Genomic DNA, 492,502 nt, shown 5'->3' on the forward strand with positions numbered 1-492,502 from the left:
AATAAACCACAGTACTAGTAGTGCATGTATGATCCCCGCGTATGTTGTAGGAAAGGACATGGATTATCTCAATAGTATTGAGATAAGAAATATTGCATCCCGAACGTGTCGCAACCACAATTATAAACCAAAGGCGTGTCCATAAAAGGACCAAAATGTTTTAGAAAAATGATTAAAGAAAGCATTTTTTTCTATTTCATCTCCCTTCAAAAACGAGCATGTAAAAATCTTCAAATGTAATCCCACCCCATAGAAAGGCCATAACATTTTGAATGAGATAAATGAAACAAATTTATGTCCCACAGAAATGTGATTCTGGATCCACCCTTGACGTATGACAAAGACCAGATAGGACCCACTGATTAAGGTCAATGACGGGTTATGTTTATGTCCCATGTGATAACTGTTATGTTTAGGCCCTATGTCCAGGAGTCACTGAGCTCTGGTTTTTAGAGACCCCACCCACATTATTTTAATACAAATTTGTGATATTTTATCTCTCTCTTACATTGTTACGATATGATTGATAGATGATGGATTGATTGGCCTCAACGATATGGCGTGCAAAATGGACAAGTATCCCGGAATAGTGATATCCTTTTTTTTTGCCGTGGCGTTGCTTCCTTTCTCATTATTTTTATGCTGTTTTTATTACATTACGTCGTGCTGTCGTGCCGTTGCGTCGTTGCGTCCTGTCCTATGGTGTTCTGTAGCTGTCGCGTCGTGCCGTCGCCTCATTACTGGTAGAAATAGGGGGCACCCTTACAGACAGAGTTCAGTTCAATTTTCATTTCTCGTGATCCAAAACTTGTAGGCCAGTCCACTAAATCGTTGGATTCCTGGGCGAGAGCTCATTAATGTTTTATGATCCCACGGTGCTTTTACGATAACACATGCCATGACCAAGAGGGATCATAGAAACATTTCTATAAATCCCGAATTTGGGACTGATCGTTTCAACTTCGGGGTATTTCTTTCATAAAAGCCACGAATTGCGGACCTATTTTGAATAGAGGCGGGCGGCCACATTCAGAGCTGAGTGCATAGTTTTACTACTCTTTGGGGGTATCCTCGGGGAAACGTGAATTTAAAAAATCAAGTGGCCAACCCCCATAAAATTGAACGATCTTCTGGTCTGGCCATAATTGGAATTTCCAGTGAAAAAACGCGGCGCCATTTTGGCCTGATTTTGCACTGCTTTCTATGGGCGCGAATTTGGTGTAGTGCAACCATTAATCTCCATTTTAAAGACCGAATAGGTCATTACCCATTGTGTGTACAAATGGCGACACGCTGCGTTTCAGGAGGGTAATGTGATGCTGTATGGTGCGCATTTAGTCAACATTGATTATGGAGAAAACAATTTCTAATGCAAGAATATCACTTCTCGAATTAACAGACCATTTTCTTATTAAATAACCCAATTGAAACTGATAATATTTAACCTGTTTTTTCTGTTATTGTTTTGTTTTTTTCTTCATTTTTCACACCTCTTGTCTACGGTCTTGCTCGGGCAATGTTGTCACTTTGGGTTGGTTCAATCGTGATTTGTTGAGTGTGTAAACATTAAAGTTCCACCAAGGCCCACAATACGTTTAACATTATAATGTCCAAGTGTTTTTCCGTCTGTTGTCAATGAGTCAACACTGAAAACTTCATTAATTAAATGGAAAAAAGCCTTAATTTTAATTTTAAAGACTCATGGGAAACACTGCACTGAAATTCATTCATATACTGAAAAAATTTATTGAAAACTGATAAAGTGTGAGAATCTTTTTTGTGAGCACAAAATAAGCAGAAATCTGACTGCGAGCCAAACTCGCAGTTATGCCACTTTCACCACAGACATTTATAAATCAAATTTTAGTTCCCAACTTGACTAAATATTTACGTTTAACAACGACTTTCTGAAAAGAAAAATGTCAGTGTTAACTGAGAATGAATAATTTTATTTTAATCTAGACAAAGTTTCTTTCGTTGCGCCATTGCGTTGATTGAATTTCCTTGTTTGTTACTTCAGTCGACAAAAACGTCAGCTCTCTGTCGCTCGCTCTAGTTTCATCTCTACCCATCGTCTGTCAGACGGTTTGGGTTCAATGCGTCTGCAGATATCACATACACAAATCATGGTTTTCTTTGAGATTTTTCCAGTGAAATCTAGTAAAAATAAGCGCAAATTTTTTAAAACCACTTTTGCCGATAAATAATAGTTCAGACGGTCCCAAGCATTATAGCACAAGGCGTGCAAAAACCTTTTTAATGTGCGATTCACCTGTCAAAAGCTGCTCCTTCTTCCAAATTTGATTTTACCATCGATCTCTGGCAATTCTCTGCTACGCACACCTCAACCATTATTCTTTCCAAATTTATCCTTTCCGGGGGCAGAATTCAGTTTTTCTTCGAAATCTGTCGATTAAAGTGCAATAACCTCAACCAGCAGTTTTCAAATCTCCATTTGAAAGTGTACGCAACAAAATTCGCAACGCTTGTTATTTGCCTTCCTGAAAATATGCACATGCGGGACGCGTTTTGGACGCGATGTCCTATCCAGTCTTTATAATGGGTGCGTTCGATTAGCTTCCCTGAATACAGCAGTGTTGCACTCAAGGGAAGCCTCGAAATGAGGGTAATTGAACGCTGCAGTGTACTCGCCAAGGCATTCTGGGAAAAAGGTCAAGTCCCCACCACGTTCCATCATGTACGTCCATGCACGAACAGTCCTTTCGTGACGTCATTACACTCGGGCAGCCTCCAGAGACCCGCTCACCAGCCGGGGTAGTAGTGGCTGACACCAGGGCAGGCACGAGGATCACGTGATGGCTAAACGAACGCTCTCGTGTAAGTTTGACTTACACATGTAAGCTAATCGAACGCACCCAATGGAGATCAATGAGTGTAACCCTATGCGCGCACATTTTTCCGGGACTTACGCCCTCTATTGGCCTTAGTATTCACCAGCCATTTTAGAAACAGTCAGGCACGACGGCACGATACGACGGACGACGACACGACGCGACGGTACGACGCGACAGAGCTGTCGTAGCATCGCGCCGTGGTGTCAGGGCGATGGGACGACGCGACGCAATTTTGGCAGTTATAGAATACCATACGCTTCTAGGAGTAGCAAGGTCATACTGAGTGGGCTGGACCGAGAATTTATCTGGCTACAACTGACAGCCTGAATGCGTCAGTGTGGTTGGCGGCTTCTGTATCTAGACATACGTATTATCTTCTGTAGTTGGCAAGTAAACTTACCACGCCGATGGCATGTTGGTGGTGTGTACTTTGTACTTTTTGGAGGTCCTGTTTTGTACCTCAACAAAATACATGACATTCTCAGGTTGGCCAATCCCATGCGGAATGTAAAAGAAAGTCTGAAATAACTCTTACAGGTTCTTGACTTAGTAGTCGTTTGACCTCTTTCTTTTTTTGACGCAATTTGTAAGTCAATATTTATGTATGATATATGTTAAATTTTTTCAAACATTCATTTGCGAGAAACTCTATGCTATGATGCAGGGAGTTCAGAGTTCTGGGAATGCCATCCGACTTGTTCGGATACCGAGATAATTTTTCATATTTAGTCGACATATAAAGCATTTTAGTCGATTTAACTTGATAAAAGATGTAGTCAAGTCAACTTTGACTTGGCGAGATATTTCATGACATCAAGTCTGCTTTAGGAAGTCCCTATGTCGACTAGGTGAGATTATTTATGTAGTTAAGTCGACTCCCTAATTTGGCGAGACGACTTGGCGAGATAACATGTCATCAAGTCTGCTTTTGGAATTCACGATGTCAACTCGTCGAGATAATTCATGTTGTCAAGTCGACTTTACAATTGTGGGAAGACGACTTGGCAAGGAAATTTATGTAGTCAATCCAACTTCCTAATTCTGGTTGGTCCACTTGAAAAGATAATTTATGTCAATGAGTCGATTTCTTAAAGTCGACTTGGCGAGATGTTTTATGTCATCAAGTCTGCTTCTAAAATTCGCTGTGTGGACTTGGCGATATAAATTATGTTGTAAGTTGACTTCATAATTCTAGTAAGTCGACTTGGCAAGATAATCCATGACATCAAGTGCATAACGTGCAGGCATGAACTGACTACTCACAGTGAACGTGACCTGCAGCGTATTTTCTCGTCAAGTCGACTTGCTAGAATTAATAAATCGACTTGACATCAAAATTTATTTCGACAACTCCATATAGTGAATTCTGAAAGTACACCTGATGACATGAATTGTATCGCCAAGTCGACTTACTAGAATTAGGAATTCGACTTGAGTATTTAACTTATCTCACAGAGTTGACAAAAACACAATCCGGAAGTAGACTTTACAACAAAAAGTATCTCTCCGAGAAGACATACCGAGTTCTGGAAGTAGACTTCATGCCATTAGTGACATAAATTATCTCGGGAAGTCGACTTAATTACATAAATGTAGTGAACTAGCTCAACAGAGTTTGGGTTCAGGGTACATAATTTTGTGAAAAAAAGTTATTTCTTGCTCATCCGAATCCATTTCAGATATGACATGACGGCAAACATCCCACACATCTGTCCGACGACTGTGAAAACCCTTGCACAGAGTAAACACTTGATTACAATCTTTCCACCAACATTGTAACATTGTTCAATATGGTGGAAAATTCTATGCAAACCCCCTATACAATTACAAAAAAACTTCATTTCCATGGTTAGTTCCGACAAAAGACTCCAATAATAGTTAAGAATGGCCTATTTTCCATACCTCCCCAAAATAAACTCGCGTAACTCTAACAGTAAAAGTGAAACAGCGCCCTCTGCTGAAAGAAAAACAGTGATATTAACTGCCAGGAACAGCGGACGTATGCTCTATATGCTCGGCCGGGGTCTCCGAACTCGGACAAAAGGAACAGGGCCTTGTAACAAAAGACTGTACTCGGAACAAAAGACCAGGCTGCTGGGCATTACCGAAATTTTTTCTCTCTCAAAATTTAAGATAATCCTGCCTTGTTTTGAAACAGTATACCACGGTTTGGGGCATTTAGAGCGAGCGGATTACCACCGGGGACAAAAGCGCTCCACCACCGCAGCGATGAGCCACACAGCACCGCTGCATGCCAATCTGGCCCCTACTGAAAAGAGGTCAGCAGTGCACTGAGCCATGGAGAAAGGACACAGAAGGAGTTTGAACTGCCCGGGCTATAACATCTGGCCGATTACCACTTTCTGGCATGCCCGGTATGTCCATAGCCTGAGCGCAGCGCACGCCCTCTACCCACCAGCTGTTTTGCAAGCATAAGCTCCATTTGTACCCCATGATCGTGTCCTTCCTCCATGCTTCAAATGACCAGACATGCCTTCACGTGTTTGTAAGTGTCCAGTAAATGAAGACAGGAATTTTTAAAGAATTTTGAAAACAGAAAAAATGAGAAATATCCCACCCCAGCATCATCAAGAATGATAAATGCCCAGGCAGGAAGTGGTTAAATTATGGATACTTGTACCGCCACATAAATTATCTCGCCAAGTCGATAAAGGGAACTCTGGAAGCTGGCTTTATGTCATAAAATATCTCGCGATGTCCACTTACTATAGTTGGAAAGTCGATTTAACTACATCATTTATCTCGTTAAATCGACTAAATACGCTTTATGAGTCGACTTACCAAGATAAATTATCTCGGTATCTGACCAAGTCAGATGGCACTCACAGAGCACCGTATGGAAAAGATCAACGAAAGCGGAATGATTTTTTGTTTAATACGAGTTATGCGGTATTCACGAAACGAAAATATGGCGCTTAAAATAACAGTGACTATTTCCTGCTGTCGATATAGTTCTTCCTGCGTCTAGGACGTCTGCGCAAGCCAAATTTTACACTATGGTACAAAGTTAGATTTATGGGCGATTGGGATAAAATCGAGTATTCTATGACGACACATTGGAAATTGGAAAGGCAGACTGTGGTACTAGTCAATAATCAACACATCTTGGTAGAATTATGTCATGTGCATAAACGTACGAATATGAGTCTGCACACTTCGATTTCCCGTCAGTTTGGAGTTCTGCCGTAAACCCTCTTTTCGTTTTGTTTTCACTTGTCTCCGTAGTTGTGCCCAATTATTCGACAACAGAGTATCCAAATATTTCCATTGTTCGGTCTGCCGCAAAATTGTGAAAGATCTACAGGGCAAGGCTAGTTACATAATTTATTGGATTGTCATAAGAACAAGACCGGTGAGAGAAGAAAAGACTCGTCAGTAATGTTGTTAACGTAAGAATGCACATAATTATTGTGTGATTTAGTGCTAATAACGCAATACGGATAAGAGCTTGTTTTTGTGTGCTTTAATTTGGAGGGAATAAAAATTGGAAATTGGAAGTGAATCTCTTTGGGTCTTGTTTTTATTGTAGCATTGAAATCCATAATAACATCGCAAATATCACTAGCAATGGTACATTAATTTTTTTCTGTAACTTTGTTTCCTCGTTTAGTGGCAAATTAAACATGCAGTGCAGAAAAAGAAAGGAGGAAACGAGACTTTGACAAACCAACCAAAACTCTCTAATTTCAGAGAAATCATATTATGATTCTAAATCCGTAAAAACAGATGACTCGTGGCGGAGGGACAGGTAAGTGGGCGGTGTGGGGGACTCTTCCCACAATAGATAATAGTTCTTATTGAATGTCATGTAGATAAATATATCGTGACTAAATGTGCCCCTCGATTTTTTTGAAAGTTTTTATTCTTCATAATTGGAATTCCTAAGGAATCTTCAAAATGCTGTTGTATTTCACCCTGCTTTACAGGGACAGATGCGGAGGTGCTCGGTCGAATGCTTCACTTTTTGTTTAACGAGCATACGAGCTGTTGCGAGGGCATTTTAATTTATGTTCCAGCTGATTCACAATTCTTTGACGAATTTGCAATTTTCCTGTCAGTTGTCTGGCTGAGTGCTGTTGAACTTGCCCATGTTAGGAAGTAGATATGTCGTTTCTTAAAGCTTGACAGGAAATATTTCGTGGAATATCACCAAGCACCTGGTCGAAAAAATACACACACGACCATGAAGTTATCACGCGAACTGAATTACTCGAAAAACTGTCCACCTTTAGGAACATACCGAAATATAACGGGGAGCGATCTCGAAAACTGAAAACACTATTGTTAAGGGGATTCCGTGAATTGTTATTGGTGTGTAGTCAATCCAACTGTTCCTGACGAATCTTCGTGTTTCTTTTTCAAATAACTCAGGGCGAGAGGTTGACCAGGAACTTTTAATTTTGTACTAGCACCAGGACTCGTGTGTTGGTAGTCATGTCCATTGTGTGGATGGTTCTTTGTGTTGTTTGTATGACACAAGTTGTGGGTTCCACTCCGACAAGCAAGCGAAGGAGACGAGGCGCTCAAACTTGGGTTGCGGCTGTCCGCGATAATATCTGTCCGTGGTAAGTATGAGCAACTTTTAAAACTTTTCTTAACAACATATTGTCTTTTGGTGTGATTTATGTCCGATTACAGTTCTGTTCTTGCCTGTGAATTCCGTTCAGCCATCTTAAATCAATTGTCTATCATTTAATTTTAAATGCTCTACATCGAATCTGAGTGGGCGATAAAACACGATGTCTACGAGATGATAATATTTGATGATACAGAATGTGCACTTGTGTGTGACTGTCAAGGCAAGGAATTTCGAAAATGAACCCCCCCCCAAAAAAAGCGGTTTTAGGGAGCTAATCGTAATTTTAGTCACTCGCTTTTTTGTTTTCCAAATATTTATACAAACATGCACGTGTTCTTCGATTGAGGTCTTTACTGAACAAAAAAGGGTATTATCATATGTGAAAGCAGTTTTGAGTGTCTTCCATTGTGTTTAGAGGTGGGGCTAAGGGAACTTGCTCACTGGTTTGTGGTTTATGCGTTCTCTGTTCAGGGTAGCTGAATCGCACTGCCGATCCAGTGAGCTGAGCGGACCTGGGCCCTGATCGCTACGCGGGCAGCTTCCGTGCGAATCATGGTCCATATTATCCCGCATTTTGAACAGGACAAAAATATGCAGAAAACAATGGAATGGCTGCGTCAATAATTGTCAGTTGTAAAGAATAAATCACTTGCTGGTCTGGTGTTCTGTGCAGACCTAAGCTTGGTACTGGTTGAACAATGCAGAATCAACTATTCGACATTTACGTTTCAGCCCTGGTGACTGCCATTTTAGAAAGAAATACTTCAGGGCGGTTTTTTCCTCTAAAGGCTTGGAAACTTTGTTTTATATTTTACAGAAACCTTGAGATTATAGATGAGCTGCTCCTGAATAGAAATGATCAAAATTATTGGCAGATGGTTCACTTCCCTATTATTAGTTTTATGCGTGAAATAGGCTGATATGGCTCCCATGGATTGTCACCTAATCCCTTAATGCATGGAGAATATCTCGGGGGGGGGGGGTTCATTGCTGGTAGGTAGGGCTATGCGGGTGGACGTCGTTAGGGTTTCGACAACTCGAATTCAAAAGTCTGCTTTAGACGTTCTGGCCAATTATAAAACATGCATGCTTCAATACAATTTCACCGAACCTAATCTTCTCACAAAACCGCGGCTGTCGACGGTTCCCAGGATGAAAGGGTTAATAGTTTTAAATGATGAAAGAGGAATTGCTGGTGGGTAACATTACCCAGTATGCACAATAAGCTTTTACAGAATGTGTCATATGTGCTCCTCTACAGTCAACAATGGAGCCCTAAATTGCGAGAGAAAAGGCGCAATGTTTCCTCATATACTTTAATATCTACTCCTCTGTTTCTATGTTTTTGACCTTTCAGGGCCTTGTGCAAGTTCATTTGTAATGGAGGAACATCATGCGACAGACATCCACAAAAATTCGAAGGTAACTTTTTTCGTGACTAAATGATTTATGTACAAATTTCCTTGACACAACGGTTTTACCATGATTGATAATCATCTGTTTGAATGTTTAATTTACCAATCCATACTTACGGTGACCTGGAGATCTTATAAAGAACTGGATAATCCTAGATATCAAAATAAAGAAATCAATGTATAACATCTTCAAGACTTCTGAGTTTTAGAAGTAGGTGAACTTTTGAGAACCTCAACAAATATATCGTTTGTTTGTTGCTTTGTTTTTAAGGTTTAGACACGTTTTGTCCAACTTGATACTCTTCTGCGATGTATGAAAACAATTACACGTCTGTTAGGGCAATAGCACCCGTTTTATTTTTCATGTTGTTCCTGACAACTGAGGGTGCTGTTGTGATGTTGATCAGGAAAAATACATTGCACAGTTTTTGATTCAACTTTTTGGTCATTGAACGTATTAATTTAATCTAAAAACACTAAATTTTTGGCGATTCAAGAGCAGAATGCACTTGAGAAAGTTCCCTCTGATGGTTCTAGTTTAAAGCGGCTTTCTAATGCCCAACTCTTGTTTTTTGCCAAACAAACCTAATTTATGTTGAGCTTCAAGAACATCTATATCGGTTGGTCGGAAAATTTGCTCCTTGGAAGGTGGGAATGAATCAATTCGAATTGCACCTTATTCAAAAGTCGGTCATACTGAATTGAAAGCGAGGTTCAATTTATATTTTGGAAGCTGAAGAATAATAATGAAGCAATGAAATAAGCTCATTACAAATTCATGCCGTTTATGCTGATTAATGACAGGCGTGAAAAACAAAATGGTCAGGCGTTTAACCCATTCAGCAAATTGTAAATTACACTGAATAACATTCTGGGCAAACAATAAAAATGGCGTGCCCGTAAATAAAGTCTATTGTTAAGCTAACGCAGCTGCCAGTATATGGGCCAATTAAACCGATTCGTGCAGGATCGTTGGTTTCGTTGCACCTCCTTGTACTTAATTTCAAAATCTCATTTACAAATTCTGAACTGTGAGATTTTAGTGGAATTCAGATACCTCTTGGCTAATCGATAAAAAAGTCATGTTGGTTTTCTTTCGTTGCCTAAGGATATTACATTATGTGGGAATAAGTAGTGGGGGGGGGACTGTTGGGTACACTTTGACCTTGAAATATGAAAAGGTCACGTATGATAAATATGAATGAGGATAGGGTGAAACCTTGAGTACAATTTGACCTTGGGTAGGGGTATAACAATGGAGTAGGGGTAGAAATACGGTACGAATTGACCTTGACTGTAGAGGGAGAATATGAACATAGTGGGTTAAAAACTTTGGGTACAATGTGACCTTGCTGATAATAAAAAATAGTGGATGAGTCATACAAGGTGTGATGGTATACGGACTGGCCCACCAGGCAATCCTAAAGGAATCAAGGAGTAGGAAGCGATAATCCCTAGACAATGGACCGCCAAACTGGCAGCGAGATAATCCTTACACAATGAACCGCCAAACGAGGAAGGAGATAATCCCGGGAAAATGGAACGTAATGGGTCGGGGACGACGCTGGCTCGGACAATGGACGGCCCGGGCAGCCAAAGGATGAATCCTTGGATAATAGTGGGGGCAATTTCAATGGGTTGACAAACACCAATAATGAAATTCGGGAGACCGCAGCTCGGACAATGGACAGCTCCTGGCGCCGCGCTGAAAGCGAGCGTTTGATCCGTCTCTAGACAATGGGGGAATTCGGTGAAAAGAACCGCGGTGGACGGTATAGCGGTGGGCTATGTAGCGATGGTCATTTTTCCATCAGCAACGAGCAGCGACGGACGTTGAATCTCGTTCGCAATGGATTTCTACCAAGACATACACAACTGCCAAACGTATGAAGCGCTCAACTTGCTTCTCTAAACCATTGTACTCAGCGAAGATGAGAGGGCGTACGCTTTTCATAGACTGTGCGAACTGGCTCTGATTCAGGAGGCCGGTGACGGTCCGGGGGATGAAGAGGAACGAACGGACCCGGCTGAAGACGGCGCACCGCACCAGCGAGGGTACGGGCACGACAACGATGATCCGTGGGCAGAATTTGAGGAGGATGTTCCAGAGGACGAGGGGACGGAAGAGCTACCGGAGGAGGAAGACGAAGAGAACCAGCCACCGAGGAAAAGGATTCGCGTGGAGAGACCGCAAGATTATTACAATATTATAGACGTTAATGAAAAGTTTGTAAAAAAGTATCAAGCCACCACAAACGATTACAGAGTTCAGTTTAGGGACATGGATCATTTATCATTGCGAGAGTTTTTACCACGCCTGGGCTCCATTTTTGAGAGCATTTTGGAGAAGTTAACGGACGGTCTCCCCGCCGACGACAGAGTAAGGTTGGTGTTTCAATCCACTTACTTGAATTTTCCTATCGCTCTCCCGTTTTTACGCATGGATGAATTAACGGTCGAGAGATTTCTGGCTCGTATCGAACAAGTGTTGCAGTCCCTATCAATTTATTCAATTGGACGACAGGGTAGACATTCATTTTGTGCACATGCGAATGCAAAAAGGGGGTAAGACCTAACCTCACGGTGTGGTAAAAATTCGGGATATGTTACGCAATAAGAGCTCAATCATTCAGATTAAAGACGAGAGGACGGAACTGTGTTGCGCCAGGGCGATCGTGACGGGAATGGCCATTATAGAAAACCATCCCAAAGTAAAACAGATCAAAATAGGGCGTAAAGAACAAGAACACCTAGCCAGAGATTTACACCCTAAAGCGGGCGTGAAGGAAGGGCCGTGTGGCATTGAGGAAATTCGTAAATTTCAGGACGTCTTACCCGATTACCGCCTCGTGGTGTTATCGTTCGATCATTTTAACGCCGCCATTTTCAAAGGGCCCGTCCGGCGTCATACCATTTACCTGTACTTTCACGACAATCATTACGATCTGATCACGTCCATGAAAGCATTTTTAAACGGGTTATTTTTGCGACAAGTGTCAAGTCGGGTATAATGTCAGAGAAAAACACACCAGATGCGCTGATGATTGCAAAGTGTGTATGTCTCCCGGTTGCCCAGAGGGCGAAATAGACACGTGGGTACACTGTTCCGAATGCAACCGCAATTTCAAAAATCAAAGGTGTTTCGATAATCACAAGTGTTGCGAAAAGTTAACTTTATCGGAAGAGCGCCACCGCGCGATGACAAAGAAAAAGGCTGCGAGACGATTGTCAGGCCGCGTGAGCGGAACGCAGAAAATCAGTACCAAATGATGGCCGGATAAAGGACGGTAGGGAGTCTGTTTCACCACCTTTTAATTAATCTTTTAGTTAAATGAGTAATTCATATAATTAGATAACTGATCCTTATAAAGAGTGATTATTTAGACACCAAATTCTATTGCGAAATTTCATAATCCCTTACTGTCGGAAATACATGCCGCTCCTCGATCATACGTACTTGTTTTGTGTCATATTTTCTATTAGAACGGGCTAACCAGGGCTATCCAGGGCCAACCAGGGCTTCCCATGTTCGAATGTCTATGCAGAGATAAGAATAAACACAACCAAGACAGAGTACATGTACCGTGTCCATGCCCAGTTTCTCCAACGGACATTTTTGGTATCCTACCACCTCGTTCCGCAACAACAAGAGTAAAACGATTTTGGGTAAAACAGCCTGTCAAACGTATTATCGGTGCAAGCGCTGCGACGTGTTCGTGAATATCAATATGAATAGCAAGCGCGGAGAACACGACTGTACGCAAAGGTATTGTTCCATTTGCAAAGAGGTGGGATCGATCGATCATCAGTGTTTTATCAAACCCGTGGAAGATAGTAATAACGACGAAACGCCCCAACACGCGGACGTGGGTAGCGCGGGTAGGAGTACGGACCGTGACTGTAGGGCGGGTGGAAAGAAAAAGGCCAAATGTAAGAAAGAAGTGGCTTAATACGTGTTCTTTGATTTTGAATGTACTCAAGATGCCGGCGTTCACGTGCCAAATCTATGCGTAGCCCGCGTGGTTTGTGAGTTTTGTGCCGAAAGGTCGGAGAACGATCCGATGTATAAATCGTGTAAGCACTGTTCGCATTTGCGCGAAAAGATTTTCAGGGGTGATAAATGCAAGGAGTTCTGTGATTGGCTGTTCGGATCCAAAGACACCACGAATTCAACCGCCTTAGCGCACAATTTGAAGGCGTACGATGGGTATTTTTTGCTCAGTTACTTGTACGAAAATGCCATCATACCCGAGGTCATTTATACGGGGTGTAAAATTCAATCCATTTCGCTACCGTCATACAAACGGAAAGTGATCGATTCCATGAATTTTCTACCGATGGCACTGGCCAAGCTACCTCTGGCCTTTGGCCAGAAGGAATTGCACAAAGGATTTTTTCCTCACTTGTGGAACACAAAGTTGAACCAAGATTATGTTGGCCCCTATCCGGATGCCAAATTCTATGACCCGGAAGGAATGAGCTCGGATAAGAGACAGGAATTTTATAGTTGGTACGAGAAACAAAAGGGGAAACAGTTCGTACTGCAAGACGAATTATTGAAGTATTGTAGCAGCGACGTCGATATCTTTAGTCGTTGTTGTCTGCAGTTTCACGCGTTGTTCAAGAGGGTCACTTCCACGGGGGAGGGCGATCCGGGTGTGGATCCCTTCAAGAGTTGTAAAACCATCGCATCAGCCTGTAATTTAGTGTACAGGAGGAATTTCTGCGCGCGGATAGCATAGCCATCATTCCCCCTCACGGTTACGACAACAAAGAAAATCAATCCAAAGTCGCGCTGCAGTGGTTACACTACGTGCACTTGACCTCGGGTAGTTATATTCAGCACGCGAGAAACAAAGGCGAAAAACAGATTGGAAAATACAAGGTGGACAGTTACGACGCTAAAAATCAGATTATCTATTCCTTCAACGGCTGTTACTTTCACGGGTGCGTCAAGTGTTATCCCAATAGAAAGACGGTCAACAACACGCTCATGACGCCCATGTCTGAATTGTACACGCGCACTCGGGAGAGGAAATCATTTCTCCGAACCACCTGTAAACAGTTTGTCGAAATGTGGGAATGCGAATGGAAGGCCGTGTTCAAAACCTTACCCGAAGACATGAAACGCGCGCTGCAAGACCCCGCACCATGCTGAATCCTAGGGACGCATTCTACGGGGGACGAACCAACGCCACCCGGTTATTCTATCAAACCTCCGGGGACGAAAAGATTCAATACGTGGACTTTTGTTCCCTGTACCCCTACACGAACAAGTACTGCTCCTACCCGCTCTATCATCCCGAGATTATAACGGAGAACTTTAAAGACGTGTCCAACTATGACGGTCTCATCAAATGTAGCGTCTTACCGCCGCAGACCCTGTATCATCCCCTTCTGCCTTATCGATTGGGTGGGAAGTTGACATTTCCGCTCTGCCGCACATGCGTAGACACTCAACAACAGACCCCTTGCCAACACACGGACGATGAAAGAGCGCTGCACGGTACGTGGGATTCTATTGAACTGGAAAAGGCCGTCGAATTGGGTTACAAGGTGATAAGGATGGAGGTCGTGTGGCATTTCTCCCACAGCGAACAATACAATACGGATACCAAGACCGGCGGGTTGTTTACCGAGTACATCAATAGTACATCAAACTAAAAGTCGAAGCGTCGGGATGGCCCGGTTGGATAAAAACCGAAACTGATAAGGCGGAATACATCGATCGGTATTTTCAACGCGAAGGGATTCGGTTGGACGCTTCCAAAATAGAAAAAAAACCAGGGCTTAGGGCACTGGCCAAGTTCATGCTCAATTCGTTCTGGGGAAAGTTTGGTCAGAGGCTAAACATGCCTCAAGTCGCGATCGTGAGCGATCCTTGTAAGTTGTACGAATTCCTCCTCGCCGACCACCTCGTGGTCCATGATATTAATTTCATCAATCACGAAATGGCGGAAGTTCGATTTGAATCCCAAGAAGAGTTCATCGATCCTAACCCCAGAACGAACGTGGTCATCGCCGCCTTCACCACGGCGCATGCGCGGCTCAGGCTTTACAGCGTCCTCGAACGGTTGCAGAATTTGGTCCTGTATTACGATACCGACAGCGTCATCTACGTGGATAAGCCGGGACAGTACAAACCCCCTTTGGGCGACTTTCTCGGCGATTTGACCAACGAAATAAATCCCAAAGACGGCAATTACATAGAGACCTTCGTGTCGGGCGGGCCCAAGAATTACGCCTACCGATTGGACACGGGTAAGACGTGCTGCAAGGTCAGGGGATTCACTTTGAACTTTAGGAATTCGCAGCGGATCAATTTCGATTCCGTGGTCGATATGGTCAAAGGGGTGGGCTCCGAAAAGATCGTCATATCCGATCCGCACAAGATCGTCAGAAATGGCAAGACCAAAGAAATCTTGACCAAGTCGGCTACCAAAGATTATCGGGTAGTGTACAGCAAGAGGGTCATACGGGATGATTACAATACCGTGCCGTACGGACACAAGCCTTCATAAAAAGAACGGCTCGACTACCCCCGCTCACATTTGATCGAAAGGCACCATGGCGGACACACGTTCCCCGAGCTCTTATTGTTCTCCTCCGTTAATTCGATTTATATTGTTAATCATACTTCTGGTGTTACTGGTTAATTTATCGTCAATGTTTGGCATTGAATTATCGAGTATCTTAAATAGCGATTTGTTTCATGACGTCATTTCGAACGTCCCCGTATTAAGCGCCGTTAAGAATGTTAGTGACGTTGTATAGGGGGAATTCCGTGACGTCATTAGGTGTGACGTTATTAGGGTATGACGTCATCATGCTTAAGCTATAAATTGCGGCGCGCTTCACCGCTTAGTCACTTTCCCCTATGGGTACGAAACTTCAACACCCCGCCACGTTTTGCGTAGCGGGACCGACCGGTTGCAGCAAGACTCAGTGGGTCAGTAAACTCATTAGAAATCATCAGCATGTATTTGTGGAGCCTCTTGAGAGAATTTTGTGGTGTTATGGTCAGTATCAGCCGGCTTACGAGGAACTGTCTCGCGATCTACCTGCTGTTTAGTTTGTGGAGGGGCTGCCGGAGGATTGGTCAGAGCACATCGACCCGACGCACCGACATCTAGTGGTCTTGGACGATTTGATGCAGGAATGCGGTAAAGATCCTCACATTGCTAAACTGTTTACCCAGGGATCCCACCATCGCAACCTCTCTGTGATTTACATCGTGCAGAACTTGTTCCACCAGTCGAAAGAGAGCAGAACCATCAGTCTGAACTGTCACTACATCGTTCTGTTCAAAAATCCCAGAGACCGATCTCAGATTGTTCATTTGGCCAAGCAGATGTACCCGGGGCAGACAAAGTTTATGGTCGAAGCCTACGCCGATGCCACCAGCCAACTCTATTCCTACCTTTTCATCGACCTGAAACCCCACTGCCCGGAAGAACACCGCCTTCGATCCTGCATTTTTCCTGGCGAAACAAGCTACGCCTACTTGCCTAAATAGACCAGTTTTACGTCAACGGCCTCACTCATCATCATGACGCAATGGTTGAAGGACAACGCTTACGCACTGCGCATTTTGAGCGCAGCTTCGCCCAAGAAACAAAAGGACATTTTGAAGTATGCCGACAAGGAACTGGTCACCTGTTTGGGTGAATGTGCGCTGAATGTTTTAAAAGGCCGTGTTCACCTCACCCCCAGTCAGAAGAAAAAACTCTCGCGACACAAGACGCATCTGCGAGCTCTGGCTGACAAGAAGTCCTCTCACGCCAAACGCAAACAGCTGTTGATTCAGAAAGGAGGATTTCTGGGATCCCTGCTGGCTCCAATCCTGAGTACGCTCGGAGGGATACTGTTCTCGAAGTGATGAAATACGCCCGAAAATCCATGATCAGTGCCCCCACGGACAGCGTGACCAGAGCCATACAGAATGTGCTACTCTCACGCAACCCCACGCAGAGTAAACTGCAGAGCCTGGAGCAGGACATGAAAGACATTATGGCCCGAACGGACCTTCCCGACGACGCTAAACTGTCGCTGTACCAGCAAACGCTGCAACAGTATCTTCAATACGATCACGCCCGCATATCCGCACCCATGTCTGTCACGATGTCTACACCGGCGGAGGGATCCGGCAGAGGGTCGGAGGACCAAACATCATCGGCTGGCACGACAGACGGAGACCCCGCTACTTTGTCCGAGAGGGACCTAACACCACAAATTCTCGAGAGTGTGCCTAAAACTTGCAGCGCAAAGCCAACCTGCTTATGAATAGCCTAAAGCATAATGACGTCATGACTTGGAACAAAAAGGGTGAATTGGTTTATGAAGGAAATGTTGTCAACGGTTCGAATATTTCTGATTTGGTGAATGATACTTTGAGGAATAAAAAGGGTTTCGCTCCTCATGGATTTCAGTACTTTATGCACGGATTGGCCAAATCTAACGCGCCCGAGAGTATTATCAGTAATGAAGCACGGCGCAATGTCGTTAGAAAATACAAACAAATGGGACCGGAAGAAAAAAGATTACTTCCCGATATTCCTACATCCCCTCCACCCGTTCCCTCTCGAAAAAGGCGCCTGAGGGTTGTGTCAACTCCAGTAAGAGCCAGGAAAAGGCTTCAGTGGGACACGTTGTAATTTCACGTCACACGCATTTTTCCAAGAGGGGGAGGGTCTTTACTTTTAACTCGGTGAATGATTCTATGCTTAAAAAACAATTGACTTTGTTATTGAACTATGGTTTATTCTCGATGGATGAATAAATGATGCAGAAGACAACAGAAAAAAGTATGTTTTGTTTGACTTTTTTTTTACGTTTTGTAAGTATTACCATTGACTCGCTAAAATTAACAAACACTAAACTACGCGACATTATTAAGACATTATGAAGTATTAACTAACACTAAACTACGTGAGACATTGAACAGTTTTCAATTTTTCGATTTCAATTTTCTTTACTCAGAATTTGTAACTTAACTACTCGAGATTATTATTAAGACATTGAAAAGATTTCAAGTTTTGGATTCAATTTTTCTTCACACAAATTTGACGACAAATAAAATCTAAGTCTAACACGGGTACATCGACATTGTATCTCTCTTCGATAAAATCCTGCACCATCACGTCGTTGACGAGCCAGTCATCCGTAAACACGGACACAATAGCTCTCATGGAGATGTCCCTACAATGGTGCAACAGGTAAAATAAGCAGTGCTGACCGCAAACCGTCGTGGTGAAAGATTGTAAGCGAACTGTGTTGCGTATAAACTGCAAACTGTTCTTCCGTAAAAAAGATTGAACATGCTGCCCGTAGGTGTCTGGTGGAAGCCCGTAAGAGTCAAAAAGTTCCGCTCGGCCGTCCTGAGTAAAGTACATCGCCAGTCAGTGGGTGCCCGGTCGATCGCTCTCGTCGGCGTTCACGATGAGGGCGCTGGGGTATTTGGTCACGGGCGGTAACCTATCCGACGGGAATACACCAATGACGTCACGGCGGGTCACGCTGTCCCCCTTGAGCACTCTTAAAAGTTGTACGCTGTCCATCGTTTAGTTGGCGTAATCGATCAGAATATTGCGGCTCTCGTCCACTTCCAGGATGCTCTCGAATTCACTGTACACCACCACGTTGACGGTCGTTGTCAGGGCCTCGGCAAATTTCAACTCCAGACGCATGTTACTACGCTTGACCAGGTTGAAATGAGACCCGCTCGACAAGTCCGGAGACAGATCAAAAGCAAAGAGGGAGTATCCCGACTCGTAATCTTCCCTGTTGATCTGATTGCCCTTGTCTCCAAACAGGGTATTTATACCGGAATACAAAGTCTGATAGGACATCATGTACGCTTCGTCTTTGCCGGAAAACTTGGGTTGAAGAGGTCGCCACGGCGTCTGTTCGTTATCCACGTACAGCCCCAGGTAATTTAGACCGTAATGTTTAAAGTTGTAGGGGTTTTTATGATAGTCGCCGTTGAAGGCCGCGTTATCCACCATGCCAATCACCACGCGCCGGGGGATCTGATTTACATGATGGTGGCGATATGCAGTCATATTTACCTGCGCCACTGTCAGCGATTACCATGCCTCAAGCTAGTGCTGCTTTGCCCATGCACATGACCGTATCGCCTCCGCCGGCGATCACCGTGCCTCAAGCGAGCGCTGCTTTGCCCATGCACATGACCGTATCGCCCCCGCCGGCGATCACCGTGCCTCAAGCGAGCACTGCTTTGCCCATGCACATGACCGTATCGCCCCCGCTGGCGATCACCGTGCCTCAAGCTAGCGCAGTTTTGCCCATGCACATGACCGTATCGCCACCGCCAGCGATCACCGCGCCTCAAGCTAGCGCTGCTTTGCCACTGCCCATGATGGGATTGCCTCAAACACATGTTTCCATGCCCCAACCGGGCACCCTAACACAGGGCAGCTCGTATGTGACTTCCTTTTCACCCATGTACACGTACTCTGGGCTTGACTTTCTTTCCAGATCAGTTTCATTTCCTGCTCTAGGTACGTGTACAGCTTCTACCGTGGCCACAACCCAGACATTATCCTCACTACCCGCAGATGCAGTTCAGGGGCAGACGTCCACCTCCCCATGTGGCCGTTTTGGTCGTTATCCCATGGGTCTCCAAGCCCCCTCTCCGTTGGGCACCAGACTCACACCGACGACTTCCCTCACTACGCCCCTACCATGTGCATCCGTGCCTGTGAGAGCCCTGCCAACTTCTTTGGTCGGTCTTTCCAGTGGCCAGTGTGTAGATCCTATTTCCACTGGTAAGTCATTTCCTGAAACCTACCATCCAATTTCCCAGCAAATGATGCTGAGTTCCATGTTGGCAGCCTCCGCCGGGGGGATCAATGTCGAAGTCCCACACTTTAGTGGAGGTGATCCCTCTGAATACCGATGCTTTGAATCCATGATCAACGGCTGTATTAAGCCTCTGATACACTTGAGTGAGCTACAGAAATACTTCATAGTGAAGTCCAAACTCAGTGGGCAACCAAAGAAGGATATTTTGGGAATGGAACATGATCCCGCCCCCTTCACAAAGGCTATGTCAACACTCCAGCGGCTGTATGGTGACATAGGTGTATTCATCAGGGCAAAGATAGAGAAACTCACAGTGTGGCCGAGAGTTGCAGCAAGTGATGCGAAAGGCCTAGTTGAATTCGCTTCTGCTGTCTCTGCCCTTGTCACTCAGCTTGAAAATGCTCCCGAGGGGGCGGCTGAGCTTCGAGCAAATTCCACTGCATGTGTTTTGTATGGCCGACTTTCGAGTCAGCACCAAACTGCATTCTTGAAGCGGATGGAAACAAAAGGTATCCGTACTTTCTCTTTGGTTGACTTCAACAGCTGGTTGAAGGAAACTGCCACTGTTGCACGCAAAAGGGTGCAGCTTGAAGACAGCCTGCGGGTTGGCCCACAGGCCAAACAAGATCATCGTAGACGAGGCATTTCTGCATACCATACTGAGGGTGGAGGCAGAAGCCAAAGTCTGTCGGTAGGGAAAGGTATGAATGACCAGAATTCTTCAGTCAGCAAGTCAGCGGGCAGTGGAAAGAAGCCATTTAAGAAGGTTTGTCCTTTCTGCAAAAATGACCACTGGCTGTCTCGCTGTGGTGAGTTTGGCAAGCTTACCACCGAGGAGAAAATTAAATGGCTCAAAGATGGTCGTCGTTGCTGGCAGTGTGCACGTCTGCACCGGGAAGGGCAGAACTGTGATCTAAAGAAGGCCTGCAGAGAATGTGATCAACTCCATCTAACCGTCCTTCACAATCTCATCAAGCAACCGGGCTATGGAATATATTACTCCAGTTTCAATCCCAACCTCTCCGCCTTCTATGGAGATGGGAATCCATGGAGCCCAGGCCAAGTGAGCATGAAGATTGTGCCTGTTATCCTATACGGCAATGGGTCTCAACTTAAGACTCACTGTCTCCTTGATGATGCAGCAAACTTCTCAATGATGCTGCCAGAGGCTGTCAAGGCCCTCAATCTCAAGGGGAAGAGAACCGAGATGCCTATCGCAACGGCTCGAGAAGAATGTACTCCCTGTAGAGGGACCGTGCTGAATCTTGAGATGGCGCCCGAGAGTGACCCAAGTAATAGAATCGAGGTGTCCAATGTCTTTTCGTCCCCGATGCTGAGGCTGTCCGAGCACTCGGTCCCCGTGACAGAGCTTCATCGAAGGTGGCCCCATCTCCGAGATCTCCCACTAACTGATTGTAAAGATGTTCACCCTCTCATGTTAATTGGTAGTGACAGGGCAGACCTTATTGTCCCAATTGAGAGCCACTTTGGCCCAGAGGGAGCGCCAGTTGCTGTTAGGACAAAATTAGGTTGGGCAGTGCAGGGCCCGGTGCTCACCGACCGATGTAGAGGGGAGGTGAATCACCTGCAAGGGCTTACTAGCCGTGAAGCCGATGAGGTTTTGCATGAAAGTGTCTGCAGGATGTGGCAGAACGATGTACAGATGTACAGCGAGCGGAAACAGGTCACCAGGTCCAAACAGGATCAGAGAGCAGTAGATCTTTTGGAATCTAAGTCCACGTACGTGGAAGTTAGAGGCGCCCGACGGGTGGCAACACCTCTCTTATGGAGGTGTGAGGAAGACACATTCTTCAGTCCAGCTTCCTCAGTTTTGCCAGCCCTGCGAAGAAATGAACGGCGCCTCGAGAAGAACCCTGATCTTGCAGAAGTCAATCACAAGAAGATACAGGAATTGAGAGAAGCCGGACTAGTTAGTACTGTAGGTACTGAGAGAAAGGTAAACTCCATCCAGCGCCAGTGGTATATCCCATATCACATCGTTAAGCAAAACAGCAAACATCGCCTTGTGTTTAACTGCGCTTTCCAATACCAGGGCGAATCCCTCAACGATCGTCTGTTACCCGGTCCTAGCCTTGGATCCACTTTGGTTGGAGTACTGTTGAGGTTTCGCCGACACCTTGTTGCTGTTTCTGGAGACATAAAGGCAATGTTTCACTGTGTCCAAACCCGTGAGGAGGACCGTTCCGCACTTCGTTTCCTGTGGAGGGAGCTTGGGTCTGAGGCCGAGCCAACTCAGTTTGAGTGGAATGTGTTGCCCTTTGGAACAACCTGCAGCCCTTGCTGTGCCACATACGCTCTCCAGAAGCATGCGAAAGATAACACCGAAGATCCTGATGTAGTCAGAAGTGTACTTGAAGCCTTCTATGTCGACAATTGTCTGGACGGAAAACCGACTGCCGAAGAGGCAAAGGCGTTGGTGGAGAAGTTAGTCCATTCTCTGGGGACTGGAGGGTTCCCAATAGTCAAGTGGGCCAGCAATGTCCCGTCTGTAGTAAGTGGACTCCCACTTGAAGCCCGCTCCACCAATGCAGATTGTTGGATTAACCTGAATGGCAGTTCCCCAGAGGAGGCTGCCTTGGGTCCCAGGTGGAACTTTCAGGATGATACATTGAACTACCAGATAGCTTTGAAAGACCACCCGATTCCGACCAGAAGAACCGTACTTAGCGATGTCATGCAGTGTGCAGGCAAGGACCCCCTTGGCTACCTAATGCCTTATGTTGTCAGGGGTAAGATGTTGCTGCAGGAGCTATGGAAACAGCCTCTGAACTGGGATGATGAGATTGCCGATTTGGGGGAAAACGGGCTGCGAGCAAAACACCTCCAATGGCTAGGGGAGCTTGCAGACTTACCCAAGATTAGCATTCCCCGGTGCTACACCCCAAATCACTTCATGCCTGGTCATGCCAAACATGAACTGCATGTGTTCACCGATGCCTCAGAGAAGGCCTACGGTGCTGTGGCTTACTTAAGAGCCACGGTTTCCCCCTCGGATGTTAGTGTGAGGTTTGTGATGTCTCGTTCAAGGCTTGCTCCAAAGCGTGTTCAAACCATGCCCCGCCTAGAACTTCAAGCAGCCGTGAGTTGAGCTGAATTAGCAGACTTGTTGGACGACGAGATGAAAATGGAGATGCCAATTACTTGTTGGAGTGATAGTACAACAGTGTTGTCCTGGATCAAGTCTGAATCCTGTCGGTACAACCGATACGTTGGAGCCCGCATTGCTGAAATCCAGAGACTCACTGACCACACAGTTTGGAGATACGTCGATTCAGGAAACAATCCAGCTGACGATCTCACCAGAGGTCTCAGGCTTGATCAGTTGGGCGAGAGCAGCCGTTGGCATTCATCGCCATTCCTGCTCCTTCCGAGGGAGCAGTGGCCCGTCTTGCCCGTCCAGAGTAAAAAAGAAGAGGTGGAAGCTGAACTCAAACATCAAGGGTTTGCTGCACATACTGTTGCCTCTACAGAGCCACCTCCGAATGTTGACTTCACTAAATACGCCTCCTGGGAAGACCTAGTTGAAGGTTACGCTGCTGCCATTTCCGACTCAAAGGGAGACCCAAAGCCCAACTTTCTTACTGCAGAAGATCGCTTGAAAACGGAGGAGCTTCTATACCGACAAGTGCAGGCTGACAGCTTTCCAGAAGATGTTGCGGCTCTTCGTGCCGACAAAGATGTATCTCGGAAGAGTCGTCTCATCAGCCTAGCCCCAGAGTTAGATGCCTCGTGCCAAGTTATCCGGGTGGGAGGAAGGCTCCGTCGATCCCCATCGATTGATGAGACGATGAAACACCCGATCGTGTTGGATCCCAAGCACCCTATCACGCGCCTCCTTATTCAGGAGGCAGACAGTCGTCTCGGACATTGTGGAACTGGGACAGTTCTTGCTGATCTCCGCCGACGATTTTGGGTGTTGCGAGGCCGCCAGGCTATTCGCAGCTTGCAGAGTCGCTGCCCGGGCTGCCTGAGGAAAAGAGGGCGCCCATCGGTGCCTAAAATGGCTGATCTTCCAGTTGCTCGTCTTAGGGTCGGAAAGTCTGCATTCTACTCTACGGGTGTAGACTGTTTTGGACCATTTTCTGTCTCTATCGGAAGACGTCACGAACAGCGTTGGGGAATTATATGGAAATGTCTCACCACGCGGGCTGTTTATCTTGACCTTTTAGAGTCTCTTGACTCTGATGCATTCCTTCTTGCCTTCAGTCGCTTCCGCTCCAGGCGCGGAACCCCTCATGAGATACTTTGCGATAATGGCACGAACTTCAAGGGAGGTCAGACTGAGATGACAAATGCCTTCAAGGCTATGACTCCAAGCCTCCAGGAAAAGCTCGCTAAGCATCGGGTGCACTTCAAGTTTAACCCCCCCCCACTGCACCTCACTTTGGTGGCATATGGGAGAGGGAGATAAGATCCGTGAAGTCGGCACTCTATGCGATCCTTGGCAATCAGACAGTTTCCCCCTCAGTCTTGTACAACAGCCTCACCGAAGTTGAGGCCCTTCTGAACTCGAAGCCGTTGAGCTATATCTCCTCCGACGTGGCGGATCCAGATCCAATAACACCCTTTATGTTGCTCATGGGGCGGCTGGACCATGCGCCTCCTCAGTTGGTATATCCCGATGAGGATGTACTCAGTCGCCGCCGTTGGAGGCAGTGCCAGGCCTTAATGCAGAGGTTCTGGAAAGAATTCACTCAATCCTACTTACCCGCCATGCAGGCACGACAGAAGTGGAGGGGTGAGGCAGATAATCTGAAGGCTGGCGATGTTGTCCTCATGGTGGACCCTCAGCAGGCGCGTGCCTCATGGCCTGTGGCGCAGGTCGTTGAGGCCCTGCCGGGGAGAGATGGCCGGGTCCGAACTGTAAAGCTGCAGACTGGTGGTCGAGAATATATTCGGTCAGTTGCCCGCCTGATCCTATTGCCAGCAGAACCAGATGCTGACTCCTCAGATGATCCGAACCCTTGACTTAGGAGGTTTCAACTGACTTGATGAACCTCATGCTTTATATTATCCATCTTCATAACCTGTCTCTAAACTTTACCCTTTGCCAAAGCCATGGCACCCTTTTTGTTTGTTAAACTACCCTTTATAAACAGAAAACTTTTCTGGTGTTTTTGTAAACTACTCCTCGCAGTTAAGGGGCGGCTGTGTTGCGAAAAGTTAACTTTATCGGAAGAGCGCCACCGCGCGATGACAAAGAAAAAGGCTGCGAGACGATTGTCAGGCCGCGTGAGCGGAACGCAGAAAATCAGTACCAAATGATGGCCGGATAAAGGACGGTAGGGAGTCTGTTTCACCACCTTTTAATTAATCTTTTAGTTAAATGAGTAATTCATATAATCAGATAACTGATCCTTATAAAGAGTGATTATTTAGACACCAAATTCTATTGCGAAATTTCATAATCCCTTACTGTCGGAAATACATGCCGCTCCTCGATCATTATTGTACACAAACATTGTTGCGCCCTCTATATTATCTTACCCAAATGCACGTACTTGTTTTATGTCATATTTTCTATTAGAACGGGCTAACCAGGGCTAACCAGGGCTATCCAGGGCCAACCAGGGCTTCCCATGTTCGAATGTCTATGCAGAGATAAGAATAAACACAACCAAGACAGAGTACATGTACCGTGTCCATGCCCAGTTTCTCCAACGGACATTTTTGGTATCCTACCACCTCGTTCCGCAACAACAAGAGTAAAACGATTTTGGGTAAAACAGCCTGTCAAACGTATTATCGGTGCAAGCGCTGCGACGTGTTCGTGAATATCAATATGAATAGCAAGCGCGGAGAACACGACTGTACGCAAAGGTATTGTTCCATTTGCAAAGAGGTGGGATCGATCGATCATCAGTGTTTTATCAAACCCGTGGAAGATAGTAATAACGACGAAACGCCCCAACACGCGGACGTGGGTAGCGCGGGTAGGAGTACGGACCGTGACTGTAGGGCGGGTGGAAAGAAAAAGGCCAAATGTAAGAAAGAAGTGGCTTAATACGTGTTCTTTGATTTTGAATGTACTCAAGATGCCGGCGTTCACGTGCCAAATCTATGCGTAGCCCGCGTGGTTTGTGAGTTTTGTGCCGAAAGGTCGGAGAACGATCCGATGTATAAATCGTGTAAGCACTGTTCGCATTTGCGCGAAAAGATTTTCAGGGGTGATAAATGCAAGGAGTTCTGTGATTGGCTGTTCGGATCCAAAGACACCACGAATTCAACCGCCTTAGCGCACAATTTGAAGGCGTACGATGGGTATTTTTTGCTCAGTTACTTGTACGAAAATGCCATCATACCCGAGGTCATTTATACGGGGTGTAAAATTCAATCCATTTCGCTACCGTCATACAAACGGAAAGTGATCGATTCCATGAATTTTCTACCGATGGCACTGGCCAAGCTACCTCTGGCCTTTGGCCAGAAGGAATTGCACAAAGGATTTTTTCCTCACTTGTGGAACACAAAGTTGAACCAAGATTATGTTGGCCCCTATCCGGATGCCAAATTCTATGACCCGGAAGGAATGAGCTCGGATAAGAGACAGGAATTTTATAGTTGGTACGAGAAACAAAAGGGGAAACAGTTCGTACTGCAAGACGAATTATTGAAGTATTGTAGCAGCGACGTCGATATCTTTAGTCGTTGTTGTCTGCAGTTTCACGCGTTGTTCAAGAGGGTCACTTCCACGGGGGAGGGCGATCCGGGTGTGGATCCCTTCAAGAGTTGTAAAACCATCGCATCAGCCTGTAATTTAGTGTACAGGAGGAATTTCTGCGCGCGGATAGCGTAGCCATCATTCCCCCTCACGGTTACGACAACAAAGAAAATCAATCCAAAGTCGCGCTGCAGTGGTTACACTACGTGCACTTGACCTCGGGTAGTTATATTCAGCACGCGAGAAACAAAGGCGAAAAACAGATTGGAAAATACAAGGTGGACAGTTACGACGCTAAAAATCAGATTATCTATTCCTTCAACGGCTGTTACTTTCACGGGTGCGTCAAGTGTTATCCCAATAGAAAGACGGTCAACAACACGCTCATGACGCCCATGTCTGAATTGTACACGCGCACTCGGGAGAGGAAATCATTTCTCCGAACCACCTGTAAACAGTTTGTCGAAATGTGGGAATGCGAATGGAAGGCCGTGTTCAAAACCTTACCCGAAGACATGAAACGCGCGCTGCAAGACCCCGCACCATGCTGAATCCTAGGGACGCATTCTACGGGGGACGAACCAACGCCACCCGGTTATTCTATCAAACCTCCGGGGACGAAAAGATTCAATACGTGGACTTTTGTTCCCTGTACCCCTACACGAACAAGTACTGCTCCTACCCGCTCTATCATCCCGAGATTATAACGGAGAACTTTAAAGACGTGTCCAACTATGACGGTCTCATCAAATGTAGCGTCTTACCGCCGCAGACCCTGTATCATCCCCTTCTGCCTTATCGATTGGGTGGGAAGTTGACATTTCCGCTCTGCCGCACATGCGTAGACACTCAACAACAGACCCCTTGCCAACACACGGACGATGAAAGAGCGCTGCACGGTACGTGGGATTCTATTGAACTGGAAAAGGCCGTCGAATTGGGTTACAAGGTGATAAGGATGGAGGTCGTGTGGCATTTCTCCCACAGCGAACAATACAATACGGATACCAAGACCGGCGGGTTGTTTACCGAGTACATCAATAGTACATCAAACTAAAAGTCGAAGCGTCGGGATGGCCCGGTTGGATAAAAACCGAAACTGATAAGGCGGAATACATCGATCGGTATTTTCAACGCGAAGGGATTCGGTTGGACGCTTCCAAAATAGAAAAAAAACCAGGGCTTAGGGCACTGGCCAAGTTCATGCTCAATTCGTTCTGGGGAAAGTTTGGTCAGAGGCTAAACATGCCTCAAGTCGCGATCGTGAGCGATCCTTGTAAGTTGTACGAATTCCTCCTCGCCGACCACCTCGTGGTCCATGATATTAATTTCATCAATCACGAAATGGCGGAAGTTCGATTTGAATCCCAAGAAGAGTTCATCGATCCTAACCCCAGAACGAACGTGGTCATCGCCGCCTTCACCACGGCGCATGCGCGGCTCAGGCTTTACAGCGTCCTCGAACGGTTGCAGAATTTGGTCCTGTATTACGATACCGACAGCGTCATCTACGTGGATAAGCCGGGACAGTACAAACCCCCTTTGGGCGACTTTCTCGGCGATTTGACCAACGAAATAAATCCCAAAGACGGCAATTACATAGAGACCTTCGTGTCGGGCGGGCCCAAGAATTACGCCTACCGATTGGACACGGGTAAGACGTGCTGCAAGGTCAGGGGATTCACTTTGAACTTTAGGAATTCGCAGCGGATCAATTTCGATTCCGTGGTCGATATGGTCAAAGGGGTGGGCTCCGAAAAGATCGTCATATCCGATCCGCACAAGATCGTCAGAAATGGCAAGACCAAAGAAATCTTGACCAAGTCGGCTACCAAAGATTATCGGGTAGTGTACAGCAAGAGGGTCATACGGGATGATTACAATACCGTGCCGTACGGACACAAGCCTTCATAAAAAGAACGGCTCGACTACCCCCGCTCACATTTGATCGAAAGGCACCATGGCGGACACACGTTCCCCGAGCTCTTATTGTTCTCCTCCGTTAATTCGATTTATATTGTTAATCATACTTCTGGTGTTACTGGTTAATTTATCGTCAATGTTTGGCATTGAATTATCGAGTATCTTAAATAGCGATTTGTTTCATGACGTCATTTCGAACGTCCCCGTATTAAGCGCCGTTAAGAATGTTAGTGACGTTGTATAGGGGGAATTCCGTGACGTCATTAGGTGTGACGTTATTAGGGTATGACGTCATCATGCTTAAGCTATAAATTGCGGCGCGCTTCACCGCTTAGTCACTTTCCCCTATGGGTACGAAACTTCAACACCCCGCCACGTTTTGCGTAGCGGGACCGACCGGTTGCAGCAAGACTCAGTGGGTCAGTAAACTCATTAGAAATCATCAGCATGTATTTGTGGAGCCTCTTGAGAGAATTTTGTGGTGTTATGGTCAGTATCAGCCGGCTTACGAGGAACTGTCTCGCGATCTACCTGCTGTTTAGTTTGTGGAGGGGCTGCCGGAGGATTGGTCAGAGCACATCGACCCGACGCACCGACATCTAGTGGTCTTGGACGATTTGATGCAGGAATGCGGTAAAGATCCTCACATTGCTAAACTGTTTACCCAGGGATCCCACCATCGCAACCTCTCTGTGATTTACATCGTGCAGAACTTGTTCCACCAGTCGAAAGAGAGCAGAACCATCAGTCTGAACTGTCACTACATCGTTCTGTTCAAAAATCCCAGAGACCGATCTCAGATTGTTCATTTGGCCAAGCAGATGTACCCGGGGCAGACAAAGTTTATGGTCGAAGCCTACGCCGATGCCACCAGCCAACTCTATTCCTACCTTTTCATCGACCTGAAACCCCACTGCCCGGAAGAACACCGCCTTCGATCCTGCATTTTCCCCGGCGAAACGAGCTACGCCTACGTGCCTAAATAGACCAGTTTTACGTCAACGGCCTCACTCGTCATCATAACGCGACGGTTGAAGGACAACGCTTACGCGCTGCGCATTTTGAGCGCAGCTTCGCCCAAGAAACGAAAGGACATTTTGAAGTATGCCGACAAGGAACTGATCACCTGTTTGGGTGAATGTGCGCTGAATGTTTTAAAAGGCCACGTTCACCTCACCCCTAGTCAGAAGAAAAAATTCTCGCGACACAAGACGCATCTGCGAGCTCTGGCTGACAAGAAGTCCGCTCACGCCAAACGCAAACAGCTGTTGATTCAGAAAGGAGGATTTCTGGGATCCCTGCTGGCTCCAATCCTGAGTACGCTCGGAGGGATACTGTTCTCCAAGTGATGAAATACGCCCGAAAAACCATGATCAGCGCCCCCACGGACAGCGTGACCAGAGCCATACAGAATGTGCTACTTTCACGCAACCCCACGCAGAGTAATCTGCAGAGCCTGGAGCAGGACATGAAAGACATTTTGGCCCGAACGGACCTTCCCGACGACGCTAAACTGTCGCTGTACCAGCAAACGCTACAGCAGTATCTTCAATACGATCACGCCCGCAAATCCGCACCCATGTCTGTCACGATGTCTACACCGGCGGAGGGATCCGGCAGAGGGTCGGAGGACCAAACATCATCGACTGGCACGACGGACGGAAACCCCGCTACTTTGGCCGAGAGGGACCTAACGCCGCAAATTCTCGAGAGTGTGCCTAAATCCTTGCAGCGCAAAGCCAAACTGCTTATGAACAGCCTCAAGCATAATGACGTCATGACTTGGAACAAAAAGGGGGAATTGGTTTATGAAGGAAATGTTGTCAAGGGTTCGAATATTTTTGATTTGGTGAATGATACTTTGAGGAATAAAAAGGGTTTCGCTCCTCATGGATTTCAGTACTTTATGCACGGATTGGCCAAATCTAACGCGCCCGAGAGTATTATAGGTAATGAAGCACGGCGCAATGTCGTTAGAAAATACAAACAAATGGGACCGGAAGAAAAAAGATTACTTCCCAATATTCCTACATCCCCTCCACCCGTTCCCTCTCGAAAAAGGCGCCTGAGGGTTGTGTCAACTCCAGTAAGAGCCAGGAAAAGGCTTCAGTGGGACACGTTGTAATTTCACGTCACACGCATTTTTCCAAGAGGGGGAGGGTCTTTACTTTTAACTCGGTGAATGATTCTATGCTTAAAAAACAATTGACTTTGTTATTGAACTATGGTTTATTCTCGATGGATGAATAAATGATGCAGAAGACAACAGAAAAAAGTATGTTTTGTTTGACTTTTTTTTTACGTTTTGTAAGTATTACCATTGACTCGCTAAAATTAACAAACACTAAACTACGCGACATTATTAAGACATTATGAAGTATTAACTAACACTAAACTACGTGAGACATTGAACAGTTTTCAATTTTTCGATTTCAATTTTCTTTACTCAGAATTTGTAACTTAACTACTCGAGATTATTATTAAGACATTGAAAAGATTTCAAGTTTTGGATTCAATTTTTCTTCACACAAATTTGACGACACATAAAATCTAAGTCTAACACGGGTACATCGACATTGTATCTCTCTTCGATAAAATCCTGCACCATCACGTCATTGACGAGGCAGTCATCCGTAAACACGGCCACAATAGCTCTCATGGAGATGTCCCTACAACGGTGCAACAGGTAAAATAGGCAGTGCTGACCGCAAACCGTCGTGGTGAAAGATTGCAAGCGAACTGTGTTGCGTATAAACTGCAAACTGTTCTTCCGTAAAAAAGATTGAACATGCTGCCCGTAGGTGTCTGGTGGAAGCCCGTAAGAGTCAAAAAATTCCGCTCGGCCGTCCTGAGTAAAGTACATCGCCAGCCAGTGGGTGCCCGGTCGATCACTCTCGTCGGCGTTCACGATGAGGGCGCTGGGGTATTTGGTCACGGACGGTAACTTATCCGACGGGAATACACCAATGACGTCACGGCGGGTCACGCTGTCCCCCTTGAGCACTCTTAAAAGTTGTACGCTGTCCATCGTTTAGTTGGCGTAATCGATCAGAATATTGCGGCTCTCGTCCACTTCCAGGATGCTCTCGAATTCACTGTACACCACCACGTTGACGGTCGTTGTTAGGGCCTCGGCAAATTTCAACTCCAGACGCATGTTACTACGCTTGACCAGGTTGAAATGAGACCCGCTCGACAAGTCCGGAGACAGATCAAAAGCAAAGAGGGAGTATCCCGACTCGTAATCTTCCCTGTTGATCTGATTGCCCTTGTCTCCAAACAGGGTATTTATACCGGAATACAAAGTCTGATAGGACATCATGTACGCTTCGTCTTTGCCGGAAAACTTGGGTTGAAGAGGTCGCCACGGCGTCTGTTCGTTATCCACGTACAGCCCCAGGTAATTTAGACCGTAATGTTTAAAGTTGTAGGGGTTTTTATGATAGTCGCCGTTGAAGGCCGCGTTATCCACCATGCCAATCACCACGCGCCGGGGGATCTGTCCCAGAAACAGATTTTCGCGGGTCAAAGATTGATTTCCTAGCGGAATAGAAAACGTTTTGACCTCCACTCTGCGCAGCGGGTATTTGGCCGTAGCACTCTGTATGGTTTTGGCGTGCGCTAGAGCCAAGGTGGGACTGACGACCACCTTTCTCACGTACAGAGAAGCTTCCATTATCTTTACTTTGTAGTGAGTGTCCGGTAAAGCCGCCATTAAACAGAAACTGTTTTTGCTGCGATGAAACTTGAGCTTCAGGTTGACGCCGTTCAGTAAAAACCTATCTTGAAAAAATATGTCTCCGTGAATCGGTCCCAACATATCGATAATACGGATCTCCTTCGACAGTTTGTATCTCCGCTTTAATCCCTCGTTGAAATTTTCTTCCGCGGTTGGATCGTCCGAGTCCGTTTTTCCCGCCGTATCTTTGTAAAACAGGGCGGCTGTCAGCTGCGATGCCTTGGCCGGTGGTCCGTAAGTGAGCAGGGTTTCCAGCAGGGCTCGGTACGGGTACGTGTTGGAGGAAGACGAAACGAGTTTGTCGTTGAGCGTGACATCCACTTCGGAGAACAGGGAGTGAAGCAGCAGATTGACGGGAGCGACGGGAACACCCTCGCCCAGGTCGGCGCCATTTATATTGACCACTTTAACTTTGACGTTGATCAGGGTGTGCGCCAAATCCAGGTAGTGCTCGGTGGAACCGGTGATGTTAAATTCTATAGAGTCCGAGTCCACGATATTGGTCAGTGGGTTGTACTGTACCCATTGCCCTTTCAAAATGGAAGTCTGAGTGGGCGGGACGGAAAACAGATCCAGTTCGGACTTTGTGCATTCGCACGAATGTTTACTGATGAATGCCATAGTGGTGTACACCCTTGTTAATCAAAAATGTCGGGGGTCCTCTTCGGTCGCTTGCCGAGTCCGAGCCTTTCTGCCCGACGCGCCGGGTGCTTTCCTTTTTAAACCTTTCTCCTGGGAGGCGGATTGCTCGGAGAGTCGCTGCATGACCCGTGACGTCATCTTCTTTCCAGCCTGTTTCACCCGTTTCTTCGCGGCCGTCTTGACATTCTGTCCGTCGAGGGTATCGGCGACGATTCCTACCCCGGTCTTCAAGGCCTCCTTGCCTATCATTTTGGCGCCTTGTTTGATCATCGGTAAAGCGGATCTGAACAGTCCTCCTAAAATATTGCCCAGTCCGTATCCCTTCTGAACGGGGGCACCTCTGAAATAATAATCCCCGCCCCCGCCTGTTTTTTGTAATATTTCACGTAGTCCACCATGATGGCTCAAAACAAAGAGGGACGGCTTTTGCGAAAATGAAGCGTAATGGTGAGTTTCCCGCGTTGAAATGGCATTTTCTCTCCCGTGTCGGTCCTTATATCCACCTGAATCGTCTCAAAGTGTTTTCGTTTGACGGGCACGTAATGGGGCGCGCTGAAGGTGTGAGCGATGACACCACCCTGAGTCACACCAGACTTTTGCACGGGGACGATTTCTCAGGCGCGCTAACGTCTCCCACCAGTTGGTTTTCGGCAATGTCGCAGTACACGTACATACCGTAGAATCCTCCATTCGCATCCACGGGTAAAGGCCCTTCCAGGTTTTCGCTCACTTTCTTGTATTTTAACCCCAACATGCGATACAAATAATCGTCAAAATAAATGTACGCCCCCTCTCGGACTTCTATCTTTACTCTCCCCGTGTACCTGTCCAAGGTGATGATGATATTGCGTTTAGCCGCGTCTCTCATTTCGCCGTTGATGGCATCTATGATTTCCTGCACGGAAGTGTAAAAGCCGTGCGATATTCTCGCGTGCGTTTGCACTCGGCCACGTTCGCTGTACGTGAACGAATTGTTGTCTTCCGTTATATTGTACCACGTGAAAGGATAATGGATCTCGGTCAAGGCAACCTCCCAGTGTCCGGTCAGATGAATTGGCTTGACCAGGTGCGTGTTGTAACTGGACAGGGTATTGTTCGGGTACAATGTCATGGATGAATTACTGGGCAGCGTGACGTAAAATTGCGTGGAAGACGAGGCCATGGTTGCGTCCTTACGACTGCAGGTCCGTCACCCAACTGTTGAACGACGAAGGATACCCCAACCATTTAACGAAATACTCGGTCTTTCCCTTTCTCCTGCGCTTCCGAATCACTTTCTCCACTCGGTACAGATCATCGGTTTTTCGCACCTTTTGCAATTCTTCCTCGTAAAACGAACCGCGAATAGCTTCACCGTTATAATCTTTTAATGCGTACACGGGTCTTGTTTGCCGCCCACTGCGTTTGGCTATTGTAAATATCTCCTCGGACCAGGATGGGAGGTAGGACTTTTCAAAGGTCAGCCGCCGTTTACTGACTCGAACCTTATCTCCCACTTTAAACCGAAATTTAGAGGGTGGCTTGGGCGGCGCATACAGACGTTTCCAAACAACGCTTTCATTCGCGCCGGTGACTTCCGCGGGCTTCATTCCAATGGTTCGGTGATGCGAATGGTCGTAGGCCTTCACCAGTGGCCCCAAGACGTCGATGTACTTCAACGTGTTTTTCCACGTAAAGTACCGCCGCATGCGAGACTTGAGCGTGCGGTTGAATCTCTCCACGACGGAGGCTTTGACCTCGCTGTTGGTCGTATAGAAATGTATCCCTTCCGTTTTAAGCATGTCTTGGAACGGACGGTTAGTAAATTCACTGCCTTTATCCGTGTGAATCATCACGGGAGGTTTACCGCTAGATCTGACCTTGGTCTTGAAAGCATTCACCAGCGCCTTGCTCGATTTATTTTTGAACGGAATAACCCAGGCGTATTTGGAAAACACGTCGATCCAAGTCAGCAAGTATCTATAGCCTGTATTGTATTTGGATAAATTAGATACATCTACCAGATCTAACTGGTGGATTTCATCCCGACCCACGGCCATCATTCTATTTCTGGGATATCTTTTTCTGGCGGGTTTATGGAGCGTGTAAGCGTCCTGTTCTCGAAGAAAGTCTCGAATTTGCTTTCGCGTAACCTTGTACTTTCCATCTTGCTTGGTGGCGCGATACAACCTGTTTACGCTGCTCAAACCGCTTTCGCGACCTATGTCGTAATAGAGGGACTTTAGGTAGTTTCCATGATCCTGCCTCGTCGCAGTCAAAGTTTAAAATAACCGCTGAATATATTTTAACCCCCTTTAATACCCTCGGTGAAGTGATTACCCCCTGTTTTAATTTATCCCAACATATTTTCCTCATTTTTATTTTATTTTATTTTAAATATAAATAACTTATTTATCTATTTCCTTGATGTATCTTTATTATTAATCAGAATTTATTTGTCTATTTTTCTATTTATTTAAGTTTCAGCATTAAACCCTACATATACAAACACTTATAAAACAACGCAAACGGGTCAAGTATTTCAAAGTACATCCACAACCAATTTATTACCATACAAAATCACTTAAACGCAAACATTATACAATTACATTTGAATTTTACCTATACATTGGGTGATTTGAAAAAACAAAGAAAAAATGAAGTTAAAAAGGAGGAACTCTGTGGAAAACAGCCCTGAAGAACCCTAATCGTGTAAAATGAATTCTTTTAGTACTTCTAATTTTTGTGGCTGTTGTAACTCAAAACATAAAAATATGGAAAGGTCAAGAATGGCCATGTCCAAATGCGCGTCGTGTAAAGATAATTCCTGATTTTGTTGCACTTCGTATACCCATGTATCAATACACTCCTCAAGCCTGTTGTCACAGAGTTCCTTCAACAAATCCAATAAAAACATATCAAGTAATGACTCTTTGGTCTCCATTATACACATATGTTGCGTCTGTGAGGGGTGATCAATGTCACACCCCTCACATTTACGTTGGACGAAGTCCTTAAACATCACGTTAATGCATCTCGCCATGTGAGCGAACATGAGGATGATCACCTCCGTATAGATACTGTCAGCGTCGGGAGCGGGTGGATCCTGAGGTGCGGGTGCCGGGCTGGGTGGAGCGAGTGCCGGGCTGAGTGGAGCGGGTGCCGGGCTGAGTGGAGCGGGTGCCGGGCTGGGTGGAGCGAGTGCCGGGCTGAGTGGAGCGGGTGCCGGGCTGGGTGGAGCGGGTGCCGGGCTTGCCGGCAAAAACACGTCGTCGTCTGCGTATGAAATACAAATACAAATCTGATTGTATTAAAACATCGCTGGCATTACAGTAACAAAGACAACAAAATACACGCACGTGTACATAAAAAGAAACTTACCGTCGTCGGACATGGTCAAGTCGATGACTTCATCTTCGACCAGATCGACGTGTTCCGTATCTGCGTGTGATAAGAAATAAAGCCATAAGAAAGTGGAAGGAACGTAGGTAACCGCGAGGTTTATGACAAACGGTCGTACGAGAGTGTGGCATCGATAACGAACGTAACTTACCCATTTCCCAGCTAGCAGCCACGGGGGCCTCCAGTTTCGCCCACTCCTCCTCGGCGTTGGAGTCGGGTCCAAAAAATTTCTGTGCCATGGTGTCTAACAAAAATTTGTGCTGAGAAAGCAGAGAGGTGATGCTGTTGAAGCTGATGGCGCTGGTGGTGCTGATGGTGCTGACGGTACTGGTAGTGCTGACGGTGGCGTTGAAGCAAGATGAATCTGGAGGGCCAGCTCTGCCCCCTTTTTATCCATTTTTCTCTTCTTTGTTCGTAGCAAGGAAATTTCCCGCCAACTTACGATCGAATTTTCTCGATGGCCGCGTCAATTTCGGGAATCATTGTCTTAAGGCACTCCCACTCCGTCACGGTAAGATTAATCCCTCGACCGGGAACCAATGGAAAGCCCTTCTTTTTGACTTGGTGATAATCCCTTATTTTTACGTAAGGCAACTCACGAAACTTTTCAATTACAACATGGCGTCCCTCCGTCAATTTAAATCTGGCGCTAGACGGTAAATCCGTTGGCTCTAATACATTCGGGGTCTTTAGTGGCGCGGTCATTCTTTGTTCAAGCAACGCTCTTTTCCTCGATCCCTCTTCCAAAGGCACTTGAGCCAATGGGGCCTGTTCCATTTCTTGACGAAATTCAGAGACCGTATTAAGGCTGCCGGCCATATCCCAACTATGCGTGGGTCTACACGACGGCAATGCGTTGCATTGGGGGGACCAAGGGGCTTGTGTTTGAGGACCAGTCATCTTTCGCGGTTGAACGTCTTCCAGAAAATATCACTTTCGCGTTGTTCCACTCGCTTTTATTTCATTTTCCTGAATGAGATATTGCGCAACTGCCCGTAATATCTCGTGACGTCATTTCTTGAGAGGATGACTCATCCTTTTTTTAACAAAAGGATTATCGTTTTATTGATATGACGTTGCATGACGTCAGTTTCTAAACATAAATCACATAGATTCGGTTTTACTCCCTTAAAACTTTACTCCGGGTATAAAAAATCGTAGGCTCCAATCGAAATATTACATCGGTGACACTCCGCGAGAAGTCTTTCGATCGTGGCTTTTTTATAATAACGCCGTTTCCACTGCACCAAGGCGTAAAAACATTGCCCCCACAAATTAAATCTGTTTTCTTCTTTATGCCTAAATAAATCGGCGCTGGAAAGACCGAGAGACATCAAAAGTTCTTCCCACGGTTTCGTTCCCTCCTGTTCTCTGACGAGATTACCCGCCAGTTCAGCGAGCTGTCGCTCCGTTACTTCGGAGGCGAAAACCATTAATCGGGTAGGCCGACAGTTTGGGATTTCGCTCTCCATATTTATCTCTCGATCTGCTACCTTTCGAATCAAATATTCATTTGAACTACGGCGTCAACATCATTGCCTTAAACGTTTTCTCTCAACCCCGAATTTCATTTTTTCGTGTTTACCCCACGGACGGGTCATGTCTCCCCGCGACGCATTCACTTCTTTCACGTTCCATTAAACCGGTCCGAACAAAAAGCCGCGGTCCAAGCGCGTCGTTTTCCGAATTACCCCCCACTATTATCTAAGGCTCCATCCTTTGCCACCCCTAGCCGTCCATTGTCCGAGCCAACGTCGCCCCAGACCCATTACGTTCCATTGTCTAGGAATTATCTCCTTGCTCGTCCGGCGGTTCATTGTGTAGGGATTATGACTCATACCTTCCAGATTACTTCCGGACCTCCCGGTCGGCCAACCTCTATTGTATCGCGATCATTAACTTTTGGGGGCCAACGGTCCTTAGGATTAGTCCTCCCAATCCGATAATTGCTTTCGGAGCAGTCGACCCACGGACTGTTGTGTAAGGATTATCTCGCTGCCAGTTTGACGGTCCATTGTCTAGGGATTATCGCTTCCTACTCCTTGATTCCTTTAGGATTGCCTGGTGGGCCAGTCCGTATACCATCACACCTTGTATGACTCATCCACTATTTGTTATTATCAGCAAGGTCACATTGTACCCAAAGTTTTCAACCCACTATGTTCATATTCACCCTCTACAGTCAAGGTCAATTCGTACCGTATTTCTACCCCTACTGCATTGTTATACCCCTACCCAAGGTCAAATTGTACTCAAGGTTTCACCCTATCCTCATTCATATTTATCATACGTGACCTTTTCATATTTCAAGGTCAAAGTGTACCCAACAATCCCCCCCCCCACTACTGGAATATTACGGTGCTGATTTTCTTACCACGATTGAAGTCTTGGTTCGAGGCGGTGTGTGATAATGTCATAACGCTTTTTTGTCATACAGAGCAACAAAAACAAGATTGGATGTCCCGCACGTGCTATGCATACAAAGAGAAAGGTGAGAGAGCTAAGAAGGACGTCTGCGATGGAGGACCAAAGGAGGACTTGTGTGCCTGTATTACTGATGGACCCCGGCGCCGCTTACAAATAGGTTATGGAGAAGATGGCGAGGGCCCAGGAAAACCAGCCGATGATGATATCGATAGATTCTGTAGATTTGGTCCTGTAAGGTGAGTTTTTGCTCTTGTAGACGACCTGAAGAACAGTCATACAGATTACAAATGCGTTGGCCAAGGAAAATAGGGTTTTCCTTCTGCTATTTGGGCCGTACAGAAATCTCTTGCATGAGCGGAATGGCACGAACTAATAATTTGGAAGTTATTTGAAACTCACTGCATTGTCTGCGTATCTCCAGTTCGACGTATGAATGTCCTACATCAACCCAGCCAGACTCAATAACACCCACGACAATGTCGACAACAACGACTGAGCCTCAAACAAGAACACCCACCAATGTAGCATATAGCACAACCAACACAGCCACAGTAGGTAGGACGCTGACACGAACACCACCGACAAGGACAAGGTCAACGATGACAATTTCTCAAGCAATGAGGAGCAGTGTGACGTATCAAGGAGAGTATCTGTTCACACCCCGCTATCGGTCCGCCTCTTGACTCTAACTTCTATTCTAATCAAGGAAAGACGTTTTCACATCGGATCTTAAGGCCAAACAATTTGAAAGTAGATTGTTGATTTGATTCTCGACATCCAGCAGTCTAGGATGAGAAAGGTCCTTAAGTGTTGCCCACTTCAGAAAAACATCCAACCAAAACTCCTCCGTCCCCAAACGTTTGGCTGATAAAATTTCAGACTTGTATCAAGGACGAAGGGCCGAGAATTTTGTTGCAACATAAAAACGCCATCACAATACTCTACTTCACTTGAATTGCAGTTCACAATAGTAATAAAGATGGCAAACGATTTTAATTTAAGAACTTTGAGTCGGGCGGGGAGCACTGAGTATACAGTTATAATTAAGATGAGAGACATTGTCATATTTCGATGTAAAGATTTTACAAAACGTTTTGAAAATGAAAGTTGGCTTCATTTTGTCCAATTTTTGAATATGCGGTGAGCACGTCCTATTATTTCCAATGTTCGTTATGCATTTTTTAAAGTAAGCTTGTTTTATTTAAAATGTAGGTGGCACTGAAGTACTAAGGACCACATGCCTGGGACCAATGCCACTCACTGAGAGCGCTCTATTCTATACCAGTATTGCAGCACTTGGACTGATCCTATTAATCTTGCTGGTGGCGCTGTTCACACGACGTCAACGGTCCAGGAAAGCCTCTTCTCAAGTGAATCGTAGGGCCCACAAAAGGTATCCTCATAAGTTTGGATGCAATATACATTCTGCTCTTGACCAAAACTGTACAACTGCGCTCCTCTATTTCCTAATTAAACGTAGAAGTTCCTCTTGTTGACGATTGCCCAGAAGGTGTTTTCAACGAAGCACATAAACGACTCATCAGAAAAACAGTCTTCTAAAAATAACTGTAAAGCACATTCATTCCAGGTTTTGTGATAATTCGCAATTTAAAACAAGTTTGCAATAGTTTCAAACAGCAAGAGTTTCCTGACTGAAAATCGTGTTTTTGACATGATTCGTTCGAATTAATTGTTTCCAGACTAATTCAATACATTCTTAGAGAACGAGCATAAGCACCGATCAAGGCAGTAAATGATGTGATATAAGAAAGACAATTCAATCTCCCAAAATAGCAAATTGCAGCTAATTTGGTGGCAATGCAGACTCACAGTGTCAAAGAATATTCTACTAGCCCGCCCAGGCTACATACGGAAGAGAGAGTAGAAAATATGCGTCAATGATCCGATCAGCCGTGAATTCTTGTCGGCGTGAAAACAGATTTTGTAGAATAAAAGTCAACCAATTCCACTGGCTGATGGGGAGGGGATGGTCAACAGGGTCCGGGGGGGGGTTCGAATGTTGCGAATGCACGATTGGTTTTGAACGTCCTTTTGTCAGTTTTTCCTCTGTATGATATTAATTTCAAAGTTCTTTTCCAATATTTTTTAACTGTCGTTTTGATTTTTTTCCATTTCTTATTTTCTGCGCAGAGTGGATGCAGCGATCAATCGTCTCTCCCTTCATCGGAACTCTCCCGGTAAGAAAAGTAAATGTACGTCATTTCGTACACCTATCATGCTCCGGTCGCTATATTGATTTTGAAAAGTAATAGAAACATTGGTGTTAGGTTGGTGTATCGCAATGCACCAATAAAGATTTTGCAAAATAATAATTTTCAAACATCAAGACATGAGGTGCAGTTGGATTTAACACCCGGAACGTCTTGAAGTAGCCTCCCCTGAAAGCACTAATAACATTTTATTTTTCTTTGTTTTACTGACAGAGAGGATGAACATTACTAGTAGTGACGTTGTGTCAACGGGCGCTAGACTGAGAACTTCGCCCGTCGTGTCCGCTGATGGCGCTCGTCCAGACAATAGCAACAGCGGTTACGAGTGCCCTGATCCTGTTGCAGCGACGCGAAATTTCAATGTTGTGGAACCCACCACAAGTAACAGTCACCAACCGTCTTCTGAATACCTGGAACTTTATGACAATACTTCAGACCAGTCCCAAACTGACATGCATGACTACACCACTGTTTCCAATGTCCCCGTTGACCTGGGTTTGACTCTCAAGTCTCACAGCACAAAAACAAAAAGTATGGCACAAAAGATTAATCATGGCCCTCCATCCGTTCACCCAGCACCGTCCAATGACGATCCGAGTATTGCTGGTTATGATGATGTTGTGGTTCAAAATAATCCCAAGCAGGTAGCACCATCTGATGACGATCCGAGTTTTTCTGGTTATGATGATGTAGTTGAAAAGAATTTCGAGCAGCTGGCTGTTGATACAGAGCAAGATCGGTCCTATGTGAATAAAACAATCTTTGCGAAGCGCCACACAATTCAGCAAAACATTAAACCAGTTCCGCAGCAGAACGACGGTAACTTCGGGGAAAAACGCCCAGGAAGAGAAAAAGGTCAGAAATCTCTGGGTCGGGTCAAACCTGTCAGCGGTCCTCCAGTCTCTACCAAAGATGTCCACGACTATGCAGAAATTTCCTCTAATCTTCATCCCTGTCCAGAATCGGCACAGGCCAATGGGGGTCAGGAATCTCACAGTCCAGTCAAACCTGATCGAGATACTTCAATCCCTACCGAGTATGTTTACGACTATGCCGAGGTTCCCTCTGTTCCCAATCCCTGTCCCGCGTTAGCATCACAGCGGGGCGAGGTCAATCGTGACAGGGATCCTCTGGTGGCCACCGAGGATGTCTGTGACAATGAGGTTCCCTCGGCTCGTCATCGTGGTCCCGGTACTTTTTCTCTAGTGCGTGCTGAGAACATCACACACGGGCAAGGCCCGTCGAATGACGGGGGTTATCAGGCTTTGGATCCGGTCGGGCTTGGGAGAGCAAATACGTACACCGCACTGAGTCTGAAAAGTACCCCATGATAAAGCTGTTTATCGAGTGTGTGGGAAAAGATTGACACTTTGGAATTGAACATCTTTGTTTTACATGAAGTTAATACAAAATAAGAAAAAATGATACACATGATTTAAGGGTTTTTAAGTTTCTCCACAAAATTGTTGAACTTTGTCAGTAAATAAGACATTCACTTGTTAGAAATATTTACAGTGCATTCATTGCTTGGACAATAACACCAGGATGTCAATTAGATAAAAATATTATATTAGTCGCTCCAAACTCGTCCATGTAACAAGAATGATTGAGCTCGAGGCGGGATATGATTATCATTATCTTGATATGGGCCACATTTTGGGCAGAATTTTTGAAAAATATTTAAAGTCACAATTTGGCACTTTTAACTCTACAGTATATCACGTTATAACAATCATTCTCTGAAAACCTTCAGAGAGGATTCACTTTACGTAGACCTCTTCGTTGGGTAACAACGGCCTTGTCACCGATAAAAGTCATCGTAAGGTTTCATGCATTCAAAGATGCCGAGCTTTGTAAAACATGCAGAGTAAAAAAAGGTATCCAACTGAGAGAATTAATGTGAATTACGTATCTGTTGACTTTTGCGAGAAGAAACCATCACGTTATTGCATGTCGAATATGATCATGATACATTACTTTTCGACAGATCACAAGGCTAATGAGTTTTTGGTTCGTTTCCTTCAGTTCATTTGGAAGGCGAACTGTAGACTCAGTTGTCTGGTATTGTTTGAAGTGAGGATCGTTCACTACGCAACTTTTTTCACTGAATATATTTTCCCCCAATCCCAGAGACACCTTATCGCATTGTGTACATTGTAAATAAATGAATCAGAAAATTGCTTTTGTTTCTGTCATTGTATTTCTGGTTTAAATTGATAGAACTTAGGCAGCAATGGTAGCAAAGGTGCTTCTTTAAAAGATACGCATGATTGTCTTAAAGAGTAGTTGTGTTTTTGATGTTCCCCTCTTACAAACCAAATGGGGTAACGTTAGACGAATTGTTGATATTTATTCCAATGTGGGTACATGTATTGCTACCGGTATTGCATGTTTCCAAAACCACTGCGTGTATTATTGCTCATTTGCATGTAAAATTCTTAACTACTTCGCTAAGGCTTTCAGTGCATAGACGTGCTTTGATTTTTGAAAAAGGTCCACCATGCAAATTACACAATTGACTATTTTTTCCTGGCTGAATTTAGTATATGAATTTGTATACAGTATTTCCTGCCTCAAAGATGTTTGACGTTGGACCTTTTGTTCAATGTCAAACCTCCAAAATGTCTATTTCGTGTTTGCTTACATTAGGTGATTCCACATATTTTGCATTATGGAATTGTAAGATTTTCGGGCGGTTAAAAGAGCAGGAGTTTTTTCGTTTGTGTGTTAATTTCTGATGAAAATCGCAGCATTGTTTAACTTGTAGATGATGATACGGTAAGCATAAAAGTATTTCAAATGACAGTCCGAGACATTCCATATTTTTTGCTAACGCTCTGTTTTTGAATACTGAGAGTGATATGAGAACCAACCCTAAGGCACAGTCTTGGTGTTTAGAGGGTTTGCAGCACTGTTACCGACTTTTGCTGTAAATACCGACCAAGAGCACTTGAATCTGCCAAAGGATACACACGCAATGCTGTACATGTATAGTGTGTACTTCAGATCCAGATGTTTAATGCTTCTATTCTTGTTCATGTAAACAGCTTGATGCACAGACACAGGAAGAGGCACAGGAACAGATTGACTACAATGAAATTAAAATAAAACAGAAATCATGAGTACGGTACATCTGACGTCTAGGTGATAACAATACATGTATGTGTGCCCACTTTGAACATGTAAATATACATGCACCCGATGTTTACTCCGACCTCAATTATTACTTGCACTTAGGTGTATCTAAGTGACACTAATACATGTACATGTATCTAAGTTCCCCTAAAAGAGTATGATGCCCAATATTTAAGTTAGACAATACGAAACCAAATAATTTTGACTATAGCTCCAATATGAAGGCCCCCATGTGCGTATCTGTATTACTTACCATTTACAATAAAGTATTCCACCGATGTAACAGCATGGCCTAAATGAGTGAGTTTCGGCTTATACAAGACTATAAATAACCCAGTAATTACTTAATCAAATTCTTTAATTTAATGTGAGAATCCTGAGAATAATGAGCTCTAACCGTTTAATAAACTTCGGCAGGATGGGCGAATCAAAATCTATCAGATGCAAAACGTGATGGAGCCATCTTACTTTCAGTGCTGTTTTTATTGTCCCCACTTATAGCGCCCTCAATCGGTTAGAAATAAAAAAATGAGTTTGGCCGCTACAGCACATTTTTTTTTACAAACCAGTGGCTTAGGCAAGGGGGCCCGGGCCAACTATCCGAATACTGAGAGTGATATGAGAACCAATTAACCCTAAGGCACGATCTTAGTGTTTGGAGCTCTTCGGGGTTTGCAGCACTGTTACCAACTTTTGCTGTTAATACCAACCAACAGCACTTTTTTTTTTTTTACAAACCAGTGGCTTAGGCGAGGGGGCAACTACCTCTTACGGAAACTCTTTCCCCTTGCCCGTCTAGGGGTGGGGCTGTCACCATGCTATCTGTTGCGTGTTTTATGCGTTACTTTACTGTGGCTTGTGACACAGTGCTCTGTATGGAGAGGTTAACGAAAACGCGGAATGATATTCTGTTTAATACGAGTTATGCGGTATTCACGAAACAAAAATATGGCGCTTAAAACAAGAGTGACTATTTCCTGCTGTCGATATAGTTCTTCTTGCGTCTAGGACGTCTGCGCAAGCCAAATTTTACATTATGGTACAAAGTTAGATTTATGAGCGATTGGGATAAAATCGAGTATTCTATGACGACACATTGGAAAGGCAGACTGTGGAACCAGTCAATAATCAACCCTTCTTGGTAGACTGAAGTCATGTGCATAATCGTACGAATATGAGTCTGCACACTTCGATTTCCCGTCAGTTCGGAGTTCCGCTGTAAACCCTCTTTTCGTTTTGTTTTCCCTTGTCTCCGAAGTTGTGCCCAATTATTCGACAACAGAGTATCCAAATATTTCCATTGTTCGGTCTGCCGCAAAATTGTGAAAGATCTACAGGGCAAGGCTAGTTACATAATTTATTGGATTGTCATAAGAACAAGACCGGTGAGAGAAGAAAAGACTCGTCAGTGATGTTGTTAACGTAAGAATGCACATAATTATTGTGTGATTTAGTGCTAATAACGCAATACGGATAAGAGCTTGTTTTTGTGTGCTTTAATTTGGAGGGAATAAAAATTGGAAATTGGAAGTGAATCTCTTTGGGTCTTGTTTTTATTGTAGCATTGAAATCCATAATAACATCGCAAATATCACTAGCAATGGTAGATTCATTTTTTTCTGTAACTTTGTTTCCTCGTTTAGTGGCAACTTAAACATGCAGCGCAGGAAAGGAGGAAACGAGACTTTGACAAAGAAACCAAACCTCTCTAATTTCAGAGAAACCATATTATGATTTTAAATCCGTAAAAACAGATGACTCGTGGCGCAGGGACAGGTAAGTGGGCAGTGTGAGGGACTCTTCCCACAATAGATCATAGCTCTTATTGAATGTCATGTAAATAAATATATCGGGACTAAATGTGCCCCTCAAATTTTTTGAAAGTTTTTATTCTTTATAATTGGAATTCCTAAGGAATCTTCAAAATGCTGTTGTATTTCACCCTGCTTTACTGGGACAGATGCGGAGGTGCTCGGTCGAATGCTTCACTTTTTGTTTAACGCGCATACGAGCTGTTGCGAGGGCATGTTAATTTATGTTCCAGCTTATTCACAATTCTTTGACGAATTTGCAATTTGCCGGTCAGTTGTCTGGCTGAGTGCTGTTTAACTTGCCCATGTTAGGAAGTAGATGTGTCGTTTCTTAAAGCTTGACAGGAAATATTTCGTGGAATATCACCAAGCACCTGGTCGAAAAAATACACACACGATCATGAAGTTATCACGCGAACTGAATTACTCGAAAAACTGCCCACCTTTAGGAACATACCGAAATATAACGGGGAGCGATCTCGAAAACTGAAAACACTATTGTTAAGGGGATTCCGTGAATTGTTATCGGTGTGTAGTCAATCCAACTGTTCCTGACGGATCTTCGTGTTTTTTTTTTCAAATAACTCAGGGCGAGAGGTTGACCGGGAGCTTTTAATTTTCTACTAGCACCAGGACTCGTGTGTTGATAGTCATGTCCATTGTGTGGATGGTTCTTTTGGTTGTTTGTATGACACAAGTTGTGGGTTCCACTCCGACAAGCAAGCGAAGGAGACGAGGCGTTGATGAATGGGTTCCGGCTGTCCTCGATAATATCTGTCCGTGGTAAGTATGAGCAACTTTTAAAACTTTTCTTAACAACAAATTGTCTTTTGGTGTCATTTATGTCCGATTACAGTTCTGTTCTTGCCTGTGAAATCCGTTCAGCCATCTTAAATCAATTGTCTATCATTTGATTTTAAATGCTCTACATCGAATCTGAGTGGGCGATAAAACACGATGTCTACGAGATGATAATATTTGATGATACAGAATGTGCACTTGTGTGTGACTGTCAAGGCAAGGAATTTCGAAAATGAACCCCCCCCCAAAAAAAGCGGTTTTAGGGAGCTAATCGTAATTTTAGTCACTCGCTTTTTTGTTTTTCAAATATTTCTACAAACATGCACGTGTTCTTCGATTTGAGGTCTTTACTGAACAAAAAGGGTATTATCATATATGAAAGCAGTTTTGAGTGTCTTCCATTGTGTTTAGAGGTGGGGCTACGGGAAGTTGCTCACCGTTTTGTGGTTTATGCGTCCTCTGTTCAGGGTAGCTGAATCGCACTGCCGATGCAGTGAGCTCAGCGGACCTGGGCCCAGATCGCTACGCGGGCAGCTTCCGTGCGAAACATGGTCCATATTATCCTGCATTTTGAATACGACAAAAATATGCAGAAAACAATGGAATGGCTGCGTCAATAATTGTCAGTTGTAAAGAATAAATCGCTTGCTGGTCTGGTGTTCTGTGCAGACCTAAGCTTGGTACTGGTTGAACTCTCCTGGCTTGCAAGCAACAATGCAGAATCAACTATTCGACATTTACGTTTCAGCCCTGGTGACTGCCATTTTAGAAAGAAATACTTAAGGGCGGTTTTTTCCTCTAAAGGCTTGGAAACTTTGTTTTATATTTTACAGAAACCTTGAGATTATAGATGAGCTGCTCCTGAATAGAAATGATCAAAATTATTGGCAGATGGTTCATTTCCCTATTATTAGTTTTATGCGTGAAATAGGCTGACATGGCTCCCACGGATTGTCACCTAATCCCTTAATGCATGGAGAATATCGGGGGGGGGGGGTTCATTGCTGGTAGGTAGGGCTATGCGGGTGGACGTCGTTAGGGTTTCGACAAGTCGAATTCAAAAGTCCGCTTTAGACGTTCTGGCCAATTATAAAACATGCATGCTTCAATACAATTTCACCGAACCTAATCTTCTCACAAAACCGCGGCTGTCGACGGTTCCCGGGATGAAAGGGTTAATATTTTAAAATGATGAAACAGGAATTGCTGGTGGGTAACATTACCCAGTTTGCACAATAAGCTTTTACAGAATGTGTCATATGTGCTCCTCTACAGTCAACAGTGGAGTCCTAAATTGCGAGAGAAAAGGCGCAATGTTTCCTCATATACTTTAACATCTACTCCTCTGTTTCTATGTTTTTGACCTTTCAGGGCCTTGTGCAAGTTCATTTGTAATGGAGGAACATCATGCGACACACATCCACCAAACTTCGAAGGTAACTTTTTTCGCGACTAAATGATTTATGTACAAATTTCCTTGACACAACGGTTTTACCATGATTGATAATCATCTGTTTGAATGTTTAATTTACCAATCCATACTTACGGTGACCTGGAGATCTTATAAAGGACTGGATAATCCTAGATATCAAAATAAAGAAATCAATGTATAACATCTTCAAGACTTCTGAGTTTTAGAAGTAGGTGAACTTTCGAGAACCTCAACAATCTATATCGTTTGTTTGTTGCTTTGTTTTAAGGTTTAGACACGTTTTGTGCAACTTGATACTCTGCTGCGATGTATGAAAACAATTACACGTCTGTTAGGGCAATAGCACCCGTTTTATTTTTCATGTTGTTCCTGACAACTGAGGGTGCTGTTGTGATGTTGATCACGAAAAATATATTGCACAGTTTTTGATTCAACTTTTTGGTCATTGAACGTATCAATTTAATCTAAAAACACTAAATTTTTGGCGATTCAAAAACAGAATGCACTTGAGAAAGTTCCCTCTGATGGTTCCAGTTTAAAGCGGCTTTCTAATGCCCAACTCTTGTCTTTTGCCAAACAAACCTAATTTATGTTGAGCTTCAAGAACATTTGTATTGGTTGGTCGGAAAATTTGCTCCTTGAAAGGTGGGAATGAATCAATTAGAATGATACCTTATTCGAAAGTCGGTCATATTGAATTGAAAGCGAGGTTCAATTTGTAGTTTGGAAGCCGAAGAATAATAATGAAGCAATAAAATAAGCTCATTACAAATTCATGTCAGTTATATTGATTAATGACAGTTAGGTGTGAAACCCAAAATAGTCAGGCGTTTAACCCATTCAGCAAATTGTAAATTATACTGAATAACATTCTGGGCAAACAATAAAAATGGCGTGCCCGTAAATAAGGTCTATTGTTAAGCTAACGCAGGTGCCAGTATATGGGCCAATTAAACCGATTCGTGCAGGATCGTTGGTTTTGTTGCACCTCCTTGTACTTAATTTCAAAATCTCATTTACAAATTCTGAACTGTGAGATTTTAGTGGAATTCAGATACCTCTTGGCTAATCGATAAAAAAAATCATGTTGGTTTTCTTTCGTTGCCTAAGGATATAACATTATGTGGGAATATTACGGTGCTGATTTTCTTACCACGATTGAAGTCTTGGTTCGAGGCGGTGTGTGATAATGTCATAACGCTTTTTTGTCATACAGAGCAACAAGAACCAGGCTATGAACCGATGTCCCGATCCCGCACGTGCTATGCATACATAGAGAAAGGTGAGGGAGCTAAGGTGGACGCCTGCAAAGACGGACCAAAGGAGGACGTGTGTGCCTGTATTACTGATGGACCCCGGCGCCGCTTACAAATAGGTTATGGAAGAAGTGGCGACGGCCCAGGAAAACCAGGCGATGATGATATCGATAGATTCTGTAGATCTAGTCCTGTAAGGTGAGTTTTTGCTCTTGTAGACGAACTTAAGAACAGTCATGCAGATTGCAAATGCGTTGGCCAAGGAAAATAAGGTTTTCCTTCTGCTATTTGGGCCGTACAGAAATCTCTTGCATGAGCGGAATGGCACGAACTAATAATTTGGAAGTTATTTGAAACTCACTGCATTGTCTGCGTATCTCCAGGTCGACGTATGAATGTCCTACATCAACCCAGCCAGACTCAATAACACCCACGACAATGTCGACAACAACGACTGAGCCTCAAACAAGAACACCCACCAATGTAGCATACAGCACAACCAACACAGCCACAGCAGGTAGGACGCTGACACGAACACCATCGACAAGGACAAGGTCAACGATGACAATTTCTCAAGCAATGAGGAGCAGTGTGACGTATCAAGGAGAGTATCTGTTCACACCCCGCTATCGGTCCGCCTCTCGACTCTAACTTCTATTCTAATCAATGAAAGACGTTTTCACATCGGATCTTAAGGCCAAACAATTTGAAAGTAGATTGTTGATTTGATTCTCGACATCCATCAGTCTAGGATGAGAAAGGTCCTTAAGTGTTGCCCACTTAAGAAAGACATCCAACCAAAACTCCTCCGTCCCCAAACGTTTGGCTGATAAAATTGATATCAGACTTGTATCAAGGACGAAGGGCCAAGAATTTTGTTGCAACATAAAAACGCCATCACAATACTCTACTTCACTTGAATTGCAGTTCACAATAGTAATAAAGATGGCAAACGATTTTAATTTAAGTACTTTGCGTCGGGCGGGGAGCACTGAGTATACAGTTGTAATTAAGATGACAGACATTGTCATATTTCGATGTAAAGATTTTAGAAACCTTTTGAAAATGAAAGTTGGCTTCATTTTGTCCAATTTTTGAATATGCGGTGAGCACGTCCTATTATTTCCAATGTTTGTTTTCCTTTTTTTAAAGTAAGCTTGTTTTATTTATAATGTAGGTGGCACTGAAGTACAAAGGACCACATGCCTGGGACCAATGCCATTCACTGAGAGCGCTCCATTCTATACCAGTATTGCAGCACTTGGACTGATCCTATTAATCTTGCTGGTGGCGCTGTTCACACGAAGTCAACGGTCCAGGAAAGCCTCTTCTCAAGTGAATCGTAGGGCCCACAAAAGGTATCCTCATAAGTTTGGATGCAATATACATTCTGCTCTTGACCAAAACTGTACAACCGCGCTCCTCTATTTCCTAATTAAACGTAGAAGTTCCTCTTGTTGACGATTGTCCAGAAAGTGTATTCAACAAAGCACATAAACGACTCATCAGAAAAACAGTCTTATAAAAATAACTGTAAAGCACATTCATTCCAGGTTTTGTGATAATTCGCAATTTCAAACAAGTTTGCAACAGTTTCAAAGAGCAAGAGTTTCCTGACTGAAAATCGTGTTTTTGAAATAATTCGTTCGAATTAATTGTTTCAAGACTAATTCAATACATTCTTAGAGAACGAGCATAAGCACCGATCAAGGCAGTAAATGATGTGATATAAGAAAGACAATTCAATCTCCCAAAATAGCAAATTGCAGCTAATTTGGTGGCAATGTAGACTCACAGTGTCAAAGAATATTCTACTAGCCCGCCCAGGCTACATAAGGAAGAGAGAGTAGAAAATATGCGTCAATGGTCCGATCAGCCGTGAATTCTTGTCGGCGTGAAAACAGATTTTGTAGAATAAAAGTCAACCAATTCCACGGGCTGATGGGGAGGGGGCGTGGTCAACAGGGTCCAGGGGGGTTCTCATTCTCTTTTCTTAGAAGCAAAGTTTTGAAAACTAAGATAAAACGAGTTATGAACTGTGACTTTGCTTCGAAAAACCCACAGCACGCGTGTAAAAAGGATCAAAATTTATCCCACCCCTCTGAGAGGACATAAAATGTTAAATGAGGAAATTTAGGCAATGATGGCCTGGTAGATGTACAAGAGCAAGGAATGCCGTAACCTGAACTGATTAGATGAATGGATTGAAAAAAGATCCCTATGAATGTTAGGAAAGCAAATGCTGTGAACAGTTCAATTTAAGATTTGTTGCAAATGCATGATTAGTTTTGAACGTCCATTTGTCAGTTTTTCCTCTGTATGATATTAATTTCAAAGTTCTTTTCCAATATTTTTTTAACTGTCGTTTGATTTTTTCCATATCTCATTTTCTGAGCAGAGTGGATGCAGCGATCAATCGTCTCTCCCTTCATCGGAACTCTCCCGGTAAGAAAAGTAAATGTTCGTCATTTCGTACACCTATCATGCTCCGGTCGCTATACTGATTTTGAAAAGTCATAGAAACACACTTTTGGTAGACTGATATTAGGTTGGTGCATCGCAATGCACCAATAAAGATTTTGCAAAAAAATAATTTGCAAACATCAAGACATGAGGTGCAGTTGGATTTAACACCCGGAACGTCTTGAAGTAGCCTCCCCTGAAAGCACCAATAACATTTCATTTTTCTTTGTTTTACTGACAGCGAGGATGAACATTACTAGTAGTGACGTTGTGTCAACGGGCGCCAGACTGAGAACTCCGCCTGTCGTGTCCGCTGATGGCGCTCGTCCAGACAATAGCAACAGCGGTTACGAGTGCCCTGATCCTGTTGCAGCGACGCGAAATCTCAATGTTGTGGAACCCACCACCAGTAACAGTCACCAACCGTCTTCCGAATACCTGGATCTTTGTGACAATACTTCAGACCAGTCCCAAACTGACATGCATGACTACGCTATTGTTTCCAATGTCCCCGTTGACCTGGGTTTGACTCTCAAGTCTCACAGCACAAAAACAAAAAGTATGGCACAAAAGATTGACCATGGCCCTCCATCCGTTCACCCAGCACCGTCCAATGACGATCCGAGTATTGCTGGTTATGATGATGTTGTGGTTCAAAATAATCCCAAGCAGGTAGCACCGTCCAATGACGATCCGAGTATTGCTGGTTATGATGATGTTGTGGTTCAAAATAATCCCAAGCAGGTAGCACCGTCCAATGACGATCCGAGTATTGCTGGTTATGATGATGTTGTGGTTCAAAATAATCCCAAGCAGGTAGCACCGTCCAATGACGATCCGAGTATTGCTGGTTATGATGATGTTGTGGTTCAAAATAATCCCAAGCAGGTAGCACAATCTGATGACGATCCGAGTTTTTCTGGTTATGATGATGTAGTTGAAAAGAATTTCGAGCAGCTGGCTGTTGATACAGAGCAAGATCGGTCCTATGTGAATAAAACAATCTTTGCGAAGCGCCACATAATTCAGCAAAACATTAAACCAGTTCCGCAGCAGAACGACGGTAACTTCGGGGAAAAACGCCCAGGAAGAGAAAAAGGTCAGAAATCTCTGGGTCGGGTCAAACCTGTCAGCGATCCTCCAGTCTCTACCAAAGATGTCCACGACTATGCAGAAATTTCCTCTAATCTTCATCCCTGTCCAGAATCGGCACAGGCCAATGGGGGTCAGGAATCTCACAGTCCAGTCAAACCTGATCGAGATACTTCAATCCCTACCGAGTATGTTTACGACTATGCCGAGGTTCCCTCTGTTCCCAATCCCTGTCCCGCATTAGCATCACAGCGGGGCGAGGTCAATCGTGACAGGGATCCTCTGGTGGCCACCGAGGATGTCTGCGACTATGAGGTTCCCTCGGCTCGTCATCGTGGTCCCGGTACTTTTTCACTAGTGCGTGCTGAGAACATCACACACGGGCAAGGCCCGTCGAATGACGGGGGTTATCAGGCTTTGGATCCGGTCGGGCTTGGGAGAGCAAATACGTACACCGCACTGAGTCTGAAAAATACCCCATGATAAAGCTGTTTATCGAGTGTGTGGAAAAAGATTGACACTTTGGAATTGAACATCTTTGTTTTACATGAAGTTAATACAAAATAAGAAAAATGATACACATGATTTAAGGGTTTTTAAGTTTCTCCACAAAATTGTTGAAATTTGTCAGTAAATAAGACATTCACTTGTTAGAAATATTTACAGTGCATTCATTGCTTGGACAATAACACCAGGATGTCAATTAGATAAAAATATTATATTAGTCGCTCCAAACTCGTCCATGTAACAAGAATGATTGAGCTCGAGGCGGGATATGATTATCATTATCTTGATATGGGCCACATTTTGGGCAGAATTTTTGAAAAATATTTAAAGTCACAATTTGGCACTTTTAACTCTACAGTATATCACGTTATTACAATCATTCTCTGAAAACCTTCAGAGAGGATTCACTTTACGTTGTCCTCTTCGTTGGGTAACAACGGCCTTGTCACCGATAAAAGTCATCGTAAGGTTTCATGCATTCAAAGATGCCGAGCTTTGTAAAACATGCAGAGTAAAAAAAAGGTATCCAACTGAGAGAATTAATGTGAATTACGTATCTGTTGACTTTTGCGTGAAGAAACCATCACGTTATTGCATGTCGAATATGATCATGATACATTACTTTTCGACAGATCACAAGGCTAAGCCAGAATGAGTTTTTGGTTCGTTTCCTTCAGTTCATTTGGAAGGCGAACTGTAGACTCAGTTTTCTGGTATTGTTTGAAGTGAGGATCGTTCACTACGCAACTTTTTTCACTGAATATATTTTCCCCCAATCCCAGAGACACCTTATCGCATTGTGTACATTGTAAATAAATGAATCAGAAAATTGCTTTTGTTTCTGTCATTGTATTTCTGGTTTAAATTGATAGAACTTAGGCAGCAATGGTAGCAAAGGTGCTTCTTTAAAAGATACGCATGATTGTCTTAAAGAGTAGTTGTGTTTTTGATGTTCCCCTCTTACAAACCAAATGGGGTAACGTTAGACGAATTGTTGATATTTATTCCATTGTAGGTACATGTATTGCTACCGGTATCGCATGTTTCCAAAACCACTGCGTGTATTATTGCTCATTTGCATGTAAAATTCTTAACTACTTCGCTAAGGCTTTCAGTGCATAGACGTGCTTTGATTTGTGAAAAAGGTCCACCATGCAAATTACACAATTGACTATTTTTTCCTGGCTGAATTTAGTATATGAATTTGTATACAGTATTTCCTGCCTCAAAGATGTTTGACGTTGGACCTTTTGTTCAATGTCAAACCTCCAAAATGTCTATTTCGTGTTTGCTTACATTAGGTGATTCCACATATTTTGCATTATGGAACTGTAAGATTTTCGGGCGGTTAAAAGAGCAGGAGTTTTTTCGTTTGTGTGTTAATTTCTGATGAAAATCGCAGCATTGTTTAACTTGTAGATGATGATACGGTAAGCATAAAAGTATTTCAAATGACATTCCGAGACATTCCATATTTTTTGCTAACGCTCTGTTTTCGAATACTGAGAGTGATATGAGAACCAACCCTAAGGCACAGTCTTGGTGTTTAGAGGGTTTGCAGCACTGTTACCGACTTTTGCTGTAAATACCGACCAAGAGCACTTGAATCTGCCAAAGGATACACACGCAATGCTGTACATGTATAGTGTGTACTTCAGATCCAGATGTTTAATGCTTCTATTCTTGTTCATGTAAACAGCTTGATGCACAGACACAGGAAGAGGCACAGGAACAGATTGACTACAATGAAATTAAAATAAAACAGAAATCATGAGTACAGTACATCTGACGTCTAGGTGATAACAATACATGTATGTGTGCCCACTTTGAACATGTAAATATACATGCACCCAATGTTTACTTCGACCTCAATTATTACTTGCACTTAGGTGTATCTAAGTGAAACTAATACACGTACATGTATCTAAGTTCCCCTAAAAGAGTATGATGCCCAATTTTTAAGTTAGACAATACGAAACCAAATAATTTTGACTATAGCTCCAATATGAAAGCCCCCCATGTGCGTATCTGTATTACTTACCATTTACAATAAAGTATTCCACCGATGTAACTGCATGGCCTAAATGAGTGAGTTTCGGCTTATACAAGACTATAAATAACCCAGTAATTACTTAATCAAATTCTTTAATTTAATATGAGAATATTTCCATTGTTCGGTCTGCCGCAAAATTGTGAAAGATCTACAGGGCAAGGCTGGCTACATAATTTATTGGATTGTCATAAGAACAAGACCGGTGAGAGAAGAAAAGACTCGTCAGTAATGTTGTTAACGTAAGAATGCACATAATTATTGTGTGATTTAGTGCTAATAACGCAATATGGATGAGAGCTTGTATTCGTGTGCTTTAATTTGGAGGGAATAAAAAATGGAAATTGGAAGAGAATCTCTTTGGGTCTTGTTTTTATTGTAGCATTAAAAACCCATGATAAAATTGCAAATATCGCTAGCAATGGTGTTTCTGTAACTTTGTTTCCTCGTTTAGTGGCAAATTAAACATGCAGTGCAGAAAAGGAAAGGAGGAAACGAGACTTTGACAAACCAACCAAAACTCTCTAATTTCAGAGAAATCATATTATGATTCTAAATCCGTAAAAACAGATGACTCGTGGCGGAGGGACAGGTAAGTGGGCAGTGTGAGGGACTCTTCCCACAATAGATCATAGCTCTTATTGAATGTCATGTAGATAAATATATCGTGACTAAATGTGCCCCTCAAATTTTTTGAAAGTTTTTATTCTTTATAATTGAAATTCCTAAGGAATCTTCAAAATGTTGTTGTATTTCACCCTGCCTTACTGGGACAGATGCGGAGGTGCTCGGTTGAATGCTTCACTTTTTGTTTAACGAGCATACGAGCTGTTGCGAGGGCATGTTAATTTATGTTCCAGCTTATTCACAATTCTTTGACGAATTTGCAATTTGCCTGTCAGTTGTCTGGCTGAGTGCTGTTGAACTTGCCCATGTTAGGAAGTAGATGTCATTAAGATAGACAGTCGTTTCGTAAAGCTTGACAGGAAATATTTCGTGGAATATCACCAAGCAACTGATCAAAAAAAACACACACACACGACCATGAAGTTATCACGCGAACTTAATTACTCGAAAAACTGCCCACCAGGAACATACCGAAATATAAAGGGGAGCGATCTCGAAAACTGAAACACTACATTAAAGGGGACTCCGTGAATTGTTATCGGTGTGTAGTCAATCCAACTGTTCCTGACGAATCTTTTTTTCTCAAATAACTCAGGACGAGAGGTTGACCGGGAACTTTTAATTTTCTGCTAGCACCAGGACTCGTGTGTTGGTTGTCATGTCCATTGTGTGGATGGTTCTTTGTGTTGTTTGTATGACACAAGTTGTAGGTTCCACTCCGACAAGCAAGCGAAGGAGACGAGGCGCTGATGAATGGGTTGCGGCTGTCCTCGATAATATCTGTCCGTGGTAACTATGAGCAACTTTTAAAACTTTTCTTAACAACAAATTGTCTTTTGGTGTCATTTATGTCCGATTACAGTTCTGTTCTTGCCTGCCAGATCCGTTCAGCCATCTTAAATCAATTGTCTATCATTTGATTTTAAATGCTCTACATCGAATCTGAGTGGGCGATAAAACACGATGTCTACGAGATGATAATATTTGATGGTACAGAATGTGCACTTGTGTGTGACTGTCAAGGCAAGGAATTTCAAAAGTGAACCCCCCCAAGAAAAACGGTTTTAGGGAGCTAATCGTAATTTTAGTTACTCGTTTTTTTTTGTTTTTCAAATATTTCTACAAACATGCACATGTTCTTCGATTTGAGGTCTTTACTGAACAAAAAAGGGTATTATCATATATGAAAGCAGTTTTGAGTGTCTTCCATTGTGTTTAGAGGTGGGGCTACTAGAACTTGCTCACTGTTTTGTGATTTATGCGTTCTCTGTTCAGGGTAGCTGAATCGCACTGCCGATCCAGTGAGCTGAGCGGACCTGGGCCCTGATCGCTACGCGGGCAGCTTCCGTGCGAAACATGGTCCATATTATCCCGCATTTTGAACAGGACAAAAATATGCAGAAAGCAATGGAATGGCTGCGTCAATAATTGTCAGTTGTAAAGAATAAATCACTTGCTGGTCTGGTGTTCTGTGCAGACCTAAGCTTGGTACTGGTTGAACTCTCCTGGCTTGCAAGCAACAATGCAGGATCAACTATTCGACATTTACGTTTCAGCCCTGGTGACTGCCATTTTAGAAAGAAATACTTAAGGGCGGTTTTTTTCCTCTAAATGCTTGGAAACTTTGTTTTATATTTTACAGAAACCTTGAAATTATAGATGAGCTGCTCCTGAATAGAAATGATCAAAATTATTGGAAGATGGTTCACTTCCCTATTATTAGTTTTATGCGTGAAATAGGCTGATATGGCTCCCATGGATTGTCACCTAATCCCTTAATGCATGGAGAATATCGGGGGGGGGGTCATTGCTGGTAGGTAGGGCTATGCGGGTGGACGTCGTTAGGGTTTCGACAAGTCGAATTCAAAAGTCTGCTTTAGACGTTCTGGCCAATTATAAAACATGCATGCTTCAATACGATTTCAACGAACCTAATCTTCTCCCAAAACCGCGGCTGTCGACGGTTCCCAGGATGAAAGGGTTAATATTTTAAAATCATGAAAGAGGAATTGCTGGTGGGTAACATTACCCAGTTTGCACAATAAGCTTTTACAGAATGTGTCATATGTGCTCCTCTACAGTCAACAGTGGAGCCCTAAATTGCGAGAGAAAAGGCGCAATGTTTCCTCATATTCTTTAACATCTATTCCTCTGTTTCTATGTTTTTGACCTTTCAGGGCCTTGTGCAAGTTCGTTTGTAATGGAGGAACATCATGTGGCAGATATCCACCAAACTTCGAAGGTACCTTTTTTCGCGACTAAATGATTTATGTACAAATTTCCTCGGCGTCCCCATTGGTTATCATGTTAAATTGATATCATTAGTATTACCTGGTACTAATAATGAACTAAGGATTTTACGAAGGACTGGATGGCCTGGCACATTCCACACCTGAAGGATTTTAAGACCTCTCGGTTTTAGGAATTGGTGAACTGTTTTGTGAGAAGGGTTCGGGTAATAAAATGCTCAACACACTTTTTGTTCAACTTGAAACTCTTCTTATGTGTACGAAAACAATGCCTTTTCAACCTTTAATATTTAATGAAGGTACACCCCGTACTGGGTGCGTCTTTTGGGCTATAAAATACGATGTCTGCGAGATAATAATATTTTGAAAGATCATTTAAAGGTAGAATAGAATGTGCGGATTTGTGTGATTTTCGAGAGAAGGAATTTGGACAGTCAATTTCTTTTCCACCAAATTCAAGCAGTTAGACTTAGAGCGCTATCCGTCATTCCGGCCACTCATGTTTTTTGTTAAATATTCATGCAAACTTGGATGTGCTCTACGATTTAAAGTCTTCACTGAACAGACGGGAAAAGAGCTGCCTGTATACTATTGTTTTATTAAATGAATGCGTTTTAGAAAATGTCTTCCATTGTGTTTATAATACGAACGGGGAAATAGTGATTTGCCTACCGTGTTGTGGCTTGAAGCACGATTGTAGTCTGGATTCGAGGCGGTATGCGACAATGTCAACATGCTTTTTTTGTTGTATACAGAGCAACAAGAACCAGGCACTAGACCGATGTCCCAATCCCGCACGTGCTATGCATACATACAGCCAGGCTGGGGAGCTGAGAAGGACGCCTGCGATGGAGGACCAAAGGAGGACTTGTGTGCCTGTATTACTGATGGACCCCGGCGCCGCTTACAAATAGGTTATGGAGAAGATGGCGAGGGCAGAGGAAAACCAGGCGATGATGATATCGATAGATTCTGTAGATCTAATCCTGTAAGGTGAGTTTTTGCTCTTGTAGACGAACTGAAGAACAGTCATACAGATTGCAAATGCGTTTGCCAAGGAAAATAAGGTTTTCCTTCTGCTATTTGGGCCGTACAGAAATCTCTTGCATGAGCGGAATGGCACAAACTAATAATTTGAAAGTAATTTGAAACTCACTGCATTGTCTGCGTATCTCCAGTTCGACGTATGAATGTCCTACATCAACCCAGCCAGACTCAATAACACCCACGGCAATGTCGACAACAACGACTGAGCCTCAAACAAGAACACCCACCAATGTAGCATACAGCACAACCAACACAGCCACAGCAGGTAGGACGCTGACACGAACACCACCGGCAAGGACAAGGTCAACGATGACAATTTCTCAAGCAATGAGGAGCAGTGTGACGTATCAAGGAGAGTATCTGTTCACACCCCGCTATCGGTCCGCCTCTTGACTCTAACTTCTATTCTAATCAATGAAAGACGTTTTCACATCGGATCTTAAGGCCAAACAATTTGAAAGTAGATTGTTGATTTGATTCTCGACATCCATCAGTCTAGGATGAGAGAGGTCCTTAAGTGTTGCCCACTTAAGAAAAACATCCAACCAAAACTCCTCCGCCCCCAAACGTTTGGCTGATTAAATTGATTTCAGACTTGTATCAAGGACGAAGGGCCGAGAATTTTGTTGCAACATAAAAACGCCATCACAATACTCTACTTCACTTAAATTGCAGTTCACAATAGTAATAAAGATGGCAAACGATTTTAATTTAAGTACTTTGCGTCGGGCGGGGAGTACTGAGTATACAGTTATAATTAAGATGAGAGACATTGTCATATTTCGATGTAAAGATTTTAGAAACGTTTTGAAAATGAAAGTTGGCTTCATTTTGTCCAATTTTTGAATATGCGGTGAGCACGTCCTATTATTTCCAATGTTTGTTATGTATTGTTTAAAGTAAGCTTGTTTTATTTATAATGTAGGTGGCACTGAAGTACTAAGGACCACATCCCTGGGACCAATGCCATTCACTGAGAGCGCTCCATTCTATACCAGTATTGCAGCACTTGGACTGATCCTATTAATCTTGCTGGTGGCGCTGTTCACACGAAGTCAACGGTCCAGGAAAGCCTCTTCTCAAGTGAATCGTTGGGCCCACAAAAGGTATCCTCATAAGTTTGGATGCAATATACATTCTGCTCTTGACCAAAACTGTACAACTGCACTCCTCTATTTCCTAATTAAACGTAGAAGTTCCTCTTGTTGACGATTGTCCAGAAGGTGTATTCAACAAAGCACATAAACGACTCATCAGAAAAACAGTCTTATAAAAATAACTGTAAAGCACATTCATTCCAGGTTTTGTGATCATTCGCAATTTCAAACAAGTTTGCAACAGTTTCAAAGAGCAAGAGTTTCCTGACTGAAAATCGTGTTTTTGAAATAATTCGTTTCCAGACTAATTAATTGTTTCCAGACTAATTCAATACATTCTTAGAGAACGAGCATAAGCACCGATCAAGGCAGTAAATGATGTGATATAAGAAAGACAATTCAATCTCCAAAAATAACAAACTGCAGCTAATTTGGTGGCAATGTAGACTCACAGTGTCAAAGAATATTCTACTAGCCAGGCTACATACGGAAGAGAGAGTAGAAAATATGCGTCAATGATCCGATCAGCCGTGAATTCTTGTCGGCGTGAAAACAGATTTTGTAGAATAAAAGTCAACCAATTCCACGGGCTGATGGGGAGGGGGCGTGGTCAACAGGGTCCGGGGGGTTCTCATTCTCTTTAGAAGCAACGTTTTGAAAACTAAGAAAAAAAACGAGTTATGAACTGTGACTTTGCTTCGAAAAACCCACAACAAGCGTGTAAAAAGGATCAAAATTTATCCCACCCGTCTGAGAGGACATAAAATGTTAAATGAGGAAATTTAGGCAATGACGGCCTGGTAGATGTACAAGAGCAAGAAATGCCGTAACCTGAACTGATTAGATGAATGGATTGAAAAAGATCCCTATGAATGTTAGGAAAGCAAATGCTGTGAATAGTTCATTTTAAGATTTGTTGCAAATGCATGATTGGTTTTGAACGTCCATTTGTCAGTTTTTCCTCTGTATGATATTAATTTCAAAGTTCTTTTCCAATTTTTTTTAACTGTCGTTTTGATTTTTTCCATTTCTTATTTTCTGAGCAGAGTGGATGCAGCGATCAATCGTCTCTCCCTTCATCGGAACTCTCCCGGTAAGAAAAGTAAATGTACGTCATTTCGTACACCTATCATGCTCCGGTCGCTATATTGATTTTGAAAAGTAATAGAAACACACTTTTGGTAGACTGATATTAGGTTGGTGTATCACAATGCACCAATAAAGATTTTGCAAAAAAACAATTTGCAAACATCAAAACATGAGGTGCAGTTGAATTTAACACCCGGAACGTCTTGAAGTAGCCTCCCCTGAAAGCACTAATAGCGTTTCATTTTTCTTTGTTTTACTGACAGAGAGGATGAACATTACTAGTAGTGACGTTGTGTCAACGGGTGCCAGACTGAGAACTCCGCCCGTCGTGTCCGCTGATGGCGCTCGTCCAGACAATAGCAACAGCGGTTACGAGTGCCCTGATCCTGTTGCAGCGACGCGAAATCTCAATGTTGTGGAACCCACCACCAGTAACAGTCACCAACCGTCTTCTGAATACCTGGAACTTTATGACAATACTTCAGACCAGTCCCAAACTGACATGCATGACTACACCACTGTTTCCAATGTCCCCGTTGACCTGGGTTTGACTCTCAAGTCTCACAGCACAAAAACAAAAAGTATGGCACAAAAGATTAATCATGGCCCTCTATCCGTTCACTCAGCACCGTCCAATGACGATCCGAGTATTGCTGGTTATGATGATGTTGTGGTTCAAAATAATCCCAAGCAGGTAGCACCATCTGATGACGATCCGAGTTTTTCTGGTCATGATGATGATGTAGTTGAAAAGAATTTCGAGCAGCTGGCTGTTGATACAGAGCAAGATCGGTCCTATGTGAATAAAACAATCTTTGCGAAGCGCCACATAATTCAGCAAAACATTAAACCAGTTCCGCAGCAGAACGACGGTAACTTCGGGGAAAAACGCCCAGGAAGAGAAAAAGGTCAGAAATCTCTGGGTCGGGTCAAACCTGTCAGCGATCCTCCAGTCTCTACCAAAGATGTCTACGACTATGCAGAGATTTCCTCTAATCCTCATCCCGGTCCAGAATCGGCACAAGCCAACAAGGGCCAGGAATGTCACGGTCCTGTCAAACCTTACCGAGATCCCTTGGTCCCCACTGAGTATGTCTACGATTATGCAGAGGTTTCCGGTCCTCATCCCTGTCCAAAATCAACACCATACGGGGGCCAGGAATCTCAGGGTCCGGTCAAACCTTATCGATATTCTTTAATCCCTACCGAGTATGTCTACGACTATGTAGGGGTTCCATCCAATCGTAATCCCCGTACTTCCTCACCAGCATGTCTTGAGAGCATTAAACAGGGGCAAGGTCCGTCTGATGACGGGGGTTATCAGGCTTTGGATCCGGTCGGGCTTGAGAGGGCAAATAAGTACACAGCACTGAGTCTGGAAAGTAGGCCTACCCCATAACAAATCTGATGTTTATCCAGTGTTGAGAGAAAGGGTTGACACTCAGGAGTGAAAAGATCTCTCTTTTTTAATGATGTTGCAGAGTAAGAATAAATTTAAGGGTTTTTTGTTTTTCCAAAACATTTTTTAAAACGCATAAAAATATACTTAAAATATTTAATATGAAAAACATTTAAACCCACACTTTGGCCCTTCTAAGAAAAAAAGACAGAGTTACGTTACAGTGTCTCATGTTGTTACAAACTTTCTCTAAAAATGAAGGGGCTCCCTTAAAGTGGACCGGCTTTCATTTGGTATTGACAGTCTTGTATTAAAAAACCTTCATTCAAAGATGCAAAGCTTTGTGGAGCAGAACTGTTGACGTTTGTTATAAGAAACCGTCACATTACAGCATGTTGAATAGTGATAATGTAAAATAAGTTTTTGACCAAATACCAGTCTTGAAACTCTCTACATTCGCAGGCAGGAAGAGAGTTTTCTTCGTTTCCTTCAGTTGATTTGCAGGTAAAATGTATTGTTGAAGTGACGATCGTTCATTATAAAAATTCACGATTGTTTCCCTTTATAGATGTTGCCACCAATCCCGGAGAAACACGTACATCGCGTACATTATAAATGAAAATTGCATTTTTGTCCATTATCGTATTTCTGAATTAACATAGACAATTTTCTAAAAGATATGCGAGGTTATTTTAAAGACATAGTTGTCTTGTTGATGTGCCCGTCTAACAAACGGTGCCGTGTACTATATTGCATGCTTGCCAGATAACTGTGTGTATTGTTCGTACGACGCTCAGCTGGAACGTACACTATACGACTACTTCGCAAACTTGAAGGCTTAAGTACCCATTTACTTGCACAAAACTGCTTTACTTTGTGAAAAAACGACCATGGTAATCATACTATGTACAATTATGTATCGACTATTATTCCTAACTGAATTCAGCCTATAAACTTGTTTAACAGCATTTCCTGCTTTTTTCTGTCCACACGTTTGACTTGTGTTCAAAGTCGGACCTTCTATAATGCCTATGTGCGTTTGCATACAGTAGATGTTTGCTGTATGGAATCTCAATATTAATAAAGCTATAGCGCTTGAATATAATGTAGTTAATTGTCTTCTGCCCAAGTCAGTTATAAAACACGTATAAAGGCCTAGCTCTCCTTGTTTGTGTTCCGTCCTGTCCTTAATGGATGTTGAACTCATCAAGCACCAGTGATCTGTGCTGTTTGAAAAAAGTTAGGACCAGATACATTTTGGGAAATTTGGATAAGTTAGACTTATTATGACTCCGACAGAACATGGGAAAGGCAGATTGTCGGGCTGGGGAGGCCTGTCCTCCATTCAAAACCATTATTGGTCCAGACATATATATTAAACTATGCATATGTATATACACGCACTAATCTTTATGTCCATGCCTGTCACGTTGTAATTTGACACTTTAATCTAAACTCAAATGTAAGTGTAGCTTATTCTTCATGATGTCTTTATTCTGTTGATATGCTGAACTACGTCCATTGCTGGCTAACAGAATTTTGAGTGTAGCGTTAACGACCGGTATCTACTTGCGCTTGATTGATTTTTTTTTCTTAATTACAATCGCTTGTTTCACTTAATCTGCAGTGTATTTCCTCGTTTTGTTTCATATTTCGGGGAGTGCTGAAAAGGAAAGAAGGGAAACGAAACTACGTCATGCAAGCCGACAGTCGGTTGATTGATTCATAGAAAGTTTGTAGGTTACAAACAGATGAGTTGTGGCGGAGGGAGAGGCAAGAGGGCGGGGCGATGGGGGATCTTCCAAAAGAGAACAGTAAATTGTATTCACTGTCTTGTAGATAAATGCATCTTGATTAAATGTGGTTCCTAAATCATTTTAAAGTCTTAATTCCCCAAAGGAACTTGAATTTGGTTGTATCCTACAGAGTTGGGAGATTCCATGTGCCTCCCCCCATCGCCCGCCCTCTGTCTAAATTCGATAGCCATTTATTGAAATGACATCACTAGCTGTAAGCCGTCAGTAGCGTGCAGTTAGTGATTACCTACCAATCTAACCGATACACAGGTGAGTGTTTTGTGAGAACGGACGGGCATTCCAATTGCGTTACCATGGTATTTATTCCTGTCTGTCAAATATAGACAAAATTCAGACTAGAATACGTGGGTACTTTACCCACTTACACAGCCTTTTTTTCTTCCTTTTCTGCTAAAACTAGATGGAACCCTTGCCATGACCCATTCTTTCCCCTGATTTCCTCGTGCTTGTTTTGATTTTATGGTTTATGGGACACAAAGGCTTGGCTATACCATCCCCCCCTCGCCCACTTAGGCTTACATAGGTGCGACACAAAAGTTAAAAGTCACATCCATCCGTCCGCTACTTTAACAGGAGCGGCCGCTTTTGAACAAGAGTCAACAAAAATACCATTATCCTTTCCATCAAAAACAGAGTTTTAAAGGGGCAAAGGATACAGCGTGGTAGTAAAAGGTCACGGTGCCAGCTTCCGGAACCCGCGCGGGGTCTGACTATGGGAATTATAGGTTTGTCCTATCACTTTGGATGATTTTTGGCATAATAATTCCTAAACTGAAACCACCCTATGGTACACCGATGTCGGCGTTTTAACCTTGTGTCTCTCCATTTTAAAAAAAGTTACCTGGAAATTGGAGAAAAAAAAATTGAAATTAATTAACGACCTTTGCTTCCGGCACTGCTGTTCCTATGTCCTCTTGTTTATGCACGTTTGTTTTGCTTCATGAGCTTACGTGAAAACGATGTACACTTAAGAAAGGGTGAAAACTGCCACCAAATATGGGCTGTGTTAACCCAACTTTGGGTTGAGAATTACTCTCTGTTTTATTTTCACCTGCAAAATTAATGGATGTTAACCTTGCTTGGCTAATTGATTATTTAATTAATTTAATTAAAACAAAACAGAAATTAATTCAATCACCCAAATTTGGTTGAAACAACCTAAACTATGGTAGTTGCAGTTTTCATTCTCGCTTGGGTTAAATTTAACCCAGGCAATATTTTGGTGTATAACTTCGCAAAGATTTATCTAACAGCAGTCAATGGGTTCTAGATTCAAGTCTAGTTGACCTGACATCGTTCTTGTCGTCAGCAGTGGTTAGATTTAAATTCAGAATCTGTTGTACACACAGATGATATTCCTTTACATTTATTTCCTTATAATTGTAAATGATTAAAATATTTTGATTTGTATTTATTTTAGCTTAAATCGAAAGACTATCACACAAGCTAAATTTGTAACTATCTACGTAGGCCTAAGAGACCACCGAGTTGTACTGGTCTTTATGTAGTTTAGATTTTCGGCAGTGAGAGGTCACATTTTGGCATGCAGGATATTTCTCTTTCAGGCCAGTTCATTTTAAAGTTTTTTAATAAGTCAATATGCTGGCAAATATTTTACAAAGGCCTTTTCCCGAGGTGAACATTTTAATGAGTAAAAAACGGGAAAATGACTAGTTTAAAAAGGTTGCACGTTATCCAAGGGTCCGGAAGCACGTCACTGGGGTCAACTCTCAGGCTCTTGGGAGGTCCACTGCAGCAAAGTAAGGATGCAAAATGATCTGATCAGCTAACAGATTGTTGTCATTGAAGTCGTCAGTTTGGTTGTTCTCTTTGTGTGTTTGTCTGTAATTTGGTATCTTACAGCGACTGATACATGTTCTGGGCCGAATTCTTTACCTATTTATTTATAAATTTGCCTTTATTCGCAGAACATTTGACCCCTGCCAGCTGATTATCGATACAGTAATAAATTGTGAGCTCCCCATCATTTGTCTGGCTTGACCTGCCCATGTTTGAAAGGAATTTCCATCATATGGTAGATCGGAAAGACAACCGTTTCCTATAGCATGGCAGGAAATATCTCATGACATATCACAGAATAACTCATCGAAAAATACAGCTACACACACATGACAATGAATAATTACCACATGATCTGAGTGACTCGAAAAAACCCTAACCACCTGAGAATATACATAAAGTATGACAAACAATCTCGAAAATTGAAAATTCTCTTGTCAAGGAAATTCCATAACTGTTATTGCTGTGTTGTCAATCCAACTTTTCCTGACGGATCTTCAGTTTGTTCAAAACAAGGGGGCAATTTGGAACTTTTCATTTTCTACCAGCACCAGGACTCGTGTGTTGGTAGTCATGTCCATTGTGTGGAAGGTTCTTTTGGTTGTTTGTATGACACAAGTTGTAGGTTGCACTCCGACAAGCAAGCGAAGGAGACGAGGCGCTGATGAATGGGTTGCGGCTGTCCGGGATAATATCTGTCCGTGGTAAGTATGAGCGTCTGCTGAAGAGTGGTGTTACTTTGGTGTAATTTTATGTTCGATTAGAAGTTCTTCTCTTGCTTTTCCGAAGTTTTTAAACGTGTGGTTTGGCATTAATTGTTCATAACGTGATCACGGATTAAATACGTAGCCAAGTCATTCTTCCCCATTTTTTTAAATATGCTTTTAGTTTTTTGAGGGGGGGAATGCACATTTACCGACAGACAGTTGTAATTTTAAATGTTACAAAATTGTGTTTTTATGTTTCTGGGGCCAAATTCTGAAGAAAAAAAAGAAAAAGAAAACAGCAACGTGTTGCAAAGACCGAAAGGTCCTTTGCGTGTGAAATATTAAAAGTCCACATCAGGGTCATTTTCAGCTACCGGAAATCCAGCCTATCATATTATAAAAAGGAACTTCCAACGAAACTTACAGATTTTGTTAGAACTCCACCCTTTGCATGTTCAGTGTTTTCCGATTTGCTGCTTACGTAAAAACGAAATTGTACGGCGTTGCAAAGATTTTACTATACCTGCACTAGATGGGTTCTAGATCCAATCGAGTTAACCTGACGCAGTTCTTGTCTTCAAAGGTTAAATTAAACATCAGAATATTTCGTACAAGCAGATCATTGCTTTCAGTTTATTTCCTTATAAATTAAAACAACCCTTAATATTTTTGATCTGTTTTATTTTAAATATAAAAAAACGCTCATGAACATAACCTAGGAACTATATTGCCAGAAGTGAAAGGCAATTAATGAAATTCGTTTTTAACCCATTTCTAGACGATTTTTTCCGCAATACTACTTTATTGAAGACAGAGACAAAATTCCAGCATGAGGGCTTCATTGATTGTTTCAGTTGGAAATCATTCTTCCAAAGTTTATAGAACGTGATGGGACATCCTCGTGTAAAATCCCGATAGGCAGACCGCGTCAGGGTTTCGGAAGCTTCAAGCTTCCGTGACCTTCACTTTCAGGCTCTATTGTTAGGAAAAAAGCGTTACGTCATGCTTTAATTTTGGCCAAGCAGTATGAGATGATTAGGTCGTTTTAAATTAAAGCCAAAACTTTATAGGTGCACTGAACCAATTCAAGCTCCATTGAAAATAGTGTAAAATCAACCAAGTTTGGAGCCCCATGGCAGGCAACTGAAGTCCCTGAGGCCTCTCAAACAAAAATCAATGTGTTGTTTGGTCCTTCAGGTTTCATTTGATTTTCAATTTTTAGTAGGTTAACCAATTTTTTAATTATCCGCCCAAAACAAGCTCACCCCCAAAAAAGTGAATGTTGCCAAGCCCTCCCAGCGGCCATTTTTCAAATGACATCCCTCACCTTCCTCGGGCTCTTCTGACTAATTTTCAATCCCATTTTTGTCGGCTTTGCCCCCAGATGGGTGCCCCTGAATCTACAGAGATGATCCTGGGCCATATTGACACAATCCTACCATTTCTTGGCCCAAACAGACCCCTCTTTTTGAAACAATCTCTGGGGGTACTTTTTGTGCGCCTCGGCCTGGCGGAGAATTTTCCTTGAATTGGGACACTGCACCCTTATAGGCCTCTTTAACACCCAAATTTGCAAAACCTCTGTGCACAAAGGAGAACAGCAGTGTAGCCCAGGGAGAGGATCCCCCACATAGGCCTACCGTATAACAAGTGCCTTTTCCCCCAAGGGCCTGATTTTGTTTTTCTCGAACGAGTGGCCTGCGCGAAATTAATGTTATGCGCGATGTCAGGAAATGTTCTGTCGTGATGAGTCCTCGTTAAACCGACAATGACCGGTTTGAAGAGGGACGCCAAAATAATTGATGAACAGCGTTACTCCTGCATTTCGATTTTACGGAGGTCGGGCGACTGGTAATAAACCTAAGTGCAATATTCCACACCCCGCCCCCAAATCAAAATGACCGTGCTACGCCAAAGAGGACCGCGTCAAGTTGCATGGCCAACGCTAACGCTCTTATTTGCTACCCCAGAAAAATTTCCTAGCAATAATGGATTTTGATTTAGGCACTTATCAAAATTAAACGAATTGATGTTTCCACTTTATTCTTTAACATTTGTCCCTTTCAGGGCCTTGTGCAAATTCGTTTGCAATGGAGGGACAACCTGCGACTTAGTCCCACCAGACTTCGAAGGTACCTTTTTACAAACTAAACGATTTGTATACAATTGTCCTTGACACTGCCAATAATAATCATCTGATACAAAGTTAAACCTCACCTTCTGATGAAATTTGGATCTTAAAAGGTGCTGGATGCCCCGGCACGTTGAATACCTCAAGAAATCGATGTACATGTATAACATCTTCAAGAATCCTAAGTTTTAGAAATAGGCGGCGAAACTATTTTTGTGAGAACCTCAACATGTGGTTCGTTTGAAGGCTTCGGCTGAAAAAGGTTTTTGGACATACTTTTTGTGCAAATTGGTTCTCTTCTGCGACGTGTGAAAACAATTTAGGGTACTTGAACTGAAAATAGCACCCCTCTGAACATCTAACGTTTTCCATGCTTTTCCGGACATCTATATGAGAATCACAGCCATGAGTGGAAATGTCAGCTACAAGTGTTCCTCAATGTTTCTTCCCTTCTTAAGCTGAAATTGTCAGTCGTAACCTATTTAACAAATAATACTGAATAAGATTCTTGGAACATGATAAAAATAGTCCATTGTTGAATGATCATAATAGATGCAGATGCCGGGGCATATAAACCGACTAGTGTAGCATTGCATTAAACTCTGTGCACTTAAAGATAAAAAAATCATATGCAAATTCTGATTGATTTTATTCAGTGAACTATGACATTATGAAGGACTCTCAAACAACTTTGAGCAAATTGAATAATAATCATTTTCCATTCACTTAGAGGAAATTTCTGGTGCTGATTTCCTTACTACGATTAACTTCTAGATTCCAGGCGGTGTGTGACAATGCTATGTGCATTTCTTTTTACTGTGCAAGGTAGTGGACCGCTTTCCCGATCCCGCATGTGCTATGCATACATACAGCCAGGTGAGAGAGCTGCACGTGAGAATTCCTGCATAGAAGGACCAAAGGAGGACTTGTGTGCCTGTATTACTGATACCTCCCCGCGCAGATTACAAATAGGTTATGGACGAAATGAACGAGACCGAGGAAAGCCAGGCGACGATGATATCGACAATCTATGTAGATCTATTGGGTGAGTTTTTCTCATGTAATCTAACCGAAGAAAACCAGATAACAAATAAAGCAGGGAATAAGGGGCGACGATCAAGAGAACGAGCTTTTAATTCTGCCATTTGGGCCTTACTGAAACCTTTTGCATAAGCATAAAATGACAGGAACCAAAATTGAATGTAATTTGAAACTTGTTGCCTTGTCTGCGTATCTCCAGGTCAAGCTATGCATGTCCCGCGTCAACACAGACAGACTCGACAGCACCTACGACCACGACGTCCACAACGACGACCGAGTCTCCAGCAACAAGTAGATCACCCGCCAATGTCCCAGACAGCACAACAGACATAGCCACAGCAGGTAGGACTATGACACGGACACCGTCGACAAGGACAGGGTCAGCCCCACTGCTCAAGTGATTGACTACTCCTCTCCTAACGTCCCACTGATTGATGGAAGTAACTGAGAAACAGTGGCTTAGCAAGGAGAGAATCGATCCACCCCGCTATCGGTCTGGTTCAATTCTAATCAATGAAGAACGAATTCAAATTGGAATTTGGGACCAAACAATTTGAAACTAGATTGTAGATTTGTTACTCGGTATCCATCAGTCCAGCACGACAAAAAACTCCTTCATGATTTACCGACTAAAAACACAGACAACAAAAACTCTTCCATCTACAAACTTTTTGCTAATGAAATTGACTTAAGACCTGTATCAAAAACAAAAAAACGTTGAATTTTGTTCCAACATAAAAACACCATTGAAAAAAATACTTCAACCGAATTGCCGTTCAAATCGCCACGTGGCAAGCATCGTTTTTTGATGTGTGTGGAAAGATTTTAGACACCTTTGGAAGATGAAATTTGCATTGTTTTGTCCAAGCATTTTCCTCATTTTTTTATTTTATATTTACTGAATTATTTGACCTCATTTTAGAGTGTGGACGTTTTATTCTACCCGTTAATTCCAAGTTTCACGATGGTTTACTGAGTTTGCCTTTTTTATTCTAAGTCTTCTTGCATTGTTTCTTATGCAGCAGTGAACACACGCCCAGGGTCAATGTCATCCGATGAGGGCGCTCCGCTCTACATTCAATATTGGCTCCCTGCAATACTTGGAATGATCTTAGTTATCCTGCTGGTGGCGCTGTTCAGGCGAAGGCAGCGTTCCAAAAAAGCCCCTTCCCAAGTGAACCCGATGGCCCGCACAGGGTATGTTTATGTGATCACATCTCACACCTTTTGATGCTTCCACCTATAGCCGAAGCATCCCTTCATCGATTAAAAAGGACTGCGCTGGTTGGGAGCGTTCATTTTGTTGGTAGCGATGCGACTGCAACGGTTGCGTTTTATAGTCGTCTGTGAAGCAGCGATGCGCAGTTACTGCTATTGATCTGTATCACTTGGGCCGTTTTCCAATACTCAACTTCGGCTCCGTCTCAGGCTTCTCCTGTTTTTTAACTAGCTGACTTTGAAGCTGTAAGCGCAGTAATTAGTCTAATAATGCCACAAAACATCAAATAAGATGCAAGAGAGCCAGAAATTACAGTAATCCAATTTAATTTAAACGCTTAAGGCCCACAAGCGGGGTTAGTTTTGGGAACGAAGCCTGGGACACAGCCCAAGTCGAGTATTGGAAAAAGGCCTTGTTACTAATGTTTAGGAAAAAGCGCCCTTTTTTCAAGATGTATTTGTGCGTTGGGGAGATGTTAATTATGTATATAACGGTTTTTGCCCTTACCCAACGTATATTAATAAGCACTGTATGCTCAGTGCTTTGTCCGAGAGCTTGCGAAAAAACCTCACAAGCTTACTCGGGTGGGACTCGAACCCACGACCTCCTGCTTACTAGTGCAGATGTCTTAACCACTCGACCACCGAGCTTGCCGGGGTTGGCTGGCTGGTCCGAGTCAAAATAGTTCGCGGTAACCGCTGCTTCAAAATAGTTCGCGGTACCTGCTGCTTCAATTGACTCGGACCAGCAAGAATTCCCTCACAGAAAACTGTGCTTTGCAACGATTCGCTTCAATTAGGCCTACTTGTATCAAGACTAAATCAAAACATCTAGAGAGAATAGGACTGGACACCGATCAATGCAGTAAGTAATATTACATATGATCAAATATTTTCAAGAATATCCTACTATAGCCTGCCCAGACTGCAATAGGATCAAAAGAAGAGAGAGCAGTAAACTATGTAACAATCATAGCCTGCCCAGACTGCAATAGGATCAAAAGAAGAGAGAGCAGTAAACTGTCTAACAATCATAGCCTGCCCAGACTGCAATAGGATCAAAAGAAGAGAGAGCAGTAAACTATGTAACAATCATAGCCTGCCCAGACTGCAATAGGATCAAAAGAAGAGAGAGCAGTAAACTGTCTAACAATCATAGCCTGCCCAGACTGCAATAGGATCAAAAGAAGAGAGAGCAGTAAACTATGTAACAATCATAGCCTGCCCAGACTGCAATAGGATCAAAAGAAGAGAGAGCAGTAAACTATGTAACAATCATAGCCTGCCCAGACTGCAATAGGATCAAAAGAAGAGAGAGCAGTAAACTGTCTAACAATCATAGCCTGCCCAGACTGCAATAGGATCAAAAGAAGAGAGAGCAGTAAACTGTCTAACAATCATAGCCTGCCCAGACTGCAATAGGATCAAAAGAAGAGAGAGCAGTAAACTATGTAACAATCATAGCCTGCCCAGACTGCAATAGGATCAAAAGAAGAGAGAGCAGTAAACTGTCTAACAATCATAGCCTGCCCAGACTGCAATAGGATCAAAAGAAGAGAGAGCAGTAAACTATGTAACAATCATAGCCTGCCCAGACTGCAATAGGATCAAAAGAAGAGAGAGCAGTAAACTGTCTAACAATCATAGCCTGCCCAGACTGCAATAGGATCAAAAGAAGAGAGAGAAGTAAACTATGTAACAATCACAGCCTGCCCAGACTGCAATAGGATCAAAAGAAGAGAGAGCAGTAAACTGTGTAACAATCATAGCCTGCCCAGACTCCAATAGGATCAAAAGAAGAGAGAGCAGTAAACTATGTAACAATCATAGCCTGCCCAGACTGCAATAGGATCAAAAGAAGAGAGAGCAGTATACTGTCTAACAATCATGTGAAACAACGCAACAAACATGAGTAAGAAGTCCATATTAGGGTCAGTTTCAGCTACAAGAAACCTAACCAATCGAATATAAGGGAAACAACCAAATAAACTTATATATTTTGTGTGAACTCCACCAAATGCATGTTAAGCGTTTTCTAATAGGTTGTGGAAAATTTAAAAAAAGCCTACGCGAGTGAGTATCGAATCCAGGACCACCTGTTTCCAGTGAAGACTTAACCATTCAACCAAGCATGTACAGGTCAGATGACATGTAGATGATCCGATCAGCGGTGACTCTTTGTCTATACGCAAACAGTTGTCGTATACATGTAATAAAGTCAACCGAGCCCAAGGGGGAGTTGTCATTCAAAGAAGCAGTTCTTGGAAAACTATGTAATCAGAAGGAAAAAACGAAAGAGGGAACTACGTTATTCTGCCCACCCCCCATAAAAGCGCGTAAGAAGCCCTAAAATTTAGCCCCAACCCTCAGAGAGGACACAAAAAATTACATGAGGAAACATAAGCATCCCCCCCAAAAAATATCCCGCAAAATTTGGTTGTTAATCCACCTCGACCAAGACTTGTTCTGTCCAACAGATTGGTTTCATCTGAATAATCCATTCCGAGGGATACCGAACATACCTCAATATGCCGATTTTTAGAGCAGGAAGTTATTGGTATTTTTTAAAGAAAGAACTCCGCGTGAAGAACATGTTTTTCATGGATTCTGTCCATCGTCTACGTAAACCACGGAACAGGGCACAAGCTGCAAGCCACCACGATTGAATTGTTGGCAATCTCCACGTCATTGCAAATTACTATGAGAGAGGTTCAGCGTTTACCACTTGATTTGATGACCAGATAGATGTATAAAAAAGAACGTCAACCTGATCGGATGAACTGACAAGAAAAGGGTCCTCAGAAACAGTGTTGTCACCCGTTAAGTTTAAGATTTCTTTGCAATTGTATGATTATGGTTAAGAATTTACTTTTCAATATTTCTTCATTTCCTATTTTCACGGCAGAGGGCTTAAAGTAAACAGTCACATCTCCCTTCATCGGAAGTCCTCCGGTAAGAAAGTAAACCCTCCCTTTTAATTTGAGCTCTGGTCGCTTTTTTCGAAGAGTAATAGAAGCGAAATGTTCGCAGACTGATTTTTGGTTGGTGACAAAAATTGGCAATGAAACGAATTTGCAAAAGTCACAACATGAGGTGAAATTCGATGTAAAACCTACAAAATTTTGAAGTAGCCTCCGTCAAAAGCGCTAATGACATTTATCTATCCTTTTTTGCACTGACAGAGATGATGAGCATCACTGGTAGTGATGTTGTGACTTTTGGCGCCAGACCGAGAACTTCGCCCGTCATGTCCGCTGATGGTGCGAGTCCAGACAAAAGCGATAGCGGTTATGAGTGCCCTGATCCTGTTGCAGCGACGCCACATCTGTGCAATGTGGACTCGGAAACCACGACCAGTAACAGTCAGCAACCGTCTTCTGAATACCTGGATCTTAATAACGATACTTCAGACCAGTCCAAAACTGACATACGTGACTACACCACTGTTTCCAATGTCCCTGTTGACCTGGATTTGACTCCCAAGTCTCACAGCACAAAAAGTATGGTTAAAAAGATTAATCATGGCGCTCCACTGGATCACCCAGCACCATCCGATGACGATCCGAATATTGCTGGTTATGATGATGTTGTAGTTGAAAAGAATTTCAAAAAGCTGGCTGTTGATGCAGGGCAAGATCGGTCCTATGTGAACCAAAGAAACTTTGCGAAGCATCGAATTCTGGTAAACACTATACCAGTTCCGAAACGGAACGATGGTAAAGCCGGGGCAAAAGGCTCAATGCCAGAAAAAGGTCAGGAATCTCTGGATTGGGTCAAGCCTGCAGTCTCTACGAAAGATGCATACGACTATGCAGAGATTTCATCGTATCCCAGTCCAGAATCGGTACAAGCCAACAAGGGCCAGGAATCTCAAGGCCTGGTCAAAGTTGACCGAGATCCTCCAATCCCTACCGAGTACGTCTACGACTATGCAGAGATTCCATCTGATCCTCATCGCTGTATAACATCAGCATCACAGCGAGACGAGAAACCTTTGGGTCAGGTCAATCTTGACAGGGATCCCCTGGGCTCCACTGACAATGACTGCGACTATGAGGTTCCCTCGGCTTCTCATCGGACTCCCTGTACTTCTTCGCTAGCGTGTGCTGAGAGCATCGCACAGGGAAAAGTCCAGTTGAATGACGGGGGTTATCAGGCTTTGGACCCGCTTGGACTTGAAAAAGCAAATACGTACACACCACTGATTCTGGAAAGTAACCCATGATAAAGCTGTTATCGAGTGTGCGGAAAAAACTGACACTCGGGAAATGGAAGATCTTTCTTTGTTTTGAATGCATTTGCCAAGTAAGAATGATGATACAAATTAAGTTTTTCAGTTTTTCCACAAAATTGTTAAAGTTTGTCAGTAAATAAGACATTGACTTTTTCAGAAATATTTACAGTGTTTTGAAATTCATTATTTGTACAATAACAGGCTGTCATTTTACAATAAATTAAAAAAAAATCCGAGACCTGTGATCAACATTTCGTTCGTTTCAAACTTAGCAGTCACTCTAAACCAGTCCCCGTAACAAGACTGATTAAGCTCGAGGCGAGATATGATTATCATTTAATGCGAGATTATTTTTAAAAGTACGTGTAATTTGTTGATATGCCCGTTTACAAACTTTTTTTTGTGGACATAATTATTCTAATATGTTTCAAAGCAGGTCCCATTATCATGCGTTCTAGATCACCCTGTGTGTTATTTGTTTATGATGTTCAGCCGAAATGTAAAATATCTTACTACTTCGCAAACGCTTCAGTACTCATTTACTCCCACAGAAATGCTTTGCTTTGTGAAAATAAAGCTCCACAATACACATAATACTAGGCATTATTATGTATTGACCTCCCAAATGCCTATGCGTGTTTGCTTACGGGAGATGACTCCATAATAGTTGGAATTTTAATAATTCATCCGAAGATTTTTGGGCAATAAATAATCAAGAGTATGAATGTGTTTCGTTTGTGCAAATGTTCATTTCTGATGAAAATCACAGCATTGTTGACATTCTGGTAGACTTGTGGTACACTAAGAACAAAAGTAAGTCTTGAAGCTTTTTATGGTGAAGCTTAGTAAGTTGGTTCGAGAGGTTTGCCCCCTGCAAGGATGTCTCTTTTTGAGCATGTGTGGTTCTGAAAAGAACTGGAGGGGGCTCAACGTCTCCGACAGCATCCTCTGTCCGTTGTCAGGAGACTGCAAAGGTTCCAATGATGAAGCTGCGTATATTGTGTCTGGAGGCAGTTGAGGTGTGAAGAGGATGCTAACTCAGGATCCAACCAAAAGCACTTGGGCAGAACATGGGGTGCTAGCAGATCAATGAGATGTGTCTGTGAAGGAGGAGAGCGTGGGGAAGATTGCCCAAGGAGACCCATGGACTGGGATGTGAGGATGGGAAGCCAGATAATGCTGATGTTGAAACCGATGTCTTAAGGTATCGAGTCATGTTTGAGGATTTCGATGGCTTCTCTGATGGGGCGAGGATACCAGTGTTTTCAATGCTGGTGAAGAGTTTAGCTTCGCTCCAGTCAATCTGTGATGACGGCAGGCTTGTCGCCCTCTTTCCTGAAATGGGCTCTCGATGGGTTCATTGAGTCTAGCAATCTATCCCTGCCAGTCTCGCCCAAGTACACTTTGCCGCATTGGCAGTAGTCTTGGGCCAAGACGGCAGAACTCGATTACGGACTCGATCCTCTCGTGATTTCATTTCACCAATCGACAGCTCGTTCTTGGGAATCTCCTGCAAACTGTTTAATTTTTTCTTTAGTTTTCCTCTGGATTTCCGGAGGAACCAATCAGCGCCCGGGAAATTCCAGTTCACTTATGTTTCACCCCCATTCAACATGTGGAAATTAACGACTTCGACCGTCTGCGGCGGTTACTTGACCGGACCCTCGTGAATCATACGGAAATGTCCCTAGCAATTTGCCAATCCTCTGTTGAGCCTGCTCGTTTTGAAGACTTCGTTTGCACAAAGTTAACGAACGATCACATTGAAACCTTTTGTATGTGCTATAGAAGGCTTAAAACGAATAAAACACTATAGAATCATGAAACAAAATGCTACATAAATATGAAATTTAGCCTCAAAGTGGTTGCTAAGATGATAAATTATTTCCGTTTTCAATCGATCACTTGGTCTTTTTTCCACTAAATTTGTCAATTTTAGAAGTTTCCCCAGATCAGTGAGATAGTGCATACGACAGGCCAGAATCTCGACTACACAATACAATCAGTTCTATGTAGCTGATTTTTTTGTTCGACTTTCATGAGTTATATTTGATACTTCTGCGCAGTGCGATCTATACGTGTTCTACACGCACAAACTCAATCCAGCCACATACCGTGCACGGTACACTGCGGCCTGTATGAATTCCTTTGCTGTGACACAGGGACAGATGGGGGCGGGAATACGTTTCTGAGGTTTTTAACACGTTACGCAGCATTTACCACAAGGAAATGTTGCGCTTAAAATAACAGTGACTATTTACTGCTGTTGATTCAGTTTTAATGCATCAAAGGTGTATGCGTAAGGCAAATTTTGTACCATTGTACAATGACTCAATCTCAAAGATAATGAAACAGCCTTTCGTTGAAGTAACGGTTTAGATTTATGGGCAATTCAAAACAAAGAGTGCCCGGTAAGTTGTCGTGGGGCTTGTTTCTATTCGTTTTCATCGTTGGCAGACTCTCGTAAATGATGAATATTTATACGCGTAATTCGTGCCCATTCCCGTCATTTCACAATTACATTTAATCTAAACTCAAATGTACTTTTTGTAATAACTTTGCCTGTGCTGCTAAAAGGAACCATGCCCATTTGTTGGACAACAGAATTATGGCCCAAGTATCCAAAACTGTTCATATATTTACTCTTCCCCTAACTCGGTCAAGTTTAAGTAGGTAAGGCTAATTATGCATTTATCAGCTATCTCTAGTTGTAAAAACAAGACGGTTGAGAAAACCGACAACAGTTTAACTCAAAGCGTGCAGGTATTGTATAGTCTGGTGCTATAGCGCAATACTGGTAAGAGCTATGAGTGAGTTGGCACATTTCTTTATGTATGTTAACTAAAAAATTGAGGTAAATCTTCTTTGGTCTTATTTTTAGTGCAGCGTCAATGAACTTTAACTACTTTACACCTGATTGATAGATACTGCAATTACTGGAATTGTTTATTAAACTCAGTCTGCAATTTATTTCCTCGTTTATCAGGAAATGTTGAAAAGGAAATGAAACTACGTCAAGCAAACCAACAATCTGTTAATTGATTAAGAGAATGTTTAAAAGTGCGCAAAACATATGAGTTGTGGCGGAGGGAGAGGCGAGAGGGCGGGGCGATCCAGGGGGCGGGGTTTTTCCCACAGAGGATAATAAATTGTATTCACTGTCTTGTAGATAAATGCGTCTTGATTAAATGTGGCCCCTAAATCATTTTAAGTTGTAATTCCTTATGCTTTGAATTCCAAAGGAAACTTGAATGTGGTTGTATCCTGCAGGCGCGGCAGATTCTCTGCACCTCCCTCTACTGCCCTCCCCTGTCTGAATTTGATAGCCATTTATAGAAATGACATGAGCGCTCAAGAATTGTAAACCGTCAGTCACACTGATGTCAGGGGTGTGGTTACCTACCAGTCTGGTTGATGTAAGATTTACAGTCAAAGTACAGACCGATTAGCCATTTCAACTGTGTTACCACGGTATGAACCCCTGCCAATCAATTATTCAAGTAGCATAATTTCCGGTTAGAATACGTGAATATGTTATCCTTATCTCATACAGATATTCGTTCTTAACTTTTCAGAATCACGAAAATAGATTAGTCCCCTGCCATGACACCCTTTCCCCTGATTCTCTCAGGCATGTTTTGTTTCTATGGTAACTACATGGAATATATAGGCCCAGCGTAACCGTCCCCACCCAATCACACAGGTGAGACACAAAAGTAACAACTAGTACCTATCCCTCCCTCCACAGAAGCGGCCGCGCTCAATGAAAGTCAAGAAAAACCATCACCACAAACTTCCTTTCTGTTGAAACAGAGAGGGCAAGTTCGATCGGGAAGAAATTATCAACCAACGGTCGGTTTTGACTGGTAACCTATGCATTAAATATATACTGGCCACCAGGAAAATCGACAAGTGGTTAGCAAATTGTGACCGATAGAACTTGCAAAGAATTTCAAAAAGGCAGAGGATTGGAAGGTCGACCGCAACAAAGCATTAAAAAAAGACCAGACTGATTTGATTAACCCACAGATTTTCATTGAAGTCGTCGTTTGGCTGTTCTCTTTGTGTGTTTGTCTATAATTTGGTAACTTACAGTGAATGAATTTTTTAATTTTTTCTTATAATTTGTATATTTTTCTATTAATCTTTGTTAATGTATATAAAATTTCAACATAAAGTTAGGGCCTAATGGAAGACCACCATTAGGTGAAAAAGTTATACCCTGGATAAATATTAGAAATAAATGAATGAATAAATAAATACATGATCAAGTTCTGGGTCAAATGATTTACCTTCTTGTGAAGTACCCACATTGCATGTTTTTCGTGGGACATTTTACACCTTTAAACTGATTATCGACAATTTTGTGATAAATTGTAATCTCCCCATCATTTGTCTGGCTGGTTTGACCTGCCTATGTTTAGAAGGAAATACCATCATATGGTAGACCGGAAAGATAACCTTTTCCTATAGCTTGACAGGAAATATCTCACTGGATATCACAGAACAACAGATCGAACAGTACACACACGGCCATGAATAATTACCACGTGAACTGAGTTACTCGAAAAACTGTCCGCGCACTAACATATTGAAATATAACAGCGCAACAATCTGGACAATTGAAATTCCTTTTGTCAAGGGAATTCCATGAACTGTTAGGCCAATCGGTGTGTTGTCAATCCAACCTTTCCTGACGGATCGTCAGTTTGTTCAAATAACTCGGAACGAGAGGGTGATCAGGAACTTTTCATTTTCAACCAACGTCAGGACTCGTGCGTTGATAGTCATGTCCATTGTGTGGATGGTTCTTTGTGTTGTTTGTATGACACAAGTTGTAGGTTCCACTCCGACAAGCAAGCGAAGGAGACGAGGCGCTGATGAATGGGTTGCAGCTGTCCGCGATAATATCTGTCCGTGGTAAGTGTGAGTGTCAGCTTTTTAATGGTCTTAAAGGTAAATTTGCTTTGATATCATTTATGCTCCACTTGAAGTTCTTGAATTGCTTGTCCACTGTGTTTTAAACCGTCTTCTCTACCATTTATAATCATCCATAACTTGCTTTTAAATTCTTTCGCAGATCAAATATTCAGCCGAATAATTCATGGGGGGGGCGTAATCAACTGCTATTCAGACGTTTTTTGTTGGCCTAACTCAATGCACGGTTACGAATAGACATTTATGGTTTTACATATGAAGAAAATACGTTTTTTTAGTTTTGGGGGTCAAATTCTAAAAAGAAGAACAACAGACGAAAGGAAAACAGCAGTGTGTTATAATGGCAGATGACGCAGGGTATTAGTATGAAATGAAAGGAACCTTGACACATACAATCATCTGGTAAAAATTCCATATTAAGGTCAATTACAGCTACCACGAACCTAACCCATGAAATTATAAAAAGGAAACAATTGACAAAATTTGCATATTTTGTTCAGACTCCACCAACTGCATTTCCAGTGTTTTAGTTTGTGGGGAAAATACAACAAGCTTACTAGAGTGAGTATCGAACCCACGACCTCCTATTTGTCAAACCAGACATATAGAGGTCAACTGACAGGTGCGATTTAGAAATTACACACGACAACTAGTGATTGATAAATAGTTACCGTAACGAAAGCAGTACCGAAGTAAGATTTATTCAGTTCACCGCTGCAAATTCCATGAATAGTTAACCAAAATGAAAACGCAACAAACAAAAATCCCAACCATATTTTGCGTGTAAGAGAAGGGTCCAGTCAGTAAAAAGTGTCAGGCAAATGCTGTCATAACCACATCCTAACTGAGTCGACTAATTGTCTGGGGCTCTATGAATGAATGCAGACCCAAAGTTGGTGCCAGTTGAACTGTCTTAGTCTATAAGCAACAGTACGGAATAAATCTTGCCGACATTCGCATTGTATCATGTGAAAGACGAATAAGCACACACCTGCAGGAGAATTGTACTTGCAAAACAATAACCAGTTTCCGCATCATCGAATGCTCAAAATAAAACCATCATCTTTGGAAAGAAGCAATATTCAAAAAAGCTCTATCACTTTCCATCTTGGACTTTGGCCATAACTGTCACTTAAGTGGTATCAATCAGAATTGAGATTTCAAGCTAATTCATTGACTAATCATGTCATTTTCAGTCATGTGACTGCTGTCTTTATGCAGCGAATGTTTTCCTCTTCCTCTTTTTATAAGATTTGAAAATTTGTTTTTTATTTTCCTACAAATAGGTATTTATTTGAGATTACAGATGAACAGCTACTTAAGAAAATGTCGAAGAACAAACTAAAATGATTGACTGTCCACTTTCCCTTGGTTTAATAAAACATTGCTTTCATGGTTTGGCATGTGTCCACTTCCCTAATGCGTAAGAAAATGGAGGTTTCATTACCGTCAATTTTGAGTGAGCGTGTCGTTTAAGTGTCTGAATTTGACTTCTGAATTCCATTCCCGGTTTGACGTCAAGACGGGAGCCATAATTGCTAGAAAAAAATACGTTGCAGCATGCTTTAATTTTGGTCATTGCAAGCAACTTGAGATGAGTAAATTCTTTTTTTTAAACCAACATGGTTGAATATGATGTGGCCTGGTGAATTTGGAATTGTCACCCATACATGCAGATTTCTATGGTCCTCCGAACGCCCAAATTTGCAAAAACTCTGTACACAAGGGGTGTTTAGTCTCCACACAAATATTGCATAGCAAGTGCCCTTTGTTGTCACGGGCGCCTAATTTAAACTGTGGCCTTTACAAACGTCATGTGTGACGTCAGAAATTGGTCGAACATGAAGACTCCCGTATATAGTCCGATGCTGTCCGATTTGAACAATGTTGCGTAAAACATGTCGAAGAGCCTACCCCGTTGCTTTTCGATTTTGTGGGGGGTCGGACGACTCGTGGAGAAATCCTGCTTACCTCTCAGCACGGCTGCTGAGAGCCCTTTTCCAAACCTTCCTCTCCAAACGACAGTGATATGCCAATGAGGACTGCGATGAGTCGCATAGTACGGTCAATGATAAACTTTTGTATAGTTGCCACTCCAGAAAATTTCCTAGCGCAAAATGGATTTGGTTATTGTCAAAACTTCCAAATAGAGGCACTTATTGAAATCACACGCACTGATGTCTTCTCGGTATTCTTTAGCATCTATTCCTCTGTTTCTATGTTTTTTGTCTTTCAGGGCCTTGTGCAAGTTCGTTTGTAATGGAGGAACATCATACGACACACATCTACCAAACTTCGAAGGTAACTTTTTTCGCGACTAAATGATTTATGTACAAATTTCCTTGACACAACGGTTTTACCATGATTGATAATCATCTGTTTGAATGTTTAATTTACCAATCCATACTTACGGTGACCTGGAGATCTTATAAAGGACTGGATAATCCTGGATATCAAAGTAAAGAAATCAATGTATAACATCTTCAAAACTTCTCAGTTTCAGAAGTAGGTGAACTTTTGAGAACCTCAACAATCTATATCGTTTGTTTGTTGCTTTGTTTTAAGGTTTAGACACGTTTTGTCCAACTTGATACTCTTCTGCGATGTATGAAAACAATTACACGTCTGTTAGGGCAATAGCACCCGTTTTATTTTTCATGTCGTTCCTGACAACTGAGGGCGCTGTTGTGATGTCGATCAGGAAAAAGACATTGCACAGTTTTTGATTCAACTTTTTGGTCATTGAACGTATTAATTTAATCTAAAAACACTAAAGTTTTGGCGATTCAAGAGCAGAATGCACTTGAGAAAGTTCCCTCTGATGGTTCCAGTTTAAAGCGGCTTTCTAATGCCCAACTCTTGTCTTTTGCCAAACAAACCTAATTTATGTTGAGCTTCAAGAACATTTATATTGGTTGGTCGGAAAATTTGCTCCTTGAAAGGTGGGAATGAATCAATTCGAATTGCACCTTATTCAAAAGTCGGTCATACGGAACTGAAAGCGAGGTTCAATTTGTACTTTGGAAGCCGAAGAATAATAATGAAGCAATGAAATAAGCTCATTGCAAATTCATGCTGTTTATGCTGATTAATGACAGGCGTGGAAAACAAAATGGTCAGGCGTTTAACCCATTCAGCAAATTGTAAATTATACTGAATAACATTCTGGGCAAACAATAAAAATGGCGTGCCCGTAAATAAGGTCTATTGTTAAGCTAACGCAGGTGCCAGTATATGGGCCAATTAAACCGATTCGTGCAGGATCGTTGGTTTTGTTGCACCTCCTTGTACTTAATTTCAAAATCTCATTTACAAATTCTGAACTGTGAGATTTTAGTGGAATTCAGATACCTCTTGGCTAATCGATAAAAAAAATCATGTTGGTTTTCTTTCGTTGCCTAAGGATATTACATTATGTGGGAATATTACGGTGCTGATTTTCTTACCACGATTGAAGTCTTGGTTCGAGGCGGTGTGTGATAATGTCATAACGCTTTTTTGTCATACAGAGCAACAAGAACCAGGCAATGGACCGGTGTCCCGATCCCGCACGTGCTATGCATACATAGAGAAAGGTGAGGGAGCTAACGAGGACGCCTGCTATGAAGGACCAAAGGAGGACTTGTGTGCCTGTATTACTGATGGACCCTGGCGCCGCTTACAAATAGGTTATGGAATAAAGGGCGAGGGCAAAGGAAAACCAGCCGATGATGATATCGATAGATTCTGTAGATCTAAACCTGTAAGGTGAGTTTTTGCTCTTGTAGACGAACTGAAGAACAGTCATGCAGATTACAAATGCGTTATGGGAAAAAGGCGACGGCCCAGGTAAACGAATCGATGTTCGTATCGCCAATTTCTGTTCCCTTATAAAGGATGAGTTGGGGGAGCATAACCAAAGACCTCCCATATGGATCTCAAACATTTGATGCAAAAGAAAATAAATAAGAGTGGTCGTTCGGTTAAACGATTTGCATTGAAACTACTTTTCTTGATGAGTAGATGTAACCTCATTTCATAGTGTAAATGCAAGGTAGAAATCTCAACTTACTTAGGGGTCATTCAAATTTTCCATGTTTTTAAATCTCGATTTTTTTTCAAAATTGTTTTGACCCACCCACCCCGGATTTCGATTAAAATGATTTTTGCTCATTCAGTCATTATAGTATGCATGGTGGCAGCCGTGTTGAAAACCGCCTCGCGACCGCACATACTAGTTCCCGTTACAGCGCTCCCTGGTTGGCCTCTCATGTTCTTCTAGCTATGTATTCGCATCCGTGGCTGTTCCGTTGACTGTGTACATTTATTTTTGGTACAGCGCCCTCGTTTACAGCACTTTCCTGTTTAAATAGCGCGTCCCAAATAAAAACATGCACAATAATTCCGTGTGATTTTCTGTATTAATTACCGGTACGCTGCTGAAATGAGTTGCTCTGGGAGCTCGGCGACGGTCCAACAGAAAAGTGGGCTTCGGTAACTCCTAAAACATGTGCGCTGATACCTCGAAATAAATACATGAAATTGGAAAAATACCTATGCATGAAGAGCAATCGAATTTTGTTAACTAACTCACGAAACTATTTTGTGTTTGATCCTTTCTCGTTTCCGGGTTGTCGAAGTTCGGAATATATCATTTTGTCACAGGGGTCACTGGCTCCCGGCCGTCTCAGGTCGTTCTCGTTTTTTCTAGCGGTAGGAATCCAGTTGATCGTGCATGTTTCTCGTGTTTTTGTACGTGTGCTTCCACAGCGCAGCACAACTTGCGTAAGTTGCTTCGTGTTTGCGCGCATGGAAGCCAGCAGAGTTTGCAAAGTACCACTCCGTTTTATATTTGATGCTCTGCATCTTCATCTACAAATATTTATGAAAAAGCTATACATGTTGATGTGTGTTCGCCGTCAGACCAAGCCATGCATGCTGTAGGGTGCTGGTGTTAGCCGGTGCATTTTGGTTTTACGCTGTTACATTGATTTTCAGCATTGCTCGGTATAACGCTCAAAGTAAGGGCTTCCACAGCTACGGCAAGATCGATTGTCTGCGCTTGTCTACGTATTTCTAATGGAGTGGAGAATAAAGATCATAAAGCGCCGCGTTGCTATCTTTAGTCGGATGCAACCAACAAGTCCACAGAAAAAAACACCTTCACTCATGGATTTTCACACCGTGCATGGTACATGCACACAGGTTATTCTATCTGTACATGGGAACAAAGTTGGAAAAGACCGCACTTCCGGAATGCCAGCGCGGCGTGCATAGTTCACTCGAGTCAAAAACCCGAAGTCTTTCCTTTTTTAAAGAACACCCCTAAGGAAAACATTCATCTGTTCAAAAAGAATTCGTCCAAATCGAACGCAGTGTCATTCGTCTTCAGAACTTAACTATAACAAGCTAAAAAGGGTTTCTTTTTATTAATGCCAAGATGCGGATTCTGAATGTAGATTGCGTCATTCGGAGAAAAAAAGAGAAAACGTGAACGGTTCTTTTAATATATTTGATTCTGCTCACGGTAATGTTTGCATATGAGGGATTTTTATAATGCCACAATGACAAACTTCGCAATGTTAAATCTGTTCTGAACAAGGCTGTAAAATATCTGGTCATTTTTGTCCAGCACGGAGGATTCGCATAACAGACAAACTGATGACCCAACCAGCAGGATTTTGTACCTGATATTTGTGCACAATTTTACCAGTTACCATTCTTCCCCAACAGAGAAGCCATTCAACTTGTACCTTTCGTTTGGCAAAACAAAATGCTCAGTGTTTGACAGTGAAGTTGTCTGAAACTGACACCATGTGTTCATTTGGTAATGCGTCGTTGTAGTGTACCTCCACAGAGCCCGGTTATTGTGGACTCAAAGCGGGGGGGGGGTGGATTCTAACCCCCAAGAACTCAGCAACTCATTTGTCATATGCTTGATTGTTTTAAAACTCAGTACGCGTGTGTAAACAATCCACCCCTCCTGCGACAATTTTCAGACAACGGCGCGCTTCAGTTTTCGCAGGAGTGGAGCTCTAAGGCTGGTTATTTTTTACGGAAGCGTATAAAGGCCACTTGCAAAAAAAAATGTCGACTTACTATCTACCAGCTTACTATCTACACACGTGTCATGCGCACCGGGGAGTATCGACCCATGATTAAATGTTAAAATTAACTCCACCCAATAAGCTCTCAATAAAAAATACGTCATGCGCTGTAATGGCGGTTTTCGAGGAGCGAATGCATAAATGTGAGGTCACGGAGCCTGGGGATATCAATCCAGTTGATGAAAAGTGTGTGTTAATTTCCCTTTCATGCACCTTCACTTCATTTTTCTTTCTGCCTCTTGAAATCCCTTAAATTATAGCAAATGTTAATAATGTGCCGATGATATCAGCATCGAGGTTTGGTTTGAAATGGCAAGCAATTTTGCATGGCGTCGCCAGATTGTTTTCGGCGGGGGGAGGCAACCACCTAGGATATCAATTTTCTTTTCCCTTTTTTAAGCAAATTGGTAATTTTCATCCTTTTCATATCTATTTTTCATTTCTTCGGCTGTTTTCCCTTTTTTTATTTTTCAGGGCCCCCCTGGCGGTGTTTACGTAGGATAATGATTATTTTGTCTAAGTATAAATGAAAGGGCACCGTAATGCTTTCAATAGGCAGTCTACCAGGGAGTCAAAGTAGTCTACCCCACTTCCGAATATGGAAATTCACAACCCCAAATGAGATTTCTTTTTTGTGTTGGAAATCAAGCTTTGTTGAAATAAAAAATCTCACCCTGGTGGTACATGAGAACAACTACACGATAAATGGCATTTATGAAGCTATTGAAATATTCGCTGCGGCGGAATATCAATTGTTGCCGCTGCAAGATTGTATAACTCGCCGAGTATTTTGCCGCAGCGAGATAGTGACTCGGATTTTTTCTTCACAAGGAGCTCTCATACGCTTCTGTACTTCCGTAATTATGACACTAATTTTCTGAAAATCAGACATACCATTCTTGCGCAGCCCGCACTTTTCCGAGACGGGGCCAGCCGAATGCGTTCTTTTTGCACTGCAGGGCCAAATGCCCGCGTAAAGCCTTGAACCTCAAATGACCGTGACTTTAAAACTGGTTAACTTCAAACTTCATATTTGTATTGATAAGGAGTGGTTTTACGTTTCTGCTAAATTTCAAGACTTGTAGAACTTTCAAAGAGGGTTCGGGGGGAATCCGCCCCCGGCTGTGAGAAGAGCCAAAATAACCCGGCTCTTTCAGGTTAATCAAGTTCATTTGATTTAATCTGTTATTTTGAGTATACAAAACCAGTTGCATGTTAAAGTAAAAAAAAAAGAAAATAATTTGAAGGTCACTCCATTGTCTGCATTATCTCAGGTCGACGTATGAATGTCCAACAACAATCCAGCCAGACCCAACAACACCCACGACCATGTTGTCGACAACAACGACCGAGCCTCAAACAACAAGTAGAACACCCACCAGTGTACCATACAGCACTACAAACAGAGCCCCAACAGGTAGGACTACAACACCAACACCATCGACAAGAACGGGGTCAGCGATGACAACTGCTCAAGCAACTGGTAGCTATACTACTACCGTCCCACTGACCGATGGAGGTAACTGAGAAAGAGTGGTCAAGCAAGGAGAGAACCAGCCTATCTTTGACTGGCCTGCCTATCGACACTAACCTCATTTATACATATCTAATCAACGAGGGACGCGTTCAGATTGGGTTTATGGCCACAATATTCAAAACTGAGTTGTCGGTTTGTTATTCGACACCCATCAGTGCAGAATGAAAACAGAGTCCTTAAACACTACCAACTGAAGAACACAAACAAAAACATTTCACTTTCTGTTTTCGACCCTTTCTAAGACCGAAGGCATTATAGTTTGAAGCATCGCAAAAGTGCCATCGAATAAACTTACTCTACTCGAATTGGCCTTTAAAGAACTGTCATATTATGGCAAACATAGAAGGATATTAGAAACCTTTGAAAATTGAAAGCTGCCTTAGTTTCGTCCTGGAATTTCCATATGTTAAATATAACTTGGCCTCATTTTACAGTGTGAACGTAAAATCTAACTTTTAACTTCAAGGTTCATTATGCTTAATGAAATTTCCTTTCCAATTGAAAGTAATTTTTATGATTTACATTATTGTAGGTGGCACAATGGCGAACACAACCCCAGGGCCAGTGACATCTGATGAAGGTGCTTTATTCTATATTCAGTACTGGCTCCCTGCGGTACTTGGACTGATCTTAGTTATCCTGCTGGTGGCGCTGTTCAGGCGAAGGCAACGTTCCAAAAAAGCCCCTTCCCAAGTGAATCCGATGGCCCACACAGGGTATGTTAATGTACTCACATCGCAATTTTGACGCGGTAGCCCTAGTCACCCTGCTTTTGATCAAAATCCTAGGACCTCAATGCTCCATTTTCTAATTATTAAATGAAATATGTAGACACTCCAATGGACCCCGACAAATATGAAAAATAAAGAAGAAAAAGGCAGGAAAACAAAGAAATTGAAAAACGGAGGTGAAAGGGGATGAAAATCAGAAATTGGTTTGAAAACCTCATAACTGACCCCGCCCCCACAGTTTATTGTTTATTATTTTTTAGATAATAAATGGTTTGCCCTACCCCCTGAAACCCCCCCCCCCGAAAATCGTGGCTATGCCGATGTAGTCTCCTCTTGATGAAATTTGCTAACGTTTATCTAACAAAGCACTACACGTCGGAAAACGGGCAACTGTATGAAAATAATTGTTAAAACACACACAGACGCCAGGCATCGCAATCTGTCCAATTATCACCAGGGTGTGTAACAGTAAGGGAAAAAAGCAAAAATTCCCTGACGGAAGATGGAGCTTTGTAAGCGATTCGCTTCAAATGGCATCTCGACCAAGTCAAACATTGTGAGAGAATGCAAATCAATCCAACAAGTGAAGACGAAATTGCAACTGATTTGCTGACAGCTTAGTCTCATGTTTTCACAGAGTCTTCTACTCGTCCGAATCCTAGCTTGTTGAGATAATAAACGGAAGCGTGCCCAGCTTAAGCTTGGTCATTACCGTGCTACACTGAAAAAAATGTGGGTTTGAAGGTTGTGCACCACGTTACTTATTAAACATAGCAGTTGTTAAATTTTCATCCCCTCTTATCTTGTTGGCAGGTCCAATGGCGTTTATTACTCTCCGTGCAGTGACTCTGGTCCCTTAGAGGTCGATCCAAACAGTAAGTTTTCTAAGTCTTCGATTGCGCCAATCCTATGACTGGCCATTTCGCCCAGCAGTTCAAATTTAATTTTAAACTTCTTTCATTCCAATTCGAGCCTATGCCCACTTCCCTAAAATGTGTTCGAACAGACTCAAAAATTGCAGCCGTGCAGAGCCAACATATCCATGGGTAGCATTGGTGCAAACTCTGATTAGCCAAGAGTGCAGCTTGATTTGTCTTTTTTTTCTAATGCTAAGACAATTAATTTCAGTTTCAGTGTCTACTTGACTGAAAAGAATTAGCTGCCAACATCAGTCTCGGTTCAAGGTTCTCGAAGTGATATTTCTTGTCTTCCTTACACAGGGGACGGTGTCACGGGAGACACCGCAGTAGGCCTAGTCCTGAACCCGGCTTACGAGCAAAATATTTCGGGTACCGAATTGGAGAGAAGTGGTGACTTCTTCTGCCCTGCAATGAGTGACACTCCCAACCATTTCAAGGTCAAAGGTAGGGCTCAATCACCGGGCAAGGTGGACGCGATTCACGGTAACCCGCCGGCACTACTTGGGAACTTCAACGTAGGGTTCTCGGAGGGCAATTACAACCCTGTTGCAGCGGGAACCAGTTGTGATTTGCCGTCGGCTCGTGGGTCAAGATACGAACCGGTAGCCGTGAGGCGATCCGGCGAACACTTGCCACGTCCTGATGCTGGCTACGACAATCCAGACGAATTTGTCATGCCAGAAAACAAGCCAGCTCCCCCGATGCATCCTTGGAAGAGCAAAAAACAGCAGCAGGGAGATGGTTACGAGGAACCCCCCGTTGGGGACGAAAGGTCACCAGGGGACGGCGCTCATGCGCCAATCACGTACGAAATCCCGGAGATATCACCAGGTCTGCCGACATCACCTAATACCGACACTTCGTATGAAGTAGCTTCGATCGACAAGGCTGCGCCCCGAAACACTTTGCCGAAATACGCAGGAGTTGATATGAGCAACAAGGCTACCAACCAAGACAATGGGGAGAAAAGTCCGGGGGCTGACTCAGGCTACGAAGCGGCTATTGTCCCGCCCGGAAATACCCCTTCATCGGCCGGTGCCCCGGTTCGGTATAACTACGCTTACGCGTACGTGTCACCGACAGGATGCCCACCAGGGATGCCCATCAAGGCTAATCAGTACAACGTGCTTCAGACTCCGTGCAAGGAGGATGATGGGGAATACTCAATGCTGAATCGAAACAAGGGAGGAGGGTACCAGACCAGCACTACTGCACCTATAATAATGCCTGCAAATGTATACAACACTATCAACATTGCTTCGCAAAAATAGCGCAGAAATGTATCTGGGTGCAAAAAATAAAGATCACTGAGTAAAGCATAAGCTCTTCGCGCGTGTCATTTTGAATTTTTATTATTTATTTGAAAATGCAAGATGGTATAAACTTTTTTTTTAATGCCTAAGCACCCTTGAAATGACGTTGTCCGTCAATGTCGTCTGACTATTATGTCCAGAGTAAGGCCTAGTTATGGATTTTGAAACACGAGTTGTAACGGAGCAGCTGTAGGTTACAGTTATGACGCTTCATAGTACTCTGCATAATTTTATGTACTTTATAAATCCATCAGAACTTTAGTTTACAAAAAAAAATAATAAGTTCTTGGCTGTGTACGATATGGTACCAAAACATACGCAGAAATTCTATCGGCGCACGGGAAGTTGTGATGTTGAAATGTAATTTGAAATGTAAGTATATGTAAATCATATTTCCGTCAGGTTCAGGAAGGGAATTTTAAACAAAGAATCCTCGTCGGGAATCTGACAATTGTTTGACTTTGAAGTTCACTTTGAATTAAGGTTACTTAAATAAAGAACGCGTTAAATTTCCACATTTAAATATCTACGTATATGAGCTGAGTTCCAAAGAAAAATGCCCTTTTTAGCAATGGAGATCAACATTAGTGACCTTCTACTCAATGCCTCAAACATTTGAATTTACATTTCAAAGTTTGTCTATTTATTTGTTTATTTCTCTTCATCCAACAGCACATTTAGCTCCAATTACTGAATGAGGTGACAATTAAGCAGTCAGTGAAGAAATGTTCAATTTTAGAGGTGGGAGGAAAACCCTGGATGACTATTCCAGGGAAACCCGTGGAATCAGAATCAAGAACCAATGCACCAACCTGACTTTCGTAATCTGACTAAAGAGATTATTTAAAATAAGTATATTTAAATATTAGAGTAGCCTATCGCTTTGCTGTTAAACAGTACTGCAAATTCCATCATATTGTATTTACAATAAGTATTTTTGTAATAAGGGTTATAAAAGGCTTAACGGATTTCTTTGATGGTCTCAGTAATAAAGTGTGGACGTACATTAGTATTTGATTGTAGATTTGGAACTTATCCCCTGAAGCTGAAAAAAGTAAAAACAAAAATTGAATGCGAATAAAATCTGGCAAAGAAATTTTTTTCAGAGGATAACGCTTGTTCTTAATATTATTTCTTTCCATCTAAATGGCATCTGAGAAAATATGTCTAGTTAAATGAAAAGTATAGTTGAGGAACTGTGCATCACGAATATGCAGGGAACCGTGGATCATGCAAGGGCAAAGAACCGTGTATCAATAACAGGCAAAGAGCTGTGTATCACGTAGGGGCAAGGAACCGTGTATCACGTAGGGGCAAGGAACCGTGTATCACAAAAGGGCAAGGAACCTTGTCTCACAAAGAGGTTAGGAACCATGTATCACGAACAGGTAAGGAACCGCGTATCGTGAGGAGTGAGGAACTGTGTATCATGAAGAGGCAGAAGGCTAGAAGGGAATTTTCGCATTATTAAGTTAACATTAAAACAATTATATCGAGAACTTCTGGATTATGTTCGTAATAGAGAAACGTCATCAATGAAACTGTTACTGGAATTATAGTCCTCGTGCTCTTTCTTTCATCTTCCTGAAGTAAGCAAAAACCGTACTGGTAGTTTTCTGTGTTTAAAAATAGCAATTTGCGTGACGAATTGAAAGGTCGTTTCAAAAATGCTCCGACTAGAGCACTATTTGATAATTCCTTGTAAGGTTAAACAGCAGTTGAATGGATAAGTCGGCTATTTTTATCAGCCTGCAGGCCACCTGAGCAAGGCAGTGACACGTCCGTTGTGCTCCAGTGATTGGAAGCCAACCCGGACGCATGTGGTGTAAGTTCTCGGCGGTGGGTCTGACTCGTTCGCGTTTGCTTGGGGGTTGTAACTGGAACGTCATCCGCGGTTTAAATGGGTAGAACTAAGCTGTGCACTCACTCAGTTCTCACACGAGTGTGAAAAAGAGATACGTGTATTGACAGTGTCCTCACTCGAGACGTGTCTTTAACTAATCAGTCGTGATTGGAAATTTTGAAGAACTTGATTCATAAATCAAGGAGTGATTCAGTTTAATTGTTATTTCACGACTTTAAGTTCTTCCCTTTTTTGTAACATTCTCTCCAGAAAACTAGCCCTAAAGCAAAATGCAAAGAAACTTTGACTATACTCTACAGTTTTTAAAACTATTTTGTTCCCTGTAGTCAAAATTAATGTTGTATGAACAACTTTAGAGAATTCCATGAAATGAATTTAAGACTCCAGGGCCGAGTTCGGGCGGCCTGTTCTTTACAGGAGTTTCTTGTTCTCGCACTCGAACAAGACCCAAGAACACTGTTCTCGGAACCGGATCACACACCACCTTCTTGTCAGGGATGTGCACGATCACACGGAAAAACACGCGGGATTTTGATTATTGACAAGCTACAAAAACAAGAAGTGAATTTCTCTTATAAATTATGACGAATTTGACTCTTTTTCATGTTTTTGTGGAAAAGACAGACAGCTGTTTACCTTAATAAGCTATTCACTTGGCCTTGGTATTCCCTAGTTACAGTGCCGTAGTACGTTTCTCACGGGTAGCATAGGTGATCTGCATTTAAAGCGACTCGCGGCACATCCAGCTGATGCAGTGGCGGATCCGGAGGGCTCAGCAGGGAACATCCCCTCTCCCCCCTTCAAAAAAAGTAACAAATTCTTTTTTTTCCTTTAAAGAAATTTAAAGAGACAAAGTACATTAAGAGAGGCCCATAAAAGTTACATGAAGACATCTCGAAGTTTTTAGACCTCCCAAACCACTTTTGCCCCTCCCTTCCCCTTCCCCAAATGATTCTGGGTCCGCTCTTGAGCTAACAGCCACCTTTCAGCAACCCACAGGGAACAAACTTAGAACGGCGTTTTGCAGGGACCAGACAGGAAGGACAACATGAAAGTGGGACCCTTTATGCTAATATCAAGGTTGATTGTGCCCATCACAGTTGGAAAAATATCTCTGAACTCGAAACCAAAGAACAGACAATCAACGATGTCAATTTGGTTTACAATACAATGCATATAACATAGTTTACAATACAACACGTATATACATGTACAAGTATTTAGTTCTTCCTCATGGCGAAATATAATACTGTATCTAGAAGTGGCAAAACCCTGAAATCATAGCCTGAGCGAAGACATGCCGTATTAAAAAAAAATAAAAAACAATTAAAAAAAGAACTTACAGAAACTAAATAAAGAAAAAATATATATGCAATCTTATCAGTGTAAGTGCCCAAGAGCCAAAGTAAGATTTGCAGCAATGAACCTGTTTAATGACGTGTGCAAAATATTTTCAAGTTAAATGGTCACACCTTGCCTTCTTGACACTGATTATTTTTTTTCAATAATCTTTCGACCTTCGAAAGGCTCTCATATTCAACCCTTTGCATCTATAAAGTGATTGAATTTTGCAAGAGACGATTCAGTAAGTGTTGACTGTTGAACTCACAATTGACGTCACAGATTTCTTATTCATGAACTTCAATCTCCCATGGATATAATTGACCTCCTTAAACGTTAGGTTTTCCCTATGGCTGTCTGAAGGCAGTAGCGAATACAGAAGAGCACGCATACCTCGAGGTTTCTGTACGTAGGCATGGTGACTAACGCGTGTCATGCATCCCCCAAAGTCACATTTACCGTTATTTTAAACCGCCCCCTCCCCGCGCCAAGCGGATATCGAAGTGAATCAGTGAAGGGCCTCCAAATCGCTAAAACCTGATCGTGGCTGGTACAAGGGAAATGACTTGTTCGCAACCCATGAGACGAAGGGGACTCCTGAAACATTCTCGGCTGAAAAATAACCAGGTTTCATGGGCAGGAATATCGTTTCTTGGAGCTTACGCGTCTTGCAAGAACTTTGAACCGTGTTGGATATTTCTCGCTGTGAGGCGTACGAAGGATGTATTGAGCTGACCAGATGTTTCAAAACCTTATTCAGTGACAAAATGTATTTAAAGTTGCAACTCAGACGGCCAAGATTTGCTGATGAACGGGTGCTGAAATATAAAACACCTTTGTAAGTTTTGTGTTTTATCTTGATAGGGTGCTCGTCAGGCGGCTAACCTGCCTATCGAGAACTTATCCTTAGCATGGTTGGTTTTTAGCTGTTGTAGGCCTACGCCGTCAATGGTTTCCCCAATCCAGTCCTGACTTAGTAAGATCTGCCTTGCCTTTACCCCTCACTTAATAAGAGGCCTAAAGTTGTGTTTGCCAGTGAGAGAAATTCCTTTTTTTCTGTCCATGGAGGTTGCATCTAGAAGATGATGACGACGACGATGATGATGAGACCACTACAACACCCGTGATCATCAGTGACCTTACCACGACAACCCACAGGCTGGGCATGGAATTCGTGACAATACCCGGACAAGACGGTAAGTGCATGTAGAACAATAGGCAGGACCTAGCCCTCTCGTGAAACCTTACGGTTCATAAACAGGTAAAAATGTTCAGGGTTTTGAACTTTCGAGGTCTCGTGAAAACTCCTCCTACTGCAAGAAAGCAACGGAGGGCATTTAAAATCTACCGCAGTCTGGCTCTCAGACTCGAGACATTTTAGAGTTGCGACCCAAGCTCACATCACCCTACCCAGTTATCCCTCACTGGATCGGCGAGTGGAGTTTGCATCGGGCATAATTACAGCACCCTTCAGCCCAGACTGCAGGTTGAAGGTTTCTGAGCCAGGCAGTCTTTCACAGTTGCCTTTCTCTCTGCGTTCTGGTCAAGGTCTAGTCCTATTGCCCACTCAATGAAAAAAATACTCGGTTAATAGATTGCGGGAGCGGAAATCTTAGCAGATTACGGGCAGGTAGTTCAGAGTTTTACAGTAACACAGTGCCTGGGGATGTGTGTGAAGTGGTCGAACAACGAGAGAAGGGGGGGGGGTGTATCCCACCTTAGTATTAGAAATGTCCATGCCCAAACGGGTGCTCCCCTGAGTCCCCGTTCAGTTGCTCTCGGTAGTTACGCCACTGTGTGTGTGGGTGAATTTATCTGAGAACTCGGAAAGTTAATAATGATCGACTGTTTGTCAAAAAAACTAGAATACCTATCCCTTGTTCCATGGTCAGTCAATGGTGTTACTAGGAGGGGGTACCGAAAGGCACGAGGTCCAGCCTCTCGGAGCCAAATCCTCCTTTTTAAAATTTTGAAATGTAGGCCTACATATTACAAGCCACGGTTCATCGGCCTTCGATGTTCCCTTGAAAAGTTGTGCGCACGCCAAGTTGTCCCCCTCCCCCCCGAAATTTCTCCCTTGTTAATCCCTCAGCTGAGCCACTGAAACATCCTTCAATTGATCCCTTTATTCCTACAGATGCTGTTGAACGTTGTTACAACTGATAATGTTAAAACCAAGGTCCAATGTATTACCAACTGATAATGTATCACCGATTGACGGATAACGATCACCGATTGACGGATAATGTATCACCGATTGAAGGATAATGTATCACCCACTGAAGGATAATGTATTACCAATTGACCGAAGGAATAATTTTCGGGGGAAAAAATGTCCTTTCCTATGAAACATTCGTCGGAAAAAATAGGCCACAGTAGGGAATGCAATTAATTAATTTCACATTTCAATGAGAACCACCCTGCAATCTGGCCATGGAAGCTCAAACTGGGAACACCAAAACAAGCACCTGTTTGAGGAATGGAATGCTTTCCGTGCGCAAAAAAATGAAGAAAAAAAACGCACAAGCAAAATAAATATTGATGCTCAAGTCGGCGAGAGAAAATTTCGCAAATGAAAACAGTATAAAAGACTAAAAATGAGAAAAAAATTAAAGCTGCTCTGACAAATGTCGTTCATAAATTCGGTGAAGGAATTCCCACTCAGTGGTCAATACACCCAAGTTTCATCAAAATCTCCGAAAGCATGTACATGTATAAGTTAGAGAGTTTTTTTCTAAACTTTAACGTACACATTTTGGGACACTGGGTAAAGACTCCAAAATTGGTTTGGGCAACAATTTATTTCCCACTCTAATCCATAATTATCAGTCGATTTTTGATACCTTGCCTGTTGATACATTATCGTGGGCAGGTGATACATTATTGGTTATATGTTTTGGAGGAGTTACATTGTCCGTTAACAGGTGACACATTAGGCCTATTGGATATAGATTTTACAACACTATCGGTCAATTTGTGACACAGTTTTTCGATTGGTGATACATTATCCGTCAATCGGTGACACATTATCCGTCAATCGGTGATACGTTATCGATCAATCGGTCATATGTTATCGGTTGATGATACACAAGGCGTTGGCTGTAACATTATCAGATTAACAAACGTTTCTAATACTTTTTGTCTTATTTCCAACTCCGTCGTTTTTCAGCTCGTCCGTTCACCACCATCGGGCCAGTAGCAGGTGTCATCCTATTTGTACTGGTCATCACCCTGACTGCAATTGTGGTGTGGCTGCGCAGGGGACGACAGAGGTGCGTTTTCAAATTACCTTAAGATACCATATTCTTGAATTCGGTTAGAGACCGAGGAAAATTAAGTCCCTTCTCCACCTATATCACCCATCCCCCCCCAAAAAAAATTAACATTGTAGTTCCTCTCTATATTGTTATTTTTTTTTTCATTAAAAAGGGTTCCCTGAAATCTTTTATTGGAATAAAGCCAGATGTTCCCAGGTTGTGTCTAAAATTCCCGTTTTCCTGGAAACTTTTTGAAAAATCCATACTGCTCATTTTCCAATAATTCAAGATGTTCCTTTTTCCAAAAATTATAAGCTATTGTTAATTTTCTGAAAAATAAAACCTGGTCTGTCTGGTTTCTGATGTTTTTTACAACTGTGCCTGCAGTTTATTTTCATTTTGCTATGCGTCATAATGATCTGACCCGACGTGTTAAAAAATAAAGAATCTCTTTAAATAGCTTCAAATATCTTACCTTTGAAAGAGGTTTCTTGCACCAAAACAATCATGCTTTCGGGACTCAACTTAAAAAACTGTTTTAATCGATACAATACATCCCTTACTTTCAATATTATTACTCAATCCTACTTTTTCCCATCCAGGCAACATTTTACACGTGATACGGATAAACTTCCCCTCTCACCCACAACTGCAGAAGGCAAGTACATTTGCAGAAATAATTCATTCAAAGGTCATTTCCATTTCTGTGTTTTGTTCAGCAAAAAAGTTGACAATACTGTGATAACCAGACTTTTACTTGCAGATCTATTTCAACGGCTGTCTATAAAGCCTTATAATGACGTGGGTGTCATTCATACAACCTGTCACCATCACAGCGTTACAACGTGTGACATTCGCTCGAGGTCAAAGTTCGCTGGTTTAATGAAGGCATCCGGCACGCGGAAATGAGCAAGGGTTCCATAGCTGTCTTTCTCTCGGGTCTTTCCTCGTTGGAATATTATAATAACCACTGCAAATTCACGTTTACAATTTGAAAAGGGGACTTAAAACTTTTGTCTCTCACTATGTGTGGTGCAATGGTGGCTCAAGGAAAGACCTACGGTGTCCATGGTGTGACACAAGGCGCAGTAGCGCATCCAGCGGTGTGCAGGGGGGTGTATTGAAGACATGTTTCCATGTGTTCTTTGTTGGTTGGTTTTTGTTTGCTTGTCTTAAAGCACCCTTTTTTGAAAGTTACTACCACCTTTGGCGAATAACGAGGATTCTTTTAGGCGTGAAGAAATCTGAACAGTCATTTTTGGAAAAATGTCCACCCTCCCCCATTCTAAGCCCTGGATGCGCCACAAAACACCCTCTCCAAACAGGCATCAAGTACAACGTTGCCAGACATTGTGAAGGCATGTGTGAGTTTAGAAAGATCCTAAGGAGACCAAGATTGCCCACGGTCTTTAAACTTTGCAAGGCATCACTGATAATATCACAACTTAAACTTAAATGCGATGGAAAAGTATTCAAGCTGCTCACACCATGGGGGTAAATCCAAGGGGATGGGGGTATGCCCCCACTTTTTTCGAGCAGGGGGATACGGGATCAGCGACCTCCCCTTTCATAGTGAGAAAGATTAAACCAGATTATGAAGAACGTTTCGGACTTACCAACAACCAAAATGTATTCAATATCACTTACAGAAGGAGAGCGATTAAAAAATCTACATATATGTCGCTCTGATATAAGATTGTATAAATGCAATACATATCATACAGACGTACATCTCTATCATGAGAATCGCTCCCTGTATGGTGTCATATGGTGTCATCTCCCCACTTTCCAAATTTCCATGGCCGGGCAAGCCACCATCCCCAGTTTCCAGCTCAAATCTTTGCCACTGTCTCAAAACATACATGCATCATCTGAAAGAAAGAATGAATTAACAATGTTTACCCTGTTTGAGAATGAAAATCACCTGAAAATAGAATTTAAGAAAATAGTTATAACAATGAAATGCTGTCTCTCCACGAAACCATGACCAGAACTATTTTACCCCATTTACTTTTCTGCGAAGAATACTAACACACAAATGGCTTTCCAATCAATTTTCTCCCCTATGATTGTCTCCCTACTAATGCCATGAAAACATTCTAAAAAAACGTCCTAAGCAATACTTTTTATGAATTTCTGCTTCATATAAATGATGGCGGTAAAGCTAAAGCTAATTGTCATTAAAGATTTTCCAGTTACGAAAATTTACAGAGTTCTTTTCTTTTAAAAATGTTGAAGTGGATATGTCATGAAATTAACCACAATAAGGACGAGGAGAGCATGCCAAACGGGAAATGATAGGCGGGGAATCCAATCATTTTCAAAGAAACGTTACAAAGGATAATGGTCTATAATAATCAGCTCCCGAATTGCGGTGGATGGATCAACATTCCTTTCCTTTTTGAGCAGAAAAGCGGAGATGGCTGTACCAGTCGTAGAAAAGCACATGTGTAAATCTACTTTTTGATTTAGAATATCCGGTTGGTGGTTTTAAAACGTAACAGGGAATCGTATTAATTGAATGAAATCAAGGTTTAATGTTGTTAATACTTACCGCTACATAGTAACTGTCAAAAAACAAACAAACAAACAAACTGGAGTTTGAGAAAATACTGTTTAGAAATTACACAATTCTAATTTTCCCCAACGACTGCGCTGGGCAAGTTAACCAATTTACACATGAGAATGTCATCCAAACAACGACCTTTCACTTCTTTTTTTAGGAATCCATTGCCACCAGATTCTTGGCAGCATGCTTGCACCAAAAGTTTGCCTTTTTCATTAACAACTGAGTGCTGTATGACGTTTTACCGGCCAATTTTATTGAAACTTGTTTACTTAATGCCAGTCCCTCTAAAATTCCTGTTTACATTGACGGCTCCTTTATATCTGTGTTCGAACATCAAAAAGTGTCCTCCAGTTTCAATTTTTGAGGAACTGTTCCTTAATAACAAGTTCATTTAAACCTAAATAGTCCTGTCGTTTATTCACATTTGTTGGAAGCCTTCCGAAGAAGTTGATCAAGAATTCAAAATCACTAAACAGCAAACCATTTCGACATGCAGTCATTCAAATTCGTCTCTTGGGCACAGCCATATTTCTCGAATTTTCTTTGTACAGATCAAAGTGGAGTTTCTAAAAAGAAGATCAACATAAATGAACTATTAATGAATGCACAGGGAAACGAACAAAGTTTGTTTTCGCGTTTTGGTAGCTTTGCCATATGCTCCCTGATTCGTATTTGTATTTTCCAGAGAAAGACAAACAAAATATGCAGAAATAATAAACAAAGCCAAATTGTTTTGTATAACACAGTCGAGCTTTTACAATTTTTACCTTCTTTATTTTTCATTTGGGATTATAAACCAAATAATAATAAACACTGGATAGTATACCTGAACACATAATTTAAAAAAAAAACATGCTTAATTGATTAAAAATACACCAAGCAGTATCATGATAAAAACAGAACTTGTCTGATCGATTCATTCTTTTTGGAGAGGGTGTAACCCCCATCTCACTTGGGTTCAATAGTATTTATGGTGAAAGAAAGCGACCCCTTGAAACGACTACTTAAGTCAAGTTTCCGTGATGTTAGAGATAAAATGGGAATCGGTGACGTCAATATCTTTCGCATCATAAGTTAAACTTGTTTATTGCATGCGTTACTATTGCGTTTGGAATCGACGCTTGTTTTAGTTCCACTTTATATATAAATAGGTTTCCTTGGTTCTTAAAACAGTTCTTCCTTAAAGTGTAATGCGTATTTCCTCGTTTGATAAATCACTTAATAGCCTGTTCCCATTTCTGTTTAAAGGATCGTTTTGTTTTCAGCAAGTGTCACTCTTTTCCATGTATACGAACACGTCCAACAAACGTTTCAATTACGCCTCTGCTAAAACCCAAGTATCAGGCTCTATGACATACGATCGAAAGAACTAGTAATTTCAAACAGCTTGAAACATCGCGTGACATAATTTGTACTGAAATGGCAGCCGAGCAAATTTTCTTGGCGATTGAAATAGCCGTGTCATACTTTGTGTTGCTTTTTGACCTAAGTTTAGAAAAAGTTTACTTTCATTGACACCATTTTACGTTTCCTGTACACTGTAAAAACGCTGGACAATTTTTTGTCCAGCGTTAGGTACCAGGCAAATCGCTTAACTGTTGGGCAGAAAGATCGAAACGCTGGGTAAAAAACGAGGTTTAAAAATAACATTTTCTACAACCGTTGCGTGAGATGAGACAAATTTGCCCATCTTTTAGGAGGAAATCAACGCGGTTGGGTAATCTATTTGCCCAACGATTTGGCAAATCATCTGATACCTAACGCTGGGTAAAAAATTGCTCAGCGTTTTTATACTTCGTTAAAAAAAATCCCTCTTGGAACATGTCAGTCGAACAACGTCCTTTTTAATTGACAAGAAACTTGTTCACAGAATGTCTATATATAGGCAAGAGTAGTTGAAATAATATAAATATAGTGCACAGCATGATGTCGTCACCTCTTGGCGGATATCCTTGATATGAATTTCCTTGAAGGAGTTAACGCCTTGGACATATTTTTACCCTGAAATTTTTTATTTGTTTGCAAGACTGACGTTTTTTAAGTAAGTTCATGTTCAAGGTGGAAAAACTTTGTTTAATTGGATACAAGACTCAGAATCGGCATGCGTGACTTTTGCACATCAGCAATGCCTCTATACGTAGGCAGAAGAAGAGTGCAACTCTCATTTTAAGGGTCGTCAAAACACCATTGAATATTCCTTCGTGTATAATCGGAGTTGCCTGTAAACCGGTGATATCTCAGTCATTTTCTTTATCATTTCTGAAGTATATAAAAATACTTTTAAAAAATTAACGCCCATTTCCCTTCCGATCCAAAAAGCATATTACATGCATCTGGCCGACCAAACACTTTGTAACTTTGTCACGTTGTTTGATACAGAATGGCGAAACTGCAATTCTTCTTACATCGAGGACAATTTTTCTTGTATCTTTCGGCACAGGTTATTGCCCTTACAACATCGAAATGGACGCCGTGCCGTCTGGCGTGTACATTCAACTTGACCAGCCGAGTGTTCTAAGGTTTCCTAATGCTCGCTTCAGCCAGGCCGGCCCGTCGGCCAGGGCAGTTCGGGCAGATCGAGCCCGAAGCCTATGCGATTACGATGACCCTCGAGAGCCTCGTGCACCCTCTCCTACAAAAGCCAAAGCTCAGAGACCGCAGTCCTGTGTGATCGGTCTGGGGGACTACGACGAGCCTGACTTTCGCATCCCTCTGACAGAGAATGCTAGAGGAGCGAACCATGCCAGGCATTCCATGGTGATGGTGAACGAAGGTGCCCGAGAACTAACTCTAAACCCTAGTGTGACACAAGTGGCTGAGGAAACATCACCAAAGCCGGATGAGGTCTACTACTCGTCGCTGAAAGAGATGGAATCTACAAGCTCGGTAGTCAGGGAGGAGCAAGACGACAGGATACCAGAACCAGACGTCGTGTATTACAGCTCGATCAATTTGAAGGGGGAATTGAACGCATCGATCGATACGAGCCTGCTGCCTGGCACGATACCTAAAGATGCTGGGGTCAACACCAGAGTAGGCTCTGCATGGCAACGGCCACATTACTACACATTGGAGGGAGAGGACAGTAAGAGCGAAGGAAAACAGGCGCCAGTGAAGGGTTTAGAGGTGAGAGATTCGGCTAAAGATGACGAGCAGGACTCCTTGAAGTATGACTATCTGCAAGTGGGTTACATCGACAAGGGACCAATCACTGCACCTTCAACAAGTGGGGACTCCTACAATAACAGTATCCAATCAGTGGGCTATCTCAAGCTTGCCGAGTCACAGTGTGGCGGGCTACCGCTGGCGAGCGCCGCGGCGCCCTCTTGCGTCCCAACTGTGCAAGGACAGGAAAGCGCGGGAAATAAAACCCCTGGAACAGAATTTGACGGAGAAGAATCAATGTACGACACGTTGCAGCGCAGTATGCCGCATGTAACATCGCCAAGAAGTAACTCAAATGAGATTTATAATGTGCTATTTCTGGATTAGGACCATTTTCGTCCACTAATGTTGCCTCTTAATAAAAAATAACATCGACGTTACACTGCTCTATGAATATGTTATTGAAAACGGCGGCAAGCCCCCAGACGAAACAGCTATCGTTTTCAATACGTTTGTTTGTAAACCTTAATCGTTGGATAGCCTGTGTATATTCTCGAATGAAGTCGGGGGTTTCCATGAAAACAGACTTCAGAAAAAGTACGAAATCCCAGTAGGCCTCTTTGGATCTGATGTTTTATGAAATCCACAGAGGTTGCTATATAATCCAGAGTTTATCTTTTTAGTTTTACAAACGCAATTAAAGATTCCTTTATACAAGAATCTGTCATTTCATTTACTTGATTGATCAAGCTAGTTCATTGTTAGCGGTGGTGGGAATAGTCTGTATATATCTATAGAGAAGAGTTACAGTGTATTTAGATTACTGTTTAGAATATGCATGCACTCAAAAGGTTAAAGTTTAATGTGCATATTATGATTATTAAAATTGCCCATTGTTCTTATTTTGGAGGATGATGCGCTCAATTAAATACGTTCTGCATTGATAACTTACTGTCTCATAGGCTCTTGCAATGATCTTCACTAAATGTTTGAGAAGAGAAATTAAGTATTAGTATTCAAACTCACAGGGGTAGTTTACGATCTGAGATGGACGTATTACCACAGAGCTAGTCTCTGGCAACAGGGAATAGAGGAGAGTTACGACTACTCTTGAATGTCACTGCAGCAATGTTGCCATGGTGAGCATCTCGTGATGACGTATTGGCTCCCAATGGAAGTTGGTTTGCAACAATGAGAATGTGTGTTCTCTCTATGAGTGCATACCCCCCCTGCCTTGACGCGCAGCCCCAGTACGTGGGGGGTCACACAACACAGCTGTTTCTGGCGGGCAGTGGGCATCCAGCCGAGTAAAGCGCCCTCTCGTGGACTTATTTGTCCATGATTTTAATTAAAAGTGAGACTTGGTTTCAATAATACCTTTTAAGCACAAGAGTAAAGTGTTCATATTTTTATAGCGACGAATATGTAAAATAAGAAGGTCAAATCCTCTCCTCGCTTTCACAATTTAACCCACAACCACAATTGCAGAATTGATATCGAAAAAAGGAGGAATCGGTCCCAAAACCTCACCTCGGTAAAGGTCAAGCGTTGCTTCTTTTTAAGAGAGCCACTGGAAGTTTTTTCTGGAGAATATGTGGTCTTGGAAATAGCCTTCAGCTCATTAATGAGTTGTGTTTGACAGGAATGGAGCATAAAGCTCTATGACAACTTAACAAAGACACCTTGACAGTTGCTTGAAAACGACAACGAACCAGGCGCTATTTGCAAAACAGTGCAGATGTGGAGCATGCACAGGGAACAGTACACCTGATGTCGCTGTGCATATCTGGCTATCCGATGATGCCTCTAATCGGGTTTATGTTCCTTTCGATTTGCCCTAGTCTCAGAAATGACACTGAGGTTACAACACAAGATGCACGCATTTATGTGCATGATGTACGCAGCAAGATTTGGGGTGGTGGAGTTCCCCTCCCCCATGTCCAATCCCTTTGTATACCCGCTCTTATTAGACTATTGTTAACTAGCACATTCCCCTAGATGTCTGAAAAGAATTCCTGAGATTCCGATTAAACAAATGTCTAACACACAGGTGGGGGTGCTTTCCGTCCCAGTATGGTGCTTCAATATATGTGGGAAGTGAATTTCGCTGGTTAAACGACTATGAAATGCATTCGTTGCAGTCGCATCGCTACTAACAAAAATAATGAACACTCCCGACCTATATGGATCTTTTCAACCGATGAGGGAGTGCTTATCCTCGAAGCGGAAACTTCAATGTACACAGGATGAGTCAGAAAAATCACTCTTATACGTTCCTGTAATCACGAAGGAAGGACACAGAAGGAGTTTAAACTGCCCGGGCGATAACATCTGGCCAATTACGGCTTTCTGGCACGCCCGGTATGCCCACAGCTACAACGCAGTGAGCGCTTGCTACGCACCACCTGCTTAAAAATCATACGCCCCCTTTGTACCATGCTCATCGCCGCAATTTTCACTGGCAATCTGCATCCTTAAAAGTTGTGTATTGCAGTATAAGAAGTTGAATATTCATGTCATCGATGGCGCTTGGTATGATCTGACGACAACATCAAATTCAATGCTTGCACAGTTGCTTGTATTAGGCTGTGTGCCCTTAGTGTTCATGTGCAGTCATTGCCCTTATCAAACGCTTTCTTCTGGAGTTATTTTGGGAATAAATTGGGAATAAAGTTGTTTATAAGATACTGTGTTTATTTGAATCATTTTTACTGCAGCATTTATACAAAACGGTATTTTATAAAATCTCATGATCACCCCTTGCGATGAAATAGCGCATTTTGTTTGTTACGAACTCAACTGTCCAGTGGTGGTCAACATGTTGGTGGCCAGTCTTAGCCATATTCGTACAAAGACTTTGAAAATGGAAGTTTTGGAGAGCCAAAATAAAATTATAACATTGCATGGATAGCGGTACCGTGTATCAAAATAAAAAAAATTATTCACGATTGCAAAAGTAGATCTAATATTAGAGATTTTTAACAAAACACACCAAATATTGCTAGGATAGTACTGGCCCCACCGTACAGCTAAGCTACAGGCAGTAACGGAATCCAGCATTTTTAAAATGTTTGCTATTATTTGTCTGACTGGGCGGCGATGCTTATCGAGCACTTTGAAGTGCCAGAGTTGTAACTCCTTCTGTGTCCTTCCTCCAGGTTATAATTTTGTACTTTAAAACCTGGAAAAGTTATTTTGCATTTGACTATGCAGTCATACATATGCAGATATATGCAGATATGGTTATGGATTATGTCTGTTAAATGAATCCTCGATTGGTGTTTTTCACTGGGTTTGAAAAGAGCTACCAACACAATCTCATTGTTATTAAAGACTTTTTACATTTCATGTGTTGTTTTGAGATTTTGAGTGTTTATCTCGAGGCTGTGTTTCAGCTGGACCTTCGATCCGTCTAGCTACCTGCCACTCAAACGGATGCACAGCTCTGCTATCACCTCATCACTAACGCAACTCTTCACCCTATTCGTGTCCCTCTCAATGTCTTGATTTCAGCAGGAAGGCTTTTTTCTTTGCTCCTGAATGGTATTAGGAACGGTCATAGTATATGCGGTTTTTAAGATACCCCCAAAGGAACAAAACGAAGGGGTAATTCCGGAGATGTAAGTGACCATTTTCTCTTCTAACCTGGAGAGACAGCTCTGTTTGGAGTTTGTTAGAGTCTTAAAATGTACCAGATTATTCCGTGGACGTGAGTGCATATCCTATGGAGCTATATGTACACTGCGTATTTACATAATACACATTGGCATGCGCAACACAAGGACACTATTAAACAATATCGTCACGTACAATACACATCGTACGCATACATGACTAAGTAAGTGGAATGAATTTTAATTTCTCGCAGTTTAAGGTTTCACATTTCTAAAAGACATAAATTTGTCACCTGATGTCTCTTCTTCACGTTGATTCAATTTGCTTGTCTGTTAAACTTCTCCATAGAAAAAATTCAAGTTAAAATAATGCGTTATATCATGATTTACGATCTCAGAAATCGAGTGCTATGTTTTTCTCAAATTTCGCACTGCTGGGTGAGAAATAACCACTCAAAACGAGGTTTCAGGCTAGTCATGCGTATGGGCACGCATTCACGAGTCTTAAACTCGCAAAACTGGGAGAGGTCACTTAATCCAAGCATTCCAACACGGAAAACGATGCGGGATATATATGCATTATAAATATATATTTGTGGTAACCGCTTCTCGAAATTTGGGCGCATAATGTGTCAAACTACATTTCTTTTACGGTGTCGTGGAAACAGCATGACTACACTTCGTCTGAGTTTCACTTTCATTTGGAATAAAAAGCGCATCTAAAATAACATAGTTTACACTGTAAAATTCCCACGCACTCTCCAGTAAAAGGCTGTTTGGAAAGAAGTCCAGCTTCTTGAAGTCATTATTGTTCGCATTCTTGTTTCTTACCGCAACTATTCCCCTGTTGCAGAACAGAGGGCTTTTTGTTCATGTCAGATGAACAAGCGACTTCCAAGCACTCAGTCGGTGGAACATGTTCAGCTTGGGTTGGAATGTGCACTGTGTGGCAATGTGCAGGCGTAATATCGTGAAGCTTTGCAACTTGTTTGCCTCCTTGGGAATTTAACTAACAATTCATTGGTATATTTTGACACGCGTGCTGCAGCTCACCAAAAAAGGTTTCACGCTCTGTACGCACGCATTCTGCAGAGACTGTGAATGTTGCTTCTTGGAAAGTAAGCATATTGACAAAGTACAACTCAGGGGTCATGATCGTAGAAGGTTAAGATGTATGTTATCGTTACTTCCAACTACAGCACAAGATGCCCTTCCAACGGGTGTGCCAAGCAATGCCTCACCATCCATCTTCCGCACAATCATCCACCGCCACCTTGGTTTTGCATTAAGGGGGCACTGATTGTCTCTATACCTCAAGATCCGATCTTGGTATAACAATTAATAGATAAAGTGCTTCTCCGATGATCTTTGGTCGTCATGCGTGGGGGATGTAGCAGCGAGGTTCCTGATTGTGACAAAATTGCCAGCCTCATCAGTGAAGTTGATGAATATGAGAAAAACAACTTTTGTCACTGCAGTCGGTCACGGTCAAATTGATCCATTTACATGATCGTTCTAATTATGTCGGGAGCGTTTTGGTGCAATTCATTTGAACTAAATTAGCAACAACCTTGCAATTTACGAGCCGTAGCAATTATTACATCTTATTTGCGCAGCTTTGTGGATAATTGATATTCCTTATGGGTACGTGGAACTAAAATGTTATCACACATTAAAGTTTGCAGTGGCCTGAAAATAAAGTGCATTTAATGAGTCTATAGTTGGTTGGTATACAATAATTGCTGTCTTTTGTCTTGCAATCATTTATTTTTCTTTCCTTTAGTGTTTTTTTCGCTATCTCTCTCTCTCTCTCTCTCTCTCGCTCTCTCTCAACTCCATTTTTTGTTTCTCTTCTTCACCCTATTTTCCCTTCTTATATCTAGAAGACGTTTTAATAACTTACTTTATGAATCCAATCGGGCAGAAGGAAAGTGTTTTCAGTGAAATATGGCTTCATTGGCTTGTCAAGTTCGCTTGCTGCGTTTTTACAATGTCCATGTTAATCTGTTCTGTAGTCTATTCGATGGAGTTACTCGACTGAGTAAATTAAGATCTGGCTAGGAGTAGGATTGCCCTTATCACGGGGCCAGAAGGACCAGTGCTTCCCAAGCCCGCAGCTGCTCTGAATGAATCCTAAAGCAATCAAGATAAATCTCATTAACGTGTTATAAAAAGTGCGTTTTCTTTTTACCACGAAAATAAAAAACACTTCTCTGTATATGTCAACGCAAAGGTGCACCTGATGTAACGCGAGACCAGGGCTGCCAACACGAATTTCTTTGTAATGGACCGCTTTGACGAAGTAAGATCCCACGGGGCAAAAGGCCGCTGGCCCCCGGAAGAATGCTTCTATCACCCCGTCAAAGGATGTCGTGACAGTCGCTGCGGCGTCTGTACTCGGACGCGGTATTTTCTTACCTGTTGTTTTTAGCTCTTTCAGAATCCTCGCCTCACGTTGGTGTAAGAGATGCCGGTGGCTGCGATAATTCTACCTCTATTGGGAAATCCTTTATACCCTGCCAGCGGAAAGAAGTAATGATGCGGTAGAGACATTATGTACAACCCACATAATTGTCGGATGGAGTTCTTAAGTGCCTGCTAGAGACATATCGAACCATAAATACTCCAGTCATCGTCGTCTGATATCCACAATATTTCCTGTCAGTATTCCCAGAATCTTAAGATTGGTTATAGCTTTCATAATGATAGAAACAACTGTTACTGCAAGCTTCGCCCACTCAGCACGGCCAGCAGTCTTTTGATATCATATAAACTAATGATTTAAATGAATAACCATATACATGTACGTGTAGATATACGACAGAAATGGCTTTTCATATATACCACTAAAACCCCTTAATTGTCGACAAATTTTTCACTGGTAATTCATCATTTTCAAATGCAGAGTGTTGTTAAAAGTCTAAAATAAATTCGACTCCGTTGACAATGTTCAGCAACATTTGCGAGCAGTTCTTGACAAAATCAGCTTATAGCATGGAAGATTCAGATTATTCTCAAATTACTTCCCTACAAATCGTCAAAAAATATGCCCATTGGGGGAATGGAGATGTACACGGCTGTTTGAAGTGCATGAAAAGATCTTTCAGTCCCAAAAGTACATGTTTTCATTTCATAATTTCCAATTTGTAATTGTAACAATTAAAGATCTTTAAGCTGAATGAAAGTTAATCGGCTTAATAGGCTTTTCTTGGATTCTTTTTCTCCGATTCTTTTTCCCATCTCTACAATGGAACATCTCTTTTTGTCTGATTTACAGTGTCACAAGCGCTTTTCTGGAATCCTTGGTGTCGTGATACAAGTGAAAAATAATGGCAGTGATTGGTTGTAATCTCCTTTTAAAAGCCCGCATTTTGAAAGCGCGGCTTTCATTCAAAGACTGAGAATATGAATAATTTGGTAACGATGGTGTTGGACACGGCGTCTGTTGGCTGATATACGTCGGCAGAGTTGAGGGTTGGAACCCAAGCAATACAACAACGATAGGAGGATTTTATAGAAATAAGGTCAAGGATTTTGGAGTCAGTGTAGGAAGTAACATGGGTTCATTTTAGTGGAGTTTGTCCGTGACTCCCTGCAAAGTAATGAGAAAACCGCAAAATAGGCCTAAATAGTATGACGACTAAGGGCACAAAAAATAACTTCCCAAAAATCATTTTAGGATTACGTCTTCTATTTTGATCTATTTTTCCGAACTATTAACCGCGAACTATTTTCAAGATGTATTTTTTTAGGCCTAAATACATCTTGAAAATAGTTCTTGAAAAATAGGTCGCGGTGCCCGCTGCTTCACTTGACTCGGACCGGCCAGCCGACCCCGGCAAGCTCGATGGTCGAGTGGTTAAGACATCTGCACGAGTAAGCAGGAGGTCGTGGGTTCGAGTCTCACCCGAGTAAGCTTGTGAGGGTTTTTTGCAAGCTCTCGGACAAGCACTGAGCATACAGTACTTATCAATCTACGTTGGGTAAGGGCAAAAACCCGTTATATAAAGATTAGTCTTGTTCGCATAAAACACGATACAAACACTGGTTCCAGTAATTTTTTTTCCCTCAGAGAACATATCTCTTTCTAATTGAGTGCCATTGAGGCTGCCATATGGTGAGAGACAAATTACAGTGATCATATTTTGTGTTCTTTCAATTCCATCATTTAAAGACAACCTCAACGACAACAAAGTCTTGAAAAACCCCAAATGAAAGGGCGCCAACACGCCTGCAGGCAACAACGGCACTGCGCGTGAATGACCGCAGACAAAGGGCCATTATTATTTCGTGTCTACGCAGCGCACTATTCCACGTAATCTTTATTACATGTGAATCCATACATAGTAACGACGCGTTAAAATGTTGGTCGGGACCCATTAGTTATTACGTCCCTTGACTCTCAGGAGAGACAGGGACGATTTTGCATGTAGCTGATGCTTTCTGTTAAGTGACGTTGCTGTTGTTTGCTCCTGATATATCCCTGATGAATGGTTTCCACCATTTTCGACCTCTCTCTCGCTCGGTTCTTCAGACAGGTACTCAGGGGACAAACTCGAATTAGAGGATCAATTTTTACAATTTTTTTCCTGCATTGAATTGGGTAGGTATTCTCTTTTGTAGTCTCTCGAATCCGTATGTTAATTTGAGAGTCACTGACAAACCGCTATTAATGCCCCTCAATAGAAATCAAATGGGGCAGGATGAAATCTGCCCTTCCAAGCGACTGAAGAGAAAACACAAGTGATTCTACACTTCAATTATCGTGGTGTAAACTTAACACTGTTGGTTTAATGGACACCAGGGAGTAAATTTTAAAAATATCACGCGATGAAATTCTTCTCAGGCATATATTTTGTTCAATTTTATACGCTTCTTCAGTGTATGAATACTATTTGGCATCCCTTTAAGTTAAATTTTACCGTGGAATACATTATTGCACTCTTTACAAATGAGGGCGACGTTGCTGTGATCCCATTCAGTGGAAGTCAGCGTTAAGTTTACAGATTTTTCCGTTCGGATTGTGATCCCAAAATTTGCTCATTCAAAATAGTTTTGAGGAAGGGTCGCTCTTTGGCTTATTGCCATGTACTTACACAGCAACGAGTCACTAAAAAGATGTTTTTGACAGCCAAAATGTGCACCAGTTTTGGGGCGCAATCAATGCAACATTAAGGCTTTCTGCGTGGAATAATGTTCGCAGTTTTGTTCATGAATACAGAGACTGTCCCATACACCATTAAATAAGGTGGCACCAAATTACTTTTTAAATGTTGGAAATAAGCCTTTAAATGAAACTGTAGTGGATTGCATGTGACCCTTTACCACATATTGTCACTACAATTTTTGCAGCGAAATGATAATAGCACCTGCCTGAATTTAGATTAACTTTTAAAAAAAGAGAAAAACTAGGATACCTGTGAAATATTCATTGCTGACACTGAACATATCATACACTTAATTTTTCGAAATATGTTCTCAGAAAACACCAGCGACTCTCTTTGGAGGGTTCCCCACATGTTATTTCTTTCTGATAAGTTCCAGATTTTGTTCATCGCGTAAACATTTATGGAAGCAATTATTACGCAATAAATACAATGTAAGTAGGGCATGTCCCGATTTGTTCAGAACAATATCGTTCTTATTCGGCCTATAAAACTAAGTAGCAGAAGTACAAATACAGTGTCATGAATTTTATTTCTATTATGAAACGCATGGGCAACATGACTGCGTAGAAGCAACACCACAAGTTTGGGTTATTGTTCTTTTTAACAGGCCATTTATTGTCAATTCTCGTAAATTCTCCAGGTTACTGAGGACCCACCCACTCCAGTTACGTCTCAATAACGGCGCTGAGGGGGCACTGGTAACCTACGGTTGAGGGATTCGACCCACGCCGCCCCCGATTTTTCCTTCATGGGTGGGTCACAACAAGGATGCACTTGATGTTCTTGGACGCTTCGCTAACGCGGGTTATCATCCCCTTTCTTCATTTTAAGTACAAGCGTAGGATGAGCACAGTAATTGATGGCTTCCGTTATAACTGACAATAGACGGGTTCGAAATCGCCGAATGTGAAAAACACGCACACACACACAAAAAGAAAACACCCATACACACTCCAAAGAAAAACAAAAGCCAAGTAATGTAAAGCATTCCCTAGCTGTCTGAGGCATAGACCTCTCCCGATCAGCTGCGCTTGATTTACGGTTGCGTTGGCAACACCGGAGGAGCAGCCACTCATCGCCTCACGGCTGATTTCCTTCTCACTCATCTTTCCTCCCGGCTCCTGTGATAAGCTCTCAACATCTTCAACCTCGCAACGGCAAGGTTCGGAACCAAAGCGCAGCACATCTGACTCGTCGCAGCTGGACGCGCCACGGACAAACTCCAGTCCGGAACACGCTGTGCTTTTCTCCGCGAGACGTGAGTGACATAGTCCTCGCTCATCGACGCTAAATCCAACGCGCCTCGTCTGACTTTTGTAAAACGTGGTAGGGTTTTTTTCGTTGTTGCCCTCGGAAGGACCACGGACAGACGGTACAGCCCGGGCCAAGCTCGGTACATCTGCCGTCGGAATATGGCAAGGTGGTTCTACGTACTGTGCACAGGCTTCATTGCTCTCATGCTAGTCGTCGACGTAAATGGTAAGTTTCGCTCGACAAAACCCAATAAAGTTCGGGAAGATCCTATACCCGACAGCCGGGTCAGATATTAAAATTTCATTATTTTGCTGTCGGAACTAATAAGGTCATAAAGATGCAGATTCGTTAATCATGAACGTAGAAATAGAATGTTCAGGAATCCACCTGCTCTTAGCTGAGTGGTGGGCTTTTAATGCGATGCTAAAGGGAGCACACTAGGAGATTCATCAAAGAGGGTGCACTGGGTGTTTGCAGAGCGTTCACCGTACTGGGTGCCTTATCAGAGAGGGTACACTTAGTGCTTTGTATGTTACAGGGGGGACACTTAGTACTTGGTTTCAGAGGGTCCACTGGGTGCTTTGCCAGTGAGGGTTCACTGGGTGCTTTGCCTGTGAGGGTTCACTGGGTGCTTTGTCGGGGAGGGTTCACTGGGTGCTTTGCCAGTGAGGGTTCACTGGGTGATCTGCCAGTGAGGGTTCACTGGGTGCTTTGTCGGGGAAGGTTCACTGGGTACTTCGTTAGACAGTGTTATGGGTGCTTTGTTAGAGAGAATACATTAGATGCATTGTCTGCAGTACATCCAAACGAACACAGGAACCGGACTGAAACGTAGGCTGATGGTAAGAAAAGTACGCTGGATGAAAAAGAAAAACCAAAGGTGAAGATGGATAACAGTAGGTTGGGTTAGTAACGCGTTGTGTGAGAACGTTTATTTATTGAATAAGTCACACAGATAAACTGGAGATCGGTCCATTTATAATTTAGTCGTGTTTTCAAGAGTTGAATCATTTTTTTTTACCGTTGTGTCCCTCAGTTAAAGGGATGGTGGATAGACTGGCGAATGAGTGGGGTCATGTTTGTAGGTTCGGATCACGTGTCTGATAATCTTTGTCGTCAAGCCGAATCTTAAGAGCATTATTTTCCCTCAACACGGTGCCTCATGTCCAAGTTATGGACACGCCCATTTTTTTTTATAATGGCAATACGTTTGGAAGCTCCAACGCCATAGTTGGAACTTTGACAGGCGCAGATCAAGGGGAGAGTCTAAAGGATACAAGACCCCCGAAAAAGTACTGTATAAACCGTGTAGGGGTCTCTTTTGCGCGTAGGTTAAGGACAAAACAAAGAGAATAAATAATTCGCTAACGGCAAAGACTATCAGTACAACTCCTCCCCCTTGTACCAACAAAAGATTCCGAATTCCCCCAGGCAAAAAAATCCTGGATCCATCTGCTTGGTTTTGTGCATCATGCCTGACGTCTTTTTTGTCGAAAACTGTTGGGTTGCTTGAACATTTCGAAATTTCTAGTAATTTCATAACTGACGATATTATTGGATTCCTTCTCGTACTTTATTAAAAGATACAAACAACAGAATTTAGTCCTTTTTCATTTACGGAAAACTCTTACTTGAAGAATACTTATGTTTGTAAAACCAGGGTGGTTCTAGATGGTTTGCATTTGACGTCATCGACTGAAATTCCAACTGTCCGAACCAGACTAATGCCAACGTGAAAATCCCTCATTTGCTAGGCTGTGAGACCCTTTCCCGGGGCAGTATGTCCCTATTCATCCCCCCCCCTTCTGATAGTCTGGTTTTCCTCCAGGCAAAACCAGTGCCGGGTATTCCTTAACCATGCGTGCGATAGCCACGTCGAGCTCCATCAATGTTTCCATAAGTTGGCACGAACAGTACCAACCCTCGGTCTAGTTTGTTTCAGGCATTTTCTATGTAATCATGGTGTGGTACGATCATAACGTGGCTGTTATAATAACACTGAAATTGATCGCAGAAGCAAAGTGCATGAATGGCGGAATAATACATGCATTAGGCCGAGGTACTTCAAAGGACCTAACTTTTCAGCCAGCAAGGCTTAAAGGGTACATGCAATGATTTTTGTTCTTAGATGAACTTTCTGGGAAATTTTATTTCCTTCTTCAGTGAATGAAAGTATTTGGCGTCCTTGGGGGGATATGGCGCTTTAAAAAGTGCACGTTTTTAAACTATTAAATTGTTCATGTTTGAACAACTGAGGGGCACTATTGCTGTGATGCCACGCGGGGATGACACTGTTCACTTTATATTTCCCGATTTAGACAAAAAATCCAAAGTTTTCTCCATGAAAACGTTTTAAAAGAAGGGTTTCTCATTAGCTTACTGCCACATACAAAATCACCAAAGAAAGGGAACTTTAAGACGGTAAAAAACAAACTTTTGAACATTTTCTTAAGCACATATATAATTCAATATTGAGGTGTTCTCCCACAGTTTGGCTCATAAATATTGAGGTTGTCAAAATACTTTCTCAAATAGCACAACATAGATTTAAAATATGGATAATTGACAAGACGAGGGTGTATGTTTGAGGTTTGTATTTTGTAAAAATGCACTGTGTAGGACTTTTTAATGTTATTGACCACCATGAGCCGGAAAAATACTAGGAATGCAGCGATAGGCCGAGAAACAACCATTACCTTTGAACATTACATGAGGTACCATTGCATGTTAATCGAACTATTATTTGGCCCAGGGCGTTGTTGACATAAAGAATGAACCCTTTCAGTGTGAGGAACTTTTATTTTTTTCTTGTTATTCGGACGGAAAACAGTGGTTTTACTTTAAAGTTCGGAACTAATAACACTAATAACGATTTTTCACAAAAACACTGTGTGACCAAGTACATATTCATTCATTGCTTCACCTACTTGGTTTTGAACAGTCAAGCACTTTACAAAAGTACTCTGTACAGCTCAGCTTTAAGCACAGCCTACCTTTATTAAGTTACACTTTAAATAAAATTTCACTCCAACGCACGAACGGATATCAACCACTCAATAAATAGCTGCCTTTCTGCGCTAAATCCTGGGAGAGGAGAACGCGCGAACAAATAATCTAACCAAATCGGACAGCCTTAAAACACTGTTATTTACCCTTCTGCGTCCCCCGACGGACAAAATACGTCCGATTCGCGTCTCTCAAAGAATATGCTAGTGAGGGAATACCCTTGGTTGTTGTAGGTCTTGGGAGGTTGCGAGAAGACAGGATGTGATTTGTGCTGCAGGAAAGGCAAAAATCGAATTTTGAGGGTTGTTTTCAGCTCAGTCTAAACAACTTGATGTATGCCTCAAGATACCAAGCCATTAAACGTAATTTAGTGTCATTCATTTGACCTATATAATCATTTGTCAGAAAAATGCACTCTAGGTATTCAAATTCAACAGACAAGCAGCCAAGCCAGTACCGGGGTTTTGCCGCTCCTGTAGTCAAATTTGAGTCCTTTATAAGAGTGTCTCACATGGTGTTTTCTCGTTCACCGTCGGAAGTACCGCAATGTTTAGAAGAGGAACTACTGTGAACTAACGCATCGGACAATACACATAGACTATCCATGAAATTGCCACTTTCTTGACATCAGTTTGGTCTTTGGCTTGTTTGAGGGTGCATGTATTATTTAACAGTTTCAAGGCGCCGATACACCTGTGTAGTCAGTGAACATGCCCACACTGCTCAATTTGACTCTGGAGAAATTTCATCTCGTCCACTTCATTGCATGCACGGGAACTGGTAATACATGTATAATGCACCAAACGATGTTGATGGTGAATGCATGCATTTCTTTTGTAAGGAAGATGCATATTGCTTTGTGGTAAGTCAGTTCTTGCATCACGACCCTCTGGCTGAAAACTTAATTTCAGTTTTATTATTAAATTTACCATCCTCTTGGGTAAACAGGAAAAATGAGAGTGCGGAAGTGTAAAGCTTGAACTTTTATAAAGGTGATAGTTTTGTTCGTTTCTACTACTAGGCCTATTATTGTAAACTGGAGGACGATTTTATCAATTAATCGATAGAGTCACCGTCGCTTATCACGTGGCAAGCATGCAAGCCATTTTATTTCATTTGGTCACAGCAATTTGACAAAAAGAACTTCATGTGACTCGCGATTAATCTTCACAAAAGTCACGAGGGAATCTGGGAAGTTTGAACTTTCACATACTGGACCTAATAAAGTTTTGTACACTGTTAAAATGTCCCTGACACCGGATAACTACTTCGAAAAATGTAACCACACGCTGTAGCTGCAGCAAAACAATTTAGTTCACATGGACATCGTCAAACAAGCTACAAACTCTACGAGTTCTTACAGGAAAAGGGCTGATTGCCAATACAGTATAGCCAGCGGTAAAACACGTCGACTTTAATATGTGTGACGTAAGAGTTCGACTACCTTTCTTCTAGTCTCGCGTACATCTTCCACCAGCCCCTACACAACTGTTAACAAGCTAGATTATCATCGAAACCCTTCAATGAGCTCTGATCCAGTACAAATCTCGCTTTGCTTACTTCCAGGCACAGCAGCGATGCACGTAGGCCACGCGCAAATCCGTGTACTGATTAAATCTAGGACTTAGCGCCACGTGACTGCGTGCTGGCATGCAACGGTTCTTGAACTTCGGTGATGTCATTGACTGATTGTAAAAGCAGTCGGTGGAAAACGACCGACAGCCGGTCTTTGGGTTGATAGTATTGAGGCATTGTGGAAAAGAGAGAAGATCAAAATGTGAATTCGTCCTAGTTTAAATAAAATAGTGCCCGGATGCGCAGATCTGCTAATCACGAGAAACATTGCGTTTGAAATGATGTTGCCTGCGTTGTATAAAGTGATCACAGAGAACAGGTTGTGCCGGGATTCTGTGACCAAACAATAATCATAGTTGACATTTTGACCCTAATGCGGAAATAATTGTATCAGGCTTGGCGTTGGAGGGTACTAAAATTACATATTAGGTTCACTTGAGACGAACCTGTAGCTATGCCACGACCAGACCAATCTACACTGAATACAATAATTCAACCGTCTCTAAATCTTATTAAAGTTGTTTTCAAAATCGAACGGTCCTGGATCGGTTTACATTACGTCCCCTGGCAAAACTGCGTCAGCAAGGCAAAAATAATAAGACCTACATACGTGAACTCTTCGTAGGGTTCAACATATTGCAGGTTCCGATGTAATCACTGGTTACCGATGAAACCGTTGGAATTTTGTTAAACGTTATTTTACGGTGATGGATATGTCAACTTACGTCGTCTTTATTTTTCTTCTTAAAACATTTAGTTCTGTAAAAATGTACCTTTCCTAATGCAAGGGCGGATCGGGGGGGGGGTTGAAGAAGACTGTTCTCCCCCCAGTCAATTTTGCTTAGATAGGCTTATGCTACACAAGGAAAATGCTAAGCAGACATACTAAAATAAAGCATCTTGCTTAAAGTAGAAATGAACAGAATAATGAAAACGTCAAAATACCGAAGGAAGTATGCAATTAACAATTACAAGTCATGTAACGAATTTGGATTGAAAGTTATATAACACTGATTGAAAGTGACAAACTTGTTTTATTTGTCGTACATTCGGCAACTGTATAAACTACGGAATTAAATTGTTTTTTCACTGGAAAGTATGGTAAATGTATGAAATTGTTTGCAAAATGTTCGAATATGAGGGAACAAAGACGAAATAAAACATTGGATATGAAAGGTTATGAACTTTAGAGGCGAATTTGAAGTTGAATGTTGAACGGAAAAAAGTTTCAAACTGTACGGGGAAACTCTTATAGTTGCTTCCTTTTTTAAGATTCGAATAATATAGGTTCTCACGACTAATTGTTTTGGTTTTTTTTTTCGATTTAGTTAACAATGGGGTTTCTTTTTCACCTTGGTTGCATTCTTTTTTGATTTTGTGCCAACAAGTGTGGGTTTAAATCCTTTTTTTTTAGAACTTCAAGTATCTATTTTACCCGTCGGAAGTTAAATTGTCACCGACCTTTGGGAACTGAGGGAAATAAAGATTTGTCTTGCTTTTCGTTTCCTATTACAATCAATTTATTTCAAACTTCACGTGTTCAATTTAGACTCCTCAATTTTTCTTTGGCCAGAAATATTTCTCAACCTTGGAGGGATAGGAATGCTGAATGCTCCACACACATTGTCTGGATTAGATCATTCCTTTCTGAAATAGTATTAGATTACAGCTATCTGTAATGACCACTTCCAATTAAATTCAATACAGGGTGCATTTCTTGAAGTTCTGCCTACAATTCTGACCATTCCAAGTGAAAAGTTAACAAAGGTAGAAATAATATAAAAGCACCACTTCGTCTTAACATGAAAATAAAAATTTTTCTTGTTTTCCTGTGTATTTGTTTATAAGGATTTTCTGTTTTTCTTTCCTAGAAAATCAACGTTGATAATGATATACATACGACTCAGACAGATATGCCAAAATTAAACAACGACTTGAAACGTTTTTACATGAACACAAAATTTGCCCTTGCTTCCCTGTGCATTAGTCAGAAGTCTTTTAAGTGTTTGTTTCCTTAAAAATCCATTCTGGTAAATGCAAATAAGATTCGGGAATCAATCTGATTCCAAAGAGACGAATGCGAATGGTACCATGTTGATCAAACCGCATTCATAATCAACCTCTTTCCCAGATCTCTGACAAATTGGTGTGAACAAAAGTATAATTTAAATTTGAATCTACTAAGTTAACGAAGAATGTTCAAAAATCGAAGTGAATGGACACGCTTTAATGTTCAAACGCGGATATAAAAGCAACCAGTTTAAACGAATTTGAATGAGCCTCGCATTAAACTGAACTATTTAGTTGATTTGCCGGTAAAAACCTAATTTAGATAATTAAATTAATCAAACAGTTGTTTATTTTCAGTTTTCAATTTTTAAGGAGAACCAAAATCATAAACAATGCTTGTCAACACTACAGTCATTAAAAGGGGAAAACTGTTCAATAGATATACTTTTAAATATACTGGTTTTATTTTTCATTCACAAATTTTGAATGTCAAAGAACTTATTACTACACGGTTATAGATAAAATTTTGACAAAGCATTTTTGAATTTATTCAAATGCGATATGTTAAAAATAAACAAAACAAATCAATATGTACTATACTGGAGATCAGACATTTTTAACGTTGGTCTCTTATTTCTTCTTAATAAAGGTGAAAAATTGCTATTGATTCTGAGTCATATCTCCGTTATTGAACTTTTCATTAATCACACTTATTCTCATTGACTTATCCAGTTACTTCCTGCATATATATCACAGCCCCTTGTTTCCCATGCTGTTGTATAATTTCTCGCATTCTTCCTCAATCGCGTCACAAAAACAACGATCTTTTTTGTCAAGAATCACACGCTTGTCCGAATAAAGTATTTTCATAGCATAATTCATCACCCATGGGAATCGTCGTTCGTAGGATTACACTTTCAAGTGCACTCCATGGACTTATCGACGGAGTTTAGAAATCCAGTGCCCGATAATTCATGGGAAACTTGAATCTTAAGTTATACAAGTCGATACTTCGCCTTCATGATTCTAAATATAACCCTCTGACCTCTAGAAAAGCTGTCAACGCTCATCAAAAAGCCGATGTAAGCTGTTAAATCTGGTGGACTATGGTGTCTAGGTTTAGTATTCGAGAGTTTCATCGGTTGGTTTGCAAGGAAAATTCAAGACCCAACCCAAGGTTGAGCATCAGAGCTGAGAGGTGATGGTGTACATGGTACTCTCAATCTCATCTGAAATAAAAATAGCCGAGGAGTTGCACAATATTAACGGCTTGTTAACAGCTACTCTGGCTATGTGCGCCAATGAATATACGTTTATTCATAGCCTTTATTAATCAGCATCACATTACGGAGTTTGGAAGAAGGTCCAAGTTTTAGAGGCAGGAGGAAACCGGAGTACCAGGAGAAAACCTGTGAGAGCCAGTATGGACTGGAAAACCACATGCACTTAAAGCCTAGGCCAAGCCAGGACTCGAACCCAGGCCTCATTGGTGCAAGGCGAGGAAAGAACCCGCTAACCCGCTCCTCCAATGGCATGGGCGAGAAGGAAAGCTTTAAAATTTTATATGCACATGAATTAGCTTGCCAACGCTGGACAATAGATCGAATTCGTCTCACGGGTCGACGCATTTGGTTCTCTTTGGTACAATGGACAAAAGTGGGGGAGGGACGTGGTTCAAGTCGGAGAAAAAACTCAAAAGGTGGAGACTGTTCAGTAAAGGAGAAACGGCAAAAAAGGGAGATTTTTTGATTCGTATTCGAATCAAAGACTTAAACAACGCCCTCCCTGAAAGTTTAATACTTTCAGCCTGAGATTAAATGTTCGATTTATTGTAGAGCGTTTGCTGTTTGTATGTACACAAAAGCTTTAGTCTTGGCCCAAGCCGTTAAATGTGCAACTCTTCTGCTGGGTGTACAACTATTTTTTTTTTCAATCACAGAAACATGTAATGCTTGTATATTAAGTCACACACATATAGACATGCAGTCAGCACCACACTATTTCCATTACTCATAAGTCCAAAAAGTTAGCTGCGGGAATCTGCCAGATTCAAGTTATGTATGCTACCAGACTGCACGGAATTGGGGGCATTTAACACCACGAACAAGCAGGTTTGCTGAGCGGCCAATTAGGAGTTCACCGTCTCTTCAAATGAAGACCAAGTTTACAACTTAAGAATGACATGCTTCCTGATAAAAAGGAGGAAATTATTTCGTTAGGAAACTATCTGCATTTGTAATCTCATCTGAGAATTAGCGATGAGTAAGTTACGAAATGAATGAAGAACTAAACTCAAAATTGAGGTTAACCTTTAATTAACTCAGCTGATGGTGAGTTTTAAAATGAAAAACACAAAGAAAAATAAGGATCATACGTAACTATTAACAAAGAAATATCAAAATAAATAAGTAAGATAAATGGTGGAGTAAAAATAAATTGAAAGGAATATATATACAAATGCAGAAGACACGTTAGAACTGCAGGTGAAATGAAAGGAATGTTTCACTTAAAATGAAAACCATTGCCACCGAACATGAAAAAGAAAATATTCTCGCAGCAAATCGAAAAAAAAAGTCTAAAACGGTGAACTTAAATCTGAAGTGATTTTCGTCTTGTGCTTAACATTGTTATAATTCATGTCATCAACTGCGATTTCGTTGTCTATCAAGTCGATTTTGATTGTTAGGTTTTTTAGAATTAACAGTTACAGGTTAACAGTGTATTGTACATTCTTGAGAATAATCGACACTTTTCTGAATAGGATGACGCCACATGAGAGGTTTAACGGATTCAAATGTCGTTACACTTCGGTTTGTTTTAGTTCGGTTCGGCTTGGCTTTAGGACCAATGTAATTTGTGCAAATGAAGCAGGTAAAATGAGGCAATCCAAAGATTAATCGGACTAAAAAGTAAAATCGCAACGTGAGATTTCCAGGTCAGTCGATCTTGAAACATCCAGTAGTTTTAGAAAAAAAAACTTGTGCATAACGAAGTTTTTTCATTGCACTCTGGTGTGTATAGTTATGAATTTCGTCAGGTGTCCGGCAGAAGGGCACCTTTCGCTGGAAGCGTGATCACAGCAGAAAAAATGTTCCCGACAAAAGGGCGTAAGAAGCACACTCTCTTTATGTAGTAAAAACGGATATAATTTACTACAAAATCAACCTTGGCTGCACAAAAAGCAACCTTTGAACAACTTATTAAAGGACTTGGGCTTTTTTGTTTACTTTTTGCCAAGAAATCTTCATATTTCATTAAAATACAATAGTTGCATACTTTCGTCCTTTTGCCGGGCACACGACGATGCTACTGAACTACTCTGTCCTTTGTAATTATTAGGGAAAGGATAACAAGTCTGTTAATTTCCATGAGCCATTATGTAGCAATGTGCCAAGTTATTAAAGCATATAGTACTAATCCTAGTAATCGTTGGCAGAAAATAGTTCCCTGGTTATTATAGGCAATACTCAGAGAGCCGGAAGCAGTGAGCCTTAATTACCACGTAAAAAGTGATTAAAAAATACAACAGCACTCCAAAGTGTCAAACCAGACACTCTCCCAAGTACTATAAAAATTAAAAAGTCATGAAGGTCGTGGGCGACGAAAGCGCAGAACACGCTTGCAAGAAAAGGGTGACCGCTGAAGAACGCTTCTTATGAGTGATATGATCTTGAAAATCAAATCACTACACATCGGAGTTTCATCATTCTGCTTCTCTTTTCAGCTGGTATGCAAATCGATTGAACCTGTCGTCAATTTTTTGGGCTACAGAGGATCTCTCGGCGACCTTAGAGCGGCATGGGAATTGTCCTCAAGTAATGATTTTTCGCCGCATTAGAATCTTCCCTTTGTCAGATTTTTTCTGGGTAGCGAAATCTGTAAGGTTCAACCTATTTGCATACTAAATTGCTTTGAATTTATTGCGATTTGATTGTAAAACAGATGAAAGATTTTGTTAATATGTCATGAACTTCTCCCAAACCCATATAGACCAAAAACGAGCACATTTTGAGTGATGTTAAGCTCAAGAACATACGACCTTTGCTTTTTGGTAAGATCGACTAAATTTCACAGAAAAAAACATGGTAGTGTGAAAACATTACACTGCACTGTTTGTCAATTGACAGAGAATTAAATGCCTTGAAGACCAATTTTGAAAACAAAAGGACCAACCTGGCGGTAATTGGTTGCCAAGCAACTCTATCCAAAACGTTAGACCTGTTGACACGTGCCGTCGTAATAGGCAGTTTCCAGGACTATAGTGACAAGATTTGCAGACAGCACTTGGCTGGAAAATTATTCGTCTATGTATACTTTCTGACAAGAGGGATTTTTGATGATTGGCAATTTTTTTTTTCTTCCGACAATCATCAGAATAAAGGCTTCCTCGCTGGTTGACAATAGTGGTGCCAGTGTCGCTTTCATTTGTGCTTTCATTAAGGATCTTTTTACGTCACCCTTGGATGATTCTTTTCAAAATTGTCTGCGGATGATTGGAGTCGAGATTAGTTTGGATCAAATATAGTAAACTCTAGCATTTCTGTCAGAAATATGACATATGATGCTGTATTATTTATTGGACGACAGCAAAATGAATTTCGTTAATTAACTTTATTCGAAGTCCAATTGTAATTGCAAGGGGATTGTTGATAATGGATCCGCATTTTCACAAGGGTATCTTTTCCAATCTCCTTTATTGGTTTCCGACCAAGCGGAAATTTTGAATAAAACTCAACTTTTGTTTACCCATTTTCGCATCAGAATCATGTGCAAACTTTGCCCTAAGTGATGAGAATATCTTGGTCCGCACACAGTAAGTCTTTGCTTTTTGCTATTTTAGAGTGCCATTGCTGGAATCCATCCCTCTAAACGTTGGTTTTTATCATTCAACACAGACTCCCAAAGACTTGCAAATGGTGTTCGATGGGATGAGAGCCCGCTCGCCTTCAAAGCGGCCTTCAGTGTATATGTATTCGCAATGATGCCTTGTTTTAAGAATTTGAATGGCAACCCCACCCCTTATGCAATGTGTAACCAAGCAAAGAGTGTCCCGCAGGGTATTCAGCTCGTTGACGATCCTATGAGTGAGTCTCGACTAAAGAAATCGATATTTCCGCCCAGAATGTCATAAACTGTGAATAATACGAACAAACGTCAACTTTGTTCCCTCCAGCGTCTAAAGTGCTTAATTTTGGGTTTGGTTTTCTTTCCTTTAGTCCATTCTGTTTCCTGTAAGCTCTTTTCTAATGTGTTTGGATTCATTTTGTCTCCATTCGTTCGCCACGCGATCCGTTTCCCCAAACTAAAAATACATGTTGTAAACCAGACCCGTCCCATTGATGAATTGCCCGAACGAAGACCCATGGGCGTGTGTTGTGTGAGAGCCCGCGCGGAGCAATTCAACGCCTTTACCATTTCGCGGCTGTTATTTCTTGCCCGGATGTTTTCGGGCCATTGCAGACCCGATAGACTCGAAGATCGCTCATTTAATTCCTGCAAAGCACACAAACCCACAGCCTGGCAGGAACAAATCATCCCAGAATGATCGTAAATGCGTTTGCCAGCGATCCATCATGTACTGTTCGCATTATAATCGCTGTTCGGCGTTAATGGGACCCCTTCAATTCCTCCCTAATTGGCACTTAGTCGGCCATATTCACTACAAGGAGGATGGGATTTTTAGTCATTCAGAAAGCAAAGTATTCTGCGAATCCAAAGGACTAAAATTGAGCAAACACAAAATTGAAATGACTTGTTCATTTCAAATGATTGAAACTCCCACGCGAGCCAAAACACATTTGTTCTTTCCCCGCGATTTTTTAATCAACTTAATGCATTCGCATTATAATTAATTTCAAAAAGCGTCACGCTTGATGAACATACTCAAAAGAGCCCAAACTTACTGCCATCACAAATCTGTCACTATGTACAGCATGTGCCTGCAATAAGGTAATTGCTAGAAGTCGATGGCTGATAGAATGTATGAAAAAAATAACTTCGATAGCCCGAGGGTAGAAGTCACTTTATATTCTAGCAGAGACTGTTCTTTACCCTCTTTTCCACGGTTGTTTCTTATACACTCACTGCTTTACATGTCACCCTGGGGCTTTCATTAACAAAAAAACTGTGCACATGAATAGAGGGCTTATAGCACAGTCTGAGGATGCGGAATAGTGAAGAAGTTGGATTTTCAAATTCACCTGGTGATCGTTTTCATCGCTCTGTTCTTCGTAGATGTTTCCCGTCCACCTGCATGGTGTTTCAACTAAATAGTAATCTTATATTCTCTTTTTGTTAGTTCTCTTAAGTTAATGGCAATAAATAAAAAACACCGACAGATTGGAATTTCTCCGTGTCTCTTCCTATGATCCTCCCTTTTTCTGACCTTTAGTAGCCACCTGTTTTGCCCATGATCGCTGAACGAATTTTGACATATTATTCAGAAGCCTAGTTGGTGGTCAGTAGCAGAATGCCAATCCAAACCAGCAACTACTGCCTCCTCGTTCTGTAAACAAGGGGCAATTAATGATGTTTTTAGCATGACCGTTTTTTTACATTACGAAACCGCAATGAAAACAACATGAGGCATAGGCCGATAGTTTATTTATCCAAGTGACTTGTGTTTAAATGGCTCAGTGGTGCTTGGCTGTCTGCATCTTAATTAAAAGCAAACTTGTTTTTTTCTCTTCTCCCGAATTCTAGGCAACGTTTTCTTCATTTCAGTTTTTAAAATTAGGTGTCATTTCAATTAGTAATTTCAACTTTGAAGGGCAATTTACAGCCAGGAATTTCGGGAGCGAACTACAAAAACACTGCTGATACATTGTGGTCGGTATCTAAGGAAACTATCCACCAATTTCGAGAGTAATGTAATGATTATTCCCAAGGCGTGCCAAAAGCAAGACTAACCATATTTCTACGACAAACCGTCGGTCCTTGAAGTAACAAGGAGAAGATTGCAATGGAAGTTCGTTCGAATATAGAGACATATATCCTAACAAAAAGACGGGTCTGGCTTTCGGGACACTGGGGGAGGAGGATTGAGATGAGGAGAGTTTGTACAAAGAATGCAGAGGGTGCTGTAGGGGACACGCAGGGAAAATATTGAGATCCATCGTGCTTTCTCGTGCAATCTAAGGAAATTCAAGGACAACATTTCGAACCTTATTAGCATTCCATTTCTTGTAATTGCTACATGCAATGAGGAACTCACATATAGTTAGCAGCTGAATGGGCAGGTGCTGAATTCCCCCCCGGGTGAAATTTCGAGGGGGCGACCGGGGTGCACACATTTTTTTCAAGGGGGCGACGTGAAGCAAATGAACTGTAGTTTGTGTATTGGCTCTGTACATTTCAACACTGGGTGGCACCGGGGAAGGACACGGACATCGGCTAGATGAGCCCCCCCCCCCGGTCGCTGCCCTTGAATTCGCTACTGGTGTCACAGTAGCTGTACGCATGTAGCACAATTAACAGGGTGTCTACCATTGCTACCGGTACCATGCTTCGTCATAAATTTCCATTCATTCAAAAAAAAAGATGATTTGCACCATAATGTGATTGTTATGACTTATTCTAAATTATGGTTTGGGGAAACAAAAACGACTCAAAGAATGTGGAAAGCATTGTCAACAGAATGAATTTGGTCAGAATGGGATACTTTTTCCCAGAAGATGGATACGATATCATGCGTTAATTTTCTGCCCTTCAACGACCTAATGAGCGATTCTTTCGGGTCGATGAGCTCTCATCTACCCCGGAGGGTTTCAAGTTAATATCTGCATAGAAAGCAGCACAGATGAGCGAGTAAACGCGCTGAGTATGTTTTCCTTTTCCTCAGGAAATTCAAGTCTATATTTATACCTGTCAGGGGCTAGCACCGAAAGCTTCAAGTGAATGGAACATACTTAGCGATTTGCACCACAACAGCTGTTTAATCGTTCACTTGGGTGAGAACCCAGTTCGTTTTGTTTTCCCAAACTGTGGATCTGCCCTTCACAATGCTCCCACCCCGACGTTCTTTGAACATTCCAAAACGCTGTACTGCAGTCGATGTTTTAAAAACAAGACGCTAATCAATTTCGAGGACCCGACAGGAAACGTCAGGTGAGCGACAGCGTGTACTGGATTGCTTATGGAGAAGCGTACATGGCAACTAGTTCATCGCTCATCTGCGATGACATTCCTTTACCAGCTGCTTGGCTTTACGCGCTTGAAGTCATTTCGCGCCAGATATAAAAACAATGGCAATGACGTAGGCCCTCTGCTTTTACCATGACCCAGGGTGACCACTAGAGTGCAGGGTCGGGGTACTGCCCAGAGATATGTCGAGCAAAAAGTGCTGATTGCCTCTGCAAATCATCCCATGCACCAACATTGATGATGAGTTGTCGGAACAGGCATATCGTGTCAATGAATGGGTGAGACACGTTTTCCAATGAGGCCGCCCCGGGCGAAAAAAATGAAGAACGTGCAGCCAATATCACGCTTAAACTACCCCATTGGATGCTTAGACATGAAGTTCTGAACTTGAAGTCACGAGAATCGGTTTCACTCCGAGGCATTTTTAACTTCAAATTTTCGTGACGCATGTGGTTGCACTGTATTTCGAATATATTTAGATCAACACGCGGGCGTGTATAGAACATTTTGTACAAACTTGTGCACACCTTGGAGTTGAATTCGGAGCTATGCTTGCTAGAGATCCTTTTTTAAACAGACATGCACACAGATACGCACGCATTGACACAGAAGAAAAGTTTCCACGTCTCTCTCTACCTTTTCAATTGAGTAAAAGCTTCGAACAAGGTCATGAATGGTTTTGTACAAACTTAGTATCAACATTAAAATGCAGGCCTGGTGCTCTTACATGTTCTGTTGGGCTGAAAGAACACTAATTCCTGGGGCCAACAGATCGATCTCAATCCCTGCCTTCAACTCATTTGGTACACAAATACTCCGGCATGCAGCTCGAGTGAAAGGAACGAGGTTGGATGAAATTTCATGTCATTGGACTGTCTACTATACTAACAATCCGTGTAAAGATTTAAAAACATTAAAACAATTCAGGACGTGGTTTCGTTTATGAGGAATTGAATAAAATTGTACCACAATTCGCTGAGACACAAAACCATTGATAACATTGCGGACTTGGCCTTTATTTGGGAGTTTTAGTGGCACCCTGGCATACCATAACTATGAACTCCTGAACTACTGTTCTGGAGATAACCATATTTTCAGTCCCATTATCTACTGACTGAGGAAATTAACTCGCAAAGCGAATCCATTAGACAGCCAAAAACAGCCTCGAGGTGGTCACAAACCATGAACCGGTGAAGGCTTAACATATATTTACGCTAGCAGTGTCATGATCTATTAAAATGATGTCTGCTTTGCAATTTGTCAAGGTTTAAGACAGTCCACTTGGTGACCACAAGGTTAAACTCTGTCTAGCCAAGATTGTAAGTCCAATGTGATGCCAAACAAGTCGACAGCAGATTGTCGATATCCTCAGTATCGATGCAAATGGATCAGATAGAAATGTCTCCGTACGAGAGTCCACCTTGAGAAAAAAAATGAGAAAATGCAACGTGGCCTATTAGGGAGGCAGACTTCCGTTTTGATGTAGTCATCGGTTTTTTAAGAGCTTTTTTATGGTTTTTATGTGGCGCTGAGAGTATATTTAGGATTAAAACTGTGAAAGCTATACAGGCTGGTTCTCTTATTAGCTTGAGAAGCAAGTGCAGAATCGCAAGTGAAACAGACTTCCCATCTCTAGAAACAGTGTGTTGGTCAAACAGCGATTTTCTCACCTACAGGTGCACACCCGCTTTCCTTTTTAAAAAGGGCATATTGGGAATAATGCAGAATAAACCTAGGGTTTACCTCCCTGTACCGGGTTTCTGGCGTGCCCGGGGTTGCCCTGTAACTCACGGGAGCTTACTGTCTTGAGCCACCTCCCTTTTGCAAACAGAAATGAAATTGCCTCATATACCAGGTACTACGAACGCATAAACCACTTTCATTGTCGATGATGTTTAACTCGCTGTCCGCTATTGCCACTCAAGCCCAATGGGGAAAACATTTCCTAATGCTCCTGCGTTCGTCTTGTTTCCACTCAGCGATCGCAAATCTCATGTTTTGAACTCTAGCGATTAAAACAATTTGAATCTCAGTTATGAGTTTCTCATCGAGAAGTCATGTTGACAGAGGGTGTAAGGTGACAACAAAACAGTCCTTGAGAGTGTAAAGGAATATGTAGAGCAGTTCCTTATTTATCGTCCACCTGTAGCGCTCCACTCGTGCCATATGCCATTATGTTTCCTAAGATAGATTTCAAGCAACCTGTAGTACTGACGTTTCCAGTGCCGTTTGATAAGATTCTTTGTGTAAATTAAACACAAACTACTCGAAGTCGACCAACTTCCAGTGCTTTCCATTCGAGCTTTATCCATCCCCCATCGCACTTCGTCTACCACAAGGATAGGCCTATTCAGTAATTAGACGAAAGTTGCATCCTCTGGGAGAAAACTGTTTGCAAATTCTGGAGGGAGAGGCATGGTTGAAGACTATCAAAAATTGTTTTGCAATTAACTTAAAAACGTTTTTGCAAACTAGTTTGCTTCCGTTGTTAACATTCGTAGTCGGTTGTAAATGACTTACCCCTTAAATACGTGAAAAAATGCAGACACTTAAAAAATCCTAATTAGTCTAAAATTTACTCTTAGTTATAGTTCAGATTATGAGACTTGACCGATTTAGGCCCATTTTAGGAGTTCTAGGTAATATCTGCCAATATATTGACCAATGGGTTTCCGGGTTCGGTGACGATATCAGCTGTGCAACTGGACCGATAGGACCTCGCTGTACCGACTACACGCTTCAGGTAGAGATCCCTTGAGATGTCCTCCGTGCAATTTTAAAGAGATTTTACCTTTCCACTCTGCTGGAGTCTGGTATCAGGTTGCATCACAATGCATCAGCACAAAGTCTGCTCCCAAATACGTACCAAATCAACATTGTGATTGCAGGTCCTTATGACATCTGATACGCGCCGAGTGGCGTCTAATGCGTTTTGCCCGGGAAGCAGCGGGTTTGCTGTTCCCACGCCAGAAGGGAGAACATTTCCCATACTGCAGTTCAGTTCAGTTCAGATTCTCAAGGATTTTTTTCTCTGAAGACTACTCTTGGTTTGTATGACAGGACAATATTATCTTGCATGATTATCATGTAACATGAACGCATTTGTCGTAATGCTGCAAAGCAGATAAAAATGATCCATTTCGAATGAAGTCTCGCAACTTGTATGCTAACGTAGATCATAATTTCTAGTAATGTTTGAGGACCCAGCGGAGACTTGGAGATCAGTTTAGTTGTGTGGCAATCAGCCGGGGTGTGGCTGCCTCGCGGGAAAAATACCTTCTTTTTTGTGGCGATATTCGTAAAGCATTTCGAATATTGATGACAAACAAAGTCAACCTAACGAGTGTCAAAAGAGCATGAAACGTTGTTGTCGATGTGTTCAGTGGCATGATGGATAGTCTGGTGCCCTTTCTGCAATTAACGTAGAAAACACTTTTTGGTATACGGTATGTAGAAAAAAATGAAATGGGGACAGGATGGATCTAATTGATTCTGCTAGGGCAAGTTAAGACAAAACCACTCCTCAAAACTCAAGTTGGGGTTTTCAAATTGCCATCCTGAAGCGAACTACCGAAACTTTCTGTTTTAATGTTATTCATTCTAACTGTAGCCTGCACATTTTAAACGGTCTGTGAAACAGAAGTGAAACATGGAATGAATCTCTTTATTGGGTCAATAATTAGAACATGTATTGTAAGAATTTACAGAACTTACGACAGTTCAGTTCACAGTGCCGTTTAGGTGGTAAATTCCTGAATTAGAAGTCATGACATTTCTGTATAAGTACTCTACATTCTTTTTCTCTTCAACAAAACAGAAGTTTGACGATGAAATCCAGCTACAAAACTTCATATCTCGTCATTGGTAACCTTTTTATTGAACGTGTGTGACACTAAATTATAATTGTTAAAACAAAAATCTATTATTGTGTAAAAAGGCGAAGAAAACAAAAATCTAATGTCCGCTGTTGTGTCTTAATCCATGTCGTTAGGTGTCTACAGTATTTTTTGATTCCCTAGAAGTGTACGATATCAGAGCAAACCACACTTAAATTGTCTTCCTACTTCCATGGGGCGTCCTTTTCTTTCTTTGTTAATGTTTTTCTGTGCAGTTAAAAAGGGATTTTAATCATTTTAAACAATCTGTATAATCTCGTGCAGTATGTATTTTAATTTTCTAAATGTCTGGGAAGTTTGATAACCGTGGCGTTCAACAACCACAGTAGTCATTCGCATCAATCTTAAAATATGTACAGCCAATGACAGAAAAGAAAGCTGAAGGTTTGCGTCCGTGTATCCTGAGAACGACCGAGGGGGGCAGCCCAAACTTTCGATTCGAAACATCCAGTATTTACGAGAACCAACGTGTTAAAAAGAAAAATTACCACACCTACCGCAGGTCTTCCTGTACTTTTTACTTGCCTTTCGCTGAATCATTGTGTGGTTTTGTTCCATCGACAAACAAAATCTATCACATTTCTGCTGGACAAGCCTGCACAAATTGAACCAGGGATTTCTCTCATTTACTTTAAGACGATTTCACCTGAAATGGCATGTCTGATATGGACATTGCTTTTTCATAGCCGGCCCCTATTCAAACTGCAGCTGCAAGACAAACATGTAATCTCGTGTTACGTTTTTCCTCTCCATTGTAACTGCTCGTCCAGGTCTTTGAAAAATACCTTTCGCTTACAAAAGTGGTAAGAATAGACTTGGGATGAGCCTATGAATCCTCCCTGATGAATCGAGGAAGCTGGCTATCCGCTTACCAAGTAAAAACAGTGGAACCGACGTAAGTAGATCCCAGCAACCATCTCTTTGTGAGGCGAAAATTCAAAGAAGGCCATTTCAATTACTTTCTCCTTTTGTGTGTCACTTTGGCAGTACAAGATGAATTTTGCGTTGCGCGCAGTGTGTAGTGGACTACAGGACCACACGTTGAGTGCGTTGTCAATTATTCGACAGTTCATATGAAAAATGTATGTGCCGACAGGGAAATGGATTGGGATCCCACTGCAAAGTGGATTAAATTTAATCTTGTAAAAGAAATTATAAATTTTAATGATTCAAGGTTTGATGGTAGCTCCTGCGCCAACTTTGTCTTTCAAATAATTTTCAACTAATTCAAATTTATTTCATTTCACAATCCATCAAGCGCACAAACGCAGTATAACGAACACGATTACGAAACTTATATAACGGGTTTTGCCCTTACCCAACGTATATCTTAATAAACACTGTATGCTCAGTGCTTGTCCGAGAGCTTTGCGAAAAAAGTCACAAGCTTACTCGGGCGGGGCTCGAACCCACGACCTCGTGCTTACTAGTGCAGACGTCTTAACCACTCGACCATCAAGCTTGCCAGAGTCGGCTGGCCTGTCCGAGTCAAGTGAAGCTGCGGGTCCGCGATTACGAAACTTCTGAAAAAAAATGAAAAGTAAACCGTAGGAGTTGTAAGTAACTTGGACCACCACGTACGCACTCCCTATTCGGTGTATATTTCATCAAGGACGGGCTTGTACCTAATGATGATTCGCCTTCTATCCACGTGTTTCACCAAAACGAATCGCAAAAAAATGCAAACTTGTGAATAAATGCCAGATACCTGTCACATGTTAAAAACTGGTTGTGTAGTCATGAGCAAATCCTTTTTGTAACGAATGGAACTGCAAGCTTTTTCTATGATTTATTTTTCTCTAAGTCTAGATAATACTGTGAGGCTATAAATGAATCAGTTTACGGCCCGAAACACCCGATGGCATTTTCGCAACCATGCGGTCATTCTACAGACGTTTGCCGTTGAACTTGCCTGTTTTATGCATGACCGATCGAGATTCCCTTTTGTGTTTTTCTGCGACGGGGCGAACGTCCATGTATCCGGCTGCCCTCCGCGAGTAAATATTATCGTTCTTAATGTATTGAACAATTAGGCTCATCAAACAGGTTCCTGCGTGAGTTCGTTATTACACAGTAGGCGTTCAGCGAACTAGCTGCAGAATCCCATTAGATTCAGCATTGCGTGTTTCAGGTCAGTGTGGCGAAAAGCGAAGGTCAAATTTTATCCTTCAGTGCCCGTGTCTTGTAATCTAGGCTACCTATCGTCAGCTATGGTAATAAAAGTAATATTCATATTCAGGAAGCAATATATCACATCAAAAAATCGCTAGTTTGAAGAATATTGATTGGTTATCGGAAATCTGTATTTTTTTAAGATACAATGAGAAAATGTGCTCAATATGCAGACACGTTTTTTGGCAGAAACAATCCGAGGAGACGCCTTTACTGCGCTGGTAATACACTTGTGCGCATGATCCAAAATGGGCGCAGCACTCGTACGGTTAAGTCCCAACATCGTTTGATACTTGCATGTAGAAGAGGCATACAACGGATGCATAGTACCTGATACCAAGCGTGGTTTCATTGCAGTAACGTCTGCTAACTATGGTCGCTGAGTTAGCCTGTGCCTGGAAAACGTTTTACCCAGCAACAGCTTGTTTTGTCGACGTGCAAAACTTTCAGCAGTGAAACGATGTGTTTGATTAACCGAGATGTTGAAAAAGTCCTTGGCCACTTCGACTTGAAGACAGAGACTTGTGGGTAGCGTGCAAAAAAACACAAATATTCTTTGTTGTACGAAGTGGCCAACAACATATTTGGAGACCATGTCTTTGCTTATTCAAATGAAGTATGTTACTTCACTTTATGTGCATAACCGCGAACTGTCAGTACCTTTTCCTTAAAAGGTGAATTTGCTCGGTGCAGTATATACCGGTAGGTATACATGCTGCTCTCTCGTGCTGTCCCCAAACCGCTGACTAATAACGAGCGGTAAAATGTGGCGCGAATTGTTCTCAAGGTTGATTTACCTGTGAGTTATTACTCTCTCCAACTGCCTGATTGCAAAGACTCCTATGGCAATAGCCTTGCGCAAGTGCAAATTATAAAGGCGTTGCAACTAATGATCTTTTATCAGCACTTTATGGAGTAGCTCTAACCATTGGAAGTTTTGTAATCTTAATTTACAGAATGCACAGCAACAAATATTCACAGGGACAGAGTTATATGAGTTCCAATGCTGTCGTCAGTTTCCGTCAAAAAAAGTCAATAAGCCGATACTGTCCTTGCATTGAGTAGCACGTATGCCACGAAGACATCATGAGGTTTTAATGCTAGAGATAATAAGAAACTCAGAAACATACCTGGCAAACATGCTTCCGCCAATTCTTTAGAGACCAATGTTATCCGAAGATCAGTCGATGGTGATTATATTTATTTTCCGGGATTAGCATAAAGCCTACCGCTAGCCTTGAGCATTAATATGAGACGAGGGCCCAAAAATCTCATAAATTGATAAACGAAACGCACCCAATGTATATCAAGTTAATGCATATTAATTATCCAAAAGACGTTGGAAGGAATTGTACGCGATGTTTAGGGAGCGTCTCAAAAGAGATCTCGTCGAATGTTTTGTCGCATTCGAACGACCGAGATATTCCATATTTGGTCACTTGGCCAAGGCCATTTCCTCACCACGCGCTGGGCGATTTACATTATCGACCCCAAGGATTTGACAATTTGTACCGCCTGACTGACCATGATTCTCTCGCCTATAATAGCCGGCATACTGCGGGGACCTACAGGCCCTAGTGGCCAAAAGTAATAGATATCATTTCTAGATACCGTAACTTCGACGCAGGGCCGGATTTAAAAGTGCCGTTCGCCACAGTCTGTCAGGAAATGCTAGAGCCACTCATTTTATGTGGTTGCTATACTGCATTCATGAGCTAACGAACTAACTATACACTTTAGAGTTTTCCCAAAATCTAATTTCAAGGAGAGAAGCACACTCTGGTATCTTCGTAGGCCTCCAATTTTCTTTTCAATCTGGCCCTGTTTCCAGCCCTCTTTTTCAGCCAGAGCACCGACAGTTATCTTATGTTGATCGCTTTTTGCTACAAAGAAGCAGAGACTTTAGATGACTAATTCTTGACTTCACACACCCGTCGAAGATTGGCATTAACTGTATAGCTCTGTAGGTTTACGGTATGCGTGTGTTTTACTAGCTTGTTTTTCAAATATGTACACTACCTATAGGAATACTGACCGCATAGCTCCACAGGCCTGCAATGGGCCAGTTTTTGTTATTAACTAATTTTAGTGCATCATTTGTGCTGTATCATTCTAACATCAACACATTTATATGTATGACCAGAATAAAGCTGTAATGAATCAAGCAAGAGCCGTATTGTTGAGTTTCTGCGGTGAAACATTCAGGGACGTGGCCGGTTAAAACTTTCAATTCGAATTCAACTTTTTATTATGTGTTGGTGAAACTTGGATATGCCCGCCATATTATGGAAATAAATGTAAAATCTTTTAGATTTCCTGTTGTATTGGAATGACAGTGATGGTAATGGCATTGTCCAAGTCAACTTCAAGCCTACACAAATTCAAACTCTTTTAGAACAACCGTTTGAGGGTTCACGCCGTTTGAGGGGATATAAAATGCAGACTTGAACTGAGGAAGAAAGTGTTGGCGTGATTGGTTTTGCAAAGAACTTTAACGCCTCAGAGACATATTGCTACTTGAGCGTTCAATTAAACGTGTCGCATCCATCAAACCATGTTTGCTATGTGTCTGTTATGCTGACACGTAACCAAAAGCTGTAAGTAGAGTCTTGTCAACGGCAACTTCATCCTCAAAGTCCTGGCGTGCGAAGCCATTTATCTCGATAAGTTTCTCATAGAAAGTCTGCCAGCACTGCCCACGGATTCCGTTCGATATTTTGGTAAGGGGTAAAATGAAAGGTTAAAAATCATGTATTTCCTGCTCAAACATTCAAATTGTCTTTGCAATTTGTAACTTTCACCGGTCACTGTTATGGCTTTTCCCCATCTTTAATCATCTAATGATTAATCCATCGTCGCTGTCTGTAGAGTACAATCGAAACACCTGTGGTAAGTGTTTCTAGACTGTTGCTTTGACTTTTGGAAAATTTATTCCAAGAGTTAAGATGAGTGCGGGTTTCAGTTACTGGACGTGGGTGTCTCCCTTTCCTTGATCTGATAACCTCTTAAGTATGTCATTTGGGGAGACGAGTAAAGATGCAGGCAGGAGTGAGGAGGGTTGCATTCCAGGTTAATGTGATAAGATCTAAGTCGGATCGCTTGACTTTGAGCCAGAGGTGCTCCGGATCTGACAACAAATGAAACTGGTGGTCCGCCCGAGAACAGTTAAACTCCCTCAACGTAATCCCGGATGCTGCAGTTCCTCAGTGAAAACAGCTGTCGAATCGGCGATCAGATTATAGGGCCAGACTACTTTCGAACTCAACCCAATCCGAAGGCCCCTTGATGAAGTTCGTATATTGGCTGCTTGACTGAAAGATTCCGTATGGAGTCAATAATCATTATTGCTTCTGGCCTACTTTTCAAAATTCTACTTGCAATCGGCATAGTATAATATAAGTACCCGGTGCACTTGTCATTTTCCTGATTTTTTTAGATGTTTTGTTATACAGAGTTCAGTTGTTATATTTATTTGATAAGTGTTATTTTTATTTTATAAAGTACATTAATTTTGTATGCGTTATATCATTTCCTGAGCTTTTTCCGTTCATCACAGAAGGCAAATCTAACATATAGCTTAATATGGCGCGTGGATTCTCACTGGCTTCGAATAATATCGTTGTGTTGCTCGCCTTGGAAGCTATTTTTAATGTTCCTCACTCAAATTCAAACGAAGCGTTTTTTCCTTCCACGGAGCACCGCCAAATTATTCCGAGAATAAAAACCAAATCGAATAACCCAACCGAGAGCAATGCGTGAATGCAGTACAGAGGTATCGTTGCCATGGCAATAATAAAACTCAAACTACATCTGCTTCTTTATTAATGAGGCGGTAATAACTCGTGGAAATTGAAAATCAAAGTCGTGTATCAGCCAACAACAGGATAAGAAAGAGCAGTCGGCAGCTGTTCAGACTATGCTGAGCGCTTGGACCTAATGAACAACAGTACCTACAGTGCTCTCTGATGGTGAAACCGAACACGACGAGGCCTACCCATCGGCATTTCTTCTTGAATTCTCTAAATTCATGCCCGAATAAATTAAACTATTTGTCTTGATAGATCTCACTCGAATAACAATATAAAAGGAAAGAGTTACTGAAGGGTGTATAATTGTCATCAATCAATTAGTCATAATTCATATGCTAATAGGTCAAAATTTCCCTCTAGTTTTACATTTTCCTATTCGTTTCTAAGGCGATAATAGTGTTTCTGTCGTTTCGCACAGGCTAGACAATGAATTCTCTACTAGCGTCACTTTTTTTCTCTTAAGCAAAATAAAATCAATAAATCACCACAAAAATGAACGTTGATAACCTTTCCAGTTTGTATAAAAAGAAATCGGGAGACCTTTACTGTGACGCAAGGGCAGGGCCAAAGGGCTACTTTGCACTAAACGACATTTACTCATTTTTATTGGCAGCAAGTCGATCGGTTGGAATCCGCTAGACATGCCGCACTACCACTGACTGCAGAATCCCCAAGCATAACTGTCATTGCATGCAAACCACAAGCTTGTTTAGCGCTAGCCACTTTCTATTCCAGTTTTGTTTTTTGTGTTTTTTTTGCGTTTCTGCTGCCTCCAGACAAGTAGAAATTGTACATGTACACGCCCACGCGGAAATGTGGCGGGAGATTCCTTGAAATCAATTTCCCACCACTTTCTGTCAACAGCCTCAGCTGACTAATTTTGGACAAACTAAACTTTACAATTTCGACTTAATGCTCAAAGCATGCGGAGAAAGTGGACTGGGACATGCAAGCTGACGGATGAACTCACAATGGCTGCAAAAATGTCAGTTTTTCTTGTCGAATGAAATATGGCCGTTTTGTCTGCGGTGTCATTGTGACCAGAATGTTATGCTTCCGTGCATTTCTTTTGTACGTTACTCTGTGGTTACTGTAAAGTCAGCTACAAAGCACCACTTCCTTCAAAACAAACACCCACTTGGTTGAGCTTGCTAAAGACTCTTCAACAGGAAAAGTACTATACGAAACACACACCAAAACCTTAAAGAAACAAAACACAGGAGCAAAACGGAACAAACAAACACTCTTTGGTGAGCACATTTTCAGTTTACATAAAAATAAGTAGAAACCGTTATCTTTCATTTTAGTCCATATTTCGTCTTTTATGTCAGCAGCTTCTCCACATCGTGAATGTTGGTTTTCACATGTACTCTATTATATTTATTACCAATTTGTCAAAATGTATTGATATGGACTTGTTTAGCGGTCATGTGATTTTCAAAAGAAATTGTTCCATTAGTTATGAAAAAGTTGCCAATTTTTAGAAAAAATACACGACGATTTATGTTCATCAAAATTCAAAATAAAAACAGTTCTACGCCTGTTGCTGATAATAGTTTGTGAGTAATTTTGTCATTGGGGCTCTGCGATGAGCGTGTTGCAACCCCCCCTCCCTCGAGATGTATCCGAGGGAAAACATATTTCCTCCTCCGGGATTTTGACACCATCTGGGCCTAATTGGTAAGGGCCAAGCCGTGATATGGATTAGGGCGATGGGGCATGGCCGCGGATTTCATCAAAAAAGGATTTAATTAATCTCATTAATCGGCTTGTCATCCGTTCGTATTTGCGACTTACAAGAATCATAGTACTCCCGACGACTGATTCATGAAGCTGCTCAAGGAAAAAAAATCAAAAACGAATGTCGCTTCACTTGGACAACCGACTGTTATAGAGCTTCAAGTGCATGTTCTATAGAAGAGCCAACAGGCAGATAAAAACTGCACATATAGCAATCCTTCTATATAAGCGAGTCTTTAAATGGTCGTCGGGAGATGTTCTCGCCTTCATCGGGAAGTAGATTGGAATGATCAGTCGGTTAAACTGCTTGTTGCGCCTGGAGCGATTCTAGCCATTTTCTACAGCGTACTTCCATTGCTGTCCACCACTAAGGCGGCTAACTTGAAGCGCTGTTTTCACTTGTGCACGAATATGGACAGGTTGATAGGAAAAATAATGCAAGACCGCATGCCAGTCTTATATCTAATTTTACAGACGAAATATGGACATGGAATCATGTCTTTAAAGTTGAGCTACATTACTTTTAATCGTTTGATGAACAATGATTATCGTCCGTCCCCTAACTGTGGTACCATACACAATCGTAACATATAGGCCGAGTTCGGGCGGCTCGTTCCCGTATGTTCACGAACAGTTTGATTTGTTGTTGGTGGGTCGGCCGCTCGAACGCCGGGAAGAAACAAACAACATGCAACATGGCGGCGCCCATGTAGGTTATTCGAGAGTGGGTTGAATTTTTTTCTATATAAACAGGAACATCCATTTCTGTGTTTGGGAAAATAATTAATGCTAAAGTTGCAAAACTTCCCATTGTCTACATGGTCTATGGCTTTGGGAGCCACCTCTCCACTTTTTGCAGCTGTTCAAAAATCAAAATCTCACGAGTTTTTCCGTGTGTTCCTGTAAAACCCTGACGAGGAGGTGGTGTGTGATCCTGTTCCGAGAACAGTGTTCTTGAGTCCTGTTCCCGCCGTTCGAGAGAGAGAACAAGAAACCCGTGTCAAGAACAGGCCGCCCGAACTCGACCATAGTTAATTCATGACCAATCCACTTTAAACATAGACTGACTTTGGCTTTCGACCATTGCTCGGTCCTTAGTCACTTGGAGGGGGTGCGATAGGAGAAACCATATTTTGTGGGTACTCCGTTCAGTTGTGCTTTCACAGAAACCGTCAAGAATGATTAACATTTCGCAGACTTCGTATGCGCCTTCCACACTTTCGAACTTTCCAACAACTACAGAAGGGGGAAAGTCCTTTACACCAAAACACCAGACGCATAGTGTTTGAGGTAAGGTTGTTAGGTTAAGGTATGGTAGCTGCTGACGTACACATAAGATGAACATTTTTTGTATCATGAACAGAATCTCAATATAACGTAACCCCCCCCCTCTGCTTTTGGAATTGCCTTGGTATCCCAATCCTCAACTCGCTGGCACATAATTTGTGCCACTGACATTGTCGATGGAAGGACAGAACAGTGCACAATAATCAGGAAGCGATTGAACAGAGGCCTTCCAGAATACCGTTCCAACGCTGAAGCCAGTACCAACTAGACAACTATTTGTCGAACTTTCATTCCGTGTGTCGTGAGACAATATTGTGCAGTATCTTTGACAAAGCTGGGCGGAGCTGTGACACCGGGAAGATGGGGGGGCCTATTAAAGGAAACATGAACCCAAGGAGGCCACTAATCTCCTCAGAAGTGATTCCTTCACTTTCTTTTACTGTGAAGTTATCCACGACACATGAGTTTTCCCTGAATCACTGCTATAAATGCTCTTGAAAATATCAAATTCGTGTCCTTAATGGTCTTCAAATGCAGAAGTCATTAATTTCACCAAAATATGGAACATGGAGCTGTTTTCGTCAACTTGTGTTACATAATACGATTGAATAAAACACAAGGTTAAAATGTCTTGGTTGTTTTACCTTACCTTAACAAAAAACAGGTATTTGGAGCGCAGTTTGTAAAATAATATCTTATACTTGTCAGAAGTGTATATGATGCCAGGAGCCATTGCACAAATTTCAATAGGTAGCTCTGTGAACACCGAGCAGTGTCTTTGTAAGTTAAAACTGATGAGCACAGGGATGCTCCAGCGGGCATCGTAGTTTTGGGCACCGTGCACATCCTAAACAATTTCAAATCATATTCTGTACAATTTTCCTACATTTCGATTTTATCATTTACCCCACAGGATGCGACTGCTCGAGGCTAAACATGAGAAGATTAGTGTGTAGTTCCGGTAAGTCTAAGAAGTAGGGCTCAGTTTTAAACTTTAAAGCACATTTTGGCATTGAAACCATTCCAAATTTGTTTCTCAGAGGATATTCTAGGGGCCTTACACTTTGCGCCGGTCATCACCTTTGCAGCCCCCACTAAGCCTTTCCTTCCTTTTAAATTCCGGTTCAATGTTCTCCCTGTCTCCCTTTTTCCAGGTTCTTGTACGCGTAGTGATGTCGAGAACGCCCAAGAGAGGTGCCTTCTTAGATGTGCGTAAAACATCGTCACTTTTAATTGTTTATTACAATATCTCTATACAGGATTTAAATTATCAGCTCAAAAGCTGTTTTACATTATGGTCCTGTGACTTAAAAAGTATTAAGAAAATTTAAAATGGGACCACTTTAGAAAAGAAATTTTAAAAGCAAATAAAAACAAGTCATTTTATATGTTATAATGTACATTAAAAGTGTATTTTCTTATGCATGTACGTATTTGTAAAACTATCGATATAAGACGCATATTAGACCTTAGCTGATAAGTTTTTCCAAATAAAAGCACCAAAATAGCATCCATCGTTACAGGTTTCAAGATGTAACAATGAAAGTGATATCAATCACAGTTTGAATTAAGAAATGACCCTCCCTTAAACTGAGAATCTGAATTCTAACAGGCTGAGATCAATCGCCGCCTGCCCTCTTAGCTTTTCAGCGCACCACATATTCACATATTCTTTCAAAAAGAGCAGAAGACCAGCGCAGCTGTTCAGAAGAAGCTTTTGTCTATGCACCATGTTATGTTTAGTGACCTAGCTTCAGTAAAACCAGTTTCATTCCCTCAGTCACACGTGTTACTCAATGCATGACTTAAGCAGTGTTGGATGTTATTACGAGTTCCCAACGACAACTACCTACGGATAAGTGAATGGTGATAGGCATTTCGAACAATTCTTCATCGGATGTTGTCCTTTAGGGCAGTTATCTAGTTTTGCAGCTACTAATTGAGAATCAATGTCCCTCCCGCGGGACAAAGCCGTAAAAATAAGACTGATTTGAACTTGGCTTTCACTTGTAGGACAGGAATATTCGTGAAGAATTGTAAGGTGCTTAAATATGTTCAACAGCTTTGCAATCACCACAAGTCAGTTCGACACTTAATTAGGATACTAGTTATGTTTTATGTTGAAGCATTTACAAAAAAAGGAAAGAACGGCAGATGGAATATCCGATTTCTAGCAAACATTCCTATTTACAAAATCTTAATTAGTGTAACATATCTACAACAGTTAACCCAGTCTCTTCCTTATTGGTGATTATATAATGGTATTTGTCATGGACACATCCCTAGGTAAGAAAAAAAGGACGGATCCCACCGAACATCAAGGCTCTACTTGGCAACATCAATCTGGGCGAACAAGCGAACAGGTGACTAACACCCGCACTTTGTATAACATGATGCGTCTGTGAACTTTTATTATTAGCAAAATATGGCAAAGAACAAGATTCCACTTGAATGTTAAAAGAAATAAGAAATCACTTTCACTCGCTTGTAATCTTTCATTTTTTTGTCTGGGCAGATTACTAAAGATTACATTCATAAAGAGTACCATTATGACGTGAAATTTTAGAAGTCGTTGATATTTTCCTGGAGCAGAAGCACCCCTTTTCGGTTGAGAAGAGCCGCGTTGATCAACTGTATTTTGTTGTAATACGAGCGATGCAACTGCAACGCTTGCGTTTCCTAATCGTTCGTGAACCAGCGATGCGCAGTTAAATAGTACCAAAAGAGCACTCCGTTGCTAAGGAAATAGCGCCTTCTCTCGGTCCAGCTTGAGGCCAATAAGATTGTTCGCTCGTCACCGAGCGCATGAACAGGGCCACGTTTTTATCATTCGCTTCTGAGGGGGATTTTCCATTGTGTCTTAGACACATCGATGGAAATGATCTTCTTTCGTTGTTTTCTTCAACAAAGTGACTTGCCAGAAAGAATAATTTCACGGCAGTGTAGTCCCATAATAATCTTAAACTAACGCTTTTCAACAATAATCTTGCCAGTTACTCGTCGGATAACTGAAACTCATGAACTGCCATACTACTTCGAAAATAATTGGACATCTGAATCCGAAAATATTCTATTCTTTCAATTTGTTTCATTGCTCCGTTCCTTTCCATTCTGGCCATATATGTCTTCCCCACGGGATTTATTTTGCTGGATCTTTTTTGTCCAATCAACAGCTCTGGAATGAAGTTGCCGAGCAACAAAGTGGCGACTCACAGTGTTTATTGGATGATATCTACCATAAGCTGGACCCTGTCTGGCAAGAGAGACTCATCAAGGTAGGTCAGCGAAAGAGAACTCGGAATTTTATTTCCCTTCGTCAGCTCTCAGTAGAGATGTTTCTTCAGATGAGGAAAAGGGCCGTATTCGTTTAAACGTAATTGTTACCCTGGATAAATTTCATTTCTCCATCTCTTGAAATCCAGTGGGTCTGTCTTTTGCCTATCATTAATGGAAGGCCAATGTTTGCATAAATAAGTTTTCCCTGTTACAAACAGGTTGTACCACAAAATGTACGTTTTCCCTGTTAATGCTAAAGAGGGATGTGTCTCATTTACTCTTCATATTAGTATTAATTATTTTGTGTTTTGAAAACTTCGTGAGATGTTTTTGAGACTTTGTGGTTTATTCTTACTGATAACCAGCTATGAACTGTTAACCACTGGTAGGCAAAAACTATGATTGTGACGTGGCAATAAAAATGTTTTAAATCTTGAGAAAGCTGTTGATATGACATACTTTCAATACAACCACAGATTGGTCAGGTTTGAAATGAAAAACTCCCCCCCCTCTTTGATGCTAATAATATTGTTCTCCCCGTTACCAGAGTACCCAATCCCAGCCCTCGCCTTCCCCGTATTACAGGCAGTGATGTTTTTACTTCGCTAATCGTAACACACCCACGTTTGTGTCGATTTTTGGTTCGTATTTCTCTTTGTTTGAAGAAAAAAAGACGGAAACACAATCAGGTACATGATTATAACCACCTCGTTCTGTTACTTTGAATTTCCTGACATCTATGGATGACAAGTGTATTCTTTACGGTCCAAAGACACGTAAGGGTCGCTACAGGTTCCAAGTCCTCTTCCCGTCGGCAACGGTCCAGTTTGAGGCAGGACAGAGGCCTGCTCTAAGGTTGCTGCTGGTGCCGAAAGGTGAACTGACCCCTTTATGAAGCCGTCCTTGGTATACCGCAACTTTGGTCGGTTACACCCGCGGCGTACAGTCCGTATAGACTGGTCGACAAGATTGTAACATACAGATCCTATCCTATTTCTTCGCGAAATTGTGAGGGTTGCTGCAAAAAGTCCATCTTGCGCACTTACTTTCCAACCCATCTACAGAATTTGCAAGACTGTGGCGGAAGGAATTTCCCTCCATCGGTGCTGAATGTAGGTCCAAAACAGTTTACGAGTAGGCCTACAGACCAACACTTGTTAATGGAAAAAAAGAGATATGTGAAATGAGATTTAAAGATACCATGGACATTCAGCAGTACCACAGAGATTGGCCTACATTGCAACACAAATATGCCATGAAACTCCGCTCCTCTCTGCTGCAGTTAGTGCTTAATGTCCATATTACATCTTCTCTCAAAATAAGTTCATTTGAGGTTGTTGGAATTTTGCTTATGAGCGCCAAGCACAGACTGACATTGCTTTGTTCAACTGCGGCTCCATTGACTGTCTATTTTTACGACTCACATGACCCAGTTTGTTCATCAACTATGGCTCTCAATTGCTAATTGAAAGACAAATTATTTATGATCTCCATCGTGACGCCAGGCGAGACTCGTTTGTCACGTTGTTCGTCAGCGAAATGCTTGGTACAAAAGCAAATTACTACAAGATGCAAAGTCGGTAAACCTTTATATTTTTCATGATGTACTACAAAGTTGGGGCTGTTCCATGAGGTGGTTTTTCTACCTTGCCTCTTCCTGAGCTTTACATTTTTACCACCAAGTTGTTTATTGATGCTTAGGGCCTCTATTTATCCAAGGATTTCGCGACGAGCCCCCAGCTCTTTTGTAACTTCTGTTCTTTACCCTATAGACCTCGAGCTGGAGCAGGAGATGGCGCTATCTCCTTAGCAACGGGAGCTCCGTTGGTACTAACCATTGATCTCCATTATAATGGTACTAACTGCGCGTAGTTGGTTCGCGAACGAATAAGGAACGCAATTGTTGCGTTGCAATGCTACCAACAAAATAAATACTCCCGACCAAGGCGGCTCTTTTCAACCGATGAGCTCAGTTTTCATGAAGTCATGACCGTCAACGAAAAGTTCCGATGCGTAGTCGTTACCAAGTGACACAAACACGGACGCAGACAGTTGTAAAGTCAACTTATAGTTGACTACTGCGTGGAACGGGAAGAGTAGATCCGTGCACGAAGTTAGCAAGCAGTGCGTGTAGCAACGTCTCGTGCGCTCGGTATACGAGTGTATTTAAACCTTTTTGTCTTTTCTGTAAACGAATACCATTCATTTAAAAGTCTGAGTATATAAAAAGGATCTAGAAAAGTGTAGGCCAATTATCTTTTTACGTTTACAAAGGTTTACATACAAAGCGGTATTGAGCATCAAAACTGTCAAGTTTCTGACGCCATTTTAGTTTCATACTTCGGTCGACTAACTTCACAAACCGTTTTCCTGCCGAAGTCTGCGGCATGGCATCTTTCATTTTATAGGCGCTTTAAACCGTAGGTTTAAGCGTGGTGTCAACAGATGTCTCAATAATGCTACCCTACCTCTCCAAACAGAAAACTGGCATGTTCTGGAACGTGCTAACATTAAGAGTCATGAGTTTTTGAAAAACAATTTCAAAAGATGATACTCCCTTCATCTCTAGTCTGCCGATCAAGGTTTTCACTGGATTGACCCAAACTGATTCGACTGAGTTTATCAAACTTCAACAACCAGCGGTCACAGCACTCACTGTGAGATGAATTTTACGAAGAAGATAATAAAATGGGTTGTCCCCTCCACGGGGGGGGGGCACTGCAGAGCACAATGGACCCAGGGCGGGGGTAAGAAGGGAAAAGCATACGTCACAACCACTTTACCACAGAAATGACAAGACTGTGTACGGATAAACGTATTGTATGGCTCAACGTTCAACAGAACCGAACCGATGAATTGTGAAAAAATTAATAGCTCAATAAGAGCCTTTGTTCAACTGCCGTTTTGAATTTCTGTCGGAATCAATAAGACCAATTAGTTGGAAGCACCATGACTGTAATATCGTTATTTCCGTCGCCGCAATTAATCAAGTTTAGGCCGGAGAACGCGCAGGTATAAAGAGCGTGAAGGTTCGCCAACCCTCAAAACGCAGTGCTCTGCGATTCAGTTGCGTATGATACAGATAATGCCAACGATTGTCTATAAGAGATTGATCATGGAGGCTTTCGTTCGTCAAAATGGCGCCTTACAACTCTTGAACCATTTTCCTTCACGAATTGGTTGGCACGAAAATAAACCTTAAAATTTAGCTTGCAGGCGCACGACAATTTCTTCCTAGAACTATTGACCTTGGAGAAAGTGTAAAGCTGTGTAGCTGGTCAGGATGCTATTGAAAAAGTCACTTCATCTTTGTCATTCAATTTTAATCGCATGTCAGTTTAAATGCGCTGACCTCTGCATGGAAAGTACATGCCTACCTCCATAAATCATGCATTACAAAGGAACAGACGTAAGCAGGGACGACAATGATCCTGCTTGATTTCTATTAGGAAGTGAAGACGGAACACAAAATAAAAGATGGGTCCAGGTATCCCTCAAAGTGCGTTATCCATAGAATGGGTATTTAAAGAAATTACAAATACGTGACTGACAATTTAACGTTTTGCCTCTCACTAAAGAAACCGACACACCAGATCCTGTAACGATCTGTATATCTGTATGCTGTTGTTTGTATTTTAATTGCCTGAGATAACACTTGTTATGCATACATTAATGAAACTGAACTGAACGCAAGATTAGAAGGGTATTTGGGGTATTCAAACGACCGCCTGTAGGGAAAAAATGAGGAGAAATGGGGAAAAGGAAGAGATTGAAAGCGGAAAGAAGAGAAGGGGCGGTAGAGAAAACTATATATTGAACAAATTTCGGGAAAATCAGGTTCTTTCAACTAAACTAGCCTTCCGAAATGATTTTGACCAGTAGAGCTAAACAAATGAAGTGTTACTTTGAATTTCCATGTTTAGCACGGTGTCCTATACGCATTACATGATACTGTGCTGGTACCCATACGAACTGAATAAATGTCACTTTTTTAAATCCATACGTGGGCTTGTGTAACCGCTGTTGCATAATTTTGAGCTCACGGATGCTAAAAATAATTAGTCCATAATACAGAAAATGGTTCAAACCAAGGGAAAATTAAAGACGACACTGAAATATCTTTCCACCGAATTGCGCATGATATAACAGCAAATTAATCAAGAACGCCTGTATTTTTAAGTCACTCATGAAGGGTCGTTAGATGGAAAATCATGAAGTCATACAGGCATTACTACTTCACGTTCAATCATATTCGTTGAAGTTTTTCTAGTTGTTTGGTTTTTCGTTTCAGTTCCTCTGTATGACTGGTCTTTGTTTTGTTTTGTTTTTTATGTTTTATTTTTTAATCGAAAATCAGTGTTGTAGTCCAATCATTACACGACCAGTCACAGGATCGGGTACAAGACCGGTCACAAGTAACAAGCAGGAATACGAACCATGAAAAACAGATGTTTTGTTGACTTCAGTCTTCATAATACGAGTTTTAAACGGTGATTTTGTTATGGTCGTGTGAAGTCTGCAGGTGGTCTTGACTCGACTTCAAACATCTTGAAACTACTCGTTGATGTTATACAAATGCCTTCCTCTTGCTGATGTTTGGATTTTGTGTCTTTTTCCTGATCATTCGACAGCATTTTTAGAAGACGCCTGTCCAACCAATCTCCTCTTGCTCTCGTTAACCTCTCATCGATCTTTTTCTCCCTTTGTCTGCAGTTTCTGAAGAGTGCCGCCGAAGATGGTCAAAAGTAAACAGAGTCATTGCTTTGACTTGGGTCTACATCATCGTGCCAAATACAGCGAGATATCACGGACCTGGGGTGTCAGAATTATGAACAAAATGATGAAATCAAACATTTTAGTGATGCGAAACTTTAAAGCATAGGCCCAGCAGTTCAGGTTTTCATTCGTCTGGATTTACAGGCTTTGGTGTTTTCATTTTTATTCTTCAATTTCTGATATTTTGCTTATTTTTGGAAACCTGTAAAGTTGCTCAATCTTTTTTGTTGGTGTGGGTTTTCCTTTTATGACACTGTCTACGGACTGCTGGCTATGTGCAGGCTTAACCATACCCTGCTGTATGTAGACCGGTGCAGGTTGATTTTAACACTTCTTTTAGATTTATTTGTTATGTATTCATTTGTCGAAACGATTGTCATTTATTCATTCTTTATTATGAAGCTGAAACGTTGGTGGCTGTGTCCTCCCTAATTCTGGGCATGCGCATTACTGTTTCAGTAAAACTACCTATCTTGCTGTAGCCGCGTTACATGTCTCGGGATAGATTGATATTTTGTATATAGGATGCAGAATTTATGCCCCAAATAACTGCTACATCATGCCTTTTCCTTTAGGAAATAGGAAAATAGGTATTCGAAAAACAAAAATATGATATAATAATATACAACTACATTCAGGTAAATGAACCAATTCGTACCACGTGTTGGACGAGAAACCCATTACGGAAGGAGACCGATTTGATCGATACTGATCTTGTTGCTGGTACCTTAGTCTGGTTTCCCAAGGCATAGCTGATTGTTGATACTCTGGTGTAAGTGGTATCTTGTTTTTCTTTGTCAACCTCGTTGACGTGAAGATTAAGAAAATACGCTAGTTTGTTTCCCAGTCAGTATCGTATTAACTACAATTAAACATCCATGCAGCAACTTTGTATTTTATTTTAACCACGTTATTCTAGCAGCACTAGAACACTGTAAATATTTAAAATGTGAGGACTAAATATGGCTGTTCGATGTAAATTTAGGGTTTCTTCAAAATGTTATTCAGTAATGTCCATTCAAAAGATAATATTATGTTATAATTTAAGGTATCTTCAAAATGTTATTCAGTATTGTCCATTCAAAAGATAATAGGGAAACCCAGGGGAAAATTACCAAAATTATGTTAACGGAAAAATATAAAGAACTTCAATTTTATTTTACACTTTCTCTCTCATGAGAGACAGAGTCTCCCCTCCCCTACCTATCCTTGATGTGGCCCATAAAGTGAGTGTATCCTAATTACGAAGTTAGACTCATCTGCCCCGTTGTTTGTATTACTAATTTAAGAAAATGAAAGTTTCACCTGTGCCGACATGTGCTGAGGCTTAACTACCCACGCTCCCCACTCCCGCCGGCTTAGCTTGAAGCACCGATATACAGGAGTCACCAACTTGTTATAAAATTACACAACCTACACGATGAACCCACTAAAACCATTGAAGAATCAATAAAATATCACTCTTGAAGCACGCAGGCACAGTCTCGATACATCTGCCGTCAGTTATGAATAATCCATTGGGTCGCAGACGCAGCACAGCATAAATATCCTACAAGCCTGGCGGCACCTGTCCGGTTGGTAACAGTGTACCTGTTGATTGATGGGCGACATTAAGTTCCAGGGAAACTCCAACGCATGCCCTTTTCCGCCAACATCGATCACTTACACCATTTGTACAACACATGAAAGCTGATTGGTTGATGGAACAGGGTGATAATTAAACATGCAACATGTATATGCCTCTGACACACTTTCTTATCTGATGGAAAGTTCAAGATCTTTTGCGGTACCCTCCCAATCTTTGAGGGAAAGCCAACAATTCCCCTAAGTTATACTTATCCATCAAATCAGTGTCCTGATGCCCAACCATTTGCTTGTGTAGTTTTGTAAAACAAAATCCTCAAAGCATTTCAAAATAAGGTCCATTCTGAAACTGAATTGGCATGTTCCCCTTGTCAAGGGAATAATGAAAAAAAGTACTTGATTAGTCTACAAACAAAATAAAAATACTTGTTTTGAGCTTTATTACAGTAAAATAGACACACGATTACCTGCTAGCAAATTTTAATTAATTTTGAAATCAGTAATTCTTGCACTGCATATTTCATTTGGGTTACTGACTTTATATTCTTGCAAAATCGAGTGTTTAGTAGAAAGCACTAGGCTTCGTATGATATCCGTAGAAAATAGTTATTTGGGGCTGTGTGATGAGTGTGCCCATGAATACTCAATAAACTATCATTCAAATAGCAATTTGTATAAGTAGAAAGAAATGCTATTTTGTCTTAAATGCTGGTATTGAAATATTTTATGGTAATCTGTTTGGAAATTATAACGATTATGTATTAACTTAAACCTCACCGAGGCATGATTGCCTCCGTTAAAGCTTGTGCCTTATATCACACTAGTAACAAAACATTATATTAACTTAAATTCGAAAGTTAAAAAGCTATAATCATTGTTGTTCGCGTACGGGCGGTTTGTGTTTGTGCATCATGTGAATAAAACATTTCAACTGATTGATGTGCAGCAAGTGCGGTATGTCCACATATGGTTTGGACGACTTAAGCATTGTCATGTGATATTCGAAAGTCTAGGAAAATGTTAAGTGCTTCTGTGCTTCGACTCTGAATTTCGGAGAGGAGTTTGGTATTGACCCCTCCCCTCTTCTTTCTGGAAACTTCAAACCAATAATTCCGAGACTCAACGGGCGGAAGACTCGCATACAAGCCCAACTAAAGGCTTTTTGTTGTGTACACGTATCTGAACATGAATGGAAGATGTAAGAGATGCAAAAACAGATGATCCCTTCTTCACCTTTTGAGAAATTTAGCTTTGAAGACAAAAATTACTTTATGCACAAATGGAGACCTCCAAATCCATCATATCTTGAAACTTTCTTATTTCAATTCAAAGAGAATTTAAATTGTTTAGTAAAATTTGCCTATGAAATAGAGTGGAGTTTCCAATTTTTGGGGGTAAAATTGGTGTTTGTTGGCTGCGGCATATAAACTCATCATACAATATTTCCCACTCCACATGTAGACCCCACCCAGGCTCTCGACTGATAGATAGTAAACAAGTTTACTACGAGACTGCAGTGGGTGTTCTTCACAAACTCGCAATTTATCTCTATGAAAGAGCATGGTCACGTGATCAATACCAGAGCACGCGCACAGGAATGGGTGAAATTTTTAAAATCAAACATTGACGCTAATTTCCCGGCTTGCAGTGTCCTTTTCAAGCCACCATACACAGTCAAAGCAAAACGATCGCTTTGTTGGCAGCTTTTCTTAAGAACAAGTACATGCATGTATTAGTTCCGACAGCAGCCACGTAATTGGAGCTGTGCTGGTGGCATGAAGGCTGATTAATACTCTGTACGAACTCAAACGCAAATTGCAACTCGAGCAAAATTTCGCTGCCAGTTTTTCGTGACGTCGAATTCGCCTCGCTTTCGTTATTTGCCTGCAGCGTGAACCGGCCTTAGTGCTTGGTGATGCCTGCGATTTCTTCGAGAGTTGTTGTGAAAAGGGACAACACGTACACCCCCGGACACGAGGGGGGCCTTCCGCGAACCAGAGGGAGATATCAGCAAAGCTGTTTATAGAGAGATAGTTGAAGCGCCCTCCGACATTAGTGCAGCTCGCTTTACCTTATCGTGCTGACTTAAATCCGCCGCACACCCTGCCGAAAGTTTACCAGCTCACCATATCACCCGTGCGGTTGTCTTCGTCCTTAGGGTAGACCTCACACGCAAATTTGTCTCGTTCGTTAATATAATCGATGACTTGTGAAATGTTAACCAGTTACACGGTTGTACGGAAGCGTATATAGGACATAACTGTAAAAAAAAAATCTGCCTTTCGCCCGGGCGAAATAGTAATCCGCCCGGGCGAACAAGTAATTCGCAGAAGGCAGATTTTTTTTTCAGTCATGTTCTATATACGCTTCCGTACGGTGGCCTAGGGGCGGACCTGGCGATTTTTCCTGGATGGGGTTCGGAAAGTTTTGTTCGTACAAGGCCGCGGGGGGGGATATTACATGTAGTCGTCGCCGGTGGTGAAACTATTTAATCCCTTTTTTGGTCCTTACCGTACACGCAAAATAAGACTCCTATAGGCCTATGGTTTATGCTTTTGAGTGGGCCGTCCATCCAACGTTTAGACGTAGGTCCCTAGAAAAATGGCAAGGGGGGGTGACCCTTGACCCTATCATACCTCACCATCCTAGATTCGCGTCTAGCGGCCATACAGTCACAATGGTAATGATTCTGTGAGCATTTTGAACATGTGACTTAAATCAGTAGAAATCGGAAGTAAAACCAAAACATGTTTGATTTCATTCGCACAACCGGTGTACAGTCTGATGTCCGGAAACAGGTCGATTCGTACCTTGGACAACTCGTAACATCAACTCAATACAGGGTGTCCCAGAAAAAAACAAACCCCGAGGAAAGGGGTTAATTTGCCCAAACCAAAGTGAGATATGATTATAATGTATAAGGATCTCGGAAAAGTAGAAGCAGTATTCTTTATTAAACAACGATCAAACAACGACGTCGAAGGTTGGCATAGGGCACTCAATGCAGCCGCACAGAAGGGGACACTACCCCTTTACAAGTTACTGTCACTACTGAGCGATCAAGCGAAGCTGGTGTCAGTCCAAGTCCGGCTGGTGAATGAGAAGAGACTGTGCCGTTACCAGCGACGAATCTTCAAGCGCGTGCAGGGGCGTCTGTTCAAGCTCTGGGATGAATTCGACGACGGGAAGAAGACTCCAAAGCAGCTCCTGCACGCGTGTTCACATATTTACGCCATTCTGCCGGTATAACTAACTAGGGCATAGATAGACAGGTATTGGAAATTACCCCCTGGAGTTCCAATTAGCCTCTTTTTTGTCTGTTCTCCACTGACTTCTTCATAATTCATCTTTGAGTAACGTTAACTGTACAAGTACATGCACCTGTAGTTCCCATGTTCAGCTGAGTTTTGACACTGTACTCGTATTGCTCTGTTTGTCCAAGTTGGTTTGGGTCTGAGTTGACCTGATCCCTTTTTAAGCACCGTCGACTTTCAGTAAAATTAGTTGTGTACAATCATGCTGGTACCTGACATGCAGCTAATAATTTATGTAGTGTTTTTGCTGAATGTACATATAATTTTGTTAGTATTTACATGTAAGTGTCTGTGTGTTCAAGTTGTTCAACGTACAGATAAGTTTGTTATTATTTAAGTGTCTACGTGCGGATTATCACTTATATAAATAATGAAGTGGCTAAGGTCTGATCGCGAATTAATTTTTTTTCAGTAGAAAAGATGTGGACGATGTGACTCTGCAATTTATTGCGTGTATCTTTACATGTGCCTACGTGACATACATTTATTGATTAGGCTGTTCGATATTGAAATGATGATCACGTAACAAATCTCGGAGAATTCAGCCAATATTTTGCCAAATTATTAATAATTTGAACCTTCACCCAAATAGGATACAAATGAAATCTAAAACTTAATGAAAAACATTAAAAAAATTATGAAAGGTTGAATGAAATGAGTTGGCATTGTCTGTCATTGGCGCTGTAATTTCCTGCACCGTCAAGCGCTTAGAATCTTCGAATCGGGAGGTCAACCCCCAAAAAACCCTTGGCTTTGGCTTTTCCCTTTTGTAAAGTTGAATAAAATAGAGGCGAAAAGTGTCTTTCTCCAAATGCCAAAATGTAAAAGTGGACAAAATCAACATTTTATCAATTAATCCTGGGGTTGGGTCCGAGTTGACTCAGTGTGGGTCCGAGTTGGTTGTAGGTCCGAGTTGGTCGTGGGTCCGGGTTTGTATTGGGTCCGAGTTGGCATGGGTCCGAGTTGGTCGTGGGTCCGAGTTGGCATGGGTCCGACTTGGCATGGGTCCGAGTTGGTTTGGGTCCGAGTTGACTCGAAACCTTTCTAATGATACCTTGATGGTATCCCTCCGGCCATGCATGACTGAACACCATTGTCTTGAAAATGGGGCATCCGAACTCAGTTGTAACGCTTCAGATAAACCAGTGACTGTCGAGTCATTAAGATTTGAAGGTTTAATAGGATTTGGGGGAATTAGGAAGACATCACTTACACGTATTACCCACTGTTACTCTACATCGGGTTTGAATTACGTGCACTCATTGGCATTGTTGTACTAATGGCTTACTGCACATTTGAGGATTTGGGAAGATTCAGGCAAACTCCCCAACAAAATACCAGAGGGTTGTATGGGTCAATATTCACATACGGGTCATTCCAGAAATTAGAGATCCATTTTTTTTTCGTATCCCTGTCACATGTGACATATGATTTTGTAAGTTCAGAATATATTTTCTAATTTCCAAGAGTGGTGAATTAATCATAATTATTTGACAACTTCGTAAACAACTACAAATGAGTGGCCTCATTACCAATTACGGTCAGCCAGGAAACAACAGGCCAACTTTTTCTCTGCCTTTAGTGCAGGTTCTCTCCCCATACTATAGGAAATGCAACATACACTTTTGGCATTGTGGTATGCAAGCCTCAATGGATGAGAATCCCAATATTACATGTACATATTCTTGTCTTTACCCATTGTCTGCTGGGGCGACCTTCAATTACAAATACTGGTATGGGGTATCGTGAAATAATTACTATCCATGTCATGCCTGTCCTGGTTGAAAGTGACAACAAAAGGTCATGTTAATAAGGGAAGATTGCCTTTTGTTACTTTCAAGTTATGCAATAATCTGGTTTAAATGTTTAATGTTTAAATGTTTTGACTTGCCCCAAGGTAAGCTAGGGGGGGCGTAGCGGTTCTTTCCTCGCTTTGCACCAATGAGGCCCGGGTTCGAGTCCCGGCTTGGCCCAAGCTTAAGTGCATTTGGTCTCCAGTCCATACTCGCTCTCGCAGATGTTCAGCCATGCATGACAGGAGGAACACTATCAAGATATGTTTCGAAAGAATACTGCTTCTGCTTTTCGGAGATCCTCATACATTAGAATCATATCTCATGGTTTGGGCCTATTAATACACCCTGTATAATTGATGTGCAATTGTTCAGTGGCGCTCTTAAGTCTGCATTTTCGATACGTATAGTCTGTGGATAGTCTGGGTATTACCTGATCTACCGTGACTCCGTCACGGTGCAAGCTGTAGCCTGTCTATACGAGCGCACGTCTATCAGACCATGGAGGTAGAATGATCAGACCATGGAGGTGTACCCTTTGGGCCTGTCAACCGGTCAAATCAGAAACTTTGTGTGGTGGGCTTTGCACATGTCACTTTTGGTCAAATTTGCAGAGATAGTGAAGCATCGTTGAGTTCAGATTACTCCCAGTAATAATGTGAGTAAAGATATTACTTTAAACAAATAATGATGATTTCCAGATTTAAAAAAAAAAAAGCTGCCGTTTTGTATTACAGCGCCCTCTCGGGGCTGTTAATCAATCAAAAAACACTGGTACGCTTGACTTTGTTCGTTCATTTCGTCTTTATAATGGAGATCAATGCGCTAATACGACGGGTACCAGTGGTTGATGTTGACGGTAGAGTGCGCACTTTATTCGTAAAAGCAACAAGTTGACAATTGTAGGTAAGTGTCCTAGATTTGTGTTTTATTCAATCCGATAAACTTTCAAATTACAAAGAAAAAAGGGAGATATTGAACATTGTTGCATTAAAGTATTGAGTCAGTCGGTGATAGCATTGGTCATTTTCCTTTGAGGCGAGTTTCAGTATCCTCAAAACTGCCCACCGAAGTTTGGCAAGCCACGGGGTCAGTGTTACTTGGTTTTGCGCACCGTGCCGACGGCGACGCATTTAACCCAATTTACCCATTTTTAACCCGACCTCGACCTCTCAAAATGAATGCACCATGGTAAGGGTTCCATATGGGCGTCACTCACTTCCTTTGCAGTGGGTTGTTAGCCATTGGAAAAAGTCCAATCGTAAGTCAAATTTAGCAGGGATAATTTCGAATAATAATTTTTAACATTCAACAGAGAATTCCCAGATCAGTGTCTTCCAACCTCCATAGTCTCATGCTGGTTTCTGCACAGGGTGTCTAGTGATAGGCTAACCATCTGTGGAACTCTCTCCAAATTAACAAGTATTTTTCCCATCCACGTTATTGCATGTATTGTAACTCTAATGAGTGGAAACAGCATGAAATGTAGCTTGACCAATTGCTACTTCAGAACTGCAAGGTTTATACAAACCCAACAGATAGCCATGTACACACACAACCTCCCATAAACAATGGTTGGCTGTTTCGATAGTGCCAACTTACACCACCATCACAGCTATTTGTTCAACAAAGTTTCATACATGCCTTCCTGGTGAAGTTAGATTTCCGACAGGGAGGTTTATTCACCTTATATCCTCATTAAAATTGTGAAATTCTTGCACATTTTGCCCTTCCACGCTGCGGAAAATCAGCAGCATGGACTCTAAATCACTCAGCTGCAAGACAGCCTGACCAATTGCAACACTGCTCCTATCTTTTCCTTCTTGTTTTCCTGTCACCCACCCACTGTGATTGGCCCCATTTGCTTCCATTCCAATGGCCAATCATAGTTTGGCTTTCTTTTTGATGGGGTCAGGAAAACCAGGAAAAGATAGGAGCTGTGTTGCGATTGGTCAAGCTGTCATGCAGCTGACAGTGATTGCGAGTACTTGCATCTGAGTTCTCTGGTGTAGATGGGCAGAATACTCACGAATTTGACCATTTTAATGAGGTGAATAAACCTCCCCATCAGACATCTAACTTCACCAAGAAGGCATGTATGAAATTATGTTGCACAAATAGCTGTGATGGCAAGGTAAGTTTGCACAATCTAAACTGCCAAAATGTATTTATGTAAGCTTGTACATAGCTGTCTACAAGGTATGTATAAACCTTACAGTTCTGGAAGTAACCTATCGCAATTTGGCTCCTATGTTTTTCTAGTTGTTTTCCTGTCACCCGCAAATAAAAGCCATGCCATGATTGTTCTAATCGTATCTAACCAATAACTGTCTGAAGGCCATTACCTTCTTTACACCAAAGAGAGTATTCGCTCCTGGGTGACATGTCACTGTTTCTCATCGACCCAGAAATTTCAAATTCAAAAGAAATTTCCCCGCCATGTTTGTAAATGTTTTACTGGACGGAAGCTACACAATAATACGGCTGATTCTTGATGTAACCCACAGAAGCTCTGTCCCAATGCCAGTGGCCATTTTTCTACATTCCTGCACGTTATGGTCGCAGCCAAATGAACTTTCAGACATGGCTCACGGCATGACCTGCACGATTGTATGGGCCCATGGTCACAATCACAACATTAGTATGGAACCAAACAAAGTTTGCCACGGTAGAAATCTAAAGGCTGGTTCATACTTCTTGCAAAATGAACATGGACGCAAAGTTGTGACGTTAGCTCAAATACACACTGCGAATTTGCAAAAGTTGAACACATTTCAGCGGAATTTCACTGCAAATCATTTTTTATTTCAAATTGGGTTCGCTTTCACATTCATTGGCAGAAACAAATTGGTACCTATTCATGATCGGATACCCACTGCCCTAATTTTAAGGGAACTTTAGCGAGGGAAGGGGGTTCCAGACTTAAGGGGGAGGGAGTTGTGGTTGTTTTTGGTGTTCAACAAAACTCATTTTTTGTGATGGTCTGGTATGAAATTCTGCCCATGTAAGATGCTAGGCATAACCGTGAAGTGTTTCTTAAAGAGTCACTTTATGTAGGCCTACATGTGGTTCCAAAGATGGAGAGATGTTCTGTGGGAAAGTTGGTATGTTATGCGGAATGCTTTATTCATTTGTCCACATGTTTTGGGGGGTTTTTTCATAACAGTTTCAAAACTTGTTTTACGCATATTTCACTGAATTCTGTTGAGATTAGCATGATATTTACTCAAATTGGTTGAGGGCGATACTGCCATCTTTTTTTTTTCAAATTTCAGTATGTGCAAACATGGGCAAGATTGAAAGAAAATCCACAGCTGTTTAGAGTATACCAAGATGACCCAAACATCAAGCAGGTGTTTTTAGCAGCTTGAATGGAGTCTAACAATGGAGGAAGCAGAGGTCATTGACATTGACGACCTTCTGGGATCTTCAGCACCAATTGTAAGTTAAGTTCAGGGCAAAGGTCAACTGTCTTTTCTCTATTATAAGTACGATTCACAACTGTTGGAGCTCTCCTTCAACCCAGGATGTCTGCCATAAATGCCTCTCTAAACTGATACAAAGACGAAGAAGGGCTACATGTTAACCGACTCTGCGATTATTCCCAAGGAACTGATCTGATTTGTGACACGTTACATCATCACCATATGCAGTAATGTACCTGCATAGAACATACAAATGTTGACAAAAAGTCCTGCTGACTATTATGTAGCATCTGAAAACAGGCTAAGTTGTAGGATTTGATTTTGGGGGGGGGCACTTTTAATATATGTACATTATGTGTGTGTACCATTCAATGTGCAGCTTAGTGTCAACTGATTAAAAATAACAGCAAGTGAGGTCGAGTCACATTTGTTTCAAATGAAATGAACAGTACCTTAAAGGGTCCTAGTTGCAGGCAGAAATAAGTCTGTTGAACCTTTTTTCATAACATTCAAACTACTGTAAACACATTTTTTCTGTCTGTATTTCCAATTTTCACGTTTTCCAAAAGTTTCCTCTAAAACTTTAGGTTTATGCCGTCAAAATAGGGAATGTCAGGAAGCAGAAAGCGTAACTTCTATTTTTGGCCTCACTTTTGTAGAATGCTCTTCACGTGCAGCAAAAATGTATGAAATCTGTAAAAATCGGTGTATCATACAAATTGAAGACGTTCATATTTTTGGTTTTGGTTTCTTTGCCAGGAGCAGCAAGATGCAGAAGAATATAATTTTGAGAATTTCTTCACTGAGGGAGAGACTCCACAGGACCCTAACCCAACCACCTTGATATCCATGCCACCACCTCCCAAAAATATTTCAACACAAGGTTTGTGTGTAACTAGCAAGAATCACAACCATCTCCCCTCATGCATTGAACTGTGTCCATTTCAATTGTTTGCTGGCTCTGCATGGTCCTTTTAGTCCCTCCCCGTCAAAAGCTGCAGAGATTTTCAAGAGTCCAGGGCTACGTTTTCTGGATGACAAGCTGCAGAAAAGTAACTGAGTAAGAACATTTGACAACTACCGTACTGCAGAAATTGCCTTTGGAACAATACTCAGAAATGTCTAATTGGACTGAAGCTTTCTGAAAAAAGATCGAAATGATCCAAGTTTCATAATGTACAGATCTTGAAAGCCAATTTGCCCGTCAAATTTTCATTTTGAGTTATTCATTCTATAAAACAATGTTTGACAACACATTGACGTTGCAAAAGAGTCATCCAAGAGGTAAGGATTGCCTCTAATGTTTATTTATACAAATAAACGAGCGATCCAGTGTTGATTCACTAACTCCGGAACCAGCCTAACCCTAACCCCCAAGGGTTTCTGGCCCTAACATTCCCCATTCACACAAAGTTAAATACCCATATGGGACTGTGTGCACAGAGGCTGTTGGACTTTGTTTTTCTGAAGTTTGCCAAACCCAATGCAAAAGCCAGCTGTTATGGGCCTACCAGACCTATCCCCACAGAATTTAACACTTTACTACTGTTTAATTCTGTGTGGTTTGGGAAGGTTAGGGCTAATGAAAATCACGAACCATTTTTGGGAGCACTGATTGCAATCCAGATCTGTGTTTAACAGACAGACTCTGAGATTTAATCCATTTCATACCGACCATCAAGGGATAAGTGCTGAAAAAGCAGGCTTAACCCAGAGGGAACAGTTACTTAAATCAGTGATGTGACAATAGAAAAATCTCTGTGCACCCAAAACAGTTAGCACTTCAGTGCCATGAAGTGGTGCGTATACAGCCGTATGATATATTTGCTATATGTGGAGTAACATATGCAGCCGTATGATATATTTGCTGTATGTGGAATAACATATGCAGCTGTATGATATATTTGCTGTATGTGGAGTAACATATGCAGCCGTATGATATATTTGCTGTATGTGGAGTAACATATGCAGCCGTATGATATATTTGCTATATGTGGAGTAACATATGCAGCCGTATGATATATTTGCTGTATGTGGAATAACATATGCAGCTGTATGATGTATTTGCTGTATGTGGAGTAACATATGCAGCCGTATGGTATATTTGCCAAATGTGGAGTAAGCAGAACATATCTGCAGACTGGTGAGTAGTGTCATGCAATGGGATATTGACTAGTCTAAATCTCACTGTTACAGCTTAAGAATTAATTCACCGTGTGTGTACACATCACATCTCAGCTTGCAGATGTTTACAGATCAAAACTTGATTCATATTTTCCAAGGTGGTCACAAGCAACAAACTTTAGCATCTGGAAGCAATCAATCCAAGCAAGGACCTTGGAAAGCCTCCCTGGAAGAGGATTTTAAGAAGTTCTTTCTGTCTTCCAAATCGTCCAAGAGGAAGTTGAAGGAACCAGGCAACAACAATGTGACTTGGGAGAAAGACCCTGGTGGCAAGAACCATGACAATGAAGACTTCTCGGATGCTAAGGTGGCTCAAAACGAAGCTCTCCTGGATGCCTTAGTCCAGGGTGAATTGTCAGATGCTGTGTTATCTGATGAGGAGCTCTGCATCGATGTCAACTCGGAGGAACTCAGGCAGTTCATCTTGGAGTTTGAAACCAGTGGCAAGGGAAATGGAGATAAACCGCACGACGTTGCATCTCCTGGAAAGGCAAAAGCAAAACAGGGTATTGTTATAAATCACAGACATGTCCAGAGTGAGGACCAGGAAAGCCTGAACTCCTCCATCAGCACGACAGAGTCCCGAGATGGCAGCTTGACGTCCAGTCTGGCATCCAGCGACCTGTCGCCGATCAGGACCAAACAGAAGGTCCCGCGGGGGAAGAGTGTCCGCTTCCTCATGTCCAATCTCCTGAGGAACAACAAGGCCCAGCATCATCCCACCAACTGCGCCTCAGGATCAGACGAAGATTCCAAGGAGACAAGGAGGGCTCCGGCCAAAACAAAAGAGAAGACCAAAAGGAGAGACAAAGAAGAGAAAGAGCGAGACCGAGTCACTAAACAGCAGGCCAAGATCGCAAAGACTCAGATGTACTCAGCAGCCTCAACTAATAAAGCCGCAGCCCATCTGGCCCCACTGAGACAAGGAGACAGGGCACCAGATGGAGGTACACAACCCTTGAGCCAGGTACCATCGGTTACCGTAGCAACACCACTCAGTACTGAGACCAGAGACAATACCCTGCATAAGCAGCTGATACAAGCTGCAGCGCGTGGCGACCTACAGGTTCTGGTGAGTTCCTGAATGAGTTAAACCAGATGTCATTGACAGTCTTTATTTGCTTCCTCAAAGGACAGATGAGTGTTGCCTCAGGGACCACTTTACGAATCGAAGGTCGAATTCAAAAACAAAGAAATGTTGCCGAATTCTGAATCTAGAGCAACAAGCTTTTGTTATCTGTTCAAATCAGGAAAATCTTATAAAATATTTTTCTTTGCTTGATCTATCCAAAATCCTTTTTTGGTGACAAAGCTCTGAATACCAAGAAAAAGTTGAAAGAAAACCAACAAACACTTTTCAGAACTTGGCTACTGTAACAAGCTACCAATAGATCAAATCACTGCCTAATTGCATCTTCCTGCAGGAGTTCTTGCTGGCGGCCAATGAAGGTCTTTCGGAGGTGCGAGACAGTCGAGGCAACACGTTACTTCACGCAGTCGCCAGGCGAGGTCACGTTGATTGTCTGGCCTGGCTGGCAGGAGGACCCTGCTCTGAAATGTTGTCAGTTGAGAATGACGATTGCTTCACTGTGGCTGCCTTGGCTGTCAAGGTGAGATCAGATGAGAACCAGTCCCAACTATACATGTCAAAGAGGTCATTGTCGTTCCTTTATCATCATTGAGAGAGTTGAGTGCAGAACCGATTCTGGTTCTGCATCCAACACCTTTTCTTTCTTGTATTTCCCCTACAATTTTCCTGACTTAAAAAGATTCAGCAGTCTTTTTGCTTTTTGGTTCAGTACAGTACACAATGAATCTGTAGGCTTTGTTTTCAAATGGTAAACTTTGCTGTGAAGTGATATTGGAATGTCTCTTACCAGGTACAGTACGTACATTTTGTTCACAGCCACAAAACATTCAACCTAACTATCCTGTAGCTTTAAATTTGTCCTGTGGAGAGTTTGGAGGATGGGAGAAACGTAGAGCCCATCTGAATGTCAAAGCAGAGAGAATGTGCCCAGGGTGTCCTGCAAGGTGGAGGACTTTGATTATTCCCAGCACAAAATGCTGTAATGTTTTCTCAGTATGACATTTGGAAAGCGAGACACTGAACCTGTCACAACGTTAGTTTTACTGTCACTTTTTAAAATCATTTTGAATATGCAGGATTTGTCATAAAGGGAAAAATTTAGCCAACAGGAGGTATTTGATATGTTTCTTCCCAGTTCCCAGACAAACTAGCACTGAATAAAAATGTTTATAAATCAAATTTTAATGAATGTGGTGTGATCTGCGAAAACCCTTCGCATGGTGAGCTTTGTCATTTTGGTGCATATCAATTTCAAATTGATCTGGACACTGTCCTGTTTTCAGAACTGTTTAATTCGTGATTCCAGATTTACCTAGATTCACGTTGTAGACAACCTAGAATCATCAATGTAATATATCTGAAAACAAAGATGTGTCCATATTAATTCGAAGTTTATATGCCACCAAATGACAAAGCTCAGCATGTGAAGGGTTTTTGCAGATCACATTACAATAAATAAGGGCAACAACAGATTTCATATCCCTTCTCACAGAATTTTAAAGAACTATGAATGATACAAATTTCAACTTATTTGAGCTGAAGTGACTGCAAACTCAAAAATACAAATGTTCAATTTCATTTGTCAGCTATTTTGTCCAGGTTTGTGGGAACAGGTCATGTTTGATCTTACATTTGTCAGTAAATTTTTCCAATAACAAAACTCGTTGCTGTATTGTGGTTCGTCACAGCATGGTCAGGTGGACTGTGTCAAGTGCCTTGTCCAGCACTCGGGGGCAGCCTCGGAACTACACCCTCCAGACCACCGCTGGTCACTGCTTCACCTAGCTGCCCGCTTTGGCCAGGAAGCCTGCCTACGCTGGTTGCTAGAATACATGCAGATGGAGGATATCTCAGTGGACCAAAGAGATCATAGCAACAACAGCCCTGCTCACCTCGCTGCCAAATATGGCTATCTTCAATGCTTACAGGTGTTAGCAAGTTGCTTTTATTCAGGTTATCTCCCCTCTAAGGATTGTTAAAAAGACCCAGGACTTCAAACTATGGGTTGGTGAGCAAGCCGCCCTAGTTGGTGATGCCGTGTTCATGTACTGGCACACACAATACTCGTGAACGGGTGAAGTAGGCTATCGTCCACCATTGGGTGTGCATGATCAAAGCTTTCTTGGGTGGAGACAATTAAAGGCTGCCCAGACCTTGGGTTATCTTCAAGGCTTTCTCTCCCCCACTTGAATTTCACTATCCAACTTTTCACAGTTGCAAACCAAGGACCATCATTTCCTATAATGTACCAACCAAATGTGAGAGTTAACCCTGTCTGATTCAGATACTTGGTAAGAGCATGATGTCCAATGTCGTCCACCTTCTTGACTATTCCCCACCTCCAATTCTCAAAGCCTTACACTGAAAGCCAAATACGATGTAAACTGAAATCGACAGACCAGCTAGTCTTCTGAAGAGTTGAAACAAATGCACACCAACTATGATTGATCCAGCTCCACTCCTTTGTAGTGAGGCTCAAACTTTTCATCCAACCCTTGTAAAGTCGATGAACTGTTGTTATTTGTTGTGTTTTGCTGTGTTTTGCCGTGTCTGCAGACACTGGTGGAGTTCAATTCTGATGTGACTTTACTCAATAAGAAGAAACAGTCGCCCTGCACACTGGCAACAAGGTATCACCATGACACCTGTGCTCAGTTTTTGGTTGTCGTGGAAACCTGTATCAAGCTCTCCAATGAGCTTACCTTGACCCAGCGGAGACTGAGAGAGTGAGTTCCTTTTTTTCTTTTGTGTCTGGTTGTTTTAACCACTCCCTGCCGGGTGACCCGTTTTCGAGTACATAGGCTTTATATGCAGAGCAGGGGAGCTCGGAGTTTGGCCTTATAACAAAAGATGGTGCTCAGCACAAAAGACTGAGCTACTGGGCATTACCGACATTTCTTTGCTCTCAATATTGGAGAAAATCCAGCCTTGTTTTGAAACAGTATACCATGGTTTGAGGCATTTAGAACGAGCGAATTACCACCGGGGACAAAAGCTCTCCAACACTGCAGCGATGAGCCGCACAGCACCGCTGCACACTAATCTGGCCCCCATTGAAAAGAGGTCAGCAGTGCACTGTGCCGGTTTCGGGAGCAAAAGAATCTTATGTAACACCGCACAATCTGGGCTCTTTTGCCAAGGCTGCAGGCCTGGCTGAAATACTCAGGAGTCAATGAGTTTTACCTGTCAGCTTTAGAATAGTGCCCAAAGAGTCCTTCATTTTGTTATAAATGGCCATTAAATGAAATGATGAATTTTTGAAAAATTTTGTTCACGGAAAATCTTGAAAATGACCTGGGATCTTGTCTTGCTCAAGAAAAATCCACCCAGCAGCAAACGGTTAAATTTGTTAATGTAACTGCTTTGTTGTAGTTGTTCATGCTGTTAACATGATTAACTATGTATTGGTTTTCATGATATTTCTTTTTAGTTTTGTAAGTAAATAAGAGAAACTCTAGCTGGGCAAAATCCTTCGATTAAAAACAAAATATGGAAGGGCTGAGTATTTCAGAGCGCTGATTTGATATTATATTCTTGTCATATGTCTGATTTTAATATGTCTTACACATGCTCCCTAGAAAGTTAGGTTGATGAATTGATAAGATGGCAGCACAGTGCCTGTTAGGAGATATTTTATTTAAAGAGATCCTGCAATAAATAAGTTGAGTAATTAGCTGAGCGAGTACAATATCGAGCTCACAGTAATTTTAAGTTTACCCAACTTTGTTATTGTAAGATGGTTCTTGTTACTTTTTCATAGGGTGTCAACATTTTAACAATTGAAAAGCCTAAATTGGTAAATTGGGGTTATTATTTTGTTTTTGATGCTTTGCGTTTCAGAAGCCAACAGGAGAAGGAGATATTGGCCAAAAAGCTTAGGGAGGTGAGACTCTTGTCATTAATCTTTCAATTGATCAGACAAAACTTTGGTTGAAAAAGGTCTATAGAGGTTTTTCAAATGACGTCACTTGACCAACAAAGGCAGTTTTAGAAGCATTTTGAGTCTGCAGCGGCGCATGCATTTTCAAATCTGTGTCTTTCAGTTGGCAATTTCCTGTACCCCAGAATGCTGCATATCCCTGCACATCTTTGTATATTGAACGCTGACCATCAAAAATCACATGACTGAAAAACTTCTGTTGGTTGGCTTTGAACACCCATGCAGTGGATAACAGTTGCTGTGCTTTTGCAAGGGAGTTTTCAAAAGATCAACACTGTTTGCTTTCCAAATTACCCAGTAGAGTTTTTGTTGGCATTTCAAGACGGGTCGTTCATATTTACCTTGAAGTGAAAAAACAGCGCTTCCAAGTTGCTAAGGCTTTGTGCATGTACATGCACAATTGTGTAACAAAACAAGGTGCCCAAAAGGCCTACAGGGGTGTCGAAATGAGGCCCTGACACCCCTCTTAACATTTGTCTTTCGATTGTCTTTGGTTTAATTTATGTACCCATAAATTGCAACCTAAATTACCACTAAAATGAGACCAGTTCTTAAAAATAAAACTCAGTACCATTGTAAATAATCTATATTTAGATAACTGTCATCTCTTTTCTCTCCCACAAGGCGATGTCATGCACTGACGCCCTCGTTCATATGCAGAAGACTGACCTCTCCCAACAAATTGAGCAAATCCAAGGAGAGTACGTTGACCTGACCAACCTGTTAGTCCATCAGCTAGACCAGATGCACCGGCACCAGACTGATTCCGGCAGCCAATCAGCATCCTCATTCAGGTAAAAACGTTTCAGCCAATCGGCTGGCAGTTAGTTCATGTACTCTTAAGCTTCACGTTACACGTGCAAACCAGAAAGATTTTGAATATTTTTGATAACATGTCTGAATTATCAGTGTATATTTATTCGGACTGACCAACAAGGCTTAGTTAGACACTCGGCTATTATTGGCTTAGTTCCTACTTGAGTCTTCCTGACTGTTGACAAGTTCAAAGTAAAACGGAATCTTTCATTCTTGGATTATAAGTTTACCATCAGTGCGATTGTGATTTCATTTTGAATGGGTAAATCATACGTAAAACATTCACAAAATATTTAATTAAGCGTGTGTCATTTGTAAGGACACCACAAAGAGATCAGAGACCAAAAGTCTTTTTTTTTTCATTAGGAATCTCCTTGCGCCCGACCACAAATCAGTACATTAGTATTAAGTACCCCATGATGTAGGAAATCTTTATTGGTGTGATCATTCACAGGGAGGAATTGACAGTGTCCAAGCAGAAAGCCAGTCAACTAGAACAGGCCTGCTCAGAGCTCCTTGAAATGGACCAAGAGCAACAGCAAGATGCCGCCAACAGGAACCAGCTGCAAGAGATTGAGAGGAGACTGAGCCGATTACAGCCCCTACCAACCAGCCCCATATGGCCCACGCCACCTGCTGAGCTTCATCCTGGCCTGGCATTAGACTCCATGAGGTATGCAAGACCTTGCGATGTCCACACCATCTCATAATAACTTGATGCATTTTCTGGTGACTAGTGCTGTAACACCTAATGGGGAGTGCCACGTTTTGACATTACAATATTAAGCCGAACCCCTACGGTGTTTCTCCAGGCACCCTGCTGAACCCAACCGAATCCAACAACAGAAAATGGTTGAAGCTTGCCGAACCCAACAGAAGCCAACAGTTAGAACAAAAGGCCTTTTGTTCACTTCGCACATCAGTAAAATCCCACAAAAAGAGTCCACCATTGGATATTGTTGGATATTGTTGGATATTTGCTGGGTTGGTTTGCATGGTTAGGGGTAATACAAATGCCTTTTTAGGATTACTCATATCAAAGGTGTTTTCCCAGTAAATTTGCTGCTACATTGACATCAGCATTACATGCAAGCCCCTGTTCTTTTGTTGTCCATTGTACTCATCTTTGATGATTGTTATGTTGTTTGCAGGGCTCGTTTGAGTGAGGTCAACCAGCAGATATCCACTCTACACCACCCAAGCCCTAGTCTGGCGTCAGACAACCTTGACACTCTCAGCCTCAGCAGCAGCTACACCTCCTCCCTCAGTTCATCCTCATCTTCCCTGCCTACGGGTGTGGTACAGTCTTCCCCCGCTCACTCAGCTAAGAAGCACAGAACGTCATGGAACGAGGAACTATCCCCGAGGGGGACGTTGGCCAGCAAAGGCAAAACAGACAGGACACATCGTGATTTACCAAAGCCTCATAAGGCACATAGCCCAACAATCAGGAGTACTGGACCAGAGCTGAATGACCCAGTCAGAAAAGCTGAGGGTCAAAGGTTAAATCTTCCCTGCTCGTCAGACTTTGGGGAAAAGAATGACACCAGTGTGCAATATGTGAAAAGAGGTTTGACGGGGCAAAGTAATGAAACCATCCAAAAGTCACAACCACAGCAATCTCAAGCCAATATTCTTCACGTTAAAGCCTCTGTGGAACCCTCGCCTCAAAATAAAGGTCACAGCAGCACATCAACTGTTGGAAAAAACCTGCCTAAGGAATTCAGTTCTTCAGAAGACGATGCAGACAAGACTAGCCCCTCACCTCCATCTTACGAGGAGTCCTGCTCAAGACAGTCAAGAAACCCCCTCAGAGTGGAGTCTTCCATCAGGGCAAAAGATACAACTGAGATATTAGATCCTGTCCTGCAAAACGAAGACGAGGATGAACACTGCCCTGACCAAACAGGTCAAACATCATCTCAGAGGAGAACGGCTTCATCAGGGACAGAAGAGCCTGGAAGCCCTACTCAGTACTTGCTCCCTGCATTTGATAGACCTCAGCCAATCTCAGACAACCTCCACCAGATCTCGACCAGGCATTATTCGATGCAGCAGAAGTACTCACAGCAGGCCATGCCAGGCTTCATGAGGAAAGTCCAGCCCACCAACGAGTTTGGCGAGCCTGAATCAGGGAAGGTCATTGTCAAGATCAGCAATCGGGAAGAACTGGTGCTCCTTCCATCGCAAGCCAATAAGGCCCAGCTGCCGTCCGCTCACCAGCGACTTGGGTCCAATTCTAGTGTCAGTAGCTTATCCTCGGACCATCCCTGGTCAGAAAGTGACCCTGATGAGTCCCCCCGCCCCACAAGACAACCTCAGCGAGGGGGAATCCTCTCAAAGAAATCCCAGAACAAGAAGTCGCAAGATAAGCACATCACATTTGCCCTAGACGAGGAGTTAAAACCAGAACCAGGAACGTCTTCTCTGAACATTAAGCCTCCCCTCAACAAGCGACGGGACCTATCACCAATCTACGAGGCTCCAGATTTAGTCAAATCCACCAATGATGATCCCAAGAGTCAACAGAGGGAACCTCAGAAAAGTGACAAGCTAGATCAAAGTTCTGGCACGCTTAGTGTCAAGAAATCTAGTGAGTCCTCAAATCCTAAGGACAAGTCACCAATCGGTGGGAGAAACAGCCGACTCTTCAGCTACAGCAGTGACGAGGGTGATCATGAGGGACTGGAGAGTCACAGACCACAGAAGCCATCACCACGGCATGAAGCACAGAATCAGAAATATCTTAAGGGCCTGGTAAGACTCTTGTTTTAAAGAACAGCTTGAGAGGAGACTACCAAGAAGGTCTTATGTGAAATAATTGTGAAAGTCGATTTAAAGAAAAAATCAATTCCAAGATAATCAGTCCTATGTTGAAATCGAGCTGTGTACTTGTTCATGGAGTGATCTCTGGACTCTTTATCTGATAAGCTTGGTTTTTGTTCTGCTGTATTTTTGCATTTCAAAAATCTTGAGCTTTTTCTAAACTTCAGCTAAAGCAGCATTGCAGTCGAGTACTATTTGAGTACCAAATTCACTGCTGAAGCAGCATTGCAGTCGAGTACTATTTGAGTACCAAATTCACTGCTGAAGCAGCATTGCAGTCGAGTACTGTTTGAGTACCAAATTCACTGCTGAAGCAGCATTGCTGTCGAGTACCGTTTGAGTACCAAATTTACCAAATTCACTGCTAAAACAGCATTGCAGTCAAGTACTATTTGAGTTCCAAATTCACTGCTAAAACAGCATTGCGGTTGAGTACTATTTGAGTACCAATTTCACTGCTGAAGCAGTATTGCAGTCGAGTACTATTTGAGTACCAAATTCACTGCTAAAGTAGCATTGCAGTTGAGCACTATTTGAGTACCAAATTCACTGCTAAAGCAGCATTGCAGTCGAGTACTATTTGAGTACCAAATTCACTGCTAAATATTGGATAGGTTTGGTAAGAACGAAGCTGGTGAACATGAATAGTGTGTGCAAAATGCACATAAGTAAAAAGACAAAGTGAATTTATGACTTCCCCTGTTTTAAACACAGGGGAAGAATCAAGAGACATGAGAGGCCACAGATTGGCTAGAATCGTAAGCAATATTTCCTTACAACCCAGCTAACTACTAGAAGCAACAAGTGAGAAAATAACATACGCTTTTGAGTGCAAGATATGTAACATGACACACACATTGTTCTGTAGGATGATGCCATCAGCACAGAATTCAATGGAATGGACGGCAGGGACGGAAACGGCACATGCAGCAAAGACAACAATCAAGAGAAACTTTGGTGAGTCTAGAAAACGTAAAATGGTCTTATCCGGAGCTGTGTATAGAGGTAGAGTAGCCCATGTTTAGATTTTGGACACAACATGGCCGTTCATTATACGTACTGTAGAGCATGCAGCGACTGCATAAAACTGTTGGTGTGCACTGAGGCATAATACACCTGCCAGTTTGTTCCCAACAATGGTGACTCTTATGTCAAAACTATCTCTCTCTCTGTACACGACTCTGGTTTTAGTCGGAGCTGTGTATAGAGAAACAGAGTAGCGCCAGCTTCAGATTTTGGACACAACATGGCCGTTCATTATACGTACTGTAGAGCATGCAGCGACTGCATAAAACTGTTGGTGTGCACTGAGGCCTAATACACCTGCCAGTTTGTTCCCAACAATGGTGACTCTTATGTCAAAACTATCTCTCTCTCTGTACACGACTCTGGGTTTTAGTCGGAGCTGTGTATAGAGAAACAGAGTAGCGCCAGCTTCAGATTTTGGACACAACATGGCCGTTCATTATACTTATGGTAGAGAGTGTGGTTATTATATTTAACTGATACTGCATGGGCACGTACCCCTGCCAGTTTGTTTCCAGCAATGGTGATGTCGTAACTCTCTGTACGCAACTCTGGTCTTATCATTCCAGTCATGCTGCCAATGGATGTGTGGGTTCCATGTGTTGTTTTGTGGTTGTAGCTCTTGGATCACATTTAGTTTTGTCATACGTCGGTCTTAGATACTGTCTGTTCATTGGCCCAGAACGATCACGTGAGAGGGCGATATATCCGCATGTCACACTCACCGTGCAGGCACGCGCACAAGGGGAAAGAGCTTCAAGAAGTTCAAGAGCAACTGTTGTCGCTCATTTAGTCAGTTTTTCATGGTACCCATGATACATTTTGTGCACAGGTTACCAGGGCATTCAATCAGTGGTCATGCTCATTTAACAGACTCATTCTTATCCCCGCAGTGTATTAGGTAATGCAGGGACCAGTTAAACCTGACTACATGACATGTGAACTGGTACTCACTGGTTCCCGCACTACTTTTCCTTTGAAGTTTACGCAATCAACAAAAGTGAGGGAACAATGCATTCACAGACGATGTTGTTTATATCTTTTATGTGAGTTACACAGTTTGACAGTAGGTTTATCGTCTTCTGAAGTTCTGAAATTCGGAGTTGGTATCTTTGGATAAATTCCACAATCTCAACATAATTAAGACAGAGGTATGACAAAGCAATTGTTTACTGCTATAATGTGGGACATGATGTTTTGAACACCCAAGTGACGCATAGCCCCCCATGGCGAAATTTTAAGTGTACTCCCCAGAGAGTGAATATTGTCTTAGAATACTTTGTTGGCCCATGGAGCAGGGGTAGTATCATCACCATGTCTGGGGCACTTACATGTACATGTATCTAAATTTAGCGGTGATCTTTACCGAAAGATTCCAGTTTCACGTGGTTGATCATTCAGAGTGATACCTATCAGAGTTTTTTTAAGATGGACAACAGCCGTAGCAGTCCTGAATCCTCCAGTTTTAATACAGTTTTGCACACTCCGTAGAGAGTTATGGTGAAAAAACCCTCCTTGCATTGCTCCATGACAACACAGCAGACAGAATTTGAGATCCAGTTTTGTTTTACAACCATTACATGTTCAGGTATGAGAGTTCTGACAGTGAAGATGATGCAGAGGATCAGCATTCCAACGCCGGTTCCTCTAGCGGCTTTGAGCGACACATTTGCTACCTGTAAAAGCTGGTAGGTAACAATTCTCCCCCCCCCCGGAAAACTAGCTGAATGGCATTCAGCCAAGCACATGACAAAATGCCCCCCAATCTAGCCAAATGTGTAGCATTGTCTTTGTCTGATGGAGGTCTAGTCTTTGATACAATTCACTGTACTTTCCTATTCCAGCAGTTCTGGTCATATCTTCATCAGATTGAAGGCTTGGCTCACATCTGTACTACAGATCTGTCCTGTTCATGTCACATTATTTCCTCCTCTTGCCCATTTAGGGCAAACATAAATTAGACAATGTTGCTAAATCCTTGAGCAAATAGGTTCAAGTCGTAAGTGTTGACCTTGATATTTTACGTTTGCTTGTATGCCCTCCCAGTTTTGTTCAATTTAGAAGTAATCCTCAATTGTATAAAGAACAAAATCTAAATGTGAACTCAAATATGGACTTGTTATGACAGGTGGTTTAGGAAGAGATAGCATTGCAGGTGATAAACTCTTAGATCATATCCTTCCAGTTTTCAGGAAAATGGGCTTTGGGGATTTACAGTGAAATAATGGCAAAGCGACCACAAGCTTTTGCGTGTCATTGGATCTGGCCTTTGTAATGTCGGGTTTGGTTTCTACAAAACAGTTTGCACGTGAAGCATATCTTGAAGCCTGTTCTTTGTGAAAATGTACAACTTTCATTTTCACAAAGAACAGGCTTCAAGATATGCTTCACGTGCAAACTGTTTTGTAGAAACCAAAACAAATACAGGTACGTGTACCTGTATATTTACCCCAGACGTCATGCCTATTTGTATGTATGTGCGAAATGTGTTTGTATTCTTGTTAAAAGTTGAAAAGAATTGGCAGCCAACGGTTTCTGAACATGACATCAGTGGGGGCTTTCAAATTGCCAAAGTGTAAAGTTGTCAGTTGCATTGTCTTGTCCTGAACAATGCCTAAATTATCAACACTGAGAATTTTTAAAAGTTCTGCCTGAAGAAACCTGTATGTTGAAACTCAAGAGCTCAAAGATGTTTACCACATTGTAAGGTAGCATTGTCATCACTGACAAATTCCTGAGTGACAAAGTCTAATTAACTAGGTATTGCTCTTTGAAACCTGTGCAGATCTACCAAAGTCCATCAGAGAGACATGTTAATTCCCTTGTGAATTACAGTCGCTTGGCTGTACAGACCTGAACCCAGCAAAAGCAATCAAGACAAATTGGTGGATTTGGGCAGATTTTGCAATACATGAGGAGTATAGTAGGAAATTGGCCTAGTGCCAAGACCAGAAAGTCCGAGAGAGAAGTCTGTAAGGGCTATTTATAGTACCAAGAGATCTCTGTCATTAATCGAATCATGGTTACTGTTGTGCTTATATTATCATTGTGACACATTGTAATTGGAAGATGAAGTACTTGTTTCCTGTGAGTTGCAAATATGTATTCATCGGTGCCATCTGAAATCAGAGTTTTTTATAATGTGAATATGCTTTAGTGTTTGGTAAATTTTTGTTTAAATTTGGGTATATGTGTGAATGGAATGTGGATGGAAAGGCATGTTGGGGGAAATTTTTATTTTTCAAAACTCCAGAGAGATCTGGAATTTATATGAAGAATGTCGGCCTTTTGATTTATTTTGCCTCTGTGAGGCCTATACCACAGGTCTGTTAGACATCACTCTTCTAGTCTTAGGAAACAAGGACAACCCCCCCCTCCACTACTACCACAGCACCACCCACCAACATGAGCCTTTATCATTCTTGAATATGCATCAGTTTTGGTTGCTTCCCAAGATTTTGAGATGTTTGTGTTTTTCATAGGAATGCTGTATTGTTCCCCAGCTGAACTGTAAACAAAATGTAACTGAGTACTCGGAGACCAGGCTGAAGTAGGTAATTTAGATGTGTGACAGGTTGTCTCCCTACTTGTTAATTTTCATGATAGTAGGAATATGACGTAATGCACAACTTTCATTTGAAGGCAGCTGTTACAGTTACAGGCAAGGAAAGTTGTGTTATTTGCCTGTTTTCTATCTGTATTGGTATCATTCCCTGGATGTTATCTTATAATCCCTTAGCCTGGCTTGGGGTCATAAATGACGGACCTGCTGGAAGTCAGTGGAGCTGACGTTTTGGAATGGGCCGCGTTCTTGTTCCGTCAGAATCTATCTTAAGCTCTGAACAGAGTGATTGCAAACACGTCCAATCAACCCAAATTGGGAGATTTTTTACAGTCTTCCGGCTTGACCCCACAACTGATACAGCAAATCAGTTAAGCCTTCCCAGCCCCAATGCATCAAAATCCACTATCTGACTTGGTTGGATTCTGAAGGGTCAGTACTGGAGGCCAGACATAACTGTACATGGACCTCAGTGTCCTTGTTTTGTACAAAGAATGCGTCACTGTTGTACAGCATAGTGTTTGATAGATTTAGGAGTCCCCTACAAAAATGTCGCGGAACTTCAGTTAGGGCCAATGTACTAAATCAAAGATGTTACAATAGTCGTTCAAGGTCAGAGGTGGATCTTGAATACAAAAGCTTTAACGAATGAAAAATATAACAAGTGAAGATTAACTTTCCATTTGTCATGTTGCGAGTTTGCAATCATCAGTCTTCTTAAAATTTTGACAAATCACTTTTACAAATAAGCCCGGAATTCATTTTAGTTTGTTTGACTTTGTATTCCCTTTACGAAATTCCACCGGCATATTTATATTGTATTTATATAACCAGCATTAAAAAAGGCTGCAACTATTCTTGTATTTTGTATTCAAAACAAAATTTATTTTTAAAATCATTTTTAATTACAAGATATATACATAAGCAGCGTGTACATTATATACATCTTAATCTTTCCAATGCAGAGCATTTATTTTACGTGTGAGTGGCTGTTAATAAATTTATTACACATTCATTGTACAGGCTTTCTAAAATATTAATTCCTATATTTATGGTAGACTTTTATTGCTTTTCCAATGATGTACATGTAAAGGTAAAATTGTGACAAGGTGTACTTGTAATAAAGTGGAAACCGTCCGTTATTGCGGACTCCCTGCGGATGTATCGCACATTTCCTTTGGTTATCTTTTTTCTTTTCTTTTCTTTTTTCTTTTCTTGTTTTTGGGGTGTTTTTTTGTTTTTTGGTAGCGATTAGTTCAAAATTTGTGGTTATTATATAACATATCCGTGCAATAATTTGTTTAATACAGTCTTAAGAAGTAATTTCAGTAATACAAATAATGAACTTTTGTGTGTTCATTCGTACTTTGGCCAAAAATAAGCCATCTGACCCACCGCCATCTTCATTACCAGAGGAAACAGACATTCTGACCTCTTCTAAACCTGCCCCCCTCTCTTACATTATCGTGTTTTGGCTTTAAACTGCCATCATTCCTTGTCCTGAATAAAATAATGCCTGCACTGTATATGCATACTTAGAAGTACAAAGCTCGTCAAGTAGACTTCCTGCGTAAGCTTGATGTGGCCTTCCGCTCCACCACAAAATAACGGAAACCCACCATCTGTCCTGAAGCTAACGGACGTTACTATCTTCCGTCCGGTTGCTCTCAGTTATCCTGTTAACTGTACTTTTTTTCTAAGGCCTTTCGACCGCTGTAAAGAGAATTGATGGTGATGACACCCATTTATTCATGTATTGAGGCCTATACTTCAAATGGTATTTTGGCCTTTTCAATCATTCAATGAAGACATTTTATTCGATCTGTACACTTTCGTCGACGAGGTATTTTCTTTGGCTATAATCGATAATTATGGCTATAAAAGGGACATCAAGCTGTTTACAAAATCATTTCCAAATGTGACAAAAGTATTCATTCGAATGAATAATTCGCACGGCACAAAATCAGAATAGCAAAGGAATGCTCATAAAAATAGCAAAAGTTACATGGAGTAACATCACGGGTGTGCATCAGCAATTCTATTTAAAGTACAAAAAGCTCAGATTGTGTAAATCTGGTGGGAAATGTTTTGAAGAAGGTGCTTTGTTAAGACCTGCTGAACAACAAAGAGTTGAACAGTTACAACATCCTCGCTGTTCTATGCCAGCTGAGATATGCACACGCTCACAAATAGCCTAGTCGAAACACTCTCCAGTAACTCATGAAATAGAAGCAACTAGTTCGTGAGTACACGTACTAAATTCGGCTTTATATGAATTGTGTTACGAAGCATCGGGGTGGTTCTAGCCTAGAACGTCTTTTCACACTCTCAGAGAATCAAAATTAAGTCTTGATTATACGCGTATCCATTACTGGTATTTACGGTATCAAGTGTTAACTTTCTATAAATAGACAAAATGGCCGGTGGTCAGTTTTTAGTGTATGCTGTCATGTTCAATATTCATTGCTGCATCTCTGCGATCTGGCATTTCATTCACAGCCCTTTCCAGTCCCCGGGGTAGGGTAAAGTCGCTGTTGATGTTGGGCAGTCGTAGTCTACCTCTTCAGGTGAGGATTTTTTGCTCAACTTTCCCTTGAGACTCCAGCGAAACTTCTTCCGAGGTTCAGTCACGTTCGGCGGCTTGGTACCGCGAGGTGGTAGGCGGGGATGCGGTTCGGCAGGGACCCATTCTGACGCTACGCACTCTGCTGTTGACCCGCTGACTTGCTGACTCTTCACCATAGCTGACCGGCTGCGCTGGGGTAACTTCCCATACGGACCGTCGTAGGTATCGGGGTTACGGGTGAAGTTTTTAGCGGAGTAGCTGCGTTGCAGCCTGCCGTAGGGGTTCGTGTCTAGGTCCGCTACCCCACGTGGGCACTTTGGTAGTTCTATCTTTTGTGACGGGGCCCTGCTCAATCTTGAGTAGACTCCGTCGTCTGGTGGTGACACTGACTTCGTGGGAGGACCACACGGCTCGTAAGCGTTGCTCGACAGCGGTCGCTGCGCTAAATCGGGCCGGGTCGTCTCCGGTCTGCGGTCGAGCACCGCAAACATCTCAGCATCCCTAGGGCTGAAGCCGAAAGGAGACGCCAGCGTGGGCGAAGCGGCCGAGAGAGACCCACGGGACGAAGCCTGCGATGAAACCCTAGAACGCTCGCTGCTCGTGCGGGAAGTGGACCGATTATTGATTGGTAGCCCACCAGCCGGGGAGTTGATCAGTGACTGTGGTTCGAGCTCATCGTAGTCGTCATCTGGAATCTTGGGACTGTCCAGGTTTACTTGTTGCTCGAGGGTAAAGTAAAATGGGTCGATGTTTGGGGTAGCACTCTGTCTTTGAAGAGAGGTTGACGAACTACCGTTAGCTTCCTTACGTAGAGCTACTGGGGAGTTTCTCGAAGGGATGTTCATGTTAGAGTCAGTCTGGTATAGATTCAGGTTGGGTTCGCTGTGGTTGACAGTCAGGGGGGACCCAGTTCTTGGGATGTTCATGAGAGAGGAGCTTCGCTGGACAGACATCGGTGACTCGCATCGTTGAACAGACATCGGGGACTCGCATCGTTCGCGTTGGACAGACATTGGTGACTCGCAGCGTTGGACGGTCATTGGCGAGTCGCTCCGCTGTACTGTCATAGGTGAGCTACAGCGTTGCAGACCGGCTGGTGAGACTGGCCGGTTCTGCTGGACTGGAGATTGGCTTCGCCTTTCATCTTTTCCTAGAATCATTGGTAGGTAGCCAGGCGGTCGGTTTCCCGTGTTGCCTGTTGGTGCTATTGAATCAAAGGGGTCGGCATAATCATCTTCTATGGTCACGCCGCCGTGGTAGATGCAGCTCAGCGACTTGCCGCTACGGTCCACTGTCTGCGGCTCGTCCACCACATTCGAGTGCGGCCGGCTCTTGGCCTTTTCCGCAGCGGACTCTTGTTTTCCGTTGGGCCGCCACTCTGCCATGAGACTACGGCGTGACGTGCCACCCGGTAGAGGCGGTGCGCTCCCGTAATTGCAGACCATGGCCGCCACGCTGGCTGGCAACGGGGCGTCCATTGCTGGAAGGGGAGAATGGACAGATAACGGTCTGCGGTGGTAGTTGTGCACGCTAGATCGGATGCTGCCTCCTCGTTGAAACATGTCTGGTAGCGCAGGAGGTGTCTTGGTAACTTCTGGGAAAAAAACAGGATTTTTTTTAAAATCACCATTTCTCTAAATATTTGTGCTTGCAGAAGTCTAAACAAAAGCACTAAATAGAAGTTTTGCATGGTAGCCATCTTGCAGGGCAGTTCTTCTGTTTCAAAGGGAAATCTCGTTTGTGCATGCCATGTGGAACAAAAGAGTTGTCCTGCATGCAAAATGGCAGCCATGCAAACCTCGTGCCATCTCCCGCTTCTGCTCAGGCACTTTGAATGAATTAATTTTGCTGACAAATCAAACGTCCTGATTTACTCTTCCGAGATTGTAGAACCACGGACAAGCCACACTCCCTTTACGTGACGAGGACTGTGGTCCTAGCTCCATTTCGACTTATTCCTGTGGTTTATGCAATGAACTAATCCATTGACACGACCACACCGATACAGGAGCGGCTCTAGATTAGATTTTTGCAAAGGGTTAGTGTTAAGGTGAGGGAAATGTTGCCAATTTACGAGTATTTGTTGGAGTTTAGTTTGGTACATAATTTAAAGTCACATCCGGTAAAATAAAAATGGAGGGCATTTACAGAAAACGTTGCAGACTGTAGTGACCCACAACAACGAAGTCACATTTAGTGCAATTGCTTCCTCCTTTGCCATAAAACATCCAATACAGTGCAGAGTTTTCTTTTCGGGAAAGTACCCTCATATCTTAGTTTCCAAATTCCACTTAAATACAGCCTCTCTTCAGAGTTGGTGATTGTGTATAATTTGCATAATAGATCATTAGTTGAGCGAGACTAGAGCAGAGACCTTGATTAGTCACAGATTCGTTTACGGTCAAACCTTGGAATGGAAGGTTTAGAAAAAAATCGTGAAAAAGTCTTACGAAGAACAAGTCTACAATGGCCCTTTACCCCAGTTGAACCGACATTGCTGTATTATTATTTCAATCCCAGCTAGTTTCCCCTCTCCCAAGGAAAAATAGCCACATTTAATTTGAGCAGAAAACAAACAATGAAATTGGCTGGACATTTTTGGTCAGCTAAGAACCGCTTAAAGTCAATTTGATGTTAATCAAGAATGCTTTGAAGAGAGAACGATATAGCTGAAATGATTAGCCCTATTTTTTTCCTTCTCAATAACAAACCAAACACTTTTGTTGACTGTGCAGCTTCACGAAGGCAAAACAACAGAACAAAAGAGTACACAGGGAATGCGCAGCTGCACGTTAATGTACAGTGTGTTTTTACTGATTTGCCTTTTCAGACAAATTCTGATGCGTTATGATGGCTGCTTTTAATGTGACTGAAATCCTGCACTCGTGCAAAGTTCCTTTCAGGAGTTCGATTTTTCTTTTTAAAAATGAATAAATCCTGCTGTCCCTAGACTGACTTACTGTTATAAAAACCATTTATTCAACTTGCCGTATCAACGCTCCAGAAATTAACCCTAATTATAACCCTAATTAATTATGATTTTGAATGCATTAGTAAGGCATCATTTGAGCTTCACAAATTGTAATTACTGTTTAAGATAATGTTGTTTACCTACCTTGTTCAGTTGGAGCGCCTTTGCTGAGTTCATCCACTGTCTCATACACGTTGTCCTGTCGGTAGATCTTTGGCTGTCTGTTCAAAATGAAAGCAAAGCGGGCGTTTTTATAAGCAGCCTTATGTGTGTCAACCAGGAAATCGATTTTTTTTCTTTTTTTGGTTCTGTGGCTTCGATACCAACGCGGTATCGAAGTAGCGTTGAGTTGTGGTACATCGAGTTGTCGGTGATTCGGTGCTCGCCGTTATGGTCTCAACACTCTAATTCTGTTACCTTGTATATATTTACTTTTTCTAGATGAAAATTTGTAAGCACCCAGTCAGTTTCCCTAAACGGTTTGTTTCAGGATTTATGTTCAAAAAGCCGTATCCTCTTTGAGCGCATCCCTGTTCACCATTTAACGGGTTGTATCGTATTATTGGGGCGTGATCCTTGGTTACATGGTGTTTCAGGTTTAATGAACAAAGATATTGACAAATGGGAAGAGCTGCCAACATACGGCTGGATAGCTCAGTTGGTAGAGCACAGGTACGGCATTCTAGAGGCCGCAGGTTCAAATCTGGCTTCAGTCAATTTCTTTGTCCATCTTTATAATCATTTGTAAACACCTAGTCAGTTTCCCTAAATTTGTTAGATGAAAAATTGTTAAAACTGAAGTTTTTCGACTGGTGCTGCCGAAAAAATAATGTTATCATTCTGTCGATAACAGCCTGATCGAGATTTGCTGTCACACTGCCCTGGCCTTTTCTCACTGCATTTGGAATTTTCATTTCCTGAACAATTCATTTCCTTGTGTTTAAACCCGATAGGAATTGCATTTCGCAACTCTCTTCACACTTAAGCGATAGAAGATATTCCCTCGATTTTCCTTTTCCTCCGAGGAAGGACTTTTTTTTCACAAATTCTATGCAGTCAACCTTTATGCATCTCGTACAATATGCCTGATCATTTCTGGACAAGTTAATTCCTTCTAAATAGAAGACACAGAAAAAAGGTCTCTGAAAATGTAAGGTGTTTGGAACTTAGCCGAATTTTGTATTGTTAAATCGGTTTTGTGCTCGAACTTTGTGTTACATCAGTGGTTCATGGGCAACTACAAAGTTTTGGTTGTTGATCAATGCGGAAATATGCCAACAAAATCTCTGGCTCTACATCCCTTTGTTATTTCAATGTGTAAGCATGGGATAAATTATATACCATTATAAGCGCGTTCATGTAATTTTACCTTGAAGTCGCATTTTGCAGGGTGATGGGACGTAACACCTAGTAATTTGAATACGAAGTGCATTATATCAAAGATATATATCTTCAGGAAATTCGCAATTTTAGTAACTAGGGAGTTCTCGTATTACACTGGTGTAAACAGAATAAAAGACCAACCATAAATTAATACCGAAATTGTAACATGTTGTCACGTGATCCTTCTGTGTCAAGTAAAAAAAAAGGCTTATCAGACAAAGATTCTGTGTATCCAGTCTCATGGGCTTGGTGCTATTTCCTGAAATATTAAGCTACCAAACCCCTGTGTTGACATGAACTCGACTTTCCTGTTTCGAGTCAAGCGTCATGGTAGATGATTTTGATGGCAAATGGCTAGATCATTTCAAAATGCATCGCAGCAAGGTAAAATAATATTTACAAAATGTAGTTTTTACTACTCGCACTATACAATATTTGTTTCAAAAGGTATTACATAAAACAGAAGTTTCTCCAACAGGAAGCTGTCATGATAAACTCAACAAACTTGTAAACTCAACAAATCAGTGTTAGCATCGAAACTAGGTCTCATCGGTTAGTGTTGTCAGGATGCTGCTTGAAGAATAACTTTCATTTTCTTTGCTAAAAACCTGCATTGTATTCAAACCAACGAGTTCTACTTAAAAACAAGGAAAGAAAAATGACCTCAAATGACCGCTGCTGAACTACACGTGGACGGAACCAACTCGGCCATCAAACCGTATTTCAAAGAAAAGTTTCCCAATTTTATAATGTCCTAAATCCCATAATTTATTGTTTGGGAATCATGTTTTAACTTACAAACTTATGGGGTTCCCCCCCGGTAGTTGTCTCGTGCAATGAATCACAATGAACAGATGTGGTTCAGTGACACTGCAGGTTTTTACAAGGCTCACTTACCGTGTTAGGGCCGACCGAGGTGATGACACCTGTCGCCGAAGAATCAGTAGCAGAAGCACCACAACGACCAACAACAGCGCGGCAATGGCACCAACCACGCCCCAGAACGGGGCCGTAGGATAGAACTCATTTCCCCCGGCGACAGCCTCGTCATCGCTCCGCTGCGGCGACCCATCGGTTGCCGCGTCGGTACCGCTAGCTGGGGCGGGCTTGACGCTGTGTTTCTTGGCGGCTGCTCGTGTCATTGACCTGGCGGTGGTGGGGATGTTGACCGTTGTTTTCTGGATGGTATGGTGAAGTAACGTCCCTGATGATGGTGGGGTAGGGGAGGGTGGTCGTGGGAATGTCGTGCCGGCTGTTATGGTGATGGTTTTTAGCGGTTCAAGTTGTGTTGTTCGAGGTATTGTGACGGTTGCCGTACTTACGTCTGTTTCAGACAAAAATGCACGAGACCTATTAACTCATTTACAATTTTTCTCGTGCTCTTATTCGGAGTTTGAAGTGGCCTGACTTAAACTCGTTCCTATGATGTGAGCTCCAAATATGAAGGGAAAATTCCATAAATTGTTGTTTGCCAATAAATAAAGCGAATCACGTTTACATCAGTTCTTTCGCTTAGTGCTTGAAAATGAGCGCACGACCAAGAAATATTTCGGGGTCCTTCAATAAATCAAGAACTGTCTCCAAAACTTTCTTCCTCTGTTTAGAAATAATAACAATAATAATTTAACCCGCCCTCAATTCGCTTCAAAGCTCCTGGCAATAGAAAGCACCTTTTAATTCAATCTGTCTCCCAAAGGAGCATGATCACGTGATTCATCTCAAGGCCCGCTCCATACACCCAACGGATTTGCCCGTATATCCGTAGAATGTTTCCACAGCCGTCAAGGTATAGTCCATTTCCATCAACATCACTTCAATGTTCGGGGAAGACCCCATTCCCCTTTGGACTGGACTTTTTAAAAACAAAAACTGTGACTCACCACAGCATATCCGAAGCCCTGATGGTAATGAATGTGCGCTTCATGTCGGTAAAAGCCTAATAAAATCTCCTTTCGTGTTTTACATACATTGGTGATGATTACTATTATTTTGGGCATGTGAATCTTACATTTTGCCGGCTCCTTTCTCTAAAACTAAGTGGTTTTTCCTTGTAACATTTTGGAAACTGTCGGTGGTTTTACTTGCTAGACATTTTTAAAACACACCTCATGAAATGTAAGAAGTGTTTGGTCAGCTTTTACTTCAATCTTGCCCACTGCTTCCGCGTCGATTTACAGTAAAGCACGTGGCCTGATTCACACTTGTCGCTGTACATCCCATTACTTCCTACTGCGAAAGGACTTGTGACTGGCCTGTGAAGGGACTTGTGACTGCCCTGTGAAAGGACTTGTGACTGGCCTATGAAAGGACTTGTGACTGCCCTGTGAAAGGACTTGTGACTGGCCTGTGAAAGGACTTGTGACTCGCCTGTGAAAGGACTTGTGACTGCCCAGTGAAAGGACTTGTGACTGCCCTGTGAAAGGACTTGTGGCTGCCCTGTGAAAGGACTTATGAAAGGAGTTGTGACAGACTCGACTACGACTCTGTTCTCAGAGCAAGGAATAATATGAAGTGATACTTTTGTTCACGGATGAATGATGTTTGTACAAGTACATGTTTCCAACAATGCTGTATTAATTTGGATTTATAATAGGCCCTAAATATTTTTCATTTTCAAGACATGCCTTGAAGTAGGGCTGTGGTGGCGACAGATAAGAGACAGACTGTAAAAGCAAGCCACTACAGCCCTATTTGTGGGGCTAGTTAACTACCATGAAGTTGATTTTCTAAATAAAACACAGTCAAGTCTGCCTCAGACAAATTTCCGCTTTATTATATGACACCGTATGCTGTCGTCGCGTCGTTCCCACGAATTCTTTCACACGCATTAAGCGGATGTTTCTCTCCAGGCTTTGTTTTTACTGCATACACAATGTGTTTTGTTTCCAAAGTTTCTCATTTCCTTTCTATCAACTTCATAGAAGTTGAACGAACCTGGAATACGAACAAACGTTGCTGGGATATACTGTATACAAAGACTCGGGCGCGTTGCTAAGTTTTGTTTGGTCAATTTGGCTACTTTTATCCAATTTTCAATCCAATTTTAAAATCACAATGTAGGCCTATTTCCATCCTGTCGAATTTGCATTTATGATAATGTACCGTTGCGATTTTGCTTCTTTCAGGTCCTGATATTTTGTGATTAAATCTTCTAACCCCTTGCAAATGCTACCTGCTTGTTTTCTGGCTTTTAATTCAACTCCACTCATCTTGTAAAGCCTTTCACAAACCATTTGCTCAGTGTAGAGAACACGTTTTATGCGACCACACCACACAGCGATCTGTACAGCACCGTCAATGCCACTGCCCAGTATTAGAAATGACAGTTTATGCTCCAGTTTCAACTTTGCACGACAGCAATCTTTCCAATCTAACAGATCATATTAAATGTCACACCATGCCACAGATGGAAGCAGCAGAGATAAACAAATTTGAGGAAGTTGACGCGCTGTACATTTCATCATTTTCCTGTATACCAGGTGCCAAACCTCGGTGGCTGTTTCAGTCGAACAACCAAAACGATGATGGCTCCCAAGCCTTCCTACATGACATCAAACATCCGTACGATTCCATCATTTTCTCCAAACGGATTCTCAATATATCCGTGAGGGGGCGCTACTTCCAGAAGGCAGAAGGGCGCCATGTTTTCATTCCAGAGACTTTTCATATTTATATTTATCTTCTGGACTACTTTTATCGATGGTTTTCCTAGTCTGGAAAGATAACCCTAGCGCCATTAGTTTCCTTCCCCAGGAATGAAAGTTTTCAGTTTATTGTATCTTAAACACTGTGACGATTTACAAATTTTCTCCAAGCATTTTTTAACGTAGGTTTTTAAATTAGCGTTTTCAATGATATCTTGAACAATTATTGTGCTACCCTTAACCTTGAGATGAATTCTGATTAACTCTGCGCAGACGCGAAACCACGACCTCTTGTTTATAATGCAGATATCTAAACACTCATTGGTCAGTTCGGGCGGCCTGTTCTTGACACGGGTTTCGCGTTCTCGCGCTCGAACGGCGGGAACACGCCCCAAGAACACTGTTCTCGGAACAGGTTCACACACTACCTCCTCATCAGGGTTTTACGAGAACACATGGGAAAACTTGTGAGATTTGTTTTTTGAAAAGCTGCAAAAACTATCGAGATGGCTTACAGAACTGGAGACAATGGAAAGTTTTGCACAATTAACATCAATAATTATCCACGACAGATATGATTTTTTTAATGGAAAAGAAGTTAGCTCAAACATTAACTCTCGAAGAATGTACAAAGACACCGCCATGTTGCATGTTTGTTGTATGTTGCTTGCATGCTGCAGGTAACTAGTAGCGATAACCGAATGTACGTTCCCAGCGTTCGAGCGGCCGACCAACAAACTACAATTCGAGCTGTTGCTGAACATACGAGAACAAGCCGCCCGAACTCAGCCAATTAGTCAAATATATGAGCCAGTTCGGTATTGCAAAAGTGCATGCCCTAAATGAAGTGCGTCCGAGGTCATTCGGACGCGCGTGTGAGATCTGTCCACTCAGCGCGGCCCCACGCCAACTCGCACACCTGCTTTATTCCCGAATGACCTGGTAGTTTTTAAATACCGACAATGGCGTAAATTGGGTGGATGAGGGCGTGGTGGGGGTGACGCCATAACTCTACATGTATACAGAAGTCTTTGTTCATGATATTGATGTACATTTGTACATGTAGGTATGTATGACATTCGTGCAGAATCTTACATCAGAATGGCATATCTGTGGTTTTTTATTTGATTATTGTCCCTTATTGAGTGACATTGAATGCTTTTTTAGTTGTTGAAAGTCGGGAAAATTCTTCACAACCCGCTTTAACTGTTTGCTCATCACAAGAAAGTGGAGGGGGTGATTCAAAGGTCCATCGCCCACCCACCAAAAAGTGGGGGATATACACCCCCACCCCCGGGCTTCATGTTCATGAATACCGAAATGGCTCATTATGGGCATGAAACTCCTTACCTGTAGTATTTCCCAGCAGCAAGTCCTGACAGTCCCCTGCTGCACACTCGCAATCACCCGTCCAATGATTGCATACCAGACCAACTGGACAGCTGCACTGATTCGAACATCGCGGACCGAACAGTCCTTGAGGACAACGACCAAGGCACGAATACCTGGGGAGAAAAAGGCGGAAATATCCACCTTTACTTATTTTATAAAGTCCACGAGCATTTAAAGTAATTTTTAGTGATGACTTCCCAGGGGTCACGATGATTCAAATTCCTGTTTTAGATAACATCACCTATATATTTCGGGAGGTGACAGGTGATGTTCGATTCGGTTAGGAAACAGTTTCTTTCTGAACACAAAAAAATGATAGCCTTTTAGGCAGTCGATCATAATTATAATTATGATTAATGACCTCGGATTTAAGTTGTCGTGACGACCTCTCTTATCTTGCTGCTTCACATCTGTAGTACAGTTGGCAAGGTAGAAAAGTTGAGTTTGTGAAAGTGTAGGGATATCTGCGTCTACCACTTAGGGACAATTAATATTTTTGTGTGTGGTCAGTAATTTGTGTGTGCCTTGTGTGGCCTTAAGTGACTTCTGACAAATTCATTTATATGTGCATTTTATTTCAATTTTTTTTTAAGTTGTATTAAAATTCTGGGTGAGAAATCATGAGCCAGTTCGACATTCAAACAGCACATGACCAAAATGAAGCTCGTCTGAGGTCAATCGGGAGCAGCGATACATGTAGGTCAGTCTAATCAGCGCGACCGTATGACGAGTCAAGCGCTGAACATGTTCGCACTTTGCAGGATTAGCTCTAATTCTCGAATGACCTTGCCTTTTTGAAATATCGAATTGGCTCATTGCACGCAGTCCACGGGTCCTTACCTGTCTTCAGTCGCACACCCGCATAACCCCGTTGATCTACTGCAAGTTGCGTTCTCTCCGCACTCACACTGAATGGAGCAATCGTCGCCGTAGTATCCTGGTGGGCATGGTTCGTCACATAGTTGGCCCGTCCAAGCGGCTGGGCACCGGCACGGCTTACCGTGCAATCGGCAAGTTCCCCTGTTCAAACAGCCGCAACTCCGCTGTGAAGTATCTGCGTAATGGACGAAGAAATTAAAGAATGCCAAATCCGTGTGTGATCTTAAGCTAAAGGTATGAGCCGTAAAGGTCTGAACAGGATTGAGGTTCAATACATATGATATAATATATATGCATATAATATTGATTGCTCGGCTTGATTCCGTCATGACTTCATTTTTTCGTCTCTGCCTTTGCCTTTTTGGCGGGAAACACCTCGGGCTGTCTTATTAAAAGTTTCTCTTTTCACCCACAATATTTCTATATTACAGCTGTCTCTTAAGATATCAGGCAGCGAGACCTTGAAAAAAGTTGGAACGACGGCCATCTGTCAGCAACTGGTCGATTTAAATCTGGTACTAGTAGCAGTGTCCCAAGATATAATTTGCGGTGCACAGGTTACCAGGGGGAAAAATGACTCGTGGTCCACAATGGCCCATCCCTCGAACTTCCTCTAACCTGCAGCTATACCCACCTGCGACTGTACACACCCCAGTGATGTGGTCACATCCACCTGTCTTGCATCGACACTTCTGTCGACATTTTGGGCCGTATCGATTAATAGGACAACGGGCCGTACAGCTGCGACCAAAAGAATCGAAAAGACGATTATTATTTCCATCACGACACAAAACTGTTGGTCTGCTTATTCTGCCTATGTTTAGTTTGCATCATTGATAAATTTGCTTTTTGATGTCATGGAAACGAACAAGAGAAAACGGAGGAAATAGTTAAAAACTGTACACACGAGTCTGTCGACGCTGCACTGGCATGACATCATCCAGAGTAGTGCCAGATTCTTATTTTGGAAACAAAATGGCTGCCAAGAATGGTGACACTCAGGTTGGAACTCTCTCTAACACGGCTATTGAATGGCCCCCTTTGATAGCAAAAAGCACGGGTGTGTTGCTGCTCACACAGCAGGGGCTTTTGTATTGCAGCTTGTCGTCATTGGGCACAATGACAGGGGCCACTGCCAATGACCACTGACAGGGTTACCATGGTCATCGGATGCACTTATACACATAAACATCAATTCTGGTCGCCTGTGTTAATTCCGAGTCAATGTCTCTCTTAAATCCCTGTTCAACTTCAGACCATCCCCTCCTTCCTCCATGTTCAGACTCACTTGTCAGGATTAATACATTCGCAGACGCCTGTTATCGGTTCGCACGCAGCGTCCAGACCACAGCGACATCCCCGTTTACAGCTGGGACCGTAGGTGCTATTGTTTTTCTCCCGGCACGACGTCTGACAATTGGAGCCAACCCATCCGGGCTTACAGATGCAGGACCGGTTGATAGGGTTGCAGGAGGCACCATTCCTACAAGGACAGGCTGGCGAAAAAGACAGTGGAAAGTCATTATTGACGGGATCATTCGACTTCTAAAAAAAAGGCCGAACTTAAGTTTAATCTTGGAGGCAGATGTGTCCAGATGCTCATCGAAAAACCATGAACCAAAAAAAAATCAAGACTAACTTATCATGTGCATTTGAAAACCTCACGATTGGCAAAACATAGAAATAAGAAAAACTGAATTGTTAGAATAAAGAAAAAACGATTCTACCACTTATTATTTTATCCAAGGAAATCAGAAATGTGTAAACATTATGCATACTTTTCAACAAAGATTTGTTTTTTATGTCTTATCATATTTGGTCACTTTGAAAGTACGTTAAGAGACTTTAAGTGCCCTTTAAGATATACTCAGTCTTCTGTTGTGGTTACTTTGGGGTAAAAGGGTACAAGCCATAGCCAAGTAAGTCCGGCACGGCCCATGAACAGATTCTCTGAAACAATGCCTTGTAGTTCAAGAGCGTACTAAATGGCTGGCCACGCCCACACAGTCATATAAAAAGTTTTTTAAGGTGTTACGGTTATTTACAGTGTTATACCACAGTGACGTCAAGCTGACGTCAGTGATTGCTGGAAACACGTTTTTCTAATAAGCCTGAGGGATGTGGATTGTAACAATGGGTGACAGGCAGGGTAGGATGTGCGCGTCATATGTCCACTACTGAAGTCATTTCATGCTTCCATCAAACTAACAGCAGTTTTGAATTAGAAAATCATTGCTTTACCAACCTCTTGAAATAGCCTTCGTTCTATTTCCCAACAAAATTCCACTGGGATCACAATTACGCATCGGAATCAACTGATTTGGGGATTCCTATTGTGGTATTTTGGCATTCGTCATCCAAAAGTTTGACTAAATCAGGAAACCCGACCGGACGCGAGAGAGAACGTTATCCCTAGCTCACGGGTCCAATGCGCAGGGGCCATGTTCGATTTAGGATACGAGGGGAGAGAACATCATTTGTTGGCTCAACAAATGTTGTGGTCATACTTACCTACGTGACATGTTTGGTTTGGATACAGCACCTTGCAACAGGAAATGAAAGTGTTCCAGTCGTGCTTTAGATAAACCTCTGCATCACTGTTAACCGAAATAGAAACATGAAACTGCATTCCTGATGACCTGAAAAATTTCACACACTGGCGATCAGTACACACCAAATTCTTCACACATCATTTCAAGTCTGTTACTAAATGACATTATCCTATTTACCTTTCAATATTGTTATCGTTCATTATTGTTCCTTCCCAACGCAATGTACATCAAATCAGCATGTGTCCCAAGTACCCTACCCCCACTCACACAAGGTGACCTACTTGGTCACTAACCGTCCCCTTGAGGCTTGGCAAACCTCTTAGCAAAGAAGGAAACCCACAACGTCATTTTCCGGCTACCCTTCATTTCTGAAGGCAATTGGAAGGTCACACAAACGTTCCACAAAAGTTCAAAAAGTTTCGAGTCAATGTTTTACTGTAGTTCCTTTTTGGTGAACAAGTATAGCAGTTTTTCCCGAACAACAATGAAATATTGTGATTTGTGCGTTTTTGGGTGCGTTGCTTAAACGATGCATTCATGCGTTTCACTTTCATGGACAGAAAAATCAACTCCATTAATTAACATAGTACACGCGTGCGTTGCGTTCGGGTCTCAAAATCGCCCCGCTAGCGATTTTGACGGATATGCAAAGCTCAGCGCAAGTGTTGACGTCCATATGGAAAGGCGCCTTCATTCATTCGATGAAAACAAGAATGTGCAATTGGAGATCTCAAACATTGCTACCCATCAAAATTGCATTTTCCATCGTTTCCTCCTATTCATTGCTTGATAACTGCGGGTTTTCCATGCAAACATTCTGTCTGCCTCTTAGGTTTATAATTACTATCCCATTCACAAACAGTTATCTTTGTACACTACTTTAAAAAGAAAAACACTTAGCCAAATAATTCAGCACCAAAAATAAAATGCTGACATTGTCATCACGAAACAGTCGTCTGCCACTCAGACCACGTGAGCACATTACTTCATGAACAAAGAGTCCACCCCACTATCTGATTGTCTGTAACGGATGCAGGTTGTTTAGTGAAGTTCTCATTTGCTGAGCAAGGATTTCCCTTTCAGATACAATTCTATCTCACATTTCAATTTCCAAAAGGTGAATAAATAAATACATTTTTGGTTTGTCACAGCTGGATATATTGTTAACAAAACAATGGAAGCTGCATGCTTATTTTTCTTTCAGTCTGGTTTTGTCTTGAACAAAACTAGCTACGTCTTTTTCATAATTTTTTTGCCTACTTCCTTTTTTCTTTATTTGTTTTGAACTTGTGTGTAAAAGGTGTGTCATACACGGAGAAGAAATATGTAGATATAGAAAGAACAAGTTCTGGTATTTAACCTTTCGGGGCTGGGTTACTACAAAGTGTTTCCTCAAAATTCGTTCGCCAACTCCTCCAACAAAATGAGAAATCTTGCTTTCCAGAATTTGTAATTAATGATCCATAGCTTTGATTCTACATATGGGACATACACTGTTTACTTGCAACCCCATGGGAGGTGTTATAATGTAAACAGTAAACCAAGGCCCTTTTCCAATACTCGACTTGGGCTCCGTCTCAGGCTTCGTTCCCAAAACCAATCCCCGATTGTGGGCCTGAAGCGTTTAAATTAAATTGTATTACTGTAATTTCTGGCTTTCTTGCATCTTATTTGATGTTTTGTGGCACTATTAAACTAATTACTGCGCTTACAGCTTCAAAGTCAGCTAGTTAAAAAACATGTGAAGCCTGAGACGGAGCCGAAGTTGAGTATTGGAAAACGGCCCAAGTTCCTTCCCTTTCCCACGCCCTATCCCCATGGACCTTGCCAGGCACAGCATTGCTATACCCTTTCAAGGAGTCAAGGTATACGACCCCGACTGAAACATGATCGGCACTTTTGCCATATGCAGCAAGGTATGAGACGGAGAGAACCCCCCCCCCCCTGATTTGTGTTGGTCATTGTCTTGTAGGAATCTGGGGAATTCCTTTCAGACATCTTGGGGGATGTGTTAAGTAACAATAGTCTGGAATGTGTATAGGGATTGGACATGTTGGGGGGTACCCCTCGGTCTCATTTCTTGCTGGGTATAACTTATCTTAAGAAGACCAGATAGGCTATCGCAACGTGGACTGTTGATGAATGAATAAAGCTTTTTTTCTGTAGTGACGGGGTCGAATGATAAAAATAGTTCGTTTTCAGAAATGGAATTGAATGTTTTTCAAGAAGAATCCATCTGTTGCAATGGAAAAAAAATGTTCTAGAATAGTCCCTCTTGTCGTCCAAGAGGCAGACCAAGAGAAGGGATTCGATCTCCCTTGATATCTACACAGCGAAAGTACGTACAAAAGGAAATCTCTCGATGGAAGAAGAACTGTCCGTTTTGAAGAGATTTCTTTTGTTCTGTTTATTTTGTCACAATACAGGCCTATCTAACTATCTAAATTGTATCAACTTGTAGCTCGATTATATAATAATCTCTGATTAGCGAACAAAGCGTCCATTATTTATCAATTCTGTGGAACACCTTCTCATATCGACAAGAAAAAAAATAATTACTTGGGCATGTGAAGAGAATATAGTGCTTCGAACTTCCATCAATCAAGATAACACGAGATTCCTATAACTTATCTTGATAACTAGAGCCCAAAGGCATAACCTAGTGATTTCTTTTGCAGAGTGCAAACGGTATTTATAGAGATTTCAACCCCAAGTACATGCATAGCACAAAACCACTGCCAACACACCATTTCATACGTTACTGTCTTTTTCTTGGGGGATGTTTCGAAAAATTAAAATCCACGAAAATACAAGGAAGGAAACACCAATTACAAACGGGGAGGAAAAAGTGGGTTTATCCTCAAAAGGTATGAAAACCCACGCAGGGACGGGACTGACTATCCAATCACTGCGGTACCGTTTGTTTGATTGGAACCTGGTACACCCACACCTCAGAAGTGAAGGTCACAAATTGGAATCCCACTGCAAAGACGTGACTGATTTTGAGGTATGTTGGTGGGATGCGCCGGGCAAGAACGGCCAAAAACTAGCCAGTGCGGTTACGTGCAGGCCTGAAGTCGGCATTCTTGTGTAAAATCCGCACAAAACCACCGTGAAAAGACTCTTCATACACGCTATACTAAATGTGTACTCGAGTCAACACCATCGTCTATAGTCAGCTCGAATCTAACCAGCCCATCACGACCCCCACCTCAGCCCTTCTAGCTTGGGTAGAACGCCCCCTCCCCCTCAGTCTAGGACGCTTAGGAAATGAGAAGTTCCGTGATGGAGACTTGTCTTTTGCTGCACGTAAAACGCTTAGTCAGAAAAAGGTGTGTAAACTTGTGTGGAACTTTTTTGGCACACGGTTGACCTCCTTCATATTGCCATTTTATTGCCTTCAAGAATTTATTTATTACATTTAATTTTAATGTTTTTAATACGTTTGAACATTCTGCACTTTTGTTTAAAATACTCACAGTATCATTCTCAAGTATGGCTTGTTAAGCCATAGGTTTCGTCGGCCTTTTTAACAAACTTTGATTAAGCAAACGTGTTCCGTTTTGTAAAGTTTGGTTAAAAAAGACAGACCTAACTTACATTTTTGACACACAAAATCAAGAACAAGCTAGGTCACGGCAGCAAGCTGAGGGAAATTCGATTATGTAAGAGCTTAAAGGTCCGTTATTTTGAAATTATTTTGGATTAGAGAGTGTGTAATCAATCTTATGTTATTGCTTAAGTAATTATTATAAGTTCTACTATTCCTGAACTACAAACCAAAAAAAAAAACGAAATCGTTTATTAGTGTTTGAAAGACTGAAATTATCTGTTACATTTTGCGTTCAAGTTAAATTATGTTTTCCTTCAGATATCCTCGCTAAAATGTCATGACGACCTTTGCAGTTTGCAGGATATTCACCTCCAAGCGATAGCTCTGAATGTTGGAAGTCTGCAATATCGGGCGTCCGGTACAGACTATAACGTAATGTTGTTTGCTGTTAAAAACTACGATGTGTCTGTCATAACACTTGTTTGCGTCTGTGGGCATTGTTTTGGCTTTCTTAAAAAAGATTTCCTCTTGTTTTGACCACTGTCTTATGATAAAATGAGATTTCTGTCTGGTTTCAAGAATTAGGCCTATTCCATTTTAATTTAATTCAATTCCGTGTAACTTCTGATGGCTTTGTCTGTTTCTGTTTATATGTTTCTGTTTATGTTGGATACTCAGTCAAGTTCAACAGAGATTTTAATTTAGTGAATGATTATTTATTCTGCAGAGGGCGATAACACCAACCTAACTTTGGATATGAACAATTCGTTGTCTTAAGGAAAGTATTGTATTAACTGACTTTATTCCAGAAATGATATAAATCCACCTCTCCATGTTTTTTATTTTAACAAAAAAGGAGAAAACTTAATGATAATCATTAAAGCTCCTCGGATTTTCCTTGTTGTCAAAACACAAACACGCTTACAACTAAGATTATTTTGAAATGCAAATTAAATTTTACTTTAGCAACCTTACACAGACTCTGTTAATTCTTGTAATTAGCAACATTCAACCCAGGAGAAATATAACATTTCTATTAACCGGTCTTACCTGCAGCCTGCGACTGTGTTGTTAGACGTAGGATTCGTTTCTTGCAATCCAAACGAGGCATTAATCCAAGCAGACGACATGAGCAGCACAAATATCCAATTAACTCCTGCCATTTTCAAACAAAAAATTCCGTCACCCACAAGTCTTTGGCAAGAGGTTCCGAGTCGCTGTCTCTTTTTGTTGAGAATCCTGTCAACGTTTTTCGGGTTGAAAATTAAATTTTGTAGGAACCTCTGTCTTCTGAACTTGAACGAACCGCCAGGGAATCAAGTGTGTCAGAATATGCATGTAGTGGAACAGTGACGCCCAATGCTGGCTTACGTCCGAGACCGACCACAGTCTTCCGCTGTTGTCACTTCCTCAAAATACTACACTGATATTGCATCAAGGATGCCTAAGAAAGCATGATTCTTCTTGTAAATGATAGGTTAAATTGTGGTATAATTCCTTGTAAAATCATACAAACTCTTGTATCGGCGCACGCGAAACCAAATCGCACTGAGTAGGGCCTATCAGGATCGAATGCTGTTCGGCCGATGTCAACGGCTATTTCCTGTTCTCGTAGTGGGCATACGTGCAGCGTACAATGGCGGATCCAGAACCAAATTTTCGGGAGGGGGTAATTATGTGGAAGGGAGACAAAACAATCAGAACGTTTTCATTTTTTACCCTTTAAGGGCCTTTCTTGGGGGAGAGGCTACATTTTAGGGCTTTTTACGTTCGTTAAAAGGGACATGAAATAGTTCAAACATCGCCTTTCTTTCTTTCTCTTTTTTTGTTTTGTTTTGTTTTTTTTTTAAGTCAAATTGTGGACTCTTGGTTTTTTGGTGGAGGAGGGCTAGGGCTCCATTGGCTCCCTAGATCCGCCCTTGGCACTATGTCATCGGCTAGATGGGTAGGTCACTGCGTAGTGGGAACTGACATCGAAGGGTCTTTAAACACAGGGACAGCCTTCATTCGTGCATTCGTGTAGTTTTAAAAATAGCAGTCTTGTTTTACTTGGTCGCCCCAGAGAATACAAGCTATGAATCATGTGCCGTGTTCTTCGTCACCTTAAGGGGGCTAGAAGCAAGGAAGGCTTGGCGTGCTGAAATACAGATATTAGCTTCACTGATGGTCTGAATCACCTCGGAGACCGTTGTGATTCAGAAATGTAATGAACTCATTATGTGTTAAAGTAAAAGTGTTCCGGGCTGTGAAACTACATAATACTCATGAGCGAACGTTGTCACTAAATCGACAAAGAGCAATGCACTGTAGCTTTGAACTTTTTGAAGATCAGTTTTCGTACATATTTAGATTTGAGAGATTTCTGAAACTTTGATTAGTCGATCTTTGCTATTTGGGCCCCGAGGTAATTTTATTTCGATATGAAATTCCAGTTCATTGTTACATATTTCATCCAACTCTATGCTATCATATTAATATCCATACTTATATCATAAACACAAACAACACATAATGCTGTGGGAACATAGTGTACACTTTAAATTATGCCAAATTTGCAAGGTTACTGTACGACCAGGGAACAGTTAGGCGGACGAAATTAAGGAAATTCGCAAAGATAAACGATCCAAAAATAGACGAAAACTGGGAGCCCATGGTAAGTATGATGCTTCAACTAGACTCTGCAATAATCATAATCCAGCTTATTTCATCTTTTACATTAGGCTTGAAACTCACGGTTCCAGCTATTTGTGAAAATTTCGTTGCCTGAGATGTCTACTGCAAGGGATATTGTTTTCAGTATATTTAATGCAGGTCATTTAACACAACTCGATGAAATTTTTTGTGAACTTGAGTTTTATCAGAAGTTCCTTTGTGATTTGTGACCAAGGTCACTCTAGTCCAAATGTAAACAAGGAAAAAACAAGGCAGAAAAATATAAGGAGGCTTGCATGACATCGGCTTATTAGATTTTGAGTACATCCGGGACGTGTGTCTCCAACTTTAGGTCACTGGAAATTGTCTCCTCAATTTACCTCCCGGTACTCAAAAGCTGGAAAAAGTGAGGTTGCAGATTTTGGTGTTTTGTTGAGCATTTAAAGTTCCAAGGTAACATTAACCTTTAGCAAGATATTTAAGAAGTTTGAGAACGGTTTATTTGATAGGACAGCCCTATCAAAGACTTAAGGCAAAAGAAAAAAATATGAACTGCTGCGGATATTGGGTAATGAATACAAAGACCCCCCCAAATCAGGGTGTCAACATGAAATTGCCGTCTGTAACTAGTTTGCGATGTACTCTTCTTCAAGTTCAAAAGCTAGCGCTACAGACATCAAGTTGTAAATTAATTTCCTGTCGTCTTGTTGAAAAGTGAAAGCTGGAGTCAAAGTCTAATGGACTGATTTCAATTTACACAGGAAGGACAATTCCTCACTTTTCAGGCATTAACTCCATCCAGCAAAAAATGAGAACAACCAGTGCACCAGATAAAAAAATGACTAATTCTTTTGTTTTTTTAACTATCTTTGGGTTTTTTCCAACGGTAGTTTCAAAGATCGTTCAATTGCTTCAGTTTAAGTACAAACCTCAAGCTATATCGCCCCGACAGTGTTTCCTGAGCCGTAAAGTAAGATTACTTCTGGCAAAGCAAACACATTTTAAAAGTCAATTTTTATCAAGCATTTGTATTTCTGTTTTGTGGGACAGTACTCATAATCATTGTGCGCTCGGAATTTTTGTTGGCGGTAATAAATTAGGGTGCCCTATGCCTTCCAATGACAGTGTGCTCAATCTCTGTTTTCTCCGATCAGTTGATCAAACTGTATTGATAAATAGACTTTGATGTCCCTTTTGAAATATCTGTGATGAAGTTTTCTGAAATAAACAGCGCCATCATGTTTTTAACTGCCCCTTTCCACTTCCCCATGCCCCTCCCATCCTCAACTACTTGTAAAAGGACAAACGGCTGGAAAATCGACGAACCTCACCGTGACTCAGCAACTTTACTGACGGCTCGCACAAAAGGCATAATTAGCCAAAGGTGCAATTAATCCTACAACAACAAAAAAGCGGGGAATAGTATTTTGGGAGAGGGCGCTGCACATCACAAATTCAGAATTAAGTTCAATGACGGAATTACTGGCTGATCCTAGACTGCATAGTGATTGTTGTTTCCTCAAACCATGGAGGTAGAATCACACCTTCCTGCTCAAACAATCCACGACTACAGAAAACGAAATTTGTGTGCACCATACATGTACATGTACATGTACAATCAAATTTCGTATACAGACTGGAGTTTACGTATTATGCCGGTAGAGGGATAGAGGGCGGCATTTTACTTATACATTTTCGCTCGATAGGTTTCAGGAAAGTAAATAAATTGTTATAGCCAACACTGATAAATACCCAAACTTCAAAAAATCAGGAAAAAAATACTCACGAGTTTCTAAGGCGTTTGAGACGCACGTCGAATTAAAGCCCACTTTAAGCCCAGAATATTCATTGTAACTATCCTTTTAATAAGAAGTTGCAAATTCAGATTGTCAAAATGTAACTTGATGCAAGATAGGTTGTCATTGAATATTCAAATTGTATAAATCACATGATCACGTCATCGTTCATGCCATTTCACAAAATGTCAGTCTGAGTACAAGCCAGTGTTGGAGCAAGAGGTTTTGGACTTAAGTATCGTTGGATTGGCAGTTGTTCTCATTGTCAGCCTATTTGTTATTTTATTACAGTGATATAAAATCCTCGCTTGTCCTGATGCTAATATGTTACTGTTATGCAGTACATATGCTGTCGTGTCGTGCCGTTGCATCGTATTACTGAGAGTCCTGCCGTCGCGTCGCACTTTCGTGTCCGATCGAGCCTTTTGCGCCGTGCCGTCTTGTTTGCGTCATGCCGGCGAGCCATCGCGTCGTGCCATTGCCGCGTCGAGTCTTTGTCATGCTGTCGCCTCAGACTTGTTGCAATAGACGCGCCCGTACAGACGCATCTTGAAGACGTCGCCCTGTTCCCGCAGACTCATTAAAAATATCTATAGACCGACAATAGAGGGCGCAAGAGCGTAGTCTCTATAGGTTGCAGGCCAGTGAATAAACTGCCCTAGCCAACAGCGACAAATACCCGAACTTCAAAAAATCAGGAAAAATACTCACGAGTTTCTCATGCGTTTGAGACACACGTCAACTTTAAGCCCAGTTTATGATTTTCAGGTTTTTTTTTTCAAATTTCCATGCATTAACCGATGACTTCTGAAGATACTTATTTTCACGGAAGGTCACCCCTAAAATGCAGTTTGAAGCCCCTCGCCATTTTGAAACATAGGGCCCATCGATGCCTACACTTCTCGAAAAATGAGACCGTTTTCTGGCACCGGTTTCTTCCAAATCTCACTCAAACTCAATTCTCTTCCCTGGTATTCTCTTTGCCCGCCTAAACTTGTCTTTTCTACAAATCTTCAAGATCATGGGCCACAAAATGCTCTATGTCGTGGAGAATTTGGGTGCATACAAATTGTGATTTTACCCGCACTCAGTTTTCGGCCTGTTTACTGGCCTGCATCCTTTAGTAAACCCCAGTTTTTACAATTTCCCCGAAAACGAGTAAAACAGAGGGGAAAAAAGGTTTTAAAATAAGTTTGAGGTGGAAAATTGGAAAAGGTTGTCTCTCATCCAGGTTATGGGCCTATGACCTTGAGTAGGGCTGATACTGCGTAACTGCGTAGTTTGGCCATTAAGATAACGTCTGTGAATTTCCAACTTTTCAACTGCTGGAAATGATTGCTTGTGACTGCAAACTAGGGTTAATTTCTGTCGATTAGAGTATTGCCAACTATAGGTTCAAAATTCGCACACAGGGTTTGCCCTTGATGGGGGGAGTACAGTACTAATGTTTTGAACCTAAGACTCTACGCTGGACCAAACAGAACTTTGGGTTTGAAATTTTGGCCAAGCAGCCCATCACTCTCCTGTCTTGTAATACCACATTACATCCACCAGTCAAAATATTTGAAATGGCCAAAGGTTTTGGCAAAAAAATGGTTACTTCCCCCTCCATCAGGCTCGAACATGGAGATGAAAAAGTTACTACATGGCGCTAACTTGAAAAAGAAACAGGAATTTCATCTATAATTATACGTTTTTAGAAGAAATCAAAAGATTCCTCACTAAAAACATTACAAATGCAGGAGAAAAGATACCCCTGAGCGGTTTCTCAACTTGGGCGAGTGCCAGTCCTATCAGAAACAAAGCTTTCCGTCATTTGTACGTGATTACTTTATTCCGCCCGACTGTGGCACCCCTGGATCTGTTACGTCTGAAACATAAACAATCACTAGATACGCTACTGCCTTTATATTGAGATCACTTAGAAGAAATGAAACCCAAACACAGTTGGGATCCCTTTTATCGTCAAACTGAAGGAATTTAAGATTATAAATGCAGTAAATTAGCATCAATCCTTTAGCTCACCGTATTCAAACCCACAGAAAATTGCCTTGTGGGTTCTGCGCCCAGGGAAGTGAACAAAATGTGGTGAGGGAAAAATCCGAAAGTTATGCGGTGTTGACCAAGCATTCAGGTGCACGGACTCCTGAAAATCACAAGGAAATCGCAGTTACCTGCTTCCATATAGGACTCTTCTGGGGTCTCGGGGTTCCCGGCCCACCACACTTCCGCGCTGCTCATCCACTTAACCCCAAAATAGTTTGAGGGACCATGCAAGGGAGGAAACGAGACAAGCCCCTAAGCCCTGGCCGCCGAGTCGGCCATACGTCTCGAACCTGTACTAAGGTGCTCACCTGGACTTCGCGGACAGTCCCAACAGAAGAGCTTACCCAGTCGGCTAAGGTACTGCTGGTATTTTACTGGGGTGAATTTAGCCTCTTATAGCCACTGACTGACAGCAAACGTTGGGAAACTAAAAAGCTACCGCTGGGATTGGAACCCACCGACTAACGATCTCAAAACCGTGACCTTAACCATTTGGCCATTTCGAAGAAGTTGCTTTTCGCCGTTGTTTAAGGAGATTACAAAACCATTAATTTAATTAACCTTACTGTACAGAATGTTTCTGTGTGAAGACTGGGCGACTAAAACGGTACAATAGTGCATCACGTAGCAAAAATTAACGTTTTTTCCTGACCACATAGACGCAGGTCTAGGCCTACAGTTAAGGTCTGTGGATTGAAGTTGACTTGGCGTTTCATTTTCAAAGTGGTTAAAATATAAACGGGGTTTTACCTATCGCGTACACGGCCCCAAACCGCCTGTAATTGTAGTTACACGGATGCACGACGTGACGTCAAGGAAGGAAGCGCGTGAGACAAGAGTATCTGCAACGTAATTGATTATGAAGTCTTTTCAGGCATTCGTACCAACTGAAGCATTCTGTACAAGGAAATAAAGCGGGTTTCTGTCCTCTTTATGTATCAATTCCCGGGAACATTTTGAGAAAGAAACAGGAAGCGCAGTATGGCTCCAACAAGTGACTGACCCTTTGACAGGCAATAGATGGAGCGTTAGCATTTTGGTTTCTTTAAATGAAACCTTTTGCCTTTTTTGCCTATAGCCTATTTTTAAAAAGACAAACATTAAACACTAGATGCAATCAAATGCAACTTATCACATTATTTTTAGACTGTACATTCAAAGGCCGTTAATGAGTCTAGATCTATCATAATTATGTCCATTCTAAACTATTTCTTCGACGTTAAAAAAACACAAGCAAAGACGAGAACAACACTCACGTTTTTAAAATTTTAATAATGAGCAGATTTTTTTTCGAGAATGTCATGCAAACCTTTGACCGGTAAAACATGATGACACCTGTTTAAAGTAACATCAATTGCATTAAGTCCAACTGAGGGTATTTTTGCCTGTTTTCTCTGGCTCCTGTCCAAGTAATCTGCGCAAAAATCACGGTAAAATTGTACTTACGTCTTAGATGAGGAGTTAAAATGACTTGTGAAAGCTTGCAATATTTACATTTCTCAATGATCAATTGAGAATTCAATTAAAAAAAAACCCATATTAACACACTGACGGCTTTACAAGAACCCGAACTTAACGTGATGGATTCACAAATAAATAGAGTTTTTCTTCCCGAAGAACAATGTGCCGTTTAATGCCAGACATGTATGACTGTTTTGAAGAGTTGAGGTGATGAGTATGTGAAATTCCGCAACATAACATTTCCTGCCCAGTGATCACACGAAGCGATAAATCCATACCACAAGCCAAGGTTGGTAACAGAACCAAAAAAGCTGGGCTCAAACCCAGACGTGAATTGTTCATGCACTTAACACCATTTTCTCTTCCAAAGTGCAAATACTTTTTCATAAAATGTCAATAAAAGATGATAGAAATGCCTATTTCTAATTCCGAAATGGCATTTAATCGCCCAATCGTGCTACACAAATTCACATCATTTTAATCAAATATAATTACTAAAAGTCAAAAAAAGAAAAAAAAACACAGTAAACAAAACCCAACTCAGACACATCAGGAAAAGGAACCAGTGAAAACCTGATGCCATGTGCAAGCTATACATTGTAAATCTGAAAATACAATGCCAAATACAGCAATATTTTTGAAATGCAAACATTTTAATATTCCCGTTCAGTTAAATTGTTTTCAAGTACATGTATCATGCATCTCTTCATGCATTCTTACAAACTCAATATTAAAATATATACAAATTATTGTCATAATTATTCCCTGATATTCTGACCTTTGACCCTTCTTAAAAGTAAATAAACCCCAACAATTCAAGAACTTTACTGTCCTCTCAAAAAGTGTTAAAAATTAGTTAAAAGAATTGCTTTAATTCTTCCTTGGTTATTATTTGAATTCACTTGAAACTTACAATGCATTTCCAAACGAAATATAATTATTATTGAGTTCAATTGATCAAATGTAAATTTTGAATTCCAAAAATTATTAAAACATAAAATTGAGACAAGGAATATTTTCATGAACAAGGATTAGTGTGTACACAAAGCTATTTACATAACAAACCTGGTTCAGTTACGGTAATTCAAAACCATCTATAAGCATGCATTAGTAATTAATTTGACAACCATAAAAATACATGTATCTAGAGAGATAATGAAGTTGATGTTACATCTGTAAAGTTATTTTAAAACTAGAGCATTAGATTTTCACCAACACAGAAAAACTCTATACTGAATACACTACAAGTCAGAAGACTGTGGTGATAGTCTTGTTGAGAGGCCAGGCTTGGACTTCACACCCAATCCTGATCAAGACCAAAAGATTCCAGATCAAGACTAGACCCAGGCCTGGCTAACCGCTGACTAGGTCTAGATCCCCACCTTCCTGCAATGCTACCACGTGCCTTCATGTGAATACTGTGCAGAGTCACAGCGATATATTTCCCATGTTCTCCGAAATTTTACCGCACAGATTGGAGCCATGTCCGGAACAGCCTTCCAGAGCTACGGCTAGGTCTACTGTCTACCCGTCTCTGTGCATTTCCAATGGAGGGAAGACCTAGACCTAGCTCTAGTCAACAGATTCAGAAGCAGCCTGGCTCTGTCTGCTCCTACTCAATCACATGGTTTCTACTCCTGCATCTACAACTGACATTCTTCCGTGTCTTCCTAGCAACACAGCTACATTGCATTACTGTGATGACATCTATAGCACTTGTAAGGGCTACTGTCTTGACAATGTTGGCAAACATTCAAGAATCTTTAATCGAGAACCAAGCCAAGCAATTGCTGTCATCTCTAAGCCCATGCTTCTGGCAAAACAGGCAACACCCAAAGGGCATTTCTACGGCTGCATTCCATGTAAAAAACAGCTGTTGTAATTTTTTTTTAAGTATAAATAATTCTCACTGTTTTTACTGCAGTTCAGAAAAACTGAACAACCCATTAGTTCAGGTACATAAATATCAGTCCTGAATTCAACATCCACGACACCAACAAGATTTCTTTACATCAATTCATTGTCAACACTGATATATTTACAACTTTGCTTACCACAAATAAAGATCACATTTACCCTGATCACTGAAACAAGTCCCACCTCAGCTCCCTTGGCTATATACACTGCTTCAACTATACAGTACCCTGGGTTAGGCCCTGAACAGTGGATGTATACCTGTGTGCTTCTGGGCAGGGAGGCACAAAGCAAAGTAACTTGCTCAAGGACAAAACTCATCGAGTCCGAACACTGCCTTGATATCTCCCGCGGATACACCATCTAGGAGTGGCTTGTGCATCGTTTCTGTTACGACCTCCGAACTGGATCAAGTTACATTTAATTTACATCAAGTATTTACATGCCTAGAAATAGGCAGGACAGTACGTTCCACGCACATGCACACAAATTTGAAAATTGAGCCAATCAGAATTAGGGACAGACCGCATTGCCTCATGCCCAAACACCAATGGCAATCTTAAGAGCTTTGGGGTTCTGCCTATTGTTATGTGTATGATATCATGCCAGGTTCCCAGTCTAATAGGCCATCCATAGCTCAGACCTACATGTATCTAGACACAGCACTTTCACACTGTACTTTCTAGAGATACGGCACAAATCTTGCTACCTTGTTTCTGCCCTTCTGTCTGTTGCAAGCAGTCCCCATTCCCAAAGCCTTTACCAGCCTCGGAGCTGGCAGCTCTGACGACAGTTTCTTTCTGGCTGTCACTAGAGGGCACTGTACCCTCGGGAATGGGCAGAGTCTGCTCCTCCGTCCCTCGGGACTGCAACGACATGTATGGGTCATTTTCTTGACCACTAGACAATTTTCTGCTCAAGTCCACTCCTGACAAACCCTTGTCGTTGGAGACAGGCTTCAAAGCAACATTGTTCCCATTGTCATCGGCACTGGGCAACATTGGGGTGATTTCGTTGACTTTACTGTCCAGAGGCAATGTCTCTGCATCTTCCAGTTTGAAGTACAGCTCGCTAGTCGGGGATGGCCTGGCTTCCTTCTCGGCAGAAGGGTTTACCTTCTCAGCAGCAGGATTTACCTTGAAGTAGTACGGATTCTCCTGCATGTCTGACCCCTCACTCAGTGGTCTCTGATCGCTCTCGTGACCGGTAGAATTCAGGGTGCTGGCCGGGCCTGTATGACTCCCCTGGGGCTCAGACAAGACGCTGCCAGTGACGCTGCTGCATTCGCTTAACGGCCTTGAGTGACATCTACACATGGGCTCAGTTGGAGCTACTCCTGGGGTAGGGCAAGTGTTATTCTTTATCAAGGGCATGTAGGGGTTCTTTGCACCATCGACTGCTGCCGGGAAGTTATCACCTCCAGCAGGACGATCCAGGAGAGGTGCTGTAGCACTCCGGTCGGTGGCCATCTGACGGCAGCGGGGGCACTGGCCAACACCAACGGCCGCATTCACATCAGCCGGCCTTGCTTGGCCCTTGTTCAGCGCTTGGTAGGATGCTGGGGGTGGATTGGAAGGCGGAGGGTGGTTGCCAGGCAACTCGGGACGCTGATCTGACAAAGTGGCTCCGTTACCGACATTATTAAGTCCATACATCTCATTGTGGAAGATGCGGTGGCCACTAGGGGGGAGTATTCCGTCGTTTGAAACAAACTGTTGACTGGTCATCATAGATGCTGCACACAAGAAAGAAATAAAAAAATCAGTGTAGCATACTTTCTGTATTTCAGTGATTTTCATTTCTGTAAATGGTTTCCACTCTTTGTGTAGTTTTGTATTCAAATCAACAGATGAAATGAAAGTGAAAATTTAAGTTCACAATTCAATCTGAATTGTCAAGTTGGGCCTTAACGAAGTACTATTTTTATCATTCAACACATTTTTTCCACGCATGTATTTACAGTCCATTGGATTTACAAGTCACGGCATAAGTAACATTGGCAAAACTGCAATCACTTCCATATAAGCAGCTCTTCACAAATGCAGTTAGCGATTGTCATTACAAAGCACAGTAAACTGCCTTCAATCGGTTATGCAATGCCCAAATGAAACTAATGATCCTAGCGGTACATGTAACTCATTCAATATCCAAGTCTGCCTACAGTCCCCAATACTGAATACTCACCTTGGCTTCTCAGTGTTCTCATTTCTTCCGAGTCAATGTATGCACTGCCCTCAATCGGTTGTGCAATGCCCAAATGAAACTAATGATCCTAGCGGTACATGTAACTCATTCAATATCCAAGTCTGCCTACAGTCCCCAATACTGAATACTCACCTTGGCTTCTCAGTGTTCTCATTTCTTCCGAGTCAATGTATGCACTGCCCTCAATCGGTTGTGCAATGCCCAAATGAAACTAATGATCCTAGCGGTACATGTAACTCATTCAATATCCAAGTCTGCCTACAGTCCCCAATACTGAATACTCACCTTGGCTTCTCAGTGTTCTCATTTCTTCCGAGTCAATGTATGCACTGCCCTCAATCGGTTGTGCAATGCCCAAATGAAACTAATGATCCTAGCGGTACATGTAACTCATTCAATATCCAAGTCTGCCTATAGTCCCCAATACTGAATACTCACCTTGGCTTCTCAGTGTTCTCATTTCTTCCGAGTCAATGTATGCATACTCGGATTGCTCTTGACCAGGCCTAAAAAGACAATTGGATTAATTCTCACCATTACAAGAACAGTAATATGATTCTGCATCATTATGGCACTGCACTAGAAGATTCTTTGATGTAACATCGACAAATGCATTAGATATGGTTTACACAAGCTAAAAACAAGGTAATTAATTAATTATATCATCACACTGTGATATGTATCAAGCACAAAGTCAAGTACATTATGCCTAAGATGATTACTATTTATAACAACAAATATTTCATGGAAAATGATACGAACAAAGTTCAATATTTTTCTGTTTTGTACTTAAGACCAGCTTCAAAAATTCCAAAATACCTTTTCTGAGACCAGCCAAATTTTTTCATTCATCAAAAAAATCAAAGAACATCCCCCCAAAAGTAAACTTTGATTTTATTTTAGCAGAGCATTGCGCAAGGCAATTTGCAAAAAGGTTCAGGTCTTAAATATGCAGTCTTAGCAATGACAGCTTTGTGGTTATCCGACCATGTGGTGAACGCATTTCCATTCCAACCCCCAAAACATGCAGTCGAGCGAATATGACTCGTCAGGCCTGGGCTAGTCTTTAATCTCCTTGGATGTGGAACGCCCAAAAATATTTCTAGTCCCTTGACGTTTTATTGCAGGTTAGACCTCATAACTTCTAGGAATGATTTTCTGCATACCTGTCTTAAAGAGGCAAGTGCAATTTTGGTAGTGAAATCTAACCTGACGTCATTTCTGCAGTTATGGGTGAATCAAATCCATTTTATGACAATGAGAGGTTTTTTATCCATCATCACACCCACAGTTTTTTCTGCACCAAACTGTTTGAAACTTTACAATGCATCTAAAGAGACCCATTGTGGCTACATCTGTGAATTTTAAATTCAATCCAACAGAGGATTTTGTCGTTACAATTACCAATAGTTCACATCCTCATTCATGTCAGTGGAAAAGGTTCACATTTGTTTGACCTGTTTCGGATATATGAGCTATTCCCATGAACAATGTGACTAACTTTCTTAAAACTGGTGCCGAATACTGTGAGACATCACCAGAAATTCTCTTGAAGGCTTTGCATGAAAAACGACCCTATGATGATATCAGAGAAATGTGTGGGGGGGTAGGGAGAGGGTGGAACCCCTCCGTGGGCTCTTTTAGGCTAAGCAGCACCCAAAAACCCACTGAGGTCAAGGCAGACCATGAATATTCATGACAAATAACAATATCTGTGACCCCCATCCTATTTCCTGTGAGGTTTTCCTGTTTTGACAAGTAACTAACCACCCAACCAACCCACTCCTAAACCAGGCAGGGTGGTGCACTGGATTCCTGACGGCAGAAAAGTTACTAGAGCACCAGGTGGAGGAAATGGAGCAAATCGCTGCCTTTGCTCAAAGCAAGAAATTTCATTAACATATCGTCACATACTGCAACATTTGGCCAGGTTTAAATGGCTTGCTGCACGGCGTTGATTTTGTTGTTTTTTCTGAGTACTTCCCGTCAAAAATACCAGGAATTTAACAGGTGCAAGTAAGCATGTCATCTGACTACAAACCAACACACAGCTGGCCAGTGCTAAAAAATTCCACAGAAACTATTCCAAGCCAAAGAGTTCTGGGCAGTACTGCTGCACTCGACATGCTTACTGCACTACTTCTTCAATGTATTTCACTGCTATCCATCCAAGGCAACATGAACCAATCCTACAAATTGAGTTGAAACATTTCAGGACTTCCTTAACTGTTTGTTTCTGCTTTATAATTTGGTATAATGTCCCGATGATAATAGAATAAATGGATTAAAAAAATTGGCAGTTCCGTTTGATTTCCAGTGTTAAAAATTTGTTGCAAGGCTTGTGAACTGAGAACAGTTTGGGCAGCCCCTTTTGTTTGTTTGGATCACAAATGACCTTACTCTTTGCCAAGGAAGGAACATCCCATTTTCATTCCAAATATTTTTTGTCATGAGCCTGCACGTTCCAAACATCAATCAAATGACTTTCATTTCAACTTTTTTCCCCTAATACACGTAAAAGACTGGAAACTTCTCCATTTCCCGGCACTGAAAAATAACTACTCCCAAAAGGAAACGCACCACTTTAACTTACAGATGTTTTTCTTTGGAGTCTACAAGCTTCTATTTAACCCCAAATCCTTAACCTGACTCCAAAAGTGAAACATTTTCATTTCGGGTGATCTCCCCGTCAACAAGTTTCAATAAACTCCATATCCTCAATCGATACCACAAGGCCCTAATCAGGAAATAACACTGTGCACTTGGTGACACCTCAAGGAAGCTACATATTTTTCTGCAAATTAGAGACAAGATTGGAATCCTTTCAGTTTCAAAAGGAAACTGGCCTAGAGCTTTGTTCTCATCGAGGATCCTTCCAGAGCACTGATTAGCTTGGATTCATTTTGGAAGCCATTCAGAAATCTCTCTATTACTCACTTTTTGTTCTTCTTCTGACATTTTCTCTGATAGCAGACACAGCCAATGATGACCAGAACTAGAAAAGTCCCCCCACCCACAACGGCTCCTATGATGACAGTGACATCCGGCCCTCGGGTTGCTCCTGCAAACATATTAAAACGGAAACTTAACAATTCAACACAAACAAGAAAAATTGCTCTTTTAATGTAGCCTTTCAAGTACTTATTAGCGGAAGCGGAACAAGAAAATGATAAATTAAATCATAAATTAATAAATTCTTCATGTCTTTTGAGGTTAATTTATTTAGTTTGCCCAAAAATATCCTGTTTTTCAGAGTCAAAAAACTCATTGTTTGCACTTGCTAGTATTTTATTTCCATGAAAACTCATACAATACTACCATGAAATCTCATACAATACTAAAGCATACCTACATGTCAGAGAGAGATGCTTTCTGAAGATTAATTTATTAATTAATTAAGTCGGTAAGTCCAGTGCAGACTGTGCACATTGCCAAAAGTGGCTCTGGAAAGCATGAGCAAGAGGTCATGCTGCACAGAGACACCATGCACGTACCGTAGGGCGCTTTGCACCTTTCACTGCAGTGCCGTTCATTTTACGGCAAGTTTCTGGGGTGTTGCTCCCGTTTGCTCACCGTCACTATTAACTAATTACTATTGATAGACAAAAGTTTGATTGGTGCCACAAGTGCATCATCCTCAGATGGTAATGAAGGATGCAACTTTTCGTGTCTTACGACAAAGACAGCACAACATTAATTTCGGGCAAATGCAGAAAGACTTTGCAAAGCGCCATCATGAGTCATACTGACGCCTTGGTTACTTCTTCCACGGTCTCATTAAAATTTTATAGCGTTGACAGTCTAGTGATCACATTCGTCCATTTTTCATTATACCATTGTCTTGGTAAAACTTTCCCCCCCCGGCCGACACGGCTAAAGATGTGTTACAGTGAAACAGACAAATAGAACTACAATCCCCTACCTGCATCTGTAGTCATGGTGCGATCGCTGGGTTTAGGGGGGACAGGTTCCTCAAAGTGCACAGTTGGAATTGGCGTGACAGTTGTAGGGGGTTGTGGAGTAGTGGGATTCTTACTGTAAAAGTCAGGAAAACAATTTAAATTTTTCACTCACAGATTTCTCCTGATGACATTATTTATTCTTGGGCCTGTACACTATCTGTACTTTGTCGACTCAGTCTTAGGTACCCTCCTACTGACTGACTTATCAAGTAATGGGCAGCTAGAAGTTGCCTCTTAATTGACATTTAATGAGTTGACCCCTAGAAACAGAATCCTGTTGGACCCCTGGTGTCGAAGCTGCGCCCTAACTTTCTGTTAAAATTTTATTCTCGCTTTATGGACCACTGCTGTTTCCGCACTTCATGTGAACGATGTGATTTTTCAAACAGTCTGGTTCTCATGTACAGTGATGATACCCCATGGAAAATACAGAACTGATAGGGGAATATAACCCCTTCCTCCCAAAGTTGTTGGTAAAGGTTAAAGCACGTCAATCCCTTGACTACTGCTTGTACTGGGTCGATCCAGTCAAAGGAATTTTGTCAGGTTTGAGCATGGACAACATTATCACAGTTCCTAGGGCCCGGTCGGGGAGGGAGGAGAGATGCTGGGGCGTTCTAGGTTCGGGACAGGTATCCAGGTCTAGGGGTGGGGAGAATAAAATGGATATTCTTCCAGAAACAGCTGTTCAATTGTTTTCATTCAAAAAACAACATCCCCCCGGTGGTTTCTTAAAAACTTGTGCTTTCAATTAAGTATAAAAAATAAACCAGCAACCTGTCACATGGGAGGGAAACTTGGGCCCTGTTCCCCCCCCCCGGATACAGCGCTGAATAGCAAAAAACTGCCTACTGGTCTTTGAAATATGTCAAAGATCTTAAGAATAATGACACAAATGGTCAGTCCCAGACCCTAATTCTTGTTCGTAACATTATTTTCATTTCTGATGTTTGGAATGTGGAGAATAGATTACGTTGAGCAGGAGCAGGTGGGACACATGTCCTCCAGGAGAACTGATGTAACAGCAACATCTTCGCTGAATGGCCAGACGTGGATGTCACCATTCTCTTGGGAGAAGCAAACCAGGTTATTCTGAACAGAGTACTCGCATCTTCTACAATTTGGGTCTTCAGTAGCACAGATACAAGCCACGTAGGACGAGCTAGGTCGACATCGGAACACATCTGTTGGAGGGGAATGAAAACGGGAAGTAAAAACTTCTCTGAGCAATGCAGAGACAAAGAAAAAAGAAGACTTTGTGTAAGTTCTGACTGAGTCAGCGATGCCAGGCTATCTTTGTGTGAGATAAAACCCAGATTCATAGCTACAGATTCTTTCATTGGTTTGGAAACTGTGCTTATACCCTGGTTCAGACAAAAACATGCAGAATTTAAGAAGTGCTGGAAGAAATGTCACTTACGCTGGTAACCCGTGGCAGGAGCATTTTTCCATTCATCACAGTTGTTCAGAAAGTCAAAGAGCTTACTTGCCATACGATCTGTGCAATCACTACACCATGTTGTGCAGTTTGGTAATCTGTTGCAAAATAAAGGCAAAATGAGCATGTTTAAAAATCTTATGGTAAGTTAAAGTTACTGTCATCAAAATGCTGTATTCATTAAATTCAAATCTAGGAAACTCTTGGAGTTTCCCAGTTATTTTCAGGACCTCAGCAACTCACAAAAATGACAGGCTTTTGTCGAGCAAACCCTCTCCTGTTACTTTAGTACATGTACATGTAAATCTTACAGAACCACTTTGGAATCAAAAGCACATGTATGAAACAATATGTAAATACTTTTTCTTCATGTACATTTATGTATGACACAATGCGCCAGCATACACATGCTTTTTACCCAGTTCTTTAGACATTCAAACCGCATACAGTAGATTCATCCATTTACTGTACAAGCAAGGATGCATACAAAAACTAACCTTTCAGGGGGCCAAATTTTTGGGGAGGGGAACATTTGGCAATTTTGTCATGTAATCATTTATGGCCTTTCTGAGTGTGGAGGCTACATTTTGGGGCTTGTCACATGATCTTTTGAAGGACAGGGAATGGACTGGAACAAACAATTTGCCATTTATTACTTTTTCTCAAGTCTAAATGCATCGACACACACGTGACCTGCAAACACAAGATTTGACAGATTCCAGTTTGATAAAATTATGCAGGCTGTACCTCAAACATGTCATTGTGAAGGCTGTTGAACACATGACATACATTTACACATACATGTATGTTGGTCTGTGATGTATCCGTGTAAGGTCACAATACTGGCCAACTTTCATGATGCAAAAAATGAACTTTAATTTATCAGATGATGTAACCATTTTCAAGCAATGTTTGCTTGAGATTATAGTTGTACATGTATTTGAGAGATAAATAAAGATAAATAATTCAGTGTAAATGCGAGTCTATAATTTTTATTCACGTTGAAGAGCAAATTTTAGTTCAAAATGGCGCCCAAAAATGGGACATTGCTTGAACAAAATTTAATGAACTCAACTACTTTACTTATAGCTCACGTATTTTACCACAATGGTCATATTTTTTGAGTTAAGCAATGAAGTAATATTTTGGCCCTTTACAAAAAAAAAAATAAATAAATCCACGCTCCAAAATGGCAGCTGAACCTGCGTTAACGTTCGTTTCACATCGTGTCCACCACACCATACCATGACGAAAAGGGCCAGAATCATCATTTACAAGCCTCACCCTTACCTGTAAAAGCCATTTTTATTCGAAATGAGCTTAATAAACATCGTGTAAAATGTGTGCTAGACCATAATTACCCTCGAGGATGAGAAAACATCAGCATATCGATCGCTATAATTTTCGTGTCCATTTTGTAACTAACGTAAAATGTCCACATGTTTTAACTGGTGATCAACGCAGTCTGACTGGTGGTCGTACACGTGCAATGGTACCCTGCATGGATGACCTAAAGGTCAATTGTTTTAGGCTCGAATACGTCTTTTCCGAGATAAAGCTATTTTAAGCACCGTGTCCACCGCGCGCCGCTTTCGCGTCTCTTTGTAACGAACGGAGAAAGTTGCTGCGCGCGACAGCTTTCCCTCCAACAATCAGGAAAAGAGCAGCCAATATCCGGAAAAAGAGCAGCCAAAAGGTTTGTATCAACTTAAATAGATTTTATTTTCTGTATTTTTTTGTGAAAAGAGGTCAGATGGCATTGTAAAAGGGAAGATTTTAATGGATAGTCAATGGGTGATTTTTGGGCTTTGTAGCGGACCGCTTGGATGGTTTCGTGTGAATCGTGTCCATGTTTAACGAACGGAAGAAAAAAATAGTAAACATCTGAAGTCCCGCTTGAAATTGCAAAACGACAAATAATTTACGCTTTTTAAGCTAAAGTCCATCACAAAAATGAACAAACTTAAAGAATAGCCTTGCCAAGTTCAAGAAATCATCAGTGTTTCACGTTCGTTACACACCGGCACTTTCGACTTCGCCCCATTCGTATTAAAATTCGCCCCATTTGTCATCCAATAGTATGGGGGCGAGTTCGCAGTGAATTAAAAGTAAATGGAGCGAAGTTGATGTAACACGTAGGCAAGTGATGTTTACACAGATAGGGGAACTTGCCTTTGTGGAACCCCTGGGGTCTTGTTAGAGTTTTTTTTTTATGTTTCTACAAATCAAGCCACTGCCGGTTATGTTAAAAAATTGTTCTATTTGAATTTTATTTTTCTTCTATCTTATTTCAGAAGCCAGAAAGGAGAAAAAGATTCAATGGTTGGATAAGATTATATGTCTGTAGATTCACATGTCCTTGTGAAAGAAGCTTTAGTAGTAATTAAATCAAAGATTATTCGATTTCAACCATTCCTGTTGCCATTTCTGTAATTTCAGGACCCCACAAGAGCCTGCCGATCGCCAGCTCACTGCAGGGGATATAGTTGTCGTCGCATTTGAGGATGCATCCAGGTGCCATCAAGCGCATCATTAGTGATGAACTGGCAGTTATATACTGCATGGATCGTCCAAATAAAAATAAGCAAAGTTTTGTTTGGGAAAAAGATCTGACCGTTAACAGGAAATTCATTCTGTGTGTTGTTAATCCAAGTTCACTTATTCCAGATCCATCTTTGCGTTACTTTCACTTGGACAGCAAAGAAGTAGGTAAAATTAATGCACTATACAGTGTCTATGCTAATAAGTATTTTTAAACGTTTATTGCCAAAAGTAGTTTTGTCTAAGTATGTCATCAGAGGTTTGTCTAAGGTCTGTAGTCAAAAATTCATCAGTTTTTCAGCAAAGATGAGTCACCCAGGTGGCACGAACTGAATAAATTCAATGAAATTCATTTAATGAGATGTGCCATGTTCTTCAGATGGGATCGTCAGTGTATAGCCTCCACAATGAAATACAGTTTTTAAGAAACAAGATTAGAATGAAAAATAAAATAGTCATTGACTCAATTTACTTGTTCCTCAGAATTGTTTAATGTTGCAAATGGTGCACATTTAAATATACATACATGTACGTAAGTTCACAATGTCAAAGATTTCAACTTCTGTGAAGCTCATGTGCAACCTTCTTGCATGCATATAGGGCATCTAAAAATAGGCTGAAGTGGCTTATCAGATATGTAGATCACAGAGATGCTCCCAAGAAATGAAAAAGCATGTGCATGTATTAACACCTGCACATAGTAACACAGGCAATTTTCTGAAGGTGAGGCAACTGCCTTGAGGGCTCCAGTAAAGCAAGTCATAATAAACTTGTCACATGAAATGTTAGCTTTGATTCGAAATTTTTGGTGTCCGTGTCATTTTTGTAACTAACGTTAAACTACAGGACAAAGATCTTTGAAATTGAGGGTATCTGTTCTTTGGTTGTCAATGATAATGTCCTCTTTGAAGTACTTGCAAGCTTCGCAACCAGCTGTTTTCCTCAAGTCATCAAACTGCAAATCATTTAGAATTGTTGTGTGTGAAAAAGTACACTTGTTAACGTTAGTTACGGTGTCCATCTTATTAAGATATCGTAAAATTAGTAACAATTAACATTTTTTTTAAAGATGACCTTCAGAAAGGAGGAAAAGCTTAACCACAACAATACAACTCCACATTGTTTTTCTTTGACTTTTATTATTGCATGGTTGACTGCAAAGTGGACACCGTAACCAACGTTAACTTATGAGGTCCCCCTCTACAGAAAGCACTGCATGGAAGAAAATTTCTTGGGCCGATTATCTTCCCATTGCTATTTTCTGATAGAGGGTGGTCCATTGTCATAATTTAAAAGTAAATTAAACACCTTTCACTAGATTGAATTTTTACCTATGTGTCCCATTTTTGTTAGCCAGTATTGTGTCCTTACACATCCGCATACATGTACGTGTAGTCATGTACAAATACTCAAAGTTCAAACATTCTGTGGGATCGTGTACATGTATCAACAATTCAGAAGTCTGACAATACCAGTACACGTGTACATTGTACATGTTTATCTCTCTGAAGAGATTACATGTGTATGTACACCATGGCATTATAACTAATGAAATGGATCACAAATAGCTAGGAGTGTGTCTGTCTGTGTTCTGTGACATTACAAACATCTCATAAATCTGACTTACACGGTACATGTGCATGTACAATATGAATTGACATCCAATGAAACCGTTCTACTAAAAGCGAAAATTAGTGGGTCAATGTTTACATGTAGGCCTCTGTATCTAGTCCAAACTGTTAAAGAGATCTTTTTAGCCTGGAGGTGTGAATTCCTTAATCAATATTCCCACCACAAAGGAGTTCAAGGATTGAGGCAATCGTGGTCATTTCCTGACCCAGCAGCTGTGAAATGTACAGGGTTTTTACTGTACTGAAGCATGACTTCTGCATTATTATTCATCAAAACGGACCGAAAGGACAGGCAAGAGGGAGACCGGATAGCTATTTTGTGATGACAATCGAGCCGGAGAGAGTTCTGCCCAGCAAACAGGCGCCACGCAGGATATCAGGGCCGCTACTTTTCATTTGTGTGGATTGTGATGGGGGAGGAGGGCTTTTTACAAAATGCATGAAAAACACCACGGTGGATGGGTTTCATCTGGACCGTGAAGAGTGATGAACCAGCAACTTCTGGGAAATTTAATCTTCATTGACGACTCTTCCGATATTCCTGCATTAGTGAAACTGAACAGGCCTCTGTACAGTAAATTGAACCAAGCAGGAGAATATACAATATGAAATACAACTGCAGGGGAAAAGGAAAGAGATGCACCTTGGATTACTAATGATAAGTGGAAGAGACTTGTAAACACTTGGAATGCAAAGTACATCATGTACGGTACATGTACATGTACATGTACAGTGTGTGGGCGCTTTTTGCTCTAAAAAAAGACACAAAATGTAATTAAAGGATGGTGTTGTGAATCATGGCCAGAGCTATAAATTGAAAAGAAAATAAAGGGTCCTAATCATGTACAGTAGCAATGGGTAGCCAAAGGGGTAAATGGACAGACATGTACAGGCACACGTACATTTTACATGCATTTGAATTGAACAATTCTGGATTACTATGCAAGTAGCCACTTTAAAGAGGTTGCCGCTGGAACCCATGAGATATTATTGATGAGCAGCCAAAATGGACCACATCAACAAGTGATTGAAGACATCTCTGAAACAATGGTGCGGCTTTCAAATGGGTGACCTCCATGTATGTACACATGTATGGTACCTGGCCCACAGACATCAGTTGACTCTTCCACTTGTTTACATGTATAGACATTGTACCCACTCATTTTTTCTGACCTAGAAGCCATGAAAAGGATATCTTACATGTACACTGTCACCAAATATGCACATTCATTCTCTGCACAATGTACAAACTACATGTACATGTACATCATGTAAGATTAAACATGTACATGTACACTGAGTGTGCATGTATGACCCAAATACATCCCACTCTCCCAACTTACATGTACATACATGTACATCCACTGCATGATTGCAGGCCCAAACGTGTTGACCAAGCTGAACTGTAATTATTCAGCGAAACTGAATGTTACCTAGCACCGTTGAAAAAAAGGGCGAGAACTGGGCTGTGACCAGCTGTACAGGCTTTTAACATCATGGTCACGGTCACTGGACTGCACAGCTTCACACAAGTACATCTAATTAAATACCTGATTTCTTTACCGGTATATTTGGGAGTCAGGTTGGCATAGTTGTTCTTTCCTCGCCTTCCACCTCTGTGGTCCGGGTTCAAATCCCAGCCCGGTCCATCATGTGGATTAGGTTTTCAGTCCCTACATGTACCTGATTCCGTGGGTTTTATACCCAAAATATTCCTCTGGGGTTTTCCTCCACCTTCTAAAAGTATTGAGGCTTCTCATAGTCTCCTCTCTACAGGTTTCTTCAGGCTTGCCAGCTACACTTCCAAGGGTGCTTTTGAGGAATCCTCGGTGCCATACCAGGAATAATTAATAATGGTAATAACAAGAATAAGACTAATTATGATTTTCTTCCTCCCCTGCCCTTCTCTCCTCATTCCTTCTTAAAAAATCCATCAATTCTTTCGTTTTACTTGTTTTCAATACAATTTCCTGGGGCATAGCTCGCTCAGGTCGCTTTTCTCATCAAGTGTTTGTCCCACTACAGGTAAAGACTTGTGCAGTAGTTGGGCATGCCCAACGGTGTTGATACATGTACATGTGTACCATGTACAATGTATGTACTACTGCCCAAGTAGGTACTGCAAAAAGTTAGGCCGGAACAGCATTTTTTTCTGTGACTCAAGCGTTTGGGTTCAACACTGTTGTCATCCTCTTAACCAGTGCCCAATGTACTGCTACCTGTGCCTGTAGTCTGAGCATACACATACATGTACATGTACTGTACCTCTACACAATGCCAGGAACCTTTCCTCCTACACACAGAAGCCATGCATGTGACATATTTAATAAGGAAGGCAGAGGCAAGTTAAAATCCAATTGCTCCCAGCTGCGTCAGACAGGGGACACCAAATTTCGGGGAAAATCTGAACCACTGGGCTCCCTACCCTCAGGGGTCGGCTCACCAACGGGTCACCACCGGTCACATCTTTTAAGATGAAGTTTCGTCTTCCTGAAGTTCCAAATAAATGCCAGGCAGTAATTTATTGCATCATTTGTGGAGGATGCTACATCTGTATGTACACCGTATGAGTAATCCCTGACTTCCAGATGAACTCATATATCATGGGCTGTGCTATCAGCCGAAGAGGTTTTTTAAATCAGCCTATAAATAATTACGAGTGGCAGGTTGGAGGGTCAAACTAGATGTGTTTTCCTGTTTGTCTCTATTTGTGGTTTGCAACAAAGGTAAAAACCACACTGGATTGAGAAATAAAGTGCTCAAAGGTTGCATTATGTCATTAATCATCCCTAACAAATTCAGCTTTTCTCAACTGCCTCAAGCGAAGGGTGCTAACATGCCCCTGCCTCAAAGAGCTACGTGCAATACTCTGTACTCCAATATACGTCAACAAAATTGGGACCTTTAGCCCTAACTGCCCAAAAGCTGCCATACTCCAACAGCTGGTTTTGTGAGGTTTTGGCAGGTTTGGTACCGTACCCAAGGAACTTCTTGTTGAATTTTGTGAGACTTGGGATGAAAGGCCCAGGGAGATGGTGTTGGATTCTGTGTGAGTTGGGACACACACGGGTCACTGTGTGCAGTGTCTGGCTTGCTGTACCAATTGTTGATTTTGCTTGATTTTGTCAGGTTTGGTACTGTTCAGTGCAAGTCATCCTTTAACGAATAGACCTATCCATACCACATCATTCAAACTCCAAGGGGCTCATTCTGTTGGAGTTTATCAGGTTTGGTACACTAACCTGCATGTACAAGAACATAGACAAGTACATGAACCTGTTGGATTTTGTGAGGTTCAGTATGCTTTCTAGTGCAGGAGCCTAGGGGGTTAGGGTTAGTCTACTGGATGTCACATGCGCTTACATGTACTGTACACAGTGACACACTGTACATTGTACATTCAACAGCACAGGTATACTAGTCCTGGCTAATTCCAAGAATAACAGATTGACAACTGGAAGGGATTTTCACAATTTACTATCCTGATGGGTCATAAATTAAGACCTAAACACTAGTGTTACAAGTGTCCATCTATGGTATCATAGGGATGTGTTTTGAACTTTGGACTTTGCAAGGATCAGGTAAACCTACCTGTATGTGTTGCCATGGTAGCGGATAATGTGGAATAAAAAGTTATCATACCGGTGCATGAAACAAAATGTAAAGACAGGACCTTGCCATCTGTAAATAATGTTGCTTTTCTTTCCAAACTCACTGCCCTCACAACAGTGCCCAGCACGATCATTTTCTGTGAAAACAATATTTGAAACCTTTCCACAGTACATGTACATGAAATTGCAATCCTACATGTAAATCCAGCCATGTACATGTACATGAAATTGCAATCCTACATGTAAATCCAGCCATGTACATGTACATGAAATTGCAATCCTACATGTAAATCCAGCCATGTACATGTACATGAAATTGCAACCCTACATGTAAATCCAGCCATGTACATGTACATGAAATTGCAATCCTACATGTAAATCCAGCCATGTACATGTACATGAAATTGCAACCCTACATGTAAATCCAGCCATGTACATGTACATGAAATTGCAATCCTACATGTAAATCCAGCCATGTACATGTACATGAAATTGCAATCCTACATGTAAATCCAGCCATGTACATGTACATGAAATTGCAATCCTACATGTAAATCCAGCCATGTACATGTACATGAAATTGCAATCCTACATGTAAATCCAGCCATGTACATGTACATTTACTGCATATACAAGTATGCATCATCTCCTTTAATTTGCCAGGGGGGGAGGGGTGGATAATACAAGGACAGAAATATCAACATATGACATAAATGATTCCTGTGATTTCTCCAATAGGTACATGTACATGTATGCATGAAAAATGCACATGAAGTAGGGAAAGATGGTATGAAGACCTCAATGCAGTCAATTGTATTGGGTTTCAACACAACTTGCACAGCAAATAGGTACAGTCATCATCAACTTGAAATTATTTCATATTATCACACCAAGGCAATGCCCCTGTTTTCCTGGAATACATGTGCAATGTAGCATTGAATGGCCGTTTTTGTACAGGTAGGTGCACTGTCTGATTCATCCTGTGAAGGCCATGCACACAGCTGGACAGCTTCTGGGTTGCAATATACAGTACACATGTACATGTACCTGTACAAATCCACTGCCAGATTCCTGCTGATGATGGTTTTCCAAAAGACTTTACATTAAGTGCAAATGAATTTACTTTGTAGTAATTTCTGTTGGTTTCTATGCATTCCTCAAATACACTGTACATACCTGTAGGCCTACAGTTTTACAATGTACTGTGTACATGTGCATGGATATGTATACACTGTACTATACATGTAATCACAGAATCAGCGTTCCATTGAGGTTATCTTTTTTATTTCAATCCACAAAAAGGTGTAAAAAAAATCCACATTTGTTTCTGGCGTGAATTTGGTACTGACTGAATACGAACGCACAAAATTTGCTGTTGATTCAAAATCTACATTGTTTATCGTACCATAGGGTCATTACATGTACATGTAACTGTGTACATACGTGTATCTGCACATAACTGGTCTTGTATTTGTACAGAACTTCATCTCTTAAGTTTTGGATTTCTTTACTTAGAGGAATCTCTTTTCCAAATGAAAATCTAATGATTTCATTCTAAAGCACCTGCTGACCTACATACACCATACATACTTGTACATGTATATGTGCCATGAGGACAGCGACTCTTATAAACAAACCACACAAGAGTTTGCAAAGGGAATTCTCCCCTGATGGAAGTTCAGATTCTTAAAAAAAAACATTTCATAGCACCTGTCTCTAGTCGTCAACAAACATGACAAACAGTCTGGCCGGAAATTCCAATGACATCTACCACTCAACACATACCTATGGACAAAAATTCCATGCACAAGCTTCAGATGGAGAAATGTTACAGAGATGTATTCCTGGAAATTTAAAAGATATACATACAGTATGCCAGTACAATGTGTACATCATTTAATTAAGCACGCGCATACATGTACATGTAAAAGCTGGCCAGGAATCCACAGTCCATGCAAGCATCTTGAAAACCCATTTTCCCAGTCCTGCATAAGGCCAATCCTGCCTGGGTTGCATTGATAAACAATTTGGATGCTATTGCTAGATGACTGGTGATGCTAAGTGGATCTAATTTGGAACTGCTGATGACAGTCAATGAATTCCTCCCATCTGCAGCTCACCCACTTCCCATTACAGAGTGCTGATACATGAGAACATTATTATTATTACATATTACATTATAATATAATGGCAGGTCATATTTCTTCAAGAGACATCAACTCCCCATTTGCAGTCAACACTGGGCGGGCAGGCCGCAAGCAGGACTGATATGCCAATCACTAGCAACAGCAAGGTTTATTATTTTGATAAGTGCGGTGTGGAATTTTATTGGTACATCTGTGGTTTATGATCTGTTACAACTGCTAAATGATATTGGGCTGAATGGCCTGCCCTACATACTGTACACAGCACAGATCCTGCCATGGATCTTGCTGTGGGGAAAGATTATATTTACCCGTATTAGTATTAGGCCTGTACATGTATGTACATGTATACATGTATGTATACATGTACATGTATGTATTCCGTGAATTTCAAACCCCTGCAGTACATGTAAAAATTTCTCCGAATTTTGGACGACTGCTGCAAAATGTAACTCTCTGATTTGACACCGTAACTGTTGTGGCACTGCAAATTCTTCAGCTTGACACATGCTTCCATTTGACAAATCACAACACCTTATTGGCTGAAGAGGCGCAAACACGAGCCTCGCCACTGATGGCTTCTTATTCTGGTTGTCGAATTACATACATGTACAACAGTCTTGAGTCGGACCAAGAGGGGGCACGATATTCCTCTTCGGAGGCTCCTTTTAAGGGAACAGCACTTTGCTGGTTGAAGAACAACGATGAAGCGCATGCACTGCTTATACATGTACATGTATGCATGGCTCTTTCCCACCATCGAGGGGGTCCTGTTGCATAAGACAGAAAGTGTCTACATACATGTATGTAAATGTACATTGAGTGTATATCAGTGTTGTACATGTACATGTAGAGTCACCACTGTCGAACCCGAATTGCAAATCATAAGTCTCGAGTCTGAGTTACGAGTCACAAGCCTCAAGTCCAAGTCATGAGTCTGAGTCACTTGTTTTAAGTTTTTCACCAATCTGGTGAGGTTTTTTTGGCTACATACACATGTCCTGGTACCTAGAATGCTGTGGTTTTTGCTTGACATACTTGTTCAGATTACAAATGACCGCCATGATGTAATTGCTTTCCAAAGAGACTACATACGGTATCATGGTACAAGTACAGTTCACAACAGATGAAAAGTTAGCTTTTTTATCAGAAAGGAAGAGAATCCACCATCTAGACCAGTGTCAAGTTGTGTCATGAAGGAATGTTACGCTCGCCACACAAATTAGCAATTTTTTTAATGGGAAAATACATGACTCAAGTCATGCGTCACTACGCTTGAGTCCAAGTCATCATGGTACAGTCCAAGTCCAAATCATTTGTCAATGTCAATGCGAGTCTGAGTCACAAAGAAAGTGACAAAAGTCTAAGTCCTGGACTCCAGTCCTGCAACACTGGTATGTATACATGATACACATCATAAATCACACGAGAAATCTACATATCCCGGTATAAATGTACATGTACAGTGTACACCCATATTGACTGGTAGCCCTATTCCTGCGCACAGAAACGATATGGAATTCAATCCTTCATCAAACTGGTCACGCATTACATTTTCCTCTGGGTAATACTTTTCATAGGCCTGGAGCAAACCTCATTACAATGATAATATGCATTAACAGCATGCTTTAAGCTACATGTACATGTATAATGACCACGCTAAGTTCATAACAATGACCATTTATACAGAGGTCTTCCCCTGCATAATGACCCAAGGTTATTCACAACCTGTAAGAAAAAAAAGCTTCCAACATACATGTACTGTCTCTATCAGGTACTGAATTACCAGTAATTTAATGTCTATCATTTCATATTTAATGTTCATAATGAACCATGACTGCGACACTGTAGATCTAATGTAATATACCGGTACCTATTAACCACAGCCTAAATGTCACTCAGTTACTATTAGTTTTCCCTATAAAAATCAGACTTCTCTGTCCAAAGCTGTCTTCCACTGATGAATGTACTGAAGGTGTAAAGGACTACGATTTCCTGGCGACTGAATTATTCCAAAGGCTTTCTAAACAAGGCACATCTGTCATCTTGAATATACCACAGACAACAGTACCATAGGAATAACAGTAGGCTTAAGTAGGAATATACATGGTGTATTATAATGAATCATGTCCTAAAATGCTTTGGTATTAGGTTTTAAACTTACTGTTCTGTAATGTACATGTGTAATCCCATTGTGAAAAAAATTAAAACATAGTTCTAACAAAACTCTATTCATAATTGCTGTAAAAATAAAACAAAACAAAAACAATTCCACCAAATTCTCGAATCAACCAGAGGCAAGTTTGCACGTCTAATCTTGCAGCTCTTCAAGGTAACGGCCTCATAACTCATGACTGATGTCACCAGTTCCAAACAACAGTTAATGGAAAATACTGGCCACTTCTTACAAGCTTGCCCATCTCTGGAATTTTCCCTCGAAAGATGTAGGTCTTGAAGGAGATGCAATACTGTTGGAATTACTCAGCCCAGTCGGACATTTGAAAATAACCGTGACAGCATCATGACAAACAGATCTTGTCATGTTGTGGTGCAGACTTGAGAGCTGTAAATACTGGGGTACAGTACCGCGCTTCTGGAGAAAAAAATTCTCTTCAAATGCCTCCCCAGGAACTGAAGTACATGTTCAGTACCGGTGCGGGTACATGTACATCTATTAGAATTTTCCAGAGTTAATCTTGAACATTCATGGTTTAGTCATACATTTAGGTATTTAGGTCTTGAAATATGATACAGTGACAATATCGCCAAATAGAGTTTTTCTAATTCAGAGCACTTTGTTCTGGAGGCATGGGTACATGCACGGTCAATGCTATTAAATCTAACAGTGCTCAATTTTTACCTTCAGCCCAGGGGTTAGGGTTAATGATAAACCTCAGGCAAACTCAAGTACACACATCTCAAGAATGTTACCCAGACCATGATGAGTCTTGAACATGTACCGGTAAGAGTAAGTCAGTGAAGGCATCATGACAAATGGGATGGTTTTCATGTTCTGTTGACTCTCTAAGGCATGCCAAAGTGGCGTGACCATTTGTTTTTGCTAGCCTGAGAGTATTTTGCATTGGGGAAGAGGCATGTGCTCACAAGAAAACACAATCGTCAGATAATTCCACTGATGATGATGCAAATCATCTTTTGTTGACATCAGTGATGTCCTAAGCCCGTAATATCGGAACAGATTTACTAGCGGTAGGTTTAAATTTTTAATATGGGATTGTGTTTTACCAAGCTTAAAAAACATACAGTAGACACACAGGGTATCAGAGCAAAGCGTGAAAAAAGGTGGGATTTGGGGGCATTTTTTTAACATGGAGGCACATTTACATGTGCAAATAGTCACTCACATTCAGGTGGTTTAAATTTCCAAAAGGAACAGAGTAAGTAGCTGGGAACTAGACCATAATTTCACTGTTTGAAAAATGTTTTTCGGGGGAGGTAACCAGAACATGTCCAAATGTTTTCATGCAACACGATCCCATTTACATGTACTTGTACTTTGTACACGTATATACATGTATGTACAGTGTATATAGGCCAAGTAAAACAAGTTAATGTGTTTGGTGGTTGGTTTTGGAAATTTTTAAAAAGGTAGAGCATTGTACATGTACTTTTCCTGAACCAGTCTACCGGTAGCTTCAATTTACAGGTGTGGCTGAATAACAAAAGTGAAGGTACAAAAATTTGCTGAAAGTTTGCAGGTAAACCACATGGAATTGATCTGTTCCCCAAAGTACGTGTTTAAGAGTGGTGGTTCTGAGAAGAACCAGTGAGTGCAAACAAAAAAATCACAAAAATCTTGAAACGTTAGTACATGTATGGTACACTGTATACAGGAAGACTGCGATAATTAAAATGAAGATTATAAATATTTATATCATCCGGTAACAATCTACACGTACACTTGTGCAAAACACAACTTAACTTTCCACAACAACTGCCCATTTCACTTCAGATTACTGGTATTTCAGTTGTTTAAAGGTTGTAACCCTAAATCAAACTCATTCATTATCTCTGACGAGATCCTGGTAACAAAACATACCCCGGTCATTCATTCTATAAAATGGCTATTTTCTACAAATTTCATCATGAAGCAAGTTCAGCTGTACACTATACATGTAGTTTATTCATTAGTCAATTGCTTCTTGTACATGTGCAATACAGTTAGACTCAAACCTCAGGGGAATCATTCTGTGGAATTTATCTCCTTGTACATGTACTAGTACATGTAGCTGAGTTCATGACCAGTGGCAACATGTACAGTGTAGCAAATTAGGTGCGGACAGAATCTAGTTGTTTGTTTGTCGTGGATAAAGTGCCAGGTTTTCATGACTTCTGTTAGGTGAGAAAATTGAGAATCTTGCACACTACTGTGCAGTTGAACTGGCCCTAGTGAATCACTACAGTGGAGTCCCCTAACATGGCACACTTCAATATTCCTGTTACTTCCCCAAAAACTTGTCTCATGCAGTGTTGCCAAACGTCTTTGTTGAAAAACTTCAAATCATCCAGTTAAATTAATACTAGAACTACATGTAGTACAAGCACATGAACATGTATTTTACCTTCCTCATACATGCTGCTCGATCTTTGTGCATAATCCAAGTAACATGAAATTCCCGGACATGGTGCACTTAAACAATTTCAGAAAATCCCACATCAATATGTATTTAAGAATTTAGTTACAGGTGATAAAAAGTCATTATTGCTTCCTCTCTTGTCCAGTACGTACATGTATAACCAGCTACGAGTTTGTACAAAAATAATTTCCTTATCTGGGGCATACAATGTAATTTCAAAGAGTTCAGTATTGGAAAATTGGAAAAATAGGCCATAATAGAATTTCACTGGAACTTTGTAGCAGATAAATAAACTCAAGATATATAATCAAGCTTGATCGTCCAAGCTTGGTTAAACTTCACTTACTGTGATAACTGTAGTAAAAGTGTTGCTCTGTCAAGGCATTAGTGGCAACCAATAAAAATACACCATGTTAATTTACATGTAAGGGCTGTATTCCATACCGAGCACGACATGGGGCCGATGGGTACCCCCCACATGTCCAATCCCTATACACTCTCTAGACTATTGTTACCTAACACATCCCCCTAGAAGTCTGTAAAGAATTCCTGAGATTCCAATCAAAAAATGACTAACACAAAGGTGGGGGGGGGTTCTCCCCGTCCCATACAGTGCCATATCTTGCATCATATATGCATAAGCCTGTAAGGTACATGTAATTTAAATTTAGGGTACATCAATAACAAAGCTGGGCCAACCTGTTGTCTTTAAAGCAATAAAATAGCCTGAAAGTAATGGATGCTTTGCACCTTCCATGTAAACAACACTTGGCATCTATTCAATTTATCACACCGTCTGCTGGCATACATGTACATGTATCATTGTTGTAATTGTTTACAAATTCAATATTACTGAGGTAACCTACATGTAAGTCCTTGCGGAAAGAGTTCCATATACAGACAACACTAATTTTCCCTTAAATATTAATAACCGTAGGAAAGTGATAACATGTCCTAAAAAATAAAATCAGCCGAGAAAATTCTGAAGCATTTACTTAGAAAACACTTTTTTTGAGACAAGTCTCATGATAGGTTGGTACACAGAGGCAACAAGACATGTTGTCCGTATGTGGAACTCTTTCCGTCCTTTTATTGCAAAAACCAGGTCGGAGACATTTAACTGAAACTTACAGAGAGCAGATGTACTGATGTTGGTCGTTCAATGATGCTACTGGTCTTGGCGGTCCAACGCCACTACTTCTGGCGGTCACAGCCAGACACACGCCGTACACAAGAAGCAAAACACGGTAGGTATCCCCCATCCTGCACGCAACGTCCGCCGCAAACTACACCATATTGTGACAACTAAATTTAGAACAGTCGTTGGATCTCTTCTAGATTTAATTCCTAAGTGCAAAAGTTGCAAAAGATTACTCCTCTGCCACCAGGCTGGGAATGTAGGTAGGATTGAGAATGACGTTCTGCCGCTGTTGATCTTCACTCCATGACCTGACGATTTGCGTGTAGCGTGCTGACAGTATAGTACGGCAAGGCGCGATTGAGCAAAAAATACATGTAGTACGTGAATCATCCTTACAATTGTCTAGTCTCATATCAAGACGCATTTACCCTAAACTCACGAACATCCGGCAGAAAGTGCTACACGTATTCCGTTTGGATTCAAGGGTAACGTCGTGGACAGAGACTAAATGACAAAACGCAAGGTCTTTCAGTGAATCCCCTGGCACCCTAGGTATTTTGGGAGGGACACAATGGCCGAGTACCAACGAGGATTCCAAATACTGGGAACAATGGACCCACAGCAGAACAGGGGCAAAAGTTCAACCTTATTTGGAGCACGTACGAAGAACCATTCGGTTAGGCCAAGGGGTGATTGTCGCACAACATCAACGCCCCCTCCCCTGGGGTTAGGCTATCATCATGCAAAGGAGCACGCATTTTGTATGGATGCAAAATCTTGCTAAATTGAATTTTGCTGGACTTCTGCAACGTACACATACAGATAAAGAATCTTTCAGAAAAATATGGGAAAGTTAATTTTGAAACATTTCAAAATCGTGGCCGAACCGATATTAAGATGAGATGTACATCGTACACGTACCAAACAAACACTGCGAAAGCTATCATCTTTGAAGAATATTGAGGAAAACTCTTTGATTTTAACCCAGCTCAGCGGATGCATTTTTTATGAAATCTTATTAAATTCCGGTTAAAAAAGTTCTAAAAACCACTCAAATGTGGGCAAAACACTGTTCACTTTTTAAAGGGGGCGTGGTGGGAGGACGCCCTATGAATGAGTTAAATCTATACTGTAGTAACTAGTTTACCAGTTTATTTAGTTTTCACTGCAATGAATTGAAAATTGGCCGCGCTCGCTCACTTTCGTTAGCTTGTAGGCCTATCATTATTGACTAATCGAGGCTTGCCTTTTGGTTTAAAAGACACTGACAGTGTGCAAATAAACTCACGCTGATCCGATAGTGAGTGCGCACTGCCGTCGGTTGTCCATTAATTACATCATCAAACTTCGAGCAGTTTCCTTGAATCTCATCAGCGAGGCACAGAAGCCTACAAATGGGTTTATTATAATTTACTTCGGACTCATGCCGCTGCCAGTACAGTGCTGTTCACGTTATAAAATGGACTGCTTGCATCTGAAAATATGCGGTGAAATGAATCGTACTATTCAGGATAGGCCGTTGTTCGTGGTCAAAGAATGGCCTTCTTTGCTTTCAGATGATTAATCCTCAAGTTCGACCACACCCCCAAATAAAAAGATTGGTCTCGCGTGACATAATGCAAAATGTCGAATGAAATTGCAGCAATGATCGCATCAATATTGGGCGTCGGCGCACTGATGCATTTGCCACTTGACATCTTCTCATTACATCATGGAAAGAATTCCGAGAAGCCGTCTGGTTGTTGCTCGCGGGGCGGCGTTGCATTATACGTAATTTTTGGCCCCTGGATTGCAGGCCAGAAGCTGTTGCCACCTGGTCAGCCCACAATCACAGTCAGCTGAAAATGGCCAAACAAATGTCAACAATGAAGCTGCAGTGGTAGTCGTGCGCCCACCATACTCGCGCGTCATTAATGGTCGTGATTATTTAGAATAGCAAAGGGTGTGGTTAGGACGGCTTGCTGAATTTTCATTAATTGTATCTTTACGAAGCGTGACAGAAGCGGATTAAGGTTAGATTGAAATGAAAATTTATAAATCATTAAATGTGAGGAAGGTGGTTAATTGGTATCTATTATTTTTACATTTTACTGAGATCTCCAGCACTGTACATTCATCTTGAAATTGGCCACGTAGCCACTGATGTGACCAACACATTGTAAACCTTGTAAAACTAATACATTGATTAATTTAAAAAATAAAGAATTTAAGGAAAAAGAAGAGGAAAGTTCTTTTGCTGAAGTTAAATCCAACTAGAGAGATCCACGAGCTTCTCAACTGATGGCGTAAATTTATGCCGGAAACCGGGAAAGTGGTGGGATTGGGGATGGGGAAAGGTGTGTGTGTGTGGGGGGGGGGACATGAACATTTGAAAGGGGGATGACACAATATGACTCTATATAGAGGTCAAAGTTCATGATATTAATGTATAGCTGTAGATATGTACTAAAAATGGCATATTTATGGCCTTTTGATATTGTTTTCCCTTTTTTGAGTGATATTGAATGCATTTCAGTCGTTGGAAGTCTTCACAATCCACTTTATATTTTTGCTCACCACAAAAAGCAGAGGGGGGGATTCAGTAGCCCTCCCCACCTCAAAAAAGTGGGTAAGGGATATACCCCCCCTCCCCCCGGATTTACGCCCAGGAGATTTCTTGATGGCACGTTTCGGAGAGATTTAAAGTGGGTCTCAAGCTCCACTCGGGTTCCATGCCTGGCTGTTTAATATGGTGTTCTATAGCCGCCAAAATTGCGTCGAGTCTTCCCGTCGGCCCAACGTGAGGGGACGGGACGGGTTTTTGACGCGATGGCTCCGTCGCCTCGTGTCGTGGCGTCGCCTCCTTTCTCATTACTGTTATGCCGTATTTAATACGGAATTCCATATCTGCCGTCGCTCGTCGTCCGTTGCCCGTCGTCCGTCGCCTCTGGCTTTTTGTTGTGTCCCAATTCTGCCATTTTCCAGTTCCATATATTATGGTGTTCGATGCGACTTAGCCGACGTAGCATCGCGTCGTGGCGTCCAGGCGACGCGACGCAATTTTGGCGGCTATAGAGTATCATAGTTCTAGTTTAGTGGGCGCTTTCAGCGTTTTGTCACAGAGTTTGCTGTTAACCTTGCCATTTGCTCGTCACTTGGATCTGTATTCCATCGGAAGCTCCATCTACCCGTGACGCGTATGACGAGTCCGCTGCCCAGCAGCCTTTAGTACGGGAAGATGGATGGAGAATACACCAGCGACTGCTTGCCATAGCTGTGTAAACTTTTCAAGCAATCAAAATCATTTTACCTATTGCTTGTTGGCCGTAGTAAATGTACATATCGATTACACCCAGTCTGGATAATGCCATGGCTATGCCGAAGCTCGGTGCGCCAATTTTTGACAGTAATTTTGGTGAAAATCCATTTTGTACACAGTGCCTTACACCCTGATGTAAAACTGATATTTAATTGAAAAAAATTAATAATTTGACATGAACAAGTATGCGTATTACTTTTAGATTCTTCATTTTAGGCATTATAAGTCAAGGTTAATGTAGAGCAGCACTGCTTTTCCTTCTATAAATAGCTGTTTGTATTTCGGTTGGCGAAACCTGCCGACAAGTACGATCACTTGCATTGGTATGGTCGGCTGTTACCATAAGTTTGTAAAAGTGAAAAAAAAATTTCTCATGTCTTTGCAGACATTGATGTAAACCATTGAGACGTTTTATAGCTCCACATGTAAAGACAAAGAAAAAACCCACTTGATTCGAACATCTCATTTCTAAGCAGTAATTGTGGCTGGGAAGTCCCAGGTGGACTGCTTTGGAATGGGTGATGCAAAGATGACTACGAAGAGAAGCTCACTCTCGTTTTGTTTCGGAGGGATCGTTTTGTTTTATCCAATACTCCTACCTTCATTTTGTTTGAAAATATTGGGTAACAAAATTCACTGCGCCGTGAGCTGAGAGGCGGCGCGCTCCCCGGCCCCATCCAGCCCCTGGCTTTGTCATCTGAGTCGCAAATGTTTTGCAAGAAAATTGATTTCTCCCTTGGTCCTAAAACTACATTCTCAGTTGCAAAGTCACCATTCCATATCAAGTCACAACAGATCAATAACAGGTAAACGGGGTTTTGTCAACTGGTGCAGACGGAATGTGTACTTAGCAACCAGTTGTCACGTGATCAATCAATTAGGAAGTAACAACATGGCTGCCACCATAGAGAATTTAGTTGGTGTTGCACGATGAAGTGTTGGACGTAGAAAATAGCAATTTATGTTTCGTAAAGACAAGGATAATGTTCGGTAAGCGTGACCATTGCTTTCTACTTTATCCAAGGTAGGCTATATGGCGTGAAATATTAAGTAGAGAAAAATAGGTCTGGGTAAACATTCTTTCAAAGTTTCAGCAATCCAACGCGCGATGTCGACCATGTCCACACTGTAGGCCTATGTTATTAACGTCGTGCCTTGGTCTAACGTTAGTTGAATGTTGACAATTTTTATCAATGGACTTTGGAATGTTTGGCGATGGCTGTGTACATGGCATTGGCTTAGGCCTATATGCTTCTTGGCTGCAGGCTGTACCATGTCAGTCAAACCAAATTTTGTCCACATCATATTTCAGGAAAGAATGTTTCTAGGGCCTCTACTAGGCCTAGACCCCTAGGGCCTAATCTGATCATGTCTATGGTCTGATGGTTGTGTACTAACTCAGGCAGTACTTTGAGAACTCAAAGCAAAAATTTTTTTTTTTAAATACTCCATCTAATGCTCTAAAACTTTGTTATCCCACTTTTTAAGAGGTATACGGTATATGTAGATTAATCAGTTTTGCTAACATGCGCAGGTATAGCTAAAATGCACCCGTTTGTTTCAGAAATGCACCCGTAAATCTTAATGATGGGTGCAAGTACTTACGCCCGTTTGATTCCATGTAACTGAATATTTTTACCGTTTGTTTCTTTTGTCATGAAAAATACCTGAACTTTTGGACTTCACTTCGGATCAGCCTTGTCACAGAACCATGACACGTACAGTTTTGTTTACGATGTCACCGAGCACACACCGCAGTCTCGCATGCAATGCATGCACACACATGAACGTACACACATGCATACCCGATTGTATGGAAACTCGTGCGTAAATTCAAGCCAAACGAGTGGATTTGGCTCAGACTTCAGTTTTGCTGGTTCCAGTCGTAGCTTGAACATGTGGTTTTGGAACCAGCGAAACCAAAGTCTCAGCCTGATCCACTCGTTTCCAAAATGCTTGATTGCTGCAGTTAGTTCCCTTTCACGTTTGTGTGCATATGCACGTTATAAAGGCCCGGTGCCCATTTTTTTGCGTAGTGTTGCTAAGCACATGTTTGAGGTTCCGGCAACCCGCAAAAAAACAACTCGATCAAGGCTTTAATATCTACCAAAGTATAAGCCATAATTAAGTTATCAGTGTCATTAATTTAAACAAAAGCAACAGCCAGGACCAGGGCCTTCGCTTTTTTTTTTCTTGAACATAAGTCTATAATATTGTATGGGAGCTACTTGCTCCCGTAAAGTGACAATTCAGCTGTCTAGGGAGCAAGTTCTTGCTCCCGTGATGATTAGCCCAGTTTTGAGCCCTGACCTATGAACCATTTCACCACATATATTCGATTCCAAAACCCCATAGTGTTATGACACCATGTAAACCTTCTTGGCTCAAAGTCACATGGAGTATAACGGAGTAGTGACTTTGAGTTCTCAAAGAACTCAGGCAGTACAACGTTTGTCAACGTGAACAACCTTTTTTTCAATTTTTAATTAGGGCTACGGGTTTTGCCCTTACACCAATGTATACTCATAAACACTGTATACATGTACTCAGTGCTTGTCCAAGAGCTTATTACTCATTGGTCTACACGTCAATCATGTCAGTGTAAGGGCAAAACCTGTTATTAAAAATTAACAGTTTTCAACTTCAAAGTGTTTATGATTTTGTGTAACTAATTTCTTTGAGCAAATTCATAAAGAAAAAAAGTGGAACTAGGTCCTAACATTACTTCCTATATTCTATATCACCAGCAAGGAATTGTAAAAAGAAACAAGAGTTCATTGTAGTGACTAGTGTACATGTAATTCAGGCTATAGCAAGTCCATGCTTCACTGTTCACAGGTTATCCAGTCTGAAGCCTAATCATTCTCTATTTAATGAGTTGTGACATACAACCATTTAATCATTTTGTCATTGTTCACCCTGCTTTTCATGACTGGCCTTGTGAACATAAAATTGTCTGATTTACGCAAATTGGCAATGCTGTTTGGCATGTTTGGGAAAATGCACAAGCTGTTTAAGGATTAAATGCTGTGGTTTTTGCATTGCATACTTTGCAAATAGTCATCTGAAAAGATCTATAATACAAATCTTTTTAAATTTTGAACAATTTAAATTTGTGAAAAACATGCAAAAGAACAGACAAACATTTAACAATAATGTGAAAGCTGCACAGTTAGTGTTACCCACTATATTTTCATGTGCATGGAGGATAATAACTTTCAAGACAGCCTTCTGTTAGTTCACAGAATTTTTGTTTGCAAAATCAGAGATGCACCAGTAGAGTGATGATTAAAAAGTGTTTCTGTCAAGATCTGACATTCAATCGTATCGACCCCTCTCAGCACTAGTGTAGTCCTGTGAACCATCATGATGGAGGTGATGGAGAACAACAGTGATGAAAGCCCTGCAGAGGAGGATGCAGCTTCTTGGGGCTCCGTCACTGTCATGGACCGTGGAGATGCCCCTGCTCAAGTTGTCATTGAGAAGAACTTGAAGGCGCGATCGGAACGACGTGTGGAAGAGACGAAAGAACAGCTGGAGAAGATAACCAGCCGAGTTGCGCAGGTAAGAAGAACAGATGCCCTGGTGTTTATACCCCTTCCAAATGTTTCTCTCACTCCCTCCCACCAAGCTGCCATGGGTCATATGTCAAAGTTTGGTAACGTTTTTCAAGCAGCAAGGTAGGAATTCGTCCCATACAAACGTTTTTACCTTTGTGTGATGGTGCATGCTGGTCTGTTTATGTTGGTGTGTGAACTAAAGTTTCTCTTCCACAGACACAATTTACTAAAAGGTAATATGCATCGGAAGGTTTTGGACGTACCACACATCCTTTATTGGACGGAGGTGGTGTGTCAATGATGCTTCCACTGAACTCTCACAAGAGCTCTGGAATTTCGTGAGAGAAAGTATCCATTTTACTCTTACATTGTACCTTTGGCTCTTTAAGCTAGGTTTGTTCCCGGCAGCCACAGCGATCATGTTTCTAGCCACCGTGAACAAAACGGTATGGACAGGAGACGATGCGAGGATGGGATTGGCAAATGTTACAGTCCGCGATTGCTGCAGATGCTGGGCCAAATTTTTAAAGTGTCAAAAATTTTGCCACGGCAGTCATGGTGCGGATGAGAAACCTAGTAGGCCTTAGTAAAATGGGATGAACGCAACAAAATGTGACAGTAGGTGATAGGCCGTAACAGAACTTGGAGACCGTCTGTAGTGGGACGGGAAGCATGTGCATTCCCCAGCCTCTCACCTTCCTTTCAAGTTTTGTCACGTTCTGCTGCATTTAGCGGGTGTTTTGTCACGGTTCTCACTGCAAGGTAGGGTGTACATTAGCCGCTTCGTCGCAGTCAATCACAGAGTGTCCAGATGTGTGACAGTTTACAGGCCGGGTGTGAAGCGGCGTGTTGTGTCCTACTACAGTTTGATACGGTGAGTGTGGTCTGGAAGGTAGTATAAAAGCCAGGCCAAGCAAGGCAACTTCATGCACATTGATAAAAAACTACTTTCGAGAAATCAGAAACATAGCAGGACCTAACAAAATCCCATGGCGCACTACATTTTGGGCAAACATGATTGCCGTGGCTGCTGGGAACATAGTGTAAACCTAGCTGTAGATGGAAAGGCAATCAGTTTAAGGCATCCCATGCATGCATGTTGGGAATGGCCACTCAAATGTTGTCCTTGGGTAAGATTTCAAATCAACAAAATCGGGTGACAATCCCCATGGGTGAGGCTAACCAGGAAGATAGGGAAAACAAATGATGGACATGTACCTGTTACTGACACATGATCTGTGTATGGTCTGTTAACCCCTTGATGACGGGAATTTCTTCCCGAAAGCCGACTCCAAGAATTCCAGCCTCGATCGGCCACGAAGGCCACCTGCTTAACTGCAAATTCTCGGTTTGAGGCCCTGCGTGCTCTGCACGCTTTGAATTACACGGTGAAAAGGCTGATTGTTTGGTGGCACGCGGCTCTACTCACGCTTCCCCATTCCCGTTGCTTCTTTGTAGTTGACATGTAGTTGACTACACATGTACATGTAGTTGACTATACATGTAGTTCGACTAAACACCACCCGAACAACGGATGGTTTGGACTATCTTGTCAACCATTTGGGACCAGGCCCCAGGGCATAGTCCCACCGCTGGTTATGAATAACCCATTTCATTTAACACTACGGAGGAAACCATAACTGACCATGTACATGTAGGCTGCAAGATTTGCAGCCAACGGTGAAATGTGAGTAATGATGAGTTTTTACAAAATAGGCTGTGTAAACTGCTCCGTAGGCCAGTTATTGAGGGCGCTGTTAGCAGCCTCACTCCAACGCAGAAAAACAAATAACACGTGACCATAGATCTGATCTTCAAGATTGATTGATCACAATCATGTCTGTGTGACTACTTGTATGTATTCTGGTGACTGAGAAAATACAAGAGAAAGGCAAAAACAATTTAGTTTAATGAAGGTTCCATACTGATGGTACAAAGTCAATAAAGAAACCTGTGGATGCAATTTAGGCCGAGGGAGGTAATCTATCTTTACATGTCACACGGTTAGAGGAAACTGAAATAGGTACTACGAACCATGTGCTACGGTACATTCTTCAGCAATAAATTCAAATATGTGGAAAGAACATTTATATAAGAATGCTCACGTGATGTGACAGCTTTACGCCTCAAACTCTGTCATTCAAGCTCCGTCAGCTCTACTGTCTGCAACTATATCGAAATTTAAGAATTAAACAATGCAGGTACAAAACCACCAAGATACATGGTACATTAAACTCACACATTTAAGTCAAAGAAAGAACAAAGAAATAACATGCATGAGGAACAAAAATATAGTCGACTTGTGCGTATACTATGGACTAATACTCCAAGCATAGTTGTGAATCTTATACATGTACATGTAAACGTTAATACTTCGCAGTATTACAACTCAAGCTGAGGATTTTGAGGCAAACCGAGACAAAGGATTTCACAACTCTAGCTTCAGGGCAAATCTCTCTATTGTTCACAAACAGCGGAAATTTAGGGCTGAAATTTCTCACATGGACCTCTTAAACTCTTTATCAGTGATAAAATTCTCTTACATGTATATGAGAGGAACTTTGCAAGATTAAACGTGACACATTCATTTGCAAGTGAACTTATTAAGAAACACTACCAAGAGAACAAAGGACTGCACAAGCCACGTTGTCTTAAGATGGCGTCTAGTCATGCGTGACATGGCAGATTACACGTGGCAAGGTCAAGACTTTTCAACACATCTAAGCTTTAGAAAATACTACTCTATTTATGACAGAAATACAACAAAAAAGGAACTGTAATCTCACCGGTCCATTCCAACACCTGACCACGATAGTTCTTTACGGCACTCGGGCCCAAGAAGGGCAGAATTCGGGGGGCAAGAATCTTTTAACTTCCCCACACCGTGCTTGCCGTAACAGTGTCTCGTCTAACTAACGCTGCGCGGTCGGTCGCGGACAAGAGAGGGCGCACTAACTCGAAGGTGATCTAACAGGCTGACTGGGGTCATTTGCTTGTAAACTAAATTGCGCATGCAAATTGTTATAAAGCATCTGACTACTGGTTGAACTATACACGTACAATGTTCATGCAGTTTGCGCCGGAACTTTCCCAGGGTTACCTTCAGCGAAGGTTATTAAATATTTAGTTACTACACGTCGTAGTTCTTGATTAAACTACATGTAACTGCATATCAGTAGAACAAATGCCCATTGCATGGAAAAGTCTAACTAGAATCTGACACAAACAGTAGCATACTCGTATGTCATGCAGTCTTTGTCATTGCTTAAGGGGAAAGTAAGCTACTGTCTGGCTGAAGGAAACATGGCATTGAAATTTCCTGTCAGCGCAGCATTATTTCTAATATTTTCATGTCTACATACCTTGTTTAGATCTGTTAGTATCGGTAGGGTTTGCACGGTTGAGAAAATATTGTTGGGAAATATGTAAGGTACATTCATACACTTTTAAGCATCAGACTTCTGTCATTAGGAAATGAGCACTTGTCAGGGTTTGTGCACCATTAAAAGGTGTATGAAAAATAATACATCATTACACCACACAATACGGGCAATTTACACTAGTGCGCCTCCTAGAGTTTGAAGCGCATTGGCCAATTACGATGCACGAAATTTGTCAACCCAATGCCCGTTTTCAGAGGGTCGACAGATTGCGCGCATTGTGATTGGCCAATGCACTGCAAACTCTTGGAGACACACTATTGTGAATTGCCCATAGTTTTTGAACATACATGTAGAAATGATACAAATTACTGACAGTGTACTTTTCTGAATTCTTGAACAGGCAATGGCAGCATTTGAACTGGATGAGAAACTTATGAATGACAACAAAGCTGCCTTCTTTGTGCCTGATTTGGTAAGAATTACATGTATTTTCTTCACAAGATCAAGTCTGTGAAATTGAGAATCTCCCTAGACCGCACAGGCAGATATCAGAATTGTAATGACTTGAGTCAGTGACTCAACTCAAGTCTGACTTGAGTCACAAAGTGGGATGTGGTGTGATCACATGTAGAAACCCAATGGTAATTTTAAAAATGCCAAAAAATGACTTTCTCTCACATTTTTATTTATCAAAATGTGTTCAAATATTGGTGACTTCAATTGTCTGGAGCTAAAAACTTTTCTTGACTCGACTTTTTTTTGCTTATTGACTCGACTATGTTACAGTGACTCGACTCAAGTCACTATGTTAGAATGACTCAACTCGAGTCATAAAAATTAAATATTCTCAAATTTGTTCAGGTACTGGTCACTTCTTGCTACGACTTGTAGGCCTTGCGTACATGTGATTTGATTACAGGGCAAAGAACTAAAATGACCAAAACTTAATGGAGGTACAGTATACAATGCACTTTTGTTACACTTCTTTGTTTGATAGACTGGCTTTTGATTCATATGAACTTAATGACACTGCAAACAAAAGCAATAATGTGTACATTGTACCAGTACTAAGAAAACACTGAAATTCACCAAATTGATGCTACAGTTGGCTGCTTTCTCAGTTTCTATGTTTTTATTGAGTGTTCTCCATTTATGCAGATTGAACTAGAGAAGATTATCAAGGATACTATACAGAAGAGAAAATATCAACAGGAAGTCACTATCTTTATTGTTGGTTATGAGAGCAAGTCCGGACAAAGACTGAAACTGCTGTCACAGATCAACGATGTAAGTCAAACTTTTCCTTTCACTGACTGAATTATTAGGTGAATCATCTGGTTTGGAAGCACATTAAGACCATGATGTAAAAAGAAAATCGGGTCAACAGAAAAAAAAAATCAGACCAACTCTCAGCTCAGTCAACTCAAGTCTTCCAAATATGAAAATGCCAAATCTAAAAAAAGCTGACACTTTTACCAAATGCACTTGAGATCGCAAAACAAATTTTAACTAGTTCATGCCGGATGACTTGTAAATGCAAGGGATTTTTTTTGGTGCCAGTCATAATGTACACGGAGGACATTTCAACAAGCCATGGCAATTTCTGTTTGCAGTAGTGAATGACATCCGTACTTTTCACCAGGCTTGAATGATTATTGCTCTGTTTGTACACATGCAGAGGCTCCCAGTTGGGATCCTTAAGTGGCCATGGACCACGGTCAGAGGCTGTTGCAAATATCATTCCACGACAAGTGTCTTGGAATATTAAAAAAATTAGAATGTAGAAAGAAATCTCTTGCAAAATTAATCTCGAACAAATGACCACCATTAAGGGTCGGCATTTGTAAAGTCCCATTTTTTAAAGGACTGTGATTGTGTTATACATATCTTGTCGTTTTAACAAGTCGGTATCTTTGGCCGAAACAACCTGTGATAAGTTGGTTGTGGAATAATACTTTCCACAGCCGATTAGGTAGAGGTTTTTTCAATCTTTTGCCCTAAAGGGGTCCCTATTTGTTATAATGTAAACATTAAGCATAATACTGAAGTGATACATGCCCAAATTCTAACAGGGGTTTGGTCAATAATGCAATACGTATGACAGTGTTGGCGTATTCTGTATATCTTTATCATTGATACCATGCATAGATTTGCAGAGTACTGACCAGGCCCAAAGATGGACCATTGACCCTTTAATGTTACCCTTTAATGTTAGCCTAGGGCTAAACTTCAAGAACTGGGGACTCCACATCCACTGTTGACACACTTTACTTGCACAGGTCTATAGAAAAAATGGGCCATTTGTTTCATAAAGTCATTATTTGGATTCCTGAAGTTTTAGAATTTCCAGTTCTACCATTGAGATTTCCAAATTGATAGAACTAGTGTGGAATGTTGTTTTTGACTAACGTTATCCCCAGCCTCGTTGTATAACATGCAAAGCTTAAGAAAGTCTGTGAGTTGACCTGGTTACATGCCAGAAAGTGTAACATACACGTACCCAGGGAAGGAACCTCATGGTGGTAACAAAGGCAATTGTCTTGATGTGCCTGGTCTTTGCCTTGATGCCAATGAAATGTTCCCAATGACAAATTGGTTGTCTAATACAAGTGCCTTTGTCAAAAAGAAATTACCTTGCCCCATCAAGAACAGAGTGCTTGCCTTGGACATCTATGACCATCCTTTTGCAAAAGAAATTTTCATGACATGCCATACCATAGACTGGCGATCATTTTTCCTCCATGGTACTCTCAATACCCAGTTTTTCACTGCATACATCAACACCATTGAGGAAGAGGAACTCCTACACAAACCAGCCAATGAGAATGAACTGGAGGAGATCTCCAGCAGAGTTCAAGAAGCCTTGGACACGGCCTCTAGCGCTGCTCAGAAACTGAACGATATCGGTCACGATATGTTCAACATTGTGGAGAAGCTTCACGGAGGCAAGGCAGCATCTAAGTAAGTCACTGCTGCTCTGAATTTTTTGATGTCATGTTTTCCTTTTTTTGTGATGAAACCAAAGATTCCTTAGTAGTGCCTATAGCACTGCTGAAGAAATTTGCAGAGAGAAGACAATGAAGAAATGTTCAGTTTTAGAAGAAGCTGGATAAAACTCTAGATAACCGTACAATTTGCTTGGTGAACATAGTCATAGCAATGAGTGGAAGTTTGCAGCAGCACCATACGGTGCTGCAACTGCTGATGAGTGGTGCTTTAAAAGAACAAGCGTGATAACTCATTGTTTGGACAGCATGCTTCATTTATTAGGAGATTAATCAATAAACACCTTGGTGAAAACCGGTGCGATCAGGCACGAACTGAAAACCCAATCCATGCATTGACCTGAGTGGGAATGGAACCTAGCTCACGGAGGTAGAGGACGTTGAAATTAAGGTCTTAATTGTATTTACTGTACATGCACAATATGCAAGGCTCATAGATCTCATCAACTATATGTGCCAGAAAAATATAAGTACCACATAATTCCTACACAGCAGAGCCTTAAGGTGACTTACCAAGGCTTAGTGTAAATCACATAGATGTGTTACACTTGTGTACGTCTCATTTATATCAATTCCCTCAGAAAATCTTACAACGGAAGGGTCAACCTGTGAGCCATTGTTTACCAAGACCTGAATGTCTTATTACTTTCTTGTTTTCCTTTCAAGGAGCAAGAAGAAACTGGAGAAAGCCCTGATGCAAGCCAAGGATGACATAATGAACCTGACTGAGAAGCTGATGGGAGCACAGACAGGTGAGCTCTCTCGTTAATGATTGACAAATTTGTCGGGTGTGTTCCACCTGCTGGCACGTTGTGAGTGCTAACTGACAACAGTAGTGGCACATCAAGGTAGGCTGTGCCCAGCCAACAAAAGCAAACATTGGGATGAAACTTCTGCTCAGTTAACAAAATGGCCAATTTTGAAATCAGTGTTGAGATTTGGCATTTAGTCTTTGACTTCCTGGAGTCACTGCCAAATAGGCCTCTTCAAACAACATTGACCATCATCTCCTAGAGTGTGCCAAAAATTCTATTGAAATGGCAGAATTTATGACATTAAGACTAATCTTCAGTTATTTCAAAGATGGATTTGTGCCAGGGAGATGTAAATCAACTTTGGATTTTTGCCCTGCCCCATGTGTATTTTTACACTGTGTGCTCAGTGTATGTCCCCGAAGGCTTGTGAAAAAATCACAAGCGTACTCAAGTGGGACTCGAACCCACTACCTTCTGCTTACTAGTGCACTCGACCACTGAACTTGCCGGTGTCGGCTGGCTGGTTCGAATCAGATGTAGCAGTGGGTATCACAAACAACAGTGTTAAAATACACGTCGGGCAGGGCAAAAATCCAAACTTAATTTAATCTTCAGTTACAGGTAAAGTTTTTTGCAGACAATTGTTTCTGATCTGTTTGACAAAAGTGGTAGACTCTTACCAAAAATAAAACCTCGTGAAACCACTAAATAAATAGAAAGTCAACACTATCAAAGATATCTTTGTATAAGCCTCATTTAAGTCAGGACAGTATGCGACATATTCAGATCATCTTGAACTCTACAGAGAAATATGTACTTCCCTATTTTATATCTTCAGAACAACAAAATGCCTGGTACAACTCACATCCAAAAACACAAGCAACACCTTAGAAATTAATACAGATGCCTCATTAAATCTGTATTGGACTACAGGAAGAAATTGGAGACAAGAGGGTATCTTTCTTTATAATACATTATTGCTACAGACTACTCATAGTTTTAATACTTTTAAGGGCTTTTCAATCCATGAGACTCTTGATGCCACATTCACATGCCTTTCCCCAGTTTGAAAGAACACGTCTACGTCGTTCAGATAAACAAAAAGGAAGTGGTCAGAAAAGAACAATGTCTGACATGTGGTTTACTATATTGAGAAGAACTCTACAGACAGTGTAGTTCCTAGAAATAAACATCGTGCAAACATTGATACCATTATTGCATAATTCTTACTTTTCTTTGCTGTGTAGAAATTGAAGAGAAGGAAGACCAAATGACAAAGCTGTACAAACAGATTGATGTGAAAAACCTGGAAGTGATGAAATACAAGAATAATGCTGAAATGGCCAAGGTAGTGCATTGAACTCTTGCCTCATTGTTAAGACAACTATGACCAACTAGCTAAACAAATGTCTCCCAGCTGGTGAACTGGTCAGATATTGGCAGTATTGAGAATGTTTCTGAAACTCAAAAGGGACATTTCTGAATTCAAAAGAACATAATGATTCCATCATTCCTGTGTGTAGGTTGCTCTGTGCTCTTATGTAAGAATCCATTCAAGCAGACAAAGCTTGTTGATATAGATGCGTTTTGATTTCAAGTTGTGTTAAAAATGAATGTCCATGAGATTCAGATTGCCAGCCAGTTGTTTACAGCTAAAACCAAACAAACTAAGAAGAATGTTATTAATGTGAGAATTCCATGCCAAGTGGGTGATCAAAGTTTCAAGGGAACAAATTAACAGGTGTTTGTTATTTCCAAATTTGGTCCCTTTGCAGATGTGGTTGAATTGGAAAAGAGGCTGGACTAGCAAATTTCAGCCACTTGAATAGGTTCTTATGTAATAGCCTGGCAACCTAAATTGTGACAATACAAAAGTCTTTGATTTTTTGTCCCATTTAGTGGTCTTTCTTCAAAACCAAATTGACACTGGAAAGTTCTTGAAATTTGGAGAACAAAAACTTCTGAGTGTATTTACAAGCTCCCTTCTTGTGTGAGGAACGTCATATGCGTAGCATGCAGGTAAATCTTTTTTCTTTGCCTTTCACAGAAAAATCTCGGGCAGGTGGACGACCTCAAGCTACTGATGAAGGACAAAGAAGAAGAGATCGAGAAAATCCAACGCGCAATGGCAGATCGTGAACTCAGCGTCCAACAAATGGAGCAGTCCAGAGAAGCCACAGTCGTCAAACTACGAGCTGCTAATGAAGACAATGAGGTAAGCATTCTGTTCTCTCTTGTAATATTACATTTTTTAGGATTGTTAGGAAAGGAATTCACACAATTCTGCACTGAATTGATTGGGTATGTCTGACACTCACCGATGCATAAATTACAAAGTCATTTGCTTCAGCAATTGGAATGTTTTTGAGGTCCACTTGTTTTTTTGTGTTCAATGGCATTATTGAACACAGCAATTGATACGGTAGCTGCACTATGGCAAGAGGTGGCCTTCAACATTGTTAATTTTAATTACATTTCATGGGATTTGATCTGAGGAAATTTGGAGCATTTTCAGACAATCTAAATGTGTACTTTGGATATTAAAGATGCTTGTACAGATTTTTGAAATAAACCGTTCAAGAACATTTTGGCAAAATGGTTCAGAAATGTTGTAAAGGCAAAGTATTTTGTTCATGCTTGCCTGTTATGATGGCCTGTCCTGTGTCTTTCCTTGAATTTGATTTTGTCTTAAAATATTGTTCAGGTTCATTGTAGCAAGCACAGTGATTTGGAATAAGCCTTTTGTGAGTTAAATTCGAATAGAATCTGGTACACTGAGTTTTCAAATTCACATGAACGTAACAATTTGAATTGTCTGTACTAGAAACACTGTGGCTGTACCTAGTGATTTAGGGCAAGTTTTTGCTTAGTTACATAAGAGACGCCTTGCACCAGTACACTGAGTTCAATGGATAAGAAGGGCACAAAGGAACCAGTCCATTCCAGAGATGGTGGTCGCAATGCAAAAGCTTGCCCCGAATCACGAGGTATAGCAACAGTGTCTTTAGTCTGAGGAATTCAAATTGTTATGTTTATGTGCAATCAGATAACTCAGTGTACCAGATTTTATTCAAATTTAACTTGCAACTGGCTTATTGGGCTTTGTGCAAACAAATGAAGACACTCCAACATCAAGCAGTAACACATTCACACGCCTGAAATGTGATTCACAGACTACTTCTGTGTACTGTCTTGTACCACACTAATGACCGTCTATGCAGTCGATTATTGCCATTTAATACCATATCTGATATTGCCCACAACTTTGATGAAAGTCTTCAACCTGACCTAATTTGACTAGACTTCTCAAAGGCATTTGATAAAGTTCGGCATCAGCGGCAGTGTACTCACTTGGATGGGCAGTTTTCTTCAAAGCAGAATTACCAAAGTTGTCCTTTGAGGAGGTACATGTATCTTCGAATCAATCTTCAGTGTCATCTGGTGTGACCCAGGGTACCGTCTTAGGCCCCCTTCTATTCTTGGCCTACAATGTACATCCACGATCTCTTAGACTCTTCTGAAGACTCCCATGTCCCATGTTTGCTGATGACAGTGCTATCTACCGTGTCATAAATAACATTGACGATGCCGAGAAGCTCCAGCAGGACCTTGATGCATTGCAGTAGAGGGAAAAGAAATGGCTTATGGAGTGCCATCCAGCAAAGTGCCAAGTACTCCACATCACTAAATGTCGCGAGCCAGGCCAGTTTACCTACTCCATCCACAACTAACCTTTGGAGGCATTACCTTTAGCTGTACCGAGGAGTAGAACTTGGAGACAACCATCTTGGAACTGACACATGGACACCACCCATAAGAAGTGCATGAGATGCCTCGGGTTCTCACAGAACAATTTGAGCCACATGTTCCTTCATGTGGCCCATGGCAGGTTATGCCAGCTGTGTATGGGATCCATCCACTAAGAAGAACATCATCAAAATGGAACCTGTCCAGCGTAGTGCTGACCGGTACGTCATGAATGACTTCTCCAGCGACAGCTGTCTCAACACCATGCTGAGTAAACTTCTTCCCAGACACACCATCTGCCTGTGGAACACACTGCCCAAGCAAGTTGGTGATCAAGTCAATAACCTTGGGAATTTTAAGTCCAGTAGAGTGACTGGTGCTAGTTTTAGATCAAAGCCATCCCATCTTAACTGCTACATGCTCCTTACATGTAGTTTTTTACTTGCGCGCAGTTGTCTTTTTATGCATGCATTAGTTCTACATCTTGTCTGTACCTCCTTGTCTGCGCCTTAACCAATATGGGAGTGTACTCCTGTAGAGGATTCTGTACAGTACAGGAAGATGACGATGTGATGTTTGTACACTCAACAATTGAAGTAGAAAACGTATTCCCTCCATGATCCCCAAAACATATTGTAACACTTCTCCAAAGCTGAAGAAAAGAGAGGGTGCAAATGTAATTACTAGATGATTTTGGCACTAACATATTGGTTCATGTTGGGCTAGTCTAGAGGGCATCATTATGCAGTATAGTGACCAATGTACCTATGAGGGCAAGAACAAGCACGAGTAGGAAAGCCACTTCCTTGAAAGCAAAGACTTGTTGTAGAGGGCCTTTGTACATGTAGGTACATGTCGTTGACTATAGCTTGCTATTTGCAAAGTATCTTTGCAATAGTTTTGGCTTTCTTCCTTTCCGACAGGTTTGGATTTTTTACCATTTTCCAGGAAGTTGATGTAAAGTTCAAGTTGTGTTGATTTCATTGCATTATATTAAACTTTGATCATATTTTACTGAGCAGTGTGTGTTATTTGGACTTTTTATTTATAACTGTCAAAAAAGTAACCGGAGTTACCATTTTTATGAGGAGTGATATTTATCATGAAACACCTTTGTGGAGGGATAGTTTTGAATGATAGTTACGTCATTACAGATGCTGTCCAGTGTTCACCAAGAAATATAAAGTCCAAACTGATGAAGAAATTTATGAATGGTAAACAATTTGCTAACGATGTCAGTTACCAATACCGCTGAGTTGTTACATATCGTTCTTTTTGACACAGATTGCAATTTATTGGTTGTATTTACAATCAGTCAAATTACCACCAGCAAAATTTCACCAATTCAAGCAGTTACAGACTCAGTGAAATTTGAGGAGGTGTCTAGGAGTTTCATGCTCAGCTTATCCTTCTGTGACATCTGGGAAGAGCTGGAAAAACCTTTGAATACATTCGTTTGTCAGTAAACAAACCACAGTCTTATAGAATTGTTGGATGTGTATTTCAAAAAGATGCCCAAGTGATGTATGTGCCTAACATTGTTCTTGTCTGTTCATTGTAATTTATCCTTCAACTCACTGATGACCTTGTTGAGCGCATCTCTGGGATATTGCCATAAATTTGGGATTCAAGCTGCAGTTTATTTCAGCTGCCATCTGTTTCTTTAATACATGTATGAGATAAGGATTTTCATAATGCCAAATGAAATGTACAATTTTTCCTTTCTACTTCTCAAGTAAAACTGAAAGCAGTGCATGAAAGTCAGATTCTATTCATGGATTAAAAATATTGATAATAACCATGCCTATTAGATATCTGCCTTAAGTTAAGATGATTCTTCTAATGTGATTGAACTGAATTCAGCATAAACAACTTTACCCTCATTCCAAACTTCAGATGACCTGCTAAAACTCATTCCCACTTTCTGAATGGAGGCGTCAGCATGGCTTTTATCTTAATTGTCTGTCTGGTACTTATCTGGGTTCCTTGATGCAATGCAGGGCTGTTTGAAAGGTTATCAGCCCTTGCTGAGTTGAGTTTTGTTGAGTCCTTGACACCTGACATTTGTTTTGGCAATTACAAACCTTGGGCTATTCAAGATTCTCTGCAGGGGGTGGGGCATTGCTTTCCTGGTGGGCAGGATCTTGCAGTGTGCAGTTGGCACCATGTTAAAAAGTGCCGGTTATCTCTGTCTGCAAGTGCAAAGATAGTTTTTTACCAAGAAATTATTCATGTGTGAATATTTTTCTTTGTTGTTTTTTCAATATCCCTTCCCTAAAAATTTGGAAAAAAATGCACATGTAAAGTAAAAAGAATTCTGACCATCCCAGTCAAATGGAGAAGGAAACTATTACAAAAGAATGCTTATTAGTAACAGTTCTACTACGCTGCCCTTTCGTGGACAAGGTGCAAAAATCAGTATTGATCGTAACCTTGGAAGAAAAGCATCACAGAAAACATCAAACCCTGGAAGCTGGCTTTGCGGCTGAGCAATAGTCTCACCCATTGTGATTTAAGGAGCCTTCAGAGAAGTGCCCTTAGCCCATAAATTTGGCAATACTTTAGACCCTAGCAGCACCTACATGAAGTTGCATTCTCAATAACGGGGCACACATTTCATTGATGTATACAGCTACCCATCCTTGCCTGTAGTTTGGCTGAAGCTCTGACCATTGCGTTAAAGATTTGTAAAGAAAATTTAAAAGGAGCAGACAGATTTTATATATGTCGCTTTTATCCCCAAAGATGTTTTGCAGAAACTAAGTTGCCACTTTTATTGCATGACTAATTTGTTTGTTATAGGAATTTAAAAACAATGATTGAAAATTAAGGAAAGAAAATAACCAGAAGAAACACATGGATGATTTTTAAAATCACATATATGTATTGGAGATGAAATAATTATGGTACAGTTCTAGAAGACAATCTTTAAGAAGCATGTTTTTCAAAAACTCGCTTCATACACATGTAGTCAGTGGAAATGTCTCCAGAAAAAAAGAAAGCATTACAACCCTTCCAAATCAGTACTTGGTGTGGCACCTGTTGGCCCAATCCAATTATCTTCTTGACCTCATCAGAATCTGCATTTTCTTTGTAATTTTGCCAAGTGGTAAGGAAAAAGGATTCCTGTAAATCTGTCAGGGGGGCTTCTAGAGGTGCTGACCTCTCTCCTCCATGGAGGTCAATCTTATCAGAGAGGGGAACGGTTGGTCCATGCACCACCAACCTGTAGCGTATAGTTACCATGGTGTTTGTCAACACTGTGGGACCAAAGGGGTCTGCCTGGTACCCTGCAGTTTTGACTGGTGCCCAGGCTGTTGGTAAAGCAGGCATTTTCTCTGTAGGAGCTGGTGGTATCTTGTGACAGTTAAGGATCAGGGAAGTTGAATGCTAATGTTTACCCTCAAGGTCTTGTTGCAAGTGCACTGTATTGTCTTCTGATGTAAGGGTCAGTGGAAGTCTGTGTTTGGTATTTCAAAACTGAATTGGAAAATTAAAAGCACTTTTTAGAAGGGATTTGCAGCTCATGAAATTCTTTCTGTGGTAAGTAGTTACCTTTAGCTGTGTTGTGTTTGTTTCAAAAGACTTTGATGTCTTGCATGTCTAGCCATGGTTAACAAAACTCAAAGAGTTTTTGCAAACACAAAAGATGATGCTTGGTCAGTTCATCAGAACACATTCTGGTGCTTGATGATCGCTAACCTTTTCCTGTCAACCTGTTACCTGGTTCTTCCTCTTGGATATTTGTATCAGTTGCTTGTACTTTTTAATACATGTACATAGTTTAGGATTGGTTTGGTTTGTGGGTTTAGATCTTTCTGTGCGTGTGATTTTGTTTCCACATTTCCACAAGAGAGAACAAAATGTCCCCGATGGGGTCAGGGTTCTTGATTGGAAAATAGTGAACATATTCAAAGGGAGCTCTTGGGAAAAGGTTGGTCTAAACAGAAGGAGATCGGTGGGACTTCCCCAGTGGCAAGTAAATATGTGTGGAGGGGTTCAGAGTTTTCTTTTATTTTCTCCTTTTTTTTTCTATTCTTTTAAAAAATTTGTTTGGGTTATACTTATTTTAACAGCTCTTTTATTTCCAAGTTTCTCTGTTTTGATTGTTTTTTTACTTCAATACCTTGGCTTTGGATTTAATCAGAAGCTTTAATATTTCTAGTCATTGCACCGTGGTTTTTTCCCATCCAAACTGCATATTGTGTTGAGAGACACATTATTGCCTGACATTCTGTCTGCCTTGTATAAATATGATCAAGTCTGCCAGAGACATGCCAGGCCACAGGGTCTCTCCTGGGAAGATCAGGTGAAATGGGTGTAGGATTGCTTGCTGGGGGGAATGGTGGACTTAAAGAGGCATGATTATCACATCATACATGTACATACATGTACCAGAGTTAAAAGTGTTATATCTGCCTTTGATTGTATTGTCATAGCCCAGAAAATTATTCAGTGACGTATGATATGCTAAACATAACTGTCCTAAAGTGAGTAGGTACAAAATGAAAAGAAGTTTTCTTTCATTCGGGAGGCGCTGTTAATGCCCTCTGAAGTTTGACTGTTTGCATAATTTATGATGATTTGACATGCTGTTGCAATCAATAAGTTATGATGATTTGACATGCTGTTGCAATCAATAAGTTATGATGATTTGACATGCTGTTGCAATCAATAAGTTATGATGATTTGACATGCTGTTGCAATCAATAAGTTATGATGATTTGACATGCTGTTGCAATCAATAAGTTATGATGATTTGACATGCTGTTGCAATCAATAAGTTATGATGATTTGACATGCTGTTGCAATCATATGTAATGTTTTCCATGTACTTGCCTATCTTATCTATCTGGAGGGTTAGTTGTGAGAAAGTGTTGGCTTAAACTCTCTGTTCTTCTGGCAGTTCGGGTATTTGTTTTTCTTCTCACAGCAATATTCTACAGCTTCTTTCTCACCAGCCTGAAATTCAAATTAAGCAATTCCAAAGCCTAAAGCAACAATCACTTCTTTCCTTTACTGCACTGTATTTTTATTGTTAACTCCATTCATTCAGAGGTTAGTTTATCAAGATTAATGACTGAATATCAACATTAAAGATACTAACACAATATTTAGTTTAACACATTTCTCATTAACATGCAGCCTAACTAATTTTCTTTTATTTCCCCCCTTATCTCGCCTGCTGGAACAATCTGATTGGTCGATTCCACAGAGGAAACAAGTAACGTTTCTAACAGTCCCTCAATTCCTTCACCCAACCGTGTCACACATTTTTTCACTTTGAGATCCATGATTCATCCATTCACAGTGGTTCACTTCATCCTTTTTTATTTGTTTCGTGCACAGAGTGAGTATTTGTGATTTTTCTTTCAAGATTAAGAGACCTTTATTGTGAAATTTACAGTTCACATGTTCATGCAGAATTTGGTTTTCATTTAAAATTTAAATGTGTGGGGTTTTTTGGGGAGAAGTCACTATGAGTCCTTCATGTTTTGGGTTCACATGAAGTAATAACATTATTGAAACTACATGTACAGTATTTGGCTTAACCAACAAATATCTTGGACTCTACCTTTGATATCAGAAAGGTCCGAGGTTTATGAGCAAGGCATTTTGCGAGTGAAATCCCAAATCATAAATGGCTTACATACACGTAAGAAGAGAAGATTTACCATGAGATTAAACATACAATGTACATAAATGTAGTCGAAAGAAAAAAATCTAAATAACAGAATTAGTGCACTTGAAACTGTTTCATCCTCAGCACTGTTTGCACCTTAATAGCATTAAAGCACTCTGACCCTGTTTTATCTTGCACTGAATCCACAAAAATTGATGCACATTAGCTTGCGTCTTATGGCCCTTTTCACAATAATATTTGGCCAAAATCTCAGAGTTGGGCCCAGAGGGAACCCCCCAAACAAGATTTGTTCTGGCACATTGCCATTTCTAAGTCAACTAAAAGAAGGCAGGAATTAAAACCTGTGTTGAAAACTCCAGATTGAGGAGTGAAATGAAAGTGATTTGTGGTGGACTTGCAAAGCATGAGTGATATACTCAGTTGAATGTCCAAGGTAATCATGGATCAATTTGAAAACTCTGGTTCACTCCAACACAGATTAAGATATCGACATCATGTTTGTGAAAAGGCCCTTTGTCTGTCTGCACTTTTTTTTTTTAGAGTACTTGCACTTTCCATTTGACTGTGACAGTTTCATGAGATATTAAATTGTGATTATTTCTTGCGTGGTATTTATAACATTGTCCGAATGTTTAGTCTTTGCTGCGTGGATATGATGCCAGCTCATCTGAGAGTTTCTTCACAGTATTGCTTTCCCCTTCACTGAGTCAAAACTTTGAAATTTATTATCAACTATAATTTTGTTTTCCTGCTACATGTAAATGCCGTTTTCATTTGTAGGCTACTTGTACATTTGATAGACAAAGAATGAAAGTGTATTAAAGTGAATGTAGTATTTTAAAGAGCTGTGAAGACTCATGGCCAGATTCATTGCCAGAGTTTTTTTGTAGATTGTATTATTTTTTACGTTGTATAATTTCAAATATTGATTGATTGAACAGGTCCCTCAGTATACCCAATCCCTGAACTTTCTGAAAATATTCTTTTCTGTTCATTTTGGATCATGAAGTGCAAATTAAAAACCAGCTCAGTCCCACATATTAATCCTCAGTCCTAAATCCTCCAACTTCAGTATATTATTTGCCACACAAGCCAGGGGTTAAGGCCAATGACCAGTTTGCTTGTGACTTTGGAATATGTACTTCAAGTTTGGGCCCACTGACAAACTTGATGAACTTATATTTACAGTAGTCTTCATGAATCATCCACACTGCCCTCACTTGGCACAAAGCAAATCTAACACCAAGGCCACCTACGCAGTTCTCGTCACTTCTGCAAATGACTCCCCCCATGCTTGGCCGGTACCCTCTGCCCTTAAGTTTTCATTGGCTTGCAGAGTCGTTCAAGCAAAATTGATTAGTCCCCAGACCCTTTGTATCAGTTCAAACATCTTTGCAAGTCCTAGAAAATCAATACCATCTCTAAGCCTTCTGTAATCGCTATGACATATTGATTCGTTCATTGTTCCATCGCTTTTGAGACATCGGACTCCATGGCTTCCATTGTCACTGAACCACCTTGTCTCTAATAGAAAAACAAAGACACTACTGAATATTGATTAGAAGTTGATTTGCATAAACCTTAGGGACCAATGGCTGGCTAGTGGACAATAACAAGTACACACAACCACACGAACTTGCATTGCGTAGTGTGATCCAAGAACAGGTTAATGTCTCACAAGCTTGGATTTAAAGTTTAGAGCACCTGGTTTATCATGTTACAGATTGAGTTTGTAAGTATAACATCCTATTTTTGTTTACTATTTTTGGTGACTTTTGTCGTTTTACAGCAAACTATTGACAAACTTCAGTCAAAGATCACAACACTTCAGGTGCAGCTAGACGAATCAAGAAATGGTAATAAGTCATTTATTCATCCGAATAGAATGTACATGTACATGTAGCAATATCAGCACAGTGAACCTTTTCAGTCCGTACCCCAAGCATAACATTCAGAGTAATAGAGTTTCTTTTATCTGGTTGATGCATGTTTTTAATTAAGTGTAATTTTTTGTACTGTTTAGTGTTCAAAACAGTTTTTTGAAATCATGAAATGGTCATGTTGGTAGAGCCTCTCGGCTATTCTACAAAATTGCTTCCCAAGAATTTGCATAAACCCACCAAAAAAGTTAGTTTGAAAAATACCACTTTATGGGATGATCTCAGATATTTGTCACTGCATTTCAAAACTCCACCAGATCCTACCTCAAAAAGATAAGTCTATTGGAGCGTCGTATGATAAAAAGCCTGGTGCAAAACACCTTCATTGACCTAAGCACTCAGCAGCTATGATAAATGCCCTCCACCTCAATCACCTTCCCCCTCTCTAGGACAAAGGAATATTTGTGTTATCAGTTGGCTTCAATGGCTACTTTTGTCTGTTATCAGTCTGTTCTCTGTCCCTGCTGCTAGCTGCTGAATATCTGATCTGGTTTTTCTCGCAGTTCAGAAACATCAGAATTTCATGAATGAGTGAGGTGTTACCAAACAAAATAAATAAAAAACAGACATCTTTTTTGTTGTAGATAACTAGTGGTATTTATTCTTTATTTAAGCAGATTAAACTCCTCTCAGTTAACATAAACTGTTCTTCCTAAGGGCTCTGGGGAGAATACAATGCATTAATGTTCAGTTTCAAATAGTTAAAGTATTGAAAGGTTCCGTAGTTATTTAATACTTCAATGTGATTTTGATGTCCTTTTTTAATTAACAATGCTATGCCAAGGTCTACTATCATACAACATAGCCATTAAGTTTATGTTGAGCTCTTCATGAATAGACCCCTCTTATTTGGCCTACAACTGGAATATTGGCGGCCAGAGTTTGTAGAAATATCACCTTTTGGTTGGTTTTTTAATTTACCTCCAATTCATTCAAACTGGACATTTTTGTCATTTATTTAAATAGGGTTATACATTCATTTATTTCGTAGTGCATGACTTCTGATAGCTACATGGGATTGTGAACACTTGGTGAATTATTGTTTTACATTTGTACTCACAGCCAACCATAGTCAAGGTATAGTTAGGTTCATAAGGTATTCCCCCTTGAGTTAATTTATTACTGTTGTTGTTATTTATTGTCTTGCTTTTTGTTTGTTTCTCTGTAAAGTTGGTTTTGTCCAGGGCTTTTCAATACAAGCCTCTCGGCTTCTGAAAAAGCCCCCATATTGGTTTTCCCTTTACTTATGTATTTCTTGTTTTTGTTACTCTATAATAATTTCTTGATTTATATATTTGTAGTGTTATTGTTTACTTTTCCTGATCTTCACCAATATGGAAATAAACGTCATATTGATTGGATTGGATTGGATTAGTTTTTTAGCAGCCACTTGTAGGAAAAACACGACTGTAATGTCAAAAGAGCAGACCCTAGCTTCACATAGTTTGGTCATTGTTTTTTCCTGAGCTTTCACATCCTACTAAGCATGTTCCCATCTAAGTACTGGTGTACATGTAGTTCCTTTGATTTTATACGGCAGTCTTGTAGTTCAGCTGCACCCATCATTTGTTGAAAAAAACTTGTTAGAGCAGTGGATCCTGTACTTGTGAACTCTGTCTGCGTCTCCTGTTATTGTACATTATCCAGTTCTATTCTGTTCAGCAGAGATGGTTCTTCATTGTTTAGTTTTTGTCTTTTTTTGCCTGCAAACAGATCTGCAGAGGCACCATGAGTCAACCATCGTCTCCCTCAAACACCAGCATAATGCAGAGCTGGAAGCAGTGAAGACAGAGTACCAAGAAAAGATTGACAAATTAGAGGTGACCTATCATTACCCATGTAGGCATACTCATTGGTTTGTTAATAGGTCGTTGACTGGCAGGTTTGAAAGATAACTATAGATCTTTCATCAAGCGTGTATGCTTGGTCACAGAGATATTGTGCTCCATGTCTTTTCAATGATACCGTTCTATGTTAGAGACACTATTACCTTCATGTACCAACTGATAGGGGTCTATTGTATCCTATTTTTCCCATGTTTATTTTAGTCATGTTAGTTGATACAAAATGCACATTTCTTTTCATTTATTGTACAGATGTCAATTCTGAACTATGAAATCCTCAAGGTACATGTAGACATGAAATGATTAATTGAGCAAGCTTTGAGATGTATCATAAACAAAGGAGTAGTTCCCTCGTGTCTTGAACTTTAGGTGTTCTCGGGTGTAAACATTTGCCAATAGGATGTGATCCTCTGGGTATGGATGGGGTAGAGTGTTATGTTCTTTGATGCTTTGTCAAAGATCAGATGTCAATGTATTACAACCCTTGGATGCCCCACCATGTAAACATGCATGATGTCAGATAGTATAGACGTTCCTGAGAATTTCAAGGGTTGTAAGCCGTGATATATGTGGTGTCCTGTTTGCTGATGTTGTGTCAAAGGTCAACAAGCATATCCGTGTTGAAGGCAGACTACCTTTTGTATATGTAGAGAATGAACTGGAATCATGGAACAGGAAAGTAATCTCTTACCGTAGCCTAGCTGACCCATATCTTGAGGTGTGGTAAACTGTTTTTCCCTCCACTGTTTCAGGAGGATCTGCAGAACAGAGTGAAGCATTGGGCACCAGAATCAGACGACGAGTCTGAGAAGCCGAGTATCAGCCGGAAATCCAGCCAGCTGGACTTGGCCAGCCGGAAGTCTAACCGGGTAGGACTGTGTTCACAAACACAAATGATCAAATTAACAACCCCCCCCCAATCTGTCTTAATGTCAAGTTGTGAATGTACACATGTCGCTAGTAATGTTGTTAATGCTTGCTTGGCTGTGTTTTCGGCCATTGTTATCCTAATGCAGCGTTCATTGTTTAATGCGTTTGTTACACACTATAGAACAAATCATTGTTGAATAAAGTCACTGCTTGGAAAATTGAAATTTCACTTTGGAATGGAAATGAGTTGAATTGCACATTAAATCTGAGGAACAAACTTCCAAATCATGAAAATTAGCTTTCTGAAAAATGTTTTCCCCATACATCAAAAAGTTTCACTTGATCCATTTCAGAGGAGAATTCTAATTACTGAAATGTTATATTCTGGTTTTATTTGCTTACATAAATTCTCACAACTTTAGAAATTCAAGCATGAAAAGGGCAGAACTGAAATAAAGATAGACATATCACAGTTCAACTATATTACTACATTAGATTAGAATGCTCTTCCCTGAGGAAAAAATTTTAAACATAAAATGAAACCCTTAATTTAACCCAAAGAAAAGAAGAGAGAAATGAAGATAAGATGTTGTGTAGCTGTAAGCTAACTCAGTTTCCTTCCTTCAAAATGCTTTCCCTTCCTCCCTGGGTAAGTATAGCCAGAATTGGAGAATAAAATGTCGCAGACAGAAGGTTTGGAATTGCCTGCGCCCCCAAGGGCAGTGTCATCGCTGTCAGACATGGAGTCGATCGTGAGTTCTCTGAGAGCCAAAAATCAAACGTTTGCTGATTTGGCGTGCTGCACATGTCTGCATCATTGGCTTGACATTGAATGAAATGCATTGATTAGTTATCAATAACCAATAACCAATAATATTCTGATGCACCCACATTTTGACAGTCCCCCCCCACATTTTACCCTTTGTTTTTAGCTATTGCATTGCAGTTTGCTAGGAACCATCCGTTAATTTTCTGCAACCATCATAAAATAATGCAGTTGTTCTGTGGAAAAACAGCGTGCTGAAGAACCACATAGTAGAAATTTTCCTCATGCATGTAAATATTATGTGGTGTTAAGACTGCTGTTTGGTTTATCTTAATGAAATCGCATAAATTTTCAGAGAAATCAATTTCCTGGAGAAAGAAATCAATTACCTGGTGAAAGCCTCAAGTGAGCATAGGGATTTGAGTATTTGCTGGAATGAATCCTTTTCTTGACATTGCATGAGTGCGCTGCAAACTACATGTTAATTATTCAACCTCCTCTAAGCATTTTCACAATTTGTCAATGTCATGATTGTCATGAAGAGAAATTCATTTACATTTAGTGCTTTGACATTAAACGTGCTCATATTCATCAGTGCTTTTGGGATTTGTCAAGCACTTCTCCCTACAATGATCAGCACATGATTAAAATGTTGTGTGTTGTCTTTATAGAAGCAGAATCTTACCACGCTTATAAAAAAGACACCTGTGGGAGGTATAACGCTATTCTTTAATAATTTGTGGAAGGGCCGATTTTGATTGCTCAAAATCTGTTCGATGATCAGGAAAACTCAAGAAAATGTATATGTTGAACTTCATAGGAATCAGTCGCCGATAAATGCTTCAGCATTGCATATGCTTGTAATCATCATTTATCTTATGATTAAGACAGTCACTCAGTTATTTTTGTGGTGTGTCGTACTTTGTTAATTCTGCTTGTCAAATTTGATTTAGATTTTGCAGTTTCATTTAATCTACTTGATAAAAAGCATGCACAGTTTGTAAATATGCACCTTGAGTTACATGTCTTTATAAAAACCTTCAGTTTCATCACAGAGGCTTCTCATTTTAAAGTGCTTATTTTTGATCCGGAAAAGATGGCTTCAAAATATTTATTTTCATATTGTAATGTCTGATTGTCTGACACCTGTACCCAGTCAAACCCTTTTGAACTGTGAATTTTATCAGGGGCCAGTTAGCAACGGCAGATCTAGAATTTAATTTCCAGGGGACCCAAAAAGTTGGAAATAATGATATGTAACCTTTTATAGCCTTTCTAAGAGGTAAGGCTACAATTTTTGGGCTTACACACCTTTGGAAGGAAGGAAAAAAAATAGAAAAAACAATCACATTTATTTAGTTATCAAACAAATTTTTTAGGGGGCTACTTTTTTAGGAGGAGCCATGGCCTGTGTTGCACCCCCCTGGACTTGTATTTAACAGACTTTTGTGCACAGTATATCCCATTAATGAGGTTGTTTTCTCCTAAAAAAGTAATATCTAACTTTTCGTGTGGTATATGGGGCCAAGTTCATGGGGCTGTTAAGCAACTGTATGTTCTTAACAAAGATCGGCAGGGTACCTAAGCCAGTATTTCCTGTAGTGAGCAAAATCCTGTGCTTGACAGCTCTGTGATGATTCATCATTTCACTCTCCCCTCAATCCTCGTTTCTTCACTGAGATTTGGCCTGCTGTTTGCAGAAGGTTAGAGTTCTTACTAACATGTATTGAAACGAAATTCCTGGAAATGACGTGTTTGCTGATTGTGTCTTTCAGAGTGTACCACCAAGCCGGCAGCCATCGAATGTACAGAAAAAAGTGGTAAGGACTTTCTCCTAGTTTGAATTTGTGATTGAATAAAAATTGTTTGAAAGCTTGACACGGACTGTAAAAATGGAACTTGTGTCGTATTTGTACAGAACAGAATCCTTACCTCAGTAGTTTGCTGGCTAAAGTCCATTTGCTGCAGCAAACTAAATCTAATGCTACCAACTTTGATGCTTGCATTTTGGTTCTGTGATCTTTTGTACATTTGTTTTCCAGGACTCCTTAAGTCGACAGAGCAGCACAACAGCTACACCAGCGCTGGAAACTCCCAAACCAGCCCCTAAGCAGACTCCAGACACCCCCAAAACACAGAAGGCTGACACGCCCAAGACATCCAAACCAAATGCACCAAAAGGTAAACAAACTGACAACTCATGGGGTATTGTTGATAAGGGGAGTGGGCAAAATTTAAACAGGTTGGTTAACCTGAAATTAGCCTTTGTTAACATTTGAACTTTCCCTAAGACTTGCTAGCTAGGGGGGTATACTTGAAAAGTTTAACTAAACCTTTTCAAAAGTGTATAAATTTGATCTAAAAAGTGATATCAAAAATATGGAAACGTACCACTCCAGAAATAACTTAAAAGTTTATCTGCTTATGAAGCAATTTTTTTTTTCATAATCAAAAATGTTTCTCTAACATAGAGTGTCCCTATCCCCCCCCCAGTCTCTGCCTTGTCCACAGACAGTACAGATTCTGCTTCCAACGTGGCCACTCCCAAACGAGGAGCTCGCAACAAGTCCAACCTGGAACCGGTCCACGAGGTGCCTTTTGAGGAGAAGATTCCCATCGAGGATGAGGCCAGATGGGAGAAAGTACCTCAGGAGAAACTGCCATCTGCCTTCAAGCAGTACCGGAAAGAGGTGAATTATTTGGGACCCACTTTTGCCAAGCACGGGATGAAGTTTTCCATTTTTGTCCTTGTTGGGCAGGTTTTCCTTCTCACTGGCTGAACGAAAATGCTGAATATACAACTTGAATAATGTGATGACGGAAAGGGAGCATCCTTGTTTGTGAAATTCCCCACCTTTCCAATTGTTCTCTTTTACCGATTGCCAGTTTGACTTCAGTGATCACCTAATGCTATTTCTGTGGTTGCTGCTTTGGCCCCGTAGGCTCTGTTTGTCGTTCAAGGTCTTCAGAATGAGGTCAAGACGGTCAAGGAAGAGAGCCACAAGAAGGTGACATTGCTGAAGACTCAGGCCAAGGAGAATGAGGACCGATGGGAGACGGTAAGTTGTGGCTGAAGATTTTTTGGCCAGTTGGCAGCGTCTAGGAGAATGAGGACCGATGGGAGACGGTAAGTTGTGGCTGAAGATTTTTTGGCCAGTTGGCAGCGTCTAGGAGAATGAGGACGGATGGGAGACGGTAAGTTGTGGCTGAAGATTTTTTGGCCAGTTGGCAGCGTCTAGGAGAATGAGGACCGATGGGAGATGGTAAGTTGTGGCTGAAGATTTTTTTGCCAGTTGGCAGCGTCTAGGAGAATGAGGACCGATGGGAGACGGTAAGTTGTGGCTGAAGATTTTTTTGCCAGTTGGCAGCGTCTAGGAGAATGAGGACCGATGGGAGACGGTAAGTTGTGGCTGAAGATTTTTTGGCCAGTTGGCAGTGTCTATGAATTTGCACGCTGTAGCTGCATGCTGAAACAATGTGGGTCAGGTAACGTGTTTTGGATAGCTGTTTGTGACTAACATCATTTATGTCAGTTGTTACCTGTATATCTCTAATTCATTTGTGCAAAGAAAGAAATAATGGACCCTACGCCATGTATGTTGTCATCTTGAAATTTGTCAGTAAATCACGTATGTGTAGCCTTGTCATTAATGTGAACGATTTGCTCCCCCCCCAGTAAAAAGGAATTGTTTTTGCATACATTTTTCAACTTGTATTTGTACGTATTGAAGAATTTTCTCCGTTTTCATCCAATAAATCTGTACTCTTTTTTCATTTTGCCTTTCAGGAGAAACACCTGTTGGTCCAGAAGGTTGAGCTCGTCGAGAAGCAGAAGACGGAAGCAGAGAAGGAAGCTGATGAGGCCATGGCACAGCTGGAGAACTTTGTCAAGGAGCAAGGCCAGATGGTAAGGGACAAGGAGGGGCTATTCTCTGGGTAGTTCTGGGGCAGTGTGGGTTTCAGTCTGGAGGCAAGGCACTCTAACATCATTTGGTTACCCGTTGGAACAGTCATTGTGGCAATTGGGACCAGGAGGGGTTATTCTTTGGGTAGTTCTGGGGCAGTGTGGGTTCCAGTCTGGAGGCAAGGCACTCTGTCATCATTTGGTTACCCGTTGGAACAGTCATTGTGGCAATTGGGACAAGGAGAGGCTATTCTTTGGGTAGTTCTGGGGCAGTGTGGGTTCCAGTCTGGAGGCAAGGCACTCTGTCATCATTTGGTTACCCGTTGGAACAGTCATTGTGGCAATTGGGACAAGGAGAGGCTATTCTTTGGGTAGTTCTGGGGCAGTGTGGGTTCCAGTCTGGAGGCAAGACACTCTGTCATCATTTGGTTACCTGTTGGAACAGTCATTGTGGCAATTGGGACCAGGAGAGGCTATTCTTTGGGTAGTTCTGGGGCAGTGTGGGTTCCAGTCTGGAGGCAAGGCACTCTAACATTATTTGGTTACCCGTTGGAACAGTCATTGTGGCAATTGGGACCAGGAGAGGCTATTCTTTGGGTAGTTCTGGGGCAGTGTGGGTTCCAGTCTGGAGGCAAGGCACTCTAACATCATTTGGTTACCTGTTGGAACAGTCATTGTGGCAATTGGGACCAGGAGAGGCTATTCTTTGGGTAGTTCTGGGGCAGTGTGGGTTCCAGTCTGGAGGCAAGGCACTCTGTCATCATTTGGTTACCCGTTGGAACAGTCATTGTGGCAATTGGGACCAGGAGAGGCTATTCTCTGGGTAGTTCTGGGGCAGTGTGGGTTCCAGTCTGGAGGCAAGGCACTCTGTCATCATTTGGTTACCTGTTGGAACAGTCATTGTGGCAATTGGGACCAGGAGAGGCTATTCTTTGGGTAGTTCTGGGGCAGTGTGGGTTCCAGTCTGGAGGCAAGGCACTCTAACATCATTTGGTTACCCGTTGGAACAGTCATTGTGGCAATTGGGACCAGGAGAGGCTATTCTTTGGGTAGTTCTGGGGCAGTGTGGGTTCCAGTCTGGAGGCAAGGCACTCTGTCATCATTTGGTTACCCGTTGGAACAGTCATTGTGGCAATTGGGACCAGGAGAGGCTATTCTTTGGGTAGTTCAGGGGCAGTGTGGGTTCCAGTCTGGAGGCAAGGCACTCTGTCATCATTTGGTTACCCGTTGGAACAGTCATTGTGGCAATTGGGACCAGGAGAGGCTATTCTTTGGGTAGTTCTGGGGCAGTGTGGGTTCCAGTCTGGAGGCAAGGCACTCTGTCATCATTTGGTTACCTGTTGGAACAGTCATTGTGGCAATTGGGACCAGGAGAGGCTATTCTTTGGGTAGTTCTGGGGCAGTGTGGGTTCCAGTCTGGAGGCAAGGCACTCTGTCATCATTTGGTTACCTGTTGGAACAGTCATTGTGGCAATTGGGACCAGGAGAGGCTATTCTTTGGGTAGTTCTGGGGCAGTGTGGGTTCCAGTCTGGAGGCAAGGCACTCTAACATCATTTGGTTACCCGTTGGAACAGTCATTGTGGCAATTGGGACCAGGAGAGGCTATTCTTTGGGTAGTTCTGGGGCAGTGTGGGTTCCAGTCTGGAGGCAAGGCACTCTGTCATCATTTGGTTACCTGTTGGAACAGTCATTGTGGCAATGGCAGCAAAGCTTAATTAGTCTACGGGGCGTACACATTCTAAGACCTAGTTCAAGCACACGGAGCAAACAGAAGGATGTGGGCCACACTGGTCCAGCTGCTTATGTCATTTTTTACACGAAGTGTTGTTTCATCTCCCATTTCTATTTCAGGCAAAAATTAAGGAGGAAGAGAACAAAGAGAAGAAGTTGAAGAAATTAACTCCTGAGCAGCGTCTCAAGTATTTTGGGCCGGAGAAGTCCATTTTGCCAGATGATGTCAAGGAGATATCTAAAGGATCTACCCAGAATGGCACATCAGTAGATACAAGTAACCAGGTCAGTCTAAAACTCATTAAGAAAGTCATTCGTTTGGCTCGTTCCTTTGTTGTCCCTGGGCCCCCATTCGCTGTTACAATGACTAGTTTGGCACTGCCTCTCACACGTTTTTATTATTTATTCTGGCAAAAAGATAATTTATAATGACAGTCACAATACAAAAAAACAAAAATATTAAGAATAGTAAAAGGCAGAAGCCAGGGATAGCCCAAGAAAGCTTTAATAAATAGCTTATTTCCATTGATGTCCTCACAAAAAAGAAAAACATTTATACAATACTAAAAATATTTAAAAATACACAGGTGGTTAACTTATTCCGTTATTTTAAAGTTATGTGTGAAGAACATCAGAGAGTTTGTTTTTGGAAGTTTAGTTTCCTTTTTGTGTTTGATCAAACATTTTTGAAGCTTTCGTGATCATTATGTGAATTTTGTTAATGGAAATTTCCAGAGCTTTGGATGAAGTCATAGTGAGAAAGTTTCATCGTGTATGAATCGCTTTTCAACTTGATGCAGCTCACTGATTTTTATAGCAGAGTTGTAAGATTCACCACTCTGCTTTAGGAAGTAACATAAAACTGAGGTAAATTGAAGAAAGCATTTGCCAAATTTCTAACAGGAGCAACAACAACAGCCTATAGAAGAGAGGGAGGGGCCCCATAATGAGGCTCCTCCCACCATGGAGGGCCTCGCCTCTGAGGCCATTGATCATGAAATGCAGACGACCCCCGTCGTCCAGGTGGGCCGTTCCCAGCAGACTTCACGCTTGGAGTCTCGCGGGGTAAGACAAGCGTGCCGATGGGAACACAGATTGCTTGTGTGGCTTTTGTCCAATCACGCATTCGCACACGCTTGTCTGTTGAAGGTTATGCTGTGACTTTGAAGTTGATGTTTTAAACGTTGATGTGTGCTTGTTGAAACATCTGCGGTCATACCACGACATTTTTTTGTCTCTTGCATTTGACGCTTATATCTTTTGTTGCTTCCACCAGTCCTTGCTGTTTTCAAGCTTGTTCACTAATTTACACCGTATGTAACATTTGTGGGAAGGGTCAGAGGCATTGTTTGGCATTCTGGTTTTATTTCAAAACTTCCATGGTAATGTTGCAGTAGTGTCTGAACATCGTGTAGACCTGACCTGGGTAATGTTTGACAGAACTATTTCTTGCCAGAAACGCGTTTTCCTTCTAGCTTCTTGTTTACAGCACTGTGGCATAAATGTACCCAGTGGAATCAACAAAGTTTGCTTTGCCTGCAGAGTTTTGTGGGTCAAATGTTGATGACAGTTGGAAGACTTCTAACCCTGGAATGATGCAAGTTGTGGAAGTATCTTCCGAAGCTTTGCTGTGATGCATTTCTGAAAGACCTCTGTCTGTTTTCTTCTATGCGCTCTCCGTCTCCTTTCTTTAGCACCAAGAGCTTTTTAATCGCTTGATGGCCACCGGACGCCTCACGAACCAACAGAAGGTTGAGGAGCCCCCTGCATATATAGACACGGACTCAAATGTAGAGGAGGTAAAACAAGGAGATGGGCTAGCTACCAGAGCACTAACAATCTGCAATCTGGCTACCAATGCATTGTTTATTAACCCCTTGTGCTTGAATCCTCAGTAACGCTTGATGCCAAGACTATTTAGATTTACCACAGGCTTACTTTTCACATGCTTAGTTAACACAAAGAGGGTTCTCAACTTGCAATAGAAGATCCAGTTGAAGCTCAAATAATGTTTAGCTCTCTCTCTTCTCTTTTCACGCGATTTGGTCATAATTGGGTTTGAAAGTTGAAATCTTAATAAGCTTTTTCTGCACAGAATGTAGACAACACCTGCATTTGGACATTAACTTTGTCAAAGCGCTGAAATAATCCTTTAAATACGAGCATTCCCCTATCTTCTCCGTGGTGGTGATGAGACTTTAGGTAAAATACCTTTAGGTAAAATACCTAGGACTTGTACATTGCTTTTCACAGTTCCTTTTGCAGACTTCTAGAACAGATGTGTTTTTTACAGATCTCTACACTCTTTTGCTCACACTGGTCACTAGCACTGCACACTACACTAGCAGTCAGCAAAATCAAGCATTAGGAATTTTACAGACTGATCGAATGCTTTAATTTATGCTGCAAATGTGATGCTGAATTAATCGGGGGTGACAGAAAGCAATTAATTTACCACAGGCTTACTTATCACGTGCTTAGTTAACACAAAAAAGGTTCTCAACTTACAATAGACCTAAAACAAATGACATTCACAATGTTTACCGCAGTGCATTGTTGGTGAAAACTGGGGAGAGAATCTTAAGTCCCGATAGCTTTCGTGCGACTTTAGACGTGGAAGCTTGGAAAAAATAAAGTTCTGGCATTCGGCGGTCCTCTGCTTGATACACACAATGGAACAGATGACCATTTTGGAAAATATAGGCCTTCTCAATCTCAGGATCTTTTTGACAGTTTTCCAAGTGTAGGATGTTAGCAATAGTGCATGTACCATCCCCACCTGTCACCCTCAATGCACTGCAGTAAACATCGCATTACATCATTATATTGTAGGTCAATTGAAGATCCAGATGAAGCTCAAATAATGTTTAGCTCTTTCTCTTCAGTTTCTATGCCATTTGGTCATAGTTGGAATCAAAAGGGGAAATCTTCAGGGGTGACATTTCTCAGCTTTTTAGCTGATTTCAGCTTTTTTTGTTCTGGGTTTCATTTTTTTCCTCCCTGGCTGCGTACAAAAGTGTAGGAGATTTTCACAGTTCAGCTTCTTGGTGCCTTTTGTCAGCTGTTTTTAGCTATTTTTGTCATTGGTCAGTCTCACCCCTGAATCTTATATAAGCTTTTCACAGTTCCTTTTGCAGACTAATAGAACAGAAGCCTTTCTTACAGCTCCTACATTAGTCACTGCACCCCGTACCAACAATCTAAGGATGGAGGATTTAGATTTGATCATGTAGATATTCATAGATCGCTTTATTCCTGCATAGGTCAGCCAAATCAGGCATTTTACTTTGTTTGAATTTTACTGATTTAATGCTCATCAACATCCACGCTGCAAATGTGACACTGTATTAATTGGGTCTAACGGGAAGCAACTAACAGGTGGACAGATGCTAACTTTGTTTTCAAGAAGCGTTATTGTTTTGCACTGTTCCATGTGCAGCCTTATCAACGATTAATATGAACAAGTGACATTGTGCGTATATTAACAAAATATCATTCAGTTTTGTTGGACAGGAGTAGGAATTACGTGACTCTGCCTTCTAATATGCTTTCCTTTGAGCTTGGAGACGCATCATTGCTATAGCAACCATAGCCATGGCAACAACTTCAGCCGTAACTGTCATTCCTACCAGGAAACTTAATACCTACATTGCTATGTACATAACAGTGTAACTCATTTTTCTTGTCACAGATCTAGCATCACCAAATGTCCAAAAAGCTAACTCATCAGCTTCTACGTGTGCTGCTAACTTCAAGAACTTTCTGAATATTGCATTGGGTGGATTACTTTTGCTAAGTGAACCTCTTTGTACAAACTTTTTGAACCAGTTCTGCTGAAATTGTTCTTTGCGAAGGTTTGATTTTCCCTTATGTTTGAAGTTATTAAGATCAGCAGATTTCATTCGAGATTTCATTTGATCAATTGTATTTCCACACAACAGTGTTATCAAGTGAAAAACTTTACTTCCAAAGAAAGAAATCTTTTACCATTCTGTACAGGAAATTTACTTACAAAGCACTTATTTGTACTTAAGCCCTGAGGTTCATTTTTCAAAAGTAGCTACCTTGGTCTTCTTAGACCAAACAGAAATTTACCACATGATGACAGAAGTGTTTTCCTCCAACAGGTCTCTAATGATTACAACTCTCCCCCACAGCAGAAGAGTCTTGTTGATATCACCACCCAAACCGACCCTTGGGTACGCACCCCTAAACCCCCGTCCTACACTAAATCCTTCCCCCGTCGAAACCAAGTAATCTCCCCCAACGAAGAGGAAGACAAGGGGGAGAAAGACCAACTGCCAAATCCTCGGCCCCTCAGTCGGGAGTCAGACTTTGATGCCGACGTGGAATCAGACGCATTCAGCGAGCGCTCGCTGGCTAATCACTTGAGCCGTGTCTTGGCTGACTTGACTCTGGTAAGGGCAGTTTAGGTTCGGCATGGTCTCCCGCTGTTTGTGTCCAAGATGCTTTTACTCCTTGCATGGTGATGGGTGCTTCATTATGCTTGCCAATAACTAGTACTTATAGGCAAAAAAGGAGCAGGAAGTCGGTCAATTCTAAAGTCATTCTCCTGCATTGTAATTTCCTGGAGCATGAATGGAATTTCCAAAATCAGAGGTCAGGGAAGGGGATTTGACCAGCTTACATGACACTTACCTTGATTTGTTTATTGATGCCTGTTAAGGCAGAATTTGACACTTTGCTTACAAACTTTGAACGGATTGATAAACCCAAAAGTCAGTGGTCTTTGTTGGGGGAGTCAACTCCTTTTATGGTAGATTCTTTTTGTGAGATTTTGTTCAGGTTTTGTTTGAATCGGCTTGAAGAATGCCAATAATTCCAGAACCTGCGTGTGATCCATAAAGAACAAAGAGGGCTGAAGAGTAATGTTGAACATTGTTGTTGTTCATTCAAAATAAAAAGAGCTATAGAAATTTAGAAACCACACGTTTAACGATAGTTTAACCCCCTTCACGCCAGGAAAATTTTCCCGAAAGCCGACTCCAAGAATTCCAGCCTCGCTTCGGCACGAAGGCCACCTGCCAAACTGCAAATTCTTGGTTTGTGGCCCTGCGTGCTCTGCACGCTTTGAATTACATGGTGAAAAGGCTGATTGTTCGGTGGCATGCGGCTCTACTCACGCTTCCGCATGCCCGTTGCCTCTTCAAAGTGGGGACTATTGTGAAGCTGTTGATTATGATGCAAATTCAGTCTTTTAATTTTTGGGCTACACACAAAGGCCAATCACCATATATACAAGAGCCAGGGTCTGCCTTCTTTCACCGTGTTCGCTCGAGCGTGGGTTGACAATAATAGCTGAAAAGCGGGCTGAGGATCTCAATTTTTACAGCGTTTCTAGCCGCGTCCCTGCGCGAAGGGGTTAACAAAGTTTGTGTAACAGAACTAAATGTCAGTAGTTAAGAATATAATAGCAAATGCATGCGTGTTTACTTGCCCATTATAAGTGCATCTAATTAGTCATGTAAATAATGTTTTCTTCATACTTTGAATTAATGCATTTGTGCCTGATAATTTGCGACATTTGCAGGAAGGAGGTTTTTAGAAGCCTCCCCTTTTTTCATGATTCTATTACTTTACAGCTGAAGGCACCGAAGTATAATCCGTGCTGAACTTCCAGAAATGGAAGTCGCTTCATTTCTGACAGCTCATTAAACAATATTTTTGACTTTTATTCTTAACAGGGCTTTGTACTTATTTTGTTTGATTTGACATTTTAACATAGTTGTATGATGCATGTTCAAAGTGTAACCAAAACAGCTGTAATGACAAATTAATTGAGGTATTTTATTGATGTGCGAACTAATGTCCTTATTAAATCTAACAGCCCTGAATCCTCCAATTTTAATATGATTTTGCACACTCCCTAGAGAGTTAGGGTTAAAAAGCAAACAGGTAAAGAACTACAATAACCATTGTACTGGTGGAATTTTCCTTTCTCAGGAATTCCAATTGCAAGTGGAAATCTGGAGAATTTTATTTTGTAATGTACACAACGCTTGCATTATCAAAGAACACCAGCCTTGATTGAGTTGATTGAGTTTTTCCTACTTTGTAGATTTTGCTCGTGTTGTTACTCAGTGCTAACTCCAGTTTGGTTATTGTTTCATATTTGTTGTGGGTTTGGTGTTTGTGCTGGTGTACCTTCCCTACTCGCTTTATAAATTACTCCCCATTTACACCTGATATTTGGGCACGATGTGCCCACTCATGCACCTCCACAGTTTATGGATCTACATTCACCATTAAACCCATTTCTACACTTTCTTTGCACATTCATTGAACTTATTTGCATTGAATTCAAAGTAAATAATAACATTTATTTTTCCATTCACTGAGGCACTTGAACAATGAGTGTACATTGGACGAATTAAACCATCACAAGTCAAGATTTTTGTTTCAGTTACTATTGCTAAATCAAATACATTACATGTACCACAACGCTGGATTCTTAACTGCACCAAAATGTTTAAAGGAATGCAAAGTTGCCACTGTCCATGAATTTGAAATAAGAAGCCAGAACCATCTGAGAATGGATAATTGTGTCATCTAAGTTTTAGTACTTGATATAAAAATCTTTGACAAGGTCACATTTCCAACTTCCACTACACAATGCCCATATAAAAGAGAAAAACTCAGAATGACACTTTCAGATTCACCCAAAGAATAAAAACATGGACCTTGCAGAGGTAACACCGTTTCATTGACTTCTGTAACACACCATTCATCTCATGTCCTTCTGTAGTCTGATGAGGGTGGGGAAGATGAAGATCGCCCTCTATCTTCCACCAGTCAGCGATCGCTGTACGAGAAGTACCGCGCCCAGCTAGAGCAGAAGAAAGCAGAAATAGTGGAGAGGCGGTCACGTGCCACTTCAATGCATGGTTCCCTATTGAGTGCCAAGAGTGAAAGGCAGGGTATCAGACCTAGGAGCAACCTGACCACCCCCAATGGGGACATTCCATTTCCTGATGAGGGTAAGTTATTTCCCTCTTGCGTTGTCTAATCCAAACATAGGCCATGTCTGAATCAACTGACTATGGCTACAAGTTACACACCCCTCTGTGGGAAGCGGTTGTAGCCACTTGTATTATTTAACTACACCCATAACAGTCCAGGCTTTCACTGAAAAGATATGAATTTGAATATTAAAGGGAGGACCAACTTTTCTGACTAACTGAAGGAGGGCATGCAACGGTCCCCCTAGCTTGTAAGATTTCATTGGTTTCTTGAAAAACTCTTCTCCTCATGAAGTCAGATGTGCTCACATGCAGTACATTGATGCAGCATGCAGTACCGGTTTGGATGTTGATGAGTCTTCACAAGTCCTCACTAGTTGATCACCAGAGAGCAATCCAGTCACAAGCTTTGTTCAATTCAACCATGACAAGGCACTCATTTGTGTGAAGTTACATCTTTGGATGCTTTGCGACCAGATTTGTACACTGACTTGTGAGTGGAATAGACCGATTGTGCCCCTTAAGTCACTTGACCTGACAAACATCAGCAAAGGTAGCAAAGTGTGTCATAAGTGCCATTTACCAAAACTAAAGCCAACAGTTGGTAAAGTACTCAGACTACTGATGTGCTGAGCATTGTTCCAAAAATTGGCATTATTTTTGGCAAACAACACTTATGACACACTTTGCTGTGGAAGGAGGCCATGTTTGTTGATGTTTGATATCCACTATAGGTCACATGACTTTGCTGATGCAATCGGTCTGTTATGATCAACTTGTGATGCACAGCCCACAGCAGAGGGCAGCTTTGTTTTGCATACATAAGCGTCTCAACCCAGTTGATTCTTCATCAAAGCTAACCTAGTATAGTCGCTGAGAATGAGATGTCCTTACTGAATAAACATTTTCCCCTTGCAGCTTAAAGATGGATAGTATCGTCGCATTGGTTTGTGATATCTGTGAGATTATTGTGTTTATTCCTTAAACTACCTATCCAGCAGCCTCCAAACACCGTAGCTCAATGAGCTACTACCGAGAGCGCAGCTCAGTACAGTTTCCTAGTGTAGCGCCCTCAGTGTCCAACGAGTCTGGTGTGACATCCATGCATGAGGAGGAGGAGTTTGGAAGGGAGGCAGTGGAAGATGAGACCATGGTCTTGGTGTCCATGCCTGCCAGCAGGGCCAGAGATATCCTGGATGGTAGGAGGGGTGATATCTCAGTGTCTGTGGCACAGTGGTTTGGCGTGACCTACTCACATAACATGACCGAGTTTTCTAACATGAGGTTTAGTGCTTGAGTAAAATGAGTTGTAAACTCAAGTGATGTGGTACAGTGGCTTGGCAGTGTGCACCCTCTTAGTAACGGAGATTTTTTACAGTGCGCTCATGCACTGGAAGGGTGAATTAGTGATGTTCATGGCCCAGTGGTTTTGTGCGACCGACTCAATAATGTGCTTGAGTTTTCTTACAGGAAGAACACGTGGAAGCCTGCAGTGTATGACTGTGTAGCTACTCAGCACTAAAATCTCCAGTAGTTTTCCATTCGCAGCACAAACCATGAGGCACACTGGTTTGATTGATGTGAAACACCCCGTTAAAGTAGCTATCACAGGATAGCTGCATAGCTGCCTGCAGTTGCACTGAGATTTGTGTGTATGTGCAAATGACGAATGTGAATTTGAAGCACGGCAGGGTTGTAGATGGGTCCTTCTTCAAGTCCTTAAGTCGCTTTAAAGATAAGGAAGTATACGTGATTTCTACTCGACAAGACTGTGTGGATGAGTTCATAAATGGAATAGGAACAAAAGTGTTGAGATGGACAGCTTTGAGGGAGGTTTATGTATTAGAAATGTGCAAAAGGACTCCGAATCAAGTCCACATTCTTTTCCAAATACTTGGATATTTCCATGATTTCTGCTTCCATACACACAGCCTCCTGTCCATTATTGGAAATTTGAATGCTCAGACTATGCTGTCTGTTTTGTCAGGCTTGATTTCAGCTGCACCTTGCATTTTTTTATACTTGCCAAATTTGGAAAAGGACTCAACTACAGGTCTGAGACTACGACGTTGACGAAGTGATGAACAGACTCTCTTGCCCGTATCCTTCAGCAGGGATGCATTTTTAACACCAGCCTGCCAATGGCTTTCATTTCCACTCAATGTTGGGGGTGTGAATGGATGTTTTATTCTGATTGGGTTTCAGTGGAGAAAATGGACACAGCTACTTCACCTGTTGCCTTCTCTGTATCCAGCAAGACATCCAAGTAAGATCATGTTTGTGGACATTATTGTGTGATTCATTTTAATTCTAGTATTAAAAAGAAACAAAGGGATCCTCCCAAGAATACATAAGTTGCTGCTGGTTTGAAGCCTAAGGAAGCCCAGAGACATTACAGTGAAAAAATGTTTGTATTAATGTGTGTGGAATCCTTCAGAATGTTAGAGGGAAAACCTGTGGAATCAGGCAGATCGTGTAATGGGTACAAGACTTTATGACACTTGACTTCAACATTCTATGAGGAGTATTATTAACGTTCCTCTGTGCTCATCCTACCCAAATAGTCACTAATTTAGCAAATTTAGCAAATGACATGTCTGTTGGCATTGGCGCTCCGAAAAAGGACGAACATTGCAGCAGCACGATGCTGCATCGTAGTACTAGAGGGCATACTACAGTTGATCAAGTTGTTGGCGAATGGCAAGAGGGATGAAAGGAAATTTGCGAAAGTAGCAAGTGTTTGGGTAGGTATTCCCTAACAGGCTCTCACATACATGTGCTTCTGTAGGGGAGGAAGTTAACTGAGGATAAGTAAATAGTAGTTTTTCTTTAGGTTTCCCAATTAAGAAGAATTTGAATTACGGAAGCTAATTCCTTGAAGTGAATGACATCCTTTCTACTCCGTGCCCTCCTACCAGGCAATCTGTTGAGTCCATCGCTGAACACCCAGTAGTACAAGACTATCTCCGTGCCTATCAGATTGTCATGGACTTCAAAGACTCCCTGATCACTGCTCTCCGTGACAAAGGTACAGACAGACATTGATTCCAAGTCTCCACTTTCCTGTTTGACGTCCATCAGAACATTTATACTAATATGATTTGAAGGATAAAATATGAACAGTCATCGGTGATAGTGAGCTGTAGAATAATGCTAGAAGTGGATTGCCTTTAAAACAATTTTGTGGAATCCGCATGTAAAGTAAGCCATATTAAATTGCTGCTTTGAACAAATCTCAGCTGTGATTATGAGTTAAAATATGAAAAAGCTTAATTTTTGATTCTGTAGAGCTCAACTGTCTGATTAATTTTCTTTGCTGCTTCCAAATTTGTTACAGATATTCCAAAATTGCTATTTGCATAAAACAGTTGTAAATAAACTTTGTAACTTTTTTCCTTTACTGAGGTGAATAATCCATATAGATATCAGTAAGTTTGTCTCCTTTTTTCATCAACAGATCTCCTGTCAGCAGCAGAGAGGCTGGCGGATATTGGTCAGCTGACCTTCGACCGTAATCTCAACGTCCAGAACCAGGTGTATGAGATGACCACCAACATAATGAGCTGTGAGTAATGATGCTATGGACATGATTCTTGGAAAAGCTGAAATTTGGAGAAGAAAATTGTTTCGGCCCGTTCTTTGTTATTACCAATCGAAATCGAATGGTGGAAAATGTTTCTTTGCTATTTTTTGCGCTGAAGCAAAAATCAGCTGACAGCTAGTCACAGGGGTCGTCCATTTTGTACCAGTGTCTGACAGCTAGTCACAGGGGTTGTCCATTTTGTACCAGTGTCTGACAGCTAGTCACAGGGGTTGTCCATTTTGTACCAGTGTCTGACAGCTAGTCACAGGGGTTGTCCATTTTGTACCAGTGTCTGACAGCTAGTCACAGGGATTGTCCATTTTGTGCCAGTGTCTGACAGCTAGCCACAGGGGTCGTCCATTTTGTGCCAGTGTCTGACAGCTAGTCACAGGGGTTGTCCATTTTGTACCAGTGTCTGACAGCTAGTCACAGGGGTTGTCCATTTTGTACCAGTGTCTGACAGCTAGCCACAGGGGTCGTCCATTTTGTGCCAGTGTCTGACAGCTAGTCACAGGGGTTGTCCATTTTGTACCAGTGTCTGACAGCTAGTCACAGGGGTTGTCCATTTTGTACCATTGTCTGACAGCTAGTCACAGGGGTTGTCCATTTTGTACCAGTGTCTGACAGCTAGTCACAGGGGTTGTCCATTTTGTACCAGTGTCTGACAGCTAGTCACAGGGGTTGTCCATTTTGCACCAGTTTCTGACAGCTAGTCACAGGGATTGTCCATTTTGTGCCAGTGTCTGACAGCTAGCCACAGGGGTCGTCCATTTTGTACCAGTGTCTGACAGCTAGTCACAGGGGTTGTCCATTTTGTACCAGTGTCTGACAGCTAGTCACAGGGGTTGTCCATTTTGTACCAGTGTCTGACAGCTAGTCACAGGGGTTGTCCATTTTGTACCAGTGTCTGACAGCTAGTCACAGGGGTTGTCCATTTTGTACCAGTGTCTGACAGCTAGTCACAGGGATTGTCCATTTTGTGCCAGTGTCTGACAGCTAGTCACAGGGATTGTCCATTTTGTACCAGTGTCTGACAGCTAGTCACAGGGATTGTCCATTTTGTACCAATGTCTCAATTTTGTCGATGATATTTTCTTTCCAGTTCTGAAGGAGGCAGCGAGCATCATCAACAGCTACCTCTACAATGATATGGTAAGTAGGAGTATTTCTGAAGCATCATTTCACAGAATCATATCATCATTGGTGGACTGAAAATTGGGTAAAGTTCCGCGCTGTTCTTTCCAGCTTATTTCATGTTTGTAAACATTTACAGTCATGCTCGTAACAAATTCATAATAAAAGATGTTCAGTTTGGTTTCATAAATACTTGATTAATTTACTAGATATCAGAAGTAGGTATAACAAGCAGGTATAACAGTGTAGCAAAACTTGTAAATATCTCGTAGTAGAACAGAAGGACTCATATCTTCCGTGCTAACAAACATAACATGAGTCGGAATGAACTCAAGAAACTAGGATTATTATGTTAAGTGTGGCTGTTCAAGCTCACATTAGCGTTTGTAAACGGTACCTTTAAAAAAAACCAAGATTGGTCACTTTTGTTTATCCCCTTGCAGGAGCCTGCTGTATCCTCCCTGATTGCTACGCAGGCAGATACCTCCAAGACAACCAGCCTGAGGAAGGAAGAGAGGGAAGACAAGCAGACGATAGAAGCAGAATCTACTGTTGAGATGACAGCAGTCACCGACCCAGATGTCCGAGAACTAAGAGAAAATTACGAGAATTTGTAAGCAACCCTGTCATTGGTCTTGAAACTGAGATGAAATTTGATGACCAAGTGAACTGATGAACAAATGGTCCAAGAAGACCTCAAACAGTTTTGCAGACATCAAAGGAAAAAATTATGTCTTACATGTCGGATACAGTAGCGACATAGTTTCACCACGTTGGGTGTACTGACAAGATTGCCTTGTAACACATACATTTTATTTCAGAAATCTTATTTTGCACCGGATGTATCTTTTCTCATCACTTTTTCTCACAGGAAATTCAGTCTTGACCAACAGAAGAAAGATTATGAAGATAAGCTAAAGTAAGTGCAAAACCAAAAACTCATTTTCCACGTACAATATTTGTACACTCTAAAAATCTTCCTATTCCTAGCAAACGAAATAATCTACTAGCCAGATGGGTTTATTTAAAGTGAATCCCTTTCCTTTCGAGAACTCAAAAACGGGTTATTCTGTTCTCATATACTACCTAACCTTAATAAAAATAAATATTCAACTTGGGGAACTGTAAGAAGAATTTTTTGGGGGTGTTTCTGTTTTTGTTTTTTAAAATAATGTTCTTTTTTGCCAAACTCCAAAGCAACAATGCTGTGATGATGATGGAGTTACAGGACACCATTCAAGAGCTTCAGCATGAATTGTCCGCCTTTGGGGGATCCCCTTCCAAACCTTTCTCGGCAGTGTCCGGCATGTCAGCCCGCTTTGACCCAAACACAGAACCCACGATCATCTTCTCCAGAACAGACTCTGAGCGCAACCAGAAAGCCCTCAAGAGAGCTGTCAATGCACGCAAGGTGAGAGAGTACACCAAGATGAGGCCTAGGGAGTGCTTTCACCTTGCATAGGTGCCCCTCGTTGGTGACAAATGAAAAGGTTGGAGTGACAGTCTAATGTCATTGTCCATCTCTGTGTGGACCAAAGAACAAACAGGTCTAGCTAATGCAGGCTGTGTAAACCCTGTGCAGACTAAGCCAAGTCTTCACAAAGTTTCTTCCTAGTGAAGAGTTGTAGGGGCGTTTGGGCTCAGGGTTAGGGTTATCCTTAGCAAAATGAAGAGTAAAGTCAAGGAAACTTCAATAAACGTCCAGGATGGATAAAATTTAAGCTCTCATGTCCTTTGATCCAAATGGGCATTTGAGGTCATGCTCGAGTTTGTAAGATATCTGAAATTGTAGAAATTTATAATTCAGGATTGCATGTGCTCTAGCAAACTGCAAGTCCACCCCAGGTTACAACTGAAGCAAATACCTCACCAAACTTTTTCCCTGAATCAATCACCACTCAAAACATTCCTTTTTTGCACCATGTTCAAGGTTTTGGCAACTGAATTCAGTAATTGCTAAAAATTGTTTTTTAAAAACCTAATCTTTCAAAGGGTTGTATTTCTATTATTTCTTTGTAGTTGGAGCCACAGCGATACATGGAAGTGGTGCAAACCATGGATCAGTATACAGTCCTACCAGCGAAACGCTTTGTCCATCTGGCAAAAAAATACACTCATCACATGCACATGAAGCAGATTGAAGGTAAAAAATAGGTCTCTCTGACGTGTACGCGAGTCAAGTTCCTACGATTGTGTGAAACTTCATTAGTTTTACAAAGTTTGAGAACTTGTATTGCAGAATACTTGTCAGTTCTTGTCAGTTCTTATCAGTTCTTATCAGTTCTTGTCTCAACTTGGCAACTTCTCACTCATTCTATCCAGATCTCTTTAATTTTGACTTTCTGAATTTTTATTTTGTTCTTCTGTCCCCAGAGAACGTGAGGCAGAGCAACTCCTTAGATGAGGAAGTCTACGCATTATTGGAGAGAATGGAAGCACTACAGAGCCTGGTGAGAGAATATTGAATATTATAAATCGTTTTCACTTGGATTTTTTCTCTGTGAACAAATGTCACAGTTCATTAAATTGTAAGCTGTTGCTAGTACAAGATACAAAGGTTTTCCCTAAACCTAATGAGTGTTTCTTCTCTGGATTTGTAGAGGGCACAGCGTTGGGGCGATCAGATGGACAATCTTGCCTCAGAACGTCTACACCTGGCTCAAATGTTGATGGAAGCGTTGCGGAAAGTGGAGGAGGAATCCGGCATCTTTATGATCAAGCCGATACTGTCCTGGAAAGGAAGGTGAGAGAGAAGACCGGAAACTCCAGCTTGATGGTGGAGCCTCCCTGATTATATTATTCCAAGTGTTTGGGGGATGGTGCGGTGGTTGGGTTTGTCCTGACCCTCTGCTGCCTTCTGTAGTGATGTCCATGGTTCGAATCCCTCCCGGTTGCATATTGTTGACTAGTTACCAGTTCCTTCTTCGTTACTCGGGATTCTGCCCAGCTGGACTGACCAAGTTTTACATTTTTATTATAAATGATAAACGTAAATTGCTTCACGACTGATTTTGTGCTACTAGCCTCTGTCTGTTTAAGCAGTAAGCACAGTATGAATTTTTAATGCAAAGAAACCATTGGCATATCTTTATTGTGAAACAGTACTCAGCACTAGCATCTTTTTCAACAATCCTGAACTCAACTTTTGTGCTAACTGTTTAGCAGCTCTAAGAAACCGATTTCATGAGCGACACCCTATGGGCTATTATTATGATGCTACCATGTTTGTCTTGTTCCCTGTCAACCCAATGGCAGTAGCATTAAGATTTCACTTAATGATAAAAGGGAACAAACTATTCCCTGCCAGCCACAGTTTGGTTACATTGCTTTGAATGGTAGAAAAGCAAGATGGCTGCCCCATGATAGAGATCTGTTGTCAAATTTCTATATTCATCATCATTGGATTTTCTTCCTGTGCACGCTGTGACCTTCAGAAACCAGATTCCACACTACCAGCAGAGCCGGATCAGCGACAACTACCGGCCCAAGCCCTTCCTGAAACCCATCACCCCGTTGCGTGACGGTACCCCACTCAACATGGTCCCTGCACCTACCCCTGCCTCCCAGCACCCTGTCAAGAGTGCCCTCATGAGGCCTTCCACACAGGTAAGGATCATGCTGCTTAACTGCTGGCCAAGGTCACACATCAGTGTGCCATCTCTCACTTTGTGGTGACACAAATATTTCAGGCCCAACGCCTTGGAACACAGAACCCTCCCATGTCAGATCTCTGCACACTGTTTCATTTTTCCAAAAGAAGTTTAAAAGCACATCTATTTATAATATAATTTTAGTTACCTTCCATTGTCAGTGGTCATTTCTTAGCGTCATGATCTGAATGGAGTGACATTACAGAAATCCTGTATAATTTATTGACGCCCACATAGTGCTACCTATCCTTTACAAGACAGAAACATCAATGCTTTTATATTTCACCGTTGCGCTGGCACTTTTCATGTGCACAGATACAAGAACAGAAAAGCAACGAAGGTCCAACAGTTGAGTTGTAATTACAGTGTCATGTCTGACATTGTCCATTATCAAGATAATCATGTGCCAATCTGTTCCATAATGTTGATATTTTTGTGAGACAAAGAAATGACTGTATTGAAGTGTGGTCGGTCTTTAGCCATTGTGCTCTCAAAATACACTTTCACTCTGTCGGACATATAATAAAATTGATCAAATGTGACCTGGTCTTAAAAGAGTCTTAATGTCAATTTTTTTCTCGTAACTCTGCTTGAGTTTTCTATTAGACGAAGCAAACTGAGCAAATGATGTATCACTGAGTTTAACAGATTGATGAAAATGGGTATTATGTGAGTGAGGGTTCCTATTAATTTACATGGTGTAAGATTCTTTGAAAGGCCTTCTGCACAAAAGTGACTGTTGCGGCGTATGACTCATTTTGTTGGATTACGTATCAACTGGTTTACATAACTCTTACAGCCACATGTACAACTACGCTTATCAAATGCGAGTCCTTCTGAATCAGTTTTGTCAACACCCTCTACAGGATGCAACTGCTACTGATGGGCAAACTGCCCCAGACCAAGCCAACGAGGTCCCCATCAAAGGATCTAGTGTTCACCTGGTGGGTCCCCAGTCCCAGCCCATGTGGGCCATGTCCACCTCCTTCGCCCCACCCAGCGGTGCTGGCGACCCTGCCAAGGACCGGTTCTCCATGGTTACTACACCGCGGATCTTGGAGCTGGACGTGAACCGCATGCTGATTGGTCAGAATACCGTTAGGTGGGTCGGACTTTACAAAGAAAGAAAAGATTGAGGTGATTACAATGCCCGCTAGCCACACCCATACAGTGCCAGAATTCATCTGAGCTCAATGAGTACCTCTGGAACATTATTCTCAAGGTTTTTGTGATTTTTTCAAAGTTCTAACCTCCAAGTTCAGTGGTTTACCTCCAAGTTCAGCGTTATAGTCAAGTCCATTCTCAAGTCCTTTCACAAGATCAGTCAGAAGAAATAGGGTGAGCAGTGACAGAGGAATGCGTTAATTTTTGTCAGAGTTTATTTGAATAGCTTGTTGACTTGACTGGATGGCTCGTGACAGACTTGTGATTGCATATCAGGGAATTTCAATGGACTTGACTACGACACTAGTTTAATAAAATTTGGTAATTCTTTGCAGCACACTAAATATTCGATATTGTCAGATATCAAAACCTATTATTGTCACAAACTTCCTGACTGCACAAAGGACTGTCAGCCTGCAGGTCATTTCCCGGACTGACAATTTATCCTTGCATTCTGGAATGATAAGATGCCGTTAGTTGTCTTGCTTACTGCCATATTATTTCCGCCATTCCCTACCATTCTCACCCCACACTCTGCAAGAACTAAGATTTACAGGTGAATATTGATTAATTTGGGTATTGTTATCTCTCTCTTTCTCAGCGCACTGACCAAGCCATTTCCACCCAGCAATGACCGCTTAGTGAACGCATCCAATGCTAGCGTACGGTCCTACATGAGCATCGACCGACCATCAGCCCACCCGGGTCAAGTCACACAACAAGGCAGGCCCAATTCCACAGGTATGGTAAACGTATACGCACAGAGTCGGTGCATCTGATAAGGAGCTGCTCAACTCTCAAACCAGACAGTATTCCCAGCAGCATAAATTGTCGAGTGTTTTTGCTCACAGCCATGTTGCAGTTGAGTCCATCACGACACCAGTGACAAGTAGCAGGACGAACGGTAACAAAGAAATGCTTTTGTTACAGTTCATTTGAATAGCCTGTGACGGGATGACCTGGGATGGACTTGTGATGAATTTGCTGACGGCCTGACTTCAAAACTGCCTCACAGGCTCTTAAGCACCAAGCATAAAGTCTTCGGTGACAATTCTGGGAGGCACACAAGTGTATCCGTGATCACCAGTGTAAACATCCTCATAAATTGTCTCCAAACTAAGACAGACATTGTTCTGGAAACTTCCATGTGGTCTCGAACAAATCAGCTTCAAAAGGCGGAATTGAGATAGCAGAAGTTAGAATTTTAGTTGTACACAAACAGGTATCATCAAGTCTTACTGGTCCACTGTTGGACAATGCCTCAGCATTGCTGCATCCGAATAATTGACAGTAAAACTCAATCTCATTAATTATTAAATCATTTTGTTCTTGCACCAGGCACGGAAGGATCTCGAGCTTCACCAGCCATCCTTGCTGTTAAGACACCCAACAGCGCCGGTTCTCGTCACAGTAGAGCTCTGAGCGAGAGTGCCCTATCCCTCAACCAGCCCTTGCCTCCAATCAAACTGCCACCCAACAACACCCCGGAGGATGGGTTCAGAGGTCGGAGTTCAAATGGGAGTAGCAGGTCAGGAACCACGGGATCTAGTGGTTCGGTGCTGAGGAAAGGTGAGAAGACAGTCACAGTCTGAAAAGGGTGAAATTGCCAGTAATTGTGGATGTGTTTCATATGTCTTTAAATGTTATTGATCAGTGCATCCAGTGTGCTAAGACTTTCTGGGTTTACCATGAAATTTGACAATTTTCAAATGAAAGGTAATTTTACAAAGACTAATTCCACTAAAACCTAAACTGTTGAGAGCTCAGTTTGCAAGTTAAGACAAGATTTCTGAAAAATGGCCTTGAGAGTCATTTTGATGGATCAGCTCGTGTCTAGATCCTCAGTGGAACTCACTTTTGGTTGATTTGTGTTTCCCCTTGGCAGACATGTCAAGGCCAGTCACCCATCCCTCTCCACCCCGTACCCCTCCTGGCTCCTCCCTTCGGCAGTCCCCACCCCTCATGAACACCGTCGAGCCGGATGCAACGGAAGACAATGAAGACGTTACATCGCTGGGTCATGTGACCAAGATCTCGATGCGTTCAGTGTCACGATCCTCGGAGCGTAGCTTTACCCCAGACAAAGAGACTTGACGGGGTTTAGTCACCTGTTGCCTCAGGCAAGGTATTGATGTCAGTCATCCCATTTCCAAAGGAATCTTTGTTTGGTAGCTTTCTCAATCCACCAGAAGCCATCAGTTTGCAGTGACCCAACACAATCACTAGGTATCAAAACATCAGGTCCCATATAGAGTAACATTGGCTGGAGTCCTCAACTTCTTGAAGTCTTAAGTCTAACACAATATAAGATTTCCATGGATTTAGAATGGTTGGTTTTTGAAACTATAGTCCTGTCAGTTCAGTGAGAAATCGCTCATCCACAATACAACTTTACACCTATATTCTGTGTGAAAAAAGATGGAAAATCGTGGAGCTTCAAGAGGTACCTTTTGATCATGCATTTATTATCAATCTCAGAGTAAATGTTCATACGTTTAAGTAACAAAAATAAACAGAGCGTGTTCACGCATTGCTCTATTGCTTCTATTGCTAATGTTAACCAGACTGTGATGTTATTCAATACTCTCTAAAATGCCGATGTGTAGTTGAATGATTTCAATACGGGCCTCCAAGAGTTTGCAACGTGTTGACCAATCACATTGCATGAAATCTTTCAACCCATTGCGCGCGTTTTGAAAGGGTTGACAGATTTCTCGCTCTGTGATTGGTCAATGTGTCACAAACTTTTGAAGGTGCTCTATTGTGAATCGCCCATATTCAACACTGGTGTAAAGGAGGTTTGTAGTTCAAGTCTTTCAAAGTCTTTAAATAGTTCCAAGTCTTTAAAAACAAATTAAGTTGACCTTTTTATCCTTTTGTAAAGTCTTCAGTGTACATTGTGTAAATGAAGGATAAATGCTTGGTATAACGTACACAATATATATCACAATGACACAAGTTAGTATTTGTCAAACAACAGTGTAATTTAAGGCCATTGAAAAGCTATGTTTTATTGTAAATCTTAAGTCTGGTAATGGGGATGAACAAGTAGATCACTCTCTGTCACAGAAGTCTGAAAACACTTTGCCATTATTGTCTCTGCTCACTGGGCCGTGAGATCTGTTTCCGTAGCAGGTCAAGATTAGCCCAGTTTGATCTCTGTCCACCATAGTACCCATGTATACCCCTGCATGGAGAGAGGCCATTGTGGCTGATTCCTGCCCAAGTATGGCAAACCTGGAGTTTGGACTCATATGTATTACTCTTATGTATACCTCTAACACTAGAACCATGTCATTGGACCAGCTTTTTTCATCATGACAATGTAATGTTTTTGTCACACTTCGTTCAATTATTTTCCGACTTGTGGCCCATTGACCTGTGGTTGACTTTTGAGGACCAGTGATAAACTTTACTTCAACAATGCAACTCGGATATAGGTAATTCCAGAAATTAGGAGTCCATCTTTTGGTGTCCCTGTCACATCTGACGTATGATTTTGTAAGGTCAGAACACATTTTGTAATTTCCAAGAGTTATGAATTAATGCAGATTACCTGCCAAACAAATAGTAATAGTTTTGAAATCAATTCCGGTGATTCCATGTCAAAAAACAAAGGTCAGATGTAACAGGGACACAAAAATGTCACACTTTTGGACCCCTGATTTCTGGAATTATCCATATCATCATAAAGAAATTGCAACTCAATTCTGTACTGTTAATATTGGCCAAGTGGGTATTTCTCCATGCTAAGGAGATAAGATTTAACACTGTGTTCAAATTAAAAAGAGCAGAAAGAAGCAGTTAAAATATCCGTCCATTAAAAACTGAACAGTTTTTGTATAAACTCAACTTGTGTAATTCAGGTTTAGTTATTTGTCAGATTTTACATTCCAGCTACAAATTGTAAAATAGTGAATATATTTTGCTTGGTCATCAGCACATCTAATTGTAAATAAAGCAAGAGAAAAAGTTCTTCTGGTGTCCGGTGGGTCTTTGAGTCAAACAAAATTGGAAAACAGCAATTTATTTGAAGTATTACCATTCCGTATACATCATTCAAGCATCCCGTAAACATAAGCCTTGACAACCATTTGAACAATTTTTAAAGTTCACAAATCTCAATAGAACTTTGACCTATTGAAATAGCTTGATTAGCCGGTAGAAGCCTGTTCCTTGCAATGTTTTCCATGGCAATCTCTCTGTTTTAATTTTTTTCTCCCTGTGTACAGTTATCCCATGCAGAATTGTCCATAAAAACAATTTCAGCATTCCAAATTTTATTCCATCTAAAGAAAGACATGTAAACTTTTCACAATGCCAACTCAAACTGACCACATTCAGGAAACTTGTTCTACCAGATATCAAGATGGCATCTTATCTGCCCCTGGACTATGCTTTTTTTAAAGACATTTCCTTGTTTGTCACATCTCAAGGTGTACCTCAAGGTCTGTAGGAACCTTGGAAGTCTTGATGATTAGCACAAAGGCAAAGACAACTATATGTCTGGAAAGTAAAAAAAAATTAACCTTTGTCATCATGAGCCCAATTTTTTTTTTGTCTCCAGGAAATGCATTTTCCATTTTTTCATCACCAAAAGCCACAGGGGTAACTTATAACCTTCCACTTTCTAAAACAAAGTTATTTTTTCATAGCTGATTCTTGAAATCCCTAAACTGTTCACAATCACCATTTTGTAAGGCCATCACACCTTTTTACAGCAACGTATCAACCTTAAAAATAACGTTACTATTGAAAAAATGTTTCTCCCACTCCCCCTTTTTTCTTTTCAAAACTAAAATTACACTGAACACTACATCAGTTCATTACAAGAAAGTCTGTCTCCATTAAGAGGGCCTAAAAAGCTGTTAACTACCCAAATGTGGTAAAAATATTAAACCAAATATGTAGTGTATGCTGTAATTAGTTTTGAGCTCTCAGCTGGAAGCACAGAGCCTTGGATGTAATCTTTATCTTTACATTGGGTACAACAATATTGTAAGTCTAGACTCAAGAACAAGAAAAAAGGTTTCCAGGATAATTCCAGAAATTAGGGGTCCAAAAGTGTGACATTTTTGTGTCCCTGTTACATCTGACCTTTGTTATTTGACATGGAAACATCACCAGAATTGATTTCAAACTATTACTATTTGTTTGGCAGGTTATTTGCATTAATTCATCACTCTTGGAAATTAGAAAATGTGTCCTGACCTTACAAAATCATATGTCAGATGTGACAGGGACACACAAAAAATGGACCCCTAATTTCTGGAATTACCCTCCAACCTTCTGTGTTTGTCATATTACAACACTTGGATGGTATTCAGTCACTTCTTATTGTGGGAAGAGAAATGTGATGTTGAGAACACTGAAAAATTAATCATTGGATCTTGAAACAAAGATAAAGGTGTTTTGTGGTAGAATAACCACTGATCGGGTTATATTATTAACTGGGATATAGAACTGATTGGGTTTACTGGCTGGTGGGTTATGTTACTGGGTTTTATTACTGGCTGGTGGGTTATGTTACTGGGTTTTATTACTGGCTGGTGGGTTATGTTACTGGGTTTCATTACTGGCTGGTGGGTTATGTTACTGGGTTTTATTACTAACTTACTGACTGGGTTAATAATACTAGTTGGTTATATTACTAACTTACTGACTGGGTTGATAATACTTGGTTATATTACTGGATTGTATTACTAACTGGGTACCTCTCACACCTGTTGAGGTCGAGGGATCTCGTAGAGCTTCCCATCATCGACGGATGTCTTGCAAGCTGTCGTTCCCTGATGCTGCACTTCCATATTGACAAGCTCATAATGACCCTCCTTTGCTGGCAGGTCTGGGGGATTGTCGCCTGTAGATTCTGGTCGGCCATGGGATTGTGGCTGAGGTTTGGGGATGTCATAGGCCATCTCTGATGGATCGCCTTCATGCCTGCCAGCAGGTGGTTCGCCAGGACTTAGCAGGGTCTTCATTGGGAGGCCCTTGTATCTCTGACTGTCAGTGTTGACCTGTTGTGGTATGTTCGGTCCCTTGGTCAGTTTTTTCTTTAGGATGTAGTACACACCAGCTAGGGCTGCTGCAGACAGGCCAACACTCACCAGGACTCCGATTACTGTGGAAGGAGCATGACTGTGGCTCACTGCATTGTCATGCCTGAACTTCTCCGACTGGGTGTCAGTCACAGACACCAAACTCCAGTGGCTGTAAGCTGTCTCCTGCCAAGTATTGGAAGCTTTGCACTTCACTCTCAAACCGTTGTCTTCTGAAGCTGCCACTTGCGGAATCTGAAGCATCTTACCACCGTCAAGTATCTTGTAGCGGCAAGATGAGCAGTCGGGATTTACAGTCTTAATTTTCCCTCGCACCAGGGCATACCACTGGTAGTGGGTAACGTTAGATGCAGACTGGGTCACACAGCTGAAATCAGCTGGTTGACCGTTACTGGTGTGTGCAACATGAGGGCTGATAGCAACAATAAAATCAACTTTGAGAGGGGTAAGGGAACAACTTGGCTTTGTTAAGTCAGTGGGATGCTTACCCGCGCTAACAAGGCAGGTGAAATTCTTGAAGTTGTCACTTTCTCTGAGGGTCTTGGTGAATGTGAAGAGGTCGTCTGATTTAGTGAGCTGGGGGCCCTTAAGGACCTTCAAGGCTCCTGTGTACCACACCAGCAGGGCATGGTAGGAACCTCTAGGGGGACTGCAGGTCAACGACACAGTCTGACCAACTCGACTGGCTCGCACTGGTTTGCATATGGGCGGAGTCTCTGTCACATTAAGCACAGTCAGTGTTGTGGATCCTTCCGCATAGGGCTGCGATGGGGTGGAGACAAAACCAGATGCCTCACTCTTGTCATCCTGATCCCTACTCAACCCGCAGGAGTATTCCCCACTGTCTTCTGGTCTGGTATTGCTGATAATCAACTTGCTTATGGCATGCTTGTCAATGTACTTGACCGAAAAATGACGGGCATTGGTCGTGATATTGCTGCATTGGAATAGCATGGTGGGTCCATGATACCAGTGTAGGTCTTGACAGGATAACTGTCGCGGGAAGTTGCAGATGATTACTGCCTTGCTACCAGCGACCACTACCCGCTTCTGTGCGTAAACCTGAAAGGTCTCAACATCATCGGAAGTTAATGAAACACTTAAGGACGATGAACTTGAGGATGAAGAAAAACAGCAAGTCTGACCTATCATCAGACCTGACACGATGATCAGCAAAACCAACCTCGCTGCTTCCATGATTAACGTGTCTAACAAATGAACATGTGAAAATGCTGCTCAAAGCCAATGGCTCTCATTTACAGGGAACTAGGGAGGCTGTTATTACAAACAAAAGAATCTTTTGAGAAAATCTATTTCCTTCCTCAAACTCCGCACCATGTCAATCAGTCTGGTAAAAATGTTTAAAAGTACACTCTCAAATGCATTTTGCAACTTTTTTTCTTCTCAATCTTCAATGTTGTGCTCAAATAATTAACTGAAGCCAATATTAAACTCTAATTTAGCATTTGTAATTTTTTTTTGTCTGAAATGAGGGTCTGTGAAATTAATATTGTATAAAATTTGTCAGAATTCTTCAAGAAATCAGCATCTTTAAGCTGATAAGGAAGTATGGCATTGTAAAGTATAGGAACTGTCACTTCCTTATTACTAGCTGGAACAAAAAAAAGGGAGTCAAGACAAGAAGTGGGTCGGGTGGGGCAAATTCAAAAGCGAAATAAGAGATAGCGCCACGTAAACTCAGCGTTGCCCCTTACTCAACCTGAGAGAAGGAAAAAAAATTCTATCCAGAATTTTAAAGTAAGATTTGTCCAAACTACAAACATGGGGTTGTTACTTTCTGGTTCAACCCAGAGTAAGAATGGATGTCCGGTATCTGCTCTGTAGTTGAAACTTGCATGTACACTAACTGTGTGGCACATTTTCAAGTAATCAGTGCATTATTGATTACTTCAGGATCATTTGGGCCTTTTGAAGCAAGGTGGACACAATAGAAGGGTACTACTAGAAGTGGGTAAATTAAGAGTCAACACAAAAGATTTTAAAGAGACCAAATAGCGCCCTCCTATTTTGTGATATAAAATGTACTGATCTGTAACGCAAGCTTCGAAAGTGAATGTAGAATTCTTTATAAGACACCCAAATAAGGAAAGGTACTTTGCATTTTGTATTTTCCACACTGGGCAAGCCATTTGTATGCAAATTAACCTTTTGTATCCAAAAAGCCTAATCTTGAGTTCACAATTAATCTCAGTCCAATTTTTCAGCCTCCCTCTTGGAAAACGTTTTGAAGGATTTTATAAGAGTGACAAGTAACCAGTGGGGCGTGGTACCCTTTAGAGGTTTGTAGTGACTGGAATACAACAAGGGTTCGGGATTTTTTTTTTAATGGGAGGTGCTCTGCAATATGCTGCTGCAAAAATTGAATTCTACAACTTCAAAAAGTTGCAAATGTCTGAATAGAGATTACAGAATATCACCAATCAAATGATTCAGTGCAAACAGTGACTGCTTACAATGAATGTTGTGGATTAAAGCAAGTGGACAGACGACACCAGCTTTGTGGACAAGTATCTAGAACTCTTTAAAGAGTTACAAGAGGGTCTCTATTGTTGAAACCAAAATGGTGGATTATGCATGGACAATTGGCACACAATAGCTCTATGTGGTACCGCACGTATAATGATCAGCCATTTTGGTTCCAAAGTCTGAAGTTGGCACTACTCTTGCTCCGCAAGTACCCCACCGCTAGCACCGGAGATGCTAGAGTGACTTTTCCTACACATCATGCTGATGTGTGATGCAGCAACATGAAACAGTACACTTCAGATTAGGGGCATTACTTGTGCACACTTGGCGCCGAGTGCATGCAAACAAGCATGTGATGTGGCAATTCTCGTGACGAAAAGCTCCCTCTCTCGCACTGCGCAGAGCCATCACAAGCTTGTCACTTGCCAACAATGAAATCACAGAAATCATTTTGTTGAAGAAGACCATTAGTTATTTTATTGTGTGCAATTTTCTGCAGGACTTTTCAATAACGACAAACAATGCATGCCAACTGGAACTTAAAAATATGGACGTACAATAGTTGATAGTCTATTAACAATAAAAAATAACATGATCACAATGTGAAGTCTCCTCTCAATTATCTAAAAGACCTGCCATAATTATTTTTCTCCAAAAAACACTAACTTTTTTTAAATTTTATTTTTAATTTTTTTTTTCACAGAAAGCTAGGTGAGTGAAGATAAGCACAAAAAATTGCACCAATAAGAATATTACGTAGCCTTACTCCTGGCAACAGACAAAAAAATCAATTCTAAATTATTTTCTTTTCTATCCCATTAGGGACAAAAAGTGGTTGGAGTTTTAAAAACTTATTTTTTTATGCTTGGAACATCCAACATTATTATTCGGCCATTCCTCACTGGTAGGATATAAGCTCGATAACTAAACAATGCTGATCGTCAACAATTATAAAATGCAAAAATAGTAACAGCCAAGAAAAAAAAATTTGCTGTTTGAAAATAAAACAAAAAATTCCAAGGATTAAAAAAAAGGAGCTGGTAAAATGAATTATCGGTTGGAAGCTGATGTCTGTCTGTGAAACAAAGTATGCATTCCATGGCAAAGCTTGGGGTTCAAAGGAAAGGAAATGCACGTTTTCATTTCTTTGTAATTACAGATGAAATATAAGTGGGATTTTTTATTTTTAGGAACCACTACGACGTCCTAGTTCCAGCACTGCAATCACCCTTCACAATTTGTAGCTTTGCTAAATTTCTTTTCCTACATCAACAATTTACAATCAAATGCCTCGAACAAGTTAGCAATGTAACATGTCGAGAAAACATAAAAATCTCGGTTTTAGGGCCTTTTTTAATCACCTGGCCCCACAGAAATGCATTACCAAGCACGCAGGTTGTTTTTGAACAACGTGCAAACTTTGAAGGTAAGCAATTCCCCGGGGGGCATGTGCTAAAAAAGGGGGATAATGAAAATTACAAAATCAGGAAAAACCACAAGACCATGAAATTCTGTCCAGAATTCAAATAAGCCAAGGCATGGTTTAACTGACCAGACGCATTTAAAACAGTACATTGTCAACACCTTTTTTTCTTCAAAAGATTCATCCAATCACACACTTTTACACAGACTAGAATTACTTACCAGGTACAACAGTACAAATGTTAACTTAAAAAGGTACATGAAGACCAAGTTAAGATCTGACAAGATTACTCATTTCATACTTATCTAAAAAGAAAACAAAGATACTGAAAAAAGTCAAGTTATCTTCTTTTGCCAAGTATCCACTTCCCCCCTCCCCTCCCAAAGAAATTTGGCAAGAAACATCCCCCACAGTTATACAAGCATCCTTCACACCCATTTTCACAATTTTTTTTGTTAAAGTACATGAATTATCAAGATGTGTACTGTATGAACTCTGCATGTGCTCTTGAACAATTAACCTATATACCTTCAAGATCTGCAAAACTCGTACCTTTTACTTCCACAAGAAAAAAAAACACTGTTCTGAAAACAATCGTTATCACAGCTACCTCCAACTGTACTATGCTTGAACCAGTAAAATTGACATGCAAAAAACAAAATAAAAATATCAATAATTGTTAATATCTCTGACAACAGCAGGCAGCGTATATTTAATGTTTCTTTTTTTTTTGACAAATCCTACAGTACAACTTCTGCGATACGTTCTAACATTCACATTTGTTAATAGTACACCCCCCCACATTAACCTTGCCGCCAAAAAAGTCAAGGTGGAGAACGCGTAATCAAACAGTGTTTGTGTTTCGACGTGATAATAAACGCCTACCACCATCTATGAATATATACATATACAATGTAAAATCTTACGTTACTCCCACAATTCCCCCCTTACTGTACTTTTAAAAAAGAGATCTGCACAGCTGCTTAACTTATAGATTCATGTGATTAGTAGGGAGGAAAAACAAAACCAAAAAGTGTCCTAGAGAAATCTGGCTTAGCAAGAATGGGTTGTATGTTGGACGTGATGAGCTCGAAAATGGTAGAATATGGACTCCTGGATTACACGATGAGAGCGAGAGAGAACAGAAATTTCCTCAGCAGTCAAGCTGGCACTGACTGACTTAGAGAACAAAAATTCCCGCAAATTCACAAATTTTTACAGATTCTGGTTTTGTTTCTTATTGGAAATTCTTACACTTACAAGTAACCCACGGCAAAATGTGGAGAGCAGTAGAACTGCCAAACAGTCAACCAAGACAAGTTCTCTTGAAATAAAGACGGAAAGTTACTAGAAGTTAACTTTTGCAGCCAGCAGTAACGTGTGTGGTCATCCAACTCAACAAGCAAGCTTTTCATGTGCACGGAATAGGTACCATACTAAAAAAAAATCCACATGGACCTGATCCAACTGGTTGTGATCAAGTCTAGACGGGTTCAAACTGGTTCAATCCATCTGGTTGTGATCAAGTCCAGACTGGTTCAAACTGGTTCAATCCATCTGGCTGTGATCAAGTCCAGACTGGTTCAAACTGGTTCCATCTGTGCCCTTGCCAGATACCCTCACACCACATTACAACAGTGATACCACACCACATTAGAGCCCACAGTAAGCCACTTGCATTGGCACTGATCAGAGTGCCACTTTAAATCAACCCCCAATATCCGAGTTCATTTTTCAATCTTCCAAAGGATGCATACTCAGCAGTGCAGAGCAAAGAGACTATTCTTTAACCGTTCCTCAACGCTTGTTCTGAGATCGGTTTTGAGCATAGGCCATTTCACGGCATCAGGTTCGGAGTGTGCCAGACTTATCAATGTAAGATGTTTAAGCAGTCCATAAAAACTCACTGAACCCAAATGGGTCTTGGAGCTTTCAGGATATCAGTACATGTGCTATAGACACTGGTATCTACTCTGCTTCTGACATGTATCCAACAAACAAAAAATTAAGGGAAAAAAAAAAGAAACAAACAAAAAGGCTTGCTTTTTTAAAAGTTAAACTATATGCCTATATGCTCTTCCCTCCCTTGCCAACAAACTCCCAACAATCAATCCTATGTCACATATCATTCAAACGGGGAATGCATAGTACTGGTGGTTTTCTTTTTAAGTATTGGTTAATTCTTGGAAATCATTGTTTTACCTAATTCACATCCAGCTCAGGGATGTGACCTATGACCCTTAAAGTTACTCCACACATACATGTTAAAAAACTTGTTGGTGGACATGTCTCGGTGTACAATGTACACAACAAAACTTGTCTTGGACTAAAAACAGTGAAATAGTTCAAGGCATAGATAATTACACATTCACATCCCGCGGTGCCGAATGTTAATACATATATAAATACATATGGGTTCATATTTATTTATATACATATGAAGTCTTATAAATAGCAACACACAATACAAGAAACGAAACCAGAGCCTCAACTCAGATGTCAGGCCAGGCAGACAGCAGTGCAACTCTAATTAAACCACTTTTTCTTTTTTTTTTTCTTCTTTTTTTTTTTCTTTTTCAATTTGTTTAATCCTTATGAACTACTAATCTTACGTTATACACCAACTGTACAGTAATATATGCTCGGACCAATTCAAAAAGGCCTGTTTATTGAGTTCTAAATCTAGTGATGTGTTTAGGAGAGAAATAATGAAGGGCAGTTTTCATAACGTTGTTGTCTGATGGATTATATTTTACTTATACACAGTTGCAAGGTTTTTCAATTCATCAATGTGTGCATACCTGCCATCAAAATTGGCAATTGTTTTTTTTTTAAATAATTTTTAAACTTTTTTTTGGTTTGGTCCCTTTAAAGGTTTTTTATTTTTAAACTTTTTTTCATAAAATTCAAAACCTGCCAGCACTTTTTTTTCAAACAAATGAATACAATGAACATCCATCAGAGCAGCCTGGGAGAGTTAACGTCCACCCAACCTGTTACACCTTAAGACTACATTGGTTACGGCACCAATAACCTACACGTCGTTTCCAAGTGTTTATCCCAAATACAGATCTATACAACAAGTGTCTTCCATAATGAACCGTAGCCAGATATTGGATTTCTTTTAATCACTATTATTGTCAATACAACAGAGGCAGCCTTGTCTGATGTTCAACCTTTGTCTTCAAATTTACTGAATGACTGTGTCTTTTCCTTTGGAGGGGGACGGGAGAGGAAATTCACGTTTGTGATGTTGCGGCAAGGGATGACTTCAGAGTACCATTAATAACCAAAGAAAGAAAGAAAAAAACACTCAAATGAAATTAATAAATATGCTGGTAATAGCAAGTTTAAATGAGTAGGCATTTGTGCATTTCATTGTCAAAAAATTACATTCTTTCCATAAAAATTGCCCACCCGAAAAAAGGGAGAGGGAGTTGACACATTCAAGCCAAACTGCTTAAACCTTAAAAGGTGTTAAACATTAACGAATCTCCTAAAATGACTACCCCACAATCAAGGACACTATCAAGAAGATTTTTAAAAAAAAAGGACAACCTTTCAGGGTGGCCATCGTTGTCATGATAATCACCATCATTTTTTAAAATGTATTAATATTAGCAGTTTTTTTAATATCAACACTGAGATCGTGAGAAAACAATAGGTTAACAAAAGTTGACAAGGCGTACATAGTGCCTAAAATGTTTGTCTCTCTCACTGAATGTTACGCCAACACAATTACTTTTATATGACTCAACACAGACCACCAATTCGTGGAATCTAGCACCACTAAAAAATCTACTCGAGTCCTAGAGACAATACAAGACTACCCAGGATTCTACCCTCAATCCCATCCCACCCATCCAACCCCCATGAGACAAGGTGTTCTAACAGGGTGTTGTTATACAAAGAAACTAAGACTTTTTTAATTCCTCTTAATTGACATTGTGTTATTTGGTTGGGTTTTTTTCCGGTTTCCTTTTTTCTTCAGCTATTAAGACACTAATGGTTGGGTCAAACCCAATTTCTCTTAAAAACTCTTCATGAAATACTTGAATTTTTCACCGGTGCCCATGTGATTTGGTTTCATTTGCTTTTTTTTTCCCTCCTTTTTTGGTTTTCATATCATCTGCCATAAAGTCCTGCAGGAAGTTAACATTAATTCTGTCATTTCTTTTCCAGGATCCCAATCCAAATGTCTCTAAAAATTGCATCAGTCCAACTTTCAGTGGAGTTGCCAAACGAAACACAACTCGAATTTCAATTTGCCAGCTTAACAATAAAACAGTGCTATGCAATTAACAGCATTAGTAACTACATGTACTTTTCTGTAGTGTTCTGGCAAGGGAACGTGACATGCAAAATGTCAAACCGCATACCAAATCTAACCTCGGCCGTCAAGGTCATCAAAGCTCACAACTTGCCCAATTGATGCATGTGGCAGTATCAATGGTAACAAAACTCGTCTGCTGATACCTTGCTAAAAAAACAAAAAACCAATTGCCATTAACCAGAAGATTAACTAGTATCACAGAAGTAAAATATTTTCAGTTTTTAAATATATATATATATAAAAGAAAATTACTTAAATATTAAACATCTGTTTGGACAAAACCAACATTTGAAACTGAGTACCTCCTATGTACTGATGCTCATAAACATCATCCGGGAATATCGACATTAAGTCTGATGTTACTGAGCAAGCTGTCTGGTGTTTGGACTCAAGTACAGATTTATTTCTCTCTTTTTGTTTTAGTTATAGAAAACACAGCCTACTGAATCCAAGGGTATCAAACAAGACAGCTAGCCATGACAAAGCTGCAGCTCATGACAGTGGCAAAACTTGCCGGCGTCCTCATTTTTCTCTCAAAATGTCCCAAATTAAAGACACCACGCACAACATTCCAGTGTATCCACGGCACCTACTGCGTACATGCTTCAAGGGCCAGCCAAATGAATAGTAAAAACTGGGCCCGTGCTGGTGGTGTCCGGTGCATTTTTATCAATTTTTTTTCCCAAAAAGGAAAAAAAAATTCTACACAATCAGCAACAATTTCCACACGCTTGAACTTCCAGTTGAATAAATCAATTAAGACCAGCTCTTCTTGATGCCAGTTGCTTTTACTTTTTTCTTTTACAGAACAACTTTTTCCAGAAAGTCCAAAACGTGCCGGCACGTTGTTTTAAAAAAAGTCTTAAAACGGTCCCAAAATGTTTCCTTTTGGTAACGATTTCTCTCACTCCCTCACTTTAAAAACAAGAAAAAAGTCCATGGAAAAAAAATCTAAAATCCGCACGAAAGTGTTGCCCTATTGTGTTTCACCGTTCATGTACGCAAGACTGTACTTATGCACATTTATGACAGCCATTCGGTTGACGTTGTTAGACTAACAACGGTCGTAGAAAAAATGGCTAGCGTGATTGAAAATACAACAAAAGGCTACGTGGCTATAACCCCCCGGCCACTGGGTGAGGCCATAGCCCACACCACACTGTGTCGACCGGTGGACAAAAATCACGCACTCTCTCGCTCGCTCGCTCTAACACTACACCAGATTGTACTCCTTGAGGTTCAACTGGAGAATGGTGTCCTTGACAGCCGCAAACACAAAGCGAATATTCTCTGTGTCCGTGGCGCAGGTAAAATGGGAATAGATGATCTTATCGCTGTCCGGGTTCAGCTCCACAAACATCTTCAGGATGAATTCCCTTGCTGCTTGAGCATCACGCTGGGGACCTGTGGAGGGGGGGACAGAGAGTAAACGACGAGGTGTCAAAGTTCATCTTGAAACGTCAAGCTTGGTTTCCATATGATTGCAACAAATACTATTACTTCGCAGGCGCTTTGACATCCTAATTTTGTCTACGAGAGTAGAAGAAAAGAGATAGAGTGTTGGATTTTGCTGGATTCAATAACAATATGACAGCATTTATAAGGTACACAGCACCTAACAGTATCTGTCATTCATTCACAGGTGCCGAGACTGTATTATCCCCTGCTCAGTGAGCTCACAATATCTACATACTCCTCAGACCATCTCAGCTTCCTTCAGAGTATACTTGCCTTATGCCGCCATCTAAGGTACAAATGGGAGAACACGACTGTATCTGCCCTCAGAGCTACCCATTTACTCCAGGGTGGGGAAGGGCATGTTGGGGTACAGTGACTTACCACAACATGTGACCAGCTGGTAGGATTGGAACCCCAGACCCCATAATCAGAAGTTACAAACCCTAGCCACTGGGCCACAAGTCCCTTTGGGAAGGTTTCTAGAAAAACATCTAGATACATGTATTTGAACGCCTGCATTTTCTTGTTGGTTGACATTTGAATTCTTGAACTTGCTAGATTCGCAGGATCAGCAACAGCCACACCAATTTCAAATCTGACAAGCTTCCCACACAATGCTTCCCCAAATTTCTGTAACTGTGCCCTAGGTCATCAGATCCAACTGTATCAAATTTAAATGAAATTTTTTGGGGGGCAAGTAATTATTGAAAATCTAGACAAAAGTATGGCATCCCTGAGACTGTGGAAGGTTATCCACAAAACTGACTGGGTATACTGTCCCTTCTAATAACCACCTCATACTCATACAAATCTACTTTTGCCTTTTCAGATCATGTCAGGTAGGAACTAGCCTTCACCATGGCATATTTGAGGGTACATACCATCAAACTCTGGGAAGTAATCTACAAGATGTGAGTGCATGATCTTTTCCTCCAGCAGGTCTTTCTTGTTGAGGAACAAGATGACCGACGAGTTCTGGAACCAGGGATATGTGATAATTGTCCTAAACAATGCTTTGCTCTCTTCCATCCGATTCTGTAGAAAACAGACGAACAGGGAAGAAAAAAAGGAGCTTGCTTTGAGTAAATATTCAAATAAAGCACTGAGAATACCACGTATGTACATAGCCTGATTTGTAAGCTTACCTCACAATCCTCAACTTCAGATGACAAACTTGTGCTGCTAGTGATAGCACTGGATTTCTACACTATGCAAGATTCTTTTATCAGTGAAATTCTGCTCTTTCTTGGGAAGAATTATTTTTCTGAATGCACTGTTAGGAGATCTGTGATTGGCAAAATCATTCGTATGATGTCAAACAGCAAGCAATGTTCAATGAGGTGAATTTCTTGGCCCTTATCCTTCAAGATTAACAAGGTATTCTGGGTAGAAGTACCCCCTCAATGGCAACAAAGAGAGAGCCTCATGGAGACCGTTTCCATTGGGTGGCCAGGACACACAAAATATGTATATTCAAACTAAATGAGGTCATACAGGCTCAGCCTGGCCACACCAAATGCACACAGCCCTGTACCCACATATGGTGTGTCCCACCAAAGGGGTGTGACTTCTAAATAAGCGCACTACATCTCTGGTTCATACACACAGTATAAGAAAGCACCATTGAATTCTGCAGGATTGAGGGTTATTCCTTAAAAATGCCCAGAAAATTAGTGTTCAGAACAACGTTGAAGGTGCGACAAACTTTACTCACTTGTTGACATCATGAAACCGGCTTTCCTTTCACATTCACAAAGAACACACAGTCAACATAAAGTCAACTTCAGCAAACGCAAAGAAAGGGTTTCACAAGAACTGGTGATTGTTCAACTGGGTCCTCAATGCTGACCATACAGTAAGCACCAACACCATTTCTAAGCGTACTGAAGCTGAAGGTTGTTAATGAGTGCTTCATCCGCCCTGCGCACACGCACCCCTTCATCAGTCGGAAAGAGCCATGTCGGTGGAAAGTGTTTACTTTGTCGGTAGCCACGCGATCCTACGGCATGCGTTTCATAGTCATTTGTGAACCAGCGGAAGTTCAGTCCCTAACAAAAGAGCCTCCGTTAGGAATAGTGCGCCCGCTCTTGGTCCCACTTAGGCTTCATGAGGGAGAAGCGCAATAACCCCATAGCTGACATACATACCTCGCTATCGGACTCTACCAGTACTTGGTCATATTCACTTAAGGCGACTAGGAACATGATGGATGTGACGTTCTCAAAGCAGTGAATCCACTTACGTCGCTCCGACCTCTGACCTCCTACATCAACCATTCTAGAATAGGGAAGACAAATAAGGAGTGCCAGTGCATTAATCTACCTTTGACCAGCAAATTTAAAACCATATAATTTCTGCTCCGAGGATGAGATGGACTTGGAAAATGAACAAATTAAAAAGGTGATACAATGTAGAGTGCATTAAATTTGGCACCGTGAAGTCCTTTTGGTCGCAGAAATTCTTCCAAATACAGTGTCCCATGTCTTCAAATTTGTGATATGAAAGTCTAGTGAGAGGATGCAAATATGAAAATCTTGACTACACAACACCTAATCTGGCCTTCAAACAACTGAGTTCACCGATAGCTAACGTTTACATCCAGGTTGACAATCTGAATGGCCATTGAAGGACGGCCGTAGCAATACGGCAGTTAAAAAATGGCTCCTGCATGATGGTTGCTGAGAGGTTGCCGAGACAAAATAGCCTGAAGACAATGGTCACAAGCACAGTGGCTAAGCTAAAACATGGCTGTCACAACTCTGCTATACATATGATGCGCCTAAAATGGCTGTTGCAATATGGCAACCAAAGGCCACACCTAACTCTGGCATTCTCTGGCTATGGCTCTGGCTAAAGCCTGAACAACAATGTCCATAATTGGACATAATATAGCTCCCCCAAGATGGCGGCCCCAAGATGGCCACAGTAAGGCCTTATCCACATCACTTGGCCTCAGCCTGGAGCAAGTCTATGAGAAATGGCCACAGAACACTAGTGAGTGGCTTTCACAGACACACACTCTAATTTCCAGCAGTTGGCAAGTGATTTGGGTAAGACCTAAGATGACAGCCACAATGTGGCATCCCCAGAGACTACCATGAGCTGGCCTAACTGAAAACCAACCTGAAAATAATGGAGTCTAAATCAAATGGGTACTCGATGATGCCTGTCGTAGGCACTCTTACTCTCAATACATCTTGTTCTGTGGGAACGTAGTTTGCATTAGCGATTCGCCTTAAATCGGAAAGGTAGCTGAGGAAGAGAAATGAAAAGTAAAACACAGAGTCAATCAATGCTTCACGGAGATCCTTTTCACTGGTGTTGCATCTTACACAATCTATAGATGAAGTTTCTGCAGTATAGTCCTATCAAATACACGTACATGCAATCTATTCTCCCACGGGGCAATGGAAGGAAGAGGACGATGAAGAAGTGTTGGAGAAACCCTAAGACAAGAATTTTTGGGAAAACCCAAGGAATCAGGGAGGGAGTGAAACCCACTCAATGTACTGCCTGGGTAGGACTTGAACATGGGTCTCAAGGACGGAAGACACAGGAATGAAACCTCAGCGTCAATCTGATTCGGTGACAGGTTTTTGAGATTTAATTTCAATAAAGCTGTAAATAATATCTGTAACGGACACATAAACACAAAAAACAAGGGGTCCGTTTCATTCAGCAGCTAAGCATAAAACGCTTTTAAGCAAAACAGGTAGTAAGCCATTTTGCAGATGTACATGAAGCATGAAGCATGTTCTGTATGAGTGGTTCTCAACTTACAAGTGCTAAGTAAATTAATCCTTATTCCCAGACTTGTTTTGCTGGACAATCTACTCAATCCCTCAAAATCCTCCAACTATCCATGCAAAATAATTTCATGCAACCTTAATTCTGTAAAAGGCTCCAACATTTCTCAAATATGCTCCTTTGAGGGGGCCCACTGCCTAAATCCTTCAAAATCCTGCAGCAATTCCTGTTGTTACGTTGAGGCAGTGCAAATGCTATCCTGGAGCAACAAAGAGGATTTCATAAACACAGTAGACATTAATTTATGTATGGCTGAGCGTAAGATAACACAAGGTCTAACCCACAACCTTGACACAATGCATTCTTTGCAATCAGCCACATTTTGGGGGGGCATATTTCCTCAATCCTCCAAAATCCTCCAAAACCCCCCGGAGGATTCTGGAGGATTGAGGAGAGTATGGATTAATACACCCAGCAACACTGTAGTCTGTACAAGTAGGTTATGATTCAAACTTTTATTTTTTATTTTCTAGATTTTATGCAGGTAATCTAGTTATCCTACATGTGCTACATACATGTAAGCCGGATATGTCTAGTAGATTTGACAGACAAAAGCCAATTTGATGGACCTGCTCAGCAAACAATGCTAAGCCAAATGTAAGCAAAAATTCAATGAGAAACTTGTACCCAGAGTAGTGTGTTCATCAATGTACATGTATGAAAAGCTTGCCTCTGAATGGTGCATTTCATGTGCTTGGCAGCTAAAATAACTCCTCTGTGAAAGCCATTCTATGTGAGCTGTCGGGCTGCTATAAAGCCAAGGTCATTTTGGCTGTCCTTGACGCACACGTACATGTTGATCTCATTAAGGAATAAATGTTCAAATGTACAGTCGACTCTCGTTATTACAAAATCAGTGGGACCAAGTAGAAACGTTCGCTGTATCCGACATTCGTTGTAGGCAGAACGCAGTGCAATGGCTTCGATGCATTAAATGAACAGGTTGTGTACAATGCCATGTACAACGTACTGTACATGTATACACGTGAAAGGTGGTTGATGTTAATGATATTAGAAAGATCTCTCGGTTACGATTAATCAAATATATTGCGATGTGTTTAGAATAATTAACTTCACAGTCATAACGTGTAACTATTTAATACTTGGGAGACATGAGACTGGGTATATGAAAACCTGCTTCAAAAAAAACTGGAGTTATAAATGCAATAATATTGTTAACATAAACACAACCGCCACATTTGTATGAGGACTAAACATGATGGTAACGGTTGTAAATGAGACACCAAAATGTGACCTGGCAATAATGATGGATTAAAAAGTCTGTAATGACTGATGTAAATGTTGTTTGATTTTTTTGTCTGTTGTGTTTGATGTTGTTAGTTATGCCTTCTGAATGCTTGTACGTATGTTCAGTTGAATAACTGACAGATCATGTATTTTGTAAAGTCATCTTAGTTTATGGTAACGTTTGTCACATGTGGTGTCCTGAGCGGTTACGAGCGTGAAAACTGATGCTGCTCTATTACCGCCAAAAGTTTTAGTTTGCCCAACTGCCCCAATCAACTAAAAATTGCACATGATTCTGTAAATTTAGAAGCCCAAGGAATCTGCAACTGTTGCCACGAATGAAATTTGCAGACTTTTCTCACGGTGATTGCAATCACGTCCTGTTCGTCACGTGTTACGAACATGTGCGGTGTACTGCGTTAAGCCTACACTTGCTGATATACGTTCCAGTAAAACCATATAAACACAGCCTCGTACCCAGTGTGTATGGACGACATGTGCATGAAATGTTTCCTACAACAGGGAACAAGGATGGGGTCGCGACCTTTGTCGTGTCTTCACGTAGGTACAGCTGTTACGAGCGAGACTGTCAAAACTTATGGTTTGCAATCCGAGGAATCTGAGTCAATCCACTGCCATCTCACGATATTTCTTCATTAGAAGCCAAGTGTAAGAACTTACGTCCTGTTTTTAAAAAAGAAATTTTTATTTTCTCATCAGATGTCACAACCAATATCATATAAGTGCACGTATGACAAGATGTTTAATGTGCATGCGAGATAAAAAGCATTTATCATGTGAAAGCATTGATCCAGGGATTTTTAAAAGACTTTCGATTGCCATGGATGACAACGAAGCCAACAGTAACTAAACAACATGCACATGTGTGTACCTGCAAGAATGTGAAGACTCATCAACTGGAGCCTCCCATCCATGTAAATACCGCTAGTCTTTTCAACACAAATTGTGTTATGGAGAGACATTTTTATTTAATTTTCCATCAGACTTTAGATTTTAGACACTAGCTACATGAACACCATTGATCGATACTTTTAATTTCACTCGCCTACTGCGGTGCAACTGCCTGCATGCGAGATGGATGCTGGAGAAGCATGATGTCACGAGGGAATATTGTGATTGGATAGCTGTGTCTTGCAAAATGTACGTCATGTAAACAGTCTCACTGGCGAGTACGCTAGATCTTTTTGCAGCAGCATGAATAATTCAGTATTGGACGATTAGTTAGGCTTTTGAGATGTGAGAATAGCCAAGCGAAATTATTTGCTGCGTATTTTTATCGGAATTGGGAAGGGAATTTTTGTTTTGTTTTTTGTGTAATCAATGTAAACAATCACAGATTTTGAATCATATACTACACTTGTCACGATGACAGGAAACTGGCAGTGTTTTTTCAACTTCCAACTGTAGAGCTACATTCGTATACGATGTAGTGACAGGAATTGTACATTGACTGGTTGCCACATTTCCATCATGCCTTCTTTGCCAACAGGTCGGCCCGGCGGGAGCCAGTGTGGTGCACTGCGCACGTTTTCACCCTGCGATTCCCAAACAGTCGTTATATATGGGTCGTCAACAATGGTTTTCAGGCAACAGAGTCACTAAAGCCTTTCATTGTACCAGGAATTTCCTACAATGCAATTTCACTGTAACAGATTTTCTCCCCATAGAAATGTTCACGTTTTTGCCGGGACCAAAGATGTGTTTGTTATAACCGGAATTTCGTTATAGCTGATTTTGTAATAACGGGAGTCGACTGTACAAGCAATGAGACGATACATTTGTCTCTGATGTTATGTGAGCACCACGTTCACATGTATTGTCCATGCCTGCAACTGGTTCATATACATGTACACGTAAAACTTGTGATTGGCATACAATGGATGTACTGTAACATCTTGGTAGCTCAAACCTCAGGGGAATGATCAACAAATTGGAGATTTATCATGTTTTTAAAAGAACGAAAGTGCCCAGTCGCATCATAGTGACGCCCACACATACAGCACACATGCATTAACAACTTGTTCCGCAGTGGCTATCTCTAACTTTATTGTGGTAATTTTTCTTCTATTTTTCTAATGGTACATGTTTTTGCTCATAAATCATATAACTGAGATTTATGTTGTTCTTACCCAAGATTTCTGTTCTACTGATTAACAATAAACTACTCAAACTGTGCATCCTCATGCGGCAATTTTTTTTTGGTTGGGTTTCATGTCATTTGGTATAGCTGGTCTGTAACGTGATGCCCTGTGCATTCTTATATTTCCGATGTTTGGTGACATGACCTTTCCTTTTTAATTGCTTAAGGGCGCAGAGCTCTGCAATTTCCCACAGCCACTAATGTGGTCATATGGCCAAGTCAGCAACCACATAGTCCATGCCTGAGGTACAAGTAGGCCCACAATTGGGCTAGCAACAGTAGCTTAAAAAAGTAAGGCTTTTGTTGTGGTTGCAGAGTGGTGCATGTGACTAGTCAATCACAATCGCAGCGTGCATTGCCTACAAGTCCCAGTGTGAAAAGACAAAGTGTGCTTGGCATTAATGAGTCACAGTTGAAGTCTTGCTTCTTTTTTACATTTTTTTTCGAACTGTTTTGGCAACGGTTGCTTTTTGCCTCGCCTTATAAAAACTTTTGAGCTAAACACACGCATCGGTAGTAAGGACATTTTGAGTTACCAAATATTTTTGTGGGTGAAAGACTTTTCTTTGGGTGAGAATAAAGTAGATACAAGTACATCTTCGAAATAACTTTGATTTCACAGATTTGATGTATAGACTTCAATGAATAGTTTAAAACTGACAATTCAAAGCGTTTTTACAGGTGAGATGATACTAGCATGCATATAAGCATGTGGGGAAGTAAACATAAAACTGACAATGTATTCTCCAAAAAGGGCAATACCATGTACCAGTATACTTCATTAATACTGGGCAGAAATATTAACACTAGTTCCCTTGGGTGTGTGCCAAACCATATTCAGATTGAAGGATCCAGGACTGTCAAGGTTAATGAAAAAAATTTTTTTATAATGTTGACAAATTTACTAGGCAATTTCTTGATTATTTAATTCCCCTAATTTAAAAAAAAAAATTCATTTCTTTCTAGCTTTCCCAAAGACTCCCCATCCCCCATTTACAAGGGTTTGCTGCTAGCCGAGAGACAAGACTTTGGAGATGGTCCCTGAGCATGTGTCAGCCACTGGACTTTGAGCCAGTAATTAGGAGCAGACCAGTACCACAGCACAGCCCTAGCAAAGGCAGCCGGCCACGAGGCAACGATGTAGATGGAATGAGTAGGCTGGAGTCTTTCCCATTGTACACTGATGAGGCCGCGTGTGCCCGTACACACACTTGCGCATACAGCAACCTCCCAATGATAATACATCCCGTGTAGGCGGTGTCACGTGATCTTAATGAATGCAAGGCAGGGATGAACAGAGAGAAAGCCGCACAGCCATGCATGAATTGCAGAAATGATTTCATATATCCACACTTGCAAACCCAAAGAAACTGTCCTTGCTATTAAAACCGAAAAAGACAACCGTAGAGGGATTGGAAAATCTTGCACAGAATGTATAATTCCTTGTCATTCCTTTGTGTACTTATAATTTGAAATTTCGCTAACTTTATTCAATTTTCTTTCCCTTGTAATTAATTTGTTTAATTGGAACTCTTCCAGAACACTTTTTTCTTACAACATGTGTTTTTGTTCTCCCCTTTTTTTCGATTTCTCTCATTTTAAATTCCTGTTTTAATAATTCAACCCCCAGTCATTTTCAAGGGCAACAAACAATTCCATTAATCTTACAAAACCATTCTCTTTTGTTTTTCCTTATGACTGCCACTACCCAGGACCTGTCGCACAAACAGCAACCAGGCGAAGGAAACAAGTGTGTATACCGCCATCGTTTGTCTATGCACTTCCAACTCGTTTGACGTCAACACTCTGACGCATGGGAAATGCTGAGTCTATTTAGAGACAGTTGCTTCATCTATTTACAGCGAGGGGAACCGACTGACCTTGTGCATTATCTTCAAGCAGCCTCCTCTGAATTGCAACAGATTGCAGCTGTATTTAGACCCATTTCCTGCCCATTTGAAAAAAAGAATTTGGCAGAACTCCTGCTCCCAATCTTGGTGTGGTTTTTTTTTTTAATGTCATTCTCTTTTTCATCAAAGTCCAACAGAACGTTATGAAAAAAAAAGGACAACATGGAATTCCATATTGCATGAACCCTAACTCTCCTCAAGACTCCAAAATCCTCCGTGAGGTTTTGTAGGAAATTGGAGGATTCAGGAAGAATGGGGAAAAAAAGGTACATTGTGAGTTAGACCTTATGTTGTTTATGCTCAGCCATGCAAACAAGTACATTTGTAATTTCATGTCTAGATTTAAAAGGAAATCACCCACACAGCTTCAGGATACCATTTGCACCGCCTCAAAACTATTTGGAAGGATTGAGACAGTAGACACCCTGGAGCATATTCCAGAAATAATGGAAGATTCAGCAGGATTGAGGGTGGTGTTGTACCTTGCAAAAGGTCAGGGCAGGGAGGTTAGGGTTAACTTAACTGCCAATAAAGAGGCTTTTAGAAAAAATATTCTTTCGAAAAATGTTTTGATAGCTATTTACTCTTAACAGTTTTTGTCGCGTTGTCTTTTTTTTTTTACTAAAGATATATTTGTACTGGTACAGGCCTCAAGTGATTGCTGGCCAATTGCCAAAATGCAAGTGCAGTACCAGTATGTATAATACATATAGTACATGTCACTGTAACGTCACCATCACTGGTAACACAGCTGTAGTGCAGGGATTCACATTTCCTTGGGAACCAGCTGAGTTTGTCAAAATGTTGAATGTCCAACAAAAAAAAAAAAAACCAGAAAACATAGAATTTTGATTTTAGAAAATGGGAAACCTAGCACCTTACGTTTCATCTCTAGAGTCTGACATACGTGTACAGGTACATGAATATTGGCTATATGATGTGATTCAGTGAACTGATTTGATTCACAATCACGTCCGTAAATTGTATACACAATGAGCTATTTTGCTGTTTTGAAAAAAAGTGACAATAACCCCTTGGAACATGGAGACCTGTTCCTGAATGGAAAAAGAAAAGCGGGCTTGAAAGCTTTGCTGGGAATTTTGAACCGTTTCTGGAAAATGCTGGGCACAGCATACTCATGACACCAAGGTCAGACTGACTGACTGGGGAGGGGATGGATAGTGGCAGGGGATTTTAGGCTGGGGGAGAGTAAACGGGAGGGAGTAAGTCGATGGGGAAAAGGAGAAACTTACTATTTTGCTGAATCAGTGAGCTGGTATTCTCTCCTTCTGTCGTAGCACTCCTGTATACCAGAATCGCTCCATATACTTTCTATGTACGTTACGTTTGGTTCTACAAACTGTGTTACATTCTCGTGGTCTATTAATCTAATATCTGCAGACCTTTTCTGTGGATGAAAACCAAAAAGAGAACAACATTCACTGACACATATCTCTTGAAATACAATCACGTTCTCAGGTCAGACATTCATGTGTACAGGCCTTGAGGTTTCAGGACATTCTCATTAAGGGGTCTTTTCTTGACAAAAACAAATACGTCCGTTTCACAGCAGTGCCCCACCAAGAGTTCGCAACGCGTGGGCCAATCAGTGCGCGAAATCTGTCGACCAAATGCGCGTTTGGAAATGGTCAACAGATTTCGCGCATTGTGATTGGCCAACGCGTTGCAAACTCTTGGTGGCACACTATTGTGAATCGCCCATATTGCTCAGTAACATTTGCCATTTCTTCCTTGTACTTTATTATGCTTAGAATTTCCCCACCTTTCGACAGAGAATGTAACAACATTTCAGTACGATGGTCACCTGAATGAAAATATAGTTTGGAACAAAAGGAACCATTAAAAACACTGCTACAGATTCTCAAATTCATTTTAAATTTTGCCACATAAAATACATTTTTTTCTTTGCCAAAAAAAATAATGTCTTCTTTACTCTGAAAAACTACTAACTTCAGATGAATGGTTTCTTTGGAACTGAAAGAAAAGTTTTAAGAATGTCTGGCAGCTAAATATTTCTGGACCAGAGTTAACTATGTTCTTGAATTCCGACAAAACAAAAAAGGAAACTGGCACACTATTTCTCCTTCAGTGGCATTTTACATCAAAGAAGAGAGTGCATCTGAAGAGTATCCCACTCCCTACTGTTGAAATGTGAGACCTTAGCAACAAACATGTGACACCATCCACAGCGCAGCGGCACAAAAGTGTGCTCGCAACAACTGCACAATGCAAGAGCAGGGTTCACATCCAATAGACATGGCCGTCCATTCAACGGGCGTTCTGACCGCAAAAGGCTCAAACCACATCAGCTCTGTGGCTGTGACCTAAAGAGGAACAACCATTGACACATCAGAAACGTGTAACCCTCTCACACGACAAGACCGGGCCATTGTCCGCATGAATGCCTATTGTCAGGGCAAACACTGCCCCAGTTCTGATCTGCCTCTCATAAGTTTAAATATGATCTAATTCAGCCAGAAGATCAAAATATCACGATGCCTACAACCTACTGGAAATTTAATCAATTTTACGCCGTCATGTTTTGGTTTTTCCCTGTGTGCAGCATCATTTTCCATGAAAAAGCTCGACCCACACACTTTTTGAGCGGCAACAACTTCTGCTGAACAAAGGATAAACATGATAAAAGCCACCATCACACGACCTTTTCAGATCACATCAGTTTCATTTCTTCCTTGAAATGGTATGCATGTCACAGTCCTCACTAATAAAATAACGAAGTGCTTCCTGACAGATGCTTGGCGCAGAGGAATTGGAAACAAATTCTATCAACAGTTTTACATAGAGCCAGTGATGCTGTGTAATTACAATTGACAGGTCACAGTTGTAATCTCTCTGTTTGTGATCCATTGTGACATGTTTCACATTCATCTTTGTGCTGTGATTGTGATTAGTGTTCATTAAACTGACGCAAACACTTCGGTCAATGATTTTCCTGTCTGCGCGAAGGGAAAAAATTAAAACATACTATTGCATGGATGTTTAGAATCGATAGGAAAAACTAGTTGCAGGTGTAATCTTATATCTTCATTTTGATATTGAATTGTCCAGGTTGTTTCAGAAGCGTTTGGGCGATTGGCGACAAGCGAAACGCCATGGAGTGATCTTTGCCATGACTTGTCATGGATCACTGCCGAGTCGAGGTACCACACACAGTCAATTTCTTGGGACACTGGCAGATTATCATGGAAACTCACTGCAGGTCATCCTCTGGAAATAAAGTGTCAACTACATGTACCTACAGATCTACCCATTCAACTTACGGCCAACATGAAATTGGGAGGGGGAATCACTGGATCTTACATGACTTTACCCCCAAGAAAACTGCAACTGTTGCTGTATTACTATCCATCAATAGCCGAAATTCCCTGTTGGAGGTTATGACTGGCATTCCCTGGGAGATCTCATGGATCCCAGGCAGTCACGCTGCCAAGGCCAAACTAAAAATAAGATGTGGAAATTTTCCAACAATTTCTTGGCTCACCCTAAACAGATTAAGTTGGTTTCGAAAATGATTAGCACAAAGTATTCATCTAATTTGAGCCTAAAATCTTTTCGTAATCTGTCAAATGTAAAAATCACAAAGCTGTTCCAGGGAATGAACCAAGAACTTTTAAAACAACGGGGAAAAAAACCTTGGCTCCACACAATACATTCTTCTAAATTTGATTTCCCATTTCCTCGCTGTAACAGCCAAGGGATTGAGTTAGATTCGATGCAAGGGAGAGGTTGCATCTGCCCAACCCCTCTGCTAAACCTTTCAATCGCTACATGACCAGTCAGTGTCCTCCTCAATCAAATTACAATGCAGGAGGAAGAGGAGACATAATCACCTGAGTCAGCTCATTCAAGTCATCTCCAGAACACGGAAATTATAATCCTGGAGACGGCCACCCTTGCTGGCTGAACAAGGTTCCACCTTGACCCACAAGAGACGCAGGGAACCAGTGGTTACCAGTGGCAACTAGTAACAACTACATGTAGCTGTGCACCGGTTTCCCCAAGCATGAAATGGATACAGTGAAACAAAGGAGTGCCAGGGAAGCAGTGGGAAAAGTACGATGACCTTGAGAACCAGAAACATCTGCTGTGCTAAAAAAGGAACCTGTCAGGTGGTAGTTAAAGGCAAGACTGTGAATATCATGCTAATTCCATGAATACCAAATCAAAACCCTTCAAAAGTACCCACATAAAAACAACGAATTCATTTGAGACAGTATGAATTCAAAAACAATTATTGTAGTGTTTCCTGGATGAACGGTGAAGAATTGTTTGGTACACGTGCCGGTACCCCCGGTATGTGTAAGGTTAAAACTAGTGCTGCAAGTTGGTGCCCAGGTTCCGTTCAGGATCGGTTTGGAAAATTTTTGCTGAACTACATGTATGGTTCGGTTCGGGTTCGGACATGTACACACATGTACGTACACGCACACTACACATAAAAGACATTGAAGAGCTCACCACCAACGTGCCGTACTGTACTTCTGCATGTAAAACGCCTTCATTTTACCAACAATGAATCTCCTTCATCCCCATCTACCAGCAACTTCAATTTTAACACTTGTTTTTCTAAGCCGTTTCCTCAAAGTTTGTTCAGGATTTAAAATTCCATAAAAAGTTACTGTCAGAGGTGTGACATTTTCAGAACAAGTTTTACCAACCAAAAGTGGTTGTGTTTGGACCACGCTTGACTCAACAAAATGATCATAGGATATGTGAAAACAGAAAAACAGCAAGTTCAAATGGGAGTTTCCTCCTCTATAGGATACAAGATCAAATTAGCTTTCATGCGAATTGTGTTTTGGTTATTTTTCATGAAACAAATTCAACTGCAAAACTATGTATGTGAAGAAGAACCTTGATATCAAGTCAGCACTCTTTTCCAGGATGGTGCCCACGTGGCCCAAGGAGCAATTTTCCATCTGTCTTTTTTTTTTTTTTTGAATGGATAACAGTATTTTGTTATTTGAGATACAGTATTTTGTTATTTAAGATCTGGCAAAATTCCATTCCAACATATTAACACTATAACTTCTATCAAACATGATTAAATGAAAGACAAGTTAGGCCACCACGTGAACCAATCTTGTTGCGCGCTGCAGTGCTGGCAAAATCAGTATTCCCTCCGGAGTTGCCTTCGATTGAGCGTAAGTCCAACTATGATCAGCATCCAATCAAAATTCCTTTTGCAATGCCATTTATGACATCATTGGCCCAATATGTAATGTACAGGTGTGGTTTTCAGAGATTGACAAACATAGTGCTAATATCTTAATATACCAGTACATAAGCACAACTGGATGTAGTGAGAATTTCGTGTTGTACTGTATATAGCAGAAATGCCGTACTTTGCATGTTGTCCGGTGATGATTAGTGAATTCTCACCACGTGCTTTTTACAACCATCACATGATGCGGGGCCATGGTGTGTTTACTGTACATGTATATTTACAAAACATGTGTACACGCACATGTGTACACGCACATGTGTACACGCACATGTGTACACGCACATGTGCACACGCACATGTGCACACGCACATGTGCACACGCACATGTGCACACGCACATGTGTACACGCACATGTGTACACGCACATGTGTACACGCACATGTGTACACGCACATGTGTACACGCACATGTGTACACGCACATGTGTACACACACATGTGTACACACATGTGCCAAGCACCAGCGCGGCTCATTACCCATTTTTCGTTGTGCTTGCTTTTGTTTCAAGTTTTCTTGCATGCATTCCACGTGCTATCAATGCCATGTCATGTGAAAGCTGAACATCCAAACCAACCAGGTTGGTTCGGTTCGAAAGTGCCACGTTCAATGATTTCTGATTCAGTACAGCGGTTCAGCTGCAGCACTAGTTATTTTCATGGGGTATGCAGACTGATTCCCAGTGTGACTTGTACTATTGAGTTAATGTATAATTAAGCAAAAAATGCCTATATCGATCATTTCCATACTATGCCATTTAAACGTGCAGGCCCAAGAGGTAAAAGACACATCCACCTTCAAAGCAAACAAGTTTTTAATCCCACCCCATAATCTTTCACTGAACATATCTTGTTTATTATGAATGAAAAGACCAACAAGCATACAAAGCAGCCCCCCCATGCAAAGTTACTCTTCAGTGAATACTCATTTGATTTGTAAGGTCAAACCTGACAATGCACCAAAGCAGCCCCCCCATGCAAAGTTACTCTTCAGTGAATACTCATTTGATTTGTAAGGTCAAACCTGACAATGCACCAAATAATCTGACCCTGGGGGGGGGGAACCAGAGACCATGAGCATTGCCAAGAGCACAAGGGTCAGTGGGGTAAACAGTTCCCAGCTGTAACTATGCAATGTAGTCAAGGGCGACTTTCCGACTCTTGTACAGCTTACATGAGCTTCACACTTGGCTGAGCGTGAATCATTATCACTTGAAGTATGTTTATACTTGTACTGTCTGAATCTCATTTATCTTTTCCTTATCACTGTACTTGTTTCCTCCTCACACCCATGCAACCTAGGATCAAGGGCAAAGTCGACAAGTAATACATCACACATGAAACTTGCGAGAAAAAACACCGTATTTGGTGGGAATACAGAACTAACAGATTTTTCCAGACTTTCGGACATGTTTTATTTTCTGACTTGGTGTAGATGGTACCTAAATCATGACACAGGTTGGAGTTCTGAAAGGAGAGCATTGAGAGACGCACTGCAGTAATTACAAATACACAGAGATTGATCACAAAACACTGGTTTTCAGTTCAAGCCAAACACGAATCAAAAGCTGAACATGTCCATTTTAAGAGCGTCTGAGCTTCACATGAACATTCATAACCAAGTCCCTTTCAATGGCACATACATCTACATGTATTTGCTACCATCTTGAACATTAGTAGATTTGGGATAATTCTTGATTAAAAACGGGGGAGGGAGATGAGTTACAATAATTGACGAATCAAATCCTACACATGGTAAGAAACCCTGTCACACATTGTCATCCACCATTCTTTGATGTATTAGAATTTATAAAGTATTCAGTACCCAGACTGACCCTAAAACTTTCACCTTTTCCACTCGTGTAATCTCTCAAGGATTAGAGCTTCATATGAAAAAAAATTCAGACATCAAGTCACATGCTACATAACAGAGTGTTTGACACACTACTTGTAACAGATGTAGGATTTCATTTCACTTTTAATATTTTAGTTCTCTTTTTTTTTAAGTTAGGCATAGAACAAACGAGGGACATCAGGTGTGCAGAAATCATTCCCCATGCATTAATCCGAAGAAATCAGTCTCATATCTTATCACTCCATCCATCATGTTTCCAATCCATGGATGGCAGGTTATATCGCAGCACTGCTTCAAAGATATGGACCTTTCCAGTGGGAATTTAACACTTTCTTTTTTTTTTAATCATCTCCTTTGACAGGCCTAGGTCCAACATCACTTGTGCATAACGCCATACAGAACTTGTTTTGACTGGTTCAGAAGTTCCTAACCTAGCCAGGTGACATGCTTTCACGCTTACAAGTATAAAACATGTTGGAATAGTACAGGCCCACTTATTAGAAGAGACTGTCCATGCCAACTTGGTTGTGTTCCTTTGTGTTACTTGAAATTCTTAACATGGTCAATTCAGTCAGGTACTGGTGCAATATCTAAGACAGACATCAACCAGTTGAACACGAGTGTGATGTTTTTCCAGCTGCTCCAACAAAATCTACAAGCGTGTTTCCCTGTCATTTCCATGTACATGTATCTGTTGAGTGGTGCTAACTGAATGCAGCAATGGCCAAGTTATTACAGCTATCTTAATTTAATTTTATGGTTGGCAAAGTTGTCAAACTATTCCCAACGGTTCCAGAACTATTTCCTGTTATTTCTGTGTGCATGAAATATGCCCAATTCTGAAAAATCAAGGTTTCTATTGCCTCTGGCAATCTGAAAACTTGTTGAAAATGTCATCCAACTTGTTATTATGTTGCAGTAGGCCAGTAAAACATTTCGAATGGACTCATTTCCAGATATTAAGTTTGCTTTTCAATCTCAATTTAAATTTAAACTGCTGAACTGTAGCCATCCATTTCAAGCTGAGCCCCATGTAAGAGATATCAGATCAGGAACCTTATAGATGAGTATACAACAACTTCCCTGCGAGCCAAGAGTTTTGCCTTGTTTGAAACAACTGGCTACGGCTAGGAGTGAAGCACCTGTCTACGGAAAGTGGCTGATGCTACTAGGCAGTGGATTTCAAAGGTGAGTGTGTTACCTAGCCACAGTCATAACATTCTGAGTTGGGCTTAGTGTTGTGTTAATAGTCGGTTCCAACATCACAGGATGGTACAATCAGTGATTCTTAGAAAATGACTATCTCTCCAGATTCTTCCTAAAAGACTGTGCAACCAGCATGTGCAGTCAAACAAGAATGTGACATTAAAAGGGAAAAAAAATGAAATAAGGCCTCTCTCCCCCAAAGATGGGCGATTTTCATATTGATGCACTCAATTTCTTACTACGAATCTAAATCACTCCACCAAACAAAACTAAACCTCAAATCAAACACTTTCCACCTGATCACATTTTAAACCCAAAACTCATAAATCAAGTGAGAGTAGAACTTGGAAGGTTCGAAAAGATGACTGACCTCATTCGTAGGGTCACCATAGGGAATCTTCAACGTATCCATGGCTCTGATCATTGCATTTGCTGCCATGAAGATGTTCTGGTATACCAGTTTGGTGAATGTTTTCCGGTCTTCTTCCGAGTACCCCGATCCGTGGATGATCCTCATCTGTTTGATGAATGTGCTTTTTCCACTCTCCCCAGTTCCTGTAAAAACCAGACAGAAAGATAAAAAAGGGTCAGTTTTGCGGAGGAAAGACGGCTTCTGAATGTCAGATTTTGAAAACACTATGTAGGAAAAAGAAAAGGGAGGCTGTGATTTCAAACAATAGCTATCTGAACTTGTTCGCTGTCCCAGCCTGGAAAGAATACTGAAGTAACCTTCAGGTTCGGTGAAATTATCTCCATGATAATCTCATCTCTGGAGGATGGTACCAAGGCTGCTGCTTAATATGCTCTCCTTCTCAAACAGAAAGCCAGAGGGGTTCAAAATACCACAACTTCCCCCTTTCATGCAACTGTACCCGGCGGAGAGCACACCGGAATACACATGTATGCGTGAAAGCTATGAAATTAACTATGGGCAGATAAAATTAACAAAGGGCAGCGACATGCCAAAACTGGTCACATGTCCAAACTGGTCACATTTTGCTGCAAAAGCGCAACCATAAAACAAACTTGAGCACAAACTCCCCTACTTGATGCAGCAAGTGTCGTTTACTTGCCGTACATGTACATAAACAGCGCCCTCAAGTATTGCTGTATGTTCCAGAGCATGGCTAACAAATCAGGTGAGTTCATTCCAAAGCTGCATGACTGAACCCACTTCACATCCTACGAGCCTATCATTACAATGTTTAAGTCTTGCTGGACAAACATTCATCTTTCTGTCTCATCTTAGTTTGTTGAAAGAACTTGAAACATGTTACCCTAGCTGGCCCAAAGGGTCTGCGTGTGACACAGGCAATTTTCATTCAACAAAAGCAGACACGTACCGGTATACATGCACATATGCTCTACTGGAAAAAAAATGTTTTCAGCCCAAAACTGTGCATCCAATATGCTTCAGCTGTGACTGATTTTATGACTCTTATGACAAACTAAAAATGTGCTACTGACCAATGAAAAATCATCCCTGAGCCCCAACCAAATCCATGAAATCATTGGTTTGGGTTTGGAGACTGAGGCCTAATTTCAAAATAAAAAAAACCTGCCAGCACGACACAGGAACGCAAGCAGATCAAAGTGATATATCCAACATGAACAGCACATCCTCATTTACATCCGCTCCAACAAACTGGATTTACACAAATTGTGTTTCAGTTTGTTTGTTGTCCCCATGGCAACCTACTGCCAACGATTAAAAAAACCAATCAACACTTTGCCTCCTACAGCGATTCTCATTGTCCTTACCACACACATGGTTTATGACGACCTGGAAAAACCTTTATTTCAGTGATTGCTACACACGTCATCAAAACTCTTAACAAATGCACAACAAAATGGATGCTCCCACCGCAGTCCAATGTTCTGTTACGCTCCATTAACAGTCTATAGTATTACCATATATGGGCATAGTGACCTTTCCCTACTGATGCAGCAATTTTTGTCCAAATTCAACTTAAAATATCTCAAGTTGGCAATAATGAACTTTAAATCCCATCGTTACAAATGTGTTTTAGAACTTCTGGTATTTGTCTGTAGTCAGCTTTTTTGCACAGCCAATCAAATTTTTGCAGTTGGAAATTTTCTGTTCCATATGCTGCAACGTTTAAGAAAAGCATCCCATATCATGGAAACACCCATACAATTTGTTGTAGGCTGCAACACGTAGAACAAGCCTTGAGACTGGTCAGATTGTGTGAGATTTGTGATGTAATAGCCCCTCCAAATATGGTAATACTCCAGACTGATTAATACATGCATTTCCAATTTTAAAGTGCCTTCAGTATCTTTTTTTTGAGCCCTGACTGATTAAAAAAAAAAATCCAACTTGCTGCGGATGTGAACCAGACAGCTGACATTCCATTCAAAGGGTTTGGGAATACATGTATGTTAGAATTATCCTTGAAGGATTCACGGCAGTAATTCTGAAAACTGCCTACACTGAACAGTTACCAATGCCAATCTCCATGGTATGTATTATACGCGGATCTCCCATAATCACTCCAGCTCAGGCAATTCCTTTTATTACACGTACTCCTGCTCCAATGCTTCCTGGATAATCTGATTGCAAGCATGTGCTTCATCATCATTCCAATGCTTGTAACGATGATCCTGCATCCCTAGCAAAGTCCTCTCCCTATGGTAACGTACTGTATGCACAGACAGGACTCCACAAAGTTCAGCCAAGTCAAGGTCAAACCCGCATATGTGCATACTTAAGCAGGGTGGGCCCCAACATTCCCTGCTCAAGCCTGTGCAGTCCATGCACAACTCTGTATTTCGTGAACACCACAAACACATGACGGGGCAGGATCTACGACAGAAAACCAAGCAGCTTTGTGGAGATGTGCTGTGCACTTGTGGTGTGTTGCAGTAAGGAGGCCAACCCCAGAACCATCTTCATCAAACATTTTGCAATTCTGAGAAAAACCTTTCAACATGATGTGTTGGCAGTCTCCTCTGTTTTGAGAGTGTGCGCTGGTTCCTGCTGCGCCGCACCCATGCAAAAGAATGTGTTATGAAATTGTAGCAACCGCTATTAGTCTGTACTGGATGTACTGTGCATAAGCACTCTTCATCGGGGGTGCACGCTGCGGATGCAAAAGGCTGCAGGCCGGAAAGACATCGATGTTATGTTGCAAGAGCTTTTCTGCGAGTTAATTCACAGAACTTGGTCTCTTATTTATGTCTGTATCTTCTGTGTTCGCGAGTGTAATTTGAGGTTGTTCTGCTCATGGCACAAGGTTTAGCGCCCGCTGGTCTGAATGCATCATGCACGCTTATCACGTGATACACGGACAGTGTTGGCCAATTTGCCATCATGGTTGCTGTCTTGACTGTGTGAATTGTTCATAATTTTCTCGTGAATTGCCATATGTAGAAATTTTTACATAGATTAAAGACAGGTGTTCATCACTCTTTGAGATACTTTTGGAGGCTATGCCCCCCCCCCCCGATGCCATTCAATCAGCACAAAATTGCCCCCAAACAAAAAAAACCTTCCAACCTACCAACATGACCGACCCAATTTTTGAGAGGAATGCACAGCACAACTACGCCATGTATTTTTTTACGCCTAATAAAAGACTGCATATATGCAGTAGGCCTCAGTTAAATAACAATAATTGTGGATTCTGAGAAATCTTTGGCTAGTGTTGATCCAATTCAAGCAAGTAGATTTATGACATGGCCTGCCCAATTGCGCAAACTAAACAAAATCAAGAAACGTTGTGGCCTGCACCCGAACAAGGATTGCTCAATGCGGCTGCGTGTGCAGTTCTGGTAGGACCAGGAAAAAAAGTGAATTGTGACCCCTGACACTGCACCTTACAACTCTGTCTTTTACATAATATAGCAGATCAAAAGCAGGTAATAGCAGAACTAAAGTGGTTGCGTGATGACATTTTGTCTGAGCACTTTTTGGGTCTAATTTTGCACTCTGGAGGTGGAATTGGCCAATGACGTACCCGATTTGCTCACGAATATGTATGAAGTGTAGTAAATGAAACTATTAATTGCTCAACAAAATTGTAGGTTTCTTGAAGCATATTAAACTAAAATGGAAATTCTTTATTCCCTGAAAAGATTTCTTGAAAGCTACTTTCAACAATGAGTTTGATATCCCAACAATGCATGCTCAATATAAAGTGCGTTGAAGAACATCCAAGAACAGTAATACATGTAAGTGCACCATGTTGGCCCTATCCAGGAAGCCGTATACATGTACCACCTTACACATTCATGTACATGTTCTCGACATGGTCAAGCTGGTTTGTTTTTTTCCTCAACATGATCTAGCCTTTTTGAGAAACTGAAATGGCTCATTGTTCCCACTCTCTGTCTCCTTACCTATTCTGCCTGCTTTGTTCATTCACCTAGAAATCTCAGGACACCACCAACAAAATGACATTCATCTAACAGACGGAAGTTTCTAGCTTAGTGGTTCTGACCTCCAAGTCGTGTACGTGCGACAGGAAAAGAATTAGTGGGTGGAAATCGAAGTCGTGCCAGGTTTACACCTACTGGTACCGGCAAAGTATCCTCCTACATATTACATTTCCTGTTCATCGGGAATTACATGTATCTCTTCAAAATTACTTCCTTGATCATAAAAAGTTCCGTGTTCAGGTACATGTACACGTTGAAGGTGCTAACCCAATTGAGAGTTTGAGACATTTTATTCACAAGTAGCCTACATGTACATACATGTATTTTGCCGCAAGTACTCTCTATATACCGTATGTACATAATCATTCTGGTTAAAATGCTTAACAAGAGGGAACGTTGAAGGTGATTTTTTTTCATCAAAATCAAAATTCTGATGTTTCATTGTTTAGGAACCTTGTGCTGCAATCCAGAGTGTGGGGCAGTACAATAGACAACCAATACATGCATGGGCTTCACAAAATGAAAGTAAACAAGTACATGTACAGGGCTGTGAGTGGCAACGTTAACTTAAAGCTGAAACTAGCCAGCACACAGCTGAAACGTAATAAGTTCCCATACTTTTGTAACAGTCCAGGTGTACAAAAAAGCTGAAATTCGGGGTCAACATCTATGAATAAAAAAGCTGAAATCAGCTAAAAAGCTGAATTCTCACACCCCTGCAAGTAATTAACAATAAACACATGACTCAGCCCTAAAGTATACATGTATAGTTTAGACTTACGATGTATATTAATAAATTTGCATTCATCAGCATTACATATAAAAGTGTAATTCTCCAAGACAATTCAATGCAAATAGTTACAGTGTACATGTACACAGTTATAGTATATGTCCATGTATTTATTAAAATTAAGGACCCACACAATAAAGAAACTAAATAAATGCATGTATCGTATCTACAATACTACATGTACGTTGGTTTCAACATTTTTAGAAGGCTGCTGGAAGAAATATTAGTCACCAACATGGAATCAGGAGACATACGTGTAGAACACATGCACTGTTCTGAAATACACAGTAGAAGAAGCCACTTTTCCACAATAAAAGGAATTAATGTTGCAGTATAGTCTGCTTAAGTGAAGGGAGAATTTCCCATCAACAGCATCTACGCACACTGCAGGTACATGTACATGTACATTTTCGCATGTTCTCAGAATACCCTCGGAATCTCTAGTTTTCCCTACGTCAGTCCACCGACTTCCCCAAGTCAGTCCACCCGACATGGACGAATTTGGCTAACTTGATATAAGCTAGATCACAGATATCAACTTGGTCACTTTTCAGGCATCAAAGCATCACCACAGTGAACATAGATCTGGGGGGGTGGGGAAAATTAATGAACAGTTCTACAGTTGTAAGAGCAATGAGTGCCGATGTACCAGTGTATTTCCACACATGCATGTACATGTACTTTAAGACCTCTTGCAAGAAAAGAATCCATAGAATAGTAACACCCTAGAAACAAAAAGTGAACAAAGCAACAAACTTATGGTAAAGAAACCTTTGCCTTCCATCACTGAATTTCAATTCAATTAAAATGATTTTCCCTGAAAGGGTTATGTGTATTGCATTACAATGCATGGTAATGCAAACTACAGGCATGACCACACCTATCATCATGAAATAGACAACCACTTTCAACATACGGTGTCGGTCTCGCATGTGTTTCCGTGCACCAGGGGAATTTCCCTGAATCCCCACCCCCCCCACACACACAATTAGAAGTACGACTGCTGCCTCCGACAAGCCTGCATTTATCACGACACCCATCATACACTGTAATTCATCTATTCATTTTCATAAATGTACTGGTACGATATATGTAAAATGTGTTCTGTGGTATTTCAACACATCTGTTTATAAATCAATAACGCAATGAGGACAAAGGAAACCATGGCAATGACAACTTTCCATTTTGGGAGTGTCCATTTTCTATTACAGAATGCTAAATGTCAGCAGGTGTCACAACCTGTTGTATGTAAGCATCTCCCCTTTCAACACCCACTTAAATGTCACTTGGTGGACATCCTACAAAAAGCAATTTTGCTTTGGAATGTTAGAGGGAAATATCATCATTTGATACAAAAGTTAAAAACTTTCCAACTACAGAGAAAAAAAATAAGCAAATGTCCTTCAAGCCACACAAAGAGGTTAGCATGGCACCGAAAACTCAAACGCATTTCATGCATGCAACAAAAAAAATTTTAAAAACTAATCCACGAAAATAACAAACAAAACCAATTCCACAGACTTTCTTTTCATGAGGCTGTTTCTCTAAACAACTGTAAGCATTCACACTCTTCTCATTTCTCGTTCAGAAAAGATGCATTCTCAACACAGTTGTCCTGTCAGTCAAAATCAGTCAAGTGACATGATATGTCTACATATATGCATTATACATGGGGAAGTGGAAGGAATTTTTTACTATTTTTGACGGTTACAGCAAAAGGAGGGTTTTTTAATTGAAATGCCCACATACATGTACATGTACTGTACATGTATTTCCCAATACAAGATGCAGCTTATTTCACATGAATATGACCATGTCATTTGATGGTTGGCACGCATGAATATCTTAGACGAAACCTGTCTACCTTTATGTGCAATATTAAAATGCTCACGCTAATGAAATTAGGGCTAACAAATGTCCTCATTGTTATAAAACATTGGCAAATGTCTTTACATGTGGCCATGAGAAAATAGATGTACAGTATCAATCCATGTCTTCTTTTTGTGGACATTAGAAAGTCTTTAACCCATTAACAATTATATTACACTATTGTTATTGAGTGGTGAATCTGTAAATAAAATACAGTGCTGGACAGGGTGGGGTGGTGGTCTTGGGCAGCGCAGGGACTTTGAAATAACTAAAATACCACACCAAAAATTGTTTTCTAGTGTCATGTCAGGCAAACCTTGGAAGGAAAGCTGTAACAAGAAATATGCACACAACTGTGACTTTTTGCTGGTAGTCTTTTTATAATGGAGCAAAAATTGATGCAAAGCTACTAGGAACTGAATTATTATTGCCATGATGTACAAAATACAGGTTGACACAACAGATGGCATAGCGTGGCCTTCTTAACCCTAACTACCAAGCATATTGTTTGGCTTACACTACACAGTACTACAAAATACTAGGTAGTAGCCTGAGCCTGAAGGACCTAGCGCTACAGATTACTACTTCTGGCTAGGTTCCTTCCATTGTTACTTGTACAGAGAACAATAAAGCCATGCATTCATAGTGCCACAGCACTGTATGGTACATTGTCTTATCTATTGTATCTTATGTCTTCACAGAACAATGAAGTCATGTCCTCTTACAAGCGACAGCGCTCAGTATTACATTTTACTACAAGTAGTAATTTGTAGTATTATCTAGGGTTAGGGTTAAAGGAGCCAATGTAGGACCATCTATGTACAGCTACAGTGCCAGTCACACGAACAAAAAGTATCCTAACGACCTGTTTAAGGCAGCAAAGGAACTATACAAAACAATCAGTTCTTGTATTATCATGATATAACGTTACTCTGAAACATCCACAAAACCAGCAAACTGCTGGGGCAAATACAATGTAGGGGCAGGATTGGGCGCAAACGTTGGATGGCTTGGGTGGACTGGGACATCTTCTTTCACGACCTTTGAAATGGTCAGATATTAATAATAATAAAACATTGAAAGGACACATGTATGTCTATACTTATGCAAGACATCAACAGTGACCACATCAAACAAAAAAGGAAGTGCTCCAATCTTCATTGGTGTTACCATGGTTACAAGCCAGCATTATGGAATCAATGGGAGGTGTATTAACTATGAGAAGTCAAAGCAATTCCAACCACTACAATTAGAATTATTTCTCATCCTTTTGCAAGCTTCCTTTTTGCCCTTTTCGTAAAATCGTGCAAGAGTAACACAATCCTTTCCATGAAAGATGTTCTCTGATATCAACCAATCTGAACAGTTAACCCACTTTAGAAATAAACTTGCTCTTTCTACACTAGGGCAAATTAATCAAGATGCAAGGAAAGAATACACAAAAGTAATTGAGTTATGGAAAACGTTCTCATCACTTTTTCATCTTTACATTACCAACAGCCTACTCCTTCCTTTCTTTTCTGAATGTAAATTACTGTATGAGGTGGTGAAAACAACCGTCTCTTTTAAATCCAAATAAAGGGAATATAAACAAACTTTATTCACCAATGCTTCCAATTAATTCAATAATATTGGGCCACGTGGGCCACAACAGAATATTGATGCAAACGTTGTTTTGAAAAACGAAAGCAAACAGCAGCCTTTGCAGCTGCATGTGTTCACTCACAGTAACGAGGACAGCTCTTTTGTCTGTGTCAAAGTACAAGAATTGTATAAAAGGACAAAGGAATCGTCAACAGTGGCTACTGCCTTACAGTTTGATCCGTAACCGTTATGACATGTTAAACACATGTAACCTCTGACCACAGAATAAGCTTTGTGCGAAATCAGTTTGGGAGAATAAATAACAAATGTATATACAAAAGCACGTACCAGTATGGCAAAATCACTGTCTACATGTTTTACAGCCACACTAAAAATGTAAATTTCAACTGGACGACCTCAGGAATTTTAGTTACTGTACCCTGACCCCAAAGGCTTTTGCTAAGCAAAAAGCTTACATGTACATTCACAGACTACTCGCTGTTCTTTTCAAACTGTCTCTTCACAATGAAAAATAAAAGTGATCACGTTTTGAATACAGACAAAATCTCCACTTTGAGGTGCTTTTGCACGTACCGGTATGTGTACATGTACATAAAATGCGTAACAAATGTTGTTTTATGCTGATATCAAAGTAAAAATCCTTAGTTTTTAGGATGGTAATGAGTGCTGGTAACTTAAGGACACACATTTGAAACATGGAGACGTGGAAGACCATTTATGCAGATTAAGGGTATCCTAAAGGAATGAAATATCTCTCAAATGTTATGTAAGATCAAACTCACAGGAATATGCTCTAGTTACAAAATCCAATGTAAAAAACAGTAATTACAATAAGGCAAGTACATCCATGAACGCTCGGGTATATATGTATATATAATTATTATTCTACACCAAGGACTATTGTAAATTTTTCTGGAATTCTTCTACACATATTTAATACATGTACAGGGGAAGCCTCGAATGTTCTACCATATGCACGGTATGCGTTCTTACGATGTACATGCATACAACACAGTAAAGTATTTCTCTTCTCACATTAGGCTAGTTAACCAAGGCTCCTACATATGAAACTTGTAAAATCAATACCAACACAATTCGATGCTTGGCATTCTTAAGTTTTCTGCACAAACTTCAGACAACGGCTCTCAATTTTTCAACCTAATGCAGCAACAGTTCTACATGTGTGTTGTCCAATTCATTGTGTAATCAAAGGGAAAAAATTCACAGACCTTGCCCTTACAATGTTTACGATTAAGAAAAGACCAAGTCTGAGTTTTGGGTTTCGCTAGGCCTCAAATGAAATGAAGCCACAAGGTTGGACAAAGCTCAGTGAAAAGAAAACCCAATCATACATGGGGTACATGGTACATGCATGTTTGGGTTGACCAAAGTCTGTGCTGGTGTGGTTCCATCTGGTCTGATGCGTCTGGAAGTAGTTTAAAATATGGGAATAAGTATGTGCTTGGCCGGTGCGTTTAAGACTCGCTCAGGAGAATGGATGCATTTAGTCTCCTGACCCAGTCTTTAATATAAGTTTAAGACCAGCCAAGCAAATATTTATTCCCATTCATAAATACCTTTTATAGTCAGTCAAAGAAGTCAACATATGATGGATTTCAAACGAATTTTACTTTCATTTTCCTGCACACCCCTGTCCATTTTATGGTATATTCCTCTGGCAAGTTGTCCAATAGAATCTCCTTATATGGACTTGGTGGGCATGGCGAGCCGAGTGCACAGGGACTCTTGACCAATCAGAATCCATTGAACTGTCTCGCATCCAGGTACCAACGCGTGATTAACGCAGCGGGCACAATCACTTCTCAGCGGGCATTATCATATGTTAATACATAGTCAAGTTGCACAATGTTGAATGGGGAGATTGTCTGAGGTATTTATAAAATAGAGATATTGTGCTCTACAATGAAACCTCAGGTTTTGGGACAGCCTGTGCCTTAAACTTCGATGACATAATACCTGAAATAAATCTCTCATCTGACTGATTAGTTGTCAATCAAGTGCCACAGAATCACTTGTCCCAACACAGCGTAACAGCCGCCATGCAGAAAGTGAATAATCTAATCCACCTTCATAAGGAATTTCTGAACTCTACACACGTACATGTAATGCAGATGTTTATTCTGGTGCCATCTTTACAAGATTAAATCAGGTGATGCAGAGATGATGACATTTAGCTACACTTCCTTTTACTTAAAAAAGGAAGATAGCCTTCCATCTACGGTACATGCCGTGCTACAAATGTATGTATCAAGTGTATATACATGTACCTGTACGTGTACATACATTTAAAACATGAACAGACTACATGTACATCCTCGATTGCAATAGCATACAGCCTGCATACCATTAACTCTGTCATAACTATGCACAATTTATAAATGCAATATAAACACATGCATGCAATTCATTTTGATGTTTATGTATGTCATCTGACATAAAATGCATGCCGACGTGCATGTACATGAATACAAAAGCTGTGGAGAACATATGTTCAAAGGCAAAAGAATGCCGTACTGAGAAATGTTAACATGAGAAATGTGGGTAGGGAATTTTATGGTTAACAGGTGTTTTCTGCATGTGCGCATCGCGATGGATGTATGTTGGTGCTTTAAGCTTCCACTGATGGGTGAATTTATGACTCTCCTTCACAATAAAATAAAAATTGTTTTAAATACATTTACAAGTACATGTGTGTTGGTGATCCTGTAATCTAAACAAAAATCATCTTCATCTCTCCAGCAGAATGATAATTAAGACGTGCTGTTGCACTCCCATCGTAGAGGCCTTAACTAATACCGGACTGCTCTACAAAACAAAACACTTAGGTCTATGTATCTCTAAAAGAATTTGCACATTTGTGAGTGGGTATGACATTAGAGAGCCCAGTCAGTGTCACACAACATAATACATGTACATGTACACACACAAAAAATCAACTGCTATTGTAAAAATGAAAAATTACAGTTGTGCCAAAATTCTTTCAAATAAATGTTTAACCACTGCCACACATAAATTTAAATGTTCATGTATTTCCCTAAATCCAATCATTCTTTCCATTTCATTAATTTCTTTTTTCCATTTGACAGAAAATGTGAAAAAAAAATATCAACCAACTGATAAACTGTATGTTCCAACTTTCTACCATTAGAACCACGTTTCCAAAAATAAAAATTTTAGCATTTTTCAACCTTATAATTTCACATTGAATCCTGTTACATGTAAACGGTTAAAACAATTCAAGTAGCAGCATTATGGAAATCAAATACAAAAACCCAACACACATACTTTTTCTCAAAATGTATATATTTTTTGACCTGAGTGTGTAGCGCGTGTGCAATATTATATTATTGAAATTGACTGATTCAGGTTTACAGAAACATGTTTATTTCTCTTAACATTTGTTTCAAAATCTGCATGTCACAACAAATGTACATGTAAGCATACAAGATTATGTTGATTTTTTGCCATTGTACACTGAAGTGAAAAACCACTGGTCCTACGTATACATGCACTTTACACTACCTGTTTTAAGCTCCACCTCATGTCTCTTATTGACAAAACATCCTGCAAGCATTTTTTGTCATAAAAAAACAATGAAATCCTTGCCAATTAAATTCGACCACACAAAATTATACATAGCACGGATGGTATTCACAAAAGCAACATAAATAATTCAGGAATCAATCATTACCTCACGTGTAGTGCAATTGTTTTTATGCCTGCATGAATCTTCAGGACTTTGGTCATCCATGAGAGAATGAACAATTTAGCCTCGCAACTGTAGTTGCTCTAAAGCCGAAATCTGGCTTTGTTGTTCTGTGTCTTTGCATTTTTTTCAAGATTCACAAACACATTGGTCATATTGACCTTTTTTGCTTTTGGGGTGAGTGGGGGTAGGTGGGAAGTCAGGTGGATGGCAAACATACAACTTGATGTAATGAGATTTTTTCATACATGTATATTTTGTATGTTCTATAACCACCCAACCATCTCCAGCCACCCATTTCCACCCACCCTGAAAGCATTAAAAAAAAAAGGTAAACACGTCGGTTTCACACGAGAAAGGAAGGGCTGTTTGACCTTACAATGTAATGTTGCATGACATACTAGTATAGGCGTCACATGTATGGTTTAGAAATGAATTTCTACATGCTTTGAGGAAAAGTCTAAATTTTAAAATGATCATAAACCTTGGCATGCATGAATTTTATATTAACCTGTGCAACATTAAAATGATTTTTACAATATACCACTCAAACAGGGACCAGTAACGACTATAATACCCTCATGTTTAAGTTTATTAACACATGAAATGATTTCAAATAGACAAAAAGATTTGCTGCAACATGTCCACTGGCCTACTCATTAGTGCATGAGGACTGACATTTCAGTATTTCAGTATATAGTCCTAAGTAAAGAATGCAATTGACTGATATGCCTGCAGTCACACCTGATCAAACCACAGCCAAGAAACTCCATTCATTGATGCAAGCCATTACCTGACCTAAGCCCTAGACCGACCAATCCAGTATCCCAAGCTCAGGTACGTAGTATCACTATTTTCGTCTTCAACACAATCACACTTCAAATACTATTCAAAACACTACAAACAATTTTAAACATTTTGGGATGAACATAAACCTCTTGAGGACTACAAAGACACCATCTTAGCACAATCGGAAGCCAAACTAAACGATGTTAACCCTCGCTTCAATTTTATGTTTCCAGGGCATATTTTCTTCCTCCAAGCCCCATGCAACTTAGATTTCCCCAGATTGGCATATCTCACACACTACACACTTGCCCAAATGCCAAAATTTTATGTGAATAATGTCCAGAGTTTGAAGAGCATGAACACTACACCAACGGGGTAATAAGAGGGGCATTCAATGGTTACATTAACACGTATCAGACACAAACTCCTCAAATAAATATCTCCAAAAAAAAAAAACACGAGGCCATCTCTCAAGTAAGATTTTATTTGTATTCCACAGTTTGAGAGAAAAACATCAAGTTTCTGTATTGAATTTGTATTTACTTCACCTGATAGGGATGAACTAAAATTGGTGCCGACTGTTCTTTCAGAATACTTTATTACTGGTAAAGAATAATTTGTTTCTTGCGTATTTGTAGATTTGTATGACTTAAAGTTAAAATTATATGTATTGGCTATTCACAGCTGCTGTCAACTGTAAATTCAATTTAATATCAAAATTAAAAAATGACTAGTGGTTAGAATGTAACCTTTGGTTTTTAACAGACTTATGTTAGATCATATTTTGCATGGTAAACTGTGTATTGAACATGTTGGATGATTATAATTTGTGGTTCCCATCATGACGAGTAGGCCTACATGGGGCTTCAGTCCTCCATTTTGTTCATGTGATGTCAGTGAATCTCCCCAAGCAGACATCTGATGATTTCATCTCCATTTAGATATAATCCACAAGATCCTTGCACTGTGGCACAGCATCTCTTCCAAAGGTTTCAGGCAAACACGCTGATGGTATTTTCGCTCCATGAGGCCCTCTTTCCACACACAAATCTCGCAATTTCTTCGTCACATCACCAAAGATGGGAATGGCTGACGGCTCGACCATGTCAACATTAGCATAACAAGCCCGTAAGCTTTCACGCCCGTACACTGACTAACTACACAGCACAGCATCTTTCCCGCATCAAACGAGGAATAATTCCCCTTCAAAACAGGCTCGCACCACTCCCATATTTTTTCCATTTTTTCTCCAACTTACCAAGAAGAAGTAGCTTGAGCTCTCGACGCGCATCGCGTTTATCTTTGCGTAGCTGTTTCTCAATTTCTTGGTTGATTCTCTTGGCTTCTTTAGCTTCTTCGCTCAAACAACAAGCCATGTTGAATGGGGGTTGCCGGCCAGGCTGCAATTTACTCTCTGTGGAGATTGTGACCAGCGCAGAAAAACGCCGATTTTCCACTCCTAGCACCCACAACTAGAGGCTATTCTCAAGCCGTAGCGTTCCCCAGAAATTATAGCAAATCGGGGATCCCGAATTGGCCCCGTTTGTCCGATGTAGTGCCCTGAATAAACTGGTAATTCCTGTACAATTCTGACGCCAGGAGAGTCGAAAGGGGACCTACAACGCTGGGTGTGGTGTAAGATGGGAAACGAGCAAGATTCCTACCTAGACTGGAAACCTCACCTCATGGATGACGACAAGCAATGACTGTACAATCTCTGAGATTTGATTGGTTCTTTTTTACCATGACGATTTTACCTTTCCATGGTCTGATTGGTTAGACTTTGGTAAACGCAGAATCGACATGTAAATTCAATAGGGTTGAATGTATTAATATGTAAATTTTTTCTCAGCATTTAGAGTTCATCAAGGCAAGAAACTGCCTGGACAAATCAGCCGATGTCTGACTATAAATCCAGCCATGATGGCAGTGTTCGGATAGGAATCTTACCCCGCCGGAAATATTGACATTTTTCAAAAATTCTCTCACCATATTCTCTCTTTATCCCTAAAACCCACGTATAAAATAAACTAAACTAGAACATTTACATATATCTTGCCTATTTTCCAAGTCATTTTCCTCCTATACAAGTAGAAATGCGAAAATATGCATGAAACTGTTGGAGGCGTCGGTTCCGGAAGAGCCAGAAATATCATTATGGGATGGCACTTTCCATAATGTAGCGCACGAGAGGCATATTTTTGTACGTGTGCTCTGCGTACACGCATTATAGTAGAACGGGGCATGTACTGTACATGTACGGTACATGTACATGTACTGTACATGTATTCCACATCCACCTGCAACACTGTACATGTATATAATATGCTACCGCACACACTACACATCAACCCGCATGGTTCCAAAGTAATCGGGTACATGGTTACGGTTAGCCAGGGCCCCAATCGTCTGAAGCACAGGCGTGTGAAAAAGGGCTTCCCCATATTTTGACCCTGTACTATTTTTGGCGGCAAGATAAGTTCGGAAGTGTTCAATTTGGTAATGTGTGCCAACTAATTTCCCGGACTCACAATGAATCAACTCGTTGCAACCACGTGCCCCAGCGAAGGTTATTGGCAAAAAAGTTTTTAACACTAAGTTTCATTGGTCCGTAATTTTAAGTTTTGAGAAAGATATAAAGAGCCCTTCCCTGAATCGAGAACCATTCAGCTGCAAAGGATGATAAATATGAGAATGGTGACAGATATTTTTCTAAAACCTAAACATGGAACTGAACGAGCGCTTACAAAATCTCAACAAAAGAGCATTCATAAAACATCAAAACCTAACTACCCTTGGTGTAAAGCTGGAGAAAATTTGAGTTTTTCCGCCAAGTTCTGGGCGGTGTCGCGCGAGTTGGAAATCTACTCTTGATGTTCCCTATAATCTGCTTAAAATGGTTTTCCTGCTAATTCGGGTTCTAGAATATCAATGACTTCAAAAGAAATTATATAAGGGAATTGAAGATTTCCAATTTCTGTTAACGTTATGACTCCAAGAACAGGGTTTTTTTTTCACTGAGCGCCCTGTTTGATGAACTTGCGCCGTGATCCAACATCTCCGTTCTGTGCACGAAGAGTGCACGCAAATCTGCATTGTTAGTATTAATTGCAGTCAGTCACTCAAACAAAAAATAAAAACAAAAACACGGATCGAGTGGGGAGTACAAGCGAATGCATTTTTTTTTCTGGGTTTACTTGAACAAGTTGGTTGGAAGGTTTGCAGAGAGTTCAGCGAAACGCTTTCCTTCAAAAAGCAACTTAATTATGTCTGTCTTTGTTTTTAAATGGGATACCTTCATGTGGTGAAATAGTATAAATTGTCTGGTGTCTGAATGTAAGATTTGTAGCACTTTGTGAATGATTATTTTTGTTTGTACACTGTTAGTTTGCAAACCTTTGGTGGTAGGAAAAACTACGACTGTAATCTTTTCTAGCCTCTGCACCTTGTGTCATCTGGACAGGACGCAGTGGCGTTTCTGCCAATCAGTAAACGGCAAAACTATGCCGCGCGTATAGAATAATTCATATAGAAATTAGAATAATTCATAAATAATAATTCATAAATTGTTTTTAAGAATCTATTTCAACACCAAATGATAAACAACTAATTACTAAATCAAAAGGCCTCCCATTTTAAAAAGGTGCAGTAAAATTAATGTGCATTTTAGGGAGAATGGTATTACGAAATGTGGATAAACTTTTTGCCAAGTCTAGCCGCCTAAACAAAATGGCGGTCAAGGTTTGTAAGCAAAAGGAACAGTCCTCAGAAAAGAGAGCGTTGTGATACGTTCAGATTTAGAAGCTGTTTTGGCTCGAGAGTCCACCGCGAAAACTAACCTCTAGGCCATATGGACATACTTGACGTGTATTTATGCAGGACACTGTCAACTGTGCCATCTTTTGCGGTGCCAACATTTATGGGAACAAAATGGCGTCATGCACGACCTTAAGTCTCAACTTTTATTTCGGACATACAGTTGTGTACACATTTTAAGTCTGTTTACCTGTCCAGAATAATAGAACCAATGCTCTCGTTTAATATCATAACAGCGAACAGACTAATAAGCTGTGTCATAATGTATGACAGCAGGACATTGGTGGGAATTGGCGTGGCTTCAGAGGGGAAGGATTTTGTACTCACCCCGCATATTTTGTGACAAGTATACTTTATCCCCCATTATGAGCCCCCCCCTTTTTTCACGAGTGCCTTTTGCCCTTACTTTAGTTAATGTCGTGCAAACTACAGAAATCGTGCGAAGAGCGCCGCCTCTCATCATATATTACTGCCGCGGGATGGGTGTGTTCCCCTCCCCCTCGATTTTACGGAGGTCGATGACTGCTTAAAAACTGTCAACAAGGGCCGTTTTCACATTTACACAAGCCAAACAACCTTACCCCTCTGTTAAAGAAGCCCATAAATTTCCACTCGTTATACACGCGGAGGATTTCTCGTTATATATGATTAGGCACATTGAGTGGGATCCGACATCGCCTACGACATGTTCACTTTTATAATTTAACTTATCAATAAGGTGCATTTATAAGAGAAAAATTCAGACTTGGTTAAATATGAAATGTAAAGAGCATTAAAAATTCAAAACCAATGTAAAAACAACAAAACTTACATCGTCCAGGCCTATAAAGACTGTCCGAAAAACACCAACGAAAGACCAACTTCTTTAACCCCAATAAGCTTGAAATACGTGTAATGGTGCGATTGTCGGCGTTATGCATGTATACATTGCAACTGCTCCGATGTGAAGTCGGTTGTTCATTTGTACTATGGTAGAACCAAGTTATCGGAATAGCACTTTCTGCACTGCTTTGTACTATTTACCCCACCGGAACGTGTGGTGTTAAATGCAACGGAAATGAAAACCCCTTCCGTCCTCGTCTATTTTATGGACAAGCTCCTTGACGAAAACAATTTGCATGTAAGATATTCTCTGCTTCATAACAAGCCGAAAACTTAAAAATCTTGGGGGGGGTCCCATGTCCATGTCCCGTACCTAGGCGCCTAGGCACATTGCTGGTGCCATTTTGTGGTTTTAATTAAGGTGATTGGCGAGGGGGGCGTTAACTTATCTTCCACTGGTGCCGTACCAATATCCAGAAGTCACCGATTTTACGTCAATCTGATTATGCCTAAGACATTGGAAATTCCCATGGTAATGTAATGAATCAAAGTAACTTTTGGCGAATTCCGTGCGTCAGTAATAAGCTCGTAGAGCCCGGAACTCTTCTGCGGATTTAAGAGGGCAGACTTTGAACTTTTTAAAGCAGATGCTCACTTTTGTGCAAAGGTGAAGCTCGCGTTTTTTGTGCTTCATCTCGCCTCTGGCTGTGTGCTGCATAAATGAATATTTCCCAGTCAGATACGATTGTTCCTCCTCAACCCCGTCCAGTATTATCCGGTAACTTCCGGTAAGAGTCAATGTGCGGAACAAGCCTTGATCCCGATGACCCCTTCGAAAAAAAAAACACTAGTAAGGCATCACGTGGTGCGCATCGTCACAAATCTTTGTAACTCTTTCCAATTTCCACATGATAGTTTAACAGAGCAAACAACAACAATAATAAAAGTAGCAGAATGAGGAAAACACTAAAGAAGACGAAAGAAACAAACTCGATTCAAACAATATTGGTTAAATTAATGTTTGGTTGGGTTAGTTTATATTTATAATTTTACCTGAAAAAAAATCGTAGTACTTTATACGGCACGTGGAATTAATCCTCACTTTCACCGCCATGTTAAGCTTTTCTATGTTTGTTCGTGAGAAACAGATTATTATTATTTATTCAGCCAAACAAGAGTGCACAAAACAGACTAGAACATGTATATTACAAAGAAAAAGACAAACATCAAACAACAAGCCAAAAGAACCCACTTTAAGGTGGCCAGGATTAATAAAAGTGAAAATAAACCACTGTAGCTCAAAAGCCAATTAATCCATCCTTAAAGTGGAACAAAAAAACATTAGAAACAGGTAGAAAACTATAATGGCAAGATAATCACTGGGAAAAAAAAGTAGTATAAGAAGTATTGAAAAACAAAACCATGAATACGATGAGACTAGAATCCTTACTAGGTGGCCCAAAAATTGGGATGTTTCATAAGGGAAAAGAATGGCGATCAGAAAAAAAAAGATCCGTTTGAGTTACAGATGTAATTGCATTTCTCAAGGATATATCAAAGGAAATCTCAATAAAATGTCAACAAAGAAACGATGTATGAAGAATAATAGAACTATAAATAGGAAGGATAATGGCTTCAAAATAAAATAAAATCAATATTGATAAGATTATGGCAAGAAGTAAAGGGCACATGTCACTTAAATACCCTGAAAGTGGTCACACAAGTAGCTACTGAAATGCTTAAATGAATCCAAAGTGAGGGCATCTTTGACACTGGTTGGCAGGTTACTCCAGACCCGAGGAAATGAAGTGTTCTTAAGGCTTAGAGTTCTAGCATATAGATGGTTGAAAACAAGTGTATCCATGTGACGAGTGTTGACAGAAGTATTTAGGTTGACGATGTACCCATCAATTAATGTACCCATCAAAATGAGTAATAGAAAGACGCCTATGAATAATGCATGATTGCCAATCGGGGGTCCAAAATGGTGTGTGTATTTTTTATTTATTTTTTTAAGTTTCTCTGCAGATTTTGTCGGGTCATGAATTGCTCTTGCAGTGTATTTGCAGTCAGAAAGCAGTCTGATCACCCAAATAAAAAAAAAATACCCGACAACATTGTCCTCAGGTTCTCACATATTGGACCTGGGTTTCCCGAGTTTTCCCATAGACGCTGTGTATCTCACAGAGGTGGATCGGTTGGGGATCAGACCAACCAATTGCATTGCATTGCAATGTGCATTTAACACTCGATCTGTAGGGACAGAGATTAATGAGATTGGAGCAACCCACTACTCCGTAACTTCACTTGGGGCATCTTGAACACAAGAATGATTCAGAGTTAAGTGTTCTCTCTTTTTATTTCGATTTTAAGAAAACGTCGGTTTCTTATATTGTAGCGGTTGATTAACTTAATTTGCTTATCATTATTTTTACTCATAAAACCATTGTTTGTGTACTTTTGTTTAACTTGATTTAAAGGACTCCTTAAACACTTCAAAAACGTTTCCCAGGTAATCTGGTTGAAAACGCCCACAATGAGTCTTGGAAAAGCAAGTCAAGATAAGCTTTGATTACTGCTTCGTGGGCTGAAAGGTTTGGAGTAACCTTTTTCAGGCTACTAACTATCCCTTCAAATCGATCGCCGTCTTTGGATCAATGTCAGCAATATCAAGAGAGAGTTCTGTCTTGGTAAGCACGCCCAACTTACCCGTCCAACTTTCTTCTAACCAGTGGCGCAAACTGTGCTGGCGAATGGAAAGAGGGGTGGGGGACGACCGGTTAGGTGTGGGGGGGGGGGGCATCTGACACTGTCACTTGCGTTCCTCAGCCACCCTCGAAATATAAGTAGTTTTAGGATCCCTGTTTTTCCCCTGATGCTATCGTCATGTATTACATTAACTTGAAGGCTAACCTATGTTATATGCATGCCTATAAAATATTGCTTTTTTGGCCCCTTTCCCTTTCCTTTTCTATAAAAATTTGAGCCTATGGCACTGGATCTATGAAAGTATGTTACCGTTAGCTCTTCAACTCGACACTAACTGAAATGGCCGAAAGTAATTGGGATTGCTTGAAAAATTATCCAAAACGTATGAAAAGTGTCGTAATGTTAGTTCGGTAGTCTTATCGTATACGTCCATCCACTCCAATATGAAACCTTACGGTGATGTAGTCTTGAGTTAACTTTTTACTTTTTTCCCATGTACTTCTCTTGACCACTTCATCTTTGCTTAGCATAAAATAAGAACTGGTGAGGTGGAAATGGTCCACTAAGGCCATCCCCGTCCAAAATAGGGGAGCGATATATCCCCCACCCCCATCCCGGATTTACGCCCATGTTTGTAAATTTCCCCAAGAGAAAAAAAAATCACTGAGTCAACACCTTATATACGAGTGGGTGTTTGTTCTAAGCTCAGCTCTGTACGAATTCGATTCACCACTACCCTCCCACTACTGTCATTTTTTCCTCAAATGTTTCAGCCGGTGTATATATAGGTAGGCAGCGAGCCAGCACACTTGAGAACATCTCAGTCTATTGAAATCAAAAGCGGGGAATTTTCCCTCATTTACATTTCTGCAACACTTTGCTTCCTCAAGAAAATGCTACCCTTGTTGGGGCTACACGGGATTTTACCCACAAAAGTCTTAATCATGGAATTATCAAATAACGGAATACTGTTTGTTACCCCTTTGCAAGAGCTCTGGCATATCTCGCGGAAGTTACGCCCGGCACGGCAAGTACACTTTTATTCGACGAAGTTCTTCAAACTTGTTCTGTGGTCTCATATGCAGTGGCGCTAGCGTAAACTTTGGGCGGCGATATCTAAGCGCATGCAGGAGAACTTACTTTGGGCAACAACAGCGTAATGAACTATGGGTTGTATGTTTTTGCCCATTGCCAGAATTCAAAAAGGCCAGCAGCATGGGGGGGGGGTTGATATCCACTTACCACCAGTGTTGAGGGGGTGGGCTTAACGGAGCCACCCTTCCAGGAGCCAAAACATCTTTCCCAATGCAAAAAGCTTGTAAAAAAGCTCCCAAATGTTGCCCTACCCCTCAGAAAAGTCATGAGAAGTTACGCGAAAAACTGTCTATTCTTGGCCCCTCTGAACAGGTTTATCGCCCCCCCCAGTTTGGTTCTGGATCCGATCTTGAATTACGCCACTCGTCAAGCTAGAGGCAAACTTGTCAAGTAACCTTCATGTAAAATATCGGTATCGTACCAGTCTGAATCAAAAAAGTTGGAACATTCGATCAGAACGTACACGGTATATCTCCTTTGAAGGCGGCTTTTCCACACCCTGGTGTGAGGGAGAGCCTGGTAACTCCTCGCCTCTAGAGGGCGCGGTTTGCTAAAATGAATCTTCACAACAAGACCGTAAACGATGGCGGCATACAGTGGTTTTCTGGGTAGCGAAGGTTTCTCGAAATTTGAGGAGGCCAGAAAGCTTTCGGAGGAGGTTTGCATTCACTTGTTTGGTGGATAGTGATGGTTCAGTGTAGTGTTATTGTAGTTCAGCAAAACTAGTCAATAGCTTAGAAGAAAATGGACTCAAACCTCATGAACTTAAACAGTCATCATGATTGACTAGTCACGTCCTACATCATGTCCTGCCCCCAGAACTGTGGGGTCCGACGGAGCGGACGTCGGACCCCACAGTTCTGGGGGTAAGTCACGTCCGTCAGGCATTTTGCCCTAGTCTTCCTAACGTTTATACTAGTCTTTATCAGTAGCATAGCCACGGGGGGGGGGGGATGTGGCCCCCTCTAATTCCAGTGGCCCCCCTAAAAAAAAAACGGATGAATGAATATTGAAAAAGGCTAACAAAAACCACACCACTGACATGACTGAAAGCTGGTGCCCCCCCATAAGATGCTAGTGCCCCCCATAAGATGCTAGTGCCCCCCCATAAGATGCTAGTGCCCCCCATAACATGCTAGTGCCCCCCCCCATAAGATGCTAGTGCCCCCCCCATAAGATGCTAGTGCCCCCCCCATAAGATGCTGGTGCCCCCTCATAAGATGCTAGTGCCCCCCATAAGATGCTAGTGCCCCCCCATAAGATGCTAGTGCCCCCCCATAAGATGCTAGTGCCCCCCCATAAGATGCTAGTGCCCCCTGTGTTCCCCCACTAGTAAAATCCTAGCAATGCCACTGGTCTTCATATCAATTATCATGCCTTGTGGAACCTTCGCTTTGTTGAAAGGTCTAACTTCCCTTCGAAAAAAGCATGTGAGAAAACCCAATTCCGTCTCCCCCAGGTCAGGTCACCCTGGTGTACAGTAACTTAAGCACCACAAAGGATGTGCAGGCCTGACATTAAGGGCTTGGGCTGGCTGCTGAGGTTTCAAGCACCAGCATATTAGGATCAGTAGGGAAGGGCGGGGCTATCCCAAGAACTGTGTCTGTCTTCTAGACATAGATGAAATTGTACTCTACCATAGTGATGCAACCAGCATTTTTTTCGTCTTTTAGTTTTTGTACCCGTACTTGCTGAAAAGTGAAGATACACTTAAATAGGCCTGTACCCACGTCTTTTACCACCAGATGTGGTATAGTTGTACATGTACATCCTAGTCCCCTTGGTCCAGTTGGCGGGGCGGAGAAGCTTGAGCAGCCTGAGCTATTTTGGGAGATAAATTCTGGTCCAAACCTTCCCCAACAACAAATCTCACTGTGTGCCACTGCTTTACTAGTTAACTTTAAAATGGCTTTGGACTTATTAAATTCTGTATTTTTTGTATGATTTCAAAATTTAAACACTAAAGATTCTGTCATCCAGAGTTTTGAAACTCGGAATGTTTTGACTTAGGAGAAAAGATGTGGCAATGGAAAAGCACCGGCATAAAAGAATATTCTATTGTTATTTTGTAGGATTCCAAAAATGACCCAGAGACCAATCCCTTCAAATCTAAGTATGAAGCAAGGAAGATTCTGCAAGATCTGCGTGCCAAGCTGGAGAAATACCATGGAGTTCACATTGGCCAACAAGCTCCCGAGGACACGGGTAAAAATGGAACCAGCACATGACAAACTACTTCCAGAACTGGGTTTTCACCAACAATTCCTGACATACGTGGACCTCATGCTAAAACTCTTTGGCATTGTTTATAATGTGGACTTTGAAGTTTGTTTACAACTTTGTTGAGATTGTCCTCCTTTCAGGCTAATGAATACATGTTATTGAACAGCCAGATATCTCTGGAAATTAAAATTGAATGTTTTGGACCAGGGCAGGGCTCTTTTTAAAAATCAGGACTTGCAATGTCTTTAATTAGAGGTCATTGAAGCCATCGGCTGCCATCTTACTGTGCCACTGTTATCATGCTGAATACAAAGATAGTAACTACAAAGGCTTGCACACCATTATTAATTAAACCACCCAAGGCAAAAGTAGTTGCAATGGCATGCGTGGCAATGATCGCCTTTGTTTTTGGCATGGTAAGATGGCCACCTATGTCTTCAGTCAATACAACAGCATTGCAAATTCAGACTTTTTTATATGACATCTGTGGTCCAGAACTGCATGCTTGCCAAGAAAATGCTTACACAGCCTTGCTGATAAGTAAATGCAGTCAGGAAATCCTGAAGTGTAATCATTGACCAACTTCTTAAGTCCATTCCGAATTTGCTGAAACCTTTCCAGGAAAGTAGATTTGAACTTAATTTGTTCATTCTGTTTCCAGACCTGCATCTGTTGCTTGCATGCCTTCGCTACCACCTGGGCGTTAATTTTGTGGACACTGAAGAAACCTCCTCGGGGGAAGATTACCTGACTGCCTGCCGTAAGATGCTAGAGGAGTACTCCCTAGACACCAGGGCAGTTGGGCTGGTGGTAGCCACCCTCAACCAGCTGGGAATATTGTGGAGTGGAAGGAGGGAACTACAGAAGGCGTTGGAGATACTACTGGTGAGGAGAACGTCTAGGCATAAAAATTCTACCTTGCTGGCTGTTAGGATGCATTGTTGGCTGGAAGGGGGCTAAAACGAACCCTGACCAGTTTAATCCAATGAAATTTGAGGACATTAAGAATTCTTTTCTAGTTAGGTTATTTCCAAAACTTTATTCCAAAGTAAGAAAAATGAAAAAGAGTTACCACAGTTACACTTTTCTGAGAGTTGATTGTTTGCCCTTGGCAGGCCACATTGTCAAATGATTGTGAATGGTGCTTTTTCGGCTTGTTTTGTAGGAAGCAGAGAATGTATACAAAAAGTACAAGCATGAAATCGGCGTTGCACCTCATGGAATCAACGAGTAAGTTCTCTCCCTTACCTTTGCAACAAACTTAAAATCATTATCATTGGTCAGTGTCATAGCAACGGCAGGGAGAGTGACCAATCGTGTTCATTAGTGCAATGTCTTGGCATCTTAAACCACACCCCTGAACCGTCAGACTGGGAATAAGCACAGAGTTCGGCATACTAGCCAATGGGTGCTTCTAATCAGTGGAGCGTGCAGTTGTATGATACAGTCTTTGTCCAAGGAGATACTCGGTATTTGCCCTTTTATCCTAAGTCCATGTGTTTGAGGGAGCTTTTCTAATTATGTTGGCTCAAAAAATAAATTTGTTCCGATGGAAAAACCTATAATGCAAGAGTAATAAATATATGTAAAAATATATGTAAAAAAATCTGGAACATTGCAAATTTCTTTGTGTAGATCACCATCGCGTGACAAGGACAATGGAAGGCACATGGATACACAAGACAAGCGCGTTGCTCGTTCGCTTTGTCCAAATGTTGGTCCCCCCAACAATAAGTGAAAATGGTGAAGTAAAAGTTGTTGTTATTGTTGCAGGCTTTTTGTAGGGGAAGAAAACACATTGACCGACCACCAGAGACAGCAGAAATTTGAGAAGGCATACACACATACGCTGTACTACCTAGCCCAGGTCTATGGTAATCTAGGAGACAGCAAGAAGGTGAGGCAGGCACAGGGATTGGCTGGGACAAATCCAGGGGTTCAAAGACGTTGCAGTGAGTGGTAGCAATAGATTAGCTAACACAGGATACAGACCAAAATGTCAGGTATTTTATACCTCATGTTTACAGCTGAGTTTTACACATCTCTTAACATAGCCCAGCAACTGTATATTATTGTGCCCAAAGCCTACTGCCCAGACCTTTGGCGTACGTTGGATGGACTTATTCATTGAGTGCCTTTGATTTGTCCTTGTGCCACCTTAAATGTATGCGTGGAGCAAATACATCTTTGCACAGGAATTGGAAAACTATTTGGCATCTCAGTGAAAAGTGACGTTTTTTTTTTTCCCCCCAACTGCCTTGCTCACTGTAATTTGTACATAATACTCAGAACACTGACTGTGTGGCTGTGCGAACCTTGCCTCTTTGTGAGGACCAGAGATGGTCCCATTATTCAGGTTGTGTGGACTAAGCCAAGTCCACACAAGGTTTTTTTCCCTCTCTGAGCAACAGGTTTAGAGATGTTGTAAGGTCATTGTTGTCTCTCGCAAAAACCATCAACAAAAATCTAGCTTAGAAACGTAAGAAAAATGAGTAGAAACCTAAGAAAAATGAGTAATGGCACCGATTTGTTTAAAAACCTCATGAAAAGAGAGGAGTATCCACACGAGGTATGTAATGTGAACGTGTGTTTATATGATGTGGCCTAATTGTAAAAGTTTCCGAATAATTTTTCTCAGCAGCGGCACTGCTAAGTGAGGTATTGTGAATAGACCTCATGTATGACGTAAAACACTGTTTTTAGTGTAATCAATGATATTGGGCTCAGATAGCAGTTCATTGATATCCACAGTCAGCCAGTCATTGCCATGAGACGTTAAAACGTCAATTGGAGACCAATCAGTACGAGGCTATGGACTGGGCTTTGAATTGTGCCACGCTATCACAGTACTACATCACCCAGGATGACTATACCCAGGCACGCCATTGTTTAGGTGAGAACAGTTTACTGGATATGATTTACATTAAGGTATTTCTTTCCACTCCCTGCAACCAGCTGTTATGCTCAGCTTTCCACATGTTACCCTCGGTACTTGTGAATCACATTGTGACGTCTTGTCTAGAGAGCATTGGTGAAGAACGGAACCCAACTTGAAACCTTCTATCTCTCCAATCCAATAGTTTGTTTAATAAAGGTGTGGTTTATAGAAGTTTGATGGAGTTGTTTGTGCGCAATCAGTCCACAAATGTACGAATGGACGCATCAGGAAATACTTCACTCACTGATGTGTTATAGAAAGGGAACTGTAATGCTCCTTTCAGGAACACGGATTTCCTTCAAGGAATTTGTCATGTCTACATATCTAATAGGAAAGGGCTATGCATAAAACATGCATGTACTGGCCACTGTTCCCATTTGGGAACTTGTCTGGTTCCTAGTAGAAATCACAGGTGTACCCAATTAGAGTCAATACTGTTCTTGTTTGAACATTCTAGAGCATGCCAAAGTTTGAGATGTTTTCTAGATGTTGAGATTATATTTCAGTAATGAATAAAGCTAGACTTCAGGTAATTGATGTGCTCTGGAATGATTGTCTCTGTTGAGACAGTAAACGTTCCCACTCTTTCTCTGTTGCTTTGAATGATGAAGGTAGCATATTTCTTTCAATCCTTCTCAGCGAGTGCAACCCGAATCTATGCTGAAACGCTGGAGAAACTCCCAGCTGTTGAAACTGAGGCTGATCAGTACGACGACGACATTGACAAGATCAAACGTCACAAAGCAGACATTGCAAGGTGCTGGCTGAAATACTGTCTAGCTCTGCTCAACCTGTCAAAGTAAGAAGACTTGTCTTACTGAACCTTCAGCAGAATTGTCATAACGTTCCCTTTCTGCCTGGCATTACTGCCGTATAGCTGGGAAAAATGTTTATGTTTGGAAAAAGGTTGTTGAGAACCAGTCTTAATTAGATTAAATGCATTTGGTAGGTCAGTGAAACTTCATCCATTTTTTCTAGGGTTAAACCTAACCTTCCTCAATCCTCCAAAATCCTTCGGGCAGCTTTGGAGGATTTTGGAGGATTGAGGGTGAATGGCAAAAGTGCATGGCTGATTGCGAAGGATGCCATGAGTGAAGGTCGTGGGTTAGGCTTTGTGTTGTTCTTGGTCAGTCAAGCATAAATTCAGCCTCATATTTCTTTTGAATCAAGGGCACTTCTCAAGAATGCCGTTTGCACTGCCTTAACATAATGACAGGAATTGCCAGAGGATTTGGAAGGATTGAGGCAGTAGGCACACCTCCAAGTAACATTTTCAAGAAATTTAGGAGGATTAAAGGAGAATGCAATTTTTTCACCCCCCAAATTGGAGGATTCTGGAGGAGGGTCCCTAGCAAAAAGGGCCTAGGGGGTTAGGGCTAATGGTCAGCATATTTTGTTTCATTAACTCTTAGAGTCCTCAGTTCTTCAACTGATTGACGATTGAGGACTGTTAGGGTTAAGCAGCTGTAGTTACCTTTGGGGTTGTGCCCAAGTGAATTTGATATGATTCAACAACGGTTGACAAAACTTTAGGCGTTGGATTTGGGACTGAAAAGCTGCAAAATAGGCTGTTGGGGCTGTTCACTTCATTGTCTGAAGGAGAGTTGGCAGATGGATTGTGTGTATCTTCAATAGCTGCCATATTATAATAAGCGAGTTGCTTTGCACTGTGAGAGATGTGGAGTCAACAAAAGCAATCCTCCTTGATGAGGGTCTAGGTGTGTCCACTGGCTGGCTAAAGTTTACCCTCAGAGAACATGAATCATGGGTGAAAACTTTGCCCGGGTGATATTGTTGATATAGTCATTGCTTGTGCTGTTCTCCCTTGTCAGAGATAAACTCGCAGAGGAAGTAAGCAGAACGTCCAATGACAGGGATGCTTCCTTAGGGGTGGCTGAGACCGAAAACCAACTTGACAACAGGGATGCGACGGCTGACGAAATGCAGTCAGCGGCGCGGGAATCCTCCGAACAGGAGAATACTGAATCGGATGACGAAAAGATGAAAAAGCTGACATTGCAGTTTGAAGGCTTAGAGCTGACGTCGTTGGAAAGCAGAGTCACAGACAAATGTGTGGTGACTTTTGACGAGGTGACATGCATTTGTTTTCATCGAAGAGTTTTAATAGAACAAAACGAATCAAAGATACGACATGAATTACTACCGTCAGTGTTACTGTTTGTCAAACAGAATACTTCTTTTATTGCGTTTAGGCTCGTGAATTGTTCCTAGCTGGTCAGAAATGGATTACAGAAGCCAAGGAATACTATGTACTGGATGGCCATGTCTCTGATTACATAGAAATTATCAGAGTAAGTCATTGCTTTGTTTCAGGAAACATTTTAACTACATTTACCCTTTTCCCCCTTTTGTGCCTACATTATTGGAGATGTTCTTTGTCAGATCAGATTGAAAACTCTCTAGCATGTATATCACAGCGAGTACCTTGAACCCTAACTGTTGGTACATTTTGCTAGGAACCCTTCAGAAACCACTTCCTCCCCGAATCCACCTGTGTATAGTTATTACTTTGTACAAACTTTGTACACCACTCCCCATGTGATGAGATAGTGGCTGGGCCATGCTGGACGGAATTGGCCAGAATTGGCCAAAATATTGCCAACCAGGTGTTGAAGTTTTGGAGCAGTGGGCTTGAGAAAGCAGTGTTCAGATGCCTTACCCATGGTCGGCAGTATTACATGTGCCTGTAAGCCACAGGCTTATGGCTGGGTCTTCCTACAGATGCGGGTGCTACTGTTAGCCACAGCCACAGTTCAATTGGTGCACTGCGGCTTTGCATCACATGTTCCATTACAGTGATGTTTATGCTAATGTGTCAAATTGACAGGATCACAGTGCCCTGTTCAAAGTTCTAGCCTCCTTTGAGGTTGACCTGGAGAGGCGATGTCGGATGCACAAGCGAAGAGTAGACATGCTCCAGGACATCTTAAAGGAGTTAAACCCACAGCACTTCCTGATGGTGTGTAGGCAACTCATGTTTGAACTGGCTGAGACTACAAGGTGGGTGAATGCACTTTTAATTCAGAAGGAAGTGCTCAGCCAGTACAGTTGATGAGGCCGATGGGTTTTCCTGGAGTAAACTATATGTTTGCATAAAAATTTAAATAAATTTCTTTTTCAATTTTGTCTAAATTTCTTAAAATGTAAGTTCATACTTTGAATTGCTCCCCAGTTGATGCTGTTAGCCTTTGATACTTCCAAGGGAATGAATGTCAAGTAGGGGTAAATTGGCTTGCCTATGGACACAACATGACAAGCAGTTGGATTTAAACCCCAGACCTTCTTATAGAGAGTTGCAAATGGTAATGACTTGGCCATGGTCACATTCCTCCAGCATCATCCCAATCAGCGTAGTTTCCTTGGTCTGTTTACCTGTTCACTTAAACAGTTAACATCAAAGTGACTCGTTTTTCGACCCGAATCTTGAAGGTTTAAGTTCAAGCATTAGTACGTGCCTAATGCAAACAGTTGAGGAGTCTGGCATCGACAGTGATGGATTGTGTAAGTGTTTATCACATCTGATTTGATCTCTTCATAGTGAGATGATGGACTTGAAGATAGCAATAGCAGAGAGTTCAGAGGTCGCACCAACAGCTCATGCCTGTGGTAAAGTTAACATGTTGTAAGTAGGATGAGCTATACAGCATTTTTCTACTACTTGCATATTAAAGTGCATCGTTGGTTTATTTTGAAGTGTTTGATCTTCGTTATTTTCTGTGTTCAACGGAAACTCATTGTGGTTCCTATCCTGGTTTTCCTTTTGCATTGTATTTAATTTTTCCAAATCTTGCTGCAATTACGTTTCTATGAAAGGTGGACATTAATGTTCCATTCTTGATTTGAATCGATATCGACACAAGCTTTTTGATTTAATGCAAGAAACTTTTCATAAAAGTGTCTAAATTTGTTGTCATTTCTTTGTTTCAGAATACAGCAAAGTTTGGGATACTTTCAACAATTCCTTGGTAAGTTTTGGAGTCTTAAGTGTTCTGAAAGCCTCAAACGATTCTTGATATTCATTCAGATTCAAGTTTGCCTTGAGTTCTTTCAACACCTGCAAATCTTAATTGAACTGCTATATTTTATTGAACTCAAAATCTTGCATTTCTCCTCAAATTTCCTAAATGTTGGAGAGTGGGACTTTTTTTTTACCACATCTGCGATATTATTTCTTACCCCTGTCTCTTGCCCCACCCCCCTCCTGTCCAACTTTCAACCGCTTTGGGTCGTCCTCTCAAGATTCCTTGAGAGACGCTGAGAAGAAGATGCCATCAACGCTGGAGGATGACGTAATGAGGCCAGCCCTGGTGGCCTATTTCTGCAAGGCCAGATTGTAAGAACATCGCTGCTTTTCCCTTTCACATATCTCTTTGGCTGTCTTCCACATTGTGCCATCAGAGCTAGTTTCCTTCAAATGGTCATGCAGCTACTGGCTACTTTTAAAATTGAATTTTTTCAAAGACATTTAAACATGAATGCATTCTTGTTTTTTTTTCTGACTTGTACATGCATCTAACGGCTTTAGATTTTATTATTGGCAGATATTCAAAGATCGTCACACCAAACCCAGAACAGAGAATAGAAAACTTAACTACCAGGTAATACTAGTTTGAAAGTCTTGACTGATCTGTTGCTATCTTCCTTGAGCAGAAGCACACCCTCATCGGTTGAGAAAGAGCCATTATGGTCAGGAGTGCTTGTGAATTAGCGAAGTGCAGTCCCTACTAAAAGAGCCTCCCTTGCTTGGAAAATTGCGCCCTCTCTTGATTGCACTCTGGTCTCCTAACTTGCCAGACTTAAGATTCTTTTTGAACCTGTCACGTCTCTCCACTCAATCCTTAACATGTTCTTTGTTCATGTGACTAATATTGGCTAGGCTACACAATCCTGAAACCAACAGAACCATCAAAACCCTCAGCAGGGGATTTCTTTTGATGGACTTTAGGTTACTCTTTGTACTTTTAACATAGTTGACCTGTGGCATGAAAGTCAGCTGATATTTTTGTGTTGCATTTTGTAGGCAAATTTTAACATTTGTAGATGTGCCATATTTCCTCAGATCAGCTGATTCCTTGTTTCTTCAATTCTCATGTGTGCTGTTTCAAACTAAAAACCATACCTAACTATCTCGTTCAATTTTAAATGGTCTCATTTTTCTGAGAGTTCTCTGTCCCATGTCCGTTTACTGTTGTTTGATTCACCTTCTGATAGCTTACAGAATTACAAGTTCGTGGTAGACTATTGCAAGTGCCACCCAGAGGCCATGGAGAAGATGAAAGTAGGTTGAAGTCAATATCTGTAAAATATAAAGACAAACATTATCAGCTCCGCTGGCATTAGAAGAGCCAAAAAACTAACAAACAAAAAATGGAAGGACACGATTGGCTGTTCACCTGTGACGCTTGCTGCTGACTTTTGATTGAAGAGATAATGATATCAATTGGCTCTTCTTATTCCATGTTCAATTTGTGAGTGGTACCCTGACGGGAACTTTGATCATTTTGTCATTTTTTACTGGTCAAAATTGATTTCACAGTATCATAACGTATGAAAGGGAAGTGCTGCACACCTTGAGACTCATTATCCTTTCCATCTTGAAATGAATTCACAACTTGTATTTTTGCAGTGGCAAAAGAAATTCAGCAGGTAATTTTGTCTTCTACATTTAGGCAGAGTATGAACTTTGTGAGGAGATGGTTGCCCTACTGCCAGCACGCATTGCCCAGGTCAGCAGAGAGTGAAAGAGCTAGGTTACCATGGCACCTGCTACGCTACTCCGTCAATCCAAGAGAAAAATGTCAGTGTCATTAAAATGGGGGGATTCCATTGTTGGCCTTTTTGAAAATGTTTGAAAGAGTGACCTGAAATGAGATCCGATAGGTAAACTTAAAAGAATAAGTTGAAATTAATTCCCGGATATCTGAGTTTGAACTTAGTGTACATATGGATGTCAATAAATTCTATATTTTGTTTTGATATTTCAAAAGCGTAAACTCATTTGTGGACAAGTCAGTGTTTGACAGTGTGTGAACTTTGATTGTGTGCTTGGCGGGCAAAAATCATGCAAGCTGTGACTGTGCTTCATATCAACTGTCAGTGAAAAATGAAACGTTGGCAACACTTCCATAAGGCTTCAAACTTCAGACTTCCTTTTTGTATTGTGATGTTCCAGGTATCTTGATTCAATTCTTTTCACCTGTCACTCTAGCGGCCAAAAGACCAACCATTGACCAGTGTCAGTTATGAATTAGAACAAAATCAGTTTGTGCGTTTCTCTAGACTAAAATAGGACAGAGGCAAGTCTTACAACTGCCTGATTTTCTAATTTTCCCCCCCAAAATTGGCCATTTTGTTAGAACCATATCTGTGTGCAGTCACACACCTTTATAACAAGGTCACTGAGGATTTACAATTACCTTGTTAAAAGAGGGACCTTGTGTTGTTGGAAAATGATTACAAAAGATTGGGGAATGTAAAATTTGTTCTAAGCAGGATGTTACATTAATAGTACTGATAATGTCAGTCTGGACTGTAAACCTGTTTCCTGCAAACCTTCAATTTTAACCTTAAATGTCAGAGCCGTCTAATGTCGCTGGAAAAAGTTAGCTAAATGTGACTTGTTTTTTGTAGTGTTTTACAGGCAGTTTCTAAATACTGTGGGAAACACTTGCAACTCACACATCAATGTTTTTTCCATATTTCTTCAAAAGACACCCCATTAAAGCTCTTTTTTCAAATGTATCCAATCTTTTCTCTTCAAATGTTTACACCAAGCTGGTTTCGTGTAATTGTCTTTGATCCTGTGCAGTCTCAGTAAGAATGTGTCCGAGCGAAAACAGCAACTGTACGGTATTGTGAGCATACTTCCTTTCCGTATATGATGTTGCTCAGATTTTTACTGAAGTTAAGTTTGGTTTGGAAATGAGGGTGGTCGACATGTTTGATTCTCATCTGCGTTTTATTCACAACCCATCCATTGCCATGCATCATGGGTTGATCTGTGCAATTCTAAGTAAGTACAAATGTACATTGTAGAATGTGTATGAAATGTAAAGCTCACAGTGAATAAAGGCAGCACCTGTTTGTGGAGTGAAAGTGTCCCTAGTGGAATCATGTCAACTTCCATCCTGTATTTTTCCAACTCAAAATTTCTGAAAAGGGAAAAAAATGACGTTTTATAACTTGCTCTATTTACCCCAAATTCAATCCACAAAATGTAAGTTGGAGGGCATAATGAAAGCAGTGTGACGATCAAAGATCAAGATTGCAAGAAAAAAGGGAATGCAACTTGAAAAATTCAACTATCTTCATTTTTCTGGATGTGCTTTTGTTGACTTCCAGATTTCCTGGCATAAAAAAGCTTCCGAGATTGAGGAAGTACTAAATCGAATGATTAATTTCTTGGTTCCTCTTAATATTAACATCATAAAACATTCTTCCAATGCAATAATTAATTTGTATTCTTTTTAATTTCAAAAGTGACTGAATAAGAATACAGTGTTGCGAATAAAATTTTATTTTATTGAGAGCAATTCAAGTCAACTTGTACATCTAAAATTTGATACATGAACAATTTCTACAATATTTATGAGCTTTAATTGAAACAATCTTTGGATATCAGAAATCTGAATGCGCAGAAGTAAAATAAACTTTTTAAAAATTTAACAACATATACCTTTTGTGGAAGGGGTTGGGGTGGGAAAAGCTATGAAGGGGTAGAAACAGAACCAAGACACCAGACACTTTATCCAATCTCAGTTTTATGGAACATTTTTATTGCCTCAGCCATCAACTATAAATACATCTGTTGTGGAATTTAGCCGTTTATATCATACCTGATATCTAAGCTGTTCATACTTTATATCATTTGAACAATGGCGCATACACATTGATGCTAACAAAAAGGAGTGGGCTCGTACTTGTCAAAAAACGGAGCATCAACGTAAACCCTGAAACTAAACCAAGACATACATTTAAAAAAAATTGTTGGGAACTGGAAAAGAACAGTATTTCTTGCTATCAAGTTATAGGGTAGGCTTTCAGTTGAAAAAACAAAGAGAGATGTAGGACAGACAAATTATGCAAATGGTACAAAGATGGTTTGAATACATGATTACATCTGCGTAACTTAAATATATTTATACTTGAATTATAAGCTTTTGTATAATTGTTTATCACTCATAGCAATTAAAACCAATTAAAGATTTTGACTAAATAAATATTTTTCTGATTTTTGCTGCACCAATCTACTCTGGAGAACGTGTGGAATAAAAACTTCAACTTTTGATTTGAACTTTTAGCTCTCATGGCATCGTATCAGGGAAATGTTTACAACCAATCAGCTGAGTGTGTTTCATTTGACCAACCAATCAAATGCTCGGATTTGTCAGTGAGATTTACAAAAACAAAAAGTGTGCTAACAAACAACCTTCAAGGAAGTTCTTTAGAAAAGGTTTGGCATGATTTATCCCGATTAACAAGTCAGAAGCTTTACTTAACCATGACCAATGGCAATTAATATATTACTCTATTTGAACATGATTTTGATAACAAATAAACTATTTACATTTAAGCAATTGTTAATATGTACCATTCTAAATTCTTATACACAATCTATACACCAACTATTAATTTTATGCTAATTCCATTTTCCGCAAATGATTTTATCATTTTTCTTCCCCAACTGTGAGCTTGTTTCCTGGTTTCACACACAGACAATGGAGGACACCAGCTTTCCAGTGCCATCTTTTTTGAATTGTTGGGTGTTATGTGCCAGTGCCTAACGGCTACAGCTAGTTCCCATAGGCAGGTATGATACTCATAGCCACAGCTGGTTGATTCAGACACGGCTTACCCTTCAACTGTTTTGCCAAAGCCACAAGTCCAATTTTTTGGTAAAAAATGTAGACATATATATATTTCTACTAGCACAGCTATCCTCAAATTACTGCTACTTACCAAGCAAATTTGCTAATTAATTTACCGCTTTTATAAACTTAATCTCCCACAATAAAAATGAGTTTCATGTGCAACAAAGGTTTGGCTTATAAGTAGAAAAAATAATTCTTGCAATTCACCAAATATATCAATAACAAATCAAAGCAATAGTATCTGACAAATGTATACACAAACAGCTTAATAATTACATGATACAGTGTAGGTAATATGTACATTTACAGGGACACTAACCAGTGTATAGCACAAACACCAAGTGCAAATAAACTTGTCAGCTGTGACACACTCTCTCAAAACGAGGGATGAAAGCATCACAGGCATTAACTAGGATATGATACTCGGTGGCTTAACCTCCGAGTGTCAGGCAATTATTACTAAAAGCTGCAGTAATCTCTCAGAAAGAACAGCCAGAATGCCACACCTCCAATCCGAGCAGGTCAAAACAATTGGAACTGTTCACAGGATGACTCTTCCATGCTGAACATATTTCTCGCACTAAGAGCGCAGGTCACATTTTCTCTAACACTTCAATTTCTTATCATAAAAATTACATCACCCTTTTTTATCACATGACTGAAATTACTTCATGAAAGCCTACATGGAATAATTTTAATTTCAATGCTATGTGAAATTATCTACCCGAGGAAATGGTCCCCTTAATAACCAGAATACCGTCAAGTCAACTTTTTCAATAGTTTCAATTGCCAATTTGTGATATTCATTCATATCCAGCAACTCTGTGACTTGTCATTATGCACAAGGCTCCCTGTAACTTCACAGAATGTCTTCCAGGGCTCCAACGCAACTTAGATTGTCCATGTTTTCCCTCTGCCCTTTTACGCTCCTTTTATCATTTTAAACTAGATTCATGAATACTAACTTGAAGGGCTCAATTTCTATTTCTACATTTTTTACGCTCTGATAGGTTGTCAGCCTCAAAAGAAATGAAGATGTGAATACAAAAAATGGAAACATCCAAGACAAGACGTTCCTGTCACTTTCCCAGAAGCCATAAATATATTGCTTCAACTTTCTTCTTCCACAAGAAAACTTGAAGAATGTTTTCTGTACCTGGTAAGAGCTTCAATCCTACCTGGCTACAGCTCAATGGGCACACCATTTTATACTTTCAGTAATTCCATTTTGGGGGATATGTGATGCTATAATTTTTGCTTTCAAGTGCTATCACAATGAACTGTGTTTTACATGTAGACATAAAGTGTGGAGACGGCCTAATGTTAGCATATTCACTTATTACATAACAAGTAACCTCAAGTCCACAATCCACTTTTGCGAGGAACTAAGACATTCTTTATTTTTTTGTTTTCAATATTAACAGGGCTCTACCATCCTTGGCCCCGAGAAATCTTCAGAAATCTGTTAGACTTTGCAAGATGTGGAATGGTTCAGTGTTCTGGACTGAAGGACACAATGTGCAAAACCTGTGAATGCTTCGTGGAGCTAAATGTGTATGAGACAAGCTAGGATTCTGCAACTTGTCAAGGGACATCCAGGGTTTGTTATATGAGACAGAACAAATAAGTGAGAACATTTGAAGCTGCTCTGTGACCATCATGGAGTGGTCTTAGGTGTAAGTTTGGAAAGCTATTTTATTACATGAATCTAGTTTTCGATGGCCCGATCTTGGTTTCTTGAGCAGCATTGTATCCTTTTGTCAACTTAAAACTCTCCATGTAAGTTGTAACATGCCAATCTTGCATAGTCCAAGTTACGACTGACGGATACTTTAGTGGCTTAACGTCAACCACAACTTAACCAAGATAAAAAAAAAGTCTCTTTATCTGGCTTTCATTTTAATCCAGTTTGCTTTTTTAAGGGGGCGGGGGTTGGAAATGGAGACAGTGGTAGGAATGATCCCTAAATACAGCTGTGAGTGTATCACATTCAGGGTGGAAGCAACCAACAACTGGGCATCTAGAGTGCGCTGACTTCACTAACTGACCAATCAAAAGATACATGTATTTGCGTGTATTAAGTTCATGAATGCTTCTTATCTGTGAATGGGTATTTGTGTGGATGAGGTTTATGAATGCATCCTATCTGCAAATGGGTACCGATTTAAGAATTTCAGCAAAGACGGCAAAACAGCTATTCAAAAATCTAAAGGAATGTCCAAAACATGCATATTTTCCCAGGAAGGAGACTTCAGCTGGCCAGTAAAGTGACGGAATGCTAAGAACAGCAACTGTGGAAGATGGACGATGTCGTGAACTACAAGCCTGAATTCCTTCATACTCGCTTGACACAGTCCAATTTGAAAGAGTCAGGAATGGTGATCTCATTAAGTAGTACCGAGGATGGATTGTAAGGGAAGGTGACAGGGAACGTGTACTTGGTGTCAATCAAGAGTTGTCCATCTTTCTTAGGGTCCATCCTTCCTACCAGCTTGCTCTGAACCTTTCGGATGAACGACACTTCTGTCTTCTTTTCATACTCGTCAGGCGTGTACAGATTCAGAATTTTCACCACCTGTGGAAAAGAACAAGGAGAAGATTAGTGTGTATCACTGAGAGGCAAAACTGACAAACAGTTTGTTGGTTCTTAGATTACTTTCAAAAGATGCAATCGTTGAGGTAGAACCAACTCAGCCTTGCATTCTTTAACTTGAGGTGCATATGAAAGTTGGCAGGTCACAGTGGCTGAAAAATTATTTAACGAGTACATGTGACCTGTCCATGAGTAGCAGAGGCCTCTAATTCCGATTATCACATTAGTCTAGATAATTTCTAAAGAAACTTCGAACAGTTGTCCATATCCCAGGGGTAGCCAATCCTGTGTCATATTTCAGTTTTTGTCTAACCAGCGAAGAACGCCAATCTGTACCTGTGTTGTGGTAAGCTTCGTGCATGTCTCACAAATCAGCGTGACGTCATCGTCAGTTCGCTTCTTGACCTGAAGCAGTTGAGCTATCTGGACCAACGGTTCCAGGGTCTCTTCCATTCGGTGATCAAACAGTTTGCTGCTTCGTAGCCATTCCTCCAATTCGCTCATGTTGTATCTTTCCAGAGAATACCATGAAAGAACACTGTCAGGTCTTCTACGCCGAGCATCACACCCAACAGTCAGTTGTACTAGGATTTGTTCCAACTATCATGACTCGAAATCACCTCAGATCTTTTTGTACAACGTATATTCCACATATAATAATGTTTTCCATCATGCAACATAACATCTTTTTCTTGATGTTGACAGCAAGTGCTTCCACTGTCCCCGTTTTAAAGCTCAATACATTTAAATTGTTATGCACATTTCTCCATGGGTGTTACATGACGTTAAATTCATTTCATATTTCCATTTCTCGTTAAATAAAAACTACTATTATTCAGATCAAAACTAAAAAACAAAATCAAATTAAACAAAGCATGAAGTCAAAGATTTTCAGCACAAAACAAAAGACCAGAAGAGCTACACAATGTCTGCTATGGTGATTGGAATGATTCACACAGTTTGTAGGTTTCAACCAGTGTTGTCATGATCAAATTGTGTATCATGGCAAGTTTCTCTAAAAAATGACAAATATCTTACACGGAGCAAGGATGACCTCCATGAAGAACGTAACTCATATCTCTAAAAAGGCTCAGAAATTTTGTAGTCATAGCAGTGTTTGGGGCGGGGGGATGTGTCAGGCTAGGTGGGAGTTTTCGGCTGGGTGTGGAGGGGGTGGGTCTAGTCACAAGCCACTTACCTGATCTGAACACCCTTGGACCAATGACACATGTCCTTTCTGAGTAGTATGTTGTTGATAGTACTGGCAGTTATTAAGTAGAAAGACTGTGGTAACAATATAAATAACAAATATGTATATATAAATTTGTCAATTTGCGTTTAAGTACTGTATGAAAAGGATAAACAAGATTTCAAATTAGTTTTCCCAGATTATATTAAAAAGCAAAGAAAATATCAAGAACTAGGTTCTCAAAAATGAATGGTTCAAAGGAACCAATTCGTTCCAATTCCTTTTGGAAATAAACTTGATGAAATTAAACAAATCCCAGCATGCCATTTTAAGCATCTTTAAGGCCAGCGAACACCTCAACTGAATGAGTACACAAACTCAAACTTGTGATGAAACGGTAAAAGAGGTTGTGCTGTTAATTGCCAAAGCTGAACAGCCTTCAAATCGGTTTGTATTTTGGCTTCAAAAGCTTTGTGACATCAAAATTCACTTCAGGTTGGTATTCTCATGAAGTACAAACTGGCTGTTTTATAGAAATTCTGTGAAAGCAAGTGGCATTTTCTGTTCCTACCTGCTTGATAGCCTGCTTGACCACCTCAGGATCTGTGCCGTGATTGTTCATGACTGTTAGGAACGTGGTGAGCTGTGGCAAAGAGAGAGGAATTCAACATTGGATGAATACGTGGTGAGAAGATGAGAAATTTCCCATGAAGGAAGATTAACCAAAGATGTCTGAGGAATTACTTTGACACAAATTGCAATAGGTCTAGAGATTGCACCCAGTCAGAGAACCAGTTGGCTGGTATCTTTAACTAAATGGTAAGCTTCCTAATGAAAAGATTGCTCCAAACGGGGAAACTTCTTTTTCACAACGTACAACATTTTATTCCAATTACATGTAATCACACTTGCTTTCAGACAATATCCATGGAAACAAAACTCCATTGATAAGCAGTCCATCCTGGTAAATGGCATATAACACATCCCCAATAAAATATTCTTTTCAGTCTTCACAATTCAGAGATTGCATTTACAAGTTTGGTACCGCGGTTCAGAAGCTGACCTACCTGTTTAATTAACGAGTCTATTGATATTTTCTGTCCATCATAATCGGCTGACATACTAGCGCTCCGACCTCTCAAACCTGAGGGTTTTGTTGTAAGTCCAGCACTGTCACTTTCAAGCATAGCAGGGACTGAAGAAATGAAAATAACCGAAGTTGTTTCTCAGTGAGCTTGGACCGACTGTTAAAATTCAAAATTGACTATGCAAAATTGCAAAATTACCAATACTGATTGTCAAATGTTTGGTGTACCCGTATGAATCCTTTACAAACAATCTAAAGAAAAACACATCTTTGACTATTCCAAATTCTTTTCAAGAAGATTTATACTTTGTAATTTACCCCCTCCCCACAAAAAGCCATCAATATGCCACAAGATTGACATTACTCTCAACAGTAGCCAGATATTCTGACAGATCAAATTCAACCAAGTTCATAAAATCTTACTTTTAATAAACTTAATTATTGGGAGTTCTCCCTGCAACAATGCGAGGGGGGGTGAACAGGGTTAAAGTTAGGGGAGGGTATTAAAAGGGGGCTCACATTGATAAAAGAGCTTTGCCCAAGAAAAAAGCTAGTCAAGAGTTTCATCAACTGTTTTTCCCCATGCAAACTTCCGGCGCATTTGCTGTGAAAGGGGCAAATTACATTATACCAGGGAGGGAAAAAGACTGAAGTACGCAAGATTGGCTGTTTTGAAACCACAAGTCAGGGACTGGGAAGGAGAGTGTTTGAAGCCGAGAAAGAAAGACTTTATTGCATTACATACTCTTACTCCGTAGTACGGCTGGACCTGAGCAGTGCATAAAGTTAATTTCAAAAATATTACAGATTACTGTTATAGAAAGGCTTCTACTATACTTTATCTTGAAAAAGTGTCGTACGTGAGTAACGTTCATTACCTAAAAGTTCATGTCTGAATCTCAAAATACATTGCAAGAAAGTCTTAAAAAACAACTAAATAGTCAAACCCACAGCAAAAGCGTCAAAATCCCCCTCTCTCAAGACTGTTATATGTTGATGTTAGAGTAACTACACACATATTGAAACACAGATGTTGCTGGGACCAAAAGCATTTACAGGGGTAAATTACTTGTCCTGAAAATTTGGTCTTGACATTCCTAACCTAAAAATGGTCCCCTGGTCAAGGTAACAGCCCAAGCTTTTGTGCAACCATGAATCTACAAGAACAAAGAGTTTGTACATTTGTTTAGATGGTAACAAGAGCTATCGCAGTGTCTACAGGAACCTGATGCTATGAATCTCAAACAAGAAAACTGACATCTGTAGTCCCTCTTGATCAGACTCACCAATCATTGGCAAAAGCTTGTTCTCAATGATGTGAACCAGCATCTGGTAGATGTGAACTCCCAGGTCATTCATGACTTGACGGTACTCCGACAGATCAAAGTTCCGTAAACAGTGATCATTCTGCCGACGTGTATTCTGATTGCAGAAGTTCTAGGGACGACAATTTCACCAAAACGTGGGTTACCACAGCCGGCTTAAGTGATGCATGCATAGCCAACACAATATTACATGTTCCAGAAAAGAACTGACCTTCTCCACAGAACACAGCACAAATGCGAAAATCTCATTCATCAGATTACTTTGGTCTAATAATTCAGTTCTACTGAAAAGTACTCAAGCTACATCACAGCTGTCAGATTAGGCAAGTTGGCATGAAGATTTAAAGAACATGAACGTTAAGTAGTAATTGTTGCCTGTCAAATTGTGCCCTCAAGTCTAGGCTTGAAAGTCCAGCTCAAATTTGTCTCTACTGAATTTGAACCCTGGCTCCAGCACGCAAAAGATTAATGGCTTTCACTAATCTGGATTTGTTTTGCTCAGTTACAAGCAGCTTTGGAACACAGAATTACACATTACATTTGAACCGGGTCTCGACTTCAATCCAGCCAGGAACATGGCCATTTCTTTTGTCTACAACTAGGATTTGCACTACACACTGTCACTGTTCTGACCTTAGATTTGAAGCCTGGCATAACTGAAACACTTTCTTAATCTTACCTCTTCACCGCTGTATTGCTTGAGTGTATGCATCAAACGAATCGTGTTGGTCAGCCAGAAAGACACATACTCAAAGTCCTCAAAGTGTTTCTGTGAAAGGATGGAAACACCAATGGTTATGATAAAGATTCATTTGAATTATGACAGAGGTGTGGAAACTGTGGATACAAATATTACATTTGACCCAAAAAACATGATGACAAGTTCCCTCCTAATGTAATTAATTTTTTAATAAACCATGGCTTTGAAAAATACAATTAAAGCTGAATATCAATTTTTGGACACAAGCAAAGAGTTTTCAGTGGTTGATCAAAAAATCCTCGGTAAATGAAGCAATTTTTTCCGACTTACTTTCACAGTTTTCTTGATTCCATTGATGACACCTGTAAGCAGCGCTTTGACTTTGCGATCATCGTTGATATCATCAGCGTGCCGTATACACATGAAGATGACATAGGCTGGTAACCCTGGTAACAGATTCTCTGCAGTCTTGGGTTGGAAGTCTAAGTAAAGAAAGAAATTTCAAAAATTCTTTGCATTTGCTCTCAGTTTGCAATCGGCCTGCATGTAGCAATGGTCTTGTAGCAGGGGTGTGAGTGGAATTAAAAAAAAACAGCTTAAAAGGCAAAGGGAAGTAGTCAAGGGAGGTAAGGTTGAGACCAAATTTTGGATCTAGGGCTAGATGTACATCTTTGCTGTGTCGTTCACTGGCCCCAGCAAGTACACGGTGCCATCATTAGACACATATTCAATTTACTAACCTATGATAATCGTTTTAATGATCTTGGTGTCATCTTCCTGTCTGTAATCCAGCATGCCCTGGATCTCTCGTTCTTTTGTCCTCACGTTGGCCGGCCCGATGTGAGTCGTGTCACTGATGTTGGCTGGTGCCGAGAGGTGTGATGCAGCCGGCGTTTCGCCCAGAGATGTTGGTGTGGCTGTGGTGGGAATATGGAATGGTATTAATTGTAGAGAAGGTTGTTGAATGGCAAAGTAGAGGTCAGTGAATTTCTTTCTTTCTTTGACCCTAACCCCCCTCTTGCACTGGGGAGCATACTGGACCCAACAAACCTCAACAGACATGTGTACGTGCCTGTTTACTACAAGCAAGTCACTGTACCATACCTGATAAACTCCAACAGTATACCTCTGTTGGAGTTTGAGTGACATGGTATGGATGGGTCTATGCAGTATAGGATGACTTGCACTGAACAGTGCCAAACTTGACAAAATCAAGCATAGTCCAACACTTGGTACAGCAAGCCAGACACCGCACACAGTGACCCGTGCGTGTCCAAACTCACACAAAATCCAACACCATCACCCTGGGCTTTTGATACCAAGTCCAACAAAATTCAACAAGAAGTTCATCGGGTATGGTGCCAAACCTGCCCAAACTCAGCAAAACCTGCTGTTGGAGTTTGATGGATACTAGGCAGTTAGGGTTAAGATAATGTTTTGATTTACATACATGAAGTTGACGGACTAGTTCCATTTGGCACCAATTTAAAAATCAGTCAAGTAAGACAACTTTCTGTTTGGCTGTTATTTTTTTCCCTGCTACAACCACCTTGCATTTCTCTTGCTCACGACACATCAATTTCAAATGAAACCTTGCCCAATTATAATCCAGTCGAATCCAAGTCAGGTCATGCATCACTTCACAGTAAACAGGACATCGACAATGTCACAGGACTATAACAAATGTCTTTATAAATGCTAATGTTTATTGAAACAGTTTTGATTGGACTAGAAATGATTGACTGGTGAATGATTGACTGAGGATTATTTGTATTAATTTAATTAATCGGAACTCTGAATCCACAACTTAACAAAACAATGTCAACTTCACCACTTACAAACCAAGTGGCCTGAGTGGCACTTAAATGATAAAGTGATGAAAGTCGAGAGCATTGGAAACATGACTTAACTGGAATGCAATACATTAAAGTTCTCTGACGTAAGAGAACAAGAGCCCCTACCTGATGACTCTAAGGTGCTGGTAACTCTCCTGTATGCCACCTTGAGTTGTTTCTTGAGTTTCCTCACCTGCTTCTCAAGATACTCATTCTGCTCCAGAAGATCCTACATGAAAACAAATGACGAATGATACATTACCTATGAGTCTAAAGGTCTAAATCATATGAACCCAAGAGCAACATGCACGATAGACTGATTTTTAGATGTCAGGTCAAATCAACTTCTGTTTGAGCAGTTTCAGTAAAAAAATAAGAAAAAACCTGAAAGAATAAGATGGGCACAATAAAGTCCTCCAGAAGATAAAAATGGCGTCCTAGACAAAATAAGGACATGCGCGAACCACAATACTACCTTCACTTACCAGGTTTTCATTAGTGAGCCTCGATATCTCATGCTGGACTGTCTGGTTGATACGAGCCTCTGGTGTCATCTTAAGACTCTGCGGAATAAGATGTAAGAATGGATTTACAATGTGCATCAACCCTAATGCTAAGGCATGCTGCTTGGACTAGCAAGACCAAAAACTGAGAATCCAGCTGGGAGTTGTCTTCCACAAAAGAGACCAAACCATGGAAATTAAGCCCACAAGACAGGCGTTCCGAAAACAATCAAAACTTGAATGTGTCACATCTGCTATATAGCTTTGTTTTTGGACACCTACAAACTTCCCTCTGCACTAATACCCCCATCCCCTGATATACATGTAGAAAAATCAAAGTTGGAGTACAATCCTACGTGTAGCTCAATCTAAGCAAAGTCTTCCAATGTACATGTAGAACTTGCAATGATCAGAGATTATAAGTTCCACGTGGAAACTAGAAAAATCATCTGTGGGAAAATTATCAAGTATGATTTCATAACACTGAGAAAAATTTGGTTACATACAAGTGTTTCAATTCCTAAAACTGACTACATAATTTATTTTCAGCATTCGGAATCATTTTTGTGGACTGGAAAATTTCTTTAGAGTTCGGAAACTAAAAACCACCCAACCTGTCCGATGATTTCTTGCTGTCTATCATTATCCTTCTTCAGACTCTCCAAAGCTTCTTTCAACTGCTTAATCTCAACCTCGTGGTTCTTCTTCAACGCCTGAATTTCTTTCTCTAAAATTCTGAGGGCAAAACGTGAAGCCAGAAAAAATTAAAAACAATGCATAGGACACCGATATGTTTCAGCTGTCATTCAATTTTTTTTTTCAGCATTGGCAAAACACATGCATTTATGCTCAGATTAATGAATAAAATGCAGGTGTGCGTCAGTGCCACTTTATATGAAAATCTCCCAGACTTACAAATTGTAGTCACAAACAAAAATGGTACTGTGAACATTTTCACTAGTTTGTGCTTATGAGCGAGTGCAGAACTAAGTATGAGTCTGTGCAAACTAAGTACTGTGCAGGCTACATGTTAACAAACCATGCAGAGAGGATTAAAAGACTACAAGAAACACACTAAATGTTAATGATCCCTTTATCTGACAATCTTGCTGATAAGAAGTCCCAACAAAATCAAACCAAGTCTAACAGCCAGCCAAGAAGACTTTTGCTTAATGTTTGGTTCCACAAGAACTCCAACGGCTGATTGCCCACTGAAAATATCTGTGGAGTTCCACATAAATGAAGTGAGACATGAGACATCCAGACCAAAGGATGAGTTTCAAGAAGACACTTCCCCTGGAGAATTACGTTGTCACTTTTACAATATGAAGATTTGGCTAGAGAAACATCCCCTCCTGTGCCACCATTTCTGACAGATCCCGTGGCATCATAAGACACCATTCTAAGGAAAACAAACTTTCAGAAATTGGACCACTTTTGGCAAATCTACGGTACCATTTAGTATGACGTGGTTAACAGACATAATTTTCATTAGGCACACCATGAACCAACAGTGCCCAATTCAGGAAGCTGCTAAGAACCACAAAAAAAATGCTCAGCAAAAACAGCTTACCAGCCAAAACATGCAATGTACGGGCTAAACTGTTAATGATTGGTGCCCTGCATATTCACGCTAAGCATATAATTTTGCTGAAGACATTTTTTCTGTTGAGCAGCTCGGGTAGAATTGAGCCTGTTAAAGATGTTAAATCACAAGTAAAGAATGACATGGCACGGATGAAAATTGGAAAGGTTAACACCTGAGTTAGTTTAGGAACGAAGGAGAATGGAAAATGAAGCCACTAAAAGCTTTCATCCAAGCAAGTATATGCCTACATGTAGACCTAAAACTCCTATAGCAGTTTCCTGGTTTTCTCAAATAATGTGTCAGGATCCTGCCAAACCATTTTCCCATTGCATTCCCGTCCTGTTGAGGTTATCAAAGGGAAATTGCACCCTCAATGGGTCATGATTAGAGAGGATAGGGATTCTCTCGGACAATCTCCTAGAAAGATTCCTCAGACAGCCACTCAAAGATGTGGATTCCTAAAACAGGTTTTCCTGGATTTGTTAAATGGTATTCTGTGAACTTTCTTTGTTTAAAGAACTGAATAGTCTATTACAATATCTTATAAAGTTTCTGCAGAATGTCTGTAAAAACTTTCACTGAAAAAAAGAACACATTCATTCCTTATTTTCAGAAATAGAAAAAACTTATTTGATTGGTTTCCAGAGCTGAATACAATTAATAAAATGACTAGAACTGTTCTCAGCTATCAAATTTCAATGTCCAAATCTGTGGAATTTAAGATTAATAATTGTAAGTGATTTTATCATTGTGACCAGTGTTACAAGTATGTAAGCTTAATCTATGGTGTTATTATCATTATGAAGTCAATCATTTCATGAGATACATATCAGTGTTTCAACATTGTTAACCACTTGCTGCAGGGGAACCCCTTTTCGAGCACCACGGGTTTATATGCAGAGCGTGGGTACCCGAAATCGAACAAAAGAGCTAGGCCGTGTGACAAAAGACAGTACTTGGACCAAAAGACCTGCTGCTGGGAATTGCCATTGTTTTGGCTTGCATTTTTCGAAGGTAATCCGTCACTGTTTTTAAACAGTATACCACTGTTTTGGGCATAGCGTGTCCGTGGATTAGCACCGAGGACAAAAGTGCTCCAGGGCCCCAATGATGAGAGACACAGCACCACTGCATGCTAATCCGGCCGCGTTCGAAAAGACGCCACTCGCATTCACTGGGGACACAAGAAATTACGCAACACCTCACAATTCTGGGCTCTCTTTACAGGGCGGCAGGCCTGGCTGAAATACTCAGGAGTAATGAAGGTTGCCTTGTCAGCTTAGAGTAGCCACCAAACAGTCATTCGTGTGGATGTAAACATCCATTCAATGAAAGGACAAATTTTTGACAAATTTTGAAAATTGAAAATCTCCCATATATGTGCACTGCATTTTTAAAAGCACCCAGCAGCAAGTGGTTAAGATCACAGGTAGTATGCAGCTTTAACTGTTTATTTTAGTGATGTCATGTTAATTAATAAGGGAATAAATATGTGCTTGGCCGGTCTTAAATGTGCATTTAAGACCAGCTCAGGAGAATGGACACAACTACACTACTACAGTAATGTCCAAGCCGGTTTGGGCATTTTTGGTGTCCATTCTCCTGAGCTGGTCTTACATGTTAGTTTAAGACCAGCGAAGCACATATTTATTCCCATTCATAAATACCTTTTTTATTCAGAGAGTCAGAAGAAGTCAATATAACAAGTATGATGGATTTCCAACAATTTTGTTCTAGAGTTTTACTTTCTTTTTCCTGAACACCCCCGTCCATTTTATGGTATATTCCTTGTGCCAGTTGTCCAATAGGATCTCCTTATATGGACTTGGCACGCGCGTGGCAAGCCATGTGCTGACAGACCCTTGACCAATCAGAATCGAATAAACTGTCTTGTATCCAGGTGCCAGCGCGTGATATACGCAGCGAGCACTATCACTTCTCAGTGGACATTATCAAATGTTAATACACGATCAAGTTGCATGTTGTTGAATGGGGAGACTGTCTGAGGTATTTATGAATACAAATTATTGATGTGGTGCTGAGGTGCACATGGACTACAATGCCTCCTTTGTCTCAAAATACATACTCAGATTTTCTCGTTTCTGAAGCGCTTGGTACACTTAACCTAAAAAATGGCAAAAGCCAAAAAAAAAAACCTTGTAATTTGAGGATCAATCACGTACCCAGTACAGGAGACATTCTGTAGAAATGACCGGGCATGCCCTGTACCAAAATCCTGAAATCATACCTTAAGTTCGTGCTTGTATCTTCCTTTGGTATTATTCTGATCAAGCCAGTAAACGATGTAGAAAAGTATGCCAATATTTCAGAGCTTTTGAAATAAATGTGGTTTAGATCTGAACATCGAGTGCTAGTGACTGACAGAAGTTTTCAGAATTTTAAACACAAGAAAAACTGGCATATGATAATTCTTTCAGATTTGATACCATTTCAAACTCTGACCTGTTGAAACAGTAAACCAATAACTCTTTGCATTTGCAATTTTGGATCATATCTACATCCAGTATGAACAAATAACACACCAATACATATTACCTACACATGAAACAGATACGTGTACATATCTTAAAAAGTTGGAACGATCAAACATCTAGGTCTTTTGAAAGGTAGTTTTGAATGTGGTCACAAATAATTAAAACCAAAAGTAATTAGAATTATCCCTTTCAAAACATGCAGCAAATCATGCAGCTATTATGGTACGGATTAAAACATCCATTAACCTCCTATAGGCATGTTTCAAAAGGTCCTACATGTATGTTCATGTACACTAGATGTACATATATACGTTCGTAAGTTCTGACAAAAGGGGAAAAGTGTTAATTCAGAGGAATTGAAAGCAAAATGCAGAGTCAAGATACAAGGGGCTGGGAAATCTTGCTCAGTAGGAATGCAGCATGCCTTGTGTTTAGTCCAAGCACCTATCTTTGGTCAGTCAGCCTAGCTACTGTTATGAATACTAAATGTCATCTGCATAATTGACAATGAAACATTTACATGTTTAATGAAACGATTGAAAAAAAAGCACTAGTATGGCAAGCAGGGAACCTGTGGCCTGACATGCGAGTGATATGCAAATGTATGCAAATGATCCGAGACAAAACTACAGTCTATATATATATTCCACTACACATGAACTGTGGAAAAATGAAATTCTTAATGCACAAAATCTCCAAGGCAAAACGAGAAGTACCTCGATCCTTTGTCACTTTTCATGCATTTATCATGCAGAAATGTACGACCCAATTAGGACCACAAAGACCAGTTGATTAAAACTAATATTAGTTGCAATGAACAGCACGTTTTCATTTCAGGAAGTAATAATTATTCAAATAATATTCAAAGTACTTAATCATTCAAATTATTAGTAATTACAGAAATCTAAGAAGACAGCAAATGTTTTGCCTCAAGATAGAACATTATCAGACCAAGATTCAGGTGATTAGCCTTGAGATAACTCACAAAGTGAGGAGTGGTTCTGGATAAAAAAAAATGAACAGGGGTGGGGCTTAACAACAAAAGAGGAAGGTACAGAAAAGTTGGGCAAACACAACGTAAAACTTGTAAATTGGATTCCATTTACTTGTGACTGATTCTAAAATGAAGAGGAGTTTTGAGAAGATGCTGTAAAAATACTTTAGTATCCTACATGTTTGACAGCTGCTCATTCACACTTTGACCAATTATTTGGTAAGTGACGAAGCCAAGATGCATGATTAGTGAAGATGTTAATTCGTCGTGCTAAATGCGTGGTTGAAGCAACGTGCGAGCAAACCTGGGATAATCAGGAATGCCATTACACAATCACGTCCCATACATGAAAGTTCATGGCTACAGATGTCAGATCTAGCCCGTCAACAATTTGGGTGAATATTTGGGCTGAAAGCACAGTTCTAGATAAAAGAACTTTCATGTATCAACAAGTACAGAACTGTCGGGGTAATGACATTCCAAGCCACTGATTTTTGATGGTTATTTTGATGTGATTAAGCTTTCCCATCTCTAGAATAGAAATACACCAAGTGGAAATAAACAAATTCTGTGACTATGCTATCAGAGGAAATCCACAGTTGAACTCATTAATTCTTCCCGTACAAATCAGAAAATGTTGTGACTATGAATGAAATGATGCTGTGCTTTTCAATCTACAATTTTATGAATGACACCCAAAACTACGCACATTCAGCGACTGGACTAAGAACTGTACATAAGAAATAACCCCTACCACATTCTTGATGCATTAAAAGAACTATAGAAAACCAGACAGGCATTCGGAAGGGAGAGGGGTGGATTTTACTCACATTTTGCCTACCAGCAGGTCATTGTGATTTTCGGCCAGACTGCCGTACTTTGAGACTGTGTCGCGCAAGCTAGTCTGGCTGGCATTGAGGGCAGCAAACAGACTGGGAGGAGGTGGAGATTATACAGAATGGTCGGCAACAAAGAACAAGAGGAGGGAAAGGAAAAAAAGGGAGGGGAAGAAAAATAATAACAAGAACCGTGGGTCAACAATTGGACAAGGGTATGGTCTCTGGATGGGTGGAAAGGGGTCTGAGTGTTTGACATGCAAGCTTGTGATTGGTTGGATCTGGTGTGAAATATACAGAGCATGTAAATGGAACTGAAAAAAAAAAAATCAACATGGGAAATCAAGGGAAATTACTCTGTAAAAGTAGGAATCTTTCTCTTATACAGACTCACTTTTCAAAAAAACAATTAAAATTATTTAGTAACCAACATGAGTAATTATGACTGACTGCTTGTTTTTAATGCTGCATGCCTAGTGCTTGTGGTTTACAACAAATCACTTTATGCACTTCTCAAAAATCAAACCTCGCCCTTTCTGCTTTGGCTTACAAGCATCTTTATCGCTCTACCATCTGACTTCTCACTGACTGAAGGTGTAAGTTTAGTTCTTGGCTTAATTTTCTCCAGTCTTTGAAATTAATATCAATGCTTATTCACTGGAACACACCTACTAATGACCTTTTTTCTTAGTATTTTTGACAGTAAATGTAGTTTTACAAACCAGAGTCACTGTTGATCCTTTTTAATTACTTCGTGGTCCAACATTTGTACTGCCATACTCATGTCCAAAATGATAACTGAGACTTAGATATTCATCAATATCATTTTGCAGCACGAGCAACTGGCAAGCAGTTTCAGTCAAATCTCATATTGTTAGCCACCTGATGTTAACCAATATTAACAGCGGTTACCTCTACAGTGCACGTGCATGTGTCCGATGTCTAATGTTACCCGTAACAATCCTTAATCCTTCATGTAATGGCAGATTAATTATTGTTAGGGTTAGATTTTACTCTGAACACCCACACTTCATTAATGTGGAGGAGTTAACAGGGGAGTAATTAATTGTTTTGGGGCAACTACATTGATTAAAAGTGAGCCTGGGGTAACTGGCTATATGCTCAATGCACTCACTACTGAGGGCGCTATATGCAACCTTCCACTAGAGAACCAGAGCAGATTCACAATTGCTTGCAGGTTAAAACATATTCAATTATAAGGCCTGGGGCCAGGCAACACAAAGAACATACTGAGGTTGAAAGCAAGGCCTTTTCTCTCAAATCTGGACTTCTTGTCAAATTCTGGCTTCATCTTGACCTCCACAATATGTGACCCGATCTCACCAAATGAGTCTGAAGGCCACATTTTCAGCTAATTTTTAGTGAAGTTTGCAATATTAAAGAAGAAGAGACTGAGCTATTTATTTTGAGATATCACCGATTTGGTGTCTCCATAAAAATGGGCATTACATGTATGTGGCTGAACAAGTTGGAGCAATCCTTCATTTACTTTGTGCAAGAATCTTTTAACTGCTTCCACTTCTGAAGTAGCTCTAGCACCTTGTGGCTGACTTTCTTAGGTTGGGTCACAATGTGATCAACACACGGCAAAACACAATGCCAGCATACCCTAGTCTGTGTAAACCATTAATTTTCAGTACATTACTCTCAGGAAACAAGAGCTGGTACAAAAAACGAGGACTGCATGTAAAAAAGAACACTCACTCAGGAACAATGTACATGTAAGCTAAGAATGAATCCAGAACAAATCTCCCATGAAATGACACTACCAATACAAACAACTTTGAAGAAAAAGTGAAATCAATAACTAAAATGTTGATAGGTATACATGTATGAAGACAGGCCTCACTTTGGATATTAGTCGAGAGGGGGTTGTGTTCCAGGTTGAACTGATGCTGTAATCTTTGGCACAAATGTTGGACATTGATTGTCCAGGCTGACTGACCAATGACAGATATTGCGGGTTGATTTATTGGTTTTTCTATTTTGCCCGCTCGAGAGAAAACCCATTCCATGAACTGCGAAGAAAAGACAATCTAGTGGGAAGTATTTCAACTTTTTACGTCCCAACATAACATAAATTGGTTGTGTAGTGCCAAACACCCATAAACCTGCACATACAAACAATGAGTTCCCACCCAAGGACCAGCCCTCTCTCCTCTCACTTGAAACAGACAGAGTCCTAAGGACGCAGCATTCTATTAAAAACAGGAGACTGTGTCCCAACTTCGCAAATTATGAATATCAGTGTCAAACGTAATGCTTCTGATCTTGTTGGCAATTGAAAAATAATCTGAAGTTTCAGGAACAGAGTTGGCATTTCTTCCCTATACCATTAGAAATGGCAGGAACAGCTGTCACCTGCTGGGCCAACCAGTGGCATAACTAAGGGGAGCATGGGGGACATGGGTCCCCGCTTGAGTCCTTTGTCCCTGCCCCCGAAATCGGCGAAGGAAAGAATCTTGTGATAGCCCATCTTGGTCAGTGTTTCATCTATGACTGAACCCACTGCTTGCCCCCTCCAGAAATGAGACCCCTCCCCAAGTTTCTCCTCCCCCTGCAAAATGTTTCCCAGTTACGCCACCGGAGCCAACGCAGATCAAAACGAACATATAACACCGGTAAATATAAAAGACCACGACAAAATCTGTTTGTCAGCAAGCAGGGCACACACGGCAGCACAAGCTCTTTCAGAGGTTGTCATTTTTTACACGCCGCTTCTACAAACCACACAAGTGACAACAAACTCAACACCCATCATTCTACACTAGTACAACCCAGCAGGGCATGTAGGGTACACATGTAATGACATATATGGAGGTGCATAAAACAAACGTATTGTTAAGTAAGCGTATTATTACATCCAATCCAATCAGTCACACGGGTAATCCTGCACAACAACTGAAGCGTGGTTTGGCCAATCTGGTGAAGTTGTTACATCTACAGTAAACTATCTGCAGCTACGTTAGTTGGAAAGGGAACCACGTTGGGCTTCGTATGTGCAAATATACCATGCAAAAACGCAAAGGAAAACACCTCTTTAATACCCCACCCCCCAAAAAGGCTAAATGGAAGGCTAAATGAGTCACCTTAACTTTAAAAACGAATGTACATGTAACTTTGAATTCCATACATGGACAAACTGGGGCGCTCTTTCCATTGCATTCTTAGATTTACTTTCATAGAAAATAAAAACAACTGTAGGGTACTTTGATATCACTGGTTCACATGCACTTGCCATTTGTTAACATGAGGGAGTTGATGTACATGTATATCATTGAAGGCACATATTCAGTTAATGGGAGCAAAGTGAGACAGACAAATTCTGAGTCTCTCTAGAAACTAATTGGACCTGTTATTGATCTAACTGGTTTCCATGTACTATTGCCTGAGTACACATGGAGGAACTACTGCATACCGGGCAATGTCTCGCAATGACAAGGATGTTTTCTTATTTTACCAATCAGGGATATCTGAACACAGAGCCCAAATGGGCTATAAACTAAGCCCGAGCAGAAGAAAGAATTCCCTGTATGTCTCAATGCTGATTTTAATCCTGTGCTAAATCACATGGGCGAGTTGTACTTACTGGTTGGTCATCTTCAGAGATTTGTAGGCCACTTCTATGTTTCCGTCATCCTTGAGCGAAGTAATCTCTTCCTCGATGAAATGTTCTTTCTCCTTGCTGACACCACCATCGGGAGAATCCTCCCCATTGTATCGGTTCTCCCATCGGCGTTGCTGATTGGTCAGTTCTGTCTTTAACCTGCAGGATAATTCATGACAGTCACCCAATCAGATGTCCTTATAATATTTTATAAGGACATCTTTTATAAGGTATATGCCTTCACATTACAGTGATTTTGAGACTTTAGTTTTTCATCTTTTTCAAATTTTCTACCATTCACCAATATGTACATTCATCCAACAAGTTTGACGGTCAGCAGAAATAAGTACAATTTGTTTTTATCAAAAGAAAAAAGTAAATGGAGGCATTTACACACATCAAGTGAGACACAAACATTTACTTTGTAACCTAAAGGATGGGATTGAGGTAAAGCAAAATATCCGGCAACAACCGATGACAACCATACACAAATAATGCAGATTTCTAAGCATGGCTTTGCACTGGGGAGATGTTAATTAATTTCGGATTTTTGCCCTGCCCTTGGAAATAATTGTTCGCCGTACCTGCTGCTACATCTGACTTGAACCAGCCAGCCGACACTGGCAACCTCGGTGGTTGAGTGGTTAAGACGTCTGCACTAGTAAGCTTGAGGCCGTGGGTTCGAGTCCCACCCGAGTACGCTTGTGGTTTTTTCACAAGCCTTCGGGGGCAAATACCGAGTATACAGTGTTGTAATACAGATCGGGTAGGGCAAAAATCCAAAATTAAAAAATGCATATGTTTATGACATTACATATAACAAGACTGCTGAATAACTAAGTAATTCAGGATGGCAATATACATAAAGAAGATTAGTTTCATGTATTGTGGGCAAACACAGAGAGGGAGGCCTTCAGAGCCAAGCTGTGAAAACCATTCCTGATCTCTTATAACAATCTGTTAATACACAACAGAAATGCAAACTAGATTCATAATCAAAACTGAAAGTTCAGCACTATTATTTCATTCCATGAATCTGTCAACCTCAAAACTTTCTATTCTTAGCCTCTTTTGCAACTTCTGTTTTCATAAAATGATTTTTTTTGTCATAGTGTACACTGCAGAATAGAAACATGGGGAAACATCCGATATGAGGTACCAACTACAGGCTCCGTGCATGAATGAAAGAGGGCGCTCTACACACCTGAGTATCTCCTGTCTATGTTTGTGGTTCTCATCACCCAACGCCGCCACCTGGCTGGTCAGCACCTTCAAGATATCATCTTCTGGTGAGCTACTTTTGACAGCGTCCCGGAGATTCTCCAAGTCCTGTTTGAGTGCCATGTTCTCATCCTTGTAAGCAACCAACTGAAATACAGAAGACAAGAAGTTTAAACACTATCCACATAAAATCTGAATGGTGAAAGGCCAAAGGCAGTGGAAACACAAGGCATCAAAACAAGTGCAAAACAGCTAAAAATCTGAAGAATTCCTGTGCTTCTGAGCAAAACATGACAGCTGCAAGCCTGCCAATATTGTGTTCTATTTACACTCTGCATCAAAGCAATAACTAATTCCAACCACAGCTTCATTTTAGTAAACTTATTCAGGCTAGAAATATACAGTTCAAGGCAACATACAAAATCTACATTTTTCTTTGAAGCAGTAACTATTTTATAAAACTTCTGTTTTGCCCTTCTCCTGCCACAAAACCATCTATAACTGCTGATGACAAATATTCCAAAATTCCAGTGCAATGTTACAAACTCTTCCACTGAGTTGAGACACAGCACTGAGCTATTAGCTTGCATCTAGCCATCTGACTGCCTGTCCTGTGCACCAGTCAAATCTCTATTTGACTTGGCTGGTTTTGGTTTGGATACCACGGAACACTGGTTTCTGCTTGTCAAGACCATATTTTCTTTTTCAGAAGTAACAGTCCTTCAAAACATCAGCAGGATCAACAAACTGAACCCCAAAATCAAACAACTCTGACAGTGCAATCCCCTCATGCTTTCAGAAATGTAAAATGAAAAAAAATGCTTCAACAGTTTACTGGCAACAATGATATAAAATATACAAATAATAAGTTAGAGGGCCTGATGTTTTGATTCTGGCAAAATCTTTGAGAAAGATTCTACTAGGATTGAAAGCATCGATCATTTTTACTGGTTTCTGTTCCGCTGGTTTCTGTTCCTGTCAACAGTCACCACTGACTTACCTCAGCATTCGATGCATCCAGGTCCCCCTCAATGGTGCTGGTCCGCGTCCTGGAGTCTGACTGGCTCTTCTCCAACTTGAGCTGGAACTGTCGCTTCTCCTTCTCCAGGTCTCGCACCCTTTGCTGCAGCTTGAGGAAGACGTTCATGTCCATACTGGCCTTTTCCTGACCCTGCTCCTGAAACAAAGCCAGACTTCATCAAATGCTTGGTCCATTGAGAGCAAACAAACCCAACCCAAATTTGATCATAATGTTAGGGTTTCATTCAGAATCCGATGACTAGAGACAGTTTTGATCTTGGGCAAGTCAAGTTACTCCTCCTTGTCCTGTTCCGTCCAGACTTTAAATGGGTACATGTACCGTACTTGTGCCAAATGATCTGACCTGATGAACAGGGGTAATAATTGTTAAGCACTTTGAGATCGTTGGTTTCATTTCAGGCAAGTACCTTTTCTCACAAATTGGCCTCATCACCTTCCCTGACTTAAAGCTACTCAGTTTATGATTTTAGATCCTTGACAGTGGCACTTGGGACTCAATGTAAGTTGATCCAGGCTATGCAATGTGAAGCCAATGATGAGTCTTTCATAAGGCCACAACATTACATCTGATCATGGTTCAAAGGTCCCAGACAAACTTTAAGCTGGATATAATAGGAGATAACGCCAAGCTTTGAAAAAAGGTCTTGGCAATGCAAGACTTGCTACCTGTCCATCTTTCCGTGTTCAGTCTGTCCAGCCCAATTCAATCATTTTTTTTTTCAAATCAAGTCCAGACGCAGGTGCTAACGACTGATTCCCTCATTCCATTTATCTCTACATCCATCCTGCTGACAAGATTTCAGATCCTGCTCAAGCCAACATGTGTATCACATTACCAAGTCCCTTCCTCATCATGTGGACCTGTCCCTGAATATTCTGTGGGTTGCCTTCTTGTTTCTAAAACGGAGCATTTCTTAATTGCATTCTTCCTGTCCTTGGGGTTCCTTTTTTCTTGTCGGTGCTAGGCTCACTGAGGGTTACTCTTTCTAAATTTAAGAATTTATATCATTTGACACTCAGTGCAAGGCACGGCCATGCTTCTCCACAAGACTTTTGCTGAACAATCAACGGACCACATTTTAGATCTTACAAATTCTGCATCTGCATCCCGTACGACTGTTATAATTAACCCGACTAATTCATAAACCAAACCTGAAATCAAACTGCACTGAAAATGTGACTATTTAAGCAAGAATATTCAGATCACAAAGTAGAAATCTGACAGATGCATTTATCCAAAAGACATTTTTTTCTCAACAAGTTCTTTAAAAATGTGATATCACTAAACAGATAAACTTGGTATTTCAGAAAAATTTCACAGTTCAGAATAGATTTGTTAATGACTCCCCCCAAATGAAACTGACCTCTGTCAATGATTCTATTTTATATGTATTATTTTAAACATTTTATCCTTTTGATGATGGAAGTTACAGCTTGGACCTTTTTGTCCCAAATCTGCCCACATTACCTGTATCTCATCCTCCACACTTTCCACGTCCTCAACTCGATTAGTAGACAGGGTCCCATACCCTGACTCCCCTCCCTCGCTACTGTCTGTCCGTACGTGATGCGCATACTGGGGTGGGTGCTGGGCCGCCTCCAGGTCCTCTTTAAGGTTGTCGCATCGTTGCTCCATTCGTGAGTAGTCTTGGAGAAGCCGTTGGTGCCGTTCCTTCTCCTCAGCTAGCTCCTTACGGACCTCCTCCAGAGCGGCTTCAACCTCCCGCTTGATGCGCTCTGACAAGAGAATGAGGATATCAAAGGGTGAATCCGGAACCAAGGGGGGGATTGGAAGATCTTTCATGTAATTTCTTTGGCCTTCCTGAGGGATGAGGAAACATTTGGGGCCTTTTACATGCTTTTGGAAGGAAAGGGAATGAAATGGCCTTTTCATTATTTTTCGAAAGATATTTTGGATTTTTTTGAAGGGGGAGGGGCATGGCCTTACTGGATCCCCATGGAACTGCCCCCGAGGATAGAAGGCTTGGGAGTCTTCACAATAGACTAATCAGACAACCAGGATAAGACACCATTACTGGAATGGTAGGATGCTCACAGGCAGGTGGTATACATGCTTTAAATGCCTCTTCAACAAACTGGGTGTTATGACTGGTTGTGAAATCTGGCAAACTCATCAATGAAAGTTCATGAGAACTTTCCTAAACGTAAATGACGTTAATAATCTGGGTGTAACCTGACCTGTGGCAGGACAGTTTCTCCTCTGTCCACTGCCTACCTTCTGAGCTCTCTTCCAACTCCTTGAACTGATTCTCCTTCTCTTGCAGGTCTTTCCTCAACTTTTCGCTTTCGGCTTCTTGTTTGTCTTTCTCCTGTACCAACAACGACAGAGATAAAATAAACAAGACTTCTGGTTAGGTGTCCTTCTGGAAATGTGACCCATGATTTTAGAGCTGGAGAGGTAAACATCTAACCAAAACATGAAGCAAGAAAAAACTGAGGAATGTGTTGTGATTTGATTTTATAACCAAAGCACTAATAAGGGAAATTTTTCAAGCTATCGAGAACGGCCTTTATTCTTCCGTTAAAAATTCCCTTTACAGTAAATAAAATCCTCCAGCCCTGTATCTCCGCTGAACAATGCACAGTATTTTGTTTTCACTGTTGCACTGTACATTCCTACAAATATTTTATATCATATGCCTTTGGAACATTCCTGAAAGCTTCCTAATAAAGATATGAAATGATGTCGGGGAATACTAAAATTATGTTAATTTCCCTCAGTGCATTAAAGCAAGACTATTAGCCAACCAGTGTGGTGCAAGTCTTTCATGTGAAGTGCTCAAATCTCCCACACGGTGATTTCAGATAGTCGCTCTATGCGGGTGACTCAGACTAAGGCAAGTTACTATTTTCTACAGTAAAGTTCATCACGGAGAGAGAAAAAAATAGGAAAAAGGGAGAAGGAAAGAGTTCACAGACAGGATGGCGGTGTGTAATTTCCCAGGCAAAATACCCACAAAGCAAGGACAGGAAGCCTGAACTGCAGTGTAAATTACAAGACAGAAACTAAGAACTCTGTGGGCTTGATATTGAGAAAGTTGCTAGTGCACTACATGTAGGAGATTCTCTGGATATGTCAACAGTAGCAGTACTTTTAGTTTTGAACATTTCATACGACATTTGCAGGAAGTTAACAGCTTGAACAATGTGTAAAATTTTAAATAAATATTTAAATGCCTATGAAACCAATTATAAAACAAACCCAAATTTTGGACTTAAACAAATCACAGTATTCTGCACTCCTTTTGTTATTCAAGAAACTATAAATTTAGCTGAATTATTCAGAAGAAGAGATACCACTTCAGAACAGCTATTCCATTCAAGCTATTTCAAAATAGCGCAATACCTTCTATGATAAAAATTTTAAATGACACTTAATTTTTCTTAATATCAATATTTGTGTTTTACGATTTGAGGTTTAATTAATTCTTTGTAATTATTTTGTAATATGTTAATGGTTTTTAACTTGTAAAAACATGTTCAATTCAGCCTAATGGCTGCCATTCATGTTTTAATAAACCATAATGAATGAATGAATGAATGATTGAATGAATGAATGAAAGCACTGAGGAATCATCTTGATTTTCATCATTTCAGTTTCTTACACCGTTGCTAATCATTTCAATCCACAGTTGATGCTTGATGCGACCATTATTCAGATCTGCACATTACATGCATAAGATTTTTATCAACTTTTAGCCCCTTTTCTACAATTGCAAGTTGAATTTGTCTAATCCATGTTCCTGTATCTCTACATTCCAATTCAAATCAGTGAAATGAAAAAAGGAAATCTTCATAAATGAACCATGCTGACATGCCACTGAAAGCAAGACGTAAAAAGACAATGCCAAAGCAGCCCAGAAATGAAAATGTGGCCAGCCAGAAATGAGAAGTAAAGCTAGATCGGCGACTTGCTGTCATTTGCATTTGACCTGACTGTGGCATCGCTATGGTAACGAGAAGTAAAATAGTGCACTTTCTCATTCCAGACTCCTGCTCAAGGGAGGCTCAAGGATGAGAACTAAGATGAATGAAAACTCGACAACTCAACTCATGTCCAGTCTGTGGTCAATTAAGCAGTGGCTCGTCAGGGCTCTCTATGTATATGATTATAAGCTACAAACATCATTGGTCAGAAAATTGGAGTTAAGAATAAGTTACCCAATGATGGGTTACCTAGCAAGAAAGTGGCAAATTACGGTACAAAGATGTGGGTCTGGCCAAGAAGAATATTTCAAACAATGTGTGAGGCACTCTTATCAAACTTTGCTGGCATGGCACTTCTTACATCATATCACTACATTGGAGTTAGGAATTTAACACAGGTAAAGCTGAAGTTTTATTTCTACTTTTTAAAGGCATCTTAACAAGCGATAGCATGATCATTTTACGGTTAACTTTACATTTTTCACTAAGCATCTGGAAGCAGGGATATTCTTTACTTACTAGTATATGCTCTGCTGCAAACTGATGTTATGCTTTTGTTTGCTGAGCATGAACACAGACATATGCTTGGGGGTATTATTCTTTGCCAAATGCAACCCTCTATAACTGGCCTAGTCACTATAAACCTGGAAAGTTGCAAGGAGTCACTAAATGTACATATACAGCCATGGTTTCCTTGTTTCCTAATGGTGCTATATTGCAAAAGAATTAATGACACACTTTTTAAAATGAATCGTTCCATATTTAGAGTCGAGTCACCTTTGGAGCTCACATAACCCAAATAAATCTGTCGTGTTCAGCATATTGCTAAAAGGTGACAAGTTCAAACATGAAGTAGGACACTTGGTTTGCCCCCACCTAGAACGTTGGGTGCATGACGCATGCTAGTTTTCTTACGAGCACATGGATGGCACACCCTGCACACACTGTGACTTATGCTAATTGGCAGGAAAGTTTACTGCATTTTTTTCCCCTATCAGTGAGGCTGCAAGTTCGCACGTGTGCATTTGTTTCAAATCTAACTTGGGATGACAGCAGGAAAACAGTGATTCCTTCAACCATGAACAAGTACATGTATGTTTTTTCTTTCTGTCTCTTTGTTTTTACCTACCCAAGTTGACACACACATGTGGTTATATTAACAATGGTATTTTTTACCCCAGGTTGCAAGTTGTTCAGTTTTCACAAACAAAAACTTCAACCACTTCCCTGATCATGCAGCGGCCCCAGGCCACAAGTTTTTAGGACACGGTTGCTGTCCCATAATGCAACAGTCAATCAATCAGTTAATTGGTCCATTTCCTGCAGCTTAACCAATTAGAGAGGGACCAATTACGAACTTATCAAGAACTTATCACGTCTCTCGGTAACCTGGGACTACGCAGCAGTAATTTCTAGTCACAGCCTGGGTTCTAACCCATGGGCAGTGTCTGGTCTGACACATTCTGAATCAGGTGAGGTCAATTCTAAGCCAAGTCCTCCCCCCCACATGCCAGAGCAAACCCAACTGATAATCGACCCACTTCACTCTACAGTACCAAACTTTAGCTTAAACAAAGTTGAAAGTGAGCATGAAAACTGCAAAGCAACAGGTCTCAGTGTCCCAGTAGGATTCTGCTCATTAATTAATTCTGTTGTTATCGAGATCACAATTTCATTCTCGGCATCACTTGTGAAGCTTGTAGCAATCAACTATAGAGAATCAGTACCGGTAGGCTCTAACAAGTTAGCAGGATGGCTGATTTCACGCAGGCATATTAAGTACACTGGCCATTGAATCTGAAAAAAGTCTCAAATCGTTCAACCGCAAGACATCCCTAAATAAAACTGCCTCAACGCAAAGCAAACTAAGGAAGAAAATCAGCCAAATATGAGAGCAACCTCCAACTCATTCATTCTAAACTAAGCTGTGGTGAAGAGCAGCCTCCAGCCAACCTGAAATAAATGCCAAAAAAAAAGCAGTGCATTCCGCAGCAGCAGCAAAAATGGATGCCTCTTGGTGACAAAAAAGCAACCTGCATTCTTGTGATGAAGCCTTTGTATCGTGATGAACATCAATCATGACATAAAAAACATAACTCCCATGATGCATCTGCGGTATGATGTAATTTCTCCTTCTCTGTTTACCATGCAGAAGGTATATTTACCTTGAGAAATTGTTTGACAGCCTGCCAAAAAGGAATCAACAACATCAAGTGGGTTAATAGCCCATCATGACAATGGGAAAGTGTAGGAACAGGGTTACAGAGGATAGTGGGAGTGAGGTGATTGCAGTCCTCCACTGCAGTGGGTTGGGTTGGGTTGTGCTGGGTGCAAAGCATTGGGATGCAGGCAACTGATAGGGTGGCAACGGGTTACATGAGGTTGGTGGGGTGGGTGGGTTGGCTTGTGCTGGACACAAAATAGCAGGATGTGAGAAGTTGATAGGAGATAGGGTGATTGTAACTGGGTAGGGATGGGTAGAATTGGGTTGTGCTTGGTGCAGAGAAGTCAGATGTGGGTGGCTGATAGGTATAGTGGGTTCATGTTAGGTTGGTATGCACACGGGGTTAAGGTTTCACAGGTTTTGTTATGATCAACATGGGCTATCTTGTGTAGGTGGAGTCACATTGGGATGAATTTGTGGGATTGGGTTGGGTTGGATTGGGTAGGGTTGGACCGGGTAGGGCTAGGTTGGGTAGGGTAGGGTTGGGTTGGATTGGGTTGCACTGGGTGGGGTAGGGTTGGGTAGAGTTGGATAGGTTTGGGGGAGGCTGGGCTGAGCAAGGTTGAGTTTGTCAGGCTGAGTTGCTCAAGTTATGAGGTTAAATTGGATTAGCTTGGAAAGCAAGAATAACCAGCTCAACTTTCCTTGACACCAGTCACTACACAGCAAACAGAAACACTAACTAAAGATGAACTTTAAACTCAAACTTGAAGCTGATAGAATCACTAGTTGAAAGGAAAGACAGCATAGCAAAAATGACATGAATTAAGCGAGTGGGGAACTTAAATTTTGAGAAGTCTTGGAAAATATAAGCATCCCTGCGTGTCCGCTAAATTTCAAGGATAATGAATATACTGCCATTTAAAACGTCACAAAGGTGTGAAAAAAGGAATAAATGAGATGGATCAGTTTCAACTAAAACATGCATACTACTTGTCTGTTCTGAATGCACAAGTACAAGTAGCTAGCTAAAAAAAGTTGACTAGTCTGATTTTAACAGACTGAGGTGAATTTAATTGAAAATGCTCACATTTCACTAGGTTTCAAACTGTTTGGCCATCCAAGAATACAACCAAATAAAACCGAGCACAAAAACTGTATGCAAACTTGTGAAATCTCCCTCAACCATACTGGATAATCATGATCCTTGATATAGTTAAGACAGACTTCTTTCCCATTTCCCCATAAGAGACTTGTCTGGGACAAGAAGTTGAATGAATCATATCCACTCTCTTTAATCTCAAAACCAATGTTTCTGCCCCAGGGATGTCCCCGCTTTTAGCCAGCAGGTTCCTGCCTGACACACAGTTTTTAAAGGCCAATTTTTCAGTTTTGCTTCGGAAAGAGAGGTAATTTGTGGGACAATCCTACAATTGATATAATGAGGCTTCAATGACAGTAGTATGATTAAGACCGTGCTCTGATCTCCCCAAAAGATCTCCACTTTATTAAAACTTTCTACTAACAATCTCTGATCACTTGGCATATTCAATGTACAGACAGTGACTTTTCAATTTTAGCTTTAACCATTCTGAAAGAGTAAAAGACCTACTCCGAGCTGTTCTATTACTATTTAACACATTTATTATTTCTTGGTACAAAACAGCTGCCATAGAAAAAACTGTGAAAGATTATTCCCTGAGGAAGACGGGAAAGATCAGATAAAGAGGGTAGTTGCCTCTCTGATGCTCAAAGGAATGGATTGCTAAGAACTACTGAGAAGAAGTTGTGGTCTTTTTGTTGGTGCAGGAAAACTTGGAGATGTGCAAATCACTCAAGAGGTGATTCAAGCGCATAGGAGAAGCCAAAGTAATCCGTATCATGAAATTCAAGAAACAACACATCTTATATTTTACATGTTGACTTTTCAGAACAGTGTAAGTAGTAAAATAATAAAGTGCAGTGTCTCGAGACATATAAATAATCATGACTTTGAGTACAAACACAATAGATTTACACGGGTAAATGTACTACAGTTTGAAATATGTTCCTGGTGCTAAATTTGTGATTGTCCTGTAATATTTATGACTAATGCATATTACAAAACCGATTAAAAGAACGAGGTTTGCTCCTTCTTATGCATTTCGGCATTTTGACATGTCCAAATGAGGCAGCAAATGATAATGGTTTTCTGATCAAGCTCCATCCAAGGCCGAACTACAGTCCACCACTACAACTCTGTTTATGGTTGAAAAGCTACCTTTCGCTGGTACTTTTTTTCATCCTCTACACGTCTTCTTTAAATCCTGGTCAGTGACAACAGTGGGGCTATCCAAGGTTTGCAATCATCTGACACACTGCTCCTAACCAAAAACTCCATTCCCCATTGGGCAGCCAGATCAGCTGACTAGTTCACCCCCACCATTGGGCAGCCAGATCAGCTGACTAGTTCACCCCCACCATTGGGCAGCCAGATCAGCTGACTAGTTCACCCCCACCATTGGGCAGCCAGATCAGCTGACTAGTTCACCCCCACCATTGGGCAGCCAGATCAGCTGACTAGTTCACCCCCACCATTGGGCAGCCAGATCAGCTGACTAGTTCACCCCCACCATTGGGCGGCCAGATCAGCTGACTAGTTCACCCCCACCATTGGGCGGCCAGATCAGCTGACTAGTTCACCCCCACCGTTGGGCAGCCAGATCAGCTGACTAGTTCACCCCCACTATTGGGCAGCCAGATCAGCTGACTAGTTCACCCCTACCATTGGGCAGCCAGATCAGCTGACTAGTTCATCCCCCACCATTGGGCAGCCAGATCAGCTGACTAGTTCATCCCCCACCATGACTCACCTCTTTGTGCTCCTGTAAGACTCTGCCCATCTCATCGTGGAGTTCGTTTTTCTCCAGGATGGTCTGGTCCAGCTCCTGCCGTAGCTTGGCGTTCTCCCGCTCCAGGTCAGCTAGCCTCTTGCTGAGGGAGACGGATTCTGCCTGGGTCTGCTCCATGGTCTTGACCTGGGTACGCAGCTTCTCAATGACTGCTTCCTGTTCCTCTCTCTCCTTCTTCTCCTTGGTCTACAGAAGGAATAAGTAACTGGTTTCATGAAAATCACCAAAATTCTTGAAAGACCTGTTCCACAGCTATTATCAGATCATTGCAAGTCATCCAATCTCAAGTCACAAGTTATAAATTTGGACAAACCCCTTATTCCTTGTTACGTGATCACTCGTGATGTTTACAGGTACTTGATTTGATTTTGAGATTAACAAGAATACAACTCTACGTTTCCGATGGATTCAGCAAATTTCAGAGACAATGAATCAAGGATTCAGAGACACAGTCACTCCCGTTATCGAAATTCAGCATATTGAATGTGGTCTTCCTATATCGCTCATCCTTATCACAGATATCCCACATGACATTACACCAGCAATGTTACAACCACAGACAGAAACGTGTTGAATGAGAGTAATATCACCACTGGATTTGCAATATTTCTTGGTAATTTAACTCTGACTCAATGTTCAACCCACCCAGAGGGTTAAAACTTCCTGCTGCAATATATGTAGTAAATCCTTCAACGTTCAAGGAGAACAATAACGTTCTCAAACCAGACAGCAAATAAATGAAAAGACAGTTCATCAATGTAAATAACTGCCTGTTATGCCAACTTCCCCTTACGGTTATGGTAATTTCTCTCAGAGTTGGATGTTAGGGAACAAATGTAAATTTTTATATGAATCATTGGTCTGTAAATATTTTCACAATTTTCTTATAAAAGAAAAAGCTCAAGAGCTGTTCTTGAATGCAACCTGTTAGGAGCATCTCCCTCAGAAACAACGGAAAGGAACGACCCTTACCTCAAAAAATAACACCCTCAGTTTGACTGGGTCACCCCGCAGACCAGAATATCGCGAGTACGTGAACCGACTCATGGTTGGTAACTATTTGGACTTGATGATCAACACTTCTTGGGTTTTGAAACCTCAAAGGAGATGCAGGTATTCTTAAGCTATTCAATTTCAGTCCTTCAGAAGATACTGAATGCAGATGACTATTAAAGTGTTGACATAGTTGTTTTCCTTGTGGTTCCTGAAGAATGTATACGTACGTGTAGTGTTTTTATCAGTTGGTTTCTGCAGTGAGAGCAAACTTCAAAGGTTCCACTGATCTGTGCATTCCGGAACAGTATCTAACACAAGTTTTGCACGTCAAAATTTTCACAAGTACAGGGACCTCTACAAGTTAAGCACTTTTGGGTATTTGTACACAAACTCGCAAAGCTTCTTCAACAGTAATGAGGTTGCAGAATTGAACGGTGGAGCTTATTGGAAAGGCCTGATCTGCATGGAAATGCATTCCTGTTAATGAAATACTGTAGTTGACGGCCCCCTACAATCAACTTGGCCTTCTGTGCATGTTCCTTCCTTTCACGCTAATCACTGTGGACTCCTGCTGGTGCTGAATTCATCCAATCCCACATGGAGCATAGGTTGCTTAGGATCCTAACTCACAAAAGATTCAGTGAAACAATGAGCTCATTTCTCCAAAAAGTCCTGCTCACTTGGTCTTCTGGCCGATGGCCAAGAGTCACTTTTATAACTGAAGCACTGATCAGAAATCACTACAATTTGATCATACCGTTCAGACCTCATCAAATATTCTTTGTAAAGTATGAAACTGATACTAGGAAATTCTCGGCAGAAGGTTTGGCTTGATGCATCTGCAACAGAAACCACTCATACATGAAGCACTGTCCTTCCTTGACTTGCGAGAGTGTAAACATACAATTGTTGAATTATCTCGATAACTGTAATGAAATACTTTTCAGCAGGTTCTTGGCCTCAAATCTGAGCAGTCTCTGGTGTGATCTGGTTTACAGCTTACGATATTCCCAACACGGTGTTTCTGGAAAACAGGATCAGTTTCTCTCTACATGTACTCTACTCCGTTGGATGACCCACTAGAAACAAGGCTCAGAGAAGGAGTAACGTCAATGTTGTTATTCAGTCAGCAAGACTGCAAACATCCTTCGTTTCAATGGTGTTACCTCATGCAGTAACCACCATCTGCTGGTTTATTCCATTGAGAGTTTTCACAGTCTGGTACCTCAGCCAGAAAAACTGTGTCGGAAGGCTAACTCATTCAACAATGAACTCCAGCAGCAGCGACTGCTAAAAATACATGTATCCTACTCTTACAGCAACAACAAAAGATGTGCCGGAGAGTTGAGGTATTACTCCGAGGTTCTACCTCTGGAGAACAAATGTCTTCTACAACTTCCAGGATGGCATCACTTGCTGAGAGACAACATAGCTCCGAGCCCAAGTGATCACCACATTTCATCAGTCTACGGTACGTGTAACCCAAGCACCTAAGCTGCCGGTGGTACCCGTGAATTTTATGAGAACAGCACCTCCCACGAAACCATTTTTGCTGTTGTCTTTTAAGACTGCTTAATGAGGAGCGTATGGCAACAGTGTCTTCAGATAACTAGTTTCAGTTTCATCAGTAGAGCCGGGAAAGAATCCATCCCCTCCCCCCCAACTCGTGATAATTCCTACCCCGGTTCAGGATATTAGATGACTAATTCACTTATGGTCAGATTACGTACAGGAATAGAGGGTCCAGCCTCCTGCGACATCCAACAATTGCTGTAATTTTTCATAAAGGGGGCTCAGGGAGTGAAGGGGCAGATTGGCTAAATATGAGGGGAAGAATGTTCACTGCGATAGCTTGAAAACGGGGCTTTGTGAGAAGGACCCCCCCACAGGTTCTTTCAAGGTCTACTCAGTTGGCGTGCATTATCTTGAAAAAAATTCTGGAATGTTGAAAACTGTATCAGTAAATAAAGTTCAAGTGAAGGGTACAGCTTTGGGAGGGGTTGTTTTGTTGAGTTAGAGGGGGGAAGCTTGACAAGTCTCTTGCTTGTTGAAGTCTACACGATCCAGTGGAAATCAATGTTGATTTCTCCATGGATACAACTGGGCTTTAATGGGGTTATGTTTTTACAAGGAAACGTTGTCTATCTAAAGTGGTGCATTTGGGTTGAGGCTTTGTGATATCCAATTTGCTTTGTCAGTCAAATTAGGGCACCTAAACTCAAACGTAACGTGCATGTATGTGACATAGTTAAAACGAAGACTAATCATAACTCCCCGAGGCATATGTGAATTTTTATTAAAAGTGGAAGATTTGGGAAGGCTGGGTTTAATTGAATGGAAACCCCAAAAGCAATGACTAAAGTGCAACTGATCCTATGGGGCATTAATAGGGAGACATTTCTGAGACATTTGAAGGTGAGTCCAATGAAAGATAACAGGAGGGAATCTTTTACACTTTGAAGAGAAAGTCAACCGAACTTCCTGTGACAAAACCAGACCCGAGGAAATACAAGTAAGTACCGGTACTGGAAATCCGATGAGCATCATCTGACGGGGGGGGAAGACGAGTCTGCCATCTGGTCGTCATTAACTGCACCCTTCATTAATTCACATATAAAAGTTCTCAGCCCAGGTGATAGAGACTAGACTAAGATCTGGGCGTGTGAAACTAAGGGTGTGATTCAAGCACTGTGTGTATTACTGCAGATGGAGACTCAACCCTGTTGGGCTTGGTCGACTGGTACGATTAGTACCGGAACATGTCAGAATGCTTGCTGCTGTCAATATCAGATTATACACAAAATATGAAATGGCATCTTGTCATGAAGGAGAGTAGCAACTTGGGTGGCTATCAAGATGTTTGAGTCATCATCCATCCCCCCACCCCAAAATACTTTGTCTCCAAGTGTGCCTCCTAAATAACTATGAAGATCTCAACAATGTATAACACATTTGAAATTGAAAACGAATTTTCTTTCAAACTTACATATAAGTTACTTACAGAGTGTGTAATTTTTCAAAGTCAAATTGGTCAATTTCCTTTGTGTTTCAATTTCCAGAAAATAGTGCGCTTTATTGAGTAAGATTTGAAATTGGATATGCTCAAATTTTCACAAGGAAATAGAGATGACAGGGATTTTTGTCTGTTCTAGTGAGTCTGGGATCAGGTATACAAGTAGGACTTTAAGAAACAAGGAAATTCCAATCTTTACAAGACACTGTACAATGTATTTCAGTTTTCAATGGCAAATCGTAAGTACATGTACGAAGTGGAAAGTGAGGAAATCAGCTGATCCGAGGAAAAGTTACACGCCTGTGGTTATTACAAAATCTATCACGGCAAAACTTGAGCCAACTGCACCTTGATAATGTGAGTATGGCTTACTGACTCAAACAAACCAAGCATCTTCAAGCCAAGGATTTCTCGGTAGGCTTGGTCAATATCTGTAGGTAATGACCAGACATTTGCAATCTCCAGACACCCAGACCATGCCTTGACCACTGAGTCAAGGAAGGAGAGAACTGCCACTGGCAAATGTCTCACCTGGCAGATGCTTCCAAAGTTGTAATTGAGCCTTAGCTCACAAGCTATCCGTATTTAAGTTGTTCAGCTCTTTTTTTTCAACTGACTTGTGAATTGAATTGTGTTTGACTTGTGACTGACGCTTGGGTTTTAATTTTCAACTAAGAGTCAGCTAAAAATGACTTCAACACCTGCACCTCTGGTCTTGAAGACATGGTGGGGTGGATATCTTTGTAATGTCATTGCTCAGAAAAGCACGACATCACAAGAAAAGGCAAAGACAAAGGAGACCCAGATACTGGAATCCACAGGAAATGTTTGCACAAGAACCTGGCATCGTTTTTCGATCGTTTAATCCCCATGAACAAATCTGAACAATCCTGTGCTGTCATTACAACGACCATGACCAGATCCGGCACGGAGCTGGGAGAGGGACGATGCTATCAGAAGACTGGCTTGATTCAAGGGCAGAAGACTGCCAACAAGACAAGGTTATTTTGCAGCAGCTAATCAAAATATGCCACAAATTCACAAATGTCGCTCTACTACATGCACACCAAATGACCATGACAAGATCTGGCAGTGAGGGAGGAGGGGAGCAATGCCAGAAGACTGGCTTGATTCAAGGGCAGAAGACTGGCTTGATTCAAGGGCAGAAGACTGGCTTGATTCAAGGGCAGAAGACTGGCTTGATTCAAGGGCAGAAGACTGGCTTGATTCAAGGGCAGAAGACTGGCTTGATTCAAGGGCAGAAGACTGGCTTGATTCAAGGGCAGAAGACTGGCTTGATTCAAGGGCAGAAGACTGGCTTGATTCAAGGGCAGAAGACTGGCTTGATTCAAGGGCAGAAGACTGGCTTGATTCAAGGGCAGAAGACTGGCTTGATTCAAGGGCAGAAGACTGGCTTGATTCAAGGGCAGAAGACTGGCTTGATTCAAGGGCAGAAGACTGGCTTGATTCAAGGGCAGAAGACTGCCAACAAGACAAGGTTATTTAGAAGCAGCTAATCAAAATATGCCACAAATTCACGAATGTCGCTCTACTACATGCACACCAAATGACCATGACAAGATCTGGCACTGAGGGCGGAGGGGAGCAATGCCAGAAGACTGGCTTGATTCAAGGGCAGAAGACTGCCAACAAGACAAGGTTATTTAGAAGCAGCTTATCAAAAATATACTACAAAGATATGAATGTCCCTAGTACATGCCCACCAACTATATCAGAATTTCATTCCTTCCTCCATACAAAAAGAGGCAGTAAGGGGGATGAGACATGCCTTAATCTGCTCCGTCGCAGAGATGATCCGACACGTAACCAATTTGTCAATGCAGACAAAAATCTTCTTGATCAGAGTTCATGATCAAATACAATTCAAGAGAAAAATTTCCCCTAACTCTAAAAATACATGTGTGCGGCACACCCAGAGTGTTGAGTAATACCCTGGACTTATCTTATCCATGCAGCAACCTTGAAAATCATCCTTACATGCACTTATTTGGCAGAAAAAAAAAATGGCCGATCAGGGAACATTCCACTATAACTTCTTCATATAGACGATGTGTTGAAAGACAGAATGCCAGTTACATTACTTTTATCTGAATGGCCTATCACACATAATTGGCAGTACACAGTAACACATGTGCATGGCATGTGACACAAACATAAATTTCCAGTTTGCCACTGGAGTTCTGAATGAACAGATTGCAAAGGAAATGAACTAATGTGACGAAGGGAGAACTTACCAAGTCATTCACCTTCTGCTGCAGGGAAATAATCTTATTCTCCATACCCTTCTGGAGTTTCTTCAAGTGTTCAACCGAGCGAGCTTCAATCTGAAACAAATGGCAAATACAGTATGTGTGAAAAATCAGTCCATTTAAAGTGAGACTGCCTGGTTCTTTTGGGGGGAGAGATTTCTGCCACTTGTCCTGTTCCACAGGAAATCACCCTGTATGAGGAAGTTGAGGCAAGGGCCCCGGAACAAATTCTGACTCAAGCTTTTTGCCAGCTTTGCTGCCGATGAAAAATGTGTTCCCAACATTTTAACACAAGCTAATGCTCAGTTAAGCTCTATGGTAATCCTATGATTCTGAATAACGAGTCCAAAATGCAACAAGCCAATTCTACCAGATTTGGATGGCATAATCGTCATTCAAGTAATCAGTATTTTGAGCCAGAATTTTGTACTCAGCATGCAAACAAATTCCATGATGCAAAAGTAAAGTTTCTTTGAAGAATGAACATGTATTTTCTATTTAACACATGCAAACAAGGGTTTCAAATAAACTCAAAATGCACACTTCACGACCATGCAATAAACCTTCTTTTCTGGAATGCATTTCAGCTTACAGACAACTGTCTTTCAAAGTTTGTGAACTGGCACAAATGTAAAGAAATCCCTGAATGAAGAAAACTATCAAAGTTTTGGGCAGGTCTGGTAGAAACGATTTTTCTCCTTGGCATCAGTAAATCATCTGATAATTGTATAAACTTCAAATATTTGTGAATCTACAAATTGCTTCTACAAATTGCCCAACAAATTTCCAAACATAGTTGTTCAGATCATTTGATTCTCCAAAACTTGTTCTTACTTTCTACAGATCCCATGCATTTACTAAATTTGAGAGGTCATAGCCATCTTCAACTTGTACATGTACCTCTTCAGCCAGGCACAAACATTGTTCATCTTCCCCAAGTTAAAAAAAGGGCATCGTAAATGAGCGTCGATCGTCCTTTAATTTGTTGTGAAGATCAAATTCTTAGGTCATGCTCAATGCATTTCGTACACCTGGTGCAGCATCCAGGACTCACATAGGGGTTCGCACAAGGAACCAGACATCCAGCTGACATTCTGAAATACAGCCGCTGAATTGAGGAGAGGAAGTCAAAACGAGAGAAGGGAAGAAAGATGGGTACAGGGGGACTTGAACGGGGGTTCAGCCATGGATGCAGAACGGTATGGTTTTGAGTCATCCCTCCCCTGGGGTGGGGAGGGTGGAGGGGTGAGAGAGTAGGGTGTACTCTGTTAAATGCCTCAGTGTGGCAGAGGATGACTTGCGAATCATGCAAGAACAAATGATGGTGGACTGTGCTAGATCAGGTCTCAAAGATCAGTAATTACGAAATTGGATTGAGAAGCTACATGATGATTCAAGCGGATCATGCTTGTGTCTGTGATACATGAAGCGATTTCACCTGAAGAAGCAGGTATAGTACCTGGTACATGTATGTACATTGGACTTGTAAACGTTAACCTGTAAACACCTGTTAACAACTATTCAGACATTTAACACACCACCAATCTCTGTAAGTCACTCTTTCCACATGTTACATTTAGATTGATAATTTCTCTGAAAATAAACAGTTTTATCTGCCGCTATGCTATCACTTACATGTACCCGGTTACATGATTAAAATAACAACAAATAACACCCTTGGACCTTGACCCTATTGAAGTGCTCTTTATGGGTATCTACATGTTGCATTTCCAAGAAATTGATGAACTGTGAAAATTGAAACCCAAAAAATAAATTATGTTTTTTAGGGCCAAATTATCAATGCATTCATTGCCATCCAAAATAGACAATTCAGACCTCTAGAGTTCGGTTATGTCACTATTTCCATGTATAAAGCTAGATGTCCAATAAAGCTAGATGTCCACTTTTAAATGCAAAGACTATCTCAGTGGATTACAACAAGTTGTCCTCGTTAAATAATATAGGCTAAACATAACTTTGTGGTTAAGCCAAGATAACATTTGATGTGGTAAATAATGTATTTTTCTTTCTGGCCAAGGGCAGTTTGTCATTAGATCACATTAATTATTTTTGGGGGGGGGCTTTGCCACAGCTGCTTTATATCTGTGAAGACCTGATATTTGACAATCTGGGGGAGGAAATAAGACTAAATCCTAGCTTGACACACACCTTGACAACAGAGTCTTGAGAAAGAACCCTACATGTACATAACATCTGTCAGCTAGCCATGCTACGCAGTAGACATCAACTAGCCAATATACATGTAGCTCAAGTTGATCCCTACCAACTTAAACCTGACCTGAGTTATTTTCAGCATCCCTGGTTGAGGGCAGGCATGCCAATGATTTCCTGGGTAAGAAGGGTTCGGACCTAAGCCCTGGGAGACAACTTGATCCAATCCAGGGGCCTTAAATTACTCTGAGGTTTACTGAAACACAAGGCTGTCCATCAAATCTACCACATGTATGCAGAATAAAAAGTTACAGTTGACTTCACACAGGAAATAAACTGATTTTGTAACTCATAGCTAACCAAGTTAACATAATTCCATGTTTTATTTTAAGCGCCCATTTAAGGCATTTACATAATCTGCCTAAGACAACTGACCTATTAAACTGTACATCGTCACCTGCATGTAGTACGTTAAATGTAAATGGTGATGAATGGACTGTAAAAGGTATAAATGGCAAGATGAAGAGCCAAACTGACCAGCTTAAGCCCGACCTCAGGTCAACATAAGTCTGACCCAAGGTCAACATGAGTCTGACCAAAGATGAAGTTGGATCTGACCCTGAACTGTCCAAAGACTAGGGGGTGAAGTTCAGTGGGTCAATTTAAGTACAACCCAAGGTCATGTTTAAACTGACCTCTGGCCAAGATGAGTGGGAGCCAGGTCAACGTGAAACTGACCTGGATGTAAGGTCAAGTTTGTAGTGGAGAGGACAGTTTGCTTACCTTGAGTTTCTTGAGTTCTCTCTTGGCATACATTCTCCTAGTGCAGCACTGAAGCAGGATCACAGCCTTCCTTGCTTTGTGGTATCGTTTCCTAGCCAACCAACCGCGCACCGTCCTCTGTATTGTTGTGGCCCTGGCTTGGCGAAGCACCTTGGTGTAGTACCGTCTACCATACATGCCTCTGGTGAAGGCCTGGATGGTGACGATGGAATGACGGACGTGGAGGTACTTCTGCCGCTGATGGTAACCCCGCCATCGCTTCTGGATGCAGGTAGCGGCATTGGTGCGGCGCATGTGCCTGGTTAACCTGTCGATTGTGGCAGAAAGACGTGACTGTAAGTCCTCCATCTTGTTTCAGTGGAAAATACTGTACCCTCTACCATGGCATTACTGAGGAAGACTCCGTGAGTTGGCAGAAAAAGATTACAAAACTACACTCCAAAAAACAGATGTGACTGAACTGTGAGGTACGGTGTGGACTTTAGGCACTCCTGCAAAACTACGGTTGATTACGTCCAACTTTTTTTTGGGGTGTGATGACTGCACCAGGAAACTATACCGGTATCCTGTCCAGAGAGCAGGCTAGCATTTCAACGCAACTGTCTGCAGTGGTGACTAATTTTTAACAAATTGGCCAAAAGCCAATGTTTTGTGAGAGCTGGGTCCAGAGAAGGTCACACACGGGAGGAAGTGCCGTGGCTACGTACGTCACTTAGGTAGCGACTGAATTTGATCCCCAAAAGATGTCTGCATAGTGACATCATAGTCCACCGATGTGGCTTAATGCAACGGTAGTACAAGATGTCCAGAGTCTCTCAGACTATTGGCTCAATATCAGCGTTCTTGGGGGAAGGGTGCCAACTTACCTCCTTGCCAAGAAGCCTCGGACCATCTTCTGTACGATGATAGTGGCTGAGCGTAGGCGCATGTACTTCTTCTTCTGGACCCAACCTCGGACTGTCTTCTGCATCAAGACACAGGCTGCTCTCAGCTTGTCAGCGCGCAACTTCTCCATGTAGGCAACCTGGCCAGCTCGGAAGAAGATCTTGGTCTTACCAAACTGGTATTTGTCAGGATCCTGTCAAGGTAATCCATATTGGACTTTAACAGTAAATTTGGGAACAGAAAAAACCTGATGCAATGTGAGAGACCTGTCACCCCAGACTCATGGTAAGTTTATATTCCATGTGTTGGTAAAAGCTTAAAGCAGTGAGTTCTTTGAAATCAACCACTAATGTTTGACAACTTTAAACTGTTAAAGATTCAGTTTTCTTCAGAGTAATCTAAATCACGTATTTCACCACCAGAACAATGTAAAAGTACTTTACACAATTGACACGGAGGAAAAAAGAAGTTTTAAAAGACATCGTCTCAGTGAATGAAATCACATATGCTTCAGTGGAGGTGAGAGGCACATATCACAAGGCAGTACACGTCTTTTACTAAGATGAGTATGCAGAACTTTGTCATAGTGCCACACACAAGCAAACCACTTCAGCTAATCAGTCCAAGCAATAAGCCTCGCGTATCCTTTTAATTAACACTGATGCACTCTTAGCTATTCCGAACCTCAGCAAGGGAAAAGGGGATTAAGTTTATCTGGGGGTCAGTCTTTCCGGGTTTGAAAAGGTGATTATTTCAGAAGTACTTCTTAAATGGCATTGGGCCAATACTGTGAAGCCCTGTTGAACATACCGACAGAAGACTACAGATAAACATGATAAACTGTGGCGAATTTGCTTAACACGGGCAATACTGATTTGACACAGGAGTACCAGGTGATGATGTGATAATAAGCAAGGACTTAGAATCAATTTAGATTATTCTGCTACTTGGACCAAGTGTAAACTTTGACACAACTGCACTTTCTTCTGAAAGTAGTAAAATGAACGACTGCCTTTTTTAATATTCCTATTAAGTCCCCCCAGATAGCAGACCATCACATAATGGAGTGAAATTTATTGCTCTTCACACAATTAGTCAAATAAATAAGAAGTTCTCAAAAATGATGAAGATACAGTGCTCATCAAATTATGCCAGAAAGGAGAAAACAAAATCAGAAATCATAATCTAAACTGTACTTTTCCAACTTTGGACTCAGTGCATTATTCAACAATGTTAGAAAAATTACTTGTGAAAGGCAGTCTAATTCCAGGGGCTTTATTCTGACATGTCAAATACACCTAAAAAAAATATATATATTTGATAGAAAAAAATCTTCAATATGTTAAGGCACACATGTGAGGGTATCTGCTACAGCTTGCATTTTGTGGCTATGGCTTTGCTTTTGACACTGACACTACAGTGAGTATCCAGAGCCTTAGCCTCAATCATCCATGCAATGGAAAGGCTGGTAACTGTGACTTACTGGTATCAATCTCGCTAGTGTCTTCTCGCAGGTCCCCCGCACGTTTTTGCGATTGACTTCTTTGGGTTTCATCAGTGCCCGGTAACGAGTGAAGAACTCTGCATAGGTCCACCTGTGGGACAGACCACCAAAGTGTCACTCAGTCTGACGAATGAATTTGGATGAAAATCACTCACACTGATTACCCTTATGCAGGATCTGAATCTGACTTACTATGCCAGGCTAATACAAGTATGAATAACATAAAGACAAGAAAAATCATTTCCTGGTACAGGCAATTCACAAGGAAATGAAAGGCATAGTGTTTACAATTATGAACCCTTATCACACACAACATCTGCCAATCCAAACATTAGGCCTGTGCCGGGTACCCGCCCGTCGATTTCAAAACCCGGTTCCATTTTTCCGGGCCGGGTACCCGTAAAAAAGTAAATAAATTAGGAACAAACATTCATGCACAAAATGTCTGTGAAATTTCTTACTGAAAAACAGACTTCATGGAAAAAACCACCGTGCCGATGAAAATCCGGTCCCGCGGTCATACATGAAACTTGAATTCGGAGATCGACAGCTAATTTTTTTACCCACTCCGCCCATTGCACCGCAAGTCGTTTTCCTAGTTCCGGAATTTCCTAGTTCACAAGAGCGAAAAAAACACTAAAATTCACGGGCGATAGGTCACTCGCTACGTGTGATTTTAAATATTTCTTTAAATTGAATAGTCATATAAACCTTTGCATCTAATGTCCGCTTAATCAAAATGACTTTTTTAGAGTTTCCGTTTTTGTTAATTTAGCGAAAACTGCAAGCTTTTCCCCACTCTCGGATCGCGCGGCGTTACCATGCAGAGTCGTTGCGAACTCAACTACACGGGCGCAGCAGAAATGTATGTGACGTAATGGGTTCGTCAACTGTGCGGCGCGGGGAGGATAACGTTGATAGCTCACTGTACAGTTTAAAAGTCGAGTCAAACTGTACGCAATTTCTACCTTTTTAATTCATTAGAATTCTCATTTTTCATCTAATTTTCTCAAAATTAAAAGATTCTCTATTAGAAAAGCAACTTTTTACAATGGTTTTGGCTGAAAATGGATTTTTCGTGTGGTTACTTAATATTTGTGAAGACGTTTTTGTCTCGATCCTAAACCGATCCAGAACTAGGAAGGTGTCATTACTTTCGTTGATCGATCCTGTGAATCCAAATATAAAAGCTTAGATTTCGAAAAAAAAAATGAAGTATATCCAAAACACAAAGTTGACTTCTGACCATATTTCACTCGAATTTGAGGATTTTTTAGCTGCAGTCTTACTGAATAATTTTCGCGATCCGGAACTAGGAAAATGACTGTACCAAACCTATATGAACAAGAGACCGAAGGAGTTTTGTCTTATGAGGGGGGAGCGCTGTTGATGTACACTTGCATGACTGTATTTGTAACCATCAAACCCTGTCGGCCTAAATGACTTTTGTGCAGAATAAGTAGTGCTTACTGTTTGAATTAAGAATATTTTTGTCAAATAAAACAATATGAATGAAAATTACTTTATGTCGGGATTGACGACGAAGCGAGAGCGGATTGTGTAATATTCCTGCGGTACTGGGACTCCACACGGCGTGCGGTAAGTAGCGATCACGCACAAATTGTGCGGTTGATCGGCCTCTTTTATAATCAAAGCACTAAATGTGCGCTACAAACCCAAAGAGTCAGAGAACCAGTTTAGTTAAGTTTTATACCAAGAAATATTCCGTTTCAAAATTATTTTTAAATTAAAGCAACTTGAATTTCCTCAGTGATTCAGCGGAACTGTGGATGAGGAATTGACCAAAAAAGCAGGAATGATTTTTTCTGTATGTACTAAAGCATTTCAAATCCAAGTATTTTTTCATTCGAAAAAAAAGGAAATGTTGACAGGTGCAAGTCATAATACAGTCGGCCAATCAAATATCACTTGTCGAAGTACTTGTGCATTAAAATCTCGACAATTTGAACCTCAGGGGAATGGAGTTATCCTGAAAAAGTATTTATAAAACTAAACCACTTCATCGTGGTACGTACCTTCGTGTGGCAAAACTTTCGTATCACTTAGTCATTTAACAACGTGGAGTGCTGCTATTTTTTTCACTTGGGCTTCCTTATGTGTGGTCACATGACCTTTCTTTTTACGGTCACATGACTGCTGCAGTGTCAGCGATTGGACTGCCTGAAGGGGACTACAATTGGGCCCGCGTTGCAATCAGGTTAGTTTCAGCGTCTTGAAAGCCAGGATTACACAGTTGCAGCTACGTTGATTTATGCAACGTGCTGGTCCTCGTCAGAAAAGAAATGAACTTGCGATGACTCCTGACCCTATCTAGACTTCCGATTCTTTCAACGCCGTTTGAAGCATTTTGGTGGCGGTTTTTTTGAATCAGAAACTTCAAAATAAGTGGATGTAATGGTGTGGGCATTGTTCGACTTACGGTGGTATTTTTGTACATAAAACTTTGAGCCTTTTAACCTGTGACGTACATAGCACTGATCTGGTCCGCACGTGACACGACCAGCGCTCACCATTCGTGCACGCCACATGCGTTCCGCGTGTCCGTGGTCATGCAGCATCCGGGACATTTCCTTTGAGCGTTTGCAGGTGCGTATATCATGTACGTGGTTTGCAGCTCTGTTCTTTTTTCTGACGTTTCCCGTGAAGATTTGTTTTTCTGTTTCATACACCCACACAAAATTTGAAAACTGAAGGTAACAGTTTCGTTTGATAAAAAGGTAGGAGAGATTATCTCCAACATTTGGAACAATGTTCTGCTTGCTTCCTAGGTACCAAAAAGAACCGTGTTTCGGGCACATGATCCACCGGGTTGCGCGCAATGCCATTATCAGGCGATCTCTTTTCCGGGTACCCGGGTACCCGATGTTAACAAAAAACGGGTACCTGGTTCTAAAAATACCCGCAAATGCACACCCCTACCAAACATATAGTGTGCAGTAAGTTTAACCACTTGCTGCTGGGAACCCCGTTTCGAGCACCATGGGTTTATATATGCAGAGCCAGGCTGCCCGAAATCGAACAAAAGAGCTGGTCTGTGTGACAAAAGACCGTTCTTGGAACAAAAGACCTGCTGCTGGGAATTGCCATCATTTTTCGAATTGCATTTTTCGAAGGTAATCTGTCACTGTTTTTAAACAGTACACCACTGTTTGGGGCATAGCGCCCCTGCGGATTAGCACCGCGGACAGAAGTGCTCCAGGGCCCCACTGACGAGCGACACGGCACCGCTGCATGGTAATCCAGTCGCGTTCGAAAAAAATGCCACTTGCATTCACTGGGGACAAAGGAAATTATGCAACACCTCACAATTCTGGGCTCTCTTTACAGGGCAGCAGGCCTGGCTGAAATACTCAGGAGTCCGTGAAGGTTGCCTGTCAGCTAAGAGCTGCCACCAAACAGTAATTCATGCGGGTGTAAACGTCCATTAAATGAAATGATGAATTTTTGAAGAAATTTGAAAAATGAAAATCTTGAAAATCTCCCGTATGTGTGCACTCGGCAGCAAGTGGTTAAATGAATCCAGTATTATACAACCAGGTATGATGATTTAACGTGGGGCTAGATGCTCAAAAACCTTTCTCAAGAACAAAGAAAGTACAACCAGGTACATGTAAACTGAACAAATTCATCAGTTTCCTTTGCTAAATTCTCATCGAGAGTTTATACACGTACCAATTTCTCTCAACCGCCAATTTAAGGCAGGCCCTTATTCTGAACTGCAAATACGTATTGCTAAAAATGGCCTTCCAGGTCAACAGACCGCCTCAAAGGACTTGTCACACTGAAGGAATCGGGTCTTTACCTGGATGGGTAGCCAGCCGCACTAATCCTGATGGTTTCCAACACACCACAAGCTCTCAACTGCTCTACCGCCCTCTTGGGCTCAAACCTGCCAGGTTAGAAGTGGAATGCAGTGTGATTACAGCTATGGAGAGCATTTTGCCTCGGCTTTAAAAAAGATCCAAAGTTAAACAGTTCAGGTCAGGTTTGTGACAAAAATTGTTGACTACAAACTAGGAAGCTACTTACCTGATTTTGAAATAAAAATGATTTTGAAATAAAAATGGAAAAATGAAATGTCTGGACTTGATGTTCCCCTTTAGTGTACATAATCAGACAGTATAATTCTACAAGACATTTTTATAAGAAAGGGATCTTGAGCACGCACAATTCAAATCTGGTATCCAATTTCTTCCATGTACATATATAATGCCATCTCCAAACAAACCAGGCATCACCAGTCTGAAAAAAATCTTGAATATTTGACGGAAGGGGTAATTTGTTACTAAAGAAACTCAATTTCTTTATTAACATTTAAAATTTACTCAACATATGATTTCTTTCAAACTGTGCCGGGACAAAGTTTTTTACGTTACAAGTTTGGCATTACTCACTCAAATGCTGCCTTGGTGTCGTTCGGCTTGATACAGCGGACATAATGAGGTATGGTCGAGTTCAACTTTTGCATCAGATACTGGAGCGACTCACGAAACTACAAATTACAAACAACTGCAGCTCAAGCAAGACCAGACTAAACTCTGAATCAAATGACGCTTTTGGGTCCTTGCATTTGTTAATTTAATTAACTCATTTATTTCATAAGAAGCCAAGTCTTTGCACTAGGGAAATCTTAGTATATTGTCAAGGGTAAAATCCATGCATTATAATGTGCATATATAAACACTTTAGTCTGTACCAGTAAGTGGGTCTCGTAGATTTGAGTTCCATCCAACTCAGCCCTGTGCATTTTTTCGCCTGCAGCAGTACTATTCCAATGAATTTGGAGGTAAAATTTTACTTCAGTTATGCATGTTATTTTTTTAGTTTTTACATAATTAACACCAACCATGCCAAATCCAACAAGATTCTGTATAGTTTACAATAAACCCCAAGTCTTGAGTTACCAAGAGAGATGGATGCATTGGTGGTTGCCACAGCAATTTTAGCATTCTCACCTGGCTACCGACAGATGATTTGAAGGATTTCTGGCCTTTCACAGCTGGTCCAATGCCTGGCTTCACCACAGCTTTTCTTTGCACTTCCTGAGTTGCCTTCTTCTCCCGGAAAAGATCGGCTACAAACTCAAACTAAATACAAACAAGATGGGAAACCAAATTAATGCATTGTAAAAATCAAGCTTTAAAAGAAATGCATTCTACCGGTACTAGAGCATCTAAAACATTTCTAAATCATTAATTACTTATTTCACTTAAAAGAGACCCAAAGATTTCATGATCAACAACTACAATGACAATTCTTTACTATTTAAAATTCGACAAAAATTGAAGGGCCTGACATGTTGATCCTTGGAGAATACTTCTACAAAGCAACAAGACATTTCTCCTAAGAGAGATGCTGCTAGAATCAAAACGCCAGGCCCTGTCACTTTAATTTCTATATTTCAGGTCACTGTAGTCAGCAGTCTGCTACTTTACATTTAGCAACAATTCTCCAAAAAACTAATTGAAGTTAGTAAACTTTGTTTCCGAATACTGCTTTCTCAATGCAAATTGTTATACCAAGTTAATATGGGTATTATGTCAACTTTCAAATACCCCAGAGAACAAAGTCACATTATATCTTAGCATATAACCCATATAACAACAGATTTCATTCCATGTTGCTGTCACACAGCGCCCCCTCACGGCAGGAAGGGATAAAACTACCTGACTTCCTCTCAGTATGTTGATGTGTTCCTCATTGACGTTATCGCGATTCTTCTCTACACAGCCGTCTGACTGGTACTCCACCTTGTCGGCAAAGTGATGAACGATGAACGCAGACTGTGACATCCGCGGCTTGGAGAAATGCTTGCTTTTACTGAGGCTTTTGTACAGCTTTTGACACCAGTTCTCGTCCGACCCTTTGGGAAGCTGGGTTCAAATCAATATTTCAAGACTGAATGGGACATTTGTGATCTGAGATTGATGTTAAGCTGGCTTCCTTTGCAGAATATCTTCTTTAACCTACATCATGCCAGATAATGTATTCAGGTAGGGATTTTCTGTGCCAGTTACATGGAGGATGTCAGTTAAGCACATTGTGGCGATTTCTCCATGCAGTAGTGGTTGACATGTACATCCTCATCCCCATGTTTAAGTGATTCCTATTGCTTTTGTATACATACAGAGGCTCCCACTAGTCCATGGAGGTTGAGTGTGGGTGTGGAGCCCTAAAGGGGCTGTGCGTAACAGCTTGGGTTGTAGCTAATCTTGTTCAGTGATAGGCCGTGTTGGAATCACTTGGCTACGGCCGGAAATTACATACGAGTCTATGGCAGAGGCCATGGCCATTTCATATGAAGTCGTGTGTAAATTCCGGCCATAGCCAAGTAATTCAGACATGGCCATATTGTCTCAAAGCCACGACGCAACAAAAAATGGCACATAAATTTTGACCAGATGACCACCAAAGGTCAGCATTTGTAAAGGACTGTGATTGTGGGATCTTGTTGTTTTAGAAGGTAGTCTTTTCGGTAGTCTTAACACTGTGTCTGGGACAAGATTGTTGTGGCATAATTCAGTTGTCAAATGGTTACACCAGAAACAGAAAACAGTTTTGAGACACTGTCTACAAGCTTGCCTCATACTCAAAGTCAAAAACAGAACACCAGGAGATGTTTTACCTTTATGCAAAAAATAGTTTCAAAGTCTTTTTATATTTTCTCCTGGTATCTATTGCTACACACTGACCATACATTCCTCATCCAGCAAGTCCAGAATGCCTAATTTATTCTCAATGAGGTCTATGCAGGGTTGGTTGTCATAGAAATCGATGAAGGACCATTCAATCTGCTCTCGGACATACTCCTCCTGCTCCAACTTGAAGACATGCTGCAAGTAGACAAAGTAAAAGGATAAAATGATTGAAATCTCCACTCTGAGGTGTGAGGGTCGGACAAGTGTTTAAGAGCTTTCATCATTTGTACACAGATGTATCTTATGTACGTTATACATTTCGTACACTGTGTGAGCGGCTTTTTATGAGCAGTAGACGGCTCTCTATAGAAACTAAGCAGTATGACTGAAAATGTCTGAAACAAATTTACTAAGAAGTTTTACTAATAGCCATCGAATGCTCTTGGAACTATTAACGCCTTTTCAAAAACAGATTCTCAAGGTCTATAGTGCCATGAAATTGTACTGCGAAAATTCCTTTCAAGCAATCTTGCCAGTTAAATAGACTCCATAAGAACAAAAGCATTCTGGGTTCAAATTGAAAGAGAAGCCATTGAAAGAGAAGCCATCTTGAGTAGCAAGGGCGGGGTCCATGACTACAAGCAATAGATGGGTAGCACCATTTCTGCTTACATGAATATGAATCAATTTATGGACAATGAAGCTGTAAGGAAGACTTCAAATGCAAAACTTAATTTGATTTTTTGTTATGAAGAGATTTTTCTCGGTTCCACTTCAACTATCTCAGCGAGCTTTCTTCCCGCATCTTTACCTGTGTAAACTGCTGCTGTAGTTTCTCGTTTGCATAGTTGATACAGAACTGCTCAAAGCTGTTGATGGTGAACATCTCAAACCTGCACATTGGACAAGAAAATTTGACGCCTGGAATAATCCCTTTGCAATTACTCAACGCACAATCAGCTTCTGCTACCAGCCTAGCACACGATGAGTGTGCCAACGTGACACTCAAAATTTGCTGGAGATTAAGAGGATTTCTGACAAGCCAAGTACATACGGTGTTGGCATCCTCTAGTGAGAAGGCAGTGGTGAAATGTTGCACCTTTCAGAGCAGGAAGGTAACAACAGGTGAAGGAGGAGGTCTGGCTTAATGCATAATGTTAGATTACCAAAGGAATTAACTGCCTTAACTGTGGTTCACGAGATACAAACATTTTCAAGGTCTTGCGCGCGAGTACCAATCAATTATGACACTTTTTATGAATCATGCACTTTCTTTCTGAGAAACAATACCTGTATCTGGACTTTCCATCATTTCTGTCCTGGTTCACATTCTAGTAAAGATGTGAGGCTATGCAAACTACCAGTACACAAATTATCCACAACGGTAAAGCCAGATTTGGAGCGTGCTGAAATTAACCTCCCACAATTCTCATTCCTTCTTCCCCACCAATCTTTTTGAAAGAGGCCATATTTATCCCAACCCCTCCAAATTCAACATGCCATTTGAAAGTACCAAGGAAAACAGAGGGAGTTGAAGCTGGAAACTTGTTTGCGGCCTGTTTTTGAGCTGGTGCAGTATCAGCTCAAAGCGTAGACATACAGATCAACCAAGTGCATGCATTGCGCATGTGTTCAAGTTTTAAACGACTTCCGTTGTTGTGGAGACCAAAAACATTACGGGGACAAATTCTTAGTCCCGTTTCTCAGTCTCTACATTCCTAACAAAAGGAATTGTCCCCTCCACATGGTGACAACCTGGGCATGTTTTCAATTCATTAGGCAGAAATCCAATGCGCCTACATTCAGCTGTTTTCCAAGTTTTTCGCTGTTAATATTTTGGAGATCACAGAATGCATTAAAATTTGAACCAGCTGGCAAGCTTCATTTTCACCCAAGTGTTGCTGGCGATTTGGAATGCTGGTGAGCAACAGCCCTGGCAGTAGATTCCATTCAATTTCACTTTGAGCAAGAGAGCTGGTGTAAAAATGTAACACTGGTTCCCCACACACAGTGGAGGATTTTGGAGAATGTACAAAGATTTCTGGCAATCCTGCGTATTAGTAGAGACCAAGGTTTTATGCGGATTGACAGCAATGGCAATGCATACGGGGTGTGTTTAACCAGCAGACTACTTCTAGACCAAAAAGAATTGATGAAGTTGATGTCTACCGCACAGAACCATCCTGCATGGCTGGACTGACCCATACACGTACTATTCTAATCTCAAGTCAGAAGAAATTCTTCAGTTTCTCACCCGTAGATGTCCAGCACACCGATGAAGTTCTTGGCCTTAGAGGTGGCTTGGATGTTCTTGTTGATTTGAGACACAATCCAAGAGAAGAGCTCTGAGTAAATCCTCTTGGCTAGAGCGTCTCGGGAGAACACAGCCTGGCAAAAGATGGGAGAAGACAGAGATGGGTTAGGACTGGTAGTATTGATTAGGGTTCAGAAGATTTTCAAGTTCAAAGGAAACTGACTCATTCCGAGAGAATCTCTATCATTCAGGAATTACAAGAGCTGGATATTCATGTACCAAACAAAGAAACAAAGTCATGTCATTTCAGACTGTCTCAGAGGTCTACTTTATTACTTTGTTCAATGAAATCAAAACATTCTATAACATCTGTACCTTGATGATATTGCTCAAATAAGAAACTGAAGGGTTTGGGATAGAATCAGAATCAAGCTGAGATTTCTTGTAAGGGCCGAGGTAAAATTCTTAATCTGTCACGTAATACCAAAACTCTACATTCACCTATTTTTACAATATGTCATAGATAGTTTGACAGTTTGGGCACTCTGATTGGTCCAGTGCCTGTCAGGTGGGAGGTTTTACAGTGACAGTCTAAACCTCTGATGACAAGCGTTAAAAATCAGTCAGCCTTCAGTTCAGCCCCTTTCAGTGCTCGGCTCCTATCTAGTTTGAAGTGTACAAACATTGATTTCCTTATCTTAATAAGTCCAGAAACCCCAAGAGCCTGTTACAACTGGAATATCAGACTCTATGACGTCAGAGGGCTACCGGGTACTGTACCTGGGTTGCGGTGAGCGGTTTGGTCAGGATCTCACGGACTGTAATAATCTTGCGATTGCAGAGCCATTTCTTCATCTGTACCTCCTCGATGCCCAACAACTCACACAAGACTGGTAGACTCTCATTGTTCTTCTGAATAATGCAAACAAACGTGCCATTTCTGAATCAAAATTTCATGACAACTCAACTCTTCGTTTTAAGCAATTATGTTCACACATACGAACAGATGACAGAAACATAATACTTAATTTGAAAAATTTGAAGTCTGCAAGCAAGCGCTAAGGTCTAGTCAAACATGAATAAAAACTAGAAAGCAGCTGAATTGACATTATCAAGACTTCATAAAGTATCCGCCCAGCGCTGAAGTGTACCCTTACCGGTGAAAGAAAGACATCTGGTACTAAGTTTTCCAAGCGGGTTCTTGCATACATTCAAGTGTGCACGCAAAGACCATTTATTCCAGAAAATTTATTGCTCATATTCAGCATATCTTGCATCAAACACGCCTAAACTTGCACGCCTATACAGTGAGTGCGTAATAAGCGACTGTCAATTTCATTTCAAAACACGCCCTCTTTTGTTCGTCCTCGCAGTAGATATGTCTTCATAACTTGTTATGTACACGTATCAATTGTAGTTTCTAAATGATTTGACATACAAAAATAATCATATCCTTATTTCAGGGACTTTTGGTTGCCTAAAAGATTAATTAATTAAGATTAAATCCACAGAATAATGGTTGGTGGTAGTTTTGTACTTCCCATAACTTAGCCTCTGGGAACAATTCGTTGGTTTAGACTTTTAGTAGTTGACTTGAAAGTGTAAAATCTGTATAACTGCAAATTTAAAAGGAAAATTTGATAATTTTTCTGTGAACAATGCAAATACATGTAGCTCGCTTGGCACCCTGACTCTGCTTTCAAAATGTCAATGCCTCCAGACTCCAAAAGGTCAGACACATAAATAGATCTGACTACCTTGCGTCATGGGAGTTTTCACAATCTTATACAGAACGTACATGTATGACGTTTGAAACAGCAGCAAAGTCAATTCCTGACTGGAATGACAGTTCCTGCCTAAAGTGACATTTGGGGCCCAACTGCTGGATCAAAACCTTGAGCTCTCTCAATTTTCTATAGTCTTCAAGAAAAAGATTGATCCCTAACCTCTATTTTACTGCTCTCATGATCGCCGGGCCTGATGTCAACATTCCCAAAGTGCAAGACAGCAGCAATTACCCGGAATATCTGCGTCATGTGGTCTTCCTGAAAACCTGCAGCCGAGATTCAACATCATCAACCGATTAGTATGGCAGTAATTGCTATTTACAAATGCCTAAGACAGTTTAGCCAATTTCGTTGGTCGAGAGCCTGTCACATGGCCATTCTTAAAAGTCTGAAAAACATCAGCTGACTAATCATTAACACAGTTGGGTGTAACATGAAATTTATACTCCTATGAAATCTGGTCCTCTTGTATTGGTTGAACCTTCAATCTTTCCTTATGTTTGTGTAATAGTACCAATGAGTCAGCATTTTGAGAGTTCCAAATGCACACTACATCTGGCTCATCGCATTCTGCACCACCTTTAACAGTCAGCGCAAATCTCCAAATAAGGAGATTGTTTCAACTACATACTCATAAGAGGCACATACCATAGCATGGCTAGAAGGGCATTTAGAAAAAAACACTAAGTAAAATTGTTGGAACAAAATCACTGCAAAGTTAGGATTTTTAAAAACTTGTTAGGAATTCCTGACTCAAAGGGTATTTATGAATGGGAATAAATGTGCATACACGTTCATTTAAGACTGGCTCAGGAAAATGGATCCTGATAATGTCCCTACGTTTGGTTCCATTAATCAGCATCTACATGTATTTTCTTGAAACTGAAGGTAAAATTCTGTAACGAAATTGCTGGAAATCCATCATACGATGACTTCTTTTGACTTGGACTAAAAAGGTATTTGGGTAATTCCAGAAATAAGGTGTCCATTTTTTTCGTATCCCAGTCACCTCTGACATATGATTTTGCAAGTTAGAACACATTTTCAAATTTTCAAGAGTGATGAATTAATGCAGAGTACTAGTACCTGTCAAACAAATAGTAATAGTTTGAAATCAATTCCGGTGATATTTCCATGTCAAATAACAAAGGTCAGATGTAACAGGGACATGAAAATGTCACACTTTTGGAACCCTAATTTCTGGAATTACCCATTTATAAATGGGAATAAAGACATGTATGCGCTTGGCCGGCTCAGGATACTGATTGCTGATAATGCCCTTGCAAGCAGCTCGGACATTAGTCATGTCCGCTCTCCTGAGCTGGTCTTAAACGCACATTTAAGACCGGCAAAGCACACATTTATTCCCTTATTTAAGCCCAGGCAAGCATGTTTACTCCTTTAGAGTTAATTAAGTAAAACATCAACAATGCTTTGCACGTCTACTTCATTCACAATGTAAGATTTAACTTTTTGATTTCAAAGCTTTTAAGAGGAATTTCGTTTGTTCCATCAGTGCTTTAATGCCCAGTTTACTGCTTCAAAGCAGAGAGAAAATATTCTCGTTTGTTTTCAGTTCATGCAGTGATGATTAGACATTTTCTTTCCTCTCAACTTAACATTTATTTATTTAAATCATGTTGGACTTTGTCACATTTTGCGCTCAGCCTGCCACCACACCCTTTTTCAACAAATTTAACGACTGCAACAATCAATGAAACTTTCACCAACACGGCAATGTGTTTATCTGTTATCATTTGTGATACTTTAGAAATGCACTTTAATATTTACCATTATTTGTCAACTTTGAAATCTTTGAAAATAAATGACACCGTAAATCAATAGTAAGGTTGCTGGACTGGTATGTGTACCATTAACCTCACATATCAAACAACCCTTGCTCCTTCATTGTCAAAACTGAATACAGTACAGGTCAGAATTTTAGCCGACACACTAACACAATCAGTGAACCTGACACGCTGTTCAATACGCGCGATGAATCTCGCGCTTTGTGATTTGCCAATGCGTTGCAAACTCTTGGTGGCGCACTATTGTGAATCGCCCGTATACACGCTTTGCGTTTTTTACATGCATTGCTGGTCCAATGCACGATTAGCCTGACCCCGGACCTCATTATCTCGGCAGGGCTTGTGACCGCAGACCGCAAAGTTGACCGACAACGTCCAGTGAACCACTACACACGCAGGGCCGTCGCTCCAGCCAGCTTCAGTATGCTTGTACATGTACATACATGTACATGTACAATGTACACTGTGAAATCACGTACATGTACGTGTAGTGCCTGGCTGGCAAGATGACCGTCTTGAAGTATCGAAATATGTATTACTATAGCGGCCGTTTTCTTTTTGTTTTGGATCGTGAAAGTTGTTCAGTCAGATTACATCTGGAAAATACACGGTGGCCAGTAGTCCACCCTGTGTGTTTGGCTGTGTGTGATGACGATGCTTTTCTTGCTGGTTCTAATCCTAGATCGGTTTTAAGCAATTCCCGATTGCGCAAGAACTTTTTCACAAATAAACAGGAACCACGAAAGAAATCCATTCCTTAGCCAAAACTATTATAACAAGCTGATTTTACAATGAAGTATTTCTTGGTTGATGGAAATTAGTTCATGTATCACAATTCCAGTAAATTAAAAAACACCCACTGAACTTACATAAATTTAACTTGACTTTTTCATTTGCTGCCATGCCACACATGCCGCGACCGCTGACCATGCCGCGACCAAGCAATCACGAAACTACAACCCTCCCAGCACTTTCATCCCAACCATCAATCATAAATCAAACAAGTGTATGGCATATTCATTTCGATACAGCGCCAACAAATGCAAAGCTACAGCCATTACATGTCACATGCATATTTATGAAGTTCACATGGGTGCTAGCGCAGACCTGACTTCCTTTCATTTTGGTACAATCTTTGCCATACAGTTTGGTCCTAATATTGTCACAATCAGAGCGACTTTTTATGGTACAGGTAGGTTTTCCAGCTCAAAGGTCGAAAACTGATGGGAAAAACCAAAAGTGTTGCCTGCGTGGCACTTTCATCAATCCTCTATGGATAAACAAAAATGATTTTGTGATGCCTGCTACATACAAGGTAAACTACTGACAACACTTCCCTGGATAACTTGAGCTGCAGTCAAACTGAATACCTTTCGTTGTGGCAAACTAGGAAAATGACTGCTCCAGTCAACAAGGGCCTGGCTGTTCTAGGGTTTGCGTGTAGCGTGTGCATGTTTATACTCAGCAGATCGGATTGCAGTATCGGCGTTCTCTGTTATGCAGGGGTCAGCGTGTTTCGTGTTTGGGATTAACTCCTTTCGTGTCTTTTTGACTGGATACACGCTGACACACTAAGCGTGTTCACCTGTCAGCTAAAATTCTGACCTGTTCTGTAGCACCAAGAGTTTTTCAGGTACACCATACACAAGCTGCTTGAACTTAGTACAACCTTCACTGAAACGCAGGAGAGAAAACCACCAATTTGAGAGGTACTGTACCTAGCAATGTCAGGGCATCTTTTGTTTCTTCAAATGTTGCTTTATCGTCAATACTGTCTACGGTTGGACTCTCTCCCTGATTGGTGTAGAAAAACTCATCAGGGTGACCTGTAGGAAGAAAATTGAAATCAATGATTCGGAAAGGACCATCACTGTCCTATTCTTATGAATTGGTCTCTTGCCACCTGCAGGAAGACTGCATTTGTTTTACTTATTTAAATATCATCTTCCAGCATTCTTTCATCATTGTTTTTTGGTGTCAAGAAACATTCCAACTTGGTATGACTCCCTTGCGGCAACCTCATGTCATTTTCAAGATTTTTACAACTGTACCAGAAACATCAGTTACCAACACTTTCTTCAAGTTCTTTACGAAGTATAATGGCTGTAGTGAGGAAGAGTTGGAGCAGTAAACACTGAACAAAAAAGTAACAACTAGAAAAAAGTAATTCTTTTTAAAAGTGGACATGGTATACTTCATACGCATACGTGTACATGTACCAACTTTATGGGAACTATATTAATCTAGAAACCTTTTCAAGTTTCACAGTTCAACAGCTTTACGTACATCTATAGATGTCAAATACAATTCAACGTCAAACAGGTTTCCAATGTCATACATGCTGTACTGCATGCTAGCTTTCACCCTTAACATACACTTACTTTATAAATAATGTCAAATCTAGACTCGGCAGGTGTAAAAGGAAATGTCTTGCAGCCAGCCACAGAGCTCAAAAGAATGTGCGCACCCTTTGACATTTGCTTTCCAGTGTACTAATTTGGGTTTTGTGTCGATGAGGGAGTGAACGGATGTCAATTATAATCAATTTCTCATGAGGCTTGTAGGCTTGCAAGTTTCTATTTCTAATGACGAATTCATGTTAATCAAATATACACGAGCATAAGGAAACAAAGATATAAGATGTGAGCCCTAACTCCACAGGGCTTCGTGTTAGAACCTTCCTGAATCTGTCCATGTTCTCAGACCATGTCTGTGTGGTGACAGATTTTAAGGTACAGTGAAGCAGGATGAACAATGACAAATGCTTTTGTTGCAGCTCATTTGAGCAGTTTGTGACTTGAATTCTGACCAGAAGTCTTACGTTGGTCTTTGGTGTTCAACAACTTTCAGTAGATATTACTCGTACGTGTATATTCATTGACAGCTTCGTGACACATTTTACAAGTATATTCCAAACTGAAATGAAGTACCTCCAGAAGTGAAAAAAACACTTTTGAAACCCCCAAATCAGTGCTTATGTTCTCCTGAACTTCTGCACAAATTATTGCAGCTTTATCCTGCTACTTTATCAGCAAATTTGCTGGCAAGCTACAGCAGGGACAATTTCCTCCCCAATTTCAGTTGTAATTGATCAGCTCACGTGAGCAGCCTATGGAGGAAACGTTTGACGTTACTCCGCATCCTGTATTACGGCATCCAGGGCAGGAAGTCAGTCTAAACCAGGTCTGGCCAACCGATTATCATCAGAATTGAGGAAGGGAACCAAACAATTTCCTTCTGACATTTAAATATCAATACTGGTCTTTGTTCCCTAAGTTGGATTACTATCTGAGGGAAAAATGGGGTTTTTATGTTAAAAGTGTAACACTAAAATATTATTTGTAGTCATCAATTAAATTAAAGGATAGAAACTGCTGCATGTTTAGTGTCTATTTCTAGCTGGGTAGGGCCGTGTCTGTACATGTGAAAAATTGAAGAATCTAGTTTTTTCCTTCTTAAGGGCTTTTACTTGCGCCTGCTTGAAATAGATTGTATTTTGAGACTATTTTCACCAAGTGATAAACTGTCTTTGCTACTTTAAACATTCTTAATCCAGCATAAGTTTTGAAGCTGTTTGCCACTGTGAAAAAAACTAGTGATAATTTCTGTTGGAAGCAACTGACATCAGTTAACTTTGCAAAAAGGTATACAAAGAATTCCTTTCATACAACCCACACCAAATCCATTTTTGAGATTTACAGACAAACTCCATCCAAAATCAGAATTTATGAAGCATACATGTACATATACCGTACCACGTGTCAGACTTTTTCTAAAAAGTCCCAAAATCAAGACAATTTGAAGAATTAAAAGTTGAAACCAGGCTTTGAGAGGGTAAGACTGAAATATACTGCTCACTTAAACTGAAAAAAGGCCAGAAGACATGTCCAAGATTGAGATAAATCTTCGCCAAAAACGTTGGTTTATACTTGACAAAAACATGAAAGTAAAATAAATTCTTAGGATACAAAAGATTCACAGCAAACTACACCGGACTTTGATCATCAACTTCTGTGAGTTGCTCCAGTGAATACATGTATCTGCTTTAATTTGCATGTTCATGTTCACTTTTACAGTGGGTAGGGAGCAGTCTGAGTGTCTCACTGACTTGAACGACTCACCGAGTTTGAGTTGTGCCAACTCAGGCTGGTGGCTTGAGGCACACAGCTGGTAGAAGATGTGATAGTTGCGTTCCTCTTCAGCCTGGAAGACAACCCGTGATTTCTCCAGCAAGTAGGTGCGCATGTTGGCACCGATGATGTGGTGCTGAGTGTTGAAGCTGATCTCAATGTACTTGCCAAAGCGACTGCTGTTGTCGTTGCGCGTCGTCTTGGCATTACCGATGGCCTGGATTACAGTGTAAGTGAGAAGATTAGGAAGTGACCAATGATGGTACACGTACATGCATAGCTGACCACGGATTGACCACGGATTGACCAAGGCTAATCAAGAGGGAAAGTGTCAGTGAAGTTTCTATTCTCTTGACAAGATAAACCTATCAAGACGGCTTAAGTTGCTTCCCATTCTGACAGTAAGCCACTTACGACATCCCAAAGTAATCACTGTAAGATAAACCTTACCTCATAAACTTTCTGTCACACTTCATGTCAACAATTAAATTGGAATGGTTTGAATCAATGAGAATTGACACGAGGTGGTACGGTAGTCTCTACTCTACAAACAGAACTTGATGTCACAAAAAGAAGACCATATAATGCCCAGAACTTTTTTAGAATATTCACAAATACCTAAGACAGTTTACAGATTCCTACTAGTCGAGAGCTTAAATTGTTGATAAGCACCGTTTGGATGGTCTTTAACACAACTCTTACATGACATTTAGACTCCTACAACATTTGATCCCTTTTCCCTTGTATTGGTTCAAAGTTAAAAGTCGTAACTTACATTTGAGTAAAATTAACAGCCCGCATTTTGAGAGTTCCAAATTCACAATGCACTGGCTAATCGCATTCTGAAAATCATGCAGTACACACCAAGTACATGTAAATCTTCAGATAGGGAGACTAATTGTGAGTGGCGCATACATGTACGTATCACAATATGGCTCGAAAGGTGTTTGAAAAACTGGGGTAAAGTTGTTGAACTACATGTAAATCATTGCAAACCTATTATTTTTTTAAAACTTGTTTTATTTTCTGACTCAAAAGGTATTTAAGAATGGGAATAAATATGTGCTGGGCTTGTTTAACATGTACATGCTGAAGATGGGTTCAGGAGAATGGAAACTGACAATGTTCCTCGTCTTTGACTTGGGCCATACTTGTATATGACATCCATTCTCCTGATCGGTTCTGAAACAAACGTTTACGACCAGCCAAGTTCATATTTATTCCCTAATTAAAGTTCCTTTCTCCCTTCTGTATTATTTCCTTGCTGCAATGTGACCTGCAACTTGGAGACAGTCACTTTGTAATTAAACAAAGTATTTCAATTTGAAGCTTTTAGATTAATTGCCATGTTAATGGAGGCCAACACTTGTCCCTGAAAGCAACATTTGATGAGCATTCTGCCTCAACATTATTTAACAACATGCCACCAGTGTTGTAGTCAAGATCACTTGAGACCTTCACAAGACCACACAAGACAAGATCTCCATTCTGAATTCAAGTCACAAGCCATTCAAATGAACTGCAACAAAAGCATTCCTTTGTCATTGCTCACCCAGTAACCTGTGACTGTCTTGTGCATGGTCTTGAGTCTGGTCTTGTGATGGTCTGGACTACAACACTGCATACCACAACTTGCCCTTTAACAGATGTATGGAACAACCATTTGCCAAACCTCAAGCAATCTTCCTTTAAAGTTTCAAAAGATTTTGTTTAGATAGCATCAAGAGTTGGGACTTACCTCCATGACAGGATTGGATGCGAGTACCTTCTTCTCAATCTGAGTCTCAGCAGAGGAACCGCCCACCGTAGCAAAGTATCGCATGGCATACTTGGCAGACACAGTCTTTCCTGCTCCGCTTTCCCCACTGACGATGATTGACTGATTCTGATCAAACCTTTGAAGAGAAAAAAGGAAAAGAAGAGAAGAACAAGGGTGAGTCATTACTTTCAAAGCGTCTGGGACCCTCACCCTAAAAAAAAAAATTGGCAGGATTTTCTCACACGTGCTGGTGAAGTTTGGTAAATGGTTATTCTCTATGACATCTGTAATTTTCCTGTTCCTGGGATGGTCTGATAATTTCATTTATGAAAGCATTGACGTTACGTTACATTTAAGAAAGTTATTTCACAAATCATGTATATGTATACAAGTTTTTCAGTCTCCAATTCGAAGAAACCGTGTTAGGTCAAGGATGTAACTAATCAAATCTACCAACATTTAGAAAGAATAAGAGATACAACATCCCTTGCATTCCTCAGCGACCTTTTTTTTTCAACAACAGTACAAGATGGCAACAAGGACAATACTTTCTGGAAAATATCCAGTGAACTGTCTGCTAGGAAAGGGGAGTAAGGTGATATACCAGTACACGTCAATGGGTAAAAATAAAACCCATGGTGGTACTGCTCTCTTAATCTGCCTTATCAGTTTAAGAAACCTCTCCAAAATGCTGTTATAAACTCAGCTGGCAGGCAAGCAGTCTCTCCTGACGTACACTGACGCACAGTAGGACTAAAGAAAGAAAGGACAGAGAGGCATACTGGTACATGCGCAAGCAAGACGGGGCCAGACTGGTTTCAGTCTTTTGACTCACAGAAGGTGGGCAGAGACGATAATTGATACAATATGAATGGAGGCTGGGATGGTTTAAGAAATGTAAAGCAGGTGGTTTTTCATTTGGAAGGAAATAAAAACCAGCTGGAAAAGATTTGAAGGTATTGTTAACAGTTAGCAACTCTTTAAAAACCTTGTAGGGCATGATTTCCTCACTTACTTGTTTAAAATTTATTTAATGAATTTGACATTTTTTGTTGTTTAACAAGATTCCCACCAATAACAATGTTTGAATGTTTTGATTTCCACTGCAGTAGCATAATATTAACGTTAAGAAGAACTGGAAATCGTGTAAATGACAAGTCTTTAAGCAGCCATGAGCACATACTTGAGACAATTTATTCAGTATGCTACATAATAGAACTTGTTTTAAGTAAGTAAATTAAGTTTGAAAGTGTGTAACAGCAAGCAATCATTTCATAATGTACATGTACACATGTACACACACTACCGCACCGTAGTTGGGGGGACATACACTCAACATTTCACCTATTTTGTGGGGACTGCAAAACGTTCTGGGGACTCAGAAATGTCCCCACAACTCGGTTCAAATTTCCCTAACAAAAGAACTTGTCCCCTTAACGCAGTGAATGCCTACCCACATGTACACGTACCTGTATGTACCACTGGTGTGGCATGTCACATGTAAAACGGTGACCTTTCTCAAACACCCTCCCCCCACAAGGTTTCCATCTAAACAATTCTTGAGTGCACAAGCAGCTGTTTTATGGAATGTCAAGCTACATGTGCCAGGTGTATAGACCTGGGTGTACATGTGCATGTCCAAATAAAAGCTCCACGAACAAATAAGCAGGGTGAAATTGAGTGCACATGTATGTGCAACCACAACTTCTCTAGTCCAAAGTCACAAGAATATCAAAATTCAAACTGACTTCATCTGCTATTACTAATGACTGGACTCTTGATACCTTGTGCGAAAGTGCGGCTGCCTTGTGATGGACTTGAGATTGACCTGTGCTCGATTTTGTGATTGAGTTGTGATTGGCTTCTACTGTCTTGTCTTGTGATAACTTGTAACTGACTGGAAACGTGGAGAGTGATCGACTTGTTCTTGATCTGTAATTGACCTGCAATAGAGTTGTGACTGACGTCTGAGCGCCTTATGATAAACTTGTGATTGACTGGTGACAGACCGGAAAGTGGTTATGTGATTGAGGCTTGTGACGGAGTTGCGCTTGATTTTTGATTTGACTTTAACGACTTGAAAGTGCACTGTACACATACATGAATGCCAAATCCTGCTATGATCAATCTGTTCCATTGAAGCAAACTTTAAGTACAAAACTGTCACCTTTTTTGTGGGCATTAGTGTATACTTTACATTACCGGTACTTCTGCACTTTTTAATGACCAGTGAGAAATGACACACTCCACCTTCATGTCCATGACTTTCAGCTCTTGAGTGTCAAAGCCACTGCCAAACAGACCTCAAAGACATCAAACAGAATACATGTGCAGTGGTACACACTGATATAAAATGTGCAAAGGTTAAAGATTTCGTTCTTGCTTAGTCTCCCAAGGGAGATTGCACCAACTTCACTGAGACAACCCCAGATACCCCCAGTAGTTCTTAAAATCTGCATATATTCAAGCAGGGCAAAATTTCAACACTTGGTTACTGGAAATGTCAAAGCACTATGGGTTAAGCATTATCTTGCCTCTCCAATGATGGAGTCTATTTTTCCCAAGGCCAAGTGTAACTTATCCAAAGCCTCCATTTCCCCTTCAGTAGGATTGATTGAACACTGTTCAACGCGTTCAAGTAGCTATGAATAGCAAAATTTTATACAAGTACATGTACAGTACCTACATTGTACAATGCACCATGTACATACTGTACAAAAGCCAATGGCTGTTAACTGCCTATAGTTGCCTGTTAATCCCGGCCATAGCCAACAATTCAGATTCAGCATACGTGTCTGTATGTTAGTCTAGATGACATTTCAATCTGTAGAGGTTGGTTTTGAAAAACACTCCCTTCAGAAAGTGCCATTCCTGGCTGTGAGCCCAGTCTGGTGACCAAGTTGTTATGTCTGGGCTGCATATGTAGATGTAGCCAGCTGCATGTTCAAACGTGTACGTTCTGTACACTTTTGATGATTTCAACAGTTGTGACTTGCAGGCACAGGGCAAAGGGTGTAAATATAACAGTGATTTCCCTGTTTGGAAGGAAGAAGGCAGGGTGTTTGCTGAAGAAAAGATCCTCCAGGGATCTCTGTCTCAGACACTGAAGGAAGATGACACTCAAGATGACAAATGTTCCTTTAAGAATAACCTCACTGTTGTTCTCAACAGAAACCCTTGCCTGTTTTGTGAGGAACCCCCAGAACTCTTTCCAAATCTTCCTCTCTGCAAGGCATACATGTACATGTAGGTGGTGCATTATTTGGACTTGAATACAAAAAGTTGCTAGGTTCTACCATCCTTATTATCCTATAAAATCTCACCAACCACCTGAAGGATTTGAAGGATCTGGGACTACCTGGAGGTTAAACCATGTCTTATATTTCTTTCTCCATCTTTCCTCCCAGAAACTTGCTCCTTTCACTGATGTCAAGGCATGTACAAAAAAAGGGAAAAGGTACAGATCAAAAAGTTTCCCCCTGGACCACAGATTTCTTCAACACTGGCCAACGGTTAGTTGATTTGCATTTAATAGAATTTATGTATGGCTACAGGGCTCTTCCTTTCCCATCAACATCAATTCCTTCACAAATTAACAAGTTCCTTCACTCCTTTCCATTCCACTTACCATTTCCAAAAAGTAATCCCCCTTCCCCCAAATTCTCAATTCACTCCTCATGCATCCCTACCCATCATTTCAACATTCACTGGAAATCTGTACAATCACAAGAGATCTTCTTGGACAAATTCCAATCGACGTCCGGGCTTGGCACTGGTGATAATACAGGATCCAGATTTCCCTGCTGATCTGGCTTCAGTTATTCACAGCTAAAACAGCCGACTATAAATTTTTTTTTTTTTTAAATAAAGGTGGACTTTTTTTCAAATGTACCCATATCTTCTGTACAAACATGTAACGAAGAATATTAATGGATCATTATTGGGTGAGATTTTTTCAACTGCCACTTTAACCTGGCTCTGAATGTGCTTCAGGACGTAAGTTTGGAAAACTTTGCATCACATTATCAATTCAATCTGAAGAAGGCATGTTTCAATGTTTGACAGAATGTTTTCACCATAAATCTTCTATATTTCACCTTCACACTTTAAACAATTCTAACATTTTATGATGTAAGCAAAATTTTGAATCGATTAGGAATTACCCACAAGAGATTTCAGTCAGCAATAATTTTAAAAAATTCAATAGAGGAAGTATAAAAATACATTAAGGCAGTGGGTATTTTTGCCGTCGCCAGCAAAATTTCCGAAAAGATACAGCATTCTGCCAGTAGCCTTGTTCTGACGGGTCAATATTTATCATGTCACTGTTGCTAGCAATACCCATTGATAGCTGTTTAACCTCTCTGGTAATAATGCCAACGATAGTACAGCTCTCCGTCAGAACAAAAAAAAAATGTTCCAAGGACAGCAAAAGGAAAAACTTTGCACTTGTGATGAACTTACATACCAGGTATGCAGTGCAACTGTGACAAGCAAGATGTTCTTGAAGTTCAAATACATGCAACTCTACAGCTGCAGGTACGTCGACCCCACAGAGTGTAGTCCAAATACATGCAAAATGTACTGCCAGAGTTCCAGGAACCCCACAGTGTAAAAAACAGAAAACCTTGTTCACGGGGAAGCCATCTTATTTAATGTAGTCTGTTAAATGGGGAGATGACAGACCACTTGGCATTGTACCGGTAGGTTCCGTGCCTTACTTCCATCTTCCTTTTTTCAATATGGCTTAAAACACTTAAATATCATTATAAATTACAAATTTAAATTCATCAGCATATGTGACATTAGCATGTACTGAAGTGCTTTCATTTCTACTCCATTGCTTAAATGAAAAAGTTGACTTCGCTTTCAATTCAATATGGCCGATTTGTGAATACCATCAGGAGTCAATGTCGTAGAGACTTTAAATGTTGAACAATGATCATTGCGACAGCAACAAATTTTCTGAGGACGCACAAGAACTGGTACGTACGGTATACTAAAACTCAAATTTTCCCAAAATAAACATCTTCCCCACGACTTAATCTCAATCAGCACATCTGAACCAGTCAATTGAAATACTTTCCAGCCGCCCCCTACTCTCATTGATAAACTGGACAGCACCCTCATTTGCATGCTTGGCTCCATTACCTGCAATCTACATGTCAATGTACAGGTACAGCCATGGGGGCATGTTTTCCCAGGGACAAAACCCCGCCCATCTAAATACATATGAACAACAAGAACAGTGCTTAGACCAAACCTGTGTACATGTACCTGCAAGAAATAAAGAAATTGAAACCCTCTATCATTTAGGTCAGTTCTGGGGATTCATTTTATACAGTACACATATCATGACTCACTGCCGCAGAATTGGACAAGAAATGTACAGGTACATGTACACCATATGGCAGAGGTTGACAACCACCAGCTGAACGTCAATAGAATGACACGGGTGAGGCATTTTGAGTACTATTTGATCCAAAACCAAAAGGGCATTGCTTTTATTTCCCAAAGTGGTAGATAAAACAACAGGCTGTCAATAAGTGTTTCAGGTACCTATAGTCAGCATTTTAAATCACTGTTTGCATGTTAAGTTTCTAAAAATGTTACTTTGACAGATTGTCAAAATCCTTCTGCACAGTTCATTCGTATCCAGAATTTTGAACGTTGTTCTAAAAAATGTTTGAAATCAATACTAAACTGAAACTTCTTTAACCACTTCATCAGACCTTCCTCTCCAAAAACTAAAACCCCAAATCAGTGCCCAGACACTGTGAAGCCTTCACTACTGTTCATATCAAAGAGTGGGATTAAATGATGCCAAAACAACCACTAAACAGTAATCATGATCATTTTGAGAAAGTTCTTGGAGAAGGTCTCTACAATCAATAGAGGGGACATGAACTCAGCTGAGTATGAGGTCACTTCACTATCCACTCTGATGGCCCCCAGTAATGGAGGAAGCACCGTGCAAGCTACTGTATCATGGGATACATTTACCAGTAGCTGGCTCTTTGACAAGTAATGGCACTCTGCTTCCATAGCAACTGGGAGATTCCTAACTGTACCGTGCTCTTATCTCTGGTTTGGTCTGTTGAATGCTTCCAACCTACCTGGACATCTTTTTGAAGGCTTCCTCAGCCACGGCAAAGATGTGGGGGTCCATGGACCCCATGTCCTGACCTCGGTAGGCGTAGATGACATCTTCACCATAAAGTGGTAGCTGCTGGTAAGGGTTGATGGCTACCAGTACAATGCCTGGGACCAGTGAAAGAAACAATAAACAGCCAGTTCAGATTCTGTCAACAGCTTTACTGTTCATATCTTCAGCTAAGGCTGTGTTTGAATGTTACGGCTGCGGCTAGAAAAACACACACATCTCTAAAAGCCACTGCCAAGCAGCTTCTTCAGCCACTTGCCATAGGCTTGTGTGTTACTCCAAGCCGTAGCCAGTTGATTTGGACATTCAGACTTTGTACCATTCCTGCTTCTTTCCTAATGATTTGTTCGAATCATGACACATTCTGGAAGGAAAACTCAGTAATTTTAGCCAGTTCCCAGGAGGTGCATCACGCTGTTCCTTGGTTAGTGTGTTTATTATTTTGCAACATCTGGCATTGCTAACTGGTTTGTTCTGAGGGGAACTGCGTGTATTTTCCGATAAGAACAGGTACATGGAGTATATCCAATGGAACTTTCGGCAAGCTCAGAGTTCTGACACAGCTAGCCATGTTCCCATTACAGTTCCAATTACATTGCTCCTGCTTTTAAATTAAACGCCATACTTCGTTTATTTGACGTTTACACCCAGAAACAGCATCCTTAGCAGCCATGATGGTTCAGAAGATTGTCTACGGATGAATGCACAACTGCTGACAGAGTGCTCGGTGCCAGCAATTAAAGTCTATCAAATTCCTCCATGGGCTGATTAACTTACACTGCCATCAATATGGTGCATGCTTGAATTAAGCTGTACAGCACAGACTGATTCCTTGTTCTTGTGAAAGGCTACATATATGTCAAAAACTTCTGACTGTGACTAACACATATCACCCACCTCTGTGGGAATTGCTTGTAGCCACTAAACATGCATAGTACCAGTGTAGCCACAGCCATAGCCAAAATTCTCACATTGTCTCACATTCTCATTTTGGTAAAGATTCTGAGAACTCCCTATTACCAGTACATGTACATTTGCACATGTTTGTTTGTTTATTTATTTGACAATCTCCACGGGTACCATAAAATTAAAAACAGACAATAATAAAATAAAGCAGAATACAAAATAAATGTACATGTATATGTTGCCCTTATGATTTCTGGCAAAGGTCATCTCATTTCAATATCCACACGCACATGACATTGTGAATAGACACAGTCATGTTGAGAGTTCAGTTGGCAGGATGCATGGGAACCAATCTGAGTTTCTGATTCTTTAAGAACATTCATTGAACATAAAGCTTGTCCTCAAGAGAGTCAATCTTTCAGACAAACCAACCTGCTCATAACACTAAATAAAGCTTGAATCCAACACTCAGAAATTAACGACAACAGGATTCTGTGTAACATGATCAGACTGGTACCGTACCTTTTCTAATTAAGGCCCCTTATAAGATATGTGTAACAGTACATTTTTACACCCTACCGGGTATATGTGTCGGATTCCATTACACCATTTGGTCAAGGTGCTCTCTAGGGTTCATTATATGATTCCTCAGGTTCGTGTTAACGGTACTGCTGACGGGCAGATATACTGACGGCTCACCTTATCGGATCATGTTCACATTTCTGCTAAAACCTTGAAGAATAAATCTGCCTTATTTGGAGTACAGTCACCCTAACACTGGGTCTGGTTAAATACATGTTCACAGTGCAACCGTCAAAAAAAGAGGGAAACTAGGGCTGACTCACTGTCTGTATAATACACATTGATCAAGTCTCAACTGTTTATTTCCGTTCTGGAGAGCATACAGGGAAAAGTAATGAGAACTGCCGTGGATTCATGGAACATGAACTGATTCAGCTTGATTTCTTTCAGTCTAAGAATGCTGTTTTGTTGAAATACCAGAAAATGTGCAAGTATGTTTAGTTATCTAACAGCTACAAAAACTTCCTGGCATAGACAAAGTTTGCTTGCTTCTTTTTTGACAAATTCTGAAAAAGTGTAAACTTTAATCTCATGTGCATAAAACATGTCATCAAGGGAGAAGAAAACCAAAAAGTAAGAACTAAACAGAAAAACACGCTCGATTAAGGAACAAATTATTTCAAGCAATTTTCTGGCGGACAGTGATGAACAACTTGATATCAATTGATTTGCGAAATGGCGTAGTGTGTTTAGATTGGAGATACACCTACTTGTGACCAGCAAGTTCTGACAATTACCTTTAGATTTACTGCGTTTTCAGTTTATAAAAACAGCTTCCAATATAAGGCATTCATGACCACAATTGCAATAAAAGATTCAGTATTTATGCCCTTCAGACTTTGAAACCCTGGGTAAAATAAAAACAATGACAGATGCTGACTCATCAATTTCAGAGTATCAACATGGTTTCCATGACAATGACAGCAGACCAAGCAATAAAATTCAAAGCTGAAAACAACATGGTGGTAATAAACCACTCTAACTGATATGAGAACTATCTATGAGAGCACATACACACTCAATGTATATGATATACGGGTACATGTACAGTTTGTATTGGACCCTAACCATACATGAAGAAACTTAACTTTTATGACTGTCTGAAGTATTTACAAATTATTGTTGAGTTTCTGAGGCTTGATTTATTTTTTTATCTTTTATTTTTAACTTCCCCGGTGTACATGTATGAGAACTAATAATCTATATTCTTACGATATTGAAGTTATTGAAAAAGGGTATTTGGTAATTCCTTGTGCTGATCGTGGCATGTGAAACTTCAAACTGGCTGTATACTCCCAGGGAGCTAAGATGATATTAGGAATGTTTCATGGGCCAGGTGAACAGGGGTAATAATGATGTAGAGCGCTTTGATCCGTGTTAAAGTCGCTTTATAAATACAAATATTATTATTATTATGAAATATCCAGTGCATAACACCAAGAGTCAATGAAGAGAATCGACACCGTGTTTCCATACCATGGTGTTGCCGTTTGCCACTTGCAATGCATGTGATTATATCTGGTATTGACTTATATGTTCACAAATGTGGTGCAGAGACTGGGACTCAGGAAACTGAGCTAAGAAATCTAATGAAGACTAGGAATGCTACATGACAACATAGTGCACTCGAAGGTCATCCATATATTACATAGGTCCAGCCAACTTGAATATTCAAAATTGGCCCTTTTGAACTTACCGCAGTAAGTGTAAATGGCATTGTTTTGAATGAAGCGTTCGTGGAGGTTGAAGAGCACTGCAGGCTCATGGAGATAACTCAGAGACGTCAGGTCATTTTCACCAATCAGAATATCTGGATTCCTCAGAGGAGGAAGGTCAGTTTTGTTCTTCAGTGGAAGGGTTTTCTCCTGATTAATTATTCATAGGAAAGGAATGTAAAGAGACATTAATAAGGATACATTCATATGAATATCAGTGCATGTTTTTTAAAGATCAAGAGAAAGATACACTTACCTATTTAGTTCACATTAAAATGAGAAAAAATTCAAACATCAATACAGGTACATAATGTAAGGAGTGAATATCTATGGGCAGCAAGTATTAATAATTCTGCTCAAAGGGAACACAAGCATGGAAAATTTCTTCCGGGTACAGAATGACAAGAACTGATTAATTTCCCTTGATGTACATGTATAAAGTAACAAACCAAAAACAATTCTAAACATCATTTCAGCTAAATATTTCACCTGCATCATTGGAATCTGAAGCAATGATAAGAGTTCAATATATGAAGTGATTCAGTGCAGCAGTTTTCATTTTTCCCATAATTCTTCAATGTAAGAAAATTCTCAACAATAATTTTTTTGGCTGAACTTTTGTAAATCGGAGAGATACGTTAAACTAAGGAGTAGCCCTCCTATATCTGTCTTACACTTCCATCCTCCAGTTCAATATTGACAACTCTATCTCCATCTTTGTAGTCCTGTTTCAACTCCCCTCCTTGCCAAACACTGTCGGGGTCACGTACCCACACCCGGGCACCCTGTGGGTAAGAAAGGAGGGCGAGAATTGTTCAGGTCAAAATCAACATACTTTATCAGATCATGCAGTGGAACACCAACCTGAAACAAATACTGGCAGAAAGGTACTTAGAACCTTAAATCAAAATGGTATCAACATGATGTACATTGTAAATGTTAACCAAGGTCAAGCTCATATATTCAATAAATCAAAGCTACATGCTACATGTACACTGTACAGGTACAAGTTTTACAATCACTAAAGGTACTTTTTGGTACAGTGCACAAGTTTTTCTTCACCAACGGCTCAAGATCATACAGTTAAAGTTTACAAATTGTTTAGCACTTGGGTGGCAGCCATGGTGATTGACAGCTGACAGAAATTGTTAGCCCACTTAGTGCATGCTATCCAGGGGTATTCTGCATCCCCTTCCCTCCCTCCTCCCCTTAAATGGTAGCCGCGTTATGGTAGCTAATGTACAGGTACATACATGCACATGTATTGGTACCATGCTAAGAATTTATCTACAAGTCAAATTTATTACTATCAGCAGAGGTACATGTACGTATATATGTAGCACATGGGGAGTGCATGGGACAAAAAGACTTTTGAAAAGGCCATTTCTTCTTCTACCTGTAGGTTGCTGAAACGCTTTACTTTCAGCCTAAGTTTTTTTTAGCAGAGGGCAACCGATATTTATCAATTATACATGTACTGTATGCAAATTTGGATCATCCATCAGTTGCCAGTAGTTCCTAAAAATGGGATTAAAAGATAAGCTCAAAAGTCTATTTACCTGTAAAATTAAAAAGTCCAATTAAACCACCATACCCAGTACACATACATCACCCCACCCTGCAACCAATAATCTCCCTATACAACCTAGTTTTTACCCTACTGTTACATGTACCAGTGTGTACAGTACATGTACAATGTACATGTATACTGACATACATGTACATGTACATGAACACTGTACATGTGTATACTGTACAAAGGTGAGGGTGTATGGTTATACATTTGTACATGCACAAAGATACAGATTTGTGACCTTGAGGACAAGGCTAGAATAGTTTATATGTACCTGCATACAATATATGTAGGGTGGACTGCCAATATTTCCCATTGTTTGGGGCACCTCCATTGTTTCTTTGAATGTCTGTTAGAGTGTTTCAAAGACACCAAGGCCTACACTGGGGCAACCAAGGCAAGGATATAAAATGCCAGAACTACACGTTAAGCTATTGCTATCATCCGAGTTCTGAGGGATTCACTACACAATGCGAGATGTGGTGTGAGATTAAACCCGATGATGGTACTTACTCCGAGTTCAGAAACCATGAGACACAAAACAAGATCCTTGGTCATTTGTTGGTTGAGATACCGGTAGTCAAGGATCAGATTAAAGGCTCTTTCGTTCACAACACTATCCTTCAAGCTTATGAAGCTTGGGCAACTTTTTTCTTGCAACATGTGAATGTTGTGCTTTTACACCAACACATCCATTCTGTGGTCCAACTAAACACTCATAGGCCTACCTGTACATGTAACTGCTTCGGAACACTGAAAAAAATGCCTTGAAATATCATGCACATTTGCTATTTTCTACAAACTTAGGGGTTAACATTTTTTCAACCAATATAACCCCAAACCCTACATTTAAAAAGGTCACAGCATTTCGCAAACTGAATCCCAAATTTGGCTGAAGCACAGGTGGTGTGAATGAACTTTACCAGAAAATCCTGACTCCGTGATTCACGCTAAAGGGCTCATGGAAAGGAAATGGTACATCACAGGATCATCCCGTCAATACTTGGCCCGATTTGGAATGTCAGTTGTCCAAAGGATCTCCTAAAATAATTCAGTGTTTCCTGTTTAAAATGATAGGTACCTAAAGGAGGACACTCACTCTATTTAGAAGGTGTCAGAAGGTGATCTACAGATCAGTGATCCCCTGTCAGAAAACTCAGAATACTGTGCACCGCACTTACAATACCCGTACATGAACCGGTATCAAGTACACATTAACCTTAACACTCCCAAATCCTCCAATTTCAATACAATTTTACATACGCCCTAGGGGGATAGGGTTAACACACCCAAAATGCTAATCTAATTTTTATCTTCAACTTGACTTGCATTTTGTTCATGTGCACATTTTTAAATATGTCAATACAAATATGTACATATGCAGTTGGTATGCAACTATCGATAGGTCCAATCTACTAGAGTTAAAACGATACATTTTATCTGTTGTTAGTTACAATGTGCGTGTACAATAGTACAGTCCCTTTATATTCAATTTAAAGTTTCAATCTGACCTTTTCATTTACTTCAAATGACAAACCAATTGTACATACCGGTACATGTACTTGCAACAAAGTTTGAACAAACATCATCTGGCAATGAATGTACATGTACAAGTATGTGCGACTGTCGACATTCTCAGCATATTAAGCTCCCCTCTTCAGTTCTTCAGCCCTACAATTCCCTTAACGTACTACATGTACATGTATGTACACTATGTACACCTGTACAGTACCGGTACACTCTAAATCTTCACAGTAGGCCTATGCAACTCTATGTACCGTACATAAATGTACAATGTACTGTGGGATTAGGATTACATTCATATGCAGCCAGAAATGAGACAGCCGAATCCACATGGTCTTCCTTGTAGCATCGCTACACCGCTGCAGAACTGAGCATGTGCATTAATGAGCAGAAGTTCACAGGTACGCTGCGAAAGCATCACATATCCGCATTTGCGTAGAACAAAACAGAACACCCGCGAAACTTTACGTTGCACGTTTTCCTCTGACATGTCTGACTCACGTGTAGCACTGTGTAGCACCGGGTTTGTGCACAAGTCTATGGTGTAGCACTTTTTGCTACACGCCACGGCCGCCCTCCCTTTCATTTTCCCATGTAGCACTGTGTAGAACCGGGTTCGCGCACTTTTTGCTACACGCTGCAGCCCCTTCCTTTTTCATTTTTTCGTGTAGCACTGTGTAGCATTAGTGTGCACTTGAAGGTTTGGTTCTTAGACCATCCGATCGGCTGTGCCTATATCCTATTGCATATCACCTGACTAAACAGTCTGTGTAGCATGTAGCACTGCTACACACACAGGTTCTGTCTTCTTCGGTATCATTTCTGGCTGGGTATAATTATATTTCAAGTACATGTAGGTCCTACACCTGCAGAAACAATATACATGTAGTTTCTACATGTACCGGTATTTCACCATCATGAACAGTAATATACAGTATAGTTAACAGTCATGTGGTCCGACACAATTTGATTGGTAGGCCTTAATGGAGGCTGCGCACATAACCAGTAACAAGGTTACCATTACAGGTCCAGTATTCAAATGGCTCATAGATGTTCCATGAGTGAACATGCACTTGTTTGTTGTGCAGTACCACTACTGCAGTAGCATTTCCACCTGTTACATAATACCAATAATTACTAACTGAATCAAAGGATGAAAGTAAAATGATTAATCGTCCTCTTCTGCTCACGACTGAGCATCTTGATCACCAAATACATTGCAACTAAACCATATGGTAGGCACGATTTGGTACATGTACATATGTATACCAGTATGCATGTACTAGTACATACATGTACAGGTGTACACGTACAGTGTACATCCAGTTTACACATTCTCGTTGTGCATACATGTGGGTGTACACATACTGTACATGTATGTGCTACAGTACACGATGTGCAGGAACATGTTGTACATGTACACTGTGTCTTCACACCCCGCACACCCATACAAGTGTGTAAACGCCTTCAATCATGGACTCCCTATTGTTCCTCTTTTGTTCATACATGTACTCTAACTTTTTCGGAAGACCTCCCATATGTTTTGTACACGTTTTCCAACCGTGGACTCTTCAGCAAACGTGCACCCTATTGTCCCGTATTACAGGTCCACGATTTGCATGTGTATACAAACTCACACCCACATTAGGCCTACTGGTACATGTACGTGTATTACTGTAGTGTAAGTATGGAATAATTAATGTCAAATTGGGAAAATTAATGTCAAATTGGGAAAATTAATGAATAAAGACCATACAGAAAAAGTATTTTAAAAATCTCAATACAAACCTCTCAAGGAATGCATGCATGTGTGTACTGTAGTTCATTAACATGATATAAATTTCTCCCTAACACTCCTCAGTCCTCCAATGTCAATATGATTTTACATTCACCCTAGGGGTTAGGGTTTGAACTGTTCCTCATTTCTATTGTTCATTTGCATGTAGCAACAATGGCCGATGGCTCGACACAACAGAGTTCTTCAAAATAGTACAGAAAATGTCAATTCAGAAGATTCAGATTGGTTATAGAGGTAAACACAGATGATGTTGGAAGTTTACAAAGCAACATGAACAGTAGGATGAAATTTCCCTTTTTATTTGTTTGAGTTTCATGGTCAATCTTTTGGGTTCCGATTACAAAAGTAAATTGTCTAAATTTAATGTACACGTACAGTACACCTGTACCAATAGGCCTAATTATCTGTAATAGTCCTCAATTTTGATATGATTTACATAAATGTACGCCCTGAGGGGGTTAGGGTTAAGGGATATGGGAATAGGACAAATTGATAGTGGTACTCACTTTGCAGTACACCACTGTATCAACAACGGTGTAGTTGACAGATCTGCCAGCCCAGTCCAGAGACATTTTCGTACAAAACTATTATTCCACAATCAATGATTCAAAATGCTGGTCAGACTGGAAAAAATAACACTCCAAGCTGATCTGTCACCAAGGATCCTTTCTCCCGTTGTACAGATGAGAGAGATCTACCAAGTTCCGGTGGTTGAATGATTTCTAGTTATTGGGAATCATGTGAGGCTCCAGGAAACTGGATCCACAGGTGAAATATGAGACTCATGACAGAGCTGAATTGAGAAAACATGTGGAAGCTGAGGTCAAAGTTGGCAGAAAATTTCCACTTGTACTTTCCCTTTGTAAGCTACCGGTACTCTATATTTAATTCACTTCCAGTCTGGAATAAATATCATCCCAGTACAGTGTTGTCCCCTCCCCTCAGTGCACAGACGCTTCGATGGTGGTTCTTCTTGGCTTTCAAGATGGGTTGACAGTCAAAAAAACTTGGAAAGAAGTCCTCGAGAAGACTTCTGGCAAAGACCACGTATTTCCACACAACAGGTATTCTATTAGGTTCAGAGAATTTACACGTTGCTGCTGCTGAACTGAAGTTTCTTAGCTGCTCACAATTTACTCCAGCCTTGTACTTCAACATGCAGTGTCTATTATTCCTAAACCACAGACACTTCTGACAGCAGAGGTTACATCACTGAAAATGTCACTGCGATAATATCTTCTTGTTGTATCGGCAGCACAACCAGCTTACTTATGTTGTTGCGAGAAGGTTGATGCAGGAATTATGGCTAACAACAAGTGTTTGAGGTCATTCAATTTTACATGAACCGGTAAATCCAGCACGTACCCCATTCAGTTGTGTGTACTATATTCCTAACAAGCAAGTCTGATGGAAGTTGCATTTATATACGTATACCTCACCGAGCCTGTGGCATTCTTGCTTGCACTGAGCATAAAAGAAAATTATTCAAAGAAGCCTTCAGCTTCAAGCCCAACTGCAGGTACCGGTACCTAACTATGAACACAATCAGATTTCTTTCCAAATCAGTGCCCAGACTGCCAAGATCTTTGCAGACAACATGTTATCAAGAGAATGCAGATGGAAAAACCTTTGTTGATATCCAGAAGGGTGCATTTTCTGTCTAATCATTCATGTACAAATGGAACACGTACTAAGTACAGGTACTGTACAATTTATGTGCATGTTTCCTCAGAAATGGATGAACTGGTAAATTCCATTTGATTTTTTTCCCAACCAAAGATACAAGATGCAGAATTTTGACTGTCAACTGATGATTTCTCAAAATGTCCACACATGAAGACTGGAGTATCCACTCAAGATGGCACTGCTGACAATCCATCCACAACATTAATTAAGCCAGTCTTGCTGTAAGGCCCACTGACGCCACTCCCAACTGAACGCCAGTGAATCAACATGTAAGTGATCCCTATTGTTGCAGGCGGGCATCACTTTATGTAGGGTACTCCTGGTGAAGACAGAAGCCACTCTGATGAAAATCAAGCCTGGGATACCAGCCCACGCCAATCATAATCACACCAGGCTGACTGGCATGACCTTTTTGTCATGGCCTAATCATCAGGTACTGACTTTGATCGCTGTTAACTTCAAATACATGTACATACATTGTAGACTATTCCAACCAGCCAGGATCAGGCCTGTCATTAAGCAGCTTATACTCCCGGAGAATAACTGTTCCCTGACAATTAAAATCAACACACCAGGAGGCCCAACAGTGGACACACATCCCAGGGAAGAATACAGTACATGTATGGTTCCAGTTTGTTTCAACTGTTCTGAAATTAAATACATGTAACTCAGCCAGTTCTGTCTGAATGGTTTTAAAGCGAGCATGCACTGGAAAAGTAGTAGTAGAAGTAGTGTAGGCCCGCCAGGCAATTACATACCGTACACAGTGACAAGACTATACATAAATTTGGTGGTTATGAACTCCAAATGGTACCAGCAAAAAAAGAAAATTTCTTGCCTACATGCTGAACTTGTGTGCACTGTGCATGTAAAATCTATTTGCTAAAAATGAAATGCCGCCAAGTGATGCTATATACATGTACATGTATGTACATGGTGACAGTAGGAGTTGGACTCTCGACGCCGATCGTAAATGTCATGGCTTCACAGGTAAGCTAATAATGTTCCGGAGTACCCTAAATACTACGGTTTAAAAGCCAGCATGCCACTTGAAAACTTTAGTAAATTTTTTTACGTACAGTAGATGTACATGTACTGTGTACAAGCGAGCAGGGTGTAGGCTGCACATTGCATACATTGTATGGCCCACTTGGCACTGAACCAGTAAACCTACATTATACAGAATGCCTAGCAAATATTTACATACCGTAAGTGCAAGTAAGCTTTGGCCTCAGCCTTCCATGCATGGGACCAGTACATTTTTGAAATGCGCATTTTTCAACTGATGTGTAATCTCAAGTTAATTCTTCAGGTATCATGTGACAGGCATCTATGGATGTTTAGCTTTGAACAGAGGTATGTAATTACAATGAGATGCTCAGAAGAAAAAATACCCATTGCTGTACATACACATTAATTATACATGTATTTCAAGTTCAATTCAAGGGCACATACAATTAATTTCATGAAAATTTGATGTCAGGTGAAAATGTAGCCTTATACATGTAATGCAAATGAGAAGAAATTCACTTGCACACAAACCTGTGCTGACAAACTAACTTTCAGCAATTATTTTTAAAAAGGACACCACTTGGAATGGGAACCCTGCTGTGTCACCGAGGGCAGCTTCAGGAACATAAATTTTTGTACCACTGTGCATAATGTGGCTTACATGTACCATGTACTAGCTTCCAGGGCAATATGTTGGACATTTGCCAATGCTACATGTACGTCCCCAGACAGTCATGTTTGTCAAGCTACATGTAGACCTGCTTGCACACACCTACATGTACATACACCTGTCACAAAATGGATATTCTCATATTTCTTGACCCTTGCTTGAGCCCAACAGATAGACCCAGCCACTGATGTGACTGCAGTGTTAAATGAATCCAACAGCAGCGTTCTTACAGCTGATCACATTTGCAGGCCTTGTACCACTACAAAAGTCATAAACAGTATAGTGTGCAAAATTGGTACCAGTATACAGGTATGTACAGTATAGAGGGTGTGTACATTGTTCATGCGGTATGTACACTGTATGTACATGTACATTGCACTCACTGAGGATTCCAGCACCGTTCACCTTCTAAATTCATGTGTATGATTTGCAAGTGCTGGTACAGAGTACCAGCACATCTGTACCATACACTCTGTATATGTGTACATGTACATGTTCGTGTACATGAGTACCGGTACCAGTATATACTACCATACTTATGTAAGTTACAATTATTCAAAGAATCTGTTTTAAAGTAATCTAAATATGAGTTCTATGCCTAAATACAGCTCAAATTTTTTTTAAAAGCCTACCAGTATCTTCCGTCAACTTTGAGAATCTTTTCTGTCATCTGAGTAACAGATGTATGTATTTATTTCAAAGAATAAGTTTGCCATCAGTGTTGCAGTTGACTAGAACACTTCAAGTTCACGGTCAAATCGGGGAGCAAAGCTGGAGAGCAATGGACCTTGCAAGGTAAAAGCACAAAGGTACCAGTATTATGTAAACTTCAGACATTCCTGGCTTTGTAAAACACATGTGCATACCCCATGTACATTGTACATCTTTGAGCGTTTACCAGCCAACATCCATAACAACAGCTTTGATCCCTCTCAACCAGTTCAACATATGGAAGAGGACCTGAGTACTCGTTTTGAACATGTACTTGAGTCTTGACAACAACATTTAGTATGCCACTGCTGCATTGAGTCCTTGCTCTGCTCTCTTCTGTAAAATTGAAAGCTTAAGACGAGATTTCTATATGTAAGGCTTATTTCTAGACACTAGTTAAACGATTTTCCCTCTGACTCAGTAAGTTCTTTAGCATGCAGTCTCTACTAGTACCGCTATGTACATGTAGTATTTTGTACTGTACATGTATATACATGAACATGTACATGGATGTGTATCTGCATAGTGCAAGTTAATCATAAATTGTTACTTTTTCAATTGTTTCACGTTTTTAATGCAAATCCAAAAAATCTTAACATGTGCGTCGACCAAAAATGTACAAGTACCGGTACAAGTAGATGTACATACACTGTACCTTACAGGCAGTTCTTATGAGGAGTTCTTTCTTGCATGCATATTGTACATTATTGTTTTCCCTATAGTCTAAGGATAACAGTTTGATACTTATAATCCAACTACTGGATTTATGACTCAGGCCTGCATGTACATGTATGCCTTACACGTGTGCATGGAAGTCTTTGGCTGAGGAAGGGGGAGGGTATGGAGCTGTAATCCTCTGCCCATACTTTGCCTCGTTAACCCTCAATGTAATGGAGCCTGACTCAATGCTTTCCAAAAAAAGCCAGATTGGCCAAGCTGCCAAAACCCCAAGTTTGCAAGCACAGCTGAGGTGTAGGAATGCACATGTATACGTACACGCGCCTACATGTACTGTTCATGTACATGTATGTACAGTGTACATGTAGAGTGCCATTGCAATTTACATACAGTGTACATTGTAGCTTCAGACATGCACCAATACTATACATGTAAATGTACTCGCACCGGTGTACATACACAGTGTGTACAGATAAGTGGGTTTGAACCCACTTTGAATTGTGGTTTCTATATTTATTCTTTGGGCAAGTTATTCAATTAAGGTACATGTACTGTACATATATGTACACTGTACCAGTACCTTTCCTCATCTGGTACATGTATTTGTACACCCATACAAAAATGAACATACCCACATACCATGTCCATACATGTACATGAACATGTATTTATAGCATTAGGACATGTTGTTTTGCTTCGAATTTAGAATTACTGGTAGCGAAGCCTTTGTTTTTAAATGTACATGTATGTCGGTACTGTAGCATTATATTGGGTCCAAGTCACCTTTTAATGCCTGAAATGTTCTACAAATATGGTACTAGTATACATGTACATTGTACATAAAAATTCACACATGTAGCTTTTGAATAATTTCACCGAGAGACCACCCAAATTTGTTAATCTTTCAAACAGGATGCGCCAACAAGTTTGATCCATGTACCGTACGGTAGTATCACCGGTTTGGTGTTTCACTGCTCACCTTTGGAATATTGTGTTAGAAACAAACTTCTCAAAACAGACCTTGATGCAACGTGTACCTGCCATAAACAGACCGGTGTGAATCCACATATTTTTGTCCTATTTCTTTCCTGTAAGTAAACTTTTCACACAAATTTCAAACTCCGTCATTTACACAGGAGTATGACCTGTACGAGTATGATTTTTTCTCCATGCTTATCGAAGAGGCTAACCAGCCAATGTTAGCAAACGATTTATCACTGTAGACGTGCTCCAAGAAGTTAGGAACTTTGGCAACATTTGCATGATCAGAATCCAGCCTTCTATTACCCATCATGCCTTGCTAATGTGCAAAAAAAGCAGCAAAAGCCAAAATACCCTAATCCACCATTCAACGTTGTCTTGCCCAAATCATCATCCCAAACCTCACGGCCAAAGACAAATTTACCCATATATCCCATATGTGGCAACTTACCCCACCAGGAAAGTAGCAAACAAAGTACTCAAAGTATTTCAGCTTCTCCAAGTCCCTATTCACAAAGTTGGCCATTTCCTGCCAGAAATCTTCTGGATTGCCATTAGACTGGATAAGCCATAACAGCTCTGATGTCTATCAGTCAGACTCAAAGCTGAAGCTGAAAGTATATTTTGACAACCAGTTGAAGCAACCCATGAAACAGATCACGAGGAGAACTCAGTGCATACATGTCCAGTAGGTGAACATGTACACGTACATTGCACATGTACAAATGCAACATGTGTCGGCTGCGCTACATATCACAACTTGGAAATACGGATTCATGAGTTGGCACCTTATATACATGCATGTACACGTAAAGCGATTAAGTCTGCCAACTTCCTCAGACGTCAAGCCCCCGAGTCTTATCTTCACCTGTAGACAGGAAGGGAGGAAAGAGGGGCCCTCAGAAAGCCAAGCTTCTCCTCCAGAATCAATCTAACATGATGAGTAATAAGCACGATGGGGGCTCAACTGAGCTTGCTACAGTACATACGTTCCATACTGTGTATGCTTTGCAGATACGTATCAAGGAACCTACCGGTAGGGAACTCGGTAATTGAAATGACACACAACACTCTTGAATCCTCCAGATTTCCTTGATGACCCTAGTTAATTTTTGAAACATGAAGTGCATACCGTACCATGTACCATTCACGTATGATATTGTGGCGCCGCGCTCCTCCGACGAAGGCGAGGGCGCCCTCCTCCTCGAGGCGCGGCGCGTCGGACAGCACGTACCGGAGAGTCCCTGAGCGGGTCCGTTGGGACCGAAGTATACCATCCCCCAAGAAAGGTCAATGATCTCAGGTCTTCGTTGAGATGACGCTTAATCTGATTGGCCGTAACTTAATGACGTAACCTAGACAGACCTGACTGGAAATAGACTTCGCCTGGACACCTGACTTACATATATAACAAAGTGGCTGGTTTATTCATCAACCCTCCTTCAATTACACTCAACCAATACACCAGTAGAAGGCGCTATTGACGCGAGACGGTGTGCTTAAACGTGACTGGACTTCGCCCAGAGCAGCGAACACCACAACTAATTATTTGTGGGCATCCAGTGCCGAATCAGGGACTTTAGCAAGTCTACGGGGCTTATTGTCAAGGCTGCACTACATGCAGCTCACGTCACGAGATACCGGTAGCAATCCACCCTTATATCGACTGCAAGCTCCTATCAGGAACTATATCGCACCACCAATTAGCCCCTCAACCTACATGTACCGAGCCCCTCAACGTCACACGCACCACTCGGGACTTAGGCACAGTCACATTAGGCTAGGTGACTAAACCCTTGCACAGGACTCTTGACCCTTACCTCAGGATCAGCCCTCAACTCAGGACAACTCAACCTTGCCTGTGCGTGCCTTTTATAGCCTTTGTGTTGCTGTGACCACGCCCGCGCATGCGCTCAAGTGACCAAGCAGTGACTTTCGCTGCCCTATCGCACTACGCACAAGGCGGAGCCTATGCGCCGCGCTCGTTTAACACACAGCTACATGTATGCGCGTCTAACATCTGCCTCTGTTACTGGGCAGAGCACCATCTATAACTTTGCACCACGCCTAGTGTCTAGCGCCCTCTGTCACGTCACAATATGCAGAACAAGCTGGACAGGTCTGTATCTCAGATGTTATTGTATTTGCACAATGAAAGTTCATGTCATTCAATGGACACACGTACAATGTATAAAACTATAGTACATGTACCTGGTAATGTATGTACATGTACATACTGTCCCGGGTATATTGAAATACACACATGTACGGTGAGATCAATAACCATATTGGAGAGGCTTAACCTACAGAAATGTTTTGACAAGTAATCTCCATCAGAATTTAAATGGCATGTCATCAACGCCAAGCCTTACACACTGGTTGGGTACATACTTTTACAATGTAGATGCAAAGTACAGGTTGTGAGGGCTTGAGTTTTCAATCCAATAGTTGTTTGAAGTTGGAGATGTGTAGTTGGGTTTGTTCATATTGGTGTGATTATGGGGTATGTTCTTAAAACCCCTGGGCCTTTTTGCTACCATACATGTACATGTAGGCACCATCCTCAATCCTTCAAAATCCTCCAAAATGTCTTGAATACACACTCCCTTTGGGGGTGCCCACTGTCTCAATCCTTCAAAATCCTCTAGTAATACATTTGTATCAGGGTACCTGCTATTACATTGTGTGTTGATGCAGTGCGATTGGTGGTACCAGTATCTCGGTGCAGTGTAGAGGATTTCATATATAATGTAGGCATGAATTTATGCATGGCTGAGCATACAGTAAACAACGCAAGGTCTAGCCCACAACCTTGACACAATGCATCCTTTTCAATTAGTCATATCATTTTGCCCATTCTTCCTTAATCCTTCAAAACAACTGGACGAATTTGGAGGATTGAGGAGGTCAGGGAACAGGTTATAGTTTAATTCACTCAACCACTTATGGACGATATTATTTTTAACCAAAAGTTTTCTAGACAATTTCTACACAATGTCTTTTTCGTCTTTTTTGACACTCTGGGTTGAGACTACGGAGTGACTTTGCAACCCATACAGGTTTAAGTTCAACACACAATTTGCCTCCATTGACTTCTGAGACTTTGTACACATGTACACATAAACAAATGATGGGCAACTAGTGTTTTTAGACATCAGCTGGAAGTGAGCAGAGGCACATCACAGGTGCCTGTGTAAAACAGCCTGATCACATTAACATGTCCTGCAATGTCCCAATGTGTAATGTTATCACATACATGTTCATGTACATGTATGTACGTTTATATGCAAATACTGGTACACTAAATGTACATTGTACGACGTGTTTACATCATTACTGTGGCTAGCCATGTACAGGTACAATGGATGTGGTCAACCGTCTTGGGCCAAGTCAAAGGCAATCAACGGTATATCCGTTTTATAGCTTCTAACGCCTGTTCAGTGGTACAGGTTGTATGTACTGGTATGGTATCATGACCTTTTCAGCAGCCACAGCAAGTTAGCAACACACTTTCACCAAAAGAGGGCAGTGTTCAACACAGATGGGAATCCTACGACATGTAGTACATGTACATGTACATGTAGTTCATGTTTTGGCATTTTCCCTTTGGATGAAACAACTTGCATACATGTACATGTACAATGCCTCAAACATATACATGTGTATGTTCTATGTTTCTTTATGTTTAAGAAAATGGAAAGTATTTAAAACAAAAAAATGAATACACGATACTCTGTTCAATGCTCTCTGTACCGGTATGTACTCCTGCCTAGGAGATTCAAGAAGGAAAACAGAGAAAAAAATCTTGATTGCAAGGTGTCTTTTCATCAGGGAGATGTTAATTTTTGATAAAGGGTTTTGCCCTTCCAATTGTACATCAGTGTAAGGGCAACATCTGGTATTAAAAAGTAAAAACCCTAAATCAACTGCATTCAAGTGCATTTTAAAACCTGTAAAACTTCAAGTTTATATAATCTGAAAAACAGGTACCTGTATTTATGAGGAAAAATCTCCCCCGGCTATAAAAACAGGTAATCTGTTAATTTATGGAAATACCAGTATGAAGGGTACCCTCAAGTTTGATTAAGATCAGATATCAAACAGATCAATTTGATTTTCAGAAGGTTTGAATAATATTTAATGCATTCATTTCCTGGGGTATTTCATGAGTTACTGCATGTGATATAGTACAGTAATGCATAACATGATACACGTAGATGCGAACAGTGTACTAGTACATACGTTTGACCCACTTGTGTTCATTTTACCACCCAGTTTAGCCATTCCTACTGGTCAAGAGCTACATGTACGCATGCGTGGTTGGTCTTTAGTTGATAAAGCAATGGCTAGTCTTACCCAGTTGATAAAGCAATGGCTAGTCTTACCCAGTTGATAAAGCAATGGCTAGTCTTACCCACCCAGTTGGTAAAGCAATGGCTAGTCTTACCCACCCAGTTGGTAAAGCAATGGCTAGTCTTACCCACCCAGTTGGTAAAGCAATGGCTAGTCTTACCCAGTTGATAAAGCAATGGCTAGTCTTACCCAGTTGGTAAAGCAATGGCTAGTCTTACCCAGTTGATAAAGCAATGTCTAGTCTTACCCAGTTGATAAAGCAATGGCTAGTCTTACCCAGTTGATAAAGCAATGGCTAGTCTTACCCAGTTGATAAAGCAATGGCTAGTCTTACCCAGTTGATAAAGCAATGGCTAGTCTTACCCAGTTGATAAAGCAATGGCTAGTCTTACCCAGTTGATAAAGCAATGGCTAGTCTTACCCAGTTGATAAAGCAATGGCTAGTCTTACCCAGTTGATAAAGCAATGTCTAGTCTTACCCAGTTGATAAAGCAATGGCTAGTCTTACCCTTTTGGTAAAGCAATGGCTAGTCTTACCCACCCAGTTGGTAAAGCAATGGCTAGTCTTACCCAGTTGATAAAGCAATGGCTAGTCTTACCCAGTTGATAAAGCAATGGCTAGTCTTACCCAGTTGATAAAGCAATGGCTAGTCTTACCCAGTTGATAAAGCAATGGCTAGTCTTACCCAGTTGATAAAGCAATGGCTAGTCTTACCCAGTTGATAAAGCAATGGCTAGTCTTACCCAGTTGATAAAGCAATGGCTAGTCTTACCCAGTTGATAAAGCAATGGCTAGTCTTACCCAGTTGATAAAGCAATGGCTAGTCTTACCCAGTTGATAAAGCAATGGCTAGTCTTACCCAGTTGATAAAGCAATGGCTAGTCTTACCCAGTTGATAAAGCAATGGCTAGTCTTACCCAGTTGATAAAGCAATGGCTAGTCTTACCCAGTTGATAAAGCAATGGCTAGTCTTACCCAGTTGATAAAGCAATGTCTAGTCTTACCCAGTTGATAAAGCAATGGCTAGTGTTGAGCCACCTCAACATGTGCACAAAAATTTTAATGGGAATTTGTTGAGAAAATTACAAGTTCACAGGCTATTGACAATGTTGCTCTATGCTTCCAGGTATGGGTGTTTGGCTCAAGTGGGAAGAGCATGCTACATGTATCAACCAATTTATTAATTCATTTTACCTGATGGACACAAAGCTGATTTATGGTGAACAACATGTCCTAACACTCTTTACAATTTAAACCAAGTAATTTCAGACACCTGCGCTAAGGGCCCCGAACTGGACCAAGAGTGGGTGCAATTTACCTGGCAACGGAAGCTCCTTTGGTGAAAAATGCACATGGTACATGTAGACACGTACGTGTACATGTACATGCAGCTGGTTCCAAACAAAATGCAAGCATTGTAGTCACACTGCTACTGTACCGGTACCCAGTACATGTACATGAACCAACAAATAAACACTCCCCACCAATATGGCTCTTTTCAACCAATGAGGGGGTGCTTCTGCTCAAGGTGGACACATGTACGAGCAGCTCTTTATCACTGGCATACAAATCTGCACTTGTCTTTTCGCTGATGCCACTTTCATTCAATGCACATGTTGGTTGAATACATTGTCACAGTGTGAATCAGACATCTGATTATAAAAGCCCCATCAACCGAAAAATTAACCTTGGAGACCTCAATACATCTGTAGTTTGTTACACTGCACCACCATGACCACGGAGAAAGGTCTCCATGACTACATACATGTATATGTCATGTGAATGCACGCACCAGCAGGCTTAATGTATCGGTACATGTATACATGTGTATCGTCAGTCGTCACATGTATGTACATGACCAAGAACCATTCTAATAAATGCTGTCCAGAATGAGTTACATACATGTACAATGTATGTTCATGTACATGTACATGTACACATACCGGTATGTACTGGTAATGAAGCATGAATTCACTTCCACAAGACACTCACACTGCAAGTGTAATTAAATTTAAGGCAGGGACAAACTCCAAATCAAACAGTGTAAGTTACATACATGTACATGTACATATACATGGAGGAAGGACTTTATGTACTGGTACAATGTAAGTACTTACATACATGTACATTGTAGGAACTCAACAATGTCCACATCCAATGTGTGCACTGAAGATTAAATTATCATTGGATTTTCTAACAATAAGCTTAGAAATCCCAAACACCTTAAGTTTTGATGCTTAGTCATCCTCATGTGAGTATTACCCACTTTCAGTTCCCGGTACATGTAGGAACACAGCTGCAATTCATTGCACATTTTCTACGCGTATACAGTACAAGAATTTGAGAACTCAAAGTTCTTTCCTCCCAAGTTCCCACTAATGCACCATCATCCTACAAAAATGGTGAATGGACTTTTTGGGGAAAGTTGACATTAGGAGAACTCTGCACATTTGTAAATTGTCTATCAGTTGGTTGATTGATTGATTCACAAAATTTCCCAAAACAGCCCTACAGTGATTTTTGTCCAGGGCTTGTGTTTGTGATGAAAATCACTGAAAGGGATGTCCATGATTGAGTTAGTGCACACATGTACAAACCTGTTTAATGTACATGTACAATGCACTGGTATCTGGCATTTAGTGCACTGAAAAGGAGAAGCAGAATGGCACATTTGGCAGTTAAACAACAGCAGGAAAACCAAATTCTGATGTCAGAAGGTTTTTTGTTCGCTAAAAAAAGCATCTTACAGTGACAGTCACTCACAAAACAATGCTGTACATGTATGCTAATTTCTGCTTCCCTAGCTGTAAGCATCTGCAGTACTTGAGCACGTCAAGCCATCCACGCAGGTTATTGATCTTTCCAAATGCCCACCACTTATTTCCGATTGCATCTCCCATTTCTCTTACACTGGAAAAAAGCTTCCACTGCTGCTGCTGATTGCTGCAGATCTACATGTGCATGTATCCCCATCCCTGGGGGCTTTGAGCCAGAACAAGTCACAAAGGTGTATCGTTTTCACAGTGTAGTGTATGACTTGACAAGCTTGCAGTCGCAGGTGCTACAGACAGAAATAATGGCTTTCTGACATACCCTACATGTACATGTACCCGGTTTAGTACAAACATCTCCCTCACATGCAGGAATAGTGTAAGGTGAAGCACTGACCTGATGTACATGTATAGCATTAGTATGAAGGGAAAAAATCCCAATAGATACATGCACATGAATTTATCATTCGGTACATGTGCTTGATATCATGGAAAATCTCATCCATGCCTAAGGTCATCACATGCTAGATAAGATGGTTTTCATATTGGAATGACGCTCACTTGATACACTTGTACATGTACCATGGGACAAAGCAGTAAATGTAGCCATGTGCAGTATGGCATTTCATTTCTGAAAGATAAATTCCATTTTGTTTAAAAAATTGCATTTTCTTATATGAATAAAGTTGTCATTAAAGGCTTGTGGAAAATGATTTCAACAATATTTTTTCAATATTCCCTGTCAAATTATAAACCAGGAAAGCTTTGTGTACAACACTTCATCAATGGGAAAGCATCAAATGAATAATACGCAAACAGTACTTGTACTTGGTGGGTGGGATGTGGGAAATAAACATGTACATGTACAGGTGCATGTACATGTACTCACATGTACTTACTGTACTGTACCATGTGCAGTGCATGTACATTATAATGCTGTACATGTCTATTACATGATCACTGTTTACTCCTATTAATTTAATTATGCCATATAGATCTGCAGAAGATAAACAGAACTTTGACCTTTCTCCTCATCACTTAAGGTCAAAGATGCAGTCTTGAAGGTTTTGCACACTCAACAATGGTGTTTTGTGGTCTGTGTACAAAGTACTGCTGGGCACTTTATTCCTATGAGTCATCCTGAAAGAGTTGAGATGAATATTTTAGTAAGTGTACAAGCCCTGTATGCGCCAAGTACATGTACAACTTTATCTTGAGTACAGGTACAGTACCTGGATAATTTATAGTCCATTATCAAATATCGCTATTTAAATACACTGCAAAACAGCCCATTCCCTGAAAAAGGACCCACATTTCACATTGCATAAATTTACAAGGACATCTACCGGTAGTACAATACACATGTACATGTGGTCACTTGCCACTACCAAACTTGTCATTTCAACAACATTTTTCATTCTCCTTTTTTAATATTTCTGGTGTGAAGCAATTACCACTTGCAGTTTACTGTACATTAGATTTGAATATGTGGAATGAATTCTGTATTTAATCTACCAGTCCATGAGAGTCTACATGTATGTACAACGTATTTGAGGTACATGTACATGTACGTGTATACATGTACCGGTACATGGCGGACACAATAGGAGGGCACTGCTAATGAACATGTACATGTACATGTACTGGTACAGTGTATTGGTTTGGGTAAAATCTTTCTTTTTACTCCAAATTTACCCACCTCAAACAGAGCCCTCGTTTTGTTGCACTGTACATGCCGTTGATTTACCAGTGTATTTAACTGTCACTAAAGTTGGAAAGCTAAGAAATAATGAGAAAACCTTCCAGATTCCCAAGACATAAAGCACAGCCTCTATCCGACCTTCCTGATCAATTCTGTTGTAATTAATTTATGAGGCAGACCAGCTTGACTTGTTATGACTGGTATGGTGAAAATGTAACACCTTCCCAATCACCCAATGTAATTACATAGCGGTGGATGGTACAGCCCAAGTGTTGTTAAAGTGAAAATTTCAATTCTTTGGCTACACCTACACGTACATGGATTCTGACTCAAAGGCTGAAGTGTACTGGTTCAATGATCCTGAAACCTCATAATTGCCTTTGTGAAATGTGACAACAGATCAAACATAAACAGATTTTTTTTCTCTTAAAGTCATTTCCTGGATTAACACAGAAAATTTCAACTCAAAAAATTTCAGCAAATACCCGGTACTGACTAAATATATTTTTCATTTACCATAGGGTGAGCTTTTCAGAGGACCACACATAAACTCCAACCACCTGTCAGGGGGATATTTTGAAATTTACAAAGGAAAGAAAAAATGGGAATTACCTTTTCTTCTGCATGTGTACATGTGTGCCATTGATAAGAGAATCTACCCAAAATATTATCCCTCATGTCTGTTGAAAAAATACACTTTTCTATCTTTATGAGTGTTTTCAAAACAAGTGGATTCAGTTTAGACTTCCGTTTTGCTGGTTTTAGTCAGAGCTTGAACATGTGGTTTTGAATGCCCTTTCAAAATGGCTGGAACCAGCAAAACTAAAATCTAAGCCGAATCCACTCGTTTCGAAAACACTCTATGTCAAGCTGCTGCATGGGTCCATGACAGGATGGTTACTTAAAAATTTCCAAATATGAAACTGGACATGTGACAGCTGGTTTGGTATTTCCACCCCTTATCTACATGTACACTCTGATCCTACTTTAATCCTGATAAATTGCTCAGCAAGTGCAATGTACATGTACATGTACGTAATGTAAAAAGACTGTATAGATTTCTGACATTTACTGGTACATTTAAATAATTAGATTACTGTTTCCTACAAACGAAGAGGGTACAAAGCAATACCAGGACAAAAAAAAATTACAACAAAATATTAAATATCTGCTCTGTTCTGCACAGCTAATCATTTTGAGTTACTACTTTGACCAGGCCAAGTTATATGTTCCCCGGTAATTATCCCTGTAAGTCATGATTCTCCATGGGATCCACATGTGGTGAAGTGCACACGTACTGCTCACTCCCCAGTGGTGCCGGCGTAGAGAGAGGTTGAGCCCACCTGAAAGCCGTAAGTGACAGTGCCCACACAGTTTAAATTGCTCATGTTCAAATCATGCATATTTCCTCACATAAAGATCTGTTCTGAGTAGCTTATCATTTGGAGTACCGGTCGACATTTTTCCCAGGCCAAGTTTTCGTTACTGTTCCCCAGTAATTATTTTTGCAAGTCATGACTCTCCATGGGATCCACATGTGGAAAGGGGACATGTACATTCCCAGTGCTGACGGCGTCAAGAGAGGTTGAGCCCACCTGAAAGCCAAGGTATCCACCCAACTTACATCATGTACTGTACATGTACACTGCCCATGTTCAAATCATGCACACTATACATGTACATCCACACAAGTGCATTCATGACTACCGGTAGATTCCCAATCCCAAATCATAGGTTCATCTTTGTCTCATGCTTCGTCTCTGACACTGAAAGAACTTGTCGGCCTGTAAATGTTCAGTCTAAAGGGAAAACTGCCATGGTCTGGTTGATAGCAAACACTTCAACACTCTTAGCAACGCATGATTTTTTTTTTCACTTGGCTACAAGCTCCAAAGCCAGAGGGGAAACATCAAGAGAAGTCAGTGACAGGGATAAAGCCACAATTTGTAACCACCAACAGTTGTCAGACCATCTGTCACAATACACATTTGCCTGTTTACACTGTACAGTGTAACCCTGATTTACAGTTACACTGTCAAAAACCTCCATATATAGATAGCTCTGACAGAACACAATTTACAATGATTTTGTAAAATGAAAATAGCAAACACAGGTAACTTGCCAAAGTTTAACAATAGGCCTTGCCCTCTCAGCAACATGTAAGTGAAGAAATTCTAACACTGTGGTTCTTGGTATTGTACTGTCTGACACCCTCAATGTTTATTGCACATGTAACTGGGACTTTGAGAAAAACAAGGAAATTCCAATCTTTTTCAAGACTTTGTACATTTTTCAATTTTTAATGGCATGAGTGTGAAGTGAAAAATGAGGAAATCAGAAGATCCGGGGAAAATTTGCATGCCTGCCCTCAGGAAATGCAGTCGCTCAGCCATGAATCCTGCAAACTGTAAAGTAATGCACCTGTTTGGGGCATCACTATTCAGATACACCTGTTTAACAAATACACCTTCATGTACATGCACATGTACCGGTAACTTCAAAGATGTCATTTCTAAATTCTTGGTCCTGCTTGTTCAAAATGTTGAACTGAATGAGTAGCTACATACATGTACATGTACCTGTACTTTTCACTTTCAAACCAATTTCCTACAGAAAAGTTCTGTTAAAGTTTTAGCATGACTCAAACGGCTAAACACAGCCATATTGATACTGGTATGAAATCATGAATATCTTCCTGACATTCAAAATGTTGAACTTTCGACATTGCTTCCAACAATGCACTCTATTAGAACTGAAGGACTCTTTTATGCAGGAAGCCGCACCTTCCATTCGAACAAAGCAGCTCGTCACTGTACTAGCACATCTTTCAAGCAACAGAAGAATTTTTCATGACATAAGTTGAACTCTGGAACTCGACTGTCAACATGGCCGACATGTAAACTGTTCAAATAAAAACAGGTTTTACAAACTGTGTTGCCCAATTGATGTCCATATCTAATCATTTTACCAACTGATGCCCCCACAAATTAGCTCTACGTATAAAAGTATGTACCCTACATGTACGTACATGTACATGTACAATGTACATGTATGGACTTACACTGTTGGCCTAACAGTGCCGTGTCCTTGGACTAGATTTTATGTAAGAATTGCAAACTGAGCAAAGTAAATAAAAGGCTTTATTCAGTATTTACTTCTATGCAAATGCTTACATGTAGCCTACAGTCTGATGGGAAAGTTTTTTCAAACCCTAACAGTCCCAAATCCTCCAATTTCAAAACGATTTTACATACACACTTGGGGGTTAGGGTTAAATAACACCAGGTGAATATTGTTCAAATATTCTAGGCCACTACTTTCATAAATGAATGAAGCAAAAACTTGTGTTTTCGAATATATTACACTGTGCCATGTTGGGTATGCCCCTCTATACATGCAGATCAAAATTAAAAAATATGTGTATTCCAATACTTTACGAAGTGAATTTGTCTTCAGTGAAGGATATAGGGGGCAAAAAAGACCTTTCCACCATTTTTAAGTCTCAACACAAGTGTAGAGTTTCCTAATTTCAAAAGTCAACCTTTCTTACAGACTTTCACCAGAAAGTTGGCCTTACATGTGTATTATTGAATTGATAAACTTCAAACTCATATTTTTAAATAGGTAGGACTAAATCACCTTGAAAGCAATGGTCATAAAAATCATATGAGAAGACTAAAGTGTCTTTAAATGTAACTCCCTAAGTTTAAAATGCAGTCTTTGGAAATGGTGCACTAAATCCGGAAGAGGAACCCCTAAATCAGTAAACTGTACAGCCCAGACATTGCTTAGATTTCAAACAAACTGTAATTTTTTTACCTCAACGCATGAGATCTGTAAATTTTGCCATGAAATGTTGAAAGACTATCCTAATAAAAAAGTGAGAGGTGGTTAAGTAACATGAAAAACATAATCTACAGATACACACTCAGTGAAATGGATGATGTACGTCTACATGTATGGATATGTAACATCTACCCGGTCTGGACAAAATCAACATTTCAAATTATGACCAGCTGACATGGCTGACCAGATGTGAAACTATCAAAAATACAGCCCCAGAGGTTTTTTCACACAGCCAATCTCAGGTAGCGGGGAAGTCTTTTATTACATTTACTGTAATACTCGACAGCTTCAAAATGTCCACGGTACACCGATCATGAGGAAGGAAGTGGAGTAAAAGAACTCTCAATCTCTGTAATGCCTGTGAACACCTGTTCACCCATCGCATGATGCTGCATGGAGAGGATACATGGGTGCGATTCCCATTGGGTCAACTTGGTCAAATTCCCACCGAAATTCACCACCAAAATCTTACCTTGCAATACAGCTCTTGTGTGGACATCTCGGTATCTTCCTCCTTTGATCATGGAAACATTCTCATTCCGGGTTTTCAATGGTTTTCATGATTTGTAAACGGGATCACGGAAAACAATGTTATCAGGCAGGGTACGCCTACACATCAGCCCAGACTATAACGGCCGGCCATTCGCGTAGTGATTGTTTAAATTAACGTGTAGATTGTGAAAAGATTGTGCTTGCAAATTACTGAAATAAGTCATACAGTGAGTCTCCTCTTTCATGAATTCCATTTAGGTCACAATGTAGTTGATTTTAGCCACACTTTTATTTATTAAGTGAGATCCAGAGTCACTAACTTGTAACTTTCGCATTGTACCCAACTACAAGCTTAAATGAATCAGCACAATTGGCCAAAAATGCGAGCACATGCAAGGGGCAAAGGGCACGTGACCGTCAGACCCGGACCCAACATTAACAAAAAGTGTAAAATCATTATCATCACTAACGCATATCACACTTACGCCATCAAGTTGAATTCATTATGTAGAATTATATTTTGTTTACGTTACTGATTTTGAAAATGTTTGGATATTTTGACTGGTGATGATAAATTTGTTTGGAATGCAGGCTACAAATTTCCTGTCACACATGAATCAGTATGATACGCATAGAGCTTGCTGGTTATAAATTACGCGTGCTACCAAGGTAACCAATGCTATTTATCTTGAACTGAATTACCAGGTGTGGTCGTAGTGTTATGGGTGTGGTTTTCTGTTGCTGTGGTTGCTATGTCATCTCGTATAGTCTCACACTCATCCTCGTCTGGTCTCAAAGAACTCCACATTGTTAAAGGGGCTGTGCGATTAATCTGTCTTAGTTTACACAATTTAATTTTCCATTCTTATAGAAATAATTATATGAAACGATGTGACGTCCAATGTGGTGAACTTGATCGACTCGTGCACTTCTTTAATCATTTAAAATGATTTCCATACTTTGCCGGAACTGAGGGCGCTTCTTCTGTGATGTCATCCTAGGAATTAACTCTTCCAGGATTTTCTATTCAAACTGACTGCTCATCGATAATTATTCTTTGTGATAAAGGTTTGCCCACTGGATTACTTCCATGTATGACACAATGCACGACTTCAAAATATACTGAATGCGACGAAGTTTAAAATTTTTTGTTGATATAGTGGTGTTTTTGAAGGGTTCACCCAGAATAAAAACGCATTTTGTTCATGAATGATGGGCATTCGTATCAGCACGTATAAGGAAAGGCTTAAATCTTTTTGGAATGGCAAAAGCAAAACAAAAATTAATTAATTAATGGGGTAAAATAGGACAAAGACATGCCATAAAAGATGGCGTCAACCTGCCATTTTTTTAAATTTTAGGTCGGGTGACCGGTAAAAGCCATGCCCACCTTTCACCACGTATGCCCAGTACTGTGATACGCTTCTGTACGGGACCACTCTTCTGCCCATTCATTTTGTTTTACTCTTTTTAAAATGTTTAGAGCTGCGCATGTTGCTTCTAAGTTCTAGAAAAATCTGTCCCCTGTCAGTGTCAGCATTCTTTAGCATCACTTTCCGGGCTAACAAAATGTCAACGTGTTAGGAAATAACTTCAGCGATTAATTTCTTCCTGAACGGAAATGACAGTGCTCGCAGCTAGCAAAGCGTGGAATGGGCGGGTACTACTCACTTACTGCTACTTTGTAGTAGGCCTAGGGACTTTGTGGGGATAACGCGAACTAAAGAACACCCTTCAAGTTATGGCGTGCCGTCCTCGCTCGACCCCTTGCCCACCTGCCTTCGTTTTGTTAGGCATGTATGACGCGCATACCCTGAGAGCAATGGTCATGGTGTAATGATGGACCCAATGGGGACATGGTTACTTCATTCCCTTTTCTACCACACTTCCCCTCCCCTTGGAAGTGGAAAGGGTGAAAATGTGTTTATATTTCGTCCGCTTATTGACGGCACCCAGCTGTGCGGATGTTCCTATCACTAACCCTCACACAGGTTCTCCTACTTTGAAGCTCGAAATGAACGCAACCTTTATACAAGAAGATCATGGTTTCGCCAAAATTGCTTAATGACACCAAGGAGGAGGCATGTACAAAATTATAGGTGAAAGTCCACATCGACGATCTCAGACATGAGCATTAAGGAACTGGAGAGAAACCGAGGGTGGAGGATGAGGTTATTACGGACCAGTGCTGCGAAACTCTTTTCGGCGGGGGCGCGCTCAGGTGAAGCCGCAAGAAGAGCTGTTACATGTAAACTATGATACTAAAGTTTTAGAATCTGAAAATGAAACTGTTTTCCATTGCTCCTTAGGCATTTCGAAGTCTCCAACAATTTGCTTGAGTTGTATTCAGTGGCGTATCCAGGGTGAGGGGAGGGTACAACCTGTCACCCTGGCCCGAGTGATGTTTGCACTACGCCGCTAGTTATATTCAATGGCGTTCTTGCAGTATTTATCAAATTGTGCATGGAAGTTGCACTATCAAATGAGACGATCGACCACCTGAAGGTATGTGCATGAAACTTTTGAAATTTTGAATTTGCGTGGGGTTTTGGACTTTGAATTCTGTGTCTACCAAACTAATGATGACGCGGCTCAACACTCCTACCCTTTCACTGGGACTGCAAAGAAAACTTAACGGTGCTCCGAAAGACCGCCCTCTCACGGCGCTAGTAAGCACAGGGCTTCACGTTATTATATTGAAGCTCAGTGAGTACAAATTACAATTACTACTCCGGAGGGAAAAAACAAAAACAAAGCTGAACTTGTGACAGAGGAAACTTTATGTGCTGGCATGCATTTTTTTGTTGAGCATGGCGACAGTGAAATATTTGCCCGAAACTGGGCTGAGCTAGAGGCTTTAGCTTCTTCCGACAGTCCTGGCCACGGCCTTCCGGTGATCGCTTTCGGGGGAAAGGACAGGGCCTAGGACGAGTCTGTTTTGTCCACATATCATGGACCAATTCACCCAAAATAAAAAATGGATTGACGACAGGGCAATAATTTAAATTTTGTCTGAGAAACTCCAGCAATGTTGGCTAGCCCTGAACTTTGATTTTACGGTTCCAACAGGGCTTGAATTAGTTAGGGGCAAGTTGGCAACATTTGCTGTGGCTTCTGCCACATGTACATGTACACTACGGTACGGTACGGACGGTGCATATATTTTGATGTCCTACGCGTATACGTACGTGCCAGCTACCGACAAGCAGTGCGCCCTCTACATCTATTATCCCCACGTCCATCTATGGGTCCAGTCCACTAATTCAAGCCCCATTGAAAACAGTGTAAAATCAGCACCGTTCAGGGCCCAATAGCATGCACGCCAACATCCCTTAGATTTCTGAAACACAAATGAAATTCTTGTCTGGTCACTTATCTTTCAATTTCTTTTCAATTTTTTGTGGGTTAACCAGTTACATTTTTAATTATTCCCACAAAACAAAATCCCCCCCCAAAAAGTGATTTATCCGACGTCTGATTGCAGCCATTTTTCAAGTGGCAACCCTCAACTTTCTCGGGCACTTAGGACCATTTTTCAACCGTAGTTTTCAGACCTTCTGCCCTCATATGAAAGCTCAAAGACCCAGGGAGTTGATCCTGGCAACGATTAACACAATCTCACCATTTTGGGGGCCAAACAATCTCCTTTTGCAAAAGATAGTGTGGGGGCACTTTTAATGCTAATGAGCTGGTCAGAAATTCTCACTTGAATTTGTGGTCTGCACCCATGAGCTCTCTATGCAAGTTACCGTTTCCAGCAGATTAGCACAACTGAACACATCATAAAGAGCACCTCTAAAAAAGTTTTCGCAGATTTTATCTGTTCAGTGTCATTTATCTTCAGAGCTCAACTACAACAAGCTAAAACTGCTGTTTTCTGTTCATGCCAAGATGCGAATTCTGAATGTAAATTGCGTCATTCGCAGAAAACCAAGAAAACGAGGGAACCTTCGCCCTGTGTTCGTGGTGGATAAACCTTCTATATGCTGAATAAATATTTACTTGAATAGATAAAATCAGAGAAACATGTTTTCCTTAGAGGTGCTCTTTAAATAGAGCGCCATAAGTAAGATACAGATTGCCAGGAACATCTTTAACAAAAATTCTACAATAAAACATTGAAATCCGCGACTTAATTTTTATTTTTGAAAGTTGCTCAATATTTGGCTTTGTGTGGCGGTGATGGGGGAATCAAACAATAAAGGTTTCAAGGAAATTTGTGTTGCATATTAAAATCAAAGTAATTTCTAACAAATACAGCCTGGCTGGAAAGACCACAAAGTTTGACATTTTGGCTAAAAAAAATCAAGAACATTTTGGGCTTTTCAAAAATTTCCAGGGACCTGGGAATTCAGCAGTCCTTTAAGAAAAAATGGGGGTAACAGTGGGTATCATTAAGTGGAATTTAAATCGTTTCAGAAACAAGTGGATAAATCCAAACCAAGTCAGGAAAAAATAAAGCCCATAATTTACATTTATTTAGAGTTCGCAAAAAGTCAAGGAAACAAAATACAGAGTTTGTACAAAAAGCCAAATACTTGGAATGAATGGCACCTGAATACTTGAGACAAAAGTGTTACGGTTGAGTGCTCGTAACCAACCAAAAAATTGATTCAGTTTTAATGTTTGAAAACAATCTAAAAAAATCACCATGTAGAATTATCCATATGAATAATGCTCAAATTATTGTGCAGCTTACTGTTTCATGCACAGCAAAATGTATTCCTATTTTCAGACAAGCTAGACTCGAAGCCACTTTCTGTGTGTACAGTTGAACACAAATGAAAGCACCTTTAACAAAAGGCCATATTTATAACAAGGACAATTTTAGGTACAGCGTCTCTGGTTTTCACTAAACATGTACAAGGTAACTGCATGTATTATGACATAGAAATTTGTGAAGTCCCAAGGACTTTAATATGACAGTGCTCCACTGTAATTACAAGATATCACGTTGGCAAAAAAAATTGAGTGACTGTTAAACCAGAGAATTCACTTTGGTCCCAAATTTTTTTTCCCCCCGCTACATGAGACCTAACGGTTACTGAGGGTGGGGTAGGGGTGGGGTAAGGTAGGAGAAGATTAAAGGACTTTCCAAAGTCCAGTGTTTGTGCTCAGCCTCCGAATACATGTAGCACCAGAAAACTTGAATCATTAGGTTTTGTATTTCCTTCTAAATTTCTCTGTATCCTTTCCCATAGTACTGACATTACAGCAAAGACTGACACCTGAAAGAATGAACGGCTTTCGTAATGCCCATATTTAAATTTTGCTGCATTCAAAGTTTCAGACACTCCTTCAAATACATTAAGAGAAGGGATATAGTGATGCATAACAGCAGTGGATCTACACTGTAGGTTCCTGAAAATACAGAAAAAAATAAAGGGACAGAGGGGACCAGCCATGGCCCTGTATTTTCCAGTACTTTAGTGAACCTTAATCCCCCCGTGCAAATAAATCTTCTGTACCAGCTATGTACACTTGCCCTGTTAGGTCTACGTGTTTTAGAGTTGAACAGTTGAACATGCAGTGGACAAGCTCATTTGGTCCCTGTTGAACCATACCCACTGCTTCCACGTTCAGTCTTGGTTAGTTCCTGTGGAAAACAATCAAAAGAAGAAAGGTGACATTTATCAAAAAGAGACGAGGTAGAAAAAAACAAATGACACCAAGCCTCCAAATAACGCAGACATTCCTAACACCACGTTTTGACAATTGCAGTTTACATGTACAAGTTGTAATAGACACACTCCCTTTCAATTGAGTTCTTTCACAAAATCCATCCCTGATAGCCAAAAATGACAATCACTTTAGTTTCAAAACAATCTCGATTGGTTGTAAACAATTCATACAAGCAGCTTTATACATGGAACGAAATTTTTGACAGCATTTACCATTTTGGATATTGGAAAGCTACAGACAGACTGATCTGAGAAAATCTCAGGAATGACTGCAGTGGCACCTCACTCACAAGTATTCTTATTCTCGACTCGCATGTGCTTAGGGCAATTGAGACATCCTATTGGTCAAGGAGGAATGTAACAGGTGCATATCACCTGTCTGCAAGCACTGTGCCACCACAGTGATCTCCTTTAATTCTGGTTGACAAATTACACTATGCACTACTAACACTGACCAATTAAAAAAACAAATGAAATCAATACAGTGTACTGCAATAATAATATGAGTCTGCCTTGAAGCAGAAAGCAAATAAAACATGCTCACTTCTTCTTCCACTTCTTCTATCTCTGGATAGAATATTCTCTCGCATATTAGTTGTGCGATGCGCATTCCCTTCTCCACTGAAACAAAACACGACATGAAGACTGAGAAAAAATTCACATAATCACAAAAATTGTAGATTTAAATCTGGCATTTCTTGACTGGTTGTCCAAATTAACAAGTATGGGTTAGGGTTGTGACAAACATCCAAATATTTGACGGATTATCGAATATTCGACTATTTCTTTTTTAAATTCAAATATTCAAATACAATATTCATGAAAAAGAATTTTATTTTTTTTCATGATAAAAATGGCACTTTAAATGCTTGTTTCAAGCAGATTCCGGACACTTTAAGGCAGCTGACATGCTCTACAGTCCAATGTAGAATCGTCACGCTCATTTGCAAAAGGTTAAGATCACCTGGAATTTTATTGGCATTTCTGTCACTGGCCCTGCATTACACTGTCTCATTGAATGATTACTTAACATGTTTTTACAGTGATGCACAGTGTTGTGCTATATACCCATTTGAATGATTTTTTTTGCAAAGGCAGGTCTTGTACGACACTTTGTAATGCAGATGGGTAAAAAAGCCAGTCTAAGTAATCAGAAATAAAGGAGGGCATACTAAATATTAGACTGTTAACATTTCAAATTTTTCACAACTTTTCCAGGCCGCAGGAACCCTGCAAATCGTGGATGTGTTTTGTTTCAAAATCAAATTGGGATTAAACTAGAACGGCAAAGCCGCCTGGCTTGCTGCTTGCTATGAATTTGAATTTCTTTCTTGTAATAACAGGAAAGAGACATCCAAGTTATACAAATATGGTTACTAAATCAAACAAGTAAATACTAACAAAGCTTCATCAAATTATTTTTACAAGGTTAGTTGACATACCACTGCAATACAGATGTACAAGTTATTTTATCGACCTTATCAATACAATTCATTGTACTTTAGGAGAAAAAAACTTAGTCAGTGCTGTGTGCAGACTGTGCGTTGAAAGGCGCCTGTCATTTAAAAGTAAATCAACAAAGACCACCACCAAGGGAGATACAGGCACAAAGGCTTCACAGTTCTTTACAGGAGAGAGGAATGCCTATAGAATGTGGATCCAGTGCAGTCAGACTAGACCTGGATGATTATATAAGCAGTGCATTTGTGAGTTTGATGGATGGTGCATGATTAAAATTCCTCTTAAGTACAGTTTTGCACTTTGTATGCAGTCCCATCATCCTATTCATCTCCTACTCCACCCCTGCCCATCATTCCTATTTCCCTTGACTTCTTACTCTGGCTGTCCCATCATCCCACTAATCCAGCCCCAACCATTACACCAACCTTATCCAGCATTTCATCCACTTTCTACATACCTGTACTTTGTCCCCATGATCCTCCTCCTACAGATACCCCTCCCCCCAAACAAAAAAACTAATCTGTCACTGGGAGTCCCCCCCCTTACATTTTTCCCACATACTGTACATGTACATTTGTATGTGTCTGAACACTGCCTATACATACATAAATGTATGAACATTACAGGAGTGCTCAGTACATGTACATATGTACTCTATGTACCACAGGGCAAGTACACAATACAACTCAAAACTTTAACATTCAACTTTTATAATTTTTTCATAAAATCCATAAGTTTCTAAGCATTAATGCCATATGAGACTATTTAAATACGATGGAATTCCAAGAAGAAGCAAACAAGCACTCAATGGCACATTTAAACACCTATGGACCTGCAAGGAAAAACTTCAACATTTGAGGGCGGACGGCAGAATGACAGAAATCAATATTACATAGGCTCGCACTTGCTTCGCAGCTCACCAAAAAGAAGTTCTCAAAAAAAACCCCACATCTTTCTTGGAACAGGACTGGCAAAGAAATCACTGAAAAGGTAAACAAAATTACGTTGAAAAGAGTATCCTCAAGACCATCAAGAAAAGCCTACCCTACCAATCTTCCAAGGGTTTTCATGCAAAAATAAGATTACAGAATGCAAATCAAGCAACATGCAAAAAGTAAATAACCATGAACAAAGAACAAAATGACAAAACTAACAAATAAAAACACACATGAAAAAATTTCAGGGAACCAAATGGAACACCAGACTAACCTTTGAAGTCTGTCTTGCTAAGATTGAACATCACAACACCCACGTTACCACGATAGTCCCTGTCAATTACACCAGCTGAAACAAAATGTTTGGATTTCAGTTTAGGAATCCTGTAGGCAACAGAAGACATGCCACCCATATAATGCACTTCACATGATGCCTGGTTCTTCAACACTACAGTTACTATAAAAAAAAACCTTTGAATCTCTTCCGTCAACCAGGTTTTAAATGATATTCATAAATACCTCAGTTTCCCTATTCAACAACATGCAACTTGACGGCGTATTAAGATTTGACAATGCCTGCTGTGTAAAAAATACCCCCCCACCTGGATATGAGACAGTTTAATCCATCCCTATTGGTCGAGAGTCTGAACATGCCATGCCCGTGCCAAGTCCACATGTGGAGATTCTTCTGGACAACTAGCACAAGGAATGTACCATAAAATGGACGGGCTTTTTGGAAAAAAGTAGAATTTTATCACAAAATCATTGAAAATCCATCACATATTGACTTCTTTTGACTCTCTGGGTAAAACGGTATTTATGAATAGAAATAAATACATGTATGTGCTTGGTCAGTCACCGGCTCAGGAGAATGAAAGCTTAGTTGCGTCCATGCTCCTAAGCCAGTCTTAAATGCATGTTTAAGCCAAGCACATATATATTCCCTTACAAATGTTCCGATAATTAAACCCTTAGTGATGGTCATTTTGTTGGATTTCATTTTTTTAAACTGCATGTATGAACAAGACACTGCTTTGGGTGTAATGAGATCCCGTCACTACATAGTCAACTCTCGTTAATACGAGGGCCTTACTAAATTAGCTCGTATTATCTGGACCTCGCCTTACGCGAAAGTTGCCCTCCTGCTTGGCGTATGTATCACCAATTGACCGTACATAAAGCGTACACGTGTACAACTACAAGTGTGCATAACTTTTTGTTTAAAGGCACACAGTATCGTTTTGTTACATGAATTTGCTTTTAAACAGTTTGTTTATGAAAGTGAGATACAGTTTAACCCTAACCCTCCTCAATCCTCCAACAGGTGAAGGATTGAGGAAGGTTAGGGTTAATGAATGAAGACTTGTAATAAAGAACAATTACAAAATGTAAGAATGCAGTAAGTGGAATTTCCAACCAGTCATGTCGATTCGGAGTGACACGTCCCCGGCCCCGCATGCCGTGATGAGATAAACACGCACGCATGTAACGTAAATACATTAACATTTTAGTTGGTAACCAACACCACAGCTCCGCTTGTAGCACATAAAAATGTGAGGAAACCAGCTATTGGTGGTCAGGGTTCGAAATTCACGACGGCCAGTGCTGTCGATGCCCTTTTACTCGTCGTGATGCCCCTCGGAAAATTGCATTGTCCACGGCCACTTTTGCTGTGCCCTATGCACACTTTGGCCGTTGCGCCCTTTCCAGTGAGTTGTCAAAATAATTAACAATAAATTCAGCGCAGCGCTAGCGCTCGCCGGCCGCGCCGATCGGCTAGACCATACCACGAGCGATCAGGCTTGCATAGCCTGCACGGTAAACGGCCACATTGCCTTCACTCACGCAAACGCGTATTCACAAAATTTCTTAAGCAGCGAGCTGTTACTATAGTTATACACACCCCCTGCATTACAGGCCAAGCCACGTGTGCGCTACATGGACTGTCCAGAGGGGGTAGCGTTGACTTTTCAACTTCATGTAGCAATGAACATCGTGCATGATAGCAAGCACAGACCCACACCCCTTACGGATTGCTAAGCGCGGTGTCCCATAATGCATTGCTGCATATACCGCTATTGCACACTTTTGCCTTGATCCGCTGCACGTGCGCAAACACAAATCCGTACCCTTATGGATACATGTAGCTAATCGGAGTGTCGTATAATGCATTGTTGCATATACAAGTACATGTACCACAAGTGCATTCCGCATTGATCCGTGCCATGTATAGTACGTGATTCAAGGGACACGGACCAGCCACGTGGAATCGAAGTTTACCTATCGCTACTGGCCCGCTGTCAGTTTGTACGACACGCCACAATGCCTCGGAAAGAACGTTTGAAACGTTCCTTTTTAAAGGGAACTCTGCTACAAAATGCAAGAAATTGGATTTTTTTATGCCTGCGTAAGTGTGGTGTCACCGTGTGTATCTCTGGTAATGTTGACGGCACCGTGATTTCCCGAAATCTATGCCGGGTGAAGATGCGGCCATGCCGGCAATGCAGGCGTCTAAATATATCTCCCGCCCGCATTGTTGGCAACAAACACATGACAGACAAAATGGCTTAGCGAAACCGTTGCTGTCACCTGCAAAATATCTGTTACTGTTTTAAAATAAAACTTAGAATTTGGAAAAATATATACATTTTCATCAGTATTTGGTTTTAGCATTGGATTATTGTTTTTACCCAAATTTCACGTAATGCTAGAATGCTGGCCATGTCTTTATCTTACATTTAATACTGGTATTTATGACCATGTGACGGGCTCTCAACCAATAGTAATGGCTAAACTGGTTTGCATATGAAGTGCAGTAAATGATGAACTGGAAGAGTGACATTTTAATTTTTTTTTCCATCTTCAGTATTAAGAGGCCATTAGCTAAAAAGTAAGGGGTAAAAAAAGTAAAAGGGCAGCAGAACTTGTTAACCCTTAACCCTTATTGCTCTTTTTTTCATGTTAGGGTGGGAAGCCTAAGGGGACGGCAGGGTTCTTGGATACAGTGTAGATTATTCAGCTGGTAACTTGAAAGTCTAAAAGTCAGCAAAAGGGATGCGCACACATCTTCAAGTGTAAGGAAAAAAAAAAATTAATTTGACGATCATTCATGTGCAACTCATGCCCTGTTCATAGAGGGTAACAATTCCTGGTGTTAGGTTTTGACTGCTTATTGGACATTTGCTCGTGTCAACTTTTTTCCACAATAAAGCAAAGAATGCATTTTAGAGGTTGAACAGATTGTGTTTTGACAAATTTGCCTTTAGGCCCTTATCAATTTTCAACAATGGCCCCCGTGCCCATTTCATTTAGTGACCTTGGTGTCCCTGGAAATTTTGACTTCTCCAAGGCCAAAATGGCCTAGGCCTCTAAAAAACGAATTTCGAACCCTGGGTGGTGTGGAGAGCAGAGGGCGAATATCAGATTTTACTTTGGAAAGACATGTGGGTTTGGTTACAAATGATTAGCGAGGGATACACTGTCTTCTTTAAAACTAGTGGTTGTTATTTTCTTAAACATTTTTGGACTGAAAAACATGGTTTTAATAATGATTTTCTTAAATTGAGAATTTATAGAAATGTCAAAATTGGAAGGGGTGGAGTTTTCATGTTCCAGTGGGAAGCAGGTAACGATTTTTAGACGGAGGGTGGGCAGTTTTTGGGCCGGGTGTTTGGTTACAGAACACAATATTTATTAGTTTCCTGGCGGGACTTTGGTCTTGGGGAATGGGGGGGGGGGTCAAACAAAATATTTCTTTTGTTCATGAATTTCCTAAATACCCTTGCACTTTCGGCACTCCGCTTGTGTTCAGGCGGTACGAGAGCCACCACAGAGAATTTCTACGTTGGGTACGAGAACCACAAATGCCCACTGTTTGTCTCTCTTGGAGCACCCGACACAAACGGCTTGATTCATTGAGGGAAAACCACAGCGCTGTTCTACTGTACACACATAAATTACGGAAACGCCTTTCAAAATTGAATGGACTGGCTGACTGACAAGTTGCCGTCAAAAAAGCTTGTGCTTTATAGACAGATAACAATAGATTCGCACTCGGCCAGCGCACAGAAAATCCTTGTCTTAACTGAAATCTCGTAACATCTGAGCTCGTATTAAGCATTTTTCCCATCATAGGGACTGGGACTGGCAAATATAATCGTCTAAACCAGAGTCTCATCTTACCCGAGCTCGTATTACCGAGAGTTGACTGTACACAAGATAGTAAGATATACATGTACATAAGAAAATGTGTGCTTGGAGGTAGAGTTTAAAGAGGATAAAAACTATAGCATGTCATCCATTAAGATGCTTTCCTATCATCTCAATTTGTCTGTTACAAGCATGCACGGGAGAAATTATTTCAGAGAACATGGAAAAGCTAGACAAACTTCATACAGAAATACTAAAAGCCACCCTAAACTTTTGTAAATACTGCCTCAGGTTGTTCATGGTTTGGGGTCGTAGATCAACTGACAGTGCTATTTATCTTGTTATTGTGGATGGTGGTACACAGTCATTGTTAGAATTTTGACACTGATACTGATCAAATATTGGCCGCTGGAGTCAGAGTTTGAGAGATCATGGCAACAGAACCTCAAGCAGGTATGCTGAGTGTTGAGGACAAAAAGGTGCTACATTTCAGGCATCCATTGCACTCAAAATTCACCAGGATTCCAAGCAGAACAGGACAGAGGAGGTCAGGGGTTCCTGAGAAATCATTTTTGATTGACAGGGGAAGAGGAAAGATTGCATAAACAATGAAATCAAAACAGGTGAACAAATGTACACTCTTCTGAACACAATACAATCCCCCAAAACAAACAACCAAGACCAACATTTTAGAAAGATGCAAGCTGTTAAACTAAATTTTTGGAGGTGGTAAGAAGTATATGATCTTCAATTTGAAAGCACGTGAAAATATAGCCTGATTTTGAAATCTTAAAAACGAAATCTCAGTGAATTATCCTGTTTGTAAACCTCAGCATGGTAAAATTATGGTAAAATTTGAATTTGAATCACCGATTGATGAAATATTAAACTAGATGTTGCATCAATTAATCACCACACAAAATGAGGAAAATTGTCGTAAATGTCACATCTGGTGAAAGTGCACTCCGAGTAATGCAGTTCGAACAGGAAAAATTTTACATTGTAATCTGGAGCGAAAAGGGCACTTTGCAGTCAAATACTTTTTAATGTAATACTGCTACATTTTTTCCCTTATCAATTCCTCCAGATTATAGCGAACTTTGTGAAAAATTCACCACAATGGAGACTAACACCTGGTACTCTGAAAACGATTAGACAACACAGATCCCCCAACCTTGTCAAGTGCTAAACTATAAAATCTTTCAGAATGCAAAATCTCACATAAACTACATGTACGTACCACCAACATCAATTTGATTGTTTCGGGCTAGCCCTGATCTCGGTGCCACTCTTCCATAGCAACCTTCAGGAAGTTCAATTTTAATGTCGGTCATCACCGTCTTTGTCCCATGGGAGGGAATAGTCACGTCCTCAGCACTGAGTAGAAGAATTGATCAGAAGTCATTAAAAAAACGAAACTCCAATGACTAAAATTCAGCATGTCCAAAGCTGCTGGGGGGAGGGCATTTCTCCTACCTTTCCCTCCCACCATCCATGCAAAACAGAAAATACGTTAAGAGAGTGAGGATGGAGGAAAGGTAAGAGAAAAAGTGAGAGAAATGAAAAAGGAAAGAAAGAGGAATATCACTAATTTCATGATTAGAAATATTAGTTTTGTTGCTTGGTGCTTTGCCCCAATAGAAAAGATCTTGCCCTATATCCTTAATACGCTTGATTCCTTTCGTTCACCCCAACCTACCAAAAATTCCCAAGCAAAAAAAATCTTCTACCACTTCTTGATTTTGCTTTCCTAAATGTATGGATTCAAGTAATGTTTTTCAGATTACCCACTTTTCTAAACACTGTGAAAGAGATGCAATAAGCAAAAATAGTTGCTAAATTTAAGTAGCTCGTCATAATCCTCAATGCAACCAAAAAATCACCAGTTACATGAACGTAGAAAAAAGCACTATGCAAAAGCCAATGGTGATTGAAAAATAACAGTACTACAGTGCTGCCCCGTACGAGACATGAGGCTGCCCCAGAAATAGAGATATGCCACTGCCTATTTGCAGGAAAACACCCCTAATCTAAAATGGTCAAACCCTGGCACACATAGAGGTTGAGAAAACGATGATTAACTACAATGGAATGGATTCCCCTGCAATGCATGGATTCCTGACATGAGATCTGCAAGTGGTGAGTAAAAAAAATTGAATATGTTATCCAGAATACAAAGTTCCTTGGTTCATGTGTTTGTGATCATCCTCCCTGACATGCCTGAACAGGGCTAAGAGTAGCCCACTTGTACTGTGATGCATTAACTATTGAGCACAAACCGGCCTACATGAAGCTACATGTATGCTCCTTGGTGTTACTCAACAGACATGAATCAAGAGGGACTGTGCACAATCCATGGTACAGTGTTACACTGGCCCTAAATCATGCAATGCCCTCCAAGGCAGGGATGCCTTTGACACATATAACGGTATATATATAACGGTATTTGTAATACGGTATACGATAATTTTGTTCTTTATGTTGGTTTCTAATTGTATAGGCCTAAGCGGGAATTTTTTGTTTTCTCATCGGAGGCTTTTTTTAAAGGGAAATAAAGTCCGAAATCTGTGGTAAGTTAGCTTGCTTGCGCAGTTGCAGTGCCAAAACGATAGAAAATGGGAGATGCGTTACGGCTGAGCTGCCGTAACAGCGGCCACTGCGTATTTTTAAACACAACCAACACAGTCATGACAGTCAGAATGGTCAGGGTTTAATTTCTGCGTTCTTTCCAATCAGTGACAGGATAGGCCTAGGCCCTATTGTTAAAATACACCTCGTGGGCTTAATGTGATCATGGTGAGCAGGTGGTGAAGATTCTGGTTCCTACATGTACGAACTTGGCAGATGGAAGGGGCTTCACCATCCTTGAAGTTTTATAATTTTGTCAAAAAAAAAAAAAAATAAGGCTGTACAAAGTTGAAATTTTGAACTTCATTTTATGTCATTTCCCCCTTGTTAAATGCGCACAGGTGGGAATATAACAGCGTTCAGTTATTTCATTCAATTAAGTTATACTTACTAGGCCCCAGAACATTCGAGGACCCACCTGTATAAATCATATCCGGCGGCGAATTCTGTCCCCTTCTTTGGAGGAGTTGCGTTCTCTGACAGCTTTGCATAACGCAGCACAGGAGGCACTACCGCTGTGTTGTTCGGCATATCTTCGTCGATTCTGGCACGTTTAGGGGACGGAGAGTAATCTGTCTCTTCGGCAGAGGCAGGCATTTGATCAGTGAATTCTGAAGTCGATGATACTGTAGCTGAATAGGTATTGTGAATCAATCCTCCGTACGGAAACGAAGTTTCGCGGGAAAAAATTGTATTTTGGCGCGAAACTCCCCATAATCCTCTTCTCATGCCAATCATTTTCCGGTGGGCGGAACTACAGCTACAGCTGTCTGAAGAGAGATCCTGACGGTCCGGTAACAACTGGAAGTGTGACAAATTTCGCAGTGATAAAAAAGTATAATACCTTTTGTATTTACTTAGTGCATTAACTATCATTTTGAAGATAGATATTCAGAGTAAACTGTCCACAACAAAGGTAAATAAATGTTCAAAGAAGGCTTTTAATCGTAACCGAGAGACGACCCGCTGAACTTCGACCATTTTCTAATATCTAATTTACAGCGCCCTCCATTGTTAAGTCATTTGTGTACCATGTGTGCGCACGTACGTACGTACGTACCGTGACGATGGCCGTAAAATCTAGTGGAGGAGAAAAACGTGTGTGAGACTAGACTGAGTGCTTGTCAGATTGCATGTATGTAGCTGAAACTGAATCATAAAGTCGGCAAAGCCTCCATCAGGAAACATCACACCAACTTAGCTAGCTGTTCCATGTATTCCATGGACCATAGTACCCCCCAGAACTGTGGGGTCCTACGTCCGCTCCGAACGTGGGAGCGGAGCTGCGGACGTCGGGCCCCATATGCAATCACACGTATGAAGCCAAACCACGGTTCACAACCATGCACAAGGCATGACATCTATGATGCTCAACCAACCACAAAAACTTCACGTGTGAAAATTAGGCTCCTATAACATTCGGGTTTTATTTTCCTGGAAAATAATCCCACCCTGTCCACAATTTCGACCCAGGATTCGAACCAACACCCCATTTACTGTAACCGCTTGACTATCGCAATTCACACAAGTTGGCGGTGTTTTTACTGTTGATATACCGATGAATGAATGCAACATGAGTCTAATACACATTGGACATGTGCAATACAAACACAACCACTGTGGTTTGGCTTCGTACGTATGTTTGCATATATACATGTATCTCGTTCTAAGGGTAGGACCATGGAGGATTAAGACGCCCCCCCATGTATGGACCATTGCTCAAGAAAGCTTTGCTACTACTATGCTAGGGAGGCTAGGGCCTAATAAATTTTTCAAAATTTTTTTTCTGTTTTAATTTTGAAGTCATCTTGGAGAGGACTATTTTCACATAAATATAATGTAACGCAAAGAAAAATCGATTGGAAGTGGGGATGTGTAATGCAGAGCAAACTGTGATTATTTTGTTCACAAAAATGACAGTGGATTTTAATTGAATACCTCAAAAAATATACAAATGACAAACTAGAACAGGTTTAGATACTGTGGGATAGAAAATGAATAAGAACGTGAAAATAACTGAACAGGTTGACGAAAGAACAAGGTAAAAAGTGTAGGTCAAGCAACATGCATATAAACAGTACACTGATCAGAAGAAAGAAGTGAAAGAAGTGCAAATTTTTGAAGGAGTTTGGGTACGAGTTAGAAAACCTGGTATCGCACCTACATGTACATGTAAAGGTGAATTGTAGTACTGTGAAATTGTAAGAAAACTGAGCACATGTACTCATATCAAGCAAACGATGGGAGAAGTTAGAATGTGAATAAGATGATTTTGGCCAAACCAGCAAGTGAAGCCATTAATTGTCATTTATGCATGTCCCTAGCTTTGCTCTTCCCCTACCCTGCCTGGCATGGGGTTTGTCAGCATGTTCAGCAAACGGCGAATACCAGGTCCAGGTTCTGGGAGAACTTTTGCTTATGATATTTGGAAATTTCCAATTGTGAATCTCTAAATGTCGGTGAGCAAAGAGCTTGAGTTCATCAAGCTAAACTTGGTCCTTTTTTTTGCCTTTGGTTTCGTCGGTATTGTAACCATGGTAACCAGGCTTGGCTTACAATGTAGCTCCCTGCATTGTAAGTACACTGTACATGTAGTCTACCAAAGACAATGCCTTTGATAAATGCCCCTATTTAAAAAATCTGGAAAAGGTGTTTAATATTGTATAGGCCAATCAAATTAATTTGATCATTGGTCTTTTGTTTTCAATTTTTTTGTAAGACTAACCAATGACTTTTGAAGATACATGTATGATGATCACCCTGAAACATGTGTGTCGATGGAATTGAGATATGTAACTAATACTATGGATTAACTTTAGTGTCCTCCATCAGATTTAGCAGGGCAGGATGCCCCGTTAAATGGCTTTTCTTAAATTCTCTACTGTTGTTACAGTTATGTTCCATATGTACATGTAAGTACAGAGAAGTTTACCGCACTTTGTGGAATAAAGTTATGAGTTGCTAGCATCAGTATTCAACAGAAGAGTATTGCACTTGCAGTAGCGTTAGTGATCAAACCCAGACGCAGGCCGTGTCCGAAACGGGCTTCCAGAGCTACGACTGGGTCTATTGTCTATGTGTCTCCACGCATTTCCAATGGAGCGAAGACCTAGACTTAGCTCTAGACAAGAGATTCGGATGCAGCCTCAGTACTTGAGCACAAAATTCTGGACTGGTTTCAATTCCCTGCTCATATCATTTCACTTTGTTGCATCGGAAACCAGTTAACCTAAATTACAATGTTCCCATAACATTTGAGGGTATTTTTATTTTAGTCATAACCCCATCCGCTCCGTGATGAGTTCCAATCAGTAAAAAAAGAACTGAATGCCCCAGAAAAACAATCTACTTTTGATGACCAAACCCCCTCCCAGTAACAATCTTGCCTTCATTCCAAGTTGTTAACACGAGCAAATGTGATTCAAGGAGTCGGAAGAAAGTGCCCAGGAAATGCATCAGATTGTACCACAGAGCATGTAGATGTAAATGTTCATGTACATGGGAGTTACATACATAGTAGTCCCATTCAACAATGCCACTATTGGATGTTGTGACTGGCAACTGCAAACTCCCAGGCTGTTTGGCCTTGGGGAGAGTTGACCTGTTGGATCTTGCTACACTGGAAAGGCAATCCACTTTGACAAATGATGCAGTCTGATGCGTCTGGTAGCATTTCTAGCCAAGAACTTGGAGGGTTAGCGTTAACACATGTGTATGTATCACATGTAAGATGACATCCATTATCATTTATAACAGGCTAATGTCACAATCCAAGAAATATTAAATTCAACATACTAACTTTCTGTTGCTAGTAATTTTTTCAGTACTTAGGAGTGTTTTACATGTAGTTGGCCTACTGTGGCAGTGCAGCGGCATGACACCACTAGATTTATGTGTGATAACTGCAAAAGTGATGACATGGGTGTGGTATTACCAAGTGCTTTTCACTCACTAACGTCTGTGAGTTGGCAAGCTGTTACAATGTAAATTGATACGGAACTGGCTCTATTGAATCAAGAGGATAATGCCAGAAATTTGTTTCTTCTAATAACCGCGCCATATGCTAATGTTCATGTAGAAGACTGATGTGAACAAAATGGTGTCAAATTTTCCTAAAATTTCATAAGCTCTCCCTCTTGAAGTGCGATTTACATATACATATGCATGTAGCAGTACAAATGCATTGTAAATAAAGTGTACATTAAACTGTGATCACTCTTCCCCCCTCGTTGATTGAGGGAGTGCTCGTTTTTTTCCATCATTTTCACGAGGTTACAAAACACACTCTTTAACTCCCCCTCTTAAAAGAAACTGTGAAAAACCTAACAATGGCCGATCGTCACTTTCCGAAGTTCAGGAATCATGACCCAAGAAATTATTTAATCCATTAAGTAAGTTACCTTTTTTTTTGACTAGGACTATAGTTTTCATATTAGCATTAACTTGTAATTTTAATAAACCATCATGGATTGATTGCTTGATAGATTGATCACCGTTGTTTTTGTCGTTCACAGACGGGTAAGCTTCATGAAGGAATCATGCCATTTGTCTTGATCTGTGGACTGCCTAGCAGTGGGAAGACTTGCAGAAGCAAAGAGTTAGAAGCTTACCTTGTGTCCAACCACGGTGATCGGGAGGTAACAACGGTGGGAGATGATTATATTGGAGCAGACAGGAACACCGCTTATGCCGGTAAGTCGCAAAGTCTGTAAATTTATGCTAAGCTGGTGAACAGGTGTTTCCCAAAAATATACTGAAGCATTGGCTGTTTTCCAGTCCTTGACTTTGTCTCTGTCTCGGGCTTTGTCTCTAAAATCAGTTCCCAATTATAGGCCTGGAGTGTTCAAATTAAAATGAACTTCTGTAATATTATTCTCTTTTTCATCTTATAAAAGGTTTCTGTGGCATTTATTGAACTTACTATTGAGACCACAACTTCAAAATCAGCTGATAAAAAAAAAAAAAAGAAACAGGTGAAACCTGAGACTGAGGCAAAGCCGAGTATTGAAAAATAGCCATTGTTCACGAAATGCTTCTACTAATGAAAAGGTTAAGGATGAAGCTTGAAGGCTAGTCTAAAAACAATTCATCATCCCAACATGTCCTTGCCTTTCTGTGATAATAACGTGAACTTTTTCTCTTTATTTACAAACACAAGCAGACTTACGTGCAATGGGCTCACTGGTACTGAACAGAACTTTGTGTGTTCCAGTGCTTGCACAAGTATATTCACAGGTTTAACTTTAAAGGAGTAAGTTTTTGTGCTGCTGCCAAAGTAATGGGTGTTCAAATATTTACATTCTTTGTGGCTAAATTGCTGGTGACCTAGTATTTTTTGTTGTTTGGGATAAAAGGATGCTTTTTGTCTCATAAAAGAGAGCCCTTCATTTTGTTCAAATTTTCTGAGAGCTGTGGATGCTGACATCATCTACAGACGAGGAAGTGAAAGAGCCCAGGAGTTTGGCTTTTAGAATTAAAGAAAATTGGTGCCTTCAATACTAGAAATGGTCGATGTCTGTGAAAAAGGGTTTTGTTCATTTTTGGAGTGACCTCTGTGATCAACCCTGCGGTCGTGATGAGTTGAAGGCCGTATTAACCATGAAAAAAAAAAAAATCTGAGCAGGTCATGTATGGCAACTTGTACGTGACAAACTCTTGGCAGTAGTAAACCGTCCTTGCTGTGGTGGGGCTCTCAGACTTCTTTTTCACGAGGGGGAAGGGCAGTGAGGCTGGGTAAGGCCAAACAAAAATATTGTTCTGTTTCTCAGCTGAAAATACGGTGGTTAGGGAGGAAATTTCTCAGGCTTTTTAAAAAAATACTGATTGATGGTGTATATGTACGTACATGTATGTAGCTAAGTGTTGCAGTCAACAGGTTAAAACAACGATGAGACAATTAGCAACTCTTTAACCCTTTCACTCCGGGAATCATCGATATTTCTAAAAATCCCTTCAGGTTCACGTTGTATGGATTGGGAAATAAGAAACGGGTCATTCCATGAAGTTCGGGCACAGCTTGTGACGGCGTTCCTTATTACATCAGTTAAAATAAACATCTTTTTTCCTTGCATGTGGATTCTAAATTGACATTGTTCTAAATCTTGCTAGGTTCTTGTAGTGGTGTGCTTCATCTTTGCCGAATAATATGGCCTAATCTGTTTTAAAATGAAAATAATGGGCAATAAAAGTTACCGATGTAACTGAATTTCATGGAATGACCCAAATATAACCTTTTTGGCTGAAGCTCAGATTTGTTCATTCTAACCGTATCTGACAGGAAGTACCAAGTTTCACATTGTGATGTCACCACAAGTGATGATGCCATCGCGGTGTCACTTTATGTGGCACATCTGTTGTGAAGACAGCCTGCATAGCTGGCTTCAAGGTTGTTATAGGCAACTTTGACAGAAACAATGATTTAGAGTAATGATGTCATACTGTAGTACCGATTGCATCATGCAATCATCCCATTGTGCAGTTGTGCATGGATGTGCATACTATTGCCCAAGTTTGGACAAAGAGATTGGAATGTTAACGGACCAGTGCCGGTACTTCTGACAAATATCGTCACACTGTACATGTATGTAACGGTATTGTTCAAAGAATAAGGAGGTACAAGATTCACTATTTATGCGGTATTACCGGTATTCGTGAATCCAGTACCAAGGATATTCCTGGTACACTTCTGCTCCCTTGAGGGGGCTGCATGAGATATTTTGTGATGCGTGAATATGGTACTCAGAATATGATGGATGGGGTCTACAGCTAGTGTCATAACTTTTTGTGCACAAAATTGCAAGGGTAAATTCTGTCCTTGGGCACTGATGTCCAAAATTGGGGGGGGGCAACATATGGTAAGAGGTTGGTTGCCTTGACATGCACCTTATCCTTTGGTAGCGAGGGCATGTTGACGGCACTCACTTGGTCTCACAGGCGGGACTCGGCATTTGGAGGCAGGATGCAGATAACGCCTGGCCAGCACCACTCTTACACAGTGACAAAAGTTCTTCAGAAGGATGACAACTGTGTACGATTCAAGTGTGAAGCTGCACCCTCTGATGTGTTTGAGAATCCTGCTAATGCTCACTGCTCGGTGGTGCCTTTCCAGTTCCCAGCATCTGTCTCCCCCAAGATTGCACCAACGAAGGTGAGACAAATCCCATTCGCATCATCTGGAGGAAACTACCAAAGTATGAAAAAGAACGTTCCCAAATAAATGGTACTGGAGGGAGGTTCCTTTTGGATGCTTTGGGGAAAAATCCTGACAGTCTCGCCTGTGTTGGCTGAGGATGAAGGCACCAAGATACTATGCCAAGTTTGGCATCAGATGGACTGTCGTAAATCCAGCCCCTGGTCAGTATTGAAGGTGCTTGTATCTCCAGAAGATATGGCAACAGCACCATCCCCTGATGATTGTAGCTCCTCATGTTCCTCTAACCTGTGGAATGGACAATTCATCATTGTAACCATGGTAACAGGAAGCAGCTTTTTGGCTGGGATTGCCGTCACTTTCCTGCCTTTCTTTGCTCTCTGGTGACAAACTCAGAAGAAAGGTGCTGCTCCTAAAAAGGATGAATCCAGTGACCCTCCACAAGAAGCACGATACATTGAACCATGTGATATTGACGTGAACCCACCTATTGATGAGGGCTTGTATCAGAACTTGGACATACTGGTTCCGGTCTGCGAGATAGTGATGAGAACACACACATGTACCGGTATGCATGTTGTAGAACTCCTAAGGTGTAGACTGGAAGTGCTGTTTGTTAAAAGAACTCAAGTAAACTTACTGTAAATTTTTCTTTAGTGAGAGAAGTAGAGAATTATTGGAACCAGGTTTTTGATGAATATTGGATGATGGGAGGGGGTGTATATAACGGCAACATACTTTCGTATTAGATACCAACTCATATCATGTACCAGCATACATTGTACATGTACGTTGCACGTTTACATGTGAAGACACGTACACGTACCTTGGGAACTGTACAAAAAGAAAGGAATTAGTTCTGTAGCTGAAGCTGAAGAATTGTGACACTGAACATGGTCATTTTAGTTGGAAGACAAAAGGCCTGAAGGCTACAGGTACTTGTTACTTTGACACTTTGGCAAAAATTTCCATGGATTAATTGGATTATTAGAAGAGAACAAAAATAAAGCACAGAATGTTTTCCTTGGAGGCACTACACCATTGCTCATGGCTGTTTTCTTGGAGGCACTATACCATTGCTCATGGCTGTTTCCTTGGAGGCACTACACCGTTTCTCATGGCTGTGCAATTTCGCATTGCCATACAAACCCTGATGGTGGCAAAATTCTCTTATTGGCAAAGTGAGAATTGACGTCATGCATTTCCCTATAAATGTACATGTACATGTAGTTTTAAAGAATTGTGTGCGGTAGGTACAATGTACACATACTGTATGCACATTGGCACTATGTAAACTGGAACAGGCTGAGAGTTGATCAACTTCAGTGTCATTTGGTCTTGACGAATAAATTTTCCTGAGAAGGAAGAGGATTTCTAAAATACATGAAATTGTTTTCTTAAACGTGAGCATTTTCACAAGTGAAAACAATGTTGAAAGAGGAAACTGATTTTAAAAAATGGTATGAAATAGATTTTGTAAACAAAAAGAGAAGAGCCACTGACCCCATTATGAAGCTAACCAGGATGTGGGAGTTTGGAAGTTGTGAGGTAATAATGGATGGAATGATGGGTGCAGGGACAGAGTAGGAGATGGATCCATGATGGGTGCATGGGTGGAGTAGGAGAGGGATGGGATGATGGATGGAGGGGCGGAGTAGAAGAAAGATGGGATGATGGATGCAGGGGCGGAGTAGGAGAGGGATGGGATGATGGATGTAGGGGCGGAGTAGGAGAGGGATGGGATGATGGATGCAGGAGCGGAGTAGGAAAGGGATGGGATGATGGATGCAAGGGCGGAGTAGGAGAAGGTTTGGGATGATGGATGGAGGGGCGGAGTAGGAGAAGGATGGGGTGATGGATGCAGGGGCGGAGTAGGAGAGGGATGCGATGATGGATGCAGGGGCGGAGTAGGAAAGGGATGGGATGATGGATGCAGGGGCGGAGTAGGAGAGGGATGGGATGGTGGATGCAAGGGCGGAGTAGGAGAGGGATGGGATGATGGAAGCAGGGGCGGAGTAGGAGAGGGATGGGATGATGGATGCAGGGGCGGAGTAGGAGAGGGATGGGATGATGGATGCAGGGGCGGAGTAGGAAAGGGATGGGATGATGGATGCAAGGGCGGAGTAGGAGAGGGATGGGATGATGGATGCAGGGGCGGAGTAGGAGAGGGATGGGATGATGGATGCAAGGGCGGAGTAGGAGAGGGATGGGATGATGGATGGAGGGGCGGAGTAGGAAAGGGATGGGATGATGGATGCAGGGGCGGAGTAGGAGAAGGTTTGGGATGATGGATGGAGGGGCGGAGTAGGAGAAGGATGGGGTGATGGATGCAGGGGCGGAGTAGGAGAGGGATGGGATGATGGATGTAGGGGCGGAGTAGGAGAGGGATGGGATGATGGATGCAGGGGCGGAGTAGGAGAGGGATGGGATGATGGATGCAGGGGCAGAGTAGGAGAGGGATGGGATGATGGATGCAGGGGCGGAGTAGGAGAGGGATGGAATGATGGATGCAGGGGCGGAGTAGGAGAGGGATGGGATGATGGATGGAGGGGCGGAGTAGGAAAGGGATGGGATGATGGATGCAGGGGCAGAGTAGGAGAGGGATGGGATGATGGATGCGGGGGCGGAGTAGGAGAGGGATGGGATGATGGATGGAGGGGCGGAGTAGGAAAGGGATGGGATGATGGATGCAGGGGCTGAGTAGGAGAGGGATGGGATGATGGATGTAGGGGCGGAGTAGGAGAGGGATGGGATGATGGATGCAAGGGCAGAGTAGGAGAAGGTTTGGGATGATGGATGCAGGGGCGGAGTAGGAGAGGGATGGAATGATGTATGCAGGGGCGGAGTAGGAGAGGGATGGGATGATGGATGGAGGGGCGGAGTAGGAAAGGGATGGGATGATGGATGCAGGGGCAGAGTAGGAGAGGGATGGGATGATGGATGCGGGGGCGGAGTAGGAGAGGGATGGGATGATGGATGGAGGGGCGGAGTAGGAAAGGGATGGGATGATGGATGCAGGGGCTGAGTAGGAGAGGGATGGGATGATGGATGTAGGGGCGGAGTAGGAGAGGGATGGGATGATGGATGCAAGGGCAGAGTAGGAGAAGGTTTGGGATGATGGATGCAGGGGCGGAGTAGGAGAGGGATGGAATGATGTATGCAGGGGCGGAGTAGGAGAGGGATGGGATGATGGATGGAGGGGCGGAGTAGGAAAGGGATGGGATGATGGATGCAGGGGCAGAGTAGGAGAGGGATGGGATGATGGATGCGGGGGCGGAGTAGGAGAGGGATGGGATGATGGATGCAGGGGCCGAGTAGGAGAAGGTTTGGGATGATGGATGCAGGGGCGGAGTAGGAGAGGGATGGGACGATGGATGCAGGGGCGGAGTAGGAGAGGGATGGGATGATGGATGCAGGGGCGGAGTAGGAGAAGGATGGGGTGATGGATGCAGGGGCGGAGTAGGAGAGGGATGGGATGATGGATGTAGGGGCGGAGTAGGAGAGGGATGGGATGATGGATGTAGGGGCCGAGTAGGAGAGGGATGGGATGATGGATGCAGGGGCGGAGTAGGAGAGGGATGGGATGATGGATGTAGGGGCGGAGTAGGAGAGGGATGGGATGATGGATGCAGGGGCCGAGTAGGAGAAGGTTTGGGATGATGGATGGAGGGGCGGAGTAGGAGAAGGATGGGGTGATGGATGCAGGGGCGGAGTAGGAGAGGGATGGGATGATGGATGTAGGGGCGGAGTAGGAGAGGGATGGGATGATGGATGCAGGGGCCGAGTAGGAGAGGGATGGGATGATGGATGCAAGGGGGGAGTAGGAGAGGGATGGGATGATGGATGCAGGGGCGGAGTAGGAGAGGGATGGGATGATGGATGCAGGGGCGGAGTAGGAAAGGGATGGGATGATGGATGCAGGGGCGGAGTAGGAGAGGGATGGGATGATGGATGCAGGGGCGGAGTAGGAGAGGGATGGGATGATGGATGCAAGGGCGGAGTAGGAGAGGGATGGGATGATGGATGCAGGGGCGGAGTAGGAGAGGGATGGGATGATGGATGCAGGGGCGGAGTAGGAGAGGAATGGGATGATGGATGCAGGGGCGGAGTAGGAGAGGGATGGGATGATGGATGCAGGGGCGGAGTAGGAGAGGGATGGAATGATGGGATGGGGTGGAGTAGGAGAGGGATGGAATGATGGGATGGGGGGGAGTAGGACAGGGATGGGATGATGGATGCAGGGGCGGAGTAGGAGAGGGATGGGATGATGGATGCAGGGGCGGAGTAGGAGAAGGTTTGGGATGATGGATGCGGGGGGGGAGTGGGAGAGGGATGGGATGATGGATGGAGGGGCGGAGTAGAAGAAAGATGGGATGATGGATGCAGGGGCGGAGTAGGAGAGGGATGGGATGGTGGATGCAGGGGCGGAGTAGGAGAGGGATGGGATGATGGATGCAGGGGCGGAGTAGGAAAGGGATGGGATGATGGATGCAGGGGCGGAGTAGGAGAGGGATGGGATGATGGATGCAGGGGCGGAGTAGGAGAGGGATGGGATGATGGATGCAAGGGCGGAGTAGGAGAGGGATGGGATGATGGATGCAGGGGCGGAGTAGGAGAGGGATGGGATGATAGGATGCAGGGGCGGAGTAGGAGAGGGATGGGATGATGGATGCAGGGGCAGAGTAGGAGAGGGATGGGATGATGGATGCAGGGGCGGAGTAGGAGAGGGATGGGATGATGGATGCAGGGGCGGAGTAGGAGATGGATGGGATGATAGGATGGGGCGTTGTTGAAGATGGATAGGATTATAGGATGGGGAGGGAGATACATGTAGATCTGATGATGGGGTTGAGATAGAATCTTTAGAATGCTAATCATTAAAAATTCATAATGTAGTCATGCACTCAGATAGTCTGAATTTCTTATTTAATTTAGCAGCGCAATTTGTAATTGGCATGGATATCTCTTATCATGAAGTACTTTTGCAGAAAAGAAATAGATTTGTATATATGTTCTAGTTTTCACTTAATTTAACAATCGAATAAAGCTCAAAAGAGCAGGAACTCATGACCTTTGCAAGGCTTGCATGCTTTCATGAACTTTGAAAAATATGTTCCATCATGAGTTTCTTGTGTTTTTCTTCAGGGGGGGAGGATCAAAGGAAAAGAGTACCTTGTTGTACAGTCATGACTCGTGAAAATCAGAAAAAAGTGAATGATTCTTTATATGACAGGGTGAAAACTACAGTAGTTCCTTTGAACCTATGGGGTGCGCGAATGTGTGTATGATATCAATAAAGATATTGAAATATGTTTCCTTCATAATAAAATCTGAAGTAACCCCATAAAGACATTATTTAATTGTTTTTAATATTTGAATGTGTTTCTTTCCGATCATAGAGCCCTGCTGACGAAGTTGAAGGGGCCATACTTTTCCCACCTTTTTCGTCTGTGGGTGTGTGGGTTTGGAATCTTCTTGTCAAAGTGATAACTTGAAAAGTATTTCAACTTTGGTGTTTGGATTGCTATCGATGATCCTAATAAGCCCGTGACATTTGGGGCCGACAGGTACCGGTAAAAAGTCCAGGTCACAGTGGCGAAGATAATAGAAATCTTGTCAGCATAATAACTTGTGAAAAACTTTACGTATGAACTTCAAATTTGGTTTGTGGATTGTTTTACTCTTACTGATGCTAATAAACTGCCCAAACAGCACTGTGTTTGCCACCTGACAAAGACAAGTCTTGTTTGTTGGTTTTGCCCTTTGGTTTTGGGTACATGTTTACATGTTTATCTCTTGAGTAATTTTCCTTATTTGTGGTTGTTACACAGTGATATGATTTACTTGTCTTCTCCATGTTTTACTTGGAATTTATAATTACACAGTTTGCTGTGTGAGTGAGTTTGTTTCTGCATTCAATTGGGGACCCTGAACAATAGAGGACAATAAGGTCCCCGATTGACAGAGGGTCCCCGATTGACAACTGTGTACAAAACATATGGGTGGTCTTCTAAAAAAGTTAGAGTACAAACAAAAGAGGAACAATTGGGGGTCCCCAGTTGCAGGCAAATACACACTTGTGTGTGTGTGCTGAGTTTTTACTTTTTAAAGTTCACGGTTCTTTTGCAGTAGTTTTTAGTATTCAAAGAGGAAGTTGTCCATGTTATTTGACTGTTTACCCCTAACAGTCCTGAATTCTCCAATTTCAATATGATTTTGCACACACCCTAGGGAGTTAGGGTTAAGTTTGCATGAGATGTCTATAAACATGTCTGTTTTTATTAAAGTGCCACATTCCTTGCTACATGTTTTTAACCAAGGAAGTAATTCTTATCTTTTAAAATCAAGGACAGGGGAGCAGTCACAAAAATAGTCATCAAATTATTGAGTGTGTAACATTTTGTCAAGTGGCCAACTGTTTTTGTTTTTAATGGAGTGGAAATCTGACTTGAGCATTAAAGAGGTGAGACAATGAAGCTGTTATCGGACTGTGCTAGTTTGGTAGTGGTTGCCGTGACGGCATCTACTGGTATTTTGCCATCGCAGGCATGGACAGGTGATGGGTTTTGTAGCAGCCCCTCAGATCAGCTTGTTTCTGAGGGTGGCAATGCCACATTTACTAGTACCTGCTCCCCTCACTTGCTCCCCATGGAGCTGCTGGTATGCTCTTTGTTTAGATACAGAGTTATGCAGTGGACTTACCAGATTTTCCCCGAGCAACCAGTTATCATTAGCATTGATGATGATGTTGTTCCGCAGTTTGCCCACAGATTTGCAGTAAAACATTCCGCCAACCGTGGAGAAGATATCGTTGTGATTAATGACCTTTACATCAGTAATGTGTCAGCCATTGACAGCTAGTGGTCAGTATTTCTGTCGGATACAGGTGGAAGGAATGGATTTGGGCTACACTTCACCAGCCGCCAGGCTCATCGTCCAAAAAGTAAGTCACAACTTCACCTCCTTGTGTCTAAGAGATCCACCACGATGTGAAGTCACCAGTCCCTTAAAAGAGCAACACCATGCTGGAAACCTGGTTGTCTTGACTTGCACACCCCCAGTCGGCAGTGTCCCATCTAGGGGATGTGTTGTTTGGAGGTAAGCTGTATATTACACTAACACCAACCAGAAGTGCTCAACTAATGCAGTTCTCTCAGCTTGGGTTTCGGAATGTCGTCGTTATAGTTGTCTGCTGTTTCGTTGCTGGAATTACCATCACCTCACTCGTTGTCCTCACCGTGTGGAAGAAAACTCGAAAGAGGGATGGCACTCAGAAATAGTCGTGGTACTCCTCCCAGATGTGCAGGAACCAGTGCCACAGAGGAAGCTGTGAGATATGCATGCAGACTTGAAGTGGACCAATCAGGTGATGAGGACTCATCTGATTTGTATCAGGACATGGACTTACATGTTGGACCTCCACAAAATGACGATGTGTATGAAATGCCGACAAAAATTAAACAACAGGCTTCCAGATGTTAAGTTGTTCTCAAATTCATGCAAAGCATACACCATCTTAAATTGGGAAATCAAACTGTACCAGTAGCATGGGCTTAGGGTTGTTGTCTTCTCGTTGGCTGTCCTTGTTCATCGGTGAAAACTCAGAAGGGGGTGCCTTTAACAGAAATGTGGACCCCACTGACACCCCACAAGTTTCCAGCCACATCCCTGCATATTCTGCTGAAGTGAAGATGCCTGCTAATGAAGACTCCTTTAGTTAATCAGAACATGTACATATACATTACACCAGATCTCTCCCAGATTATAAGGATGTCTGTAAAAACCCCAGGTTTTGAGACCTTGATGTGGTTTTAATGTACTTTAATGATGTAAAATTTTGAAAATGCTTGCACAAAATTTGAAACGGATTCCGTTGAGTGGTACTGGTACAATTGAAATTGTAAGAATTTGAAACTTTACTTGATCGTGAACCCATGGCCATTTTTAACAAGATTAATTCTTTACGCTTTAACCAAAATTGGGTCAATTACATGTACATGTAGCCATGCCGTTGTAATGCAACATGTATGTTACAGTACTCAACCCATCACAGTCATGCAAACAAGGTTGTAGGATTTAGGATCTTAGATACCAACTCTAATTGCCTCAAATCTATCTTGGAATTCTGCCAAGTGAGGAAATATACTTGTATGTTGATTTCAAGAACTTGGTTCTGTTCAAGATTTGAAAGGAGGAAAAATGGATCCATGTGCCAGTCCATGTACAAACACATGTATGCAGACTTGATTGGTCTCACGAACAAATGTTCTTGTTGGACCGTAAGAATTTGGTGGGTTTCTGTCTTTCTGATGACATTGTCAACATGTTCAATAGCTTTGTATAATGATCCTACTCTTAGGAGGTACAAATGTATGAATAAAGGAAGCATTTTGTTGAAACTACATGTAATGAAATAAGGAAATACATTCTCATTAAAAAATTCTCACTTGGGTAAAAACAATCACGGAACTAATAATCTGCACCAAAGTGTTGATTTGTGTTTAGCTTTGGCAAATTGCCAACCATTTTGGCTTTAAATGGTATGGAACACAAGGCACTTCTTCCATTTGCACACTGACTATACCAAGACAATGAAGCTCTCCTCGGTCTTAGCTGGCCTGGTTGTGGTTGCTGTGATGGTATCTGATTTGCCATCATCTCGGGCAAGGTCTGCAAGGATGTTGTTTTGTAGCGGTCCCACGGATCAGCTTGTGGCTGAGGGTAGCAATGTTACATTAACCTGTAATTGTTCATATTCCAGGTTCTATCCACACCGACACTACCGATATTTGTTTCAACACAGATTTATACAGTGGTTTTATCAGGTCTTCCCTGAACAACCAGTTGCCATTAGCAATGATGAAGATGTCACTCCACAATTTGTTGAGAAGTTCACGGTGACCTCTTCCACAGACAATGGAAAAGACCTCCACATTAGTACTGTATCAACCATTGAGAGTGGTCAGTTTTTCTGTCGGATACAGTCAGATGTTGAAGGAATTGATTTGGGCTGTGCTTCACCAGCAGCCAGGCTCAGCGTCAGCAAAGCAACTCCCAACCTTACTTCCTTGCGTCTAAGAGATCCACCACAATGTGAAGTCACTAGTCACTTGAAAGAGCAGCACCATGTTGGAGACCTAGTTGTCTTGACTTGCACCCCCCCAGTCGGCAGTGAGGGTATGGTGAGGGCCCTTACCTGGTCCCATCCAGGGGACGTGTTGTTTGGAGGTAAGCTGTATATTACACCTAGCCAGCATCATTCTTACACAGTGACAAGGGTTCTTCAGAAGGAGGATAATTGTAGACGATTCAGGTGTGATGCTGAACCCTCTGATGTGTTTGAGAATCCTGATGATGCACGATGCTCTGTCGTGCCTCTCAAAATGGCTGTGTTTCTGTCCCCTGAGTTGGCTTACGTTGCTGTGGGTGGAAAGGCCATTTTTAACTGCAGCACTGAAGGTGAGACAAAGTCAAGCCGCTTCTTCTGGAAAAATCTATCAAAATATTCTAAAGAACGCTTGAAGATTAATGGTACTGCAGGGAGGTTCCTGATGGATGCTTCAAGAAAAATTCTGACAGTGTCGCCCGTGTTGGCTGAAGACGACGGCACCAAGATAAGTTGTCAAGTTTGGTATGAGATGGACTGTCGTAAACAAAGTTCCTGGTCAGTGTTGAAGGTTCTTACATTTGAGCAGGCTTCAGAGTCACCAACTGTTGAGTCTCAGCAAGCCTGTGGACTGGGGATGAAGGACTTTGCCTGGGTAGCTGCTTGCTGTTTCCTTGCCGGAGTTGTTGTCACATCATTGGTCAGCCTCGCTGTCTGGAGGAAAACTCGAAAGAGGGGTAACACTCCCAGAAATATGGGTGACACTCCTAGAAATAAAGCCAGCCATGACACCAAGCTGGGTGTGAGATACACTCCTGCATGCACTGTTGCAGTGGACCAATCTGACGTGTATCAGAACATGGATGTACGACCTCTTCAATATGACGACTTTTATGAAGTACCAGAGCCCATAAAACAAACCAGCAAAGTTTAAGTCCTGATTAGAGACACATGTAAGCTTGCATTTATCATGAACCAGTACGTTTCCTCAGAAAAAGGAATTGGAAACATTCTTAAAATTTGTAAAATAAAGTCCAAACTGTGCTTGTTTGCACTTTTCCAGACTGGAACTTGTTAAAACCGAAAATGAAGTTACATGTACTGTACATGTTGTACAACTTAAACTCAAAAGTATGGCAAAGTGGAGCCTTCATATTTTAAAAATTTTGTTGGATTTGATTTTGTCAGAAGTGACCAGAGCAAATTTTGTTTGGACAGATTTTTAAGGCCAAGGTTTCTTCTACATATTTTCTTGACCGCCGTTTTTTTGAACAAACGTGTAGGGCTTGCCCAAATTACTTGGCTGTGGCTTCAAATTGCACACAGCTTTATGGGGAGTGGCTGCAGCCACTGGCCATAGACTTGTGTGTAATTTCAAGCCATGTCCTGTCATTCTGACACAGCCTTAAGTTTTGTAATTGTCTCTCGCTGAATTAACATAAATATTTAAACATTGCCTGACACAGACTTTGTAGGATGTAATTTTTAAAAAATGAAGTTTAACCTCTGCTGTTTTGGATCTTTGTGAAAAGGAATTAGCTGAAGTTATGAAATGGTATGCAAATGGTAGTCTTAGACTAGAAACACAGTGTTCAGTAGGAACTAAGAGTTTAAATAGTTGACACTATTTAAATTAAAAATTAAATTAAACCTAACCCCCTAGGGTCTATATATGTACAATGTAAATCATATTGATTTCGGAGTATTTGGGACTGTATGGCTATCAAAATTAATTTGTAATAATATGGATAAGCATGCATGGTACATATACAATGACATGTACATGTACAGTACTTGAACTTCAGATGTGAATAAATAAGAAATAAGCAGTTAAAGTACCGTAGATGAGACAGATTATGTGCACACACAGCAGAACAAGTTAGAGATGTTCATACCTAATACAATGTATACCGGTACTTACTGATATCAGTTTCACAATACACCTTCATTTACACAGAGAGTGGTAACAGAATTCTGTGCAGTAAATTGAAGCGTCAAATTCATTATTCTCCACTGGCTGTGGGGGGGGGGGGACAGCAGTGAGCCCTAACTTTTCAACCCACAAACGGCCCTTCCCTCACATTTTGAAAACGGTTCTGCTGCTGTTGTTGGTGTCCAACAGAGAGAAACGAGCACTGATAGCTGGGAAACTTTGCAGTAGGGTGATACACATGTATGTACATGTACATTGTACGTGTAAAATGCTGTAGCATGCAGCTGTGTTTTTAGAGACGCCATGTTCTGGCCAGTCAATAGTCTTATTACACGTCGCTTCATGTAATTATAATGCTAGCCTAGCAACGCATAATGCAGTTCCCACCAAAGGAGCCTCCATTACTCTGGGTAGATACATTATAGCCTCATTACACATGGCTGCGCAGACAAAGTACATGTATGTAATTCTAGTGCTGCAAGTAGTAAGGCGACCTACAGTAACCGGTGCATTTCATGGTTGCTCGTTAACCAGCAAACTGTCCCACCTGTGGATAATCACGTTATTTTATGAATTAGTGGTCCAATCTTTTGTGTGTCCCTGTCGCGTCTGATCTGTGGTTTTGTAAGTTGAGGACACATCGTTGAATTTCCAAGAGTCATTAAGTAGATACATTACATGTACATGTACCTGAAAAACAAATACACATTTGAAGTCCATTCCAGTATATTTCAAAGTCAAATTCCACTGATCATGTGTAAGGAGGACACCAAAAATATCTCTTTTGGACCCCTAATATAGCCATCCCCATGGGGGATGTACCGGCACGGCATCATGGACTGATATGGTTACATGCTTCCTCTTTGTGTCTTGCATTTTAACAATGCAGTGCAGAAAGACATTTACATGATTTGCATATAAATGGGTTTCCGTCTTGTATTTGCAGTAAATTTAAAATATTGGGTAGCATGTACATGTACTGTATACATGGATGTGTATAGCTTGCCATCAGCACTCTGTGTTATTGGTTGTCTGTGTAAATCACAGTAAGTCTGTGAATTGAAGGTTTGCTCGCTGATGTAAGCAACATGAATGATTGTGCGGTCACATGGCGTGCCGAATCTTGTTTATGAGCAAGTTTCTGAAAAGAATCAGAACTTTGTCAATGCAACCAGAAAACTTACTCATAGATGATGATGTGCACATGCATGTGTAAAACACTGGAGAGCAACAATGGAATTGATAAATCTGGAGAGCTTGCATGGTGTTGTTGATGATTGTTTAAATGGGGCTTTGAAACTTCACTTTTGGACAGTGTCATCTTACAAAGAGTTTGCAAACTTATTCTGTCCCTTCTCTAAATTCAGGAACTTGAAAGCAGCCATATCATTTCAATATTGTTGGCAAGGTAAAGGTGAAGTTATCATTATTGTTAAATGTTTCTGATAATCAAACCAAGGACTCATCAAAAGCAACATAGGCATAGTAGTGTGGCAGGACAACTGACACCTTTTGTGGCGGACCAACAGACTGGCCTGATTGGAGATGGAATTGACCTGGCCTAACTTTACAAGTATTTTTAAAATTTATTTATTTATTTTGTTTCCATAACCAACAGCAAACAAATCGCCATTTACAGGTTAGGTATTGGAAATAAATATAAACACATAAGACAACAACTAACTCTGATTGCGATAAAAAGTAAAGTTTTCAATTCTTACAGGTTTCATAAAAAAGGTTTAAAAAGTTAAAAAGTACAAATCATAATTCATATGCTGAGGAAAAACTTGAGTCCGTAATAAAAATCAAGCTGAATAATTAATTGCACAGTAAATCTGAGTCCGGAAACTTGCAAGGCCTGTAACACCGAACACATCACATCTCCCATGGAGTGCATTGTAGGTAGAAGAGATTCTACAGACAAAGCTTCGCTTTGTGACCTCAACGCGACTCCATGGGACATGCAAGATGCGCTTGTCACCAATCCTTGTCTGTCGTACAGGCACCCGTAAACTAAAAGGGTTAGCATCGGTCAAACTATAATGATTGTGAAAGTGTTTATATAGAAAAAGACAGTCAGTAACAGTACGCCTAACAGAAAGTGGTGATAATTTGTACTGGTCACTAAGATCAAGATATTTAGGAACATTGCTGTTGTAACCATTGAGAGTCTTATGCATAAAATCAAGAAATTGCCGCTGAACCCTTTCAATCCTGGTTTCCTGGTAAGTGGAGATAGAGTTAACAGTAACTGTACAATACTCTAAATGGGGTCTGATCAACGTGGTTGTACGTCAGATTTAACATATTCAACTCAGTATACGCCACAACTCCACAGAGCTCTTGTTAGCACGCTGCCATCTTAACAAGTCCTGGCAACCCACGCAGCCAGCGCCCAGACGTAAGGTAATGCGCACTTCTGATTGGTTGCTGAGTGCATGTTTAGCGCATGATTTACGCGTGCATGAATTATTAATGACCCAGACTAAACACAAGTCTGCACGGCTACCCTGTTTCGCCGCAGAATTTTCGAAGCTGAGATATACAGGTCTTATCTGTCTCAGAAAACACAGCCTAACTTACGGACAAGGGGAAAATCTTGAAACGTAAAGTGTGACCGACTCAAAGCCTGAAGACACCTGTAAAAAGGAGACTGAGAAGCAGTTACACATTTAGAAGTGGGATGAAAACCCCAGGATACTCTGGGTATATCCCACAGAATCAGCTGGAGACTAAGCAGGATCACCAAGCAGAATCAATCAAAATTAACTTCGTTGCGTCTTACTTGAAAATTTCACCTGTTCCAACAGCTTTGTTCAGCTGAAATACATGGTTTGCACTGTATGTCCTGTAACAGTGTACTCGGTTAAGTGTGTAGCTATATTGTTCATGTGTTGTACTCGGTTAAGTGTGTAGCTATATTGTTCATGTGTTGTACTCGGTTAAGTGTGTAGCTATATTGTTCATGTGTTGTACTCGGTTAAGTGTGTAGCTATATTGTTCATGTGTTGTACTCGGTTAAGTGTGTAGCTATATTGTTCATGTGTTGTACTCGGTTAAGTGTGTAGCTATATTGTTCATGTGTTGCACTCGGTTAAGTGTGTAGCTATATTGTTCATGTGGTGTACTCGGTTAAGTGTGTAGCTATATTGTTCATGTGTTGCACTCGGTTAAGTGTGTAGCTATATTGTTCATGTGTTGTACTCGGTTAAGTGTGTAGCTATATTGTTCATGTGTTGTACTCGGTTAAGTGTGTAGCTATATTGTTCATGTGTTGTACTCGGTTAAGTGCGTAGCTATATTGTTCATGTGTATTACATAATCCTTTAGTCAGAGCTCAGAAGAACATGTTTACGTAGTCTCAAGCATGTACGTGTAAAACAGATTTGGGCCAATAAAATCATTTTTCGTTACTTAATGCTTTGTAATATTTGATGTTAGAGTGGTTGCTTTGATGATAGTGTTTTCATTATAAAAGTACTTAGACATGCATATGTACATGCATATTCATGTTTACAAGTGAAAATGTACCTTCAGCTTTTAATGGATTTAAGTGCTGTAGTTTTAAGGCACAGTAAATGTCTGTTTAAAATGTTTTGATATTTTGAGTTTAAAATTCAGATTTGTTGAAAACGAGTTGAAAAATGTGAGTTCAAGTTCAAACCAACTTGAGGATTATTACACAGAGTTTTATTGTTCTGATACACAGAAATACTGTATGAATTCGTGGAACAGCCTTAAAAATGTTAAATGTTGACATAATACTTTTGGATATCCATGTTCTGAGCATTAAACAGCTGTCCACCTTAGTGCATGTACCTCCAACTGTGTCTGATGAGAGGCGAGATCATCCAAATGTCCAGGTACATGTATACTGGTACGTGTATGTGTAGTTGTGCATGTTTGTAGCTTAATAAATATGAAAATAAAAATGGATGCAAACACAATAAATGTGACTCGTGAGAGCTTTCTTTCCGTGTCCTTTCTACTTGTACAAATTTTGTAAATCTCCTGCCCCAGTCATTGTAAGTTCGTGTAATTTGACAGCAAATTACAGGCCAGGTTTGATCAGTGATCATCTATTGATCACTGGTCAATTCTCCCTGGTAATCAGTGCACAAAAATACCCTGGGTACCAGGTAAAATGGTTGACTTACTGTCACTGATCGAACTTGACCACAATTTAAGTAGTGTCTGTTAAGTAGTGGTGTTTGGTTTGAGTGCTTCAAGCGGCCATCATTCACAATACAGCCATCAGTCGCAGCAAACCAGTGTGCCTTCTATAGTGTCACAAATCTCTTTGATTTTCCAAAGACGGTTTGCATTCAGACACTGTACAAACAATGGATTTTGGCAGCCAATTCCATTGAGTTTGTAATGTTAAGTGAACCCATTGAGCAGGGAAAAAAAAGTTTAAAGAAATTTTGTGAGACTTCTTATGCCTTGTGCCTTCATTTTCCTGTGTCGGATGGGGATGGGTAAGACATGTAGATCTCAAGGACAGGGATTGGGATTGAATGTGAGATACCGGAACGTGTACATGTATGTCCAAGTGGCACAACCATTCATTATTCTTATCAGAATTATTATTCTCATACACTGTAAGTGCAATATGAAGCTGTCGGCAAGAACTTGAGAGGCTATCATGGAAAGGTCATGTACCTCCTGATGAAGCATGCTGTCCACTGTCCAAACCCCTTCCACCTTGGAGAGTACACCTCCTGACCTCCCCCTTTTGTTTCTCATCCAGTTTGGGGCACATGCTAGGAATTTTCTTCTTGTTGCTTTCTGTTTACTGTCACTGGTTTTGTTCATCCAAGAATAAGGAATCCACCCTCCATCTATTCACATTGCCTGTAGCCAGGCTGTGTTCATGGGCAGAGAGGGTGATATGGGAATGATGGTTGTCGTACCGGTATTGAACCCCGTGCCCTTAGTGTGCCTTTAACTGTACGTTGGCACTCAAAGTCCAATTTTTTCATAGGAAAAAATGCTCAAGGTTGAGTTCCTTGTCAGATCAAGCACAGACTGGAAAACACGTACCCTTTCTAGTAATCTGTCTATCTTAACAGTTTGGGCTTATTAGTTTTTCAGGAATGCAAGCTTTAAAATCACAAAATCTGAAAACATGAGTGTTTTAGAGATAACAATAGAAAAAGGAAATTGATTTTAAAAAAATGGCCCTGCTTATTGAACAAAGCTTTTATAAACAACCAAAACAAGCAAATCTCATGGCATTTTGCAATTTGTATGCCCTCACTGTTGGCAACAGAATCAGATGCCTTGCTAATGAGCCAATTATTGCAAGAGCGTAGAATTGCTTTTGTCTCATGACCACTTCAACGAGGCAAGAACAAATGTAACATGAGCTCCCTAGTACATGTATCAGTAAAAGTTCCTCCTGGTAACCTGACTGTTGTTGAAATAATTGACATGACTTAACTTGTTGAACTATAGCTCATGTACATTGCCAAGAAGACTAGATACTGATAGGTGCCATTTTTTTGTGGACTTACCAAGCCTATCTTGGAGCAGTAGAAACTTATATCAGTGTCTTATGTAGGCTACACTGTGTACTTATGAATCATATGTGAAAACTGTACATGGGTTTGTCGGTGTAGACATGGAGCTTTTTTATAGCTTCATGGTTTAGAGTGGGCCAAACATATCAAGAGTGCTACCTCAGCTAGTGATATGTGGAACTTTTGTGGCCTTTTCCTTAATGAATGGAATCAGGTGAAACCTTTGGTCAAGCAGAGTTGAGAGTAGGTGTACATGTAGTTGCAGGAGTAGGAAGTGCTATCACTAGTGCAACCTTGTCATCTCAAACAAATAAACACCTGTGTACTGGTAGCTTCTCTTTGGATCAGTTTCTTAACCTGCTGGCAGTCAGGGGGCTCAGTCATACTTGCTTGGTTGTCTGAAGGTATGACATTTGCTGCCAGTTTGCCAGGAAGTTTTTTCTCTGTGATGCATGTCCTTGATCTTACCGACAACTGTGCAGAGTTTACCTGTACAGTAAACTCCTGCTAAGTCGACAACTTACAACTTGGCAACTCGCTCAAGTCGGCAGTCTTGCGAAAGTTCTGATCGTCTCTAATGCATTTTCATAAGAATTTTTATTTCTAATTTGGCTTGTTTTAAGGTGTCATTTCGTCTAAGTTGACATGTTACTCTCGGTCCCATATCCACAAAAAGTACTACAAAATTCTTTGTGTAAGTTGCCATTTAAAAATATCCCATATTGGCATCGACATCCCCACTGCGGTTGGTAAGAAGTGTAAGTGATAAATCACACGGCGACTTCTGTTTATTGGCGTGGTTTGTGAGTGCTGCATCGGTGTATGTTTATGTAACGTTACAGTCAGGACACGTCCCAGTGCGGCGTTACTTGCACTGCTACCATGGACAGATCCCAGACCTTTCTCTGCCAGCACATGTACATTTTATCAAATGTTCATGTGTGCCATCGTAAAATTGTACGGATATTTACTGCCCAAAATATCTAAGTATATAACATGAGTGTTCACGTACATGTATGTGGAGTCAAAATTGATAATTTCTGCTTTCCCACAGTCCAAGCATGAGACAAGTTGAGTTATGAGTGCGGTGTGGGGAAGCTCCAAAACTCCACAATGTGACAAAACATCTACAAAATCTCAGATTTGAAATTGCAGTCAAGAGAATATAGAATATTAAGAATTTTTGTGGAGAAAGCACTTCTGAGTGTCATGTCAGCAGAACCAAAACCCTGTACGATGTGTGTCTCGTCTTCAAGCCCATCTCAGCAAACGGAAAACCTCGGTGCAATTTCTCACCCAGAAATCCTCAAGCAGGTCAAGCAATTACACTTGGCTGCACGATACAGGAAGGGGGAATGGTTCAGCTTTCTTGGTACTTGGTAATGAGACACTTACTGGTGGTCAACAGACATTAGAGAACATTCCGAATTTGACACATGTCCTCGAAATTGCTGACAACTGCGCAAAGTTTAGCTGTATGGCTGGATTGAGGACTTCGACCCCTCCTCTAGTACTGCCGGTAACCATCAATCCCCTCGTTGCTAAGTTCTCTGATAACAGTGAGGTAATTGTTTTTCACTGCAGAACTGAAGCCAAGACAAAAGTGAACTTCAAATGGTTCATGCGCTCAAACCACAGTTCCAGGAAATCTTTAATTGAAGACAGTACTTAGAAATTTGAAATACTTGACTCTGGGCAAACTCTGCAAGTATCCAGACTTTTGGCAGAAAACAACGGAACAATGGTAAAATGTAAAGCTTTTTATGAGAAAAATTTCAACAAATCTAGCAGTTGGGCACGCTTGTAATATCCACATTATATACACCCCCATCTGCGAAATCAAGGACAGCTGAACCCATCTTTTCCCAGTCTCCTGAAACCACTCGGCCTCAGACATCTAGTATAAGCTTCGTTATTGTTGGAGTCGTTGTTGTAGTGCTACTGTGCCTCCTCATTGGATGCCTTGTACTCTACCTGTTCCACCACACGAAAATGACCCCTGTAAATCAATTGCAGCCCAGCAGCAACCCTGCAGATGGCCTCGATGATAGACAAAGTATGGCCCAGAGGATCCCTTGACTGGAGCTGCAGAAGCTTCCTTGACCAGGATGGAAGTCGGTGAAGTGCTCTACACAGTTCCCAGCCAGAATGAGTCATGGGGTGAGAGTAAGATAGGCACTCCTGATAAGGAACCCACTACAAGCGATAGAGGCACTCTGGCAAGAAAAGAACCTCAAGTAAACCTGACAGGGTGATGGTTGGAGAAGTACGTGCTGTACACAGTGAGTGCCAGAAAAAAGGAGGGTCAGAGGTCAAGCAGTGACAAATGTCATAAACCCTTTGAGTGCCCTGATGGAAGATGGTGGCAAGGATTCACAGTCTTCAGTAGCAATGGACAGACCCTTCAGCACCAAGCTTACAGTGCATTGACCTACATGTAGACAGCTCCAGTCAGGCAGAGTACAGTGGTCTCACATACTCAGAACTTGACTTAGAACATAGTTGCCGTAGCAACCAAGAACAGGAGAACTGGCCTGTGAGGCACTGTAGTTGTTGAGCCTCAGAGCAGTCTGTTGAGGGATGTCAGTCCAAACATGCTTAGTCACTTACTCCCCGGAAATAAAAACCTTTGACATGTTGTGGGATATTCACAAAATGTTGGCACCAAAGTGTAATGTACATGTACGTTCTACAGTGTACATGTACGGTGTATGTGCTGCATGTAAATGATATGAGGTTTCTACATGTACCTGTTTTAAAGCCCAAGACACTAACAAGGAGACCGTGATTAGAAAGGGTGGACTCCATCCTTTAAAGTCTGTTTCGGGACAGATTTTCTGGAAATGAAAGTGAACTTTGCCCATAGCAAACTGGAACTTCTGAAATTGAAATTACCTGTATGCAGTGTTCTCGCCAGGGCATTTTAGCATTGGGGGCCGTGATGCTAACATCACATGTGCGATTTTTGCTGGTGCACACATATGGTACACGTAAATCAGTAAGTTCTTCAACAAACAGGCCGAAGTACGTATTTAACCTCATAACTGAATTGAGTTCTTTGATGTAATGGCAATAGATAAAATACCATTATACAAACAGCAGATGTTCTAACCATGGATACAGGACACCATACATGTACAACATTTGCATTACAGATGCTTATAAGTGATTTGATATTTTTTTTCATCTGTCAGATGGTCAATTTTATATGTACATCTAATTAACATTTTGTGCGTGATGGATCTGACTTAAGGGCAGTCAGTGTTTCTGAGAACTGGATCTTCATGTACATGTAAAGTCTAACTTTACCCTTTGTGAAGGTGATTTATTACCAGAAGAACATTTATTCTGAGAGCTTAGTCAAATTTAAGTTACATGTAACTTTGAATAAAATCTGGTACTCTGTGTTATCTAATTGTACATAAGCATAATAATTTGAATTCACTGGACTAAAGACACTGTTGCTATCCCTCGTGCTTCAGGTCAAGCTTTTGCATAGCGACCACCATCTCTGGAATAGACTGGTTCCTTTGTGCCCTTCTTATCCATTGAGAACAGTGTATTCTTGCATGACATCTCTTACGTGTATGTACATTAATGAAGCAAAAGCTTACCCCGAATCATGAGGTATAGCAACAGTGTCATTAGTATGGAGAATTCAAATTGTAACGTTCATATGAATTTAAAGAACTCAGTGTACCACATTTTATTCAAGTTTAACAAGCAAAAGGCTTATTGAAAACCATCTCAGACAAACGTGTGTACAGTACGTGTACGGGTGTAGTTACTGTAGAGCATATGTACCATGTACATGTACATGTAGTGTTTTGGAATATGGTGCCTTGTGGAGACCCAGACAAATTGATTAAATCGATCTCCACCAGGAATTTCATGAAACTGGTATTTGGAAATCGCTCAAAAAGGAGAAACTTTTAATGTGCAAGAATTGATCGTAAATTGAAGTGTTTCATATGAGGAACATTCGGTGAAAACTTCAGCCCAGGAGAGTGATTTATGTTGAAATGGGAGCAGTAGGAAAACATCGTTTCATACACAACCGCGTGTTAGTATTGGAGAAACAAATTTAGCCATGTCTCCACAAGGATACAAATTTTGGAATGTGTGTAGTAACACGTTTTTGCTTTCAGAAGTTACCATTCAGATAAGTTAAACATGTACAATGAAAGTGAAATGAAAACGGTGCATTTCTGAGGCAAGGAAATACCCAGTACCTGTCCTCATTACTCAGTGTAACTTTCTGTGGTTGTGATTTTTGCATTTAAAAGACAATAAGTCCTCTGCTGTGTCAGTTTTAGATGTGATTTATGTACCGTACAGTTACATGCAAACTGAGATTTTTATGGCCGCCACCAGCTTGTTCTAGATTCCTTATTGCCAAGAACACCACAAATAATTGGTCTTTGACATCATGAAGCTAAATATAAAGACTTGCCTAGCGGTCATCATACATGTACATGTACATTTAAGTTTCATATATCTTGGAATGAAATCGCAAGCAGTGGACTTTTTCAGCCGTCATCCAGAAAATGGCACAGTTACCTCTGGAGACAGTGTGGAATTTTCTTGCCAGACAGTGCAACGGCTTAACTGCACAAGTGACAACATCCACGTGTACTGGATCCGTCATGGGAATGACTCATCCAAGTATTATTTGAGCCGCTGTGCTTTGATCTACCCAGATGTGGACCCAAGCAGGTATTCTGTCTCTTTGACGGACAACTTGTATGTGCTACAAATACAGAACGTGAGTCTTGAAGAGAGCCAGAATCAGTATTTCTGTGTTGTTTATTTTTCTGACAGTGAGATAAAACATGTTTCAAACTGGGCATCTGTCACTGTTGTCATGGCAACAAGTACCTCATCACATATAGCTAAAAAGCCAACAGGTTCTCCTCAAACCATAGCAAACGCAACTGATTCATTAGTTATTGGAGAATCAACCGTGTCCTCAAAAACATCACTTGAGAGTACTCAAGACACGGTCAAATTTCATACAGTGACACAAACTAGTGTGTCGTTAAACCTTTTGGCATCGGTCCTAGGCGGTTCATCTGGCATAGTGCTTCTTGTCATCGTTATCATAGTGATGGCATTCATGGTTTTTCGGAGAAAGCATCGACCAGTAGGTGCACGTAGATGTAACAATAAATGTAGGAGATCAGTTGACATTCAGATGACGACGTGGGAAAATGAACAAACAGGCACACCTACCCTGCGCCCTGCGAGGTCACTGGACCTGGAGGCACCGTATGCAGAGCTTGATTTTGAGAATGAAGATGCAGAGATGGGTACCAGTGTAGATCAGGGCAGAGTACCAATAAGGAGACAGGATAGTCCCAAAGCTCAGTGCTCCTACGCCAAAGTCAAAGGATGTGTGACGGTGACAGAAATATAGTGTGCACAGGCTCAGTTAGGCTGTAGTGTTGAATTTGAGTATATGAATTACATTTCCATGAGTATGAGTGCTTTACCGTATGAGTATGGATACATGGAACATTTTTTCATGCAAGTACGTGTACAACAATAATTATAACAATGTCGAATCATTTATAAGGGACATGGTACATGTATCTAACAGTAGTTGTCAGTAGATGTCAATATATTATTATCCCTGCACATTGGACTGTATATATATACCAGCATCTTCATATTCCTGAAACAATCTTAGCTCCCTGGGAAGTACATGTACACCAGCCCAGTTCTGCCATACCAGGCGTAAACAGCCAAATACACGCATAATCACCATATCTACACTCATAGGTACCCATTTACCCCTGGGTGGAGATAGGCACATAGGGGTTAAAGTGACTTACCCGAGATCACAACATGCTGCTACCAGCTGGATTCGAACCCCTGACCCTATATGTTTAGAAGCCAAGAAAGCCTAACCTCTAGACCAGCAGGAGTACCTCGATCTGCAGAATGAGTACACGGAAATTGTTTCTTATGAGTACGTTGTATCTGAGTGAGCATCATCAACATGTATACTGCAGCCTGCTTCTCATGTCTGCTTTATGTAAATGTAACAGTCAAGCAACCTTTGTATTGCCAAACTAAAATGTCTAAAAAATGTTTATCCTCCCCGATGGCGATATCATCTCATTTGTTTATTAATGGTTGAAAAAATGGATACCTGTTAGGGCAGAAACAACACACAAACATGTAAATACAGGCTGGTGACCTGCCTTGCTTGTTAAGCAGGGTAATGATTGCATTTGTAAAGTGTTTTGAGATTGTTTGTTAGTTCATGGATAGTGCTATAAAAGCATTACAGTGTATAGTTTTAGCAATAGTAAAATTGTAGCCTAAAAGAGTTAGCAGTACAATCTAAAGGTAGCTGTGATAGATTTGTGAAATTACATGTATACTTTGGCTTTTAGATTAATCATATTTATCTTTTAGGCTTCATAAACCTCCAAGATTTTCTTGAACTCATTTGCCAATACATGTACATGTATTAGGCATCCTTTGATGTGCATGCAATCCTTTGCAAAGAATGGTTGCCCACACGTCAAAACTCTTTACAGTTCTTTGCTAATAAGTACATGTATATGGTACGATCATGTACATAGGCATATACTTCACATGTGCATGCTCTTTATGTGGTATTTCAGGACACTGCTAAGAAACTGTGTTAGCATTTACATGTAGCTCAAATCTTAACATGGTATACTTGAACTTTCAAAATTGCCATTGCAGAGTTAATTGTAATTATGAAAGTGAAAGTATTTAATTTACATATACATGTATTTGTACTGAAGAAATACCTTGCTGAATCAAATGAAACAAGGGTTACTTTCCTTAATTGGGATTATTTGGCCAAAGCACTATGCAAAGAACCTTTGGTGCCACACATATGTATGGAGCTGTTGGGTTCTGCTGGAGCATACACACAGACTATAAAGAGGCACTACCACTGATGTTGCAGCTCTTGAAATCATTTTGATTCGACATGGCGACAGTTTGCATCAATGGAAAACAAATTCTATGTAGAAGGAAGTACAAACTATTAAAAAAATCAATAAAAAAGACACAATGCTCTCTCACCAAAACAAAGACAAAAAGATAAAAACAAGAACCAAACTTACAAATTGGCGTACTGGTACTGTACAGTACATCATGAGAATACTGCCTTATTTGAGCTGTGACGGAAAGCCGTACATGTATATGTACCGGTATAAATGTGTACCTACTCAAACCTCAACTTTACATGTTCTTGAACACAAAAAATAAGCTCACTAGAGGGCAGGAAAAGGTTTTATATTTTGGCCTTTGTGCCACACCTTGGACCTCTTAATTAAAGAAGAAAGCCCCACCTTCATGTACGGTGTGTGCCATGTTGTGTTGATATTGTTGATTATAAAACAGCAGCATGTGCAGGATGAATTGTTTTCCTGAATTAGTAAATTAGTGTAAAGATCCAAAAAAGTAGGGTTTAGTTTGTAATCTATGGCAGTAGTTTGTTTTGGTTTTCAAAAATCCTAAGAATTTTGTAATCTGTTGTCAGAACCTGTGAAGGGACAAAACTTCATTTGGACTGCTTTCTGTAAGATAAGACAATGCAAAGAAAAGGACCAGCCATATATCATAAAACAAATACTATTCCTCTTTGCAGGTGTAGTGTAAGCGCTTTGTAATTGTAGATGCAGCCATATTTAGACCATGTTATGAACTTGGCCAACATGTACGTAAGCACAGTCTCGCACATGTGTTGTAGACATTTAATGTACATACATACATCATGCTGTGCATTTTCAACCATCTGTACGTTAAACCTTAAGAAAATTGACCTTGTAGTGATTAGTTTCTTGTTGGTATTTGCTCTTTCATTAAATGCATGCATTCATGCTTGCCAGCAATTTAAAAAGACTGGCTACTGGATCCTTTAGTTATGTGTTTCTTCACACACCACAGGAATTTCTTCCTCTTGTTGATTTTTGAAACTTTGTTTTTTATTAAAGACAAAATCTGGAAATATGCAGAAACTGACACGGCCATCAGGTTTTGTCATGTATCTTAAAATTAGTGTATTTGTGGTTTCTGCTTTGACGAAATTCGGAAATTCGTCTGTATTTTCTGGCCAGCATTTTCGAGAATTTGGGCAGGATTTGGGATTGAATTGGAGTTGGAAAGTGATGTGTGGCCATTTGGGTCATTCCATGTTTTCAGTTTACTTGTATTATTTTTGATTGCCTAGCCAGACTTCCTGCTTCCAAGAAAGAAGTTGTCACAAAAAACATTCAAGTTTCAGGAATTTAGGGTCGTGAATTCACTGAATTGCAACTGAACTCCCAGAAAAAAAGTATAGTAATACCAGTTCCCATCTGAGGAACATCCTCCCATGCTAACAACAAATTGAGTCTGGCATTGATGCTGCTTTCAACAGGAATTTGTCACTAGTAAGGTTCTCATCCAACCCCACCCCAAACCCTCAGAAAAATAAAGGTTTCAGAAAAGGATTCCTGATAAGTGAATTCTAATAGTCATTTCAACCACCATTTCTTTTGTTCAGTAATGTACATACACCTGTTTTATTATCTTTCAATGTCACAGTGTACATGTATGTACAGTTGACAAGGATGTCTGTTCTCCAAACTAATTTTTCTGTCCTTTTGTTAATTAATATTGCCTTCATGCAAGGGAGGGTGACGTGTGTACACAGGCCTAAAGGGGCATTTTTTTTTTCATAAAGTGCCGCCTTTGTGTATGTACAGTTATTCTCTTTTTGGGGGGGGTTGTGTCACAGTTCACACTTTGCCTGCTCAACTCCACAATTATGCCGTGCCTTTGAAGGCATCCGTGATAGACCCCCTCTCCCACCCACCCACACACACAACCAAACACCCAGCCAGCCACCCACCCACCCACCCACAAGCTATATTCAGGCATGTAACTTTTCCTTGGATTAGCTGATTTCCTCAATTTTGTCTGCACTATTTCAAGATTGGAATTGCCTCTAGTTTTGTCAGAGTTCAAGATCATACCTGTACATGTATATTACACTGGTACACGTACATACCTGTACATGTATATTACACTGGTACACGTACATACCTGTACATGTATATTACACTGGTACACGTACATACCTGTACATGTATATTACACTGGTACATGTACATGTATGTTGCCTGGTCCCATCCACCCTCCTCCGGTCCCTTGCAAAGTGCATGTTTGCATCCCTTCTTCAAAAAATAAGTACATGTTGTGGCTGGACGATGTTGCGGCTGTTCTCTTTCAGATTCCAAAAAGGAGAAGGAGATTCGCGGGACACTTAAGTCAGCAGTGATTAGGTAAGAATGGAATTGGGATAGCAATGGGGCGGGGACCCACTCCATTGCTCGTTTTTTTTTCTTTTTGTTCACCCAATCTGCCCCTCAGCAAGCCCACTTGCTACACTATGGTCCAGATCCTGACCGTCTGTTAAAAGTTGTTGGCTCCACCAAGGGGGAGCCACAACCAAATTTTTTTTGGGGGGAGAGAGTGAAGGGGCAGAAATTGAGATTTTCTTCATGTGATCTTTCATGGCCTTTCTGAGGGCTGGGGCTACAATTTGTGACTCTTTACATGCTTTGGGGAGGGAAATGAAATAGATCATCGCTTTTCAAATGCAAGATCTCTTTCTTTTTTGGGGAGGGGCATGGCCAGTGTTAACCCAACGCCCTTGATCTGTTCTTGGACTCACCCCTACCGTAGATATTGGAATACAAGAGTTATAGTAAGTTAAATGTCTGATACAGTTCTTCAACATTGCAAGTACTAGTTTGCATCATATCACCTTAATCTAACTGCAGCCATACATTTCTGTGGGCTGTGTTTGGAGATAATTGGTTACTATTACTTCTTGGTGGTTATCAAGGTTGAAGACTTCAAATTTGTAGTTTTTGGGTTTGAAACTCTGTTCCTTTCCACAGAAAACTCTCCAAAGATAGTGTACTTATCCTGGACTCCTTAAACTACATCAAAGGTGAGATGGTATTACCCTAATAAACTTTCATTTATTCAAAATTCCCCATGCCTTGCTATAATGGGTCATTGACCCCTAGCCTCTCCCCACCCAACCATTCATTCTGTTCCATTTACACTTGTCAGAACCTACATGTACTGATAGTTTCTGCATAACGAACATGCACATGTACATTCCTATGGCCTCATAAACGGACAACTGTATCTTGCTGAAACACCTGTTACAGTCAGTCGGACTTATTTTTTTTCGCTGTCAGGTTTTAGATATGAGCTGTACTGTGCCGTCAAGTCATCTCAAACACCTCACTGTGTGGTAAGTTTAGTTCATCCAGCAGTAAGTTTTGCAACTTCACCTGTTACCAACAACACCTGCTAGTATCATCTTTTCAGTTGGGTAGAACGGTTGCTGAAAGCACTACCTCAACTCTGTGTAAATAAGGGATTTTGAGGAAATTACAAGAAACGAAAATCAAGATAATATGCTCTGTGGAAATTTGCAAACTGATCAGCCTTGATTGGTTGATTAAAAAGCAGATTTTCAGACACACTTGAGAGCCAGTTTTGAAAACAGTTCTAAGAATTTACTCAGTTGTTTTGGAGCAGAGTCAGGGTATGATGACTATGTTATGCATTTGACTTTGCTGATTTTGATTACAATCTGTCAGATTTATTGCGATACTACTGCAAACGTAGCTTCAGAGTGGAACACAAACAGACGACCGGAAGAAAGATACTCACAAGAAATGTAAGATCAGTAGAAATTTATTTCCTCCAGCAATTTTGTTTTAAAGGCACGAGTTTTAGGATTTTTTGGGGGGGTTCTTATGGGTTTGTTTTGGGTTGTGCATTTGTATTTTAGTTAAGGGAAGGCGTCCACAATATTCTTATCGGCGTGCCGCAATCGCTTCAATGCACCGCACGGCGCTGCATGGCGCCACACTCCAGCCTCCTGAGACCTGGCGCTGGTGGGAAACATGCATAACAATGGTGTGCGACTGTAAGATTAAATCTTACAGTCACAAGGTCATTCTACTACCCTATGGAAATGCAAAATATGTAATACTAAATTGAAAGGTTGTAAAGCGTTATATCTGTTTGTGTACATGTACATTGTACAATAGGTGTGGGGGGAGTCATTTCTAGAAGAGGAATGTTCAGACATGTCAGGATTGTTTAGACTTGTATACAAATGAAGCTGTTTCAGGGCTTTGTTCTAGTACATAAAGTTTGTCAAAGTACTTTTTCTGCTGTAGTAGCAGATCTGTTAATGAAGCACACCCCTTTTTTAAATAAAGGTGCCTTTTTTCTATATTCTTATGCTTTCAATCGCTTATTAGCTCTGAAGGACAGAAATTTTCACCCAGATGAGAAACATGCTCTTACCACTTACCATTTATATTGGTTTCACCTGCATTTGGAGCATCTCCGCTATTTGCCACATTACACTCTTCATGCTGGGGGACCAGACCGTCAAGCTAAGGATGTGCACACTGTGTATTAGATGTATTCTCTTGATGTCTTGGTGCAATAGATTTGATGCCTTGGTGATGCGGTTTGAACCACCTGATGCAAAAAATCGTTGGGACTCCCCGCTCTTCACGGTGCATGCGGAGGATGAACTTCCATGTCAGGCGATATGCGATGCCATATTCAGTAGGAAAGCCCCACCTCCCAGCTTGTCCACTGTCTCGGTCAGTATCCGTGAAAAAGTGGATGTGGTGAAGGGTGTGGCCATTGGGCAGGGTTGATGAGCTCTCACACCAGTGTGATGTGCCATCTTTGGAAGGCCCTGTCTCCTAACCTGTTCGTCTCAGTATCAGTGAAAGAGTGGGTGTGGCCATAGGGCAGGGTACAGTTGATGAGCTCTCACATCAGTGTGATGTGCCATCTTTGGCAGGCCCTGTCTCCTAACCTGTCTGTTTTAATGTCAGTGAAAGAGTGGGTGTGGTGAAGGGTGTGGCAGGGTTGATGAGCTTTCACACCAGTGTGATGTGCCATTTTCATGAGTAAAGCTTTGAACCCGCCTATGTCTTGATCAATATCAATGAAAGCAAAATCAGTTAATGAACTGCTCTCTTTCACAGATAAAATGGAAAGCACATCTGTTTTTTATGTAGATAGACTGTATAACATTTGTTCTTTTCTTTTGTACAGCAACCCCTATCTGCGACCAATTTCCTCCATGAGTTGGACAAGATAACTCAGGAAATTGTCACAGTGAGTGTCCATTCAAAGCACATACCGGTACATGTACCAGGGATTTACAATGAGGCTATTATTGGAGGATGTTGTTATCCAAACCAATCAGAACCTGTGTTTAGAACTATCTAGGCTCTAATTTATAGTAAAACAAATGCATTGCAAAAGAACCAACTTAACTTCTTTTCCAATTATAGACACTTATTGCAGCTCAGAAGACAAGCCTTCCTGGTGACATCGTCAGTATTCCTGGGTCACAAGATAAAATATCCTTTTCATCCAAACCTTGCCGATAACCGCTATTCCTACGGCACGCTTTTTCTGAGTTTTCCTGAATGCGACAAATTTGAAGTGATTTCTCATTGATGCTCCTTGCACTTTGATGTCAAGTAGAATGATAGAAGTGGGATATTATTGCACATAGTGCACTGTTGCCATGGAACAGTCGCTGTTAGATAAACTGCTGTTTGTCTTGTTGACAGACTTATCTTTTCCCAACTAATTATCTTGCTTGACAATCTCACAAAAGGGCCAAAAATGTTTGATATCAACATGGTAGCGTCTGCACAATAGTCAGAATAACCCTGAAGAATAGTCATTTGTAAAAGCTAGGACCACCCATAAAAAATGCATTAACCTGAAGAAAATAAACAAACCAGTCAATCATGGCAACTCATGTTTATTTTCAATGTGTAACCTTAGAATCTTGTTTAAACAGCAATGTGACTACATGTCCATGATTTGAAATGTTGACAGCCTATTATTTAGTGTGCACTCCTTTATTTCTGAGTACTTAGCCTGGCTTTCTTGTCCATGCTGCCTTGCAGACAATATGTCATACCTGCCTTTACAAAAAATTTGTTCAAATGGGTATATAGCACTACACTGATGTGATACACCACTGTAAACATATGTTAATCATTCAATGAGACAATGGACTGCAGGCCCAGTGACAGAAATACAAATAAAATTCCAAGTGGTCTTAAACTTTTGCAACTGACTGTATATCCCCTCTGGCAATACCAAACACCATTCAGTCTCTACACATTGCTACCTTGTCAGAGGCACTCGCTACAGGCATCTTGACACCGAATGTTGAGATTTTGAACCGAATCTTGGACGATTAGCCCTTGACTGTGTTTTCTCACATAAACCTGACAAGGAGTGTGAGTGCTGCCGAGCTACAGCGTATCCGTCGTCAGTTCATCACTTACACCAAGCTTCACCCAGTGGAGGATGTAGCCAAGCTGCATGGCATGTTTGTACAATATCTCAACAACGGCATCAGATGATACCTGTGTATGTGTTTGCCATCGTCAATTTTTTTGGATGAATGTTTTTAAACCTTGCATGCTCCAAGCCCTGTTAAGAACACCTGCACGGTATATATCTAAATATAGGATGAACACTCCTAGGCCCAATTTCACAGCGCTGCTAAGCACACAATTTTATGCTAACAGGGGCTCTGTATATTTCGTGGAGACTGTAAGCAGTAAGCATGGTAAAAGGCATGCTATCCTTGTAGGAAAAATTTGCTTAACGTATAGTGACAAAACAATGGAAATCTCTGTGCGCACGCACTCATAAGCACAACCATGACAAGCACTGTCATGAAATCGTGCTTACAGTTAGCAAACTTTCTACTATAGTCAGCACAACTTCTCTGCTAACTGTTGAGCAGTGCCATGACATCGGGCCCTGGCTTCAGGTGCAATAGGCTGTACCTCGCCTGGAAAAACTGCGACTGAAAGTTCTCTTAGTTTTGGAGTTTCGTCTTTCTCGCTGCATCCCCCACACCAAAATATGGGATGTGTCAGTCATTTCACTTCAGGGGATGATTGTCAAACATCACACTGTTCTCTCCACTTGGCATAACTGATGTTGTGGGTACTTTATATATAGCTGGTGTCAAGTAATATAGGGAAGAGATGGTAG

The 492,502-nt window shown here is 41.1% G+C and overlaps 18 protein-coding genes and 3 long non-coding RNA genes across 67 annotated transcripts in view; 13 read left to right on the plus strand and 8 right to left on the minus strand.

Moving 5' to 3' along the window:
* Positions 1-6,836: 6,836 nt before the first annotated feature.
* On the plus strand, positions 6,837-54,673 carry LOC110974668 (uncharacterized). 3 transcript variants are annotated; one of them, XM_087140159.1, is made up of 7 exons: positions 6,837-7,441; positions 47,838-47,902; positions 49,115-49,352; positions 49,538-49,671; positions 50,332-50,512; positions 51,553-51,614; positions 51,859-54,673. In XM_087140159.1, exons 1-7 carry the CDS (start codon positions 7,311-7,313, stop codon positions 53,190-53,192), a joined length of 2,145 nt encoding a protein of 714 aa, XP_086996285.1. In that variant the 5' UTR covers positions 6,837-7,310; the 3' UTR covers positions 53,193-54,673. The 3 variants fall into 3 exon arrangements, with proteins under 3 accessions (XP_086996285.1, XP_086996284.1, XP_086996286.1); XM_087140158.1 differs by lacking the exon at positions 6,837-7,441 and adding an exon at positions 46,275-46,448; XM_087140160.1 differs by lacking the exon at positions 6,837-7,441 and adding an exon at positions 46,276-46,448 and having other exon boundaries at positions 51,553-51,599.
* LOC147798314 (uncharacterized) lies at positions 18,868-44,139 on the plus strand. 3 transcript variants are annotated; one of them, XM_087140118.1, is made up of 7 exons: positions 22,805-24,997; positions 31,583-31,699; positions 38,499-38,724; positions 38,910-39,043; positions 39,701-39,881; positions 40,640-40,686; positions 40,933-44,139. In XM_087140118.1, the coding sequence occupies exons 3-7, from the start codon at positions 38,519-38,521 to the stop codon at positions 42,048-42,050; spliced, it is 1,686 nt and encodes a 561-aa protein (XP_086996244.1). In that variant the 5' UTR covers positions 22,805-24,997; positions 31,583-31,699; positions 38,499-38,518; the 3' UTR covers positions 42,051-44,139. The 3 variants fall into 3 exon arrangements, 2 of the variants coding, with proteins under 2 accessions (XP_086996244.1, XP_086996243.1); XM_087140117.1 differs by lacking the exon at positions 31,583-31,699; XR_015426170.1 differs by lacking the exons at positions 38,499-38,724; positions 38,910-39,043; positions 39,701-39,881; positions 40,640-40,686; positions 40,933-44,139 and having other exon boundaries at positions 18,868-24,997; positions 31,583-31,693.
* LOC147798315 (uncharacterized) lies at positions 35,127-37,183 on the minus strand. The gene is made up of 3 exons (XM_087140119.1): positions 36,213-37,183; positions 36,041-36,100; positions 35,127-35,935 (listed from the first exon to the last, which is right to left on the minus strand). The coding sequence occupies exons 1-3, from the start codon at positions 36,298-36,300 to the stop codon at positions 35,364-35,366; spliced, it is 720 nt and encodes a 239-aa protein (XP_086996245.1). The 5' UTR covers positions 36,301-37,183; the 3' UTR covers positions 35,127-35,363.
* A 139-nt stretch (positions 54,674-54,812) lies between the features above and the next one.
* On the plus strand, positions 54,813-63,368 carry LOC147798316 (uncharacterized). Its single transcript, XM_087140161.1, has 7 exons — positions 54,813-56,682; positions 58,071-58,135; positions 58,898-59,135; positions 59,321-59,454; positions 60,115-60,295; positions 61,333-61,379; positions 61,639-63,368. Exons 1-7 carry the CDS (start codon positions 56,552-56,554, stop codon positions 62,772-62,774), a joined length of 1,932 nt encoding a protein of 643 aa, XP_086996287.1. The 5' UTR covers positions 54,813-56,551; the 3' UTR covers positions 62,775-63,368.
* Positions 63,369-65,192: 1,824 nt separating this feature from the next.
* Positions 65,193-76,494, plus strand: LOC110974566 (uncharacterized). Its single transcript, XM_022226304.2, has 7 exons — positions 65,193-67,095; positions 69,166-69,230; positions 70,055-70,274; positions 70,470-70,612; positions 71,293-71,467; positions 74,394-74,440; positions 74,671-76,494. Exons 1-7 carry the CDS (start codon positions 66,965-66,967, stop codon positions 75,711-75,713), a joined length of 1,824 nt encoding a protein of 607 aa, XP_022081996.2. The 5' UTR covers positions 65,193-66,964; the 3' UTR covers positions 75,714-76,494.
* Positions 76,495-80,236: 3,742 nt separating this feature from the next.
* Positions 80,237-92,360, plus strand: LOC110974365 (uncharacterized). Of its 3 annotated transcripts, none has more exons than XM_087140162.1 (7): positions 80,237-80,642; positions 82,897-82,961; positions 84,170-84,407; positions 88,021-88,265; positions 88,816-88,999; positions 89,828-89,889; positions 90,235-92,360. In XM_087140162.1, the coding sequence occupies exons 1-7, from the start codon at positions 80,512-80,514 to the stop codon at positions 91,203-91,205; spliced, it is 1,896 nt and encodes a 631-aa protein (XP_086996288.1). In that variant the 5' UTR covers positions 80,237-80,511; the 3' UTR covers positions 91,206-92,360. The 3 variants fall into 3 exon arrangements, with proteins under 3 accessions (XP_086996288.1, XP_086996289.1, XP_086996290.1); XM_087140163.1 differs by having other exon boundaries at positions 88,021-88,229; XM_087140164.1 differs by having other exon boundaries at positions 88,021-88,163.
* Positions 92,361-94,936: 2,576 nt separating this feature from the next.
* Positions 94,937-104,303, plus strand: LOC147798317 (uncharacterized). Its single transcript, XM_087140525.1, has 5 exons — positions 94,937-95,290; positions 95,521-95,648; positions 97,622-97,724; positions 98,312-98,367; positions 102,719-104,303. The coding sequence occupies exons 1-5, from the start codon at positions 95,220-95,222 to the stop codon at positions 103,768-103,770; spliced, it is 1,410 nt and encodes a 469-aa protein (XP_086996651.1). The 5' UTR covers positions 94,937-95,219; the 3' UTR covers positions 103,771-104,303.
* An 8,506-nt stretch (positions 104,304-112,809) lies between these two features.
* On the plus strand, positions 112,810-151,641 carry LOC110974619 (uncharacterized). Its single transcript, XM_022226410.2, has 6 exons — positions 112,810-113,644; positions 141,970-142,017; positions 142,211-142,264; positions 143,343-143,419; positions 144,230-144,331; positions 149,046-151,641. Exons 1-6 carry the CDS (start codon positions 113,578-113,580, stop codon positions 149,079-149,081), a joined length of 384 nt encoding a protein of 127 aa, XP_022082102.1. The 5' UTR covers positions 112,810-113,577; the 3' UTR covers positions 149,082-151,641.
* Positions 131,796-135,925, minus strand: LOC147798318 (uncharacterized). Its single transcript, XR_015426193.1, has 2 exons — positions 135,351-135,925; positions 131,796-133,571 (listed from the first exon to the last, which is right to left on the minus strand). It is a non-coding gene; the product is annotated as an uncharacterized LOC147798318 (long non-coding RNA).
* Positions 151,642-156,655: 5,014 nt separating the features above from the next.
* On the plus strand, positions 156,656-175,837 carry LOC110974386 (uncharacterized). Of its 3 annotated transcripts, none has more exons than XM_087140143.1 (14): positions 156,656-156,705; positions 159,075-159,240; positions 159,984-160,107; positions 161,507-162,480; positions 162,833-163,018; positions 164,187-164,426; positions 165,055-165,224; positions 166,339-166,381; positions 167,063-167,232; positions 167,709-167,927; positions 168,406-170,011; positions 170,949-171,037; positions 172,695-172,794; positions 172,951-175,837. In XM_087140143.1, the coding sequence occupies exons 2-13, from the start codon at positions 159,184-159,186 to the stop codon at positions 172,786-172,788; spliced, it is 3,972 nt and encodes a 1,323-aa protein (XP_086996269.1). In that variant the 5' UTR covers positions 156,656-156,705; positions 159,075-159,183; the 3' UTR covers positions 172,789-172,794; positions 172,951-175,837. The 3 variants fall into 3 exon arrangements, with proteins under 3 accessions (XP_086996269.1, XP_086996270.1, XP_086996268.1); XM_087140144.1 differs by having other exon boundaries at positions 173,892-175,837; XM_087140142.1 differs by having other exon boundaries at positions 172,695-175,837.
* On the minus strand, positions 175,824-195,127 carry LOC110974573 (uncharacterized). Of its 2 annotated transcripts, none has more exons than XM_087140146.1 (9): positions 194,659-195,127; positions 190,015-190,100; positions 188,792-188,999; positions 188,138-188,244; positions 187,465-187,678; positions 186,583-186,737; positions 182,486-182,912; positions 180,350-180,426; positions 175,824-178,825 (listed from the first exon to the last, which is right to left on the minus strand). In XM_087140146.1, exons 1-9 carry the CDS (start codon positions 194,769-194,771, stop codon positions 177,162-177,164), a joined length of 3,051 nt encoding a protein of 1,016 aa, XP_086996272.1. In that variant the 5' UTR covers positions 194,772-195,127; the 3' UTR covers positions 175,824-177,161. The 2 variants fall into 2 exon arrangements, with proteins under 2 accessions (XP_086996272.1, XP_022082005.2); XM_022226313.2 differs by having other exon boundaries at positions 175,824-178,828; positions 194,659-195,125.
* A 6,227-nt stretch (positions 195,128-201,354) lies between these two features.
* On the minus strand, positions 201,355-227,220 carry LOC110974512 (uncharacterized). The gene is made up of 7 exons (XM_022226211.2): positions 226,739-227,220; positions 211,065-211,180; positions 210,618-210,828; positions 209,605-209,717; positions 208,620-208,743; positions 206,121-206,188; positions 201,355-205,212 (listed from the first exon to the last, which is right to left on the minus strand). The coding sequence occupies exons 1-7, from the start codon at positions 226,867-226,869 to the stop codon at positions 204,146-204,148; spliced, it is 1,830 nt and encodes a 609-aa protein (XP_022081903.2). The 5' UTR covers positions 226,870-227,220; the 3' UTR covers positions 201,355-204,145.
* On the plus strand, positions 212,564-214,425 carry LOC147798319 (uncharacterized). The gene is made up of 2 exons (XR_015426147.1): positions 212,564-212,778; positions 213,522-214,425. It is a non-coding gene; the product is annotated as an uncharacterized LOC147798319 (long non-coding RNA).
* A 3,670-nt stretch (positions 227,221-230,890) lies between the features above and the next one.
* LOC110974447 (uncharacterized) lies at positions 230,891-281,682 on the plus strand. 18 transcript variants are annotated; one of them, XM_087140369.1, is made up of 38 exons: positions 230,891-231,036; positions 233,388-233,610; positions 237,390-237,461; positions 238,148-238,276; positions 239,751-239,950; positions 240,661-240,746; positions 241,997-242,097; positions 242,797-242,964; positions 251,930-251,996; positions 253,794-253,900; positions 254,677-254,793; positions 255,454-255,546; positions 257,336-257,380; positions 257,603-257,741; positions 258,054-258,250; positions 258,503-258,619; positions 259,348-259,467; positions 261,317-261,481; positions 262,100-262,261; positions 262,891-262,995; positions 265,324-265,614; positions 267,963-268,194; positions 269,175-269,375; positions 270,382-270,442; positions 271,095-271,204; positions 271,634-271,741; positions 272,862-272,911; positions 273,337-273,506; positions 273,765-273,812; positions 274,091-274,304; positions 274,913-275,036; positions 275,267-275,343; positions 275,494-275,636; positions 276,328-276,499; positions 277,410-277,645; positions 278,309-278,448; positions 279,046-279,276; positions 279,593-281,682. In XM_087140369.1, the coding sequence occupies exons 2-38, from the start codon at positions 233,413-233,415 to the stop codon at positions 279,799-279,801; spliced, it is 5,205 nt and encodes a 1,734-aa protein (XP_086996495.1). In that variant the 5' UTR covers positions 230,891-231,036; positions 233,388-233,412; the 3' UTR covers positions 279,802-281,682. The 18 variants fall into 18 exon arrangements, with proteins under 18 accessions (XP_086996495.1, XP_086996497.1, XP_086996498.1 ...); XM_087140371.1 differs by having other exon boundaries at positions 269,178-269,375; XM_087140372.1 differs by having other exon boundaries at positions 265,354-265,614.
* A 5,020-nt stretch (positions 281,683-286,702) lies between these two features.
* LOC110974648 (guanine nucleotide-binding protein G(q) subunit alpha) lies at positions 286,703-325,755 on the minus strand. Of its 2 annotated transcripts, none has more exons than XM_022226452.2 (7): positions 325,360-325,755; positions 311,291-311,475; positions 303,847-304,001; positions 296,591-296,719; positions 295,615-295,744; positions 294,349-294,502; positions 286,703-293,413 (listed from the first exon to the last, which is right to left on the minus strand). In XM_022226452.2, the coding sequence occupies exons 1-7, from the start codon at positions 325,475-325,477 to the stop codon at positions 293,223-293,225; spliced, it is 1,062 nt and encodes a 353-aa protein (XP_022082144.1). In that variant the 5' UTR covers positions 325,478-325,755; the 3' UTR covers positions 286,703-293,222. The 2 variants fall into 2 exon arrangements, with proteins under 2 accessions (XP_022082144.1, XP_086996512.1); XM_087140386.1 differs by lacking the exon at positions 325,360-325,755 and adding an exon at positions 312,388-312,504.
* A 7,337-nt stretch (positions 325,756-333,092) lies between these two features.
* On the plus strand, positions 333,093-344,820 carry kifbp (kinesin family binding protein). The gene is made up of 16 exons (XM_022226179.2): positions 333,093-333,201; positions 334,616-334,748; positions 335,428-335,651; positions 335,932-335,996; positions 336,540-336,663; positions 337,518-337,659; positions 338,344-338,503; positions 339,537-339,795; positions 339,918-340,016; positions 340,553-340,725; positions 341,264-341,347; positions 341,653-341,690; positions 341,965-342,058; positions 342,267-342,323; positions 342,937-343,003; positions 343,395-344,820. Exons 1-16 carry the CDS (start codon positions 333,127-333,129, stop codon positions 343,464-343,466), a joined length of 1,866 nt encoding a protein of 621 aa, XP_022081871.2. The 5' UTR covers positions 333,093-333,126; the 3' UTR covers positions 343,467-344,820.
* A 659-nt stretch (positions 344,821-345,479) lies between these two features.
* On the minus strand, positions 345,480-440,138 carry LOC110974492 (unconventional myosin-Va-like). 10 transcript variants are annotated; one of them, XM_022226177.2, is made up of 41 exons: positions 439,797-440,138; positions 416,694-416,804; positions 416,001-416,169; positions 412,770-412,914; positions 406,633-406,789; positions 404,886-405,111; positions 402,483-402,590; positions 399,116-399,222; positions 397,950-398,081; positions 397,170-397,303; positions 395,727-395,808; positions 394,970-395,110; positions 393,944-394,150; positions 393,233-393,364; positions 392,672-392,769; positions 392,080-392,166; positions 388,236-388,347; positions 386,734-386,945; positions 385,868-386,174; positions 382,898-382,987; positions 376,595-376,819; positions 373,744-373,764; positions 369,867-369,960; positions 369,099-369,367; positions 367,590-367,766; positions 366,573-366,736; positions 365,351-365,527; positions 361,735-361,836; positions 359,502-359,540; positions 356,442-356,562; positions 355,810-355,887; positions 355,451-355,553; positions 354,230-354,406; positions 353,820-353,971; positions 353,469-353,558; positions 352,751-352,901; positions 351,445-351,572; positions 350,949-351,020; positions 350,387-350,472; positions 349,525-349,699; positions 345,480-349,170 (listed from the first exon to the last, which is right to left on the minus strand). In XM_022226177.2, the coding sequence occupies exons 1-41, from the start codon at positions 439,821-439,823 to the stop codon at positions 348,931-348,933; spliced, it is 5,625 nt and encodes a 1,874-aa protein (XP_022081869.2). In that variant the 5' UTR covers positions 439,824-440,138; the 3' UTR covers positions 345,480-348,930. The 10 variants fall into 10 exon arrangements, with proteins under 10 accessions (XP_022081869.2, XP_086996634.1, XP_086996633.1 ...); XM_087140508.1 differs by lacking the exon at positions 439,797-440,138 and adding an exon at positions 432,324-432,374 and having other exon boundaries at positions 367,590-367,760; XM_087140507.1 differs by lacking the exon at positions 439,797-440,138 and adding an exon at positions 432,324-432,374.
* LOC110974496 (uncharacterized) lies at positions 421,767-442,337 on the plus strand. Its single transcript, XR_015426251.1, has 4 exons — positions 421,767-421,978; positions 422,100-422,262; positions 422,694-424,590; positions 442,126-442,337. It is a non-coding gene; the product is annotated as an uncharacterized LOC110974496 (long non-coding RNA).
* A 1,935-nt stretch (positions 442,338-444,272) lies between these two features.
* On the minus strand, positions 444,273-455,408 carry LOC147798320 (deoxyuridine 5'-triphosphate nucleotidohydrolase-like). The gene is made up of 5 exons (XM_087139574.1): positions 455,089-455,408; positions 453,283-453,419; positions 448,168-448,242; positions 446,042-446,118; positions 444,273-445,412 (listed from the first exon to the last, which is right to left on the minus strand). Exons 1-5 carry the CDS (start codon positions 455,406-455,408, stop codon positions 445,356-445,358), a joined length of 666 nt encoding a protein of 221 aa, XP_086995700.1. The 3' UTR covers positions 444,273-445,355.
* LOC110974542 (protein KTI12 homolog) overlaps positions 454,039-492,502 on the plus strand; it is an 87,203-nt gene continuing 48,739 nt past the window's right edge. Inside the window, exons 1-11 of one of the 10 annotated variants that reach the window (XM_087139572.1) lie at positions 455,708-455,805; positions 458,069-458,395; positions 459,185-459,362; positions 487,644-487,695; positions 488,317-488,369; positions 488,626-488,681; positions 489,034-489,113; positions 489,900-490,059; positions 490,523-490,585; positions 490,765-490,833; positions 491,716-492,496. In XM_087139572.1, the coding sequence (XP_086995698.1) occupies positions 458,315-458,395; positions 459,185-459,362; positions 487,644-487,695; positions 488,317-488,369; positions 488,626-488,681; positions 489,034-489,113; positions 489,900-490,059; positions 490,523-490,585; positions 490,765-490,833; positions 491,716-491,859 (936 nt within the window). In that variant the 5' untranslated portion in view covers positions 455,708-455,805; positions 458,069-458,314 and the 3' untranslated portion in view covers positions 491,860-492,496. Of the gene's footprint in view, positions 454,182-455,419; positions 455,587-455,695; positions 455,806-458,068; positions 458,396-459,184; positions 459,363-468,706; positions 473,251-487,643; positions 487,696-488,316; positions 488,370-488,625; positions 488,682-489,033; positions 489,114-489,899; positions 490,060-490,522; positions 490,586-490,764; positions 490,834-491,715; positions 492,497-492,502 lie in introns of those variants that run through there. The other 9 variants (XM_087139571.1, XM_087139570.1, XM_087139573.1 and 6 more) reach the window with 9 other exon arrangements.
* LOC110974538 (U4/U6 small nuclear ribonucleoprotein Prp3-like) overlaps positions 455,267-492,502 on the minus strand; it is a 104,713-nt gene continuing 67,477 nt past the window's right edge. For both annotated transcript variants that reach the window (XR_015426086.1, XR_015426083.1), the window contains 2 exons: positions 484,216-484,317; positions 455,267-455,471 (listed from right to left, as the gene is read on the minus strand). The gene's annotated coding sequence lies outside the window, so the exon portion shown is untranslated. The remainder of the gene's footprint in view (positions 455,472-484,215; positions 484,318-492,502) is intronic.

This window comes from Acanthaster planci, linkage group LG08, assembly GCF_054643075.1.
Source record: "Acanthaster planci isolate LZ-2023a linkage group LG08, COTS_SCS, whole genome shotgun sequence".
Taxonomy (NCBI): Eukaryota; Metazoa; Echinodermata; class Asteroidea; order Valvatida; family Acanthasteridae; genus Acanthaster; species Acanthaster planci.

Excerpts from the sequence above, each read along its gene's own strand:
- LOC110974668 (XM_087140159.1), top strand. The coding sequence starts at position 7,311 with ATGTCCATTGTGTGGATGGTTCTTTGTGTTGTTTGTATGACACAAGTT. Across the intron at positions 7,442-47,837 it reads CGCGATAATATCTGTCCGTG|GGCCTTGTGCAAGTTCATTT; the intron begins GTAAGTATGAGC and ends TTGACCTTTCAG. Across the intron at positions 50,513-51,552 it reads AATCGTAGGGCCCACAAAAG|AGTGGATGCAGCGATCAATC; the intron begins GTATCCTCATAA and ends TTTTCTGAGCAG.
- LOC147798315 (XM_087140119.1), bottom strand. The coding sequence starts at position 36,300 with ATGGCACAGAAATTTTTTGGACCCGACTCCAACGCCGAGGAGGAGTGG. Across the intron at positions 36,101-36,212 it reads GGCTGCTAGCTGGGAAATGG|ATACGGAACACGTCGATCTG; the intron begins GTAAGTTACGTT and ends TATCACACGCAG. Across the intron at positions 35,936-36,040 it reads CTTGACCATGTCCGACGACG|ACGACGACGTGTTTTTGCCG; the intron begins GTAAGTTTCTTT and ends TTTCATACGCAG.
- LOC147798314 (XM_087140118.1), top strand. The coding sequence starts at position 38,519 with ATGTCCCGCACGTGCTATGCATACAAAGAGAAAGGTGAGAGAGCTAAG. Across the intron at positions 39,044-39,700 it reads AACCAACACAGCCACAGTAG|GTGGCACTGAAGTACTAAGG; the intron begins GTAGGACGCTGA and ends TTTAAAATGTAG. Across the intron at positions 39,882-40,639 it reads AATCGTAGGGCCCACAAAAG|AGTGGATGCAGCGATCAATC; the intron begins GTATCCTCATAA and ends TTTTCTGCGCAG.
- LOC147798316 (XM_087140161.1), top strand. The coding sequence starts at position 56,552 with ATGTCCATTGTGTGGATGGTTCTTTGTGTTGTTTGTATGACACAAGTT. Across the intron at positions 60,296-61,332 it reads AATCGTTGGGCCCACAAAAG|AGTGGATGCAGCGATCAATC; the intron begins GTATCCTCATAA and ends TTTTCTGAGCAG. Across the intron at positions 61,380-61,638 it reads CCTTCATCGGAACTCTCCCG|AGAGGATGAACATTACTAGT; the intron begins GTAAGAAAAGTA and ends TTTTACTGACAG.
- LOC110974566 (XM_022226304.2), top strand. The coding sequence starts at position 66,965 with ATGTCCATTGTGTGGAAGGTTCTTTTGGTTGTTTGTATGACACAAGTT. Across the intron at positions 67,096-69,165 it reads CGGGATAATATCTGTCCGTG|GGCCTTGTGCAAATTCGTTT; the intron begins GTAAGTATGAGC and ends TGTCCCTTTCAG. Across the intron at positions 69,231-70,054 it reads AGTCCCACCAGACTTCGAAG|GTAGTGGACCGCTTTCCCGA; the intron begins GTACCTTTTTAC and ends TTACTGTGCAAG.
- LOC110974365 (XM_087140162.1), top strand. The coding sequence starts at position 80,512 with ATGTCCATTGTGTGGATGGTTCTTTGTGTTGTTTGTATGACACAAGTT. Across the intron at positions 88,266-88,815 it reads CGTCCCACTGACCGATGGAG|GTGGCACAATGGCGAACACA; the intron begins GTAACTGAGAAA and ends ACATTATTGTAG. Across the intron at positions 89,890-90,234 it reads CTTAGAGGTCGATCCAAACA|GGGACGGTGTCACGGGAGAC; the intron begins GTAAGTTTTCTA and ends TTCCTTACACAG.
- LOC147798317 (XM_087140525.1), top strand. The coding sequence starts at position 95,220 with ATGTATTTAAAGTTGCAACTCAGACGGCCAAGATTTGCTGATGAACGG. Across the intron at positions 95,291-95,520 it reads CTGAAATATAAAACACCTTT|GTTGCATCTAGAAGATGATG; the intron begins GTAAGTTTTGTG and ends CTGTCCATGGAG. Across the intron at positions 95,649-97,621 it reads GACAATACCCGGACAAGACG|CTCGTCCGTTCACCACCATC; the intron begins GTAAGTGCATGT and ends GTCGTTTTTCAG.
- LOC110974619 (XM_022226410.2), top strand. The coding sequence starts at position 113,578 with ATGGCAAGGTGGTTCTACGTACTGTGCACAGGCTTCATTGCTCTCATG. Across the intron at positions 113,645-141,969 it reads GCTAGTCGTCGACGTAAATG|GATGCGACTGCTCGAGGCTA; the intron begins GTAAGTTTCGCT and ends TTTACCCCACAG. Across the intron at positions 142,265-143,342 it reads AGAGAGGTGCCTTCTTAGAT|GTAAGAAAAAAAGGACGGAT; the intron begins GTGCGTAAAACA and ends ACACATCCCTAG.
- LOC110974386 (XM_087140142.1), top strand. The coding sequence starts at position 159,184 with ATGGAGGAAGCAGAGGTCATTGACATTGACGACCTTCTGGGATCTTCA. Across the intron at positions 163,019-164,186 it reads TGGCTGCCTTGGCTGTCAAG|CATGGTCAGGTGGACTGTGT; the intron begins GTGAGATCAGAT and ends GGTTCGTCACAG. Across the intron at positions 167,928-168,405 it reads CTGGCATTAGACTCCATGAG|GGCTCGTTTGAGTGAGGTCA; the intron begins GTATGCAAGACC and ends TGTTGTTTGCAG.
- LOC110974573 (XM_022226313.2), bottom strand. The coding sequence starts at position 194,771 with ATGGCAGGAGTTAATTGGATATTTGTGCTGCTCATGTCGTCTGCTTGG. Across the intron at positions 188,245-188,791 it reads GAATGTATTAATCCTGACAA|CTGTACGGCCCGTTGTCCTA; the intron begins GTGAGTCTGAAC and ends TTTTGGTCGCAG. Across the intron at positions 178,829-180,349 it reads AGGCGCTCCAACTGAACAAG|AAGTTACCAAGACACCTCCT; the intron begins GTAGGTAAACAA and ends TTTTTTTCCCAG.
- LOC110974512 (XM_022226211.2), bottom strand. The coding sequence starts at position 226,869 with ATGGGGGATACCTACCGTGTTTTGCTTCTTGTGTACGGCGTGTGTCTG. Across the intron at positions 210,829-211,064 it reads TCCTGCCACGGGTTACCAGC|ATGTGTTCCGATGTCGACCT; the intron begins GTAAGTGACATT and ends CCCCTCCAACAG. Across the intron at positions 205,213-206,120 it reads GAGAACACTGAGAAGCCAAG|CATCTATGATGACCAGTCAA; the intron begins GTGAGTATTCAG and ends TCTTGTGTGCAG.
- LOC110974447 (XM_087140369.1), top strand. The coding sequence starts at position 233,413 with ATGATGGAGGTGATGGAGAACAACAGTGATGAAAGCCCTGCAGAGGAG. Across the intron at positions 262,996-265,323 it reads CGGACTCAAATGTAGAGGAG|GTCTCTAATGATTACAACTC; the intron begins GTAAAACAAGGA and ends TTCCTCCAACAG. Across the intron at positions 269,376-270,381 it reads GGCCAGAGATATCCTGGATG|TGGAGAAAATGGACACAGCT; the intron begins GTAGGAGGGGTG and ends ATTGGGTTTCAG.
- LOC110974648 (XM_022226452.2), bottom strand. The coding sequence starts at position 325,477 with ATGGCTTGTTGTTTGAGCGAAGAAGCTAAAGAAGCCAAGAGAATCAAC. Across the intron at positions 311,476-325,359 it reads GCTCAAGCTACTTCTTCTTG|GAACTGGGGAGAGTGGAAAA; the intron begins GTAAGTTGGAGA and ends TGGTTTTTACAG. Across the intron at positions 293,414-294,348 it reads TTACTTCCCAGAGTTTGATG|GTCCCCAGCGTGATGCTCAA; the intron begins GTATGTACCCTC and ends CCCCCTCCACAG.
- kifbp (XM_022226179.2), top strand. The coding sequence starts at position 333,127 with ATGGCGGCATACAGTGGTTTTCTGGGTAGCGAAGGTTTCTCGAAATTT. Across the intron at positions 338,504-339,536 it reads GCTCTGCTCAACCTGTCAAA|AGATAAACTCGCAGAGGAAG; the intron begins GTAAGAAGACTT and ends CTCCCTTGTCAG. Across the intron at positions 343,004-343,394 it reads AGGCCATGGAGAAGATGAAA|GCAGAGTATGAACTTTGTGA; the intron begins GTAGGTTGAAGT and ends TTCTACATTTAG.
- LOC110974492 (XM_022226173.2), bottom strand. The coding sequence starts at position 421,486 with ATGTCTCTGGACTGGGCTGGCAGATCTGTCAACTACACCGTTGTTGAT. Across the intron at positions 398,082-399,115 it reads ATGAGAGCAGTAAAATAGAG|AAGAACAATGAGAGTCTACC; the intron begins GTTAGGGATCAA and ends TGCATTATTCAG. Across the intron at positions 394,151-394,969 it reads TGCTGGATGAGGAATGTATG|CTTCCCAAAGGGTCGGACGA; the intron begins GTCAGTGTGTAG and ends ATTTGAACCCAG.
- LOC147798320 (XM_087139574.1), bottom strand. The coding sequence starts at position 455,408 with ATGATTGGCATGAGAAGAGGATTATGGGGAGTTTCGCGCCAAAATACA. Across the intron at positions 453,420-455,088 it reads GCCGGATATGATTTATACAG|TGCTGAGGACGTGACTATTC; the intron begins GTGGGTCCTCGA and ends TCTTCTACTCAG. Across the intron at positions 448,243-453,282 it reads CAATCAAATTGATGTTGGTG|CTGGTGTAATTGACAGGGAC; the intron begins GTACGTACATGT and ends ATTTTGTTTCAG.